Genomic DNA, 512,503 nt, shown 5'->3' with positions numbered 1-512,503 from the left:
GTGAAGAAACCCAAAATAGGTATGGCAATAGGTAGCACAGCGGGTTGTGACTGGAAGTTTTATATTATATTAGCTATTTGCATTAAACTCATAAGTTTCTGCTTTCTTAGAACAATTAGCAGACTTTTTGAAGGTTTCAGAAGTCCAGAGATACAGTATGTTGACCATGGCATGGGCACCCCCGCACACACAGTTTTGATTGCACACACATTCTTATGCAAGTATGCCATGTTGTTAACAAGCTGACCATTCTTGTAGAATGATAAACAAGTTTGTTGTGGAAAGTCGGCCTTGAGCTGAGTTGCAGAGCAGAGTTAGCCTGAGGGGGCAGTAAAGAGGGTATAAATAGGGACACAGGGAGGACGGTATCACCCTTCTCTCTTGTAAAGGCCTGTGCGTGATTGCATTATGAGATGGATCCTCAGCTGAGTAAATTAATTGGTTTTTTTTTTGCTTTTACTATTACTCCAGTTGTCTGTGTCAATCTTTAAGGGTTATGTTGAATTCCCACAACAGGGTTGATCCGGGTTTAAGATCGAGGTTCAAGGGTTTGAACTCATCCAGGCATCTAAACAGACATGTTTGACTATGTCTGAGGGGGGTTGGCCAAAGCCCTGCAATAGAATGGCACTCTGTCCAGGGTATTCCTGCCTTGTGCTTAGTGTTTCCTGGTGGAACCTGACCTGCCGCAACCCTGACAAGGTTAAAGCGGTCAATGAAAGTGAAATGAAAAATAAAAAAACTATGCTTTCACTATGCTTCAGAAGAAAAAAAAAAATTCATTCTTTTTGATCAGTTCCCACCAGCATAAAAAATACCAGCTAATCAGGATTGTCCATGGTCATTTATAAAGCCAGCTGACAGTTCCATGATTGCATTTATTCACAAGGTCAGCTGGTCCATTCTCCCAGATCATTGGTCATATTTCACAGAGAAGGTTCATGTGCACATTTAAGGTGATGGAATAGTCCTAACTACTCATTCTAGGATTGACTTACCTCCATTAATCAATACAAGTGTATTGTCACGATAAGTCTCATATCAAAACAGTCCATCATACTGGAGATTTATGCTCTGTGTTTGCCAGTGGAATCTGTCCATCCATCTTTATATAGTGCCAGTCAAACTGGGTCAGGGTGCACTTCAGGTAGAGAAAGTGAAAACTGAGAAGGTGATCCTGCATTCTCTTGTTTAATGCCAAAAAATGCATCACACCTTTCTTGCATAGATTAAACAGTGATGGTAGTATGATTTATCTATATTTTTGTAGCATTCACATTTATTCAAGGGTCAGGAGCCAAATTAAAGAGCCAATATTGGATCTAATGCAGTAATTTAATTTGAATAAGTCTTTAATTTAAAACATTCGGTTATTATCAGAACAAAATAAGAAAGCTGGTTATTTACACTGATCAGCCATAACTGGTGATTTCTAAACTCACTGTCCATTTTATCAGCTCCACTTACCATATAGAGGAACTTTGTCGTTTTACAATTACTGACTGTAGTCCATCTGTTTCTCTGCATACTTAGCCTGTTCTTCAATAGTCAGGACCCCCACAGGACCACCATAAAGCAGGTATTATTTAGGTGGTGGATGATTCTCAGCACTGCAGTGACAATGACATGGTGGTGGTGTGTTAGTGTGTGTTTTGCTGGTATGAGTGGATCAGACACAGCAGCGCTGCTGGAGTTTTTAAATATCGTGTCCACTCACTGTCCACTCTATTAGACACTCCTACCTAGTTGGTCCACCTCGTAGATGTAAAGTCAGAGACGATCGCTCATCTATTGCTGCCGTTTGAGTTGGTCATCTTCTAGACCTTCATCAGTGGTCACAGGACGCTGCCCACAGGGCGTTGTAGGCTAGATATATTTGGTTGATGGACTATTCTCAGTCCAGCAGTGACAGTGGGGTGTTTAAAAACTGTTTTGTCTTATCCACTCATACCAGTACAACACACACTAACACACCACTGTCAGTGTCACTGCAGTGCTGAGAATGATCCACCACCTAAATAATACCTGCTCTGTAGTGGTCCTGGGAGAGTCCTGACCATTGAAGAACAGCATGAAAGGGGGCTAAGAAAGAATGCAGAGAAACAGATGGACTACAGTCAGTAATTGTAGAACTACAAAGTGCTCCTATATGGTAAGTGGAGCTGATAAAATTGACAGCAAGTGGTTTTAATGTTATGGCTGATCAGTGTATATTTATCTAAATGTTTAAAAAACTGTATTTTATTTTTGTAAGAACAAATCAATGAATTATTCTGAAGACAGATTGACTGTATGTGCCACCAAAAACTCTATACCGTATTTTATTATATATTATACTAAGCAGCGGTGGAAATTGGCTAGAGAAAGCAGATATGATTATTCAGCCTGCCTCACTGACTTCATGGCTTAGGTTACAGTGAGTCTTTTCAAAAAATAGAGCGCCTGATGTCCTTCTAGGAAAGATGTCAGTTCTAAAAATAGCACTTGAAGACAGGAAGCAGAATTCCCCGAAGGTTTAACTGCAGCAAAAGAATGAATAGATATGTATTTTTAATGTAATCATATCCCTATTTATTTATTATTTATCGTATTCCTATTTAGCTTTTGCCCAACTATTATACCAATACTAATATACACTGATCAGTCATAACATTAAATCCACCTCCTGGTTTCTACACACACTGTCCATTTTATCAGCTCTACTTACCATGTAGAAGCACTTTGTAGTTCTACAATTACTGACTGTAGTCCATCTGTTTTTCTGCATGCTTTGTTAGCCCCCTTTCATGCTGTTCTTCAATGGTCAGGACCACCACAGGAACACTACAGAGTAGGTATTTTTTAGGTGGTGGATCATTCTCAGCACTGCAGTGACACTGCCATGGTGGTGATGTGTTAGTGTGTGTTGTGCTGGTATGAGTGGATAAGACACAGCAGCCCCGTGTGCAGAATCCTGTGACCACTGATGAAGGTCTAGAAGATGACCAACTCAAACGGCAGCAATAGATGAGCGATCGTCTCTGACTTTACATCTACAAGGTGGACCAACTAGGTAGGAGTGTCTAATAGAATGGACAGTGAGTGGACACAGTATTTAAAAACTCCAGCAGCGCTGCTGTGTCTGATCCACTCATACCAGCACAACACACACTAACACACCACCACCATGTCAGTGTCACTGCAGTGCTGAGAATGATCCACCACCTTAATAATACCTGCTCTGTAGTGGTCCTGTGGGGGTCCTGTCCATTGAAGAACAGAGTGAAAGCAGGCTAAAAAAGTATGTACAGGAACAAATGGACTACAGTCAGTAACTGTAGAACTGCAAAGTGCTTCTATATGGTAAGTGGAGCTGATAAAATGGACAGTGAGTGTAGAAACAAGGAGGTGGTTTTAATGTTATGGCTGATCAGTGTATATTATAGTAATACTAATGGGATGTTTCCTATAATAGTAACAAAAATAATAACAATTATAAAAACAACAACAACAACAACAACAACATAATAATAATAATAATAAAAATTATTTTACTTTGTAAACCAGTAATAAAAAAAAAAAAATAATAATAATAATAACAAAAAACAAAAATAAATGCTAAAAAAATTGAAAATAAATAAATAAATAATAGTAAACAATCAAAAAACCCACACCAATTTTATTAAAATTTGTTTATTTCTATTGCACACTATTAATATTTACAGTTCATACATACAGTATGTACATTATCTGTATAACTAGTAAAATTTCTTATTTTACTGTAAATCACACAATGTACAGACACACACTCAACACAGGACAGCAGACGCTACAAACCAGCAATTTATTTTAGCCCATTGTGTTCTGCACATGAGCAATGGCGTGTGGTTGAGTACAGAAATAGGACGAGACACAGTGACTGCTCACAGAGCTTCATACTTCAGAGAATAACAGACTGCACAGTGTACGTGGACAAGGCTTTACTGTAGGCTAGTACCTGTTTAAGCACATGTATTTATGCGCATTACACAAAAAGGTGAAAACACACACACAGACACACACACACACACATAGACTGCAGACTGGTCAGTACTGATTCTGCATCGAGTTGGAGAACTATTGTATTTATGATCAGCGGTCATTGAGAGAGGTTATACTATTGTTTACATCCTAATGTATCACTGTATTTCGTTCTTTCCACTAAAGATATTTCTTCAACATCAAGAAAGATGCAGTTTAATGAGCTCTATATACAGTCAGTACCCCTAAACAAAGAAAGAGAAATGAGGAGAGGGGGCAAGGCAGTTTGTTTGCTTATTTGGATTTTTAACGTCATGTTTTTACACCCTTCTGTCTTAATCCACGACAGAAACGGTAGTCACTCATTACACAAGATTCTTCAGTTCACAAGGTTATATCGAACACAGTCATGGACCTCACTTGCATGTCTTTGGACTGTGGGAGGAAACCTGAGCTCCCAGAGGAAACCCACACAGACACGGGGAGAACATGCAAACTCCACACAGAAAGGACCCAGACTGCCCCACCTGGGGATCGAACCCAGGAACTTCTTGCTGTGAGGCGACAGTGCTACTCACTTAGCCACCGTGCCACATGGGCAATGCAGTAATAAAAAACACTGTACAAAGAGCCAGTCCATTACAGGGTGACACATACTCAGTAAATCCTAAGAGCAATTGCAAGTAGCCAGTTTATCTGCTGCATGTTTTGGGGAGGTGGGAGGTAAGTGGGGGGCCAGGAAAAACATGCAAAACTCCTCTCAGACAGCGACTGGAATTGAGAATCTAACACAGTTTTATTTATACGGGTACAGTTATAGTTGTTTAGTTGTTTTCATGTAATTCATTGCCATAAAGGTAAATGACTATAGAATTTTGACACCTCTAAATGAATTATCTAAGTTGCCATAACATACTGTAGTTGTTTGACATGTAACAAGTGCATTAAATGTGTGACTTCACTTCTATAATACTAAGCATCCATTGAAAATATTTAGTTATGAGATGTTAATGTGTTTAGGCCAATAAGATTGTTATGGCCTTTTGTACATTGATTTTGTATGCTTTATCCGTAATATTAGAAAGCTTACTAATAAGCTGATACTCAGATTCTTATTTTTAAAAAAAGCAAAGAATCGTATGTAAAAGTTGAATGCTACCCTGCTTGTTTTGGCCCTCGTTTTATACGGTTTCATTGGAGGCAGTTAAAATGAATATTTAGAAAGCATATTGCCTTGAGCAGGGTTATGAACACCATTCTGGAAGACACATACAGTACATTCATTTACTTTAATAACTTCAAGGTCATATATCAGATGTAAGAGCTCCTAAACTTGATCCTTCAGTACTATCAAAAGAACACCACCACTTAAAATTAATTGCGTGTAAACAACATGTCATGCATTTTGTAATAAGATCATAATAACAGTATGGCATGAAATGTAAATGTAAGGCACCATTAAGGATATTTAAACAAACACCAGGCATTGTGTTAAATAGCTTTGATCAAAAGTTATTCTTTTAATAATTTGCTTTCAACATGCATTATTGCTCACCATACAAAACTATAGATCTGTGCATTGCTATCTAAAGATGTAAATAAATAAATTGCACTTTATAAAGAATGAATCTCCCACTGGCAGGTCCAGTTCCACTGGAAAAAAACTGGTTACAAGGCTGGAATACCCTGGACAGGGCGCCAATCCATGAGCTTTGGCCAAACCCTCCCATATCCTTAGACATAGTCAGTCATGTCTGTGTAGATGCCTGGCTGGACAATAGCACCCAATACATTAAAACTTAAAAGTATTTAAGAATTGATTGTGCACTGGAAAAAAAAATTGGATTTTTACTTGTACACATTCAAATAAACTTAGTAGTAAAAATAATTTGTAATCAGATGGACTGGCGACATGTCCAAGGTGTTTCCTGCCTTTTGCCCAATGATTTAGACGCAACCCACGCAACCCTGACTAGGATAAAGCAGGGGTAAAACATATAATGAATAAATGAATGAATTACTTAATTACCATTCTAATAACAATTTAGCCTGAACAATGAAAATCAAGCTGTCATTTTCCCTCATTTTATATTAAAGTAAATTGTCAGTAGGACCAAATGTTTTATTCAGAAACATAACATGGTGTGCTGGTACAACAGAGACTACTCAGCTGTGGGAAAACGGGACCCAAAGTGCAAAGCAGGGGAAAAAAGGGCAGTTGTAGCCTAGGTACCGGATTAGGTACCGGATTAGTAATCAGAAGGTTGCTGGTTTAAACCCCACCACTGGCCGGTTGCTGCTGTTGGGCCCTTGAGCAAGGCTCTTAACCCTCAATTGCTCAGACAATATACTGTCACAGTACTGTAAATTGCTTTGGATTAAGGCATCTGTTAAATGCCAAAAATGTTAATTTTAAAATGTTAAAAAGGGAAACTATTGGTAAAGCACCTAACTACAACTAATGGAAGGTAAAGGTCTAGGTAGGACCCGCGACCACGGTCAGCCAACCAGCTACTCGATCCACCAATCAGCCGACACACGAGCCAAGATCCCAAATTTCTCTTCACAAAATCTAAACTAAGGGGGGTGAGAATACAGGAAAAAAACGGTAAAGCAAGGAACCAACTCGTGAGTCAGATTCAAATGAAGAATAGAGTCGGGAGATGATTCACTTTAATGAGAGTAATGGCTTCCCAACAGGAAAGCTGCAGAGGACTGAGAAACCGCTACTTTTTGTTAATTAAATGCGCAGGGTACTTTTCCAAACAAAGCAATGAGCAAGCCAGTGTGCCCGACCAACTACCTTACCAACTGAGTTTAACTCAGCACAGAATAACACACTGGGTTTTTTTAAATAGGTGAATCGCAGGTGCTGCTAATTAACGCTAACTAACGCTGTGGCTTCTGGGAACTGTAGTTCGCTCGGAGTTTAAACAAGCCAATCTACGGTTTCTTTTGCAAGAAAGCTGAATAAAGGTAATCGACCCGTTACATAAAAATGTTAAACTTTATATACAGTGCTGTAAAAAATATTTGCCCCTTTACAATGTGTTCTATTTTTCTGATTGGTCACATTTAAATGTTTCACATGAGTAAACACAATGCAGCTTATAAATAATCATTCCTTTTATTGAAGCTAAAGATTTATTCCAAACCTATACCTATATGTAAATAATTTCCACCCTTCATCAACCTAATAACAGATTGTGCCATCCTTGGCAGTAAAACTGTTTTAATTTGGCTAAACTGGAGGGTTTTTGGGAGTTAACTGCCTGTTTAAGGTCTTGCCACAGCATCTCATTGGGATTCAAATCAGGCCATTGACACATTGGCCACATTCAGAAATGGTTTTGCTTTTGTGCTTTGGATCATTGTCCTGCTGCATAACCCAACTGTTCCTGAGCTTATTTGATAAAGAGCAGAATTTGTGGTTCCATCAGTTATGACAAGCCATCCAGGTCCTGTGGAAGCACAGCAGCCCCAGACCGTCACACTACCTTCTTGACTGCTTGATTGTTGGTATGATGTTCTTGTGGTGGAATGGGGTGTTAGCTTTACACCACATGTAACAGGACCCCTGTCTTTCAAATTGTTTCACCTTGGACTCATCAGTCCTCAAACACAAGCCTTGTGTTCTTATTGGTCAGCAGTGGTTTGCGCCCTACAAATCTGTCCTGGATGTCATTTTTGTCCAGTGTTTTTCTTATTGTGGATTTGTATGAATTGAACTCAAGATGTTTATATGGGTTCTTTTGTGACCTCCAAGATGAGTTATTTATGTGCTTTTGGTAAAATTTGAACAGGTTGACAACTTCTGGAAAGGTTCACCACTGTTCCAAGTTTTCTCAATTTGGGAATAATTCCTCTCACTGGGATTCACTGGTGTCCCAGAGCCTTGGAAATGGCTTTGTCTTTGTTTCGCATCTGTATTTGAATCTTTTTAGAATGTGACCTTATGTGCTGCTTTTTAAGACCTTCTAGTCACTTCACATTGCCAGACAGGTTCTACTGAGGGAATGTTGAGATTCGACAGGTCTGGGTGGGAGTGGCTATTAAAATTAATTGGCTGTAAATTTAATTTGGTTAACTAATTGATTTGGAAGCAAAGGAAGCAAATACTTGTTTACAATGAATTAATCTTTATTTTTAATAAATAGAATGATCATTTAAAAGCTACATTAAATATTTATTCAAGTTGTCTTTATCTTATAGTAAAATTAATTGAAAGATCTGAAACATTTAAATGTTACAATTATACAGAAACAGAGATAATTGGGAAGGGGCAAATACTTTTCACAGCACTGTAGCTTGTCATATTAATTAAATTAATTACAATTTCATTATTGTAGTTACAAATTATGTGTCTCGATGGTGCAACAAGGAGTGTGGGTACTGCACTACTCTATGACCCTGCTGACCTGGGAAGATTGGTACACTTCCAGTTTTCTATGTGGGTTTCCTCAGGTTTTCCTTGCAAAAACATATAAAAACATAAAATTACATTTTTAAGGATGGTTTATCCAGGATGTAATTTAAAACAGAACCCCAGTAAGTACAACCCCAAATCAGAAAAAGTTGGGACAGTATGGAAAATGCTAAACAAAAAAAAAATTAAATCAGTGTTCCTTACATTTACTTTGACTTTTATTTGATTTCAGACAGTTTGAACCTGATATATTTCATGTTTTATCTGCTCAACTTCATTTCATTTATTAATAAACATCCATTCCTGTATTTTAGGTCTGCAACACATTCCAAAAAAAGTTGGGACGGGCAATTTAGGGCTAGTAATGAGGTGAAAAAACTAAATAATGATGTGATGTCTGATATTATCAAACAGGTGATGTTTGCAAAAGCAGCATCCAGGAAAGGCTGAGTCTTTGATGAGCAAAGATGATCAGAGGATCTTCAGCTTGTCAACAAATGTGTGAGAAAATTATTGAACTGTTTAAAAACAATGTACCTTAAAGAAAGATTGGAAAGGATTTGCATGTTTCTCCCTCTACAGTGCATAATATCAATAAACCATTCAAGGAATTTCAGTGCGTAAAGGCCAAGGGCGCAAGTTTAAGCGGAATGCCTGTGGTCTTTGATAATGCCTGCAGTCCCTGTCCCCAAAAGATAATGTGCAGCAACGACGACCCCGTACGTCTTAAGATGTGTTTGCAGGAAGAACAGGACAAAATAAAAGCTGAAACACTAAATCACTTGGTCTCCTCGGTGCCAAAACGTCTTTTAAGTGTGGTGAAAAAGAATAGCAACATTACAAAGTGGTAAATGCTTTACTGTCCCAGCTTTTTGAGCAGAGTTAAAGTTGAGCAGATAAAACATGAAATATCTCAGGTTCATCCTGTCTGCAATCAAATTAAAATCGAAGTAAATGTAAGAAACTCTGTGTTTTTTATTATTTGCATTTTCCATGCTGTCCCAACTTTTTCTGATTTGGGGTTGTAAATATGTAGCAGTAATGCACCGTTTTTGGTTCGTAGATTTCTTTAAAAGATGAAGGTAAAACACATTGTCATGGTGTAAAACCTCCACAAACAGACAACAGCGATCACAAAGTACAAACAGTTTTTCTGTCATATTAACTGTGCATACAGTGATGCAGGGATGCAGGGAAATTTATAGACAAGCGATTTCCCTCAAGGGTTTTTTTTTTGTTTATTTTTAGCAGGAACTCGTCTGATTTGTGATAAAAATAAAATGGGTGGGAAGAAATCTGTTTTATATCTGATTTGTATCTGATTTCTGATCAAATTGTTTTTACTATATGCTCTGTAGATACTGACTAGTAAAGTACGCTATACTGTCATGCAGTTGGATTATTTTACAGTTATTTATTTTATTTATTTATTTATTTATTTTTGGCTTGGCCTCAGTTAAACTGTGGCAACCAAATGCCCAATAGATGCTGATGACGGTACCTATGTGAACACAGGGCAATGAGTGATCGTAAATCGGGTGACAAGAGGCAGAAAAGTTGCTGCCGGTCTGAACAGTCAACAATACTAAAGCTAACTATTCATGGAAGTATAAATGTCTCACAATCCTAATAAGCCATTTATATATTATTTTCCGAATGCACACACATTGGAAGAACATTAACTGTGCAAGGTTCTATAGAATCTCAACCTCTCTTGTGAATATTCATACTAAAGTTTTGTGCTGTTTGCAGTTACATAAGTGCGCATACACAATGAGGTGTGCAAAAGTCATGACCTAAATTTGGCAGCAATACTAAAATTAAATGTAATATTAGTGGGTTGGTCACTAGCTGACTCAAAGCTATTCCATATTGCTGCTAAAGCTGGTTTAATAAATGCAGCACTGAAAGCTTAGGAAAGCTTGTTTAAAATGTGTCTGTGTGGTGCAAATCCATACAGCATTTCTGCATTTAACTTCTCGTATACGTGGTAATATGCATGACTTAACTGTAATGAATGCAGCAGAAACTGATTAGCAAGTGCAATTTATTTACTGCGTTTAAAGAAATTAGTTTTTTTTTTTTTTTTAGGTTTATTTCAATAGTGCTTGTTTTTCCATCTAGCATGGTCTGCCAATGTACAGTATGGTGGTGTTATATGAATCTAATGTGCAGATTTAAAAAAATTTAAATGTAATTTATTTTGCAAGATCATACACCACCAAGTTCAATGCACATTCCTCTATACAATAACAGCTTTTAATGCATATTCATCTTCACATATTCATCCACCCAGAAAGCCAACAGGCATTTCTTACACCTCTGTTATTTATGCAGAAGAATTAAAACAATAACACATAAAAACTTAATCATCAAAAATCAAACTTAAATAGGAAAATGATGCATTTACAGAAAACCAAGCAAACACATCTTGCTTTCAGCAGGAAGCCCTTAGTGCTAATGAATTAAATGTTCAGCTTATTACAAACAGGCCCATTGGTTTTGTCTGTGATGGTGATGAAGCTTAAGGTGAATTTGTCTATGGGGAGTTTAGTACCGAGATCCTTGTTTTAGTACCAAAGCTACCTGTTCAGGTTTGGACCAACAGTACCAATGGTTCTAATGTGTGGGGCGAGCAAAATGCTTTGTTAACCGTTAGTCGTGTTTAGAGGATTTTAAGATTTGTATGCTCCCCAAATCATTACAGTTTTTTTTAATTATAATTTTTTATGATTAGCAGTCACTGACCAATCATTCCAACTTACCAGCTGCACCACTGTGCCTTCAATTCTTTATTCATAATACATGTAATTAATGCTATATCTAAGGTTTTGACCTTATGGGTAGAAAAACCCACAATTGTGGGTAAATAAATCTGCCATGATTCATCCAGTCTTTCTTTATACAGTGGTACCTTGTAACTCAATGTCCCCTAAACTCAAAGTCTTCGAAACTCAACACCCTTCATCAAGAAAATTGTACCCTTAAACTCAACGTTTCCCTTAAACTCAACATTTCCTTTAAACTCAACATGTGTGCGACTGTTGCTTTGTTCAGCGCTCGGCTTAAGCGGCGTGGTAAAACATCATCAAAGTGTGAATACGAGATGAATCTGCATTTGTGTGGAATAACCGTCAAATCCACTCTGAAAGCTCCACGTGTATCTGTGTTTAGCTGGATTTTCCTCACTGTTTCACTTTTAAACTTGTGTTACAACTCGAGGTTCTGAGAAATTGTGAAAATCAGCTTTTTCTGGAGAGTCTGAAACACTTAACGTAAAAAAGCTTGATGTGACAATGTATTAAAAGAACGACAGGGAAACACTAAAACGCTCTTAATTATTACTTGTTGTATTTATAATATTTTAATATTAGTTTTTAACTGCTTTTCCATTGTATTTCAGTGTTTTTTTATAAAGCATTTGTGTTATTTTCAAAAGTGTCAAAAACAACCCCATTGTTTTACATGAGCCTAAAATATCTGCAGTTACACAGGACCATGGAACGCATTAACAGGTTTTCCATACATCCTTATGGGAAAAAATACCTTAAAACTCAATGCCTTTTAAACTCAACGCCACTCCCAGAACCAATTGACGTTGAGTTTCAAGGTACCACTGTATATGATTCATGTAATGCTTATGAATGATTACATTGAAGTCAATATAAGTTGGTTAAATAAATAGCAAATCAGAAGTTACGTTGGTTTCAATCATGAATAAAAGTTGTGGTGTGCAAAAAGCTGTTTGTTTTTATTGTTCAAGTCAACTTATTTCAATCATGAAATTTCAGTAAAACAAAACCAGTTTAAAAGGGAAAAAAAACAAAGAAAAAAACAGACATTTTTAACAGGGACTAACAAATAACAGATTTCAGCACACTGTTTTTTCCTAGGGTTGAAAACAGACTGCAGAGGTCTGGTGAACAGGGTTTTTTATTTTGTTCATGTATTTTCTCCCAACTTTTGGTGCATCCAATTAGTGCCAATCCCCGCTCTGATTGAGGAGAACAAACCTTCAACATGTGGGCAGCACTTGTATGCATTTTTTCACCTGCACTAGGTGAGTGCTAATGCGGATCAGCACTGTGTACGGAGAGACACACCCTGATCAACGCACTCCTTCCCCTCCCCTGTGCAGGCGCCATCAATCAATCAGTCAGCAAAGGTCGTAGTTGCATCAGTTATGAGGAGACACTATACGGCTTACTACTCTCCACCCCTGTATGAACAACAGGCCAATCATTGTTCATGTGGCACTCAGCCCAGCCGCATGGCAGAGCTGAGACTCGATACGATGTATTCCAGATCCCAGCTCTCCACCTGAGCGGCCCTGGTGAACAGGGTTAAATGAAACATTATGACCACTGACTGGCGATGTAAATAACACTGATTATCTCTTCATCACCGCACCTGTTAGTGGGTGGGATATATTAGGCAGCAAGTGAACATTTTATCGTCAATGTTAATGTGTTGTAAGCAGGAAAAATGGGCAAGCGCAAGAATTTGAGTTTGACAAAGGCCAAATTGTGATGGCTAGACGACTGGGTCAGAGCATCTCCAAAACTGCAGCTCTTGTGGGGTTTTCCTGGTCTGCAGTGGTCAGTATCTATCAAAAGTGGTCCAAGGAAGGAACAGCGGTAAACCGACGACAGCGTCAAGGGCGGCCAAGGCTCATTGATGCACGTGGGGAGTGAAGACGAGCAAGTTAATGCTGGTTCTGATAGAAAGGTGTCAGACTACAGAGTGCATCGCAGTTTGTTGTGTCTGGTGCAGCAAAAGGGGGACCAACACAATTTTAGAAAGGTCATAATGTTATGTCTGATTGGTGTATATTCATTGGTTGTTTTTTTTGGGACAGATCCTGATTTTACCTGTGCAGTGGAAAAACAATGTGCATGAAAAGGTAAATGATTAACAATGTACATTATATTAAACATAACTTAAAGAAAACCCTTTTTCCTAAATGAAATAATTAGATTATTTTATATTATTATAAATCTTGGCTATATGATGATATATATCATCACTACAATCAGTACAATAAATTACAGCACATTATGTTTATGCTTTGCTAAGACTCCAGTGTTATTCACAAACCAGGTAGCACTATTAAATTTAAAATCTATTTTCTACTATTTTCTTTTTTTTGTAGACAAATGTGGTATTTTGGCTCTAAGTTGGAGTTAAGTCATGACACACATAGGTAAATCTGAAAATGTCATCAGTATAATGCTCTATTCTTGCCATTCTGCCTACACCTATGATAAAGTCTTTTTTTTAAGTTAGTTAAGGTTGCTTATTGAATAATATGTATTGCTTAACTGCAGCTTTTTTTCTTTATGTGGACATAAATAGTAGACAGGGGGAGTAATGTTAAATTTGCAGTGCAATACTCTATGTATACAGGCTAACGACTGGCACTAAACCAAAACTATCACTTTTGAGACACTGTTTTATGTGCGACACCTAACAGGCACACCTAGACGCTGTAATAATTCGGTTGATATGATCTGTTACACCATCTATTACCCGCTGTTAAAGGCCGTATATATCTAACAGTAGAAACACATGAGTGCGTTTCAATGAACCAGAGCAGACGAATGCATACACACAACAGCCCACGACATACAACAGGCATTGAGAAGAAACAATGAGGACAAGCAAAGTCACTCTATTTTGAGGAACATGACACATAACTATATCTGACTGCACGACAGGGTAAACAACACATCGCTTTAATGATGGCACTGTCACATGACCCACGAGGCGATGCTGCCTTCCTAGGGCGCAGCTTCTGGTAGAAATTAAAATTGAGGTAGATGCTTTACATGACAGGTGATACAGCATTCTGATTTGAAAGTCATTTCGAACAAAATGAGCATAGTGTAAAAACAATGATTAAAAAATATGTGAAATCAAGAGCTTGTAGCTGACGAGGCATTTTCCATGATGCCAATACAGTATGAATGTAAAATTCATGTGTCCATTCTGCTGTGGTTCCAAACAGCCTTACAAATTCATGGGACAAAAGAAAAAAAAACAGTTTAATTTATATGTTTTTATATAAAATATATAACACAATATAAAAGATTTAACAGAAGCATTGCCTGGAAATTTCTAATTTCAACTAATGTAATTTTTATTATTATTTTAAATGTACTATTTTTTCAACCTTTTTCCCCCTAATTTTCTCCCCTAATCTAGTCGTGTCCAATTAACCTGATTGCATCCTCCACTGATTCAACCCTCCACCGCTGACTGAGGACGCATCTCAACTGACACGCCCCCTCCGACACGTGCTCAGTACAGACTGCTTTTTTCACCTGCACGAGTCGAGTTCATATATGCCGATCAGCCCTGTGCACGAAGAGCCACACCCTGATCAGCATTATTCCTCAACCCTGTGCAGGCGCCATCAATCAGCCAGCCAGCAGGGCTGTTATGAGGTTATGGACCGGTTATGAGGACCCATGATCCGGCTTGCCCTTAACCCTATGAACAACAGCCAAACGTTGTTCATGCAGCCGCCCAGCCCAGCCGGATGGCAGAGCTGAGATTCGATAGGATGTATTCGAAAACCCAGCTCTGGTGTGCTAGCGTATTTTACCGCTGCACCACCTGAGCGGCCAACTAATATAATGTTGAAAATAGTTTGGAATGATCAGATTTGAAGGTGTCTTGAAACTTGGAAGTTTGATATTACATCTGATTGCATGCTGTTTTCAAGCATGCAATTCTATGTTTTGGTATAGCATGATATGCAGCGTTCGATTGTGACATATTCTTGGTGTGTACCAGTATGAACACACACATCCACCCACCCACACAGATATCACACACACACACACACACACACACACACCCACTCATCCTAGCATTCTTACAGCAATGTCGTTTCCAAATAGACATCAGTAGTTTTTTACTCATACTCATTTTGTACTCATAGAGTTATTGTTTGACGTGTATTCAAGTAAATTTTCTTGTACCTCAGTTCAGCATTTGTGTTTAATCCACAACTGTAATGTCTTCAGCCACCCCTTTTTTAATGAAAATATTTCTAATCCCTGTATGACAAGTATTCCTTTACCAAGATCCTTTGAGGCATTCTCAGCTTCCACAAGGAAAATGTCCTGCTTGGTAGATAAATTGACGTTTGAGACTTCTGACTTCATTTGTTAATTCAATTCCAAGCAGGTCAATGAAGCAGTATAGGTGATTATGACTTTTCTGGATGTTGATCTTAAAAACCTTTCCATTGTTTATTCTCTGCTCCTGGAAAAAAGAAAAAAGAAAGAATGCTTTAGCCCAAATCATTGTAGAACTCAAATACCAGACACACAGTTTTATTTCCATGTAGACACGAATCATTTGCTCTTAAGAAGTTGATAAATATATTTGAAAATTAAAAGCTTACATACACTAGTAAAATACAGGTCTGTCCTGGTAATCTTGGGATTTTAATCATTTCTGTTAGTGTTTTTACATACAACTTTGTCAAAAAATAATAAATGAAACATTAAAATAGACAGACAGACAGACAGACAGATAGATAGACCACTGACATGGTGGTGGTGTGTTAGTGTGTGTTGTGCTGGTATGAGTGGATCAGACACAGCAGCGCTGCTGGAGTTCACCTTGGTCCACCTTGTAGATGTAAAGCCAGAGACGATCACTCATTTATTGCTGCTATTTGAGTTGGTCATATTTTAGACCTTCATCAGTGGTCACAGGATGCTGCCCACGGGGCGCTGTTGGCTGAATATTTTAGGTTGGTGGACTTTTTTCTGTCCAGCATTGACAGTGAGGTGTTTAAAAACTCCATCAGCGCTGCTGTGTCTTATCCACTCATACCAGCACAACACACACTAACACACCACCACCATGCCAGTGTCACTGCAGTGCTGAGAATGACCCACTATCCAAATAATACCTACTGTGTGGTGGTCCTGGGAGAAGAACAACATGAAAGGGGGCTAACAAAGTATGTAGAGAAACAGATGGACTACAGTCAGTAATTGTAGAACTACAAAGTGCTTCTGTATGGTAAGTGAAGTTGATAAAATGGACAGGGAGTGTAGAAACAAGGAGGTGGTTTTAATGTTATGGCTGATCGGTGTATATACACTACACACTACAAAACGCACGTCTGGAACAGGTCTGAGATTTGAGGCTGCCGTGCAAGTATGTGCACCTAATTAAAATGTCAGTAAACATTATTTAGATACGCTGCCACACCTGTTACACATACTAGGGCAGTAATAGCTCAGTGGTTAAGGTACTGGACTAGTAATCAAAAGGTTGCCGGTTCAAACCCCACCACCGCCAAGTTGCCACTGTTGGGTCCCTGAGCAAGGCCCTTAACCCTCAATTGCTCAAAATTGTGTTCAGTCATAACTGTAAGTCGCTTTGGATAAAAAGGGTCTGCTAAATGCCGAAAATGTATGGCAAATGATACCATGTTACTGTTGTTGTAATGCTGAGTATAATCCACCATTCAAATAATATCTAGTCATTGAGTTCCTATGATTGCATCACAAAATCACTGCAATTGTGTTAGCTGCACATTATTGCTGTAATTCTGTGGTATAAATAATAATAGTGTTAATTTTGTGTATACCTTGCACTGTTTTTAGCAAACTGAGTTTAAATTCAGAGCCAGTTGTGAAAAGTTATAGAATTAAATCATACTGGGGTTTATTTCAATGAATATCATGATCAGCGGTTATTTGCAAATGACAACATGCGTAAGTCTAGTTTGAGTGTGCTATTACCAACAGATCAATGTCCTCATTAATATTACAGTCAGTCTTTCTGTTCTGGCTTGTAGATTTTAGGAGGTGGTTAGGAGACCCATGGTGCAACACTGACACAGAACTGTCAGCAGGCATCCGCAACCAAGCGAGCGATAAAATGTTCCTACTGCTCTCATAAATAGCAAGTAAAGAGCAAGCAGTGCTACAGTGTGAGGATTTTTTTCTTAGGCCGTCACCAGACACTGAAGCCGTACAGCACTGTGCTGTGTTTATGCAACATTAATCAGTTTAGCACTGTCTTAATACTGCATCCATACAACAACACTGTAGTTTTAATATTGCACTTGTTCTCCTTGTGTCTGCGTGGGTTCTTCCAGGAGCTCATGTCCAAAGACATGCAGTCAGGTTAACTGGAGTTAAAATTGTCCATGAATTTGTTTGACATTAAACTTGTGAACTGATGAATCTTGTGTAATGAGTAACTACCTGCTCTGTCATGAATGTAACCAAAGTGTGTAAAACATGACATTAAAATCCTAATAAATAAAGGAATATTGCACTTGTACTACACCTGCACACATACTAAACGAATTACAAACCCCATTTCTGACAAAGTTTGAAAAGTTCGGACAATTTGAACATTTTGAAAAATGCAACATAAAAAAGAAGCTTTATTTTGTCATAACTATTGAACCTTTTTTTTTACTGACCAAAGTACAAAAAAAGGCTTTTAAGGTTTTGGCTGACCAACATTTTATAAATACACGGATCAGCCATAACATTAAAACCACCTCCTTGTTTCTACACTCACTGTCCATTTTATCAGCTCCACTTACTATATAGAAGCACTTTGTAGCTCTACCGTACAATTACTGACTGTAGTCAATCTGTTTCTCTGCATGCTTTGTTAGCCCCCTTTAAAACTGTTCTTCAATGGTCAGGACCCCCACAGAGCAGGTGTTATTTGGGTGGTGGATCATTCTCAGCACTGCAGTGACACTGACATGGTGGTGGTGTGTTAGTGTGTGTTGTGCTGGTATGAGTGGATAAGACACAGCAGTGCTGATGGAGTTTTTAAACACCTCACTGTCACTGCTGGACTGAGATTAGTTCACCAACCAAAAATATTCAGCCAACAGCACCCTGTGGGCAGCATCCTGTGACCACTGATGAAGGTCTAGAAGATGACCAACTCAACAGCAGCAATAGATGAGCGATCCGCTCAGACTTTACATGTATGAGGTGGTACAACTAGGTAGGAGTGTCTAATAGAGTGGACAGTGAGTGGACACTGTATTTAAAAACTCCAGCAGCCACCGTGTCGCCCACAATAAAATGTAAACCGTACAAAATAAAAGTAGAAGCAAAACATATGCTTGCTTCAGCTAAACAATGTGGAGCCACATCTGTTATGTGTTAAAGCAGTATGGCTTTTTAGTAATAAAATGCAGGTGCTAGTCTAGCTTGTCTGCACTCCAAACTCGTCTCTAATAGAAAATGTGTAATAAATGACAAAAGTGAGTCTTGGCTGTTGAGCAGCAGAAGTACAACACCACTTTTTTTTTAAACCATAACAATTATTCTGAGATTCTTCAAATTAGTCCAAAAAGTTCATTTTTAGAATGAGTAGTTTGAACAGAATACAAAAACATACTTTTTAAAACTATTTTTATTTAAACACACTTCAAAACAGAGTTTGTAATTGTTTGCCTTCAGATTTTTCATGTGTCCCTTGCATTGGCGCTTGTACCACCTTGGAGCCACTATGTTCCATGCAACCTGTCACTTGTTGTAACCTAATACAAAGTGACGTTAATACCACAAAGGAGTCCACCATCATGCAGCTGGGGTTCCTGCCAATTCATCACCACACCAGTGGAAACAAAACCCTCCTGGCATGTGTGGAAAAATTTCTGACATACAGGGGGGTGTTACGAGGTGAGTAGGGGTTTCGTGTGTCAAATTTGGAACAAATGGTAGTAATTCATCATCTGATTATGAATGAATCAGTGCATGCGCAGCTAGAAATAACCTACCCTTTGTAAAACGCAAGGAAAAGTAGATCATCGGTGTCACAAAAAAGAATATGTTGTATGTCTTGGGATTTCTGCAACCCTTTTTTTTGATGAAATGCTTAAAACACATTTACATTTAGCAAAGCATTTAGCAAAGGCTTTTATCCAAGGCTACTTACACTACTGTACACGATATACACTGATCAGCCATAACATTAAAACCACCTCCTTGTTTCTACACTCACTGTCCATTTCATCAGCTCCACTTACCATATAGAAGCACTTTGTAGTTCTACAATTACTGACTGTAGTCCATCTGTTTCTCTGCATACCTTTTAAGCCTGTTTTCACCCTGTTCTTAAATTATCAGGACCACTACAGAGTAGGTATTATTTAGGTGGTGGATCATTCTCAGCACTGCAGTGACACTGACATGGTGGTGGTGTGTTAGTGTGTGTTGTGCTGGTATGAGTGGATCAGATACAGAAGCGCTCACTGTCCACTCTATTAGACACTCCTACCTAGTTGGTCCACCTCGTAGATGTAAAGTCAGAGACGATCGCTCATCTATTGCTGCTGTTTGAGTTGGTCATCACAGGGGTCAGCAACCTATGGCACGCGTGCCAAAGCTGGCACTTGAAGCACGTTTGTCTGGCACTCTGATTGGTAAGAGTAAAAAAAATTATTTCATGCTCAGGGTTGCGCCTTATTAGTTGGATCCGTCCTTACACCCTTATGCCATATGCTCACTCCCGACACCTTAATTAACCTTAACAACCATAAATTACTCCACCTTAACCTCCTCCACCTATGGTCAGTTAAGGTTGAGTAATTTATGCTAGTTAAGGTTAATCAAGGTGTCAGAAGTGAGTCAGCTTTCAGTTTTGTGCAAAACGTGGTATAGCATGGCTGCTAAACGTGCAAAAGTGGATGTTCGTTCAGTTCAACAAGACTGGACAGATTTGTATGGATTTATTCAACAAAAAGACCAGCCTGTGTATGCTATGTGCGGTGAAAGCATCGTTTGTCGCACCTCAAGTGTGCGCTGCCATTTTGAGACAAAGCACCAAAGCTCATTTAAGGATGATGCTGACAAAATGGAATCAATCAAACGAGCAATTTCAAGGTACAAGAAACAAACCAGTGTTCTTCAAAAATTAAGCCAGTAAGTTCACCTCATATACACTACAGATGGATCATCTTTGTAGAGAGTCAGGGACAAGGATCACACTGACAAGATTAATTAACTGATTAATTGGTGTATGTCACATACATAGCAACAGTTTGTGTTATATGACGTATTCTATGGCACACTTATTACTTCATCTTCAACCTATTTTTTTCAATCGGCACAGAGTACAAAAAAGGTTGCCGACCCCTGTTCTAGACCTTCATCAATGGTCACAGGACGCTGCCCACGGGGCGCTGTTGGCTGGATATATTTTTGGTTGGTGGATTATTCTCAGTCCAGCAGTGACAGTGAGATGTTAAAAACTCCATCAGCATTGCTGTGTCTGATCCACTCATACCAGCACAACACACACTAACACACCACCACCATGTCAGTGTTACTGCAGTGCTGAGAATGATCCACCACCCAAATAATACCTACTCTGTGGTGGTCCTGGGAGAGTCCTGACCATTGAAGAACAGCATGAAAGGGGGCTAACAAAACATGCAGAGAAACAGATGGACTACAGTCAGTAATTGTAGAGCTACAAAGTGCTTCTATATAGTAAGTGGAGCTGATAAAATCGACAGTGAGTGTAGAAAGAAGGAGGTGGTTTTAATGTTATGGCTGATCGTGTAGTACTTCTTAATAATGACTTAATTAAAGTGTGGTATACTATGGTAGTACAGTAATCTTATACTTCATGCTAAAATATAAATGTACTACTACTTAGAATAATACAAAATAAATTACTATTACTGAAACATATTCAACTATTGTATTGTGAAAATATATAAACAAATAAAAATAAAATTTTGTGTTTTATGTTCTGTAAATATTCTCTTTTCTCTACCATCAAATAGCTGCAGGTTTGTCAGGTGTAGGTTATATGCTTCAGTGACTTCCCTGTACTGAAGGGCCTATAGACCAGAGAATAGGCCTTTTATTTAATTATGTAATTTCCATCCAGCTCTAGGCTCTCTTGTAGAGTGCATTTCAGGGACTTTCAGCCAGTGTGAATCTAATAAGTTAAACCCATTCCATTAAAACTGGAAACAGCTAACCTTGTTACGATTTATTACTTAATCTTTTGTTATTATTTACACTTTTAGACACACAACACCTACCCTTTATAACTACTGGAATCAAGTTGATGGGGGAAGAAAGGGGCATCACTGAAAGTTCTCTTTTTATTTTTTATTTTGGTCCCAACCTTTACGTTGTAACATTACTAAGCATATATCAATCCCATTGTAGTCTCAGTAAAAGCTATGACAAGCTATGACAAGATTAATTAATTAATTAACCTACCAGTGGCCCCCAACTCATTTGAATTAGGATGCTGTGTAACAACTATGACTGTCCTAAGAATTTTTGCACTTCTAAGCATCGCTGTGTGGAACACTGCTCAGATCTCATAAGCTCTGTGGGCTTAGTTTTTGAGCTGTGATTTTAAGGGCATTATATTAGTTATTGTAGCTTTGTTGTAATGTATTGTGTTGTAATGTATTGTATTGTATTGTAGGGCAGTTGTAGCCTAGCGGTTAAGATACTGGACTAGTAAGCAGAAGGTTGCTGGTTCAAACCCCACTACTGCCAGGTTGCCACTGTTGGGCCCTTAAGCAAGGCCCTTAACCCTCAACTGCTTAGACTTTAAGTCGCTTTGGATAAAAGCGTCTGCTAAATGCTGTAATTGTATTGTATTTTAACTTACAATTACAATAAGCAATATACTGTCATTAAAACCACAGGTCAAAAACTAAGCCTAAAAAACTAAAACCATTGTATGTTTGTTTAAAAACCAGAACATTAATGATATGCTTAAAACTTTAACAATAATGCATGGGTTCCAGATGTCATACTAGCTTACTTTATTCTTACTGCCACACCACCTCTGATTTGTAGTCTAGAGCAGTGGTCCCCAACCACCGGTACCGGTCCGTGGGTCATTTATTACCGGGCCACACAGAAAGAATAAATAATTAGAGATCGCTACAAGAGCAATTACATTTCCAATACTCTTTGGGTGTTATTGTCCCCAATCACCACTAGGTGGGAGCAGTGTCTTGTTGCAGCAAAAAAGCTCAGGATTTACACTGATTTTCCATTCAATAGTTCTTCTATTTTAAATCCCCCCACCCTCGCCGGTCCGTGAAATTATATCTTATATGAAACCGGTCCGTGGTGCAAAGAAGGTTGGGGACCGCTGGTCTAGAGTATTAGACTGACAGGGACACTGTGTACAGAACAGCAAAGGTCAACATAGATGCCACTATAGTAAAATTATGATTTTATCTGTGCCAGTTTTATGAAAGATTCTTTTAGGTAAAAATGAGAGCCTTGTAAATTAAGCATCTCATGGTTTTCATGTGTTTCTGACCAATCAGAAGCCAACACCAAGCAGTATGTGGGTGTGTCAGAAAATCAATAAACAATGATAAAGCTACTTAACATGAACACACTGTCCAAAGTGCTGACATGTATAAAAGGGGGCTATAATGCACAGGGGTTTTTAGCTGTATAATTTACTGGACCAAGGTCACAATTAGGAAAAGCAAGGATCTTGTAAAATCTTTTTTAAGGTGAGTGGTGGAAAGTTTTACAAGTATTTTAAAATAAATCCACATTTACTGTGAACAAAACAGGGTAGTATTTAAGCAATACTAAATGTGTCAATACACAGTAGTATAAACCTTAACTAAAATGTAATATGGCAAAATCAATTGTACCTATATTACTAAATCCTGTTCGTATCATATTTTGGTAGAAGGTCAACCCTCATAGTCTCCACTAATTTGGTTATACCGTGTTGGCAACCCTACCTTTTATCAGTTCTTTCACCAGGCTTCCAAATGACCTTAAATTAAAAGGTGAAAACAGCTCTGTGAAAACAAAGCTGCAGCAGGAACAAATCTAGTTTTCCTGTGGCCTGCTGACAAACCAGGACTGACACTTTATTAAATCTACATGATATGGCAAAAGCTATGTGGACACCTAACCATAACCTTGTTGGACATCACATTTCAAAGCCATTGGCATTACTTTGGAGTTGCCCAACCCCTCTACAGAGCGTGTCTGTGGAATTTTTGTGCCAGAAGCCAACACCAAGCCAAAACAGCATTAGTGAGACAATTACCTATAGCTGGAAAAGTAGACCTGGCTTGCAATTCCAAGTAGGGATTTTAATAATCAACCAGTTATCCAATAATTGACAAAGAAATCATTGTGCAGTTAATGCTGTCTGTTAAAAAAACACATTATGCTTGTTATAAACTAAGACCAGAGCTGCAGATCTCTACACATGCACACACGACTTCAGACTGCTGACTTTTAAGTCACTTTAAAACTACTTTCACCCACTCTCAGCACATGCACATTCAGAGAAAAAACACTGCAAATCTAAATCCTAAACCAAAAATCTTTGTATGCATTGATATTACACCGATCAGGCATAACATTATGATCACCTTTCTAATATTGTGTTGCAAAAAAACCAGCCCTGACCTGTCGAGGCATGGACTCCACTAGACCCCTGAAGTTGTGCTGTGGTATCTGTCACCAAGATGTTAGCAGCAGATCCTTTAACTCCTCTAAGTTGTGAGGTGGGGCATCCATGGACCGGACTTGTTTGTCCAGCACATCCCACAGACGCTCGATTGGATTGAGATCTGGAGAATTTGGAGGCCAAGTCAACACCTCAAACTCGTTGTGCTCCTTAAACCATTCCTGAACCATTTTTGCTTTGTGGCAGGGTGCATTATCCGGCTGAAAGAGGCCACAGCCATCAGAGAATACCGTTTCCATGAAAGGGTGTAAATGGTCTGCAACAATGCTTAGGTAGGTGGTATGTATCAAAGTAACACCCACAGGGTTGGCAGGACCCAAGGTTTCCTAGCAGAACATTGCCCAAAGCATCACATTGCCTCCGCTGGCTTGCCTTCTTCCCATAGTGCATCCTGGTGCCATGTGTTCACCAGTGGTCATAATGTTATGCCTGGTCGGTGTATTTAAATCTGTACTAAAGTGCATTAAAATCACAAATTAAAGCTGTCTAGTGTCAGTACGGAGTCAGACTCCATATTAAACCCTACACATGTGGATCTTTGTGTAATATTATCTTTGCAAATTTAATTTACAACTACATCATAACAACTACAGTTATGTTGTCAGGAAAGCTTGAAAAAAATAGACTAAATCTCTATGTTTAACATCCAGTTATCGGATAAAATAAATTGTTCTGTGGGCTTAAGGTCAGGGCCTTGTTTCGCTCAGACTTTGTGTACATTTGTGTTAATTTCCACACATTATCATTTAATTCATTCAGTCATTCAAGGTTAGCATTAAAGTGTCTGTATAACAACAGTGGAGCAGCTGATAAATTGACAGATGCATTGTAGTGCACTTGATAATGAGAGCTCATTATCAAAAGGTAAGCACTAATGTTATAGACTGGGCAGACAAACTTGTTGGATCCAATTGCAGAGCACTTTAACTAGATAATCCAAAGGCAAAACCAAGATAAACAAGTCAAGGTCAAAGTATATAGAATACAAAATGTAACAACATGGAGCAAAGACAAATCCAGGAATAGCAATAGTCAGAAAGAACAGAGGCATGGATGGGATAATAAAGACAAACAGCAGCTTAGAAATGGTACTATAAAGTAGCAAGATTTTGCAGAGACTCTAAAGCAGGGCAGGATTTGTGCATAGAGAGTTCTTTTCAGAGCCGATTGCTAACAGGTGAATTAGGTTGGTTAGGAACCACATAGGACAAACAGTATTTTGTGGACTAAGACATCTGGTGGTTAAACCCAGAACTGCTTAGTGTGCTTGTGACAAATACAAGTAATTTTAGTCATTATAAAATGCCAAACATCTATTATGAAACTTTCACCTGGCTTTATGATAAAATACATTTTCATTGGTAGAGATGATTTCATGCTTTAAGTAACAATCATCATGAATGCAAAGTTACAGCAAACCTATAACACATTTCAATGTGGTTTAAGACTAGTAATAAGGACATTATGAAGGAAGCCAGAAGTCAGCCAGTCATACAGTAAACAATTAGCAATAAACTGCTCCACAACCATCCCTGTTCCTATACCCCACGCAAACCCTTCTGTCAAAATAGAAGCACAGATGTAGAAATGTAAAGTATAAACACAAAAAACTTCTCCTTTTAAGCCAAAATTGTACATGTTTAGGGTTAAGCATATGATTTTAAAAACAACATTCCCAAAGTTAAGTACAGAAATGGGACCATCATAAAATGGGCTGCTTTTGTGCAGACATTACAGGTGAATTACATGCTACTGAAGGAAAATGGGTCGAACAATGTACCCGGCCATTGTAGAGAAGAATTTCATTTTAATTAGCCAAAACACTAATTCTGGAGGTTTTAACAAGTCTCCAAAAACAATGCCAAAAGCTAAACTGACAAATGTCTACCTTTTTACCTTTGTTAAATCAGATAACAGCTCTGAACATGTTTATGAGCCCTGGTCAGCTTTTTACTAGCTTTAATCAGCTACCAGCTCTGCTAGCATGTTTGACCAGTTACCCACTCTTACAAGCTAACACATTTGTATTTGAGGCCCATTTTAATAGCATGTGCATACATAATTAAATAAAATAATATATAATTATTAATAAATAAACATTGTGTACAGGTGTAGTTTACATGTATGCTATTTTAAAAAAAGGTTTCCAATATTGGATGGATTTAAAGGGATCTGAGTGCCATCTAGTGTTATATTATGCTCATGTTTACAATGGGTATGTAGTTATTTTATTTATTTATTTATTAGGATATTTAACGTCATCTTTTACACACTTTGGTTACATTCATGACAGAACAGGTAGTTACTGGTTACACAAAATTCATCACTTTAAGTTTTTAATGTCAAACAGTCATGGACAATTTTGTATCTTCAATTCACCTTACTTGCACGTCTTTGGGAGGAATTGGAGCACCCAGAGGAAACCCACGCAGACACTGGGAGAACATGCAAACTCCACACAGAAAGGACCCAGACCGCTCCACCTGGGAATCGAACCCAGGACCTTATTGCTGTGAGGTACAGCGCTACACACTGAGCCACCATGCCGCTCTGGGTACGTAGTAAATTATAATCGTGAATTGGGTTTAATATTTAAACCTAATAACCTTTTGATTAATTAGGTTAATTATTATTTTAACCAAATTTTATAGAAGTTGGAACATAGACAATATGAGTGTTTGAAATGATTTAGAACTTTCCACAGGTCAACAAGTAAATAGGTAGCAGGTGGTGCTTTCATGATTGGGTAGAAAAGTACCATTAACAAAAGGTCCAGTCAGGATTGGGCTGAGCTTTAGAAAAAACCTTGTGTGAACAAAAAGTCCAACAGTTTAAAAACAGCATTTCTCAATACACCACAATACACCTCAATACATGTTTGGTATGGAGACGTTTTGTTACTCATCCAAGTGACTTCTTCAGTCTGAGCTGGTGGTTACCTGGATTACTGAGCATGCATCAAGAGACACTAATACAAGGATTTTGCAGACCAAGCAATCTTTAGCATCTTATAATGCAGAAAGATTTCTGTGCATAAAAGCCAAGTCTGACATACTTCTGTAATCAGCATCAGCTGCTGCATCTACAAAAACTGCATCTACTAAAATAAGATTCTACTACACAAAGTGGAAACCATTCGTCAACAAACTTTTCTGGGATGGCTATAAGAAATGGATTATAGCCAAGAGAGTGCAGGTGCGGTTTTTCAATGGTCAAGACCCCCACAGGACCACCACAGAGCAGGTATTATTTGGGTGGTGGGTCATTCTCAGCACTGCAGTGACAATGACATGGTGGTGGTGTGTTAGTGTGTGTTGTGCTGGTACGAGTGGATAAGACACATCAGCACTGAGGGAGTTTTTAAACACCTCATTGTCACTGCCGGACTGAGAATAGTCCACCAACCAAAAATATATCCAGCCAACAGCGCCCCATAGGCAGCGTCCTGTGACCACTGATGAAGGTCTAGAAGATGACCAACTCAAACAGCAGCAATAGATGAGCAATAGTCTCTGACTTTACATCTACAAGTTTGACCAACTAGGTAGGAGTGTGTAATGGAGCGGACAGTGAGTGGACACGGTATTTAAAAACTCCAGCAGCACTGCTGCGTCTGATCCACTCATACCAGCACAACACACACTAACACACCACCACCATGTCATTGTCACTGCAGTGCTGAGAATGATCCACCACCTAAATAATACCTGCTCTGTGGTGGTCCTGACCACTGATGAACAGGGTGAAAGCAGGCCAAAAAAAGTATGTAGAGAAACAGATAGACTACAGTCAGTAATTGTAGAACTACAAAGTGCTTCTATATGGTCAGTGGAGCTGATAAAATTGACAGCGAGTGTAGAAACAAGGAGGTGGTTTTAATGTTATGGTTGATTGGTGAATAGTCCTGTTTTGACCTTTAAATTCCTAAAGTTATATGGTCTATTTTGATCACTTTGATTCTATTTTGCCCATAAACTCTGGGTAGAGTTGCCTAGCAGCATGGGCAGTTGTAGCCTAGTGGTTAGGGTACTGGACTAGTAATCGAAAGGTTGCTGGTTTAAGCTCGACCACTGTCAGGTTGCAACTGTTGAGCCCTCGAGCAAGGCCCCTAACCCTCAATTGCTTAGATAATACACTGTCACAGTACTGTAAGTCACTTTGGATAAATCTGGAGTCTGCTAAATGCCAAAAATTTAAATGTAAACTCTGGAATAGCTTTTTAGAATAGTTGGTATCTTTAAGAGAGTATGTTAATGGTGTTAAACAAACACTTACTTATAACAAATTAAATCACTATTGATCAATAGCCTTAAATTGGTGACTGTTTCTTAAAACAATGGCACATAAGATACTTTATATGAAAATGCATGTGTAAGAAATAAAGTTACAAGCAAGGTTCATGATAATTTCCACATCTTCATAGCACCAGTGGCATATGAACATGCATGTAACCTTTGCATTCAATCACTGTTTATATGTTTTGCAGTTTCTTCTGCATGGATTTGTTACAGGCATTCTGTTTAACTGTGACCTTTGCAGGATTAAGCTAAAGGCTGATTGTAGATAAGTAAATATTTTAATGCTTATTTCACTCATACACCAGTTACAATTTCAGCATTGCATGTAGACTGTGCAAAAATGTTTACTCACCTTAGTTTTTCAGGTATCCCTTCCACTGCTTCTTCAGATGAAGAAAATTCAATATTCCCTTATCACTGATTGGCCACAGTCACTCCTAATCCAACCAACAGGATCCCAGTTTGTGCTCCTCACGACACACAGCTGATGCCAGTCATTCTCTTTGTTGTCCTGTCTTTGTTTGTTTTGAATCCACAATCTTGGTTTGTAAGGTAAAAAAAAAAGCCCCAAATCAGCAGCAGTGATGTTTTAATCCCTTTGTTTAATCAGAGGACGCTTTGGGTGATAAATGTATATTTGCTGCATTGATGCATTGAACTTGTCATGTAGCATTTTACTCATGATCCTTAAAAAAGAACTTGTGATGCATTACTAGAAGACAAATGCAGGTAAAACCTACAGCTTATGCTGCCATGAGTGATCATAACAGTTCACATCAGGTATTATAAGAGTGTAAAAATACCACTACACTTAATAGTAATGGCAGCTTTTATCTTATTTAATTTAATATTATTTAGACATCTATAGCTGCCGGAAGGCGTTTTTTAAAGAATTTAGTTAATTTATCTAGGCTACAATACACTAAACGGCAAGTATATGAAGCAGGTCAGCTGAAAACAAGCAACAACCACCTGATAGTCAATGTCTGTCTGGAAAATAATTGCTGGCACACTATTGTATCACTTTCCCATATGTCCGGAACAGCACCCCATCCAGTACAAAGTGCATTGCATTCAAGCATAGAGGATATCTTGGGCAATCATGACATCCCATAAGATAGCATGTAAATGTCACACCACGGAGGGCACAGAATAGCCTAAATGCAATAAGAAGTATGGAAAACTTTTAAACACAAGGACAAAAAAGCTGTAAGACTGATATAGCTACACTCCAGAAAAGTATCTTTTGTCCAACACAGCACCATATTCACTCTAAAGTGCACTATTTTGGTAGTTTCATGCCCTAAAGCATACAGAAGAATGTAAAGTGTATTCATAAAATTGTATTATTTCGTTTAGTTGAATGTAAACCCAGAAAACCCTTTATTTTTGAAAACTTAATTTTGTGCAGTATGTTTATTAAATAAGTCAAATGAATTAATGTACTCTAAAAGGCACAGAATAAAAAGGGTGAAATGAAAAAAGGCACAATTTTAAAAAGAAGGTTGTAATAAGCTGGGATGTTGCCCCTCTTAAATACACTATATGGCAAGAATATGTGAAATTGAACTTGTTGGGATTTGCAGACCCCTACTGCAGCTATAACAGTCTTTTGGGGAAGTGTACTAGCTTCACTTGAGTGCAGGTCCATGATTTATTTATGCATTATCTCCTATTTGCTTCCAATTTAGTATAGTCAATCTGTCTTCCGCTGCTGGGGGATCCCTGATTGCAGTCAAGGTGGTTATATTACTGCTCACGCCTCCTCCGACCTGCATGCAGCCCTTTTTCACCTATGCATTCTGCACAGGTGCCTCTCTATCTGCCAGTCAGGGTCCTTACACAGTGTTTGAAGACCCCACCCACATAGTCCGGTCATACCGCCCTAGCAGAACCGTGTCTGCTGCAGGCACTGCCAACTATGCCCGCAAGATGGTGCCCAGCCGACCGGTGGCAATGCCAAGTTTCGAACCGAGGGGTTCAAAATCTCAGAGCTGGTGTGCTAGCAAAATATCCCGCTGCGCCACCTGGGTGCCTGGTCCATGATATATTCTGCCTCACTTTTTATTTCAGGCCTAGTGATTGAGAAACCTTGAAACCTAAACCATGAGTATGCATGCATTTATAAAATCAGAATGAGCTACAATAGGTTAATGTAACTTCTTTTCTCAAGAGGATATAAAACAACCAAATGCACTTTAAAGGGAATACGAATTAATGAATTATTTTAAACAAGGGGTCAGAATAATGGCGTACCCTAAAGCACTAGGTGCCCAGCACACTTTCCATTCATTATTATTATTATTATTATTATTGGTAATAGTAGTATTTATTATTGTTATTATTATTAATGCTTTAGAGGGTACATAATATACAAAATGTACCTTGGGGTTTGTAGGTAATGGGTACCATTTCGGACACAGGGTCAAAATAATCTGGCAGGTTGCTATAGAAACACTGCTTTTTATAAAGTGTTTGTCTCATCCAGTAGATGGCACTCTAGGTTTAAAAACAATCCCTGATTCCTAAACATGCCAAACACACCTACTGGTTATAAGGTGTGCACCAAAGGTTGCCATTATCTCAACCCGAAATCTGAAAACAAATATTTTTGGTTTGGATACAAGTGTATATTATGGGAAGCAATAATACAGAAGGACTTATTTAGGCTGATACAGTGTAGACGAAAAAGAACAATGTGGAGAAATGAAGGCCTTCTTAAAAATAATATCAGAAGTAAAAGTGCTTAATGATAAGTGCCTTCTGATCTTATTCAATAATCACATTTGGCCACTACAGTTATGAAAAATCAGTGTGCATTCCAGCACCAAAAAGTTAGGAAGTAGTTCCCTCAGTTACATTTCTATAGCAAGGTATATATCAGATGTAGGAGATTTGTTTTAATTATTATTATTACTATAATTTACTGGTTATATATTGGTGACATATATTGGTCCTTTCTTTCTAGGCAAATTATATGTATACTTTGTAAAGCTACACTCTTAAAAATAAGGTGCCATATATTATTGAGTATCAAGATGATAGAAAAAGTTCCTTTTGTTCCTTAAAGATACTTTAAATGGATTTGACTAGTATTATTATGTTAGCAAAATAAGCATGAATCATATCTTAAATGATCATGATAAAGGGGTGATTTTTGGCGAATTGATTAGTTCAATCACTAACAAACACTTTTAAATGTACAGTGTATCACAAAAGTGAGTACACCCCTCACATTTCTGCAAATATTTCATTATATCTTTTCATGGGACAACACTATAGACATGAAACTTGGATATAACTTAGAGTAGTCAGTGTACAGCTTGTATAGCAGTGTAGATTTACTGTCTTCTGAAAATAACTCAACACACAGCCATTAATGTCTAAATGGCTGGCAACATAAGTGAGTACACCCCACAGTGAACATGTCCAAATTGTGCCCAAATGTGTCGTTGTCCCTCCCTGGTGTCATGTGTCAAGGTCCCAGGTGTAAATGGGGAGCAGGGCTGTTAAATTTGGTGTTTTGGGTACAATTCTCTCATACTGGCCACTGGATATTCAACATGGCACCTCATGGCAAAGAACTCTCTGAGGATGTGAGAAATAGAATTGTTGCTCTCCACAAAGATGGCCTGGGCTATAAGAAGATTGCTAACACCCTGAAACTGAGCTACAGCATGGTGGCCAAGGTCATACAGCGGTTTTCCAGGACAGGTTCCACTCGGAACAGGCTTCGCCAGGGTCGACCAAAGAAGTTGAGTCCACGTGTTCGGCGTCATATCCAGAGGTTGGCTTTAAAAAATAGATACATGAGTGCTGCCAGCATTGCTGCAGAGGTTGAAGACGTGGGAGGTCAGCCTGTCAGTGCTCAGACCATACGCCGCACACTGCATCAACTCGGTCTGCATGGTCGTCATCCCAGAAGGAAGCTGACGCACAAGAAAGCCAGCAAACAGTTTGCTGAAAACAAGCAGTCCAAGAACATGGATTACTGGAATGCCCTGTGGTCTGACGAGACCAAGATACACTTGTTTGGCTCAGATGGTGTCCAGCATGTGTGGCGGCACCCTGGTGAGAAGTACCAAGACAACTGTATCTTGCCTACAGTCAAGCATGGTGGTGGTAGCATCATGGTCTTGGGCTGCATGAGTGTTGCTGGCACTGGGGAGCTGCAGTTCATTGAGGGAAACATGAATTCCAACATGTACTGTGACATTCTGAAACAGAGCATGATCCCCTCCCTTCGAAAACTGGGCCTCATGGCAGTTTTCCAACAGGATAACGACCCCAAACACAACCTCCAAGATGACAACTGCCTTGCTGAGGAAGCTGAAGGTAAAGGTGATGGACTAAACCCAATAGAGCACCTGTGGCGCATCCTCAAGTGGAAGGTGGAGGAGTTCAAGGTGTCTAACATCCACCAACTCCGTGATGTCATCATGGAGGAGTGGAAGAGGATTCCAGTAGCAACCTGTGCAGCTCTGGTGAACTCCATGCCCAGGAGGGTTAAGGCAGTGCTAGATAATAATGGTGGTCACACAAAATATTGACACTTTGGGCACAATTTGGACATTTCACTGTGGGGTGTACTCACTTATGTTGCCAGCCATTTAGACATTAATGGCTGTGTGTTGAGTTATTTTCAGAAGACAGTAAATCTACACTGCTATACAAGTTGTACACTGACTACTCTAAGTTATATCCAAGTTTTATTTCTATAGTGTTGTCCCATGAAAAGATATAATAAAATATTTGCAGAAATGTGAGGGGTGTACTCACTTTTGTGATACACTGTATTTATTAGGGAGCCAAATAATGGGATAATGCTTTTTAATGCAGTGATAGCTCAGTGGTTAAGATACTGGACTTGTAATGTAGAGGTTGCCAGTTCAAGCCCTACCACCACCGAGTTGCCACTGTTGGGCCCCTGAGCAAGGCCCTTAACTCTCAATTGCTCAGAATTGTGTTCAGTCATAACTGTAGGTCACTTTGGATAAAAGCTGAAAAATGTAAATGGAATGGAATCGTGTGTTACATCAATCCATCAGATGATTCTTTAGGGAACCAAAGTTATTTTATAACACTGATGTAAAGAACCGTTATCTGACATATTTATTTTTAAGAGTGTATATTATATGTATATAAGTGATGCCATACCATGCTATTTTGGTTTCCCAAATGATTCTTTAAGTGTATGGTTTATCACCCATTGTGTGTTGGTGCCACAATGAAATGAATACTCATGTCACGTCACAATGAGCCTTCACAATGATGTACACAGTTGTGTTAATATTCAGTTATTTGTGGCACCAAAAATTGGCCTTTAAAGGCTTTGCCTAAATTGTCACTTTTATTTTAAGTGCACATACAACGAAAAAAGCATATCACATAACCTATAATAAATTATTGTTTTACTAAGAGTACACAAATAAAGTGCAGTTAAAAAAATCAATAAAAGGAGGGAAAAATCTATCTATCCAGCTTTTGCATATTCGTAGTAATCTTTCAATCCTTAGTTGCTAAATGAAAATGACTCTGCTTTGTTTACCACTTGATATTTAGAGCTCCAGAATCAGATAGGATTGCTGGATGAGAAAACACGCACCAACTAAGCGCACAAAAACGCGTGCACAGAGAAGCGCGCACCGGACGCGCGCTCTTGTGTTTCTGCGTCACTTTTGTTGTGCTGCTGTGTGACACTTATACATCTGTGAGTTTTCCTGTGTACGCTTTATGTGGACTGCAGTTTGTGTACTTGTTGGAATCGGCGTCGTCCGAGTCTAAGTAGTCTGATTTGGAGAGAGATGGTTTGCTGTCGCTCCTGGTGAAGTCGTATCCGTGTTGTTGCTGAGGCTGCTGACCACACGTTACATGCTTGTACTGTACCTGCTCCTCGTGTTCTGTTTCCCTGTGATAGAAGTAGTTAAAGTTAGACACGATGACGGGAACTGGTAGCGCGATGGTGAGCACGCCGGCGATTGCGCACAGCGACCCGACAATCTTTCCTCCGATCGTGACCGGGCACATATCTCCGTATCCTACGGTTGTCATGGAAACCACGGCCCACCAGAAAGCATCCGGGATGCTGCTGAAACCCGACTCGGGGTCATCCGTCTCAGCAAAGTAGACTGCACTTGAGAAGAGGATGACTCCAATGAAAAGGAAGAAGATCAACAAGCCGAGTTCTCTCATGCTCGCCTGCAAGGTCTTGCCCAGAATCTGGAGACCTTTGGAGTGTCGTGATAGTTTAAAGATCCTGAACACTCTGACCAGTCTGATGACCCTCAGAATGGCCAGCGACATTGCCTGCTGCCCGTTCCCCTGGTGCTCTGCAAGTTCCAAACCAAGGGTTATAAAATATGGCATAATTGCAACCACATCAATGGTGTTCATAATGTTCTTGAAGAACGCAGGTTTGCTCGGGCACGCCAAGAAGCGCACAATGAGTTCAAACGAGAACCAAATAATGCACAAGGTCTCCACAATAAAGAACGGGTCCGTGAAGGGGTTCGGTCTCTTGAATGGGATTGAGGTCCCATTTACAGACATGTGGACATCATGAGATCTGACCTCCTCTCTGAACTCGGGCAAGGTCTCCAAGCAGAAAATAACAATCGAGATTAAGATCACAAGGACTGACACGATAGCGATGCCCCTGGCAGGTCCAGAGCTTTCTGGGTACTCAAAAAGGAGCCAAACTTGCCTTTGAAACTCGTTGACTGGTAAAGGGCGCTCCTCTTCCTTAATGAACCCCTCATCTTCTTTAAAATTCTCAATCACTTCTTCACCCAGTTCGTAAAACTTAATCTCTTCCATAAAGATATCCACAGGCACGTTAACAGGTCTCCTGAGTCGCCCGCCAGACTGATAATAGTATAAGATGGCATCAAAGCTGGGTCGGTTGCGATCGAAGAAGTATTCATTCCTGAGCGGGTCAAAAAAGCGCATGCGTTTGCGCGGGTCTCCGAGAAGCGTGCGGGGGAACTGGGCGAGCGTCTTCAGCTGCGTCTCGAAGCGCAGACCCGAAATGTTGATCACCACCCGCTCACAACACTCCTGATCCGCGCGTTCTGGTTCATACGCGTCCTGGCACAGCGCGGCCAAGGCCACGGTCTCATCCAGGTTCTCCCCAGGCACCACGGTCATCTTTTTTCAGCCCCCCCCCCCCCCCCCCCCCTAATAATAAGGGTTCGGTGCCTGCTCGCTCCAGTCGCCTCGCCGTTTGGGTGCGCGTTTTCTTTACTGTCGTCTGTCTCTAAAACAAAGCTTCTTTCTTCCAGTTTTCGTGCCCGTCTGCGCGCGTACACTCGCCCGTCCTTTTCTTTACCTTGTTTATATTACGTTTTCAATCTTTCACGCATTGTTTTCGGTTTGAGGCGCCGATAGACGCGCGCCTCGGGTCTGAACTACTCCTGGCTGGCTGGTGTTCAGACGCGCAGCATTAATAAACTGCTGCGCACTGCCCTCCCCAAAATGACGCGTACGCGCGCACACCCGCAACACCACGCGCACTCTGGTTCTTCATGTAGGCACTTACCAAAACACACCTTTACTGAGTTCTTAACACAGTGACTTTACCTCGTTTAGCCCAAAACTTACCATGATTTATGCAAAAAGAGCATTCTTGTAACTTAATAAAACGCTGCACATTTACTTTTATTTAGTTAAAGTCTAAATATAAGAATACATATTTAAATATAATTTAAATTCTAAATATGCATAATGTACAATACATCGTATTACTTGCATTTGCATAATCTGTCATTAAACAAAAGTAATCCAGGAGTTATTTTGGCACAATGAAGTTTTACTTAATTTCAAAACTAGGCACAGTTTTAAATATCCTAATAATATTTCATTTTAACTGATTCACATGCATAACCTGACTTAAGAGCTAAGTTGTTTCAAAATTAGTAATGTCATTACAGAAGCAGCCCATGTCATAGACACTAATACACCTGCATACCATGATAGACTTTTTGGCTTTTGAGCGTACTATTTGTTAAATGATCACTTGTTTAAATAATGAAATGTATTGATGGCATTAATTTCAGTATAAGCTAAAACACAATACCAAAAGCTGAAACAGTAAGTAAAATAGAAAGAAAAATAAATTACTTGTAAACTGTCTTTTAAGATTTGTTGTCCAAAATGAGATAGTTCCTATGTAATCCTTTGTACCTGGAAAAACTAAAATAAGTAAAATAAACACTAATTTCTATTTTACTACCTGTAACACAATGAATCACAGTTGGAAACAAAAAGAGTAGACTGGGAAGTGATTCCACATGTGATGGTATTATGATATAAAGTCAACATTAATGAAAGCTTCAGTCAAAAAGATGCATACGTATAAATTTCTGCTTTCCACAAAACTTTCCAGTATTCACTGCCTTTAATTGTAAAGATGAAACTGCATTAAAAACCAACATGCATGTGTAATAAATACAACCATGCTTGAGAATATTTGGAATACGTCTGTCAGTAAACTTATCAATGGATCTACAAATGCATGAATTTACTATGCAAAGCAAAAGTGGTTGATATAAGTCTAAACTATACTTCACCTGGTTGTACTTGTCTTTTTCTTCCTTTTTTCTATTCCTTTCCTTTCAGCCCAGCAATGGCAACCTGACATGGCTTGAACCTGGCTTGAACCAGTGACAGTAACTTCAACACTGAACTACCACTTGTGTCTTCTCTTTTTTGTACCATAGTTGGCACTCGGGTTGGGCAGTCATCTACTATGTTAACACATGACTCCTAAGATCACTCTTTGAATTTCAGCATCGCTGTCGGCCAGCTGAGTGGGGATGACTGAAGCCCTGCAATGGATTGGTGAGATGATCAGGGTATTCCTGCCTTGCACTTGGTGGAACAGGACCTGACACAACCCTGACCAGGATGAAGCAATGGAAAATGACTGGTTTTAATTTTATTGAAAACTTTGCTATAAACTGACCAGCCAGGATTTGAAAGGTTTGATAGCGGAGACTTGGTATTTAACTTTGTTTGATGTGCGAATACCGGCACGGTGGCTCAGTGGGTAGAACTGTTGCCTCACAGCAAGAAGGCCCTGGGTTTGATCCTCAGGTGGGGTGGTTTGGGTCCTTTCTGTGTGGAGTTTGCATGCTCTCCCTGTGTCTGTGTGGGTTTCCTCCGGTAGCTCCGGTTTCATCCCACAGTCCAAAGACGTGCAAGTGAGGTAAATTGGAGATACAAAATTGTCCATGACTGTGCTTGACATTAAACTTGTGAACTGATGAATCTTGTGTAACAAATATCAACCATTTCTGTCATGAATGTAACCAAAGTGTATAAAACATGATGTTAAAACCCTAATTAATAAAAAATTTATGGATACAGAATAATTTTTAATTTTGCATTCAATTGGATTGGAAATACCTGCCTTTTTATGTACAAGTACATTTACTAGTCTGTGCTTATTTTCATTAATGGCACAATTACACATAATCAATGGTACTAATGAAAACAACATGCTGGCAAAACTAATTTAACTCTCATTGACCTACCAGTGACCTGCTTTTATCAGCTGTATGGTGCACAACATGTACACAGATCAGCCATAACATTAAAACCACCTCCTTGTTTTTACACTCACTGTCCATTTTATCAGCTCCACTTACCATATAGAAGCACTTTGTAGTTCTACAATTACTGACTGTAGTCCATCTGTTTTTTCACATGCTTTGTTAGCCCCCTTTCATGCTGTTCTTCAATGGTCAGGACTCTGCCAGGACCACTACAGAGCAGGTATTATTTAGGTGGTGGATCATTCTCAGCACTGCTGTGACACTGACATGGTGGTGGTGTGTTAGTGTGTGTTGTGCTGGTGGATCAGACACAGCAGCGCTGCTGGAGTTTTTAAACACCTCACTGTCACTGCTGGACTGAGAATAGTCCACCAAACAAAAATATATCCAGCCAACAACGGCCCGTGGGAAGCGTCCTGTTACCACTGATGAAGGTCTAGAAGATGACCAACTCAAACAGCAGCAATAGATGAGTGATAATCTCTGACTTTACATCTACAAGATGGACCAACTAGGTAGGAGTGTCTAATAGAGTGGACAGTGAGTGGACACAGTATTTAAAAACTCCAGTAGCACTGCTGTGTCTGATCCACTCATACCAGCACAACACACACTAACACACCACCACCATGTCAGTGTCACTGCACTGCTAAAATGATCCACCACCCAAATAATACCTGCTCTGTGGTGGTCCTTTGGGGGTCCTGACCATTGAAGAACAGGGTGAAAGCAGCGGTATGTAGAGACAGATGGACTACAGTCAGTAATTGTAGAACTACAAAGTGCTTCTATATGGTAAACGGAGCTGATAATACCACAGGGCCTGTGGTAGCCTAGTGGGTAGAGCTTTGGGCTATCAACCGGAAGATTGGCGGTTCAAATCCAGGCTCTGCTATGTAGCCACTGTTGGGTCCTTGAGCAAGGCCCTTAACCCTGTCTGCTCCAGGGGCGCCGTAAGTTGGCTGACCCTGCGCTCTGACCCCAGCTTCCAACACCAGCTGGGATATGCGAAGAAAGAATTTCATTGTACTGTACATCTGTATATGTATATATGACAAATATAGGATATCTTTCTATCTATCTTTCTTTCTCTAAAATGGACAGTGAGTGTAGAAACAAGGTGGTTTTAATGTTATGGCTGATCAGTGTACAAAAGTGCATTTTGTAGCCGGTAGTACATGAACAACCCTTCAAGAATTCAGGTATTTCAGACACACCTACTGCAAACGTGTACTTTTATTATGTTTGCAAGTAAGCAAAAGCTTAAGTGAGTATTGCATTGTTAACTGTTGTAGTGTTTCAGATTAGGCCTCAGACGCACCACCAAGATGGTCTGAATAAACCGGTTACTAAACATGAATGAATAAGCTTATTCGAGCTGCTACAGCAGTGGTCCAATTATTGAGGTTTTTAAAATATCTTACAGTAACAGAGTCAATACCAGTGTTCATAGCAGTGGAAATAGCTTTTGATTCCCAAATGACTTCCTATTGGATGCGTATTGCATTTCATAGGGAGGAGAAATAACTAACCTATCATATCCTATATACGACACCCAAATACGGAATAGAGTGCCATTTGAGACCAATCCAGAGAGTTGTGGGCCAAGGAGAAAAGTTTGACGTAAAGACTGAAAATAGCTGTTTTTCTCATGCTGGTCAGGAGAGCCTTCTTTTTCCCATGAAATACTTTGGCCTGCATCTGCAAAAAAGGAAAAATGCAACAAACAAAAAAAATATCTTTATGTCTCAGCATTAAGGAAAACTTACATCTTATACTCTAAAAAATGCTGCACTGAAAACAACCCAACCTGGGTTATTTGGCAACCCAGTGCTGGGTAAATATTGGACAGAACACACACTGGGTTGTTTTAAACCAACTTGTTGGGTTATGCAATTTAACCATTGTGCTGGGTTGTTTACTCCAATGCATTGTTTACTCTAATGCTGATATGTAAACAATAATACTAATACTGCTACTATTACTACTACTACTTCTAATAATAATAATAATAATAATAACAACAACAATAATAGAGTTAGCACAAAGATGTGTTTGAGTTTTTTATTATTAAATGTAAATGAATACACACAAAAAACTAATTTTAAAAATTTGAACATTAAATCAGACAGATTATTATATTATTTAAACTTATTTAAGTGTTACATGCATTTCTTAGATTGCAGCCCACATAAGAGAAGCTGCTCTAAAGGATAATACAAACGGGAAGGGCTTCCTCTGTTCCTATTGCTGCAAATACTACGTTAGTGATATTGGGGTTTAACGTATATAACTCTTTTGCCCACGCTCACAAACGTTTCCCTGAGGTAAATTCTTATCTCCACTGCAACTAAGTACACTGTAAGCCCTGATAAGTTCAATTTACTTAAAAAAATTGAGGAAATGGGTTGCCTTAAAAAAAGTTAAATAATGTATAATGAAAACTTGAGTTAGCATAACTTAAAACATTAAGTTATTACACCTAAAATGCAAGTTGATTAAACATCCTTTTTTTGTTCTACCAACTGCTTTTCCCAATATTTCTACTCATTATCTTCAGCTCAATTGAAAAAAAATATCGATTGCTTCTTAGTTTTCGTGTTAATTACATAAATATTACATTACATATCAATTAGAAATGTTCATAGAAAACAGACAGAATAATAAAAATAAGTATTTACTTGAAATACAACATGTCAAGGGAACATCTTGAAAACTGTACAAACTGTATATAAAGTTCTGATGAAAGCACAAACAGCTCTATACAGTAACCATGAACCTGTACTCAGTTTCACACAGCGAGCTGATTTCTTAACATTTCAGTTTTGGCTGGCAGCTCTCTAAAACAAACCAAAGAAACAAGAAGTAGAAGTATTAATATCAACATTAATACTATTAATTTAAGGATTAAAATAAAGCAAGCCAGCACACTCTTTGCTTCGTGTGAAGGCTAGCATGCTAGCATGTAGCCTAAATACGGCAAATAAAGCAGCGCTGTTTGATTATTTATTTAGTGTCAACTTTAAGGTAATTTATTTTAAACAAAATTGTTACCAAAATTAGACTGGAGTTGGGTTAACAGAAGATGAAAAAGCCCCGTCAGACTGGTGTACATGCTACTCAAACACAGCACAATCGGGAAAAAATGTTCGTCGACTTAGTTTAACAAGGTTCCACTTCGCAAAAGACATTCGAGAAAGACACGCTTACTTTTGCAAAAAGCCTTAAATAAAGTAAAATGTAATTTGCAACAACAGGTAAAATGTCCGACAGTCATAACAGCTTAACATTAACAAAACAACAAAACCTTAACTGCTTGCAATAAACCTAGACTAAAAAAAAAAAAAGAAAAAAACGAGTAAAAACGTTGGTTACAAAAGTTAAAACAAATGGCTACCCGAACACAAGAAAATAATTTTGGTCTGATTCACCAACAGCAAGCTAAAAAAAGGGCGGACTTACACATAAATGGTGGGCGTTTTTCTTAAATGTGTACTCAAATGAGTACAATGTACTTGCACTTTATAGTAGAGCAAAAAAACGTAAATCATTTATGTATGTTGTACTAAAAAGTTTGAATAGATATAAAATCTGGGCTTACAGTGTAAGCTAACGTTAATTAATGTTAAATCTTAGTTAGTTTCCTTATTTTGGCCACATACTATCCTATTAAAATTTAAATAACTTAGCTAGCTTAAGGTTTAATATCTTAAGGTTGGCTAGCCAGTAGGCAGGCAGCCAGCAAGCTAATTTCCATTCATTCTTGCACTGACGTTTTATCTATCACTAATGTCAGCAACTTTAGTATCTCCTGGGGACTTATATTCATGACTTGAAGAGGCAAACTTAATTTTTAGGGAATTAAACTAAACATACGGTTAGTAATATTTCAAACATCTATTTTATAAGCATGTAAAGTATTAAGATAAACTAGAAACACTTACCTCACTTACCTTTGCTGCAGCAAATCTCCAAACTGCCATTTCTGGTAGTTACCAGGGTTGCCAGATTGCTACAGTGTCAAAACGTATTTCAAAATCAGCCAAAATGCATGGAAAACCGCCCAAACATACTCATAAAAAACATTATACTAATAAACTGCTGATATCTTACAGATCATTAATTATAAATGTAGTGATATTTGAAATATTTTATTTGCAATGTTGTGATACCTTGCAGTGGCGTAACTAGGAGCTCATGGGCCCCAGTGCAAAGAAAAAGAAAAATTTTGGGCCCCCTCAACAAATTTCATATATATATATATATATACACACATATTGGTCTAGTAACGTTAAGCAGGTTACACAGATTCCCAAAATCCCTTGCTGTGCACTCACTGTATATTTTAATTACATGTATTCTGATATTGTCTTTTAGTTACTTTAACATTTTACTTAACAAAATTATCGTCGTGTTTTTACTTTCGTTATCGCCGCACTTTACCGCTAGCGTTAGCCACTTGCTACTAGAGGGTCATATACAAAACTAACTGCAGAACGTCCTAACGCACATATATAAACCGGGTGCTGCATTCTGATTGGCTGAGCTGAATGTCGCTCACATAACGCTGCTACAATATTGTAATATAATAATAACGACCTGGCAAGTGCCATACCATGGTCCCCAGTGCACCTGCACCCCCGGTAGTTATGCCCCTGATACCTTGAAACCTGCCAATTTCCCCGCCAGTATCAAATAAAATCTGCCAATCTGGCAACACAGGCCTTATAGGAATTTTGCAATTGGAAACAAGACCTGGTAACCCAAGTGCTGGGTTGAGAAAATAACCTAACAGTTGGGTTAATTGAGTGAGAAATAACCCAGCAAGGTAACCCAACTGCCTCAACCCAGCATTTGGGTAGAAAAAACAACCCAGAGTGTATGCAAGGTCATTAATATACAGTTTGTGCCATGTGTAAAAAAAAAGAAAATATTAATAAAAGCCTCTAAAATGATCATATAAGCATAATACCTAAGTGTAAAGATTGGTTTCATCACAAGCTACAATTTGTCTTTCAGCACCAGAGATTGTAGCGAATATTTTTAGGTCTAGATCACCACTTTTTGTGAACTCTACATTGGCACAATCTTGAACAAACAGCTGGGAGGGGGTTGCCCCCCTTCTATTCCCTTGCCTTCCTTTCCTTTCTTTCCAAATGTGTGACTGACTGTAGGCTACTCATCTACTGACCTTATAAAAATAACACACATCTCAACATCTGGCTATAAACACCATAGCAGACTAATTTGCTCAAAGTCCTCATTAACCCCCATCAACACATTTACCCTGTTTACCTCTTTTGTGAAACAGATGAATGAAATTCATTGCTGACTATTTTCATCAATTTATTTTATGTACAGTATTATAAGAAAACACACACGGTTGACCTACAATCCCTAATAGGAAAGGCACCACGGCTGGCAGGGACGGTGGCACTGCTGAGGCTTGAACCCAAGAGCCAAATTACATAAAGATTGAATTATTTAATGAAAAGAAGAGTTATGAAGATGCATTCAAACCCAACAAAACTACACCTACTGTTCTGACCTCGACTCGAAGAATATGTGAGCTGTACTAAAAACTTCAAGTCAAGTCAAGTCAACTTTATTTATATAGCGCTTTTTACAATAGACATTGTCTCAAAGCAACTTTACAAAATCCAGGACCAACAGATACAAAAACCCCTGATGAGCAAGCCGAGGGCGACTGTGGCAAGGAAAAACTCCCTGAAAATTACAGGAAGAAACCTTGAGAGCAACCAGACTCAGCAGGGCCCATCCTTCTTGGGTGGCCTGGAGGATACTTTAAATAAATAGGATTTACACAAATCATATCATCAAATCATACAAACACAGAAATAAATGAACTAAAAGTTATAACTGGCAATAAATAAATAAATAAATAAATAAATAATAATAATAGTGTTATTATTCGGTCTAGTCTTCAATAAAGTCTGTAGTGAGTTCTTGTAATTCTTGGTGCAATTACGCCAGACCTGTCACATCCAGCAGGAGCAGCATCGTTGTCACGGCAGTCTCGACTTCAATCCTTAACCTTGGCGGGTAAACAGGTTTCCATCAGAATGCCCTCGGGGTAAAACAACAGAGAATGTAGTTAATAATGTACAATGCTAGTTGAGTAAAACAGTTTTACAGAGAGTTTTAGACTCCGGCAGCCCTAATTATTACAGTATAACTAAAAGGGAGAGCGAGCAGGTAACAAGGTCATGAAGGCTTTCGTTGGACATCAGCGCCCATCTCCCCACCGTCACCAAACCTGAGTGATCGGACAAGAGAGGCAGAACGACAGCAACCCAACATCCCTGATCACCACAAGTTTCTATGACCAAGAACCCTCAAGCTCTGCACCTTTGTCTATACTAATCAAAAGCCTGAGAAAATAAATATGTTTTCAGGCTAGACTTAAACATTGAGACTGTGTCCGAGTCCCGAGCAGAGGCAGGAAGATTATTCCAAAGTTGTGGAGCTTTGTAAGAAAATGCTCTTCCACCAGCCGTGATCTTTTTAATTCTAGGAACTATAAGTAACCCTGCACCTTGTGAGCGAAGTGAACGTGCTGGGTTGTAGTGATTAATAAGTTCACTCAGATACTGTGGAGCCAGACCATGTAGCGCTTTATAAGTTAGTAAAAGTATTTTGTAATCAATGTGGAATTTAACTGGCAGCCAGTGTAGAGATGATAGAACAGGACTAATATGATCAAATTTTCTAGTTCTACAGTAGTTAGCACTCGAGCTGCTGCATTTTCAACTAACTGGAGTTTGTGTATGGATCTACCAGAGCATCCAGTTAGAAGAGCATTACAATAATCTAACCGAGAAGTTATAAACGCATGGATCAGTTTTTCGGCGTCATTAACAGATTTCTTATTTTAGAAATATTACGCAAATTATAGAAAGCAACTCTAGTAATATTATTGACGTGTGTATCAAAGGAAAGATCTGAATCTAGTGTGACACCCAAGTTTTTTACATCTGAGCTGGAAGTAGTAACAGAGAAAGTGTTTAGGTTTAGCACCAGGTTAGACAACTTGTCTCTTGCTTTAGAGCCAACAAGTAAAACCTCTGTTTTATCTGAATTAAGTAAAAGAAAATTACACGACATCCAGTTTATTATGTCGTTTACACAATCTTCTATCTTACTGATTGTGTCAGTATCATTTGGTTTGGCTGATATATACAGCTGTGTGTCATCTGCATAGCAGTGAAAATTTATGCCATGTTTATGAATAATTTCTCCTAGTGGAAGCATATAGAGTGTAAATAATATGTCTGTAGTTTTAATGTCTGGCACAGCGGCTTGGTGGGTAGCACTGTCCCCTCACAGCAAAAAAGGTCCTGGGTTCAATTCCCATGTTCTCCATGTTCTTCGTGTCCATGTGAGTTTCCTTTGGATTCCTCCCACCATCCAAAAAAATGCCAGGTTAATAGGTGTGGTGTGTGTGTGTGTGTGTGTGTTTGCCCTGTGATGGCAAGCCATAGCCTAGTGGTTAAGGTACTGGAATAGTAATCAGAAGGTAGTTGGTTTAAGCCCCACCACTGCCAGGTTGATGTTGTTGGGCCCTTAAGCAAGGCCCTTAACCCTTAATTGCTCAGACTGTATACTGTAACTGTAATGTAAGTCACTTTGGATAAAGGCATCTGCTAAATGCCGAAAAATGTAAATGTAAATGATGGACTGGCAACCTGTTTAGGGTGTTTCCTACCATTCACCCAATGAATTGCACCCCCACTGTGACCCTGACGAGGACAAAGAGGTGGGACATCAGACAAAGAATGAATGAAATTTGTGGAAAGGGTATGTTTCAATATTCATTCACATAATTACAAGTGGGGAGTGATGGGAGGAGGGATTGTGAGATTGACTGTAGGTTAGGGGCAGCGTTGGCAGTGATTCGGTCCCGGTCCCAGACCATAGTGGTAAAAAGGGGCACAAAGCAAAGGTCACAATTCGCCAGTTGATCTACAGCATGTCCCAACCCTCACCTATGATCATGAGCTCTGGATAATGACTGCAACAACAAGATTGCGAATACAAGCAGCCAAAATGAATTTTCTCCGGCGGGTTGCTGCTCATACTCTCTGTGATTGGGTGAGTAGCTCAGCGATCTGGGAGAACCTTGGACTAGAGGGAGAGGGGCCAGCTAAGTTGGCTCCTGGACGCCTCCAGTTGGAGGTTTACCAGGCACGGCCGACAGGGAGGAGGCCCCGGGGAAGACCCAGAACCCGCTGGTCTGAGAATGTCTAGGGTTTTCACCGGAGGACCTGGTTGAAGTTGCAGGGGACAGAGATGCCTGGGCTGCTTTGCTTGCCCTGTTGCCACCGCGGACCTGAATGGACAAGCGGAAAAGATGATGATGAAAATTAAAAGTCATGACATGCTTGCCCCTTGCAAGAACGTTTTATTTTAACTAATTTATATCTGATATATAAAATTAGTTAGATAGTTGTTACATATTTAAAATTTGTACATTTGTTTAATTATCTAGTACATTTTTCTCAAGGCAACTAGCATTAACAAAACTTTGGAGGCACCCAGGTGATGAAGGCAAGGCAAGGCAAGGCAAGTTTATTTGTATAGCACCTTTCATACACAGTGGCAATTCAAAGTGCTTTACATAAGGAAAAAAAGTTAATTAAAAGCATTAAAACATTCCTGAGATCTAGAACCTCAGAAAGACTTCTTGCAAACATTTAGTTACAATTAGACCCCATTAGACCCTTGATTTTGGATATATTTCTAAGATAGTAGAAGGCTGTTTTGGTGATGGTTTTTATATGGCTGGTGAATGTGAGATCTGAGTCAATTAGAACGCCAAGATTTCGGACTTGGTCTTTGGTTTTTAGAGCTGAGAACTGAGGTGTTCACTGACACTAATCCTCTTCTCTTTGCTGCCAAACACGACAATCTCTGTTTTGTCCTTATTTAACTGTAAAAAATTCTGGCTCATCCAGTTATTGATGTCCTCCAGACACTGACACGGTGAATCTATTGGGCTGTAATCATCTGGTGAGAGAGCCAGATATATCTGTGTGTCATCTGCATAACTATGGTAATCAATGTTGTTAGCCTGTAGCATTTGGCCTAATGGCAGCATATAAAGATTGAACAGAAGAGGTCCGAGAACTGATCCCTGTGGGATTCCACATATCATAGCCACCCTGTCAGATTCATAGTTGCCAATTGTGATATTCCGCTAGCACACCAGCGCCGAGACTCTGAACACCCTGGTTCGAATCTCGGCTCTGCTACCGAGCTGGGTGCCATCTAGCGGGCACAATTGGAAAAGCCTGCAGCAGACAAAATTGGCCACCGTGTCTGCTGGGTGGTAACATGACCGGACTAAAAGTGTGGTGTCTGCAAATGCTGTGCAAGGACCCTGGTTAGCAAACCAAGGCATCTGTTCAGAAAGTGGATGAGCCCTATGTGCGAATGCACCTAAGAATGGGTGTAAAAGAAGGGGTTCATATGCGTCGGAGGGGGCGTGAGCAGCAAAATACCCTCCTCGAATGCAATCAATGATCCCAAGCAGCGGAAGACAAATGAACTATGCTAAATTGGGAGAAAAATGCATACATTATAAGAAAAAGAACTTTGGAGAAACTGACATGGTATGTTGGAAGTACGTTGTATAACCTAAAGTCATAATAACCTGATTAGAGCATCTCCTCTATTCCCAAGCTGGGGTTTATTTTAATCAAAAAGTTTTTGTGCCCCACATGATTTAGGGATATACCCTGATGGCGATGTGTCCTCCAGCTTGTCAAGGCCATAGAGTTATTATATTTAGGCTTAGCAGCATAGAGATAGCGCTGAGTGGCGACTTTCATTCATATATGCTTTATATACTGTAGGTAGCGGAAGTGGAGAACACACCTGACAGGCTAAGAATAATACATGAAAGAAATTAAATGCACCAGAGAATTACAACCTGGCAGGACAGTCTAGTAATGTACTCAGGCACAAAGTTTAAATACTGAAGGTCCAGCTATTTGTTCATTTGGGTTCAACAATCAAAAATGAAATTAAAATGCTTTAAAATGTTTCAGATGTACAGATAAGGATATACCCGATGCAGGGATATACCCATCTCATCGACAATTTAAAAAAGAAAAAAAGCAAACACAGTAACAGTTACTATATGTAACTGTTAGGGGAATACTTAGGGCAATACTATAAATAACCACTTTGTTGAAATAGAAAATAATGTTTCTGAAACTGTGTCAGTGACAAGTGGTGTCCCCCAGGGCTAGATTCTTGGGCCCATTATATTTAATTTGTATATGCTTCCTCTGGGCGAAATCATACATAACTATGGTATATCTTACCACAGCTATGCAGATGACACTCAGATCTACTTGGCCTTCAGCCCAAATAACTATGGTCCCCTTGACTCACTGTGTAAGTGCCTTGAGCACATCATCAACTGGATGGGTCACAACTTTCTACAGTTGAATAAAGGTAAAACTTTATCTTTATCTTATTCAGGAATAGACATGAGAGACAAAGACTAGCTGCATATCTGGATTCGAGAGCCCTAAAATCTAAAGGGCTAGATCGTAACCTTGGTGTACTAATAGACTCTGATCTCAGTTTCAGCAGTCAAGTACAAGCAGTTACCAAATCAGCATTTGACCATCTTAAGAACATAAACAAGATCAGAGATTTTCTGTCTAAACCAGACCTGGAGAAACATATTCACGCCTTTGTTTCCAGTAGGTTTGATTACTGTAATGCTTTCCTTACTGGACTTCCAAAAAAGACAATCAAACAGCTTCAGCTGATTCAGAACACATCACCCCATTCTTAAATGTTACAAAATAGATTTTAAGGTATTGTTACTGGTCTGTAAATGTCTCAATGGCATAGGACCAGCATATTTATCTGATATGGTGCAGCGATATGAGCGGAGCAGAACTCTCTGATCTTTAGGAACTAGCCAGTTAGTCCTGCCTGAGGTAAAGACTAAATATGGAGAAGCAGCATTTAGCTACTATGTTGTTGTTAAATGGAATCAGTTGACAGAGAGCATTCGAAGAGCCCCGACACTGGACACTTTTAAATCCAGGCTGAAAACATTACTGATAGAGCAGGCTTTCAGCTCAGATTAAAACACTGTAAGTTTTACAACAAGATCTATCCTGTAACGTCACTTTTTATCCTTACGCTTAATTTTCTTACTTATACTTACTTACATAAATACACTGATCAGCCATAACCTCCTTGTTTTTACACTCACTATCCATTTTATCAGCTCCACTTACCATATAGAATCACTTTGTAGTTCTACAATTACTGACTGTAGTTCATCTGTTTCTCTGCATGCTTTGTTAGCCCCCTTCATGCTGTTCTTCAATGGTCAGGACCCCAACAGGACCACCACAGAATAGGTATTATTTGGGTGTTGGATCATTCTCAGCACTGCAGTGACAATGACATGGTGGTGGTGTGTTAGTGTGTGTTGTGCTGGTATGAGTGGATCAGACACAGCAGCGCTGCTGGAGTTTTTTTTTTATACCGTGTCCACTCACTGTCCACTCTATTAGACACTCCTACCGAGTTGGTTCACCTTGAAGATGTAAAGTCAGAAACGATCACTCATCTAATGCTGCTGTTTAAGTTGGTCATCTTCTAGACCTTCATCAGTGGTCACAGGATGCTGCCCACAGGACGCTGCCCACAGGGGGTGCGGATATTTTTGGTTGGTGGACTATTCTCAGTCCAGCAGGGACAGTGAGGTGTTTAAAAACTCCATCAGCATTGTTCTGTCTTATCCACTCATACCAGCACAACACACTAACACACCACCACCATGTCAGTGTCACTGCAGTGCTGAGAATGACCACCACCCAAATAATACCTACTCTGTAGTGGTCCTGTAAATATATATATATATTAGGCTGTCGAAGTTAACGCGATAATAATGCATTAACGCGATCTCAATTTAACGCGATTAAAAAAAATAGTGCCGTTAACGCAAATTCTATTTGGCTCTGCGAGTCATCCGTAGTTCATGTTGAGACTTGACCGTGCACGGCATCTCTCATTAAGACAGCGTTTCTCAAATGTAACCGAGCGTCGTAGTGATGCACTTGCTTAATAAAGAAATAAATACACGGTATATTCACAAATTGTCGGGAGCAAAACACTTTATTACTTTTTCTGTTACGGTACCGAATAGCGGACAGCTAGTCATCGCGTTAGCCAAGCATGCTATTCCATGAACTATGGAAGCCCCAAAGGGTCAAAACACACTCACTTTGTGTAGAAACGTCCATCAAACCATTGTCTGTTGAAAAGTCTGTTACAATAACTACGCCTTATCCCACCTAAAGCACCGCTGATCTACAATGTTTGCTGATGGAGAAATTTTAACCTACAATCTGACATATATATGAAGTCAAGGGTCTCTGCTGGATAGTATTACTGCCTAGTATGTGAGTGAATAAAACTCCCTTACAGTTTTCTCTTGTCCCAGCAGTTTTTAACATAAGTACATTTAGCATAAAATGTGTTCACCATTTTAATGGTAACATTTCACTTAAAAATCCTTGTTTTCTATAACATTTACACATATTTTTTTTAAATGCGATTAATCGCGATTAACTATATGAAATTCTGAGATTAATCGCGATTAAAATTTTTAATCGTTTGACAGCCCTAATATACTATATTATTCATGTATTTGTATCTTTTTCTTGTTTATGTAAAGCACTTTGAATTGCCTCTGTGTGAACCCTCTTATCTTCACCTGTAATAAAAGCTTTCCTTTATCACCAAGACATCACCAATTCTTACAGGCCTAATCTTTATTAACCGCATTAAAAGTTAGAAAATTGTTTAAAACCTTTTTCTGTCAGTAATAAACTTTTTTGTGATTATGAACTATGTAACTATTATGTAACTATTGACAAGAAATCATTAGTGGCACAGTGTAATTAAGTCTAATCCACAGAAAATTTCTTTTTCTGCCTGATTCTGCACTTTCAATTCAACAGGGTAATTTATTAATTATGTAACCCTTTGTAAGACTATGTAATTTTTATTAATACATTTATTTTTTTATTGCTGAAGGATATTTTGTGAGCTATTATGATAAAGCATAAACTCTATACAAATTAATTTCATGAGTTTTGGATGTTTTGTACTCGGGCCTCTGTTGGTGGAAAAAAACATAAAAAAGATTTTATTTTATTACATGGCAATACAGACTCATATTCACTCATTCAGTCCTGTCTATGAACAATAACAATGAAAAAAAAATAAGCTAGTATTTGAGCTTGGAAGTATACATATAAAATAAATATGTGGTGGCTCGGTGGGTAGCACTGTAGCCTCACAGCAAGAAGGTCCTGGGTTCAATCCCCAGGCGGGGTGATCCGGATCCTTTCTGTGCGGAGTTTGCATGTTCTCCCCGTGTCTGTGCGGGTTTCCTCCGGGAGCTCCGGTTTCCTCCCACAGTCCAAAAACATGCAGTCAGGTGAATGGGTGTGTGTATGTGTGTATGCTTGTCTGTCCTGTGATGGGCTGGTTCCCCGTCCAGGGTGTTGCTGTGTGCCTTGCACCCATTGAAAAGCTGGGATAGGCTCTAGCAGCCCCCCACCCCCCGCAAGACCCTAATTGGATAAGCGGTTAAGAAAGTGAGTCATTTTGGATACAACAGAATATAAGGGTTCCCTTAATATAAATACAGTAGTATTAATAAGAATAAGAACTTCAAAGTGCTTCTATATGGTAAATGGAGCTGATAAAATGGACAGTGAGTGTAGAAACAAGGAGGTGGTTTTAATGTTATGGTTGATCGGTGTAATACATACATAATCTTGTTCTTCAAGGGTGATTGTCAACCTATGATAAATAATGATAAGTTGTTTTAAATCCCAGCTACACCATATTATAAAAACAATCAAATCTTCATTCATAAATACCTCAGCAAAACCACTATTGTTCATTAAAATCAATATAAATGTGAATGTACCAGCTGACAATTAGAAGGAAACTATTTCTCCACACAAACAGCTCCCAGTCTTGCCTTTGCTCCCAAAAGATAATCATATGCTTAGCTGCACTCGAGCAGAAATGAGCACAATAACAAAATGAATTGTGATAGCACTGAATTCATTGTAAGGCAGAAGAATGTATACACTACAGCCTGCTTGGTAACTCTAATAGGCAGACATATTCACAAAGCTAACTCAGAAAAGGTCTGATTTGATAGGAAAAGTCATTCTATCTACTCTGTACCCTAATTTACTCATGCTTATTCTATTCCACTACAAGCTCTGTGTGTATACAGTATGTGTGCCAGGATCTGGTATGATAATGTAGACTGTCCCCGCAGAAGTGGGTCACAGGTACGGGCTGTCTGCTTTTGAAGAATTGTCTGTTTGCTGCGTGGAGTCCTGACCTGACAGTTGAAAGGTTTGTTATGTACACAGGCTCTCGGCTCGACTCTGTTTAAAGTTTTACACAGTTTTAGTATCACAGGAACCAGTGGAGGAACCAGTAGAGGGAGGAGAAGATTACACAATATGCTTACATAGTTACAAGTGTGTAGTGTTTGTGTGTGATGGCGTATGTGGTGGACACCAAAATAGCAGTACAGGCCTGAATGTGTACCACCTACAGTGAGGATTTGTAATGGCTCTGATGCTTTATGCTGTGGAGGCATTTGCTGCTGTGGTTTGGATTTATTTGTTCTCTTACAGCAGTAGCATTAAAACCTTTTATTAGAGCCTCTGTATAACATATACACCGATCAGCCATAACATTAAAACCACCTCCTTGTTTCTACACTCACTGTCCATTTTATCAGCTCCACTTACCATAAAGAAGCACTTTGTAGTTCTACAATTACTTACTGTTGTCCATCTATTTCTCTGCATGCTTTGTTAACCCCCTTTCATGCTGTTCTTCAATGGTCAGAGGACCACTACAGAGCAGGTATTATTTGGGTGGTGGATCATTCTCAGCACTGCAGTGACACTGACATGGTGGTGGTGTGTTAGTGTGTGTTGTGCTGGTATGAGTGGATAAGACACAGCAGCACTGCTGGAGTTTTTAAACACCTCACTGTCACTGCTGGACTGAGAATAGTCCACCAACCAAAAATATTCAACCAACAGCGCCCTCTGAGCAGCGTCCTGTGACCACTGATGAAGGTCTAGAAGATGACCAACTCAAACAGCATCAATAGATAAGCGATCGTCTCTGACTTTACATCTACAAGGTAGGAGTGTCTAATAGAGAGGACAGTGAGTGGACACAATATTAAAAAAAAAACTCCAGCAGTGCTGCTGTTTCTGATCCACTCATACAAGCACAACACACACTAACACACCACCACCATGTCAGTGTCACTACAGTGCTGAGAATGATCCACCACCTAAATAATACCACTGTGTGGTGGTCCTGTGGAGGTCTTGACCATTGAAGAACAGCATGAAAGGGGGCTAACAAAGTATGTAGAGAAACAGATGGACTACAGTCAGTAATTGTAGAACTTCAAAGTGCTTCTATATGGTAAGTGGAGCTGATTAAATGGACAGTGAGTGTAGAAACAAGGAGGTGGTTTTAATGTTATGGCATGAATATTAAAGCAGACCTTTCTGTTTCCTTATCTTAGAAGTTTGGCTGATCACCTAATTACAGTAAATTACACTGATTTTTTTTCCTCTTTGAAGTGGTCTCCTCTGGGAAAACAGTGCCCGCATCCACATGACTCAAGGATTGCTAAATGCTTTAATGAGCTTGTTATTTATGTAAATCATTTTTTAAGGGTTTTGCAACCGGATTTCACCAAGTTGAACACAAACGAATCATTCTGATTCAACGTGAGAGAATTCATTTTCTAGCCACCATTATTAAAACGCCATCTGAGAGAAATGCATTCGTTTCTTTGTATGTGCTTGCAATATAGAAAAAAATAGAACTAGAGCTGCAATAATTAAAACGTGAAAAATAAAGAAGGTAAAGCATGTAAAAATGTTCAGTGGCTCGAATCCTATTTATTGCAAATGAGAAAACCTCACGTTTGTTCTCATCATGTAATCCAGTGTGCTCCTAATGCCAGATGTACGCTAATCTGTTCCACTCAGTCGGTTGCTTCATTTACGTACCCACTGATGACTTAAATGGTAAGTATTTTTTAATGGCATATAATTTAAGGAAACAGTACATCAAGAAATCAGAATTACACAGCTTCCACCTACACCAGATATAGTGAAGCCGGGATATGTTTTTAGTTTTGCGATAGACTCGCATGGCTAACATAGCTAACACGCTTTTTTCAAGTCAAGTCAAGTCAACTTTATTTACATAGCGCTTTTTACAATAGACATTGTCTCAAAGTAACTTTACAAAATCCAGGACCAACAGATACAAAACCCCCTGTTGAGCAAGCCGAGGGCGACTGTGGCAAGGAAAAACTCCCTGAAAATTACAGGAAGAAACCTTATGAGGAACCAGACTCAGCAGGTCCCATCCTTCTTGGGTGGCCTGGAGGATACTTTAAATAAGTAGGATTTACACAAATCATACAAACACAGAATTAAATGAACTAAAAGTTATAACTGGCAATAAATAAATAAATAATCATAATAGAGTTATAATTTTCCAAACCACTTTAGAGCCGGCTACGCCATTGATTTCTATGAAGTCTGGTGGTGCCGCTTATCTTGTTGCTGTGCTTTGATTCAGTTTTCCGCTGATGTTTTCAAAGCCCCACCAATGAGACAAACTGTTGGATATGATGCAGTAAAAGTGACTCAGGCAGTACGAACACAAGTTCAATAGTTAAACAGTGAGTGATGCTTTCAGAGTGGATTTGACGGTAATTTAAAAAAAATGCATATTCGTGTTGCTTTGTTGATGTTTTACCGCACCGCTCAAGCCAAGCGCTAAGCAAAGTGGCGATTTGTGCAGAGGGTTGTGGTTTTGCCGCTTCTCATGTGTATGCGTCCTAAGTCTATGTTATTTACATTTACATTTTCAGAATTAAGCAGATGCCTTTATCCAAAGCAACTTACATTACAGTTACAGTCTGAGCAATTGAGGGTTAAGGGCCTTGCTCAAAGACCCAATAGCAGCAACCTGGCAGTAGTGGGGCTTGAACCAGCAACTTTCTAATTACTAGTCCAGTACCTTAACCACTAAGCTACTGGTTATTCTTGTCTAATGACTAGGGATGTAACGATGCACCATAAGACAGTTAAAAATCGATTCACATGTGTAACGATTCAAATCGGTTTACATGTATAATAAATCAATATTCACTTTAAACAGCAGAGGGCACTGGCGCTATTAACCTCGCCTGGTTGACATCATTACAGGGTTGCCAGGTTCGGAATTTTCCAGTTAAATTTATTTATGTGAGGATACTTTCTTTATTTGTACTATTCATTTATTTATTGAATGTGGGATTTGTTTAAAAAAATTTTTTTTTTACACAAAAAAGGGAAATGTGCAGCATTGTTTTGCATAGTTTGTACCAACCTCAGAAATAAATGGGCATTCATTATGTAGATAAATAAAAGATAAGCACAAATACAGTATTTTATTTTTCAAAAAAGAAAAAAAATGTTTGTCATAGTTTGTCTTCAATTTAATTTTGTTTAAAAAAATCTGGAAAAAATCGTATCGTGAACCCAGTAGTGGTGGTAAATTCGGTTCATTTTATGGACTCGGGTTAATCTGAGTCACTCAGTAATGTGATCCGGTTCACTTGAGTCACTTGAGTCACTGCATGAAAATGCATCCAAATATCACTTGTCTTCTGTGCACTCATCTTCTGTAAATAAATCTTTCTCTCTTAATTCTCTTGGCACCTCACACGTCTCTTGTCAGTGACAAGTTCACACTTTTTTCTAAGTGGAATCTTGATCATGCGGGAGAGGGGGGGTGGACTCACCTACCAATCAGATGGGTATATTAATGGATCAGGGGTTCATGGGGGATAGTCAACAACAAATTGCCATGGTTACTTCACCAATTCGGGCAACCACAGTGGCACCAAAACAAACAGTCAATAAATTACTATGGGGGCTATGATACTCCTTAAGTGGTACAGTCCTAAAGTAGCCTGTAAGCATTTGCATTTTAATAATAATATAACTATATCATATTTTGTTGTTGTTTTGCTTACAAGAAAATATGCTGCATTACTAATGTATACCACTACTACTGATAATAATAATAGCATGTGCATAAAATCAGCCACATAATGAACACCAGTGAGTTTAACTGCTTGTTTATTGGAATATTTAACTTATTACTTAGATTCACAGACTGGATAGAAATCGGTTCAGCCAAATCATTCAAGTCAGTGGTGTTTTCAGTGAGTCTGCTCACTCGCCTTGTGTACAGCAGTAGCCAGTCAGAGGACTCAAAGGATCCGGGTTAATTGAGATTTCGGACTCGTGATTCCTGATTCAGTACAAAGATTCGAATCATTAACCTGGGTGATTCAGGAACCGCCCAGCTCTAGAACCCAGTATGGTGAATCGCATTGTATCGTAGGTAGAGTGTATCGTTACATCCCTACTAAAGACACAATAGGTGTCTACAACAAAAGTACCATCCAATAAAAAAAAAGGAAAATGTAATCAAACAAGTTGCACCAGCAGTTGGCTCGGCACCAAGTTAAAGATAGCCTGCAGTAAAGCTCTCAAGTAAAAAAGAAATCTAAAAAAAGTATTTTATAATGGATCTAGACACTTTAGATTGTGCATACTTAAGTTTCCGCATGCTTTTTTAAACAGTCATCTCATGTGCAGGTTTTGTAGGTGGGGCACGGGCGGGTGGATACAGTTGATTCCGAAAATATTTAGACCTCTTGACATTCTACATACTTTATTATGTTGAGGATTCAATTGCAATCAATGTAATGTTGTTAAAGTTTATTTTAAATAATTAAAAATCCAAAAGTGAATCATTGTATTTACAAAAGATCCTTCAGATGTATTTACAATTGTAATTCATGGTCAGGTACATCCTGTTTGCTTTAATTATTCTTGGGGTGTGTCTAGAACTTAAAAGTAGTCCACCTTTTGCTGTATGAAAAGGAACACACCTGATTCTATAAAAACAGTTTACACTGCGTTGTCAGGACAAATAAAAAACAAGTCCAGGGATGATATGTGGATTTCCATGATGTAGATCTGAGAGGTAAAAAAAAACAAAAAAAACAAAACAAAAGCCACTTTTAAAGAGCTCTAAAAGACCAGTACAGTAATGGAAGAGCCTGTTAGATGGACAAGCATTTCTGGAGCACTGCATAAGTCACACTTTATGGCGGAGTGGCACAGTAAACAGCCTGCCTGAGGACTCAACGTAGGGAAGAAGATTCTCTGGTCTGATAAGGTGAAAATTAAACTCTGCACAGATCAGCAAGCAGTATGTCTGGCAAAAACAGGCAGTGCACAACACTTGGCTAACACCATCCTTACAGTGAGAAGATGACCCAAAGCATACAGCCAAAACAACACTGTGGCGGCATTGGGGCAAGTCTCTGAATGTCCCTGAGTGGCCCAGCCAAGGCCCATACTTGAAACCCATTAAACATTCATAGAGAGACCTGAAGATGGTTGTTCATAGACGCGCACAATCCAAACTGACAGAGCTTGAGAGGATCGGCGATTGCCCAAATCCAGTTGTGCAAAGCTGTAATTGCTAATTGCTTTTGTAAATAAGACATTTAAATTTTTGGATTTTTATTAATTAAACACAAAACAAATTGAAATTATTATTATTATGCATCATTAAGTGTAAATTGTTGGCTAAAATGGCAATTAAATGTATTAAAAATTGAATGAATAGTTTCTAAATCCACTGTATGTGACAGCTTCAATAGGTCTCAACATCAGGGTACAACCCAGACATGATATTTCACTGTAATATAATTTATATTATTATATTAAGCCTGTTTTATAGTACTGTATATACACTGATCAGGCATAACATTATGACAGCCTCATTGTTTCTACACTCACTGTCCATTTTATCAGCTTCACTTACGATATAGAAGCACTTTGTAGTTCTACAATTACTGACTGTAGTCTATCTGTTTCTCTACATACTTTTTTAGCCTGCTTTTACCCTGTTCTTCAATAGTCAGGACTCCCAGGACCACTACAGAGCAGGTATTATTTGGGTGGTGGATCATTCTCAGCACTGCAGTGACACTGACATGGTGGTGGTGTGTTAGTGTGTGTTGTGCTGGTATGAGTGGATAAGACACAGCAGCGCTGATGGAGTTTTTAAACACCTCACTGTCACAGCTGGACTGAGAATAGTGAAAGCAGGCAAAAAAGGTATGTAGAGAAATAGATGGACTATACTGTCAGTAATTGTAGAACTACAAAGTGCTTCTATATGGTAAGTGAAGCTGATTAAATGTACACTAAGTGTAGAAACAAGGAGGTGGTTTTAATGTTATGGCTGATCGGTGTAGTTGCTCCTTTTTACTACGAGGGATCTTTATTTTCACCTTTTTGGACACTCAAAGAAGCTTTCAGGGGAAGAAGATTTTCATGTGATGATGATGTGAAAGCAGCGGTCAACCAAAAAAAGTTTTTGCTAGTGGTATTAAAAAGTTGGTACGATGCTGGGAAAAATGCATCGGAAGGTGACTATATAGAAAAGTGATGTAATTTGTTTTTGAAATTCTTAATAAATAGAGTAAGGGCGCCCAAGTGGTGCAGTGGGATATACCGCTAGCACACCAGCACCGAGATTCTGAACTCCTCGGTTCGAAACTCGGCATTGCCACCGGTTGGCTGGGTGTCAACTATTGGGCATAATTGGCAGTGTCTGCAGCAGACACGTCTCTGCTAGGGCGGGATGACCGGACTATGTGGGTGGGGATTTCAATCGCTGTGTAAGGACCCTGACTGCAAGATAGACAGTCACCTGTGCAGAATGCATAGGTGAACAAGGGTTCCGCCAAGGGCTGCGCGTGGGTCGGAGGAGGAGTGAGCAGCAATATACTCACCTCGACTGCAATCAGGGATCCTCCAGCAGTGGAAGACAAATTGACTACACTAAATTGGGAGAAAATGCATAAAAAATAAATAAATAGAGTAAAAAAAAAAAGGGCATAAACTTTTTGAAAAACCCTCGTAGTTTGGTATTTCTGTTATTATTATTATTTTGTCTATTTTATTATTTCATTTTACTTTTATTATTATTATTTCCTTTAAATTTATTTATTATTTTTAATACATTTACTGTACAAGTTCTTACTCTGTAAATGTTAATCTTCTTGTTAAAATTGGCAAGATAGTAAAAACTGATTGTGTTGTAACTGCTGAACTCAGTGTGTGTCCTAAGTTGTGTGTAGTAAGTAGTAATGCTCAATAGATTATTATTGTTTAAATCTTACAAACATAACACTTGTTTTTTTTACTAACTGCTTCGTCCTGCAGGGTCACCGTGGGTGTGAAAACAGGGTCTCTGGTCTGGGTGCCAAGCCACTACATGCCACCTTGATGCATCCAACAGGCACAAGGCGGTGGACCACACACACTTTTACTCACTCACTTAGTCACATATAGAAGTGTTTTAGAGTAGCCAGTTCACCTCCTGGGTGTTTTAAAAAGATAAAAGGGAACCCATGTGAGCATAAAGAAAGAATGCAAAACCCAGACTGTGACTAGCATGAGAACTGAATTTTGTTTGTGAGTAGCAGTTTCATTTAACCCTTGTGTGGTGTTCATAGTTTTGTTACTGGTGGACCCACCACATTATTGTGTTTTTAAATCAATACAGCCATAACTTATTTACCATACAAAATATCAGATGTTTACTTGAAGATGTTTACAAGCAATAAAGCATATTTGGTCAGTGGTGTATAAAGTACCTGAAGGCCATGCTTGAGTAAAAGTAGAAGTATCTTACCAGAAATTTACTTTGATAGAAGTAAAAGTCACCTTTTAGAATATTACTTGAGTAAAAGTCTAAAAAGTATTTGATGTTTAATGTACTTAAGTATCAAAAGTAATTTTCTGATATTAAATGTACTTAAGTATTAAAAGTAGAAGTACAAGTAAATGCTGTTAGTATAAACATAAGCGTTCTTGAAAACTATGTTCTTGTTCTTTTAAGCCTGCAAACCATTTTAAGAATTAACCTACCTTGTACATACCTTGTACTTGTAATTAACCTTGTACATTCAAGTCATATATATCTCAACAACCTGTATCCACTAAATTTTGGCAGAATTAAATTGAAGCAAATCTCAAGAGAGTTTAACAAAACGTTTAGCCCTTTAATGATCTGCTCAGCCATTTGTTTAAATCGAAATATTTGGGTAAAAATAAGCTGTATTTAAATAATCTTGTTTTGGCCAGATCTACTCCCTGATTGGCAAAATATTGGTATTCTTATTTTAAGAAAACACAATTTCTAAGGTATATGTCAACTTAAAGCAGCAGCTGAAAATCATACATAAAAGTTGGAAAAGTTGAAAACTAGGAAAAACAAAAATGTTTTTTTACACATTTTCTTGTTGAGACCATTAAAGGGTTAAAGACGTGCATTTCCCTCAACACCGTAAATCGTTCCTCTGCTGGTGTAATACAGAAGTTTGCTGAAGAAATTTTAGTCGGCAGGTGAGTTTTTAAAAATGATGGACACGTCTTCAAGAGTTTTGCACTGAATTAATTCCAACAAAATTTAGTGAAACGTAATATTTGTGGTTCGAATGTAATCGAAAATGGTAGCTAGATATCTGAACAATGTTAATGCTAATAATAAAAAATAAAATGATGCCACGGCTTTACTTAATCATCCTTACTTACACGAGTGTGTTTGACGGGGAGATTCTGAAATGCCGATATTTCCGTATCTTTGGGTGAACGACGCGCTTCACTCCGATCGGTTTTAGAGAACGCTTGTTTGTATTTGCGCAGATTCGACAAACCTGCGTGCAGTCTGTCACACATCTTACACAGTGGCGGTTCTAGACCATGTGATGTGGGGGGGCCAGGCAGGGGCCAGAGGCTATGTTAGAGGGGCCAATTACTTTCTGCCCAAATGTGCATTGTGGGCATTAAGAGGAAGCAGTCGATATTCAATAGAATTCAACATTTTATTTATGCAGTTTTCAGTCTAAAATCCCCTTAAAACGGTCCGACTGGAAAATGTGGGTTACTTTAGTGTGCAGCTTTGTCGTCGTGTGTTCGCAAGAGTGAGGTGACTCACTCATTAGTGGGGCCGTAGGGGGGGGGCAAGCTGGTTGTCACAGGGGCACTGGTCCCCGCTTACCCCCCCCCCCCCCCCCCCCCCCCCCCCAATGATCTTACATCATTGAACTAAAAAAAATCTTGTCGTTTTATTTTGTAGTAACGAGTAACGAATTTGCATACGACAAATGTATTGGAGTAAAAGTATTCATTTTCTTTAGAAAATGTAGTGGAGTAAAAGTAAAAGTTGCCGACAATTTTTATACTCCAGTAAAGTACAGATACTCCAAATAACTACTTAAGTACTGTAACGAAGTATTATTACTTCGTTACTATACACCACTGTATTTGGTTAACATTTACTTCTTACCTATGTTGGATCATATTTATAAATAGCAGTGCCATAAATAACAGTCTGTTGTGATAAAATATAAAAAAGGAAAAATCACTATCAAAATATTGCTGGGAATTTTTTTTTTTAATTTTATTTTAACAAATCAAAATGAAACAACCGTAAGAAATGTAAAATATTTGTCAATATAAGAAACAGCAGTCTGAACAGATACAGTATCTGTATCAGTCTACACATCAATCCCACTGAACACAGTCTATTCATGCTCGCCTATACAACACATGAGGGTCAGCTGTACTGTGTATGTGTGTGTTGCATTAATTCATTTGATGCATGTATGCTGTGTCTGTCTGTCTCTCTGTCTGTATCAGTTTGTCTCTCTGTATGTCTGTCTCTCTCTCTGACTGCCTGCCTTCCTGTCTGTCTTTGCCTGTCTGTCTGTTTTTATCTACTTGTCTGTTTCTCTCTCTGTTTCTCTCTGTCTGTCTGTCTTTCTCTCTCTGTGTGTCTGTCTGTTTCTCTCTGTCTTTCTGTCTGTCTGCCTCTCTCTCTGTCTGGCACTCTCTGTATGTCTGTCTCTCTCTCTGACTGCCTGCCTTCCTGTCTGTCTTTGCCTGTCTGTCTGTTTTTATCTACTTGTCTGTTTCTCTCTCTGTTTCTCTCTGTCTGTCTGTCTTTCTCTCTCTGTGTGTCTGTCTGTTTCTCTCTGTCTTTCTGTCTGTCTGCCTCTCTCTCTGTCTGGCACTCTGTCTGTAGGACATAATGTAGTAGGACAGAGTAAAGGGACACACTTTTATACCTGAGGGTATAGTGGACCCGAACACCACATGTGTAATATAAATATGTAGTAGGGGTGTACAGTGTGAACTTGTTAAAAACGTGTTATTTTGACCGCTCAGGTGGCGCAGCGGTAAAAACACACGCTGGAACTAGAGCTGGGATCTCAAATACATTGTGTTGAATCTCAGCTCTGCCTACCGGCTAAGGCTGAGTGGCCACATAAACAACTGGCCTGTTGTTCAGATATGGGCGGGACTAAGCCGGATGGGGTCTCTCTCCCATGACTGGTGCAATTACGACCTCTGCTGGCTGATTGATGGCGCCTGCACAGAGATGAGAAAAGAGTGCTCTCAGTGTGTGTCCTCTTTGTACACAACACTGAGCTGCACTGCACTCGTCAAAGTGTAGGTGATAAAATGCATACGGCATGCTGCCCACGTGTCGGAGGGGGCGTGGGTTAGCTTTGTTCTCCTCAATCAGAGCGGGGATCGGCATTGGTGGAGAGGAAGCGTGATGTAATCGGGCAATTGGACGCGCTAAAAAGGGAGAAAAAGGGGAGAAAATGTATAAAGAAAAAAAATAAAAATATATATATAAATAAATAAAACGTGTTATTTTACATGTTCTTCATACAAAATGAGCCAAAGTCAAAAAGTTAAAATACTACTAGTAATAAATAGCATAATTTTTCTTTTGGTTAACATTGAAAACGGGTCCCACAGACCCGAACACCACACAAGGGTTAAATATTTTTTATGAGGACAAAAAGCCTAAACTGAAGAAATGCTACTTTAACAAATAGTACAAATAGCTGTATACTTTATATTGGGGCAAACTTGTGAGATGTGTCCTTGTGTCTTGTGACACTCATGTTAACCAGAGACTGTTGATACATCAGCAGTTGTGCACAAAGCAGCAATTCCTGTCATGAGGAAAGTCAATTGACCTGTGATCTGAGAAATGCTCTTACATCTATGTGCTGTTTGTTTGTTTGTTTATTAGGATTTTAACGTCATGTTTTACACTTTGGTTACATTCATGACAGGAACGGTAGTTACTCATTACACAAGGTTCATCAGTTCACAAGGTTATATCGAACACAGTCATGGACAATTTAGTATTTCCAAATTACCTCACTTGCATGTCTTTGGACTGTGGAAGGAAACCGGAGCATCCGGAGTAAACCCACGCAGACACGGGGAGAACATGCAAACTCCACACAGAAAGGACCCGGACCGCCCCACCTGGGGATCGAACCCAGGACCTTCTTGCTGTGAGGCATCTATGTGCATCAGATATGTTTGATGAGTGATGAGGTGTTGAGCACTAGCAGTCTTGCTGGCTGAGTGTTCCTCTTCCGCCTGTAGGATCAAAATTACAGCAAGTTTTCAACCACGACTGCCAAGAAGTTATTTATGTACCAATCTGCCAACTCACACCCACATAGTAATGTTATATTCAAAATTTAACATGTACAAAGTGTTGGAATTTGAAGTCTGGTTTGCTTAAAAAAATGGGAAACTATTTTTAAAATAAAATACAGTTCCATAAACAAGTTTGTAGGTCCTTTGAATTACTCACTCACTCACTCACTCACTGTCTTCACCACTTATCCGATTAGGGTTGTGGGGGGTGCTGGAGCCTATCCCAGCTTTTCAATGGGCGCAAGGCACACAGTAACACCCTGGACGGGGCGCCAGTTCATCGCAGGGCAGACACACATACACACACACAAATACACACACCCATTCTCCTATAGGGCAATTCAGTGTCTCCAATTAACCTGACTGCATGTTTTTGGACTGTGGGAGGAAACCGGAGCTCCCAGAGGAAACCCACGCAGACACGGGGAGAACATGCAAACTCTGCACAGAAAGGACCCGGACCGCCCCGCCTGGGGATCAAACCCAGGACTGTCTTGCTGTGAGGCGACAGTGCTACCCAACGAGCCACCTCTTTTGAATGAACTTGTATTAATTATCGACAAAGCTGATATGATACTTTTTGGAAACCTGGGGGGTATTAACATTACAACTGCAAATGGGTTACAGGTTAACACCATTGGTTTGGAAATGCATACATTAAACAAACCTGTTCCAGTTCCAACAAAATTTTCCAGTTCCAACACAATGTTCCAGTTCCAACAAGGACTGACAATCAAATATACTCAATTTAATAGTCACTGGCTGCTATTCAAGTCCTACATCAGCGCCTAAGCACAATTTGTTCAGGACTATGCTGGCAACTCGAGTCAATAATCTGAGGCACTCATTTTTTTTCCCCTTAATTTCAGAACTGTTTTACTCTGGACCCTTTTTCCATTATATTATCAGACATAAAAATCAAAAACTGATTGTTAGAGTCTATATAGATCTATATTCCATTTTTCTATTTAAACTATGATATAATGTTGTTTGTTTCAGAAATATACACCTCCTCCAGTCTATTTGAAGAAATATGAAGCACTGAGTTGCTTAGCTAAAATCATTTCTATGCCTGCCGACCCTTATACATATTGCTCCTGCATGTTCATCAAGCTGCAGTTTGTCTAGATATTAAGAGCACACAATCACCAAGTCAAGATTCGTTTCCTTATTTACTCACCCACTTAAAACCCAAATTTTCAGAAAAGTTGGGACATTTTGTAAACTTCATTAACATCAAGAAGTCTCAGATTTGTTAACTTGAACCTTCATTTAAGGTCAACTGGCCAAGTAAATAGTATTTTGTAAATATAAACACATTAGCCTGTAGCATACTCTTAAGTTAGAACAGAGGAATGTTTGTTACCCTGTGTGTTTCATCACATGTCTTATTAATAATTTTGAATCATTGAGGAATTGATGATACTAATTGTGCAGGTTTGCAGGTAAAATGTTTGCCATTTTTGCTTGATTTAAGACTTTAATAGCTCAATATGCTGCGATCACCATTTTCTTATTCTCTGCTTGATTATGCGCCATAACTTTTTAATAGGAGACAGATATGGACTGCAGGCAGGCCAGTCAAGCATACACTCTCAGAGTCAAAAAGCCAATAAGGTCAGGCATTGAAATAACCATTAAGCTTCTTAAGAAAGATGTTGCCCTGATGGCAGAATTTGTTTCTCTAAAATCCCAATTTATGTGACTGTGTTTAAAATTAAAGACTTGCAACCAAAGTGTGTAAAACATGACACTAAAATACTAATAAATAAATAAAATATCAATATAAATAGTGCCATCTTTACACATTTGCAGGTCACCCATGCCATGGGCATTGATGCACACCCATACCATGACAAATGTTGGTTTCAGCATCTTTTACAACAATTTTATAAGTGTCACTGAAATGGTCCTTTTTGTATTTGGCACAGAGAACTCAACATTCTCAAAACACAAGTTGAAATGTGGACTCAACTTTATTCTAAAAGATGCTGCCATTGCTGTTTCTTTCTAAAGTATTCAGTATAATTTGTATACTACTATCTTCATGCACCCCAAAAATTAATAATCAAGAGAAAATAGCAGTCACTTGAAAACAAATACTGAAACCTGAAAACAGTTTACACAAGTCATACAGAGAACAACAGTCAATGTATGAGAGCAAACTGTGCTGCTATAAGTTTGCCTCTACACTTCACACAAAACTCCTCAGCTAAACAAGAAGCACAGAAATGTGTGTCCTAAATTTGCATTCATGCATTTAGACAAATACGAATAGTGGTCAGATGAAACAAAAATAGAACTCTGTCAATAATACAGCATGTTTGAAGGGGGAAGTGTTGCGTGTTTTAAAACACACCCACAAAAAAAAAAGTATAAAGACATGGAGCCCTATTTAAAACAAAAAGAATCCTGACAGTTAGAGATTTATTAGAGAAAGTCCCTATAACCATGGGGTATTAAATACATTTGTTAATAGGAATGGGTTTAAATACTTTGTCAAAAATGCCTTATCATTTTATACCTATCAATTAATTTGTTTATGTTTAAAGGTATAAATTCTAAAGAATCGGTGCTTTATAGTGCAGGCAGTGGTAGCTAAGAGATTAAGGTACTGGACTGGTAATTGGAAGGTCCCTGGGTTAAGCCCTACTACGTATTAACGTAACGGTTGTAACGCTTGTAATGTATTAGGGCTAGGATGAGCCAAGAAGGGCGAGATGTACTAACAAAAAGATTTTAATGATAACAAAAGACAAGGTTATACACAAAACAGGTTAGAACAAAACATGATGTTTGTTTATCAGAATTTTAACATCATGTTTTACACTTTGGTAACATTCATGACAGGAACGGTAGTTACTCATTACACAACATTCACCACTTCTCAAGGTTATATCAAATACAGTCATGGAAAATCTAGTGTCTCCAGTTCACCTTACTGCATGTCTTTGGACTGTGGGAGGAAACCGGAGCACCGGGGAAAACATGCAAACTCCACACAGAAAGGAGCCGGACCGCCCCACCTGGGGATCAAACCCAGGAAGAACAAGACAAGACACAAACACAGGAACTAAGCTAAATGCTAAGCTAACCTCTAAAGCTAATTTAAACAAACATGAATAATGCTAAGCTAAATGCTAATGCTAATCTAAACATACAATGAACCTAACTACCTAAACCCTAAGCTAACAATGCTAAAGCTAAACATGAACAAGACTAACACAAGAACGAGACTAAGACATGAATTCTAAACAAGGGCTGAAAACAAAACTGGCAAACAGGAGCAAACAGGAGCAAACAGGAGCAAACAGGAGCAAACAGGAGCAAACAGGAGCAAACAGGAGCAAACAGGAGCAAACAGGAGAACCAAATCAAACGCTAAGGCAAATCAAACGACCATGAGTTAGGCACAGGCCAACATAACCAAGCTAAACCAAAATAGTCTCTAATGAGTCCTCTCCAGCTTCCTCCTTATATTCCTGAGGGTGATTAGCAGGGGACCAATCAAAAAAGGGGCGTTGTCTCTAGACTGTGAGTGCTCCCAGAGAGAGGGTGTGGCACATAGGAGCCTAGACAGGCTGGATATATGACAGTGCTACTGATGGACCACTAAGTAAGGTCCTTTATCTTAAATAGCTTGGACTGTACATTTGCTTTGTATAAGTGTCATCTAAATGTCAAAAATGTAAATGTTACTTTAAAAGAGAATTTGGCACTGGAAAATCGTATTTAACAAAGTCAGAAGTGGTTCAATACTTGTTTCCTCTCTCTCTGTTATATTAAAAAGTGTGCAACTTTCTTTTTTAATATGTTTTCAACATTTTGCATTTTTCCTCTGGAACATTTGTATCCTTTTTGGGACAACGGCTTTGTGTGAACTGGCCCAGCAGCGGGAGTGAGCGATGGGGAGTTCGACCTCGGTACAGAGCTGGTCAGAGCTAAAGCAAACAGTGTCCTGAAAGGGATGTTCATATTTTTAGCATGTACTGCTTTTACATAACTCTAATTATAGCCTACTGATCACAGCGCGACTGTGACAAACCATGTTGGGAAAGCTGGGGAAATGAGGGGTGTAATACACTATCACATTGTAATGTTATGACCTCCTAGATCTAGACTATTCATACTTAATGTTGCTACAAAGCCATTAATGCAAATGTAGTCAGGATTTAATCAAGAAGATGGAAGAAGGAATGCAGCAGTGGTTAATTGTACTTTATATACTGGAATGACACAGTAATAAATAATTCTGAGCTATAGGTGGTGCAGCTATCAAAGTGGGTGCCACACAGCAAAATTATCCCTATGTGGGTGTTCTCTGGATACACTTGTTCAGAATACACCCATGTCTGGTGTGTATTCTGTTTGTGGGTGGTGCTTATTAAATGCCATGAATGCAGCTGAGAATTTGCCAGAACCAGCATGAATCTGTTCAGTATGAACAAGTTAGAACAAAAATAATTGAAATCATAATACAATTGTGTTGCTAATGCACTTTTTACCCTCTTAGAAACCTTCAGTTTAGCCAAAATTTGACACAAAGCTCCTTTTTGGTTGGAATTAGTATTTAATTTTTGACACAATTAAATAATTCTAAAGCCACATTTCCCACTAACACATAAATAACTTGTATGAAATGATTTGCTATATTTATAATAGCAGTGAGAAATGCTGCATATGTATTCAATTAAATAAGCTTCTGATGAGTAGATCAAATGCCCACGAGTGTCATCTGAGTATGTTCTTTAATTGACAAGACCATTTTTACTGTTACGACCCAGCCTAGGTTATGCCAAGTTCACACTACACGACTTTCCAAGTCGTCAGATGGCTGTACAGTTTACACTACACGACTGGTTCTCTTGCAATCGGGAGTCTTTTAAGTCGTTGTGTATTTTACACTACACGACTGATCGGTGAAAGGGGGTCACACACTACATGATCTATCACCATGAGGAATCGCAGGCGAGTCTATCTGGTCTCCCAAACTACGTTTTGTCATGAAAAGTGTCGCGAAAAGTGACGAGGGGTTTAATGATAATGCACGTCAACAATAAGCAAGCGATCAAAGTTGTTTGTGCGCTGATGTGCAGCGTAAAAGCAAGTAAGAAAAATAAATGAATCCGAGTGGATTTGGCTACACGGCCAGCAGGGATCATCTGTTCTGTAGTGAATTGGAGGTTAATAAATATTTTTTGCAATGCAGCGTGGGTATTATGGTTTGGCATGAATGATAAGGTCACAAAATACTGTAAATCTTGTGTGTGCTGATGTACGTATTCTAATAGAAACTATATTTTGCCCCATCCCATGTTTTTATAACTCCTCCCTCGGGTTTCTGTTCACCCCATATCCTGCATTCTTATTGGCTGTAGTTCCACATAACGCTCGCTGCCACTCGCAACCTGCTCACAACACCTTTTTACAGTACACGATTTTAAGTTGGCGATAGGTCCAGATATCAAACATGCTAGATATTTTTCTTGAGTCGCAGAGCGCTTGGCGAGCGATTGGTGAGCCACTCGGATCGAGTTGTTGAACAGTTCTCACATAGCGATTGAGAGCCGAGTTTCGATCCCCAAGCAAACGCCGAGTTGCCTCCGAGCCGGCACATCTAGCGGTGACCTGTCGGCAAGCAAAAATCAGGGCAAAAATTGTGTAGTTTGAACTAGGCATTAGGCAGCAAAACACACACACATACACACACAAAAACAAACTCAAAACATCAGTGTCCTCACGGTTCCCCAACTTACACAAACAACTAAAATTGTCATAGTACGCTTTGTTTATTTTCAGGTGCGCAAATATCCAACAAGTTACATCCTTTAACAGTCAGGGATGGACAAAACAAACTAACAAACAGAAAGACAACAGGGAAAAGGAGGAATAAAAAAAATAAACACAACACATTTGGGCTTAAATTAATACTAACTAAATTGTATCAGGGTGGCACGGTGGCTAAGTGGGTGTCACTGTCACCTCACAGCAAGAAGGTCCTGGGTTTGCTCCCCAGGTGGGGCAGTCTGGGTCCTTTCTGTGCAGAGTTTGCATGTTCTCCCCGTGTCTGCGTGGGTTTCCTCTAGGAGCTCCGGTTTCCTCCCACAGTCCAAAGACGTGCAGTCAGGTTAATTGGAGACACTGAATTGTCCTATAGGTGAATGGGTGTGTATGAGTGTGTGTGTGTGTGCCCTGCGATGGAGTGTTACTTTGTGCCTTGTGCCCATTGAAAAGCTGGGATAGGCTCCAACGCCCCCTCCCCCCACCCCCGAGGCCCTGATTGGATAAGCGGTTAAGAAAATGAGTGACTAAATTGTATCACACAAGAAAGTAAACCTAATTAAAAACTTAAGCCATAAGATTAAAACCACCTCCTTGTTTCTACACTCACTGTCCATTTTATCAGCTTCACTTACCATATAGAAGCACTTTGTAGTTCTACAATTACTGACTGTAGTCCATCTGTTTCTCTGCATCCTTTGTTAGCCCCATTTCATGCTGTTCTTCAATGGTCAGGACCCCCACAGGACTACCACAGAGCAGGTATTATTTAGGTGGTGGATCATTCTCAGCACTGCAGTGACACTGACATGGTGGTGGTGTGTTAGTGTATGTTGTGCTGGTATGAGTGGAGCAGACACAGCAGCGCTGCTGGAGTTTTTAAATACAATGTCCACTCACTGTCCACTCTATTAGACACTCCTACCTAGTTGGTTCACCTTGTAGATGTAAAGTCAGAGACGATTGCTCATCTATTGCTGTTGTTTGAGCTGGTCATCTTCTAGACCTTCATCTAGACCTTCATTGCTGTTGGCTGGATATATTTTTGGTTGGTGGACTATTCTTAGTCTGACAGTGAGGTGAGTCCGACTCCATCAGTGCTGCTGTGTCTTATCCACTTATACCAGCACAACACACACTAACACACACCACCGCCATGTCAGTGTCACTGCAGTGCTGAGAATGATCCACCACCCAAATAATAATTGCTTTGTGGTGGTCCTGGGGGGTCATATAAACCAGCAGTTAATAAGAAACAAATACATTAATAAAAAAAAACTACATTATGTAGCCTTAACTAAATATTTTTTCATATATATTTGCCCTCCCTGACTGTTTCTAGAGTGTAAGCAAGAGAAAATATTGACACGAGTTCTACAATAATATGAAGACATATGATGTTTAGTAACAGTTGTGACTGAATTGGCTGGAGGCATCATGCAGGCAGATCCACCGGCTGGCCAAGGGAGGGGAGTCATTAGTGATTGGATGACGAATCACACATTGTGTGTGTGTGTGTGAGTAATACAGCATGCCAGTGCTGGTCCATGTGCTCATACTAAAGGAGGTGTGTGTGTGCATAAATGTGTGTGAGTCAGAGTAAAACTCATTTCTAGGCTCTGCTGAATATATAAACACAAAAATATCACTTACTAGATGTAGTGCACTATGTAGTGTGTGACACTTAAGGTTGTTATATAATCAGCATTTTGGCAAACTAGCTTATCTAACCAGTTTTGCAACATAATAGTCTGCATAAATCATTGATATGCATATCTAACACGTGGAAGAGCTTTATTAAGTACAGAGGTTACAGATCCTAATTTATTTTGTCACAATTGTTTAATTAAACTTAATGAATATTTGCTGTGCTCTCTCTTTTGTCTATGTGGGTTTTTCCACCTCTTAAAAACAGGCACATTTACAGCATTTAGCAGACGCTTTTATCCAAAGCGACTTACACAGTGAGCAGAACACAATGAGCAATTGAGGGTTAAGGGCCTTGCTCAGGGACCCAACAGTGGCAACTTGGTGGTGGCGGGGCTTGGACCGGCAACCTTCTGTTTACTAGTCCAGTACCTTAACCACTGAGCTATCACTGGCCCAGGTAGATTGGCTTCTAGTAATTGCTGTTAACTATAAGTAAATAAGTGTATTATGCATTGTGAAAAATTTGTTGCTTCTAGTGTATTTTCTCTTTGCAGCCGGTGATTTCAGGATGACCTCTAATGACCAGGATGAAGCAGTTATGTAAAGGTAATACAACCCCAAATCAGAAAAAGTTGGGAAAGTATGAAAAATGCAAATAAAATAAAAACACAGTGTTTCTTACATTTACTTTGACTTTTATTTGATTGCAGACAGTTTGAACCCAAGATATTTCATGTTTTATCTGCTCAACTTCATTTCATTTATTAATACACATCCATTCCTGCATTTCAGGCCTGCAACACATTCCAAAAAAAGTTGGGACAAGAGCAATTTAGGGCTAGTAATAAGGTGAAAAAACTAAATAATGATGTGATTCCAAACAGGTGATGTCAACAGGTGATTGTAATCATGGTTTGGTACAAAAGCAGCATCCAGGAAAGGCTGAGTCTTTGATGAGTAAAGATGATCAGATGATCTCCAGTTTGTCAACAAATGTGTGAGAAAATGATTGAAATGTTTAAAAACAATGTACCTCAAAGAAAGATTGGAAGGGATTTGCATATTTCTCCCTCTACAGTGCATAATATCATTATATGATTCAAGGAATAAGGAGGAATTTTAGTGCATAAAGGCCAAGGGCGCAAGCTTAAGCTGAACGTCTGTGATCTTTGATCCCTCAGACGGCACTGCATCAAGAACCGCCACTCAACAATAGCTGATATAACCACATGGGTGAGGGATTACTTTGGCAAACCTTTATCAAGCACCACAATACAGAGTTACATGCACAAATGCCACTTTACTGTGCAAGCAAGAAGCCTTATGTTAACCATGTCCAGAAGCGGCCTCGACTTCTCTGGGCTCGGAGGCATCTAAGATGGACCATCACACAGTGGAAACGTGTTTTGTGTTCAGAAGAATCAGCATTCCAGGTTTTGTTTTGTTTTTTGGAAAAAATAGACACCGTGTGCTCCGGACCAAAGACGAAAAGGACCATCCAGACTGTTATCAACAACAAGTCCAAAAGCCAGGGTCTGTCATGGTATGGGGCTGTGTCCGTGCCCTTGGCAAAGGTCATTTACGCTTCTGTGATGCAGCATTAATGCAGAAAAGTACGCTGAGATCAACATGTGCTGCCTTCAAGACGTCATCTTTTCCAGGGACGTTCATGCATTTTTCAACAAGACAATGCAAAACCACATGTTGCACACATTACAAAGGCATGGCTGTGGAAGAAGAGGGTACGGGTACTGGACTGACCTGCCTGCAGTCCTGACCTGTCCCCAATAGAGAATTTTGAAACGAAAAATGTGACAACGACGACCCCGTACTGTTGCACATCTTAAGACGTGTTTGCAGGAAGAATGAGACAAAATAAAAGCTGAAACACTAAATCACTTGGTCTCCTCAGTGCCAAAACGTCTTTTAAGTGTGGTGAAAAGGAATGGCAACATTACATTACAGGTAAATGCTGTGCTGTCCCAACTTTTTTTGGAATGTGTTGCAGGCCTGAAATGCAGGAAAGGATGTTTATTAATAAATTAAATGAAGTTGAGCAGATAAAACATCAAATATATCAGGTTCATCCTGTCCGCAATTAAATAAAAGTCAAAGTAAATGTAAGAAACTGTGTCTGTTTTATTTAATTTTTCATGCTGTTCCAACTTTTTCTGATTTGTAGTTGTAAATAAATACTTTTTAATTATACATAATTGTATTTAATTATACAGAAATGTACTCTTACTAATTTACTATTTTGTCAGATACAGTGTATCACGAAAGTGAGTACACCCCTCACATTTCTGCAAATATTTCATTATATCTTTTCATGGAACAACACTATAGACATGAAACTTGGATTTAACTTAGAGTAGTCAGTGTACATCTTGTATAGCAGTGTAGATTTACTGTCTTCTGAAAATAACTCAACACACAGCCATTAATGTCTAAATAGCTGGCAACATAAGTGAGTACACCCCACAGTGAACATGTCCAAATTGTGCCCAAATGTGTCGTTGTCCCTCCCTGGTGTCATGTGTCAAGGTCCCAGGTGTAAATGGGGAGCGGGGCTGTTAAATTTGGTGTTTTGGGTACAATTCTCTCATACTGGCCACTGGATATTCAACATGGCACCTCATGGCAAAGAACTCTCTGAGGATGTGAGAAATAGAATTGTTGCTCTCCACAAAGATGGCCTGGGCTATAAGAAGATTGCTAACACCCTGAAACTGAGCTACAGCATGGTGGCCAAGGTCATACAGCGGTTTTCCAGGACAGGTTCCACTCGGAACAGGCTTCGCCAGGGTCGACCAAAGAAGTTGAGTCCACGTGTTCGGCGTCATATCCAGAGGTTGGCTTTAAAAAATAGACACATGAGTGCTGCCAGCATTGCTGCAGAGGTTGAAGACGTGGGAGGTCAGCCTGTCAGTGCTCAGACCATACGCCGCACACTGCATCAACTCGGTCTGCATGGTCGTCATCCCAGAAGGAAGCTGACGCACAAGAAAGCCCGCAAACAGTTTGCTGAAGACAAGCAGTCCAAGAACATGGATTACTGGAATGCCCTGTGGTCTGACGAGACCAAGATAAACTTGTTTGGCTCAGATGGTGTCCAGCATGTGTGGCGGCGCCCTGGTGAGAAGTACCAAGACAACTGTATCTTGCCTACAGTCAAGTATGGTGGTGGTAGCATCATGGTCTTGGGCTGCATGAGTGTTGCTGGCACTGGGGAGCTGCAGTTCATTGAGGGAAACATGAATTCCAACATGTACTGTGACATTCTGAAACAGAGCATGATCCCCTCCCTTCGAAAACTGGGCCTCAGGGCAGTTTTCCAACAGGATAACGACCCCAAACACAACCTCCAAGATGACAACTGCCTTGCTGAGGAAGCTGAAGGTAAAGGTGATGGACTAAACCCAATTGAGCACCTGTGGCGCATCCTCAAGTGGAAGGTGGAGGAGTTCAAGGTGTCTAACATCCACCAGCTCCGTGATGTCATCATGGAGGAGTGGAAGAGGATTCCAGTAGCAACCTGTGCAGCTCTGGTGAATTCCATGCCCAGGAGGGTTAAGGCAGTGATAATAATGGTGGTCACACAAAATATTGACACTTTAGGCACAATTTGGACATGTTCACTGTGGGGTGTACTCACTTATGTTGCCAGCCATTTAGACATTAATGGCTGTGTGTTGAGTTATTTTCAGAAGACAGTAAATCTACACTACTATACAAGCTGTACACTGACTACTCTAAGTTATATCCAAGTTTCATGTCTACAGTGTTGTCCCATGAAAAGATATAATAAAATATTTGCAGAAATGTGAGGGGTGTACTCACTTTTGTGATACACTGTATATTCATTCAGCTAGAGTTTATTTATCACAAAGTATACTGGATAAATAGTTCATAATGCATTACAACAACATCACATTATACTCTATGTAGAGAGCATACAGTTATAAAGAATCCTTTTAGGTTTGCTCAGAGTTTATTAAAAACAGTATACATTAAAATGATGGATGTTTCAGGTGGTCAAAGCCTCTGTCTAATGGATTCCATTAAGCCCTCTGGGAACTCCTATCTACAATAAAGTACATGTGATGTTTTAATGCTCTTGTCAGTTCTTACCTGTGGCTATGTTCACACTGCAGGTACAAGGCTCAGATTTTGTTCTTCAAATGTGACACAGACCTATTTTTGTATAGCACCTTTTATAAAGCACAGGACAGAAAATGGCACAAATACAACAATTCTAATAAAAGAATAGAAAAAATAAAATAAATGAATTAATTAATAAATGTATAAGTGAATGAAACAACCCAGCATTTTAATCTAGTCATGCTATTTGGGGAAATGTCCCTGTGTTGGAAAACTGCTTGCAATATACTGTACACCCCTCACGTTAGGACTCTGGGACCAAATTTAGAACTGAACTTTAACCTGTTCTATTTTTTTGAATTTGTGTTGTAATGGGGTTTATAACCCCATACACAGAAATACCTCTGTGAGACCCAATACGGATAACCTGTATTTGAATTGTGATGGGTGACTGTGTCTGCTGCAGGCACTGCCAATTATGCCTGCTAGATGGTGCCCAGCCGACTGGTGGCAACGTTGAGTTTCGAACCGAGGAGTTTAGTATCTCAGCGCTGGTGTGCTAGCGGAAAATCCTGCTGCGCCACCTGGTTGCTAAAAAGATGTGTTTTAAATGTGAACTGCTTATTTAATGTTTGCTAGTGGTTTTATATTTTTGGTTGTGGTTTTATTCTCCTCCAAGCATTAACAATCAGATAAACATGTACAAATTTTAAAAATATGCATAATACAAATATGTTGAAAGTAATTTTTAAATGCAACATCTAAATCCATTGATGTAACTTAGTTGTGTAACATAGTAGTCATGCAAAAATTAGCAAGTAAATCAAATGTTAGATGATACTAACATGGCACATGGCAAAATACTGTACTCCTCTTACTGTAAATACACCGATCAGCCATAACATTAAAACCACCTCCTTGTTTCTACACACATTGTCCATTTTATCAGCTCCACTTACCATATAGAAGCACTTTATAATTCTGCAATTACTGACTGTAGTCCATCTGTTTCTTTGCATGCTTTCTGTTTCCCTTTCATGCTGTTCTTCATTGGTCAGGACTCTCCCAGGACAACTACAGAGCAGGTATTATTTGGGTGGTGGATCATTCTCAGCACTGCAGTGACACTGACATGGTGGTGGTGTGTCAGTGTGTGTTGTGCTGGTATGAGTGGATCAGACACAGCAGCACTGATGGAGGTTTTTAAACACCACACTATCACTGCTGGACTGAGAATAGTCCATCAACCAAAAATATCCAGCCAACAGTGCCCTGTGGGCAGCGTCTTGTGACCACTGATGAAGGTCTAGAAGATGACCAACTCAAACAGCAGCAATTGATGAGCGATCATCTCTGACTTTACTTTATCTACGAGGTAAACCAACTAGGTTGGAGTGTCTAATAGAGTGGACAGTGTCCACAGTGTCTGATCCACTCATACCAGCACAACACACACTAACACACCACTACCATGTCATTGTCACTGCAGTGCTGAGAGTGATCCACCACCTAAATAATACCTGCTCTGTGGTGGTCCTGACCATTGAAGAGAAATAGATGGACTACAGTTAGTAATTGTAGAACTACAAAGTGCTTCTTTATGGTAAGTGGAGCTGATAAAATGGACAATGTGTGTAGAAACAAGGAGGTGGTTTTAATGTTATGGCTGATAGGTGTACGCATTCATATTGTGGTAATGGCAATCTAGTCATGTGACCCTAGCAAAACATTGTTTAATACACATTTATTCAATTTGCATTCCTGGAATTATATAAGAGTGCAAAAGCAAAAGGCTCATCACAAAGACCTGATTGTTATCTTAGTAAATTAGCTGTCACAACACTCAGCCCTGGTGCACATTTTCCAGCTCCAGTAAATATCCAAATGAGAATCTCTTGCATTTAATAAACCCTGATGTTCAGGGGCCAAACTGGCGCCACATTGTACGATCATTTCCAAGTTTAGCCCATCAGACAGAAGCAATTTTCTACCTCTTTTCATGCCATTCAGAGGAATAGCGCCAATCAGAGCTGACAGTGTGAGCCCTATCACATCGCCTCTGTCTTTGCTGGAATGAAAGTCCAAAGTGAAATTAATTCAGTTTTTCCCTGGAGCTTTGCTTACCTATGGTCCACGCTGCTGTCTGTAACCTTGGTAACATGAGTTCTGCTGCTGCTTCTCGATTCTAAAGGAGACTGACCTTCCATCCTTTATCTGTGGACTAATGCTGTGTTGTTGAAACTGTGTCACGAATGTATGCAACAAGGATAAACATGCACTCAAAAGAAATTAGCTTTAGGTATTACTGAAGCAAAGTTATGTGTATAAATGTCTAAAAGACAAGCGTGCATGCTGCTGTACAATAACCTTGACAGGGACACGGAAACTGAAATGCACGACTGATTACCCACCAGCCTAACTCTACCCCAACCCATACCCCACTGTTTTCCATGATCATTTTGTAGTGTGTACCATTTATTTTCTTTACGACCACAAAAAAAGGGTAATCTGTTGCTTAATATATATACACCGATTAGGCATAACATTATGACCACCTTCCTAATATTGTGTTGGCCCCCCTTTGCTGCCCCATAGGCAACTGTGATGCACTGTGTATTCTGACACCTTTTTATCAGAACCAGCATTAACTTCTTCAGCAATTTGAGCTACAGTAACTCGACTGTTGGATCGGACCACATGGGCCAGCCTTCGCTCCCCACGTGCATCAATGATCCTTGGCCGCCCATGACCCTGTCGCTGGTTTCGAACTGTTCCTTCCTTAGACCACTTTTGATAGATACTGACCACTGCAGACTGGGAACACCACACAAGAGCTGCAGTTTTAGAGATGCTCTGACCCAGTAGTCTAGCCATCGCAATTTGGCCCTTGTCAAACTCGCTCAAATCCTTACACTTGCCCATTTTTTCTGCTTCTAACACATCAACTTTGAGGATAAAATGTTCACTTGCTGCCTAATATATCCCACCCACTAACAGCTCCTGGGATGAAGAGACAATCAGTGTTATTCACTTTACCTGTCAGTGGTCATAATGTTAGCCCTGCCTTGCACCCACTGCTTCCCAGTCTGGCCGCAACCCTGACCAAGTCCCTAATATAATAATAATAATTATTATTATTATTACTATTATTGTTATTAATAATAATAATAATAAAACATTAATTTATGATATGTGGCACAAAGATGGTGGATAAAGAAGATCAGTGCATGACTTTCTGTGAGTAAGACTGAGCCCCATATAAACCGACCTCATGCAGGTGAAAAGATGCGGTCGACACTGCACACGTGTCGGAGGGGAGGGGACTAGATTGGAAGAAAAATGGGGGAAAATGCAAAAAAAAAGGGCCTGAGTAATAGCCAATTTCCCAATGTTAATCCCCTGATCCGTTTGCACACATACACCAGCAGTTTCAGTTAAAAAGCAAATATTTGCTTCAATAAATGTACATGCTTAACACAGCATCTTATCAAACCCTCAGTCATGCAGCTGTCAAGTACCTTAGCACACTTGAATCCTAATGTATTCCAGTACATGGGAGGAACCACATAAACAGTTCAGTATGTTCATCCGTACAGTATGTTTAATGATCCAGTATGTTTATTAATACAGTATGTTTAATGATCCAGTATGTTTATTAATACAGTATGTTTAATGATCAAGTATGTTTATTAATACAGTATGTTTAATGATCCAGTATGTTTATTAATACAGTATGTTTAAAGATCCAGTATGTGTAATAATATAGTATGTTTAATGATCCAGTATGTTCATTAATACAGTATGTTTAACGATCCAGTATGTTCATTAATACAGTATGTTTAATGATCCAGTATGTTCATTAATACAGTATGTTTAATGATCCAGTATGTTCATTAATACAGTATGTTTAATGATCCAGTATGTTCATTAATACAGTATGTTTAATGATCCAGTATGTTCATTAATACAGTATGTTTAATGATCCAGTATGTTCATTAATACAGTATGTTTAATGATCCAGTATGTTTATTAATACAGTATGTTTAATGATCCAGTATGTTCATTAATACAGTATGTTTAATGATCCAGTATGTTCATTAATACAGTATGTTTAATGATCCAGTATGTTCATTAATACAGTATGTTTAATGATCCAGTATGTTCATTAATACAGTATGTTTAATGATCCAGTATGTTCATTAATACAGTATGTTTAATGATCCAGTATGTTCATTAATACAGTATGTTTAATGATCCAGTATGTTCATTAATACAGTATGTTTAATGATCCAGTATGTTCATTAATACAGTATGTTCACAGGCCAGTATGTTTAATGGTTCAACATGTTAACAGGCCAGAATGTTTAATGTTCAGCATGTTTACAGGCCAGTATGTTTAATGGTTCAGTATGTTTACAGGCCAGTGTGTTTAATGGTTCAGTATGTTTACAGGCCAGTATGTTTAATGGTTCAGTATGTATACAGGCCAGTATGTTTATTGATTTAGAATGTTTACAGGCCAGTGTGTTTAATGGTTCAGTATGTTTACAGGCCAGTATTTTTAATAGTTCAGTATGTTTAAAGGCCAGTATGTTTAATGGTTTATTATGTGTACAGGCCAGTATGTTTAATGGTTTAGTATGTTTACAGGCCAGTGTGTTTAATGGTTTAGTAGGTTTACAAGCCATTATAGTTTAGTGTGTTTATTAATACAGTATTTTAATGGTTTAGTATGTTTATTGTATGTTTTTTTATTACAACATTTATTCTTAAAATTCAGAACAAATAACTCGTATAACACATTGCAACAAACAGGAACAAACCACATTTAGCACTTACTTTCTATGACCAAAATATATGACCAAATATGTAGACACCTGACTATGGGCATTAATAGAAAGCTGCTCCCTTTTCTGCAGATTTTTTGTCACAAAAGTATTCAGTGGGGTTGAGGTCATGACTCCTTGTAGACCACTGGAGTTCCTCCAAACCATCTTTATGGACCTCTTTGTGTTAACTGAAAATAATGTTCATTTGTTAAATGCTGTGGTTGTGGTTAAAACACCTGAACTCAACAATTAGCAGGAGTGTTTACATACAAACTTTAATTAATTGTTAATTAAGGGTATTTCTTTGAAGGAATAATTTGTGGTTCTTTGTGGTAATTGCAGATATGCCTGCAGTGCTCAGATATGTGACGAAACTTTGGAGTGGTTCCTTCTTTAATCATTTATTTGTCAAAAACAGAAAAGATTATAAAGATAGTTTCTGTTTACCAGAACAGTCTCTCCTTGCTGATAAGAAATTATTAGATAAGATAAGCTTTGTTTACTCAAGCGCCCAAGTGGTGGAATGAACTTCCTCTGTCTGTCCGAACATCTGAGTCTCTTGCTGTCTTTAAAAAACGATTAAAAACCCACCTTTTTATGAAGCACTTAAGCTGACTTGTACTTATTTACTAACATCTTGTTCCATCCTTTTCCATTCCAAAAAAACCCACTTTGGTTCTAACAGGTTTTAGCAGATTTGTGTTCTTCAACTGTTGTTTACCTAAACTTGAGAAATGAAATGTTCACTTTGGAAGCACTTCTGTAAGTCGCTCTGGATAAGAGCGTCTGCTAAATGCTGAAAATGTAAATGTAAACCTGCCTACCATAAAAGTAATAACTGTTATTCTTTTATTCATCCATTTATTTTCACTGACCATTTTAATGTTGCTCTGGGTCTGTTACTACCAGGTAATACTAAGTGCAGAGCGGGAACACACTCCTGGGTGCCAATCCATCGCACTTCAAAAAATGTTGGGAAAAGTAAAAGGTTGTAATAGCTGAAAAGGGAGGGACCACTCCATGTGTATGCCCATGGATTTGAAATGCAATTGTTATTTAACAAGCTCTTTTTGAAAGTGTTAAGCTTTTAAGATGCAGGTCTGGGCCCTGTACACTCAACTTTCATCACACCAAACATGTAAATTGACCTCAGTTTGTGCACAGAAGCACAGTCATGCTGTAACAGTGAAGGGCATTTTTGAAATTCTTGCCATCAAGGTTGAAGCAAGTAATTTATTTTATACAACTGATTTATATATCTGTTAGCAATAAGCATGGCTGAAACCACGCAACCCAACATAAAGAATGGTTGTCCACATTATTTTGGCTATATAGTGTGACACAACAATATTATAGTATGAAGTGTTTTAATAGTTTTGGCCAGGTACTGGATGGTATTGTTAGTACCTGTACCAATCAGTCAGATATTGTGACATCAAAAGTAAAATTGAGTAAATCAAAAGTAATGACAGACGGTCATTTGTACTCATTATGTAGCAAACAGGATATTGATTGGGATGTGTTTGCAGTTTGAAGAACATTTCACCTGTCTTAACCATGAATGTAAGCTCTCATGGCAAAAAACAGTGTCAGTCTTGTAAATATATAACACTTATTTGATGCAGTAAAAAAGAAATAAGAAATACATTGCACAGGAAAATATATGGACATCAGATCAAAGTGAATAATGGTGGTCTGTGCTTCTGCTTTTCACAAACAGGACCACACAGTCAAAATTTGGACTGGAGCACCTGGAGGAAACTCACACAGACACTAGAAGAACATGCCAACTCCACACAGACAAAAACTGGACCGCTCCGCCTGGGAAACGAATCTGGGACCTTCTTGCTATGAGGTGACAGCACTACCCACCAAACAATTGTGCCCCCATTAGAGCAGTACAGTACTGTAAATAAAGTGAACTAATTTGAATGTAAAGCCTATTTTTAAAACATTAACATTAAAGATTTGTGCTTTTTTTTGACTGAGAATTAAGAAATGGTTTTGCTTGCTTTTTAAATTTAAATCCTTTGTAGTTAAATGACATTGAACCCATTTAATCTATCAAATCCAACTATTGCTGGACAAAACCTCATATAATCAAAACCAGGTGTCTTTAGAATCACTTATTAATTGTATGCTAAGCATTTAGAAGTGACACTTATGGACTTTAGATGTAACACCTGCTGCTTAAACATTTTGAACATTTATTATGTATCAATACCCAACATGTCTAAGTCAACATGTTTTTCCCTTTCCATTTACAGTAGACCCTTGACTTATGAATTTAATTGTTTAGTTAGTCTATTTTTCCCATAAGAAATAATGTAAATAAAAAAAAAAACACTGTCCGCTGTCCGAATGTTCGCTCACTGTATATATATATATATATATATATATATATATAGAGAGAGAGAGAGAGAGAGAGAGAGAGAGAGAGAGAGACGATTGGATTCAACTTGTTCGTGACGTCACGTGTTTCGCGAATTTTGGTTCTGAAATTTGTTCATACGTTAAGTTGAAAAAGATCGTTCGTAACCCAAAATGTTCGTATGGTAAACCGTTCGTAACTCATGGGTCTACTGTATATGTCAATTTAACATTTACATTTTAGCAAGTTAAAAAATAAACAACACTTTTCAGATGTTATAATCAGAGGTGGCAGAAGTACACAAGTTCCTTACTTAAGTAAAAGTACTAGTAATCTGGTAGAATAATTACTCAAGTAAAAGTTGAAGTATGCATAACATTTTTTACTTAAGTAGAAGTATAAAAGTACATCACCATAAATGTACTTCAAGTAAAAAAGTAAAACAAGTAAAAACATTTTTAATTCAGTTTTTTTAAGAGGTACACAAGCACCATCATACAAAGCAGCTTAGGTTTTACACTTTAAGTTTTACACTTTTTACACTTAAGTACACTCAGTCAAACAGCATCTACAAAGAGACCCAGAATGTCTTATTTAGTTTCAGAAGTAGCTGGTTCTCAAAGTTCTGTGAATACAAGCATGCTTTTAAAATAAATAAATAAATACAATTAAAAAATAAATTTGCGGTTCACTTTCGTAAATCGTAAGTGGTTCATCAGTTAGTTAGTTCATCAGTTCAGGATTCTCTGCTTTGACTGCCAGAAAACCTTTAGCTCCACGGACAGAACTTGGAGTCTGACTTGGCTACCGCTCTGTGGTAATAACCAGTTTAATTAAGCCTGAGCTTTTTAAGGTAAGTGAGTCACACAAAATGTTCCAGTAGCTGGTATTTATTTAAAACCACAACATTAATTACTAACAGTAAAAACAAAAAAAAGTGGATAGGGCCACATGCAACCGAGCGCAGGTTCACCAAGGGGAGGGGGGCGTGTCGGATAATGTGTGTGGGGGACGCGGTTCGAAGGGTGCTCACGGTCAGTTCTTGTGTATAAGGCCCACAATTTGGTGCTACGCCCCTGCTTGGGGGGGCACAGACACAATTTGGGGGGGCTGTGCCCCCCTCAGCCCCCCCTAGCGCCGGCCCTGATTCATGGTTTAGTACAAAAGCAGCATCCTGGAAAGGCTGAGTCTTCAATGAGCAAAGATGATCAGAGGATCTTCAGTTTGTCAACAAATGTGTGAGAAAATGATTGAAATGTTTAAAAACAATGTACCTCAAAGAAAGATTGGAAGGGATTTGCATATTTCTCCCTCTACAGTGCATAATATCATTAAACTATTCAAAAAATCAGGAGGAATTTCAGTGCGTAAAGGCCAAGGGTGCAAGCTTAAGCTGAACGCCTGTGATCTTCGATCTCTCAGATGGCACTGCATCAAGAACCGCCACTCAACAATAGCTGATATAACCACATGGGTGAGAGATTACTTTGGCAAACCTTTGTCAAGCACTACAATACAGAGTTACATGCACAAATGCCACTTAAAACTTTACTGTGCAAAAAAGAAGCCATGTTATGTTATGTTAACCATGTCCAGAAGCGGCATCAACTTCTCTGGGCTTGAAGCCATCTAGGATGGACCATCACACAGTGGAAACGTGTATTGTGGTCAGATGAATCAGCATTCCAGGTCTTTTTGGGGGAAAATGGATGCCGTGTGCGCCGGGCCAAAGACGAAAAGGACCATCCAGACTGTTATCAGCAACAAGTCCAAAAGCCAGGGTCTGTCATGGTATGGGGCTGTGTCAGTGCCCTTGGCAAAGGTCATTTACACTTCTGTTTTGGCAGTATTAATGCAGAAAAGTACATTGAGATCTTAGAGCAACATATGCTGCCTTCAAGACGTCATCTTTTCCAGGGACGTTCATGCATTTTTCAGCAAGACAATGCAAAACCACATGGTGCACACATTACAAAGGCATGGCTGCGGCGGAAGAGGGTACGGGTACTGGACTGGCCTGCCTGCAATCCTGACCTGTCACCAATGGAGAATGTGTGAAGAATTTGGGAACGTAAATAATGCTCCAGAATGTTATGTGACTTTGTAGATCAGTTTTTGTTTAGCCATTGGAGAAGTTTTAACTAGTCACTGTTCAAAATGTCCAGAGTCAGTTTGAGGTTATGGCACAGTGTTCCTAAAGAACATTTAAGGTTATTGCTAGATTTTCATTTTTTTTTTTTTTTTTTAGAACCGACTGATATTAAGCCAGGCTGTTTTCTATAAGCAACAGGACTAACAGGATTGAGTAACCATGGGAGCAACTATTTTGGAAAAAATGTTTCATGCGTTTCAAGTTCTTACTGGTAGCTTTATAAATGTATCATTTGCAAATATATCTGCAGTGGAACTTTGTAACATAAAACTATTGATTTTGGATGGATTCTATTTTGTTTCCTTTGAAAAACAGTAGAAAGATATACAATACATGCAGCCTTGTGTTTTTCTTTTCATGTCTCTACTTGAACACATGAGTAAAAGTGAAAGACCTGCAGAAATATTTAGTACTTGCTGAAGTGACTAACAAACTGATATTTCAACTTTGAAGAATGGTATAGGGAACACTATGGTTAAGCACTTGTAACGCTAGGCTAGGACAAGACAAGAGGGGGGTGGACACACGCAGAGACATTTTAACAAGTATTTAATATTAAAAACACACAAGACAAGTTTGTTTGGATTTAACATCATCTTTTACACTGTTGGTTACATTTATGGCAGGAATGGTAGTTACTCATTACACAAGGTTATTACGAACAGTCATGGACAATTTAGTCCATGTATTTTGTATTTAGTCCAATTTAGAATCTCTAGTTCACCTCACTTGCATGTCTTTGGACTGTGGGAGGAAAACGGAACAAACCCATGCAGACACAGGGAGAACATGCAAACTCCACACAGAAAGGACCCAGACCACCCCACCTGGGGATCAAACCCAGGACCTTCTTGCTGTGAGGAGACAGTGCTACCCACTTAGCCCAAGACAGGTTTACACAAGACAAGATAAACAAGACAAAATAAACTAACACCAGACATATGCTAAATGATAACTGCTAGCTAAGCTAAACACACAAACAATGCTAAATGCTTATGCTAATCTCTAAGCTAAATGCTAATCTAAACATACATGAACTAAGCCTAAAGCTAAACATGAATCCTAATCTAAACACAAATAAGAGAAACTGAACCAAGACTAAACAAGACAAGAACAAGACAAACAGAACATGGACTGAAAAACAGGAGAGTAGTGGACCGGACCGGACCGGACCGGACCGGACCGGACCAAGTCACAAGCAAAACTAATCAAAGGAACTCAAACAAACCAAAACCTCTTAAATCCCATGAGCTCATTAGGTACAGCTGTGGCTAATTAGCCTTAGACCAATCACAAAATGGGCGTTGGCTCTATACTGAGAGTGCTCCCAGAGAGAGGGGCGTGGCACATAGAGAGGCTGGATTCGTGACAGCACAGATGTAATGCTTCAATACTGGAGAGCCTGCAATTTATTCAGGGACAAAATATCTGGACAAAAGTATTGGGACACCACTTTGATTTTTTTATTTATTTATGTGTTTCAGGTGTAATAAATCAATTATATAAAAGAATAGGAAACTGGAGTTAAAAGAAACTTCAATTTCTTTACTTATTAGCTACATTAATAAGTAATAAAAGCCAAATTGCAGGTTATTGTTGAGGGATCACAAACTTGATGGTGCAGCTGTCATGTCATCAACTTAAGTCAGCCATTTGTATTTTATTCACCTCTGTGGAAGAGTAAAGGTACAAATTAGGGCTGGCTCAATACCACTTTTTTATGTCTGATACTGATACCAATACTGCAAATTGAGTATGTGCCGATACCTATCCGATACCACCATTTCTCCTCTCAAACAACTAAGCAGTAATAATACATGTCTCAATGCACCATGGTTAATCTAGCTATCTAAATAACAATGCTCAGACTGTGAAACTAATATTCTGAAGGAATAAATACAGAACTTACAACATCACACTTATACAAAACTGCTGTTTTTATTTTTACTTTTACACACAGAACATTTAGCAGCATTTTTGGCTTGTTTAACAAAAGTGTCTACAATTGGAAGACGTGGATGTCAATCAAACACGATGGACCAATTACAATTGATGCAGAGTTGAGATTTTCTGAGTTCTGTCACATTTTTAGATTATTAAACCCTGCTGGATTTTGAAGAGGTTATCTGTGGCTAAATGGGAAACGGTGTAGTTTGTTTTATTTAATAACACTAATGGATTAATTGTTAAGGATGTGAGAGATCTCCAAGTGGGACAAGATAAGTTTTCTTTATCTCAGGTGAGTGATTTATCATTTATAAAGTGATTTTTATTGTGTTTAAACAGTGTTTTTAGATGCGGCAGTAGTAGATAATTTTTTTTTTAATGCTAAAAGTTGAGGTAGAGCAGTGTGTTTTAATTTCTGAATGGCTGTTGCGGATGAGTTGTAGATCAGTGGCACATGTTAATGATGTCATCAAGAGTGAGCTGGCAATAAACAGCACTCTGTTGGAACATATCTTCATGTGTTATTTGCTTTACACACAAATTTACATTAAGTGTAATTTACATTAAGTGTTATTTACATTAAGTGTTATTTACATTAAGCAACAGTATTGGATCGGATTACACATTTTTTTCCTTCCGATATCCGATCCAGTGATTTGAGCCAATATCAGACCAATACTGATACAGAGTATTGGATCGGTGCCAGCCCTAATACAAATCAGTCCATTCTTACTGTGTGTTAGACGAATACCAGATTCCCAATTCATGACTAACTCCTGGCACCCAAGAAGGCACCCAGTGAACCCCATTGGGAAAGTAAACTCTAGATACATGAGACGAAGCTACCTCATCCAAAATAAGACATGGCTTTCCCTGCAAACTTATTTTATATCATGGACAAATGTTCTACTTCTCCAGTCAGGAGTTACTGGAAATCTGAGCCAGTCATCAGGTTCCTGGTATGTATGGGAAGAGACGCTCTATATGGCAATGTCCTTGTATCCTCATGTCCGTTTATGATGACAGCTACTGTCAAGCTTAAACGTGGCTTCCCTATTTCAATCTGTAATTTTATGGATGCCTTAGAGTTGTGGCATTATTTTTTGTCATGCTCACTTCTTAGTTCAGTCTTGTAAGAAATAAAGCTTTCCAGTCGTGAAGAGAAAGACGACGATTGTAGAGGTTATGATCATTATAATCATGTATGGTTGAGTGACCATAATCAAGCAGCTAAAATTCTGCCTTGAATGTTAATGAGAGATGTTGGCATATCCAGACAAGGATGAGAAAAACATCCTGCAGCTTACTGTTGAAGTAAAAAAAATTACATCCTCTTGGGACGTATGATTTGGCAGTTCTGGGATGGCAATCATTTTTGCCCCTTTTTATTTTCTCTGTTAATGAATTATTACTCAAGCCTGTTTATTATTTTTATTTTTAGACAGGGCCTTCTAAATTCTACAGTATTTAATCAATTTTCACCAATTAGCTGCCCAGATGCCACAGATGTGGTGATTATAGGTGAGGTTGAGAATTGAGTATTACCTAAATACACTGATCAGCCATAGCAATAAAACCACCTCCTTGTTTCTACACTTACTGTCCATGTTATCAGCTCCACTTACCATATAGAAGCACTTTGTAGTTCTACAACTACTGACTGTAGTCCATCTGTTTCTCTGCATGCTTTGTTAGCCCCCTTTCATGCTGTTCTTTAATGGTCAGGACCCCCACAGGACCAACACAGAGCAGGTATTATTTAGGTGGTGGATCATTCTCAGCACTGCAGTGACACTGACATGGTGGTGGTGTATTAGTGTGTGTTGTGCTGGTATGAGTGGATCATACACAGCAGCGCTGCTGGAGTTTTTAAATACCGTGTCCACTCACTGTCTACTCTATTAGACACTCCTACCTAGTTGGTCCACCTTGTAGATGTAAAGTCAGAGACGATCGCTCATCTATTTTTAGTTGGTCATTTTCTAGACCTTTATCAGTGGTCACAGGTTGGCTGGTTATTTTTAGTTGGTGGACTATTCTCAGTCCAGCAGTGATAGTGAGGTTTTTAACAACTCCATCAGCATTGCTGTGTCTTATCCACTCATACCAGCACAACACACACTAACATACCACCACCATGTCAGTTTCACTGCAGTGCTGAGAATGACCCACCACCCAAATATTACCTACTCTGTGGTGGTCCTGTGGGGGTCCTGACCATTAAAGAACAGCATGAAAGGGGGCTAACAAAGCATGCAGATAAACAGAAGGACTACAGTCAGTAGTTGTAGAACTACAAAGTGCTTCTATATGGTAAGTGGAGCTGATAAAATGGACAGTGAGTGTAGAAACAAGGAGGTGGTTTCAGTGTATTGGCTGATCAGTGTATTAGCACATGTAACACAGAAAAAATGTTGTGTCTTGCTTCTGTCTTGTGTTCTCTCTGTTATTAAGGCTTGGTCATGATTGCTTGTTGTTTAACTGGGCAGCACTATAACAACCTGACTCTCTATACACATTTTTTTAAGAGCACGGGTGTAATCTGTGTGACATATTTATTGTAATGCTTGCTGGTTTGCTGGGTGTACGTAGCAAGATTTTTAACCCGATTATTCTTCCATTTTATTTGTTTTCAATTACCAACCGCTAGCTAGATCTCCCTTATCACCGAGCAATCCAGGCAGGTTGGGGATAATCCCAAACATGTGGATAAAACATTTTCCTTTTACAATGTTGACTTCCCTGCCTTGATATTTTGGCAGCAGCTTTTTGTATTTGGCGGTGCAGGTTTAATTTGACATTAGTTAACTTTAGCATATAGCTAACTGCATTGTTTTTTTTTTTACAGTAAGTTTTATTTTGCAAATGTTCTTCATGTAATGCATTCAACTAATGTAAGTCAAGTCAAGTCAAATTTATTTATATAGGAAGGAATCTTGAGAGGAACCAGACTCAGCAGGGACCTTATGTCACCTAACCAAAGCCTGAAAAAAAATGAATAAAATAAAATAAAAGGGCAGAATAAACTCTATAAACGACAGACACAATTAGATTTCAAAATATTTATGGTTATGGCATTATCAGAATTAAAAAAGATCTTTTCTTTTCTTAATTAGCATTTATTGGATTAACATTTCCATCCTTTGCATGGCGCGTTGAGTTACTAGGAAGCTCCATCCCTGGGGTTGGTAGATTGTTGCACTCCTGGGATTCATAATATCAAAAGTGACAAAGGTCAGTTGCAACAACTGTGCCAGAAGTCATTGCCATTGCAATACAAGTACAGTTCCAAGCTGTTGCTGTTTTGTGCAGAGAATGTTGACATATTGCTAGAGTGCTATGTGTGACTACGTAAGACTTTCAGCAGTCTCTTTTAGCAGCATCTGTGTGGAAACATTCGTGATTGCATGCTGGCGTTAAAAAAAACAGGGATTCCCAGCTGCTACATGCAGTCTGGTATCAGATGTCAGTATGTTGTGAGCTGATTTCTACTAACCTCAAATGCTCAAGTCAATGATCATGGGTTCCTTTTATCAATACAGTCAGCACTGGGGAATTGTAAAAGAAAATCAATTGGGCTGGTGGGCTTAAAACCTGTATAAGCCAATTAGTTAATTACAACATTACTGTTTATTGTATAAGCAATATTATTTATTTATTTATTAAATTCAGACAACTCATTCATTCAAATTTGGTAGGATTTTTTTTTTTTCCTGGCCAATGTTAAATTGAATACACGTCATATCAGAAACACTGGCCATAGTGTGGGAAACACAACCCCAATTCAAAAAGAATTAGTACAGCAGGTATACTGCAAATAAGAATGAGAATTTAAAAAATAATAGTTTTGAGTATAAAGTAATTGGGTATAAAGTAATAGATAGATAGATAGATAGATAGATAGATAGATAGATAGACAGACAGACAGACAGACAGACAGACAGACAGACAGACAGACAGACAGACAGACAGATAGATAGATAGATAGATAGATAGATACTTTATTCCTAAGGAAATTTATGCCTCAGTAACAAGTTACATAACTCAAAAGTCAAAAGTAATAGTACACACTACCGAGATTCACATTATAAAAAAAAAAAAGTATTTGTATAACCACAACAACATGCAGACAACACACTACAACAACAGGACCTAAGGGTACATATGGAGGTGTTATTTAACATTGTAAGGCTGGTATACATTATAAGTAACAGCTAAAAAATATAAATTATAAAGTAAATTATGAAGTGAATTATAAGGTAAACCACAGTGCAAATATAAGAAAATGTAAGAAAATATAAGAAAATGTGCAGATTAATGTACAAAAGGTGCAGATGTGCCTGTCTGTGCATGTGCACACACATATCAAGCAAAACATCGTCCACTTTTACGACTACAACATCAAGTAGTCAGGCTCCAATTAATTAGGTATTATTTAGGTGGTGGATCATTCTCAGCACTGCAGTGACAATGAGCAATCGTCTCATCTATTGTTGCTGTTTGAGTTGGTCATCTTCTAGACCTTCATCAGTGGTCACAGGACGCTACCTATGGGGAGCTGTTGGCTGGTTATATATTTGGTTGGTGGACTATTCTCAGTCCAGCAGGGAGAGTGAGGTGTTTAAAAACTCCATCAGCGCTGCTGTGTCTTATCCACTAATACCAGCACAACACACTATAACACACCACCACCATGCAACACCCAAATAATACCTACTCTGTAGTGGTCCTGGGAGAGTCCTGGCCATTGAAGAACAGCATGAAAGTGGGCTAAAAAAGTATGTTAAGAAACAGATGGAACTACAAAGTGCTTCTATATGGGAAGTGGAGCTGATAAAATGGACAGTGTGTGTAACAAGTGGTTTTAATTGCTATGGCTGATCGGTGTATATACATATAGCAAGAGAGAGACAAAGAGAGAGAGCGAGATTTAGCTTTAAATTCATTCTTTATCAGTTGAATGATACAGCACTTGAACAAAGAGAATGAATGATGCATTATTTTAGAGTAGAGCAAACATGTACTGTATGTATATATAAAACTAATCAAAAGAGAGAAAGAGACACGGGGTGGGGGGGCAATTAAAGGCCTACTACACGATTCATGGTCTGGCAATTACATTTTCCTAGGGGCCACATAAGAAACTGGGACTGTTGTGGAGGGCCAGACCAATAGTGTGTACATTATTCTTCTTCTTCTTCCTCGACCTGTGTCCTGTTCCCACGCGGACACGGGGAGAACATGCAAACTCCTCACAGAAAGGACCCGGACCGCCCCACCTGGGGATCGAAACCAGGACCTTCTTGCTGTGAGGCAACAGTGCTACCCACTTAGCCACCGTGCCGCCCAATAGTGTGTACATTATTCTGCTCAATATTAATTGTATCTCTTTATAAAAAACTGTAAATTGTAAAGTTCTGATAAGCTGTTACTGTTAAAAGTCAAGGTTACAATCAGGCAATGAAAATAAGAAGCAGGCAAAGTAAAAAACATTATTTCACTGTTTAATCGTAATTTAAATAGGTGTGAACAAAAGGTGCAGGGTTTACATAAACTACACAGTTATTTGTTATTGTTGGATATTCTTTTTGTAAATCACAAAGCTGGTCTTGACTGCTCCGTCCTGGATGTGTAAAACTTGATAAAAAGTCATTGTTGCTTTTGCATTTTTTGCATAGAAAGCATCAGATGTGACGCTCTGCATCATTCTTGTATTTGCCCATAATGGCGATTCACACCCTAGATTTAAATTGTGATCCTTAAACAGCTTTACACCTGACTTCAGTAAAAAAGTATTTATGTCTATTAATCACACTCAGTTCTGTTTGTTAAGACATTAAGGTGAAGGTGGATACACTCACACACACATGTAAATTGAAACATATGCAAATGTAAAGGAAAAGCGGCCCCGTCATTATAAACACAATCCTGTTGTACTGCATGTGTGATGTACATTTATTTACGACTGATTTTTAATTGCCACTGACCTCATGCGATCCGGCTGGGGACAGCCCGGATGTGGCCCACGGGCCATACAATGCCCAGGTGTGGTCTACATGAATGATTTTTTACACGTTTGAACACAACCAAATGATTCACCTTTTGGAATTGGGATTAACAGCTAATGTTCCTTATTTACTGCTCTGTTAGGTTAAATTGTTGGTTTCCAATGAGTCAGCACTACAGTGCACAAATGCGTGTAGCTCACATTTACATTAAAAGATTTACAATGGATGGTATGAGTTATTTAAAGCAGGTATAGTTAAATAATTGGGCTGGTTCCAGGTTAGTGAAAACATACCTGCTATTGAATGTTAGTACGGAACACCTTTTAAACCAATCCCTAGATAATATTTATGAGAAAGTTGCACAGCAGAAACTGCTTAAGTTTGACGAGTGTTATATATAAATAACACAATACACCGATCAGCCATAACATTAAAACCACCTCCTTGTTTCTACCTACACTCACTATCCATTTTATCAGCTTCACTTACCCTATAGAAGCACTTTGTAGTTCTACAATTACTGACTGTGGTGCATCTATTGATGCTGTTTCAGTTGGTCATCTTTGAGATCCTCATCAGTGGTCACAAGGCACTGCCCATGGGGCGCTGTTGGCTGGATATATTTTTGATTGGTGGACTATTTTCGGTCCAGCAGTGACAGTGAGGTGTTTAAAAACTCCATCAGCACTGCTGTGTCTGATCCACTCAAACCAGCACAACACACACTAACACACCACCACCATGTCAGTGTCACTGCAGTGCTGAGAATGATCCACCACCCAAATAATGCCTACTCTGTAGTGGTCCTTGGAGAATTCTGACCACTGAAGAACAGCATGAAAGGGGGATAACAAAAGTATGTAGAGAAACAGATGGACTACAGTCAGTAATTGTAGAACTACTACAATTACAAGTGCTTCTATATGGTAAGAGTTATGGCTGATCGATGTACATTACAAAAGGACATTAAAAGCTTTGTATTTTTATACAACAAAAAGGAATAGGAAGGGAAAAAAACGAGCAGAGTAGGTTCCATACAGTAACGGGTCCTGGTTATGTACTTTTTTAAGTAAAAAAAACAACAACAACAATAAATAACAATGCATACAAATGTATCCATCTGATTGATACATAATTGAGTCACTTTTGGCAGATATTTTAGCCAGCAGTCCTAATTAACTTTGCACAATGTAATTAAACAATACTAAACTACTACCATTCCATTTTACTAAACTTCTTCAATATTTGCCATGTTATACAACGTTATACAATAACTGTTTTTAGCTTATCCTCATTTGGACTCAGTAGTGTGGATTAGCTAACTGCTTATGAGCAGCCAAATCTGTGGGCCGAGTGCCTCCGTCTCTTGCCAGAGGAACAATCTGCTGTCAGAACGTTCTGGCGCACCTGATTGATGAGCAGGAAATCCAGTTTTTCCTCCCATTTCAGAACAATACTGCGCTATTTTATTTTCCACCCACACATTATTCGTACCATGAAAATGTGCCATATAATGTTGAAGAACCTGTTCTGTGTGTGATAGGGTTTATTTATTTATTTAACATGGAGATATTGTTTAACATATGACATACTGAAGCATATATGACTTGGTTCATCACTCCTTCAAAGTTCATCACTCCTTCTGGGTGTGTTGCTGAATACATTTTAATGGGAGGCTGCTTTTGTATCTCTAAGTGCTCTATTTGATTTGGACTGAGGCTTCCATTTCAGAGCCTTCACAGAGTAGACTGATAAGAGTGATCAATAGGGAACTCACTTTTGGGGTGTTGTTTCAGGATAGTGCTGTCCTCATTTGCATTTTAGATTATTACCTCACAAATACCATGCTGTAACGAGGTAATAAATCAGTGATTATTATTTTTAGGAATTGAAATCAACTCCACATCTTTCTTTCTTAGAGTTTCTTACATTTACTTCAACTTTTATTTGATTGCAGACAGGATGAATCTGAGATATTTCATGTTTTATCTGCTTAACTTCATTTCATTTATTAATAAACATCCATTCCTGCATTTTAGATCTGCAACACATACCAAAAAAGTTGGGACAATAAAGCATTTACCACTTTGTAGTGTTGCCATTTCTTTTTATCACACTTAAAAGACGTTTTGGCACCGAGGAGACCAAGTGATTTAGTGTTTCAGCTTTTATTTTGTCCCGTTCTTCCTGCAAACACGTCTTAAAATGTGCAACAATACGGGGTCGTCGTTGTCGCATTTTCCGTTTCAAAATTCTCCACACATTCTCAATTGGGGACAGGTCAGGACTGCAGGCAGGCCAGTCCAGTACCCGTACCCTCTTCTTCCGCAGCCATGCCTTTGTAATGTGTGCAGCATGTGGTTTTGCATTGTCTTGTTGAAAAATGCTGGACGTCCATGGAAAAGATGACGTCTTGAAGGCAGCATATGTTGCTTTAAGATCTCAATGTACTTTTCTGCATTAATGCTGCCATCACAGAAGTGTTAATGACCTTTGCCAGGGGCACTGACACAGCTCCATACCATGACAGACCCTGGCTTTTGGACTTGTTGCTGATAACAGTCTGGATGGTCCTTTTCATCTTTGGCTCGGAGCACACGGCATCCATTTTTTCCAAAAGTTTCCACTGTGTGATGGTCCATCGTAGATGCCTCAGAGCCCAGAGAAGTTGACGCCGCTTTTGGACATGGTTAACATAAGGCTTCTTTTTTGCACAGTAAAGTTTTAAGTGGCATTTGTGCATGTAACTCTCTATTGTAGTGCTTGATAAAGGTTTGCCAAAGTAATCCCTCACCCATGTGGTTATATCAGCTTGCTGAATGGCGGTTCTTGATGCAGTGCTGTCTGAGGGATCAAAGATCACGGGCGTTCAGCTTAAGCTTGCGCCCTTGGCCTTTACGCACTAAAATTCCTCCCGATTCCTTGAATGGTTTAATGATATTATGCACTGTAGAGGGAGAAATATGCAAATCCCTTCCAATCACATCGTTTTTAAAACTTTCAATCATTTTCTCACACATTTTCTCACTGGAGATCCTGTGATCATCAAAGACTCATCAAAGTTTTGTACCAAACCATGAATACAATCACCTGTTGACATCACCTGTTTGTAATCACATTATTATTTAGTTTTTCACCTTATTACTAGCCCTAAATTGCCCCGTCTCATTTTTTTTTTGGAATGTGTTGCAGGCCTGAAATGCAGGAATGGAGGTATATTAACAAATGAAATGAAGTTGAGCAAAAAAAACATGAAATATCTCAGGTTCATCCTGTCTACAATCAAATAAAAGTCAAAGTAAATGTAAGAAACTCTGTGTTTTTATCATCTGCATGTTCCATACTGTCCCAACTTTTTCGGATTTGGGGTTGTAATATAAATGATTTACAAATCCTGGTATTCTTTTACAGATGTGTTTTGCTTCTACGTACATTAAACATCCTGGCTTTGTCTAACGTTTCCTGGTAAAAAATTAAATCATTATTAATTATAATAAATGAGGAAGTTCAGCTGAATGCACACTGCCTTTTGTTTCTATATAAAAAAGACACATGAAAGCCAAGGGCTTCAGGAACCAGTCGGGTTATTTTTGCTGATGACTACACAGATATCCGTCTTGATTGCAGAATATCGACCTCCCACCTAAAGCCCCCCCTAGATAACGTAATGAATAGTCCAGCATCAAGTGTCCTCCTCTCATACAGGTGTTCTACTTCAGACCAGGTAGAGAAGCTATTTTCTTTCTCCTTTGTCCTTCCTCATCCTTTTCTCTTGTTTCATCTTGTCACCTTTCTTTGTCCTTTCATATCACCCAAAAAGTTTCTTACTAGAACTTCAGTACTTCACCAGAGTCTTAGCTGCAGAATTACACTAAATGTCCAAAAGTATGTGGACATTCCTCCTAATGATTAAGTTCAAGTGATTCAGTCACACACAATGCTAACACATTTCTAATACAATCGAATCAAATAATTTTCGTTTAATTTTGTGCCACTTTTCATAAAACAAGGTTCCTAAAACATGATTTGATGGGTTTGGTGTGAAGAACATCGAGTGCCCTGGAAAACCCCTCACCATTGTGGAAAACCTTCCCAGACCTCCAAAATGGGGTCTGTTTTAGCCACAAAAATGGGCCAACTGTTTATGCTCGCTGACTTGACTTAAAATCAGATGTCCACATAATCTTGGCAAAATAATGAAGATAATAATGGGTAAGTGAAAAGACGAATTTACTTGTGAAGACACAGTGTGTGACCGCTGCTTATGTGTGTGAAGGCCATAGAGAGGGCTGATAAGGGAAAATGCTGAATGTGCATCAAGCTGAAGGGCCGGGGGACATAAAGGACACATTTTACTAATGGCTTGATGCAATGGCTTTGCTCTTGGTAAAGGACAATGGGTGCATTTATAGCACTTTTATATTATTATTATTATTATTATTATTATTATTATTATTATTATTATTATTATTATTATTATTATTATTATTATTATTATTATTATTATTATTATTATTATTATTATTATTATTATTATTATTATTATTATTATTATTATTATTATTGTTATTATTATTATAATAATAATTTTTTTTATCTATCTATCTATCTATCTATCTATCTATCTATCTATCTATCTATCTATCTATCTATCTATCTATCTATCTATCTATCTACAGTATCTATCTATCTATCTATCTATCTATCTATCTATCTATCTATCTATCTATCTATCTATCTATCTATCTGTCTTTCTGTCTCTCTGTCTGTCTGTCTGTCTATCTATCTATCTGTCTGTCTGTCTGTCTGTCTGTGTGTGTGTGTGTATTTATATGTATAAAAAAAACAACCTATAGTAAAAAATTAAAATGACTTGACTCATTGTGCTCATTGTGCTTCTGTTTTTGGTCTGTAATTATTTCTGGATGAGGGGCATTTAGCCCATGATATGATCTGTCTGCCCTTTTCATTTCAGAGTTCATGCTATCACAAAGACATGTGGCAGATGAAGAGTAACGAAAGCTAACAAGATAATTTATAGAGAAATTGAGGATAGTGAGCTTGTGCTTCTGCAGAATTAGAAATAACACAAGATAGATAGAGCTGAAGCAAAAAGGTAAGTGGGACCTTATGGCAGCAACCTTGGTGTTACTGAGAGCCTAAATTGAAGTATATGAAACTAAGCCATGAGTGAAAATGTGTGCAACTTCTGTGTAAATATATATTTTTAGTTTTTCTTTCCCAGCCTGTTTCCCAAATGTTTGCACTTTACTGCTGGTTAGGAGCCTGAAGTTCTCTCCAAAATGTACAAAAAGCAGAAGCAAGAATTTAAGAAACATATTAGATCTGTAGACCTGCATTAGTTCCACATTTAAATTCAGATAAGACTTTCTTTTTCCTCACAGAAAAAAGTTCCTGCAAACCAGCACACTAAAGCTCACCCTAAACTTTGTTACTAATGGAAAAAAAGCAGAAGAAGGGGATTCTTTCTTGCACTGCTGCCCATAAGCTCATAGCGGTCTAAAGCTGGCTTGACTATGTAGAGTGTCACCTGAGTTTTTACAGATTTGAATTCATGCCAAATCTGTTATCAATGGTTTTGATAAGCCATGATACATTTACATACACATGATTAGTATTGGGTTGCATTGTCTTTACGGACAGTATGGTGGATAAGTGGGTAGCACTGTCACCTCACAGCAAAAAGGTCCTGGGTTCGATCCCCAGGTTGGGTGGTCCGGGTCCTTTCTGTGTGGAGTTTGCATGGTGTCTGCGTGAGTTTACTCCGGGTGCTCCGGTTTCCGTCCAAAGACATGCAAGTGAGATGAACTGGAGACACTAAATTGTTGACTGTGTTTGATATAACCTTGTAAACTAATGAACCTTGTGTATTGAGTAACTACCATTTCTGTCATGAATGTAACCAAAGTGTAAAACATGACCTTAAAATCCTAATAAAACAAACAAACATTGTCTTTACATTGTTTAACCTTGGTCAAACGTTTCTTGTAGTTGCAGAAATTTTGGTCCATTCCTCCTGACAGAACTGGCGTAACTCAGGTTCATAGGCCTCCTTGCTCGGACACGCTGTTTAGTTCTACCCATACATTTTCCCATACATTGAGGTCAAGGCTTTGTGATGGCCACTCTATTACCTTCACATTGTTGTCCTTAAGCCATTAGAAAAAAATTTTTTTTGGAAATATGCTTGAGGTCACTGTCAATTTGGAAGACCTATTTACTTCTTGGCTGATGTCTTAATATGTTGCCTAAATATCACCATAAAATTTCCCTTTCTCATAATGCCATCTCCAATTAACTCAAGTGACATCAGTAAGCCTGTTAGAAGCTTCTAGTCATGATATCATTATCTGCAATTTTCCAAGCTATTTAAAGGAACAGTCAACTTGGTATATGTAAACTTCTGACACAGATTTTTATTAGAGTTAAATAATTATGAATAAAATTATATGTTTGTACAACCCCAAATCAGAAAAAAGTTGGGACAGCATGGAAAATACCCTCTTCCTCCGCAGCCATGCCTTTGTAATGTGTGCAGCATGTGGTTTTGCATTGTCTTGTTGAAAAATGCATGAACGTCCCTGGAAAAGATAACGCCTTGAAGGCAGCATGTGTGTAAATGACCTTTGCCAAGGGCACTGACACAGCCCCATACCATGACAGACCCTGGCTTTTGGACTTGTTGCTGATAAAGGTTTGTCAAAGTAATCCCTCGCCTATGTGGTTATATTAGCTATTGTTGAGTGGTGGTTCTTGATGCAGTGCCGTCTGAGGGATCGAAGATCACGGGCGTTCAGCTTAAGCTTGCGCCTTTGACCTTTACACACTGAAATTCCTCCCGATTCCTTAAATGGTTTAATGATATTATGCACTGTAGAGGGAGAAATATGCAAATCCCTTCCAATCTTTCTTTGAGGTACATTGTTTGTAAACATTTCAATCATTTTCTCACACATTTGTTGATAAACTGAAGATCCTCTGATCATCTTCGCTCATCAAAGACTCAGCCTTTCCTGGATGCTGCTTTTGTACCAAACCATGATTACAATCACCTGTTTGGAATCACATCATTATTACTAATGTAGATTTTGCAATGGAATTTGTGGAGGGGATAAACATTTTAATGAGACTGAGTTTTAATGATTTCAACTGTACATTTAAATTTACCTTAATTAAAAGAAGATGTGAAAAAAAAGATGTGAGTGATTAATAGGACAAACCTGAGGTAATCTGAGGTAAGCAGCAATATTATTTTTGTACAGGAGCTAAGCACATATATATATATTTTTTTTTGTTTAATGTTTATTAATTATTCAATTATTCAATGTTTATGTATCAATGCATCTCTGGATTTTTGAAGGTTAAACATTTGGCAGAACAAAAATCTACTCTGCATATAAATCTTTTGGCAGAATGTGCTTCTGTTTTTGACCTGTAATTATTTCTGGGTGATGAGCACTTAGCCGATAATCAGATGTCTGCCCTTGTCATCGTAAAGTTCATGTTATCACAGAGGAATCTCACAAAGGGAGAGAAGAAAGATGAAAACGCAAGGAGAAATAAAAAAAGTGAGTTTTAGTTCCAAGGGAGAGAATAAAAGATTTAAAAAATAAAAAAGTGAAAAGCAAGAAAGATCACTGAGGCTCAATGCAGACAGTCCTGCTACAACTGAGAATTTAAATTACATTAGAGCAAATCTAATGAAGTATTGTTCTGGTTTTATCCCAGCTTGTGTAGTGGCAGAGTATTTAGCTACCCAAATTCCTTTCTCCCCAAACCCATTTAATCACATTACACATTGTAAATAATAATATAATAATAATAATAATAATACAAGTTTATTTTCAATCTCTTAAAAGACTAAGCACACTTTACTACAGTTAAATAAATATATAAATATATAAAATAAAGAAAAACCTAAACCAGAGCAGAATTAAGAATATAGGACTTTTAAGCTGCAATATAAAAGTTGTGATGTGATGTGACTTGTTTTGCTGTAGAGAGTTCCAGAGTTTGGGAACCATAACACCAAGGGTCATTGGGATCACAATGGAAGTCAACAGGCTGAGCTTGATCTTCAAGAAGATGTTGGGGAGGACCAGATGTTGTTTATTCTCCTAAAGATGACTGTTGCCTTCAATTCAGCATTTGACATCAACCACTGCATCTCCAATCTGGTTAAGACACCACCCAGGTACATGAACTCGTCCACTTCCTTCACATGCATGGTCCCAATTTTAATTCCCCTTGTTCAACCCATGGTGCCTAGTACATGATCTTTAATCTTTCAGCACTGCTGTTGCTGTTTATATTGTCTGTCCAATCTAAGTCCAAATTGGTAAGAGATCCTCTTGATCCTTTGGACCTCTTGAATCCAGACAGTCCTGCTACAACTGAGAATGTACTGTATATTACAATAGAGCAAAGCCTAAGGTATCTAATGAAGTATTGTTCTGTTTTATCCCAGCTTGTGTAGTGGCAGAGTATTAAGCTACCCAAATTCCTTTCTCCCCAAAACCCTTTAATCAGATTACACATTGTAAATAATAATAATAAAAGTTTATTTTTAATAGTGCCTTTTACAAGATTAAGAACACTTTACTACAGTTAGAAAATACATATAAAATAAAGAAAAACCTGAACCAGAGCAGAATTAATAATATAGGACTTTTAAGCTGCAATTTGAAAGTTGATGTGATGTGACTTGTTTTGCAGTAGAGAGTTCCAGAGTTTGGAAACCATAACACCAAGGGTCTGTCATCCTGTGTTACTATTTTACGGCATCCTAAATGTGTTACCAAGAGAAAGGCTGTCTGAATTCTTATGCCTAGTTCACACTACACGATTTTTGCCCTGATTTTCACTCACCAACTGGTCGGCACTGGATTTGACGGCTCGGAGACAACTTGGCGTTTGCTCAGCGATCGAAACTCAGCTCTCAATCGCTATGTGTGAACTACTCAACAACTCGATCCGAGCGGCTGAAGAAAAATATGTAGCATGTTAAATATCTAGATATCAGTCAGCCAACTGGCAGCGAGTGCGGTGTACAGTCAATTATAACGCAAGATACAGGGTTTGGAAATGGTTTGGAGTTGTAAAAAGGTGGGACAGGGGCATAATATCGTTTCTATCAGAATACATCAGCATACACTCAAGTTTTACAGTATTTGTAATCCTATCATCCACGCCAAACCATAATACCAAAGCTGCACTGCAATAGATGAGCCATCGTCTCTGACTTTACATCTACAAGGTCGACCAACTAGGTAGGAGTGTCTAATAGAGTGGACAGTGAGTAGACACAGTATTTTAAAACTCCAGCAGCACGGCTGTGTCTTATCCACTCATACCAGCACAACAAACACTAACACACCACCACCATGTCAGTGTCACTGCAGTGCTGAAAATCATCCACCACTCAAATAATACTTACTCTGTGGTGGTCCTGACCACTGAAGAACAGCATGAAAGGGGGCCTAACAAAGCATGCAGAGAAACAGATAGACTACAGTCAGTAATTGTAGACCTACAAAGTGCTTCTATATGGTAAGTGGAGCTGATAAAATGGACAGTGAGTGTAGAAACAAGTGGGTGGTTTAATGTTATGGCTGATTTGTGTATAAAACCATCTTTATCAAACATACAGCACATAAAAGCCCTATTTAATCTGTTGTAAAAATAGAGAAAATATGAAACTACAGCCACACTGCCAAAGGTTAGGTCATCAATGGATGAGAAAAGCACTTTAGTAGTATAATCTTTTTGACATAAACTGTTATTTTGAGTGAGTTAAAGGTTAGTGACTTGGATTAAAGGTGACCTTCATTGATCAGCCATATCTAAGATGTTACACCAAAGAGGCTTTCTGAAATAATTTATAAAGAATAAAGAAAAACCTCATTAAGAATCTGTTGTAAAAAATCAAACATTTAAGGCAGTTTATTTAATCTCTCAGTCTGCTTCCTACTGAACATTCTGGTCTCTCTTTACGGGTTCATAAGATTTCCCCTAGTCTAAAATTAGATTGGGATCGCCCTTTCTTACATCCCCCCTCAACTGGAATACAGCAACGGATACTAGATGCTTCCTGTCAAGCAATACCCCTGTTCTAAAATTATGCATGCATGTGTGGCGCGGCTGGTGATAAAAGATTTTCTACCATGTGCTCACATCAACCAATCAACAAATACAATCTATGAGCTTCTCTCATTTTCTCTGACCTGCTGCCAACATGCTTTTACTGATATTAGATTAGCAACAGTGACCTTCCAGTTCAAAGACAGATTGGGCTGATAGTGAGGAGAGGAGAATGTTATATACTGTAGAATGTAGTTTGTAGAGTGACATATACTGTATAGTCCATGATAATCAAAATACACTATATGGCCGAAAACATAATGACAGCCTTCATAATTATTAACTTGAGATGTTTTAGTCATACCCAATGATAACAGAAGTACAACCCCAAATCAGAAAAAGTTGGGACAGCATGGAAAAAGCAAATAAAAAATAAAAACACAGAGTTTCTTACATTTACTTTGACTTTTATTTGATTGCAGACAGGATGAACCTGATATATTTCATGTTTTATCTGCTCAATTTCATTTCATTAATTAATAAACATCCATTCCTGCATTTCAGGTCTGCAACACATCCAAAAAAAGTTGGAACAGTAAAGCATTTACCACTTTGTAATGTTGCTATTTCTTTTCACCACACTTAAAAGATGTTTTGGCACCGAGGAGACCAAGTGATTTAGTGTTTCATCTTTTATTTTGTCCCGTTCTTCCTGCAAACACGTCTTAAGATGTGCAACAGTACGGGGTCGTCGTTGTTGCATTTTCCGTTTTAAAATTCTCTATTGAGGACAGGTCAGGACTTCAGGCAAGCCAGCCCAGTACCTGCACCCTCTTCTTCCACAGCCATGCCTTTGTAATGTGTGCAGCATGTGGTATTGCATTGTCTTGTTGAAAAATGCATGGATGTCCCTAGAAAAGATGACGTCTAAAAGGCAGCACATGTTGCTCTAAGATCTCAGTGTACTTTTCTGCATTAATGCTGCCATCACAGAAGTGTAAATGACCTTTGCCAAGGGCACTGACACAGCCCCATACCATGACAGACCCTGGCTTTTGGACTTGTTGCTGATAACAGTCTGGATGGTCCTTTTCGTCTTTGGTCCGGAGCACACGGCATCTATTTTTTCCACAAAAAAAAGACCTATAATGCTGATTCATCTGATTCGTTTCCACTGTGTGATGGTTCATCCTAGATGCCTCAGAACCCAGAGAAGTTGACGCTGCTTCTGGACATGGTTAACATAAGGCTTATTTTTGCACAGTAAAGTTTTAAGTGGCATTTGTGCATGTACCTCTGTATTGTAGAGCTCGACAAAGGTTTGGCAAAGTAATCCCTCACCCATGTGGTTATATCAGCTATTGTTGAGTGGTGGTTCTTGATGCAGTGCCGTCTGAGGGATTGAAGATCACAAGCGTTCAGCTTAAGCTTGCACCCTTGGCCTTTATGCACTGAAATTCCTCTTGATTTCTTGAATCGTTTAATGATATTCTGCACTGTAGAGGAAGAAATATGCAAATCCCTTCCAATCTTTCTTTGAGGTTCACTGTTTTCAATCATTTTCTCATTAATTTGTTGACAAACTGGAGATTCTCTGATCATCTTTGCTCATCAAAGACTCAGACTTTCCAGGATGCTGCTTTTGTACCGAACCATGATTACAATCAGCTGTTGACATCACCTGTTTGGAATCACATCATTATTTAGTTTTTTCACCTCATTACTAGCCTTAAACTGCTCCTGTCCCAGCTTTTTTTGGAATGTGTTGCAGGCCTGAAATGCAGAAATTGAGGTATTATAATAAATGAAATGAAGTTGAGCAGATAAAACATGAAATATCTTGGGTTCAAACTGTCTGCAATCAAATTAAAGTCAAAGTAAATGTAAGGAACACTGCATTTTTTCTGATTTGGGGTTGTATAAAATGGTCAAAATCCAGTTTATTATGTCAAGCCCACGCGTCTTCATGATTATTGGACAGTGAACTAATGATCCACAACTGAACCTTGTTGCAGACTGGCTGTGAATCATTCAGCAGAGGCTATTTTGATGGTTACTTTGCTTGGTCATTGTTTGGAATCTTGAGAATCATATATTATATTTCATGTATAGTGTTAAGTTCATCTTGTCTTGTTTAGCTCATGTGTTCTGCTTAGAAAATTATGTCTTGTTTCATGTCATCACCTAGTTCATGTGTAACATTTGTGTTAGGGTTTAGGATCATGTTTCATTTGTGTTTAGGTTTGCATTAGCATTTTTAATTGCAGTTAGCATAGTGCTTAGCTTAGTTCAGGGGTGTGTGTTTTATCTTGTGAAACCCAGTCTTGTCCAGTATATAATGAATAAATGTAGCGTAACAGCTCTGCATGTGTGTCTGCCCTTATCTCCTGTCTTGATCCTATCTGGACAATTTGGACTTATATTGGGCAGACAGTATAAACAGCAACAGCAGTGCTAAAAGATCAAAGATGATGTACCTGAGCACCATGGGTTGAATCAAAATTGGGACACAGTTGGAGGAGGTGGACAAGTTTGTGTACCTGGGTGGTGTTATAACCTAGATTGAACATGTAGAGGTGGATGTCAATTGAAGGCAGCAGCCTTCGTCACAAAAATAAAATGAGGTATAATGTTTAGTGAGAGATTTCATTACAAAAATCAATTATACAAAACAATATACAACCCCAATTCTAAAAGAAATTTTAAACAAATAAAAAAATACACACACTTTTTGCTTGTTTTGTTGGAATGTTATGATGTAACTTGCTGCCTTCAGATCTTGACTGAACATTCTTCTCCATGTGATGTGAGGGTGTACACACTGTCATTTGGCCACTGTCATGTGGGCAAGCTGTAGCCTAGTGGTTAGGGTACTGGACTAGTAATCAAAAGGTTGCTGGTTCAAGCCTCACCACTGCCAGGTTGCTGCTGTTGGGCCCTAGAGCAAGGCCCTTAACCCTCAATTGCTCAGATTGTATACTGTAGCTGTACTTTAAGTCGCTTTGGCTAAAGGCATCTGCTAAATACTGTAAATGTCATTTGGCATCGGGAGATACCTAGCCTTTAACATCCAATGGTTGTCAATCAGAAGGGCATGGCTGGACAGTTAGAGACACTTCAGGTGGCGGTGGTAAAGAGTTTCCATGTGCATCTCATTCAGAACACCTCATCGTTGTTAATGTGGTTTAGGGTTTTAAATCTTTAAGATTTGGCAGAAGCACCTCTGCTAAAAGACATCAAGCTTCTTGTTGATGCTTGCTGATTTTTTCCAAGTCTTCCTCACAATGGAGGTCAACAGGCTGAGCTTGATCTTCAAGAAGATGTTAGGGGAGGACAAGATGTTGTTCATTCTCCTAAAGACGGCTGCTGCCTTTAATTCAGCATTTGACATCCACCTCTGCATCTTCAATCTGTGTTATGACACCACCAAGGTACATGAACTTGTCCACCTCCTCCAACTGTAGTGTCCCAATTTTCATTCCCCTTGTTCAACCCATAGTGCCTAGTACATGATCTTTCATTTTTCAGCACTGCTGTTGCTGTTTATATTGTCTGTCCACTATAGGTCAAAATTGGCAAGAGGATCACCTTTGGACTCTTGGATCCCAGCTTTGATGCATATACATGCTTGCCACATGCAAAATAGAATAGATACATAGTATATGAAATTATGTATGATACTTCTCAACATAATCCATATGAAAAGAAACAGAAAGATACAAAACATATATCAGTAATAGCTGCCACAACAGTAAGGTGCAACAGAGAATGTGCAAATGTGAGGTGCATAAATTTGCCTCAGTTACTAGGGACTGGGGTGGGTTTGTGCAGAGGGGTTGAGGGGGGTCAGAGCTTTGGGGAACAAACTGTTCCTCAGTCTGCTAGTCTGAGTTTGTATTGTTCTGAATCTCCGTCCTGAAGACATGGAGACAGTGTATCATACTTTAGAATCATAAGGGAAAAAACAGAGGACAGGATGAAGCCATGACCACTATTGTTGAGACAACAGCTTGATCCCGGTTAGTTCTTCTAGAAGAGCATGCATGGTGTAGGAGTGAAGAATACGCAGTCATGATTTAAATTTGATGCTGTCAAAAGGCTGTGCAGATGACTGTCAGCAGGTGATGGTATTCAACACGCTGCTTCTTCTGCCAAGGATTCTTAGGCTGTTAGCTGAGTGATGCATTTTCTAGTTGGTGCACTCATAAGTGTTGCCCTTCTTTGAGGAGTTTGACTATGGCACCCTTCATCCAATCCTCTGGGACCTAGTGATGGGTCGGTCGCGAACGATTCGGCTCTAAGAGCCGGCTCTTTAAAGTGAACAACAGGATCCGGCTCCTTATTGGGGGCCGATTCGTTTTTTTCGTTTTTTTTTCTTTCAAAGCCGCATACACATATATACACAAACACACACACACACACACAGAGAGAAAGAGAGACAGCGTGCACACAAACAGGAGGGAGAGATAACTCAGCGCTTTACACAAATCAAATCACTTTATTGTCACGTCACATTAACACAGGTGTAAAAGGTGCACAGTTTCATTTATATTTTGTTGAGTGATGCTTCGTTGATGTGTTGTTTCACTCTAGATGCTTGTTTATTTTGTTTTGTTTATTAGGATTTTAACGTCACGTTTTACACTTTGGTTACATTCATGACGGGAACATTCACCTCACTTGCATGTCTTTGTACTGTGGGAGGAAACCGGAGCACCTGGAGGAAACCCACACGGACACGGGAAAGACATGCAAACTCCACACAGGAAGGACCCGGGCTCTTCACCTGGGGATTGAACCCAGGACCTTCTTGCCGTGAGGCGACAGTGCTACCCACTTAGCCACTGTGCCGTCCCACTTTAGATGCAAACGTACAAATAATATACACAATCAGATATTTTTGTCTAATTGAGATGGGTCTTTGTTTTTGTAATTTATAATTTATTGTTGTAGCACTCTGTTCCATGTTGAGTATATAAATAAAGCAATTTAAATAATAAACATTTGATACAATATTTTTTTACATTAGTAATTCATTTTACATGTAAAAAAATGTAAGGAGCCACTTGGGAGCCGAAAGAGCCGGCTCTTTTTAGTGAGCCAAGCCAAAAGAACCGGCTCTCTACAAGGAGCCGAAATTTCCATCACTACTGGGACCATTTTGGTGCACCAACACTCACTGAAAACCACAAGCTTCTCGAACACTGCTTGACCACCATATTTCATGACATCAACCACTATATCTTCCCGACCATCCACCTTGTTGTTCTTTAGGTTCTTGACTGTGATTCTGACTTTGGGTCTACCAGGAGTTTCCAAATCCATGTCAAAGTCTTGGGTGATGTTTTGGTTTGGTCTGTTTGGTTTAGAGTTTCTTGAAAGTGTTCCATCCACATCTGCACTTTTTTGTTTTTCGGGCTGCTCTGCTTTTTTTTTTTGTGCGATCATGAGCTTCCCCTTCTTGCCCTAACTGGAAAACTGCTTTTTCTGCCAAAGATTCCAGCTTGCTCTTCTGATAGGGCCCATTAGATTCTCCCGCACAGGAGAGCAATGCCTCTTCAATTGGTGCAATTCTCTGAGAAGCTTGAGAAGCACCCTTCCACCAATCCTCTGGGACCATACTGGTGCAGCAACATTCATTGAACACCACAAGCTTCTTGAACGCTGCATGACCACCATATTTCATGACTTCGACCAGTATATCATCCCGAGTCCGACCATCCACCTTGTTGTTTTCCAGGCTCTTGATTGTGATTCGGAATTCGCGTTGAAGTCTTAGGTGAAGAGCAGTTCTAGCTAGTCAGGCTAGTCATGTTTAATGGTTTTTAAATGGTTGCTGGTTATGCCAGCTAACACCAGCTTGGACCTGGACATGCTAGCATGTGGCTTCAAGCTATTGGTGCAAGCTTGGAAGGTTCTAGTGACAGTTCAGGCAGTAATATATTTGTTGATGTATCAGCAACAGGTGCATGTGGAGTCATTTTTCTAAATTTAGCAACACACAGCATTAGCATTCTTCATCCATCTCACTCTCGTATGATAACAATACAAAACAGCTTAAATTTAAACTCCCGTGGGGCGTTCCACACCCCACAATATCACCCGGCCAGATGTGCAGGATATATGCTTCATTTACATAGAATTTTGCCTCCTTCATGTATATTTGGCTCATGGTTTCATATGATATGACACAAATGAAAGTAGCATGAGAAACACATTTATCCAACACCCATTTTCAGCATTTAGCAGACACTTTTATCCAAAGCGACTAACAGTACTGTGACAGTATATTGTCTAAGCAATAGAGAGTTAAGGGCCTTGCTCAAGGGCCCAACTGTGACAACCTGGCAGTGATGGGGCTTAAACCAGCAACCTTTTGATTACTAGTCCTGTATCTTAACCACTAGGCTACAACTGCAAGGTAATTTACCCTCTATAACTGGCAACTCACCATTAGTAACACTAGCACTAAAATGTGATACATTTCACACTGCTTTAGAAGAATTTTTAGCACAATATTCTCTACAAAACTGCTTTAAATCAAACAGGTATTTAGGTATTTTTTATAATCTGCTTACTTCAGGTTTTGTCACAGGACACCCCATTTATGGCCAGGCAGAGCTGCATACCTGCACATGCCCCCTCCGACCAGCCTGCAGTCGTCGGCTGCTTCTTTTCACCAATCAGGTTCTCACACAGAGCCACGGTGCATATGAAGAGTCATGCTATGTTCTATGTGCACCTGCACTATTATGCTGGTGCCTCAACCAGTCCTGGAGATCAAATATCACAGAGAGAGCAAAGAGAAACCTCATCTGACCTTCCCTTCCTTAGACATGACCAGCCCAGACGTCTGGCCAGGTCAGTAGCATTGCAGAGATTCAAATAGGAAAACTGTAACTCTTCACTGTGGTGAGCAAGCATATTAGACTGTTGTGCCACCCAAGCGCCCTGACCTGGCCCTGTCTTTACAAGTATTTAAGACAAGACTCTGCTGTCCATGTTTTTCCAATACTCGTTCAGGTGCCTCAACCAGACAGGAATCCCAGTTGCAGCTAAGAATAGGTGATGCCTTATCTGGCCCTCTCTCCATCAGACAGAGTAAGTGATTGTCAAAATGCTCAGCAACACAATTAAGAAGGTCATTTGTTCCGCAGGTAGCGGTGACAGTAATTTCCCTTACGGGAATTAATAGAGTTAACCTCTCACATTCTATCCTTTATCTAAAGCATTAATAATTTTCAAAATCCCGTCTGTACCATGACACCATGAGTAATAGCAACAGAAAAGTGTGGACTTGTGTAAAATCAACCTGTTCATGTAAATGAAAAGGACTATGTAAAACCAATTAACATACACTGATCAGCCATAACATTGAAACCACCTCCTTGTTTCTACACTCACTGTCCATTTTATCAGTTTCATTTACTATATAGAATAACTGACTGTAGTCCATCTATTTCTCTACATACTTTTTAATCTTGCTTTCACCCTGTTCTTCAATGGTCAGCACCACCACAGAACAGGTATTATTTAGGTGGTGGGTCATTCTCAGCACTGCAGTGACACTGCCATGGTGGTGGTGTGTTAGTGTGTGTTGTGCTGGTATGAGTGGATAAGACACAGCGATGCTGATGGAGTTTTTAAACACCTCACTGTCACTGCTGGACTGAGAATAGTCCACGAACCAAAAATATTCAGCAAACAGCGCCCCATGGGCAGCGTCCTGTGACCACTGATGAAGGTCTAAAAGATGACCAACTCAAACAGCGGCAATAGATGAGCAATCGGCTCTGACTTTACATCTACAAGGTGGACCAACTAGGTAGGAGTGTCTAATGGAGTAGACAGTGAGTGGACGCGGGTATTTAAAAACTCCAGCAGCATTGCTGTGTCTGATCCACTCACAACACACACTAACACTGCAGTGCTGAGATTCACCACCTAAATAATACCTGCTCTGTGGTGGTCCTGACCATTGAAGAACAGGGTGAAAGCAGGCTAAAAAGGTATGTAGAAAAACAGATGGATTACAGTCAGTAATTGTAGAACTACAAAGTGCTTCTATATGGTAAGTGGAGCTGATAAAATGGACAGTGAGTGTAGAAACAAGGAGGTGGTTTTAATGTTATGGCTGATCAGTGTATACAGTTTTTCAGCTTGCCAATTCAGACCATGTTTACAGAATTTTAGATTTGCCTTCCACTCTAGCAGTTTACATTTATTGGCTCATTTTAGCACTTTAGATGCCTAGAGCAATGTAGCAAATGAGACTGTTTGCGACAAACCAGCTGCACACATGGGTGGGCAAAATACAAAAGACTTTTCATTAGAAACAACATGCTGTGCATAAATATCCAATTATTATCACCATCATCGTCAGGTTTATGTGCACCTTGTTCCATTGGTGCAGTTTTTTTTAAGAAAGTAGCTTGTTTGGCACAGACTCAAAGATAGCCATGAATTCTAACCATGAAGCACATGGAGGTGTATGTGTGATATTGTAAAGGCCCTGGACAATGTGTTTACACACACACACAATTCCAGCTGCACAGAGCAGGTTCATATGGAGATCCGTATCATGCATAGAGAGTCACGCACCGATCTGTACCATCCTCCGTCTCATTGTGGAGGCACCATAAATCAGCCAGCAGAGATCAACCAGGAGTTATGATGAATCCCTACAGCCCTACGGCCTCTCTCCCTCAGACTAGCCAATCATCGTTCGTGTAGGTGCCCAACCGGCAAGCTAAGATTTGAACTCATAAGCTCGAGATTCAGCACTAGCACACTACCTTAAAAAAAGCTTTTAACAGGACAGTGATCCAAAGCACCCCTCCAAATCAATAAAAATGCATCACTGACTACAGAATCAAAAAGCTTTTCTCTATTTTTTAAATGTAAAATAAAAATATGAGCAATATAAACAATATAATGTTTTTTACAGCCTTGTTTTGAACAAGCATTTCCAGAGTACTAATATATCTTGAGGTCACTGAATATATCAAACCCGCTCATTAAAAATTCTGTATTAACAGCTGTTCACTGTTAGAATAAACACTTTCCCCATTTTGCTTTGATGTCTTGCAACTTTAATGAGTGCTACTATAATTATAATTAGCCAGGAACAATTAGTGCAACAATAATGTGAAACAAAGGTAAGACATGCTGGCCAGTTTATTAGGTGATCAGTATCTTCATTGTTAAGGTTAAGTGTTTACATACACCCCTGAAACAATTATAGGTAATGCTCTACCTAATTCATGGCCGTGAAAATCATGTTACGGACCTTAAAATAAGCCGTTACCCGTGAAATATAACGGCTTGTATGTAAGGTTAAGTGGTTTAACATTTTTCATTTGCGTGGAACATTATGCAATATGATGTGGTTCTAGCAATCATACGGCAATTAAGTTAGTGTAAGAGACTTTTTTGTTAGTGTGCTGACTATGTTTGATGTATGTGTTTATGTATTGAGTGCATTTTGTTTGCTTTGGGGATTCCATAGTCAAAGGAAAAGTTTGCTAAACGAATGCCTCATCAGATTCAGGTGAATACTCCTTAAGTGTAATTTCAGAGTCAGCAGCAGCTGCTGCCATTTCAGAAATTACGCTTAAGAAGTATTCACCCGAATCTGATGATTTGTGTTTAGGACATTATACTGTAGTTTGCCGAGCATTCGTTTACAAAATTCAACGGTTCTGAAAGACTTGGATTCAAAACTGGCCCAGTTAAGCCTAAATTTCGGCAGGATCTAAAAAGCTTGATCAATTCCTTTCCCGACCTGTTTTCGGATATGTTAGCTTGTACATCAGTTTTGTACCATGACATAGGCGTCGGAAACCATCCACCGATTAAACAGCATCCATACTGAGTGAACCCTACCAAACGTATCATTCTGAAGCAAGAAACTGACTACCTTGTCCAGCATGGTCTTGCTACCTCCAGTTTTAGTCGCTGGTCTTCCCCGTGTTTGTTGGTACCTAAGTCAGATGGTACATTTCATTTTTGCACAGATTTTAAGGAAGTAAATGCGGTGACCAAGCCTGATTCCTATCCGTTGCCCCCGATGGAAGACTGTGTTGACAGAGTTGGATTTGCTAAATTTGTGACCAAATTAGACTTGCTAAAAGGCTATTGGCAAGTGTCTTTAACTCCACGAGCTTCGGAAATCTCAGCTTTTGTCACACCAGATTCATTTCTACAGTATTCCATAATGGCCTTTGGATTACGGAGCGCTCCAGCTACGTTCCAGCACTTAATGAATACTGTGTTGTCGGGTGTACCAAATTACGTGATCATCTCTGTGCTGCGCCTAAAAAGATCAAGCCAGTAAATTATTCTGCTCCCGATAGTTTGTCTATGTACAGTTTATTTCTTTCTTTATAAATTCAGCAAACTCTAAAGGTGCTCAGTTACACTAGAAATTGGTTAGGCAAAATATCCAAGATGTGGAAGTCTAAAGCAGCTAAAAACACGACCCAGGTAACTGAGTTGGAAAACATCCAACCGATTCTGTGGATGCAGACGGGTGTGTGTGAAAACATAAACAAGTATTTTGGTGTTTGGGAGCTATTAAGGTAGGCTGACTGTGTATTGTAGCTTCTATTAATTCTATCATTCAATTTATAAGTGTTATTTAATGACTGCTGTGAAATGTGGCATTTCCCCATGAATTTAATAGGGCCCTAATTATAGGTTATGGAAGGTTACATTTCTATCATTTGCACTGCTTTGTGACACAGAGATCTTTTGGAGTAGCCAGTTTATTAAGTAATAGGTACCTTCATTGTATCTACAGATCAGGTTAAGTGTTTACATACACCTCTGAAAGAATTATAGTTCTGTTTATAAGAATTATAGGTTATAGTTATAAGTCCTGAAATTTTAGTGATTTTTTGCAGCTGTATTTTTGTGACATTTCTTTGTCTAAGCCTAACACTAGGTCTTTCTACAAAGCTCTAGACAGATTTTAGGAAGATTATACACTGATCAAACATTAAAACCAGTAAATGAATTCATTACAGTGACACCTGTCCATGGGTGGGATATAGGTTAGGCATATGTTGGGTGAAAAAATGGGAAAACGTAGGGATCAAAGCAGCTTTGACAAGGGCTAAATTGTGATGGTCAAGTCACTCACTCACTCACTCATTCACTTTCTTAACCGCTTATCTAAATAGGGCTGTAGGGGGGTGCTGGAGCCCATCCTAGCTTTTCAATGGGCAGAAGGCACACAGCAACACCCTGGACAGGGTGCCAGTCCATCGCAGGGCAGACATACAAATACACACACACACACAAATACACCCCCCCATTCACCTATAGGGCTATTCAGTATCTCCAATTGACCTGACTGCATGTTTTTGGACTGTGGGAGGAAACCGGAGCTCCCGGAGGAAACCTACGATGACAGGGGAAGAACATGCAAACTCCGCACAGAAAGGACCCGGACCACCCCACCTGGGGAATAAATCCAGGACCTTCTTGCCGTGAGGCGACAGTGCTACCCACCGTGCCGCCCTAAGTCAAGTATTGTGCTTTTTACAATAGCCGCTGTCTCAAAACAAGTTTACAGAATCCAGGACCAACAGACCAAAAAATCCCTGTTGAGCAAGCCAAGGATGACAGTGGCAAGGAAAAACTCAAAATTACAGGAAGAAACCTTGAGAGGAACCATCCTTTTTGGGTGACCTGGAGAAATGGTTAGGTAACTTGTAAGCTCTTATCAGCATGCAGTGGTCGGTACCTACCAAAAGTCGTCCAAGAAGGGACAACTGTTAAACCAGCAACACAAGCATGGGTGCCCCAATCTCACTGACGTATGTGCAAGGCACAGGCTAAGTCTGTTGATCACACAGAAGAGCTACCATAGCACAAAAAAAAACTACTTTTGAAAAACAGTGCACAGCAGCTGAACACTTTTGGAGGTCTTGTGGAGTCCATGAGCTCTTTTGGTGGCATGAGGGGGTATGTGACAGGTTGTTTTAATGTGATGACTGATTGGTGTATATTATGTATATAAGGATTGTCACTTACAGCCATTTAAGCACATTTAGTTTCCAAGATGTCCTGTACTAACATAAATACAAACTACATGGAACAGTCGTATTTTGGCCTAGGTCAGGACCTGATATTCGCATGATGGATTTTATTTTAGCACAGCAGATAATTTGACACGGTAGTAATGTACGTATTATTAAAGTGATAAATAGCTGTTCACATAAGAGTTTGAAAGAAATTCAGTTTGTTCAATTAAAAAAAGCACAGCTGTAAAAAAAAAAAAAACCAACAAATCATGTGTTTGACAGCATCACTGATTTATAGTCTATAGAAAGGATGACCTGACACACTTCTGAGACTCGCTCATGATGGTGGAGGTGATTCTGTATGATTTATTTTCTCTGGGACTTTCTTTAACCATTTCAACAGTTAAGCATATCCATTTACTCAGAGTAGTTGCCTCATTTTAGACCCTCAACCTCATCCATCTTACTCTCAGCAAAGTCTGGAAAGCAAAAAACACTATATCATGTGCTTATTGTCAATCACCTGCTCATTCTTCCTGTAGACTGCAAACAATGTTAATAATTCTTCATGAGGGCATTTTCATTTGTTTAACATAATCTAATTTATGTCTTCATATGAACAAACTGTCATTTGTTTTGCACTTTTGCTAATGGCATGTTCCTGAATGCAGGAGCAGCACACGTTTGTCATTGCCAAAGTGCTATAAATTACAATCATGAATCATTATATCAAAAAAAGACTATTAATTGTAGGCCTTTAATTCATTCATTCATTTATTCGTTGTCTTGTTTACCACCACTTTGGTGTCTTGGTGGGTACAATCCACTGAGCGTAGGAAACACCCAAGACGAGGCAAACACACCCAAACACACACGCCTAGGGCAAATTTTTGCCCATATACCTAGAGCATCAGTTAACCATGACTGCATGACTTTGGACTGTGGAAGGAGCCAGATTGCTCCACCTTGAGTCAGCAGTCGGTTGCTTTGTGCATGTTGACATTGCTATGCCATAACAGAAAAGGGCTTCCCCCAAATGGTTGCAACAAGTTTGGAATTAGAAAACAGACCCTTTACAGTTAGCATTAGTTAAAATGACTTTTAAATGTAACCATATGAGAAATTAATGAAACACAAATACACTGATCAGCCATAACATTAAAACCACCTCCTTGTTTCTACACTTACTGTCCATTTTATGAGCTCCACTTACCATATAGAAGCACTTTGTAATTCTACAATTACTGACTTTCATGCTGTTCTTCAATGGTCAGGACCCCACAGGACCACCACAGAGTAGGTATTATTTAGGTGGTGAATCATTCTCAGCACTGCAGGGACAATGACATGGTGGTGTTGTGTTAGTGTGTGGTGTGCTGGTATGAGTGGATCAAACACAGCAGTGCTGCTGGAGTTTTTAAATACTGTGTCCACTCACTGTCCACTCTATTAGACACTCCTACCTAGTTGGTCCACCTTGTAGATGTAAAGTCAGAGACGATCGCTCATCTATTGCTGCTGTTTGAGTTGGTCATCTTTTAGACCTTTATCAGTGGTCACAGGACACTGCCCACAGGGCGCTGTTGGCTGGATGTTTTTGGTTGGTGGACTATTCTCAGTCAAGCAGTGACAGTGAGGTGTTTAAAAACTCCATCAGCATTGCTGTGTCTTATTCACTCATACCAGCACAACACACACTAACACACCACCACCATGTCAGTGTCACTGCAGTGCTGATAATGATCCACCACCTAAATAATACCTGCTGTGTGGTGGTCCTGTGGGGGTCCTGACCATTGAAGAACAGCATGAAAGGGGGCTAACAAAGCATGCAGAGAAGCAGATGGACTACAGTCAGTAATTGTGGAACTACAAAGTGCTTCTATATAGTAAGTGGAGCTCATAAAATGGACAGTGAGTGTAGAAACAAGGAGGTGGTTTTAATGTTATGGCTGATCAGTGTATTCTGTATATTCACACTGTATTCATATTCATAATCACTTCACAGTTTGTGGGGCGGACTGCACTACACTGGCATTAATCTTAAGATTAATTTGATTTATGATCGTTGCCACTTCTCGTCGATGCAGTAATTTTCAGAGCTGTACTTTTAACAAGAAGAAAGCATTTTTATAGCTATGGGTTTACTCTGATCCATTTTGTTTGTTTTCCAGTCATTCAGAAGCCTAGATACTTAAATGACGAGAGACTAAAACCAATAACCAATATCAAAACTAACAATGTAAACATGTGATTAAGGTCATTAAAAATAACTATATGGGCATGCTACAGCAAATAACGTATGACAGAACTAATATTTTTACACCGGTTTTAATAGTAGAGGTAAACAGTACAATGTTAGTCAAATCCTAAATGATATTATACTCTATTTACAGTGCCGTAAAAAAGTAACTGCTCTCCTGATTCCCTGTTATTTCATTTTTGTCAGACCAGAGATCATTAATCAAGCCATCATATTACACAAAGGGAATTATTTGTAGAATGCTATAGCAGTGCTATAATGTCCTCGAAAACTCGGCTCTTGATTGCTATGTGTGAACTACTCAACAACTTGATTCGAGCCGCTGAAGATAATTATCTAGCTTGCTAGATTTCTGGATATGAGTTGGCCGACTGGCAAGGAGTGCTATGTCGAACAGCCAATGAGAACGCAAGAAATGGGGTGAGGGGAAACGCAGGGGAGGAGTTGTAAAAAAGTGGGACAGGGGCATAATATAATAAAAGTTTATATCAGAAAACATCGGTACACACTCAAGTTTTACAGTATTTCTGACCTTATCGTTCTCTACAAAACATAACACCAACGCTGCATTGCAAAAAATATTTATTAACCTCCAACTCACTATAGAACAATCCATGCTGGTCGTGTTGCCAAGTCCACTCAGATTCATTTATTTTTTCTCCTTGCTTTTACGCTGCACATCAGCGCACAAACTTTGATCGCTCTCTACTTGTTGACGTGCATTTTTGGACGTGGTATCATTAAACCTTTCATCACTTCTCGCGTGTGTTTTCATGATAAAACGTAGTTTGGGAGACCAGAGAAGCTCGCCTGCGATTCCAGTTAGTGATAGATCGTGTAGTATGAAACCCCCTATCGCCGATCAGTCGTGTAGTGTGAAATAAACACCGACTTGAAAGACTCCCGATTACAAGAGATCCAGTTGTGTGGTGTGAACTGTACAGCGACCTGATGACTTGGAAAGTCGTGTAGTGTGAACTTGGCATTAAAGGTACTGACTCCTGATACACACTTCAGTCATTTAATATTAGTATTTTATATGACTTTGTAAACTTACTATTCTACCAGATTTAAATCAATTTGGAAAAGATTTTTGGATATGAATTGCTCATGATAGTTTCTGTCTTACTTCGTCATGTTTTTAGCCATTTATATGACAACTTGCTTTTAAATTTTGGATAATAGTTTTGCTACATTGCATATTTTCATTTGCCCAATTATGAATAGATGTTTTTATATTCTTCTTGGGACCACTACATTTTACATTTACATTTTCTGCATTTAGCAGACGCCTTTATCCAAAGCGACTTACAGTACTGACTGACAGTATACATTCTGAGCAATTGAGGGTTAGGAGCCTTGCTCAAGGGCCCAACAGCAGCAACCTGGCAGTGGTAGGGCATGAACCAGCGACCTTCTGATTACTTGTCCAGTACCTTAACCGCTAGGCTACAACTACCTCTCTAATAGAGTGGATTTTTTCCTTTTCCTTAAAAACAGACACTATGATGCTGTGCTTTGTGCACTGAAAATTGTAAGCATCTTTGGGTTTTGAAAAGCGCTATATAAAACTATGCACACTACTACCACTATGCTTAATGGTGGTATTATGAATTGCTGTATTGTTAAGGCAAACTCATGATACATCTTATTATCCAAATAATTTTTATTTTTATTCATCTTCCTATAAAATATTATCTCCCAAATGCTTTAATGAGCACTGATGTTTTTTTGGTTCACAGAGGTTTTCTTCTTGCTAGCCTTCCATAAATCATATTGCGGTGGGTATCAGCCGTTATTCATCGTTTATGATGATTAGGTTTTTGCTCAGCTCTTTGAGGCCAGTCACTGCTGGATAGATTTACCACTGTTCCTGGTTTCCTTTATCTGAAGAGAATGGCCTTCACTGAAAGTGGACTCATGCTAACATTCAAGATGAGTGAGATTTATATTTAACAAGCCTGGTTAAAACCAAGCTTAGATGTGTTTAATTGGCTCAATAGGTCTATCAATAATATTTAGTTATTTGGTTAATTGAATAATCAAGGGAGCAATAACTTTTCACTAAAAAATATAAAAAGAAAAAAAGATCTATCAGTAGATTTTTTTCTATTTTTACCACAGAATACACAGTGCATCGCTGCGTATAGCCGCAGACCGGTCAGGGTGCCCTTGCTGACCCCTGTCCACCACCGAAAGCACCAACAATGGGCAAATGAGCATCGGAACCAAACCACGGCAATGGAATAAGGCTGCCTGGTCTGATGAATCATGTTTTCTTTTACATGATGTGGATGGCCAGGTGCGATGCACATGGCACCAGGATGCACTATGGGAAGGAGGCAAGCCAGCGGAGACAGTGTGATGCATTGGACAATGTTCCGCTGGGAAACCTTGGGTCGTGCCATCCATGTTGATGTTACTTTGACACGTACCACCTACCTAAGCATTGTTGCAGACCATGTACACCCTTACATGGAAACGGTATTCCCTGATGGCTGTGGCCTCTTCTAGCAGGATAATGCACCCTGCCACAAAGCACAAATGGTTCAGGAACGGTTTGAGGAGGACAACAACGAGTTTGAGGTGTTGACTTGGCCTCCAAATTCCCCAGATCTCAATCCAATTGTCATCTGTGGGATGTGCTGGACAAACAAGTCTGATCCATGGAGGCCCCACCTCACAACTTACAGAAGTCAAATGATCTGCTAGTAACATCTTGGTGCCAGATACCAGAGCAGGGTATCCAGGGTCTAATGGATTCCATGCCTCGATGGGTCAGAGCTGTTTTGGCAGCAAAAGGGGGACCAACACAATATTAGGAAGGTGGTCATAATGCTATGCCTTATCAGTGCATATAAATATATATATATTAGCCAGTGTGCTGCTTTAGTCTATGGCACAAGGGTAGAGACTGTAGCTGTTTATATAAGTATGTGTTTTACTAATTTAGTCAAAGGAAAGCATGTTTTTACTTCTATAAAAAGAATTTTATGCACCTATCAGCAATGGGTGTCACCTGATCTGAATAACGGGGGGTGTCCAGATACTTTTGAAAAAAATTGTAAATGTCCCGTACATGTGTATGTACATGTGTACATGTTTGAATGTGTGTTTTATTAATTACACCCTCAGGCCTGACAGACAGAAATACAAACTGTACATTGTCTATCCAAATATTGATCGTGTGTATACTTTGAAGCTCTAACAATGAAACATGTAATAACAGTTTGTAGGATCAGATGTGTTAAGTGGATTCAAGAACAGCTAATAAAGATTATGTTTAACAACTTTGTTCCTGACTTAAACCTTTTTCTATGTTAGTTGTTTTATTAACATTCAGTGGTGTCCTAAAACCATTGCCTGCTCTAGAAAATTAGTACTACGTTGCTTTAGTGTCATTTTGTATTTTTCAGAAGATCTCAGCACTTAAAAAACAAATTTATTTATTTGCCTGTTTTTAAAATACATCAAACAAGTAATTGAGTACAACCTGGGCTTGGCTAACATAAAAACTATAGCAGGCCTTCAGAATTTAAGGTCAGTGTGGTCACCTGGAATGGCTACAGCTCCGATACTGAGCTGGTTTATGCTCAGTAAGAGTAAACAACAAGACCTAATAACATCTGTGGGCGTATACTTAAAACCTGTGCAAAAGAGCTGAGTGCTTTATTCAACTATGTTTTTATAAGTCTCTAGAGACACAACATGTACCTGAGGTCTAGAGGAACGGTGTGGTAGTGCATGTTCCCAAATCCAACTCACTCAAAAGCCTTAACAATTTTGGTCCAGTGGGTCTTACATCAACTGTGATTAAAATAATTGAAAAACTGGTGAAGTCTGAAATCCTAGTAAAAATTGAGCATGCATTTGAACCTATGTAGTTTTATTTATAGGTGCCACAGGGGAGATGATGATGCCACTGTCACTTTGTTTTGCTTAATTTACTTTAGATTTACATTTGGATAAAAATTGGTCATATGACAGACTTTTATTTGGTGGCTCAGTGGGTAGCACTGTCACCTCACAGCAAGAAGGTCCTGGGTTTAATCACCAGGTGGGATGATCTGGGTCCTTTCTATGTGGAGTTTGCATGTTTTCCCTGTGTCTGCGTGGGTTTCCTTTATTTAAACACAATAAAAATCGCTTTATAAATGATAAATCGCTCACCTGAGATAAAGAAAAAGAAAACCCAAATCTTGTCCCGCTTGGAGATCTCTCACATCCTCAACGATTAATCCAGTCCTCCCCTGCGTTTCCCCTCACCCCGTATCTTGCGTTTTCATTGTCTGTTCAACAGCGCACTCATTGCCAGTCGGCCAACTCATATCCAGATGAATAGCAAGCTAGGTAATTATCCAGAGCCGACAAATCTAGCACCGACCAGTCGATGAGTGAAAAACAGGTAGTGTATGGGGCATAATGAGTAACTACTGTTTCTGTTATTAATGTAACTAAATATTTTAACCAATAGGCTGTTTGACCTAAGCAATAATCTGATGGGCTGGATTCTTAACTATTTAACCAACAGGACACAAAGGGTGTAGGTAATAGAAAGTCTGACATGTTTGTTCCTCAACTGGTTCTCCACAAGGATGTTTGCTTTCACCTTTACTTGACATCCTCTATGTAAATGTGTCACAGCAGATGGAAGAATAGGATCGTCATAATGTATGCTGATGAATGTTATTGTTAGTCTGGTTCAGGATACTGAGTATACTTAGATATATTCAGCTCAAAGTAGGACTCACAACACTTGACAAAGTTATTGATGACTGGATGATGACCAAATACATGCTCACTGATTTTAGGAAAAATGTCCATGCACATGAACTCACAATTATTACACGTCAGACAGTTGAACGTGTGCAATCTTATAAATAACTAAAATTACTGACGCAGAAATCACCTTGCACTGTGCAGAAAGGGGGCATCAACCCCTGTTCTGTTTGAGGAAACTGAGTCATTTCCACAGTGACAAACCCATGATGATCTTATTTTACCATGTTTTTAGTGAATCAGTGGAATCATTTGGAGGCCCTGTTTCTACGTGTGTGTATAAATGAGCACTCTCTACTGAAAAACCAAATGTACCTACAGGTACAAATAAAGTAATCTGAACCTGAAGTTAGACTACACTATGCAGAAACTCTATGGGTGGGTTAAAAAACCTAGAGATCTCTCTACATACTGTAGATAGCATTTTACGTCATCCTATGTGCATTCCTGAGAAAAAAGGAGTTTAATTTTTAGATACCTTAAAATGCTTCCTAGTAAGATATCTTTAATTTAAATTGTATTTTGACTTAATAACGAGTGAGCATCTGATGCTTCCTTAGTGGTGAAGGCAATTCCAGCATTCAGTGTGGCACAACTTTTCTCACAAAAAAATACAAATATGGCGGACGAATGCGGGGCCACAAACTTATCATTCATTTTTAATTTGTATAAACATGTACATGTGTCATTTATTCGTGAATTCGGTACACAAAGGGAGGTGTTTGTTGACATGCTAGCGCATTGTGCCACCTCATCCTGTTGGTTTGAATTGCATGAGGCTAACTATGTTAGCTTAGTAAGCGAAAACTGATGTAATCGCTGTAATCGCTGTCTAGGTAGCACGTCCAAATAACGTGACTTATAAGTCAATGTCTTACTATGTCCTTTCTATTTAGGCAGCTTCTTATGTAGGCAGTAGAGAGCAAGGTAGCTCACTAGGTTTTCGAACACACCCTATATCAAGTCTGCCGAAAGCATGTGAGAAATGTGTTATAGTCTGATTAGACCAAGGTTGAACCATAATTTCAGGTAAGGTAAGTTTGTTGCAAAAACAACACTGCACATCCACAAAAGAACACCATGTCTTTATTCAGCTGGAACCAGTGCTTCAGGGTGGTAATTATCAACAGTTCAAAATATAAGCCAATTTTGGCACAAAACTTTCAGGCTTCTGCTTAAAAGGTGATGATAGAGAGACATTTTAACTTTCAGCCTGACAACCAAAAAATTCCTTCACCAGAAGTAGATCAAAGTTTTAGAATGCCCCATCCAGAGTCCAAGCCTAAATCCAATTAAAAATCTGTGGGGTGACCTGAAGAGGGCTGTACACAAGAGACACCCTGGCATCGTGACAGGTTTGAAGCTTTTGCTAGGAAAAGGGGGCAAAGATTGGCAAGTCAAGATGTGTCATGGTGATGCCTTGACTCCTACCCAAAAAGACTGAGCAGTCATAACAATTAAAGAAGCTTCAACAAAGTATTAGTTTAAGTGTGTGCATATTTAAGTTTTCTTTACCACCCCACCCCACCCCCAACAAAAAAGAAAGGAAAAGGTTTCAGTTTGTTTTTCAATTTAATTGTACAGATTTTATTTTACATTAAAGCTGAAAAAAAGTTAAACATTAATTCATCTTAGTCGAGTTTCTTTTTACATAACAGAAACCTGGCAATGTAACGGGGGTGTGTAGACTTTATTCATAGTAACTGTACTACATTAAGTAATTGTTACAAACCAAAAGCCTAGCCTCTACTTTTAGAAAATGACATCAAATTAATTGTCTAGTTTATTCATATATTCAGGATCAATTCTAGAAACTGCTTGATATGGACAACCTTTCCTGTTTATAATGTGAGAATCAGTATTGAACTACGTAAATAATAATGAATCTGATTATTCTTCTGGCTGGGTCCAAAACTTTAAACATACTTTCTGTTCAAATCATTGTCCTGCTTTCAAGCCAAGGATCTACAGTATTTACACAAATAATCTCTTAAAATACAATAACAAATCTTACATAATTTCCTCAGCTTTGCAAAACATGCCACTAGTAAATCCTTGTTATGTGAACTGGTAAATGTGTTATAATCTGAATGGATTGAGCTTGTCCAGTGACCTGTCGTGCTCCCAGTGTTTCTGAAATCGGCTTTAGACCAACCATTACCCTGATCAAGATAAATTAATTGTTGAAACTAAATAAAGGTGGCCCAGTAGTGCAGTAGAGTGTGGCAAAGAAACATAAGTCCAGACCTACAGTTATTGCCCTGTATTGGACTGGTGACCTGTACGGGGTGTTACCTACCTTTTTCTCAGTGAACCATACCTACCATGACTTAGAATAGGATTAAAGCAATGATAAAACAGACAATAAATAAATGAATGAACTTATAGTTATTACTGAATACAATGCAAACAATTCAGTGTAAAGGGGATTACTTACGAGCCAAACAGTGACAACTTGACATTGATGGATGGATGGATGGATGGTTGGATGGATGGATGGATGGATGGATGGTTGGATGGATGGATGGATGGATGGATGGATGGATGGATGGTTGGATGGATGGATGGATGGTTGGATGGATGGATGGATGGATGGTTGGATGGATGGATGGATGGATGGATGGTTGGATGGATGGATGGATGGATGGATGGTTGGATGGATGGATGGATGGATGGTTGGATGGATGGATGGATGGATGGATGGATGGATGGTTGGATGGATGGATAGATGGTTGGATGGATGGATGGATGGATGGATGCTTTATTGATCCCAAAAGAAAACTAAAGAAAAAAAGTAAGGACCAGTAAGAAATGGCTAGTACCACTGAGCTAGTATTGCTCCTAGTTACTGCCTGTAATAGAGTTCTGTACTTTTGAAACCCCAGTTCTCTATCCACCTCCTCATCCTTATTCTGAAGTTATAATTAGTCATCCAACATGAAACTACACCAATCAGCCATAACATTAAACCCACCTCCTTGTTTCTACACTCACTGTCCATTTTATCAGCTCCACTTACCATATAGAAGCACTTACTGACAATAACTGACTGTAGTCTATCTGTTTCTCTGCATGCTTTGTTAGCCCCCTTTCATTCTGTTCTTCAATGGTCAGGACTCTCCCACGACCACTACAGAGAAGGTATTATTTGGGTGGTGGGTCATTCTCAGAACTGCAGTGACATTGACATGGTGGTGGTGTGTTAGTGTGTGTTGTGCTGGTATGAGTGGATCAGACACAGCAGCACTGATGGAGTTTTTAAACACCTCACTGTCCCTGCTGGACTGAGAATAGTCCACCAACCAAAAACATCCAGACAACAGCGCCCTGTGGGCAGCGTCCTGTGACCACTGATAAAGGTCTATAAGATGACCAACTCAAACAGCAGCAATAGATGAGCGATCGTCTCTGACTTTACATCTACAAGGTGAACCAACTAGGTAGGAGTGTCTAATAGAGTGGACAGTGAGTGGACACGGTATTTAAAAACTCCAGCAGCACTGCTGTGTCTGTATCCACTCATACCAGCACAACATACACTAACACACCACCACCATGTCAGTGTCACTGCAGTGCTGAGAATGATCCACCACCTAAATAATACCTGCTCTGTGGTGGTCCTGTGGGGGTCCTGACCATTGAAGAACAGCATGAAAGCAGGCTAAAAATGTATGTAGAGAAACAAATGGACTACTGTTACTAACTGTAGAACTACAAAGTGCTTCTTTATGGTAAGTGGAGCTGATAAAATGGACAGTGAGTGTAGAAACAAGGAAGTGGTTTGAATGTCAAGGCTGATCAGTGTAGACTGTATTTTTGGTATTTTCTGCACATTCACAGGGAGTCAGGACCCTGTTACTAATAAGGTTTAATCTTGATAAAGTATTACTTTTTTAGGAGACCTTTGAGAGTATGAGCAATGGAAAGTTCCATTTCCATGAGACCAAAATATTTCAATCCACTGTTACTGGAGCCCCCACAGACAGAACTGTGAACTGGTTTTACTTCCAAAATGTATTCATTCATACACTCAGCTTCATGTCCAATATAATGTCAAATTGAGCTTACATACCACCGTATTGTTGGATCCTGCTGCTTGAATCATTGAATCAGTATTCAGTTTTGTTTTATATTTATATCCCACTTCATAGTTATAGGATTTGACACGGCTGATTAAGGAAACATTGAATCTTATTCACTTCATTTCAGGTCAAATAGAGTAATGTCTGTGTCTGAACCTGGGCAGCTACTACACAAATATTACTGGACAGCTGAACGGGCAACATTTGAAAATGTTAAATGTCAGATGAAATTTCAGAGTTAGCAAAAAAAAAGGGGGGGGGGGGGGGGGGGGTATAAAGGAAGGCAAAAAGAGAGGGAGAAGAGAAAAGCAGACAGCGTAGCCTTAAAAAAACGGCCTTTTGTTGCAAAGTCTCCACTCTCGCCTGAAATCATTTTCATTTCATTCCCAGGAGATGACTTCGGCACATAATAAGAGCTGCCAAAAATGTCTCCAGGGAGACAATGTAGATAGTAGACGCATCGTTTAAAAGCAGTGTTAACCTCTGCAGTTCCAGTGAGATTTCAGGGGCACGTCCTCAACATGCTTCCCAGCTTTTACACTGTGCAAATACACTGATCAGCCATAACATTAAAACCACCTCCCCGTTTCTACACTCAGTGTCCATTTTATCAGCTCCACTTACCATATAGAAGCACTTTGTAGTTCTACAATTACTGACTGTAGTCCATCTGTTTCTTTACATACTTTTTTAGCCGCAAGAAGATCCTGGGATCGATCCCCAGGTGGGGTGGTCCGGGTCCTTTCTGTGTGGAGTTTGCATGTTCTCCCCGTGTCCGTGTGGGTTTCCTCCGGGTGCTTCGGTTTCCTCCCACAGTCCAAAGACATGCAAGTGAGGTGAATTGGAGATACAAGATTGTCCATGACTGTGTTCGATATAACCTTGTGAACTGATGAATCTTGTGTAATGAGTAACTACCGTTCCTGTCATGAATGTAACCAAAGTGTAAAACATGATGTTAAAATCCTAATCAACAAAACAAAACAAACTTTTTAACCTGCTTTCACCCTGTTCTTCAATGGTCAGGACCCCCACAGGACCACCATAGAGCAGGTATTATTTGGGTGGTGGATCATTCTCAGCACTGCAGTGACAATGACATGGTGGTGGTGTGTTAGTGTGTGTTGTGCTGGTATGAGTGGATCAGACACAGCAGCGCTGCTGGAGTTTTTAAATACCGTGTCCACTCACTGTCCACTCTATTAGACACTCCTACCTAGTTGATAGACGATCGGTCATCTATTGCTGCTGTTTGAGCTGGTCATCTTCTAGACCTTCATCAGTGGTCACAGAACGCTGCCCATGGGGCGCTGTTGGCTAGATATATTTTTGGTTGGTGGACTATTCTCAGTCCAGCAGTGACAGTGAGGTGCTAGAGTAAATTAAACACATAACAAAATAAACTGTGACATCACATCATCTCAACACTACAGAAAAAATTTCATTATACCAATCAAATACAGAGAAAGACAGAAAGATAAACAAACAAATTGCTGCACTACTGTTAAACATTTGTATGTAAAATTGCTGCTACTTTTAAGAATAAGGTAGCAGGTACAGATAGAATGAATACTTGTTCATTTCTGTCTGACTGGACTTTTCGATTGGGTAAGAAGCCTGACCATTCAGATGAACCTTAAGGATGTCTGCTGCTGTGAATCTGTTGGGCTGATCTTAGTGTACATGATAATGAGATGTGAAGGATTGTTTTAAGTATACTCTCTTATTCAGAATTATTCAGAAGTCAAAAAATGATTTTATTATCATTATTTTCATTGTAGGCATTTAGCAGACGCTTTTGTCTAAAGTGACTTACAGTACTGTGAAAGTATGTATTGTCCAAGCAATTTAAGGTTAAGAGCCTTGACAACCTGGCAATGGTGGGGTTTGAACCAGCTGTAGCCTAGTGGTTAAGGTGTAGCCTAGTGGTTAAGGTACTGGACCAGTGATCAGAGGGTCGCTGGTTCAAGCCCCACTACTGCCACATTGTTGCTGTTGGGCCCTTGAGCAAGGCCCTTAACACTCAATTGCTCAGACTGTATACTGTAACAGTAATGTAAGTCGCTTTGGATAAAGGCGTCTGCTAAATGCTGAAAATGTAAATGTAAACCAGCGACTTTTCAATTACTAGTCTGGTACCTTAACCGCTAGGTGCCAACTGCCCCATTATATAAAGCAATTTAAAGTACAAAATTCACCTGTTTATAAGCAATGGTTGTGAACCCAGTAATGAAGAGGAATTCCCACATACTTTTAGCCCTTTTATTGATGGTGTTCCTGTAATGCATCCCATGATATTTTAAACTGACAACCCAAGGTTGTTGTTATGCATTATTATGAATCCATTGACACCTGGGCTGCTGTGCGAGATCATTGCAAATAGCTACAATGATCCGGCTGGTATTTAGAGCCTCTCATTCACCAGGCAGCACACATCCATTTTCTCTGGGAGACGCAGGTGACCTATTCCGCAGCAAAATGTGCATTTTCTACCTGAGCATTTACACTGTATATTCATGCTTCATAATAATGAAAACAACATGACCAGCATGCAAACAACATGTTTTTTACAAAGCTGTTATTCACCATTGCTCAGATCATGGGTATTCAAACCTTGTCTTCTGAAATGGTCTCAAATTATTTATTTAAAATTATTATTATTTATTTAAAATAATGTATTTAAAAATCAAGTATTTAAACAGGGTAGGCGTAAAATATTTTTCTCACTCAGAACATCCTCAATTTAGGTTTTGGTTGAAATACTTGCATAACATAGTTGCTGCTTATTTGAAAAATGTACATTCATGCTGACTGTAGTCCATCTGATTCTCTACATACTTTTTTAGCCTGCTTTCACCCTGTTCTTCAATGATCAGGACCCCCACAGGACCACCACAGAGTAGGTATTATTTGGGTGGTGGATCATTCTCAGCATTGCAGTGACACTGACATGGTGGTGGTGTGTTAGTGTGTGTTGTGCTGGTATGAGAGGATAAGACACAGCAGCGCTGCTGGAGTTTTTAAACACCTCACTGTTACTGCTGGACTGAAAATAGTCCACCAACCAAAAATATCCAGCCAACAGTGCCCCGTGGGCAGCGTCCTGTGACCACTGATGAAGGTCTAGAAGATGACCAACTCAAATAGCAGCAATAGATGAGAGATCAACTAGTGAGTGGACACGGTATTTATAAACTCCAGCAGCGCTGCTGTGTCTGATCCACTCATACCAGCACAACACACACTAACACACCACCACCATGTCATTGTCACTGCAGTGCTGAGAATCATCCACCACCTAAATAATACCTGCTCTGTGGTGGCCCTGTGGGGGTCCTGACCATTGATGAACAGCATGAAAGCAGGCTAAAAAGGTATGTAGAGAAACAGATGGACTACAGTCAATAATTGTAGAACTACAAAGTGCTTCTATATGGTAAGTGAAGCCAATAAAATGGACAGTGAGTGTAGAAACAAGGAGATGGTTTTAATGTTATGGCTGATCAGTGTATATGACAAATAAAGGTGTTCTGTTCTATTCTAAACCATTTCCGTTTCTTGACCAGTGTTTTTTACTGTTGAAACAGTGTTTGAAGGACTTATCACATTCTGTTACCTTAGAAGATAAACCGCTAACCTGACAGATAAGAATGTTGGAGTTCGTTGACTGCAGCATAAAGCGTATCACTTAAGCTATGTTTATGACTGCTTGTTCATTTAGACCAACATCAATAAGAGGTCATCCAGATGGTGCAGGTCCCAGAACTGTTGTCCTAAGGAGAGGTCTAACAGGACAGTTAGGTGGTGTGTCATATACTAATAAGTAACAGTAATATACAAATGTAGTGTAGTAATAAGCAAACAGGATCCATCGCCAAGTGATAAAAGTATAATAAATTATTGTTAAAAGCCGCTCTGCAATTCCATTTCAACATTTAAAGCAGACATGTCCAAAGTCCAGTCCAGAAGCATCCGGCTTTACTTTTAATATATTTAAATGTGACAGTGCTTATATACCACAATTCTACTGTTATAATTCAGATTTACATATTATATAAAGATGGGGAAGTATTAAACCATGTTTTATTTTTGTTATTTACTATACTTACAGTGCATACACCCACTTTACATTTACACTCATTATGTAGTTTTAATTGGTACTTATGCCCAAACTCGGCACGGCGGCTAAGTGGGTAGCACTGTCGCCTCACAGCAAGAAGGGGTTCGACCCCCTAAGTAACCAGAGGCTTTTTTTCCATGGTCATTTAATTCACTCGCAGAAAGTCACAATCAGCTTGTATTTTTTTTCTTTTTGACTAAATGGGCACAAATTCCTGAAGGCAAATATTATAAAGGTAGAATAAATCTACCCACAAAATGTCCTTCAACGTTGTGTTTACAATGAAAAACAATAGTATGTATTTTCAAGGATGTCCAAGGATGTGTGTGCATTTAGTACACACACACACATACACCAACCAAGCATAACATTATAACGACTGACAGGTGAAGTGAATAACACTGATTATCTCTTCATCACGGCACCTGTTAGTGGGTGGGAAATATTAGGCAGCAAATGAACATTTTATCCTCAAAGTTGATGTGTTAGAAGCAGTAAAAATGGGCAAGGAGTTTGATTGTGATGGCTAGACGACTGGGTCAGAGGATCTTCAAAACTGCAGCTCTTGTAGGGTGTTCCCGGTCTGCAGTGGTCAGTATCTATCAAAAGTGATCCAAAGAAGGAACAGTGGTAAACCGGCGACAGGGTCATGGGCCGCCAATGTGGTCTGATCCAACAGACGAGCTACTGTAGCTCAAACTGCTGAAGAAGTTAATGCTGGTTCTGATAGAAAGGTGTCAGAATACACAGTGCATCACATTTTGTTGCGTATGAGGCTGCATAGCAGTCAGGGTGCCCATGCTGACCCTTGTCCACCGCGGAAAGTGCCAATAAGGGGCACATGAACATCAGAACTGGCCCACGGAGCAGTGGAATAAGGTGGCCTGGACTGATGAATCACGTTTTCTTTAACATCACGTGGATGGCCAAGTGTGTGTGCATCGCTTACCTGGGAAATACACTATGCACTATGGGAAGAAGGCAAGACAGCAAAGGCAGTGTGATGCTTTGGGCAATGTTCTGCTGGGAAATCTTGGGTCCTGCCATCCATGTGGATGTTACTTTGATACATACATATATATATATTGTGTGTATATACAGTATATTGCTTCACTGTGACCAACAGCGGCAAATTATGGGATAATTATTGTTCTAAAAATACGTAATTAGGTACATAATTACATCATTTATTCTCATTTTATTCCATCACAAAAGCCACTGGTTCAGGTCTGATGCTGTTTTCTTAATGTCCCAGATCTCCTGGTCATTTTTTAGGTCGGTCATAATGTCAGTGTCCCTCAGTCATGCCCTAGCAGTTTCTCATTTGCCCGCGTCCCTTCATCTCTCACTGCTGTCAGGGTGAAATATGTGTCTACTCTCTCCTTTAGTCCCCAAGGGGACAGAAGGTGAACTGCAGGCAAGGCCAAAGACACTCAACCAAATGCTCAGGTATTTTTCTAGTCATAAAAGAGAGGTGGCAGATGTTTTGGTAGTGAATGTAAATAATAATAATAATAATACATTTTATTTATATAGCGCTTTTCAAGATACTCAAAGACGCTTTACATAAGACAAATAATCAAAAACAAATACGTACATACACCATACAAATCATAGTACAAAATCAAAAAAGTACATCAACATCAAGAATAATTAAGATAAAAACAAAGAGAGCAGCATAAGACAGTTCATTAAAAATTAGCTAAATTATGAGAGAGAACAACAAATATAGAACAATTTCTTAAAATTAGACAGAAACAGGACAGATTTACATGCAATCAGGAAACTGAAAACTTTACAAGTTTTAGGATCTAGGACTTCACATTTCTGTCGTGATCTAAGTATAAAAACTATTAAAAAGAATAGCAAAAATAAAAGCATTTATTTTGTGTTGTTACAAGTTAAATGCCACTCTGAATAGATGAGTTTTGAGAAGTGACTTGAATTTGGACAGGTCAGGACAATCTCGTAGGTGTTTGGGGAGAGCATTCCATAAAGATGGAGCAGCTATGGAAAAGGCCCTGTCACCCCAGGTCCGGTGCTTGGTCCTAGAGGGTATGGACAGTAGGTTAGCCTCAGAAGAGCGAAGGCTACGGGAGGGAATGTGCTGATGGAGCAGGTCGGTGAGGTAGGATGGGGCCTGATTATGGAGAGCTTTGTGAGTGAATAGAAGAATTTTGAATTGAATGCGTTGAGCAACGGGAAGCCAATGAAGTTTTTGTAGAACAGGTGTAATATGATCACGGGAGCGAGTATGAGTAAGGAGGCGAGCAGCTGAATTCTGGATATACTGAAGTTTTTTTAGGATTTTGTTAGATGTACCATAAAGGATGCTATTGCAATAATCAATTCTGGATGTAATAAAAGCATGAATCAAGGTTTCGGCGGCAGAAAAGGAGAGTGATGGACGTAGACGTGCTATGTTTTTTAGATGAAAGAAAGCAGTTTTGGTGATGTGATTTACATGGCGGTCAAAAGAGAGGTTGCTATCAAAAATTACACCAAGATTTCGGATGTTAGAAGACGGAGACAAAGTGTCATTATCAATGGTAATTTGAAAATTTTTTGTGGTTTTTGCCAGGGTTGTAGGACCTACGATGATCATATCTGATTTTTCACAGTTTAATTTGAGGAAATTAGCTTTCATCCACAATTTCATTTCAGTGATGCAATTTGTCAGAGTGGAGTGAAGTTCAGTATTAATGGATTTGGAGGAGATGTAAAGCTGAATATCATCAGCATAGCAGTGGAAATGTAAACCATGCCGACGTATGATGTCACCAAGGGGGAGCATATAAAGAATAAACAAAAGGGGACCTAACACTGAGCCTTGGGGAACGCCTTGGGACAGTGGAGCAATGGCAGAACTACAATTGTTGATATTAACAAACTGTTGTCTGTTTATGAGATATGACCTTAACCACAAAAGGGCAGTACCAGTGATGTTGACAGAGGATTCAAGGCGGGACAGAAGAATGGAGTGATTAATGGTGTCAAAAGCTGCAGTAAGATCAAGGAGGACGAGAATATTAATTTGTCCAGAGTCTGAGGAAAGAAGAAGGTCATTTGTGACTTTGAGGAGGGCTGACTCAGTGCTGTGCTGGGGGCGGAAACCAGACTGAAATGATTCAAATAGATTATTGGAATTTAGGTGATCTTTGAGCTGTGAGGCAACAACACGTTCCAGTATTTTCGACAGAAATGGAAGATTGGAAATGGGCCGAAAGTTACTCATAATGTTAGAGTCAAGTCCAGGTTTTTTAAGTATGGGAGTAACAGCAGCCAATTTGAGTGATTGAGGGACTGAGCCAGAACTAAGAGAGGAATTGATTATCTCTGTGATAAGTGATGAGATAACTGGAAAACAACCCTTAACAAGTTTTGATGGAGCAGGATCCAAAACACAAGTGGAGCTTCGCATCCCTGTTAAGATCTCAGATAGGTCCAAAAGAGACACAGGTGAGAACTGAGACAGAGGCTGGGTAATAAATTGAGATGAGATAGGCGGAGAAACAGAGATGACAGGGGAAACTGTCAGAAAATTGTGGATATTCTCAACTTTTGTTTGAAAAAATGAGAGGTAAGAGTTACACTTGTCAACTGTAAAGGAATTGGTAGTATTGTCAATTGGTTTGAGAAGTTTATTTATTGTGGAAAAGAGAGTCTTAGGATTTGTTGATCCAGCATGTATGAGTTCGGAATAGTAAGTGGATCGGGCTGCCGTAAGAGCGTCTTTGTAATGTTGAAGATAATCAGAATAAATCTGATAATGTACTGTTAGACCGGTTTTCTTATAAAGTCTTTCAAGCTGGCGTTTACGGGATTTCATTTGGTGAAGCTCAATTGTGTACCATGGTGCGGAATGACTAAATGAAACAAATTTGGTTCTCAAAGGAGCCAGCTCATCAAGACATGAGGCGAGTATGTCATTATAGTAATCGACAAGGTCAGATGAATTACTAGACAGTACAGGACAGACAGACATCTTTTTAACAAGAGAATCTGAGAAAGCAGAGGGAGAGATATATTGAAGATTCCTGAAGGATATTTTACGTTTAGCTCTAGTGATGGGCCTAGTGACCTCAATGTCCATGATGATTGTCAAATGATCAGAGACAGTAAGGTCATGGCTGGACGGCTGATGAACTAGGACACCAGTAGAGCAGACAAGGTCAAGAGTATGACCTTTTTTATGAGTTGGAAAATGTATATGTTGTGTGAAATTAAAACACTGTAACAATTCCAAAAATTCCCTGGCAAATTTACAGTTGTTGTCATCAATATGGATGTTAAAATCACCCATAAGCAGTACAGAGGATGAGAGGGCACTAAGCTGGGTTAAAAAATCTGAAAAATCAGAGAGAAAGGAAGCGTTTGGCTTTGGCGGACGATAAACTACAGCAGTGACCAGAGGAGTAGGCCCTGACAACTTGAAAGCCAGGTGTTCAAAAGAAAGAGCAGCAGGAAAAGACAAAGTGGTTATTTTAATATCATCCCTATAGACTGCAGCAACACCACCACCTCGCCCTTCCATACGAGGTTCATCAATATACGAGTATCCCATTGGCGTGGTCTGATTTAACATAAAATAATCCAAGGGTTTATGCCAAGTTTCAGTGAGACAGAAAAAGTCTAGTTCACTGTCAGATATAAATTCACTGAGTACAGTACTTTTTGTGTTGAGTGAACGAACATTAAGCAATGCCATTTTCAAGTGGTATTGTTGTGTAGTTGGCTGTGAGGAACGAGGAAGAGAACGGAGATTTGCTAAGTCCACTCCGCGTTTCCTATCCCACTCCGTGGACAGCGTTGTCATGGAGACTACACCGCTACTGGTGTGCAAGGCAGCAGCGCTCTGATGACGTGTTTGCGGAGCGACAGTGCGCACGGCTGACCAGAAGGATGGAATAGCGTTACCGTTTCGAAGATAAACAAGCTTTCTCCGGGAGCCCCTGTGAATATAACGAGGCCGGCGAAGGAGTCCAAGCTGTTTGATGACTGAAATACACGATGGAGTAGTGCAGTTGTTGAACTTCCTCAGCTGGTCAACGGAATAGTTCAACATCGTGCCGATCCCAGGAAAACTCATCCACCGTTCACCACCGGCCGCAGACGCGATGTACAGTAGAAAGAACAAAAAGTATCAAAAGCACAAATAAAAGTATCAAAAGTAACATAAAAGAAATAGATCCACAAGGTGTGTAAAAAGATGAAAACGAAAAACGATAAAAATACAATAAAATACGGTAAAATACGGTAAAATACGGTAACGGTAGCGGCAGCCAAATGCGCCAGCGTCCACCATCACCATGGCAATTACTTGTCAAATGGATGCACTTTAATAATTAGCACTTGTCTTAATTGCCCAAATAGAAGAAAACATATTCATTATTTAGGCAGTGAAATTGGCGTACCTTGCTGGAGGCAATTTGTGGCATTTTACTAACAAATTTTAGATTAAATATGAGCCTGCAATTTGATCAAGATTAAAGCGTACGAGGAAATCATAGAATCAAGAGACAGGAAAAAAGCACATTTGAAACTCTCTATGGATAGTGACTGTAAATATAGGACCCCAGAACACATTTCCATTATAACCCATGGGTTTTACACAATACACACAATCATTGAACACACCAGTTAATCAAAATGTTGTTATTTATCTTCATCATTAAAAAAAAAAGATAAAATAATGATGAAGACCATTTGTTAACATCTTGTGATTGCATATTTACCAATCAATTGTCTTGTTTGTTTAAAGATTTTGATTTCATGTGTACTTTCCAATAGGTTATATTTTATTCTGGATTTAGTCGATGTACAGAGATTTAGCTCTTCATGTAGTGTTACTATATACACTGATCAGCCATAACATTAAAACCACCTCCCTGTTTCTACACTCACTGTCCATTTTATCAGCTCCTCTTACCATATAGAAGCACTGTGTAGTTCTACAATTACTGACTGTAGTCCATCTGTTTCTCTGCATACCTTTTTAGTCTGCTTTCACCCTGTTCTTCAATGGTCAGGACCACCACAGGACTACTATGGAGCAGGTATTATTTAGGTGGTTTATCATTCTCAGCACTGCAATGACACTGACATGGTGGTGGTGGATTAGAGTGTGTTGTGCTGGTATGAGTGGATCAGACACAGCAGCGCTGGAGTTTTTAAATACCGTGTCCACTCACCTTCCACTCCTACCTAGTTGGTCCACCTTCTAGATGTAAAGTCAGAGACGATCGCTCATCTATTGCTGCTGTTTGAGTTGGTCATCTTCTAGACTTTCATCAGTGGTCACAGGACGCTGCCTATGGGGCGCTGTTGGCTGAATATTTTTGGTTGGTGGACTATTCTCAGTCCAGCAGTGACAGTGAGGTGTTTAAAAACTTCAGCAGCGATGTTGTGTCCTATCCACTCATACCAGCACAACACACACTAACACACCACCACCATGTCAGTGTCACTGCAGTGCTTAGAATGATCCACCACCTAAATAATACCTACTCTGTGGTCGTCCTGTGGTGGGGCAGTTGTAGCCTAGTTGTAGCCTATTGGTTAAGGTACTGGACTAGTAATCAGAAGGTTGCCGGTACAAGCCTCACCTCTGCCAGGTTGCATCTACCCTTAACCCTCAGTTGCTTAGATTGTTTACTGTCACAACTGTAAGTCACTTTGGATGAAAGCGTCTGCTAAATGCTGAAAATGTAAATTAAAATAATCCACCACTCAAATAATACCTACTCTGTAGTGGTCCTGTGGGGGTCCTGACCATTGAAGAACAGCACAAAAGGGGGCTAACAAAGCATGCAGAGAAACAGATTACAGTCAGTAATTGTAGAACTACAAAGTGCGTCTATATGGTAAGTGGAGCTGATAAAATGGACAGTGTGTTTAGAAACAAAGAGGTGGTTTTAATGTTATGGCTGATCAGTGTATATTCTTAACATGAAAGGTAGTGTTTCCCTTCTTTATTTGGATATGGTTTTCTCTAGAAACCCAGCCTGCTATTCACTGTGTAATAAGATCCTTGTTCTATTTTTTATCCAGCAAATTTAATAAGCTATTTGGAAACATTTAGTGAAACCTTATCAGTGGTGAAATATAAGATTAAAAAAGTGGATACCAATTACTCATTTTATATGAATAGGGTTTAATGACTGACGTATTGTCCCTCAAGTATAGGCCTGGATACTGATACTGATACCGTACTGATTCCCAATAACATGCACTAAATAGCCAAAGTACATACTGTAGACACCCCTTCTAATTCATGAGTTTCTTTTATTTAGCTACACCCATTGCTATCAAGTGTGTAAAATCAGTTATTAGTTAGGTGATATGTTTGTGGCAACAGTTTTAGAAAGACTTTTTCTGGTTCTGGTTTCTGCCTGCACATAACCATGACCTCAACCCAACTGAACACATTTGTAATAAACCCAACATCAGTGGCTGACCACACACATGCTTTGAACTGACTGAATGAACACAGAAAATATTGTGGGAAGTTTAACCAGAAAAGTAGAGGCTGTTGTTATTAGGCTTTTATTGATCATTGTATTGGAATTGAATGTTTAACAGTCAGTTGTGTATATATACCTTTGAATTTTTTACCTTAAATGCTAATGGCATGTCATACACAATGATAAAACACTAACATACACTGATCAGCCATAACATTAAAACCACCTCCTTGTTTCTACACTCGCTGTCCATTTATCAGCTCCACTTACCATATAGAAGCACTTTGAAGTTATTGATTGAATTACTGATTGTAGTCCATCTATTTCTCTACCTACGTTTTTAATCTGCTTTCACCCTGTTCTTCACTGGTCAGGACCCCCAAAGGACCACCACAGAGTAGGTATTATTTAGGTGGTGGATCATTCTCAGCACTGCAGTGACAATGACATGGTGGTGGTGTGTTAGTGTGTGTTGTACTGGTATGAGTGGATCAGACACAGCAGCGCTGCTGAAGTTTTTACATACCGTGTCCACTCACTGTCCTCTATTAGACACTCCTACCTAGTTGGACCACCTTGTAGATGTAAAGTCAGAGACGATCGCTCATCTATTGATGCTGTTTGAGTTGGTCATCTTCTAGACTTTAATCAGTGGTCACAGGTTGCTGCCCACGGGGCGATGTTGGCTGGATATTTTTTGGGTTGGTGGACTATTCTCAGTCCAGCAGTGACAGTGAGGTGTTTCAAAACTCCATCAGCGCTGCTGTGTCTGATCCACTCATACCAGCACAACACACACTAACACACCACCACCATGTCAGTGTCACTGCAGTGCTGAGAATGATCCAACATACAAATAATACCTGCTCTGTGGTGGTCCTGGGAGAGTCCTGACTATTGAAGAATAGCATGAAAGGGGGCTAACAAAGCATGCAGAGAAACAGATGGACTACAGTCAATAATAGTAGAACTACAAAGTGCTTCTATATGGTAAGTGGAGCTGATAAAATGGACAGTAAGTGTAGAAACAAGGAGGTGGTTTTAATGTTATGGCTTATTGGTGTATATTAGGGGTGTAACGATACATCGTTTCACGATGCATCGCGATGCAAAAATGTAGCGATGTGCATCGTGGACATCTGCACGATTGTACGAGTGCACGTGCGTTCTGTAATTTATTAGTGATGGGTCGGTGGCGAACAATCCGGCTCTAAGAGTCGGCTCTTTAAAATGAACGGCAGGATCCGGAGCCGATTCGGGGTTTTTTTCCGGGTTTTATTTTTTCCGTTAAAGCCGCACGTGATTGGTCAAGATGCGTGGTGACGTTTGTGTGTTTACACTGAGCAGGAGGGGCGGGGTTATACACACACACACACACACACACACACACACACACGGACAGCGTGCACATGAACAGGAGGGAGTGAGAGAGAGAGAGAAAGAAAGAGAGAACTTGATAAAGTTTTACATTGCGCTTTACGTAGCCAGACATTACACGCTGGGAAGGTGAGGAAAATGAGTGACAGGAAACAGTAAAGTTTGGACACGAGGAACCACTTTAACAGAGAAGTTCAGACCCACTGAGACCCACATCTTATACATGTCACTGTGTATTGTAGCAACATCTGTCCCCTCAGAGAGAATCTTTTCCAAAACAGGGCAGATCATAACAGAAAGGAGAAACAGGATCAACCCCTCAAAGATGAGCTCGGTTTTTCTGAATGCCAATCTTTACTAAATACTTACAAATACTGTCACCTGGATGCTGCTTTTTCTTTTGCACATTTTCATTTATAATTTGTTGAGTGATGCTTTGTTGATGTGTTCTTTCACTCTAGATGCAAATTTACAAGTAATATACACAATCAGACCTTTTGGTCTAATTGAGATGGGTCTTTGTTTTTGTATTTTATAATTTATTGTTGTAGCACTCTGTTCCATGTTGAGTATATAAATAAATCCATTTAAATAATAAACATTTGATACAATGTTTTTTTTTACATTAGTAATTCATTTTACATGTAATTTGTTAATACATTAGTTCAAGCAACAAAGAAAATTTGTTTAAAGACTCAGCTCAATGAGCTTGTTTGATTACTTTGATTTTCAATTTAAGATGGCAATAAGTAACTTAAATTTGGTAAACCTGTTAGGTTACAGTAAAGTACTCTGTTCTTGGTAATTACCTTTAATTGCAGGGGACTGAAGGGTTTTTTTTGTTTAAAAAATGAACAAGAAAATGTGCATTGTTTTGCACTTTTTACACTTCAAAAAAAATCGTGAGAAAATCGAATCGTGAGCTCAGCATCGTGAATCGAATCGAATCGTGAGCAGAGTGTATCGTTACACCCCTAGTGTATATTGTACCAACAATGCTGCCCCATTTAACAAGCTCCACTTCAAATTGAGCTATTACTTGAAGTCTTGCTAAATAAATTCTAGCAATTCCGTTCCAAAATCCAGTAAAATACTTTAGAAAAAGGACTTATAGTGCTGTTTAGCAGCCAAAGAAGACCAACTTAATATTAATGCACATGGCTTGGTTTTGGATATGATATTTGGATGCTAGTTTCTACAAACTTTAGATCTTTGGGACTGTGAATTTTAATAAAATAAAAAGTTAATGGTTATAAAAGAGAACCAGAAACACTGCAGTTTTCAGCAGAGTCCAGACATTTCTAAATGTAAAAGCATCACACACAGATTAACCCTCTTGTCATGGGCGGCCAAGGCTCATTGATGCACGTGGGGAGCGAAGGCTGGCCCGTGTCGTCTGATCCAACAGTTAATGCTGGTTCTGATAGAAAGGTGTCAGAATACACAGTGCATCTCAGTTGCAGGGCTGTTTTGGCAGCAAAAGGGTGACCAACACAGTATTAGGAAGGTCATAATGTTATGCCTAGTCGGTGTAATTTAGGTTTGCAATTATTGATACTTAGTATCAGGTTTTGCCTCATTTAATGATTTCCTGCAGGTAGTTGTATGCCACTTTCTGCTTAGTGCCTTTTAATTCTTAAAAGAAATGAGTGTGTTGTTAAACTATTTGTATTAGACAAGACAAGTAGACAGATTGTATTCACATTTATTCAAATTAAGTGAAGCGGTTTAATTTCTATTACATTCTTTCTTTCTTTCTATGTGGGTGTAGGTATGTGGGTATTGTGGGTGTGTTTGTGGGGGCTGTTAGTTGTACTGTGATTGGGGAATAGGCTGTAACTGGAGAGTTAGATAAGTAGGACAGATGAGGGGGTATTTATTGGGTGGGTTTACCTGCTGGTGTTAGTGACTGTCTATTTAATTTGTGCTCTCTCCTGTGTGCTTTTGTGTGTTTCTTCTTAAGGTATATTTAGGACTAGAGAGAGAGAAAGGAACTCTGGATAGCCAGTATGATGAAAAGTCATTTTCTGTTAATAGCTAATACACCATGTCTGGGCTTTATGTTAAATTAAACTGCCAAGAAAAAGCCAGCTTATACCTTTGCCTCCCTGGTTCTCTCTGCTGGCCCAAACAATCATGTCACTGTGTGAACAATATACAGTCCTATCAGGATATTCCTGTATTTTTGTTACTGCTGTGACTTAAACTACTTTTTTACTTTAGTTTTTACTATAATTTTGTTCTAATTGACTGTTTACCACCGCTTTATCCCATTCAAGGTTGCAGTGTGTCTGATTCACTGGGCGATGGGTAGAAAACAGCCTGGACAAGTCGCCAGTCCATCATAGGGCAATCACACACAGGGCAATTTTTAGGAGCTCTGATTACACTGACTGCATGTTCTTGGACTGTGGTAGGAAACCAGAGCACCGGAAAGAAACCCACGCAGACACTGAGATCATGCAAACTTCACACAGAAGGACCAGGACCGCTCCACCTGGGAATCGAACCCAAGACCTTCTTGTTATGAAGTGAAAGTGCTAGCCATCAAGCCACCGTTTTGTCTTGTGTTTTTGTTACCTGCATACGATTACTGTTATTATGGTTCAAACCCTATTCCTGAAAATATATAAAATTAATGCTAATAAAGCAAAAGATTCTCCTTAGTCTTCCTCTTCCTACACTAAGCTGAATCACATTCCAAAAAACAGAAAGTTGGAACAGAAATGTTTACCATCTTTCCTTTATCATGTAGTAATTGTTTGGGGACGACAAACAACAATTTATTCTTCTATTATTGATATTTTACGGTATTCTTCTATAGTGCACATCCTCAATTGCTGCTTTATTCAAGTGCTGTTTTATTTTGCACTTTAGAATGTTTTTAATTTTAATGGGTAAGTCTGCAGGCAGGCCAGTCTAGCAAATGCAAATTTTAAATTGTTTTAAAGTAGGAGTTCAGAAATACTTATAGATACTTTCTTACAGATAAGAACAGTTCAAATGAATTAAATTAGAATTAGCTAATTTCAACGTAACATATCAAGATAAGCACAATAAGTGTTACAACTCTGGTTCATTCATTTGTCCTGTCCTGTCCTTTCATTTAATTTTTATTAAATTATCTGTCCTGTCATTTTGGGGTTTTTTTTGCTTGTTTGATTTTATAACAGAAAATGTCTACAATCTACAAATGTGTATATTTTTTTAATTCTATAAGTACTTTAGTGCATGACTACACAATAAAATACCAAAGCATTTCTTGATTAGCTGTACACATACCAGTACACTCAGCTACTTGTTATACAGTGCTGATGGATTTGGATTTAGGTTGCCAGGCAGTACATAATAAGCTTATAACAAGAAGCTGGAGTCCGGGGACCAGTGGCTGGAGAGAGGCATGTCATGGTTGGCATGAACGGCAGGCAGCTCGAGTATGAGGGAATCTATTTATGCTATGAAGCCTATCCTGCATCAACCTGCTGTGTGGAGAAATAAACAGCATGTGAACAACCACAGCTGCTGTCAGCACACTGCACAAAGCTAGTTCATCTTTTTATCCAAACGGCAGCACTATGAACTGCAAACAGATGCTTGAATTTAGGCTGTAGGCTTATGGGTTTCTTTGGGCAGCTGAAATTGTGTTGTTGGTGTGTATAGTCAAAGCATACAGAGATTTCTGATCTAGTCTGTCTCAGCATTCATCATTTAGAGTCAATTTCATTAATGGGCTCTATATTTGTGGTGCTTGGCGGTCACAGTATATAATATGTGATGTTAAAATTATTTTTAATTTGCATATAGTATTATACAACTCATAATTGTAAATTAGGGTTCATTTATATGACAATACAGTTTTGTGAAATTAGTTGAAACCCTTGACCCAAGTATGCACTAGAATACAAGCACTTTAGACATACTGTAGATTGTCCTACCAAAAATGAAATTTAGATCATAATACTTTAGTAGGATTAGATTTAGATTCAACTGTCTGCTTTATACATTTTGTTTTGGATTCAAAGACCTTTCTATCATCATTAAAACTCCAAATAGTTTAGCTATTGCATCCATTGCTCCCAAAGTGTTAGGAGCAAATGTAGCCATGTATAGTGGTAGCTTATGCCTAGTTCACACTACATGATTTTTGCCCTGATTTTTGCTCGCCGACAGGTTGTCGCAAGATGTGGCAGCTTGGAGGCAACTTGACGTTCGCTCGGGGATTGAAACTCGGATCTCGATCGCTATGTGTAAACTGTTCAATGACTCGATTTGAGCGGTTCACCAAATGCTTGCAGACTCAAGAAAAATATCTAGCAGGCTAAATATCTGGACCTGTCTGATACTCAAAATCATGTAGTGTGAAAGGTGTTGTGATCAGGTTGCTAGTGCTATGTGGAACTACAGCCAATGAAAACGCAAGATACGGGGACAGGGGCATAATATAGTTTCCATCAAAATACATCGGCACACGCACAAGCTTTACAGTATTTGTGATTTTATGGACCATGCCATAACCATAATACCAACACAACATTGCAAAAATATGTATTAACTTCCAACTCACTACAGTACAGACAATCCCTGCTCACCACGTAGCCCAATCTACTCTAATTCATTTATTTTTCCCTCTTTGCTTTTACGCTGCACATCAGCGCTCAAACAACTTTGATCGTTTGCTTATTGTCGATGTGCATTTGTTGACATAGTATCATTAAACCCCTCGTCACCTCTTACGTGTGTTTTTGTGACAAAACGTAGTTTGGGAGACAGACAGACTCATCTGAGATTCTTCCTGATGGTAGATCGTGTAGTGTGTGTCCCTATCGCCGATCAGTCGTGTAGTGTAAAATCCACAACGACTTAAAAGACTCCCGAATGCAAGAGATCCGGTTGTGTAGTGTAAACTGTACAATGACCTGACAGCTCCGAAAGTTGTGTAGTGTGAACTTGGCATGAGTGGTTACAATACTGAACTAGTGATCAGAAAGTTGTAGGTTCAAGCCCCTACAACCAAGCCTGAGCAAGGTCCTTAACCCTCAATTGCTTGCATAGTCTTCAGCCACAGTTGTAAGTTCCTCTGGATAAAAGCATCTACTAAATGCCATAAATGTAGCCATCCTGATGGTCTTATTAATCAACACTTCTGTTATTCACTAGATCACTGCAGCTCAGTAGGTGATTTTTTTTTCTTATATTGTTCCTAAACATTAAAATAATATACTTAAGAAATCTACAACAGCAAGCCTTAGAAGAGTCTTTAATTTAACATTTAACAACAATCTAACATGACCTTTTGTTAGCTATTAGTGGAATTATGCTTTAACTTAATGTTATTATTTTTAATCTATTTATGTAAAGTACTTTTTAGATTTTAAATGTAAACAGTTACAAAGTGAAATGCTCATTATTTGCTTTATAAAATCAGATGTTTAGGTGGCACAGCGGTGGTCTGCACAGACCCGATTGGCTAGTATCTGAGTAGCCAAAACAGCCTATCCATTTGATCAATTTGAAGGTGCACTTGTTTGGGTACTTTCAGTGACAGTCCAAAACCCAGATAAAAAGTAGGGTTCCATAAGGAAGGGCATCTGGAGTAAAAACTGTTAAGTATACTATCCGGACCAGCTCCACTTTGGTGAAGCCCTAAAGATAGAAACTGTAGAAAGAAAACACTAAAACTAAAAAATCTACAATGATAATGTAATAGATTGTGTAATAATAATATTCAGATTATAAAGCAGTGAAGTGAAGTGTGGGTTATTTGGCATTTTTACCCTCACAGGGAGTCACAGTCTGCTCTACACAGCCAAAGGCAAAGATCCATCAGAGAGCAATGCCATTTACATTATGCTAAATGCTCGATGCACTCAGAAAAATTACACCACGGATGTAAATTAAGAGCAAACAGCTCAGACTAAATATTTATTTTTAAAATATGTGGTTGTTTCTGTAAAGGTTTTTCCCCCTTGCTCATGTTTTTCTCAAGTTTATGCAGGTTTCCTCTGGCCTCCCGAAAACACTTCTGTTGGTAGACTGGCGACTCTAAATTTCCTTTGGTGTGGATTTAGCACCCTGTTGCAGGTGTGTTCCTGCCCTGCAGAGCTCCACACACGTCAACACTGATCAGAATAAAAAGGCTACTGAAGTTGAGTAGAGGAATCTACCTAGTGTGTGTCGCCCCCACACAGTAACAGAGCCGCTGGACATCCTAAATAAGGGGTCTTGCATGAAAGAAGTGTGTGTTTGGTGTGACGGATTAGATGAAACAAAAGTGAGGGGCTGGATTTGATTGTTTCAGTGCAACTAAACCAAAGTTTATTTACAATTATAATTTATAATTTGTATGAAAACAAACATGATAGTTTTTTTTAACCTTAAATAAGTCCAGAACTGATCAAAATTTCTAATGTAGACATGGGAATTTGACACACTTTACCTTCTACACATTCAAAGGGCTTTTGACTATGTACAGTGCATCCAGAAAGTATTCACAGCTTCACTTTCTCCACATTTTGTTATGTTACAGCCTTATTCCAAAATGGATGAAATTAATTTTTTCCCTCAAAATTCTAGAAACACACATAATAATGATGACAATGTAAAAAAAGTTTGTTTGAAATTTTTGCAAATGTATTAAAAATAAAACACAAAAATATAACGTACATAAGTATTCACAGCCTTTGCTATTACACTCAAAATTGAGCTCAGGTGCATCCTGTTTCCACTGATCATCCTTCAGATGTTTCTACAACTTGATTGTCCACCTGTGGTAAATTCAGTTTATTGGGCATGATTTGGAAAGGCACACACCTGTTTATGTAAGGTCCCATAGTAGACAGTGCATGTCAGAGCACAAACCAAGCCATGAAGTGCAAGGAATTGTCTCTAGACCTCTGAGAAAGGATTGTATTGAGGCACAGATCTGGGGAAGGGTACAATAAAATTTCTGCAGCATTGAAGGTCCTAATGAGCACAGTGGCCTCCATCATCCGTAAATGGAAGAAGTTTGGAACCACCAAAAATCTTTCTAGACCTGGCCGCCCGGCCAAACTGAGCAATCGGGGAAGGCGGGCCTTAGTCAGGGAGGTGAGCAAGAACCTGAGGGTCACTCTGACAGAGCTCCAGTGTATCCTTGTGAAGATGGGAGAACCTATCAGAAAATCAACCATCCAGGCAGCACTCCACGAATCAGGCCTTTATGGTAGAGTGGCCAGATGGAAGCCACTCCTTAGTAAAACGCACATGACAACCCGCTTGGAGTTTCTGGAGATTCTCTGGTCTGATGAAACCAAAATTTAACTTTTTGGCCTGAATACCAAGCGTCACGTCTGAAGGAAACCAGGCACCGCTCATCACCTGGCTAATGCCATCCCTACAGTGAAGCATGGCGGTGGCAGCATCAGACCTCAGACTGGGGCGAAGGTTTACCTTCCAACATGACAACGACCCGAAGCACACAGCCAAAATAACAAAGGAGTGGCTTTGGGACAACTCTGTGAATGTCCTTGAGTGGCCCAGCCAGAGCCCAGACTTGAACCTGATTGAACATCTCTGGAGAGATCTGAAAATGGCTGTGCACCGACACTTCCCATCCAACTTGATGGAGCTTGAGAGGTTCTGCATAGAAGTAGGTGTGCCAAACACGTAGCATCATACTCAAAAAGATTTGAGACTGTAATTGCTGCCAAAGGTGCTTCAACAAAGGCTGTTGCTGTGCAAAGGCTGTGAATACTTATGTACGTTATATTTTTGTGACAAACTAAAATTTTTCACTTTGTCACTATTTGAATTTTTTGCTCTTTATATATATATATATATATATATATAATATATATGTATATGGATGGAATGACAATGAAAACATACTTGATGTCTCTTTATTTTAAGCTAAAGCTGGGCTATTTGAAATAACATTAAAAAAATTTTAAACAAAGGCAATGCCAACAACCTGGTCAGTGACTCTTATAGCTATGACGCTATAGATATAGAGTATAGAGCTATGTCTAAGGAAAGAAAGGCCCTAACACTGGCCAGAAAAACAACAGGCAACAGCGGTCACGAGAGTGTAGAGGGTAAAGCCGATGTAACCAAAATTGTTCCATGTAATGGGCAAAATGCAGAAATAAAATAATAAAAAGGCATAAAGGAAAATTTTAAAAGACTAACAAATCCACAAGGTCCAGCGACAGCACAATTTGCCCACTGTCCTATAGCAGACACGTCTTTTAGGGACTTTGGTGAGTGGCTAAGTTCCAAAGCTCATTTATCATCATTAATTTTTCCACACAGTTTTGAGCCCACCAGGTCACCAAGTATCCTTTTCTGTAGCTCTTTTTGAATGTGTGTTTTGGAGTTTTCCCCAGTTGTGGTTGGCAGTTCACCCTGTACCTCTCTCAGACTGGGTGGGACTGGGTTGCCTCACATCTATCCAGTTATAGACAGACTGCCTTTGAGAATAAATACTCAAATTGTACTTAGACTGATTAAGGTTTTGATGAACTGGATCAGTGATTTATATACTATATGGAAAAAAGTATTGGGACACTATAAGTTTCAGTCACAACATTTGCTAACAGGTGTAATACATTTGTTTTTTCTGTCCCTGTGGCACTTCCTCTGCCACTTGAACCAGTTGTTTTGGACCCTTGACCAGACTTCCACACACCATCCAAAGCATGTGCACTTGCTCCTGTATTGCAAATTAAGAGGAACACTGTGCTCTATATATACTGATCAGCCATAACATTAAAACCACCACCTTGTTTCTACACTCACTGTCCATTTTATCAGCTCCACTTACCATATAGGAGCACTTTGTAGTTCTAAAATAACTGACTGGAGTCCATCTATTTCTCTACATACTTTTTTAATCTGCTTTCACCCTGTTCTTCAATGGTCAGGACCCCCACAGGACCACCACAGAGCAGGTATTATTTGGGTGGTGGATGATTCTCAGCACTGCAGTGACAATGACATGGTGGTGGTGTGTTAGTGTGTGTTGTGCTGGTATGAGTGGATCAGACACAGCAGCGCTGCTGGACCTTTTAAATACCGTGTCCACTCATTGTCCACTCTATTAGACACTCCTACCTAGTTTGTTCACCTTGTAGATGTAAAGTCAGAGACGATCGCTCATCTATTGCTGCTGTTTGAGTTGGTCATCTTCTAGACCTTCATCAGTGGACACAGGACAATGCCCATGGGGCGTTGTTGGCTGGATGTTTTTGGTTGGCGGACTATTCTCAGTCCAGCAGTGACAGTGAGGTGTTTAAAAACTCCATCAGCACTGCTGTGTCTTATCCACTTATACCAGCACAACACACACTAACACACCACCACCATGTCAGTGTCACTGCAGTGCTGAGAATGATCCACCACCCAAATAATACCTGCTCTGTGGTGGTTCTGGGAGAGTCCTGACCATTGAAGAACAGCATGAAACCCATGACCTCAAATCAGTGCCAAGTGTCTATTCCTGTCTCTTTTGCTTAAAGCCCTGTCTGCTGAAATGACAGAGTAAACCTAATTGTGAGGCTATAAATGTTTTGTGACTGTCATCACTTCAGTGATGATCAGAGCCAAAAGGGAAATTCCTCTACATCACGCTTTCCAACAGGGCTTTAAAAACAAAAAAGAAGTGACAGCATCGTCAGTCTGCGATCGATGGCGGCTTTTCATTTGTCTCGGTCTCTGAGTAAGATAAACAGCCTGTGTGCTGCTGACCCGAATCTAAAAATAAATTTTAGCATCAAAGGTTCTCAAATCTGATATTATTACCAGGTGTTAATCAGGGGATATGGATTAATCAGATGGGTACCAGAGACACATTCAGTCTCTGCCCTTCAGTTCAACAGATTAAAGACTGCTGTTACATGTAATTATTTGGGTAACACCTTACCTAAAGAGTGATGTTTATAAAGCACTGTAACATTTACAGGATATAAGCACTTTCTGATCATTAACATAAACTGATTCTAAAATCACTGGCTGTAAGGCAGTAACACATAGTGATTATGCCATTTACAATTAAGATTAGCCAATCCATCTACTGGCATTTTATTTGAAGTTTGCACCCAAAGAAACCTAATGCAGACAAACCAGATATTATGCGAAATTTTGGCAGGCTGGCCATGGGAATGTCAAGGTTCCTACTGTGGTTCATTGTAGTCCCAAAAGCCTTAGCAATGACTTTGTAACCATTTCCAATGATTGGTAGACTTTAATGACTTTGTTCTGCATCTGTATCTCTTTAGAACATGGCATCGTGTGCTGCTTCTAGCCTGCCAGTCAGATCCTTTTTTTTTATATTATTTTGTTTATGCATTTTCTCCCCTTTTCTCTTCCTTTTAGCGCGTCCAATTAGCGCCTGCCAGATTGTGTCATGCTTCATCTCCACCAATGCCGATCCCGGATCTGATTTAGAAGAACGGAGCTAACCCACGCCCCCTCCGAACGTGGGCAGCAGCCGTATGCAATGCGGATCAGCACTGTGTATGGAGAGACACACCCTGACAGCACTTTATTCCCGTCTCTGTGCAGGCATTATCAATCAGCCAGCAGAGGTCGTAATTGCATTGTTCATGTGGCCACTCAGCACAGCTGGTAGGCACAGTTGAGACTCGATACGATGTATTTGAGATCCCAGCTCTGGTTCCAGTGTGTGTTTTTACCGCTGTGCCACTTGAGCGGCCAGTCAGATTCTATTTAAGTAAGCAGGAGTAAGCAGAATATATATATATATATACTGTATATATACAGTGGGGGAAATAAGTATTTGATCCCCTGCTGATTTTGTAAGTTTACCCCCTTACAAAGACTTGAACAGTCTATAATTTTTATGGAAGGTTTATTTTAACAGAGAGAGACAGAATATCAACAAAAAAACATTAAATAAAGGTTATAAATTAATTTGTATTTAATTAAGGGAAATAAGTATTTGATCCCCTACCAACCAGCAAGAATTCTGACCCCCCACAGACTGGTTATGTGCCCATGAGGCACACAAATTAGTCCTGTCCCTGTATAAAAGACTCCTGTCACAGAATCAGTTTCTTCCGTTCAAATCTCTCGACCACCATGGGCAAGACCAAAGAGCTATCAAAGGACGTCAGGGACAAGATTGTAGACCTGCACAAGGCTGGAATGGGTTACAAGACCATCAGCAAGAAGCTTGGTGAGAAAGAGACCACTGTTGGTGTGATAATTCGAAAATGGAAGAAATACAAGATCACAGTCAAGATCACACTCTGGAGCTCCATGCAAGATCTCACCTGGTGGGGTAAGAATGATTCTGAGAAAGGTGAGGTCAGTCCAGAATTACACGGGAGGAGCTTGTCAATGATCTCAAGGGAGCTGGGAGCACAGTCACCAAGAAAACCATTAGTAACACACTTTGCCGTAATGGATTGAGATCCTGCAGTGCCCGCAAAGTCCCTTTGCTCAAGAAGGCTCATGTACAGGCCCGTCTGAAGTTTGCCAATGAACACCTGAATGATTCAGAGAAAGCTTGGGAGAATGTGATATGGTCAGATGAGACCAAAATTGAGCTGTTTGGCATCAACTCCACTCGCCGTGTTTGGAGGCAAAGAAATGCCCGGTGGGGATGGTGTTCTTGGGGTCATATCCAGCATTTCTCTGCTCCCAGCTCCCTTGAGATCATTGACAAGCTCCTCCCGTGTAATTCTGGACTGACCTCACCTTTCTCAGAATCATTCTTACCCCACCAGGTGAGATCTTGCATGGAGCTCCAGAGTGAGAGTGATTGACTGTGATCTTGTATTTCTTCCATTTTCGAATTATCACACCAACAGTGATCTCTTTCTCACCAAGCTTCTTGCTGATGGTCTTGTAGCCCATTCCAGCCTTGTGCAGGTCTACAATCTTGTCCCTGACGTCCTTTGATAGCTCTTTGGTCTTGCCCATGGTGGTCGAGAGATTTGAACGGAAGAAATTGATTCTGTTACAGGAGTCTTTTATACAGGGACAGGACTAATTTGTGTGCATCATGGGCACATAACCGGTCTGTGGGGGTCAGAATTCTTGCTGGTTGGTAGGGGATCAAATACTTATTTCCCTTAATTAAATACAAATTAATTTATAACTTTTATTTAATGTTTTTTTTCTGGATTTTTTGTTGATATTCTGTCTCTCTCTGTTAAAATAAACCTTCCATAAAAATTATAGACTGTTCAAGTCTTTGTAAGGGGGTAAACTTACAAAATCAGCAGGGGATCAAATACTTATTTCCCCCACTGTATATATATATACATTATATATACAACTTTTACAGACTATAAACAGACTATTTTTGTAAATTGACACTAATTCCTAATTCAATACCTGCAACACAACATAGTCCTTGATGTTTGTACTGTTTTATTATTACTTTAGATATGAAATATACCTATAAAATAACTAATTATAACAAAAAATAGCAAAGTAAATAAATAAAAAACAATAACAATTGGCTGATAGCACTGCTGAGGCTGGTGGGCTAGTGTAAAAAAACACTGCTCCAGCCTTATAATAAATCATCTTTATTTTTGAGTCAGATTTTTGCTACAGTTATTTATTCTATTTTATTTCTCTCACATAAGAGGTCATTTAGGCCCTTCAAGTGTCCTAAACCAGCTCTGTATGATGTAAAAGTATAGAAAATGTCTTCCTTTTTTACTTTGCAAACACACACACATACACATTGGTTAGTGATGAAATCAATTATCCATACACTCATGCTGTCAACATGCTGCCATACCACAGGGGGTAAACAACCGGCCTCTCTTCTTTCTTCTTTTAAACACCAACAAACAGTAATTTTGAATTCTTTAATTCTTCTTTTTGAAGTCTTGTGTCAAGTTGTTTGAAGTTTCTTGGCTGTGATTTGTTTCAGATTTGTAAATGGAAAATTACAGAATTGTTTGATATGGTGACTGGATCTACCAATGACTAAAGCTATTTATAGTTTGTTTATTAGAAAATCATTTAGAGATGTAGTTATACACTGCATAGTGGAGGTAACTGGATTTGTTGTTTGTGCATATATTGGGTCTGTTGTCAAAAACCAAGTGATCTCTTTACATAGACGCATTTTACTTCATCCTATGCGCGCACCCGAGAAAAAGGCTGTACAAATTCTTAGATGCCTTAAAACGCTGCCTAGTAAGATACCTTAAATTTGAGCAGTATTTTGACTGAATGACAAAGGAGCATCTGATTCTATTGGTTTGGATGGCATGAGGCTGACTGTTAGCTTAGTCAGTGAAAACTGATATAATCGCTGTCTAAGTAGCGCATCCAAATAACGTGACTTATAAGTGGATGAATTATTAAAATCCTCTATACTTAGGCAGGTGCCTATGTAGGCAGTAGACAGCAAGGCAGTTCTCTAGGTTTTTGAACAGACCTATACATATATTTGCTTTTGTGTATAAATCAAAATTAAAAGACATTTTAAAGAAACATGAAATACATATACCAACCTGAAATATTTACACCGATCAGGCATAACATTATGCCCACCTCCCTAATATTGTGTTGGTCCCCCTTTTGCTGCCAGTTACGCAACAAACTGTGATGCACTGTGTATTCTGACACCTTTCTATCAGAACCAGCATTAACTTCTTCAGCAATTTGATTACTTGCTACAGTAGCTCGTCTGTTGAATCGGACCACACGGGCCAGACTTCACTCCCCACGTGCATCAATGAGCCTTGGCCACCCATGACCCTGTCGCCGGTTTACCATTGTTCCTTCCTTGGACCACTTTTGATAGATACTGACCACTGCAGACCGGGAACACCCCACAAGAGCTGCAGTTTTGGAGATGCACTTACCAGGTCATCCAGCCATCACATTTTTCCTGCTTCTAACACATCAACTTTAAGAATAAAATGTTCACTTGCTGCCTAATATATCCCACCCACTAACAGGTGCCGTGATGAAGAGATAATCAGTGTTATTCACTTCATCTGTCAGTGGTCATAATGTTATGCCTAGTTGGTGTATTCCATATTTATGTCTGGAACAAATGAAATAGTGCTAAAGTGGACCGTACTATTTCACGTCTTGTCTCGTCTGCCTGCCCTCACATCTATTATTGGTTGTGTCTTCATTAAAGTTACAGCCAGAAAAGTAAGTATCTGTCTAGCTTGTTTAATATATTTTATTGCTTTCTGAGTTTCTAAATTACATTGTGACAACTGGACATTAATGAATGCTAACATCAGCTAGTTTCTAAGTTCTGCCTCAAGTTACACTTAAGCACTTAAGCTGAGAACTAACATCTACTTACTAATGCTTTTATTCATTTACATTTTCAGCATTTAGCGGACGTTTTTATCCAAAGTGACTTACAGTTGTGACAGTATACAATCTAAGCAATTGAGGGTCTGCGTGGGTTTACTCCGGGTGCTCCGGTTTCCTCCCACAGTCCAAAGACATGCAAGTGAGGTGATTGGAGATACAAAATTGTCCATGACTGTGTTTGATATAACCTTGTGAACTGATGAATCTTGTGTAATGAGTAACTACCGTTCCTGTCATTAATGTAACCAAAGTGTAAAACATGCTGTTAAAATCCTAATAAACAAACAAACAAACCTTGCTCAAGGGCCCAACAGTGACAACCTGGCAGTGGTGGGGATTGAACCGGCAACTGATTGAACCGGCATTCTGATTACTGGTCCAGTACCTTAACTGCCAGGCTACAACTGCCCTTATTCATTTCTTATCTCCTAAATTATTTTTTGTTTGTTTGTTTTATCAGGGTTTCAGCAGATTTGTGTTCTTGGACTGTTGTAAACCTAAACTAGAGTAGGGAAATGCTTACTATGGAATAAAAAACGAGATATATGAAATGAAATTGATATATATGGAATGAACACTGATATATATAAAATGAAACTCGATATACATGGAATGAAAACTGATATATATAAAATGAAACTCAATATATACAAAATGAAACTCAATATATACAAAACGAAACTCGATATATATAAAATGAAACTCAATATATATAAAATGAAACTCAATATATACAAAATGAAACTCAATATATACAAAACGAAACTCGATATATATAAAATGAAACTGATATATATAAAAGGAAACTTGATATATATAAAATGAAACTCGATATATATAAAATGAAACTCAATATATACAAAATGAAACTCAATATATACAAAACGAAACTTGATATATATAAAATGAAACTCAATATATACAAAATGAAACTCAATATATACAAAACGAAACTCGATATATATAAAATGAAACTGATATATATAAAAGGAAACTTGATATATATAAAATGAAACTCGATATATATAAAATGAAACTTGATATATATAAAATGAAACTGATATATATGGAATGAAAACTGATATATATAAAATAAAACTTAATATATATAAAATGAAACTTGATATATACAAAATGAAACTCGATATATATAAAATGAAACTCGATATATATATATAAAATAAAACTTGATATATATACAATGAAACTGATATATATGGAACGAAAACTGATATATATAAAATAAAACTTAATATATATAAAATGAAACTTGATATATATAAAATGAAACTTGATATATATGGAATGAAAACTGATATATATATATAAAATGAAACTTGAAAGAAACCAGAGCCTGCGCAAGGACCCCCCGATTTTCTCACTGCCCCCCCAAGCTCAATGCAAGCAAAGGGGTTTAGGTACCTTTGGTCATTAGTTTTTCACTTCAAATCCCAAAATTGAAAAGGTTTTTAGTTTTCAGTTTCGTTTCAAACACAAACCGATAGTAATAACGCCCCCTGATCTGACTTTTGTGTATAAAACTAACATGACAATGTTACAACGTCCAGTACGTAAATTTGTTAAATTTTTTGCAGATAGAGCAAATATATGCACATCAAAAATACAAACACAAAAGTGTGGTCACATTATTATTACTTTTTAAACACTTGTGCTTGATTTACACTGTCTAAATAATAATATACGCATGTAAGCACATGCACACACTTGCACGTTTATATCCGATTAAACTGATAGAAATGCTGATTTCAGAAAATTAAAATACGAGCTGTTTTTCAATTTGTGTTTGTTTGTTATTTGAAACAAAACTGAAAACTGAAACCTTTTTAATTTTGGGATTTGAAGTGGAAAACTGATGACCAAATGTACACGAATTCCTTTGCTAGCGTTGCGGTTGGAGGGGCAGTGAGAAAATCAGGGGGGTCTTAGCGCCGGCCCTGGTTTCTTTCGTTTCATTTTATATATATCAGTTTTCATTCCATATATATCAAGTTTCATTTTATATATATCAGTTTTCATTCCATATATATGGAGTTTCATTTTATATATATCAGTTTTCATTCCATATATATCGAGTTTCATTTTATATATATCAGTTTTCATTCCATATTGATGGAGTTTCATTTTATATATATCGAGTTTCATTGTATATATATCAAGTTTCATTTTATATATATCAGTTTTCATTCCATATATATCGAGTTTCATTTTATATATATCAGTTTTCATTCCATATATATCATTTTCATTCCATATAAATTGAGTTTCATTCCATATATATCAGTGTTTGAGTGTTTGCTATATATTTTCTGTTTGACTTGCCATAATATATATATAATATTATGAAATTGAAAAATTTGGCAACTGTTTTTTTGGGATATGGACCAGAATTATTAGACACTAAGGAACATTTAGCCTAAGGATACACAACCACTGTAACACATATTAAAAAATCCTTTTAACTGAACTCCTCAGTGTGTTGAAGGGGGCAAACCAGTGAAAGAGATCTGAAAGGGAAAGCCCCGCCGTGATGCGGTAACCATGGCAATGACACAGTATTGTTGAAGCATCAGTAATTGGGTTGATAATTGGGAAGTCCCTGTGTGCAAGTGTGTGTGGGTGGGTGAAGGTTTTGTAGGACAAAAAAGATGCCTAAAGGAATCAAGACTTTCATTTCTGTCAGAACCTCCTCACACATGACTGCCACGTTCTTTCCCATGGCACAGAGCAATTTCACACAGTTTTTCTGAATGTGTGTGTATCTTTTTTTTTTTTATATAACATTTCAAGCTCATCCAAGTTATACACAGATATGGGAAGAAGGTGGTGAGAGGGCATCTGCTTCACCTTGGCAGCTTTTAGAAAGCATAACTGGTCAAACACTTATAAAACATTAGAATCTACTAAAACATGTTAAATAATTAAAACAAATCTGACTATTTTCATGCTTGATCCAGCCTTACTTGGAAACAGAAGGACATGGACACTCTCAGAAACACATATCCATTGCAAAGCAACACACATCTAAGCATTACATTTACATTTTCAGCGTTTAGCAGACACTTTTATCCAAAGCGACTTACAGTTGTGACAGTATACAATCTAAGCAATCGAGGGTTAAGGGCCTTGCTCAAGGGTCCAATAGTGGCAAGTTGGTGATGGTGGGGCTTGAACCGGCAAACTTCTGATTACACATTTTGCATTCACATTCTAATAGCTAAAAGTTATTAGAAGCCAATCTAACAACGGAATGGTTTTGGGAAGTGGTAGCTCAGTAGTTGTTGTTCTTTAGTTCATTGTCGTGAGAAGCATTTTGCGCTTCGCTCTCACCGTGACCCTCAAATAACCGATTTGCTCAGCGCTTGGCTTGAGCGATAAAACATCACTAAAGTTCCACGACACGAACATCCATTTGTGTAAAACAACCATCAAATCCACTCTAAAAGCTCCACATGTATCTGTGTTTAGCTGGATTAACTTCACGTGTGGTGTTTATGCAGCTCGGGGTTCTGAATCCGCTTCTGCATCAGTGGAAAAGGGGTATGTCAGGCTGCAACTCTGCCCCTCGAGAAAGACCCTTAACCCTAAATTGCTTAAACTGTATTCAGTCATAATTGTAAGACTTTTTGAATAAAAGCATCTGCTAAATGCTGCAAATGTAAATGTTTTGGGTGGTGGGAGAAAACTGAACTACCCATAAACTCTACATAAACAGTGACCAGAAGCATGGGTCAATCCACGATCAAAAAAGGTCTGTTGTATAAAAAACTTTTTGTCCAACCTTTCTAAATACTATTCTATTGTTTGTACTGAATTTTCTGTCACAGTGTCATAGTATAAAGGTATACAGTATATGATTTAATATTTGAAGAATATTTAAATTATGGCAGTAGTAGCTCAGCAGTTAGGGTAGTGGACTAGTAATCAGAGGGTTGCTATTCAAGCCCCACTACTGCCAAGTTGTAACTGTTAGGCCCCTGAGCAAGGTCCTTAATCTTCAATTGCTCAAATTGTATTCAGTCATAATTGTAAGTTGCTTTGAATGAAAGCATCTGTTAAATGCCATAAATGTGGAATGTGGGTGTGTGCTTTGTCCTGCATTTGGTTTTAAAAAATGTTTGATGTAAACATGCACCACACTGTAGAGCAAAAGATAGATAGATAGATAGATAGATAGATAGATAGATAGATAGATAGATAGATAGATAGATAGATAGATAGATAGATAGATAGATAGACAGACAGACAGACAGACAGACAGACAGACAGACAGACATACAGACAGACAGACAGACAGACAGACAGACAGACAGACAGACCAGACACCAGACTGAAAGATAAATGGATGGATGGATGGATAAGTAATAGATAGATGCCACTGCAATGGACCAATAACTTTTGGTCTATTTATTATAAACAACAGTCTAATTACAGTCAGATTAATTTTAGTAGTGTGCTGTTGAAATGATGTGCTACTGCATTCCACAAATTCTTATACAACGTGCATGAAAGGCAAATTCTGGTACCTTTCCTAATTCCACCCCAAAGGATCATGACATCTATAACAGGGCTCAAGGTAAGGCAGTATTGTACTGTGTTACAAAACAAACTCCTCAAGTACTGTCCTGTTCAGCGAATGGTCAAGATCAAATGTATAAATCTTTTAATTTTCCCAATGCCACCTTTATGGGTGGATAATCATCCCAGACATTAGCCATGTTGTGTTAAATTCACTGTCTGTCCTTGACAATGGGTTGTTTCCTCTACACAGAAGAAGGGAAAGCCCCCCAGCATAGACACACACTTGTACAAAATATGTTGTGATTAAATGCCCCTGTGATTAAATGCTTTAACCTTGTGGCCCCTCAATGGCAGCAGGGCCCAAACATACAGGGCATTTGTTCATGCATGTAATCACTCTGAAACACTGTGAGATCAATATAGGAAATGGATCCTGTGTGATTTATAAAAGCCTTTGTGGGATGGAGGTCATTCTCATAATACACGTCCACCACTACAATCAATTGGCGACATACAGACGGGATTCTATCCAGATAGAGAAATGATTCAATGATTCATATACAAAAACAATAAATTAATTACATGTTTTATTTTTGTCTATGTACATTTTCATCAGTCTAAAAGTAACTCAATATTTATGTTGTGTGTATAGAAATATATCAAAATCAATCACAGACTGATCCAATTTGCATGAATTTCAACACAGCGACTGAAAATGTGACTCAGTAGTGTGTTTGGCCCTGCGTGCCTGTATGATGGAACAGCGGATGGGCATCATTAAGCTCCTAGACAGTCTGTTGTGCTATTTAGTGGCATCTGGTGCAATTATACATAACATCTTAAAGGTTCTCAACTGGATTCTGGGGAGCATGAGGTCCAGTGGTGTCGGCAATGCTTTTTTCATCCAGTAACTACCTACACATTGTCCTGCACCAGGAGAACTCAAATCCCACTGCAACTTTTCTTTTTTCCCTCCATATTGTGCATGGTGTACTCAATATTCAGGTGCGCTCTTAATGTTGACCACAATTGTATGCAGCTTAAAAAATCTTTATTTTTAATTTAATGTTTGCATTTAGTGCTCGCCATGAATGAGGTTGCACAGCTTCTCTCATCCAGCAATCCCACTACATGCACCCTTGACCCTATACCATCTACCATCCTCAAAGACATCTCACAGGACCTAATCCCCTTCATCACAGCCATCATCAACAACTCCCTGACATCAGGTGTTGTCCCTACCGCTTTTAAGAAGGCTCAGGTCATTCCCCTTCTTAAGAAACCTACACTAGACACCACAAACATTAACAACTACAGACCTGTCTCACTCCTCTCTTTTCTATCCAAAATTCTTGAACACGCTGTCTATAACCAACTATCTGTCTTTCTCACTCTGAATGACCTTCACGATCCATATCAGTCTGGCTTCAAGGCAGCACATTCTACAGAAACAGCTCTTGTGGAGATTACTGAGACGCTTAATGCAGCCAAAGCCAAATTGTCATCTGTCCTCATTCTTCTTGACCTGTCTGCAGCCTTTGACACAGTGAATTACAGCATTCTCTTGTCCACTCTCTCCAACCTTGGAGTAACTGGCTCAGCATGGCAATGGATGGCCTCCTACCTGGAAGTGCGCTCCTACCAAGTGTCATGGAGGGGATCTATATCCCCTCCATGCACTCTCTCAACCAGTGTTTCTCAGGGCTCTGTACTTGGCCCACTTCTACTGTCTATCTACACCCGCTATCTGGGTAAGGTCATAGCCTTCCATGGTTCTCTTACTACTCCTATGCAGATGATACTCAGCTCATTCTGTCATTTCCCCCTTTCAGACACACAAGTCTCAGCTCGCATCTCAGCATGTCTGCGAGATATCTCACAATGGATGTCAGCTCATCATCTAAAACTCAATCCCAGCAAGACAGAGCTGTTACTCATTCCTGGAGATCAATCTCCAACCCTGGACCTAGTCATTTCTCTTGATGACTCCCAGATCAGACCATCTGATAATGTAAGAAGCCTGGATAACCAGCTGACCTTCTCTCCTCATGTAGCCAACATGACAAGATTGTGCCGGTTCCTCCTGTACAACATCAGAAAGATTCGACAATTTCTCTCCATGGAAGCTACTCAGATTCTTCTGCAGTCACTTGTAATCTTACGGTTGGACTACTTCAACTCCCTGCTGGCAGGAGCTCCCATGTCCACTATTAAACCCTTGCAGCTCATTCAAAATGCAGCTGCCCGTCTGGTTTTTAACCAACCTAAACACTGCCACATCACCCCACTGCTGTGTTCTCTTCACTGGCTTCCTGTAGCTGCACGCATTCAGTTTAAAACTCTGATGCTCGCCTACAAAGCCAAAAATGGACCAGCCCCAAGCTACCTTCGAGGTCTAATCAAACCCCGCTCTGTACCACACAACCTCTGAGCCACTAGTCTCGCTCGACTTGATCCTCCACCCAGGACTCGAGGAAGACAAGCATCAAGGCTCTTCTCTGTTCTGGCACCCAAGTGGTGGAACGAGCTTCCCCTGTCTGTATGAACATCTGAGTCTCTCACTGTCCTCAAAAAACAATTAAAAACTCACCTCTTTACTATGCACTTAAGCTGACTTTTACTTATTTGCAAAAAAAAAAAAAAGCTTTGGTTCTAACAGGGTTTCAGCAAATTTGTATTCTTGAACTGTTCTACTTAAACTAGAGTAAGATAATGTTTACTATTGAAGCACTTCTGTAAGTCGCTCTGGATAAGAGCGTCTGCTAAATGCTGAAAATGTAAATGCTTTGGACTTGATTAGCCTTTGCAATCAGTTTTTACACAAAAGAATAAAGGTCGAACTTCCGGTTCGACAGCGCATGGAGTAGCAGTGTTTTTTAGGGCCCTGCAAAGCCTATCTTAATTATTATTATTTTCACGTGCTTGAGTGTCCGTCTTTACTTTTTTTGTGAACTATATCATATCTACATTTGTTCAGTTCTATTTTTCGCTGCATTCATGCCACCGAAAATAGCTAAAACCGCCGGACTTTCACAGTCTTCGATCCGGCCTGCAGTTTGCGCCACATCCCCGCCTTCGCGGGGGGCATCCGGCCCGTCGGGTGGGCCTCTCGCTTCGGCCTTGACTCCAGATATAGCAGCTTTTAAGTCTGAGATCGTTCGGGCTGTGGAGGCTGAATTTCGCGATGTGATGAATGAGCATTATTCTAATATTAAGACGGATCTTCTCGCTTTGAAGACAGATTTACTTCGCGATTTCTCGAATCTGAAATCTGACGTCACCACTCTTCAAGCTACCGTGGATGGGGTCGAGCGATCTCTCTCGGCGTGCTCGGGTGATCTGTCGGCGCTTCAGACTACCGTTCTTTCCCTGACTAAGACTGTAGCTGATTTGGAAGCCAAATGTGAGGATTTGGAATCTCGTTCACGGCGACAGAATATACGTATCGTCGGAGTTCCTGAGGACGGATCGTTTTCCCTCTCAGCGGCTGCAGTGTCCACATTACTTAAAGACGCGCTCCACTTACCCGAGCCGCCGCGGATCGATCGAGCCCATCGTTCATTAGCCCCTAAACCGAACCCCGGTCAGCCTCCCCGACCGATTGTTGCGCGACTTCACTACTATGAAGACTGTGTCACTGTCCTCAAACAAGCCAGGCTGCAGCCCCGGAGCTCGTTTTCAGGCATGACTCTTTCTGTTTTCCCGGACTTTACGGCGAAGGTTGCTAAAGCGCGAGCAGCGTTTAACGGCGTGCGCAACACTCTTCGTTCAATGGACGGAGTGCGCTACGGTATGCTTTATCCCGCGCGTCTCCGTATAACTGCTGGCGGTGAGAGTCATGTCTTTACCTCTCCTGGAGAGGCTGAACAGTTTGTGCGGGCTGAGTTAGGTGGCTGTTTGTTATTGGTATGTTTATGCTTTTATGTGAAATGTTATTTTAAGATTGTATCTTTGGTTTCTGAGAGAGACTGACACTCTTGCACACTGAATGTGTACATTTTGCTTTGCCGGTCACCCTGGCTAGGTTGGCTAGCTTACCGGGAGTATATCTACTTTAGGGATAGCTCTGTGTTTGAGCTTTGTTGAGACTTCGTTTTCTGACTTGTTTTATTTTATTTATTTATTTATTTTTTTCCCCGTTTGTTTTTATTTATTTATTTATTTATTTTACCCTTTCTCTGCCCAGGTACTCTTCGTCTCTATTATTCTACCTTTTAAACTTTTTTTATGACGTCTTTAAGAATAGTTAGCTGGAATGTTAATGGCCTTAACAATTCCACCAAGAGATCTAGGGTTATGACACATTTGAAACTATTAAAGGCGGACGTGATTTTTTTACAAGAGACGCATTTGAATAATTCTGATCACTGCAAATTACGGGGACCTAATATAAGTGAGATTTTCCACTCGTCGTATAATTACAGAACCAGGGGAGTTGCTATTTTGATCAGATCGGGAACTCCATTTGTAATGGAGAAAGTGATCTCTGATAGATCAGGGAGGTGGTTGATCGTGAGTGGTATACTGCTTAACACGCCGGTATTATTGGTAAATTTTTATGCACCTAACTTTGATGATCCTGGTTTCATGCGTAGATTAATTAGCTCTATTCCATTCCTGCATACTCATTCTTTGATTATGGGGGGTGATCTGAATTCTGTAATTGATCCTGTACTAGATCGTTCTTCCTCGACACCCTCTCCTAATTCCCAGATTTCTCAAGTTATTGCCGAGTTTCTTTCTAATTATGGTATCAGTGACCCTTGGAGGCATTATAATTCGGCAAGCAAATCATTTTCTCGCTATTCCTATGCTCATAAGTCTTATTCCCGTATTGATTATTTGTTTATTTCGAACTCTTTCATTTCTAACGTGTCTTCTGTCGATTACCTCCCGATTATTATTTCTGATCATGCTCCTCTTTCTCTAGATCTAAAGTTCTCTAATTTTCCTTGTTCTACCGTTCCCTGGAGGCTCAATTCTCTACTGTTAGCTGATGAAGATTTTTGTGCTTATATTGTTTCCTCTATAGATGATTTCTTACACATCAATGACGATGGCACTGTCTCGGCGGCCCTTGTCTGGGAGGCTCTTCAGGCTTATTTGCGTGGCCAAATTATATCCTATGTTGCCCACTCCAATAAACAATATAGACTTTGACCTGCGGAGTCTTGCAGACGGGCTCGCTGACCTGGATCGTCTTAATTCTGTCTCTCCATCTCCATCCTTACATAAGCAACGTGTTGAGTTAAAATTACAGATTGATCTTCTGACCACAAAGGAGACTGAGCGACTCCTCTTACGCTCTCGCAGTAAATACTATGAGAGTGGGGACAGACCCTCAAGACTGTTAGCTCATCGTCTGAAGGGCCTCACAAATGCTAGATGTATCTCACAGGTTAGGGATAAGAATGGTGGCATGTGCACAGATCCCCTGTCGATAAACCGTTCTTTTCAGGAATTCTATAAAGTGCTATATACATCCGAGTCGACTGCAGACGATCCTGAAATGAACAGATTTTTTGATAATTTAATCCTCCCAACAGTTGACCCAGCACGTGTCTCTGATCTCGATTCACCTGTTCGATTAGAGGAAATACTTGTAGCTATTTCTAGAATGCAATCAGGTAAGGCGCCCGGTCCAGATGGATTCCCCATCGAATTTTATAAAAAATTTAACTCCAAAATTGCCCCCCTTCTCTTACGAGTTTATAATGAGGCCGTGTCCCTGGGTGCATTGCCGCCCACTCTCACTGTGGCATCTATCTCTCTTCTTTTGAAAAAAGATAAGGACCCCTCCCTTTGTTCTTCGTATAGACCGCTATCCCTACTCAATGTGGATTATAAAATTCTAGCCAAATTATTAGCTTTGCGGTTGGAATCTGTTCTCCCTCGGATTATTTCGACGGACCAGAATGGGTTTATTAAAGGTCGTTATTTATTTTCTAATGTTCGGACATTGCTCAATGTGATATCGATGGATGGTTCTAAGGTCCACCCAGAGATTATCAAAAGCCTTCTCGGCATCTAATGAAATAACAGAGTGGAGTGGTCGTATCTATTTGAAGTTTTGCGCAGATTTGGTTTTGGTTCCAAGTTCATTTCTTGGGTAAGACTATTATATACTGCTCCGTGTGCCTCTGTTCGTACTAATACCACACAATCTTCTTATTTCCCCCTGTTTATGGGAACTAGACAGGGCTGTCCATTATCCCCCTTATTGTTTGCTTTGGCCATCGAGCCCCTCTCAGTGGCGTTGAAATCTCTGCATCAGTTTCAGGGGATCTGTCGTGCGGGCATTACCATGCAGGTTTCACTCTATGCCGATGACTTGTTATTATATGTAGCTGACCCGATTAACTCCCTTCCCTCTATACTGAGCACATTATCAGGTTTTGGGTCCTTCTCAGGTTATAAGGTGAACCTTCAGAAGAGTATATGTTACCCTATAAACTCCCTGGCTCGGTCTATGGCTAGGACTCATGTCCCTTTTCGGTTCTCCGATGAGGGGTTCATGTATTTAGGTGTTTTTATTACTAATTCACTAGAAGCCGCTATCCGTACTAATTTTGATCCTCTAATTTGTAAGCTAAAAGGAGATCTGTTAAGGTGGAAATCCCTCCCCTTATCCATGATTGCTAGGATCAACACTGTAAAAATGAATGTTTTACCTAAATTTCTTTTCTTATTTCAGACTCTCCCGGTAGTTCTGCCCAAGAAATTCTTTATTGAATTGGATAAATTGATTACCAATTTTGTTTGGGATGGCAGGTCACCTAGGGTTAGAATGTCTCTGTTACAGGGGTTCAGATCTCGGGGTGGGCTTGCTCTCCCAAACCTTTTATTTTATTATTGGTCGGCACATATTCATAGAATCCTTTTTTGGATGAAGGCCCCGGACTTACTATGGTGTAGACTGGAACTTTTATCCGTGTCAAATTCTTCTCTTCTGGCCCTTCTCTTTACGTCTCTGCCACAGTCACTGGTGGGTTTGGTAGGTAACCCGGTGGTTAGGTCTTCACTTCGCATTTGGTTCCAATTCAGGCAACACTTTAAGTTTCTATCTCCCTCTATATCCTTACCTATATTAGATAACCATTTATTTCCCCCTTCCCGTACAGACCTGGCTTTCCGACATTGGCATGATCAGGGTCTTGTTTCCCTTTGTGATCTTTACAAGGAGGGCAGTTTTTGTAGTTTTGCCCAATTACAGAGCGACTTCCAGCTGCCCTCTTCTCACTTTTTTCGATATCTGCAAGTTAGACACTGCCTGTCCATATTATTTCCCTCATATCATACTTTTCCGTCGCCCCAGCCTTGGGAATCTTTGTTTAGTTTGAACCCCTTTCAGAAATCTCTTATATCTTCAATATATTCTCAGCTCATGGCATTAACTGATATCACGCCCTCTAGAGCTAGACGTGAATGGGAGCGAGAGTTGGGGATTAACATTACGGATGACTTCTGGGGCGGGGCGATCAAAGTGGTACGTACGTGTGCGCCCTGTGTCAGACTTCAATTTTTACAATTCAAGGTTCTACACAGGGTGCATCGATCAAAATCGCAATTAGCCAAATTTTATCCACAATCAGTAGAGGATTGTTGCAATAGATGCGGTGCTTCTCCTTGCGATCTTGGTCACATGTTTTATTTTTGCCCCACATTGTCTGTATTTTGGACAAATTATTTTGATTTCCTCTCCAAGGTAATTGGTTTAAATATTGTCCCAGATGCTTCTCTCGCCATATTTGGATTTTCCCCGAACCTCCCTCATATCTCAACCATGCAGTCTGGGGTGCTGGCTTTTACTTCCCTGATGGCGAGACGATGCGTTCTTCGTTTGTGGAAATCTTCCAAACCTCCTTTAATTTCAATTTGGCTTTCGGATGTGTTGCAGGCCTTGAGAATGGAAAAAATCTTGGCAACTTCTAATGGTCGTACCACCATCTTTTATGACAAATGGCGTCCTTTTCTTACACATATTGCATCTTTATCTTCATTATCGATAGACTGAGTACCTCCCCCCCCCCTGCACTTCCCCATCCCCCCCCCCTTTTTTTTTTTTTTTTTCTTTTTTCTTTATTTCTTTATTTATTTATTTATTTATTTATTTATTTATTTATTCTCTTTTAAAAATATTATTTGTTGTTTTATTTATTTACGTATTTTTTAATTTATTATTATTTTTATTTGTTTTATTTTGTTTGTAGGTTTGTTTGTTTATTTATGGGAATACGTTTTCTTTGGAAATGTTCTAATGTTAAAATGGAGACCCACAATTGTATTGTTGGGTTGTTTTTTTTTCCTGCAAACTGACAATGTTCTTTCATTTACTTTATTTAGGATATCTTCTACTTTGTGTCTTTCACTTGTTTGTGGATATGTCTCTGACAAAATTGAAATAAAAAAATTATAAAAAAAAAAAAAAAAAAAAAAGAATAAAGGTCAACTGGTTCTACTTTTATTTTATGTTTTATGTGTGCAAGTTGACTTTTCGTACATCAATATTTTGTCTTTTTTTAGATGTTCAGTCCAAAAGATAACATTTAACCAATACCAATTCCACTTGCCAGTTGTTTTCTTGTCAGCCTCTGGAACGAAGAACCACCTAAATCTGTATAAAAGCAGAACATCCCTCAGTTTTCTTGTTTCTATTTGTTCCAGCATCCCGTGTGGCCTTATTACCAAGTAAATGAAGCAGAGCTGAGATTCTGACGAGCGCCCGGAATGCTAGCGGCTGAAAGCAGACAGATTTATACGAGTGCCTTTGTGTTGACAGCAGTGACACAATGGAAAGCCAGCTCGTGCACCCCACCCGCTGCTAGCATACAGTGATAAATTAGCGCTGTAGAGACGCAGATTAAACTTCTGGTGTCTCTCGCCCAGCTCAGCGGGAATATTTTCCTTTGATGTCCTTTAGCGAGGCTCAACTGATCAGCAGAGGCTTAATAGCAAACAAACTTGCCAAGTGCCTAGCTTCGTGCCTCGGAAATTATTGAAATGATTATCATTTTACGTGTGGCATTATAAAGGGTGTTCAAGAAAACAGGACATTTATTGTGTGTATGTTTTCTTTACTGCTTATATCTTACTGTCAGAGCCAGAAGGAAAAATATGTTTTGCTTTTATGGTGTTGTTTTGCAGTGCTGTTAAAATTATAATTTTTATTTTCTTTCATCGTGGACAGGGTTATGGTAGGTCCGGTTTCCTCACTGTCCATTTTATCAGCTCCACTTACCATATATAAGCACTTTGTAGTTCTACAATTACTGACTGTAGTCCATCTGTTTCTCTGCATGCTTTTTTTAGTTTGCTTTCACTCTGTTCTTCAATGGTCAGGACCCCCACATGACCACCACAGAGTAGGTAATTTAGGTGGTGGATCATTCTCAGCACTGCAGTGACACTGACATGGTGGTGGTGTGTTAGTGTGTGTTGTGCTGGTATGAGTGGATCAGACACAGCAGCACTGCTGGAGTTTTTAAATACCGTGTCCACTCACTGTCCACTCTATTAGACACTCCTACCTAATTGGTCCACCTTGTAGATGTAAAGTCAGAGACAATCGCTCATCTATTGCTGCTGTTTGAGTTGGTCATCTTCTAGAACTTCATCAGTGGTCACAGGAAGCTGCCCATGGGGTGCTGTTGGCTGGATATTTTTGGTTGGTGGATTATTCTCAGTCCAGCAGTGACAGTGAAGTGTGCGCTGCTGTGTCTTATCCACTCATACCAGCACAACACAAATGTCAGTGTCACTGAAGTGCTGAGAATGATCCACCACCCAAATAATACCTGCTCTGTGGTGGTCCTGGGAGAGTCCAGAAGTCTAGAAGATGACCAACTCAAACAGCAGCAACAGATGTGCGATCGTCTCTGACTTTACATCTACAAGGTGAACCAACTAGGTAGGAGTGTCTAATAGAGTGGACAGTGAGTGGACACGGTATTTCAAAACTCCAGCAGCGCTGCTGTGTCTGATCCACTCATACCAGCACAACACACACTAACACACCACCACCATGTCATTGTCACTGCAGTGCTGAGAATGATACACCACCTAAATAATACCTGCTCTGTGGTGGTCCTGTGGGGGTCCTGACCATTGAAGAATAGGGTAAAAGCAGGCTAAAAAAAAGTATGTAGAGAAATAGATGGACTACAGTCAGTAATTGTAGAACTACAAAGTGCTTCTATATAGTAAGTAGAGCTGATAAAATGGACAGTGAGTGTAGAAACAAGGAGGTGGTTTTAGTGTTATGGCTGATCAGTGTAAGTTGATGTCTCATAAGAATCCTCTCTATTTAGGCAGCTGCCTATGTATGTATGCTCACTAGGTTTACTAACAGACACACACTTTAATAACAGTATTGCTTAAAACATAGGTGGTATTTAAAGTTAACAGTAAAATGTTTTAAGGCAGTTTTCCTTACTTGTTGGCAACTGTTGCCCAGTTTCAGAACTTCAGAAATGTAAAATAAATCATGGAATTTGGGCACTGACCCAAAAAACATTTAATCAAATCAAAACCTAAATTGTGCAAGAATATAAAACAAAGTCCAAAATAGAAATACCAACCAACTGTGATGCAAAAGGTTTGAAATGCCATTTCATTTTGTGGTTTGGCTCATTTCTTATTAGTTTTTATGATTGATGTGTGTACCAAATGAATACGGCAAGTTTTATTGCACCCATTAAAAAGTACATAAAAGAGTGGAATGTTGCCAAAAGTAAAAGTAGAGAACGTAAAACGTCACCTTATGAGAAGAGGCAATTCACCCAGTGCTTAAATTTCATCCTAATGCCTCCTTTAACTCAAACTGTCCAAAAAGATGCTCATCTAGCAGGAAAACCCACGAAATAAATAGATGAGCACACTTTGGTTCTGTAACCTTCTGTTCTGTAACTGAAAAGGTTCTAGCTGGTGTGCCCCCCAGTTTGTGCATCGTGTACCGTTTGATCTACTACTATACACTGCCAACTTCAATACAGCCCTGCAATGCCTGAAAGAGGCCAAGCTGTCTCTTAACAAAAATGGAATATTATAGACACTCTTTGTCATTGTACATAGTACAACAAAATACTGTGTGGTACTTCTCAACATGAATCATAAATATAAAAAAAAAAGTAAAACAACACATGACAATACACAGACATAAACATGCAGTCAATTATAGCAGCAAATACCTGTATATGAGGTGCAAAGTAGCAAAAATGAGGTGCAAAAATGTGTTTTTATGGGTTTGGGTGGGGGTGTACATAGGGGGTGATAGAGGTCACATCATCACATACATATGTAGCAAAAAGTATACATAAACATACACCGATCAGCCATAACATTAAAACCACCTCCTTGTCTCTACACTCACTGTCTATTTTATTAGCTCCACTTAACCATATAGAAGCACTTTATAGTTCTACAATTACTGTCTGTAGTCCATCTGTTTCTCTGAATACATTTCGGCCTGCTTTCACCCTGTTCTTCAATGGTCAGGACCACTACAGAGCAGGTATTATTTAGGTGGTGGATCATTCTCAGCACTGCATTGACACTGACATGGTGGTGGTATGTTAGTGTATGTTGTGCTGGTATGAGTGAATCAGACACAGCAGCACTGCTGGAGTTTTTAAATACCGTGTCCACTCACTGTCCACTCTATTAGACACTCCTACCTAGTTGGTCCACCTTGTAGATGTAAAGTCAGAGATGATCGCTCATCTATTGCTGCTGTTTGAGTTGGTCATCTTCTAGACCTTCATCAGTGGTCACAGGACGCTGCCCACAGGGCGCTGTTGGCTGGATGTTTTTGGTTGGTGGACTATTCTCAGTCCAGCAGTGACAGTGAGGTGTTTAAAAACTTCATCAGCGCTGCTGTGTCTGATCCACTCATATCAGCACAACACACACTAACACATAACCACCATGTCAGTGTCACTGCAGTGCTGAGAATGATCCACCACCCAAATAATACCTACTCTGTGGGGGTCCTGACCATTGAAGAACAGCATGAAAGGGGGCTAACAAAGCATGCAGAGAAACACATGGACTACAGTCAGTAATTGTAGAACTACAAGTGCTTCTATATGGTAAGTGGAGCTGATAAAATGGACAGTACGTGTAGAAACAAGGAGGTGGTTTTAATGTTACATATGTAGCAAAAAGTAACCTTCCTGGGACACAAAGAGTGGCTACAGGTCTTGCCAAATTGCTAGTAACAAAGCTTCCAGGGTTTGGCATTGTATTACTGTACTTTCTTTGGAAGCTTCATTAACATTTCTCACCTGCTGCATGATTTGACTGAAGTGAGAAGAAACTTTTAGTGGTGTGATGAGTGACAACATGCATTCAACACTATTCTCCAGAGCTGGCACTAACAGAGATGTGGAAACTGTTGGGGTGGTACTGAGCCAGGTGCATAACAATGGAGAGCGGGCAGTAGCTTCCTTTGACCAGATGCCAGAAGAGAAATCAATGTTGAGAAGGAGAAGCTGGCACCCTCTGTGGCATCTAATAGACTTTTCTAGGGACAGGCCAGCAGCAGGGTGTAGATGCCTCAGAGCCCAGAGAAGTCGACACCGCTTCTGGACATGGTTAACATAAGGCTTCTTTTTTGCACAGTAAAGTTTTAAGTGGCATTTGTGCATGTACCTCTGTATTGTAGAGCTTGACAAAGGTTTGCCAAAGTAATCCCTCACCCATGTGGCTATATCAGCTATTGTTGAGTGGCGGTTCTTGATGCAGTGCCGTCTGAGAGATTGAAGATCACGGACGTTCAGCTTAAGCTTGCACCCTTGGCCTTTACGCACTGAAATTCCTCCCGATTCCTTGAATGGTTTAATGATATTATGCACTGTAGAGCCTTTCCTGGATGCTGCTTCTGTAACAAACCATGATTACAATCACCTGTTTGGAATCACATCATTATTTAGTTTTTTCACCTCTTTACTAGCCCTAAATTGCCCCATCCCAACTTTTTTTGGAATGTGTTGCAGGCCTGAAATGCAGGAATGGATGTTTATTAATAAATGAAATTAAGTTGAGCAGATGAAACATGAAAAATCTTCGGTTCATCCTGTCTGCAATCAATTAAAAGTCAAAGTAAATGTAATGTTTATTTTATTTGCATTTTCCATACTGTCCCAACTTTTTCTGATTTGGGGTTGTAAAACCTGCAGCAAACCTGTAGTTTCTTAGCTTTTCACTATTGCACTTGTAGTAAAAGACATTTATTTCTGTCAATGTCTAAAAGTCTTTATAAAAAAACCTTCTTCTATATATAAAACACCAACAAATATGATGTTTGCCACGCAGGCTGATTCATGCATCTCTGTCAAACATGCACATGGTATGAAAGCATCTGGGAGGGCTCCCGATCTCCAAAAATAAACACCTTCAAAACATCCAGAGAGCTTGTGCTAAAATGTGATTGGGACAGGTCGCCAGTCCACCACAGGGCAACCACACACAATTCACACTTCGTAGCTCCAATTAACTTGACTGCATGTCTTTGGACTGTGGAAGGAAACCGGAGCTCCTGGAGGAAACCCACACAAACACAAGGAGAACACAGATAGTTTCCGGCCACTCCATCAAACCCAGGCCGTTCATGCTGTGAGGCGACAGTGCTACCCACCCAGCCATCGTGCCGCCCTGAATGCTTATATCAGTGTTCAGTATGGTTTTCTCCAGTACAATATACACTTATCAGCCATAAGTGTATTACTTACTGTCCATTTTATCAGCTCCACTTACCATATAGAAGCACTTTGTAGTTCTACAATTACTGACTGTAGTCCATCTATTTCTCTACATACTGATTTTAGCCTGCTTTCACCCTGTTCTTCAATGGTCAGGACCCCCACAGGACCACTACAGAGCAGGTATTATTTAGGTGGTGGATCATTCTCAGCACTGCAGTGACACTGACATGGTGGTGGTGTGTTAGTGTGTGTTGTGCTTGTATGAGTGGATCAGATACAGCAGCGCTGCTGGAGTTTTTAAATACCGTGTCCACTCACTGTCCACTCTATTAGACACTCCTACCTAATTGGTCCACCGTGTAGATGTAAAGTCAGAGACGATCGCTCATCTGTTGCTGCTGTTTGAGTTGGTCATCTTCTAGAACTTCATCAGTGGTCACAGGAAGCTGCCCATGGGGTGCTGTTTGCTGGATATTTTTGGTTGGTAGACTATTCTCAGTCCAGCAGTGACAGTGAGGTGTTTAAAAACTCTCACGCATCAACGCTGCTGTGTCTGATCCACTCATACCAGCACAACACACACTAACACACCACCACCATGTCAGTGTCACTGCCGTGCTGAGAATGATCCACCACCTAAATAATACGAACTCTGTAGTGGTCCTGGGAGAGTCCTGACCATTAAAGAACAGCATGAAAGGGGGCTAACAAAGCATGCAGAGAAACAGATGGACTACAGTCAGTAATTGTAGAACTTCAAAGTGCTTCTATATGGTAAGTGAAGCTGATAAAATGAACAGTGAGTGTAGAAACAAGGAGGTGGTTTTAATGTTATGGCTGATTAGTGTACCGACACAGAAGGTTATTTAGGGTGTGTGTTTTTGGTTTAAGTTCTCTGTTTGTGTCTCACAGTACTCATGGTTGCATGGTGAGTTTTTAGTATTCTCTCTAATGCACTAGAATAAATTTAAACTCTTCTCACACTCCCACACTTCTCTCTCATTATTTCTAAGTGCCAGAGGGCAAAACGTCCAACCAGCCAGGTCACACAGTGCTTTAGCCATGCTTCATGAAATAGAAGAGTTAAATTTAATGAAAAAGAAATTTAACATATATCTTTAATAGTGAAATAAGAAGGGCTTTTATTTTTCTTTACACAATGCCAGTGCAACATGTATGCAACATTTTACACTGTTAAATTTTATACATTTTATAACTTTTCATATAAATAGTAATGTGATAATTAGTGGTGCATTATGGTGATGCATTATGCTTGATTGCCCTTTGCAATACATTGTGCTGTGAAATAATAAAAAAAAGGTTTATTCGTTCATTCATTGTTTATTTTACCACTGCTTTATCCCATACAGGGTCAGGGTGGGTACAATTCACCGGGCAAAAGGTAGGAAACACCAGAGACAGGTCACCAGTCCATCAACAGGCAAACACAGGAGATTTTAATATCTCCAAGTTAACCTGACTGCATGTCTTTGGACTGTGGGAGGGGACCGGAAAGTGCTAAAAGTGCTAAGTGCTAAAATAATTCTGTAAAAGATTTATGGGGTGTTGAAAAAGCTTATAGATCAATTAAAAAGCAATTGGTAGTTGCAGTCCTTATTTATGCTGAACTAAAATGTGATGTAAAGTATGGTGGTGGTATTCATACCAAACTACATTGTGCTGTAAAGCAGTGGTCCCCAACCACCGGGCCGCGGACCGGTACTGGTCCGTGGGTCATTTATTACCGGGCCGCACAGAAAGAATAAATAATTAGAGATCGCTACAACAGCAATTACATTTCCGATACTCTTCTGGTGTTATTGTCCCCAATCACCACTAGGTGGGAGCAGCGTCTCGTTGCAGCGAAAAAGCTCAGTATTCACACTGATTTTCCATTCTATAGTTACTCTATTTTAAATCCTCCCGCCCCCGCCGGGCCATAAAATTATATCTTATATGAAACCGGTCCGTGGTGCAAAAAAAGGTTGGGGACCGCTGCTGTAAAGCATGGTGGTTTTATTCATACTGAACTACAATGTGCTGTAAAACATAGTGGTAGTATTCATAGTGAACTACAATGTGCTGTAAAGCGTAGTGGTGGTATTTATACTGAACTTAATTGTCCCCAATCACCACTAGGTGGGAGCAGCGTCTCGTCGCAGCGAAAAAGCTCAGGATTCACACTGATTTTTTATTCTATAGTTATTCTATTTTAAATCTTTCCGCCCATGCCGATCCGTGAAATTATATCTTATATGAAACCGGTTCGTGGTGCAAAAAAGGTTGGGGACCACTAGTGGTGGTATTCATATACCAAACTACAATGTGCTGTATACATGATGGTGGTAGTATTATGCTTGGTTCATGTTTTGTTTTGCTGCCAGTGGAACTTGAATTTAATAATAATAAAATAAACACTTATAGGCCGCTCAGGTGGCGCAGCGGTAAAATACACTAGCACACCAGAGCTGGGTTTTCGAATACATCGTACTGAATCTCTGCTCTGCCACCTGGCTGGGCTGGGCGGCTGCATGAACAACGTTTGGCTGTTGTTCACAGGGTTAAGGACAAGCCGGCTCATGGGTCCCTATAACCAGTGCGATTACGACCCCTGCTGGCTGATTAATGGCGCCTGCACAGGGTTGAGGAATAATGCTGATCAGGGTGTGGGTCTCTGTGCAGAGGGCTGATCGGTATATATGAACTCGACTCGTGCAGGTGAAAAATGCAGTCTGTACTGAGCACGTGTCGGAGGGGGCATGTGTCAGTTAAGAAGCGTCCTCAGTCAGGGGTGGAGGGTTGAATCAGTGGAGGATGCAATCAGGGTAATTGGACACAACTCGATTAGGAGAGAATACTGGGGGGGAAAGGTTGGAAAAAATAGAGAATAAAAAAAGACTTATAAATATAAATAATCAGTGAATGTACAGACCAGGTAGTTTTACCTAATAAAGTGCTAAGCATTTAAGTCCATTACATGTGTACGTAAAACATTTGACCTTAACTGTAAAACATCTGAAGTACAATAGATGCCCGGCACATCATGTGATGCACACACATTTCTTACAGCAGCCTTCTGGTTGATTTATATGCTTAACTTAATGCTCTGTCTCTGACCTGTAAATGCACTGTCTCTGGTTGACCTTTACATGGAGAAGGTCTTGTTTATTGAGCTGTTCAGTGAAATGAAATGATAAAACAAGACAGAAGGACCTGTATTAATATTACATTTTCTGGTATTATCGTTATTACAGTTGACCTGGAGTTGATTCTATGTTTTTTCCCTTCAGGGTAAGCAATCAGCACTGTGTTTTTCCAAATAAATTGTTGACAAGATTTAATAAGGATTTGTCATAAAGAAAAAAACTAAAATTGTGCAAGCAACTTAACTATCTAGGTGCTTGGCTGCTTTTACTAATCGTTTCATTGTGGTCAAGGATTCTGTTGGTCTGGTGCAACTCGGAAACACTGAGCACAGGGCAGGAATATGCCTTGAACAAAGCATCAATTCAAATCATTACCATTTATAGGCTGGCCTGTGTGGTCCGATTAGAAGTTAATGCTGGTTCTGATAGAAAGGTGTCAGAATACACAGTGCTTTGCAGTTTGTTGTGTATGGGGCTGCATAGCCGCAGACCAGTCAGGATACCATCGGAACTGGACCACAAAGCAATGGTAGAAGGTGGCCTGGTCTGATGACCTGGGGATCACAGTATGCCCTATGGGAAGAAGGCAAGCCGGTGGAGGCAGTGTGATGCTTTGGGCAACGTTCTGCTGGGAAACCTTGGGTCCTGCCATCCATGTGGATGTTACTTTTACACGTACCACCTACAGTGTATCACAAAAGTGAGTACACCCCTCACATTTCTGCAGATATTTAAGTATATCTTTTCATGGGACAACACTGACAAAATGACACTTTGACACAATGAAAAGTAGTCTGTGTGCAGCTTATATAACAGTGTAAATTTATTCTTCCCTCAAAATAACTCAATATACAGCCATTAATGTCTAAACCACCGGCAACAAAAGTGAGTACACCCCTTAGTGAAAGTTCCTAAAGTGTCAATATTTTGTGTGGCCACCATTATTTCCCAGAACTGCCTTAACTCTCCTGGGCATGGAGTTTACCAGAGCTTCACAGGTTGCCACTGGAATGCTTTTCCACTCCTCCATGACGACATCACGGAGCTGGCGGATATTCGAGACTTTGCGCTCCTCCACCTTCCGCTTGAGGATGCCCCAAAGATGTTCTATTGGGTTTAGGTCTGGAGACATGCTTGGCCAGTCCATCACCTTTACCCTCAGCCTCTTCAATAAAGCAGTGGTCGTCTTAGAGGTGTGTTTGGGGTCATTATCATGCTGGAACACTGCCCTGTGACCCAGTTTCCGGAGGGAGGGGATCATGCTCTGCTTCAGTATTCCACAGTACATATTGGAGTTCATGTGTCCCTCAATGAAATGTAACTCCCCAACACCTGCTGCACTCATGCAGCCCCAGACCATGGCATTCCCACCACCATGCTTGACTGTAGGCATGACACACTTATCTTTGTACTCCTCACCTGATTGCCGCCACACATGCTTGAGACCATCTGAACCAAACAAATTAATCTTGGTCTCATCAGACCATAGGACATGGTTCCACTAATCCATGTCCTTTGTTGACATGTCTTCAGCAAACTGTTTGCGGGCTTTCTTGTGTAGAGACTTCAGAAGAGGCTTCCTTCTGGGGTGACAGCCATGCAGACCAATTTGATGTAGTGTGCGGCGTATGGTCTGAGCACTGACAGGCTGACCCCCCACCTTTTCAATCTCTGCAGCAATGCTGACAGCACTCCTGCGCCTATCTTTCAAAGACAGCAGTTGGATGTGACGCTGAGCACGTGCACTCAGCTTCTTTGGACGACCAACGAGGTCTGTTCTGAGTGGACCCTGCTCTTTTAAAACGCTGGATGATCTTGGCCACTGTGCTGCAGCTCAGTTTCAGGGTGTTGGCAGTCTTCTTGTAGCCTTGGCCATCTTCATGTAGCGCAACAATTCGTCTTTTAAGATCCTCAGAGAGTTCTTTGCCATGAGGTGCCATGTTGGAACTTTCAGTGACCAGTATGAGAGAGTGTGAGAGCTGTACTACCAAATTGAACACACCTGCTCCCTATGCACACCTGAGACCTAGTAACACTAACAAGTCACATGACATTTTGGAGGGAAAATGACAAGCAGTGCTCAATTTGGACATTTAGGGGTGTAGTCTCTTAGGGGTGTACTCACTTTTGTTGCCGATGGTTTAGACATTAATGGCTGTATATTGAGTTATTTTGAGGGAAGAATAAATTTACACTGTTATATAAGCTGCACACAGACTACTTTTCATTGTGTCAAAGTGTCATTTTGTCAGTGTTGTCCCATGAAAAGATATACTTAAATATCTGCAGAAATGTGAGGGGTGTACTCACTTTTGTGATACACTGTACCTAAGCACCCTAAGGATCTGATGCTAACATCTTGGTGCCAGATACCACAGCACACCTTCAGGGGTCTAGTGGAGTCCATGCCTTGATGGGTCAGGGCTGTTTTGGCAGCAAAAGGGGGACCAACACAACATAAGGAAGGTGGTCATAATGTTATCCTTGATCGGTATATATATATATATATATGTATATATAGATGGATATGTCAAGATGACCCAGACTTGTGGGTCTAAAGGTACAAGAAATGGAACAGGGTTGGAGGTAGGTCAAACTGGTCCATTTTTGCAAGCCCTGTTTGAAATTGAATGAGGGGAGCTACAGGAATCCAGTGGATAGGCAGCAGTGGGGTGATGTGGCAGCGCTTTGGTTGATTGAAATCTAGACATGCAGCAGCATTTTAAATCATATAGTGGACGTGAGAAACCCTGACAGGAGGGAGTTACAGAAGTCCAGTCTCAACATGTGAGGTTGGACAAGAATATAAATCCTTCCGATGAAGAGGACTGGTCGCATCTTTCTGAGGACTGGTTAGCAGACTGAGTCAAGTATGGCTGGCTATCCAGAACAATCCCAAGGTTTTACATACTCATATAAAAGAGCATACGTTGGCATGGAGACAAATCATACTTACTGGGGTTAACATCCATGACTTTGAAAGCCCTCATGACTGTGTTACCTCCTAGTTCTCCCTTTTAGTTATGCTGTAATAATTAATGCTGGAGTCTCTTTATTTCATATCACATTTTAACAACATCTTCTGTTTTTGATTTTGAACCGGTTCTGCGTGTTTCCACTGAAAAAAAGAGGTTCCAGACAGTGAACTAGCGTTCTAATCTGGCAACACAGAATACTTGGTTTTTCAGCCCGAACCGTGACGTAATCGGGGGTGTGTCACAGTGTAGAGGTTTGGGAACTTTGCTAAACCACTGTGCTGTTGTTTCGTATGGAGCTTGATGCTGCATTTTTATCTTTTAAAGTTCACCTGATTGGATTTTGATCCATTTTGCTGCTGATATTTTCAAAGCGCCATAAAAAAGATGAACTGTGTGATATGACGTGGTAAACGTGACCCAGACAGTATGAACAACGCTTAAAAATATAGTGTAAAAATATAGTGTTTTAAAAGATCTTTATCACCACTTTCAATCATTTACAGCAACACATCACTGAATTCAGTCCGACTTCCACTCTCCCCCTCTAAGCACATTACTGAAAATGCGAAAGCATTCAGCGTCAGGATTACAGCACGGCTTCTGTCTGAGCAAACAAAGCCTGTAACACTGAGCAGCAACACAACAGAAAATGTTATTTTTAGTCGCATTAGAACTATCCGGGTTTGTCCTGCTGTTTGGAGAGTGATGCTAGTCATGGTCAGTCATGAGATTCTATTTCTATTTCTATTTTTTTAAGGTGAGTTCAAGGTTGTGATGGTGAGAGAGAGGCTGTGACACGCTGATAAGCGGATGTTCTCACTCTTGCGTGGTGATACACACCAACATGTAAACACACAGGCACACACTCACAATATGAGTTAAGCCAGTTTTTCCAGTCAGATTGAGCTGTCATGGCAGGGGGTTTTCTTGATGGTACGCTGCTGAGAAAATGCAAATGGTGCAGGAAAGGAAAATCATGCGTCTCCCTCTGACAATCACGTTTGTCTTAATAAATAGTTTAATAACACTTCAGTAAGTCGCACACGTTTATCCATCACTGTCAGGATTTTATTAGCTATAATCTACATCCTCTCTTGTTTAATCGTATGCAGTTTATTATTTAAATAGCTCAGTGGGCAGTGATAGCTCAGTGGTTAAGGTACTGGACTAGTAAACAGAAGGCTGCCGGTTTAAGCCCCGTCGCCACCAAGTTGCCACTGTTAGGTCCCTGAGCAAGACCCTTAACCCTAAATTGCTCATTGTGTTCAGCTCATTGTGTAAGTCGCTTTGGATTAAGGCATCTGCTAAATGCTGAAAATGTAAATAAATCCATGCTAGTTATTTTCTTGATTTGATCATGAGGTGGCACAGCGCTACAGCTGGTTGTGTCTGTGCCACACCAAAAAATTAGATTTAGATTAGATTGGATTCAGCTTTATTGTCATTACACATGTACAAGTACAAGGCAACGAAATGCAGTTTAGCATCTAACCAGAAGTGCAATAAGCAGCAAGTGCAGGATGCACAGTATCTACAGTATACATTATTTACAGAATACGGGCAGTGGTATGAACAAGATATACAGGTGAATATATTATTGAATGTACTATAAACATGATGTATAGATGGGAGTGCTATAAACATAATATACAGATTAAGGTGCAGATTAAGATTAAGGTGCTATGAACATAATAGACAAATGTATACGGTACAGGCTATGAGCATGATAGACAGAGGTATACAGTATAGGTGGAAATTATGAACAAATGAGATATGCACAAATGAGGTATGAGGTATGTACAACTGATATATTATACTAAGAAGAAAAAGGATTGTAGTGCAACTTTTACCCAGGAGGAGAGATGTGGAGGGTTAACGAGGGACAGAGTTCAGTAAGGAGACAGCTCTGGGGAAAAAGCTGTTCCTCAATCTGCTGGTCTTGGTTCAGAGGCTAAGGACTAAGGTTTCATTCTCATTCTCACTCACTGCACGTGCAAATCATATTCTTGTATTCTTTTTCCCCTTTTTGTTTTTGCACCAAATTAATTTGGGGATAATTGTAACTTCTATTTCGCCTCTGCCTCCACCTTAACTCTATGACTGAGGACAGCCGAGGCTGTCCCGCACCCCCTCTAACACACACATAGCTGATTGCTTCTTTTCACCTGCCAGGGCCTGGGTCTCACAGAGCGCAGTATCATGTGTGGAGAGGTACAAACTGGCATCCGTGATCAGCTGCCCTTGTTCAAGAGCAGCAAGACAGAACTGTTACGTATTCCAGGAGATCAATTTCCAATCCAGGACCTAGTCATCTCTCTTGATGACTCCCTGATAATGACCATCTGATAATGTGAGAAGCTTTGGCGTTGTCCTGGATAACCAGCTGACCTCCTCATGTAGCCAACATGACAAGATCGTGCCGGTTCCTCCTCTACAACATCAGGAAGATTCGACCATTTCTCTCCATGGAAGCCACTCAGATTCTTCTGCAGTCACTTGTAATCTCATGGCTGGACTACTGCAACTCCCTCCTGGCAGGTGCTCCCATGTCCACTATTAAACCCTTGCAGCTCATTCAAAATGCAGCTGCCCGTCTGGTTTTTAACCAACCTAAACACTGCCACATCACCCCACTGCTGTGTTCTCTGCACTGGCTTCCTGTAGCTGCACATATTCAGTTTAAAACACTGATGCTCGCCTACAAAGCCAAATATGGACCAGCCCCAAGTTACCTTCGAGGTCTAATCAAACCCTGCTCTGTTTCACGCAACCTCAGAGCCACTAGTCTTGCGTGACTTGATCCTCCACCCAGGACTCGAGAAGAAAAGCATCAAGGCTCTTCTCTGTACTTGCACCCATGTGCTTAATGTTCCAAGGTGGTGTTGGACCAACCCCAACCCTATAGGATAAAGAGGTGAGTAAAATAAAAATAAATGAATAAGACACTATACTAAAATCAAACACTGGTTTATTTTATTCCTCCAGGGCCAAAGAAAGATGTTTTGACTCAGTTGAAAATGACCTACCTTAAAATTGTGCAAATTATTTTAACAGTGTTCAATAGTGCCCATTATTTGTGTAAAAAACTAAAATTAATGGAAATTCTAAAAGTAAATAGGAGGCAGGTACAGAAGCACGCTGTGGTTTTCCATGAGAGGTTGGGCAGAATGTTTACAGGGTCATGAACAATCTGCTTTCTCTTTCTTTCCAGTAAGTTTGTTTTTGGAACTACTCATCAGACCCGAGTCTGTGCTGGAAGGGTGATGGTCACAGGTGCTGCTGTTCCTCCCGTCCACTGTCAATAAGAACACTCAGACTAAAAGCAGCTACAATTAAGTTTCATTATTTCTAATTGCAGTCAATTTCACCCTCCAGCTAAGCTTGGCTCGGATGTTGGATTTTCTGGGCACTTGTCTGAGATCCAGAACTGATTTCCTTTCACTCTTAACGTCACTGTGTGACTGCAGACTCTTTAAGGATGAATTTGGATGGGTAAACGTGCTCTTTGAATGTGTGCTCTGCTTTCAACAAATGAGATGTCATCTAATTTATCTGCCAAAAGTATTCAGACACGTGACCGTGAGCTTGTTGGACAAATGCTATTAAAATGTGATCTCTATGTGATCTTTTCAGCTATAATATCAGCCACTCTTCTGAGAAGGCTTCTCACAAGAATTTGTACTATGTGCCCATTCAGTCGAAAGAGCAATTGTATGGATTGGTACTGGTGTTCCAGTTCATTCCAAAGCTGTTCAGTGGTGCTGAGGTCAGGCCTCTGTTCAGGCCAATAGAGTTTCTTTAAATCTTTATACAAAACCTTGCTTTGTGCACAAGGGCATAGTAATGCTGGAACCGGAATGGGCATTTCCTAAACTGTCTCTGCAAGGTTTAAAAAAATGTTATTACACCAATTAGCAAATGTTATGGCTGGAATACATACATTCAAAAATAAGAATGGGTGTCCTAGTACCTTTTCCATATGGTGTATGTGACAGTTACAAACCAAGCCCAGCTGGGGTAATGGTAAAGTCTTTACATTTTTGGCATTTAGCAGATGCCCTTTTATCCAAAGCGGCTTCCTCACTGTGACAGTATGAGCAATTGAGGGTTAAAGGCCTTGCTCAAGGGTCCAACAGCAGCAACCTGGAGGTAGGGCTTGAACCAGCGAACCTCTGATTACCAGTCCAGTTCCTTAACCACTAGACACCAACTTGTGGTTAAGTCTTTACACTCTGAACTCTATGTTCTCTGAACTCTATGACTCCAAAGTATGGGAGCTTTAAAAAGTGTTAATAAATCTATTAAAATTATATTCAGTACAAAATACACTGCCTGGCCAAAAAAGAGGTCACACACTATAATATTTCGTTGGACCGCCTTTAGCTTTGATTACGGCACGCATTCGCTGTGGCATCATTTCCACAAGCTTCTGCAATGTCACAACATTTATTTCTGTCCAGAGTTGCATAAATTTTTCCCCAAGATCTTGTATTGATGATGGGAGATTTGGACCACTGCGCAAAGTCTTCTCCAGCACATTCCAAAGATTCTCAATGGGGTTCAGGTCTGGACTCTGTGGTTGCCAATCCATGTGTGAAAATGATGTCTCATGCTCCCTGAACCACTCTTTCACAATTTGAGCCCGATGAATCCTGGCATTGTCATCTTGGAATATGCCCGTGCCATCAGGGAAGAAAAAAATCCATTGATGGAATAACCTGGTGGTTCAGTATATTCAGGTAGTCAGCTGACCTCATTCTTTGGGCACATAACGTTGCTGAACCTAGACCTGACCAACTGCAGCAACCCCAGATCACAGCACTGCCCCCACAGGCTTGTACGGTAGGCACTAGGCATGATGGGTGCATCACTTTAGCTGCCCCTCTTCTTACCCTGATGCGCCCATCACTCTGGAACAGGGTAAATCTGGACTCATCAAACCACATGACCTTCTTCCATTGCTCCAGAGTCCAATCTTTATGCTCCCTAGCAAATTGAAGCCGTTTTTGCCGGTTAGTCTCACTGACAAGTGGTTTTCTTAAGGCTACACAGCTGTTTAGTCCCAATCCCTTGAGTTCCCTTCACATTGTGCGTGTGGAAATGCTCTTACTTTCACTATTAAACATATCCCTGAGTTCTTCTGTAGTTTTTCTACCATTTGATTTCACCAAACGTTTAAGTGATCGCTGATCACGATCATTCAAGATTTTTTTTCCGACCACATTCCTTCCTCGAAGATGATGTTTCCCCACTGTCCTTCCACTTTTTAATAATGCGTTGGACAGTTCTTAACCCGATTTTAGTAGTTTCAGCTTCTCCTTAGATGTTTTCTCTGCTTGATGCATGCCAATAATTTGACCCTTCTGAAACAGATTACCATCTTTTACATGACCACAGAATGTGTCTTTCGACATGGTTGTTTAACAAATGAGAAGCTACTCACCACATCAGTTAGGGTTAAATAACTTGTTGCCAGCTGAAACATAATCACCCATGCAGTAATTATCCAATGGGAGGCTCTTACCTATTTGCTTAGTTAAATCCAGGTGGTGACTTTTTTTTGGCCAGGCAGTGTATTAATTCAGTGCTTTTTGCAGCTGATATTTTCTCAGTGTAACCCATAATGAGCAAGCCGAGGGAACGACAGTAGAAGAAAATATATAGAAATATAAGAAATATAACATAGAAGAAATCTTGTGAGAAACCAGACTCAACAGGGACAAAGCACAAAGTGGAAGACATCCTAAACTGTTAAAAAACCTTGGCCTATTGAACCAGACTCACTATGACCCTGAATAGGATAAAGCAGTGGTAAAACAATCAATAAATGAATGGTATCCAAACAAGTGCAAGTGTGAATGAGTTTTTGATTAATTTATATTTTTGACCAATTAAAATACAATACAATTAAAAAGTAATTATGTGTGTAGGTCATTTAGTCACAAAAATATTACAGCTGCAAAAAATATTTAAACCCAAGAGAGATTATGTATAAGCTTTAGTATAGTTAATTAAATGTGCTTAGCCCATGTGCTTAGCACTGTCAGTGACAGTTAGAGGTCATTTTTATAGCTGGATGGGGTGTATGTGAAGGTAACTCCATGAATGAAGGACTACAATCATGAATCAGCAGAATCTGTGTGTTTGTGACTCCAGTGCGTACAGGTTAAAATTTTCAATCAATTCTACACTGTTAGATATGCACTTGACACTTCCTAAGGTCGTCCATTAAATATTTACACCAGTAATGCAGTTTAGGTTTAAGAAAAGGATTGAGTGGCACAGCTTAACCTTAACGTTCAGCAGGACTGACCTTCCTGCCTCATCTTTTACCCTGGCTTGAGCTACAGGTTATTCAGCTCAATCATTTTATCTACTGACCTCTAATCAGCTGACCGCTAAGGTCAAGTACTGTCATTCGGTTTTGATGACCTGGTGGATTTTACTGTTGGTGAGCATTCACCCGAAAAATGAGAAAAAGTGCCTCTTTGTGATGAGCACAATGGTTCCAATTTAAATAAGAACATTTTATTCATTGGTCTGAGGATTTAAGATGAAACACTGCATATTCATTGGATCATGGTAGATAACCAAGCAGAACCCTGTGGCTCCTCCATCACTGCAGTGTGACAACATGTGGTGGGACCAGCATGCCAATAAGCTCTCAAGGGTATCTTTAGAGGCTTACTCCAACCATCCAGCATACAGTATTTATGTTTACTTATATTCCTCATGTTTATTAATTAACAGATTCAATAAATAAATGCTTTGTCTTACAGTATTTGACCGTTTTTTATTAACTATTTGGAGAAAGGTGTGTGGACACGTTACCTTGGACCTGTTGTTCCAATCCACTGGAATTCCTCTACACCAAACCTATCAAACCATATTTTAAAATCACGTTGCATAGGGGCACAGCCATGCTAATTCCATATCTGGCATTTCCCTCTCCTGGATGATCAACAGCCAATCATTGTTCATGTGGCCGCCCAGCCCAACCAGAAGGCAGAGCTGAGACTCAATACGATGTATTCGAAATCCCAGCTCTGGTGTGCTTGTGTATTTTACCACTGCACCACCTGAGTGGCCCCTGTTATTATTATTGTTATCTTTCTCTGCAGACGAGATTAAAACTTTTCTACTCACAGTCCAGTCTTTGAGGTATTTTATTAAGGGTTTTTCCACCACAGGATTCAATAAGCAGTAGGACAGTTCGCAAGGTGAATGCTTTACTCCATTAACCAAATGGTGGCCTGGCCACACCCTTCAATAAACTAGGATGATTAACTCAGTGAATTGAGTGTGTTATTCATTTCTTCCACGGTGATTCTCACGCTCACCTATTTGCAACTAAAAGGGTGAGAGCGCTACATGAAATTACGATCACACTCAGCCAACCAGCTACTCAATCCACCAGTGCACAGACATGCAGTCAAAGTTCCAATACTTCTCAAATAAAAAAGTAATAAAAAAAGTAAATAAAAAAGGAACTTAAAGCAAGAGAGTCAGTCTGCAATTAATTGGTTCAAAGAACAGACACAGCGAAAAATCAGTTCAGCAGAATTGCTTCCAGAAATGCAAAAGCTAAAGCTACAAGTTAGAGAGTGCCTGTAAAGGGCAGAATAGGAAGAGATCTCTTTTTAGTAATTGAAAATAGTAAGAGGGAATGCACACTGGCAGACTACCCCACCAACTGAGTGTAGAAAATGACTCAGTCTGCACTCTGCAGTCTGGGGTTTTCTTAAATACCCCCAAAATCAGGCGCAATGCAATAGCACTCATTAGCGCTAGAGTTTCTAGGATTTGTAGTCTGTTTTGGACTACAATGGGCCGATCTATGCTTTTCGCCATGAAAAGAAATGGACAAAGGTAATTGACCAGTTATACAGAATTAAACCTCAACAAACATCTTTGGAGTGACGTAATTATGGCAGTTTACAGAGTGCACAAATCTAGGTTTGCAAAGCTTGCAGCCAAGACCTGCGGCCAAAATGGCTTCTACAAAGTAATTATTTAATGGTATTATTAATTTTTTGAATAAATATTCACTATTAACATCCATAACAATGATAAGACAAAACATTATAACAAAAATTCATACTTAGTTCACATTTCGGGTGCTCGAATGGCACAGCAGGAAATTACACTCACTTGTTACAGCTGGGATCTAGAGATTAAATCCCCAGCAGTGCTATCGGCTGGTTGGGCGGAGAAATAAAGACATGATTGGCTAAGTCGGTGATGGCCGAAGCCCCGCGGTGAATCTGTGTCATGTCCCATGTGTGTTATTGAATAGTACCCAGTAATTCTAGGATAATTGGACCTACCGCGACCTGAAAAAAAGCTATTTTCAAGTATTAAAATTTTACATTTATGATAATTGTACATACCAATAGTGTATATACTGTACATGTGTAAGTCAAGTCACCAGGTGCTAGGGTAGAACTATCTAATAATTATACACCACCGGCCCTCATACAAGTCTGAATTACATCGGTACATGATTAATCTTACCATGTTTGGGCTGAGTGTTTACTGTTCTACCTTATTATTTGCAAGGACTTCATTTCACAAGTGCATAAATGTTTGATTCACTGTGCTGCTGCCATGATTAATTGCACCTATTCAAATGTTTTGCTATTTATTAAAAACAACTAATCATGTTTATGCTGCATTCATGCAGGCTAAGATAACTGGAACTGTATTTATATATTCATAGGTATTTGTGGCAGTGTGGGATAAAACACAATCAGTACAGAGGTACAAAGCTTCTCCTGCAAACTGTTGAATGTCATCAGGACCTTGAGATATGCAGGAAGAATCGATTTACTAGATCCTAATGCATGAAGCTGAAGCTGAAGGTGCTTTTACAGAGTGCTGCAAATTAGCTTTTATAGGCTAAAAATGGCTCTTGTTTGACTTTTAGCAACAATAATTGCCCCCAGCAGTGGTCAGAATTCACTTCACACTGTTTTCTGAATACAAATGAAGTGTGTGTTTTATTATTGGTGTGATTACTCAGTGGCAGCTTAACAATATATGGTCTGGAGCGCAGGTGACTAGACTTGGCATTCAGTCCAGGTTCTGTCATTCACCTCATTTTCCACCACAGCACAGGATCAGAGGGGGTCTAACTGGGCTTAGGCTGGATCGAAAGTCAGAGACAGAAAGGACACAACGTGTATCGTGACTAAGTCCTGTTATTTGAACTGTGTGAAACAATAATGGTGTGTAGTTAGCAGGGGTCAAGACAAGCATTCCAATGAGGTGATCCATTAGACAGTTCACACGGTCAAATCTAGCTTAAACATTCCAGTCTCAACACACAGGTCCTGGTTCACTAAGGTTCTGTATAAAGAGTACACATTTGTAAAAGTACAACCCCAAATCAGAAAAAGTTGGGACAGTATGGAAAATGCAAAAAAATAAAAACGCAGAGTTTCTTAAATTTACTTTGACTTTTTTTTTATTGCAGACAGGATGAACCTGAGATATTTCATGTTTTATTCCTGCATTTCAGGCCTGCAACACATTGCAAAAAAAGTTGGGACAGTAAAGCATTTACCACTTTGTAATGTTGCCATTCCTTTTCACCACACTTAAAAGACGTTTTGGCACTGAGGAGACCAAGTGATTTAGTGTTTCAGCTTTTATTTTGTCCCATTCTTAGTGCAAACACGTCTTAAGATGTGCAACAGTACGGGGTCGTCGTTGTCACATTTTTCGTTTTAAAATTCTTTATTAGGGAAAGGTCAGGACTGCAGGCAGGCCAGTCCAGTACCCGTACCCTCTTCTTCTGCAGCCATGCCTTTGTAATGTGTGCAGCATGTGGTTTTGCATCGTCTTGTTAAAAAATGCTGGACGTCCCTGGATAAGATGACGTCTTGAAGGCAGCACATGTTGCTCTAAGATCTCAATGTACATTTCTGCATTAATGCTGCCATCACAGAAGTGTAAATGACCTTTGCCAGGGGCACTGACACAACCCCATACCATGACAGACCCTGACTTTTGGACTTGTTGCAGTCTGGATGGTCCTTTTCGTCTTTGGTCCAGAGCATACGGCGTCCATTTTTTTCCAAAAAAAACCTGGAATGCTGATTCATCTGACCACAATACACGTTTCCGCTGTATGATGGTGCATCCTAGATGCCTCTGAGCCCAGAGAAGTCGATGCAGCTTCTGGATATGGTTAACATAAGGCGTTTTTTTTTTTTTGCACAGTAAAGTTTTAAGTGGCATTTGTGCATGTAACTCTGTATTGTAGAGCTTGACAAAGGTTTGATAAAGTAATCCCTCACCCATGTGGTTATATCAGCTATTGTTGAGTGGCGGTTCTTGATGCAGTGCCATCTGAGGGATTGAAGATCACAGGCGTTCAGCTTAAGCTTGCACCCTTGGCCTTTACACACTGAAATTCCTCCCAATTCCTTGAATTTATTTTTTTATTTTTTTATTTTTTTTATTTTAATCATCCTCTCATTAGTGCGGATTCCTGCTCCTGATTGGGGCTGACGAGGCCGTTCCACGCCTCCTCCGAAACGTGCACAGCCAATCGACCGTCTTATCACCCACACTTGACGAGTGTAGCGTGGCAGAGTACTGTGCATGGAGGATCACACACTCCGCCACACCCCCTCCCGTCTCCATACAGGCGCCACCAACCAGCCAGCAGAGGGCGCAACCGCCCCGTTCCTGAGAGAGCATCCCCTACGGTCTCAAGTCCCGCCCCCCACCCGGACAACAGGCCAATCGTTGTCCATAGCCGCCCAGCCTCGACCGTGAAGGCAGAGCTGGATTCGAAACGACGCTCCTTCGAAATCCAGCTCTGGTTGCAGTGCGTGTCTTTTACCGCTGCGCCACCTGAGCGGCTCCTTGAATAGTTTAATGATATTATGCACTGTAGAGGGAGAAATATGCAAATCCCTTCCAATCTTTCTTTGAGGTACATTGTTTTTAAAAATTTTTATCATTTTCTCACACATTTGTTGACAAACTGGATCTCCTCTGATCATCTTTGCTCATCAAAGACTCAAAGACCAAACCATAATTACAATCACCTGTTGACATCACCGGTTTGGAATCACATCATTATTTAGTTTAGTTCCAATTAGTTCCAATTTTTTTTTGGAATGTGTTGCAGGCCTGAAATGCAGGAATGGCGATATATTAACAAATAAAATTAGCAGATAAAACATGAAATATCTTGTGTTCAAACTGTCTGTAATCAAATACAAATCAAAGTAAATGTAAGGAACACTGCATTTTTATTTTATTTACATACTGTCCCAACTTTTTCTGATTTGGGGTTGTACCTTTTTGACCCTAATAAATTACCTCTGCTCTATGCACTTTTCTGAGTGAAGTCAGACCAGCCTTATAGCTCTATATGAACACAATACCACTATGAGAAAGCATTTGGAAGCTTTGCCACAAAGTTAAATGATCAAATTGCCCGGCACACTTGCTGAAGATAAGTGAAGGAAACGTTGAGCACAATGGTGGCGAAGCAGATAATATGTGAGCCACACAGCACCAGGTCCCTGAGGACCCGGGTTTAAACCTCTACTCTGATCACTGTGAGAACTTTCTGGTTTTCCCACCCGCCACAGACATGCAGGAGGTGGACTGGCTGCTCTTAACAGCCCTATAGGTGGAAATAATGGAGTGAATTGGAATTAGTGAAAAGGTTTATTACCTTGTGATTAACTGGAGCTGTAGGTTCTGGACCTGTTGACCCCAAGCAAGATGAAGCACTCAAAGAAGACAAAAAGATGACAATGTATAAATGAATGAATGAATAAAGTTTTTGGGACTCTGTCTGTCTGTCTATCTATCTGTCTACCTGTCTGTCTGCCTGTCTGTCTATCTATCTGTCTACCTGTCTGTCTATCTTTCTATTTATTTATCTGTCTGTCCATCAGTTTATCTGTTTGTCTATTGATCGATCTATCTCTGTCTGTCTGTCTGTCTGTATATCTATCTGACTGTCTATCTACTGTATCTACCTGTCTGTCCGTCTATCTATCTATCTATCTATCTATCTATCTATCTATCTATCTATCTATCTATCTATCTGTCTGTCTGTCTGTCTGTCTGTCTGTCTGTCTGTCTATCTATCTATATATCTGTCTGTCGGTCTATCAATCTATCTATTTGTCTGTCTGTTTGTCTGTCTATCTGCCTGTCTGTCTATCTGTATGTATGTCTATCTGTCTGTCTGTATGTTTGTCTATCTGTCTGTCTTTCTATCTATCTATCTATCTGTCTGTCTGTCTGTCTGTCTATTGATCGATCTATCTATATGTCTGTCTGTCTGTTTGTCTGTCTATCTGTTTGTCTGTCTGTCTGTCTATTTATCTATCTATCTATCTATCTATCTACATGTCTGTCTGTCTGTTTGTCTGTCTATTAGCCTATCTGTCTGTCTATCAATGTGTCTATCAATCTATCTGTCTGTCTGTCTGTCTGTCTATATATCTGTTTATCTGCCTGTCTGTCTATATATCTGTTTATCTGCCTGTCTGTATACCTGTCTGTATGCCTGTCTGTCTATATATCTGTCTACCTTTTTCTTTTCGTTGGAGAGGCGCACAAGCTTACCACTTCCACATCACATCCAGTCTACTACAACATTGACATCTACTGGACGGTATCACACAGTACAACACCCTCCCCCAGCACATGCACACACATTCCCACAGACAGACACTTCCCACCAATACCAAACGTCTGACGGGGGCTTGGTGTCACTAGGCAGAGTTCCAGTGAAGAACGTCTCCTTTCAGATCCCATATGATAAGTAACCCCCCTCCGCTGGATCAAACGAATAGCCCAGGGTGAAACAGGATGTCATGAAACAATGGAACCTGTCTCTGCACCCTTTAATTTGTACCATCTACCAAATCCCACCACTACCCCCTCCCCCTTTCACTGCTAGTACTCCTGATCAATTTTTAGCTGCCCTCTATTTATAGAAACCAGCACAACTGAGGTGATACCCATGGTGCTGTGAAATATGGAAATGAGGCATTTCTGCACCAAGTGGTTCCCCATGCATGACAAAATTACATTTCTTCGCCCCCCAGGACTGCTGGGATCGTTATTCTAGTATCTCAGAATTTCAGTGTTCACATTTATTCACATTCATTTATCTTAAAAAACTACTACCATCTGACCAGGGCTGCAATGGATCCAGCACCACCTGGAAACACTGTGTGCAAGGCTGGAATACACCTTGGACAAGGTGTTAATTTATCACAGGGCATCACAGACACACAACAAACATGTACCCATGTGTCTAAAACACCTGAACATAAAAATAAGAAGTGTGTCCAACATCTCTAGACCATTTATTGTAAGCATTAAATAAATTAGTGAATGAATAAGTGATTGAGTAAAATATCTTGGTTGCCAGTATAAACTCAGAATCAACCATGACCCTGGGCAGAATAAAGTGGTTAATAAATACATGAATATATACAATATTCAGTCACATTTGTGCCCTGAAAACAATTTTTTTTATTATTTCTAAACTTTTCACCTCATACAACCAATACAAGTTACACTATGTTAATGATGTTACATCATCTAAGTGCAGAAGGTAGTGTTAGTCCACCAGCGTTCATAATCTGAGAGGAATCCTGACCTCCAGTTATTGTTTATGTGAAGTTTAGCATTTTCTCCTGATCGCCTCATGGCTTCCTTCAGATATGTTGTATTTTTCCCACCTCCCAAAAAATGCCATATCTAGATTGGTACTGTAATTTCTTACACTTCATAAGAAACATTATGACCACCTTCCTAATATTGTGTTGGTTTCCCCTTTTTGCTGCCCTATACACAACAAGCTGCGATGCACTGTGTATTCTGACACCTTTCTATCAGAACCAGTAATAACTTCTTCAGCTAAAGCTATAGTAGCTCATCTGTTAGGTCGGACCACACGGGCCAGCCTTCGCTTCCCACGTGCATCAATGAGCCTTAGCTGCCCATGACCCTGTCACCAGTTTACCACTGTTCCTTCTATGGACCACTTTTGATAGGTACTGACCACTGCAGACAGGGAACACCCCACAAGAGCTGCAGTTTTGGAGATGCTCTGACCCAGTCGTCTAGTCATCACAATTTGGCCCTTGTCAAACTCGCTTAAATCCTTACGCTCGCCCATTTTTCCTGCTTCTAACACATCAACTTTGAGGATAAAATGTTCACTTGCTGCCTAATATATCCCACCCACTAACAGGTGCCGTGATGAAGAGATAATCAGTGTTGTCAATTTTGTCTTCCGCTGCTGAGAGATACCAGATTGCATCCAAGGAGAGCATGTCACTGTACACACTTCCGACATGTGTACAGCCCTCCTCTTCTCGCTCCTGCATTCTGCACAAGCGTCTCTTCAGCCAATCAGGGTCCTTACACAGCGTATGAAGAAACACCCACCCACACATAGTCCGGCCCCCACCCTGCAGATATGGTGGCCAATTAGTATCTGCTGCAGGCACTGCCAATTATGCCCGCCAGATGGCGCCCAGGCGACCGGTGGCAACACAGAGTTTGGAACCGAGGAGTTCAGAAACTCGGTGCTGGTGTGCTAGCGGACCTGGGCACCTCTGACCCATACATGTCTGTTCCTGGCTGAAAGGAAAGACATGAGGTGTCTTCTAATGCTGTAGCCCATCTGCCTTAAGGTTTGACATGTTTTGTATTATAAGATGCTTTTTCGCCTGTTATGGTAGAAGGATATTTAAGTTGCCCTCTCTGCGACCAAAACATCATCCACTCCTCTGGGAAGGCTTTCCACAAGATTTTGTGCAAATGTGGGCCTTTGTTTTAAAATAACAGTTGTCAAGTCAGGCACTGATGTTAGACAATAAGGTTTAGCTTTTAATTATGGCTTCAGCTCTTACCAAACATTTTAATAGGTTTAAGGCTAATATAGGTGACAGGCTCCTATATTAAGAGGAATTACTTAAGCCTTGTATTACTTCTGTTTTGGCATGGAAGGTGTAATAGTATTGTGGCGAGTGGTCATTTTGAGTTTCCATGATGCACCACGCCCACAGCTGAAACAGTATGAAACAAGTGTTAAAATGGGATTCATGGTTGAATTGTTCTAGGAGCGCTTGTGTAGAGTGAGATGTGTTTGAGTGATTCAGTGAATAGATTGTTTTGTGTTTGAGTTTTCAAAGTCACTTTATTTTTTTTTGAGTGTGTTCCTCATAGTGACCTACACCGATCAGCCATAACATTATGACCACCTCATTGTTTCTATACTCACTGTCCATTTTAATAGCTCCACTTACCATATAGAAGCACTTTGTAGTTCTACAATTACTGACTGTAGTCCATCTGTTTATCTACATACATTTTTAGCCTGCTTTCACATTGTTCTTTAATGGTCAGAACCCCCACAGGACCACCACAGAGCAGGTATTATTTAGGTGGTGGATGATTCTCAGCACTGCAGTTACACTGACATGGTGGTGGTGTGTTAGTGTGTGTTGTGCTGGTATGAGTAGGTAAGACACAGCAATGCTGCTGGAGTTTTTAAACACCTCAATGTCACTGCTGGACTGAGAATAGTCCACCAACTAAAATATCCAGCCAACAGCGCCCTGTGTTGAGCGTCCTGTGACCACTGATGAAGGTCTAGAAGAAGACCAACTCAAACAGCAGCAATAGATGACTTTGAATACACAAGGTGGACCAACTAGGTAGGAGTGTCTAATAGAGTGGACAGTGAGTGGACACGGTATTTAAAAACTCGGCAGCGCTGCTGTGTCTGATCCACTCATACAAGCACAACACACACTAACACACCACCACCATGTCAGTGTCACTGCAGTGCTGAGAATGACCCACCACCTAAATAATTCCTGCTCTGTAGTGGTCCTGTGGGGGTCCTGACCATTGAAGAACAGTGTGAAAGCAGGCTAAAAAGGTATGTAGAGAAACAGAGATGGACTACAGTCAGTAACTGTAGAGCTACAAAGTGCTCCTATATGGTAAGTGGAGCTGATAAAATGGACAGAGTGTGTAGAAACCAGGAGGTGGTTTTAATGTTATGGCTGATCGGTGTATGTGTTCAGAGAAAGTGGGAGGGATCTGTCGTATATCAGATCTGGCCCTTTTTTCCACACTCGTAATCCACACAAGAGCTATTCTCCTAAATAAAAGAGCATCATGTTTCCTTACGTCTCGCCGACGCCACAGTATTTAGTATTTTTAGTCACCCTGATATTGTCTGATCAGGGCCTGTTCCCTGGCTGTTCCCTTCCATTCTCACAGTGGCTCCCACAGCCTAGAAGCAAAAGCATGTACATGGTCTTTTCAGTGCCTCTAATTTTATCTCTGACCTCTGAGACATGTGAAGAATAATAACTAATAATTTGGATCACTTCAAAGAGAGGATTAAGAAAACCCAGATAAAGAAAAGTCCTAATGTATTTCTTTTGACAAGAGTGGGAAACACTGCTGGCAGCGAGCGGAGCTATTTATGGTTACTATGCCCTTAGAATGTCACGATTCTCTCTTCTCTCTCTCGCTCTCTCTCTCACTTTAATTTGCTGAGAAGACGTTCCTGACATTTTGCAAAGATGTAGTTCACAGCAAATGAACATACACAGCAGAGCAGGGCATGTAGGGAGATTTGAGAATACATTGTGCAATTACATGCAATACAGATCTAATGAGAAATATACAGTTTATGAATTTAAATTATTTTGAGTATTGTTTTGAATTTTAACACAATACTTACATCTATAAAACATGTTATATTTAATTAAAAAAAATCTAACCTGCCTTATACCAAGACGTGGCACATTGGCGCAGTGGGTAGCGCTGTTGCTTCACAGAAAGAAGGGCCTGGGTTCAATTGCAAGGCTGGGTGGCCAGGGTCTTTTCTGTGTAGAGTTTGAATGTTCTCCCTGTGTAATGTAAGTTTCCTCCACGAGCTTTGGTTTCCTCCCATAATGTACACAGTCATGCAGTCAGGTTAACTGAAGCAACTCAAGAGTGTGAATGTGTGTCTGTGTGTGTGTGTGTGTGTGTGTGTGTGTCTGACCTGGGATGGACTGGCTATGTGTCTGCGGGGTGCTGCCTTTCACCCAATGAATCAGACCCACTGTGACCCTGAGCAGGATAAAGCGGTTATTGTTTGTTTTGCTTATTAGGATTTTAACGTCATGTTTTACACTTTGGTTACATCCATGACAGGAACGGTTATTTATTACACAAGTTTCTTCAGTTCACAAGGTTATCGTGGACAATTTAGTATCTTCAATTCACCTCACTTGCATGTCTTTGGACTGTGGGAGGAAACCGGAGCTCCCGGAGGAAACTTACGCAGACATGGGGAGAACATGCAAACTCCACACAGAAAGGACCCGGACCGCCCCACCTGGGGTTCGAACCCAGGACCTTCTTGCTGTGAGGTGACAGTGCTACCCACTTAGCCACCGTGCCGCCCGATAAAGCGGTTATAAAACAGAGAATAAGTAAATTAAATTAATACCAATTGAGACAATCACTTCCCTTCCTAATAAACAGATTATATAGTATAATAATACATCAGGCAATAGATTTATTAAAATATTTCAAGCACATATCAAAGGTGAATTATTAACATGCATTTTCATTTTCCCTCATAGACTGAAGCAAAGTGCATAAATAAATAAATAAATCCAGTGTACAAGCAGAGTTAAAGCACATGAGAATCTGATATTGAAATATATATATATCACTGACATAAATGATTACACCCATGAAGTTCAAGCTTAGTGTTATGAATGCATAGAACAAAAATGCAGACAATATATGTTTATTTATTAGGATTGTAACGTCATGTTTTAACACTTTGGTTACATTCATGACAGGAACGGTAGTTACTCATTACACAAGATTCATCAGTTCACAAGGTTATATCAAACACAGTCATGGACAATTTTGTATCTCCAATTCACCTCACTTGCATGTCTTTGGATTGTGGGAGGAAACTGGAGCACCCGGAGGGAACCCACGCAGACACGGGGAGAACATGCAAACTCCACACAGAAAGGACTCGGACCGCCCCACCTGGGGATCAAACCAAGGACCTTCTTGCCGTGAGGCGACAGTGCCACCAATATAATATACACAGTGCAAATAGAAACAGTACAAATAATACAAATAAATAAATACAAGGCACATTTTCTAATCCAAGATGTGATGGGGACAAGTTTTGAATAAATGGTAATAATATGCAATAATGCAATATTGTGCAAAGATGCATATATATGTGATAATATAGTCACTGAGTACAACTGAATACAAACACATACACCGACCAGGCATAACATTATGACCATTGACAGGTGAAGTGAATAACACTGATTATCTCTTCTGTAGTGGAGTAAACACAACTACAAGGAAGAAGACGATATAAACAGAAGTGTTATTACATGCTCTCAGTGAGCACCACTATTATTATCATTGCTTTGTTAAAATGCTCCATTATTTAAATATTATCTGACCAGTAGTGGTAGACCTACGAGGGTCAATTTTCATGAATGGACAGGTAAAAGGAGGAACTGATAGGATGCAGTTAGTAATTGTATACATGCATGATGCACCCTTGTGGGAATATACTGTGTGTGAAACACTGAACACTATTTGTATAAGCAGTATAATGAATCTCTACTGAATTGTCTTTAATTCTTTATTTATTTGAATCCCCATGTTTGTCTGTTATCTTCCTATAGTGAGGATCCAGTTAAGTCTGCTTATTTGTTCCCCCTTGATGTCTCTCTGCTTATTAAAATGTTTTTCAAGTTTCCGGACCATTTCATTTCTCCTGCCAGTTGTTCCAAACAAGCAATTTCACAGTGTGGTGCAGGAGAGGATTGGAGTGAAGCTAGATTGATTGGCTGTTTACTGCAGTAAATCCCACCTTGTTATGTTTCTCTGGGTGGTTGACACACTAGAATTGAATGAATGACATGTTTGGAACAGAGTGTATCCTACTCAGCGTATTGTTTCAACACCTGATACTGTTATCTGAGAGTAAAGGCTGAGCACATATCAACCCTATTTTTACCCCTTGAAAGGAATCAACTTTCATATTTGGTTTTCAGCAAGTTTTATTGTGCCAGTTGGGAGGAAACGAAGAGAAGACCGGATGTCAAACTGCTTGTCATCATTCACTACTCTATTCCGGATGAGTGATATTTCCAGGTGTCCTGACCCCTAGATGTTTATTTGGCACATTTATTTATATACATTTATTCATTCATGGTCTATTTTACCACCCCTTTATCTTACTCAGGGAGGCAGTGGGTCCGATTTACCCTGGACAGGTTGCCAGTCCATCACAGGGCAAACACACATACACACATTCACACACACACACATACCTAGGAGTGTTTAAGTATCTCCAATGTCTTCGGTCTGTGGAAGGAAACTCATGCAGACACAGGGAGAACATGCAAACTCCACACAGAAAGAACTGCTCCACCTGGGATAAAGGGCAGTTGTAGCCTAGCGTTTAAGATACTGGACTAGTAATCAAAAGGTTGCTGGTTCAAGCCCCACCACTGCCAGGTTGTCCCTGATAGGCCCTTGAGAAAGGCCCTTAACATTCAATTGCTTAGACAGCCATAACATTAAAACCACCTCCTTGTTTCTACACCCCCCCCCCCCCCCCCCTTTTTCTCCCACTTTAGCGCATCCAATTTCTACCCGTCAATTATCCTCTCACTAATGCTGGTCCCTGCTCCTGATTGAGGAGGACGAGGCTGCTCCACGCCCCCTCCGACACGTGCACAGCAATCAAACGTCTTATCACCTACACTTGACGAGTGCAGTGCAGTACAGCGCTGTGTAGGGTGAGCCACACCCTGCACCGCACTCCTTTCCCATCTCCGTGCAGGCGCCACCAACCAGCCAGCAGAGGTCGTAATCGCACTAGTCTGAGAGAGAGTCCCCATCCGGCTTAAACCCACCCCTATCTGAACAACAGGCCAATCGTTGTTCATGTGGCCTCTCAGCCTCAGCCGGCAGGATGAGCCGAGATTCAATACGATGTATTCGAGATCTCAGCTCTGGTAAACAGCGTGTGTTTTTACCGCTGCGCCACCTGAACGGCTACACACATTTTTTATCAGCTCCACTTACCATATAGAGGCACTTTGTACTTCTACAATTACTGACTGTAGTTCATCTATTTATCTGCATGCTTTGTTTGCCCCCTTTCATGCTGTTCTTCAATTCAGGACCACCACAGAGCAGGTATTATTTGGGTGGTGGATCATTCTCAGCACTGTAGTGACAACGACATGGTGGTGGTGTGTTAGTGTGTGTTGTGCTGGTATGAGTGGATATGACACAGCAATGCTGATGGAGTTTTTAAACACCTCAATGTCACTGCTGGACTGAGAATAGTCCAAACCAAGGACTGTTGTCTACTTAAACTAGAGTAAGGTAATGTTCACTATGGAAGCATTTTTGTAAGTCGCTCTGAATAAAAGCGTCTGCTAAGTGCCGAAAATGTAATTGTAAATGTAAACCAAGGACCTTTTTGCTGTGAGGCGACAGCGCTACCCACCGTACTGCCCTATTTATATGCACAGTTTTAAATGTACCCGTTTTAAAAAGAACTCTCACCCATATATGTTCAACCAGTTAAGAAAAAAATATTAAACTGTTGATTTTAAAACCCCATTGAACAGTTCTGGTTTGGCGAGCACTTCAAGGTTTCCAAGCCATAAAGGCATGAACACTAAACCTCGATGAACCTGAGTGCTTGACCTGAGAGAAATCCCAGGCTTGACAGTTTATTTTCACCTCCGAGCAAAAAAAAGCAGCAGCTGTTAGGGGAAGCAACTGCTGGACTCCCAACCAGCTCGGACAGTAATTCATCTCCGGATTATTGCATTTGGAACAGGGCTTAAACTGTGACTCTAAAGGTATTTTCTAGAAGGTGTGCATCCTGGAGTGCCCTCGGTGAATCATCTTTCATTTCCGCCAACTTATTACAGGGCAGATAACCATCATTTGATAGCCAAGAGGATTAGCAGCATCAAGCCAGCCAAGGTTTTTAGAGTTGGCGTAGGTGTTCAGTTAGCTTGTTGCTAAAACTGAAGTATTGCTCTGATGCTGGTATGGCTGAGCTGGTTTAAATAGATATGCCAGCATGTTTAAACCTAATCCTTATCCAACACATCTACAGCATGAGTTAAACTTAAACATTTATTTTTTAAATAAAGGAGCAGAAAATGATCAGACTTACTTACAATGGGTTTGATTCTCACATACAGTCACTGTTATTCAGGACATTCTATTCACATTACTGTATTAATATGATATGTTGTGTGTAATATGTCTTTACCCACATGCTAACCCACATGGAAATGTAATATATTACATATATGCCCCTATATCAATAATGGTTTTTCCACATATGTTACCTGTAAGGTAATAAATAAAGGTAATAAAATGTATGTACATATATAAAATATATTTATAGGAGTAGTTTTAGGTAGAATAGAATAGCAGTTAAGGTACTAGACTAGTAATAGGACAGTTGTAGCCTACAGGTAAGGTACTGAACTAGCAATCGAAAGGCCGCTGGTTCAATCCCCACCACTACCAGGTTGCCACTGTTGGGCCCTTGAGCAAGGCCCCTACCCTCAGTTGCTTAGACTAGGCAAGTTGTAGCCTAGCGGTTAAGGTACTGGACTAGTAATCAGAAAGTCGCTGGTTCAAGCCCCACCACTGCCAGGTTGACACTGTTGAGTCCTTGAGCAAGGCCCTTAACCCTCAATTACTCAGACAGTATACTGTCACTGTACTGTAAGTCGCTTTGGATAAAGGCGTCTGCTAAATGCAGAAAATGTAAATGTAATCACAAGGTCGCTGGTTCAAGCCCCACCACTGCCACTGTTGGACCCTTGGACAAGGCCCTTAACCCTCAATTGCTTAGACAGTATACTGTCACATTACTGCAAGTCACTTTGGATAAAAGTGTCTGCTAAATGCTGAAAATTTATTCATATAGGTTAGCATATACAGTATGTTTAATTTATACAGTATATGCAATTGTATTAACATAACATATATGAAAAAGGCTGTATGCAAACATATGATATACATATAAATACATATATGTGTGTGTATATATATATAAATACATATATACATATTTAATACTTTTTTTATTGAACGTATAATTTGTACATTTCTACATGTATTACATTTGCATATGGGAACCTTTAATTAAAAGCAATGTCCTGATAGGAGTTGTCTCCTGACCCCATAAGGTTAAATAAGCATGACTTCTATGCTCATCAAATGATGTGACCTTTGCAGTCAATAGATATAAAAAATAAATTACAATTTTTCATTTTTTCCAGTGTACACACTGTGCAGGAGGTGTCTTGCCATTTGGCCACCAGATGTCAGGCTCTCCATATAATTTGAGATGGGGTGCAAATTAGCACCATAAATAAATTATTCATTAAATACACATGATTGTGTTGGTTGTACCAGCACGCCTACATGAAAAGACTGATTAGACAGCAATAATTTTTTACAGCTGCTTTTAAACTGTGCATTCAAGTACTTCCACTCATCAGAAATACAAACAAATATTTCCCAGCACTGATTAAATAAAATTACACAGTGAATAAAAGTGTTTTCACAGCGTGGACTTTTTGCTGGCTCAGTTTTAAAATGTACTGTACGACCAAAAGTATGTGGACATGCCTTCTATTTAGGGAGTTCAGGTGTGTCTACCACACAGTGGTATTGAGATTAAAACCACCTCCTTGTTTCTACACTAACTGTCTATTTTATCAGCTCCACTTACCATATAGAAGCACTTTGTAGTTCTACAATTACTGACTGTAGTCCATCTATTTCTCTGCATGCTTTGTTAGCCCCCTTTCATGCTGTTCTTTAATGGTCAGGACCCCCACAGGACCACTACAGAGCAGGTATTATTTGGGTGGTGGATCATTCTCAGCATGGCAGTGTCACTGACATGGTGGTGGTGTATTAGTGTGTGTTGTGCTGGTATGAGTGGATAAGACATAGCAATGCTGATGGGGTTTTAAAACACCTCACTGTTCCTGCTGGACTGAGAATAGTCCACCAACCAAAAATATCCAGCCAACAGTGCCCCATGGGCAGCGTGCTGTGACCACTGACAAAGGTCTAGAAGACGACCAACTCAAACAGCAGCAATAAATGAGCGACCGTCTCTGACTTTACATCTACAAGATGGTACAACTAGGTAGGAGTGTGTAATAGAGTGGACAGTGAGTGGACACGGTATTTAAAAACTCCAGCAGCGCTGCTGATTCACTCATACCAGCACAACACACACTAACACACCACCACCATGTCAGTGTCACTGCAGTGCTGAGAATCATCCACCACCTAAATAATACCTACTCTGTGGTGGTCCTGTGGGGGTCCTGACCATTGAAGAACAGGGTAAAAGCAGGTTAAAAAAGTATGTAGAGAAAGAGATGGACGACAGTCAGTAATTGTAGAACTACAAAGTGCTTCTATATGGTAAGTGGAGCTTATAAAATGGACAGTGAGTGTAGAAACAATGTGGTTTAATGTTATGGCTGATCAGTGTATAATCAATAATATAAAATAAATAAAATGCTTTTTGGCAACAGCTCTGCCCCTGTCTTACACAAGAAGGTACATAAAGACACAGTTTGCTGAGGAACTTTACTGACCTGCATAGAACCCTGACTTCAATCCCATTAAACACCTTCAGGATGAATTTGTAAGCCAGGCCTTTTCATCTAACATTAGATAAACTCCAGACACTCCAGAATTTTCTTAATTACTATGGTTTAAAAATGTAATGTCCAACAAGCTCATGATCATGTGCACATATACTTGTGGCCATATAGCATAAGTCACTTGCAGCTCTACAACAAAAGCTGAAAATTACAGTACTATTTTGCAATCATCCTCTGACACCCATTATTAGAGAAGTAAGTTGGACCCACAGCTGGTATTTATACTGCAAAAAGATTAGACAGCGAGAATGCAAAGAGTTGACACCAGTGTCCAATCAGCTAAGGTAGCCATGGAGAGATTGTAGGACAAAAAAGGTGGCATTTCGGATGGATCAACCATTAATCTAAAACTATATCAGATATATTAAAAACTAGTAAGTCATTGTTTGAGTATTTTGGCAGTGACATTATTAACCCCTAATAAAAACGACATATAAATCAGTGTAAACTAACCTACAATGTGATTTATTGATTGCATTGAAATATGTCATGTTGTAATAGTTGATAAATAGTAAAAACAGAATAAAGCACCCCAGTTCTCTTGTCAAGGCTGCATCACAGCACTAATTATAAATAATTTTGTAATAACATGCCCAAATATGCTTTTTTCCTTACTGAGCCAGTATTTTATTGTGTACTTTATTGAAGTGATTAAGTTATTTTCTATTTTTAAGTTTCTCAGAGAGAAAACTGCTACTGGCAAGATGTCACTGCCAGACATCACTGTGACAACTAGATTTTGGAAAAAGAAAGATTTTAGGGTTTAAAGCAGGAATCATACACTAGATGTTATTCACATGAACATATATTTCCAATTTGATTCATATACAGTTTATTTACTTTCTTTCAATCAAAGTGTTAATAAAAGGTATGAAAGGTTTGTATACTGCTAAATTTGCTAAAGTTGCTAGTTGTATTTATTTATTTAGGTATTTATTTATTTATTTATAAACTATTGCAGGGCCTCGGCCATCCCTCTACCCAGACATAGCCAATTATATGTGTAGACAGCTGACAGGCCTATAGCACGTCTGGGGATTCGAACCCTGGATCCCATTGATAGTGAGCTAGTTTAGCTTACTGCATAATTTAACATTATTATTATTATTATTATTATTATTATTATTATTAGTAGTAGTAGTAGTAGTAGTTATAGTAGCAGTATTTATGTATTCATTTATTTTATATAATTTCTTTTAAAGTTTTAAAGTTGTCACAAACATTAATAATTTATTTATTTATCTTCATTAATTACTTTATCCTGCTTAGGGTCACAGCACCTTGGACAGGGTGTTAGTCTATTGCAGCACACATCCACATATTCACTTTCAAAGTTTTGCCAAGTAGCAAATTAAAGTTGCTAATTCACCAGCTGGCATGTTTCTAGAAGTACCTGGAACATCTGGGAGACACATATGCAACGATGACGAGAAAGTACCAAATTTATCACAGACAGTAACTGGATTGCTGAAACACAAAGTGCAAGACTGAAATACAAGCTCTGGGTAATGAAAATGACACACTAAAATAATGTTTACCCTAGAAATAAACATAAATAAATTCTGATAGAATTATTATTTTTAATTAATAATTTTGTTAAAAAATAAAATAAATTTCTTGCCCCTGATCAAAGTTTTTGTTGACTGAAAATTTGGTAATTTTATTTGATTTTTTTTTTTTTTTTTTTTTTTTTTAAATAAAAAACAAAAGTAAACCCACAACATTCAGTCGTTTATAAATTTAATTAGCTGTAAGTAAAACGTAATGGCCATTAACTATATGATAAAAATAAAACAACAATTTAAACTAAACAAAAACAAAGCAAAATTTTAAAACTGCTAAAACATTATTAACAATAACTGCCCTGCATCACAAAAGCTTTTTGTAATAATTTTTAAAAGAAATGTAATAGGGAAATAATACAAATAGTCAGCTGGACATACCCAGTGCCATTTGTTCTAGATTTCGCACAGTGGTGTGTGAGTGACGCACAGAACTGTCTGTGAGTAGCTGTGCATATTCAAAGAAGTCAAAAATTGACTGGTTGCTAGTGTGTGTGTGTGTGTTCCCTTCACAAAGTGCACTAGTGTTGTACAGTTTGGGTACAGCCTTACGGAGCCCCTAAGGTGACATCCCCTGAAAAAAAAATAACGCGTGGCCACGACTTAGTAACGCGTTCCCACGCCTTATTAACGCGTGGCCACGACTTACTTAACGCGTTCCCACGCCTTAATAACGCGTGGCCACGACTTAGTAAGGAGTGGGAATGAGATCGTGGCCACGACTTAAAAAGGTTGAAACAGTTGAATATTGTTTACTCTGTTTACTTTCTTGACTATCGTGTCAATAAACAGAATGGATGATTAAAGCATTGTACTTGCTTACTTTATATTTATTACATCTACAACAGTAGCGAACATTAACGTGTGTATAAACATTACTATGACAACTCGCATACGTCTGTGTGTGCGTAACAGTTCCGTACTGAAACATAAAACCATCACACGTTCCATACATTAACACATGTTGTTAGGGGAAACAGTTGAATGTGGTGTGATCATCTGTTACACCCAGGAGGGAGACTGCATATTACATCAAGGCTCCAAAACAAACAATCTACGGCTAACAACATGTGTGAATGTATAGAACGTGTGATGGTTTTATGTTTCAGTACGGAACTGTTACGCACACACAGACGTATGCGAGTTGTCATAGTAATGTTTATACACACGTTAATGTTCGCTACTGTTGTAGATGTAATAAATATAAAGTAAGCAAGTACAATGCTTTAATCATCCATTCTGTTTATTGACACGATAGTCAAGAAAGTAAACAGAGTAAACAATATTCAACTGTTTCAACCTTTTTAAGTCGTGGCCACGATCTCATTCCCACTACTTACTAAGTCGTGGCCACGCGTTAGTAAGGCGTGGGAACGCGTTAAGTAAGTCGTGGCCACGCGTTAATAAGGCGTGGGAACGCGTTACTAAGTCGTGGCCACGCGTTAGTAAGGCGTGGCCACGCGTTAGTAAGGCGTGGGAACGCGTTATTTTTTTTTCAGGGGATGTCACCTTAGGGGCTCCGTACCAGCCTAGATCTCAGTCACTAGGATAAAAACGTTGGAAGGACCGTAGGAATGTAACTGCGCATGCGTACCGCGCATTTGCTAGGAAGTTGAATTTTCAAACACGGCACCTGATCCGACGCTGCTGACGGTAAGAAACTATTTTTTTTACATTTATACTAAAAATAACTTTTTTCATCGTCTTTTCAACATAAAAACAACTCATAAACAAACTTGTAAAGTTAAAAATAACTTTGGGTCATCTAGTACTTCAGACAGTAATTTCTCAGGTGAGTGGCGGTTGAATGGTTTCTGTTTACAGTTGGTTTCTATGAATTTTATGGACTAATTTTTTCCTATTTTTTTCCTAACTTGTTTCCTGGTTGTCAAAGTTACACAATTTTATTTGTGTTCATACACATATTAGCTAAGTAATTAGTAACACTGGTCTAATATGGCCTTAAAACACCTCTAAACCGCGGAGAAATGGTCTCCACAGGACAGTTGAAGGATTCCTGTGGTATCTGGTACCAGGACATCACCAACAGGTCCTTCAGCTTGTGTACGTTTCGGTAGATGTTCTTCAGTACATCCTGGTACCGTGTCTTCCTTGGGTAACAGTGGTTTATGAACTATGAACGAAAAGGTTGAGAGTTCGAATCCCAGCTCTGCCATGCAGCCACTGTTGGGCACTTGAGCCCTTAACCCTCTCTGCTCCACGTGAGATGGTGCCCTGTGCTCTGACTCCAGCTTCCAAAACAAGCTGGGATACATAAAGAAAGAATTTTGTTGTACTGTACATCTGTATATGTATATATGACAAATAAAGGCATTCTTCTGTTCTAAATGAAACCCATGTGCCTGGCCGTCCACCGGATTGCTCCCATGTCCAGTTTTGATCCCTGCGTGTCCAGTGTAGGTGCTTTTGACTGTGGACAGGAGTTGGCATGGGCGCTTTACACAGAAGGGTTGAATGCAGTGTGTTGTGACACATCTACCTCTTCACCATCACTAAAATGATCTGCTGTTTAAAACACAGTAACACTTCTGTTGGTCAGTAACAGACACCATAGCCTTCATGTCCTCTGGCGTCAATAATTCTGGCTGTTCGCGGCTTGGCCCTCCTCAGACCACTGTCGGTGGCTATTCACCACAGCTGTTAGCACCCCTGGCCATAACAATGTTATTTATTTTATTTATTTATTAGGATTTTAACATCATGTTTTACACACTTTGGTTACATTCATGGCAGGACAGGTAATCACTGGTTACACAAGATTCATCAGTTCAAGTCTTTAATGTCAAACACAGTCATGGACAATTTTGTGTCTCCAATTCATCTCACTTGCATGTCTTGGACTGTGGGAGGAAACCGAGCTCCTGGGAGAAACCCACGCAGACACGGGTGTGGAGTTTGCAAAGGACCTGGACCGCTCCACCTGGGAATTAAACCCAGGACCTTTTTGCTGTTAGGCGACAGTGCTAACCACCGAGCCACAGTATAACTAACATCGAGTACCTACCGCTGGCACAACATTTAATATATTCCTAACCGTTACATGCACAGTAGTTACGAAATAGGAATTGCTGTCCGTGCTTATTTTGGGGAGTGGTCCTAATGTTTGGCTCATCAGGGTTTATGATACACTATATGGCCAAAGGTATTTGGACACCTGGCCAGCTTGTTGGACATCCCATTTCTAAAACAAATGGTATTAAAATAGTGACTTCTTTGTAAGCTTTTTCAGCAGCCACTCACAGGAATTTGTGCCTAAAAGATCAAAATCATTTTCTTTATTTTTAGTTTTGCTTGCTTTAACTTAGTGGTGAGTTAGCCACCACCAACCAAAATTATTGACACCTTTGATAATAGAAAAAAAGGAAAAATGGCTTAGTTAACTTAATCTCTTCCCGTAAAAAAACCCCCAAAAAAACCCATAAACACAGTACAAAAAAAACTGCAATGTAAGGTTACAATCCTGCAAGGGCGGCACGATGGCTAAGTGGGTAGCACTGTTGCCTCACAGCAAGAAGGTCCTGGGTTCGATCCCCAGGTGGGGCGGTCCGGGTCCTTCCTGTGTGGAGTTTGCATGTTCTCACCGTGTCTGCGTGGGTTCCCTCCGGGTGCTCCGGATTCCTCCCACTGTCCAAAGACATGCAAGTGAGGTGAATTGGAGACACTAAATTGTCCATGACTGTGTTCAGTGTAACCTTGTGAACTGATGAACCTTGTGTAATGAGTAACTACCGTTCCTGTCATGAATGTAACCAAAGTGTAAAACATGACGTTAAAATCCTAATAAACAAACAAACAAACAAACAATCCTGCAATGGATTGGCACCCTGTCCAGGGTATTCCTGCCTTGTGCCCAGTGTGTTAACTCGTAGTCCTGGATTCTGTCGATGTTCCCAGTAATATGTATTTTATCGGCATCTGTGTTAACTTGAACAGTCGTGATTAATCATTTCGTGATGAAATGGTGATTACAGATGAATAATTGAATAAATGAATTAAACTTTTGCAAAATTTTGGTGCCACTGATACTTTGCTGTGGGGATATATGGATTATCAGTTTAACATTGCTGTAATTGCAAAATTATATTAATTTCATTTATGCCGGACTCTTTCATTTAAATAAGTTCCAAGTACATTGTAAAAAAAAAAAAAAAAAATAACACAATGACCAGTCAGCCTTCCCCTTATCTCATAAACACTATTGTGAGGTTATGGTCTTGCTGGGCTTCTGCTAAGCCTGTTATGCCGTGCAGTGGCTTTTTTTGTATTTAGCATGTGCCCAGTCTTATCTCAGTAAAACAGAATATCCAGTCTTACAGGATTCCAGGACTAGTTGTTGAAGGTCAAAAGACTGGAAATGGTTGGAAAAAGACTACCTAATGCCTAAGCTTTTATCGGTCTATGATCTAAAATAAAGGAATTTAAAACTGTTACTTTTTCCAAGAAAGAAAACCTACCACGCTTGTTTTTAAACTTGTTGTTGTTTTTAAAGTAAAAAATAGGGATGTTTAATAAGCCGAAGTACTTGATAACAGCTGTATTAATCCATATTATAAAATATACATAGGGCTTATGAGGCATGCACTATCTATCAATCATATCCCATCAATCCATCTATTTTATCCCATAGATATTTCACACTTATCTTTTCATTTTACTCATTCAAATAAGTGTATATATTTACTAAAATAAAAAAATTTATATTTAGTACATGTATTGTTTGTATAAAGTTACACTGTGTCATAGTTAGCCTAATCTGCTGTTGCAGACAAAATAGCTGATTTTTAAAGATTTTCTTTGATCAGTAAGGATCAGTGGTTTTGGATTGTGCAGTGTGGCATGCTTATCTCTTATCTCTGGCTGGTTAAGTGCTGCAAAGATGGACAGCAAAATTCTGTTAAACTGTATTAGGTTTAACCTCTGTATTAGGTTTGACTTTGGTTTTATTACCAAGTAAGTAATTTTCTCATTTCAGAATGTAACAGAGCTGACCGAATATAAGTCTTAACATGATCTCAACAAATGACCTGGAACAGCTGGCAGAGATTGGTGAGTTCATCTTGTTCTTTTTCTTTTAGTTGTAATTATTGGATACAGTGCTGTGAAAAACTTTTCCAACAGATTTTAATACTTTTGAATAAATTTTTCCACAGCACTGTAAGTACAATAAGTCTATTACACCGATCAGCCATAACATGTTTCTACACTCACTGTCCATTTTATCAGCTCCACTGACCATATAAAAGCACTTTGTAGTTCTACAATAACTGACTGTAGTTTATCTGTTTCTCTGCATGTTAGCCCCCTTTCATGCTGTTCTTCAGTTTTCAGGACTCTTCCAGGACCACCACAGAGCAGGTATTATTTAGGTGGTGGATGATACTCAGCACTGCAGTGACAATGACATGGTGTGTGGTGTGCTGGTATGAGTGGATAAGACACAGCAGCGCTGATGGAGTTTTTAAACACCTCACTGTCCCTGCTGGACTGAGAATAGTCCACCAACCAAAAATATATCCAGCCAACAGTGCCCCTTAGGCAGCGTCCTGTGACCACTGATGAAGGTCTAGAAGATGAGCAACTCAAACAGCAGCAATAGATGAGCGATCGTCTCTGACTTTACATCTACAAGGTGAACCAACTAGGTAGGAGTGTCTAATAGAGTGGACAGTGAGTGGACACGGTATTTAAAAACTCCCAACAACGCTTCTGTGTCTGATTCACTCATACCAGCACAACACACACTAACACACCACCACCATGTCATTGTCACTGCAGTGCTGAGAATCATCCACCACCTAAATAATACCTGCTCTGTGGTGGTCCTGTGGGGCTTCTGAACATTGAAGAACAGGGTGAAAGCAGGCTAAAAAGTATGTAGAGAAACAGATGGACTACAGTCAGTAATTGTAGAACTACAAAGTGATTCTATATGGTAAGTGGAGCTGATAAAATGGACAGTGAGTGTAGAAACAAGGAGGTGGTTTTAATGTTATGGCTGATCAGTGTATTTAATATTATTATTATATGTTGTTTTAAGAAATGTTGGCCCCTGTTTGTGGGGAATTCTTTCAATGAAAAATGTTTGAGTGTAACCTGATTATTCAAACTTGGACATGAAACAGCGTCACAGAAGTGTGTTTCTGGAAAAGCCTTTATCTTTCTGTTGGTTAGCAGCTGTATCTGCTGTGCAACTACCACACTGATACCATTATGTCCAGTATCTTTTGTATAATGGAATGATGACAATTGTCTTTAACTGAGGTGATCGAGACCTGTAGCTATTTAGATGTTTATCTGGCTTTTGTTGTTACTTCCTGGGTGAGTCATCAATGGGCTATTGGAGGAATTTGGGGGGCTGTTTATATGTTTTTAGGAAAACTTTCCATTGTTCCTGGTTTTCTTTGTTTAAAAATAACAGCTCTCACTGTGGTTTGCTGCAGTATGCTTGTTGAGATTATTTAGCCTGGTTTAAATTGCTGAATAAATAAAGGTTTTATTTATGTGATGTTTAGATACAACAGGGCTGCAGTAATTACGTCTAGTCTAATTAAACTCTAAATCAATACATTCAGTTAAATGTTTGATTAAGTAACTGAGTGTGCAGGTACTTTATTACACAAGGCAAGTTGGTGCTGGATAAAGGTAAAATATTTTACTAACTATATGTTGTTAACTCAGGTTGTCCCTGTCAGTAAATTTTGTTTGCAGATTAGTGATCAGCAAGTTGCAGAATATACACTTAATCCTCACACGTCCTTACAGCAGCTCTGCTCACTGTGCATGTCTGTTTAATGAGCTTGCTTTGAAACTGGTATAATAGGCTACAGTGACAATGCCATCGCCACTTAAAATGTGTCAAGTCATGTTTGACCACAATCAAGAAAGAACTAAAGCTTCTTATGAGGTCTGAGATAGTATGATTCATACAGGTTGCTCTTATTTTGTGCGTTTTCTGTAAATACATTTACATTTGTGATATTTAGTGAAAGCTTTTATTTAAAGCGACTTACAATAATGACCGAACACAATTTAAGCGATAGAGGGTTAAGGGCCTTGCTCAGGGGCCTTAACAGTGGCAGTTTGGCAGTTGTGGTGCTTGAACCGGAAACCTTCTGCTTACTAGTCAAGTACCTTTCCACTGTGCTACCGCTGCCCTAATTCTACTGCTAATTGTGTTGTTAAAGTACAATGAGCATGAAGGGCAAGCCGTAGCCTAGTGGTTAGGGCACAGGACTAGTAATCCAAAGGTTGCTGGTTAACTGCCAGGTTGCTGCTGTTGGACCCTTGAGCAAGGCCCTTAACCCTCAGTTGCTCAGACTGTATACTGTAACTGTAATGTAAGTCGCTTTGGATAAAGGTGTCTGCTAAATGCCGAAAATGTAAATGAAGGGAGTTTAGAGTATTTGCATGTTGTAAGACGCCTTTACATTTATAGCTTCAGCTTTTAGCTGACACTTTTATTCAAAGTGACTTAACAATTATGACTTTGTTTGTTTGTTTATTGGGATTGTAATGTCATGTTTTACACTTTGGTTACATTCTTGACAGAAACGGTAGTTACTCATTACACAAGGTTCATCAGTTCACAAGGTTATATCAAATACAGTCTTGGACAATTTAGTGTCTCCAATTCACCTCACTTGCATGTCTTTGGACTGTGGAGAAAACTGGAGCACCCGAAGGAAACCCACGCAGACACGGGAAGAACATGCAAACACCACACTGAAAGGACCTGGGCCACCCCACTTGGGGATCGAACCCAGGACCAATTATGACTAATTACCGAATTTGAGCAAATGAGTGCAACAGTGGCAGCTTGATTTTGGAGCAAGAACCAGCAAACTTCTATTACTTGTCCAGTACCTTAATTGCCGAGCTCTCACTGCCACTTGTTGGATGCTCCAAAAATAAAACCTCATTTAAATAAAATAATTGCTGATAGAAACTGAAAATGCCAGTTCCCTCTAAAACCCTTATTTCCTTCCAAAAGTTAATGAGTTTTGTTATCAGCAAACTCTTATGACTCAGCTCTGATCTCACTCTGTTGTCTGGAAAGGAGTCAGCTTACGATTATCTAAAGTGGCAGCGGTGATTCTTACTCCTGCTTGAATCAGCTCTGCCCTGGTGCTGGGAAGGAAGTCAAGCATGTGAAGTAAAGCACAGAAAGCACATTTCCCATAAACCACATGTTAAATTTGACATGCACCTCTGTGCTGAGCTATATTTAGAGTGTTCCAGAAAAGGACGGGTCACTGGTGCGATAAGGCTGACCGCTGTAATTGTGTCTGTTGGGAGAACAGCGGTGCACTGTTAATTAAACACAAAGACTTTACTGCATTTTATTTTTTTCAGTTTTTTAGCTAGTGCATGCTCAGTGAGCTGCTGGCATTTCTGAACAGAAATGTCTTCTGACCTTTTCACTGAATAATTAGGTCATGTTAATGAAAGTCTAAAATAGTGGAAAGATCTGAATATGTAATGTGACTCTTAGGCAAGAACCAAAGTCAGTCAGTTCTGCTTTGTATTTTTTTTTCTTCTTGAAAAAGTAGAAAATGATTTCATAAAGTATATTTGTTTTTTTTAATAATCAGAAGTAACAAAGTCTTATGTTTAGTGTCTTAAATGTTTAGTTCTTTAGTACCTAGTGGCATAATGTGCTAATAAAAGATAATAGAGGCACTTTAACCATTTTGTAAAATGATTAGTATTTGGGCAACTTGATGATGCTCTAAGAAGTAACTGTTATTAATCATCAGTCTGGTAGAAGGTACAATATAAAATCATACTTTTTTACAGTGAGAATTGTTTACAAATGGGGAGCCTTCACGACATTTGGCATCTTCCCAGATGTGGGTGTCCAAGTCAGTTCAAGGTCAGAGAAATAAAAAAAAAAAAACCCAAGAGCTATTTTCTAATGTATATTTTCATGTTTTTACCACTACTTTATCTTGGTCAGTTGTGGTGGGTCCTCACTTGGTGCAATACAGTAACACACCTTGTATGTGACGCCAGTCCATCACTAGTCCCCCAACCCCCCTCTCCCAACCACACATAGCCAATCATGTCTTTATGTATGTGCCTAATTGGCTACCAACAGCACCACTGGGGATTCAAACCATGGATCGCAGTGGAAGTGGGACAGCGGAATTTACAGCCTTGCCACCTGAGCACCTTTATTCTACATTAAGGGACAAGAATTTTTGGAACACATCAGTTTACAGAGAATAAGACTTTCTGGTCTTTTCTCATAAGTATTTGAATATAAAAAAAAAGCTTATTATAAATCGCTGTATTTTACAGTATAAATTAAAGTATTTTAATGTGTGGATAATATGGTTCATTCCTTGTGCACATTCAATATGAGAGTTAGTGTAAAATACAATAATGCACATTAATGCTATTTTTCTGATTAATAGAGCTGGAGAAGGAAGAAGAGGAGGACAAAGGCAGAATAAGTCAGAGTTCTTTAACGCATCCCAGTGGCAATGCTTGTCAGGACACATCACATCCTTATTATGATGTTGCACGTCATGGCATCCTTCAGGTTACTGGTAACAACTGCATTTCCTTATCTCTGTTTAACTCCACAATGTCTGCATTTTTATTATTCAGTAGCGCTGTGGCTATCACATTGTTAAACAGGATTTCCTGGTTCTGTCAGTCCTGGCTGGAGACTGTTTAGTGTTCAAAATACTTTAAGTTTCTTTTATCTTTTAGTTTGACTAAATGTGGACAAATTTAACAAAGTTACATTGCAAATGAAAATTCTATCATTTTAAATACAAAACAACTATGCTTTTGTTTAATACTGTACAAACCTGGGACAGGATGTAGAATGCTAATAAAAACAGAACACTGATTTAAATATTGTCTTTAATCTGTAATAGAATAAAACAAAATATTTTGACCTGTTTTTTTTTTTTTTGTTTAAATATACGCTTATTATTTATTTGATGGCTGAAACAGTTGAAAACATGCTTATCTACAAACAAAGCAAATATACCTGTTTTTTTGTTTTTGTTTAAATAAAACATGCTTATCTACAAACAAAGCAAATATACCTGTTTTGTTGTTTCAATGTTTTACACACTTTGGTTACATTCAGAACAGGGCAGGTAGTTACAGGTTACACAAGGTTCATTAGTTTTTATTGTCAAACACAGTCATGGTCAATTTTGTTTCTCCAATTCACCTCACTTGCACGTCTTTGGACTGTGGGAGGAAACCGGAGCTCCCGGAGGAAACCCACACAGACACGGGGAGAACATGCAAACTCCACACAGAAAGGACCCAGACCGCCCCACCTGGGAATTAAACCCAGGACCTTCTTGCTGTAAGGCAATTCAATGTTTTTAATAGTATAAAGGTCTAAACTGCAGGCAGGCCAGTGTTACATCTGCGAACTCTGATCAAGCAGTCATGCTAATGTAATGCACACAGAATGTGGCCTGACATCGTCAATTTAAGCGTTGAAGTCTCTGAAAATTTTGAATCATATTGACTCAAGCCTTTGTCGCTTCAATGTGTAGATATGTTTCAGGATTAATGATGGCCTCACAGGCATTAATTCTACTGATATACTTTCAAAAATTTAAACTTTACACTGTTGGGCTTTCCTGTTATGGCTCAGAAGAACACCATGCCCATTATTTGCATGCACCCTTCTATCACAGATCACTTCTACCACTGCCAAATCTGCTTATTTTTTTAAGTCACTGTCTGTCACTTGGCGGGTGATCAAATAACTGTTTTCCTGTTTCTTATGTGGTGTGTGTTTGTTAGGTGATGATAACTATGGTCGAAAACTGATCATTTTCAGCAGCTGCTGCATGCCACCATCACATCAGCTTAATCACCACAGGCTCCTGGAGTAAGTACAGTAATCATTACGTTTATGTTAACGTCTCCTTCTACACTTTATACGCCGATAACTAATATTAAATATCCTTAAACTTTGATCCATCATACGTACTATATCAAAATCCAACATGCTTTTGTATTGAATATAACCTCATGGGATCTGGAGTACTACGGAAAACCTCTTGTCAAAAAAATTTAAGTTAAGTTTTTACTGCGCAAATCAAGTCATGTATGAATGGCTAAAAAAATATATGATGTGGTTTGATGAGTCCACCTTTGAAATTGTTGGAAGGATTTGCTGATCAATGCTGTTTGTTTTTCTTTTATATTTTATTATTATTATTATTATTACTGTCTCAACTTAAAACTGTGCTTGTATTTTTCATGCTATATTGTTTCAGATCATATAAAATGTGACATAATGAAAGAACAGGACACTTTTGTTGTTAACACTTAAATGTGTTTCTCTTATACAGGTATATGAAGTACACATTAGACCAGTATGTTGAGAGTGACTACACAGTGGTTTATTTCCACTATGGCTTACGCAGCATCAACAAACCAAACCTGAGCTGGCTCAGAAACGCTTACCGGGAATTTGACCGAAAGTATGTAAAATATATATCTCCGCATTGTCCTTCATTAAATTGTAAAGTCCTTACTGTTTATTTTGTGTAACACAGAAGCTGTACTGTAACAGGCCAACTTAAGAGTGTATTTAATTCCATGGTTAATAATTTAGCTCCTTTAATAAGGTCAATTCGGTCAACATTTGGTGTTTGTGATGAACTGTAATGCTTCTGCCTAGAGGGTGGGGGATTGTGTTGTTATTAATAGGTGGGTAATATACAGTATATGTACACTGACGAGGCATAACATTATAACCACTGACGGGTGAAGTGAATAACACTGATTATTTCTTCATCACGGCACCTGTTAGTGGGTTGCGGATATTTTAGACAGCAAGTGAACATTTTATCCTCAAAGTTGATGCGTTAGAAGCAGGAAAAATGGGCAAACTTAAGGATTTAATTGAGTTTGACGAGGGCCAAATTGTGATGGCTAGACGACTGGGTCAGAGCATCTCCAAAACTGCAGCTCTTGGTCCTGGTCTGCAGTGGTCAGTATCTATCAAAAGTGGTCCAAGGAAGGAACAGTGGTAAACCGCGACAGGGTCATGGGCGACCAAGGCTCATTGATGCATGTGGAGAGCGAAGGCTGGCCCGTGTGGTCCGATCCAACAGACGAGCTACTGTAGCTCAGATTGCTGAAGAAGTTAATGCTGGTTCTGATAGAAAGATGTCAGAATACACAGTGCATCACAGTTGCAGGGGTTTTTTGGCAGCGAAATGGGGACCAACACAATATTAGGAAGGTGGTCATAATGTTATGCCTGATTGGTGTATATATATAAGGCGGTTGATAAAGATTAAATAAAATACATTTTGTTTTTTAAATATATTTCATTTCATTTTCATCAACCACTTTATGCTTCACTGGGAAGCACTGGGTGCAAGGCAGGAATACCCTGGACAGGGTTTCAAACCTTACCCATCCTCCCTTCTCAGACAAAGCCGATCATGTCTGTGTAGACACACGGTCAGTCAGTAGCACCACTGATTTTTGAACAGATATCTTAGCGGAACAGACCGCTAGCCCTCCACTGTGCTCCGTGGGTAATAATGTGTTAAATTAACTTTATTTCATTTCTCAACAAATATTTTGAAAATGTTTAAGTAGTTCAAGCTTTTACTCTTTACTGTAACACCTATCTCCTAAAAATAAATACATAAATATAAAAAGACCTAGATATACACCGATTAGGCACAACATTATGACCACCTCCCTGTTCTTACACTCACTGTCCATTTTATCAGCTTTACTTACCATATAGAAGCACTTTGTAGTGCTACAATTAGTGACACTGACATGGTGGTGGTGTGTTAGTGTGTGTTGTGCTAATATGAGTGGACACAGCAGCGCTGCTGGTGTTTTTAAACATCTCACTGTCACTGCTGGACTGAGAATAGTCCACCAACCAAAATTATATCCAGCCAACAGCGCCCCGTGGGAAGCGTCCTGTGACCACTGATGAAGGTCTAGAAGATGACCAACTCAAACAGCAGCAATAGATGAGCGATCGTCTCTGACTTTACATCTACAAGGTGGACCAACTAGGTAGGAGTATCTAATAGAGTGGACAGTGAGTGGGCACGTTATTTAAAAACTCCAGCAGCGCTGCTGTGAACCATTGAAGAACAGGGTGAAAGCAGGCTAAAAAGGTATGTAGAGAAACAGATGGACTACAGTCAGTAATTGTAGAACTATAAAGTGCTTCTATATGGTAAGTGGAGCTGATAAAATGGTAAAAAACTGATACTGACAGTGAGTGTAGAAACAAGGAGGTGGTTTTAATGTTATGGCGAATCAGTGTACTGTATATTAGACAAATATTTGAATAACCTCACTAACGCCTATATTATTGTTTATTTTGTGTGCATTAATTCCAGGTATAAGAAGAATCTTAAAGCCCTCTATGTCGTCCACCCCACAAATTTCATCAAGATCTTATGGAATTTATTCAAACCTCTTATAAGGTACACAGATTTATTCAATTTCAAAATCTTTTCACTGCTTTACTGTTTTGCTCCTTTCTGAAGTTCATATATATTGATTTTTCTCTGTCTAGCCACAAGTTTGGCAAGAAGCTAACCTACGTGAACTATCTGACAGAACTGCGAGAACACGTCAACTACGAACAGCTCATCATCCCACAAGCCGTTTTAAGGTTTCTATATAATTTCATTTACATTAAAATGATTTACTGTCTTAGTTTAGTTTTAGTTTAGAAGCAGCAATTTAAACACAAACTTGTTGACAGTTTTTTGGAGGGAAAATAAGAAAGAGATTGCAGACCTACCAGTAAATATTCATGAGAATATATCTTTAAATACTGTGTAACTTTTCGAAGAAATGCTGACACTCACTAACTGACTCACTGCCTGCACATTAATCATCACAGAGGTCTAAAGCAGTGGGTAATTTAACACATTTTTACATTTCATTAATAGAGAAATGTTTGGTCTATTAGTTTTGCACAGAGGGTACAAGGCTAGTACAACTCATAAAACTATGTAAATAAATGACCAGATCTGCTTATATTTGTTTAAAATAATACTGATATGCAAAATAATCACATTTTTAAATGATAACTTTTTTAAAATAAATAAATAAATAAATGGCAAAAAGTCACTATTTACAGGGATGTTGTAGCCTAGCGGTTAAGGTACTGAACTAGTAATCAGTAGATCGCTGGTTTAAACCTACCACTGCCAGGTTGGCACTGTTGGGCCTTTGAGCAAGGCCCTTAACCTTCAGTTGCTTAGAGTGTACTGTATATTGTAAGTCGCTTTGGATAAAAGTGTCTGCTAGATGCAGTATATGTAAATATTTAGAAATTTAAACTAGTAAATCATCAGTATAACTTCCAACAACCTGTTAGAAAGCAAACTTTTTCTTCCCATGTCTTAAATAATTTTATGTTTTGATTGGGGTTGCTATATAAATGATCCCAGACTATTCCGGAACCTAACTGAAAGATGACATTCCTTTTGGTCAAAAGTGGCACTAGCCAATCTCAGGTTTAGGTTAAAGCCTAATCTATACACACCACTGGAGATGTTGCAGGTTAAAAAGAGGTTGGTAGTTTGGACAGCAGTGTAGTCAACTACTTTATCAGTTAATAAAACTGATGTGAATGAGATCTGATCGCCAAGCTGTAGATTCACCATAATAAATCACTCTAGTTTTACACAAAAGCTCTCCTTGTCTGGGTTAAAGCAGTTTTGCACAAACTGAATAATTCAGAAATCTACTCCAGTCTTTCAAATAAAAGATTCAGTTAGAGCGCTCTTGGTACTCATGTATCCCGGCTCCAATTTCATGTGGATATGACTTCACATGTCACTCTCTCCTAATTCATTTTTACTTTCTCTGTTTGCATCTGGTACCTGGTAAAATAATCCTCTTTTTGGAAGTACCCGCCACAGAAAAAGCAGTAATCCCGTTCCTAATGAACACTGGCCATAGAGAATTAACCTGTACAAGTTAAAAACATCTTGAATACCTAATCACAAAGCTGTATAAATCTGGGTACTTTTGAAATATTCAGTTAAGTGATTTATTTAAAAGACACAGGCAAGCTGTAACCTAGTGGTTAAGGTCCTGGGCTAGTTATCAGAAGGTCACTGGTTCAAGCCCCACCACTGAAAGGTTGCTGCTGTTGGGCCCTTAAGCAAGGCCCTTAACCCTCAATTGTTTAGACTGTATACTGTAACTGTAATGTAAGTCACTTTTGATAAAGGTGTTTGCTAAATGCTGAAAATGTAAATGTAAAATGTAGTGAGTTGGAAAAGGCCAATTCAGAAAACAGTTATTTAGGTTGTACTGTGTTCTAGAAGCCTGTTAACATTAGTCTGTTAATAGTATAAATGTGTGTGACATTAATCCTGAAATTTTTGAGATGTAAAGTGACTTGATTTCTTCTACATTTGTATTCATGCTATATTATTGCTGCATAAATACATTTAAGCTAGTGCTAAATTGTGTACATTTTACTCTGACTGTGAGCTTGAGCATTTCATAAACTGTTGTGATCAGGCATGATGAGGAACTCCGTGCTGCTCAGAAAGGCGGAATACTCCCTCCAGCAAAGGTCCTACCTCCTCGACCCCCTTTGCCCACCCAGCAGTTTAGTGTAAGCTTACAATAGTAAGTACATTTATTTGCATTTATTTATTCTTACATTGCTTTCAATATTATGAACACATTTCTTAAGTAAATGACTTATTGTATTGAACTTTATTGTAGACATACTGTATATCGTCACTGTTCGATAAAAAAACATATCAGGAAAAGGAAAAAACTTTTTCCCCTGACAGTATGATTTAAACAAACTACAGATGGCGCAATTTAGATGCAATTCAGCACAGAAATAAAAATATATCTTTATCAGGTCGTCAGTCCGTCGGTTTCATAATATTCATAAAATGGACCTACATGTATTGTAGACAGCAAACAGGGACATACATGGATTTTTTTTGGTGAATTCCAAAGAGCATGTTCAACTTCTTCTTGTGTGTTGTGTGTTCTTTTAAATACTGCCAGTATGAATGCGTGTTTTAGCACGAGCAGAGTCTAATATATACTAGACTATACCTGGTCAAAATCAGCACATTTAATCTAGCAGCCAATGGAGATACTTGTTAAAAAGATTGCGTGATTTTTCATCTTTTCATTGGTCATTTTGATATTAGCTGCTAAGGACAGACACATTTATATTCACAGTCAACACATGTAAAAAAGTGAAAACCACTAAAAGTGGAGATATGTGTTTTTAATCGGACAGCGACGATATAGAAACCCTCATTTCTTGAAAGACTTCCAATATTTTGACTGACAAACTTAATTGTATTTTTTTAATATAAACAAATAAATAATATATATAATGATATAAACAAATTTGATTATAATACAAACAAATTAGAATTTGATGCCTGCAATCCAAAAGTTGGAAAAGGGGCCAAAATAATAGTAAAACAGGTGAGGGAATCATGACTGGGTATTAAATGAGAATCTGTCATAGGCTTAGCCTGCAAGCAAAGATGATTCGTGGCTTACTGAGTTGTGCCAAACTTTGTGATAGAATTGTAAATCAGTCCAAAAAGAATATTTATCAATGCAAAATTGCAAATAATGTAGTTTTTTCACCATCTACAGTACATGATATTGTGAAATTCATGGAATCTGGAAATATATTGGTCAGTGTAAGACAAGACCAGAAACCACTCCACTGTTGAGTAAGCATGACCTTCGAGGAAAACTGTTCTCTCATAACACTTTCCACCGCTACATCAGGAAATGCAACTTAAACTTGATTATACAAGGAGAAAAAATTGTCTGCAGTCCCGATCTGTCTCCTGTTAAAATGTGTGGGGAAAATTCCACTAGTAACACAGCAACAATCACAAGTATCATCAGTTCTAAAATGATGAAGTGTAATTGATAGGACAGCTGATGGAACACAGTGCTAAATGTGTCTCTTTCCGTCTAAGTTTTTTGCAGGCATTAAATTCTAAATTTAATTATGTTGGTCAGTTAAACATATACATATAGTTATACATATATATACAGTGGGGCCAAAAAGTATTTAGTCAGCCACTGATTGTGCAGGTTCTCCTACTTAGAAAGATGAGAGAGGTCTGTAATTTTCATCATAGGTACACTTCAACTATAAAAAATCCAGGAAATCACATTGTAGGAATTTTAAAGAATTTATTTGTAAATTATGGTGGAAAATAAGTATTTGGTCACCCACAAACAAGCAAGATTTCTGGCTCCCACAGACCTGTAACTTCTTCTTTAAGAAGCTCTTCTGTCCTCCACTCGTTACCTGTATTAATGGCACCTGTTTGACCTCGTTATCTGTATAAAAGACACCTGTCCACAGCCTCAAACAGTCAGACTCCAAACTCAACCATGGCCAAGACCAAAGAGCTGTCGAAGGACACCAGAAAGAAAATTGTAGACCTGCACCAGGCTGGGAAGAGTGAATCTACAATAGGCAAGCAGGTTGGTGTGAATAAATCAACTGTGGGAGCAATTGTAAGAAAATGGAAGACATACAAGAAGACCATTGATAATTTCCCTCGATCTGGGGCCCCACGCAAGATCTCATCCCGTGGGGTCAAAATGATCATGAGAACGGTGAGCAAAAATCCCAGAACTACACGGAGGGACCTGATGAATGACCTGCAGAGAGCTGGGACCAAAGTAACAAAGGCTACCATCAGTAACACACTATGCCGAGAGGGACTCAAATCCTGCAGTGCCAGGCGTGTCCCCCTGCTTAAGCCAGTACATGTCCAGGCCCATCTGAAGTTTGCCAGAGAGCTTATGGATGATCCAGAAGAGGATTGGGAGAATATCATGTGGTCAGATGAAACCAAAATGGAACTTTTTGGTAAAAACTCAACTCGTCGTGTTTGGAGGAAGAAGAAGAACCCAAGAACACCATACCTACTGTGAAGCATGGGGGTGGAAACATCATGCTTTGGGGCTGTTTTTCTGCAAAGGCAGGACGACTGATCCGTGTTAAGGGAAGAATGAACGGGGCCATGTATCGTGAGATTTTAAGCCAAAACCTCCTTCCATCAGTGAGAGCATTGAAGATGGAACGTGGCTGGGTCTTCCAGCATGACAGTGATCCCAAACACACCGCTCAGGCAACGAAGGAGTGGCTCCGTAAAAAGCATTTCAAGGTCCTGGAGTGGCCTAGCCAGTCTCCAGACCTCAACCCCAGAGAAAATTTGTGGAGTCCGTGTTGCCCAGCGACAGCCCCAAAACATCACTGCTCTAGAGGAGATCTGCATGGAGGAATCGGCCAAAATACCAGCTACAGTGTGTGCAAACCTGGTGAAGACTTACAGGAAACGTTTGACCTCTGTCATTGCCAACAAAGGTGATGTTACAAAGTATTGAGTTGAACTTTTGTTATTGACCAAATACTTATTTTAACCTACAATGTGATTTCTTGGATTTTTTTTTTCTCATTTTGTCTTTCATAGTTGAAGTGTACCTATGATGAAAATTACAGACCTCTCTCATCTTTCTAAGTAGGAGAACTTGCACAATCAGTGGCTGACTAAATACTTTCTTCTTGATTCTTGTTTTTATTGCATTTTTACAAATTATATATAATAAGTATGTTTTGTTATTAAAATGTTTACAAAATCTGTTTTTAAATGTTTATTTCAGCATTAGAGAGAAGAACAATGGTGCATTGATTCCCCCAGTAATGCACCAAACTGTGTCTTACCTCAAACAAAAAGGTAAAAAGCAGCTTAGATAAAAAATGTATTACTGTTTTAAATGAATGCTTTTGCTAGAATGTAATCATGCAGCATGAATTATAGTTTATACTTGTCTATTTACACTTTACTATTGTTGCTATTGTGCCACTTATAATACAATAATAATGGCATGCATTTTAACATTGACTTTAATTACTTTAGAGATTACAAATCAAAGGGTGCTTGGATGGTGCAGCTGTAAATTATGCCAGCCTCAGGATTATTAAACAATCCTAAGCAACAGTATTAAAGCTGTAGCAAGAGATTATATGGGACACCCCTTCTAATTCTCAGGTTCTGGTGTTTTAGCCGCACTCAGTGTTAATAGGTCTAAAAATTCATTATGTAAAATAAGCTAAATGTGTGTGACAGCAATTGGGCATGGTCCTTTTATGCACAAAGCATGGTCCAAAAAGACATGGCAGAATGTGTTTAATGTGAAGTAGCCTACTCAGAACCCAACTGAACACATTTGGGATGAATTAGAACATTGATTGATTAAAAAAAGAACTTTAGGTTCAACATCAGCGCCCGACCCCACGAATGCTGATTGCAGTTAATTGGCACAAACACCCACAGGCATGCTCCAAAATGTTGTGGGATACCTTTCCAGACATACGCTAACTGAACACAGGGTTGACTTTATCCTGGTTGGAGTCGCAGCGTGTCTGGACTGCCCTGGAATGGGTGCTAGTTTATTGCAGGGCTTTGGTCGCCAACCCCCTACATAGATAATCACATCTGTGTAGATGACTGGCCAGCATATAGCACTGCTGATATTTAAACCTGAATTTCAGCATTAGCTGGGTAGCGCCCCTTAACATGTTGTCTTTATTAATTAAATCAGTAATTGAATTCATTGAGCTTTGATATTTTACTTAGCATACCTAATCTCAGAGATATTGATCTCAATTAAAAGCAGATAAGCACACATTTCAAACATTCTCCTCTGTGTCCACCACAGGACTAAAAACAGAAGGGATCTTCCGAAGGTCAGTACGCGTGCAGCTCATCAAGGACATCCAGAGACTCTGTAACCAGGGTAAGCTCTCTCTCTCTCTCTCTCTCTCTCTCTCTCTCTCTCTCTCTCTCTCTCTCGTGCTCTCGCTCTCTCTCTCTCTCTCTCTCGTGCTCTCGCTCTCTCTCTCTCTCTTCATCTATTTTCCTTTTTATTTCTTCTCTTATCATCTCTCTCCCTGGGGTGCAACAGGCCCTGTACCAGTGTTTCCATCTCCTTCAGCCAGTAAAAGATGATCAATAGGACGCAGTCACCTCCCCTGGCTCTCGCTGGAATCACAGGCAGCATGTCTCCTGCAGAGCTTCCCATTAAGATAGTGTCAATTTCAACTTTTCACTTCATTACATCCAGCAATTACCTCTGCACGTCTAACACACAGCACTGCTAACACACTCAGTTCTCAATGAGGAGTTCATGAATACAGGGCTCGTTTTATTAAGATAATTGTATTGAATGTGGAAATAAAAAAATAGCTCTGAGATCAGCTAGTTATATCATTTCTCATGTTTGCACACGTAATTCTGCTTACTCATGCTATCACTGGAATACATTGCTTTGTTCTTTTAAACATAACATTAAAAAAACATCTCATTTACACTATATGACCAAAAGTATTTGAACAAACGACCATGAGCTTGTTGGGCATTTCATTTCAAAAGGAAATGGAATTATAATAGAGTGATTATAATTTTAGCGATCGTTTTAGCTATAATAATATAATATAATCAGCCACTCTTCTAAGAAAACCTCTTGGAAGACTTTGAAGTATGTCTGTTGGAATATTGTGCCCATTTAGTCAAACGAGCATTCTTATCAGAATCAGATTTCAGAATCAGATTTATTGGCCAAGTATGTGGATACACACAAGGAATTTGTTTCCGGCTGATGGTATCTCTCTAGTAATAATACAGTGTACAGGCAATGTATACATTAAACACAAAAACACAAAATTATACAAACTATAAGATTATATACACGCAATGTATGGCTTGTATGGCTTAGCACTTATGTTCTTGGGCACTGATGTTATTTTGACACATTATATTTTATGCTTTTAGCCATAGTATTGTTCTAACTTGATCAAACATCTTGGTTTTATGTTCTGTTTTTGAAGATGCTGGGCTTCACCTGCCCTGTTACTAATATAAATCTTAATGGAATGAGGTTCTAATTATGAAGCTGCTAATAAAGACTCATGATAAGGAGGGAAGCCAACAGTCACTTCCAGTCACTTAAAAAAATTGCAGGACAGCAGTCCATGCAAAACTCATTTACCAAAAATAAGCACAACTGTGTCAAATTATATCAATAATGGAGCTTGTTGTACTTAAAAAAAAAAAAAAGTAGCATTAATGTGGCTCAGCAGTCTGTTGAGCTAGCCCACCACTGATGAGATCTGGTTTTGAAGCTATCGGGCTGCTGTTCATCTACACAGACATGATTGGCTACGTCTGAGAGTGGGATGGCCGAAGCCCTGCAATGGAATGGTGCCTTATCCAGGTTGTTCCTTCCTTATGCCACCCACCGTGACCCTAACCAGAACAGAGCGGTTGATGGAAATTAAAGGAAAAATATTTGCACCTTGGCTGTGGAAACATCATAAAATATTGTGCTGCAACTAGTGTTTACACATCATCAAACTAAACAAGAATAGAGCCCTGTACTGAATCATAAAGAAAATAATTAAATCTTTTATTTAATTATTTGGACATATTACCAATACAACAGTACCAAACACACTAAAACTAAACAGAACTAAAATTCTAAAAACGAATGCGATAAACATGGCCTAGCCAATTGTACGTTTATGAAATATTTTGGAATTGAGTCCATCACTTTGTAACCTTGGGAAAATAAAGGTTATTTACCATGAGCTATGAGTCAAAATTGAACCACAATACTGCAAAAAGCTAATTATGTCTTATGCTACATTAAAGCTGAAGTTGACAACAAAGAGTTTCAACAAGAGTTCAATGTTATTACTGTAATTTAAGGACTGGATATTTTCTTTACTTTTTCATTTTTAAAGACAGCACTAAAACTGTATTTGTTCAGAACAAACAGGATAGGGACAGGATTTTAGCAGATATATTCTGTTGTTTTGTGTTTGATGGCTTATAAACGTCTTAGAAGAAAGAAAGAAAGAAGATTTTTTTAGGAGTGAATAAGCCTACAAGATGAAATGTAAATGTCATTATAAATCTGTCTCTGTTTCTTTCTCCCTGTCTGTTGCCTCAGGGAAGGTGGTAAATTTTGAGCAGTATTCCGATGTTCATGTTCCCGCTGTGATCCTGAAGACATTTCTCCGAGAGCTTCCAGAGCCGCTGCTAACTTTCAGTTTATACGACCAGATACAAAACATCACCAGTAAGTTTTTAGTACAGACTCTTACATACAGTTACGACACTATGTGTCCATGTAGTATGTGACCATGTTATTGTGTTTCAGCCGCAAACACTGCTGACAGTGTATAAAACCCACTTTCAAAAAAGCTGGGACAGTAAATGCAAATAATCGGATACATAATTAAGCAATAGAACACGAGTGGGAGTGTGTTATCGCGAATAACATCACGGCTGTGATTTGGTCGCAGGCACGAATCGAAGGTGAGTGCCGAAGATCATCACAGCCGTGATGTTATTCGCGATAACGCACGACCTCGAGTGTTCTATTGCTTTTATACAACAGTTTTTACAAAATAAAGAAAGAAAATAAATCAAAGAAGCCCTGAATTTTATATTAAATATGCTTTAATATTGACAATACCTTCCACCAAAAAGTAGTTCCACAACGAATATAAAGTTTAACACTACAAAGCAGACATCCCAAGTTGCAAAAACTCATTTCAGGGAGGTAAGAACAACAAGAAGAAGAAGAAAGCAAGAACCTCCGAAGGGAAAAAAAGAAATAAAAAAACCTCTCGCACACACCAAAGGCTATGGATGAAAACAGAACTACTAGGAGCTGCTAACTGGCTTAACTAACTGTTCGCATTACAAACACATTAATGTTCCCTAAATAGTGCACTAGATTGTGTATCAGATCATGGATATACAGTGTATCACAAAAGTGAGTACACCCCTCACATTTCTGCAAATATTTCATTATATCTTTTCATGGGACAACACTATAGACATGAAACTTGGATATAACTTAGAGTAGTCAGTGTACAACTTGTATAGCAGTGTAGATTTACTGTCTTCTGAAAATAACTCGACACACAGCCATTAATGTCTAAATAGCTGGCAACATAAGTGAGTACACCCCACAGTGAACATGTCCAAATTGTGCCCAAATGTGTCGTTGTCCCTCCCTGGTGTCATGTGTCAAGGTCCCAGGTGTAAATGGGGAGCAGGGCTGTTAAATTTGGTGTTTTGGGTACAATTCTCTCATACTGGCCACTGGATATTCAACATGGCACCTCATGGCAAAGAACTCTCTGAGGATGTGAGAAATAGAATTGTTGCTCTCCACAAAGATGGCCTGGGTTATAAGAAGATTGCCAACACCCTGAAACTGAGCTACAGCATGGTGGCCAAGGTCATACAGCGGTTTTCCAGGACAGGTTCCACTCGGAACAGGCTTCGCCAGGGTCGACCAAAGAAGTTGAGTCCACGTGTTCGGCGTCATATCCAGAGGTTGGCTTTAAAAAATAGACACACGAGTGCTGCCAGCATTGCTGCAGAGGTTGAAGACGTGGGAGGTCAGCCTGTCAGTGCTCAGACCATACGCCGCACACTGCATCAACTCGGTCTGCATGGTCGTCATCCCAGAAGGAAGCTGACGCACAAGAAAGCCCGCAAACAGTTTGCTGAAGACAAGCAGTCCAAGAACATGGATTACTGGAATGCCCTGTGGTCTGACGAGACCAAGATAAACTTGTTTGGCTCAGATGGTGTCCAGCATGTGTGGCGGCGCCCTGGTGAGAAGTACCAAGACAACTGTATCTTGCCTACAGTCAAGCATGGTGGTGGTAGCATCATGGTCTTGGGCTGCATGAGTGTTGCTGGCACTGGGGAGCTGCAGTTCATTAAGGGAAACATGAATTCCAACATGTACTGTGACATTCTGAAACAGAGCATGATCCCCTCCCTTCGAAAACTCATGGCAGTTTTCCAACAGGATAACGACCCCAAACACAACCTCCAAGATGACAACTGCCTTGCTGAGGAAGCTGAAGGTAAAGGTGATGGACTAAACCCAATTGAGCACCTGTGGCGCATCCTCAAGTGGAAGGTGGAGGAGTTCAAGGTGTCTAACATCCACCAGCTCCGTGATGTCATCATGGAGGAGTGGAAGAGGATTCCAGTAGCACCTGTGCAGCTCTGGTGAATTCCATGCCCAGGAGGGTTAAGGCAGTGCTGGATAATAATGGTGGTCACACAAAATATTGACACTTTGGGCACAATTTGGAAATGTTCACTGTGGGGTGTACTCACTTATGTTGCCAGCTATTTAGACATTAATGGCTGTGTGTTGAGTTATTTTCAGAAGACAGTAAATCTACACTGCTATACAAGCTGTACACTGACTACTCTAAGTTATATCCAAGTTTCATGTCTATAGTGTTGTCCCATGAAAAGATATAATAAAATATTTGCAGAAATGTGAGGGGTGTACTCACTTTTGTGATACACTGTATGTTCCCTACATAGTGCACTAGATAGTGAATTAGACAATTGGTTATGTTCCCTACACAGCGCGCTAGATTGTATATCAGATAACGGATTTAAAACGCGACCGGGAAAAAAAGTCTGTGTTGCCTGCGTGCGCGTTTGTGTGCATGAAGCTTGTCGTTAATGGCAACGCGTCAGCGGAGTAATACCATTGTGGTGTGAAAAGACCGTGCTGTTATCACAAATATCAGCACGTTTAGAACGCTTCTCAACCAATCAGATTGTAAGGTCGGAACTACCTGTTGTATAAAATACAAATAATGCATTTGTTGTTTAAGTGACTAATGTACAAATCCCATTTCTGAAAAAGCTAGGACATAGAAAGAAAACATTTCCAGTGTTTTTACTGATCAAATTTATTGTATTTTATAAATAGAAACACATTTAGTATGTGATACATGTAACACACTCTAAAAAAATTGGGAGTGGCAAAATAGGAATCGAAAAACTTTATTGAATATTCAAGTTTAGAACAGTGTTGAACAATAAGCAGGTGAATTGGTAACAGGTTAGGAAATCAAGATTGGATATAAAAGAAGGATCCACCAAAGGATCAGTCCTACAAGTACTGATTGGTTGTGGCTCATCACTGTGATGATAGAAATTTGCCTATCATAAGAGACATTTATTAATGCAAGATTGCAAAGAATTTAGGTCTTTCACTTGTCTTGTCACTTAACACAGTCTACTGCTGCATCAAGAAATGCAACCCAAAACTTTTGCACGAAGAGAAAGCCATGAATCATTTCTATCCCGAAACGTCCGAGTTCTTTGGTACTGAGCTCATATCATACGGTCCAAAAGACAGTGGAAATGTGTGCTTTGGTCAGATGAGTCCACGGTTCTGCTTGTTTTCGGGATAAACAAACCTCAAGTTCTCCATGCAAAGACTTTCAGATATCCACTTTACCTCAATTGCATCAGCTATTCTGCTATTTAAATTCTGTTCATATGTAGATAAGACTGTTTTAATTCGATTGTTTTATTTTATTATTTATTTTGTTTTTTTGTATGGATTACAAGTAATATAGCAGTTTTATGTACAGTTAGTATTTAGATAATATGTATAGCCAAAAATGTAAACACAGCCAGAAGAACTTTGATCAGGTGGTTTTTACCAGATGCTGCACTGGAGACACGGTTAACACAAACACATTGTAAGAGGGGAAGCTCCTCTACTCTGTGATACCTGCCAGATACCCATTTCAATCAAACATGTACTAACTAAATGTTCTACACTGATCAGCCATAACATTACAACCACCTCCTTGTCTCTACACTCACTGTCCATTTTATCAGCTCCACTTACCATATAGAAGCACTTTGTAGTTCTACAATTACTGACAGACACAGCAATGTTGATTGAGTTTTTAAACACCTCACTGTCACTGCTGGACTAAGAATAGTCCACCAACCAAAGATATCCAGCCAACAGCGCCCCAAGGGCAGCGTCCTGTGACCACTGATGAAGGTCTAGAAGATGACCAACTCAAACAGCAGCAGTAGATGAGCGATCGTCTCTGACTTTACATCTACAAGGTGGACCAACTAGGTAGGAGTGTCTAATAGAGTGAACAGAGGACACAGTATTTAAAAACTCCAGCAGCATTGCTGTGTCTTATCCACTCATACCAGCACAACACACACTAACATACCACCACCATATCAGTGTCACTGCAGTGCTAAGAATGATCCACCACCCAAATAATACCTGCTCTGTAGTAGTCCTGGGAGAGTCCTGACCATTGAAGAACAGCATGAAAGGGGGCTAACAAAGCATGCAGAGAAACAGATGGACTACAGTCAGTAATTGTAGAATTACTAAGTGCTTCTATATGGTAAGTGGAGCTGATATAATGGACAGTGAGTATAGAAACAAGGAGGTGGTTTTAATGTTATGGCTGATCAGTGTAAATACTTACAGCAGTGACAATCTGTGGCAGGGTTTTTCAAACCCTTGTCGCGAGCCGAAAAATGGGACGCAGAGAAAAACAACAATAATTAAATAAACTTGTACACGAATGCCCCCTTGTGGAGGCTTTATGTTATATCTTGTGTACAGAGGGTAAGATGCATTGTATTGCCTGGGTTGCATAAAAACTCATGGACAAAATATGGGTTGTTTGGAAAACCCTGATCAATTGCAATACCTCAGACTATGAGAAAAATCAATCTTTAATGAAGCCGAAATGAACACAGTCCTTGTTTTTTTGGAAAAAACTGGTCTAAAAGAGCGCATCTAAGAAATAACACTTGACAAGGATAATAAACTGAAATATGAGAATTACCTACTTCTCCTGCTGTGAAAATAACCAGTGTTAGCATGGTGTAAAACATCTAAATAAATAAAAAGTAGCCAAAAATGTGATTATAAGTTTAGCACAGTGCTACACTGGCTAAGCATTTATTACACAATGCTTAGTAGCTCATGGATGCCAAACATGTCTCATAGACAATTTTATTTGGGTTAAGAAAAACATGGTGTTCCTTAGCTTTGGCATGCTTTGTCCTTAATAAAAGATCAATATTTATTAAGTTTAGTCTGCCTCAGCGTTCTCAAAATCCTAAATGTTTATCCAGCGGGAGTAATTCATTTCTCACTCTAATTAAACACCAGTAGATCTGTGACTTAAACAACCACGTGAAGAGCATTGACTTATGGTCTCTTTGTACTCTCTGGAGGTAAAAGCAGTAGTATAAGCACATTTTACTCTGCCAGAAATAACACAGCCTGTCAGAGTCTTGGGAATAAAGCTTTCAATTATTAATTAAGGACCCAAGAGGCTTGTTTGGCATTTTTTAAATGAGGCATTTTCATCATTTTTTTTAATGTAATTTATATTCACAGAGGTGGAGAGCAGTTTGCGAGTTTCGAGGTGTAAAATGATCGTGGAGTCTCTTCCAGAACACAACTTCATCGTGGCCAAGTACCTCGTCTGCTTCCTACATATGGTAAGAATACTGAAAACTGCTCCATTCTGCAGTTTCGCTTGAAACCAGTGACTCCTGAACAACCTGTTTTTATATCCAGCTCCTTCATCAGTTTGCACAATGTCCTAAATCAGGCAAGTCTGGCCCGTGGGCCAATCACGGCCCGAGGTCAGATTTTATACGGCCCACGTCTTCTGTCTTAAATTGCATTATTTGTGGCCCGCCAGCACAGTCAAACAAAAAATAATAAATCATGCAAATTCAACATGTAATTCCTCTTTTGGAATTCCTATTTTGGAATTCCTCTTTTGCATCACTGTGTAAGTACGCATTCATATGAGAAGTGGCAATACCGCAAATCAGACGTACTTAATCAGAAAACTTAACACTTACTTAATTTAACATTTTAGGGAAGCAGTATTTTAAAAGTAAAAAGAAAGAAAGAACTAATCGATTAATCGAACTGCTCCAAGGTCAGAAGTTTGAGCCTTGTATCCATGTAATGTCTAGAGTTCTCTATGGTTCTGTCTGAACTTAGTGAGCTGCCTTGCTGCCCACTGTTTACCTGGGCAGCTGCTTAAGTAGAGAGGATTCTTACTGACATCGAACTTTAGAAGGCAGATTACATTATCGCTGTCCCCAACTCCCGCAGCAGTGAGCTAAGCTAACAGACTTGTCCTCAGACCGTTCAAACCAGTGGGCTGAGGTGACGCAACCCGCTAGCAATCCTTATGGCTCTGTCTGAAAACCTAGTGAGCTCTCTACATAGACAGCATTTATGTCATCCTACACGCACTCCCGAGAAGAATCCTGTCTAAATTCATAGATTAAAAAAAGAGCACAGTGGTTTGGTGGGTAGCTCTGTTGCCTCATAGCAAGAAGGTCCTGGGTTTGATTCCCAGGTGGAGCGGTCCGGGTCCTTTCTGTGTGCAGTTTGTATGTTCTCCTCGTGTCTGTGTGGGTTTCCTCTGGGAGCTCCGGTTTCCTCCCACAATTTTAAGACATGCAAGAGTTTCCACACTTATATTTTGGTTGGAAATGGTGAGGGCGGGAGGAGTAGTAATTGGTCGTGTCTGAGAGAGCTTACAGTCCGGATTTAGTGCCATTTGATTTCCACCTTTTTGGACACTCAAAGAAGCTTTAAAGGGAAGAATATGTTCATGTGATGATGATGTGAAAGCAGTGGTGCATCAATAGCTACACGCTTAACCAAAAACATTTTTTGCTGATGGCATTAAAGCGTTAGTACGACGCTGGGTAAAATGCATCGGAAGGTGACTGTGTAGAAAAGTGATATCATTTGTTTTTGAAATTCCTAATAAATCAAGTTCGTGCAAAAGTGCAGAAACTTTTTGAAGAACCCTCATACATAACTGATTCATTAAATAAAACCCTTCCTCATTCTTGTTAACTGTCTGTGCAGGTATCTCAGGAGAGCATCTTCAACAAGATGAGCGCCACTAACCTGGCCTGCGTGTTCGGGGTGAACCTGGCTTGGCCTCGTCACGGTGCTGTATCTCTAAACGCCATTGCACCACTCAACATCTTCACTGAGCTGCTCATCGAGTTCTACACGACCATATTTAGCTCTCGCTGCCCTTCTCAGCAGGTACTGCCCTGATTGATACTCACACTCAGTACCTTATTACACCACCGCTTCAGCTCTCACCGTTTGCATGACTGGCCCAAATCGTGGGCCACTGAAATGAGGTATTAAGATGTAAAAATGCTGCTGTGGACCAAAACACTACACGAGTGCAGCTTTAAGGTTATTGTGACACAGTACAAACTGTTTTCCACACAGAAAATGTTACATTATATTCATGTTTTGTTTTTCTTTTTTTTTGTGTATTTTCTATCAAGGCAGGCTAGAGATAGATAATAATACACTGTTTGTTTTAAATGGGTATTTAAAGACATTTATTGCTCACATATGGTCTATCTAAATACACCGATCAGCCATAACATTAAAACCACCTCCTTGTTTCTACACTCACTGTTCATTTTATCAGCTCCACTTACCATATAGAAGCACGTTGTAGTTCTACAATTACTGACTGTAGTCCATCTGTTTCTCTACATACCTTTTTAACCTGCTTTCACCCTGTTCTTCAATGTCAGGACCCCCACACAGCAGGTATTATTTAGGTGGTGGATCATTCTCAGCACTGCAGGGACAATGACATGGTGGTGGTGTGTTAGTGTGTGTTGTGCTGGTATGAGTGGATCAGACACAGCAGCGCTGATGGAGTTTTTAAATACAGTGTCCACTCACTGTCCACTCTATTAGACACTCCTACCTAGTTGGTTCACATTGTAGATGTAAAGTCAGAGACGATCGCTCATCTATTGCTGCTGTTTGAGTTGGTCATCTTCTAGACCTTCATCAGTGGTCACAGGACGCTGCCCACGGGGCGCTGTTGGCTGGATATTGTTGGTTGGTGGACTATTCACAGTCCAGCAGTGACAGTGAGGTGTTTAAAAACTCCATCAGCATTGCTGTGTCTTATCCACTCATACCAGCACAACACACACTAACACACCACCACCATGTCAATGTCACTGCAGTGCTGAAAATGATCCACCACCTAAATAATATCTACCCTGTAGTGGTCCTGGGAGAGTCCTGACAATTGAAGAACAGCATGAAAAGGGGGCAACAAAGCATGCAGAGGAACAGATGGACTACAGTCAGTAATTGTAGAACTACAAAGTGCCTCTCTATGGTAAAGTGGAGCTGATAAAATGGACAATGTGTGTAGAAACAAGGAGGTGGTTTTAATAATATGGCTGATCGGTGTATAAAGAAATGAATGTAATGTATTTTATCCTCAATTTTATTGTTTGTAAGCTTTTACACGTGAAGAGAAATGGAAGGTGATATTATTGGCACTGAAAAACAACAAAATGACAATACAGATTTAACAGAAAGTCAGTTGGACTCCTTGAAGTGTCCTGTTATAGGGTAATGACAGGTTGGAACATCAGGGGCCAGTGATAGCTCAGTGGTTAAGGTACTGGACTAGTAAACAGAAGGTTGCCAGTTCAAGCCCCGCCACCACCAAGTTGCCACTGTTGGGTCCCTAAGCAAGGCCCTTAACCCTCAATTGCTCATTGTGTAAGTCGCTTTGGATAAAAGCGTCTGCTAAGTGCTGAAAATGTAAATGTAAATGTTTGACAAAGAATTCAGCACTCCATTATGCGTCATGGTCTTGTTCGACTCTGCCTTGTCCGTTATTTTCCTGTAACAGAAATGCTTGTTGGGCGTTATCTCTTACACGGTACATTTACATTCCAATAAACACTATTATTCAGACATGAGACTCCCTCATGTTTTTTCTTGTGTGTTTTTCCCTTTTTTCTAAATAAGCTTGTTAGCCAATGCAGACAAAAAAACACATCAAACTTTTTTTTAGTGTTTATAAAAGCTTTAATACGGCTAACAAGTTATTTTGTTAAAGTTTGTAGAAGCAGTTAGCTGTAGAATAATTGCCACCCTTCATAAGAAGTCCAGCTGTTTGTACAATATGATCATTATTTTACACCTGAATCAGAAATAAAGATTCTAAAAGATTGTAAAATAAAGATTCACATTTTGTTTATTCTGTGGCTGAGTCCGAAATCGCATACTTAAACAGTACGTTCTAGATTTGAGGAAGTACGCACTGCTCAGCCGGTAAAGCAGTAACCTTTTTCAGTAAACAAGTATGCAGCTTCAGAAGTACTACGTCTGCCATCTTACCAACATCACATGATGCATGACGTTACATCGCCGCAGTTATAACAATTATAAAAACAGACAAAATTAATTCTGTAGTTCTCCACAAAGCTACTCATAACGTTATTCAGGGTTGTACACAATCATAACATTTTTAAATTTTTGTCTTACTTACACTTGTAAACAGCCGACTCTCTGCTTTCCAACATCTACCAGCTGCAGTTGAATTATGGGATACATTAGCGGACCGCAAGTGTGCATCGTTTGCATACTCAAAAATGGCTGCACATGCAGTAGGTCATCCAGGTACTTTTTCGCGTACTCTTTAATGTATACTACGTATTCGGACATACTAACCGCTCTCGCATACTGCTCTCGCGTACTGTTCAGTATGGAAGTATGCAATTTCAGATGCAGCTACTGTCTCATGTCTAGTTGTGATTGCAGCTGGTACAATCTATCTGTAACAGTTTTAATGCCAGTAATGTCTAAACAACATGTCAGGTGACAGTTTGGTGACTTCCAAAAATGAAAACAGTTTTGTTCCCAGGTTATAATTTTGATGATGGTCAAAAAACTTTACCAACTTTAGCCGTCATTTTGAGGTTGACTGGACATACCCATGTCTTTATATTCAATTTCAAAGTACTATAATTCAAACTACTATCTAAAACTGTGTAGTCTTAACATTTAAATAAACGTTTTAGTAGGCATTTGAGTGGAACTATATTATTTAATGTACCAGGTTTCTACTACAATAATGCTGTAAACTTTTGTCTATAATTTTCCAGTTTGGAGTGGAATGAAATGATGCAAATCACACACTGTATGTGTTAAGGCTGCTTAATGTTTTTTAAATATGTGTTTTATTGTAGCTGACGTCATTACCTATAGAACTGCTGAAATACAGAATGTAGTTTGTACGTTTTGTTGCTGACTAGTTTATATGTACCTGTATTGTAAAGTTCTTAAACAATTTTGAAAGTAAGGCATTATTTTGTATATACGAAAACAAGAATTTTTAATAAAGTTTTTGTTCCCGTTGCAAGTTTCCTGTCTAAATTTGTCTAAGTTTGAAAAAGTGTTTAAACAGTGTATATTAATGTTGATTTTCAATTTATCTATTTATTGAGATTATTGCTATTTATACAAAATTGCAAACAAGATTCTTAAACTTATCACCAGACTAAAATAAAATATAAGGTATTTACTGTTTAACTTGCATTTGTGCCTTTTTTTTTTTTATTTAACATTATGCCACAGTACTGATATACACCGACGAGGCATAACATTATGACCACTGACAGGTTAAGTGAATAACACTGATTATATCTTCATCACTGCACCTGGAAAAATGGGCGAGTGTAAGGATTTGAGCGAGTTTGACAAGAGCCAAATTGTGATGGCTAGACGACTGGGTCAGAGCATCTCTAAAACTGCAGCTCTTGTGGGGTGTTCCTGATCAGTATCACTATTATCAAAAGTGGTCCAAGTAAGGAACAGTGGTAAACCAGCGACAGGGTCATGGGTGGCCAAGACATTTCCCATCTTAAGTGTGTCAGTAAGACCAACCATGTGATTAGCAGAAACCAAGGAAAAAATAAACTGGAGGTTATAAATAACAACTAAAATGACTTGCAAAGATTTAAAAATGGATATGAGCAGTAAAATGCCAGCACTGCCAGCAGCTGTTTTGTAAAGGGGAACCTCATTCATTTATTGTGACATATTACTCACATGCCCTTTTTTCTTGTTAATTTAGCTCAGGCTCACATACACTCCATGTTTGTGCCAGAGTTTACTGTCCACAGTTTTTGTACCGAACAAAACTGAAAACAAGTAATCAGTAATAAACTAATACAATTATGGCCAACCATTGATTTAATACATGAAAAATATGAGCTTATATAGTAAATCAACTGATATGACATTCTTTGCCTTCAGGATACAACATTTGCTAAATTCATTTTATTTTAATGCAGTTAAATTGTATGTGTTGTAAAATAAGTACATCATTTATGTGTTGAATTGTTTGAAGTGTAAATAATGGACCACACAAAGTGCATGTTATATTATTGACTCATATAAAGTGTTGTTAAAAAAAATAGCAGTCCAAAATCATTAACCTGATAAATCATTGTTTTTAGTAGAAGTGATATTTCTACATAGTGAAAAATTTACTTGAAAGTGTAGTAGAGTAATGAAAACAAAACAAACCCAACAATTAGAACATGCATGCCACTCATTCTGAGTAATCGAAGCATTGATTGAAAGGGGTTTGTTCAAAATAATAGCAGTGAGGAGTTCAATTGGGTGATAGCATTCATTCTGCAGAAGAACGGGTGTCAAATTCGGCCCTTATTTAAGGTAGTAGGGTGGCAAATGTTGCACAGGTTGGTCATAGCACATTTCCTTCTGAAATACTGGGTAAAATGGGTTGTTCCAGACATTGTTCTGATGAACAGCATACTTTGATTAAAAAGTTGATTGTAGAGGGAAAAACATACAGAGAAGTGCAGCGAATTATAGCCTGCTCAGCTAAAATGATCTCAAATGCCTTGAAGTGACAACCAAAACCTGAAAAACTCAGAAGGAAGCGTGGAACTACTGTTCGAATGGATCGAAGAATAGCCAAAATGGCAAAGGTTCAGCCAGTGATCACCTCCAGAAAGATCAAGGAACATCTGAAGTTACCAGTGAGTACAGAAGATGATTAAGTGAAGCCAATTTACCAGCAAGAACTCCTTGCAAAGTCCCGTTGTTAAGAAACAGACACGTCCTGAATGGGTTCAAATCTGCCAAGGAACACATTGACTGGTCCAAAGAGAAATGGCTCAACATTTTGTGGACTGATGAAAGCAAAATTTTTCTTTTTGGGTCTAGTGGCTGTAGACAGTATGTCCGACGACCCTCGAGCACTGAATTCAAGCCACAGTACACTGTGAAGACAGTAAAGCACGGTGGTACAAAATGATGATATGGGGATGTTTTTCATACCATGGTGTTACGCCTGTTTATCACATACGAGGGATCATGGATCAGTTTAAATATATCAGAATACTTGAGGAGATCATGTTGCCCTATGTTGAAGAAGAAATGTCCTTAAAATGGGTGTTTCGACATGACAATGACCCAAAACATCTTGGTTACAGACAAACAAGATTGAGGTAATAGAGTGGCCAGCACAATCCCCGGACCTCAATCCCATAGAGAACTGGTGGGCTGAAATCTGAAATGCGTTTTTTTGAGGCAAAACCCAAAATTGCAGAAGAACTGTGGAATGTAGTGTAATCATCCTGGACTGGAATACCTGTTCAGAGGTGCCAGAAGTTGGTCGACTCCATGCAACACAGATCTCAGAAACAATTGTTATGCCACTAAATATTAGTTCAGTAATTTAAAGTAAAGTGAAACCTCAACCTTTTTTTTTTTTTCAGTTTATAGATACATTTTTTTTAAAGAAAAATGCTGCACTGCTATTTTTTTGAACAGCCTAATATTCATTTTTCTTAACTTTCTGTAAAGGATGAACACAAACTGGCTAAATGTTGTTAATGTTTTGATTTAGAATTGAAAGTGTAGTATTTTCAGTGCATTTGCATTTATGGAAATAAAAGTTATTATAATGATTTTTCACTTTATTCACTTTTTTAAAATCACTGCTATTTTTTTGAACACTAGATTCATTTAGTTATTTATTTATACAGTAATGTTATCTAGATATGTTTTGTTTAATGTTTGTAAGAAAATAGCAGGTGAACGTTGGCTCAGTGTAAAACAGTGTGGCTGTTTATACTACACCATGGAGAAGCAAACTCTTTATATAATCACACAACAAAGAACACAAGTCCATTTGCCATGTTTATTATCGATTTTTTTTTAGTAAGAACTTGGTACAAAAAAGTGAGACTACTCTTTACCATTTACCAACTTCCATCAATCAACTTTGAATGCATCATACAGAAGAAAAAAAACTACATTGGCATATGTAAGACAAACACTTTCCTATACATACTATCCACTGGACAGTCCCCTTTCATAATGACAAAAAACACAAGTCAGTCAATCCAAACGATCGCCATCGAACAGCTGAACCTCCTTTCATTTTTTCTTTCTTTCTTTTTATTTTTACTACCTTCTCCTCATAGCAAAAGTACACGTCACACATCGCAAGCTAAATGCATAATTGGCAAACAATAGAAAATTTGTCATGTTTTTATTTTTGTTTTTTGTCCTTCTCATGTTCATTGATAAAAGAATATAAAAAAGTTTCTTGTTCACCATAGTGTCAAGTGTATTAAAATAGATCTGTATAAGCACGGCACAGTTTGTCCCGGAGAAGATTCTGGTAAATGGGGGAGGGAAGATGGTGGACTGCGGAGGAGGTGGGCACATGTCTCAGACTGGGCAGGAAATAATGTGTGACGGGCGCTATAAACAATGCTGAGTTTTCTAATATGTTTGCTTCTTGTTTGCTTGAACTCCCCCACTGTCGATTCTTATCTGTATTCTAGTCCCACTAGAACCTCAGCGGTTACATTTTGACTGATCCCTCAGGGTTGGGTGGGTCTCTCAGACCTGTGGTAATATTTTTATTATTATGGGCTGGTGGTTGATATGTATGAAAGTGCTTACATTCTGACGAGTACAATATGTCCTAAGATGCAGACCGTCAGGAATAAATGATATGCACTTATTTATATGTATAATACGTAAATCATATCTCTGTCAAGCCCTTGTAATGGTAACAGATAAAGAATGATGTCAGGTTTACTTGTAGTACATCAAGCTGAAAACTGTTGAGCTGTTTATTTTTTTAAATCTTCCATAAGAGCCTCCATTAGTTCAGTTCCAGTTAAGTTGAAAGCTGTTCATCACTAACAATCTGTGTTGATTTATTTCAAAAAATAAAGTTACTTCACTGAGCAGATTGAGCAAAACCAAGCTGCCTTAGTGGCTGTAAGGCTGCACAAACCATTGTTTATTAATTCTACAGTATAGACAACGTTGGTGTCAAAACACTAAAGGGTTTGTGATGTCTGAGATCTGATGTCATTATGCTCTGTAATTAAAGTAGCATTTACATTTAAATATAGCATTTAAAGTACAGTAGACCCTTGAGTTACGAACAGTTTACCATACAAACATTTTGGGTTACGAACGATCTTTTTCAACTTAACTTATGAAAAAACTTCGGACTACCAATCGAAATTCGCGAAACACGTGACATCACGAACAAGTTGACTCCAACCATCTCTCTCTCTCTCTCTCTCTCTCTCTCTATATATATATATATATATATATATATATACATATATATATATATATATATATATAATTTTTTATTATTTTTTTAATATTAAAATGTCCCCAGAGAAGGTGCAGAGAAAGCACAGTTTTTTGTTGTTGTATAATTACTCCTGCCAGTAGATGTCACTGTGTATCAGACAGAGGGTACAGTGAGTGAGAGAGAAGAAGGAAGTTATTCTTTCGTGAAATTACACCTACAAAATACAACGCTATTGAAATAAAGTAGGAAATAATAGAGAAATATGAGAGTTATTGTTGTTTCTGGTAGATACATTTTATAAAAAAAGAAGGAAATTGATTATGGTGTATGGTACAGCACACGTACTGTACTGAAATGTGGTGTGTGTTTATGTACGGTACAGTGCTACTGTGTATTGTTGTTTATTATTGTTTATTACAGGAATGTCTATTCTATAATTTAAGATTTAAGGGAAAATATACTTGTATTTATAACAAAAAAGACCATTTAAGACATTAGAAAGGTTAGGTGAGGGGGTGGTTTGGGAGGTCTGGCACGGATTAATTCTATTTACATTATTTCTTATGGAAAAAATAGGTTTAACGTACGAACATTTTGACTTAAGAACAGCCCTTCGGAACCAATTAAATTCGTAAGTCAAGGGTCCACTGTATCTGGTAAATCATGTAATATTTGCAACTGTGAATTTGTTCATAGAAACAAATTGAATTAAAATGGCTTAGTGGCTCATCACAAGGGTTTTGTGTGCAGTCTGAAAAATCTCAATTAATTAAATAATGCTTAATTAATAATTAAATAATGTTTAATTTTTTATGTGTATTTTCATCAGTTGTTTAGAAATACCTAACAATTTATAAATTGTCATTCGGAATTTAGCTAATAAACTTTTACATTGAATTTTTACAAAATAGCTTGATGGATCATGAGGATAGAACTGGAGTTATTAAGCCTGCATTGTACATAGCTAATGTTAACGTAATTGCTTTTCGTGTTTTGTAATATAATTGGTGATTTAGGAAATGTGTGTGTTTCTCTTTTAAGTTTTATGTTACGTTAAAAGTCAGCTGTGGCTTTTTTATTTTAGTCTAATCTATTTTCATTTTATTGTTGGTTTATAAAAGAGTGAATCAGCACCCAATTAAAGTTCCCAATACAGCTCTGATATATACACCGATCAGCCATAACATTAAAACCACCTCCTTGTTTCTATGCTCACTGTCCATTTTATCAGCTCCACTTACCATATAGAAGCACTTTGTAGTTCTACAATTACTGACTGTAGTCCATCTGTTTCTCTGCATGCTTTGTTACCCCCTTTCATGCTGTTCTTCAATAGTCAGGACCCCCACAGGACCACCACACAGTGGTATTATTTGGGTGGTGGATCATTCAGAGCACTGCAGTGACACTGACATGGTGGTGGTGTGTTAGTGTGTGTTGTGCTGGTATGAGTGGATAAGACACACCTCAAACCAACTTGGTAGGAGTGTCTAATAGAGTGGACAGTGAGTGGACACGGTATTTAAAAACTCCAGCATACCAGCACAACACACACTAACACACCACCACCATGTCATTGTCACTGCAGTGCTGAGAATCATCCACCACCTAAATGATACCTGCTTTGTAGTGGTCCTGGAAGGGAGCTAACAAAGCATGTAGAGAAACAGATGGACTACAGTCAGTAATTGTAGAACTTCAAAGTGCTTCTATATGGTAAGTGGAGCTGATAAAATGGACAGTGAGCGTAGAAACAAGGAGGTGGTTTTAATGTTATGGCTGATCAGTGTATTTATATTGAGAGAGAGAGTCTAATTGCAATATGCTATTTTTATTCATATTGATCAGCACTCCTCTCCTTAGATGTACAAGCTTCACAGCAGAGTTAAATAAAGCCATAATAGTACTTTATGTCATAAATTCAGGTCTGAGCAACTTAAAATATTTTAGATGATCGGGAAGACAAACTAGCCCAAAAGCACTGAACTATCCATCAAAAAAATCCAATATATGTGGATCCAATCTAGGTTCTCTTTACAGTGTTTGAATATCCAAATATCCAACAAACCCTGGGTGTATCTAATGTTGTTCTTGAGGCAGTGTTTATTTAGATCGTCTAACTGATTTATAAAATAAAAATCAAAAAGACACAACGTTGTGTCCTTGCGATAATATGTGAAATTGTACATGATCAACAATCAAATGGCAATAAAGCAAAAACTACAAACACATACAAGACAGGTAATAAAGACAGCGGTAAAAGACGGGAAAGCTCCCAGCACGAAAATGTAAAGGTTTTTGGCATATCTTATATACTGGTAAAATAAAAAAAGGCTTAAGGACAGGTTCACACACTCATTGGAACTTGATGGCCCCTCTGAACGTCCGATTTATATGTCGAACATGAAGGAACAGCGTTATTGTGGCTGTAATTGAAGTAACAATTCAGAAGAGGAATCAGAAGGGCCGGTAAAGACAATACAATGTATGTACAATGCTTCCCTCCTCCAATACTTCAATTCACAATTATGAACAGGCATCAGCATGAAAATACTAAATTCTTCACTAGAAATGCTAAATTTGTAGTCATCTTAAATACTTTGTTCCTTTATCTCAACTCTATTAATACTGAAAAAGTTATTCTCTTGTTTTTTTGTTTGTTTTTTTGTTTTGTTCTGTTTTTTTTATTTTTATTTTTCGTTCTTTTGTTCATTTTTGGGTGTTTGTTTGAAGGCTCGTATGCTTGCGAGTACATACAGGATCGAAAACGTTTTTCCCATCTTTCCTTTCACCTGACTTATACTGGCGATCGCTGTTTATAGGACAGTGAGAACGATTCATCTATCACTGTACAGGCTTCGCTCATTTGTTTACTACAACTACTCTAATGTTCTTTTACTATATGCAGAAATTATTCCCCCTCCCTTTTAAAATAGCAAAACAACAGAAAAGGCTTCAGCCATGTAGAATACTTAATCCCGCATGTTCACGTATTCTTGACGACTGTTATCTGCTCAAAATACATTAAGGCCAAGAATGTTTATTAAATAAAATCATAAGTTAAAAAAATCTCGTAAGCACTGTAGGTGTTGGGTTTAAAAAATACTTGTTATGAATCCACTAAAGAATATACTGTAGTAATATCTTTTTCAAATCTTCCTTAAGACATTACAGCTCTCGCGAAAATCTCAGATATGATCAGATGCGACTTTCCACCGTGTTGCCACTGTGAGTCCTTCGTGAGCTCTGGAAGAGCTGCGTGGTTAAATAAATGCACGTGTGTTGGTGGTGTTGAGTGTTTTTTTTTTTTGCCTGCGCTGGCTCAGTTGTTGCCCTGGGTGTGCAGCATGCTCTTGTGTAGGTGCACAGAGGGAGCAGACGGGGGTGCTGCGACAGTGCTGCTCGGGCTGCTGGTAGCGCTGGGTTTGATCCAGGGCAGAGAGAGCAGTGCGGCTCCTCCCGTAGTGGTGGTGGTGGCCGTCATGGTGACCTGGATCATGTGATCACGCTGGATGAGGCGAATCAGGGCCCGGAGACGCTCCAGAGATGCCTGGGTGTCCCGCTGCTGGCTCAGCAGACGCTCCTTCGCTTCCCTGCATTTCTGTCAAAGGTGAACAAAGATGAGTCTTACACAGATGCATGTGTGATGATGTAAAGAAAAACTTCAGGATATATGCCACATCAGCCGTAGTTTTTTTGCACTGGCAATACTAATGTTAAATTGCACATGCCAGGCAAAAGTTGGAAGCCAATTTGTAACTGAATCAATTCAGTGATCAATGGTTCTTTTAGTCAGGAGTGGTGAATGTCACTGCAGCATTTTAAATATTAGAGTGCTGCTACTGTGGTTTTCTCCCAGCTTCTAAGAACATGCAGGGGGTGAATTGACAACTTTTAGTTTTCCTTGGTGTAAGTGACTGAGTGAATAAATGATGCCATATGGATGTGAAGCCCTATAATACTGTAGACAGACTGGCATATAGTTTAGGGTGTATTCCAGCCTTATGCCCAGTGTTTCTGGGTGGCAATGAATAGCACGTACCAGGCAAAAGTTAGGAGCCAATTTGTAACTGAATAAATACTCTTCGTCAGTAGTGTTTCATGTCACTGCAGCATTTTGAATAATAGTGTATTATTATTTAAAATCATTCTCAAATGCTATATAGTGTGAATAAGTGAAGCAAGATTATTATTGTACCGAGAGCGACTTGCTAAGTCTTTCATCTTCTTCTTTCAGATGAGAGCATTCTTTTTTCAGCTCACTGTGTCTCCTCATCAGTCTTCTCTTCTCCTCCTCTCTCACTGCAAATGAATGTCGAAAAATACATTACACATCAAATCTGGACCATCTACTGAGCAATGCACTGATGATCTGCAGTTCTTACCTGTTTTGTGTGTAACATAAGACTGGACAAAGTTATGTGGCCAAGACAAGTTTTCTTTATTGAGAACCTACAAAGGAGAAACAAAAAGAAAAAAATTGAAGTCATTAGTGCTGGGCGGTATGACGGTACATTCGATATACCGTCTTTGATTCCTAATACCGTATGGATTTTTTAAATACCACCATACCGTAGTATAGTTAATACAACAGCTGTAAGCTTCAGTAGACAGCAAATCATATAATAGTGTTTGCGCCGTGCAGATTAGATACAGATCACGAGTTAGCCAGGAAGCGTTAGCATGACAGTGTTAACAGATGAGAGAGGTTTCCTCAATATGGTGAAAAAAATCAACAAAAACAGATGGAGGCGTGTCGGCAGTTTAGAACACACTAGAACACTATATACTGTACAGTTTGTCGAGCCACGGCTGTTGCAAACAACAACATTACAAACACAGTAACAATCCACATATGCACAGACACGATTCCTCTATAGACAGTCGAGAAAGAAGCTTTCAGAGCAATAATTAAAACACTGGATTTCAGGTATGTCTTATGAAGTGAAAATACTTCAGGTCAGTTGCTATTTTAACATTCTAAGCAAACTGGAAGCAGAGATAAAAAAAAAATGTGTCCACTTTTGTACAACAGACCTGTGGTCAAGTTGTAGAGTGGAGTTTGCAAACGTCGTTTTATTTGTTAAAGGGAGAGCTAAGGGTAATAGTATAATACTTAAATAAACAATAAAAACTGTATTTATTGCAACTGTTTCAAGGAGAGCTTGAAGCCAAGGAGAGCTTAAAGCCAAGGAAAGCTTTTAGTACTCAAAACCTTCATTATATACATGGTGAAATGAAAACGTTTTCATTTTACGTTTCTGTACAGGCGGCCTGGGCAACCAAGGTCCTCATACAGCGCTGATAACCCCACCCCCTAGCCTGGTCTTTACCACCCAGCAGACATGCTGTGCCACCTAGGTGCCCAACCAGTATTCATTTTTGTTATTATTTATATGTTTTGGGTGTTCTGAATGACTTACCTTTTTCTGGCACTTGGGGCACATCCATGCACCCTTGGCTGGGGATTTGAGTGGAGGGTGTAAGCAGTCGGGGTGATAGGCGCGGGGGCAGGTATGGCACAGCTGAAGATTTCCGTCCTCTTTACAGACAGCACAGTGGTCATCATGCTCCAGCTCTTCCTACAGCACAATCAGTTATACAGACTGTTAGACTTTATATTTAGGTTTTACATTTTTAAAGGATATAAGTATGACACATTAAAAGACTGAAATTAGTAGGAATTAGAGTTAATCTGTTGGAACTCTTGTTATAGGAACATCAGATGATTTAGTTAATGTTACAGTATAGTGACACTAATTCTGACATACAGTGGATTATATATGAACTGTATGAGCTAATACATTATCAATAATAAACAGTCTTCACTGCAACATACTGGCAAAAACTATGCAACCCACCACCCACAAGCACATATGGACTGGCTACATACCTTCCAGCATAGTTCCTCAGAGTCTGGCGTGTGAACAGGAAGCAGAGAACAGGTTAGTAGCGCACACACAGGGAACACAAAGGTTATTCATGGGATAGATTTACAATTAGAGCCATGCAAAAAAGCTCAGCACACACAAAAGCTGGAGGTTATTTTTACAGCAGCGTCATCACTTTTAACACACCACATTCTTTATATATGGTTAAGGTACTGGACTAGTATGCAGAAGGTTGCTGGTTCAAACCCCACCACTGCCAGGTTTCCACTGTTGGGCCCTTGAGCAAGGCCCTTAACCCTCAGTTGCTTAGATATAAATATACTCTACAAGACCAAATGTTTTTGAACACCTGACCGTGAGCTTGTTGGACGTCCCATTTGAAAGATTTTGTGTGTAATGAGAACATTTGTGACTGATGGAGGAGAAACTCTGCTTTGCAATCAGTGTTTATATTCATCCCAAAAGAGATTAGTTTAGTTCAGGGGTTGAGGTCAGTTCCTCCGCACCAAACTTGTCAAACCATTTCTTTATGTCTGTCTTAGTAGACAGGTAGACACTTCTCCAAAATAGTGCTACAGTTGGAAGCATGCTGATTTAATACAGTTGATTTAGTATACATGTGTGCAACAGCCATGGCTGAAACACTTTAACAGCTGCTGTCCACATATTTCTGGCTCATAGTGGACATATTGCACCTCGATCAGCTTTTAATAGTCAATATTAATAGGGCCCTACCTAAATCACAGCCATGAAAATCGTGTCACAGATTGTGAAATTAGCCTTTTCCCATGTAATATGCAATTTGCTGTGAAATTTAAGGGTTAAGTTCAGAGATTTAACATTTTTTATTCAGGTAGCACTCAAGTGGCTCACGTTTCCTGGTTAATTTGCACTAAGAGGTGGTCCTAGAGCAATTCAGTTAGCAATCACTTAGTCAAGATGTCGAAGTCTAAAGCAGCTAACAACACGACTTGAGTAACTACGTTTGGAAAGCTCCCAATTAAATCTGTGGACGCGGAGGGGTGACGAGTATTTTCGTATTTGAGTTTCGCTCCGTTGCTGAATGCTTTAGGTTTTCTATCAACTATAAATGTAGACTGTGATGTATTTAAAATCCATGAAATCTGTGATTGAAAAATTTTCACTGTGAGTGAAATTAAGCACATTCTCCTGTGAATTTAGTAGTTTCCAAGTCATGAACAAGTTTACTGTCACAAGTCTGGTTGGATCTTTAATCACTGCATGTGGTAGTTGAGTAGGTGGGTTTCTGGCATGGACCTGACCCTGCAGTACAGTCCACATATTCTTGACTGATGCCAGTAATTTAGAAAGGCCATTCCAAAGATTTAATTTAGCTATTCCAAAACCAGCTTCAAGTGTGTTTTGGGCAACTGCTTTGTTGGAACATTCAGTTACGTCCATAATTCAGCCTCCTGGCTGATGTTGTTGTGGCATAATGCATTTTTAATGACTGAATTTACTTAACACAAGAGGTACTACTGTATTGTACTTGTATTGTTTTGTACTTTCATGCTTTCCCTCTCATAAACAAGCCTGCTAATTAACAGTTGTCCTGATAATGAGATAAAGATGTGGTTCAGCTGTGTAAAACAATGAGCAGTTTCATGCAGCAACAGTGTGTGTGTGTGTGTGTGAGTGTGTGTGTGAGTGTGTGTGTGGTGTGTGTGTGTGGTGTCACTACAATGCATCAGATGAAATCTGTAGCTTTACTGACTACATTTCTGAGCTGTGGTAATTAAATATATACTTATTTAAAAGTAAGTTCAGTTAGGGCTGAGCGATATGACAATACAAGGACTGTCACAATAACAAACTACATTTAGTTTTTTGTTTTCTACCAGCTCCCAAGAACATGCAGGAGGAGGTGGACTGGCTACTATTTATTAATATTTGCACTGAAAGTGAACTTTATTTATATTTATGCTTTTTTTTATTTATGTTCATAAATATACTTTATTTATATTAATTCTGTTTATAATTATTAGTATACTTAAATTATATGCATACTTTTTATATTTTTATGTATTAGTATACTTTATTTATATGCATACTTTTTTATATTCCCATTTGTAAGTATACTTTATTATTTTAATACTTTCTATATTTATAAGTATACTTTATTTATATGCATACTTTTTTATATTCCCATTTGTAAGTATACTTAATTATATGCATACTTTTTTATATTTATATTTACAAGTATACTTAATTATATGCATATTATATATATATATATATATATATATATATATATATATATATATATATATATATATATATTTAAGTATACTTTATTTATGTGCATACTTTTTATATTTATACTTTAGTTATATGCATACTGTGTAGTTTAAGAACGTCTTTAAATATTACTGCCAATATGTTGCCGAATCACCCAACACCATGGTCTGAATGTAAACAGTGTATCCAGGTGCATTAGGTTAAAGTATTTTCAGATCTAAGGTTTGCCTGCCGCTGTAACGTTTTGTGTGTGTGTGCGTGTATGTGTGAACTTGTGTGTTTTTTTTTGTCAGTCATTTGTGTGCAGTGCGTGAGTGCTCCTCTCTATGTGTAATTTGGGCAGCTTTAGTCCAGCTGTTGTGTTGATGGAAGGGAAATGAGTGTTACCTCTTGCTGACAGGAAGAGCGGGTTATTCAGATAATTTGATGCCAGTCTTTTACGCTGGAAAGAAAAGATGAAGAAACATTTAGTCTGCAATATGAAAATCATATGTAAAATAGAAAAATATCACAGAATCCTGGTCTGCGTTTATTATTTTTATTATTGATTCAAATCATGCATCATAAGGCAGAAAATGAATTACGTAAAATTCGCTACTGAATTTAATGAATTGCATTTAAAAGTTCCAACTATAGGATTTATTCCTTTTATTCCTTCACTCATGGTGTGGTTCATTAATTCATTGTTTGTTTTACCACCGTTTTACCCTATTCAGGGTCGTGGTGGGTACAATTTATTTGGCAAAAGGTAAAAACACCCCAGACAGGTCGCCACTCCATTACAGGGCAAACACACACACATTTACATCTAGTGCAATTTTAAAACATTAGCTAGTGTAATGTGAAAGCAGGGTAACTGCTCGTTTTGTACCCGACTTACTATCTTTAATGAGGTCTTAGCATTTAAAGTATAACCCATTATCCTGTTGAGGTGACTGAAAGTCTGATGTTAGTGTGAAGATAAAAGGAGATGTAGCATACCTCAGGATCAAACAGGCTGCTGTACGCAGGGTTAGCTGTACTCCTTCTTTTCCTCTCCTGTCTTTTGGTTTGGATTTCTATTATAACACACACACACACACATAAGGTATTACACAGCAGTAATAGTCAAGCTTATCAGGAATAATTAATAACCCCAAATAAAGGTTAAATGCCGTGTCAGGTCACTCACCTTCCAGGTGTTCTGTAGTTACAAGGCCGAGGGCAACCATGAAGGCAATTTTCTGCAATATGGAAAGAGATATACATAAGACTCGGACTGAATTATTATCAGTTTCTAATTAATGTTTTTCTCTTTACTGGAATACACCACATTTATTCTAGTCATCTAAGCTTTTTCATTTCTTCCCACTCCTTTAAGATAAAGGTGTAGAGACAAAATCTTATTCAATTCTAAAGTAAACACAATAAATGTTTTACACTTTATATTCAAAACTAAAAACCAGGAACAGGAACTATTAAGTTTATTTTTAAACCAGCTCAAATGTCATCAAGAATGTCACAGTGACTACAATAAGCCAAAAGCATTATTAGGCTGAATGACCATGTACTCATCACAGGTTGGCTGCAATGTAATTGGTGGTGGATTGTGTTTACTGTTGAAGTAAAGAATTTATGTGTATAGCGCTTTTTACAATAGACATTATCTCAAAGCAACTTCCAAGCAGAATCCAAGACCAACAGACCAAAAACCCATGGGTGACAGTGGCAAGAAAAAACTCCCTTTGAATTACAGGACGAAACCTTGAAAGGAACCAGACTCGACAGGGACCTTCATCCTCCTTGGTTGGCCTGGAGAATATTTTAAATCCTTTGAATATTTTTTTTATTACAGGTATCCTTCTTATGGACAAAATCCTACATAAATCTTAAATGGGATTTAAGTCAGGCATTGGCCAGGCCATGTAAGGACATTTCTTATACTAGAAAAAGTCTTGAGTTGTTTTGGCTTTATGTTTGGGTTTTGTGTTTTGGGTATGTTGTCTTGCTAAAACATCCAGACTTAGCTTTCTGGCCAATCCTTCAATATGTCCTGATACATTTCTCAGTATATTTCCTCTTATGAAATTGCAGTACTGTTTCCAGCATCATGATGTTCCCTCCTCTATATTTCACTGTGGGCATTGTGTTCTTGGTATGGTGAGTCATACAAACCTTTTTACAGCTTCCTTTCTTTCCCATCACACTTTCACAGCGTGATATTGTCATGTGGTCAGTGAAAAATATATATACAATGATGGGCCAAAAAATTTGGACCACCTGTTTAACATGCTGTCAAAACAGCTGACATGCCATAACATGGACTCCACAAGACATCTGAGGGAGTCCCGTTATATCTGGTTCCAATTCTTGCAGGGTAGATCATTCTACAGTGGATCCTGGTACCACCCTTATCTCAGCACTAGTTGTAAAACTGAATTGGCCCATATCAGATGCCCAACAACCTGTCCCTCCTAAGACCACTGCCAGTTGGTACTAACCACAGCTGCTTGTTAGCACCCCCTGCTGTTCTGAAAATATTAATTTGGTCCTTATTAAAGTCCCTTAAGTCTTTGTGCACTTTAAGTAAGCACCATCAGGCCAACATTTAATATATGAATGACCGTAATGCTCGGGAGGTGCAGACGTCTGTGCAATGTCTGGGGTCTTCACCTAGTAATTATGAAATGAAAACTAACCATGACATGCACGACTGATACAAAATAGACATTGCCATGTCCATTTTTGTTCTGGCTTATTAGTGTGTATATATACTGACCAGGCATAACATTATGACCACTGACAGGTGAAGTAAATAACACTGATTATTTCTTCATCACGGCACCTGTGAGTGAGTGGGATATATAGCTCTTGTGGGGTGTTCCTGATCTGCAGTGGTCAGTATCTATTAAAAGTGGTCCAAGGAAGGAACAGTGGTAAACCGGCAACAAGGTCATGGGCGCCCAAGGCTCACTGATGCACGTGGGGAGCAAAGGCTGGCCGTGAGGTCCAATTCAACAGACGAGCTACTGTAGCTCAGATTGCTGAAGAAGTTAATGCTGGTTCTGATAGAAAGGTGTCAGAATACACAGTGCATCACAGTTGCAGGGTTGTTTTGGCAGCAAAAGGGGGACCAACACGATATTAGAAAGTTGGTCCTAATGTTATGCCTGGTCGGTGTATGGTACACCCCTATGGTGTAATTTAATATGTGAGTTATAGATGTAGTAAACTGTGCAGGTAGTAGATCAATATGGATTGCACTGACCTCTGGATCTTCCTCCTTTTTCTTGGGTTTGTGTGGGGAGGCTGGGGCAGGATTGACGTCCTGAGAGGGAACTTCAGCCTGGGGGATCGGAGAGGCCTGAGAACTGCTGGGGATTTGTGGCTGGATTATTATTACCTGCAAACACACACATTAAAATTTGGAGTCACTGAAAAGGTACTGGTTCTGAGAGCAGAGGAAATAAAGTGCTGGCATTACATAGCTGGGGTTTGGTGATTGCAACATAGAATGTATATCAGCTATGAAACTGATGCTCTGTGGATGATTACCAGAGGAAAACAGTCGTTATTCAGTCTTGCTGTCTTGTTGTATGATCAATGTGTAATACTCCAGTATTGTCTATAGAAGAAAAATGTAGCCTGTAAGAGTTGTGTGACCAGTGACCATGAGGACGACCAGTCTCTGTTAACGATACTGTAATGAGCCTCACCAATCTTCCCACTGTCATCCACTAACCATTTTTCATCCTGTCCTAAGATTAATTACTGCTGCACAACTCACACACAGATGAGCTTCTGTTTAGAGCCACATCAAGATTATAAAGTATAACTTGTCAAACACAAGCATCAGTAAGATTAAGTTTTCCAGGGACACAAAGCTTACATAAAGCCAAAAGTGTTCAAAATTGTTTCTATCAACAGTGCACCACTTTGCCATCCCACCTACATATAATTATTGGTAAAATAAGGGACACACACAGTTTCTTTATCTAGAAAAAAATCAATGCACAGTTAGGACCAATGCAGGAATTTACTCCCATAATTGGGGGAAGTTCTTGGAGTTTTTTGCTAACATCACCTCCCTTGACATTCCAGACATACTGTACCTTGAACTATATACGGTACTTCAATGATAGTGTTGTAGCAGACTTAGACTTATAAGGCTTGGGGTTGCCGAGGTAAAGGAGGGGGGAGATGTTTTTTACACTGATCAGCCATAACATTAAAACCACCTCCTTGTTTCTACACTCACTGTCCATTTTATCAGCTCCACTTACCATATAGAAGCGCTTTGTAGTTCTACAATTACAGACTGTAGTCCATCTATTTTTTACATACTTTTTAAGCTTGGTTTCACTCTGTTCTTCAATGGTCAGGACCACCACAGAGCAGGTATTATTTAGGTGGTGGATCATTCTCAGCACTGCAGTGACAATGACATGGTGGTGGTGTGTTAGTGTGTGTTGTGCTGGTATGAGTGGATCAGACACAGCAGCGCTGCTGGAGTTTTTAAATACCGTGTCCACTCATTGTCCACTCTATTAGACACTCCTACCTAGTTGGTCCACCTTGTAGATGTAAAGACAGAGACGATCGCTCATCTATTGCTGCTGTTTGAGTTGGTCTTCTAGACCTTCATCAGTGGTCACAGGATGCTGCCCATGGGGCGCTGTTGGCTGGATATATTTTTGGTTGGTGGACTATTCTCAGTCCGGCAGTGACAGTGAGGTGTTTAAAACTCTATCAGAATTGCTGTGTCTTATCCACTCATACCAGCACAAAACACACTAACACACCACCACCATGTCAGTGTCATTGCAGTGCTGAGAATGATCCACCACCCAAATAATATCTACTCTGTGGTGGTCCTGACCATTGAAGAACAGGGTGAAAGCAGGCTAAAAAAGTATGTAGAGAAATAGATGGACTACAGTCAGTAATTGTAGAACTACAAAGTGCTTCTATATGGTAAGTGGAGCTGATAAAATGGACAGTGAGTGTAGAAACAAGGAGGTGGTTTTAATGTTATGGCTGATCAGTGTATATAATAATATTGTTAAAAAGCTCTTTAATATACTGGCCTCATCTATTATTTCATTAGTATTTTTAGCAGGTCACATCTTGTAATGAACTGATAGCTACTGAAATTGACATTCTTATTATTAACGCCCATGGTTTAAGATCCAGGCGAGATCACACAGTTCTCTGACCTTGCTGTCTGGGCTGAAGATCAGTGGCCGCAGTTTTACTGCCTCGCCCATGGCGGCGACTCTGTTGGCAGCAGGTGAGGTGGCAGAGATGATGGCGTAGGCGACCCCGGGGCTGGCTGTGGCTCGGGAGATGGTGGGTATGGGCAGGGGAGGGGACGTGATCTCTCCCTTGCTGCTAGGCACCCTCTCGGGACTGAAGGTGCTCCTTGGACTGACCACGGCGGTACCACGGGTCAGGCTTAAGGGCTGGCTGGACTGCTGCTCCTGGCACGGACTGTGAAGAAGGCTCTCCGGAATCAGAGTCTTTGGCCTAACCTATAAAAGACAAATACAAAGTCTTATATCACATTTATTCTTATTTAACTTTTATTAGGTTAGATTTTTATTAAGATGTCCAGCTGTCATTCAAAATTCATTTTATATTTTGGACAAAGAACAGTGGTTCCTCAGTAGTTGTAAAATGTACACAACTACACCTACTACCTATTAAGTCAGGTAGCAACAACAATAATACTTATAACTACTATAATATACACTGATCAGCCATATCATTAAAACCTCCTCCTTGTTTCTACACTCACTGTCCATTTTATCAGCTCCACTTACCATATAGAAGCACTTTGTAGTTCTACAATTACTGACTGTAGCCCATCTGTTTCTCTACATACATTTTTAACCTGCTTTAACCTTGTTCTTCAATGGTCAGGACCCCCACAGGACCTCCACACAGCAGGTATTATTTAAGTGGTGAATGATTCTCAGCGCTGCAGTGACACTGACATGGTGCTGGTGTTTTAGTGTGTGTTGTGCTGGTATGAGTGGATCAGACACAGCAATGCTGCTGGAGTTTTTAAATACCATGTCCACTCACTGTCCACTCTATTAGACACTCCTAAATGTATAGTCAGAGACAATCACTCATCTATTGCTGCTGTTTGAGTTGGTCATCTTCGAGACCTTCAGTGATCACGGGACGCTGCCCATGGGGCGCTGTTGGCTGAATATTTTTGGTTGGTGGACTATTCTCAGTCCAGCAGTGACAGTGAAGTGTTTAAAAACTCCATCAGCGTTGCTGTGTCTTATCCACTCATACCAGCACAACACACACTAACACACCACCACCATGTCAGTGTCACTGCAGTGCTGAGAATGATCCACCACCTAAATAATACCTGCTCTGTGGTGGTCCTGTGAGGGTCCTGACCATTGAAGTACAGCATGAAAGGGGGCTAACAAAGCATGCAGAGAAACAGATGTTGTAGAACTACAAAGTGCTTTTATATGGTAAGTGGAGCTGATTAAATGGACAGTGAGTGTAAAAACAAGGAGGTGGTTTTGATGTTATGGCTGATCGATGTACAGTATATACTACTACTACTAATAAAAAATAATATTGGTCTTGGCCTCTGTAAAGTTGCTTTGAGACAATGTTTATTGTAAAAAGCGCTATTTAAATAAATTAGACTTAACTTGACTTGACATGATTGGCTATGTTTGGGGAAAGAAGGAGGGGGGTGTGGATTGTGTGGCCCCATGATGGATTGGCATTTTGTCTGGTGTGTGTTACTGCATTGCGCTCAATGATTTTAGGAAAACGGGACCCACCGTGACCCTCACCAGAAGGAAGCAGAGATAAAAAATTTTAAAATAAAATTAATTAAAAAGGTTAATGCTTAAATGCTTAAAATATGAAATCATGCGGTCTAATGAATATACAAATGCAATTATTTTCACATCACTGTGACATTTATTAATGATTCTGCAAATCAGCAGACAAATTAATTTGTTACCCAGAGACATTAAATGAAAGACAGACATTATGCATCACTAATGTACGGGAAATAAATGAAGTTGTTTAAAATATGCCTGAGGAAACAGACTGTAAACAACGGCTTGTTTAGTCTGATTTTGTTCTCGTACACACTTTGTTGTGACTGTTAGAGCTGGGCGGTTCCTGAATCACCCGGGTTAATGATTCAAATCTTTGTACTGAATCAGGAATCACAAGTCCGAAATCTCAAATAACCCGGATCCTATGAGTCCTCTGACTGGCTGCTGTTAAGTACATAAGTGAGCAGAGTCACTGGAAACACCACGGACTCATGATTTGGCTTCACTACAGTCCGTGAATCTAAGTAATAAGTTAAATATTTCAATAAACAAGAGGTTAAACACACTGGTGTTCGTTATGTGGCTGATTTTATGCACACGCTATTATTATTATTATTATTATTATTATTATTATCAGTAGTAGTGGTATAGATTAGTAATGCAGCACATTTTCTTGTAAGCAAAACAACAAAATATAGTTATATTATTATTAAAATGCAAATGCTTACAGGCTACTTTAGTACTGTATTTATTTATTGACTGTTTGTTTTGGTGCCACTGTGGCTGCCTGACTGGGTGAGGTTACCATGGCAATTTGTTGTTGACAATCCTCTTTGAACCCTTGATCCATTAATATACCCATCTCATTGGTAGGTGAGTCCACCCCCCTCTTCTCTCCTTGTCGCTGTCTCCCATGAGCAAGATTCCACTTAGAAAAAAGTGTGAGGTGCCAAGAGAATTAAGAGAGAAGGATTTATTTACAGAAGATGAGTGCACGGAAGGCAAGTGATATTTGGATGCATTTTCATGCAGTAAATCAATCGCAATCAAGATATCAGTACAAGTGACTCAAGTAACTCAAGTGAACCGGATCACATTACTGAGTGACTCAGATTAACCCGAGTCCATAAAATAAACCGAATTTACCACCACTCCGAGTGTGGGTCTGTGTGTGCTTCATTAAGAAGGTAGGTGTTGTTTTGTAGCTGTACTGCCCCCCTGTGGCCTCACTGATACATAAACAATCCAGAGCTTCATTTGTGGCTTTATGGAACATCATTATCTGCATTGATCCAGTAAGAAGACCAGTGAAAACAAACGAGATCAGCTTGAGCTGGATTAATTGTGGCTAAAGTGGAATGAGGGCCGTGCATGCTGAGAGTCTTAGTCCTAAAGATTTATTTACCGGCGTGAAGTATCAGATTATCTCTCACTGTTTTCCTTTAGTCTGATGCAATGAGATAAGTGAATTTGCACCGTAATTCTCTAGTCTTAGTCTCTTTAGGAATGTATGATTTCAAGATTCTTGTAGAAACAACCAGTCCAGACCTTTTATTTTAAATCCAGAAGCCACATTTAGATTCTGTACTAAAAATGTTATTTTTCTGAAACTAACCAGGAACTTTGAACAACATCCAAAACAAGATAAATATTATAAGAGTAAAATTCATAGACTACTGCTAACAAATGTTTCTGTACTTAAGTTTGAGAAAGGCCATGCCAAAATTCATTTAAGTCTGCAACAATGTGACACAGACCTGCTTTTAAACTCGAATAACCCAATGTACGTACAAATATACACTGATCAGCCATTAAATTAAAACCACCTCCTTGTTTCTACACTCACTGTCCATTTTATCAGCTCCACTTACCATACAGAAGCACTTTATAGTTCTACAATTACTGACTGTAGTCCATCTGTTTCTCTGCATGCTTTGTTAGCCCCCTTTCATGCTGTTCTTCAATGGTCAGGACTATTCGGGTGGTGGATCATTCTCAGCACTGCAGTGACACTGACATGGTGGTGGTGTGTTAGTGTGTGTTGTGCTGGTATGAGTGGATCAGACACAGCAGCGTCGATGGAGTTTTTAAACACCTCACTGTCATTGCTGGACTGAGAATAGTCCACCAACAAAAAATATATTCAGCCAACAGCGCCCCATGGGTAGCGTCCTGTGACCACTGATGAAGGTCTAGAAGATGACCAACTCAAACAGCAGCAATAGATGAGCGATCGTCTCTGACTTTACATCTACAAGATAGACCAACTAGGTAGGAGTGTCTAATAGAGTGGACAGTGAGTGGACACGGTATTTAAAAACTCCAGCAGCGCTGCTGTGTCTGATCCACTCATACCAGCACAACACACACTAACACACCACCACCATGTCAGTGTCACTGCAGTGCTGAGAATGATCCCCCACCTGAATAATACCTGCTCTGTGGTGGTCCTGACCTTTGAAGAACAGAGTGAAAGCAGGTCAAAAAAGTATGCAGAGAAACATATGGACTACAGTCAGTAATTGTAGAACTACAAAGTGCTTCTATATGGTAAGTGGAGCTGATAAAATGGACAGTAAGTGTAAAAACAAGGAGGAGGTTTTAATGTTATGGCTGATCTGTGTATAACCCAGTGATATACAAGCCCCATTTCTCACAGTTTATTTAACTAACAAAAGTACTACAAAGATTTTCACTATGCAAATTAATTGTATTTTGTTAATATAATTAACATTGGCATGTTCACCACTGTGTAACATCATCTTCTCTATTAATCACACTTTTAATCAATTGGAAACAGAGTATTTATTATTCATTATTATTTATTAATTTTTAGGTTGTGCCATACAACATGATACTAATATGGACTGCAGGCAGGCCAGTCTAACACACACACACACTTTGTCTTTAAAGCCACATTGTTAAAGCACATGCAGAACGAGGCCTTGTCTTGCTGAAATAACCTAGTCTTTACTAAAAATTACGTCGCATTGATGGTAGCATATTTCTCTCCAAAAATCCAAATATAAGGCTCCAGGTCAATTGTATCTTCAGTACAAGGTACTGAAAACAGGTGCTTAACACGCAGAACAGAAACAAAATTGGAATTGATTTTATAGGGCACAACTTGGTTTTTTAAATATTACCCTTGCTACAATGATTTTGTATTTGAGCTAATGTAAATAACTTGGGGGGTGGAGGGCTGTTAAAGCTCTTTACAGCTGCACATTCGGATGAGACTGACCTTGTATTGTGCATCCTGAATTGCTATGTGAGACACAGGATGTAATCTGTTCGGTTTATGTGGCACCCTAGGCTGAACAGCACTGGAATTGTTTTTTACTGACTGTGTGTGTGTGTGTGTGTGTGTGTGTGTGTGGAATACCTGAGGTAGCACAGTGGGCGATTGCCCTGCCAGCCGATGCAGAGAGCTGACCTGAGGCACCTTAATGGGCACTGCTGTAAGCGTTCCCAGCATCTGTAATCAGGAGAGACGGGCAGGGTTAATACTTCTCACACAGATTTGTAAACATGACCCACGCTGGGTTGTCTCCTCTTCTGAGACGGTGCTAAACCTATAAGACAGGTAGTCTGATTGTTCTAAACATTTGTTTCAGCTTCTTATTATTATATAAAAAAGATATAACTTGTCATCAAATCTGTATCACCATTATTATAGAATTAGTTTATCCAGTAATTATATATTTAACTATGTTTATAGAATATAGAAACATGTATATGTACATATATGTGACAAATATTGAAGCTACATATAAACATGTATATGTACATATATGTGACAAATATTGAAACTACATATAAACATGTATATGTACATATATGTGACAAATATTGAAGTTATATATACACATGTATATGTACATATATGTGACAAATATTGAAGCTATATATAAACATGTATATGTACATATGTGACAAATATTGAAGCTACATATAAACATGTATATGTACATATATGTGACAAATATTGAAGTTATATATACACATGTATATGTACACATATGTAACAAATATTGAAGCTATATATATACACATGTATAAACATGTATATGTACATATATGTGACAAATATTTAAGCTATATATAAACATGTATATGCACATATATGTGACAAATATGAAATGTTTAGTATAGATGGAGTGGTAGACGCAGACAGAAAGACAGACAGAAAGACAGACAAAAAAAGACAGACAGACTGACAGAAAAAGGCAGATAGACAGAGAAATAGACAAACAGACAGAAAGGCAGACAGGCAGATAGACAGAGAGGCAGACAGGCAAACAGACAGACAGAAAAGCAGACAGGCAGGTAGACAGAGAGACAGACAGGCAGGCAGATAGACAGAAAGACAGACAGGCAGAAAGAGAGACAGAAAGACAGGCAAACAGACAGAAAGGTAGACAGGCAGATAGACAGAGAGACAGACAGAGAGAAAACAGAAAGGCAGATAGCTAGAAAGAAAGACAGGCAGATAGACAGAGAGAAAAAAAGGCAGACAGGCAGATAGACAGAGAGACAAACAGACAGAGAGACAGACAGATAGACAGACAAAAAGGCAGACAGACAAACAGAGAGGCAGAAAGACAGACAGGCAGAGAGACAGAGATGCAGACAGACATATACACAGACAGAAAGACAGTCAGACAGAAAGGCAGACATACAGATAGAAAGAAAGACAGACAGACCGGCAAGCAGATAAAAAAAACAGACAGGCAGACGGAAGACAGACACAGAGACAGACAGACAGGCAGACAGACACAGAGACAGACAGACAGACTAGAACTAGAGCTTCTTAAATTGACTTTCAAAATATAGATGGAGTGGTAGACGGACAGACAGACAGACAGACAGACAGACAGACAGACAGACCAACGGACAGACAGACCGACAGATAGACAAAAGAAAGATAGACAGGCAGATAGACAGAGGGACAGAAAGTCATGCACACAGACAGACAGACAGACAGACAAAAAGACAGACAGAAAGACAGATAAACAGAGAGACAGACAGACTAGAGTTTCTTAAATTTACTTTCAAAATATAGATGGAGCGGTAGATGCAGACAGAAAGACAGACAAGCAGATAGACAGAGACAGAAAGACATGCACACAGACAGATGGACATAAAGACAGACAGACAAAAAGACAGACAGGCTGATAGACAGATAAACAAAGAGACAGACTTCTTAAATTGACTTTTAAAGTAAAGAAAATGATTTAGAGTAACATTTATGTTGGGTTTTGAACAATATTGAAAGTGTGTTTAATGTTGAGAGTGTTTAATGTTGAGAGTGTTTAATGTTGAGAGTGTTTAATGTTGAGAGTGTAGATGTTTGAGTGTGTAAAAGATTCTCATCATTACTGCTGACACGGCGTTCTCTCACTGGAGATTTCCCTTGGCCGGTGACTAATGATCTCCAGTGAGGAAATGAGATTGTACTCTGCCGCCTGTCTCGGAGAGCGGGGGAAGGTGAGGGGCACAGCACCAACAGCTCCTAATCTTCATCTAATAATTACTTTTCCTTATTAATACACCAGACACAGGCATTATGCAAAGCACCTGGCTTTTTTACATTTCAGAGATGTCAACCTGCATAATCTCAGCCTGAGGTTAAAAACACTGGCCAGTCTCGGCTCTGTCCTATTTGGCTAACGTTCATTGTTTTCATTCATTTTTTTATTATTTATAAAAACATTATACAAATATTGTTTTCACATATTAAAATAACTCTGCACCTAGAACCTAATTAGCAAACAACAAAAAAGGAGGTAAAGCTGAAGGAAGAGACCAAAACTAACAGAAAATTAAAGGTAATGTTCTGTTGATTCAATAAGCACTTTTAACAGAAAGCTTTACAAAAATGTACACCTTAATTCCCTACTAAGCAAGCCGGAGGTATTAAACAATAAAAAAATCAAGACACAAAACAACTCTATGTTCCTAGCAGAAGCAGGACTAACCTTTGCTCAGAGTCTCACCTGGTTTCCCTGGTGAATTTAATTTGCAATGAAATTAGTTGTAAAATCACTATGAATCTTATTAAAATAAATGTGTTCTGCACACAGAATTGATGCCACCAGGCTTTTATTTACGAACAGTTATTGATTTTTTGTTTGTTAGTTTAACCACACATGGGCAGGATGCAAACTACATGGTCTATCTTCAATATTTTAGTGCTGTCATGCATAATACACCGATCAGCCATAAAATTAAAACCACCTCCTTGTTTCTACATTGTCCATTTTATCAGCTCCACTTACCATATAAAAGCACTTTGTAGTTCTACAATTACTGACTGTAGTTCATCTGTTTCTCTGCATGGTCAGGACTCTCCCAGGACCACTACAGAGTAGATATTATTTGGGTGGTGGGTCATTCTCAGCACTGCAGTGACACTGACATGGTGTGTGGTGTGTTAGTGTGTGTTGTGCTGGTATGAGTGGATAAGACACAGCAATGCTGATGGAGTTTTTAAACACCTCAGTGTCACTGCTGGACTGAGAATAGTCCACCAACCAAAAATATATCCAGCCAACAGCGCCACGTGAGCAGCGTCCTGTGACCACTGATGAAGGTCTTGAAGATGACCAACTCAAACAGCAGCAATAGATGAGCGATCGTCTCTGACTTTACATCTACAAGGTGGACCAACTAGGTAGGAGTGTCTAATAGAGTGGACAGTGAGTGGACACGGTATTTAAAAACTCCAGCAACGTTGCTGTGTCTGATCCACTCATACCAGCACAACACACACTAACACACCACCACCATGTCATGTCTTCAGTCCTAACCACTGAAGAACAGCATAAAAGGGGGCTAACAAAGCATGCAGAGAAACAGATGGACCACAGTCAGTAATTGTAGAACTTCAAAGTGCTTCTATATGGTAAGTGGAGCTGATAAAATGGACAGTGAGTGTCGAAACAAGGAGGTGGTTTTAATGTTATGGCTGATCGGTGTATGTGCAATAATAATATGTCTAGTCCTCTTCTCTTTCCTTCGCGAACCAATAAAAACTGTGTTGGGAGGATTATTTGTCCATGTTATAGTATTCGATTTATTCATTCATTCATTAGATGAATGATAGATTACACAGAGGCCATTCTATTTTAATACCATTGTTTTTTTAAATGGGAAGTCTAACAAGCTCATGGTCCGGTGTCCAAATACATTTGGCCATAAAGTGTATGTAACTAGTAAACCACCAAAAGTGCACATGGGTAGTTAATTAAATACTCACAATGAAACATCCTGTTATATTTTGTCACCCTGTCTATATGTTACATTTAAAAAAAAAAAAAAAAAGGTCTTTCTTACATTCTGGCAGACAGTAATAATGAAGCTGCCAGAATTTGAGAACATGCTGGTACAGGATGTTTTGTTCCAAACTGGTCTCAAATGTCTGCAGTAAAGCAGATTTTTTTCCTCTGTGTTTGTGGTGTTTCCTTTAGTGCCAGTTTAAACAATGCTGGTGGGCAGCAGCTGATTAGCAGATTAGCGATGGCAGCAAACAGAATTAGCTGTGAAACATGACACAGTGGTGGGTCTTAAGAAAGTAAGTCCGGCCAGTGCACAGTGCCAATCCATTCACAAATACAGATATGAAGGAAAGACAGATGTGGGCTTTCTCTAATTAATAACCTTTTATCACTATTGAAGTACCCGGGATTTAACGCAAAATCCCTGTTCACTTTTCAAAGCATAATTTAAATGGTTGAAAGTTTGTGGGCAGTTTTTATTGCCAGTGGAAGTGGAATAAGTCATTTTAAAGATCTCAGTATTGTCACTGTGGCACTTTTTAATGATGGCACTATTTTTTCCCAATTTTCCTCCCAATCTAGTCGTATCCAATTACCGATTCCATTACGTTTCCTCTCTACTGATGCTGATCTCCACTCCTGACTGAGAAGAGCCATGACTAACACACCCCCTCCGACACGTGTGCAGTACCCGACTGCATCTTTTCACCTGCACGAGGCGAGTTCATATGCAGATCAGCTTTTCTTGACTCTGTGCAGGCGCCATCAATCAGTTATGAGGTCCCTATCCAGCTTCCCACCCTGTATGAACAACCATTCACACAACAAGCCAATCGTTGTTCATGTAGCCTCCCAGCCCAGCCGGATGGCAGAGCTGAGTTTCGAATCGACAAGTTCGAAATGTCAGCTCTTGTGTGTTAGTGTCAGCTAGCGCTGCACCACCTGAGTGGCAAGGATGGCACTATTTTAAGAAGTATGGTAAGTTTCTGCACTGCTAGAGCCACCCTGATCAGCTTAAAGTACTAGCATTGTGGATAAGAAAGGTCCAAAGACTACATCTTCAACCATAAGGTGATAAGAAGATCACAGGGAGCTGAAGTGTATATAGCAAATAATCATTACCCAATGGTTCCAAACTGGCTTTGGAAGCAACACCAGTACAACAACGCTTCTGTTTCTCAGACGTTTTGCGGATTGGTTTTCATGGCCGAGCACCAAAAGGATCAGCACATTGCTGTTGGACTATGGAGCAGGAAAAATGCTCACCATCATGCTGTCTGTTATATAAACCTAGTTTGAAGGACGACAGGAGAACGCCACCTATTATAATCCACAGAGCCAAATGCCTTTATTTGTCATTTATAAAAGCATCCAGTACAATTAAATTCTTTTTCCACATATTGTAGCTTGTTAGGAAGCTGGGGTCAGAGCGCAGGGTCAGCCTTTGTATGGCACCCCTGGAGCAGTTAAGGTTAAGGGTCTTGCTTAGACTCTCACTTACACTTTCAGCATTTAGCAGACGCTTTTATCCAAAGCGACTTACACAATGAGCTGAACACAATGAGCAATTGAGGGTTAAGGGCCTTGCTCAGGGACCCAACAGTGGCAACTTGGTGGTGGCGGGGCTTGAACCGGCAACCTTGTGTTTACTAGTCCAGTACCTTAACCACTGAGCTATCACTGGCCCTGTTGGGCTTAGGGGCCCAACAGTGGCTGCATAGCAGAGCCTGGTTTTAAATCAACAAACTCCCGATTGATAATACAAAGCTCTTCCCACTACGCTACCACTGTCCTAAGCTACCAGGTACTGGATTAGCAGTGACAGCTCAATGGTTAAGGTACTGGACTAGAAGCCGCTCAGGTGGCGCAGCGGTAAAAAGTATGCTAGCACACCAGAGTTAAAAAATTGTCGGACCATAGGTCCTCATAACTGGTGCAACTGCGGCCCATGCTGGCTGACTGATGGCGCCTGCACAGGGCTGAGGAATAATGCTGATGGGGGTGTGGCCCTCCGTACACAGTGCCCGTCAGTGTATGAACTCGACTCGTGCAGGTGAAAAATGCAGTCTGTACTGACTGTACGTGCCGGAGGGGGCGTGTGTCAGTTGAGAGGTGTCCTCAGTCAGCGATGAAAGGGTCAAATCAATATAGAGGACGCATCCAGGGTAATTGGACACGACTAGATTAGGGAAGAAAATTGGGGGGGAAAAGTGGAAAAAAATAGAACAAAAAAAGGTACTGGACTAGTTATCATATTATCATATGGTTGCCTGTTCAAGCTCCACCATCGCGAAGTTGCCCTTAACCCTCAGTTGCTTGCATTTTACTCAAATGTAAAATCTGGTGCAGGATGAAGACTGGCCTACTAGTTCTACTGCTGAAAATTTTTATTGTGATCAATAAAATTGATGTGCTTCTGTGGAACTGTGTGCATTTGTGTGAGTTTTTTAGATAATAATATCATAATATACAAAACAAAGTCTATACGAAGCCTTTGGAAAAGACTATCCAGAGGACCAAAAGTACTAATTTAACTAGTTTTCCTTTAAACACATTCTGTAGATTTTAAAACTAACTTTGCATATTACACAGTGCTTCTTTGTTTGGCCATGATGCCAGTTGGCTGTTTGACAGGAACATCAGTGAGAGATATTGGCTGTAGAATTATGCTGGACTGATAAATTTCTCTCTCAAGGTCAGTCTTTCACAGGCAAGAAGAAATACAGTGCAGCTAAAGCTCAGCACAATGCCTCTCATACTTGTACCTATGATTTACTTCCAGTCCTGATCTGATGTGCCATAATACGTGTGTCAGAAGAAAGACTTAACACGCTTCCTGAATTCTGTCACTGTGATTGGTTGATTTCCAAATGAGGAAAAGGAAACCTCCAGCATTTTAACCTAATTTCTTAATTCAATCTACTGAATCTGAATAATACACTATATGGCCAAAGGTATGTGGACACTACTAATATTTAAGCCCATGTTTTTTAGCCACCCCTATTGCTAAAAGCTGTATAAAATCAATAATGTAACAATTCTTTACAAGCCCCTGTGCCCCTGTACTAGTAGTAAGGGTAATAAAAATCATTGCTCATTGCTCAGTACTGGTACAAGACGAAGAAATGCAGTTAAGATCTATCAGAAGTGCAAATAGTAACAATGTGCCCAAAAAAAAGCCAAAGAATGTATTTATCTATGGTTAGTACAATAATTATAACTATAGCTATTTATATATAATAATAATAATAATAATAATAATAAGCACAAGAATGTAAATACTAGGTACAGTATGTATAATAATAATAATAATAATAATAATAACAATAATAATAAAAAATATAATTATAATAATAATAATACGCTGATCAAAAGCATAAGAATGGAAATAATAATAATAATAATAGTAATAATAATAATAACAATAACAATAATAATAATAACAATAATAATAACAACAATAATAATAACAACAATAATAATAATATTAATACGCTGATCAAAAGCATAAGAATGGAAATAATAATAATAACAACAGCAATAATAATAATAGTAATGCTAATAATAATCTGATCATAAGCATAAGCATTATTAATTATTAAATAAATTAATTTTAAAAGGCACATAAACACAAAATGAAACTTTTACACAAACAGTAGGCTTTACGTTACATCTTGTAAACCACAGTGAGACCAGATTGCCACCTTTTTTATTAAATAGGTAAAATTTGTATTGTGTTAAATTTTGATGCATTGTTTGTGTTGCCTGGGTCGCGATAAAAATCATGGACAAAAGGAATATTAGTGACCTGCACAGAGCACTGCAAGCCAGTTGATTGCAAGCCAGGCCTTTTCACACATCATCAGTGTCTGACCTTACAAATGCTCTTTTGACTAAATAGGCACAATTTCCATCAGACACACTCTTACGGATTACTAGTTCATAACTAGCTAATGACATATACCTGTATATCTGGGCAAAAAAATACTGACCTGTTTCTGTCTAGTTTTATTAACTGCAGCACACAATTAATCCAAAAAAGTCCAGCCACATCAAATACAAATGGCCACTTTTTACAACATTTTATTTAAATTAGATACTAAATTGTCTTTTATTCTTTATAACCAGGGAATAAACTGCTTATAAAGGTTTAATTTTAGTTATATATTTCTAAAGGTTTTGGTTTCCAGGTGAGCTCAGCATTTAGTGTTTATCTGCTCAGAACAAAGCAAAAACGTATTAGAGAAAGTTGCAGCTCGCTCGCTTTTAAAAACATGAGCTCAATCAGTCACTCCCCTGCTGTACAATCCCTTCCTGCTATTGTGCCTCAAAAAGCAGAAAAAGTGAAGGAGGAGGGAGTTAAAGAGCCGTTCCCATGACAACAGCCGAGATGAAAATCCTCCCTTGGCGAGGGCGTTCATTTTCGTAATTGCTAAACCTCTGCTCCCACCCCCCAAACTTGATCACCTCTGTTATTGTAGACCTCCTCTTAAAAAGGTGTTGTAGGATTAAAGTTACTTTGTTATTTGTGAGGTTTTTAAAAAATGTAACGAATAAAGAAACACCACCAAAGGATGCCACTCTGGTCTAAGTGTGTGTAACCGTGCCCCCTCCTCATACCACTTTATAAACTGTCTTCAGTCTGAAGATGTTTGTGTGTGATATCCAGCGAGGTGTTAAATATACTTTTCAATCTCTTCTCTCCACAAACAAAGTGCTTTTAAGAAGCCCTGCCAGCCCGAAGGTGAAAGTGGACTGAACTGGATTTTAAAGGCTATTTTGTGTGATGGGGATAAATGATAGAAAAATAGTGAATTTGTTTACATCGCTGTCTCCTGTCTGCTCCTTTACAGCTGTCAAGAGGAAAAAAAGAGAAATGTTTAGCCTTATTTTCTTCCCTCGCTTGCAGGATTGAGAAACCTTTTCAGAAGGCTTTCAGATGCTGACATTTTAGCCTGTTTCCAAAAAAACATAGCTTTAGCTTATCCTGGTGTTATGATGTTAAGATCACCTCCTTGTTTCTACACTCACTGTCCATTTTATCAGCTCCACTTACCATATAGAAGCACTTTATAGTTCTACAATTACTGACTGTACATACCTTTTTAACCTGCTTTCACCCTGTTCTTCAATGGTCAGGACCCCCACAGAGCAGGTATTATTTAGGTGGTGGATCATTCTCAGCACTGCAGTGACACTGACATGGTGGTGGTGTGTTAGTGTGTGTTGTTTTGGTATGAGTGGATGAGGCACAGCAGCGCTGCTGGAGTTTTTAAACACTGTGTCCACTCACTGTCCACTCTATTAGACACTCCTACCTAGTTGGTCCACCTTGTAGATGTAAAGTCAGAGACAATCGCTCATCTATTGCTGCTGTTTGAGTTGGTCATCATCTAGACCTTCATCAGTGGTCACAGGATGCTGCCCATGGGGCGCTGTTGGCTGGATATATTTTTGGTTGGTGGACTATTCTCAGTCCAGCAGTGACAGTGAGGTGTTTAAAAACTCCAGCAGTGCTGCTGTGTCTGATCCACGCATACCAGCACAACACACACTAACACACCACCACCATGTCAGTGTCACTGCAGTGCTGAGAATGATCCACCACCTAAATAATACCTGCTCTGTTGTGGTCCTGACTTCTAAAGAACAGGGTGAAAGCAGGCTAAAAAGGTATGTAGAGAAACAGATGGACTACAGTTAGAAATGGGCTGGTCAGAGTTGTTGGTGCCAATACTGACTGATGATCGTTTTGTAGCATGACTGACCTTTTCTCAATTGAAATTAGGGTGGAATAACAACATTTTTAAGAAAAGCACAGAAGTTGCTTTAAGCATTAGATGGGCTACGACAGCAGACGTCCATGTTGTGTTTCATTTTGTCTGTGTAGAACAGGAATCTTACACTACACTAAGCACAAACTCACTAAAACGTTCTGAAATTCAGAAGATCTAAAAACGTTGCAGTGTCTAATAAATCTCCATTTTTGCTGCAACATGCTAATGGCAGTGTCAGGATTTGGAGTAAACAGCATGTTCTTGACTGACAGAATTGGAACCCTATGTCATCTTCTGCTGTTCTAGCCTCAATCTGCCTTCAGGTTTGATGTGCTGTGCATTTTGAGAAGCTTTTTGTTGAACAACAGCTTTTTTGCTTTTCCCACCTCGATCATCCACTTTAGACAGCCATCAACAAACTTCTGGAAATTATTATGGCTGATTTTGTTGGATCTCTGTGTGCGTTATTGTTGTTATTGTTGGTTGGACCATTCAATGCCAGTTCACCACCACCTTTCTACTTTATATACACTGATCAGCCATAACATTAAAACCACCTCCTTGTTTCTACACTGTCCATTTTATCAGCTCAACTTACCATATAGAAGCACTTTGTGGTTCTACAATTACTGACTGTAGTCCATCTATTTCAATGCATGCTTTGTTGGCCCCCTTTCATGCTGTTCTTCAATGGTCAGGACTCTCCCAGGACCACTACAGAGCAGGTATTATTTGGGTGTTGGATCATTCTCAGCACTGCAGTGACACTGACATGGTGGTGGTGTGTTAGTGTGTGTTGTGCTGGTATGAGTTGATAAGACACAGCAGCACTGATGGAGTTTTTAAACAGCTCACTGTCACTGCTGGACTGAGAATAGTCCACCAACTAAAAATAACCAGCCAACAGTGTCCTGTGGGCAGCGTCCTGTGACCACTGATGAAGATCTAGAAGATGACCAACTCAAACAGCAGCAATAGATGAGCGATCGTCTCTAACTTTACACCTACAAGGTGGACCAACTAAGTAGGAGTGTTTAATAGAGTGGACAGTGAGTGGACACGGTATTTAAAAACTCCAGCAGCGCTGCTGTGTCTGATCCACTCATACCAGCACAACACACACTAACACACCACCACCATGTCAGTGTCACTGCAGTGCTGAGAATGATCCACCACCTAAATAATACCTGCTCTGTGGTGGTCCTGTGGGGGTCCTGACCATTGACGAACAGGGTGAAAGCAGGCTAAAAAAAAGTATGTAGAGAATTTCTACTCAGTTTAACTTAGCTCAATTAGAAGCAAAACAGCCCCAACACCCAACACATGCCAGTACCACCACCATGCTTGACAGTATGAACAGTGTTGTTGGGTTGGAATGTCTTACCTTTTCTCCTCAGACTAATTTTGGTCATTGTGGCCAAATGTTAATATTCGTTTGATCTGACTACAAACATCTTGGAACCTACTGTGGTTTAGGAATAGCTCCAAGTGACATTCTTAACCTGTGAAAATCTTTCATCTGCTTTATTATACCAGCACAAAGCTCCTTAATTTTCTTCATTCTAGTAGTCTTATGGGTGTCATCTATTTATATTGCTACAGAAATATAACATTATAATACAAGAGACTTACAAAGTACTAAAATGTATCCTTTTAATGTGCAATTATATAAAAAGTAAATATATACAATCCTAACATTACCATTATAGAACTTAAACCATCTATAAATCCAATAAAAACTATAGATCCAAGGTACACTCTGTACACTTCTGCTGATTTTGTATAATCTAATTTTAGCGTCCCTTAAAACTAAATTCCCTTTTTTACGTTTCCTTTAAGACTTTCCTCTGTGATAAAGTATTAGTTTAAATCATTCAGCCAGTGATAGAGGACCGCAGAAATGACTGAAATCCCAGTACAGTCCCTTACCAATGTAGGTACACCAACTGTACATCAGTCAATTTGTGGACAATGAGTTTGAGCCGAGACGGCTGTCGACACAGACATATTTACTCTCAGCTTGATCTATGGGATCAAACCTGACAGTGAAAATGGCTTTTCTCAGCTGACCTTCACTGTGTCCTTATTAAGCATGATATCACACTGACATGGCCTGAATTACTGAGAACTTTCAGTAGTAACACATAGTGCAGGTACACTGCCTGGCCAAAAAAAAGGTCACCACCTGGATTTAACTAAGCAAATAGGTAAGAGCCTCCCATTGGATAATTACTGCATGGATGATTATGTTTCAGTTGGCAACAAGTTATTTAACCCTAACTGATGCAGTGAGTAGCTTCTCATTTGTTAAACAACCATGTCGAAAGACACATCCTGTGGTCATGGAAAAGATGTTAATCTGTTTCAGAAGGGTCAAATTATTGGCATGCATCAAGCAGAGAAAACATCTAAGGAGAAGCTAAAACTACTAAAATCAGGTTAAGAACTGTCCAACGCATTATTAAAAAGTGGAAGGACAGTGGGGAAACATCATCTTCGGCGATCACTTAAACGTTTGGTGAAATCAAATGGTAGAAAAACTACAGAAGAACTCAGGGATATGTTTAATAGTGAAAGTAAGAGCATTTCCACACGCACAATATGAAGGGAACTCAAGGGATTGGGACTAAACAGCTGTGTAGCCTTAAGAAAACCACTTGTCAGTGAGGCTAACCGGCAAAAACGGCTTCAATTTGCTAGGGAGCATAAAGATCGGACTCTGGAGCAATGGAAGAAGGTCATGTGGTCTGATGAGTCCAGATTAACCCTGTTCCAGAGTGATGGGTGCATCAGGGTAAGAAGAGAGGCGGCTGAAGTGATGCACCCATCATGCCTAGTGCCTACCGTACAAGCCTGTAGGGGCAGTGCTATGATCTGGGGTTGCTGCAGTTGGTCAGGTCTAGGTTCAGCAACATTATGTGCCCAAAGAAGTCAGCTGGCTACCTGAATATACTGAACCACCAGGTTATTCCATCAATGGATTTTTTCTTCCCTGATGGCACGGGCATATTCCAAGATGACAATGCCAGGATTCATCGGGCCCAAATTGTGAAAGAGTGGTTCAGGGAGCATGAGACATCATTTTCACACATGGATTGGCCACCACAGATTCCAGACCTGAACCCCATTGAGAATCTTTGGAATGTGCTGGAGAAGACTTTGCGCAGTGGTCCAAATCTCCCATCATCAATACAAGATCTTGGGGAAAAATTAATGCAACTCTGGACAGAAATAAATGTTGTGACATTGCAGAAGCTTGTGGAAACGATGCCACAGTGAATGCGTGCCGTAATCAAAGCTAAAGGCGGTCCAACAAAATATTAGAGTGTGTGACCTTTTTTTGGCCAGGCAGTGTACTGTATATTTCTAAAAAAAAATTGTCCTATACTCCGACCAGGTATAACATTATGACCACTGACAGGTGAAGTGAATAACACTGATTATCTCTTCATCACGGCACCTGTTAGTGGGTGGGATATATTAGGCAGCAAGTGAACATTTTATCCTTAAAGTCAGGAAAAATGGGCAAGCATTAGGAGTTTGACAAGGGCCAAATTGTGATGGCTAGACGACTGGGTCAGAGCATCTCCAATACTGCAGCTCTTGTGGGGTGTTCCCGGTCTGCAGTGGCCTGCCACAAGGCAAAAATGGTTCAGGAATGGTTTGAGGAGCACAACAACAAGTTTGAGGTGTTGACTTGGCCTCCAAATTCCCCAGATCTCAATCCAATGGAACATCTGTGGGATGTGCTGGACAAACAAGTCCGATCCATGGAGGCCCCACCTCACAACTTACAGGACAAGATCTTGGTGCCAGATACCACAGCACACCTTCAGGAGTATAGCAGAGTCCATGGTCAGGGCAGTTTTGGCAGCAAAAGGGGGACCAACACAATATTAGGAAGGTGGTCATAATGTTATGCCTGATTGGTGAGATTCGGTGGGTAATATGCCAAAAGATACTATATGCAATTATTAAAGCTACACTATATAAGTAAAGCTACACTATATAAGTAAAGCTACACTATTTGAGTAAAGCTACACTATATAAGTAAAGGTACACTATATAAGTAAAGCTACACTATATAAGTAAAGCTACACTATATAAGTAAAGCTACACTATATAAGTAAAGGTACACTATATAAGTAAAGGTACACTATATAAGTAAAGGTACACTATATAAGTAAAGGTACACTATATAAGTAAAGCTACACTATATAAGTAAAGCTACACTATATAAGTAAAGGTACACTATATAAGTAAAGCTACACTATATAAGTAAAGCTACACTATATAAGTAAAGGTACACTATATAAGTAAAAGTACACTACATAAGTAAAGGTACACTATATAAGTAAAGGTACACTACATAAGTAAAGGTACACTATATAAGTAAAGGTACACTATATAAGTAAAGGTACACTATAAGTGAAGGTACACTATATAAGTAAAGGTACACTATATAAGTAAAGGTACACTATATAAGTTAAAGTACACTATATAAGTAAAGGTACACTATATAAGTAAAGGTACACTATATAAGTAAAGCTACACTATAAGTAAAGGTACACTATATAAGTAAAGGTACACTATATAAGTTAAAGTACACTATATAAGTAAAGGTACACTATATAAGTAAAGGTACACTATATAAGTCAAAGTACACTATATAAGTAAAGCTACACTATATAAGTAAAGGTACACTATATAAGTAAAGCTACACTATATAAGAAAAGGTACACTATATAAGTAAAGGTACACTATATAAGTTAAAGCACACTATATAAGTAAAGGTACACTATATAAGTTAAAGTACACTATATAAGTAAAGCTACACTATATAAGTAAAGGTACACTATATAAGTAAAGCTACACTATATAAGTAAAGGTACACTATATAAGTAAAGGTACACTATATAAGTAAAGGTACACTATATAAGTTAAAGTACACTATATAAGTAAAGCTACACTATATAAGTAAAGGTACACTATATAAGTAAAGGTACACTATATAAGTAAAGCTACACTATATAAGTAAAGGTACACTATATAAGTAAAGGTACACTATATAAGTAAAGCCACACTATATAAGTAAAGGTACACTATATAAGTAAAGGTACACTATTATATAAGTAAAGGTACACTATATAAGTAAAGCTACACTATATAAGTAAAGCTACACTATATAAGTAAAGGTACACTATATAAGTAAAGGTACACTATATAAGTAAAGGTACACTATATAAGTAAAGGCATACACCATTTCAAATGAGTGGTTTACAGCTAATTGGTGCATAGAATTAGGCATACAATTATACAGTATCCGTAGACAAACAATTAGTACACTTTAACAAAACGATACACAATGCTGTGTGTGAGCAGTAAACGTACACTGAACTAGTGCACCTAACCCTCAGTTTCACTGATGACCACATGGGGGCGATGTAGTAACCAAAATACCAGCTTCCACTACAGCACATAAACTTCCACCCTCTCCTACAACAGCAGGTGGACTTGAATAAAAACCACAATGAAATGAAAGTTTTATTGCGCTAAAGAGAATTAAAAAAACTGCGGTCAGATTTAGTTCAGTAAAATCACAGCTGAACTCCAAGAATCAGTGTAGAGGCTGTTAGAGCTTTAATGTAATGCTGCTACACTGAAGATCACAACAGAACTGATCCCCTGCCAGTGTGGGATTAAATGATTTACTGTACAATCCATGTAGCATTAACTCACATGTATTCACATCAAAATCCATCCATCTATTCACATATCTACACACACAAACACACACACATCCATACACATTCACACATCCACATATACACACATCATTCACGTTACATCCATACACATTCACACATCCACATATACACACATTATGGATGTGTATGTGTGAATAATGTGTGTATGTGGATTTGTGAATGTGTACATGTGAATAATGTGTGTATATGTGGATGTGTGAATGTGTATGGATGTGTACATGTGAATAATGTGTGTATATGTAGATTGTATGTGTGTATGTGTGAATAATGTGTGTATATGTAGATTGTATGTGTGTATGTGTGAATAATGTGTGTATATGTGGTTGTGTGAATGTGTATATGTGAATAATGTGTGTATATGTAGATTGTATGTGTGTATGTGTGAATAATGTGTGTATATGTAGATTGTATGTGTGAATAATGTGTGTATATGTGGTTGTGTGAATGTGTATATGTGAATAATGTGTGTATATGTAGATTGTATGTGTGTATGTGTGAATAATGTGTGTATATGTAGATTGTATGTGTGAATAATGTGTGTATATGTGGTTGTGTGAATGTGTATATGTGAATAATGTGTGTATATGTAGATTGTATGTGTGTATGTGTGAATAATGTGTGTATATGTAGATTGTATGTGTGAATAATGTGTGTATATGTGGTTGTGTGAATGTGTATATGTGAATAATGTGTGTATATGTAGATTGTATGTGTATGTGTAAATTAGTGGCGGCTGGTCTTTCAAAGAGGGGAAGCTCATTGTCGGCTTACATCATAAAATTTGTCAATTTATTTATACATAAATTCTGCCCTCCGTTCCTTTTCAAGCAAATACCAAGAAATGGGTTGCAGTTTGTCTTTCGACTTCACTCGCAAAATCCGCGATGGGACTGAAGCTCCCAGTGATTAACTGAAGGTGTAGATCTCAAAATAGCTGTCAATCAAAACGGGATTCAGCCTTTCGACTGATCCTCCAATCATCTTGCAGAAGCTCATCGTCCAGACCCGCCCACAGCTCCATTCACCCCTAGAGACGCTCAGCGTCCGGGACAAAATCGTGGCATTTATCCAGTGACCGGCGAGTTTCAAAGCAATGAAAAAACCTTTCCATGCAGCTTCAGCTTCTGCGGGCAAATGCATTGACGCTACGGGAATGAACGAGAAGTTCGAGTCAGTCGATTTGTGATAAGTAGCTGATTCTGAACGAACTCGTCTTCGAGATGAACGTGTTCTAACGCATTTGTAGTCAATAAAATGTTAACACAACTGTACATATTTGACCATTTAATTTTTGACATTTTAGGGGAAGCTGAGCTTCCCTTGCAGTCTTAGAGAAATCGCCACTGGTGTGAATAATGTGTGTATATGTGGTTGTGTAAATGTGTATGGATGTAACATGTGAATAATGTGTGTATATGTGGATGTGTGAATGTGTATGGATGTGTATGTGTAAATAATGTGTGTATATGTGGATGTGGATGGATATAACGTGAATAATGTGTGTATATCTGGATGTGTAAATGTGTATGGATGTAACATGTGAATAATGTGTGTATATGTGGTTGTGTAAATGTGTATGGATGTAACATGTGAATAATGTGTGTATATGTGGATGTGTGAATGTGTATGGATGTGTATGTGTAAATAATGTGTGTATATGTGGATGTGGATGGATATAACGTGAATAATGTGTGTATATCTGGATGTGTGAATGTGGATGGATGTAACATGTGAATAATGTGTGTATATCTGGATGTGTGAATGTGTATGGACGTGTATGTGTAAATAATGTGTGTATATGTGGATGTGTATGGATATAACGTGAATAATGTGTGTATATCTGGATGTGTGAATGTGGATGGATGTAACATGTGAATAATGTGTGTATATCTGGATGTGTGAATGTGTATGGATGTAACATGTGAATAATGTGTGTATATCTGGATGTGTGAATGTGTATGGATGTAACATGTGAATAATGTGTGTATATGTGGATGTGTGAATGTGTATAGATGTGTATGTGTAAATAATGTGTGTATATGTGGATGTGTGAATGTGTATGGATGTAACATGTGAATAATGTGTGTATATGTGGATGTGTAAATGTGTATGGATGTAGCATGTGAATAATGTGTGGATGTGTGAATGTGTATGAATGTGTATGTGTGAATAATGTGTGTATATGTGGATTTGTGAATGTGTATGGATGTAGCATGTGAATAATGTGTGTATATGTGGATGTGTGAATGTGTATAGATGTGTATGTGTAAATAATGTGTGTATATGTGGATGTGTATGGATGTAACATGTGAATAATGTGTGTATATGTGGATGTATGAATGTGTATGGATGTAACATTGAATAATGTGTGTATATGTGGATGTGTGAATGTAGCATGTGAATAGATAGATAGATAGATATACTTTATTTGTCATATATACATATACACGTGTACAGTACAATGAAATTCTTTCTTCGCATATCCCAGCTTGTTTTTGGAAGCTGGGGTCAGAGCGCAGGGTCAGCCATCGTACGGCGCCCCTGGAGCAGACAGGGTTAAGGGCCTTGCTCAAGGACCCAACAGTGTTTGCATAGCAGAGCCTGGATTTGAACCACCAATCTTCAGGTTGATAGCCCAAAGCTCTACCCACTAGGCTACCACTGTCCCTTTCATTCATCCATATATAATGTGTGTATATGTGGATGTGTGAATGTGTATGGATGTAACATGTGAATAATGTGTGGATGTGTGAATGTGTATGGATGTGTGTGTGAATAATGTGTGTATATGTGGATGTGTGAATGTGTATAGATGTGTATGTGTGAATAATGTGTGTATATGTGGATGTATGAATGTGTATAGATGTGTATGTGTGAATGATGTGTGTATATGTGGATGTGTGAATGTGTATGGATGTAACATGTGAATAATGTGTGTATATGTGGATTTGGACGTTATGCCATCACTTGGGGACAATCCGCTCTCCAAAGTTGGTTCCATTGTGAAGCCATAAAACATGCAACACAAGTTGAGTTCTGCTGGTACCACATGCCAGTGGAAAACTGGACCGGACCAAGCTGCCCAGTATCATGGCTTCAGAAAAATAGTAGATTAGCCAACAAAGAAGCTGGCAAGACTGAGAGGAAGACACTGTGATACATAGAAGAACTTCCACCTGAAACTAGTCAATGCTCAAGAGGCGCAGCTGTTTGACAATCAAGAGAAGCTGACACATTAATCAACTGCGTTTTCATTTTCCCTTTGCTAGTCAAAATGGCAATGCAGAAGGACACAATTTTTACCTGCCATACTACTTCCACAGCTGCCATGTTACAGTTTAATACAAATCAGTCTATTTGGTTCCTCAAAAATCTGTAAAAACATGCATCAAATTATTACATCGACATGACAAGTCGCTGTACTAATGATGTCATGGTGCAATTCAGTTAGCATTAGCCACTCACATATGGGACACCATTAAGCGGTGACTGTTGGAGCGGATGCTTGATAGCATGGCAAACAGGCACAGGCGAGGCGTGGGCACGGCGCCCATCTCATTTACTTACTGCAAAGCCAGCAGTTTATAGTGGTGCCTCAAACAGCCTTTGGCTTTCCTCACCGGTAGCCCTGCCTACCAGCTGTGTTTACAGGCATTCACACTGGTATTTTTAAAAGCCGGGTAAATATTCATGTGAACATACATAAGAAGAAATATGCGAGTGGGTGTGAAAGAGGACTAATTGAGGTGCAGTGTGGTACTTTCACTGTGAGTGTAATTAAAACTATTCACCCAAGTGCAGGACAGCTAGTTCCAGTGGCACCACTTAAATGCTGGATGTTCCACTTGTTATTCTCTGACACGGATTGCCAAGATTAGTCAAGGATGACCTTAACTCTATTCAAAGCAGAAGCCAGAAGGATGGAAGGCAAAAGGAGGTTCAAAAATAAAAATGTTCACAGTTTTTTTACTCCTGAGTGTGGACCAGTCAGACAGGAAGATACTGCATCCTACCTTATGCACACTTATTAGTGCACTATGGTCCTACAGAGTAGGTATTATTAGGGTGGTGGATCATTCTCAGCACTGCAGTGACACTGACATGGTGGTGGTGTGTTAGTGTGTGTTGTGCTGGTATGAGTGAATCAGACACAGCAGCGCTGATGGAGTTTTTAAACACCTCACTGTCCCTGCTGGACTGAGAATAGTCCACCAACCAAAAACATCCAGCCAACAGCGCCCCGTGGGCAGCGTCCTGTGACCACTGATGAAGGTCTAGAAGATGAGCAACTCAAACAGCAGCAATAGATGAGTGATCGTTTCTGACTTTACATCTACAAGGTGGACCAACTAGGTAGGAGTGTCTAATAGAGTGGACAGTGAGTGGACACGGTATTTAAAAACTCCAGCAGTGCTGCTGTGTCTGACCCACTCATACCAGCACAACACACACTAACACACCACCACCATGTCAGTGTCACTGCAGTGCTGAGAATGATCCACCACCTAAATAATACCTGCTCTGTGGTGGTCCTGTGGGGTCCTGACCATTGAAGAACAGCATTAAAGGGGGCTAAAAAAGTATGTAGAGAAACAGATGGACTGCAGTCAGTAATTGCAGAACTACAAAGTGCTTCTTTATGGTAAGTGGAGCTGATAAAATGGACAGTGAGTGTAGAAACAAGGAGGTGGTTTTAATGTTACTGCTGATCAGTGTATAAATGTACTAATAATAGTATATACCAAGGTGGGTAGAAATAAGGTCCTGGGTTTGATTCCCATTGTGTGAGCAGTCTGGGTCCTTTCTGTGTGGTGTGTGTATGTTGGTCCCGTGTCTATGTGGGTTTACTTATGGAGCTCCCACAGTCCAAAGACATTAGTCAGGTTAATAGGAGATACTAAATTGCCCTTGGTGTGACTGTGTGTATAAATGTGTGTTTGTCCCGTGTGTTGTCTACCTTTCACCCAGTGAACTGTACCCACTGCAACCCTGAATAGGATATAGCGGTGGTCAAACAGACAATGAATGAATAGTATAGTGAGCTAAGATAAAGAGAAACTGAAAACTGGTTGTACAGAAAGTTACTATTAGGTAGCTGAATATCATATGTCATGTCATTACGCCGTCAGCGCTTTGCAATGGTTGGCTGCACAGATGGGTCAGTTGTCTCCAATCCCCTCTGTCTTATGTCGCTTGTAGCAGACTAGCCCCTGATAATGCAAACCACGTCATGATGTTGTCAACCCGGCTTATATCATATAAAGTATATTACATTTTGCAAACCTTACATACAACCCCAAATCAGAAAACATTGGGACAGTATGCAGTGTTTCTTAAATTTACATTGACTTTTATTTCATTGTTTCATTTCAACTGTAGTCCATCTGTTTCTCTGCATGCTTTGTTAGCCCCCTTTTACGCTGTTCTTCAATGGTCAGGACCCCCACAGGACCGCTACAGAGTAGGTATTATCTGGGTGGATCATTCTCAGCACTGCAGTGACACTGACATGGTGGTGGTGTGTTAGTGTGTGTTCTGCTGGTATGAGTGGATCAGACACAGCAGCGCTGCTGGAGTTTTTAAACGCCTCACTGTCACTGCTGGACTGAGAATAGTCCACCAACCAAATATATCCAGTCAACAGCGCCCTGTAGGCAGGGTCCTGTGACCACTGATGAAGGTCTAGAAGATGACCAACTCAAACAGCAGCAAAAGATGAGCGATCGTCTCTGACTTTACATCTACAAGGTGGACCAACTAGGTAGGAGTGTCTAATAGAGTGGACAGTGAGTGGAGACGGTATTTGAAAACTCCAGCAGCGCTGCTGTGTCTGATCCACTCATACCAGCACAACACACACTAACACACCACCACCGTGTCAGTGTCACTGCAGTGCTGAGAATGATCCACCACCTAAATAATACCTATTCTGTGGTGGTCCTATGGGGGCCCTGACCATTGAAGAACAGGGTGAATGCAGGCTGAAAAAGTATGTAGAGAAACAGATGGACTACAGTCAGTAATTGTAGAACTACAGAAGTGCTTCTATATTGTAAGTGGAGCTGATAAAATTGACAATGAGTGTAGAAACAGAGGTGGTTTTAATGTTATGGCTGATCAGTGTACCATTCCTATACATACAATGGACCCTTTACTCCCACACTGAGATGTTTACCTAGTTTATTTACTGTAAACTCTTTTGGCAGATGCTGCTGTTTGGGTTCTTGTTTCAGTGTTGACCTTAATCAGCCTGCTGTCACCACAAAACAGCTCCGAGTCCCATCCACACTTCCCAAAGCACTCAGATACAATGTGTGCGCCCATGCATGAACTCGGTCCATTTACACCTCATTATTGATCTGCAAATGACCAACCAGGTGGCCTGGATTCGACCCCAACCGCTCACCTTACCCACTTCCTCCAGACATCAACCTCTGATCTGTGGTAATTCTCATGTGTTTCGGTATTTTAGATGTAACTTGACAAAAATAAAACTTGATCTGGGATTTCGGAGCTCTGATCTCAAGAAGCTGGGCAAAGTTGAAAGCTGTATTGGGCCCACTCGCTCACTAAACAGGCCTGCCATAAAGAGGCGTAAAGCAATCCCGCTGCCTGACCCCTCTTACTGTTCCCTTTCACTCACTCTGACAGATCTGAAGGGGGAAGGGAGAGGAAACAGACTCGGGCAGGGTGAGATGGAGATAAAGGTGGAGAGATGGAGGAGGGGGTGGTTGTGATTATTCAGGCGAATGCAAAAAGGCATGAAAATTGCCCCCCAGTAAGGGAGTGACTCAATAATAAAAACAAGGCACTCGCATGAGCCTGATGTGTACCTTTTTTTTTTGTTAAATTCAATTTTTGCTTTTTATTTTGAATGTGTATTGAAAGTGACACATTTTGTATTGCATTATTGCACTTTGAGGAATTCATTTTCTTACTTTATTTCATTTTCAATAACTGCTTCATTCTGGTCAGGGTTGGCAGTGCATTACTGGGCATAAGGCAAGAATACAACATGGACAAGGTGCCAATTCATCACAGTGAACACATGTACCTACCGTTGGGGTAATTTACAGTAGCCAATTTTTCTTTGTGTGGAAAAATGAGGTGGACGAACTCTAAAAAGACCCAGAGGAAATCCACAAGGTCAAATGGAAAAAAATCCAAACCAAGGTCCCAAGGACCAATCTTGTGCTGCATCTACTCCATGCACCTCCATGCCATCAAGCCAGAGATGTTCACAAGTCACAAAATACGAGTCCGAGTCAAGTCACGAGTCTTTAGGCTAGAGTCCGAGTCAAGTGACAAGTCTTTAGGCTAGAGTCTGAGTCAAGTCAAGAGTCAATATAATATACACAAAACATATACTGGAAATGTAGCGTAGAAGCGAATAATATGTAAGTTCAGATAAAAAACAACAACACATTAGGTACCAGTTAAAAGCTTAAACTGATACGTTTTGTTTTCATTGCAAAACAAAAGCGCACAATAAATCACAGGCACAGTGGCCAAAATCCAAAACACAGCAAAAAAAAAATAAAATCTAAACCACTGCTTACCTTAGCTTATGTTCTTCCAGATGATATTAAATATAATATAATATTATATAGAATATAATCTGTTAGTTTGTAAATGTGTGCTTATAATTAAAAACCTCCAAACTTTTCCAGGTGTGAAGTAAAACACAAACTCGTTAGAAATCCAATGAAGCGTTTCACTGACACATCATCTGTGTGACGCTGCAAAGTAAATAAACACAAATAACAGCATTTCTTACTAAAAATGAAAATCAGAAGATCTGATTGGTTCAGAAAGAGGTTCTTCCAACCATTAGCACCAGTTCTGTAGAAGCATTTCATTCACACCAGCTGTTCCAGTGAAGTGCACTACATAGGGTATTTTAAGTGAGGAGGGAGTAGGGAGCGATGCTTCATCACTATGCCGGAAGCTGGCTGGAACATTTACCCATTGCGTGCGTTGTGGGTTAAAATGGCTGGAGCGTTATTAGAGAGCAGAAAATGACACAATCAGAATGACGTCGGATCATATACAGTGTATCACAAAAGTGAGTACACCCCTCACATTTCTGCAAATATTTCATTATATCTTTTCATGGGGCAACACTATAGAAATAAAACTTGGATATAACTTAGAGTAGTCAGTGTACAGCTTGTATAGCAGTGTAGATTTACTGTCTTCTGAAAATAACTCAACACACAGCCATTAATGTCTAAATAGCTGGCAACATAAGTGAGTACACTCCACAGTGAACATGTCCAAATTGTGCCCAAATGTGTCGTTGTCCCTCCCTGGTGTCATGTGTCAAGGTCCCAGGTGTAAATGGGGAGCAGGGCTGTTAAATTTGGTGTTTTGGGTACAATTCTCTCATACTGGCCACTGGATATTCAACATGGCACCTCATGGCAAAGAACTCTCTGAGGATGTGAGAAATAGAATTGTTGCTCTCCACAAAGATGGCCTGGGCTATAAGAAGATTGCTAACACCCTGAAACTGAGCTACAGCATGGTGGCCAAGGTCATACAGCGGTTTTCCAGGACAGGTTCCACTCGGAACAGGCTTCGCCAGGGTCGACCAAAGAAGTTGAGTCCACGTGTTCGGCGTCATATCCAGAGGTTGGCTTTAAAAAATAGACACATGAGTGCTGCCAGCATTGCTGCAGAGATTGAAGACATGGGAGGTCAGCCTGTCAGTGCTCAGACCATACGCCGCACACTGCATCAACTCGGTCTGCATGGTCGTCATCCCAAAAGGAGGCTGACGCACAAGAAAGCCCGCAAACAGTTTGCTGAAGACAAGCAGTCCAAGAACATGGATTACTGGAATGCCCTGTGGTCTGACGAGACCAAGATAAACTTGTTTGGCTCAGATGGTGTCCAGCATGTGTGGCGGCGCCCTGGTGAGAAGTACCAAGACAACTGTATCTTGCCTACAGTCAAGCATGGTGGTGGTAGCATCATGGTCTTGGGCTGCATGAGTGTTGCTGGCACTGGGGAGCTGCAGTTCATTGAGGGAAACATGAATTCCAACATGTACTGTGACATTCTGAAACAGAGCATGATCCCCTCCCTTCGAAAACTGGGCCTCATGGCAGTTTTCCAACAGGATAACGACCCCAAACACAACCTCCAAGATGACAACTGCCTTGCTGAGGAAGCTGAAGGTAAAGGTGATGGACTAAACCCAATTGAGCACCTGTGGCACATCCTCAAGTGGAAGGTGGAGGAGTTCAAGGTGTCTAACATCCACCAGCTCCGTGATGTCATCATGGAGGAGTGGAAGAGGATTCCAGTAGCAACCTGTGCAGCTCTGGTGAATTCCATGCCCAGGAGGGTTAAGGCAGTGCTGGATAATAATGGTGGTCACACAAAATATTGACAATTTGGGCACAATTTGGACATGTTCACTGTGGGGTGTACTCACTTATGTTGCCAGCCATTTAGACATTAATGGCTGTGTGTTGAGTTATTTTCAGAAGACAGTAAATCTACACTGCTATACAAGTTGTACACTGACTACTCTAAGTTATATCCAAGTTTCATGTCTATAGTGTTGTCCCATGAAAAGATATAATGAAATATTTGCAGAAATGTGAGGGGTGTACTCACTTTTGTGATACACTGTATATATATATACAGTGTATCACAAAAGTGAGTACACCCCTCACATTTCTGCAGATATTTAAGTATATCTTTTCATGGGACAACACTGACAAAATGACACTTTGACACAATGAAAAGTAGTCTGTGTGCAGCTTATATAACAGTGTAAATTTATTCTTCCCTCAAAATAACTCAATATACAGCCATTAATGTCTAAACCACCGGCAACAAAAGTGAGTACACCCCTAAGAGACTACACCCCTAAATGTCCAAATTGAGCACTGCTTGTTATTTTCCCTCCAAAATGTCATGTGATTTGTTAGTGTTACTAGGTCTCAGGTGTGCATAGGGAGCAGGTGTGTTCAATTTAGTAGTACAGCTCTCACACTTGCTCATACTGGTCACTGAAAGTTCCAACATGGCACCTCATGGCAAAGAACTCTCTGAGGATCTTAAAAGACGAATTGTTGCGCTACATGAAGATGGCCAAGGCTACAAGAAGATTGCCAACACCCTGAAACTGAGCTGCAGCACAGTGGCCAAGATCATCCAGCGTTTTAAAAGAGCAGGGTCCACTCAGAACAGACCTCGCATTGGTCGTCCAAAGAAGCTGAGTGCACGTGCTCAGCGTCACATCCAACTGCTGTCTTTGAAAGATAGGCGCAGGAGTGCTGTCAGCATTGCTGCAGAGATTGAAAAGGTGGGGGGTCAGCCTGTCAGTGCTCAGACCATACGCCGCACACTACATCAAATTGGTCTGCATGGCTGTCACCCCAGAAGGAAGCCTCTTCTGAAGTCTCTACACAAGAAAGCCCGCAAACAGTTTGCTGAAGACATGTCAACAAAGGACATGGATTACTGGAACCATGTCCTATGGTCTGATGAGACCAAGATTAATTTGTTTGGTTCAGATGGTCTCAAGCATGTGTGGCGGCAATCAGGTGAGGAGTACAAAGATAAGTGTGTCATGCCTACAGTCAAGCATGGTGGTGGGAATGCCATGGTCTGGGGCTGCATGAGTGCAGCAGGTGTTGGTGAGTTACATTTCATTGAGGGACACATAAACTCCAATATGTACTGTGAAATACTGAAGCAGAGCATGATCCCCTCCCTCCGGAAACTGGGTCGCAGGGCAGTGTTCCAGCATGATAATGACCCCAAACACCTCTAAGATGACCACTGCTTTATTGAAGAGGCTGAGGGTAAAGGTGATGGACTGGCCAAGCATGTCTCCAGACCTAAACCCAATAGAACATCTTTGGGGCATCCTCAAGCAGAAGGTGGAGAAGCGCAAAGTCTCGAATATCCGCCAGCTCCGTGATGTCGTCATGGAGGAGTGGAAAAGCATTCCAGTGGCAACCTGTGAAGCTCTGGTAAACTCCATGCCCAGGAGAGTTAAGGCAGTTCTGGGAAATAATGGTGGCCACACAAAATATTGACACTTCAGGAACTTTCACTAAGGGGTGTACTCACTTTTGTTGCCGGTGGTTTAGACATTAATGGCTGTATATTGAGTTATTTTGAGGGAAGAATAAATTTACACTGTTATATAAGCTGCACACAGACTACTTTTCATTGTGTCAAAGTGTCATTTTGTCAGTGTTGTCCCATGAAAAGATATACTTAAATATCTGCAGAAATGTGAGGGGTGTACTCACTTTTGTGATACACTGTATATAATTGTCACACGTGCGACTCCCCATCTCTGCAAGCTGTAGCCTAGTGGTTAGGGTACTGGACTAGTAATCAAATGGTCGCTGGTTCAAGCCTTACCCCTGCCAGGTTGCTGCTGTTGGGCCCTTGAGCAACGCCCTTAACTCTCAGTTGCTCAGATTGTACAGTATACTGTATCTGTGCTGTAAGTCGCTTTGGATAAAGGCGCCTGCTAAATGCTGAAAATGTAAATGTAATGTAAATGCATCAAGCACTTTAATTTAAGAACTAAAACATGTCAAGGGGAGACGGTGCCAACACAAAAACTACTACTAAGTCCCATGTGTAGAAACATCCACTCACTAATTGAAAGTTAGCAATTATGTTTGACCACTGCTGGTGACCTCTCTGTACCTTTAAAAAGAGGTGGTTTGACTGCCTCTGCCTCTGAAAACCCAAACTGTCACCTTATGCTAGGAAAAGATCTACCAAGATCTGCTGGCAGCTCAGTAGTTAAGTTACTGGACTACAACCGCACCACTACTAAGTTGCCACTGTTGGCAAAGCACTTAACCCTCAACTGCTTTAATTGCATTCAGTCATAATTGTAAGTCACTTTGAGTAAAGCATCTGCTAAATGAAGCTAATGTAAATGCTGGAAAACTGCTGATGTTTCTGGGTTTAAAAGGGTTAAATGCAAGAAAAACAGAACTGTCACTTTTTTTGCTGGTTCTTGGATTAGATCAGACCAGCCAGACAAATCCCCCCTCAGCATAAGGTGACACTTTAATTTTTCTTTTCAACTAGCTTTATTTATATTTATCTGGGTACAGACAGACTACCAGCTATGATCAATCACAAGAGTTTCTTTATTACCAGCATATTTATCATATTTCAGAACACCCACAATAAACTTATTTGAACAAAGTAGAAATAAATGAGATGCTTAAGCTACCACAACACACTACAGTATATGCATGTATATTTATGAGGACAAGGTCTGAGATGCATTTCTTCGAAGGTTGCCCTGGTTACATACAGGTTTAAATAGTGCTTATAAAACACTTGCTCTCTAACAGACTAAAGACCAAAGAGCTTCTTGAATTTCTAAAATCAATCAGTCCAGTTAGAAGCTTTTACTGTTAAAAGCCCTCCAGATGTAAAATCTGGCTATATACGTAGATATAAATACAGTTTATACATCCATTAATGTTATAATCAATGCATCTAATAAAGGAGGTTTGTGGAATTTAGCTGGATGGAAGATTTCTATCTTAATGTTTTATTAAGATTGTCAATTTGTGGTGATAAATGCTATCAAGTATTAATAGTGCTTAAAGTATTAAAGGTAATGTTTACATTAATGGTTTACAACCTGTATCCTGTGACAGGTGAAGTTAAAGACTGTATTTATACACCGAGCAGGCATAACATTATGAGGTGAAGTGAATAACACTGATTATCTCTTCATCACGGCACCTGTTAGTAGGTCGGATATATTAGGCAGCAAGTGAACATTTAATCCTCAAAGTTGATGTGTTAGAAGCAGGAAAAAATGGACAAGCGTAAGGATTTGAGTGAGTTTGACAAGGGCCAAATTGTGATGTCTAGACGACTGGGTCAGAGCATCTCCAAAACTGCAGCTCTTGTCGGGTGTTCCCGGTCTGCAGTGGTCAGTAGGAAGAAACAGTGGTAAACCGGCGAAAGGGTCATGGGCGGCCAAGGCTCATTGATGCACATGGGGAGCGAAGGCTGGCCCGTGTGGTCCAATCCAACAGATGAGCATTTTACTAAATGCAATAAAACCAAAAGTCTGTGGTCAGGTGTCCAAAAACTTACAGTGTACTACCATACAGTGTATACTGCCGTCAAGGCCATTTCTTTTCCCAGGACCTCCAGGACTGTAGATAAATTAACTTTCTATTGTCCCCCTAAACGATTCTAGTCAATGCTAGGTAAAAGTGTAACTACAGTGTCATTTTAGCCATACAAAGTGCGTCTTTCTCAGAAATGTACACAGCACACCATATGAAAATAACCTTTTCTAACAAGCAGGTCATGGTGTGGTACAACTGGCCATGTACTAGCCGGCAGCAGCGTCCATTCGACTTCAAAGAGCAGGCATATTATGTGTTTGACCTCCCTTGACGGAGAACATAATCGCATTTTCATTTGAACGTTATTAATTCTGCTCTATTCATTTACGTTATTCATTTTAGTGCGACTCACACTGACAGAGAGGGATCATGCCAAGCTCTTCATGTACAGTGTCCTGAGGTCAGGACCGAACCCATGTCCCCAGGCCTGATGTGAGACACACACTACTATACAAATCATATATGCATAATAATATGGTTTACTATGTGTGTGTGTGTGTTGGGGGGGGGTTAGGGTTAGGGTTACATATAGGGTTAGAGGGGGGGGGGTCACATATTTTTGAGTGTAAAGGTGTATGACCTTCAGTGCTTTTCCTGTCTAATAATAAGTTTTGTGTGAGTTTAAGGACTTCCAGTGTTCCAATGACACTCCATGTAACCGAGCTGTGTGTTTTGAGAGTTACCTGTGAGTGGCACAGCTCCCCCGTTCTGTGCGCTCGGTTGGCTGTTTGCAGGTTGATGGGGGACGTCTGCAGCGTCTCCGAGCCCACTGCCTTTTGTCCGTTAATGTGTGCGGTCACCATGGAAACGGGCGCCTTGGCCGGCACCACTGAGATGGCGATGCTCTGGCTGGGAGGCTTGATGAGGGAGAGCGGCTTGGCCGGCGTCCCCACAGGACAACTTCTTACAGCCAGCTTCTGTCACACATAAAAAGGGGGAAAAGGTTAGAGAAAATGGAAAATGGAATAACATCAACGTTTCCGTATGTGCAGAAAAAGCCCAAGGTACATGAAAGAGTAAGGGTCAGAGAGAGGGGGAGGAAAAGCCTGCATGTCCTAAATTTGCAGAGAAGCAAAAAGCACTGGAGCTGGAAGTCTATAGTTAATAGTTAATCAATACTGTTTTGATTATACTGCCGATATGTACTGTAGCACTGATAGCACACTTCATGTTCTTCAGCATAATGAGACCAGGATTTTTTCTCTTTTTGAGGACCATCAGGGCTTCTTTTACTATGACTAACCTCGATATTTGTTGTTAATTGGTGTTGGGGTACAAAAACGATGAGTACCAAACAAATTTAGCAACTAGAACTATATGGATGTTGTTGTTTAGTATATCACTATGTACATATATTAAAACCACCTCCTTGTTTCTACATTCACTATCCATTTTATCAGCTCCACTTACCATATAGCAGCACTTTGTAGTTCTACAATTACTGACTGTAGTCCATCTGATTTTCTGCATGCTTTGTTAGCCCCCCTTTCATGCTGTTCTTCAATGGTCAGAATCCCCACAGGACCACCACAGAGTAGGTATTATTTAAGTGGTGGATCATTCTCAGCACTGCAGTGACACTGACATGGTGGTGTGTTAGCGTGTATTGTGCTGGTATGAGTGGATAAAACACAGCAGCGCAGCTGGAGTTTTTAAACACCTCACTGTCACTGCTGGACTGAGAATAGTCCACCAACCAAAAATATCCAGTCAAGGCGCCCAGGTGGCGCAGCGGGATATTCCGCTTGCACACCAGCACCGAGTTTCTGAACTCCCCTGTTCGAAACTCGGTGTTGCCACCGATCGGCTGGGCGCCATCTAGCAGGCATAATTGGCAGTGCCTGCAGCAGATACTAACTGGCCACCGTATCTGCAGAGTGGGGGCCGGACTATGTGTGGGGTGGGTCTTCATACGCTGTGTAAGGACCCTGATTGGCGGAAGAGACGCCTGTGCAGAATGCAGGAGCGAGAAGAGGAGGGCTGTGCATGTGTCGAAATGGCATCTCTCAGCAGCGGAAGACAAAATTTATTGCACTAACTCGGGAGGAAAATGGGGAGAAAATGCATAAAAAATATTTTCAAAAAATATCCAGCCAAAAGCGGCCAGTGGGAAGCGTCCTGTTTCCACTAATGAAGGTCTGGAAGATGACCAACTCAAACAGCAGCAATAGATGAGCGATCGTCTCTGATTTTACATCTACAAGGTGGACCAACTAGGTAGGAGTGTCTAATAGAGTGGACAGTGAGTGGACACTGTGTTTAAAGACTCCAGCAGCGCTGCTGTGTCTGATCCACTCATACCAGCACAACACACACTAACACACCACCACCATGTTAGTGTCACTGCAGTGCTGAGAATGATCCACCACCCAAATAATACCTGCTCTGTAGTGGTCCTGTGGGTGTCCTGACCTTTGAAGAACAGCATGAAAGCAGGTTAAAAAAGTATGTAGCGAAACAGATGGACTGCAGTCAGTAATTGCAGAATTACAAAGCGCTTCTATATGGTAAGTGGAGCTGATAAAATGGACAGTGAGTTTTAATTTTATGGCTGATCGGTGTATATATACTGTATGTATGCATATAGTACATATGCAGTTCATAATTTCAAGGACATGTACTGTATATATGGCCCCCCTTCCTCCACATAGTAAACTAGACAGCATAGTTGTGCAGCTGGTCGAGTGTTTCTTATCAGGCATGGGTTCGGTCCTATATATCAAAGTCAAAAAGTCAAAGTTTGCTTTATTGTCAATACTGCATTATGTACAGGACATACAGAGGATTGAAAAGAGGATATATATATATATATATATATATACAGTGTATCACAAAAGTGAGTACACCCCTCACATTTCTGCAGATATTTAAGTATATCTTTTCATGGGACAACACTGACAAAATGACACTTTGACACAATGAAAAGTAGTCTGTGTGCAGCTTATATAACAGTGTAAATTTATTCTTCCCTCAAAATAACTCAATATACAGCCATTAATGTCTAAACCACCGGCAACAAAAGTGAGTACACCCCTAAGAGACTACACCCCTAAATGTTCAAATTGAGCACTGCTTGCCATTTTCCCTCCAAAATGTCATGTGATTCGTTAGTGTTACTAGGTCTCAGGTGTGCATAGGGAGCAGGTGTGTTCAATTTAGTAGTACAGCTCTCACACTCTCTCATACTGGTCACTGAAAGTTCCAACATGGCACCTCATGGCAAAGAACTCTCTGAGGATCTTAAAAGACGAATTGTTGCGCTACATGAAGATGGCCAAGGCTACAAGAAGATTGCCAACACCCTGAAACTGAGCTGCAGCACAGTGGCCAAGATCATCCAGCGTTTTAAAAGAGCAGGGTCCACTCAGAACAGACCTCGCGTTGGTCGTCCAAAGAAGCTGAGTGCACGTGCTCAGCGTCACATCCAACTGCTGTCTTTGAAAGATAGGTGCAGGAGTGCTGTCAGCATTGCTGCAGAGATTGAAAAGGTGGGGGGTCAGCCTGTCAGTGCTCAGACCATACGCCGCACACTACATCAAATTGGTCTGCATGGCTGTCACCCCAGAAGGAAGCCTCTTCTGAAGTCTCTACACAAGAAAGCCCGCAAACAGTTTGCTGAAGACATGTCAACAAAGGACATGGATTACTGGAACCATGTCCTATGGTCTGATGAGACCAAGATTAATTTGTTTGGTTCAGATGGTCTCAAGCATGTGTGGCGGCAATCAGGTGAGGAGTACAAAGATAAGTGTGTCATGCCTACAGTCAAGCATGGTGGTGGGAATGCCATGGTCTGGGGCTGCATGAGTGCAGCAGGTGTTGGGGAGTTACATTTCATTGAGGGACACATGAACTCCAATATGTACTGTGAAATACTGAAGCAGAGCATGATCCCCTCCCTCCGGAAACTGGGTCGCAGGGCAGTGTTCCAGCATGATAATGACCCCAAACACACCTCTAAGACGACCACTGCTTTATTGAAGAGGCTGAGGGTAAAGGTGATGGACTGGCCAAGCATGTCTCCAGACCTAAACCCAATAGAACATCTTTGGGGCATCCTCAAGCGGAAGGTGGAGGAGTGCAAAGTCTCGAATATCCGCCAGCTCCGTGATGTCGTCATGGAGGAGTGGAAAAGCATTCCAGTGGCAACCTGTGAAGCTCTGGTAAACTCCATGCTCAGGAGAGTTAAGGCAGTTCTGGGAAATAATGGTGGCCACACAAAATATTGACACTTCAGGAACTTTCACTAAGGGGTGTACTCACTTTTGTTGCCGGTGGTTTAGACATTAATGGCTGTATATTGAGTTATTTTGAGGGAAGAATAAAGTTACACTGTTATATAAGCTGCACACAGACTACTTTTCATTGTGTCAAAGTGTCATTTTGTCAGTGTTGTCCCATGAAAAGATATACTTAAATATCTGCAGAAATGTGAGGGGTGTACTCACTTTTGTGATACACTGTATATACACTCACACTGCCTACTTTTAAAGATACGGTATTATTTTATTACTGCCATTGTATTTTCATTATAATAAATCTGCAGTTTTTACTTATGTACATATTTTAACTTACAATTAATTGTTTTATGTTTTTTAAAGTCATATGACAAAGTGCTTCTGTTCACCTATTTATCAGGTTACTCTGAAAACTGAACCTTTTAAAATTTATAAATTACAATAATGTTCTGTGTCTGTTGTTTATTTATGTATTTCTCTGAGTGGTGCAGAAGACAGAAAATACAATAGCTGCTTGGTTTAAAATATGTCCTTGTGATTGTCCTTGAAACCAAACTGTATGTGCACTAGTGCTTTTCAGAAATCCTACTTGTAGCTACAGAGCTGTACTAATCGTGTCCTCCTCTCCTCTGTCTCTCACTCCTCCCACTCTTGTAAAGAAACTAAAAAAACTATCCAAAGCCAAGATATGTATGGCTCACACTCCCGAGTGCTGAAAGAGGGGGCGCGCTAAATATTTTATATTCCATTCCACTGCCCTTGTCTTATTTCTCTCTTTGCCTTTTATCGCTTTTCTATGGATTGTGTGCGCTGGGGGAGGGGGGACGCCGAATTTCATATTCAACCCAACCAACATAGGAGGCCATTTCACTTACTAACTCACTCACTCACTCACTCACTCACTCGCTCACTCTTCTGCTGCCTTTTCACTTTGCCAGTCCAAGTGTAAAGTAAATTCAATACGTCCTTCAAGAGCTTTGCTCATAATAAGCGCTGCTGGATTACAGATATACAAGAGCCTGATGATAATGAGAAAGTCATGCGAGGTGTAATGATACTCTGTGCTACACACGCTATCCAATTTGATTTCTGTTCATGTTGTTTTAAATGCATTGCCCCTTTAAAGATGAATTACTCCTGCCGTGCACTATTCAGCACCATGATATTACACTGAGCTGGAGCTATGCAGGAAAAATACTGTTTGCATCGAAGCCGGGTGGAAATAAATAAACAACAAGGTGAAATTGATTAGATTTAGCTTGCATTTTCTACTTTTTTTTCTGCAGTGTGTGCAGCAGGGAGGCAACGCTCGATGCCTTCACAGCTTGCTGGGCTCACAATTACCTAGGCTGAGTGTAGAGGGCCTTGTGTACACACGCACACACACACTTTGACAGTCCTATTCAGTGAAAGAAAACAGCAGAACGCTTGTTGAGATTCATTTAGAGGACCCTGCTTTTCACTGTGCATGCCTAATCAGGAGAGCAGAACTTGCTTTTGTTGTGATGATAAGGCAGTCTGGGCAGCCCAGTGTGGTTTGGCAGAGTCTGGAGTGGCAAGGTGCACTCTAAATTTATGGGATCAAGGAGGAATCAGGCTGTTAGTAAGTGGGGGTCGTGATACTGGTAGTGATTGTGAGGGTATTTGATGGGGTCAGAGTACTTTAAGATCTCTGCAGAGACTAAATACTCTCTCACCACCCCAATCCGCTCTAATCAGCATGTCTTATGAGATGGAAAATGTAGAAGAAACACACCAGGGTGGCATTTCTCTCCAAATGTAATCTTATTTTTTTTAAGCATGATTAACAAAATATTTATGTAACAGTATAACATTAACAACCATAACTCTAATGTTTAACCATAACTCTTAACGTTTAACCATAACTCTAATAGTTAAGCATAACTCTAATGGTTAACCATAACTCTAATGTTTAACCATAACTCTAATGTTTAACCATAACTCTAATGGTTAACCATAACTCTAATGTTTAACCATAACTCTAACATATTTTAAACTATATCCCAAAAACAATAACATATTTTAACTTTAACTATAACTATAATACATCGAGATATTTTCAACCATAACACTAACACATTTTAAACTATATCCTTAAAACACTAACATACAAATCATTAACATATTTTAACTTTAACTATAACTATAATACATCAAGACATCAGTACTAACATACAAAACAATTATTTTAAATATAACCCAAAAGACTAACATATACTGTATGTAAACTAATCAGCCATAAAAAATCACCTCCTTGTTTCTACACTCACTGTCCATTTTATCAGCTCCACTTACCATATAGACGCACTTTGTAGTTCTACAGTTACTGACCATAGTCCATCTGTTTCTCTGCATGCTTAGTTAGTCCCCTTTCATGCTGTTCTTCAATGGTCAGGACCTCCACAGGACCACCACATGATTCTCAGCACTGCAGTGACACTGACATGGTGGTGGTGTGTTAGAGTGTGTTGTGCTGGTATGAGTGGATCAGACACAGCAGCGCTGATGGAGTTTTTAAACACCTCACTGTCACTGCTGGACTTAGAATAGTCCACCAACCAAAAATATCCAGCCAACAGAGCCCCAAGGGCAGCGTCCTGTGACCACTGATGAAGGTCTAGAAGATGACCAACTCAAACAGCAGCAATAAATGAGCGACCGTCTCTGACTTTACATCTACAGGGTGAACCAACTAGGTAGGAGTGTCTAATAGAGTAGACAGTGAGTGTACACGGTGTTTAAAAACTCCAGTAGCGCTGCTGTGTCTGATCCACTCATATTAGCACAACACACACTAACACACCACCACCATGTCAGTGTCACTGCAGTGCTGAGAATGATCCACCACCTAAATGATACCTGCTCTGTGGTGGTCCTGACCATTGAAGAACAGGGTGAAAGCAGGCTAAAAAAGTATGTAGAGAAACAGATGGACTACAGTCAGGAATTGTAGAACTTCAAAGTGCTTCTACAGTATATGGACAGTAAGTGTAGAAATGCGGTGGTTTTATATGGGTGTATATACTGTATATACACCCATATAAAACCACCGCATTTCTACATTTTAACTATAAGCCTAGACTAATAACATACCTAATCTTTAACCCTAGAACATAAACTCATTTTAACTATAACCATAAAATCATAAAACATTAAAAAAAAATAGTTGCCATTAAGTTAAAAGAACAAAATACATTTTTGTCAATAATTTCTTTACATCCTTTAACAAGAAATGTGGCTAAAACACCTAAACTCAATAATTAGAAGTGCTCACATACATATGACTATATAGTGTCAGATGTTAGATATTCTACATCTTATTAATGTATCACTACAAAACTTCAATGGTAATACCACAAGATATTTAATATTTTATATATCTATAACAGTAGTTTTAAAACTATTTTCAACTATAACCTAAAAAATAACAACATAAAACTATTGTCCCAAAACAGCAACATACTTCTAATTGTAACCTCACAACCACATTTCCAAATTTTACCCAAATACAATAAATAATATATATTAATATTTTACAATAATAAATCAAGGTATTATCAGATTTTGCTAACAACATATTTGCAATTGTAAATATAAAAAACATACATTTTTTGTATATTTAATTTTGACCCTAACTGTAACAATTTCTAATTATAACAAACTTATTCATAATTGTAGCAACAGCCTATTTTTTTTTATCTTACCCTAAACACACGTGTCCTTGTTTAGTTAATTTATCAGTTTTTTCCATGCCTTTCTTCTGCAGTTAAAAGAAAAATGAATAAAAGAAGAAAGCACACAATAACAGGCAGCAGATGGAAGTGGAAGCAGTAAATAGATCCAGCTTAAAAAGCTTTGCCAGCTTTTCCATAGTAATCAGCCAAAAATATAGTTGGGAAAGAAGGTTTTTAACTAGGTGCTGGTGCAGATCCCGTTACTCAGTATCAGCTTCTTTTTTTTTACTACTGACATTTCAAGCTCTCGAATTCCAGGTGGTGCTTTTAACCTGGCCAGGTCCCCAAACAGGCACAACTGGCTGTGCCTGGGGAGGACGTGGGTCAATAGGGCACTTTGCAATCGTGACCTCTGCTGTCTGCTTGAGGCATCTGCACTAATGGTTGGGTATTTGCGGTGTTCATAGCATGGCTCACAGTGCACTGGGTGGTTCGCTTTAAGGCTTCGCCACTGGCAGGCGAAAAGATGCAGCTGGTGACTATACATTTACTGGAGGGGGCATATAAGAGGCACATACATTTTCAGCATTTAGCAGATGCTTTTATTCAAAGTGACTTACAATTATGACTGATTACAATTTGGGCAACTGAAGATTTAGGGCCCTGCTTAGAAACCTAACCCTAGAACACTAAGATATTATAACTGTAACCCCAGAACACTAAGATATTTTAACTATAACCCGAGAACACTAAGATATTTTAACTATAACCCCAGAACACTAACATATTTTAACTATAACCCTAGAACACTAACATATTTTAACTATAACCCTAGAACACTAACGTTTATAAACTATAAGCCTAGAACACTAACATATTTTAACTATAACCCCAGAACACTAACATATTTTAACTATAACCCTAGAACACTAACGTTTATAAACTATAAGCCTAGAACACTAACATATTTTTACTATAACCCCAGAACACTAACATATTTTTACTATAACCCTAGAACACTAACATATTTTAACTATAACCCCAGAACACTAACATATTTTAACTATAACCCTAGAACACTAACGTTTATAAACTATAACCCTAGAACACTAACATATTTTAACTATAAGCCTAGAACAATAACATATTTTAACTATAAGCCTAGAACACTAACGTTTATAAACTATAAGCCTAGAACACTAACATATTTTAACTATAAGCCTAGAACAACAACATATTTTTACTATAACCCTAGAACACTAACGTTTATAAACTATAAGCCTAGAACACTAACATATTTTAACTACAACCCTAAAACACTAACATATATAAACTTTAACTCTAGAAAACTAACATATTTAACTATAACCCTAGAACACTAACATATATAAACTATAACCCCAGAACACTAACATATATAACTTATAACCCCAGAACACTAACATATTTTTACTATAACCCCAGAACACTAACATATTTTTACTATAACCCCAGAACACTAACATATATAACTTATAACCCCAGAACACTAACATATTTTTACTATAACCCCAGAACACTAACATATTTTTACTATAACCCCAGAACACTAACATATTTTTACTATAACCCTAAAACACTAACATGTATTAACCATAACTCTAGAAAACTAGCATATATAAACTATAAGCCTAGAACACTAACATATATAAACTATAACCCTAGAACACTAACATATATAAACTATAACTCTAGAAAACTAACATATATTAACCATAACTCTAGAACACTAAAATATATAAACTATAACCCTAGAACACTAACATATATAAACTATAACTCTAGAAAACTAACATATATTAACTATAACTCTAGAAAACTAACATATATAAAATATAACCCTAAAACACTAACATATATAAACTATAACTCTAGAACATTAACATATTTAACTATTATTTAAGCCCTTGTGACTTTTTCCTTTGGGGATACCTAAAGGAAAAGGTTTTCCGACATCGTCCTCGAACTCTTGAGGATTTGAAGGAAAGGATCCGAGAGGAAATCGACGCAATACCACCTGAGATGACACGGAGAGTCTTGGAGAACTTCTGGGAACGACTCCATCAATGTATTGCCAACAACGGCCGCCATTTGTCTGATATAATTTTTAAAACCCATTAAAACAAAACTGTTTTTTATGTACTTTTCAGAAACATAAGCATTTTTTTTTCTAGATAGTTGGGTTCTTTTGGTAGATTCATTCAAAATGTGGGAGATCTTTATGCCCCACCCTGTATAAACTATAACCCCAGTACACTAACATATTTTTACTATAACTCTAGAAAACTAACGTATATAAAATACAACCCTAAAACACTAACATATATAAACTTTAACTCTAGAAAACTAACATATTTAACTATAACCCTAGAACACTAACATATATAAACTATAACTCTAGAACACTAACATATATTAACCATAACTTTAGAACACTAGCATATATAAACTATAACTCTAGAAAACTAACATATATAAACTATAACTCTAGAACACTAACATATATAAACTATAACTCTAGAAAACTAACATATATAAACTATAGCTCTAGAACACTAGCATATAAAAACTATAACCCTAAATCACTAACATATATAAATTATAACTCTAGAAAACTAACATATAAAATATAACTAGAAAACTAACATATATAAACTATAACTCTAGAAAACTAACATATATAAACTATAACTCTGGAAAACTAACATATATAAAATATAACTTTAGAAAACTAACATATTTTAACTATAACTATAACTGTAATATAAACTATAACTCTATAACTCTAACTATAACTGTAATACAAACTATAACTCAAGAAAACTAACATATTTTAACTATAACTCTAGAAAACTAACATATTTAAACTATAACTCTAGAAAACTAACTTACATAAACTGTAACTCTAGAAAACTAATTCATATAAACTATAACTAAAACAAACATATTTTAACTATAAGCCTAGAACAATAACTTATTTGCAACTGTAAATATAAAAACATAAACATAAAAAATCTAAGGTTATATATTTTTTCTTTAATGTACATTTAGTTCAGACTTTAACTATAACAATTTCTAAAACAATGGCTCCAGTTTCTAAAATACACCATAATTACAGGTTTACAGAACATACAATGTGTGGACATTTTGGATGTTGTTTTTATAGATAAACACACTTAAAATTCCCACTCAAACATCTAGCCCATTTCTTTTCTTGGAGGATATTTAAATATTGAGGACGAACTATTGAAATACATGAGCAGTCATTTTCATGCTTCTCTATAATACAGTATCCAGCTGTGAGCTTGATTTACACACTCAGCCACTTTCAGTTCAGCCTGTGCACTGAAGTAGGTCTTGCCCTATAATCTCATCCCTTCTTATAAAAGAATAAACTCATCTCATCCTCCTCTAGCAACCGTTCATTTTGCTACTTCCTTTTCTTTTTTGCCATTTGCTAAAACGTTGAATTCTACGGTTTCCAAGCAATGCAGCGAAGTATCCGTTTAAGTAATCAGGATTTAGTGACGTAAATACTTTTAGGCTTATTTGACGATGGATGGAAATGCTGTGATGTATGGGTGGGTATTGTGACAAAAATACATTGCAATACTTTAAAACTAGTTTTATGAGAAACTAGAAAATCTGAGATTCAAGATAAGCCAAGAATTTAATATTTAACAAGGAAAAACTTTAGGATTAATACACCGATCAGCCATAACATTAAAACCACCTCCTTGTTTCTACACTGGATCAGACACAGCAGCGCTGCTGGAGTTTTTAAATACAGTGTCCACTCACTGTCCACTCTAGACACACCAACACCTAGTTGGTTCACCTTGTAGATGTAAAGTCCGAGACGGTTTGAGTTGGTCATCTTCTAGACCTTCATTAGTGTTCACAAGACGCTGCCCATGGGGCGCTGTTGGCTGGATATTTTTGGTTGGTGGACTATTCTCAGTCCAGCAGTAAAAGTGAGGTCTTTAAAAACTTCATCAGCATTGCTGTGTCTTATCCACTCATACCAGCACAACACACACTAACACACAACCACCATGTCAGTGTTACTGCAGGGCTGAGAATGATCCACCACCCAAATAATACCTGCTCTGTAGTGGTCCTGGGAGAGTCCTGACCATTGAAGAACAGAGTGAAAGGGGGCTAACAAAGCATGCAGAGAAACAAGGAGGTGGTTTTAATGTTATGGTTGATCGGTGTATAGAGTAGGATAAAAAATTAACACTAATTAATAATAAAATTGATTTTACCATCAGTTTTCTTACAATAAGTAAACAATGGAGTAACAATGGAGTTATAAAACACAGACAATTAAGTGCAATACTCATATAGTCATATTAAGTACTCCAGCTGCTATGCTAACCACCAAAGTAGTCAGAAAAACAAAGATAAAAGCAAGAAAAGTGTTTTTCACGCTTTATTTACCACACTAAGTGCCCCAGTATGCCCTAAAAACCTGCCGTTTGTCCCCTGTTGAGTCACGGTGTAAATGAGAAGCTCATTTGCTGGGTGTTATTTATTAATGCGCTCACAATGAGTGCGCCGGGTTTCATTGTTTTACGGAATCAATGTAATCCACAGGCAAGCTCAGCACCAGCCTGCAGCTGGCCCACTGTCCCCGTTTGTTCATCCCACGGCATCTCTGATTGTCTCAAAGGTCACCCGTTTTAGTTCCCCCTCCCTGATACACAGCACACTCACACAAACACACTACAGTAGTACATGCTGCCGTACACTAACACACAAAAGATGTTGAAAGATCTTTACTGAGAACATTTTACAAAGCCTTAGATGGAAGAAGGAGGCTGGGAAAAAAGTGATTTGCTTGGAAACATTACAAGTGTTACGGGCAAAATTCATTGTATCTTTATAAATGTCTATCTTAGTTATAACATACAGGGTGAGTCAAAAGTTGCAGGAGACTCTTTTATTTCAGAAACGAAAGGGAAAATGACATATCTGAATACCCCAGCAAGTAATGGGTGAGGGGGCCTATCTTTTAGGCTATGTCCGGAACATGGCCGCCATCTTGAAAGCCGCAATATCGGGTCAAGGGCAAGTTTTTCCAATGGGAAGGTGGTAAGGAAGACCAGAATTTTCTCAGAAATCGATTGCCGCAATCGGATTTGCAATATCTCTTGTGGTTCAAAAGTTATCAACACAGAAAGTTGCAACAACAACCAGGAACGTTCCCTGTGATGCCCAGCTATTTGATGTGTTCAATGTGTTGTCCCTGGTGCTGAACACAGAGCTGATCCAATGGTTATGAGTATCTCTGGAGAAATGCTGTCACAAGCGGCAATCGAATTCCGAGAAAATTCTGGTCTTCTTTAATATGCTACATGACCACCTTTCCATTGGAAAAACTTGCCCTTGATCCAATATGGCGGCTTTCAAGATGGCGGCCATGTTCCGGACATAGCCTAAAAGATAGGCCCCCTCACCCATTACTTGCTGGGGTATTCAGATATGTCATTTTCCCTTTCATTTCTGAAATAAAAGAGTGTCCTGCGACTTTTGACTCACCCTGTATATCATAATATATAGTAAATTTTTAATGAAGATGCTAAATAAATAAACATATTTAAAAAAAAACCTTGGTGAGCCGCTCAGGTGGCGCAGCGGTAAAGTACGCTAGCTCACCAGAGTTGGGGTTTCGAATACATCGTATCGAACCTCAGCTCTGCCTTTCCGACTAGGCTGGGCGGCTGCATGAACAACGATTGGCTGTTGTTCAGGGTTAGAGGGTAAGAAAGTCGGATCATGAGGTCCTCATAACTGGTGCGACTGCGGCCCCTGCTGGCTGACTGATGGTGCCTGCACAGGGCTGAGGAATAATGCTGATGGGGGTGTGGCCCTCTGTGCACAGTGCCTGTCAAGTATATAAACTCGACTCGTGCAGGTGAAAAATGCACTATCTGTACTGACGGAGGGGGCGCATGTCAGTTGAGAGGCGTCCTCAGTAAGCGGTGAAGGGTCGAATCAGTATAGAGGACGCATTCAGGGTAATTGGACACGACTAGACTGGGGGATAAAAAGTGGGGGGAAAAAGAAAAACCTTGGTGATTCACTTTAGTATATTGTACTGAAAACACTGTGCTTCCTTTCTTATAAAATGTCAGTAATGGCTGCTTTGTTTACCTGGCTCATTAAGTAGAGAACACCATGTTCTTAAATAGTCAAAACTAAACACTGAAAATCAGTCCATTTGCAAAAAATCTATTCTGCAACACTCTTATCCACTCAGGGCACAAGCAGCTGCCCAAGGTCCCTTAAAGAAAAAGGAAAATAAAACAAAGATGCATTTGTTCTTATTTGGAGATGTGTGGCAGCCAGTGACACAGGAAACATTGCATGAGCAGATGGAACAATGAGTTTCACAAAATACAAACAAATTATAGAAAGTGTGACAGTCGAAAAACAGTCAAATAGTCAAGCTAGTGGCCTAGTGGTTAGGGTACAGGACTAGCAATCAGAAGGTCGCTGGTTCAAGCCCCACCATGGCGAGGTTTCTGTTGTTGGGCCCTTGAGCAAGGCCCTTAACCCTCAATTGCTCAGATTGTTTAATGTAACAGTAATGTAAGTCAGTTTGGTTAAAAGCGTCTGCTAAATGCTGAAAATGTAAATGTAAGCTGAAAAGAAGCTATTTTCTACAAAGGGACAAACATCCAAAACATAAAAACACCATTAACTGCAAACCTCATTTCTGGGTATGCGGAACATTTAGCAAAGTGCAAAAACAACCAGAATCTGTGATTTGTTAATTGCCTCAAACTCTTATGTAACTACTAAAAGTACAAAGAACAGTACAGAGGTACAGAGGCATCAATCACTTAATTACATCATATTACAATCATATTAATTACACTTTTTAATCATTTCGGAACTGATGATACTATTCGTCATAGTTTTGCAAGTGGAATTTGCTATTCTTGCTTGTAATACGTGACTTTTAATGCAGCTGTTTAACAGTCCATGGTACAGTTACAGTATTTCATTCGCCTCTTTGTGATGAGCCATACATTTTCTATTGTTGACTTATCTGGACTTCAGGCAGACCTGTCACGTCATGCTTTTCTTGAGTATGCAAGATGAGATCTGGCATTGTCTTGCTTAAGCAACCAGGGGCTTCTTGTAAAATTATGTCATGTTGATGGTAGCATCTATGACTATGCAGCCATAACATTAAAACCACCTCCTTCTTTCTACACTCACTGTCCTTTTTATCAGCTCCACTTACCATATAGAAGCACTTTGTAGTTCTACAATTACTTACTGTAGTCCATCTGTTTCTCTGCATGCTTTGTTAGCCCCCTTTCATGCTGTTCTTCAATGGTCAGGACCCCCACAGAGCAGGTATTATTTGGGTGGTGATTCTCAGCACTGCAGTGACACTGACATGGTGGTGGTGTGTTAGTGTGTGTTGTGCTGGTATGAGTGTATCAGACACAGCAGCGCTGATGGAATTTTTAAACACCTCACTGTCACTGTTGGACTGAGAATAGTCCACCAACCAAAAATATATCCAGTCAACAGCGCCACATGGGCAGCATCCTGTGACCACTGATGAAGGTCTAGAAGATGACCAACTCAAACAGCAGCAACAGATGAGCGATCGTCTCTGACTTTACATCAACAAGGTGGACCAACTAGGTAGCAGTGTCTAATAGAGTGGACAGTGAGTGGACATGGTATTTAAAAACTCCAGCAGCACTGCTGTGTCTGATCCACTCATACCAGCACAACACACACTAACACACCACCACCATGTCAGTGTCACTGCAGTGCTGAGAATGATCCACCACCCAAATAATACCTGCTCTGTGGTGGTCCTGTGGGGGTCCTGACCATTGAAGAACAGGGTGAAAGCAGGCTAAAAAGGTATGTAGAGAAACAGATGGACTACAGTCAGTAATTGTAGAACTACAAAGTGCTTCTATATGGTAAGTGGAGCTGATAAAATTGACAGTGAGTGTAGAAACAAGGAGGTGGTTTTAATGTTATGGCTGATCAGTGTATACTGCAGTTCTATTAATAAATTTACTTTAATTCAAGGTTGGATTTTTCTTGCTTGTTTTTTTTAGTGGGAGATCAAACTCATTTGCCAAAAGGTAAATTCCTTATAATCCTTCTACTACTCTGTATGAGTGGTGCCAGTAATTGTGAAGGGGGCTAAAAAGAACTCGGAGCTATAAGCATTTTGCAAGGAAGAATGGTACTAAACTGTACACCTCCAGAGCCAGGAACCATGCAAAAAAATCTATAGTGACCCCCTCACCAGTTCCAACAATTCCTTCAGGCAGGTGCTTCAGCTTGATAGATGTTAAAACCACCAGACCGCAAAGTTACTTCACTAATGGCCACAGGCTATTACAATCATGATAGTATAAACAATTCTAAGCTGTTAAGCTCTGACCTGCTTGATTTGCATGATCTGACCTGACCTGGACTCTGCGACACATCTGAAGGACTCATGTGGTATCTAGTACTAGTACATAATTAATAATTATAATATAATTCTAATTACCATACATTATTTTCAAAGGTTATCTGGCTTACTACTTGGGGTGATTCATTACTGTTTGAGAGCCACTAAACTGGAGTACTATTTGGTTGAATAGACCCCTTTCTTACCAGTCTAACCAATGTGAATAGCAAATGTACATAACATGCTTTACATTACATGTCCACATTCAAATTGCTGTCACATACTACTGCACTGCCTCTTTCTGCTCATCGCTGGTGCGTGTTTTAATGACATTTTATTTTTATTAATCATCTAATTTCACCAGAATCAAGGAAATTCCAGAACAGAATCATGTCCAGAACTCACTATGGACTTTATTACAGACTGGACTGAATAATAAAGAACTCCAACTGCTTGTTTATTAAGGCTTCTTTCTATAATTTTTTAATGCATTTTCTCCCAATTTTTAGCGTGTCCAATTTTTACCCAATTGCGTTATGCTTCCTCTCTACTGGTGCTGACCCCTGCCCCGATTGAGGAGAGCGAACTGTCACACGCCCCCTCCGACACATGTGCAGTAGCCGACAGCATCTTTTCACCTGCACGAGGAGAGTGCATATGCAGATCAGCTTTGTGTACGGAGAGCCACACCCTGATCAATTAATCATCCTCCGAATCTGTGTAGGCGGCATCAATGAGCCAGCAGAGGTCGTAATTGCATCAGTTATGAGGTCCCTATCCGGCTCCCTCCCTGTATAAACAACAGCCAAACATTGTTCATATAGCCACCCAGCCGAATGGCAGAGCTAAGTTTCGTACCGAAGAGTTCGAAATGTCAGCTCTGGTGTGCTAGCGTGTTTTACCGCTGTGCCACCTGAGCGGCTCTTTCTGTCATTTTAAGGGAGTTTTTTTTTTTGCCACTGTCACCCTTGGTTTGCTCAACAGGGGTTTTTGGTCTGTCAGTCCTGAATTCAAAGTTGCTTTGAGACCATGTCTATTGAAAAAGCGCTATACAAATAAATTTGACTTGACTTGAGTAAACTGTAGCGGGAATGGAAGAATGTAGCAGTCAAATTGAATTCAATCTCATTACTAATCCCAGCATCTGAATGCACAAAGCAGCTTTAGGATTGTGGGCTGTGGTTTCTGCATTTGCATCTGTTTCTGGATAGGTCAAACCTTAGCCTTACGAAAGAGGCCGTGTTTAACTGTTTAGCGTTCACACTTCTCTATCCAGCCACACTACGGCTGCAGGCATGTTGCCAAGCAGCACTGTTTGGATTTATCTAAAATGAGAGACGTGTTTGCAGAGGGAAGATTTAATTGGGCATATTATGCCATTAGGAGCCTTCAGAGAGGATTGTAAAGCAGAGAGAGTTTCAGTTAATGTACACAAAGTGTGAAGAGCAACACCAGGACATAACAACAGTGCCTCAAGGGCTATAATTGCCTCACCAATCTGTCGTCTTTTATGTCAATGCTAAATAACAAGTAAATTGTTGTCTTTTGGACAAACGAATGGCACCATACTTAATACTACCCCATATCATAATGTGGGCCATTATACTGACAGGGTACAAAAAAAAAAAAAAAACAGATCTACATTTATTGTCTAAATAATAGCACAGGGCAGTTTCCTTAGAGACCGGGCCACAAAGATATGTGTCCACACAGATAAATACCTCACAAAAATATGTTTTTCTCCATGTAACCCTCTTTGACAAACCTACTCCATGAAAGGACTATTTCCCAGCATGAACGTAGCAGTTCGACCCAATCAAAATGCACACCGCAGGCAGGTGTTGTTATGGTGATGCCTCTAAAGAACAAGCAGTCGGAGTGGGGACGCAAGTATGAATAGATGTTTCTTTTATAATCCCACCAGCGCTGGTGCGGTCGCAGAATACCAAGGAACCGAGATGGACAATGAGGGACGATAATGGACACCTATTATCAGGACTCTGCCTAAATTCACTAACCACTGCTAGGAGTGATGGCTTAATGAACCCTTTTTCTTCTGGCCCCACTTCAATTCAAAAATCGAACCAGCCACCGTCCCTATTTTCTTTCATCAGCGGCCGTGATGCCGTCGCCTTTTCATTTCTGGTGCCGTTTATGATTAACGGCCAGAGTCTGCGAAAAGGAAGAGGAAAAAGCTCTCAATGTCAGCCTAATCTTGCAATAGTGCTTGCTCTGACTTCTCGTTAAACACTTGATAATTCATTCGTGTAACTCCTGACTCACATTAATGGCGTCAAAAAGCCAGCGTTAGCTCATTGTTGAACTCTGCACTGAAACTGAAATTCAGAAGTTCAGGAGTTAGTAACAACCTCTTATTTGGTGCAACAGAAAAGCGTCTGGTCTGTTGTCTGGGGATTGCAAATTAGATGACGCCATAGCCATCTGTAGTCAGGAGTTCTGGGGAGTCTGGGGTCTAAATATGGGGTGGGGGGCACTCCTCTGTGTCTGCCATCCATCAAAGTGAGAAAATGTATGTTTTAACGGTTGTTGTTTCATGACCAACAACTTCTAACCAATGTTATTATACAAACCAAATTTATTATATAAAGGAAATGATATGCTCCCAACTTTGCAGTAGCATTTTAGAGAGTAGGGAAGGCCCTTTCCTGTTCCAGCATGTCTATGTTCTTGTTCACAAAGCAAATTCTATAAAGACATGAAGAAAATCTTATTAAGGTTTAAAAAACACTCCAGTGTCCAGCACAGAGCCCTGACCTCAACTATATTGAACAGTCTTAAAATGTAATGGAACATTAACTCTTGTGTTGGCATTCTTGACCAACATCAGTGCCCAGCTATACAAATACTCTTTTGGCTAAATGGGCACAAATACCCAGGACATACTACAACATTTTGTGAGAAGCCCTCTCAGAAGAGTGGCTGATATAGCTGAAAGATCATTTAGGGGTCACTCTATTTATTACCATTTGTTTTTTAAATGGGATGACCAACAAGCTCTTGATCAGATGTCCAAATACTTCCGGCCATATAGTGTATATGGTAACTCGGCACTGTATATGATTTAGATTCACTGTCCTCTAAAAAAAGGTACATTTTGAATCCCAAAGATTTAGACTGTATTCAGCAAACACTGCTAAACTGTCCTCACACAGCATCAGTCTCCATGTTTGTTTCACTACAGCTCACTCCATCTGGCCTACAATAAAACTCTGATGTAAGAACTCCAACACAAAACAGTTTTCTGTGCAGACCATCAACTCCATCAGCATTAAAATCTGCTTCTTAAACAATAACACAATTTTGCATCATCTCAGTTTCACTGGCTATTAATAGAATCTGTTCAGATTGTGTCATGGACAAGCATGTACCAAAACACTGCCAACACTTAGCATCAAATTTAAATATTTAATATACTCCAAGTCACTCCAGCTGGCCTACAATACAACTGAGGGGTAAGAAATTAAAGTACACACTTACTGTTTTTTTTTGGCAACCCTTGGGTCTTGTTCCAAAATTCTTTGTAATAAATCCAACTAGAAGAGGGTTTGTCCGATTGAGCCTATGATAGCCATAAATCAAAAAGTACAATCCACACTTTCTGGAATAACTGAAAAACTTCGCCTTTAGACTTTAAACTGGGAGAGATTAGATACACAGACAAATGATGCCATTCTGATCTTTTCTAACACAGTAGCTTCAACTGCCTACAAACTCTGCCCCTTGACTAACCTTTCTCTTTCCCCTCCTCCTCCATCATTCCCCCATTCAGCTTTGGCTGTGCCTGGTTGTTGGTGGGTGGGGCAGCAAGGTTGGAGGAAGTTTGGGTGGGACTAAGGAATATGGGTGGGATTCTGAGGGTGAGATATACAATTGAATAGAGGGAATGTGGGAACTGAAGGGGCTTTTTTTTCTTTCAGTCTTAGCCTGAGTATAACTAAGAAATACAAAAAGGTTGGGACACATAGCAAGTAGTAGTGGCAGTGGAAGCACTTACTCTCGGCAGCAGGTTGTTACGGTACTTTGAGATTGGATAAAAGTAGTGAATGATGCTAATCTCTTTCTAAGGTTAGCACTGCAGACAGGGTGACTGAGCAGGTCAATTAAACTTTGAGGAAGCTCACTGAGGTAGATGGAATAGCTCTTCATTGCTCAGCTCTCGTAGCCTTGTGAGTGGAAATGCGTATAAATCATGGCAGTCATTGATGGGTTCCAGTGAACAGCATATTATCAGGAAGCCCAACAGTATGCCAACACTCAGGCACAGGTCTATTTAGGACACTTATGTGCTTCAGTTTTAGAAAAGTGCTTGTTACTTTTTTGGTTCCTGATTTAGTCGGAGCAACATAATTTAGATGCATTATTGGACTTTGAAAGCACCTGTTTACTATTTTTATTTATTCTTCTCTCTTTTTTCTTACAATTTACCGTAAACATTGTGGTGGAAACCCCTTAATAGAATACCCCAAAGACTGGATTGCGAGTAGAAAAGAGTTTTAATCTTGTCTGCAGAGAAGGATCACACCGACAGTCTCACGCAGAGGCTCTGTGAATGTAATAACACAGGAAAAAAAATAAACATCCTTTTATACTCTTGTTGGTGACCTTGTAGGACAATGGAAGATTCCACCGTTAACAGAGATTTCTTAGCAAGAACAAAGGAACTGGTCTAAACCAGCTAGAACTCGGTTTTGGGCATCATACAATGTAATTGATGCACTTATCACGTACACCATGTACACATCCAGTAACATTCTACTCTAGCAGTATTCTTGGAACATGACTACTGACCCTAACCATGCCCTAGGCATATCTACATTTTCTAAGTAGTAATTGATTATGTATGAATACTTCTAGTGTAAATTAACATTTTTCTCTTACATTTATTCTTATTTACCTCGAGTATGTCCAAGGAGGGTATATTTGCCTGACACACGCTCCCTCTCTTATTTGCCCATACTTCAATGGATTCACACGTGAGGCCAGTCTCACGCACAGAGAGTCATGCGCTGATCTCCGCGTTCCTCCATCTCTGTACAGGCACCTTGAGCTACTAACCAGGGTCCTTACACAAAAGACCCCACCCCCCTTTTTTTAGTCTGGCCGAAGAGTTCAGAATTCCAGTGCTGGCGTGCTAGTGGAATATCCTTAAAGTACCTTTTTTTACCTTTAAACGATGGCAACAATGACTTACCTAACATCAACATGTCACTCAAATGCCACAGATAGCTTTGCCAAAACTCCAAAGATATTTAGTAGCCACAGTAGTCATGTGGTCCCACTATTGTACAAAAGAAAGGAAAGACCAGTCCTGATTTATTATATTCCCACAGGCAAAAGGGGGGCTCCAATTTACCTTCTGTCATACCCTTTGCCCCAGGCCAGCCTCTTATGTACTCTGAGATTAAAAAAATAAGCTTCCATTGCTTCATGGATGCCAAGGGTATGATGGAATGATTTCATATACAGTAGATAGAATGTGATCCAAAATTAACTAAAAGCATGTGGTAGGTCAATTTGGAAGTAAGATATAATGGCCCTGGTGTTTCCTGGCTTTACATAATTCAAGCAGGTCTGTAAAAGCTGGTTCATGTGGCTGCCAATTTCAATGCAGCAAGTGCTACATTGCTATTTACTGTAACAAGTAATTTGCATAAAATGGCACAGGGTTTAATTCAAATGGCTTTTGGTGCACTGTGACTATATCATTTACCTCTGCTGCTATAGTAGTTGCTTGGTATGAAGCATTTTTACTGCTTCTGCATTCCAAACCATGAGGGTAAGAGTAGTGGCACCCATGAATGGTGCTACAAAGGACACTTCACATAATGCCACTGCATGAACAACATGTCAAAACTGACACATTCTTGGTTTGGCTCTAAGAGTTGTGTGGTCTCATCAAGGCAGGGAAGATAACTTCTGAAGTCACTTTGTACTAAAATACTGAATTAGGAGTTCCCATGAGGAAGTCAGATAAGCCCAGGGGGTTCTGTGCTGGGGTTGATTTGAGGGAACAAACTGAATCATGAGCCCCAGGCTAGCCGTGCATGTACCCTGGTGATAATAAACTCCTTACGAATGCCAAAGGTATAGAAGCACAGATACACTGATCAGCCATAACATTAAAACCCTGTTTCTACACTCACTGTCCATTTTATCAGCTCCACTTACCATATAGAAGCACTTTGTAGTTTTACAATTACTGACTGTAGTCCATCTATATTCTCTACATACTTTTTCATCCTGCTTTCTCCCTGTTCTTCAATGGTCAGAACCCCCAAAAGACCACCACAGAGTAGGTATTATTTAGGTGGTGGATCATTCTCAGCACTGCAGTGACAGTGACATGGTGGTGGTGTGTTAGTGTGTGTTGTGCTGGTATGAGTGAATCAGACACAGCAGCGCCGCTGGAGTTTTTAAATACTGTGTCCACTCACTGTCCACTTTATTAGACACTGCTACCTAGTTGGTCCACCTTGTAGATGTAAAGTCAGAGACGATCGCTCATCTATTGCTGTTGTTTGAGTTGGTCATCTTCTAGAGTGGTCAGTGGTCACAGGACGTTGCCCACGGGGCGCTGTTGGCTGGATATTTTTGGTTGGTGGACTATTCTCAGTCCAGCAGTGACAGTGAGGTGTTTAAAAACTCCATCAGCGCTGCTGTGTCTGATCCACTCATACCAGCACAACACACACTAACACACCACCACCATGTCAGTGTCACTGCAGTGCTAAGAATCATCTACCACCCAAATAATACCTGCTCTGTGGTGGTCCTGTGGTGGTCCTGACCATTGAAGAACAGGGTGAAAGCTGGCAAAAAAAAAGCATGCATAGAAACAGATGGACTACAGTCAGTAATTGTAGGTGGTTTTAATGTTATGGCTGATCTGTGTATAATGTGATGCAAAATGAACAAATAAGTAAAAAGTAAGGAATTCTGGTGTTAAGAACTATGCTGTATCTTGGTGAATAGTCTGCCAAAGTTGGGCTGTCTAAATCGATGTTGAGCAGGCCAATTAATTATTTGTTCATCTACTATTTGTTGCTTTTAAACAACACTTTGCTGTTTTGCTTGTATGTGTTGGAATCTAGCCTTTATATGTTGCACATAAGCTGTTATCAGCAAAGCCTTAGCACACCATTCACTGCCGCCAGCTTAAGCATTCTTGTTTTTTTTCTGGAGTTGTCATGAAGTCCATTCAAAGTACAATATTAAATTTTCATGGATTTATGTAGGGCTGGCACTGATCCGATACTCTGTATCAATCCGATATTGGCCCAAATCACTGGATCGGATATCGGAAGAAAAAAAACGTGTAATCCGATCCGATACTGTTGCCTAATGTAAATAACACTTAATGTAAATAAGGCCATTCAGAAATTAAAACACACTGATCTACTTAAACTTTTAGCATTTTAAAAAATCATTTACTACTGCCACAACTAAAAACACTGTTTTACGGGGTGTCGTCTAAAGTGTCTATAATTTGAAGATGTGGATGTCAATCAAACGTGATGGACCAATTAGAATTGACGCAGAGTTTTGTTGAGATGTACCGTTAAAGTTCTGTCACGTTTTTAGATTATTAAAAACCAAAGCGCGCTTATTAAAAAACCCTGCTGGGCCGCTCAGGTGGCGCAGCGGTAAAGTACGCTAGTGCACCAGAGTTGGGTTTCTAGATACATCGTATCGAAACTCAGCTCTACCTTTCCGACTGGGTTGGGCGGCAGTATGAACAACGTTTGGCTGTTGTTCATGGGCTTAGCGGGTAGAGTCGGAGCATAGGTCCTCTTAACTGGTACAACTGCGGCCCCTGCTGGTTGGCTGACGGCGCCTGCACAGGGCTGAGGAATAACATTGAGGGGGGTGTGACCCTCCGTGCGCAGTGTCTCTCGGTGTATGAACTCGGCTCGTGCGGGTGTAAAATGCAAGTCTGTACCGATTGCGTGCCGGAGGGGGCGCAATTCGGTTGAGTGGCATCCTCAGTCAGCGGCAAGGGGTTGAACCAGTATAGAGTACATAATCAGGGTAATTGGATATGACTAGAATGGAGATAAAAATTGGGGAAAAAAGTGAAAAAAAAAAAAAAAACCCTGCTGGATTTTGAAGTGGACATCTGTGGCTGAACGGGAAACGGTGTAGTTTGTTGTATTTCATAACACTAATGGATTAAATTTTGTTGAGGATATGAGAGATCTCCAAGCCAGGACAAGATAGATACATTTGTTAATTTTGCATTATTTGTTTATCTTTAATTGTTAATAAAAAAATATTTTTTATTTGTTAAAATAAAAACAGCAGTTTTGTATAAGTGTGATGTTGTAAGTTCTGTATTAATTCCTTTAGAATATTTGTTTCACAGTCTGAGCATTGTTATTTAGATAGCTAGATTAACCATGGTGCATTGAGACATGTATTATTACTGCTTAGTTGTTTGAGAGGAGAAATGACGGTATCGGATTGGTAACGGTATCGGCAGATACTCAATTTGCAGTTTGCCTTTTCTTTCTGGGGTAGCTTTGACTGTCGCTTCAGACTGTGCACAAGAATCCTCCTGGCCAATTTTGGCCCGGGGCTAACCTTTAATGCACTCTGGTGACTGTAGTAGTAAGGTTCTGTATCTTATGTAGTTACCCATGGCCCTGATGACTTTATAGACCTCAAGTACCATGCTGATGATTGGAGCCAAAACTAAAGACGCGTGTCATATTTAGATTTGGCATTTGACAGACGCCGTATTTCCAGGAGTCCGTGTCTCAAGTAGGGTGCAGATGAAAGTACATGATTAAAAACAAGCCAGCCCATCTGGTGCAGGAAAAAAAACCTGACAAGCAACCTTGTCTCAATGATGCAGTTGCATGACCTGATGTCTTATTCTATACAGGTGATGTTTTTTAATCAAGTTAGTATTAAAATCTGACAGAACAATATACTGCCTTGGAAGGAAAATTGAATTGATGGTTAGCAAACACTGACCAGCCATAACATTAAAACCACCTCCTTGTTTCTACACACACTATCCTTCTTATCAGCTCCACTTACCATATAGAAGCACTTTGTAGTTCTACAATTACTGACTGTAGTCCATCTGTTTCTCTGCATGCTTTGTTAGCCCCCTTTCATGCTGTTCTTTAATGGTCAGGACCCCCACAGGACCACCACAGAGCAGGTATTATTTAGGTGGTGGATCATTCTCAGCACTGCAGTGACACTGACATGGTGGTGGTGTGTTAGTGTGTGTTGTGCTGGTATGAGTGGATCAGACACAGCAGCGCTGATGGAGTTTTTAAATACTGTGTCCACTCACTGTCCATCCTAGCTAGTTCGTCCACCCGTATATGTAAAGTCAGAGACGATCGCTCATCTATAGCAGCTGTTTAATCTTCTAGACCTTCATCAGTGGTCACAGGACGCTGCCCACGGGGGCGCTGTTGGCTGGATATTTTTGGTTGGTGGACTATTCTCAGTCCAGCAGTGACAGTGAGGTGTTTAAAAACTTCATCAGAATTGCTGTGTCTGATCCACTCATACCAGCACAACACACACTAACACACCACCACCATGTCAGTGGCACTGCAGTGCTGAGAATGATCCACCACCCAAATAATACCTGCTCTGTGGTGGTCCTGGGAGAGTCCTGACCATTAAATAGCAGCATGAAAGGGGGCAAACAAAACATGCAGAGAAACAGATGGACTACAGTCAGTAATTGAAGAACTACAAAGTGCTTCTATATGGTAAGTGGAGATGATAAAATGGACATTGTGTGTAGAAACAAGGAGGTGGTTTTAATGTTATGGCTGATCGGTGTATTTCATCTGAAGCATGGAAATGAAGTTGTTTTTAATTTCTTATTGCTGCTATAGTAACAATCAGTACCCTTTCGGATCTACTACACTCATTTAGAGCTGCAGTGAAAATTGCAGCAACAGCCTTTCTTGAGAATTATGTGCCAATAAGAGATTATTACACATCCACAGAGCCTTCGTTAGATCACTTCAGAAGCAGCAAATGCCAAAACTTGCCTTCTAAAGCTTGTTTATGCCAGCAGTCTATATAAAGAGCAAAATGAACATTTTCTTCCAAGAAAAACAATGTGTGGCCACTGCCCGCCACACCAGCTGTAGACAATAATCCATTTAAATGCAAATCATACATGCCCAGGATCTAATTTTCCTTCCTCTCAATATGGACTCATTGCAATGCAGCACATAGTGTTCCACCTCTCACCTAGAAGAAAGGCATTTCACGTTCAAAGAGAGAAGTGCGCAAATGCAACATTTTACATAGTCAGGCTATTACCATGCTTTTTTTCTCTCTGAGTTAATTCAATCCATTTTGCTAAAAATAAATGCCTTCTGATAGCTGGTGCAAAGCTAGCACAATTCATTTTGCTGAGAATAAACGTTCTTGTTCAGGTAATGTAAATATGTGGTGTGCATACACTGATCAGCCATAACATTAAAACCACCTCAATTCTCACTTACCATACAGAAGCACTTTGTAGTTCTCCAATTACTGACTGTAGTCCATCTGTTTCTCTGCATACTTTGTTAGCCCACTTTCATGCTGTTCTTCAATGATCAGGACCCAATGACATGACATGGTGGTGGTGTGTTAATGTGTGTTGTGCTGGTATGAGTGGATCAGATACAGCAGCGCTGCTGGAGTTTTTAAATACCGTGTCCACTCACTGTCCACTCTATTAGACACTCCTACCTAGTTGGTCCACCTTGTAGATGTAAAGTCAGAGACGATCGCTCATCTATTGCTGCTGTTCGAGTTGGTCATCTTCTAGACCTTCATCAGTGGTTACAGGATTCTTCCCACGGGGCGCAGTTGGCAGGATATTTTTGGTTGGTGGACTATTCTCAGTCCAGCAGTGACAGTGAGGTGTTTAAAAACTCCATCAGCATTGCTGTGTCTGATCCACTCATACCAGCACAACACACACTAACACACCACCACCATGTTAGTGTCACTGCAGTGCTGAGAATGATCCACCACCTAAATAATATCTACTCTGTGGTGGTCCTGACCATTAAGGAACAGGGTGAAACGGGGGCTAATAAAGCATGCAGAGAAACAGATGGACTACAGTCAGTAATTGTAGAACTACAAAGTGCTTCTATATGGTAAGTGGAGCTGATAACATGGACAGTGAGTGTAGAAACAAGGAGGTGGTTTTAATCTTATGGCTGATCAGTGTATAAATTGTCCATGGTCCAAAATCAACCAGCAATGAATGAACTGTCAGAATAGTCTAACAGAATCATTTTCACGTTTAATTCTCTGTGTTTTTATTTGTAATGAAATCAGCAGGGAGTTTACATCATTAAATGAGATTGTTCGCTTCTTGTCCCATTAATTCCCATGAAAAGTTCATTTATGTATCAGTAAATCATGAAAAAATAAAAATGTGTTAGAAATGTAATTTGTTAATGTTAAACACTGTTGCATTTGATGGTAAATACATCAGATCTTATTTTTATTTCCAAGTTTTGATTATTACCATTGAATGAGCTGGGATTTCAGCAATGGACTGACCTGTCCAAGGTCATAATTATAATTCTGTCACATGTCCAGTGTTTTCTTTAAGACTTTGGGCCTAAAGCAGCCATCATTGTGATGACGTGGTTACAAAAGATAAAATTAATAAATCATTCATATTTATTTTGTTTACATTAACTGCTTTATCCTGGTCAGGGTTGTGACAGGTCCGGTTTTACTTGCTGCTGAGAGCAAGGAAGGAATAGCCTGGACAGGATGCCAATCCATCGCATGTCTGTGTATCAGAATCAGAATCTTTATTATTCGCCAAGTACCAGATGTACAAGGAATTTCTCTTGGTGCAGGTGTCAACATATATACACTAATCGGCATATTTAGGTGGAGGATCACTCTCAGCACTGCAGTGACAATGACATGGTGGTGGTTGTGTGTTAGTGTGTGTTGTGCTGGTATGAGTGGATCAGACACAGCAGCCCTGCTGGAGTTTTTAAATACCACTCACTAAAGTCCACCCACTGTCCACTCCATTAGACACTCCTACCTAGTTGGTCCACCTTGTAGATGTAAAGTCAGAGACGATCGCTCATCTAGAATCAGAATTCATCAGTGGTCCGGTCACAGGACGCTGCCCACAGGGCGCTGCTGGCTGGATGTTTTTGGTTGGTGGACTATTCTCAGTCCAGCAGGGACAGTGAGGTGTTTAAAACCTCCATCAGCATTGCTGTGTCTGATCCACTCATACCAGCACAACACACACTAACACACCACCACCATGTCAGTGTCACTGCAGTGCTGAGAATGATCCACCACCCAAATAATACCTGCTCTATGGTGGTCCTGTGGGGGTCCTGACCATTAAAGAACAGGGTAAAAGCAGGCTAAAAATGCATGCAGAGAAACAGATGGACTACAGTCAGTAATTGTACTAGAACTACAAAGTGCTTCTATATGGTAAGTGGAGCTGATAAAATGGACAGTGAGTGTAGGAACAAGGAGGTGGTTTTAATGTTATGGCTGATCAGTGTATGATGCCCTGTGAATGACCGATACCCTGTCCTGGTTGTTTTAACACCAACATCAGCTATGATAACAATTCTCATATACGTATCAGTGAATCCCTAATGAACATTTTATTTAAATATTTCTACAACTTTTCATTATTCAAAATATGTAGCATAGCCTGGTGTGACACATACACACGTCAGCATATTGTTCCTAGCACTCTTTCCTGAGGCTGGAATGATCCAATCTAGTGAATCTAATTCCCTGTCACGTCTCAATATGATATACTCCTGTCTGCTTATTAGAGTCACATGATCACATCTCATATCCATCAAACATACAAGCTTCATTCAACCATGTGTGTGTGTGTGTTTAAAACAATTGGGGAAAGAAAAATGGTACAAACACACAAACTATAAACATCAATGAGTCGAAAATAAAAATGCAACAGTTCATTAAGTCTTTGGACACAATGAGTAATACAATACAAGTAATAGAATTTATTCAAACTCTTCAAAATGTGTGTTTGCATACAAGAGCACACAGTATTACTGACCTCCTAACTGACCTAACATCCATAAATGCTAGCATGACCTCATATTTCCAAAAACATTGAATGCATATATGATTTAGAGCAGCACTTTAATATCAGCAGGCCAACATTCATGAGGCGTAGGTTCTTCCAGGTCTGCTCTCCAGCATCGTCTGAGTTTCATTACAAGAGACCCCGTCTGTTTCCTGTCATGTCCCATCATCTTCAAGCGGAGGAGACACTGAACCCCAGCACTTGACCAGGAACTACCACCGTGCACCAGGTGCTACAAATCCCATGACATGCTCAGAGAGGGGTCACACATGTATTTTTTGTTCATATATGTAGAGCTATTCTGAACGATGGATAAGAGAAATACATTACAGTTCTTTAAAATAACAGTAGTTTTGCTTGCTGGATTAGCACTCACTGCTACTCTGACCACAATAAACTGATTGTAACAAAAGGAAAAACATTTTGACTGGAATTTTACAAACAGAAAGTCTAAGGGCAGTTTTGTTTACTGGATTAGAATTTTCCTGCTACCTTGGATTAGCACTCACTGCTACCCTGACCAGGATAACCTAATTGTGTAATCATGATGATGTAGTTTGTGTCAATTTTATGTATTAAGGAATGAAATGAATCGTAACATCTTAATTGGAATTTCACAAAGAAAAAAGTCTAAAAGCAGTTTTGTTTACTGGATTAGCATTTTCTGCTACCTTGGATTAGCACTCACTGCTACCCTGATCGGGATAAACTGATTGTGTGATTGTGATAATGATGAAGTTTGTGTCAATTTTATGTAGGAAGTAACAAAAATAAAAAATATTTTTACAGAAATTCTGTATTAGCATTTCCTGCTACCCTGGATTAGCATTCGCTGCTATCCTGCTTGGGATAAACTGATTATGATTATCAAGTTTGTGTAAATTTTTTGGAGTATGGAATAAAATGACCAATAATGTAAGAGGAATTTCACAAAGAGAAAGTTTAAGTGCAGTTTTGTTTACTGGATTAGCATTTCCTGCTACATTGGATTAGCATTCACTGCGATAAACTGATTGTATGACAAAGATGGTGCTGATGTAGTTTGTGTACATATCGTCTTGTACGATTTTATTTTTATTTTGCTCATTTTTGATTGTTTATATTCTGTCTATTTTGCTAGTGACTTTGCTAGCATGCTAAGTTAAACTTCCTTAACTGTTCAGGAGTCATAATTCAACTGCTCATAATTCAAATGAATAAAAAGTCCTTTTTAAAGAAAACATGAAATAATTAGTAGGTCAAAGATACTTGTAATTATTCAGCTCTATGTTTATATAAATTATTGTTTGCTACAAGGGAGAGGAGAAGATTTTTTTTAGTAATGCGTAGCTAAAAATAAAGATACGATTTACATCAATTTTGTCTACATTAACTAGGTTACTTTGTACTATATTGTGTTGGGTTGGAAAGTAAAACTTCATACAAAGCTTAAGACAGTCGTTCTCTCAAATCTGTCACATACTAGTCTCTCAGGGACCAGACTCTTATCAAGACGAGGGTAAGATCTGAATGGCAGCGTTCAAAATCACACACCACTGCACTAAATAGGAGTTCACTTTGAACTGTTTAGTTAGACACTACAAACAATGCAGGATTATTTTTGAGACATAGCTAGGAAATCACTTGGAAACAATGTCTGCGTCAATAAAAACATTACTAACACATCCTAACACCTGTATAGTTCTGCTCCTCCTAATGTTTACATTTACATTACATTTACATTTTCAGCATTTAGCAGACGCCTTTATCCAAAGCGACTTACATTACAGTCTGAGCAACTGAGGGTTAAGGGCCTTGCTCAAGGGCCCAACAGCAGCAACCTAGCAGTGGTGGGGCTTGAACCAGCAACCTTTGGATTACTAGTCCTGTGCCTTAACCACTAGGCTACGGCTTGCTAAAAGTTGAAAAGTTGAGTAAAACCCTCATACACAGCTGTATACATTTAGTCATTTTCTTATACAGTATGTGTTTCATTCTAGTCTCTCAGGGATCAGACTCTCATTAAGACAAGAGTAAGATCTGATTAATCTTACAGATACTTTTGGCTGAATGCTGGAAACAAAAGCTCATTAAAGAGAAAATGTTCTTGACAACATTGAAAATGGCAGCGTTCCAAATCACACACTACTGCACTAAATAGTAGTGCACTTTGAATTGTTTAGTTAGACACTACAAACAATGCAGGATTATTTTTGAGACGTAGCAAGGAAATCACTTGGAAACAAAGTCTGCACCAATAAAAGAAATACTAACACATCCTAACACCCTAATAGTTCTGCTCCTCCTAATGTTACTTTAGCTAATTGAAAAGTTGAGTAAAACTTCATACACAGCTGTATACATTTAGTCATTTTCTTATATGTGTTTCATACTAGTCTATCATGGGCCAGAGAGTAAAATCCTGATAATCTTACAGATACTTTTGGCTTAATGCTGGAAACAAAAACTCATTAAAGAGAAAATGTTCTTGACAACATTTAAAATGGCAGCGTTCCAAATCACACACTACTGCACTAAATAGTAGTGCACTTTGAATTGTTTAGACACTACAAACAATGCAGGATTATTTTTTAAAACATTGCTAGGAAATCACTTGAAAACAATGTCTGCACCAATAAAAAAACACTAACACATCCTAACACCTGTATAGTTCTGCTCCTCCTAATGTTACTTTAGCTCATTGAAAAGTTAAGTAAAACTTCATACACAGGTGTATTCATACTAGTCTCTCAGGGGCCAGACACTCATTAAGACGAGAGTAAGATCTGAATAATCTTACAGATACTTTTGGCTTAATGCTGGAAACTAAAACTCATTAAAAAGAAAAAATCCAGTTTAAAAATGTGTACTTCTTGACATTATTGAAAATGGCAGTGTTCCAAATCACACACTACTGCACTAAATAGTAGTGCATTTTGAAATGTTTAGTTAGACACTACAAACAATGCAGGATAATTTTTGGGACGTAGCTAGGAAATCACTTGGAAACAAAGTCTGCACCAGTAAAAACATTACTAACACATCCTAACACCCTAATAGTTCTGCTTCTCCTAATGTTACTTTAGCTAATTACAAACAGCAATAGCTGCTCAGCAACTTGTCCTCCACGACAGTTAATACCTCCCTGACTCCACAGCAAATATGAACGTCTCATTTTTCCACTTGCACACACACAGTAATTGACTTTTATGTAGCCATTTCACAAAACATTGCACAAGCATGATCTATTAATCACCCACAATGCACGATTAGGCGGCACATGCAACTTTCTAAACTTTATTGGGGAGCTTTGAAAATCCAGGCCCAAAAGTAAAATAAATACATGCAATTAAAAAATACTAATTATTAAAGTATAAAAAAAAAAATTAGACGATAATTGTAACCTGTGACAAAATGATTGTTTATGCCTAAGATAAAACAAGGACATGCTTGTTTGCTATTAAAAAATTGCAGGGCAGTTGTAGCCTAACAGTTAGGGTACTGGACTAGTAATCAAATGGTCACTGGTTCAAGCCCCAACACTGTCAGGTTGCAACTGTTGGGCCCTTGAGCAAGGCCCTTAACCCTTAATTGCTTAGATAATACACAGTACTGTCACAGTACTGTAAGTTGCTTTGGATAAAAAGCGTCTGCTAAATGCTGTAAATGTGCTATATTTTATATATTAGAATAATTCTATATACACTGATTAGCCATAACATTATGACCACCTCCTTGTTTCTACACTCACTGTCCATTTTATCAGCTCCACTTTGTAGTTCTACAATTACTGACTGTAGTCCATCTGTTTCTCTACATACTTTTTTAGCCTGCTTTCACCCTGTTCTTCAATGGTCAGGACCCCCACAGAGCAGGTTTTATTTAGGTGGTGGATCACTGACATAGTGGTGCTGATGGAGTTTTGAAATACCGTGTCCACTAACTGTCCACTCTATTAGACACTCCTACCTAGTTGGTTCACCTTGTAGATGTAAAGTCAGAGACGATCGCTCATCTATTGCTGCTGTTTGAGTTGGTCATCTTCTAGACCAGGGGTATTCAACTAAAATTTAAAGGGGTCCAGTTAGAGAAAATGTCTTGAAGCAAAGGTCCGGAATGTTTAACTATATATATATATATATATACATTTACATTTTCAGCATTTAGCAGACGCTTTTATCCAAAGCGACTTACACAATGAGCGGAACACAATGAGCAATTGAGTGTTAAGGGCCTTGCTCAGGGACCCAACAGTGGCAACTTGGTGGTGGTGGGGCTTGAACCGGCAACCTTCTGTTTATTAGTCCAGTACCTTAACCACTATAACATATATACAATATAGTATAATGTAGCCTAGTAGTTGTATCAACATCTGCATGTTATCAATAACTGTCAAATCAAATGTCTGTTTATTTATTAGGATTTTAACGTCATGTTTTACACTTTGGTTACATTAATGACAGGAACGGTAGTTACTCATTACACAAGATTCATCAGATCACAAGGTTATATCGAACACAGTCATGGACAATTTAGTATCTCCAATACCTCACTTGCATGTTTTTGGACTGTGGGAGGAAACCGGAGCACCGAAGGAAACCCATGCGGACACGGGGAGAACATGCACACACAGAGGGGACCCGGACCGCCCCACCTTATAAAACCTTTCTCTTATCAAATTAAGAGAAAATAAAAATAAATTGTGCTCCAGTGGGAAGTAAGAACAGAAATGAGTCTCTCCATCACGGATTAAATGCTGTAATTTCGCTGTACACGTTTCTTTTTTGGAGAGCGCCATTTGTCTCCTGTCTCACTCGTCTTTTTCTCAACTTTCTCCTGCACAGTTGTCTGTATCTACATTCGCTATCTTTCTTTTTCTTTCCACCGTCTTTTCACATGTAACTCGACTCTAACTCTCTCAACTGTCTGCACTGCAGTCGCAGTGTTTACCGGCTGGAATGCACAGACTTGATTGGCTGAGTGGTGTCACGTGATTGGTTCTCATCCGCTAAACCGCTACCGTAAAGACTACAAAAGCTGCGCCGGTTAAAATAGAAGCGCTCCGTCAGGTTTCAAATAATAACTTTCTGTTTTGGCTGTAGGTCCGGGTCCGTATGGGACAGCTTCTGGGTCCGGATCCGGACCGCGGTCCGCCTGTTAGTGACCTCTGTTCTAGACCTTCATCAGTGGTCACAGGATGCTGCCCATGTGGCGCTGTTGGCTGGTTATTTTTAGTTGGTGGACTATTCTCAGTCCAGCAGGGACAGTGAGGTGTTTTAAAACTCCATCAGCGCTGCTGTGTCTGATCCACTCATACCAGCACAACACACACTAACACACCACCACCATGTCATTGCCACTGCAGTGCTAAGAATGATCCACCACCTAAATAATACCTACTCTGTGGTTGTCCTGGGAGAGTCCTGACCTTTGAAGAACAGCATAAAAGGGGGCTAACAAAGCATGCAGAGAAACAGATGGACTACATTTAGTAATTGTAGAACTACAAAGTGCTAGGATTTTAACGTCATGTTTTACACACTTTGGTTACATTCATGACAGAACTGGTAGTTACTCTTTACACAAGGTTCATCAGTTCACAAGTTTCTCCAATTCACCTCACTAGCATGTCTTTGGGAGGAAACCGGAGCTCCTGGAGGAAACCCATGCAGACACGGGGAGAACATGCAAACCCCACACAGAAAGAACCCACACTGCCCCACCTGGGGATCGAACTACCCACTACGTGCTACCCACTGAGCCACTGTGCCGCCCTCATCTGTTACCAGTAATGTTACATGAATGAAGGATTACAGCTGTGATCAGATTACAGCTGTTTTTCTTTATATATTAGGTCTTCTATTGGTTGATTGTAACTTTTAATGATAAACATCAATATTTAATAATTTTATTAATTCACTATAGAATATTTTCCCCATAATGACTTTGATTTCAGCATTTAATGACCAAGTCACCACACAAATTGTGTAACATGATGACAAAGCAGAGTGTTTAAATTCATGCTGACTATGAAAAAAGTCATTTTTCTTCCAAGCTCCAAGTCCCCACTAACTGCAGTGTTCCAAAAGTTTAATTTCATCATGATTCTGTACTGAGCATATGTTGAGTTGTCAGCACAAGATCCTCATTTCAGTACAACAAAAAGTCCCTACAAAGCACAAAAAAGCAGGCAGGATGCCACTGTAAGGCCTGGAATATGTTAAATGTTGAATAAGCTGTACACAGACATCAGCAATTCCTCAGCATATTATTTACTGTGTCTGCAGAGCGGAGTGGAGATTTCCAAATGAACTGAGCTGGTCCCACAAGGCATGTGGATGTGATGAGCCTAGAAAAGCAGCAGGCTTGCGTCTATGAAAGCCTAATCAGAGCCACGCTCGGTTTCAGCACGGCCCGTTGAAGAGGTCAGTGCCCTCAAACGGTACAGGAAATTGCATCTGACCGAGCTAGGGTCCGCAGGCCTGCACTAATGCATGCAAACAAGGCTTGAAGGGCCCTCGGTGTCATCAAACATTCAGCAGCTTGATCAGCTTGACCTGATGCATTTTACATTCTCTGCTTTCCTGAACAGTACTTGATCTACTTCATCCTTCTAGCACTTACCAGGGACAGGAAAATAATGGTAAAGAGAAAAATTATGGCTTGCTCTAGACCCCGTACACCTTTTCAGCACTTTTGGTTATGAAAGTGAATTTGTATTCAGTTCCTCTGAATCTTTTAACATTTACTTTTTCGGCATTTAGCAGACACTCTTATCTACAGAAGTGCTTCCACAGTAAATGTTTCCCTACAACATTCCAAGGATCCAAATTTGCTGTTTTTCTTTAATAACTAAGAAATAAATAAGTAAAAAGTTAAAGAAATAAAACTAGTTTTCACAGCTACACATACACTATATTGCCAAAAGTATTCGCTCGTCTGCTGTCACACGCAAATGAAATTGAATGACATCCCATTCTTAATCCATAGGGTTTAATATGATGTCGGCCCACCCTTTGCAGCTATAACAGCTTCACCCACTCTGGGAAGGCTTTCCACAAGGTTTAGGAGTGTGTTTATGGGAATTTTTGACCATTCTTCCAGAAGCACATATGTGAGGTCAGGCACTGATGTTGGACAAGAAGGCCTGGCTCACAGTCTCCGCTCTAATTCATCCCAAAGGTGTTCTATCGGGTTGAGGTCAGGACTCTGTGCAGGCCAGTCAGGTTCTTCCACACCAAACTCGCTCATCCATGTCTTTATGGACCTTGCTTTGTGCACTGGTGCGCAGTCATGTTGGAACAGGAAGGGGCCATCCCCAAACTGTTCCCACAAAGTTGGGAGCATGAAATTGTCCAAAATCTTTCGGTATGCTAAAGCATTAAGAGTTCCTATCATTGGAACTAAGGGGCTGAGCCCAACTCCTGAAAAACAGCCCCACACCATAATCCCCCCTCCACCAAACTTTACACTTGGCACAGTGCAGTCAGACAAGACACAGTGCAGTCAGAGAACACGTCTCCACTGCTCTAGTGTCCAGTGGTGGCGTGCTTTACACCACTGCATCCGACGCTTTGCATTGCGCTTGGTGATGTAAGGCTTGGATGCAGCTGCTCAGCCATGGAAACCCATTCCATGAAGCTCTACACACTGTTCCTGAGCTAATCTGAAGGCCACATGAAGTTTGGAGTTCTGTAGCGATTGACTCTGCAGAAAGTTGGTGACCTCTGCACACTATGCGCCTCAGCATCCGCTGACCCCGCTCTGTCATTTTACGTGGCCTACCACTTCGTGGCTGAGTTGCTGTTGTTCCCAATCACTTCCACTTCCACAGTTGACTGTGGAATATTTAGTAGCAAGGAAATTTTATGACTGGACTTGTTGCACAGGTGGCATCCTATCACGGTACCATGCTGGAATTCACTGAGCTCCTTAGAGCTCCTGACCCATTCTTTCACAAATGTTTGTAGAAGCAGTCTGCATGCCTAGGTGCTTGGTTTTATACACCTGTGGCCATGGAAGTGATTGGAACACCTGAATTCAATGATTTGGATGGGTGAGTGAATAGTTTTGGCAATATAGTGTATATCAAAGATAAATGCAGACAGATGCAGAACTACAAAGAACTACAAATCCCACAGTACAATGTACATGAAGTCCTACAAGCATTATTACTTCATTGAAAAGCTGTTTGATATGTGGTAGCATTTTGTAATTATTGTTTATAGGTTTATAGCTTGTGGGCAGCACAGTGGTGCAGCAGTTTGTGTGGGTGGCATTTAGTACCTGGCTTCTTCGTACCCATGCTTCCATAGATATTTACAGTATACACCCCAAATACACATATCTCACAACAGCAAAGGATTTACAGCTAGTTTGGACAATTTTGGCTTTTCTGTAGTGCTTTTACCCCACTCAGTGCAAAACATTTACACAACCATCAGTGGACAGTATTCAGAAGGCTTTAAAATTCTGGTGTAGTCAGTTAGCCAGGGTGCACACTGCTCTATCTGTCTAAGCTTTCGTTTTTTCTCTGCCATCTTCATCTTTCTCTGCTGATACACTAAATGTAGCTGTCAGGCAAATGTGAAACGCAAGAGTCTAAATTTGGAAAGAAGTGATTGCTTTTATTTTGGTGCTCTGAGGTTTGTTGGTCAGCTTTTGTTTTAAAGAGCCAAGCCTGTGTGCTTGTTCTGTGTATAGTAAATAAGGTTACGATGGCTCCAGGTGATGAAGTTATTTTTCAATATGGCATCATTTTGGCCAACTAAAGCGCCTGTCAATTTATTTTCCTTTACCCGGGCATCGTAAGAGTACTATCACTGCAGCAGAAGTAAATTGCTGTCTGTGTTATCAGCCCAGCCGGTAAAATAAGGTAAAACTGGAGCTCTTGCTTTGGCAGTGCACAGGGGGTTACTATTCAGTTGAAGTAAGCAGAGTGACTCTGAAGGGAGTGATATGAAATCTGCAGTCTGTGACATAATAAGGACATTTATTTGCACACCTCTGTCCTTAACCGGCCTGGTCTGACTCACCATGGCAACAATCGGCGACTGCGGAAAGGTCAGATTCACGATATGAAATGAATGATACGAGGAGTTATGGAGTGACGGCGACACTGTTCATTCCTCCTAATGGGAGGTAATAAGGAGATGAGGAATGGTGCAGGCTTGGTGCACTGGCTGTTATACTCGCTGTTAATTATTGTCTGCTTAATGTCTATCATTACCGCTTCACTAAAGTTCAATGTATTTTTTCTCACCTCGTGTTCCAATCGTCTTCTCCGGTGCCAGCAGAATGCCTGCTTCAATTTTTTATGAGTTTAGCAACGTCGCAGTGTTTTTTTTTTTGCTAAGGGCCGTGAGTCTTTAAGCTTTTGGGACAGATCCGTGAGCCTGAAGCGCTGGAACAATTCCCAATGTAGTCTTGCAAATGCCACTATTAACTTGTTTATTCAGCAAAGAATAAGAGCATCTGCTGAGAATTACTCTAACTCACTGCTTCTCTGTGTCTATCCTGCTACAACCATGAAAAAAGTGGTCAAGAGAATAAAAATAATTAAGTTTTTCTTTTAATGAGGTCCACTTACCATATAGAAGCACTTTGTAGTTCTACCATTACTGCCTGTAGTCCATCTGTTTCTCTACATACTTTTTTAGCCTGCTTTCAGCCTGCTTTCAGCCTGGTAAGGACCACCACAGAGCAGGTATTATTTAGGTGGTGGATCATTCTCAGCACTGCAGTGACAATGACATGGTGGTGGTGTGTTAGTGTGTGTTGTGCTGGTATGAGTGGATCAGACACGTCACAGTGTTTTTTTGCTAAGGGCCGTGAGTCTTTAAGCTTTTGGGACAGATCTGTGAGCCTGAAGTGCTGGAACAATTCCCAATGTAGTCTTGCAAATGCCACTATTAACTTGTTTATTCAGCAAAGAATAAGAGCATCTGCTGAGAATTATTCTAACTCACTGCTTCTCTGTGTCTATCCTGCTACAACCATGAAAAAAGTGGTCAAGAGAATAAAAATAATTAAGTTTTTCTTTTAATGAGGTGAACAACAAGACATAAGTTGTAACTCAAGTAAATGTACTGCTACAGTAATTACAAAAATATAGAAGTACGTCTTTAAATAACTGGAGTCAGATTTAGTATTTGGAGAAAAGAATACAGTGGTACCTTGAAACTCAATGTCAACTGGTTCTGGGGGTGGCGTCGAGTTTAAAAGAGTTTTAAGGTATTTTTCAAATAAGGATGTTTGGGAAACTTGTTAATGTGTTTCATGGCCCTGTGGATCTGCATATATTTTAGGCTAATGTAAAATAATGGGGTTGTTTTAGACACAAGTACAATATAAAAACACTGAAATATACAAAAATAACACAAGTATAATATAAAAACACTGAAATATACAAAAATAACACAAGTATAATATAAAAACACTGAAATATACAAAAATAACACAAGTATAATATAAAAACACTGAAATATAATTGAAAAAGTTAAAAATCACTAAAAAAAATATAATAAATACAATAAAACCTCGCGAAAAAAAATCACGAACCCAACTGTCAAAAGTGCATTAGTGCTAAGGGAAGCGCAACGGCAAGCTAAGCAGCATCGCCCACCATAGGAAACAACGGCACACCAGTGCTTACCCCTTTGTTTACATCACATGCGCTTTGAGTTTAAGGGAAACGTCAAGTTTAAGGGTACAAATTTCTCGACAAAGGGCATCAAAGATTCAAAAATTTCAAGGTACAAGGTACAACTGTATTTAAGTAACTGAAGTTACTTATAATAAACTTAAATTTCAGAATAACATCAAAACCAAAGCAAACGAATAAAAACAAATAATACACGCATGTATTAATATATGTATTGCATTATACTGTATACAGGTCTGAGGGAGAATGGTTTGTTTGTTAGTTAGATTACTTGGCTACTAGTAGAGTCAAATCTCATTTATATGCATTACAATTTTAACAAATAGAATTATTTTGCATTTAAAGTTAATACGTTTACTATTCATTCATTGTCTGTTTCACCACTGCTTTATCCTATTCAGGGTTGCAGTAGGTCCGATTCACTGGATGAAAGGGAGGAAACACCCCGGACAGGTCGCCAGACTCTAGATATGTGTACATGCTGTACATGTGTATCCACTGTACATACCATGCCATAATCCTGATTAAGTACCTCGGCAATCAGCACACATATGCACCTTACTACTTGCAATTCATACTTAACAGTCACTTTATTATTGGGGCTGCACGGTGGCTCGGTGGGTAGCACTGTCGACTCACAGCAAGAAGGTCCTGGGTTTGATCCCCAGGTGGGGCGGTCCGGGTCCTTCCTGTGTGGAGTTTGCATGTTCTCCCCGTGTCTGTGTGGGTTTCCTCCGGGTGCTCCGGTTTCCTCCCACAGTCCAAAGACATGCAAGTGAGGTGAATTGGAGACACTAAATTGTCCAAGACTGTGTTCAGTGTAACCTTGTGAACTGATGAACCTTGTGTAATGAGTAACTACCGTTCCTGTCATGAACGTAACCAAAGTGTAAAACATGATGTTAAAATCCTGATAAACAAACAAACATGCTGTACATACAGTATGTATCCTTTATATATTCTTTGTCACTTTATTAATATCTCCATTGCACATTTCTACTTGAAGTTTTTTAGTGTACTGTATATCTCAAGTGCACTTTTTTTTTTTTTCTCAAGGTTTTGATACTATATTGTCTATGTATGTCTCTGTTCTATGTTTATACACAGTTTAAATTTTTTTTTTTTTTTTTCGATCAAGAGTTCAAGAGAGGCTTTATTGTCACTCTTGCTATAAACAAGTACATATTGAAACGAAACAATGTTCCTCCAGGACCAGGGTGCAACACAGAATTCAAAGCAAAACAATCCAATATACACAGTGCAGATAAAAACATTACAATAAATCCTTGTTGGATCATTCTCAGCTCTGCAGTGACAATGACATGGTGGTGGTGCGTTAGTGTGTGTTGTGCTGGTATGAGTGGATCAGACACAGCAGCGCTGCTGGAGTTTTCAAATACCGTGTCCACTCACAGTCCACTCTATTACACACTCCTACCTAGTTGGTCCACCTTGTAGATGTAAAGTCAGAGACGATCACTCATCTGTTGCTGTTGTTTGAGTTGGTCATCTCCTAGACCTTCATCAGTGGTCACAGGACGCTGCCCACGGGGCACTGTTGGCTGGATATTTTTGGTTGGTGGATTATTCTCAGTCCAGCAGGGACAGTGAGGTGTTTAAAAACTCCATCAGCGCTGCTGTGTCTTATCCACTCATACCAGCACAACACACACTAACACACCACCACCAATTGCAACGACAAGAAATCACTACAGACTTTATTGAAGACTAGAGCGGATAACAACTCTATTATTATTTAATTGTTTATTTATCTATTTATTACCAGTTATGACTTTTTGATCATTTAATTCTGTGTTTGTATGATTTGTGTAAATCGTGTATTTATTTAAAGTATCCTCCAGGCCACCCAAGAAGGATGGGCCCTGCTGAGTCTGGTTCCTCTCAAGGTTTCTTCCTGTAATTTTCAGGGAGTTTTTCCTTGCCACAGTCGCCCTCGGCTTGCTCAACAGGGGTTTTTGTATCTGTTGGTCCTGGATTTTGTAAAGTTGCTTTGAGACAATGTATATTGTAAAAAGCGCTATATAAATAAAGTTGACTTGACTTGACCATGTCATTGCCACTGCAGTGCTGAGAATGACCCACCACCTAAATAGTCCTGGGAGAGTCCTGACCATTGAAGAACAGGGTGAAAGGGGGCTAACAAAGTATGCAGAGAAACAGATGGACTACAGTCAGTAATTGTAGAACTACAAAGTGCTTCTATATGGTAAGTGGAGCTGATAAAATGGACAGTGAGTGTATAAACAAGGAGGTGGTTTTAATGTTATGGCTGATCAGTGTACTGTAAATATATACAGTAGTACCTTGAAACTCAACATCAGTTTCAAGGTATTTTATCCCATAAGGATGTTTGGGAAACCTGTTAATGCGTTCCATGGACCCGTGAAACTGCACATTTAGGCTTATGTAAAATAATGGGGTTGTTTTTGACACTTATACACTGAAAATAAATAACACAAATGTAATATAAAACAACTGAAATAAAAAGGCTCAGAACCTTGAGCTGTAACACAAGTTTGAAAATGAAACAGGAGGAAAAATCCAGATAAACACAGATACATGTGGAGCTTTCAGAGTGAATCTGGTAGTTATTCTACACAAATGCAGATTCGTCTCATATTCACACCTCGATAACGTATTACCACACCGCTCAAACCAAGCGCTGAACAAAATGACTGTTCATTGTTAATTTGAAATTAAATAAATAAATTTTTTTTAAAACAACCTGAACATGTTGAGTTTAAGGGAAACGTTGAGTTTAAGGGTACAAATTTCTCGACAAAGGGTGCAAAGTTTCAAAGATTTTGAGTTTAGGGGACATTGAGTTACAAGGTACCACTGTATATGGGCCCAGTGTATATGGTTGCTATATATTTGGTGTTCTTGTACAAAGTGTAACAATAACTTAGTTGAACTGTGGAACTATATTTTGTCACCCACTATTTAAAAACAACATGTCAGAGCAGGACTTTTCATTAGCAGTTAAGACTTCTGCCAGTGGTTGTTTTTATTGCTGTGCTGTATTGTACAGCTCGTCTGCCACTACCCGCTCTATACGGCTGTGTTATGGCTCCTGTGGGATTCCGACCTCTCAGCCATGGGGGAACATAACTAGAGAAGAGTTAGGGGAAAGACAGAAATAAGAAAACGGGGGGAGAGGGAAAGGGGACAGCTGGTACCTTCTGATAGAAGCGGGGTGGAGGAGAGTCGAGGGGGTTTTCGGAACACAAGAGAGAAAGAGAGGGCGGGAGAGATAGTGTTTTTGTGGTGGAGAGGGGCCAGCAGATGGACTTTTCCAAACAATAGGGCAGAGACAGATGCAGGCACAAAGATGCAGGCTCACAGAGGCGAGCGCTGCCCCCCTGCTCGAGTGCACTAGCACCCAGCAGGATACGACGGAGTTGCCGAGACTCCACACAGACACCTATTCTTTCCTAAGAGCTGCATTATTGCTTTAAAAGAGACCGAGAGGAGGAGCCACTACGCAACAGGACACCAAAACAAAGAAGCGCAGGTCGTAACTTTCTTCTGCCACCTCCAGAGGCCTCATTTCTTAACAAAGACCCACAGACAGCCGCTAAATCCCCAACTAGCTCTTAATCCTGAGCTCCAGCCGTCATCTGTCATGAATAAACAACCAGATCAGCAGGCAGGTTGAATTACATCTGAGCATTAGACAGTTTTGCTAGTACTGAAGCAGTGGTCAATCTGATTAAGGCTCCTAGAGGTGTCAGTCAGTTTTTATTTCCTTTTAAAACCTCACTGGGTACAAAAAGAGTGAAGGTTTACACCCAATTTTTAGATATTGGCTAAGGTCTGATTGATGTCATGGGGCTGTGGTAGCTCAGAGGTTAAGGTAATGCACTAGTAATCAGAAGGTTGCTGGTTCAAGCCTCAGGATGCCACTGTTGGGCCTTTACGCAAAGCCTTTGCCCCCAGTTAATAGAACTGTATGAAATAAGAGCATCCACTAAAGCTCTATCTGTACTAGTTATGATCATCAGCAGTCTGTTATGCTAGCCCACCACTAAAAAGATCTGGGTTCGAATCTCAGTGGTGATTAGGGTTGCCACATACACCAACCAGGCATAACATTCAAACCACCTCCTTGTTTCTACACTCATTGTCCATTTATCAGCTCCACTTACCATACAGAAGCACTTTGTAGTTCTACAATTACTGACTGTAGTCCATCTGTTTCTCTACATACTTTTTTTAGCCTGCTTTCACCCTGTTCTTCAATGGTCAGGACCACCACATAGTAGGTATTATTAGGTGGTAGATGATCCTCAGCACTGCAGTGACACTGACATGGTGGTGGTGTGTTAGTGTGTGTTGTGCTGGTATGAGTGGATCAGATACAGCAGCGCTGCTGGAGTTTTTAAATACCATGTCCACTCACTGTCCACTCTATTAGACACTCCTACCTACTTGGTCCACCTTGTAGATGTAAAGTCAGAGACGATCGCTCATCTATTGCTGCTGTTCGAGTTGGTCATCTTCTAGACCTTCATCAGTGGTCACAGGATGCTGCGCACAGGAGCTGTTGGCTGGATATTTTTGGTTGGTGGACTATTCTCAGTCCAGCAGTGACAGTGAGGTGTTTAAAAACTCCATCAGTGTTGCTGTGTCTTATCCACTCATACCAGCACAACACACACTAACACACCACCACCATGTCAGTGTCACTGCCGTGCTGAGAATGATCCACCACCCAAATAATATCTACTCTGTGGTGGTACTGGGAAAGTTCTTCTGACCATTAAAAAACAGCATGAAAGAGGGCTAACAAAGCATGCAGAGAAACAGATGCACTACAGTCAGTAATTGTAGAACTACAAAGTGATCCTATATGGTAAGTGGAGCTGATAAAATGGACAGTGAGTGTAAAAACAAGAAGGACACTGGACACTGTCATACTGATGACCGACGGACCACTTTTGTGGTTTTGTCCTCAAATTTATTCAAAATTTTAACTGAGCATACAGAACATGTAGCAGAAAGTTGATCACCCAGGGTTGCGGTGTATGGTGTACTTTTTTATTTTTCATCCAGCCATTACGATTGTATTTTATTTTTGACTGGCCTGTCAGATTCAGTACACAGTCTTATCTTCGTCCACCGTCCCACCACCCATGTTATGGGCTTTACTCAAGAATAATCTTACCAGTTAGTAGTAAATTTAGCGCGATTAGCTATCATTAACTGCCGCTTTGATGCCCAACTCCTTACTCCACAAGGACCCTTAGGCAGCTAACTGACTGTCTGCCTGATGAATAAAAAACATGTGGGAAGCTACAATGGGATGCAACCGGGACATTAAGTGTCCTGGAAGAGAGCTAACATTTTTTGGGACTGACTGTTAAACAGAAGACAATCCTGGGAAAACTGGGACAGGTGTTAACCCTAGTGGATCTATTGGCTGTTACTGCTAATTGACTGATTGGCTGTGTCTGAGGAGGGATGGCCAAAACCCTGCTATGGACCATTGCCCTGTCAATTGTGGCCTGCATGACATCCTCCTTTCTGAAAGACGTCCCACCAAATATTTCAATGTGTTTGTGGGAATTTGTGCCCATTTTGTGAGGTCAGACACTGTTGTTGGACAAGAATAGAATAATATAATTTATGTAATGGATTTTATTTACCTGTTAGCAATGGGTGTGGCTGAAACACCCAAAGTCAATAAATAAGACAGGTATCCTCATACCACATTTGACCATATAGTGTGGTAGGGGAAACACTGAAGTAAATTCCACAGACGGCTTTTCACTGATAAATTATACCCCTCCTAGTTATCAGATTACAGACACAGACAAACAGTGACATCACTGGTCCAGTTTTTATGGCTTTATTTCACAGACCTGGCATTAAACAACTTGTTTGGGATGTTAAAAAAGCAACACATGATTGTTTTTACCCCATATAATAAACTGCTTTTAGAACCTCTTAACTTAAAGTAATATAACAGCTACACCACTTTATTATTATTACTATTATTACTATTATTATTACTATTATTATAGTTATTATTACTATTATTACTATTATTATTATCATTATTATTATTACTATTATAATTACTATTATTATTATTATTATTATTATTACTATTATTACTATTATTATTATTATTACTATTATTATTACTATTATTATTATAGTTATTATTACTATTATTATTATTACTATTATAATTACTATTATTATTATTATTATTACTATTATTGTTATTATTATTACTATTATATTATTTTATTATTATTATTATTACTATTATTATTATAGTTATTATTATTATTATAAAAAAATTTTTTTATTATTATTATTACTATTACTATTATTTTTATTATTATTATTATTATGCATTGTAACAAGCTTTTAAAGTATGCTAGCCCAGAGTTCGAATCTCGGCAGTGCTATCAGCCGGTTGGCTATTAAACCAGTCTAGTTTAAATGTGTAGGCGCCCAGGTGGCATAGTAGAATATTCTGCTAGCACACTAGTGCTGCTACTGGTCGGCTGGGCGCCCTCTAGAAGGCACAGTTGGAAGTGCCTGCAGCAGAAAAAATTGGCCACTAAGTCTGCTGGGTGGGGAAAAAAAGGGGGTGTGGTATTCAACACTGTATAAAATCTCTGATTAGCTGTACGAGGCGTCTGTATAGAAGTAGAGGAACGCGGTGATCAGTGCACTAGTCTTCATGCGCAAAAATTGGCTTCACGCACAAATGCACCAAAAGTCAGGCAAATAAGAAGGGGTTGGTGGATTGTGCACACAGCGAAGGGAGTGCGCGTCAGGCAAATATAACCTTTTCAGTTGTGATCTGGGTCTTCATAATACGCTAAATTGGGAGGAAAAAGAAAAGGCATAAATAAAATAATAAAAACATATACGTATATGTGGAACAAACTGTTGAATCTGTAATACTTGTCTCAACTGATTTTTTTTTGCCACCAAAAAACTGAATCTCACCTAAATCTTAATATCACTGAGATGTGTGTGTCATGTGAAGCCCTTTAAATATAGTGTTTTTTATATCAGTCTCCTCTACTATTCACAGCCGCTAAATCACTCTGTTCTATCTTCACCTGGCAACACAAATGTTCTAGAAAATCAATATGATTCAATATTCCACCCACACCAAATGTACTCGATCTGCCAAGACATGTTTGGGGTCCAGTGACTGCTTCATTTTAGCAAATAAACAGTTCTGTCTCAGATGTATCTGTGTATAGACCATCATATACGTACTGTGTGTGAATTGTGTTTACATCAGGGAGCAGTTCGGTACGTGCCAAACCAGATTTTACTGAGAATGAAAAACAAAGAATTAAGCTGTTAGTCATATAGTATTATTAATTAATATATTTATTGTTCTTTTTTTACCACTGCTTTATCCTATTTAGGGTCGTAGTGGATCTGATACACTGGGCGAAAGGCAGGACTCACCCTGAACAGGTTGCCAGTCCGTCACAGGGCAAACACACACACACACACACACAAACACTTAACTTTTTAGTAGGACTTTTTAGTATCTGCATGTCTTTGGAATGTGGGAGGAAAATCACACAGACACGGGAAGAACATGCAAACTCCACACTGACGGCACTGTGCCAACTGTATAGTTTGGTGGAGGAGGGATAATGCTGTTGGGTTGTTTTTCAGGGGTTGGCCTACGCCCCTAGGTTCCAGTGAAGGGAAATCTTAATGCTTCAGCATACCAAGACATTTTGGACAATTGGATGCTCTAAACTTTGTGGGAACAGTTTGGGGTATGCCCTTTTCTGTTCCAGTGCTGAAAGCAAGTTCCATAAAGGTATTGCACCTCATGCATGAGACTCTGGCAGCATTGGGTAGCTCCTTCAGCGACAGGCTGCTTCACCCCAAATGTGTGAATGAGCGGTATCGCAGGTCCTTCCTTCCTGCTGCTGTTAGATTATACAACCAGCACTGCTCCAGGCACACTTAAAACATTGTTTTCACTTTCCCATGTGCAATTAAGATTTCATGTGCAATCATTTGTAAATAAGAGTTTTTGACTTTTATTATTGATAATGTATGTTGTTATTTTTATTATTGATAATGTATGCTGTTGGGCCCTTGAGCAAAGGCCTTAACCCTGAATTGCTTAGATTGTATACTGTCACGGTACTGTAAGTCACATTGGATAAAGGCGTCTGCTAAATGCTGAAAATGTAAATGTAGTAATTGAAAGGTCGCTGGTTCAAGCCCCACCACTGCCAGGTTACCACTGTTGGGCTCTTGAACAAGGCTCCTAACCCTCAATTGCTTAGACAATATACTGTCACAGTACTGTAATTCACTTTGGATAAAAGCGCCTGCTAAATGCCGACAATGTAAATGTAGTAATCAAAACTACATAGTCACTGGTTCAAGCCCCAGCACTGCCAGGTTGCTGCTGTTGGGCCCTTAACCCTGAATTGCTTGATTGTATACTGTTACAGTACTGTAAGTCACTTTGAACAAAGGCGTGTGCTAAATGCTGAAAATGTACATGTAAAAAATGTAAATCAAACACGTTTGGGATGAACTAGAATAGAGACGAATCCCACGGACACAGTATTGCTACTAGAGCAAATTTGACTTATGTTTTAATGAAGTGAGCATGTGATACAAACTAATACAAGAAACTAAGACACAAATTTAGATAGAAAATTGTCAGAGTTGCCTTGGCTACTTTAAAAACAGAGTAACTGAATTAAACGTAAACGTTTCTCCCTATTAGAAGTCACTGCATTTTACAGACGAATTATGCAAACGAAACAATTTTGCCACCGAGCCATGTGACTGGTACTGATGAATCATGAATACGACTTAGACAAGGTAAAAAGGTCAGCTTTGATTTGGCTTTGTCTCCAAAATTTTCCTGTGCATTTTCAGCGCTTAGGAGACAAAGGAAGCCCCCCGTCTGTGTTCCCTACGCCTGGGGCAGCACGCCGGTGCTTCTTTTACTGTAATGGGACAAACCCGAGGGGGGTGCAGAGCAAACCAGCAGCAACCGTCAAATAAATGAAGTGACAGCCACGCTGCCATTTAAACCTGATTGAAGTCAGCTTTTCAGCAAAGACCTTTGCTGGAGTGAAAAATAATAAACCTCACAAATTGGTGGCTGATAAATCTAGATGTGTGAAGTTTTTGTCATCCATTTTCATGCTTTATTTTTAAGACTTAAAAAAGATAGCCTTAGTTAATGCATATTTCACTACAGTTTTCTAAAACAAAGGATCTCACAATCAATACCGGAGCTAAAAGGAATCTCATGGCCTATGGCTTCATCACAATGGACTAAAGCATCCAGAGGAACTTCAGGACTTCAATAGAGCGAGTGAATTCACTGCAGCACAAAGACATTGTGTAGCTTTGTTTATGGCCTGCACTTTGTATTCAGCATTTAATTAGGCTGGGTCTATGTGACTCAGGGCTGATGAAAAACGTTCGAAGCGCTGGAACATGAAAAAGTGAACCTTCACTCACTGAACCTTGAAGGGAATAAGAGTGAGACCATAAGAATGACCACGGAACTCACACAACAGTTTGATTCTTTGTCTTTATCTACTACAAGGTTTCTTTCCAGCCCTAAATGTTACACTTTATTGATGTTTTCCTTCCCCCGGTCTACCTGATACCCAGTTTCTATTTTCATGATGCTTCTGCAGAGAACTAGCAAACTATCAGAAGTCAAACTATTATGCAATCAGATGGGCATGTGCTTTAACCCTGCCTTTGACAGTACGCACTATATCAGGGGTGTACCTGCATTATGGTGGCCCTCAAGGGGGCGATTGTAACGTATCCTGCTGTGACTGCAGTCTGCCTTTTAAGTCTTGGACAATTTGTTGTTTTTCTTGGAGGCTAAATTCTGTGTTTGCTGTAAAAATGCCAAATTTATACTGAATATTTATAATATATCTACATTTATATTGTGCTCCTTTATCACAGACACTGCCTCATAACACAAGAGACACACAAGTTTGATTCTTTGTCTTTCTCTACTGCAAGGTTTCTTTACAGCCCTAAATGTTACACTTTATTGATGTTTTATGTTTTAATGTAATGTAATATATATTTTTCCCCTCTTTTTTCCCCCCAATTTGTATCCCCCAGTCTAGTCGTGTCCAATTACCCTGACTATGTCCTCTGTACTGATTCGACCCCTCACCGCTGACTGAGGACGCCTCTCAACTGACATGCGCCCCCTCCGGTACGCACAGTCAGTACAGATAGTGCATTTTTCACCTGCACCAGTCGAGTTCATAGACTTGACGGGCACTGTGTACGGAGGGCCACACCCCCATAAGAATTATTCCTCAGCCCTGTGCAGGCGGCATCAGTCAGCCAGCAGGGGCCGCAGTCGCACCAGTTATGAGGACCTATGATCCGACTTTCTTACCCTCTAACCCTGAACAACAGCCAATCGTTGTTCATGCAGCTGCCCAGCCTAGTCGGAAAGGCAGAGCTGAGATTCGATACGATGTGCGCCACTTGAGCGGCCTACAAACACACACACTTACACCTAAAAGGACTTTAGTATTCCCAGTTAACCTGACTGCATGTCTTTGGACTGTGGAAGGGTACTAAGGTTACTATAAGAGCTCCTGGAGGAAACCCACACAGACACAGGAAGAACATGCAAACGCCACACAGAAAGATCCCAGACAGCTCCACCTTGGAACAGAACCCAGGACCTTCTTGCTGTGAGCTGACAGTGCTCTGTCAGTGACCTCTATAAAATAAACTAATGCTTGGACTGTGCGACATGATGGCATTACTGTGCCCCAGTGCTTAAAGCAATGATCTCAACCCCATTTAACAACTTTGGGATCAACTGGAACGTCAATGTCACTGCATAAATGTGCAAATATTTGTTTTGTGACTGACTGGGCACAAACCTTCACAGACACACTGCAAAAAGCAGGTGGAGAGACCTGCTCATTATGGATGCCCAGGGTTTTAAAATGGGATGTCTAACAACTTAATGGCCAGATGTGCACACACCACTGACCATAATGTATAGTGCAGCTGCAAGGTGAGCTCTGATTAAATAATGCAGTCCAAGCACATGATGGCTCATGGTTCCACACAGCTATTATTTAGACGGTGATATAATTGTTTTGTTTGTTTATTTTGTCAAGACGTGTCTCCTCAACTGCAGCATTTACTTTTATTGTGTACATGAAGCACAGTTGAGCTAAGACTAGTCTAGTGGATAACTGTGTCGTTTTATCATTTGGTTATTCATTTAAGATCTTGATCAGGTCTGGCGCCACCAGTACACAACAGGCACAAGGCAGGAACACGCCCTTTACAGAGTGCCATCCATCCATAAATCCATCCATCCATCCATCCATCAGCTTTCATACATCTTTTCTCAACAAAACACAATTTGTTCACATTATAGAAAATCACCATGTCATATGTTTGAGAAGCTAACACCAGAGGAAGTGCTATAATCTGGCTTTCTCGTCTCCTTTGTCTTGTTTTTATTAATGTCTGGTTGCTGCGTGGGCTCTCTGCTTCTAAAGTGTGACGGCAGCTTTCAATATCAGAGCGCTGGACAGAGCCGTCAGCAAATATTGACACAGAGGATTTGAATGTTCATTTCATTGCTGGCAGAGCAGCCGGATGAAGTTTAGATCTGCTGGTTGATGAGGGAAAGAGTCTCATTCTGTCTGTCATGCAGGGGCTTGTCAGGAGCATGGAGGGGTTATTGGTGCAGCTACGGGAGGAGTACTAAACCCCCTCACATAAACACTTCGGCGTGATCATTATTCTGTCGTCTCAGTCCTCCTGTTGGAACCTGTCCTTCAGTGTAGAGGGTGTCAGACACAGTTCAGGTGGCAGAGAAGCAAAATGACAATAACTGGATGCTACTTTCCCTGTAGTCGGTCCATCATTCTAAAAGAAAATATATGCTTAAAACCCTTTAATGGTCTGCTCGACCATCTGGTTGAGCTTACTTTGAATCTAAAATAAGCTGTATTTAAATAATCTTATCTACTTCTTGGTTGGCAGAGGCTCGTTAAAAAATACTGTGTGCACAAATATAATATAAATATGAATTAGTCCCAAGAAACAAAAAAATGCAAATGAAACTTGCTTTCTCTCCGCCTATGCCAATCCCTGCTCTGACCGAGGAGATCGAAGCTAACCCACGCCCCCTCCGACACATGGGCAGCAAGCCGTATGCATCTGATCACCCACACATTGACGAGTGTTGTGCCACCTGGCGTTGTGTACGGAGAGACACACCCTAAGAGCACTCTTTCCTCATCTCTGTGTAGGTGCCTCTAATCAGCAAGCAGAGGTCGTAATTGCACCAGTCTGACAGAGAGAGACCCTTATCCGCCTTAGGCCCGCCCATCTGAACAACAGGCCAATCATTGTTCATGTGGCTGCTCAGCCTCAGCCGGCAAGGCAGAGCTGAGTTTCGACACGATGTATTCGCGATCCCAGCTCTGGTTGCAGCGTGTGTTTTTACCGCTGTGCCACCTGAGCGGCCAAATAAATATTTTTTAAACATTAATTTCTTGGTGAGACCATTAAATGTCTTTATTTAACAATATACACTTATGAGCCAAAACATTAGGACTATCTGGCTAATACGACTGACCCACAGAGACATGGACTCCACAAGACATCTGAAAAAAGTGGAAACATTGTGATAGAAAATTATGAGTAAGGGGCTTCTTATAAATCATATTAAAGTATTTCACATATTTGAAGTGTAAGATGGTTTTCACATATCCATTAAGAACAGCACTGTGACAGAGGTCCTGAAAGAGAACAGAACGTGCAAAGATAAACACAACAAGGACGTAAAAACAAAGGATATCTAAGAAGGACAGACTATCACATCACAAAACCAGATAGAGGTATAAAAAGACCTATGTAAAATCACTTAGTTGTTCTTACTGCAGTATGCTTCTATGCTGTATGTAAGAATCCACAATTGTGCTTTCATTAAACTTCAATCCAGCTAAAAAGAATCTCTTGTGTCTGAGTTTGCTTTCTGACAGGAGAAGTTCCACCACAACATGTTCTGTCATATCTGGTACCAGGACGTTACCAGGTACCCCATTTCCAAAAAAAAGCTGGGACTTTTTGTAAAATGTGATTTAACCATAATCTGTGATTTGTTAAATCTTTTAAACCTTGATTTAAAGTACAACTTCATGGTATTTTGTAAATATAAACAAATTTAGAATTTGATCCCTTCGTAAGAGATTTCTTAATCCATTCAAAAATAACAAAAACCAACACAAGATTTAAGTCTTTTACCATCTACCATGCATAATATTGTGGAAATATTTAGGCTATTCAGAAATCTTAGTCCATGATCACAGAGACTAAAACCACTGTTGAGTATCACAGCATAAAATTGGTATACTTTTGTGAAAGAGAAATGTAGATTTCTTTATGCATTTTTCTCTCTTTTCTACCAATTTAGCATAGACAATTTGTCCCCCGGTGCTGGAGACCCCAATCTTGTTTGAGGAGGGTATATTTACCTGACACACGTTCCCTACGACCCCTTCTTATATATATATAGGTGGGTATATTGCTGCTCACGCCTCCTCTGACCTCTGCACAGACCTTAACGGAACCCATTTCCACCCATGCACTCTGCACAGGCTCCTCTATCTGCCAATCAGGGTCCTTACGCAGCGTTTGAAGACCTCGCCCACATATTCCGGTCATTCCCTCCCTGCAGGTACTGCCAATTATGCCCGACCGGTGGCAACCCCGAGTTTCGAACCAAGGAATTCAGAATCTCGGTGCTGGTGTGCTAGCGGAATATTCACTCGTACTTTGATGGATTCGCACATGAGGCCGTGTTCCTCCACCTCTGTACAGGCACCTCTGTCTACTAATCAGGGTCCTTACACAGTGTTGAAGACCCCATCCCCTTTTTAGTCTGGTCTTTTTTCCACACAGTAGATTTCAGTGGCCAATTTTGTCTGATGCAGGCACTGACAACTGTGCCTGCTAGAGGGCGCCAAAACAACCGGTAGCAGAGCTGAGATTCTCTGTCCAGTAGCGGAGTCTAAAGCTGCTCTCTGTAAAACTGACATTTTACTCTTAACGATTTCACATTGTAACTACACCTTCTGTTGTTTTACCCCAAGGTACCTGAAACCATTCCTGTTTACCCTCTCGAGGTTTAAGACTGCAAGTCGAGACTGCAGTGCCAACAATGCTGCTCCTACTAGATGGTTTCTTCCTGTAATTTTAAGGGAGTTTTTCCTTGCCACTGTCACCCTCGGCTTGCTTAACAGGGGTTTTTGGTCTGTTGGTCCTGGATTCTGTAAAGTTGCTTTGAGACAATGTTCATTGTAAAAAGCCCTATGTAAATAAATTTGACTTGACTTGAGATTCAAACCTGGGAAGTTCAGAATCCCAAGATTCTGATTTAGATTTTGAAGATTTAGATCGTTATGAGTGATTACATGCAGATTGATGGGTAAAAATAGCAATTATATCCAAATAAAATCAAATTCACAACATAATAAAGTGCAGAAAGTCTGAAACTTGCTGTTTCCACAGTATGTCCAGTCTTTACTGGCCACAGCAGACGTGAGTAGCAAATTTGAACGTTTTTCTTTTTTAGTCCCCTGCTCTTCCTGAAGCTCTGCCAGACAACCAGGCTGCCCTTTTGTCCTGAACTTCCCCAAACCCACTTCATAATCACCTATTCGGATAATTTTCTCTCTCCAACTGAAGGCCTGTAGTAGCAATAAAAACACCCAGGCTTTTTTGAGCACCATTATTGCCCTTCCGTAATCGCTTCAAATTAGATCTGAGAGTCAATAGCACGATTCACTATTTAATTTGCTCATAGCAGGTGGCGATTTAGTGCCAGACATGACCGCATCTCTCTCACAGTCAGGCATGCGTCGGGGAACAAGTGCCTTCGTGTTGCAGCCTGCCCGGGACAAGGTTAACGGACACTCAATACAAACCGAGGGGAACAGAGAAGCTCCCGCACAGACTATTAATTGTTGTCAGACAACAGGAACAGAGGAAATCGACGAGAAGAGAGAGCGAGATGAGAGACAGAGCACAGCCAAGGCGATGACACAGACCCGACGCTTCGGTATAACCGCCACACTCCCTTCCTAGAACTGCTAGCATGCTCTAGAGAATCGTTTAACTACTTCACTTTCTGCCTTCAGATGACTTTCTCTATTTATTGTCCTCCTTAGCTGCTTCTAATGACGCCTCTGGGAGAACACAAAGAAAGGCGGTTCACACTTCAGTTGGTCATTACCACACTCGCGCAGGACCTCAATAATGCAACAGCAAAGCTTTCTGGCACCTCTGTCTTTAACCTGGCAAAATGACAAACCCAGGGTTTAGGACTGTGGGTGTGCATGCATACATGTGGTGTGGTGTGTTCGTTCAGATTAAATGTACACTGCATGGCCCACTCTATTCTGTAAATATACACCGATCAGACATAACATTATCACCACCTTCCTAGTATTGTGGCATGCCGTCGAGGCATGGACTTCACTAGACCCCTGAAGGTGTGCTGTGGTATCTGGCACCAAGATGTTAGCAGCAGATCCTTTAACTCCTGTAAATTGCGAGGTGGGGCCTCCATGGATCAAACTTGTTTGTCCAGCACAACCCACAGGTGCTCAACTGGATTAAGAGTGAAATTTGGATGCCAAGTCAACACCTTAAACTCATTGTTGTGCTCCTCAAACCATTCCTGATCCATATTTGCTTAGTGGCAGGGTGCATTATCCTGCTGAAAGAGGCCACAGCCATCAGGGAATACCGTTTCCATGAAAGGGTGTACATGGTCTGCAACAATGCTTAGGTAGGTGGTACATGTCAAAGTAACATCCACGTGATGTAAAAGAAAACGTGATTTATCAGACCAGGCCACCTTCTTCCATTGCTCCGTGGTCCAGTTCCAATGCTCACGTGCCCATTGTTGGTGCTTTCGGCGGTAGACAGGGGTCAGATTGGGCACCCTGACTTGTCTGCGGCTATGCAGCCCCATACGCAATAAACTATTCTGACGCCTTTCTATCAGAACCAGCATTAACTTCTTCAGCAATATGAGCTACAGTAGCTCGTCTGTTGGATCAGACCACACGAGCCAGCCTTCACTCGTCACATGCATCAGTGAGCCCTGGCCACCGGCTGACCCTGTCACCAGTTTACCACTGTTCCATTTTTGGACCACTTTTGATAGATACTGACCACCACATACAGGAACACCCCACAAGAGCTGCAGTTTTGGAGATGCTCTGACCCAGTCGTCTAGACATCACAATTTGGCCCTTGTCAAAATCGCTCAAATCCTTATGCTTGCCCATTTTTCCTGCTTCTAACATCAACTTTGAGGATAAAATATTCATTTGCTGCCTAATATATCCCACCCACTAACAGGTGCTGTGATGAAGTGATAATCAGTGTTATTCACTTCACCTGTCAGTGGTCTTAATGTTATGCCTGTCATACAAACACACATGGCTCTGTATTGTACCCTCAGTCTAGAAGTCTAGCTCTAAAAGGGGACAGTGGTAGCCTAGTGGTTAGAGTTTTTTGCTATTAATGGGAAGACTGTCCGTTCAAATCCAGCCTCTGACAGGTGGCGCAGCGGTAAAAACACACGCTGGAACCCGAGCTGGGATCTTGAATACATCGTACAGAAACTCAGCTCTGCGTGCCGGCTAAGCCTGACCGGCCACATGAACAACGATTGGCCTGTTGTTCAGATATGGGCGGGACTAAGCCGGATGGGGTCTATCTCTCATGACTGGTGCAATTATGACCTCTGCTGGCTGATTGATGGCGCCTGCACAAAGATGAGAAAAGAGTGCTCTCAGGGTGTGTCTCTCCGTACACAACGCTGAGCTGCACTGCACTCGTCAAAGTGTAGGTGATAAGATGCATACGGCATGCTGCCCACGTGTCGGAGGGGGCGTGGGTTAGCTTCGTTCTCAATCGGAGCGGGGATCGGCATTGGTGGAGAGAAAGCATGACGCAATCGGGCAATTGGACGCGCTAATAAAGGGAGAAAAAGGGGAGAAAATGCATAAAGAAAATAATAATTAAAAAAATCCAGCCTCTGCTATGCAGCCACTGTTGTGCCCTTGAGCAAGGCCCTCAAGCCTGTCTGCTACGGGGGTGCCGTGCAATGGTTGACCCTGCACTCTGACCCCTGCTTCCAAACAAGCTGGGACACACAAAGAAAGAATTTTGTTGTACTGTACACTTAATACACATATATTAGAAAATTACTTTACCAGGTTAAAGACAGAGGTGCTAGAAAGCTTTACTGTTGCATTGTTGAGGTCCTATGCAAGTGTGGTAATGATCAACTGAAGTGTGAAACCCTTTCTGTGCTTTTTCCCAGAGGCGTGTTAACAAGCAGCTAAGGAGGGTAATAAATAGAGCAAGCTGATTGCAAGCCAGGTCTTTTTCTCTGTTATCAGTTCCTGACCTCATAAACGCTCCTTTACCTGAACTAGCACTAATTTCTAGAAAACTGAAAGTCACCAATGTGACAGTCAACAATGGTTTTGGAGTTGGATGTCCACAAGTTAATGATCAGGTGTCCACATATTTTTGGCCATATATACAGCATATGATGAAATGCTAAGCTTGCTGCTGACTGAAAACCAAAAAAATAAATAAGTTAAAATGTTGTACTAAACATCTGGCATCATTAAACAGAGGTGCCAATCATCACCCTTTTCCCCAGAGATAGCCAATCATGTCTGTGTAGACACCTGGCTGGCCGATAGCACCACTGCTGAGATCCTGCTTTGTATGGTGGGCTAGTGCCGACTGGGAATCCTGGGAATCCTTCTGTTTAAATATAGGATGTACACCGATTAGCCATAACATTAAAACCACCTCCTTGTTTCTACACTCACTGTCCATTTTATCAGCTCCACTTACCATATAGGATCACTTTGTAGTTCTACAATTACTGACTCAAACAGCAGCAATAGATAAAACAGAGACTCTTTTGCAATTTGGAAAGTTGTGTTTCTGTGGGAATTTGTGCCCATTTAGTAAACAAAATAGAGAGACAGTAATTTGGGAAACATATACAGACAGTGACTGAGTGGCTGACAGACTGACAGTGCAGCACTGATTCAACAGCATCTGGTCAGGGTCGTGGTGGTTCTTGTGGTTCTGATTCATTGGGCGAAAGGCAGCCCAATGGACAGGTGAACACCCTGGACAGGTGAACAGTTCATCACAGAACACACACACATACACATTAATCCACACACACACACACACACTCATGCAGGGCATTTTTAGTAGTACCAGCTGGGCAAGCTGTAGCCTAGTGGTTAAGGTACTGAACTAGTAATCAGAAGGTCGCTTGTTAACACCCCACCACTGCCAGGTTGCTGCTATTGGACCATTGAGCAAGGTTCTTAACCCTCAATTGTTCAGGCTGTGTACTGTAACTGTAATGTAAGTCACTTTGGATAAAGCCGCCTGCTAAATGCCAAAAATGTAAAATGGCTTGATTTAATATTTTTGGAAAGGAAACAAAAGCCCTTGGAGGAAATCCCTTTGGACACAGGAAGAACATGCAAACTCCAGGTACAAGGACCTGCGTAACATGTCACCCAGGTTTTTATTACGTTGTTGCTATTTTGCTTAAACATACACCGATCAGGGATAACATAATGACCACCTCCTTGTTTTTACACTTACTGTCCATTTTATCAGCTCCACTCACCATATAGAAGCACTTTGTAGTTCTACATTTACTGACTGTAGTCCATCTGTTTCTCTGCATGCAGTTCTTCAGTGGTCAGGACCCCCACAGAATCACCACAAAGAAGGTATTATTTGGGTGGTGGGTCATTCTCAGCACTGCAGTGACACTGACATGGTGGTGGTGTGTTAGTGTGTGTTGTGCTGGTATGAGTGGATAAGACCCAGCAGCGCTGATGGAGTTTTTAAACACCTCACTGTCCCTGCTGGACTGAGAATAGTCCACCAACCAAAAGTATTCAGCCAACAGCACCCCATGGGCAGCGTCCTGTGACCACTGATGAAGGTCTAGAAGATGACCAACTCAAACAGCAGCAATAGATGAGCGATCGTCTCTGACTTTACATCTACAAGGTGGACCAACTAGGTAGGAGTGTGTAATAGAGTGGACAGTGAGTGGACACGGTGTTTAAAAACTCCAGCAGCGCTGCTGTGTCTGATCCACTCATACCAGCACAACACACACTAACACACCGCCACCATGTCATTGTCACTGCAGTGCTGAGAATGATCCACCACCTAAATAATACCTGCTGTGTGGTGGTCCTGACCATTGAAGAACAGGGTGAAAGCAGATTAAAAACGTTATGTAGAATAATACATAGACTAAAGAACTACAAAGCGCTTCTATATGGTAAGTGGAGCTGATAAAATGGACAGTGAGTGTAGACACAAGGAGGTGGTTTTAATGTTATGGCTGATCGGTGTATTTGACTTGTTTGTTGAATGACAAAACGTCTACATAAAGGCTCTATAAAGAATATTTATTAATGTAAATGATATTAAAATGAACAAGTTAAACTTGTTTATTTACACAACAAGCAGCACAACTGAGCACCAGGCAAAACTCCAGAATCCTCATTGCCATGGCATTGTTAAATTGCTAAACAGAAATGAATCTGAATGCGGATTCTCTCTGACACACTGCTGTCAACTCAAAATGCAAATACACTCGTTTACAAGACAACCTGTAATAAAGAAAAAAAAAAAAAAAAAAAAAAAATCAACCCCAATTACACACACCGATTCACTTGGACAATTACGCACCAATCAAGAAGCACGAACTTTGCTTCAATCGGGTTTTTCTTCACTCCAGTCCCACATGATTAGATGCACAAGGTGGAGGAAATAGTCGAGGCTGAATTTATAAACCTGCCACCAAACATGAGTGGAAATTGACTCGCACCTCGTAATGAATTGCAGCTCCTGCTAAAATTACACCGACACTTAATGAATTGGACGTTTAATAAATTGCCTTTTCCTTCTATTCCTTTGTCGCACCTTTTGAAAGCAGCCCAAAAGCCATTTATATTCTCAATATAAACGCTTCCCATCATGTCAGATCCGACAGAGACAAACTGGCAGCAGGTTTTATAACCCTGCAGGATAATCTCAAACATCAGCTCTGCTGCTGGGAGATTTCATTTGCAGGTGTATGTATGAATCCACGAACTGCACATACACACACACACACACACACATGCAATACACAAATACAATTTATCTTCCAGCAATGAAGCATGCAACTCATTTAATAATCACCAACCATTATGCCACAATGCTGTTTTATCTCCAGTTATATTATATATGTAAATAATATATGTATTTATAAAAGCCAAAGGGCGGGGGGACCTCTCCCTACACACATCCCACCCAATATAATAATTCATACCCCAAATTCATACAAAAAACATGATAATTGTGTCAAATTTATGGTTTTTATGTTGGACATGCAGTTTACAAGTAAGTATTCAGGTAAGTTATGATGTAGGCACATCAGACAAACACCCCACATTTTTCACAACCATGATCCTAAATGCATTTATTAATTTTTAATACAATTTTAAACCCCTGACAATTGAATGCAATTGATTTAAAAAGCCACTTTGTCAAGGTCATGGTGGGTCCAGTTCCACTTGGAAACACTGGGCACAAAGCAGGAATACTCTGGACAGGGTGCCAATCATCACCCTCTTCCCGAGAGATAGCCAATCACGTCTGTGTAGACGCCTGGCTGGCCAGTAGCACCACTGCTGAGATCCAGCTTTGTATGGTGGGCTATCATAATAGATCACTGCCACACCTGCGGGGTTTTGATAAGAAAATCATTTAAAATAAAGAATAAATGGGATCAGTGTCACAACAGTTTCACTGTCAAGATATAAATAGTGCCGACTGGGAATCCTTCTGTTTAAATAAAATATTATAACCGATCAACCATATCATTAAAACCACCATATAGAAGCACTTTGTAGTTCTACAATTACTGACTGTAGTCCATCTTTTTCTCTGCATGTTTTGTTAGCCCCCTTTCATGCTGTTCTTCAATGGTCAGGACTCTCCCAGGACCACTACAGAGCAGGTATTATTTGGGTGGTGGATCATTCTCAGCACTGCAGTGACACTGACATGGTGGTGGTGTGTTAGTGTGTGTTGTGCTGGTATGAGTGGATAAGACACAGCAATGCTGATGGAGTTTTTAAACACCTCACTGTCACTGCTGGACTGAGAATAGTCCACCAACCAAAATATATCCAGCCAACAACGCCCCGTGAACAGCGTCCTGTGACCACGGATGAAGGTCTAGAAGATGACCGACTCAAACAGCAGCAATAGATGAGCGACCGTCTCTGGCTTTACATCTACAAGGTGGACCAACTAGGTAGGAGTGTCTAATAGAGTGGACAGTGAATGGTCACAGTATTTAAAAACTCCAGCAGCGCTGCTGTGTCTGATCCACTCATACCAGCACAACACACACTAACACACCACCACCATGTCAGTGTCACTGCAGTGCTGAGAATGATCCCCCACCTGAATAATACCTACTCTGTAGTGGTCCTGTGGGGGTCCTGACCATTGAAGAACAGGGTGAAAGCAGGGTAAAAAAAGTATGTAGAGAAACATATGGACTACAGTCAGTGATTGTAGAACAGTGAGTGTAAAAACAAGGAGGTGGTTTTAATGTTATGGGTGATCGGTGTATACTGTCAATTAAAATTCCAGTTTAATGTTGCTTAGGAATTGCATGTGTTTCCTTTACATGCATTTTTCCTTCACAAGAAGTATTTACATGTGACGCGCTGTAATCTCACGCCTATGTATACATGCTAGTGTTTAGGGAATTATGTAAGAGAAAATATTGGAAACCAAACATATTATATTCAATACTTGTCTCGCTCTGATGAAACGTGTGTCCCTGTATTGTGTGTTTGTGTGGAAGTGAGAGACAGTGGAGGAGGAAAGAGATGGATAAATACAACAGGCTTCATTTTGCATGCATTGCTTTTCTCACTTGGGAAATTTACAAGCTGAAATGCTGATGGTTTCCAAATCAGAACGATTGGAGAACAGAGACCTACGGCGTCTGAGCCATCACTCGTCTTCAAACCTGCACCATCTTTTGGATACGGTGCTGTCTACAGGATTTTAAATTCACGCAGATCGAATCTCTGCTACTGCAGTTCAGAGCGTTTTCTCAGTCTGCAGTCTGATGTGGTTATATAATGCTGGAAGTTACTGAGGACATATGAAAAAAAAACATTTGTAATATATATGTGTGCAACACGTAACCATGGATCACATCAGGTTATATGTTTCTGGGTACACTTTTAGCATGACTGGGCCTCAATACTTTAAACTCTAAATACTGTACTGACGCTGATTATATATAGACCACAGTTAGCCCTCTCAATCACAATGAAACGGGCTCTGTTCCGATTCGAGAACCTGATTTTGAACCAGTTCAGCACGGTTCCACCTGAAAAAAAAAAAAGCTTCCAAACTGTGAATTGTCCACCAACAAAAAATATCCAGCCAACAGCACCCTGTGAGCAGCGATCTGTGAGCACTGATGAAGGTCTAGAAGATGACCGACTCAAACAGCAGCAATAGATGAGCGATCGTCTCTGACTTTACATCTACAAGATGGACCAACTAGGTAGGAGTGTCTAATAGAGTGGACTGTGAGTGGACACAGTGTTTAAAAACTCCAGCAGCGCTGCTGTGTATGATCCACTCATACCAGCACAACACACACCAGCACCAAGTCATTGTCACTGCAGTGCTGAGAATGATCCACCACCTAAATAATACCTGCTCTGTGGTGGTCCGATGGTGGTCCTGACCATTGAAGAACAGAGTGAAAGCAGGTTAAAAAGGTATGTAGAGAAATAGATGGACTACAGTCAGTAATTGTAGAACTACAAAGTGCTTCTATATGGTAAGTGGAGCTGATAAAATGGACAGCGAGTGTAGAAACAAGGAGGTGGTTTTAATGTTATGGCTGATCAGTGTATCAGGACCATGGAACACATTAACAGGTTTCCCAAACATCCTTATGGAAAAAAAACCCTGAAACTCAACACCTTTTAAACTCAGTGCCACTCCCAGAACCAATTGAAGTCGAGTTTAAAGGTACCACTGTATATAAATAAAGTTAAAAAATATAAATGTCAATTTTTGTGTGCATATACAAATACTAACAAACTATACACTTATAATACAGCTGCTAGTTTACTTTTCACTTGTGTGTACTGAACACCTGCAAAATAAAAACACAGAGTCGCCTTCTGTTTCATTTTATCACCAATAAGGGCCCTACTAAATTCACATGAAGGTGTGCTTGATTTTATGGACCTTGCTTTTCAAAAATCACAGGTTTCATGGATTTTTATAGAAAAGTGTCACATTTCACATTTTAGTCATTAAATTACACTCATAAATTGAATGATAGAATTAATTGAAGCTACAATATACAGCACCGCTACCTTCATAGTTGAATGTAAACCTAAAACATGAATTAACTGAATTGCCGTAGGATTACTAGGACTGCCTCGTAGTGCAAATTACAATAAATGTGAAGCACTTGAATTCTACGTGAATAAAAAAAATGTTAAATCTCCAAACACAAAACCCTGAATTAGATAAGGCCTTACCAGGAGTTGATCTATGCTAGCTTTTTGCATTATTTATTTATATATAAGGATTTTAACATCATATTTTAATGTCAAACACAGTCACAGACACTTTTAGTATTTCCAATTAACCTGACTGCATGTCTTTGGATTGTGGGAGGAAACCAAAACTCCCAGAGGAAACCCACACAGACACGGGGAGAACATGCAAACTCCACACAGAAAGGACCCTGACTGCTCAGCCTGGGAATCAAACCCAGGACCTTCTTGCTGAACATCTGTAACAGCAGCACAAACGCACCCTCCGGCATCATGTTAGTACCATTTACTTCCATTGCGCAATTCCCATCATTCATGACGCATCCTTGGCTTACAAAAACTGGTGAAAACTCAGACTGGTTCCTTAAAAAGCACCAACGTTCTAAGAAGCCTGAACAGAACTAGTTCAAGAACCAGAGTTCTTTAGGTCAAAAGGAAGTAAGTACTAAACTCCAGGCGGGGTTCAACCACTCATCACAGATCCGGCTCCGTCCCGGTTCAAGAACTTTCCACCAAAAAAAGAGGTTCCAGACAGCAAACTAGGGTTTTAATCTGGTTCTAATCTGGCGTTCTAATCTGGCACCACAGAATACTTGGTTTTTCAGGGCGAACCGTGACATCATCTGTGGGCGTGTCACAGTGTAGAGGTTTGGGTGCTTTTACATGAGAAGCTGCTAAACCACGTTTGCGCTGCACTTTCATCTTTTAGAGTTCACCTGATTACATTTTGAGCCAGTTTGCCACTGATATTCACTGATATTGTGTCATGAAACTTTAGTGATGTTTTATCGCTCAAACTGAGCGCTGAGCAAATCGGCTATTTGCGCCAAGGGTCGCGGTGAGAGCGAAGCGCAAAATGCTTCTCACGTCAATGAACTAAAGAAAACAACAACTGCAAAAAACACGTCTACGTCTTCTTATCACCAATAGCTGAGCGATGCTTTTTGCATAAAAACTAACATCTGTAACAACAGCACAAATGCTCGCACATAATCTACATGTATATATTTACTTTCGTTGTGTAAGCCCCACCACTGATGACGCAGGTTTGGTTCCCAAAAACTGGTGGAAACGCAGGTCAGTTCTCTACAAAACACCAAGGTTCGAAGACACCCGAACAGAACCAGTTCAAGAACCAGGGTTCTTTTGGTGGAAAAGCGCTACCAGTATTTTCAGTCTGCTCTATAGAAAACCTTCAGTTGCCTCCAGACCTGGAAAACAAACCATTTGTTTCCTGCCAGTTTCTTCATTTTGTCTCTTGGCTAACAAAACATCCAGCTTGTCTTTTTCCCACCTCAGTGAAGCTCAGATGTTTATTTTTCCTGCACTTTTGTAAACGACTGCATTGGTCGGTGTCTGCTGGGAACACATTTGTAACGTTTGGTAAAATCTGACAAGGCTTCTTCCTGATGAAACTTGGCTCATGTCTCGTGGGATCCCCCGTCCTTCCTACTTGGCAAACATTTCCAGCTGGGGAGAACCTGGTACATCTACCTGGTTCGTCATAAATTGTGTCAGTGAGTGGAGTAAAGTTGCTTTAGGTGAGGTGTTATTAGAGAAAGTGTAGATTTGACAGGATATGGGTGAGATATAACAAAAGGTGCCAGGGAAAGAACTCTGGATGCTGCTTGTAGCATGCCCCGACATGCTGCTTTCCAATTAGTGAGAGCAGAAAACTGTAAAAATTCAACCAGAGCTGCAATAGTTTATTCATCAATTAATTAAGATTAGCATCATGTTTTACACACTTTGGTTACAATAATGACAGGATGGGTAGTTACTGCTTACACAAAGTTTATCAGTTCAAGTTGTTTTAATGTCAAACACAGTCATGGACAATTTTGTATCTCCAATTCACCTCACTTGCACGTCTTTGTACTGTAGGAGGAAACCCACACAGACAAGGGGAGAACTCCACACAGAAAGGACCCAGACTGCTCTACCTAGAAATCAAACCAGGACCTGTGAGGCGACACTGTGTGCTACCCACGAGCTACCTTGCTACCTTTATGAATTAGTGATAAACAAAAAGCTGTTGATTGTAGCTGAGAGGGTTATGGACCTTGCTCAAGGGCCAAACAGTGGCTGCAATTTTAGTATTAATATATATAATATAATATTAATATAATTAAATATATGCAGTTCCACGGGACAATGGAACGCATTAACAGGTTTCCCATACATCTATATGGGAGAAAATACCTTGAAACTCAACGCCTGTTAAACTCCTTTTAAAGGCATTTTTAGCTGACTTAGACTTCAACATCCTGAACATTTTGACTAACCGATTGCTAACTGAATTGCGGTAGGATTGCTAGGACCACCTTATAGTGCAAATTAACCAGTAAGCATAAGACACTTTAATGCTACGTCAATGAAAAATGTTTTAGGAAAAAATTAACCAAACAGCTCTAACTGGGAATCAAACCCAGGACCTGTGAGGTGACGCTGTGTACTACCCACAAGCTGCCTTGCCACCTTTATGAATAAATGATAAACAAAAAGCTGTTGATTGTAGCTGAGAGGGTTTTGGGCCTTGCTCAAGGGCCAAACAGTGGCTGCTCAGCAAAGCTGGGATTTGAACTCACAACTTTCTAGTTGGTAACACACAGCTCTACCCACTAGGCTACTACTGTCCCAATCGAGTACATATGAACAGCCAAACCCTGCACTTTACCTAAACTCTTTGGGTCACACAGTGGTGCAAGGTTGGTATGGGTTGGCTTGGTTTTACACGACTCCAGAGGCCAGGTTTGATCCTTGGCTCCGGTTCTGGTATGCTTTCCTATGTCTGAATGTATACTGATACACCAGTTCTCCTCCCTGGCTACTTAATAGCCCATAAGTGTAAATCATTGAGTAAGTGTGAAGTACTGAGTACCTGTTCGGTGTATAATCCCAGGATTCCAGGACCAGCCAAGTTTGTGCTTTAGAATTGAGGATCGTGGCAAAATCCATCTAAATGAATCTGACATGACAAGAAGCTTGTGTGACTGCACAGTACTATTAAGCTAAAGCAGAGATGTTCACAAGTCACAAAATACAAGTCTAAGTCAAGTCACAAGCCTTTAGGCTAGAGTCCGAGTTAAGTCACAAGTCTTCAGACTAGAGTTCGAGTCAAGTCACGAGTCAATATAATATACACAGAACACATATTGGAAATGTAGCGTAGAAATAAACAAATAATCTGTAAGTTCAGATAAAAAACAACAACAGATTAGCAACTGTATTTTGCCGTTCTACTTAGTGCCTTTACTTTCCTAGTCATTGTGCAAATGAATGTAATTTTCGTAACAAGAAGGTACCAGTTAAAAGTTTATACTGATACGTTTTGTTTTCATTCCAAAACAAAAGCGTGCGATAAATCACAGCACAGCGGCCAAAATCCAAAACACAGCAAAAAAAATCATAACCACTGCTTACCTTAGCTTATGTTCTTCCAGATGCTATTAAATTTATAAGCGTGTGTCCCATTAGGAATATAATTCGTTATTTTGTAAATGTGCTTCTAATTAAAAACCTCCAAACTTTTCCCGGTTGTGAAGTAAAACACAAACTCGTTAGAAAGCCAATCAAGCATTTCCTTATCACATCATCAATGCAAATAACAGCATTTCTTACTAAAAATTAAAATCAGAAGGTCTGATTGGGTTAGAAAACAGTCTTTCAACCAGTAGCGATCCTACCAATCCTGTAGAAGCGTTCCATTCACCCCAGTTGTTCCTATGAAGTGCACTACGTAGGGTATTCCAGCATTTTATGATGCGTCACAAGAAGAGGCCATGTCCCAAATCAAAATATGTGTGGACATGCATATATATACTGTATATATATATATATATATAATTGTCACACGTAACTAATGTTAACACATGCTGACGCTGAGCTAAAGGGTTAGAGGTCTACACCCATCTTTCTAGACCCTGTCACCTTCTATGTACCCTCTGACTTCTAAAACAACAACAAAAAAACTAAAGAAACATTTAAAAATTTTAATATCTGTTAGACATATTTAAATGATGTGTGTCCTGATGTATTTTTCATATCTCCGTAGGCCTGTGGATGACTGTGCATATTCTCCTCACCTCTATTTCCGTCTCCCCATGGGAGCAGCCGAGACAAGATGCCTGTCTCCAGGTTCAAGCATCCGACTTCATCCCGACCCATTTACGCCGAGTCTAAATTGCCATTTCATTACAGGAGTGCAAATGAAAATTTTTTTGTGAGTGCATGTATTAGAGCTTTGCTTGTTATGACAGCCTGAGTTATGAAACAAGAAAGCAGTACATGTATCTGCTGTATAGTAACAGAGGATAGAATAAACACATCTTTTTTAGAGGACTTACATCTCTTAAGGCTGCAGTAAATTACTATTAAATTACTCTTAAATTACTAGTGATTTTTTCTTTGTTAGTCAGTCGAACAAAATAAAAATGTTCTTTCAGTGCAGGAAATTATTTAGAAAAGATGAAAAATATTTCATTAAAGAGATGCTGCATTAGATTTAATGCATGTCTTTGTGATTCATATTCTATACACTATATAGCAGAATGTTTGTAGACACAATTTTAGGTGTTGAAGCCACACCCTTTGCTAAAAGGTAGATAGATGATTTGATAGACAGACAGACAGATAAATAAACAGATAGACATACAGACTGACATATAGATAGATAGATAGATAGATAGATAGATAGATAGATAGATAGACACAGATAGATAGACAGAGACAGACAGATAGATAGACAAACAGACAGAGAGATAGACGTACAGATAGATAGATAAATAAACATCCAGACAGACAGACATATACATAGACAGACAGACAGATAGACAGACAGACAGATAGATAGATAGACAAATACTCCAGTAGTTGAACAAAATGAACTAATACAACTACTACAAAATACTATAAAAATAATACAAATATACAACCCCAAATCAGAAAAGAAGTTGGGACAGCATGGAAAATGCAAATAAAATAAAAACACAGTGTTCCTTACATTTACTTTGACTTTAATTTGATTGCAGACAGGATGAACCCAAGATATTTCATATTTTATCCGCTCAACTTCATTTAATTTGTTAATAAACATCCATTTATGCATTTCAGGCCTGCAACACATTCCAAAAAAAGTTGGGACTATAACGAAGCCTGTAGTAGCTGGTGAACGTGCCCCGGGTTCCCAGCGAAACAGGTCTTACAGAGCTCAGAAAACAAAGCCCTAAGTAGTGGGTTACTCATTAGGGCTGATCGCCCGCACCTGTGGGGCTGACTATTTAAACCAGCTCCACACAGCTGCGGGTGTCGCACCTTCTGTTTGTTTTCGTCTCCTGTGGTAGCTCGTCCACACTATTTCTTAGCCATAGGTGGTAGCCCTGGTGGCGCAAGGCCATTCGGGTAGGTAAAAACCGCAAGGTTTGAGGTATTGAGGATTTTCTTTACTTCTTAGAAATTGGGTGGTGCGACGCCGGGCAGTCCGCGAACTGCTGTTTGTTTGTCGCTTTAGCCATTAGCATTAGCGGTTGCACGCCGTGCCTCTGTGTGGCGCTGGTGTATAGCTCCGCTATTAGAACTCTTATTGAACGCCGTAATCGAATTCGGTAACCGTTGGGTGGCGACCCCGTACAGCGTTCGGTCGGTCTGCCAGCGATCCCGGTTCGAATTCGCAAGTTAACCTTGCCTAACTGTGCTTGTCTTTTTTCCTCCTTTCAGGTCGGAGTGCCTCTGCCCCGTGACCGTGAGCTCGTCGCACTCCGAATAGTTTTCCCCGAATGTCTGCCGCTGTTCCGGGGTTGGCGTTAAGCGGAGCCCTTCCCTCTCGCCTCGGCCTTCAGCGAGCGTCTATTTTTTCAAAGCTCGATTTACGCAGCGCGTACAATTTGATCCGGATCCGGCAGGGGGATGAATGGAAGACTGCGTTCATTACGCCCACTGGCCACTATGAGTATCTGGTGATGCCGTTTGGGTTAATGAATGCCCCCGCAGTCTTCCAGAGATTTATCAATGAAGTCTTACGGGAGACTCTTGGTAAATTCGTCTATGTCTACTTAGACGATATTCTTATCTTTAGTCGATCCATCGACGAGCACCTAGGGCATGTCCGACGAGTTCTCCAGCTCTTGCTCGACAACCATTTGTTTGTCAAGCTGGAGAAGTCCGTCTTTCACTCCCCCACGGTTTCGTTCCTGGGGTTTGTGGTTTCCAAGGGCACCCTGCGCATGGACACGGCTAAAGTATCTGCGGTGGAGAAATGGCCAATTCCGAGTTCTTTACGCCAACTGCAAAGGTTTTTGGGCTTTGCTAACTTTTTTCGGCGTTTTATTAAGAACTTCAGCTCTATCGCTGCTCCATTGACGGCCCTTACTGGCAAGGGCGCTTTCAATTGGTCGGTGCAGGCCCAACAAGCTTTTGATAAGCTAAAAGTTCTCTTGACAACTGCACCAGTCTTGCAGTTGCCTGATCCTGATGAACCCTTCGTGGTCGAAGTGGATGCCTCAGAGATCGGGGTAGGGGCAATCTTGTCCCAGAGAGTGGGGCCAGGAAAGAAGCTGCATCCGTGTGCCTTCTTTTCGCACCGCCTGACTCCGGCTGAGCGGAATTACCCGGTCGGAGACAAGGAACTGCTAGCCATTAAATTGGCTTTAGAGGAGTGGCGACATTGGCTCGAGGGGGCCAAACATCCTTTTCTTGTCTGGACAGATCACAAGAATTTGTCGTTCATCCAGCAAGTAAAGAGGATGAACTCACGTCAGGCCCGGTGGTCCCTATTTTTCGGAAGGTTCCACTTCACACTGTCGTTCAGACCGGGATCCAAGAACGTTAAGCCGGATACCCTGTCTAGACAGTGGGAACCGACTAAGCCGGAGACCGGACCTGATCCCGTGATCCCCTCGACCCAGATAGCTGCCCCAGTCACCTGGGGTATTTCTAAGGTCATTCGGGATGCCCAAAGGGCTGAACCCGCCCCCGGTAGGGGACCTCCTGACAGACTGTACGTACCTTCATCCGTACGGCGTCAGGTTTTTGAGTGGGCTCATGCTTCCCCGTTTGCGGCGCACCCAGGCGTGACTAAGTCCCTGGTTTTGCTGCGCCGAAGATTTTGGTGGCCGGGGATGGAGAATGAGGTACGCGACTTTGTCCGTGCCTGCTCTGTGTGTGCTCTGAACAAGAGCCCCAGAGAACGCCCGAGGGGTCTTCTCCATCCGTTGCCAATACCTGCTAGACCGTGGTCCCACATCTCCCTGGACTTTGTGACAGGCTTGCCAAAGTCCAGAGGGTTCACGGCGGTATTGGTAATTGTCGACCGGTTCACCAAGTCTTGCCTCTTTGTTCCGCTGCCCAAGCTGCCATCCGCCATGGGTACTGCGCAAATCATCCTTCAACATGTGGTGAGAGCGCATGGGGTCCCATCAGACATTGTGTCAGATCGGGGCCCGCAGTTTGCGAGTCAGTGCTGGCGAGCCTTTTGCCAACTTATTGGCGCTACGGCCAGCTTATCCTCCGGTTACCACCCGGAGTCGAATGGGCAGTCGGAGAGGCTTATCCAGGATCTGAGCAAGATGCTCAGGTGCCTGACGGCAGGGAATCCAACCACGTGGTCGGATAAACTGATGTGGGCAGAGTTTGCTCACAACACCCTGCAGCATTCGGCGATTGGCATGTCACCGTTTGAAGCTCAGTTCGGGTACCCTCCGCCGCTCTTTCCTGAGCAGGAGCAGCAGGTAGCGGTCCCGTCTGTACAGCTTCATGTCCGCCGCTGCCGCGCCGCCTGGCGCAAGGCTAGGCAGGCTCTTATAGCCACCCAGCGCTCTGTGAAGCGCAAAGCTGACCGCAGGCGACAGCCGGCTCTTACTTTCCGGCCAGGCCAAAGAGTACTTGTCTCGACGAGGGATCTCCCCGTTCGAGGTGCCCCACATAAGTTGGCACCCAAGTACATTGGTCCTTTCAAGGTGGTAAAGCGGATAAACCCGGTGACGTATAGGTTGGAGCTTCCTCCCCACATGAAAGTGCATCCAACCTTTCATGTCTCCCATCTCCGACCATTTGTGTGCGGGGGAGTTTTACCCCCTCCCAAACCTCCCGCCCCTCGTATCATCCAGGGTGCCCCTGCCTTCACGGTCCGCCGACTGCTGGATAGCAGGAAGGTTCAGGGTAGCACCCAATACCTGGTGGATTGGGAGGGTTACGGCCCTGAGGAACGTTCTTGGGTACCGGCTCGTCAGATCCTGGACCCTGAACTGATCCGCGAGTTCCGACGGAACCGAGCTGCGGGTCTTGGGACCTCAGGTGCTGTCCCTAGAGGAGGGGGTTCTATAACGAAGCCTGTAGTAGCTGGTGAACGTGCCCCGGGTTCCCAGCGAAACAGGTCTTACAGAGCTCAGAAAACAAAGCCCTAAGTAGTGGGTTACTCATTAGGGCTGATCGCCCGCACCTGTGGGGCTGACTATTTAAACCAGCTCCACACAGCTGCGGGTGTCGCACCTTCTGTTTGTTTTCGTCTCCTGTGGTAGCTCGTCCACACTATTTCTTAGCCATAGGTGGTAGCCCTGGTGGCGCAAGGCCATTCGGGTAGGTAAAAACCGCAAGGTTTGAGGTATTGAGGATTTTCTTTACTTCTTAGAAATTGGGTGGTGCGACGCCGGGCAGTCCGCGAACTGCTGTTTGTTTGTCGCTTTAGCCATTAGCATTAGCGGTTGCACGCCGTGCCTCTGTGTGGCGCTGGTGTATAGCTCCGCTATTAGAACTCTTATTGAACGCCGTAATCGAATTCGGTAACCGTTGGGTGGCGACCCCGTACAGCGTTCGGTCGGTCTGCCAGCGATCCCGGTTCGAATTCGCAAGTTAACCTTGCCTAACTGTGCTTGTCTTTTTTCCTCCTTTCAGGTCGGAGTGCCTCTGCCCCGTGACCGTGAGCTCGTCGCACTCCGAATAGTTTTCCCCGAATGTCTGCCGCTGTTCCGGGGTTGGCGTTAAGCGGAGCCCTTCCCTCTCGCCTCGGCTTACAGCAGCGTCTTCAGCGCTAACGCGCTTTCGTTTTTCAGTGCCGCGTTAGCGCGGTGTTAACGCTCCCGGCTCTCACTACGGAGACCGGGGTTCGCGTCCGTCCTGTTGTGCTTTTTGTTCGCTGCACCCGCAGCCTTCCGTCGGAGGTTCCGATCGGTTTTTTGGTTTGCTTTATTATTTCTCTGTTTTATTTTTCTATTGATTATTATTTAAAAAACAAAAATAAAAGTTCTTTTTATCTTATTCCTGCATTTGAGTCCTCCCTTCTTCACCCACGTGACAGGGACGGGGGCAATTTAGGGCTAGTAATGAGGTAAAAAAAAAAAACTAAATAATGGTGTGATTCCAAAGAGGTGATGTCAACAAATAATTGTAATCATGGTTTGGTACAAAAGCAGAATCCATGAAAGACTGAGTCTTTGATGAGCAAAGATGATCAGAGGATCTCCAGTTTGTCAACAAATGTGTGAGAAAATTATTGAAATGTTTAAAAACAATTAACCTCAAAGAAAGATTGGAAGGGATTTGCATATCTCTCCCTCTACAGTGCATAATATCATTAAACGATTCAAGAAATCAGGAGGAATTTGAGTACATAAAGGCCAAGGGTGCAAGCTTAAGCTGAACGTCCGTGATCTTCAATCCCTCATACGCCACTGCATCAAGAACCGCCACTCAACAACAGCTGATATAACCACATGGGTGAGGGATTACTTTGGCAAACCTTTATCAAGCACTACAATACAGAGTTACATGCACAAATGTCACCTTAAACTTTACAGTACATAAAAGAAGTCTTATGTTAACCATCTTCAGAAGCGGTGTCGACTTCTTTGGGCTCGGAGGCATCTAGGATGGACCATCACACAGTGGAAACATATATTGTGGTCAGATTAATCAGCATTCCAGGTTATTTTTGGGAAAAAATGGACGCCATGTGCTCCGGACCAAAGACGAAAAGGACCATCCAGACTGTTATCAGCAACAAGTCCAAAAGCCAGGGTCTGTCATGGTATAGGGTTGTGTCAGTGCCCTTGGCAAAGGTCATTTACACTTCTGTGATGGCAGCATTAATGCAGAAAAATACATTGAGATCTTAGAGCAACATATGCTGCCTTCAAGACGTCATCTTTTCCAGGGACGTTCATGCATTTTTCAACAAGACGATGCAAAACCACATGCTGCACATATTACACAAGGCATGGTTGTGGAAGAAGAGAGTATGGGTACTGGACTGGCCTGCCTGCAGTCCTGACCTGTCCCCAATAGAGAATGTGTGGAGAATTTTTAAATGAAAAATGTGACAACGATGAGCCCGTACTGTTGCACATCTTAAGACGTGTTTGCAGGAAGAATGGGACAAAATAAAAGCTGAAACATTAAATCACTTGGTCTCCTCGGTGCCAAAACGTTTTTTAAGTGTGGTGAAAAGGAACGGTAACATTACAAAGTGGTAAATGTGTTGCAGACCTGAAATGCAGGAATGGATGTTTATTAATAAATGAAATGAAATTAAGCAGATAAAACATGAAATATCTCAGGTTCATCCTGTCTGTGATCAAATAAAAGCCGAAGTAAATGTAAGAAACTCTGTATTTTTATTTTATTTTTATTTTCCATGCTGTCCCATCTTTTTTTGATTTTGGGTTGTTAAAAAATGACACATAGCAGTCTTTTTTTTCTTTCGTACATTTGCTAACATCTATTTTCACCAAAATGTGAATGTGAAAGAAAATTTGTCTCACTGTGTATTTGATTTATCTTCAGAGAAAGGCTTTCATACCAAGTGTCAAACCATCACGATTTGTCCGCCGCTTGTTTCTCAATGCCATGTGCTGCTGTGAAATAAATTCTCATTACATGAGACCTCGAACACCTTGAGTTTGTCATCATGATAAGAATTATAGATTGTTCTTCATTTTCTTTTCATTTTTCTTACTCCTCTTCATGCTGTTCCGGTATGAATGAGAAACTGAAACATTTACCATCATTACTACTTACATACACTATATTGCCAAAAGTATTCACTCATCTGCCTTCACACGCATATGAACTTGAGTGACGTCTAATTCTTAATCCATAGGGTTTAATATGATGTCGGCCCACCCTTTGCAGCTACAACAGCTTCAACTCTTCTGGGAAGCCTTTCCACAAGGTTTAGGAGTGTGTTTATGGGAATTTTCGACCATTCTACCAGAAGCACATTTGTGAGGTCAGACACTGATGTTGGATGAGAAGGCCTGGCTCACAGTCTCCGCTCTAATTCATCTCAAAGGTGTTCTATCGGGTTGAGGTCAGGACTCTGTGCAGGCCAGTCAGGTTCTTCCACACCAAACTCGCTCATCCATGTCTTTATGGACCTTGCTTTGTGCACTGGTGGCAGCTATGTTGGAACAGGAAAGGGCCATCCCCAAACTGTTCCCACAAAGTTGGGAGCATGAAATCGTCCAAAATCTCTCGGTATGCTGAAGCATTAAGAGTTCCTTTCACTGGAACTAAGGGGCCGAGCCCAACTCCTGAAAAACAACCCCACACCATAATCCCCCCTCCACCAAACTTTACACTTGGCACAGTGCAGTCAGACAAGTACCGTTCTCCTGGCAACCACCAAACCCAGACTCGTCCATCATATTGCCAGACGGAGAAGCGTGATTCGTCACTCCAGAGAACACATCTACACTGCTCTAGAGTCCAGTGGTGGCGTGCTTTACACCACTGCATTTGACGCTTTGCATTGCGCTTGGTGATGTAAGGCTTGGCTGCAGCTGCTCGGCCATGGAAACCCATTCCATGAAGCTCTCTACACACTGTTCTTGAGCTAATCTGAAAGCCACATGAAGTTTGGAGGTCTGTTACGATTGACTCTGCAGAAAGTTGGCGACCTCTGCACACTATGCGCCTCAGCATCCGCTGACCCCGCTCTGTCATTTTACGTGGCCTACCACTTCGTGGCTGAGTTGCTGTCGTTCCCAATCGCTTCCACTTTGTTATAATAGCACTGACAGTCGACTGTGGAATATTTACTAGTGAGGAAATTTCATGACTGGACTTGTTGCACAGGTGGCATCCTATCACGGTACCACGCTGGAATTCACTGAGCTCCTGAGAGCGACCCATTCTTTCACAAATGTTTGTAGAAGCAGTCTGCATGCCTAGGTGCTTGGTTTTTTACACCTGTGGCCATGGAAGTGATTTGGATGGGTGAGTGAATACTTTTGGCAATATAGTGTATATTACATGAACTAGTCTCCACTTCTTTTTTTTTTTTTTACCACACTCCATTTTGACAAGTTTTGACTCGACAACAGCTCCTTCTTTCGGGAATACACGCTTTGTGCTTCTATATTAGATACAGACTCTGTGACGCATCTCGCCGAGTTCTTTCCTTTCATTCTCATTTCATCTGGGTCACAGAGGGCTGTCTGGCTCCTCTTGGGTAAAGAAGATCCTAATATTCCGCTCGACTCACGGCATAGAAACTCTAACCTCTATTTCTGCTCCCAGCAACCCCAGGCTGGCGTGTTGAACAGTGATGTAGATTAGGTTTCCATGAGCTCAGTGTAGGAACGTTATTTATAACTGAATATAATGAGTAGTGTTTCAAAATGCTTCATGCCTGCAGTAACTGTATAACAATACAATTGATCAGATACTCACACTGTAGTCTGAAAATAGTCGGCTAATAGTGTATCACATGGAACGGGTGATAAGGCAAACATTGCAGAGTACATCCTCTAGTAAACCCAGTGTACTACTATTTATTTAAAATCAATTATTAATCAACAAGTATAAATTATTCAGTACTTTAAAACGAACAGAAATGGAATGTAGTCGCAAAAGTGAGACTGGTCTGGTACTGGGAGTTGCAATATTTTTAAAATGCCAAAATCTTTAATATTTACAGCAATTAGCAGCACAAGACCCCTGTGAATAGCTCTAACCCTTATTGCTAACACATAACTGATGGAAAACATTATGAAAAGTGTGAGATACAATCGTACGTGTCAGCGTTAAATAAAGGTGCCAGGCCGCTCAGGTGGTGCAGCGGTAAAAACACACGCTAAAACCCGAGCTGGGATCTTGAATACATCGTATCGAATCTCAGCTCTGCCTGCCGTCTAAGGCTGAGCGGCCACAGAACAACGATTGGCCTGTTGTTCAGATATGGACGGGACTAAGCCAGAAGGGGTCTCTCTCCCATGACTGGTACAATTACGACCTCTGCTGGCTGATTGATGGCGCCTGCACAAAGATGAGAAAAGAGTGCTCTCAGGGTGTGTCTCTCCGTACACAACGCTGAGCTGCACTGCACTCGTCAAAGTGTAGGTGATAAGATGCATACGGCATGCTGCCCACGTGTCGGCGGGGGCGTGGGTTAGCTTCATTCTCCTCAATCAGAGCAGGGATCGGCATTGGTGGAGAAGAAGCATGACGCAATAGGGCAATTGGACGCGCTAAAAAAAAGGGAGAAAAAGGAGAGAAAATGCATAAACAAAAAACTGCAGCTAAAGGAAAGAGTTCGTCAGGTAAGGACAGAAAATGATGTTACTGCTGCAAAGGGAGTTTTTGCATTTCACACAAAGGAGAATCATAACAGCTACAGATCAAAGGAAGCAAAACTTCCATCCAGTGTAGATGTCCGTCTGATCCATGCTGCCATCCTGCAGTCCAAGTGTCTTCTATTTTGAAAACTAAAATATGGCCACCCTACTTTAAGATAAATAACTGAATAATAAACAATCTGTTTATAAGACAGTGATAATACTGTACTCCTGAATGAAGAATGTATCCAAAGTCTGTAGCATTAAAATAAAATCTGTGCTTGTCTTCTAGTAACAAGCTTTTTAGATTGACCCTGCCAAGTGAGGAAGGTTCTGTGTCAGGTACGTATTATTATGCAGTGACTGTTAGCCTCAACTGTCAAAGAGACAAATGCAGAAAGTCTCTATCTTTGGCACACCATGCAGCAAGTTCATTCACGTGATAAATGCTTTCATTGTTGTTTCGGTGTGTTTTGGGACTTACCTGCTCCACCAGGTCAGAGAGCCAAAACAATATCCAATTAAAATTGTATGGTACTTTTGATTAGGTGGAAGCTTAGCAATGAGAAGTGGAAGCAAAGTCAGACAGTGGGAGAGATGACAGAATCCCTAACTTAGAATATTTACTACAGGGGTGTCCAAACTACGACCCATTACCATTTTTCGCAAAGTATTTAGAAAATAATAACATAACATAACATTATGACCGCCTTTCTAATATTATGTTGGTCCCCCTTTTGCTGCCAAAACAGCCCTGCAACTGTGATGCACTACGTATTCTGACACCTTTCTATCAGAACCAGCATTAACTTCTTCATCAAGTTGAGCTACAGTAACTCGTCTGTTGAAACGGACCACACGGGCCAGCCTTCACTCCCCACGTGCATCAATGAGCCTTGGCCACCCATAACCCTGTCGCCGGTTTACCCTGTCGCCTGTTCCTTCCTAGGATCACTTTTGATAGATACTGACCACTGCAGACAGGGAACACCCCACAAGAGCTGCAGTTTTGGAGATGCTCTGACCCAGTCGTCCAGCCATCACAATCTGGCCCTTGTCAAACTCACTCAAATCCTTACGCTCGCCCATTTTTCCTGCTTCTAACACATCAACTTGTTAGTGGTCATAATGTTATGCCTAGTCGGTGTTTATTTTAATGTAAGTTCAAGTCAAATAGAATGCAGCATTGCTTAATGACCCACCTAGATAAAAAAAAAATCATTCTATGAAATGTGCACAGTTTCACCCATAATAAATGGTATTATTATTTATTTATTAGGTATTATAGTCGACCCGGTATCCACAGGCAAAGACTTTTACATCAGCACTATAAATACACTGAATTTGTAATTTTATTACACTTAATTCACCACTTAGATGGATATAAAACTAGCAAACTATGCAAAATAAAAGGATTTTCACTAGTGGTCTGAGACTTCTAGCCCCTACTGTGTGTAGCCTATAATGCCTATAATTCTGTTCTAGCTACACAAAAGCTTTTCTAAAGCCACCACATGCATCACTCCTCTGACATGCTTTCTGAATGCCATTTATATTCAGCTTCAGCTCTGCTTCTTAAACCTAGCCAGAATTTTCTTTTCTTGGTAAAACACAATTCAAAATGACACTTAGTGTAGTGTTTCTGTGCTTAAAAATAGATACAACAGATTTTTATGAGCAGATTTTAGATTTGGACGTGTGGAATAACACCACTATGTTACAGTGGAAAAACACAGATTAATAATAACAACACAAAATACTGCATAAATAACGTACAAATGTATTTCTAATTATTATTATTCTAGTAATATTTACATTAACACATACTTTATAAGAAAGTGGATGTAAAGTACGCTAGCCCACTACCACTAACAACCAGAGGTCCAGGCTTCAAATCTCAGCTGTGCTGTAGACTAGTTGTACATATACACATACACTGATCAGCCATAACATTAAAACCACCTCCTTGTTTCTACACTCACTGTCCATTTTATCAGCTCCACTTACTACTATATATGCACTTTGTAGTTCTACAATTACTGACTGCAGTCCATCTGTTTCTCTGCATGCTTTGTTAGCCCTCTTTCATGCTGTTCTTCAATGGTCAGGACTCTCCCAGGACCCCCACAGAGCAGATATTATTTGGGTGGTGGATCATTCTCAGCACTGCAGTGACACTGACATGGTGGTGGTGTGTTAGTGTGTGTTGTGCTGATATGAGTGAATAAGACACAGCAGCGCTGCTGGAGTTTTTAAATACTGTGACCACTCACTGTCCACTCTATTAGACACTCCTACCTAGTTGGACCACCTTGTAGATGTAAAGTCAGAGACGATCGCTCATCTATTGCTGCTGTTTGAGTTGGTCATCTTCTAGACCTTCATCAGTGAACACAGGACGCTGCCCACAGGGTGCTGTTGGCTGGATGTTTTTGGTTGGTGGACTATTCTCAGTCCAGAAGTGACAGTGAGGTGTTTAAAAACTCCATCAGCGCCACCACCAAATAATACCTACTCTGTGGTGGTCCTGTAGGGGTCCTGACCATTGAAGAACAGCATGAAAGGGGACTAACAAAGCATGCAAAAAACAGATGGACTACAGTCAGTAATTGTAGAACTACAAAGTGCTTCCATATGGTAAGTGGAGCTGATAAAATGGACAGTGAGTGTAGAAACAAGGAGGTGGTTTTAATGTTATGGCTGATTGGTGTACATGGCTGGCTAATGTCCAAGAGTGTTTTGGTTTGTGTTTGTGTCTGGGGGGGGGGGGGGGGGGGGAGAAGGTTGCCATGATGGCCATACAGCCTAGCCATTGGGAGATGCACTTGTCAGTGTGCTCTCAGTGCTGGTCCCAAGCCGGATGGAAATAGAAGGGTTGCGTCAGGAAGGGCATCTGGTGTGAAAACCGTGCCAGGTCTGGTAGACGGACCAGATCCGCTCTGGAGACACTAAATATAAACACAGCCAAATAAAGACCAACAGACCGACCACACACTCGATGCCACTGAGTGCCATTTGCAGGTAATAACAGTGGTCCACTATGCATGGATTATATATGCTTTGGACAGATTTAATGCCGTAACCAGACACACTATTGAACATTGAGTGAAACAGCACGGCAATGCAGACTGAAAGGTCATTTATTTCTAACTGCATTTTTTTCATCTCTGTGCGTCTTCGTTTACATTTCTGGTGCCTCAGATAAGTGAGCAATAATGGCAATTTAAGTTAAGCACATTAACAGTGGTTTAATGTTAAAAAAGTTAAAGAAAGAGGAATAAAATTGCTTGTAATAAATGAAAGCATGGGGGAATGCAGTTGGGCATGTGTAATATCTAAATAATATATAGTATATTAATAATAAGTCACTGTGTGCATCACTTCTCTGACATGTTTTTTCCCCCCAATTTTATCCCCAATCTAGTATCCAATTACCCCAAGTGTGTTCGAAAACCTAGTGATCTCTCTACATAGACAGCATTTTACGTCATCCTACGCACGCTCCCGAAAAGAAGGCTGTTTGAAATCCTAGATACCTTAATATGCTCACTACTAAGGTATCTTAAAAATTCAACGAGTGAGCATCCGATGCTGCCTTAGCAGTAAAGGCAATCCCAGCATTCAGTGCGGCACAACTTTTCTCACAGAAAAATAAAAAACATGGCGGACGGTGCGGAGAAACAAACGGAGTTATGTTCAAACGTAAATAAATTATAATTGATTTGTAACTTGTATAAACTTGCACAAGTGTCATTTGCAAATTCAGTGTTGTCAGCTAATTTAACAGTTTTCGGTACACAAAGGTAGATGTTAGTTGACATGTTAGTTGTGCCACCCCATCCCATTGGTTTGAATAGCATGAGGCTAACTGTGTTAGCTTAGTTAGCAAAAAACTGATGGAATCGGTGTTTCAGTGCGTTCGAATAACCTGCCCTATAAGTCAATGACTTATTAGAATCCTCTCTACTTAGGCAGGTGCCTACAGTATGTAGGCAGTAAGACAGCAAGGCAGCTCACTAGGTTTTCAAACACACCCCCTGATTGTGTTACGCTTTACCTGTACCGATACAACCCTCCACTGCTGAATGAGGAGCTTCGCAAATGGCACATGCCCCCTCCGACACGTGTGCAGTACCGACTGCATCTTTGCACCTGCATGAAACGAGTTCATACGCGGATCAGCCTTGTGTACGGAGAGCCACACCCTGATCAGCATTATTTCCCCACTCTGGGCCAGTTATGAGGGTCCCTGGTCTGGCTTGTCCCACCCTGTGAACAACAGCCAATCGTTGTTCATGTGGCCGCCCAGCTGAGCTGGATGTTAGAGCTGAGATTTGATACAATGTATTCGAAATCCCAGCTCTGGTGTGCTCTTGTGTTCTACCGCTGCGCCACCTAAGCAGCATCTGACATGTTTTTTGAATGTCATTTATATTCAGCTCAGCTTTTTAAACCTATCCAATGCTTTCTTTTCATGGTAGTACACAACACAAAATGGCATTAGTGTAGCGTTTCTGTGCTTAAAAACAGACAGATAAAAAAAAAAACAGATTAAACAATAACAACAATTTAAATTGAGTGTATTAAGTGGTGTAATGTTAAAAAAGTTTAATGAAAAAGGAATAAAATTGCTTGGGATAAATGAAAGCATGGGGAATGCAGCTGGGCATGTGTACCATCCAAATATTATTCAAGTCACATGTTAGTGGTGGGCGGATCGATCCAAATATTGATATTATCGATACCAACGTTGGTATTGGTATCGGATCGATACTAGTATGATAGGACCGATACTTTAGTTTTACTTTTCCTCTGATACATTCAGCACGTTTCTCTCGTTTCGTCAAAAAGTAAAGACGTGTGTGCACACTCCGCTCCTCTCACATCTTACATGCACACCTTGCTCCCCTCTGAATTTATCTACAACCCTACTGAGAGCAGCTACTTACAAAAAATGTATGTATTACAGTAATACAGTTAAATGTCATGAAAATCCATTCAGATTTAGCAATTTGATGATGCATCTACCTTAATTATTAAAAAGTATCGGTATTGGTATCGGTATCAGCGATACTGGCCCTGTATTTACTTGGTATCAAATCAATACCAAATTTTGCAGTATCGCACACCACTATCATTTGTGCTTGTTTCGTCATTCCTGGTTTCTGACAGTTTTAATAAAGCGACACATTTTACATTCATATATTTACATTTAATCACAATTCATTGCATATTTACACACCCAAATGCTTAAATTAAATCACATCTCTGAAACAGTCATGATTCTGTGTGTCTCAGATTCACCTTTAAAAGAAGAGCCACATGCCTCCCGCTGAGAAGACTGATCAAACAGATGTTCGTCTCGGGGAGTGAAATAAACCACACTGACAGGGTCCACTCGTCTCGGGTCAGATGTGCTCCTAAAAATCAAGTCTAGCGATAGGTTCAGACTCTTCCTACAGCTGCAGTAGAAGATCATTTCAGCGATTAAATGATCTGTTTATTATAATTTGATTAATTGTTTCGTCTGAAAGCTTGAGTTGGCACAGAGTCAGATTGTCTGGTTCTGAGATACTTTCGAGAGCAGATGTGTGCACAGGTGGAAGAGCAGATATGAAATAGAAGTAGTGACAGCGAGTAATAACACTGTTTCATATCTTTCAGACCAATCACTGACCATTTGGAGGTCCACAGTGTTCTACTCTCTTGTTGGCAAAGTAATTGGTGGCACCATAGCAAAGTGTATGAAGTGTGGGTTTAAATAATTGACTAATGCATCAATAACCACGCAACTATGTTATTGAACTTAAATAAATAAACAGCTACTTTTTACAAGACAACCAACAATGCATTTATGGTCAGATAATCTTATTACTTTCAATTCTGCGTTTAGCCCTAACAGAGGGTTGCTACACGGGTACTAAGTAATATGAAGGGCTACTTGTTTAATACAAACTTTCTGACTAACATAACACTTCACACTGATTTTCCATTCTACTGTATAGTTATTCTATTGTAATTCCTGCCACCTTCGCTGGTCCGTGAAATTATATCTTATATGAAACCGGTCCGTGCTGCAAAAAAGGTTGGGGACCGCTGGCCTAGATGTTTTCTGGTGCCATTTATCCTGTAATAATTTGAGCATTACATTAATTAATACTGCCATTATTTTAGATAACTAATTTAGCTTTTCAAATCATCGAGTGTTGAAGGTAAATCAGTAAACCTCCTCACGCTGCAATCTGCCTGTTTGTTGTTTCAAACACATGTAATTCAAATGAATGCTAATAGCCTCCACTAGTCATTTGCATTCTGTCACCATTGTGCTAATCTCCATCAGAAGCAGTAAATCTTTTCATTCCAGCACGTCCAGTTGTTTTTTTTTGAAGTGCTGCTGTATTGTGGGATGGAACAGAACAGGTAGCAGGGGCAGCGTGTGCATAATGCAGGAAGCTCTTTTAAAGCTGACCTCCATCGTAATGCAGAGGTGGTTTGGTTTTCATAGTCAGCTAGTCACCTCTGGCAAGGAACAATGTTCCAATGTGCTAACATGAAAAGCGACCTAACACTCTGTTAGCTTGGAGGGATGTAAAAACAATTCTGCTTCAGTCCATTTGTGTCGTACTGAGTTTGTGTCCTTTAGGACTGAGAAATAGTGTTACCATTGATTGCTGTGGCTGCGTCCCAGCTGCAGCTATCTGCCTGAATGTCATCTTTTTGCAATTTCATTATGGTTTGAACATTGTCTGACATTTTCACTCCAGTTCGGATGACTTTGTATGAGAAACTATTGTCATATTGTCATACTATTGTGATAAATATGGCCACATAGGCTTGGGAGTACTTCAGAAAACCTTTATCACTTAACACAGTTTGTCCCTGCATCAAAAGTTCAACATCAAACTCTATGATGTGAAGAGAAAACCTTACATCAATTCTATTCAGAAACGCTGTCAGGTTCTGTTTGTCTCTATCAATATGTTTTAGATAGGTAGGTAGATTCTTAAAATTCCATAATTCTTAGAATTCTTAGGTTTTTATGTTAGGTTCTAGATTGTAACTGCAGGAATTTGTTCCCAATTAGTCAAATCAGTCAGGCAGTGATGCTGGATGAGAGGCTTTTTGTACATCCCATCAAAACATGGTCAATAATAATGGCCCTTCTTTCAGTACTCTGAGAAGGTTTTCCATAAGATTCTAGAGTGTAACTGTGGGAATTAAGTCCCGAAAAGTCAAAACAGTCACACACTGATGTTGGATGAGAGGTTTTTTATACATGAGCTTTTTGTACATGCCATCAAAAACATGGCCAGTAATAGTGGCCCCTTATTCAGTACTCTAAGAAGGTTTTTCATAAGATTCTAGAGTGTAACTGTGGGAATTTGTTCCCGAACAGTCAAATCAGTCTGATGTTAGATGAGAGGCCAGAAGTTCAGTGGGGCTGAGGTCAACTTTTTATGCAGGCAACTGGAATTTTTATACACCAAACCCGTCAGACTATCTTTACCACGTTGGTAGCATATATCTTACTTTAATTAATTTAGTGCTGTTGCCTTACAGCAAGAAGGTCCTGGGTTCGGTTGCCAGGGAAAGCAATCCGGATCCTTTCTGTGTGGAGTTATCATGTTCTCTCTGTGTCTGCAGTCACTTACTCACTCATTTTCTTAACCGCTTATCCAGTCATGGTCGCCAGGTGCTGGAGCCTATCCCAGCTTTTCAATGGGCACAAGGCACACATACATACACACACACACACACTCATACACCTATAGGGCAATTCAGTGTCTCCAATTAACCTGACTGCATGTTTTTGAACTGTGGGAGGAAACCCACACAGACACGGGGTGAACATGCAAACTCCACACAGAAAAGACCCAGACCACCCCACCTGGGACCAAACCCAGGACCTTCTTGCTGTGAGGCGACAGTGCTACTCATTTAGCCCTTGTGCCGCTCTGTCTGCAGTCAGGTTAATTGAATATACAGTACAAAACTGTCCTAGGTGTGTGTGTGTGTGTGTGTGTGTGTGTGTGTGTGTGTGTGTGTGTGTGTGTGTGTGTGAATTTGTGTGAATGTGTGTATGTTTGCGATGGACTTGCAACCTGTCCCACGTGTTTTCTACTGTTCGCCAGGTGATTTGTACCTACTGCAACCCTAAATAAATGATTAATAATGAATAAATAATTTTTACACACTGGTTGGTAATTATTGTTGCTGAACCACTAGAACCTAATTATTAGGGGTGTCCACATACTTTCAACTATAAAGCGTACATCAAATTTATTTCTAATGGGTTCATTATGGCTTGTGTATACATGTCTTATTCAGTAATCAGATATTTAACTCAGTCACTGAGAGTGATGTGACTGTTTATCCACTACAGATTTCAATAATCCACTACAGTGAGCGTGCCACACTTTCTTCACCAGCCTGTTATCCTGGCTCAAGTCTGAGGACTTTAAAAGTAGCCACAGCAATTCTCCACAGCAATTCAGACTGAAAGCCCATTTACATTTACATTTACATTTTTGGCATTTAGCAGACGCTTTTATTCAAAGCGACTTACAGTATACAGTCTGAGCAATTGAGGGTTAAGGGCCTTGCTCAAGGGCCCAACAGTTTTTTTTTCTGTGCATCTTGGTTTACATTTCTGGTGCCTCAGATAAGTGAACAATAATGACATTTTAAGTTAAAAAAGTTATCATTAAAAAGAATAAAATAATAAGAATAAGAATAAAATTGCTTCTGATAAACTAAAGCATGGGGGAATGCAGCTGGACATGTGTTATATCTAAATAATATTCAAGTCACTGCATGTATCACTCCTTTGACATGTTTTCTGAATGCCATTTATATTCAGCTTCAGCTCAGCTTCTTAAACCTAGCCAATGTTTTCTTTTCTTGGAAGTACACAACACAGGGAAACCTGTTAATGTGTTCCATTGTCCATTGAACTGCATATATTTTAGGCTAATGTAAAATAATAGGGTTGGGGTTGTTTTGACACTAATACACTGAAAATAACACAAATATAATATAAAAACACTGAAATACAATTAAAAACAGTTAAAAATCAATAAAAATACAATAAAACCTGCACTTTACTTGTTTCTTTACTTACTGTATTGTTTCCTTATGCTGGTTAATTGTGGAAATGCTTGATCTTGAAATATCGTATTTCGTACAGTAAGGGCACATTCTCATGAGAAGTGGCAAATTGGCTATTTTGCTGGCTGTGCCATTATTACCTATGGAGTGTGGTGTTGCTCAAAGCTTAATGTGACATTGTATTAAAACAACAAGTGAGGAATGTCATTAGTGGAGAGAACTTATGAGCATTAATAATTAAGAGAGGTTTAGTGTAGGGCTGCTCAGGTGGCGCAGTGGTAAAACACACGCTAGCACACTGGAGCGGGGATCTTGAATACATTGTATCGAATCTCAGCTCTGCCATCCGGCGATTGGCCTGTTGTTCATATAGGGGTGGGGTAGTAGTAAGCCGGATAGGGTCGTCTCCTCGTAACTGATGCAACTACGACCTCTGCTGGCTGATGGCGCCTGCACATGGTCGGGGAAGGAGTGCGTTGATCAGGGTGTGTCCCTCCGTACACAGGGCTGATCCGCATTAGCGATCGCCTAGTGCAGGTGAAAAAATGCATTCGGCTGATGCCCACGTGTCGAAGGGGGCGTGGGTTAGCTTAATTCTCCTCAAATCAGAGCGAGGATCGGCATTAGTGGAGAGGAAGCGTAATGCAAAAGGGAAATTGGACGTGCTAAAAGTCGGGAGAAAAAAAGGAGAAAATGCATAAAAAAGAGTGGTTTAGTGTTTCTATGTCGATCTTTTATTACATTGTAACATTATTTTTTTACCATAAGCATTTAAGACTCTCAGAAAATTCTCAGAACCTTGAGCTGTAACACAAGTTTAAAAGTGAAACAGGAGAAAAATCCAGATAAACACAGATACATGTGGAGCTTTCAGAGTGAATTTGATGGTTATTCCACACAAATGCAGATTCGTCTCAAATTCACACTTTGATGACGTTTTACTGCACCGCTCAAGCCGAGCGCTGAACAAAACAGAGGTCGCACACACGTCGAGTTTAAGGTAGGTGTCAAATTCAAGGGTACAAATTCCTTGATGAAGGCCGTCGAGTTTCAAAGATTTTGAGTTTATGGGACGTCTAGTTACAAGGTACCACTGTAATGGCAATTTAGGTTGAGCGCATTAACTTTGGTTTAAAGTTAAAAAGGAGCACACCAACGGCAAGATTCTGAACTCATTGGTTCGAAACTCGGCGTTGCCACCAGTCGGCTGGGTGCCATCTACCAGGCATAATTGGCAGTGCTTGCAGCAGACACGTTTCTGCTAGGGGGGAAAACCGGACTATGTGGGTGGGGTCTTTAAACGCTGTGTAAGGACCCTGATTGGTAGATAAAGAGGCGCCTGTGCAGAATGCATACGTGAAAAAGGGCCGCTAAGGGCTGCACAAGGGTCGGAGGAGGCGTGAGCAGCAATATACTCACCTCAACTGCAATCAGGGATCCACCAGCAAAGGAAGACAAATTGACTACACTAAATTTTGGAGCAAATGGGAGAAAATACATAAATAAAATAGAAAAACAGTTAATGGTTTCTGTGGCATTCCTGGTTTCTGTCAGTTTTAATAAAGCGACACATTTTACACTCGTATAGTTACATTTGATCGCAATTCATTGCATATTTAAACACCCGAATGCTTAAATTAAATCACGTCTCTGAAACAGTCATGATTCTGTGTGTCTCAGATTCACCTTCAAAAGAAGAACCATGCACCTCCCGCTGAGAATATAGATCAAACAGATGTTCGTCTCAGGGATGTTTGGCTCAAGTCGTAGGATGTTAAAAGTACCCACGCTGCAGTAAGTCAACGGTTTAAGCGTTACAGTTTAACCTGGTACAAGGACATCAGCCCAGAGTTCCACGCCGGTAATGAGCTGCTCAGAAGTGCTACGTGTGCACATCGAGGAACCGCGAGAGCTTTCGGTGTTCGCTTTGATTTTGTATTCCCACTCTCATTCTGTCAGTGCAGGTAAAGTAGATGCCTTTCACTCATCACTCACTCTGACCTTGTCAGGAAAAACAAATTAAAGGGCCATTATGAAGTGGGCCGCTTTGTTAGTGCCCATGTGCATGAGTGACAGCGCAAGGACGGTCTTTCCTAATCCATCTTCCTCTCTGTCACTTCCTCTCTTTTTCCTTCCCTTCCTTACCCACTTCCATCTAAACAAAACTAAACACATATTTAACTTGCTGCACTTGCTGTCTTTTAAAACAAATAGAATAAATAGAAAACTATTTTAAGATTCCTGGTTATGATCTACATTACACATACTCATCAGACCCTTCAGTGACCCATGGTACCTTAAGGATGGGGGAATGTCATCCTGAAAAAGTTCAAATTAAATTGATCATGTGATCAGTTCAATTTTTATTTATTTCCAGTGGCCCTTTAAAGGAAAAGACAAACCCATGTTTTTTCCACTCATTAATTTATTCATCTAATAATCCGCAAATACCATGAACCATGAGATCTATGGGCATTATTACTACAATTTGCATTTATAACAGCCTCCACTCATCTACGAAGGGTTTTCACAATACAAGAAATATGTGCCCATTAAGTCAAAAAAGCAATTTTGAGGTCAGGCACTGATGCTAGGTAATAAGTCCTAGCTCACAATCCTGATTTATCCCCATGACATTCTGTCGGGTTGATCGAAGGACTACTTAAATTTCTATACAACTCTTTTTTATAATTCATACTTTACAATTTACACTTTACTATCTATACCAACTTTACCATGTACACCGAATTACATCTTCATATGTACCCACAGGCCCTGTTGTAGTGTGTTCTGATCATGCAAGTACTTGTTTGTATGTAGATCTTTACAGTGTGTACTATTACTTTTGATTTATACACTGATCAGCCATAACATTAAACCACCTCCTTGTTTCTACACTTACTGTCCATTTTCCATATTGCAGCACTTTGTAGTTCTACAATTACTGACTGTAGTCCATCTGTTTCTCTGCATGCTTTGTTAGCCCCCTTTCATGCTGTTCTTCAATGGTCAGGACTCTCCCACGACCACCACAGAGCAGATATTATTTGGGTGGTGGAGCATTCTCAGCACTGCAGTGACACTGACATGGTGGTGGTGTGTTAGTGTGTGTTGTGCTGGTATGAGTGCATCAGACACAGGAGCACTGATGGAGTTTTTAAATACCTCACTGTCATTGCTGGACTGAGAATAGTCCACCAACCAAAAATATCCAGCCAACAGTGCCCCGTGGGCAGCGTCCTGTGACCACTGATGAAGGTCTAGAAGAAGATGACCAACTCAAACAGCAGCAATAGATGAGCAATCATCTCTGACTTTACATCTACAAGGTAGACCAACTAGGTGGGAGTGTCTAAAAGAGTGGACAGTGAGTGGACACAGTATTTAAAAACTCCAGCAGCGCTGCTGTGTCTAATCCACTCATACCAGCACAACACACACTAACACACCACCACCATGTCAGTGTCACTGCAGAGCTGAGAATGATCCACCAGCTGATTAATACCTGTGGGGGTCCTGACCATTGAAGAACAGGGTGAAAGCAGGCTAAAAAAGTATGTAGAGAAACAGATGGACTACAGTCAGTAATTGTAGAACTATAAAGTGGAGCTGATAAAATGGACAGTGAGTGTAGAAACAATGAGGTGGTTTTAATGTTATTGCTGATCAGTGTATAACTAGCTACTGAAGCGCGTGCTGGAGACTATCCCAGCTTACAATGGGCGCAATTAAGGCACACAGTAACACCCTGGACGGGGTGCCAATCCATCGCAGGGCAGACAGACATACACACACCCATTCACCTATAGGGCAATTCAGTGTCTCCAATCAACCTGACTGCTTGTTTTTGGACTGTGGGAGGAAGCAGGAGCTCCCGGAGGAAACCCACGTAGACACAGGGAGAACATGCAAACTCTGCACAGAAAGGACCCGGACCGCTCCACCTGGGGATCGAACCCAGGACCTTCTTGCTGTGAGGCGACAGTGCTACCCACCGAGCCACCGTGCCACCCAGTTCAAAGTTAGGTTTGCGAAATGGAACAGAACTCGTTCTACATAGGTTAAAACGGGCTAACAGTGGATGCTGCAGAGTAAAATGGGTCATGAAGATCTGGGTTCGGTTTTAGTTTACTGTCACTGAGGAGTGAGGAGTTTTGCATGTTTCATCAAAAACATTTAGAAAGTAAACATGCCACTAGGGGTAAATGAGTGACTGTGGGTGTGTTCGAAAACCTAGTGAGCTGCCTTGCTGTCTTACTGCCTACGTAGGCAGCTGCCTCAATAGAGAGGATTCTAATAAGTCAATGACTTATAAGGCAAGTTATTGAAACGCGCTACTTAGACAGCAATTCCATCAGGTTTCGCTTACTAAGCTAACAGTTAGCATCTTGCCATTCAAACCAATGGGATGGGGTGGCACAGCGCGCTAGCATGTCAACTAACATCTCCCTTCGTGTACCGAAAACGGTTAAATTCTTATAATTATTATAATTATGAACAGTATTCTCCCTGGCTCTTCACACCTTGGCTTGTTTCTAATATTTAATCCCACACTGTCTGCACAGAGCTTCCAACAACCCCAGCTTTGTTGTTTGTTAAAATGTGGAGGTCAGGTGGGGGAGCTGTCGTCGCCATTGATCACTGCAAAATCCACTGACTGTGTGTTTAAACCAACTGCTACAGGTCCAACATGTCCAATTACAAGCAATTAAAGAGACACGGCAGAACATTTCGATCCGAACCGGAGCTTCTCTGGTTCGGGGCTCTGTCTGCCGAGAGAGCTCCGCGTTTGAGAGAGATGAAAGAATCAAGTGGTCTGGTCCACAGAGTACACTGTCGACACACACTAATGAAAACTATCACTTCACCTTTCAGTATCTGACACCTCTCTCCTTCTGCACTGTACATCTGACTGAGGTGTTTTGGCGATATAGAGATGAGTTCATGCACAGTCGTCTCTCATTCATACATCTTTAATCGACACTTATTCACTAATAGTGACTTAGTTCTGAACTGGTTCTTTAACAAGGGAATGGTTGAATCTTGTTTTCCACCATTCATGTTCAAGAATTTAGGAGGCTTGATTGTAATTTTAGCCTTATACCAGTACATATGAAAACAAACATATACACCGACTAGGCATAACATTATGACCACTGACAGGTGAAGTGAATAACACTGATTATCTCTTCATCACGGCACCTGTTAGTGGGTGGGATATATTAGGCAGCAAGTGAACATTTTATCCTTAAAGTTGATGTGTTAGAAGCAGGAAGAATGGGCGAGCGTAAGGATTTGAGCGAGTTTGACAAGGGCCAAATTGTGATGGCTAGACGACTGGGTCAGAGCATCTCCAAAACTGCAGCTCTTGTGGGGTCAGTACCTATCAAAAGTGGTCCAAGGAAGGAACAGTGGTAAACCGCCGACAGGGTCATGGGCGACCAAGGCTCATTGATGCACGTGGGGAGTGAAGGCTGGCCCGTGTGGTCCGATTCAACAGACGAGCTACTGTAGCTCAAATTGCTGAAGAAGTTATTGCTGGTTCTGATAGAAAGGTGTCAGAATACACAGTGCATCACAGTTTGTTGCATATGGGGCTGCATAGGGTGCCCAAGCTGACCCCTGTCCACTGCCGAAAGTGCCAACAATGGACACGTGAGCATCGGAACTGGACCATGTATCAATGGAAGAAGATGGCCTGGTCTGATGAATCATGTTTTCTTTTACATCACGAGGATGGCTGCGTGTGTGTGCGCCGCTTACCTGGGGAACACATGGCACCAGGATGCACTATGGGAAGAAGGCAAGCCGGCAGAGGCAGTGTGATGCTTTGGGCAATGTTCTGCTGGGAAACCTTGGGTCCTGCCATCCATGTGGATGTTACTTTGACACGTACCACCTACTTAAGCATTGTTGCAGACCATGTACACCCTTTCATGGAAACGGTATTCTTTGATGGCTGTGGCCTCCAGTGCTCCAGTCTCTCACTCTGAATGAATGTGTGTAAGTCTATTAAACTAGATTGTTAACGCAGGGTCACAATGGATAACATAACCTCCTGGGTACTGTTCTGAACTGGGAAACAGATAACAGTACTCTAACTACTGTGAACCTTGTACCTTATTATTCATTTAAAAGTGTTATTAATGAATTCATATGTATAATTCCTGCTAAGTTATAGAAATTCAGAACAGCAGTGGGTGTGCACAGCTTATGACATACTGTTAAATTTTAGGTTCTTAAAAGGTAAGATCCCATGATGTAGTGTGGAAATACAACTAGACAGGTCTTAAATAAAATCTGCAGTTTATATTTCCTTCAGTTTGTCTTCTCTTATGCTCTGCACATTAGTCCAGGTTGCTTCCCAGAGCAATGCTAAACTGAACACCTGACTGCACTCACAGACAAAAACTCCTGACCTAAAACTAGCCTGACAGCAGCCAGGGGCGGTCTGAATCTGTTTAAAAACAAGCTAGCCATGATCAGGCTGCAGTGCCTGTTAGTCTCACTGAGCATCCACCTGCTCAGAATACAGTATGTTAAGTGCAAGACCACTGCAATACATTCAGAAGAAACTGGTCTTGTAAAAAGTTCAGCAGGTTTTGTGTTTTGTGAAAGTTTTCAACTCTGTTGTTACAGTAACATACAGCTATAAGTTTACATACACTATGAAATTTTACAAAAGCACTAGAAAGTGCAGCGGTCTATTAGGTTAGTCCACCAGGTGTGGATCTCAGCATCTACAAGCATCTACACCAGAGATGTTCACAAGTCACAAAATACGAGTCCGAGTCAAGTCATGAGTCAATATAATGTACACAAAACATATTGGAAATGTAGCGTAGAAATAAACAAATAATCTGTAAGTTCAGATAAAAAACAACAACAACAGATTAGCGACTGTATTTTGACGTTTTACTTAGTGCCTTTACTTTTCTAGTCATTGTGCAAATGAATGTGATTTCTGTAACAAGAAGGTACCAGTTAAAAGCTTAAACTGATACGTGGGCGGCTTCTTGCTTGAGGTGGCTTAGTGGGTAGCACTGTCGCCTCAAAGCAAGAAGGTCCTGGGTTCGAACCCCAGGTGGGGCAGTCCGGGTCCTTTCTGTGTGGAGTTTGCATGTTCTCAATGCTAAATTGTCCAAGACTGTGCTTGATATAAACTTGTGAACTGATAAACCTTGTGTAATGAATAACTACCGTTCCTGTCATGAATGTAACCAAAAGTTTAAAAACATGACGTTAAAATCCTAATAAACAAACAAACAAACTGATACGTTTTGTTTTCATTGCAAAACAAAAGCGCGCAATAAATCCCGGCACAGCGGCCAAAATCCAAAACACAGCAAAAAAAACCTTAACCACTGCTTACCTTAGCTTATGTTCTTCCAGATGCTAATAAATGTATAATCATGTGTTGTCCTATTAGGAATATAATCCGTTATTTTGTAAATGTGCTTATAATTAAAAACCTCCAAACTTTTCCGTTGTGAAGTAAAACACAAACTTGTTAGAAAGCCAATCAAGCGTTTCATAGTGCCCTGTCCAGGGTGTTTCTGTTTGCCTTGCACCCATGGAAAGCTGGGATAGGCTCCAGCACCATTGTGACCTTGAATAGAATATGCGGTTTAAAAAGTTAGTGTATAAGGTTATGTTTGTAGCATGGCCTGCCTATTTCTTACTAGCATTTATGATCTGCTGTTGACAATTTAGTATCTCTAATTCACCTCACTTGCATGTCTTTGGACTGTGGGAGGAAACCAGAGCTCCCGGAGGAAACCCACACAGACACGGGGAGTACATGCAAACTCCACACAGAAAGAACCCAGACCGCTCCACCTGGAAATCAAACCGAGGACATTCTTGCTTGAGGCGACAGTGCTACCCACCGAGCCACTGTGCAGCCCCCACAAAGTAAGACAACAGAATTGCAACCAACTTTTCTGTTCAGGTGCCTGACAGGTTCATAAAAACATATAAATGAAAGATCAGTAAATCTGAGAAAAGCATACTGGGTCAGTATCGGTTTATTTACGGTGATTCATTTTTCTCTTGTTTGCTCTCCAGCTGAGCAGAACTCTAACGTGCCTATTAATAGAACGGCTGCTTTATCTCCAGTTCTAGGAGACTGCATACAAACCATGCCATCTTCTGGCTGCTGAGATGCAGCGTGAAATCAGAGAGCAGATCTGCCCCGCAAATAGCTGAAGTGCTTCGCCAGGGCAGAGTCCGCATGGGCCAATCAAAGCGCCAACTAGGGGTGGGTAATGCAGCAAAAATATATTATTTCGATTCCTGAAGACAACAGCCGTTAAGAACTGTTTTTTTATCCTCGTCAGGGCTGTGACAGGTGGAGTTCCACTGAGAGACACTAGATCCAGGACAGGAATACCCTGGACAAGGACCAGTCCACTGTATGAATTTAACCAACCCCCCTCAGACACAGCCAATCACATCTGTATAGGACAGCTGAGATCTGGGTTCCAATCTGGCTTAATAGACAACTGTGCCACTGGTCCACATGATTTTAATTTTTATTCATCTATTACTTTGTTTAGTTTTATCTTTAGTAAGGTGGCTCAATGGGTAGCACTGTTGCCTCACAGCAAGAAGGTCCTGGGTTTGATTCCCAGGTGGAGCGGTCCGGGTCCTTTCTGTGTGGAGTTTGCATGTTCTCCCTGTGTCTGCATCGTTTTTTCCCACAGTCCAAAGACGTGCAAGTGAGGTGAATTGGAGATACTAAATTGTCCATGACTCTGTTTGATATTAAAACCTTGAACTGATGAATCTTGTGTAACCAGTAACTACCGTTCCTGTCATGAATGTAACCAGAGGTGTAAAACATGACGTTAAAATCCTAATAAACAAATAAATATCTTTAGTAAATGTTGTTTAGTTTATTTTAATACTAGTTTTTTGGACATGATGCCAAAACAAAAGGTGGCAGATGCAGAAATACACTATGCTTATTATTATTATGATTATCATTACTATTATTAAAAATTATTTAGATCTAATTTTTATTTTGTTTTTAGTTTGTTTTGGCCACATCAGTGGGTAGCACCAAAGATCCTGGGTTCTATTCCCAGATGTAGAGATCCAGGTTCTTTCTGTGTGGAGTTTGCATGTTCTCCCTGTGTCTGCATCGTTTTTTCCCACAGTCCAAAGATGTGCAAGTTAGGTGAATTGGAGATACTAAATTGTCCATGACTGTGTTTGATATTAAAACCTTGAACTGATGAACCTTGTGTAACCAGTAACTACCGTTCCTGTCATGAATGTAACCAAAGGTGTAAAACATGACGTTAAAATCCTAATAAACAAATAAAAATATTAATTAAATGTTGTTTAGTTTATTTTAATGCTAGTTTTTTGGACATGATGCCAAAACAAAAGGTGGCAGATGTAGAAATACACTATGCTTTGGAAACGGATGCACTTGTCTGAATGTGTGCAACACCAGTTATTATTATGATTATTATTATTATTGAAATTATTTTACATCTAATTTTTATTTAGTTTTTAGTTTGTTTCGGTCAGTTTTCGCTCAGGTTATTGTTTGTTTGTTCCTACACAGGCATAAGGAGCCACATCAGTGCACAAAGATCCTGGGTCCTATTCCCAGGTGGAGAGATCCAGGTCCTTTCTGTGTGGAGTTTGCATGTTCACCCTGTGTCTGCGTGAGCTTCCTCCGGGTGCTCCAGTTTAATTCCACAATTCAAAGACATGCAATCAGGTTATGCCAAGTTCACACTACACGACTTTCCAAGTTGTCAGGTCGCTGTACAGTCTACACGGGAGTCTTTCATGTCGGTGTGTATTTCACACTACACGACTGATCGGTGATGGGGGTTTCACACTACACGATCTGTCAACAACTGGAATCGTAGGCGAGCTTCTCTGGTCTCCCAAACTACGTTTTGTCATAAAAACACACGCGAGAAGTGATGAGGGGTTTAATGATACCACGTCCAAAAGTGCACGTCAACAAGTAGCGAGCGATCAAAGTTTGTGCGCTGATGTGCAGCGTAAAATCAAGAAGAAGAAAAAAATGTATCTGAGTGGATTTGGCAACACGACCAGCATGGATTGTTCTACAGTGAGTTGGAGGTTAATAAATATTTTTTGCAATGCAGCGTTGGTGTTATGTTTTGTAGAGAACGATAAGGTCAGAAATACTGCAAAACATGTGTGTGTGTGCCGATGTATTCTGATATAAACCATATTATGCCTCTGTCCCACCTTTTTACACTCCTCTCCTGCGTTTCCCCTCACCCCGTATCGTGCGTTCTCATTGGCTGTTCGACATAGCACTCATTGCCAGTTGGGCAGCTCGGATCCAGATATCTGGCAAGCTAGATATCTCTCGTCAGTCGCTCGGATCGAGTTGTTGAGTAGTTCACACATAGCGATTGAGAGCCGAGTTTCGATCGCCGAGCAAAAGCCGAGTTGCTCCCAAGCTGGGAAATCTAGCGCAGACCAGTCGCCGAGCGAAAATAGGGGCAAAAAATCGTGTAGTGTGAACGAAGCATTAACTGCAGATACTAAAAATTGCCCTTAGATTCGTGTGTTTGCCCTGTGATGGACTGGCACCCTTTCCAGGGTTGAAAGCTGGGATAGACTCCAGCAACCCCCCACTACCCTTATTAGGATAAGCGGTTTAGAAAGTGAGTGACTTGAGTCTAAACCCAGCTCCTATATTTCCTGGCTGATCACCCTAATCTGTTCGTTTCAGTTTGATAGGCATTTTGTTTAAGCCCGATGCATTCATTCTTATCTTAGAAACCCACCATCAGAAATTTTCTTTCCATGCTTGTTTTTTCCACCTTTGCCATCCAGATGTGACTCACCATCAGTCGGTAAAGTCACTATAACCTCTGTCAGAATAATATTATTGAAAAATAAAAGGAAAGCAAGTGTTATATTCCGCGCATAGTGACTCATATGAATACGCTCATATCCTGCTTTTGATTGATTACATAGGTGTTCTGGGAAATAATGAGCTATAGTTATGACCTAAGACTTGAACAAGTGCTGTGTGGCTCCAACAAATCAGAATATTCTCAGTTCTTGGAAAACAAACGACCTGAATCCGAAATGCCTGCTATTCTCACCATGAGTACAAGCTGAAATGACTTCAATCTTGGTTTTATGTTTAGTGCCATACAAGAACTGTTCATGCAATTCATGTAAGTGATAATGGGACATAAACTATAGGTAATAATGTTGAATAAATTTGTGCCTATTTAGACAAAACAGCAATGGTAATGTCAGGCAGGGATGATGGATGAGGAGGTCTGGCTCTCAATCAGTATAAAATTCTTAGGGTTTTATCGCTCTACCAGCCATTGGAGTTCCTCCAGACCAAACTCACAAAAAGAAGAATAAAAACGCACTTGTAGCCTAGTGGTAAAGGTACTGGGCTAGTAATCAAAAGGTCGCTGGTTCAAGCCCATCACTGCCAGGTTGTCACTGTGGGGCCTTTAAGTAAGGCCCTTAACCCTCAATTTCTTAGACTGTATTTCTCAAAGTACTGCTAATTGCTTTGGATAAAAACGTCTGCTAAATGCTGAAATGTTATAGATCAGCCATAACATTAAAAACATCTCCTTGTTTCTACATTCACTGTTTATTTTATCAGCTCTATTTATAATATAGAAGAACTTTGTAGTTCTACAATTACTGACTGTAGTCCATCTGTTTCTCTGCATGCTTTGTTATCCCCCTTTCATGCTGTTCTTCAATGGTCAGGATTTTCCCAGTACCACTACAGAGTAGGTATCATTCTCAGCACTGCAGTGACACTGACATGGTGGTGGTGTGTTAGTGTGTGTTGTGCTGGTATGAGTTGATAAGACACAGCAGCTCTGCTGGAGTTTTTAAACACCTCACTGTCCCTGTTGGACTGAGAATAGTCTACCAACCAAAAATATATACAGCCAACAGCGCCCTGTAGGCAGCGTCCTGTGACCACTGATGAAGGTCTAGAAGATGACCGACTAAAACTGCAGCAATAGATGAGTGATCGTCTCTGACTTTACATCTACAAGGTGGACCAACTAGGTAGGAGTGTTTAATAGAGTGAACAGTGAGTGGTCACGATATTTAAAAACTCCAGCAGCGCCGCTGTGTCTGATCCACTCATACCAGCACAACACACACTAACACACCATCACCATGTCATTGTCACTGCAGTGCTGAGAATGATCCACCACCCAAATAATACCTGCTCTGTAGTGGTCCTGTGGGGGTCCTGACCATTGAAGAACAGGGTAAAAGCAGGCTAAAAGGACATGCAGAGAAACAGATTGACTACAGTCAGTAATTGTAGAACTACAAAGTGCTTCTATATGGTAAGTGGAGCTGATAAAATGAACAGTGAGTGTAGAAACCATGAGGTGGTTTTAATGTCATGGCTGATTGGTGTATATACACAAATACACTTGTACAGCACAATGTACAATTAAATTTCCCTCCATGTATCTAAGCTTGTTTGTAATCCGATGGTCAGAGTGCAGGGTCAGCCATTGTACTGCACCCAGTGGCTGCGTAGCAGAGCCTGGATTTGAACCGGCGATATTCCGATTGACAGCCCAAAACTCTACCCACTAGGCTACCACTGTCCTTACCATAACCAAATCATGCTGAAACAGGGAAGGGCCTTCTCCAAACTGATGGAATAATGTGACTATTTTATATCTTTGATTTTATACACCTGTAAGTGGCTGAAACACCTAAACTGTATAATTACAAATGCAGGTACTGGTGTCCACATACTTTTGGCCATGCAGTGTTTCATTAATGGTCTACAAATATACAAATGAGTTTTTTTATTTTATCTAAAAGTAAAAGAAACTTTAAATCTATGCTAAATGAAGAAAAGTATTGGGACGCAGCAATTGCTAACAGGTGTAATAAATTAATTATACGGTATAAAGAACATCACATGCTTACAACTTTGCAGCAACAGTATAGGGAAGATCCTTTCTTGTTCCAGCATTAATGTACCCCTGTGCACAAAGCAAGCTTTATGAGCCCTGACCTCAGTCCCACTGAACAGCTTCAGAACAATCTGGAACATCAATTAAGTTTTTTTTATTATTATTGACATCGATGCCCAACCATACAAATGCTGCCATCATTTGACTGAATGGGCACAAATGCCAACAGACATACTTACAGTATTGTAAGAAGCCTTCTCCTAAGACCGTAAGTGTCTCTGCTCTTAAATGTAATAGTGAAATAGTCTCACGTACGTCCTTTATATTTGATATATTCAGTGTCTTATTTATTAAACATCTACGATTTGCATGACTTCATTTCATCAATTCCTTTAAGATGTTTCTCACTCATCCATTAAGCGAAGGTCAGTCTTTAGCTGTTTAATGTTGTGGTAAATAATCTTTAAAGTGTATTTCAATATAAGGAGATGACTCAAATTATTTATTGAGTTGTAAATTGATTCATTTATTGACTCATTTTTTTCATTCATTTATTGATTCATTCATATTCAGTAAATGTTTAATCTTTATCAGGTTCATGGTGGATCTGGAGTCTATCCCAGAAACACTTGGTGCAAGATGGGAACACACCCTTGATGGGGCCCCAGTACATCACAGGGAATATATTATAATCTATATAGGCCTTAAGGCACAGGACTAGTAATCCAAAGGTTGCTGGTTCAAGCCCCACCACTTCTAGGTTGCTGCTGTTGGGCCCTTGAGCAAGGCCCTTAACCCTCAGTTGCTCAGACTGTATACTGTAACTATAACGTAAGTCGCTTTGGATAAAGGCGTCTGCTAAATGCCAAAAATGTAAATGTATATATTTAGGTGAGTCAGTCCACCTACTGGTTGATCTTTAGTGTTGGTGTTTACAAGCAAATGTTTACAGTTAAAACGAATATTATTCAAATTGAGTGTAACACAAAGGTGACACGGTGGCACAGTGGGTAGTGCGGGTGTCGTGGATGCCACACAGCTTCACAGCCCAGGGGATCTTGGCTCAAGCTTGGCTTCTGAACACTGTGTGTGAGAACTGGACATGTGAGTTTCTTTAAGGGCATCCTGTTTTCTTCCACCTCCCAAAACCGTGCAGAAGGAGAAATGACTACACTAAACTCAAATAAAAAATTAATTAAATAAATTAAAACTCATATTGAGAGTAAGTGCATTGTTCTGCGATGGGTCCCATCTTGCAGCAAGTGTTTTCAGGTAGAGCAAACACCCTGACACTATACAATGATGGTATTCAGAAGGCTCAGTGGGTAGCACTGTCACCTCACAGCAAAAAGATCCTGGGTTTGATTCACAGGTGGAGTGGTCTGCATGGGTTTCCTCTGGGTGCTCTGGTTTCATCCCACAGTCCAAAGACATGCACTCAGATTAACTGGTGCTACTAAAAATGCCCTAGGTGTGTGTGTGTGTGAGTGTCTGCCCTGTGCTGGACTGACAACTCTCTCTGGGGTGTTTCCTACCTTTTGCCCAGTAAGTCGTACCCACTGCAACCCTGAATATGATACAGTGGTGGTAAAACAGACAGTGAATGAATGAATAATTGCTTCCAACACATTGATGCTACTTCTGTATGCAGTATTAAGGTAGAATATATTTGTTTGTAAGTTTGGAAGATGAATTACATTTGATTCCTTTTGAAATTGGTACTTTTACATTTACATTTTCAGTATTTAGCATACATTTTTTTTTATCCAAAGCAACTTACAGTACTGTTGAAGGTTAAGGGTCTTGCTCAAGGGTCCAAAAGTGGCAGCCTGGCAGTGGTGAGGCTTAAACCAGCGACCTTTAGATTACTAGTCCAGTACCTTAACCGCTAGGCTACAACTGCCATACTTTAGGTTTATATACGTATCCATGTAGAAGTAGAAAAAGAACATGCTAATCAACTGCAGCCTGTTTGGCCATTAAACTTGTACCTAATGACATTTCAAAATTGCAAATATAATGCCGCTCAGGTGGCGCAGCGGTAAAACACGCTAGCACACCAGAGCTGGGATTTCGAATACATCATATCAAATTTCAGCTCTGCCATCCGGTTGGGCTGGGCGGCTACATGAACAACGATTGGCTGTTGTTCAGAGGGTGGGACAAGCCAGACCAGGGTTCCTAATGACTGGTGCAATTATGACCTCTGCTGGCTGATTGATGGCGCCCGCGCAGAGTTGGGGAATAATGCTGATCAGGGTGTGGCTCTCTGTACACAAGGCTGATCGGCATATGAACCCACCTTGTGCAGGTGAAAGGATGCAGACAGTACTACACACGTGTTGCGAAGCTCCTCAGTCAGCAGTGGAGGGTTGTATCAGTAGAGGTGAAGAGTAACGCAACCAGGGTAACTGGATAAGACAAGATTAGGAGAGAAAATTGGGGGGAAATCGGGGAAAATAGGGAAAAAGGACATATAAACAAATCTCACAGTTTGTTAGAATACTAATCAAAACTTTTTTCTGTTGTTTTATTAGAATGTTCCAGAACTTCCTAAGTGGTGACTTTCATCTAAGTGAATGTGAGATTATTTTTTTGATATTATTATTTTGAGCTGGCCTAAAAAAAGTACTCTCAGTACAGATTTTTAATATTATTATTAGTATTCTTGCTGTGCCTCATCATTTCATTCAGCAAAAACACATCATGCCCCCATTCAAAATTTAATATTTCCCTCTTACAGTAAAAAACTGCTGGAGCCGAGTCTTCCACCCAACATCAAAGTTATGATTTCTGCAAGGATGAATCTGTTCATGCCTTTGATGTTCCCATGATGCTAAGTGTAGTGCCCGCTGATGGTGGGTGTGGTCCAATCTCTCTGCAGGCTTCTGCATTTACTATGAATCTAAGATCAAAGGAACTCGGCCTTTATGCTGGCCATGAGAGTTCTGCCCGCTGCAATTAGCTTTAATTACAGAAATACATACAATACATTATTGTTTCAGAAGAAAATAAAATGGATCAGAGGGCTGAGAACAAACTTAACAAAAGTACATGAATAAATGCAAATAGTGACACAGGGCCAAAGCCTTGCCAGTACACATTAAGTTTGAATTTTAGGGAATATTTATAAAGAAACTTTTAACTACAGTGGTACCTTAAAACTTGACCTCAGTTAGTTCTGGGAGTAGCGTCGAGTTTAAAAGGTGTTGAGTTTCAAGGTATTTTTCCCATAAGGATGTATGGGAAACCTGTTAATATAGTCCCATGGTCCCATTGAACTGCATATACAGTATTTTAGGCTAATGTAAAATAATGGGGTTTTTTGATGCTTAAACACTGAAAATAACACAAATATAATATAAAACACTGAAATACAATTGAAAACACTCACTCACTTTTTTAACCGCTTATCCAATCAGGGTCAGGTGTTGCTGGAGCTTATTCCAGCTTTTCAATGGGTGCAAGGCACACAGTAACACCCTGGACGGGACGCCAGTCCATCGCAGGGCAGACACACATACACACACCCACCTATAGGGCAATTCAGTGTCTCCAATTAACCTGACTACATGTTTTTGGACTGTGGGAGGAAACCGGAGCTCCCGGAGGAAACCCACACAGACACGGGGAGAACATGCAAACTCCGCACAGAAAGGACCCGGACCGCCCCACCTGGGGATCGAACCCAGGACCTTCTTGCTGTGAGGCGACAGTGCTACCCAACGAGCCACCGTGCCGCCCCAATTGAAAACAGTTAAATACAATAAAACCTGCACTTTACTTCTTTATTGTTTTCTTATGCTGGTTAATCGTGGAAATGCTTGATCTTGGAATATCGCATTCACATAAGAAGTGGCAAAACCGCTTTTGCGCTGGCTGTGCCGTTATCTAATATGAAGTGTGGTGTTGCTCAAAGCTTAATGGGACTTATTGTACTAAAACAACGAGCAAGGAATTTCATTAGTGTAGAGAACTTATGAGCAGTAATAATTAAGAGAGGTTTAGTGTTTCTATGTAGTTCTTTAAATACATTAGGTCATGTTAACCTTTTTTTAATGATAGGTATTTAGACTCTCTTAAAACAAAGCTGATTCTTACAATGTCTCAGCACCCCGAGCTATAACACAAGTTTAAAAGTGAAAATATCCAGCTAAACACAGAAACATGTGGAGTTTTCAGAGTGAATTTGATGGTTATTCCACACACACAAATGCAGATTCATCTCATATTCGCACTTTGATTACATTTTACTGCACCGCACAAGGCGAGCACTGAACAAAACGGCGGTCATTCACATTCAAGGTGTTGAGTTTCAAAGATTTCAAGTTTAGTGGACGTCGAGTTGCAAGGTACCACTTTAAAGTAAGTAAGTAAAGTCACTGAATTCAGTTAATCGAGTACCAGAACAAGTATCTAGTAGGGTCTCGGCTAGTTCTCTGAACGGTTTCCTTCGTGCCCTTTAACAGCTGTGCAGATGTCCTGGATAAGTATGTGTCACTGCTGGTGATAATTGTGTCACAACTTATCACACCCAGGCCAGAAATAAACTCTATTCCGAAAGTGTATCAGGTGTGATAGTACACAACTGATGTTCTGCTAGACAAGCTAATTTCCTCCCACTCCGCTTGCTAGCACATACAGTAGACCTTGTGTAGTTTCTCCTGTGCTGTGCTTTCAGCTCTGTTTATGTCACTGTAGCTCTGATTAGGAAGGATTTTACAAGATTATATTTTGGCCCAAATCTACAAAAGCATTATCTGAGTTAAGGCAGCGATGCCTCGGGCGGTGGGAGAGATCTGCTAGGAAGATCAGTTGGCGGGGGGATGCCAGGATTAGATAAACAGAGGCGCAGACCTGACAGCTCATCAGAGCTTAACGGAGACCTGATCCCTACCAACACAGACTGCACCCTTCAAACCACAAACACTGAGCACGCCAAACTCCCGATAACGGCTGAAACCGATGACAACTAATCCCCGATCTCACCAAAAACTTGCTGTTTGCGTAGCTGTTCTTAATATGTGTACTTGTTGATGCTGGGACTAGGAAGATTTGAGCTGAAAACTGAGCACTCTGGTACACCGATCAGCCATAACATTAAAACCACCTCCTTGTTTCTACACTCACTGTCCATTTTATCAGCTCCACCATATAGAAGCACTTTGTAGTTCTACAATTACTGACTGTAGTCCATCTGTTTCTCTGCATGCTTTGTTAGCCCCCTTTCATCAATGGTCAGGACTCTCCCAGGACCACCACAGAGTAAGTATTATTTAGGTGGTGGGTCATTCTCAGCACTGCAGTAACAATGACATGGTGGTGGTGTGTTAGTGTGTGTTGTGCTGGTATGAGTGGATAACACACAGCAATGCTGATGGAGTTTTTAAACACCTCACTGTCACTGCTGGACTGAGTATAGTCCACCAACCAAAAACATCTAGCCAACAGCGTCCTGTAGGCAGTGTCCTGTGACCACTGATGAAGGTCTCGAAGATGACCAACTCAAACAGCAGCAATAGATGAGCGATCGTCTCTGACTTTACATCTACAAGGTGGACCAACTAGGTAGGAGTGTCTAATAGAGTGGACAGTGAGTGGGCACGATATTTAAAAACTCCAGCAGCGCTGCTGTGTCTGATCCACTCATACCAGCACAACACACACTAACACACCACCACCATGTCAGTGTCACTGCAGTGCTGAGAATGATCTACCACCCAAATAATAACTGCTCTGTGGGGGTCCTGACCACTACAGTGGACTACAGTCAGTAATTGTAGAACTACAAAGTGCTTCTATATGGTAAGTGCAGCTGATAAAATGGACAGTAAGTGTAGAAACGAGCCTGTGGTGTTAATGTTATGGCTGATCAGTGTATTTTGTCTTATATATTTATACAGGTGTACAGTACAATGAAATTTTTCCCACATATCCCAGCTGGTTTGAAAGCTGGTGTCAGAGCGAGGGGTCAGCCATTGTACGGCGCCCCTTTAGGAGGGTTAAAACCTTTGCTCAAGGGCCCAACAGTGGCTGCATGGCAGAGCTGAGATTTAAATTCTCAACATTTGGATTGACAGCCCAAAGCTCTACCCACTAGGCTACTACTGTCCCTCAGTCCGGTCTGAGTGGTGTGAATGAGTAAATGTATGTGTGTGCTGTCCAAGTTGTGTTTCTACATCGTGCCCGATGTTTCAGGGTGGCACCAGGCTCAATGTGGCCTTGATTTAGCAGGAGGAAGGTTCTCCACTATGAAAAGCTACTGGCACTAGTCCAAACACACCGATGCTTTGCCTCAACCATACCAACCACAAAAATCTTTTATATCCACAAAGATAATTATATCTGGATATATCTTGCCATCTGATGACCTGTTGCCATTTCTATCCACTGACCAAATCTGTTGTGCCTGCTTCCTGAACCCAGCCTCTCTGGGAGTCTGGCACTAGCACCTGTGATGCAACAATCTGGCAGACCGGGGCATTGTTTTGGCCAAAACCAGAAGCCTAGGATAATCTGGGATCTGAACTGGGCGCAGTGCATGGTGGTGTGTGTTTGATTTGTCCTTTCGTGCCTGCTTTGTGTGCCTTCTCGTGGTCCCATCTCAGTGCTGGTGCACCTTATCCTCTGAGCAAATTGGGACAACTCCCTTTGGGTGCCTGAGCAAACAAGGCCAGTGCAGTACTGGTGTTAGAAATCACCCTGATTTTTTAGACGGGGCCTTTTTATTCTGTTAATGGTTTTGTCAGCAAATGTAAAAGTTAGGTGAAGATAGCTGAAAGCTCTTGCTTATAAAACTTAAACTTAAAACATCTTCTAAAATAAACTGGAAAGTGGAGACACCCCTTAGTGCTGATTGGTTGGGTGTTTATGATTTTTTTTTTTTTACCCATTTCACTTGTGACAGAAAGGGCTATTTTTTCTTTGATGGTTTGACTATTAGCTTGCATTATATTATTATTATTATTATTTATTTATTAATTATTATTATTTATTTTTTTATAAAAAATTGTGTTGCTGTTCTAAAACAGGGTGGCACGGTGGCTCGGTGGGTAGCACTGTCACCTCAAAGCAAGAAGATCCTGGATTCGATCCCCAGGCGGGGCGTCCGGGTCCTTTCTGTGCGGAGTTTGCATGTTCTCCCCGTGTCTGCGTGGGTTTCCTCTGGGAGCTCTGGTTTCCTCCCACAGTCCAAAAACATGCAGTCAGGTTCATTGGAGACACTGAACAGCCCTATAAGTGAATGTGTGTGTGTGTGTGTGTGTGTTTGTCTGCCCTGCGATGGACTGGTGTCCCGTTCAGGGTGTTGCTGTGTGCCTTGCCCACTCCCCCCCCCCCCCCCCCCCCCGACCCTAATTGGATACGCCGATAAGAAAATGAGTGAATGAATTAATGAATGTTCTAAAACATTTACCTCAGTGACTTTATAAAGGACCACAGACTGTTGGTCCATCGGCCGGGTGCCGCTCGCATCCAGAATAGAGCAAAAGAGGAATGACCTCATTGGATCCAGATGGCACCTATAATTAAAAAGGCAACTACAAAAACTACTAAAATACCAGACCACTAGAAAACAGATAAAAAAGTGCCGGACAAGCCACACAGGTTCTAGAGTTGGACCTCCAGCCTGACATATCAGCCCTGGATAAAGAGGATCCAGTGATGAGCTGGATGACAAGACAGGTATTTAAAGGACCCCGGCCAGCTGTAGCGTATTAATGCTTAACAAGGGGCAAAAACTACCATTGAAGTGCTGATTAAAGGAACCAAACACTCTCAGTCATCTGTCGGCCCATAATGGCACACCAGGTGGGCATGATACTGTAATCTGTGCTCCCTGCTGGTCTATTTGACAGGTGGCCCTATACACATTTTTATGAAATAAGACAGTTAGAACCTTGATATTAGTGCTAGCTCTTACGCTGGTAGATGTCAGGAGAAATACTTAGTAGAGGGAAATATGGCAACAACTAATATGTTAGTTAGTGAGGTTAGAAAATGCTAAAGCCTTTTTAAAAAATACTTCACCATCTATCATCACAAAGCTTTTATATTAACATTTTACTTCTTATAGAAAATTGCACACTGCAGCGAAATGTGGCACAAACACAGAATGCTGGGGACTGGACAAACAACAGAGCTGCAGGTCGTGGCCAAACTGACCAGAATGAGTGGGACCTGAATGTGAGAAAAGACAGTGGAACGATGCCCTCGAGCTTAGTACATTGCTCACCTAATAAAGCATCTCAGCATTCGTTTTCTGGACAAGACCACAACATTCCACTTTAAGTGAGTGCTGTAATCAGCGCTTCAAATCAGCACTTTTGGAGCAAAAGGACCTCTGAGACCAGGGTATGGGGTATAATGTAGTTTAAGGGGGCTGTAGGCAGTGGTTATATGGCTGTGCATTTCTAAATTACAGTAGTAGTTGCTGCACTTGCAGTAAACAATGTTTCCTAATGTACTGTATGTTTTTCCTTATACTTGGGATGCACTGATGTGATCAGATCTTTTCTAAACCCAGCCTATTGACATATAAGTATTTACAAACCCAAATCAGAAAAAGTTGGGACAACATGGAAAATGCAAATAATAAAAAAACACAGAGTTTCTTACATTTACTTTGACTTTTATTTGATTGCAGACAGGACGAACCTGATATATTTCATGTTTTATCTGCTCAACTTCATTTCATTTATTAATAAACATCCATTCCTGCATTTCAGGCCTGCAACACATTCCAAAAAAAGTTGGGAGGGTAAAGCATTTACCACTTTGTAATGTTGCCATTCCTTTTCACCGCACTTAAAAGACATTTTGGCACCGAGGATACCAGATTTAGTGTTTCAGCTTTTATTTTGTCCCATTCTTCCTGCAAACACGTCTTAAGATGTGCAACAGTACGGGGTCGTCGTTGTCGCATTTTTCCTTTCAAAATTCTCTACTGAGGACAGATCAGGACTGCAGGCAGAGCTTTCACAATTGTTTCTGTGCGAGGGTTGATTGGGTGTGGGGGTGGTGTGGGGGTTTAGGTTGGGGGGGGTGCAAGTTCGAGGTCGGTACATGGAAGGGGGCGCATGCCCAAAAAGGTTGAAAACCCCTGAGTCAGAGGGCTTTATAAGTAGATACTGGTCTACCTAGAAGAACCTCTGAATACTCCAAACCTCTGAATACTCCAAACCTCTGAATACTCCAAATATCTAAATACTCTAAACCTCTCAATACTCCAAACCTCTGAATACTCCAAATATCTAAATACTCTAAACCTCTCAATACTCCAAACCTCTGAATACTCCAAATATCTAAATACTCTAAACCTCTCAATACTCCAAACCTCTGAATACTCCAAATATCTAAATACTCTAAACCTCTCAATACTCCAAACCTCTGAATACTCCAAATATCTAAATACTCTAAACCTCTCAATACTCCAAACCTCTGAATACTCCAAACCTGTAAATACTTCAAACCTCTGAATACTCCAAACCTATAAATACTCCAAACCTCTGAATACTCCAAACCTATAAATACTTCAAACCTATAAATACTCCAAACCTCTGAATACTCCAAACCTATAAATACTCCAAACCTCTCAATACTCCAAACCTCTCAATACTCCAAACCTCTGAATACTCCAAACCTGTAAATACTTCAAACCTCTGAATACTCCAAACCTCTCAATACTCCAAACCTCTCAATACTCCAAACCTCTGAATCTGTGTGGTTGGAAACAACAGTTCCAGTTTTAGTTTTCCTGTTTACAAAGCAAAATTACTCTGTAAGCTATTTTGAGGTACAAACAACCATGAGAAGCTATATTACTACCATTCAGAGGGTTCTTTAGGTAAAAACTTGAACTTTTATCCACAAAACCCTCGAAGCATCCTGTTATACAACAGAAGACTAGGTTGACCTAATAAGAGCCTAGACCATGACACAATCCCTGGAGATTTTGCTCAAATAGAGGTTGTATAAACACATTCTCTGTTCTCATACCTGATGAAAAACCACTCACCAGAAGAAGCTACAGCCAAGTCAGATTCATTTTTGAATATGGGCTTTGAAGTCATCGCCTGGTTTAGCACAGAGAGAAAACTACTTTTTTTTTGCATTCCTGTCTGTTCCCTTACGAGGCCACTTCAGTAATACACACAGTAAAAGTATGTCCTACAATATGCAAATGAGTGACTGACAACGAGTGCAGATAAAAACAAGTAACTATTTTTTAACGTCACCTTAACCTCTATCTCCAAAATATAGAATTTGGCTAATGTAATTTTATTGCTTCAGGGTTTAAAGGAATAGTCTAGCTTTATTCAACCCAATTTCTTACTATAGCATCTGTACTGTGTGCATTTATCAAGGACAGTAGTTCTAATATCCATAAAATTAGATGAATGTTATGAATAGATGAAGTACATCATAATTATTTGTTTTACATACTGCACTACTATACACACAATTTAAATTATTATTTGCATAAATTTAGATGATCAACTAATATCAGAGCTGCTTTGTGTTGAGCTCTAAAGAGATTATTTTTTAAATATTATTTTTTAGTGTTGCATTAAGTAGATCCAAATAATGAATTAACTTGGTTAATCAGCATGCAAGAAAAAAAAGTACACTGACTAGGCATAACATTAAGACCACTGACAGGTGAAGTGAATAACACTGATTATCTCTTCATCACGGCACCTGTTAGTAGGTGGGATATATTAGGCAGCAAGTGAACATTTTATCCTCAAAGTTGATGTGTTAGAAGCCGGAAAAATGGGCGAACGTAAGGATTTGAGTGAGTTTGACAAGGGCCAAATTGTGATGGCTAGACGACTGGGTCAGAGCATCTCCAAAACTGCAGCTCTTGTGGGGTGGTCCCGGTCTGCAGTGGTCAGTATCTATCAAAAGTGGTCCAAAAAAGAAACAGTGGTAAACCGGCGACAGGGTCATGGGCGAGCAAGGCTCACTGATGCACGTGGGGAGTGAAGGCTGGCCTGTGTGGTCTGATCCAACAGACGAGCTACTGTAGCTCAAATTGCTGAAGAAGTTAATGCTGGTTCTGCTAGAAGGGTGTCAGAATACACAGTGCATCACAGTTAGTTTTTTTTCCTTTATGCATTTTCTCCCCTTTTTCTCTCTTTTTGGCGCATCCAATTGCCCGACTGTGTAATGCTTCCTCTCCACCAATGTCGATCCCTGCTCTGATTGAGGAGAACGAAGCTAACCCACGCCCACTCTGACACGTGGGCAGCAGCCGTATGCATCTTATCACCTACACTTTGACGAGTGCAGCGCAGCTCAGCGTTGTGTACGGAGAGACACACCCTAAAAGCACTCTTATAAAACGGATAATTCCGATCCTAAAATTTGATTGGCTGAGCCGCGTTCGAAGTCGTTGTAAAATCCCCGATAAACGCACACCTAGGACCACCTCACATCATTCCATATTAATACGCCACTGAAAAGAAAAAGTGAATGTTATGTTCGCCCTCATGTTGCCTAGCAACACTGTTAACAAACTACCTGGGGTCGCAGAAGAATGGTTTTTGTAAGTGTTTTTGTAAATAAAAACATTTATAAATTGAACATTGTTGTATTTTATTATATTTTATGTTGACCGCCGTTTTATAAAAGCAATAAGCCACTCAAGACCGTGCGTTACTGCTATGATTTTATCACGGGGAAAGACGTTTTAAAACTCCACTTCGCGTCATGCCAAAACAACCTTCCCCGTGATAAAATCGCAGTAACGCACGGCCTCTCGTGGCTTATTGCTTTATTTTCTCATCTCTGTGCAGGCACCATCAATCAGCCAGCAGAGGTCATAATTGCACCAGTCACGAGAGAGAGACCCCATCCGGCTTAGTCCCGCCCATATCTGAACAACAGGCCAATCGTTGTTTATGTGGCCGCTCAACCTTAGCCAGCAGGCAGAGCTGAGATTCAATATGATGTATGCAAGATCCCAGCTCTGGTTCCAGCGTGTGTTTTTACCGCTGCGCCACCTGAGCGGCCGGTGTATATACCTCTCCATGAAACATCTTGTTGAGGAATGCTTGATTAAATAATGCTACGGTATTTTACTTTCATGCCTTCGATTTGTTGCGTATGCTAGCAGAACAGACACAAAGCCACAGTGTACTAACATTTACCAGGGGCTTTAATATCCAGTTTTAGTATACCATATGGGGCTTTTGGCAATGCTCATTTTTAAACTAAATTAAAAATTAAGTTTTTAATGTGCCAAGTGTTTACAATGGATATTTTTTTCTGTTCCATTCTTGTACTTGTATCCAACCTTCCATCACTGGAGCTTTATAGCACAAATTATTTATAGTTATTCACACATCACAGAGGGCATTTGTGGAATTCATGGATGATCAAACGCACAGAGCTTAAGCATAATTGCAAATTCTTCACTGTGAAAAAGTCATCTTAGCAAATTCCTTTAATTCCTTATTATTATTATTTGGTAGAAAGCAATGAAGTATTTCTTCCCAGACAGACCAAACCAGATGAAGAGATTGACTTTTATGTGTTGTTGATTTAGTGATATTCTAACTGGCATTAAGAAGACACATAATACAAGTTCTAAATCTGAATACAGGTTAATAATGACAGAACTTGTTTTATATCATTCTATTTAACTTTTAACACTAGATAAGTGTGTAATAGTAATTCCAGTTATTTACATATCCATGCGGCACGGTGGCTATGTGGGTAGCACTGTCGCCTCACAGCAGGAAGGTCCTGGGTTCGATCCCCAGGGGAAGCTGTCCAGGTACTTTCTGTGTGGAGCATGTTCTCCCCGTGTCCGCATGGGTTTCCTCTGGGTGCTCTGGTTTCCTTCCACAGTCCAAAGACATGCAAGTGAGGTGAATTGGAGACACTACATTGTCCATGACTGTGTTTGATATAACCTTGTGAACTGATTAACCTAGTGTAATGAGTAACTACCGTTCCTGTCATGAATGTAACCAAAGTGTAAAACTTGACGTTAAAATTCTAATAAACAAACAAACCACCAGAGCCGGGATCTCGAATACTTAAAAAAAAAAAAGCTGGATAGGGACTCTCTCATAACTAATGCAAATACGACCTCTGCTGGCTGATTGATGGCGCCTGCACAGAGACGGGGAAATAGTGCGATGATCAGGGTGTGTCTCTCCGTACACAGAGCTGATCCGCATTGCACTTGTCAAGAGTAGGTGGCAAGATGCATACGGCTGCTGCCCACGTGTCGGTGGGGGCATGGGTTAGCTTCGTTCTCCTCAATCAGAGCGGGGATCAGCATTGGTGGAGAGGAAGCATGACACAATCGGGCAATTGGACATGCTAAAAAAAAAAGGTAGAAAAAGGAGAGAAAATGCATAAACAAAAGAAAAACAAACAAACAAACAATTTACATATCCAAAAATTATAGTGAAAGTGGTCAGACTGAGAATGGAAGATTTTAGCTATAGTTCACTTGTAACTTGAGATTTATTCTGCTTTTGTTTTCTATGATGCTATTCAACATCTAGACATTAATTTGAAGAACCAATTTAGATCCTACATGTACACATAGTTTAATTGATTGGGAATATTTTATCTGCCTCTTCTTGACTTCTTGATTAATTGACTTGATCCAGCTAAACTAATTCGGCTTACAAAAGAAAACAATAATAAGAAATCTGTGCGTTCTAATTCATCTAATTCCGCCTCCGTGCTGACTGCACATTGTGTCTCTGGATTTGTATTAAATAGATTGTAACTGGGTTGAGTTATAATGTATTAAATCTCAGTCGATTAACTGCTATAGTAAGAAATCACCTACAACAGTGTTCGGTTTACATATCAGCAGAGCATTGCTATTGGTCAGATAAAAATCAAAATATAGCAGTGATAGCTCAGTGGTTAAGGTACTGGGCTGGTAATCAGAAGGTTGCCAGTTCAAGCCCCACGTCTGCCAAGTTGCCACTGCTGGGCCCCTGAGCAAGGCCTGCTCAAGTCATAATTGTAAGTCGCTTTGGATAAAAGTGTCTGCTAAATACTGTAATTGTAAAATATGATTTATAAAACGGATAGTTCCGGTCCTAAAATCTGATTGGCTGAGCCGCGTTCGAAGCCGTTGTAAAATCCCCGATAAACGCACACCTATGACCACCTCACATCATTCCATATTAATACGCCACTAAATACAAAAGTTAATGTTATTTTCGCCCTCATGTTGCCTAGCAACACTGTTAATCGAACTATTTTGCGTCGCGTAAGAACGCTTTATTGTAAGTTTATACACAATAAATACATTTATGAATTAAACATTGTTGTATTTATTATATTTTATGTTGACCGCCGTTTTATAAAAGCAATAAGCCACTCGAGACCGTGCATTACTCTTATGATTTTAGCACGGGGAAAGAAGTTTTAGGCACTCCGCTTCGCGTCGTGCCAAAAACGTCATCCCCATGCTAAAATCACAGTAATGCACGGCCTCTCGTGGCTTATTGCTTTATTCAAAAATGTATTTATTTTTTACGTTTTTTGGTGAGGTTTTTTCTTAACAGAATTATAATAGAACAATTATTATCACAAGATGCTTACTGACACCAGAGCTGGGAACTCGAGTCTGCAACTCGAGTCTGAGTCGCACGTAAGTCGCACACACAGCGACTTCAGACTCGACTCGGACTCATTTCAAATGACTCAGACTCGACTCGTGACTCGCAAAAAATGACTTGTGGACAACAAAAGTCAACAACATTAGTTACATGTGACAATTATATATATATATGATCTGACATCATTCCGATTGCGTAATTTTCTGCTCTCTAATAACGCTCCGGCCGTTTTAACCCGCAACGCACGCAATGGGTAAATGATCCAGCCAGCTTTTGGCCTAGTGATGAAGCGTCACTCCCTACTCCCTACACAGTTTGAAGTTCACTTCATTTGAACATTTTCGTTACATTTGGATTGCAATCTCACAGGAACAGATAATGTGAATGGAATGCTCCTACAGAATTGGCGCTAATGGTTGAAAGACTGCTTTCTAAACCAATCACCTTCTGATTGTAATTGTTAGTAAGAAATGCTGTTATTTGCATGTATTCAGTTTGCTGCATCACACAGATGATTGTCAATGAAACGCTTGATTGGCTTTCTAACGAGTTCATGTTTTACTTCACAACCGGGAAAAGTTTGGAGGTTTTTAATTAGAAGCACATTTACAAAATAACGGATTCTATTCCTAATGGGACACACGCTTATAAATTTAATAGCATCTGGAACAACACAAGGTTAGGTAAGCAGTGGTTATAGATTTTTTGCTGTGTATTGGATCTTCGCCGCTGTGCCATAATTTGCAATAAAAACAAAACGTCAGTTTAAGCTTTTAACTGGTACCTAGGAAAGTAAAAACACTAAGCAAAACAACAAGATACAGTCGCTAATCTGTTGTTGTTTTTTATCTGAACTTACATATTATTCGTTTATTTATACGCTACATTTCCAATATATGTTTTGTGTATATTATATTGACTCGTGACTTGACTCAGACTCTAGCCTAAAGACTCGTGACTCGACTCGGACTCGTATTTTGTGACTTGTGAACATCTCTGACTGACTGATTTTGTTTTATCCAAAACAGCCCTTCATTTACAAAAATGTGTTTTATGAATCGACACATTTAGCAGAAAAGTGTATCGACTGTCCAACACCAGACTTATTTTTAGTAGATTTTAAATTAATGTTCAGTTTCCAGTTATCTTAATCCAATCATACATTACAAAAGAGGTAGATGATGGTTTGTTGCAAACACTGAAGTTTTCCTTCTAATCAGACCAAATCAGAACAGATGAAAAGATTTAGTTTCATAAGATGCTGTTCCTGTGATATGCTGACAACAGAACATAAGGCCTGAATTCATCCCCTCAGTTGCATCTTGAAATCTGAGCAGAGAAGCGTTTACCTGAAAGGACCTTTCCCCAAAGTGTTCTCAGCTTTCATTTTTGTAATTTAAAGAAATGTTTGTGCTGCCGCGCTACACATTTCTCTCTTTTGCTGATGTCTGTAAAGCAGAGAAAATCTATTGTTTGTGGCTGAGGAGAGAAAATCCTTGACAACCACTTCCTCACCCACACACTCAGGCAGGGAGGAAGTACAAAGAGACAGCGAGAGAGTAACAAACAGCCTCGATAAAGAGACTGGCACTAAATAAAAGTACACTTGAATGGCATTAAAGCACTCCACTCCCTCAGTCATGGTTAAAATAAGCCTAATTTACTTCAGAGACACAATTGTAGTGTTCAGCTGATCAGATTATTTGTTGAGGTGTTGAATAAGAAGCACAGTGGAGGTTTTACTTACGTGCACATCATAAATATACACCGATCAGCCATAACATTAAAACCACCTCCTTGTTTCTACACTCACTGTCCATTTTATCAGCTCCACTTACCATATAGAAGCACTTTGCAGTTCTACAATTACTTTCATGCTGTTCTTCAATGGTCAGGACTCTCCTAGGACCACTATAGAGCAGGTATTATTTAGGTGATGAATCATTCCCAGCACTGCAGTGACACTGACATGGTGGTGGTGTGCTAGTGTGTGTTGTGCTGGTATGTGTGGATCAAACACAGCAGCGCTGATGGACTTTTTAAATATCTCACTGTCACTGCTGGACTGAGAATAGTCCACCAACTAAAAATATCCAGCCAACAGCGCCCTGTGGGCAACGTCCTGTGACCACTGATGAAGGTCTAGAAGATGACCAACTCAAACTGTAAAGCAACAGATGAGCGATCGTCTCTGACTTTATATCTACAAGATGGACCAACTAGGTAGGAGTGTCTAATAGATTGGACAGTAAGTGGACACAGTATTTAAAAACTCCAGCAGCACTGCTGTGTTTGATCCACTCATACCAGCACAACACACACTAACACACCACCACCATGTCAGTGTCACTGCAGTGCTAAGAATGATCCACCACCTAAATAATACCTGCTCTGTGGTGGTCCTGTGGGGGTCCTGACCATTGAAGAACAATTCATATATATATATATAAAACAATATGTATAGGGGTGACAGTGGCTTGGTGGGTAGCACTGTCACCCCACAACAAAAGCGTCCTGGATTCGAATCCCAGGTGGAGCGGTGCAAGTCTTTTCTGTGTGGAGTTTGCATGTTCTCCCCATATCTGTGTGGGTTTCCTCCAGTAGCTTCAGTTTCCTCCCACAGTCCTTGCAAGGTGAACTGGAGATACGAAATTGTCCATGACTGCTTTTGACACTAAAAACTTAAACTGATGAATCCAGTAACTACATGTCCTGTCATTAATGTAACCAAGTGTGTCAAACATGACATTAAAATCCTAATAAATAAGCAGGCTTGTTGTTGATAGAACAATAACAAGTGCAGTAGAGTGATTTTATGGCTGCGTCCCAAACTATTCTATGTAGTAAATAATGTCAGTGGTAGCTCAGCAGTTAAGGTACTGCTCTACTGATTAAAAGGTTTCAGGTTCAAGGCCCATCACTGCCAAGCCGCCACTGTTGGTCAACTAAGCGGGGCTCTTAACATGCTGTTTTAGGACATATGCCTGAATGTAAATGGAAAGATGTAATGACATCATAACCGGTATGGGACACATCCCGTCTCAATCATCAATGTTTCTCATTTACAAGATGCTGGATAAGAATGGCGCTTTTCCAGTTTTTTTCCCCTAATAAGTGTTTCCACCAATAATTCAGGTAATTATTAATAATAATTTGGTTCTATGGTCATGTATTCTAATTAAAAGATTAGTATTTCCTCAAGCCTAGCAAATCGTGGCTGTGTACACTGACAGGCATAACATTATGACCACCTTCCTAATATTGTGTTGCTCCCTCCTGAACCATTTGTGCTTTGTGGCAGGGCGCATTATCCTGCTGAAAGAGGCCACAACCATCAGGGAATATCGTTTCCATCAAAGGGTGTACATGGTCTGCAACCATGCTTAGGTAGGTGGTACGTGTCAAAGTAACATCCACATGGATGGCAAGACTCAAGGTATTCCAGCAGAATATTGCCCAAAGCATCACACTGTTTCCTCCAGCTAGCCATGTGTTTCCTAGGTAGGCCATCCTCGTGATGTAAAAGAAAACGTGATTCATCAGACCAAGCCAACCTTCTTCCATTGCTTTGTGGTCCAGTGCTGATGCTCACGTGCCCATTGTTGGCACTTTCGACGGTGGACACGGGTCAGCATGGGCACCCTGACTGGTTTGGCGGCTATGCAGCACCATACACAACAAACTGCAATGCACTGTGTATTCTGACACCTCTCTATCATAACCAGCATTAACTTCTACAGCAATTTGAGCTACAGTAGCTCGTCTGTTGGATTGGACCACACGGGCCAGCCTTCGCTCCCCACTTGCATCAATGAGCCTTGGCCGTCCACGACCCTGTCGCCGGTTTACCCTGTCGCCTGTTCCTTCCTTGGACCACTTTTGATAGACACTGCTTCTAACACATCAACTTTAAGGATAAAATGTTCATTTGCTGCCTAATATATCCCACCTACTAACAGGTGCCATGATGAAGAGATAATCAGTGTTATACACTTCACCTGTCAGTGGTCATAATGTTATGCCTTGTCGGTGTACATAAATTCTAAAGTTTTTAAAGTCTTATGATGATTTGTTTACCCCACTAAGCAAATATCTGAGGTAAAAACAGAATATTTTGTACTGTTTTAATATAAATGCTATAATGCATTATGACCACCATTTTTGTCTGATAATTAATTCCAAAAGCTTCCTTTCTTCACATATTCTTCACTCATCAGAGCATGGGTGAGAATTCTATTGTTCAGGAGAGTGGGGAATGCTGATCCTAACTGTTTCCCTGACCGCCCAGGCCAGAACCTGACAGACATTTGTTAGTCTGACATGAGAAATTAAGCCTTTCCTCTGAGGCCGAGCAGACGGTTCTTTGTTTAATTACAGCATGAGTTTTTGTCTCCTCGGCGGTAATTGTTTCTTCTGAAAGTCATTTTCCTTCCCTGTTGCCAAACTCTCGTCAGATCATCATACGCTCGCAAAGCGTAGCCGTCCGACTCCCGATCATTTCTCAATTCAATTGTGCAAGAAATGGATTCCTGGCCCTGCCGGTCCTTGAAGAGAAAGAGCAATAGAAAATTGCTTGTCTTCTGGGAGTGAAGTGAAAAAGAACGAGGAAGGCAAGAGCAGGCAGACAGATGGAGTCATCTCTGAGAGTGTTGGTCTGCTGTAATAATGTAATTCTATAGGTCAGCTAACGTGATCTAATCCTGTTACCTTGTTATTCTCCGCCCAGCAAAGCAAGCCGCCATCATACACGGCCTTAAACAATGTAGTGTTGTTTTAAATCGAATCAATGTTCAATCTTAGATGATTCACAGAGCTACAAAACTCTATATACACTATATGGTTAAAAGTATGTAGACACCTATCCAAATGATTGAGCTCAGATTTTTCATCCACGCTTACTGCTAAGAAGGTGTAGAGTATTAATTTTATAATATTTTACAAGGCTATGACGAGACAAAAGGGGTGGACACACACGCAGAGATGTTTTCACAAAAGTATTTAATAATAACAAAAGAGACAGGGTTTTACACTAGACAGGTTAGAACAAGACAAGACAAACGCATGACCTATGCTAAATGCTAAAGCTAACAACGCTAACGCTAATCTACATTTTTTGGCATTCAGCAGACGCTTTTATCAAAGCGACTTACAGTTGTGACAGTATACAGTCCAAGCAATTGAGGGTTAAGGGCCTTGCTCAAGGGCCCAACAGTGGCAGCCTGGCAGTGGTGGGGCTTGAACCAGCAACCTTCTGATTACCAGTCCAGCAGCTTAACCACTAAGCTACAACTGCCCGGCATCTAATCTAATCAATCTAAACACACGAAACCTGAACCTAACCAAACCTAAACCCTAAGCTAAGCTAACTGCTAAACATGAACAAGACTAAACACTAAACAAGACTTCTAAACATGGGCATGACAACTCAAAAATGACAAACCACTAACATGAGCAAGATAATCAAAGATGTGACCAACAAACCAAACCGACGAGTTCAAAAGCAAAATAGTCTCCGCTCGCCTGGTCCCCAGATCCCCTCTTAAATCCTCTCAGATGATGTGCAGCTGGGGCTAATTAGCAGAGGGGGCCAATCAGACAACGGGCGTTGGCTCAGGACTGAGAGCGAGAGAGGGGCGTGGCACCTCTATACTAGAGCACAGAGAGGCTGAATTCGTGACGTCTTCAAAAAGTTTTCGCACTTTGATATTTTGGTTGGAAACAGTGAGGGCGGGAGGAGTATTAATTTGTTTACTAAATAACCAAGGTTAATTAATTAACCATTTTGGACTGCTCAAAGAAGCTTTAAGGGGAAGAAGATTTTCATGTGATGATGTGAAAGCAGCGGTGCATCAACCAAAATCATTTTTTGCTGATGGCATTAAAAAGTTGGTACGACACTGGGAAAATGCATCGGAAGGTGACTGTGTAGAAAAGTTTTTTTTTGAAATTCTTAATAAATAGAGTTTTTAAAAAAAGTGCAGAAACTTTTTGAAGAACGCTGTAATATATACATCCAACTTTGTGCCAATAGTTTGGGAAAGTTCCTTTGTATTTTGTAGTGCAGTCTGACAAGTTTTATGGGGGGCGGGGGGGTCCTGACAATTGAAGAACAGCATGAAAGGGGGCTAACAAAGCTTGCACAGAAACAGATGGACTACAGTCAGTAATTGTAGAACTACAAAGTGCTTCTATATGGTAAGTGGAGCTGATAAAATAGACAGTGAGTGTAGAAACAAGGAGGTGGTTTTAATGTTATGGCTGATCAGTGTATAAGACATGCTAAATAGGGTCCTTGCGCAGCGTTCGAAGACCCCACCCACTTGGTCCGGTCATCCCACCCCGCAGACACAGTGACCAATTTTTGTCTGCCAACTGTGCCTGCTAGATGGCGCCCAGCCGACCGGTACCAGAGCCGAGATTCGAACCAGGGTGTTCCAAATCTCTGCGCCAGTGTGCTAGCGGAATATCCCGCTGCGCCACCTGGCCGCCTCGTAATAATAAAGACACTCTGTCATGTCGCTGTATGTACTACTGTACTGCAAGATGTCCATACTGGGACACAATCTGCTGAGCTCACTGCAGTTACAGTCCGACAGCAGCAGGTGAAGTAGGTTAGCAGCACAGCCAGCGTTTCCTCGAGATCCTGTCAGTGTGCATCCTAATTCAATCAGATGTACGGTGCTCCTAACAGAAGTCTTTAAATTAAACATGGCACACACACGAACACGGCAGCGTACTGAGCTTCGTTTTCTTACACAAGAACTTTTTAATCCTATTTAAAAAAAGAATTAAATAGTAATCAAAGAAGGAAACAAAATGAATAGCTAATCAGAGAAAGAGTCATCCTTAGTTATATTTGTTTTAAAAATGAAGTCAAGGTCAATGCGAGCTAGACGGTTCAAATTGGCACAAGTGCAATGTTATTTGAAGATGGTGTTGCCATGGTTACTGTCAACACAACCTCAGAAAAAATTGAAGAATGGTATTAGCGTTTGAAGAGAAAGTAAGAGCTGTGGATGTGATGATAAAATGTGCTGGTGCTGATGGTGCAAGATCGCCCGTGTCAGCGGCTAATCTGCTGACCACAGACGTCCCGCTGGCTTCTCCTGGTCACTTAAATACCATCAGGGAAAGTCAATACTTTCAGCATAGCCTGGTGATCTGTATAAACCTCGACCTGCTTTAAACAAGAAACATTTAAACACTAAACCTTGAGCAGCGTTTTAACCCTTGGCAACCATGCAGAATAACACTTGTGATAACTGGTTGAATAGTGCCTGATACTTATTCTGTTATTGTTTAAATCTTGACCAGGTACAAAGCTGGGATTTTCATCCTAAATACATACAGTGAAACCTCAATTTAAAGGACCTCCATCAAGGGTCGTAACTACCGGGGAGGCAGGGGGGGCTGGTGCACCGGGGCCCTCCACGACATGAACTCAACCTTCCACCGCACTGACGCCCCCTTTTGACTGCACTCGCCAGGTCGTTATTAGTATATTACAATATTGTAGCGGCGATATTTGAGTGACATTCAGCTCAGCCAGTCAGAATGCAGCACCAAGTTCTGCAGTTAGTCAGTTTTGTATATATAAGTCTCGTCGTATGGCCCCAGCATTGAACCCAATAGATAGTTCGGGTGCTGGAGCTAGGCAGTCTAAAGTGTCGTCACGCTCATTGAAGTCCTGACTAAACAGTTAAAGTGAACTCTACCTTGTCGTGTGCCTTTATTCCCACACCTCCACCACCGCACGCAGCAAAAGACCCGTAGCATTCGCGTCGGACGAGCAGCACTTGCAACAGCTAATGCTAGCGGTAAAGTGCGGCGATAACGAAAGAAAAAACACGACAATATTTTTGTTAAGTAAAATATTAAAATAACTAAAATACAATGAAATATCAGAATAGCAAGGTACAGCACAGGGATTTTGGGAATCTGTGTAACCTGCTTAATGTTACTAGGCCAAAATATACACTATATTGCCAAAACTATTCACTCACCCATCCAAATCATTGAATTCAGGTGTTCCAATCACTTCCATGGCCACAGGTGTATAAAACCAAGCACCTAGGCATGCAGACTGCTTCTACAAACATTTGTGAAAGAATGGGTCGCTCTCAGGAGCTCAGTGAATTCCAGCGTGGTATCGTGATAGGATGCCACCTGTGCAACAAGTCCAGTCATAAAATTTCCTCACTACTAAATATTCCACAGTCAACTGTCAGTGGTATTATAACAAAGTGGAAGCGATTGTGAACGACAGCAACTCAGCCACGAAGTGGTAGCCACGTAAAATGACAGAGCGGGGTCAGCGGATGCTGAGGCGCATAGTGCGCAGAGGTCGCCAACTTTCTGCAGAGTCAATCGCTACAGACCTCCAAACTTCATGTGGCCTTCAGATTATCTCAAGAACAGTGTGTAGAGCTTCATGGAATGGGTTTCCATGCACGAGCAGCTGCATCCAAGCCTTACATCACCAAGCGCAATGCAAAGAGTCGGATGCGGTGGTGTAAAGCACGCCCCCACTGGACTCCAGAGCAAAGATAGAGCACTGTCAGAGATAGATAATTAGTCACTCAAATAAAAATGAGGTGTAATTCACCCCCCTTTTTAGTCTGGTAAATCAAGGTTCCACTGTATTTTACAGTCAGCTCCTGATAAAAATTGAGAGTCTATTGATTGAGTCTATTGAGTTCAAATGCACCTTCAAAAGCAGTTGCATATTTCACAAAAGTGTTAGCCTATTTAAACAGTGCTGACAGTATGGAATTGTTTGTCACTCTGTAGCACTGAAGAAGTATCAGACCACAGTACAGAAGTTGTACCTTGTCTTTAAGGCCTTTACTGCGTTTCTTTGCTTTCTCAACTGCTTTTATTATAAAGTTCGGGATTTATGCCAAGGAGTGTTTCTGCTCAGTGACTGATAAAGCTCAAGTTATGCAAGCTTCTCCAGGCTTGTATGCTGCCTTTTATGCACATCTGTGAGCAGTCCGCACAAGCAAAAATGTGCTAATACAGAAAGCCTTGACAAGAAAAAATGTTATTCATCCATTCAGCTGAACTGTCATTGGATCGCTGCTGACGGCACGGCAAACCGACACGGAGAGACTGAAAGCAGGTTACACTGTTCACAATAACTAAATGAGTGAGTGACCTGCTTTGTGTTGGTGTGGCGCACGCTGTGAGAGAATTCGTTGCTACGATACTCAGGGTAGAAGAAAAAAAGCCTTGAGTAAGTTCATTAAAACCAGGCTTTTGAATACGGCTGTTCTCTATGGAGCCCCTGGTCAGCAATCTTTTGTCCCCGTCAGCGTTCGTAATTACTATAATATGTGACGCCATTCAACCAGAACACATTAACGTAGAAAGTTATTATCTAGAAAGTAACTTTTTTAATATCCTGCTATAGGTTAACTAGCAATGACAATGTCGTTTTAAACCAATAAAAATAATCACATTGTTTAAATGTGCAGTGGGTAGGATTAGGATTCTAATTCCAATCATTCCAAAGTGAATCGCCAAACAATTATAAAAATGGGCTTCCTAAGCCCTAAAATTCTGGCTGCTAAGGACAGGAGTCTGCCATGTTTAAAACAATTCAGCCCCCTGAGGGGGTGTCTGTGACACAACTGACAAGACGGATGTAAACACAAACAAGAAGTCTAGCCTGGACTTATGTTTTAGGCACTGTTTACTTAGTCATACGGGCGGCACGGTGGCTTGGTGGGTAGCTCTGTTGCCTCACAGCAAGAAGGTCCTGGGTTCGATCCCCAGGTGGGGAGGTCCGGGTCCTTTCTGTGTGGAGTTTGCATGTTCTCCCCGTGTCTGTGTGGGTTTCCTCCGGGTGCTCCGATTTCCTCCCACAGTCCAAAGACATGCAGGTGAGTTGAATTGGAGACACTAAATTGTCCATGACTGTGTTCGATATAACTTGTGAACTAATGAGTAACTACCGTTCCTGTCATGAATGTAACCACAGTGTAAAACATGACGTTAAAATTCTAATAAACAAACTTAGCTATACAAAACACTTGCTTTAACTGTGTCAACTGCAGTTAAGAGCCCAAAAAGATCTCTACACCTTTACTTTATTTAGAGTGACCATATGTCCTCTTACAGTCAGGGATACAGTATATTATTACTATACATACTGATCAGCCATAACATTAAAACCACCTCCTTGTTTCTACACTCACTGTCCATTTTATCAACTTCACTTACCATATAGAAGCACTTTGTAGTTCTACAATTACTGACTGTAGTCCATCTGTTTCTCTACATACTTTTTTAGCCTGTGGTCAGGACCACTATAGAGCAGGTATTATTTGTATGGTGGATCATTCTCAGCACTGCAGTGACAATGACATGGTGGTGGTGTGTTAGTGTGTGTTGTGCTGGTATGAGTGGATCAGACACAGCAGCACTGATGGAGTTTTTAAACACCTCACTGTCACTGCTGGACTGAGAATAGTCCACCAACCAAAAATATATCCAGCCAACAGCGCCCTGTGGGCAGCATCCTGTGACCACTGATGAATGTCTAGAAGATGACCAACTCAAACAGCAGCAATAGATAAGTGATCGTCTCTGACTTTACATCTACAAGGTGGACCAACTAGGTAGGAGTGTCTAATAGAGTGGACAGTGAGTGTACACGGTATTTAAAAACTCCAGCAGCGCTGCTGTGTCTGATCCACTCATACCAGCACAACACACACTAACACACCACCACCATGTCAGTGTCACTGCAGTGCAGAGAATGATCCACCACCTAAATAATACCTGCTCTGTGGTACAGATGGACTACAGTCAGAAATTGTAGAACTACAAAATGCTTCTATATGGTAAGTGGAGCTGATAAAATGGACAGTGAGTGTAGAAACAAGGAGGTGGTTTTAATGTTATGGCTGATCAGTGTATATACAGTATATACAGTGTATCACAAAAGTGAGTACACCCCTCACATTTCTGCAGATGTTTAAGTATATCTTTTCATGGGACAACACTGACAAAATGACACTTTGACACAATGAAAAGTAGTCTGTGTGCAGCTTATATAACAGTGTAAATTTATTCTTCCCTCAAAATAACTCAATATACAGCCATTAATGTCTAAACCACCGGCAACAAAAGTGAGTACACCCCTTAGTGAAAGTTCCTGAAGTGTCAATATTTTGTGTGGCCACCATTATTTCCCAGAACTGCCTTAACTCTCCTGGGCATGGAGTTTACCAGAGCTTCACAGGTTGCCACTGGAATGCTTTTCCACTCCTCCATGACGACATCACGGAGCTGGCAGATATTCGAGACTTTGCGCTCCTCCACCTTCCGCTTGAGGATGCCCCAAAGATGTTCTATTGGGTTTAGGTCTGGAGACATGCTTGGCCAGTCCATCACCTTTACCCTCAGCCTCTTCAATAAAGCAGTGGTCGTCTTAGAGGTGTGTTTGGGGTCATTATCATGCTGGAACACTGCCCTGCGACCCAGTTTCCGGAGGGAGGGGATCATGCTCTGCTTCAGTATTTCACAGTACATATTGGAGTTCATGTGTCCCTCAAGGAAATGTAACTCCCCAACACCTGCTGCACTCATGCAGCCCCAGACCATGGCATTCCCACCACCATGCTTGACTGTAGGCATGACACACTTATCTTTGTACTCCTCACCTGATTGCCGCCACACATGCTTGAGACCATCTGAACCAAACAAATTAATCTTGGTCTCATCAGACCATAGGACATGGTTCCAGTAATCCATGTCCTTTGTTGACATGTCTTCAGCAAACTGTTTGCGGGCTTTCTTGTGTAGAGACTTCAGAAGAGGCTTCCTTCTGGGGTGACAGCCATGCAGACCAATTGATGTAGTGTGCGGCGTATGGTCTGAGCACTGACAGGCTGACCCCCCACCTTTTCAATCTCTGCAGCAATGCTGACAGCACTCCTGCGCCTATCTTTCAAAGACAGCAGTTGGATGTGACGCTGAGCACGTGCACTCAGCTTCTTTGGACGACCAACGCGAGGTCTGTTCTGAGTGGACCCTGCTCTTTTAAAACGCTGGATGATCTTGGCCACTGTGCTGCAGCTCAGTTTCAGGGTCTTGTAGCCTTGGCCATCTTCATGTAGCGCAACAATTCGTCTTTTAAGATCCTCAGAGAGTTCTTTGCCATGAGGTGCCATGTTGGAACTTTCAGTGACCAGTATGAGAGAGTGTGAGAGCTGTACTACTAAATTGAACACACCTGCTCCCTATGCACACCTGAGACCTAGTAACACTAACGAGTCACATGACATTTTGGAGGGAAAATGACAAGCAGTGCTCAATTTGGACATTTAGGGGTGTAGTCTCTTAGGGGTGTACTCACTTTTGTTGCCGGTGGTTTAGACATTAATGGCTGTATATTGAGTTATTTGAGGGAAGAATAAATTTACACTGTTATATAAGCTGCACACAGACTACTTTTCATTGTGTCAAAGTGTCATTTTGTCAGTGTTGTCCCATGAAAAGATATACTTAAATATCTGCAGAAATGTGAGGGGTGTACTCACTTTTGTGATACACTGTATGTCTACAGTATATATGTCTATATTTATCTATATCTATATATATTTCTCTCTCTCTATATATATATATATATATACATATATATTATAGCCTGTAGTTAATATTTCTAGCTATTTGATTTTATGTGTGTATAACCTCTTGATTTTTACTCTAATATCCAATGTTTGCATTTGGAGGAACTTTAAGAGAAACTGAGACTGTAATATTTCAGTCTGACTCCTCACAGCTTTATTTTAGCTCTAGGTGAATTCGTCAGAAGGGAATGTGTGAACTTTAACCAAGCTCCATCCTCAATATCCGTCCCTGTTGCCATTGGAAACACTAGTCAGGTTAATTAAAACTGGATGAACTTTAGCAAATATCAATTTTGCCAATATAATTGATCACACATCCTCAGAAATTCATGAACGACGACATGAGGGATGTTTAATATGAAGACTGTATTATGGAGCCTTAAAAAGGCAGTTGCAATCTGGCGCAGCTGATATGATCTTTTATCCCAGTTAACTTGAGGAAAGATTATTTTTAGCTTGCTTCTGAGAATCTACACAAGGCCGTGTGAGTCTTTTAACAGTGTTCAGCCTCAACTGAAACACAAATACAAAGTACAAAGTACTCCAAGGCTGTTTTAAATTTTACTGTGGCAATGTGTAATGTCTTTTAAAATTGAAAATCAAGGTTCTTTCATCACTCTGGAGAATGATTTCTATACTAAAGGCAGCACAGAGCATTTAGGTTTTTTTTTAAATGTATGGCTATTTAGCTTAGCTCTGTGAGCTGACGTAGAAAAAGAAAATAGGCTATGTTAATCACAAATCCTAAATATTTTACATATTACATATTCATATTATATATAGTACATATTTCTATTTAAATATACATATACATTGGGCAAAAAGGGTGGTGGTAGCTCAGCGGTTAAAGGACAGGACTAGCAACTGGAAAGTCACTGGTTCAAGCCCCACATCTGCCAGGTTGTCACTGTTGGGCCCATGAGCAAGGCCCTTAACCCTCAATTGCTTGCAATGTATATACCCTCAATTGTAAGTCGCTTTGGATAAAGGCATCTACTAAATTCTGAAAATGTAAATGATATGGTACATTAAGTGTGTATGTATATTTATTGTAGGGCAGTTGTAGCCTAGTGGTTAAGGTACTGGACTGGTAATCAGAAGGTCGCTGGTTCAAGACACACCTCTGCCAGGTTGCCACTGAAGGGCCCTTGAGCAAGGCCCTTAACTTTCAATTGCTTAGACTTTATTCTGTCACAAGTGTAAGTTGCTTTAGATAAAAGCATCACCTAAATGTCAAAAATGTAAATATCCTTTGCATGATTTTCAATTAGTCATATATTCATGTTTTATTGTGATATGAATAAGTGGGAGGGGTGTTCAAACGCTGTGTAAGGACCCTGATTGGCGGATAGAGGTGCCTGTGCAGAGTGCATGGGTGGAAAAGGGTTCCGTTAAGGGCTATGCGCAGTGAGCATGAGGCGTGAGCAGCGATATACCCTCCTCAACTGCAAAAAATCGAGGATCCCCAGCAGCGGAAGACAAATTGACTACACTAAAGAAAATGGGAGAAAAATACATAAAATATATATGTTAAAAATTAAAGAAAGCTAAAATTGTGGCAGTGGGCAGGGACAGTCGATGATGTAATTGCTGTATAACTAGAGAGGCTTGATAATCTGCTTTCTAAAGTTTGATGTCAGTCAGATTCCTCTCTATTTACACAGTTGCTTAGGTAGGCAGTGGTCAGCAAGACTTCTCACTAGGTTTGGAGACAGATCCATGGGGTTTACATAAGGTTGTTCTTGTAAAATCTGAATTTACTTCATACCTTTCAGACCTAATACAGTACATCTATGCAATTTGGGACACAGCCTATTTCAGGTAAATCACCATTTTAAGCTAATGGCTGTTCATTTAATGAACAGATAAAAATTAACACTAACGTTCATTTTCTAGACTGTTTGGTTTCAGACTAAATAAAACACAGAGTACATTATCTTCAGCCTTTTTAAGAATTCCCTAAAATAACAAGGAATTTTACACCAGTTCAGCTCAGCCTGCTCTCCTGATATTCATCACAATTGGAGGTAATACTATATGTTCTAATCAACCCGTCGGGTCTGCACTCATTACAGTAACAGCTGTTCTTTCTAGCTGGTTTGTTTTATGATAATGCTCAGTTTTGGACATATTTAGTGCCTACTCGCTCAAGTTCATTTCTGCTGAACATGCTGTAACACTTCTTTGACATTGCTGAGGTTTTTATTATCTTATAATATTAATAATGTGGCACTCAGAGCTGGGGACTCGAGTCTGCGACTCCACACACAGCGACTTCAGACTTGACTCTGACTCGTTTCAAATGACTCGGACTCGACTCGTGACTCGCAAAAAATGACTTGTGGACAACAAAAGTCAGCAACATTAGTGACGTGTGACAATTATATATATGTATGATCTGACATCATTCTGATCGTGTCATTTTCTGCTCTCTAATAACGCTCCGGCCGTCTTAACCCGCAACGCACGCAATGGGTAAATGATCCAGCCAGCTTCCGGCGTAGTTTACATTTACATTTTCGGTATTTAGTAGATGCTTTCATCCAAAGCGACTTACAGTTGTGACAGTATACAATCTAAGCAATTTAGGGTTAAGGGCCTTGCTCAAGGGCCCAACAGCTGCAACCTGGCAGAGGTGAGGCTTGAACTGGCAACTTTCTGATTACTAGTCCAGTACCATAACCACTAGGCTACAACTGCGTAGTGATGAAGCCTACTTTGAATATGAATCTCACTTAAAATGGTGGAATACGTAGTGCACTTCACATTAACAGATAATGTGAATAGAACGCTCCTACAGAATTGGCGCTAATGATTGAAAGAACCGCTTTCTGAACCAATCAGACCTTCTGATTTTAATTGTTAGTAAGAAATGCTGTTATTTGCATGTATTTAGTCACACAGATGATGTGTCAATGAAACGCTTGATTGGCTTTCTAACGAGTTCATGTTTTACTTCACAACCGGGAAAAGTTTAGAGGTTTTTAATTATAAGCACATTTACAAAATAACGAATTATATTCCTACTGGGACAACACATGCTTATAAATTTAATAGCATCTGGAACAACATGCAGTGGTTTTGGATTTTTTGCTGTGTTTTGGATTTTGCCAGCTGTGCCATAATTTGCAATGAAAACAAAACGTCAGTTTAAGCTTTTAACTGGTACCTAGTAAAGTAAAGGCACTAAGTAAAATGGCAAAATACAGTCGCTAAACTGTTGTTGTTGTTTATCTGAATTTACATATTATTTGTTTATTTCTACGCTACATTTCCAATATATGTTTATATTGACTCGTGACTCTAGCCTAAAGACTTGTGACTTGACTCGGACTCTAGCCTAATGACTCGTGACTCGACTCGGACTCTTTTGTGACTTGTGAACATTTCTGGTGGCACCTCAGTGACAAAATGTTTGATGTTCTACAGTGGAAATGAGGTACAGCGGGTGCTACTGGAAAAATAAGTGTCTGACATAGACAAAAATATATATTATCTAAATGCTATTCCAAAATCCTCTTAGTTTGGATGACATTGCTACTCCTATACAGCCAGTTCAGAGCTGTTAAAGCATGACTTACTCACTCACTCACTGTCTTAACCGCTTATCCAATTAGGGTCACATTGGGGGTGCTAGTTAGGGCCCTACTTAATTTACGGACCTCGTTTTTCAAAAATAACACATTTCATGGATTTTTACAGAAAAGTGCCACATTTCATGGCAGTCATTAAAAAACACTCATAAACTGAATGATAGAATAAATTGAAGTTACAATACATAGCACAGCTACCTTAATGGTTGAATTTAAACCTAGAACATCCAGCGATGGTGCTTGGCTTCATTCGTCTGTGTTTTGACAGAACAGGATGTTACTGTGTTCCCTGTATCCATTGAAAAGCTGGGATAGGCTCCACACTCCCCCGACCCTGATTGGATAAGCGGTTAAGAAAGTGAACGAGTGTATTCTTCAAACTACTTGCTGCCCTGTTGATCATGATTCATAAACAAAATACTGTCTATAATAACCTTCATAAATGCCATGAAATGCTAATCATACTGAATTTATGGAAGAATGTGGCTTTATATTCTATAGTATTTACACTTCAGTTGTGCTAAAAAAACACTTCAATGTTTTTCACTAAAGCAGTGTTCTTCTAAGCCTTCTGAAGCTCTCTGACTAGGTACCGTCTGTTTAGACTGTTCTCACATCTTCATATTCAAAGCTGTATGACTTCTATAGTTCTGCTCACTAATAAGCTTACAGCAGTGACAATATACAGCATGTTATGTAAGACCTGGTCTCGTGAGTCCAGCTATAATCTTTAACAAGTGTACCATCTGGGGAAAGTCTCTGCAAAAGTCTTCTGTTTGAATGTATTAATGGCACAGATACCAAGCATAGGCTACATACTCACAGACTTTTTAAAAGCTGACAGTTTATTCCATAACAATATTTAAAATATAATAAAAAAATATGTATTAAATAGACACACCATCTATTTTTTCCCTGATTGCGTTAGAGGAGGGTATATTGCTGCTCACGTGCCCAGTAGACCCCTTCTGCCTCGGTCTGCTAATGCCAAGTTCACACTACACGACTTTCCAAGTCATCAGGTCGCTGTACAGTTCACACTACACGACCGGATCTCTTGTAATCGGGAGTCTTTTAAGGCGTTGTGTATTTCACACTACACGACTGATCGGCGACAGGGGGTTTCACACTACACCATCTATCACCAACTGGAATCGCAGGCGAGCTTCTCTGGTCTCCCGAACTACGTTCTGTCACAAAAACAAACGCGAGAATTGATGAGAGGTTAAGTGATACCATGTTAAAAAAACAACAAGTAGCGAATGATCAAAGTTGTTTGTGCGCTGATGTGCAGTGTGAAAGCAAAGAGAAAAATAAATGAATCCGAGTGGATTTGGCAACGTGACCAGCAGGGATTGTTCTGTTCTGTAGAGAGTTGGAGGTTAATAAATATTTTATTTATAAATATATATTTTATAAAAATATTTTTGAGTTGGTATTATGGTTTGGCGTGAACGATAAGTTCACAAATATTGTAAAGCTTGTGTGTGCCGATGTATTCTCATAGAAACTATATTATCCCTCTCACCGCACTCATTGCCAGTCGCAACCGACTGATCCAGATATTCAACATGCTAGAAATCTCCCTTCAGTCGGCGAGCCGCTCGGATCAAGTTGTTGAGTAGTTCACGCACAGCGATTGAGAGCCGAGCTGCCACATCTAGCGGCGAAAATCAGGGCAAAAATCGTGTAGTGTGAACTAGGCATAACCAGAGTCCTTGCACAGTTTGAAGACCCCACCGACATAATCCGGTCATTTTCCCACCCAGCAGACACGGTGGCCAATTTGTGTCTGCTGCAGGCACTGCCTGTTGGGCCCAGCCGACCGGTAGCAGAGCCGAGATTAAAACCGGGGTGTTCAGAACCTCAGCGCTGGTGTGCTAGAGGAATATCCCACTGCGCCACCTGGGCGTCAACACACCGTCTATTTTATCAAGTTCCATCTGAGGTGTTTTAATGCACTGGGGTACTGTGTGTATTCTTTTTAATGTGTCAGCACACCGTTTAGCTCTATTTAGTTCCATTTGTTGTTATACGTGCTGTACAAAGATTGTATTACATTACAAAATACAATTATTAAATGTTTTTGTGCTGTTTGTCCCTTAGAGCACTAATTAAAAATTAGTATGCACAGTAGTGTGCAATTCAGGACACAGCCCTTTTCATTAATTACTTAATTCATTAATTTATTGTCTGTTTTTCCGCTACTTTATCCTATTTAGTGTTGCGGTGGGTATGATTCACTGGGCGAAAGGCGGGAAACACCCTGTACAGGTCACCAGTCCATCCAAGATGGACATTTGTATTTACATTTTCAGCATTTAGTAGATGCTTTTATCCAAAACGACTTACAGTAGTGGGACAGTATGCTTTCTAAGCAATTAAGGGTTAAGGACCTTGCTCAAGGGTCCAACAGTGGCAACTTAGCAGTAGTGGGGCTTGAAGCAGCAACCTTTTGATTACTAGTCCAGTACCTTAAACACTAGGCTACACCTGCCCATTCGAATTGAATCTCCAGTTAATCTGACTGCACATCTTTGGACTGTGGGAGGAAACCGGCGCACCCAGAGGAAACCTGCACAGACACAGGGAGAGCATGCAAACTCCACACAGAAAGGACCTGGACCGCCCCGCCTGGGTATCGAACCCAGGACCTTCTTGCTGTGAGGCGACAGTGCTACCCACCGAGCCACTGTGCCCCCACAGCCCTTTTTCATCTCCATAAAATTCAAACTGAGTTTAATCTTGCCCTAATAAACTTTGTTCCCTTGTTTCACGTTTCTGTAGACGTCGACTCTTGTTAGAGAGCACGGCTGGCCCCACAAGGCTGTGCGAGGCATTGCTCACATAGCACTGCGAGGCCGATTTCTCAAAAGAGTCACGTTTCGTAATAGCATCTTTACAAACATTATTCATTTTTGCATGCATGAATTGCTCTGATACACAGGGAGAAATAAATTGAGTGAGCTAGCATGGCAATCGCTCTGGGTTAAGTCACTCTCGCCTCTCTCTCTTACTTGGCTCGGCCGAAAAGCTACATCAGCACTTTTAATAAAAAGTCTGCTGCACGGTAATAACCAGGCGTTTTGCTTCTCAATACAGAACAGACGTAAGCGTATCAGTAGTCATTACAGAAAGAACGCAGTGTTGGGAACAGTTGCCTCACGACCTGTTTTTGCCACGGTTCCATAATTAGCCTGCAGAACTGAGGAAAAACAGTGAAGTGTCAACACGTGAAGTTCTGGCAACGTCTCTGCAAAAGTGTTTTCTGGATATCTTTAGCTTCCTTTAGTTTGAAACAAGGGGTCTGTTTAAAAAAATAAAGAGCTGCCTTGCTGCCTACTGCCTACCTAGGCAGCTGCCTAAGTTTGTTTGCTTGTTTATTAGGATTTTAACGTCATGTTTTACACTTTTGGTTACATTCATGACAGGAACGTTAGTTACTAATTACACAAGGTTCATCACTTCTCAAGGTTATATCAAACACAGTCATGGACAATTTAGTGTCTCTAATTCACCTCACTTGCATGTCTTTGGACTGTGGGAGGAAACCGGAGCACCCGGAGGAAATCCACGCAGACACAGCTGCCTAAGTAGATTCTAATTCTAATAAGACACCAAAGACACCAAAGGCAGATTATTTAGATGCACTACTACGGTGATTACATCCAATATTGATGTCATATACAGACTGGATATCTGACATACGGGCCGATCTACTTACCGATCCAAATTCCAGTCCGCATCTTGTGCTGGACCATAAACCCGCCGTAACTTAACATAAGGTAACATAAGGCACATCACCGATCCAAGTTCCATTACACATCTTACCAAATATTTAAGTTACTTACTAAATATTTTAGTCTGGAAACAAAAAAGCAAAACAGCTACTTGCAATGTGTGCAAAGCTAGGGTGTCAAGGGGTGAAAGTAAGGTTTCGTTGTATAACAGGACTAATTTAATCAAGCACCTGCAGAAGTTTCACATTAAAGGGTACCAGGAGCTCATGCTAGCGGGACAGGAAAAGACCACAAGGCAGCATCGGTATCAGTATCGGTATTGGCAGTTGGAACCGAACTGAAAAACTGTGGATCGGGCCATCACTAATGACGTCATCACAGTTGCCATTATGTTGTACAATTTGAAGTGTACAGATGGACAGTGGTAGTCTAGTAAGTAGAGCTTTGGGCTATCTGTCAGAAGATTGTAGGTTCAAATTGTAGGTCTTTGCTATGCAGTCACTGCTGGGCTCCTGAGTAAGGCTCATAATAATGGCTGATCCAGCAAACAAAACAAGCTTGGATATACGGGGAAAAGAATTTCATTGTACTATACGTGTGTATGTATATACAGCATTCTCTCTAGGCAAGTTGTAGCCTAGTGGTTAAGGCACTGGACTAGTAATCCAAAGGTCACTGCATCAATTTTATATTGTTTTAAAACAGACTGAGGAGAATTTAAAGTGCACAGATGGATACAGCAGGAACCAATGTATGATTTGTTTTACTCCACTTCAGAGGTAGGTCACCCAAAGAGGATTTGTCCCTTTTGAGCCTGGTTCCTTTCAAGGTTTCTTTCTTAGAATAGTTGGGGAGTTTTTTCACCACTGTCACCCTCAACTTGCAAATTATGGGTTTTTGACCTGCTTTGAGACAGTGTTCAATGTAAAATGCATTTTACAAATAAATTTGACTTGGACTTTACGCTATGTATTTGCTTAGACACCATAAGCCAAGCATCTATTTTTGGACAAAACTTATATGAAACAGACTGAAGACAATTTAAAGTGCACAAATGGAACAAACAGGAACCCATATATGATTTGTTTTACTCCACTTCAGAGGTAGGTCACCTAAAGAGGATGCATACCTTATAAGTCTGGTTTCTTTCAAGGTTTCTTTATTATAATAGTTGAGTTTTTCTCACCACTGTCGCCATCGACTTTCAAATTATGGGTTTTTGACATGCATTCTGTAAAGCTACTTTGAGACAGTGCTCAATGTATAATGCGCTATACGAAAACATTTGACTTGACTTTACACATTATGTATTTGCTCAGATGCCAAACATCAATTTTATATTGTTTTAAAACAGACTGAAGACAATTTAAAGTGCACAGATGGATACAGCAGGAACCAATGTATGATTTGTTTTACTCCACTGCAGAGGTAGGTCACCTAAAGAGGATGTGTCCCTTTTGAGCCTGGTTTATTTCAAGGTTTCTTTCTTAGAATAGTTGAAGAGTTTGTCCTCACCACTGTCACCCTCGACTTGCAAATTATGGGTTTTTGACCAAAAAGCTGCTTTGAGACAGTGTTCAATGTAAAAAGCAATATACAACTACATTTGACTTTACATTATGTATTTGCTCAGACACCATAACCCAAGCATCAATTTTTTATTATTTTATATGTTAATTTTGGACAGGAAATCTATATGAAACAGACTGAAGACAATTTAAAGTGCACAGATGGATACAGCAGGAACCCATGTATGATTTGTTTTACTCCACTGCAGAGGTAGGTCACCCAAAGAGGATGTGTCCCTTTCGAGCCTGGTTCCTTTCAAGGTTTCTTTCTTAGAATAGTTGAAGAGTTTGTCCTCACCACTGTCGCCATCGACTTGCAAATTATGGGTTTTTGACCAAAAAAGCTGCTTTATACAGTGTTCATTGTGTAATGCACTTTTCGAATACATGTAACTTGACTTTACATTATGTATTTGCTCAGACACCATAAGCCAAGCATAAATTTTTTTTATTATTTTATATGTTCACTTTGGACATGAAATCTATATGAAACAGACTGAAGACAATTTAAAGTGCACAGATGGATACAGCAGGAACCCATGTATGATTTGTTTTACTCCACTGCAGAGGTAGGTCACCCAAAGAGGATGTGTCCCTTTCGAGCCTGGTTCCTTTCAAGGTTTCTTTCTTATATTAGTTGAGGAGTTTTTCCCCAAATTATGGGATTTTGACCAAAAAGCTGCTTTCAGACAGTGTTCAATGTATAATGCACTATACGAATACACATTATGTATTTGTTCAGACATCATATGCAAAACAATACATTTTTGATTGTTTTAAAGGTTAATATTGGACAGGAAACCTAAAGAAAATAGACTGAAAACCACATTGTGGAATAAAAGACTAAACAAAACTTTAAAATGATTCATTTTATTGTGCGCTAGGTCAAAAGCAAGGAAATCAATCTTCTTTGTTGTTAGCTGATGTGCAGATTTATCAATATCAATCAACTACAAAATGAAAGGCATTATTCTCTCAGGTCATTTGATTTTTGAATCTTGTGTGAAACAGTATGGGGAAAGATAATAACATGACTAATGATGTGTGTTTTCACTCCACCTTCCAGACCCACTGAGTGAAAATTCATCACATGAAAATAATCAAAAGTATCTAATGCACGCCGCTCGGGTGGTGCAGCGGTAAAAACACACGCTAGCGTACCAGAGCTGGGATTTTGAATACATCGTATCGAATCTCAGCTCTGCCATCCGGCTGGGTTGAGCGGCCACGTGAACAACGACTGGCCTGTTGTTCATATAAGGGTGGGTATTAAGCCGGATAGGGACTACTGGTAACTGATGCACTATGACCTCTGCTGGCTGATTGATGGCACCTGCACAGAGGCGGGGAAAGAGTGCGGATCAGGGTGTGTCTCTCCGTACACAAGGCTGATTCGCATATATGCACTCGCCTAGTATGGGTGACAAAATGCATACGGCTGCTGCCCACATGTCGGAGGGGGCGTGGGTTGGCTCAAATCAGAGGGGGGGTCGGCATTAGTGGAGAGCAAGCATGACGCAATCGGGCAGTTGGACACGCTAAAAAGTCGGGAGAAAACACATAAAAACTCAATATAAAAAAGTGTCATAACGCACTATTTTTGCTAGATTTAATGAAGCACTTGTGTATTGTTCTGCCTCTGTATGAAACTTTATTTCCTCTTTAATACTCTTACTGACCTGAAAAAAAATTCTGCTCTTAAATGACCACAAAAACAAAGCCTATGTAAAGCAGATATGGTCACACATACTGTATGATTGACTTTAGGGTTTATTACATTCATACTTTTATAATGAATCGTGCATTGCATCAACCTTCTTTTACTACAGAGTCCTAATTACAAAGCAGTTTCTCAAGGACCATCAATAATTCAATTCCAGTTCACGCTGAGAAAATCTAGGACTAAATAATAAGAACAGAAAGTAAGTGAAGCAAGCACGGCTTCTCTGCATGCATCTACAAAACGGAGGAGGAAAACGCTGCTGTGGCTAAAAGAACGTTGCCCCAGAAAAATCCTCTGGTGTGAAGAAAAGCAGAAACGCTCTCTAATACGGTGCTTCAGATACTGTCTTCCAAATATCCAAATGTACTGGACCTCATCTGTTTTCTACCCACAATTCTATTATAGCAACCATGGACACCCATGGATGGAGTTACAAAGGGCATCACTGTTTGCAGTGTTTTTCTCTAACTTATCCAATTACAGGATAGAGTCAGGTTCACGCTGCCAGATCAGAAGATCCAAACAAACTAATAAATACGAAGAAGCTTAAGCAGTACATGTGCTATTAAAAAACAATGCCTAGAATATGCTGGAGGTCTCTGCATCTGTAAAGTGTGATAATAACAACTGGCTACAATCTGTGAGCTGCTACTGAGTAAAGAGCAGAAATTAAAAGAGAATATGAACAAATCATGCATTGGAGAATGTCCAAAATACACCCACTACCCAAATCTCTTCCTAAAAACAGGTGTTAAAAACAGGGGTTCCTAAAACCCAAAAATACCCACTATCCAAAAATACCCACTATCCAAAAACACCCACTATCCAAAAATACCCACTATCCAAAAACACTCACTATCCAAAAACCACTTACTATCCAAAAATACCCACTATCCAAAAATACCCACTATCCAAAAATACCCACTATCCAAAAATACCCACTATCCAAAAACACCCACTATCCAAAAATACCCACTATCCAAAAACACTCACTATCCAAAAACCACTTACTATCCAAAAACACCCACTATCCAAAAATACCCACTATCCAAAAATACCCACTATCCAAAAATACACACTATCCAAAAACAATCACTATCCAAAAAACACCCACTATCCAAAAATACCCACTATCCAAAAACACTCACTATCCAAAAAACACCCACTATCCAAAAATACCCACTATCCAAAAATACCCACTATCCAAAAACACTCACTATCCAAAAACCACTTACTATCCAAAAACACTCACTATCCAAAAACACCCACTATCCAAAAATACCCACTATCCAAAAAACACCACCTATCCAAAAAAACACTCACTATCCAAAAACACTCACTATCCAAAAAACACATACTATCCAAAAATACCCACTATCCACGAAACACCCACTATCCAAAAACACTCACTATCCAAAAACACTCACTATCCAAAAACACCCACTATCCAAAAACACTCACTATCCAAAAACACTCACTATCCAAAAACACTATCCAAAAAGCACTTACTATCCAAAAACACTCACTATCCAAAAACACCCACTATCCCAAAAACACTCACTATCCAAAAATACCCACTATCCAAAAAACACCCACTATCCAAAAACACTCACTATCCAAAAAACACTCACTATCCAAAAACACTCACTATCCAAAAACACTCACTATCCAAAAACCACTTACTATCCAAAAACACTCACTATCCAAAAACACTCACTATCCAAAAACACCCACTATCCAAAAATACCCACTATCCAAAAAACACTCACTATCCAAAAACACTCACTATCCAAAAAACACTCACTATCCAAAAACACTCACTATCCAAAAACCACTTACTATCCAAAAACACTCACTATCCAAAAACACTCACTATCCAAAAACACTCACTATCCAAAAACCACTTACTATCCAAAAACACTCACTATCCAAAAACAATCACTATCCAAAAAACACCCACTATCCAAAAAACACCCACTATCCAAAAAACACCCACTATCCAAAAACACTCACTATCCAAAAACACTATCCAAAAACACTCACTATCCAAAAACACTATCCAAAAACCACTTACTATCCAAAAACACTCACTATCCAAAAACACTATCCAAAAACCACTTACTATCCAAAAACACTCACTATCCAAAAACACTCACTATCCAAAAATACCCACTATCCAAAAACACCCACTATCCAAAAATACCCACTATCCAAAAACACTCACTATCCAAAAACCACTTACTATCCAAAAACACTCACTATCCAAAAATACCCACTATCCAAAAATACCCACTATCCAAAAATACCCACTATCCAAAAACACCCACTATCCAAAAATACCCACTATCCAAAAACACTCACTATCCAAAAACCACTTACTATCCAAAAACACCCACTATCCAAAAATACCCACTATCCAAAAATACCCACTATCCAAAAATACACACTATCCAAAAACAATCACTATCCAAAAAACACCCACTATCCAAAAATACCCACTATCCAAAAACACTCACTATCCAAAAAACACCCACTATCCAAAAATACCCACTATCCAAAAATACCCACTATCCAAAAACACTCACTATCCAAAAACCACTTACTATCCAAAAACACTCACTATCCAAAAACACCCACTATCCAAAAATACCCACTATCCAAAAAACACCACCTATCCAAAAAAACACTCACTATCCAAAAACACTCACTATCCAAAAAACACATACTATCCAAAAATACCCACTATCCACGAAACACCCACTATCCAAAAACACTCACTATCCAAAAACACCCACTATCCAAAAACACTCACTATCCAAAAACACTCACTATCCAAAAACACTATCCAAAGAGCACTTACTATCCAAAAACACTCACTATCCAAAAAACACCCACTATCCAAAAACACTCACTATCCAAAAATACCCACTATCCAAAAAACACCCACTATCCAAAAACACTCACTATCCAAAAAACACTCACTATCCAAAAACACTCACTATCCAAAAACCACTTACTATCCAAAAACACTCACTATCCAAAAACACTCACTATCCAAAAACACCCACTATCCAAAAATACCCACTATCCAAAAAACACTCACTATCCAAAAACACTCACTATCCAAAAAACACTCACTATCCAAAAACACTCACTATCCAAAAACCACTTACTATCCAAAAACACTCACTATCCAAAAACACTCACTATCCAAAAACACTCACTATCCAAAAACACTCACTATCCAAAAACCACTTACTATCCAAAAACACTCACTATCCAAAAACAATCACTATCCAAAAAACACCCACTATCCAAAAAACACCCACTATCCAAAAAACACCCACTATCCAAAAACACTCACTATCCAAAAACACTATCCAAAAACACTCACTATCCAAAAACACTATCCAAAAACCACTTACTATCCAAAAACACTCACTATCCAAAAACACTATCCAAAAACCACTTACTATCCAAAAACACTCACTATCCAAAAACACTCATTATCCAAAAACACTCACTATCCAAAAACACTCACTATCCAAAAACACCCACTATCCAAAAACACTCACTATCCAAAAACACTCACTATCCAAAAACACCCACTATCCAAAAACACTCACTATCCAAAAACACTCACTATCCAAAAACACTATCCAAAAAGCACTTACTATCCAAAAACACTCACTATCCAAAAACACCCACTATCCAAAAAACACCCACTATCCAAAAACACTCACTATCCAAAAATACCCACTATCCAAAAAACACCCACTATCCAAAAACACTCACTATCCAAAAAACACTCACTATCCAAAAACACTCACTATCCAAAAACACTCACTATCCAAAAACCACTTGCTATCCAAAAACACTCACTATCCAAAAACACTCACTATCCAAAAACACCCACTATCCAAAAATACCCACTATCCAAAAAACACTCACTATCCAAAAACACTCACTATCCAAAAAACACTCACTATCCAAAAACACTCACTATCCAAAAACCACTTACTATCCAAAAACACTCACTATCCAAAAACACCCACTATCCAAAAATACCCACTATCCAAAAAACACCCACTATCCAAAAATACCCACTATCCAAAAAACACCCACTATCCAAAAACACTCACTATCCAAAAAACACTCACTATCCAAAAACACTCACTATCCAAAAACACTCACTATCCAAAAACACTCACTATCCAAAAACCACTTACTATCCAAAAACACTCACTATCCAAAAACAATCACTATCCAAAAAACACCCACTATCCAAAAAACACCCACTATCCAAAAAACACCCACTATCCAAAAACACTCACTATCCAAAAACACTATCCAAAAACACTCACTATCCAAAAACACTATCCAAAAACCACTTACTATCCAAAAACTCACTATCCAAAAACACTATCCAAAAACCACTTACTATCCAAAAACACTCACTATCCAAAAACACTCACTATCCAAAAACACCCACTATCCAAAAATACCCACTATCCAAAAACACTCACTATCCAAAAACACCCACTATCCAAAACACTCACTATCCAAAAACACCCACTATCCAAAACACTCACTATCCAAAAACCACTTACTATCCAAAAACACTCACTATCCAAAAACACTATCCAAAAACCACTTACTATCCAAAAACACTCACTATCCAAAAACACTCACTATCCAAAAACACTATCCAAAAACCACTTACTATCCAAAAACACTCACTATCCAAAAACACTATCCAAAAACCACTTACTATCCAAAAACACTCACTATCCAAAAACACTCACTATCCAAAAACACCCACTATCCAAAAATACCAACTATCCAAAAAACACCCACTATCCAAAAACACTCACTATCCAAAAACACTCACTATCCAAAAACACTATCCAAAAACCACTTACTATCCAAAAACACTCACTATCCAAAAACACCCACTATCCAAAAATACCCACTATCCAAAAAACACCCACTATCCAAAAACACTCACTATCCAAAAACACTCACTATCCAAAACACTCACTATCCAAAAACACCCACTATCCAAAAACACCCACTATCCAAAACACTCACTATCCAAAAACGCCCACTATCTAAAAACACTCACTATCCAAAAACACTCACTATCCAAAAACACCCACTATCTAAAAACACTCACTATCCAAAAACCACTTACTATCCAAAAACACCCACTATCCAAAACACTCACTATCCAAAAACACTCACTATCCAAAACACTCACTATCCAAAAACACCCACTATCTAAAAACACTCACTATCCAAAAACACCCACTATCTAAAAACACTCACTATCCAAAACACTCACTATCCAAAAACACCCACTATCCAAAACACTCACTATCCAAAAACACTTACTATCTAAAAACACTCACTATCCAAAACACTCACTATCCAAAAACACCCACTATCCAAAACACTCACTATCCAAAAACACCCACTATCTAAAAACACTCACTATCCAAAACACTCACTATCCAAAAACACCCACTATCCAAAACACTCACTATCCAAAAACACCCACTATCCAAAACACTCACTATCCAAAAACACCCACTATCCAAAACACTCACTATCCAAAAACACCCACTATCCAAAACACTCACTATCCAAAAACACCCACTATCTAAAAACACCCACTATCTAAAAACACCCACTATCTAAAAACACCCACTATCCAAAAACACCCACTATCCAAAAACACCCACTATCCAAGTCCAAGACGTATAACGTCATATAGACCCACATCGTTAACTATGTTAAAGCATCTACAGTCCATTGCGATCCATTTAACAACAGCGTTTGTGATGTTCCCACGACGTGTACAGTCCATGGACTTTCCATCCAAAGTTGTCATTTAGTCTGTAACGTGTATCCGTGCGCTCAGACGCCCGGCGAGACAAAGGTGCTCTGACCAAAGATGATATTGAAGCGTCAATTAATAACTGTAATTTTGTCTAGTAATGATTTCTCATGCTTTTTGAAAACAAAAATGATTATTTAAAATACCCTACATTTCACAGTATGTAGCAGCAGCAGCTCGAGTCATTTGTAACTCACGACCGCAAACTGGAAAAAGACCGGTGTTATTGCTATAAAGTATAAACACAATGTTGCTGTGTTAAAGCAGCACAAATTACCACAGTCACGTATGTTTAAAGTGGCACAAACGAAGCCCAATGAAAATCGCTTGATTTAAAATGTTATTCTCGATTAATTTTTTAATCGCGATTAAACTTTTAGCGCATTAACAACTTTTTAATTTTCTCACTTAAAATAAATGTTTAAAATAATTAGCATATCACATATTCTTATTTTTATTAAGATAAGATAACACTTTATTGAATTTAACCAAATGTCTCAACTTTTTTGGAAATAAGATTTGTATTATAAAGGTGGTTAGAGCATTTCAGCATTTTTTCAACAGCTCTGTAAATCATGTTGACATTTCTGTTAATAATAAATCCCCATGGACTGCAAAGCTAAAGATTAGGGTAAAAAATCCTGAAGTCGTCCTTTAATAAAGTGTTTCACCATGTTTAAACCTTCTGCACAACACTATTCCATTAAAAACACACCCATCTTCCTTTGCTGTTTCACTCTAACAAACCAAGTAACCAGGCCAGCAGGCCCGATAAACTTAGTTTCAGTTCTATCCCCTCCCACTCCAGACTATGCAACGGTGGACTGTGAAGAACCCATTAGTGGTTGCAGACGCTGCCTGATGTCTGTAACCTTTCACACAGCACAAGCTGCCATTCACAAAGAGCATCTGGAGGGGACTCGCTCTCGGCTCCCACAGGACTGATGGTGTATTATTCGTCTCGCAGGCTCCAACCCGCCCTCCCTACACTACTAACCTATCAGGAGCTTTTTACAGCCTTGACCCTCACCTGATCTGGAAATTTAGAGAGTCTAGTAATGCAGAATTAATGAGGAGTCTACCTAAAAGTGCTACCTAAAATAAACACATCTTAAAATTCATGGGTTTTTAGTACTGTAGAGAAGAAGAGGTACTTCTTACTGGTCTATCAATCAAGGAGGTGGTTAGAAATAGATAAAAAACTAGGGCTGCACTTTCCAAAGCGCCGCCAATGAGACTGTTTGATATGACACAGTAAAAACGACTAGTAATAATTAAGATTAAGTTAAGTGTTTCTGTGTCGTTTTCCTAGTACATTAAACCAGGATAAGCGTTTTTGACTCTCTCGGAATAGCTGATTCTCACAATTTCTCAGAACCCTGAGCTAAAACACAAGTTTAAAAGTGAAACAGTGAGGAAAATACAGCTAAAAATAGATATATGTAGATGCATTCAAAGTGGGTTTTACGGTTGCTTGGTTATATTCGTGTCGTGGTGCACTTAAGCCAAGCGCTGAGCAAAGCAGAGATTTGTGCCGAGGTTAGCGGTGTTGCTGCTTCTCATGTGAATGCTCCCTTCGTCATAAATAGAGAGGCTATCTTCTAGTATACACCTGATTAACTTTTAAAGCCAGGTGATGGGGGAAACAACAATTTGTAATTTGTCAAGATGGCAACATGTAGAACTGAAGGATACATTATACATACTGATATAAAGAGTGGCATGATGGGCGGCACGGTGGCTCAGTGGGTTGCACTGTCGCCTCACAGCAAAAAGGTCCTGGGTTCGATCCCCAGGTGGGCCGGTCCAGGTCCTTTCTGTGCAGAGTCTGCATGTTCTCCCCGTGTCTGCGTGGGTTTCCTTCTGGAGCTCCGGTTTCCTCCAGTCCAAAAACATGCAGTCAGGTTAATTGGAGACACTGAATTGCCCTATAGGTGATTGTGTGTGTGTGTGTGTGTGTATGTATGTATGTGTGTCTGCCCTGCGATGGACTGGCGCCCCATCCAGGGTGTTACTGTGGGATAGGCTCCAGCACACCAGCACCCAGTGAGTGAGTGAATGAGTGAGTGAGAGAGAGAGGCATGATGGGACCTGGAGAACTGGATTTTACAAATGCGCTATCCCACCACTGCTGAGATCTGAGTTCAACAGCCTCCGCACAAGAGGCGGTTGATAGCAGATTATAGGACATGACTCTCCATACATGATTCTGTAGTCTGTAAGACCACGCCCCTAGCAGGTGAAAAGAAGCGGTCAGTGACAGCATGTTCCAGGGGCACATGAGAGTCTACAGCAGGGATGTCAAACTCAAGGCCCGCAGGCCAGATCCGGCCCGCCACGTCTTTTTCTGTGGCCCGCGAGAGCTTAAACCACTGTACGATTGTTGTGATGGTTCGAGTCGTTACAGAGACGCACTTATAATTTAATGGGACACCTGCACCTTTAAACGGCAACTGCTGACATCGTAGTCATGGCAACTAACTTTGAGCTTCGCTGAGAAGCCATGTGACTTACGGCAAAAGAACGCGGGGTAGCGTAGTCAGTAATGTAAACAATAATAATAAATACAAATAATTATCTTGCAATATAATACCCAAGCATTGTCTGTAAGTAGTGGCGTTTATATTCTCAGTTGTTTGTAAATGTTTAGTGAGTATATCACAGCGTTTTAGTTACAAATGTACTGTAATTAAATACAATTGTTACTGTTACTATAGCAATTAGTATTCTTACACAAAATGCTAACTCGTTAGCGCTATTTTACGTTTGGTTAAATCTCATATTGTACCAGATGTAACACTTGACTACAGCTGTGTGCTTTTACTGTATTGAGTTCTTTATTGTTTTTATTGTTTGTATTTTTACTTCATTTTGATGCACACAGTGTATCACACAGCTGGGAAGCAAATAAACCGACTGTATTCTGAAGGGAGCTGTCTGTCTGTCTGTCTGTCTGTCTAGCTGAGAAAGGGGGATACACTATTAGTGAGGGCAGAACAATTGTCTTAAAATACACTGTAAAATCCTAAATAAACTGCATTTCTCAAAACGCATGCTGATTTTGTGACCTGCAAAGTGACACATCCCGCCAGTAGATGATGTTAAGAAATATTTACACATAATCCCAAAATGTACAAGAAGATAAGTAAGAAAATGAAGCAGAAGGAGGAAATTTAATGAAAGTGAATAAAAGTTTGTGCTTCAGGAAGAGAAACCGGTGCGTCTTTTGTGTTATGAGGCCGTGTCTGTGGTAAAGGAGGACAATATAAATGCAGAATTCAGCCTCCAAGAAAAACAACAGACTGCAATCACAGCAGAATATGTTACAATCGGCCCTTTGAGGGCCACCATAATGCTGATGTGGCCCTCGGTGAAAATGAGTTCGACACCCCTGGTCTACAGAGATGAAAAAAGGTCCTAAAGGTTCGATCTTTGCCTCTGTAAGTATTTCTCTATGTTTTTTTTTTCTTGTGACTGAATGGGTTTCTTGCTGGTACCTTCCAAACATAAGCAGAATCTAAAGTGGTTGCTTTAAATAGCCAGTAGGCAAAAGTAAGTGGATGGGTATATGCCTGCCATGCAACCAGTGTTTCTGGGTAGGTTTTAGTTTATCTTAGTTGATACCTGAAATAAATAAATGAAGGAATTAATTTTATTATCTTTTTTAATAAAACACCACCTCAAACACGAAATTAATAACTATAGATTTTGCCGCTCAGGTGGCGCAGAGGTAAAAACACACGCTGCAACCAGAGCTGGGATCTTAAAAAATCGTATCGAACCTCAGCTCTGCCTGCCGGGTAGGCTGAGCGGCCACATAAACAACGATTGGCCTGTTGTTCAGATATGGGCAGGACTAAGCCGGATGGGGTCTCTCTCTCATGACTGGTGCAATTACGACCTCTGCTGGCTGATTGATGGCGCCTACACAGAAACGGGAAAAGAGTGCTCTCAGGGTGAGTCTCTCCATACACAGCGCTGAGCTGCACTGCACTCGTCAAAGTGTAGGTGATAAGATGCATACGGCATGCTGCCCATGTGTCGGAGGGGGTGTGGGTTAGCTTCGTTCTCCTTAATCAGAGCAGGGATCGGCATTGGTGGAGAGAAAGCATGACGCAATCGGCCAATTGGACGCGCTAAAAAGGGAGAAATATATAAAAAAAGAATTAAAATAACTATAGATTTTTAGTTATTAATTATATGTTTTTATTGTAGTTTTAAAGTGATTTATATAAAATACCAAATCAATAGCATTGAAAAACTCATATCATTCATAGTAGGTTGCCTTAAAGATAAAAAGCCTCGAGCTTAACAATCATCAGTGTGTGATTGCAGTACTCGGTTTTGGCAGGAGGAACAGCAGGAACATGCTGGCCCAGCCATGCTCACCCCTGAACTCAATCCAACCAAATCAATGCAGCTGCAGCTGGTCAGAGCAGCCAATCAGGGACCTGCTAAGAGCCAAGCTGCCTCCCTCTGAAATCTCATCATGTACATAAATTGCTCCTGACAAGAAGCTGAATAGCTTGTTTGCAAAAACATACAAGCTAATCTAGATACTGTATGCAGTTGATTTCTTGGCATTTATTTAAAAATGACATTTCTTTGAATAGTACGTTTTTAAATGTATTTTTATATCTTTCTGTGTTTATTCATTTGTTTTGAATAACTTCTTTGTTCTGATCAGGGTGGTGGTGGGACCACAAACAACTGAAATACTTAACGCAAAGCAATAATATCTATTCTATTGTCTATATCTATTGTGTTCACGTCTTTGCTGAATTATGATTAAGATATATGATCATCCGCAGCGGGATATTCCGCTGACGCACAAGCACCGAGTTTCTGAACTCCCGTGTTCGAGGCTCGGTGTTGCTACCAGTCGGCTGGGCGCCATCTGGCGAGCATAACTGGCAGTGCCTGCAGCAGATACTAATTGGCCACCGTATCTGCAGGGTGGGGACCGGACTATATGTGGGTGGGTGGGTCTTCATACGCTGTGTAAGGACCCTGATTGGCATAAGAGACGCCCGTGCAGGAAGCGCGGCCGAGAAGAGGAGGGCTGTACACGTGTAAAGAAGGCGTGGGCAGCGGCGTGCTCTCCTTGGATGCAAATCTGGAGTCTGTCAGCAGTGGAAGACAAATTGGATGCGCTAAATCGGCAGGGAAAATGGGAAGAAAAATGCATCCAAAAAAAAATTTAAATAAAATACAAATAAATAAATAAAAAATAATAAATAATAAATAAAAATAAATAAATAAATAATGATTGGCCTGTTGTTCAGATATGGGTGGGATTAAGCTGGATAGGGTCTCTCTCTTAACTAATGCAATTACAACCTCTCCTGGCTGATTGATGGCACCTGCACAGAGATGGGAAAAGAGTGCTGTCAGGGTGTGTTTCTCCATACACAGTGCTGATCCACATTGCACTCGTCAAAGTGTAGGTGACAAAATGCATACGGCTGCTGCCCACGTGTCGGAGGGGGAATGGGTTAGCTTCGTTCTCTTCAATCAGAGCAGGGATTGGCATTGGTGGAGAGGGCAATTGGATGCGCTAAAAGGGGGAAAAGGGGGGGAAATGCAGAAACAAAATGCAAACAAAACAAAACAAAAAGATGTATGATTATCCTGGTCAGGGTTGCACTGTTGCAGTAGGTCCGGTTTCACCAGAAACACTGGGCGCAATGTAGTAACACACCCCTAAGAGGGCAGCAATTCAAACCCCCCTTGGACACAGACAATCATGTCTAGATGTAGGCTCGACTCCCAATTAACCAATAATGGGCTAGCATAACAAACCGCTGTGCCAAGCGCAGATAATATACATAAGCAATTCAGGATGAGCTCAGGATAGCAATAAAGTAAAAATGGTAATATTAGCTTTTTTAATTCTTCCAATTTGTACATCTAACAAACATTTGGGGCACCATTTCCAATCAGTATACTGACGGAAATTTTTATATTTATATTGATCGTGACAGTTTTTCTAAATGAAATACAGTTGTATTGCACTGAGATCTGAAGTAATGGCGTAAGGCAATAAGGAACAGCATTACTAAGTAGATAAAAGAACAACATGGTAAAAATCTGGACTGCTTGCGCATTGTTGCATCACTTAAAAAAGATTGCCAAAAATGTAGAACCAACTGTAGATGGATTTCATGTTTTCACTCATCACCCAGGAGGGGGACAGCTCTTTCTCTATCACTTGGACTACTTCAGTTCCTTAAGTCTGGAGCTGCAACACTAGTCTCATGTGAAATGAATGTGCTGGGAGATATGATAAAATGATATTAATATTACAATATACACTGATCAGCCATAACATTAAAACCACCTCCTCGTTTCTACACTCACTGTAAATTTTATCAGCTCCACTTACCATATAGAAGCACTTTGTAGTTCTACAATTACTGAGTGTAGTCCATCTGTTTATCTGCACACTTTGTTTGCCCCCTTTCATGATGTTCTTCAATGGTCAGGACTCTCCCAGGACCACTAAAGAGCAGGTATTATTTGGGTGGTGGATCATTCTCAGCACTGCAGTGACACTGACATGGTGGTGGTGTGTTAGTGTGTGTTGTGCTGGTATGAGTGGATAAGACACAGCAGCGCTGATGGAGTTTTTAAACACCTCACTGTCACTGCTGGACTGAGAATAGTCCACCAACCAAAAATATCCAATCAACAGCCCCCGTGCGCAGCGTCCTGTGACCACTGATGAAGGTCTAGAAGATGACCAACTCAAACAGCAGCAATCGATGAGCGATCGTCTCTGACTTTACATCTACAAGTTTGGCCAACTAGGTAGGGGTGTCTAACAGAGTGGACAGTGAGTGGACACGGTATTTAAAGACTCATGCAGCACTGCTGTGTCTGATGCACTCATACCAGCACAACAAAGTAATCCTATATGCTAAGTAAAATAAAATAAGCTGATAAAATGGACAGTGAGTGTAGAAACAAGGAGGTGGTTTTAATGTTATGGCTGATCAGTGTATCACTATCTTGACATGCTTTTCATAGTATCACTGGCAATCACTGTGTATATATTGCTTGCATTTAGTACAGAGACTACAGAATTTGCATACACATGCAGGAGTGTTGGCGAAAAATGCAATTTTTCCATGACGAATGTTTGATATTTTAATCTAAAATTGGTATTAGGGCTCATTTGAGAAATTATGCTTTTTTCATGACTGTGCTTTCCGTGCTAACTGCTGTTTGGAAGCAAACTCTAGCTGCTGATCCAGATCTTTTAAATGGTTTTGCATACAGGTAAAAACTAGTCAGTTTGAAGTGTAAGCAGTCAAAAGCATGTGGTGGAACTTTTCCTGTCAGAAAGCAAAGTCAGACACAAGAGATTCCTTTTAGCTGGATTGAAGTTTAATGAAAGCACAATTGTGGATTCTTACATACAGCAGAGAACCATACCTAGGGTGGCCAGACGTCCGGTTTTAGGCCGGACAGTCCGGCTTTTCAACTGCCAGTCCTCCATTCACGCAACGCTAGGACAGACACTTAAAGTGAACTGGTTTCATTTTTGATTAATATTATCTGTCATTGGCTCAGGTACATGTCAGAACAAATGCTTTGTATTTCATTGGTTTAACAGCCTCCTTTTACTGCTTACAATGCTACCACTGGCCAATCGCAGAAGGTCCGCCCTCTAAATGCTAGTCTGTGATTGGGTGGTTGAATTTCGCCCGCCTGCTCTGTTCTGTAAACACCGCTACCTGAGTCAATCACTCACTCTCATGCTCAAGAATGCTGTGAAAATGCATTTTGGAATAAACTTTTGGAAGCAGCGAGGAACAGACTTAAATATGAAAAGTAGACACAACATTTAGTGAGTAAAACAGTAATTTGTTATAGAATTCTTGCTTAAATTGGTCAAAAACTCTGTTATATGGGTTCTGGATTCATTCTGTCTGTTGCAGTATCATGTGTCCCCCTGTTCCTAATATGAGGTCCGTCTTTTGGGTGTAATGTCCGGCATTTTGGGGTGTAATGTCCTCCTTTGTGTTAGTATGAATCTGGCCACCCTAACCATACCGCAGTAAGAACCCCTAACTAATTTTACATAGGTCTTTTCATACCTCTATCGCCCTCTCCATCGCCAACCCCTCCTCCTCGGAGTCGGACACATAAAGAGAATCAGTAAGATGCCATGAAACGTATTCAAAAATAAGAAAATACATATTGGTGCCATAGAGTCTGCTATGTTCTAAATAATTCTGGTCTTGTGATGTGATAGCTTGTCCTTGTTATGTTTATGTTTGCATGTTCTGTTCTCTTTCGTGACCTCGGTCGCAGTGCTCTTAAAAACCTTCTTACTGGGTATGTGATATCTTACAATATGTGATGAAGAAGAAGAAGCCCCTTACTCATAATTTTCTATCACAATCACCTCACGAGTGGTGCACTGAATGTTTCAGCTTTATCAAGTACAGTAGACCCTTGAGTTATGAGTTTTTCATTTTGGGTTACGAACGATCTTTTTCAACTTAACGTACGAACAAATTTCGGATTACCAACCCGAAATTTGCGAAACACGTGACATTACGAACACGTTCACTCCAACCATCTCTCTCTCGCTATATATACAGTGAGTGAACATTCGGACAGCGGACGGTGTTTTTTTTTGGTGTTTTCTATATATTTTGTAAAATTCAATATGAATATGTTCCCAAAGAAGGTGCAGAGGAAAATATATTACTATATGTTGTTGTATAATTACTCCTGCCAGTAGGTGTCACTGTGTATCAGACAGCGGGGACAGTGAGTGAGAGAGAAGAAGGAATTCGGCTCAGTAAAGTATTCTTTCTTTAATGCAGTTACACCTACAAAATACAACACTACTGAAATAAAGAAGGAAATAATAGAGAAATATGAGAGTTATTGTTGTTTCTGGTAGATACATTTTATAAAAAAAGAAAGGAAATGTACTATGGTGTATGGTACAGAACACGTACTGTACTGAAATGTGATGTGTGTTTTTCATGTACAGTACAGTACTACTGTGTATTTTTGTTTATTATTGTTTATTACAGGAATGTCTATTCTATAATTTAAGATTTAAGGGAAAATATACTTGTATTTATAACAAAAAAGACCATTTATGACATTAGAAAGGTTAGGTAAGGGGGTGGTTTGGGAGGTCTGGCACAGATTAATTCTATTTACATTATTTATTATGGGAAAAGCAGGTTTAACTAACGAACATTTTGACTTAAGAACAGCCCTTCGGAACCAATTAAATTCGTAAGTCAAGGGTCCACTGTATACATAATTGTAGGACGGCACGGTGGCTCAATGTGTAGCACTGTCGCTTCACAGCAAGAAGGTCCTGGGTTCAATCCCCAGGTGGTGTGGTCTGGGTCCTTTCTGTGTAGTTTGCATGTTCTCCCTTGTCTGTGTGGGTTTTCTCCATGCAAAGACATGCAAGTGAGGTGAATTTGAGATACAAAATTGTCCATGACTGTGTTTGACGTTAAAACTTGTGAACTGATGAATCTTGTGTAATGAGTAACTACCGTTTCTGTCATGAATGTAACTTAAGTGTAAAACATGACATTAAAACCATAATGAAACAAACAAAGATGATTTTACCTTATAATTATAATTAACGTCTGTTTTACTGGATGGTTTTTCTGGCCTTTAAATCTCCAAAGCTCAGCACCAACATATTGCTCAGGATTGGTCAATATTGTTTTATTCAGTCTTATTCCAGCACTGGGAATTGAAAGTTTCACTGGCCTTTTTACAACCCAAGCAATTTCTTCTTTACAACTGCATTGATTGCAAAAAGCTGTTTTCTTTTTTCCTGCCTCTCTAGTAAGATAACTTGTTCTGACTGTACACGGTATATGCTGTCAAACTCTACAACACTAACGGAAGCTGGAAAATGCTATTTTGTTATTAAGTGAGCTTAAACTGAGGGTCAGATTACAAAAACAATACAGGTAGGAGTTTAAGAACTGAAAGCTGGACTGCATTTTTCTATGGACTTAGTTCTTCCGGAGGCTATCAGACAATTATGGTAAACCTGTTTGTCACTGAAATGCTTTTCTTGCACAGTAAGCACAAAGGCTATAACTTTACCAAGTAGATTTGCTTAAATATTTTATACAGCTGGCAACAGAACCAGAACCAAGCTAGCCTATTAAATGTGAAACATAAAAAATGAGAGCAAAATTATTAAATCAGTTTGAGTGACATTTTTAGTCAAGTAGCACATTGTTAGTTATAACACTAGATCTAATTAATACTTTACTTTTGGCCACTCCGTACCAGACTTGGAACAGTTTTAACACCGGATGCTGCCTGATGCAACCCTCCTATTTTTATCTTGGCCTGGTACCAGCAATGAGAGCGCACTGACAAGTATATCTAGCCAATGGCTGGGCTGTTTCGGCCAACATTAGCCAATTAGACTAATAAAACTAATTAAAGAATATGAAACAAGAGGAAATGCTTATATTAGAAATAACAGCATGACCTTGAGTCTTATACAATAGTTTTACAAGCACTTTTTATTAGTTAACATTACACTGATCAGCCATAACATTAAAACCACCTCCTTGTTTCTACACTCACTGTCCATTTTATCAGCTCCACTTACCATATAGAAGCACTTTGTAGTTCTACAATTACTGACTGTTGTCCATCTGTTTCTCTGCATACTTTGTTAGCCTGCTTTCACCCTGTTTTTCAATGGTCAGGACCACCACAGGACCACTACAGAGTGAGTATTAATTAGATCATTCTCAGCACTGCAGTGACACTGACATGGTGGTGGTGTGTTAGTGTGTGTTGTGCTGATATGAGTGGATCAGACACAGCAGTGCTGCTGGAGTTTTTAAATACCGTGTCCACTCCTACCTAGTTGATCCACCTTGTAGATGTAAAGTCAGAGACGATCACTCATCTATTGCTGCTGTTTGAGTTGGTCATCTTCTAGACCTTCATCAGTGGTTACAGGATGCTGTTGGCTGAATATTTTTGGTTGGTGGACTATTCTCAGTCCAGCAGTGACAGTGATGCGTTTAACAACTCCATTAGCATTGCTGTGTCATATCCACTAATACCAGCACAACACACACCACCACCATGTCAGTGTCACTGCAGTGCTGGGAATGATCCACCACCCAAAAAACAAAGAAGTCAGTAATTGTAGAACTACAAAGTGCTTCTATATGGTGGAGCTGATAAAATGGACAGTGAGTGTAGAAACAAGGAGGTGGTTTTAATGTTATGGCTGATCAGTGTAATAAGCAACAACAAATTACTATTTAATTATTTCCTTAATAATTTCTTTTATTCCGCGAACACAAACACTCCTGGACTGTTGCCAGGCAACACAAACATATTCCTGTACACTAGATAGCTACTACTCTGTTTGATTAGGTCTACACCTTACGCAGGTCGGCTACTTTGTACCAGGTACATTTATTTGTACGTTTCATTTATTGAGCATCAGGGGAGAATAAGAGTCTGCTGACAGTCACTTTGGTTCTTGCGTGATTTCGATGAGTCAGTATAATCAGACAATACATTGCTCCATTGTTCCAACTTTTTAGGCTTCTCGTCTCCTTCAACGTTAGAAGTTATTTGTGGAAATGTGTTTAACATTGCTGTACAATCTAAACTGTGATGATTGTTATTACATCTGTAAAGAGAGTGAAACATAGTAAAAAGTCCCAGTGCTGTTAAACTCTATATCAGCCCGCTAGCACACCAGCGCCGAGTTCAGGGGTGCTTTGCTACTGGTTGGCTGGGCGCCATATAGCGGGCACAATTGGCAGTGCCTGCAGCAGGCACAAATTGGCCACCATGTCTGCTGGGTGGGGAAACGACTGGACCAAGTGGGTTGGGTCTTTAAACTCTGTGCAAAAACTCTGGGTTTTTTGGACCTAGGCACCTGTGCAGATGCACGGGCGTAAAGAAGGGGTCCGCTAGGACTGCGCTTGCGTCAGAAAGCACATGAGCAGCAATATACCCTCCACGAACGCAATCACAGCAGCAGAAGTCAAACTGACTACGCTAAATCGGGAGAAAAAGGGAGAAAGTGCATAAATAAATAGGACCTCTTGTCCAATCAAATTACTGGGTCGGAACTAAGTGTTGTATAATAATAATACCAATAATATAATAATAATAATTTAGTGTTCGTTATAGTACTAGTTCTGTGAATTAATTAGCTGGTAGAAACCAAGCAAAGGACCAGTGAAACTACAACCAAAGGTTAAGATCAGATTAACACATTGCTAAACACAGAGTTCCTACACTTTTTTGTTTAGAAATAAGCAGGGGGAATAAAACAACTGGCACAGAAATAGATTTAATATCCAACCAGTTACATCATAGAGCTGTGAAAGCATTACTATCCAATAAAGCCTATGTAAACTAGATTAGTCACCTATTATACTAAGGCTAATGTAAAGTGCTTTATGAAAAAACATTGTAATTGTTATTTGTTACAGTAAAAAGTCATATTTTAATTGTTAAGAACATTAGTAAAATATAAGGTTACCAATAACAATGCACCATGTTTACACATTATTTAGTACAATAGTATTCTGTTTGAGATTTTTAATGCAGCAATGGCTCTCTTAAAACAATTTTAAATAGCATTATACATGTTAAAAGTAAAAGTTAGGGCCGGTATCGGTATCGGTCCAATATTGGCCCAAATCACTGCATCGGATATCGGAAGGAAAAAAACGTGTAATCCGATCCGATACTGTTGCTTAATGTAAATAACACTTAATGTAAATAACACTTAATGTAAATAACACTTAATGTAAATAACACTTAATGTGAATAACACTTAATGTAAATAAGGCCGTTGTTTGTGTGTAAAGCAAATAAAACACAAAGATACGTTCCAACAGAGCGCCGTTTATTGCCAGCTCACTCAGCAACTGCCGTAACAAGGTGCATCTTGATGACATCATTAACATGTGCCACTGATCTACAACTCATCTGTAACGGCCATTCAGAAATTAAAACACACTGATCTACTTTAACTTTTAGCATTTAAAAAAAATCATCTACTACATCTCCATCTAAAAACACTGTTTAAACACAATAAAAATCGCTTTATAAATTATGTCCCGGCTTGGAGATCTCTCAACGATTAATCCATTAGTGTTATGAAATACAACAAACTACACCGTTTCCCGTTTAGCCACAGACGTCCTCTTCAAAATCCAGCAGTGTTTAATCATCTAAAAACGTGACAGAACTTTAACGGAAAATCTCAACTCTGCATCAATTCTAACTGGTCCATCGTGTTTGATTGACATCCACATCTTCCAATTGTAGACACTTTGAACGACACGCCGTAAAGCGAGATGTGTCACGTGAACAACAGCTCGAACGTAAGTGAAACCAAAAATGCTGCTAAATGTTCTGTGTGTAAAAGTTCAAATTAAAACAGCAGTTTTGTATAAGTGTGATGTTGTAGGTTCTGTATTTATTCCTTTAGAATATTAGTTTCACAGTCTGAGCATTGTTATTTAGATAGCTAGTTTAACCATGGTGCATTGAGACATGTATTATTACTGCTTAGTTGTTTGAGAGGAGAAATGACGGTATCGGATTGGTATCGGCACATACTCAATTTGCAGTATCGGTATCGGACATGAAAAAGAGGTATCGAGCCAGCCCTAGTAAATATGTTCTCAAAATCGCATGAATATTAAATGTTTTAAACTATTTTGATATGGTAGAAAATGTTACAAGTGGTGCTAGTAGTAGATCCTGAGATGAATTGGTACTTTTAAAATATAACTCTACATTATGTTAATTGTATACAGTATGAACAGATATCAGCACACTGTTTTGAATATAGGGCAATGCTTACTGATTACACAGTACTGTGATACAATGTGATACAATGTCACAGTACAATTTGTAACGAATATATTAAATACATGTACAGTATTTATTATTAGATAAATGGGTGGCTTTAAAAGTTTAAAAACCACAGCATTAGGAAAAGGAAAATCATTTTGAGTCAAAAAAGCCACAAACAAATGTGGAACCATTTTCTCTAGAAAGTGTAATGTGTTGCAAAACACTTTGCTGAGATTAAAATAGCAATACACTTTGCAATGTGTAGGTAACAGGGAGAGGGAGCCATTTCGGACACAGATATAGTAACACTCCATGATGAAAAACAACTTCCTTCCTGCGTGGTGTAAAAATGGAAGAGCCAATAAAAGCTGACTCGCCTTTTCTCCCCATTCCTCTCAGACTCCCCTCCCCCTGCTTCCTCCAAAAACAGCATCAAAGCCATCAAAATGGTAATGTTGTGTATGAATGAGACCCCATCCCCCCACCCTGACAAACTCTCTTTCTGCTGCAGACTTTTTTTTTTTGCTCCATGTTAGGAAGAAAACCAACACCAGCACCTCCCCCCTCCGCTCTCACAAAATGGAAGCTTCCACTATTAAACTGGTGAAAAGAATAAAAACATTAGAACAGAAACAAACCCAAACTGCCACACGCTTAAATCCCAAAAAACCACACAAATGGCCAGGTTTAGAACCACTATTATTTACCCGGTGAGAGTTTGATTTCTATGTATACAAGATTTCAGGAGTGAAACAACATGCTGGTCCAAGTGCTGAAACTGAGACACTGCATTCCAAGAAACAGTCAATCATTTCTGTTTAGCAGGAAATCAAACACATCAGACTAGTATATGGATCTTCAATTCATATTTTTTGTTTACTGTGCATTTTATTAACCTGTTGAGAACAAACTCTATAAAAAAAACAGAAGAAAAAAAGAATAACACAATGGCTGCAAAGTATGTATAACTTATACTCAATGAACAGCTTTATTGTTTTTATTTATGGCTTGGTAGGGTAATACTGGTTTGTGATTACAATTATTTGATTCACAACTTTGTAGTTTAAAAAAACAATACAGTTTAAATGTAACCAATTGATAAACAATCTGCCTTCACTTGTGTTGTTTACTTTAAAATAACTATTAAATTCTTAAAATTGATGGTAAAATGTATCTATTGAAATCAGCATACTTAACCAGCATGAATACCTGCATACTATACTATTTTGTTTGGTAGTATGAAGTTTAGGTCACTGACTATAAAATCTTTCCATGGTGCTGAAAAAATGTTATTTATTTATTAGGGCTGTCTCGATACCACTTTTTCATGTCCGATACCGATACTGCAAATTGAGTATCTGCCCATACTGATACCAATCCGATACCGTCATTTACATTAAGCAACAGTATCGGATCGGATTACACGTTTTTTTCCTTTCGATATCCGATCCAGTGATTTGGGCCAATATTGGACCGTAATATATATACACATGGACTTCAACAAACATGCTGCACATCACACGTGCCTTCCACATCCTTTCTTTACGCACATTTGCACCTTATTTACTTGTAAATTTACTTGTATTGCACAACTTTTTATACTTGAAGTCTGGCAGTGTACTGTACTATACATCTGGATTGCACACTTTATCGGATGCTGTACTGTTGTTATTGCTGCTGTGTCGTTTATTCTTTGTTTACATATAGTAAGTACAAGAAGTTTTCAGTGTACTGTACTGTACATCTTCACCTTGTCTGATGCTGTTCTGTTTTATGTCACTGCGGTGTTGTTTCATTCTATGTTTATATATAAGTTTATATATATAGTATACCTTTCTATTATTATTTATTTTATTATTTATTAGATGTTTCTCTGCACCAAGAGAAATTCCTTGTACATCTGGGACTTGGTGAAATAAAGATTCTGATATATATATACATAAATGCCCTTCTTCTCCATTACACCCACAGTCATCTAATACAAAAAGTTCTAACTACAATTATATAGTCTCATATTTGCATAGTCTGATTCTGTAATTAGCCTTTATGCTTAGTGAACAAGAACATACTGTACATAGGCTACAAATATAATACAGTACTTTTGCTTTAACTAGTAAGTCAATATGTAAAGTACCAAAAAGCAGAATACTATACAGTACAATGCAGAATAGAAAAATGCTTTTAACTTGAACTTTAGCTATTTAAACCTATTTAAGTTACAATATGCAGTATAAGTTCAATGCTGCCTTAAATCAATACCATATTGAGTATTGTTTGTTTGTTTGTTAGGATTTTAACGTCATGTTTTACACTTTGGTTGCATTCATGACAGGAACGGTAGTTACTCGTTAGACAAGGTTCATCAGTTCACAAAGTTAAATCAAACACAGTCGTGGACAATCTAGTGTCTCCAGTTCACCTCACTTGCACGTCTTTGGACTGTGGGAGGAAACCGGAGCTCCCGGAGAAAACCCACGCAGACACGGGGAGAACATGCAAACTCCACACAGAAAGGACCCGGACCACCCCACCTGGGGATCGAACCCAGGACCTGCTTGCTGTGAGGCGACAGTGCTACCCACCGTGCCGTCCACCCATATTGAGTATTAAAATCACTTGAGATACTAAAATAGAAGTTCTAATAGTACTGCATTAAACAATAGGTGAAATACATACAGCTAATATGTGGCTTTTACTTTGTTCTTCATGACTAAATAATCAATTATACCAAAAACTCAACTAATTAACATTTGCTAATGTTTATTTAATAAATGTTAAATGTTTATTCATTAAAAGCAACAATAAACTTTGCTATTTGACATTAGTACATTAGCAAGAGCATAAATGACCTAGATTTTTAACCAGCAATTTCAGTGTTTAGTACATTCGCTTTACATTTGGTACTTCATAAGTGTCTTTAATAATCAAATATCATCCTTAAACCATCATTGACATCCTCAAATATATTAATCTATGTTAAAATTACTTAAACATGTAAAAAAAACAACTTGAGTTTTAAGTAGCTGACACAAATGTAACGTTACAAACACTGGCGTACTATACTAGTTAGTATGGTAGTATGCAGTTTGAGACATAGCTTTTGGGATCTGTTCGTGGTGCTGAAAATAGCTTCCATAGTCCGTGTGGCCGCTACAAGGAATTAAAACAGCTCTTCAAACGTGTTTCACTGTTAATAAGTTATTTAAAAATCGTATATCTGTGTACTTTTACTTATAATCTTGTAAAAAGTGAAAGTCGAGGTCAAACCAAACGCTACCGTGTGGTCATGTGACCAAGCAAAACAATGATCATTCAAAAGTGTCGAATAAGTAGATTTACCTCGATGTGTGTTCAGATTTCTCACAGTTTACTGCTAATGTGTGATATTTTTAATGACAGCGAACATTTAATGCTTAAAAGTCTTTCATAACCTTGTGTAGTCTCAAGAAACTCATCGACCTACTCAAAATGGATGCTGAAACTGTTTCAAAAGCAATCCGAGAATACTTGCGGTTTGAGTAGTATGCCATTACGGAACATGACAAATACCGGAGTGCTATACTACTATACTACTTAGTATGGTAGTATGCAGCTTGGGACGTTGCCTATGGCATCTGTTCGTGGTGCTGAAACCTGCTGTTAGCCAGCATTTATAGCTCTCACTAAAAATGAATGAAGTTTAACGCTTTTAATTAAGTTAATAAACAATAGAACGTATCGTATAAGTGTGTAGGTTGATTTGAAGATTGTAGAACAGTGAAAGTCGGTGTCGAATCAAATGCTACCACGTCGTCATGTGACCAAGCTAAATATTAGCAATATTATACCTAACTGCGCTGATAAAAGTGTCCAATAAGTACATTTACCTCGAAAAAATGTCATATTTATTACGATTTTCTGTTACTTTGAGGCGCGGCGTGTCAAAAAGCGAACATTTGATACTTAAAGATGTCTTTTATAACCTTGTGTAGTCTTAAGAAACAACATCGACCTGTTTAAAAATGGATGCTAAAATTGCTCCAAAAGCAGAACAAGCACACATACATACTTGCGTTTTAAATAGTACACATCCACAATGTAGTACTACACTAGTTAGTACGTTAGTATTTGAAATAAGACTATGAAGTAGATATGACAGAATTTACGCTATGCCGTGCACATTTCTCGAATTATATATATATATAGACTGTCCGAAATTAAACGTTTTAAAACTAAGCATGAGGAAAATGTAGCTTTTAAAGAGAACTTTGTCAGTAAATGGATGAATAGCTTCACTAGGAAAGGCTAGGTTTTCGCTAGGTCTGCTTATCGTATACTTGCTTAAAGGTGCAGTACGTAACTTTAATACTTAAAAAGAAAGCAAGCTGCATTATCAGTTTAGGTATATATATATATAAAATAAAGAAATATGGTTCGAAACATGATGTTTTTCTAATTCTGAGTTGCCCCTTAAGTCTACAATAGGTTAATAGCTTAAAGGCAGTATTTTAAGGTCGAGTTTGGCACAAGTTTTACATCCTTACAGGTTGACAACACAAACTTAGACATCTATAGACATGCTGTCTCTATATAATTCTGTACCAGATAGCAGTGTGCTAAACATACTGTTTTAAAATGATGTCCTGGACTAATGCTTTACCTTAATGTTTTACATTCTTCAGTTGAATAGATTCGCCTAACAAAGTGGACCTAAACAGCAAGTGAAACAAATCACATGTTGTCTAAAAGTTGAATCCCAAACATGTCAAAGCTACATTTGTTTAATAAAGTGACAAAGCAGAGAAAAACCTCGCTTTGATGGACTGTAACTTCATACGGGACGATGCAAATCAAGACAGACTGAACCAAGTTCACGCACTGCTTTTATTTCTTTCTTATTTTGCATAAGGTTTAAAAACAGTTATCTTTCAAGACTTTTGCTTCATCTGAGCAACTAGTTCCTTTAATCAGAGGAAGATGGATCAAGCCAAAAAAAGTGTTCAAGTTCCAGCAGGGAGGAACAAAGCGAAGCACATACAGCGACTCCTCATAAATATTCAAGTCTCGTCCTGATCTCGATACACACAAAACACCGCATTATCTCACTCCTACAAATGCTTGTTTGTTAGAAGAATAAGCGAACATCAGCAGGAATAAAAAGTACATCAGTAAGAACAACTTAAACAAGATTTAAAAAGCGACACCAGACAACCAAGTGCAACATTAAGACAGCAGAAATGTAGCCTTCGTTACGTTTAATGAATCCCATCACTGTGCGTGTTTCTCTCCCGGCGCGCTCGCTTTATTATAGGCGCTAGAATAAAACCTGCGGCTGCGGCTGATGTTTCACTTACCTGATGACATTGGATCTCCACTTTCAACGCCTCTTGCAGGCCTTGTAGTTCCATGTTCGGACTTCAAAATCACTTTTCTCCCACTTTCGATACGATCAAATAAAGTTTCCGTGCAATCCGACGTTTTTCCGATTTAAAACCCCTGATTTAAGCGGCGCAAACAAGAAGTCAGGCCGCCAAAAGCAAGTTCTATCTTCTTTACTGACCAGCAGCTCTCATCTCTCACTTCACTTCACCACCACACACAAAGTGCTTCAAACACCCAGCACAGGAAAGATGTCGCCGCTCGGACACATCCACTTCACCCAGCACCACTTCAGACCCTTCCCCGATAATCCGTCGATACGATTCTTTTTCTTTTTTAGCTAATTTTGGATCAAAAAAGAAGGGGGGGACTATATTTTTGTCCGAGTCCGCGGCTGGATTTCACTTTGCCTGAGGAAAAAAGTTGCGCTTCGGTTGTCAATGCTAATTCGGAAGTTCCCGGATGAAGCTGTGAAAGAAGAACGGAACTCCCCCCTCCTCCACACACACACACACACACACACACACACACTAACATACGCTTCAGTCATGCGCATGCGCCACTAAGAAAAACGTTACTCTATAACTAGCATTAATAATAATTAATAACAACTAAAATAATTTATTTAAGAAGTTTACATGTAGTTATATTGTCACAAGTATATAAGCATCCAGCTTGTTTGACTGTGGGCAGTGTTGCCAATGTTCTAGCAGATTCAATTGCTAATACTAAATACACTAAATTGCTAAACACTAAATAACTAATGCTACTGCTACTTAGGGTTGCCAACTTTCAGAACTGGAAGTAAGGAACACCCTGGGCTGGCAGGTTGGTGGCATAGGGTGAAGGGTGGGATGGCGGGTGTTTACCTGAGTAGGAGCGGGGGGGGGGGGGGGGGGGGGGGGACATTATCAAAATGTTTTATTAAGGCTGTTTAACTTATATTATTATCATTCTTTATAACAAATCAGAACCATATTTAGGTAAAACAACATGCATAAAGAACATCATGTAAAAATTTTTCTCAATAGTGCAAACAACATTTTTACATAATCCATCTCTTCCCCCATAGCGCCGGCCCTGCTTGTGTTACTTTAGTTTTGCCCTAAGTCAGATTCGAACCTCTGCCCACTGCGCTACTTAAACAGTGGAATAAAGAAAGTGAACACTACTTAAAATAATAACCAAACGCTTTCTAATTCCCACGGTAGCAGCAGTTTCCTTCTGTTTCGAACATATATCACCCTGTCTCAGTCTAATCTGCAGCATTTCTCTTTCATTGATAAAAATATGGAACAAAGCACATCCCGTATCAGTTCAATACGGAACACGACGTTTAGTTTCCAATAAGGAACGATTCCGTATTTTACGGGACGGTTGGCAACCCTATCTCCAATTCACCTCACTTGCATGTCTTTGGACTGTGGGAGGAAACCGGAGCACCCGGAGTAAACCCATGCCCCCACCCGGGGATCGAACCCAGGACCTTCTTGCTGTGAGGTGACTGTGCTACCCACTTAGCCACCGTGCTGCCCTGGCTAAAGTTAAAAGCTTACATACAGTTGTAATTGACATGTACAGTGTATCACAAAAGTGAGTACACCCCTCACATTTCTGCAGATATTTAAGTATATCTTTTCATGGGACAACACTGACAAAATGACACTTTGACACAATGAAAAGTAGTCTGTGTGCAGCTTATATAACAGTGTAAATTTATTCTTCCCTCAAAATAACTCAATATACAGCCATTAATGTCTAAACCACCGGCAACAAAAGTGAGTACACCCCTTAGTGAAAGTTCCTGAAGTGTCAATATTTTGTGTGGCCACCATTATTTCCCAGAACTGCCTTAACTCTCCTGGGCATGGAGTTTACCAGAGCTTCACAGGTTGCCACTGGAATGCTTTTCCACTCCTCCATGACGACATCACGGAGCTGGCGGATATTCGAGACTTTGCACTCCTCCACCTTCCGCTTGAGGATGCCCCAAAGATGTTCTATTGGGTTTAGGTCTGGAGACATGCTTGGCCAGTCCATCACCTTTACCCTCAGCCTCTTCAGTAAAGCAGTGGTCGTCTTAGAGGTGTGTTTGGGGTCATTATCATGCTGGAACACTGCCCTGCGACCCAGTTTCCGGAGGGAGGGGATCATGCTCTGCTTCAGTATTTCACAGTACATATTGGAGTTCATGTGTCCCTCAATGAAATGTAACTCCCCAACACCTGCTGCACTCATGCAGCCCCAGACCATGGCATTCCCACCACCATGCTTGACTGTAGGCATGACGCACTTATCTTTGTACTCCTCACCTGATTGCCGCCACACATGCTTGAGACCATCTGAACCAAACAAATTAATCTTGGTCTCATCAGACCATAGGACATGGTTCCAGTAATCCATGTCCTTTGTTGACATGTCTTCAGCAAACTGTTTGCGGGCTTTCTTGTGTAGAGACTTCAGAAGAGGCTTCCTTCTGGGGTGACAGCCATGCAGACCAATTTGATGTAGTGTGCGGCGTATGGTCTGAGCACTGACAGGCTGACCCCCCACCTTTTCAATCTCTGCAGCAATGCTGACAGCACTCCTGCACCTATCTTTCAAAGACAGCAGTTGGATGTGACGCTGAGCACGTGCACTCAGCTTCTTTGGACGACCAACGCGAGGTCTGTTCTGAGTGGACCCTGCTCTTTTAAAACGCTGGATAATCTTGGCCACTGTGCTGCAGCTCAGTTTCAGGGTGTTGGCAATCTTCTTGTAGCCTTGGCCATCTTCATGTAGCGCAATAATTCGTCTTTTAAGATCCTCAGAGAGTTCTTTGCCATGAGGTGCCATGTTGGAACTTTCAGTGACCAGTATGAGAGAGTGTGAGAGCTGTACTACTAAATTGAACACACCTGCTCCCTATGCACACCTGAGACCTAGTAACACTAACAAATCACATGACATTTTGGAGGGAAAATGACAAGCAGTGCTCAATTTGGACATTTAGGGGTGTAGTCTCTTAGGGGTGTACTCACTTTTGTTGCCGGTGGTTTAGACATTAATGGCTGTATATCGAGTTATTTTGAGGGAAGAGTAAATTTACACTGTTATATAAGCTGCACACAGACTACTTTTCATTGTGTCAAAGTGTCATTTTGTTAGTGTTGTCCCATGAAAAGATATACTTAAATATCTGCAGAAATGTGAGGGGTGTACTCACTTTTGTGATACACTGTATGTCATGGCAGTTTCTCAGACTATTGTGTTGTTTTTCCAACAACTAAAATGGCCAAAAAAAGACTCTATATCTTAAACATAAAACATATCAGAAATGTAAGTTCATACATAAGTTTATTGAAAAAAAATATACTGGCTTGATAAAATACATGCAACTAAAATGATTAATTTCAGGGGTTTACATGGAATTATATTGTCACAAGTATAGAAGCATCCACATTAGCAACAAACTTCAGACAGACTTTAAAGCATGTCTGACTGTGGGCAGTGTTGCCAATGTTCTAGCAGATTCAATTGCTAATGCTAAATACACGAAATTGATAAACACTAAATAACTAATGCTACTGCTACTGCTTATATTTAAATAAATACTCATACTGGTCACTTTATTAGGTTAATGTCAGTCAGGGTGGCACGTTGGCTAAGTGGGTAGCACTGTCGCCTCACAGCAAGAAGGTCCAGGTCCTTTCTGTGTGGAGTTTGCAGGTTCTCCCCGTGTCTGTGTGGGTTTCCTCCCACAGTCCAAAGACATGCAAGTGAGGTGAATTGGAGATACAAAAATTGTCCACGACTGTGTTCGATATAACCTTGTGAAATGATGAATCTTGTGTTACGAGTAACTACCGTGTCTGTCATGAATGTAACCAAAAGAGTGTAAAAATGATGTTAAAATCCAAATAAACAAACAATAATGTCAGTCAAGTGGTAGCAGCACAATGCAACGTTTTAACTTTTAAAAAGGACTTTAGTTCAAGTTTACCCTAAAAATTGAAATTGGGGGAATGTAAGTGATATTTTTCATGGTATTGCAGGTAGTAAAAAGAGACAAGTATTAACCATTTTTGTCTTTGCCGTCTAATGTTTATTTGTTTATTTATTAGGATTTTAACGTCATGTTTTACACACTTTGGTTACATTAATGACAAAAACAGTAGTTACTCATTACACAAGATTCATCAGTTCACAAGTTTTTACTGTCAAACACAGTCATGGACAATTTAGAATCTTTAATTCACCTCACTTGCATGTCCTTGGACTGTGGGAGGAAACAGCAGACACGCAGGCATGCAAACTCCACACAGAAAGAACCTGGACCGCCCCACCTGGGGATCGAACCCAGGACCTTCTTTTTTTATTTTATTAATGCATTTTCTCTTCTTTTTCTCCCTTTTTAAGCGCGTCCAATTCCCCGATTGCGTCATGCTTCCTCTCCACCAATGCCGATCCCCGCTCCGATTGAGAACGAAGCTAACCCACGCGCCCTCTGACACGTGGGCAGCATGCTGTATGCATCTTATCACCTACACTTTGACGAGTGCAGCGCAGCTCAGCACTGTGTACGGAGAGACACACCCTGACAACACTCTTTTCTCATCTCTGTGCAGGCGCCATCAGTCAGCCAGAAAAGGTCGTAATTGCATTAGTTATGAGAGAGAGACCCTATCCAGCTTAATCCCACCCATATCTGAACAACAGGCCAATCGTTGTTCATGTGGCTGCTCAGCCTAGCCGGCAGGCAGAGCTGAGATTTGATACGATGTATTCGAGATGTGTTTTTACCGCTGCACCACCTGAGTGGCACCCAGGACCTTCTTGATGTGAGGCGACAGTGCTGCCTATAGCCACTATCCCTGTCTAATGTATTTATGTTATATACACTGTGAGTCAAAAAGGGATTTTGTACCTTCCTGCCCATAACTTTGGCAAATGTTGATCAACTTTCTCACAATGCTAGTGTCACTGTCATGGAAAATACAGATTATTTTCAACATTTGATTTTGCTTTGGATTTAGGCCCATCTTTTTAAGTATCCTTATTATTCCTTCAGGTTCAACATTGCAAGCAAAATGGAGCAAATGAATAAGCAGTAGCAGCAGCAGTAGTTATCAATATGGGCAGCATGTGATGCACAATGGCCCGTCTGAGCCATTTTGAAGTGGGAGATTAGGTTTGTGTGGTAACCCCCCATCACCACCACCTTCATTTGGAGTACACTGTCCTTGGGGCTGTTCATCATTTTTGGGCCTAGTGTTCTCCCTCTCCAGTTTAATTTAACCCCCTTCCCCCTGTTATTAGAATGTAAATGTATTCGCCCACTGCTTTATATTTATCAGCAGTCAGTTACATCACAACACTGGCGAACAAGTTTACCACCATATGAAGTCTGAAACCTTTTAACATTTACCGAAAACTATTTCAAATTTAAGTTGTAGATAATTGAGAAACAGGGATAAAAAATCTGTACTTGTACAAATACAAAGACTACAGTAATAACATATAAACTGTTTTACCACCGCTTTATTCAGGTCAGGGTCTAATTTATTGGGCATTTGAAAAGACAGTAAACACCTTTGACAAGTCGCAAGTCCATCACAGGACAGACACACACACACACACACACACATTCACACTTAGGGCAGATTTAGTAGCTCCAATTAGCCTGACTGCACGTCTGTGGATCAGAGCACCCTGAGAAAGCCTACGTGGACACAGGAAAATCGTGTAAACCCCACACAGAAAGAAACCTGGCTAACTATATAAAGCCCTGACTTTAGTCCTGTTGAAAACAACTGGGATGATTTGGAATGTCGGTTGTGAGAAAGGCTTTCTTGTTCAACATGTGTAAAGGATGTCATAGCTTTACAAAAGAGGTGGCCACCATAATAATGCTCATGTGTCCAGCAAGGCTATATAAGAACTGTCTGACTACTGAGCACTTAAAGAACTCTTTTGAAATCTATCTTTTGTACTGCACAGTACAATAATGTCACGTAAATAAATGTAATACTCAAAGCACATAGAAGGCAGTTGTAGCCTAGTAGTTAAGGTACTGGACTAGTAATCGAAAGGTTGCTGGTTCAAGCCCCATTACTGCCAGGTTGTCACTTTTGGGCCCTTGAGCAAGGCCCTTAACCCTCAATTGCTTGGATTACTGTATACTGTCACAGTACTGTAAGTCACTTTGGATGAAAGCGTCTGTAAATGCTGAAAATGTAAATGTAATGTAAAATAACCTGCAGCACCACGGACAGCTCCTGTAATCCACCACTATGTACAGTATACACCATACAACCACTTGCATAACATGGGTAATGGGAACCTGGATTTGAACCTCATCTCTGATGTGTAAAAAGTTAAAATTTTCCTGTCATGTCCACATAGAATTCCTGTAGGTACTCTGGTTTCCTCATGCTTTACAAAAACATACAGAGAGTGCATTGTCTTCTCTAAATTGCCCCAGGGCTTAAGTAAGAAAAATGATGGTGTGTTTCTGCATTCTACTCAGTGTTTCCAGATGGTGTCAGACCCTCTGCAATTCTGATTAGAATAAAGCAGTAAGTAAACATTAACAATCTGCTGTTGAAATACATGGAATTTTGTTTAATTTAATTGAGGGACAGAGCCCTAGGGCAATAAAGGGTCCTGGAAGATGAACATGCATTTCTCTGAAAATCTTGAATGTCAAAACACCATGAATAAATTAAGTTAATGCAAATTCTGATAGGCAAAAGCTGGGTATAGCCAGGATTTAAACTTGCAACCTTCTAATCGATTGTCCAAAGCTCTGCCCACTAGGCTACCTCTGTACCAAAGTCATTTGTGAATGTTGTTTAATTAAATAAATATATATTTTCAATTCTGTAGATTTTTGTTCATACAAAGACATCATGAGTGAAACTTAAATGGGGATAAACAGTAGATTCAGAAACTATTCAATCCCTCTTGATGTTTTGCACATCAGTTTCCCATCAGTTTGCATTCAATTACCCAAAATGATGAAGATAAAGCATGTTTTTAAATATATATAAATACACTGATCAGCCATAACATTGAAACCACCTCCTTGTTTCTACACTCACTGTCCATTTTATTAGCTTCACTTACCATATAGAAGCACTTTGTAGTTCTACAATTACTGACTGTAGCCCATCTATTTCTCTACATACCTTTTTAGCCTGCTTTCACCCTGTTCTTCAATGGTCAGGACCCCCACAAGACCACCACAGAGCAGATATTATTTAGGTGTTGGATCATTCTCAGCACTGCAGTGACACTGACATGGTGGTGGTGTGTTAGTGTGTGTTGTGCTGGTGTGAGTGGATCAGACACAGCAGCGCTGCTGGAGTTTTTGAATACCGTGTCCACTCACTGTCCACTCTATTAAACACTCCTACCTAGTTAGTCCACCTTGTAGATGTAAAATCAGAGACGATCGCACATCTATTGCTGCTGTTTGAGTTGGTCACCTTCTAGACCTTCATCAGTGGTCACAGTACGCTGCCCACGGGGCACTGTTGGCTGGATAATTTTGGTTGGTGGACTATTCTCCGTCCAGCAGTGACACTGAGGTGTTTAAAAACTTAATCAGCGCTGCTGTGTCTGATCCACTCATACCAGCACAACACACACTAACACACCACCACCATGTCAGTGTCACTGCAGTGCTAAGAATGATCCACCACCCAAATAATACCTACTCTGTAGTGGTCCTGGGAGAGTTCTGACACTGAAGAACAGCATGAAAGGGGGCTAGCAAAGCATGCAGAAAAACAGATGGACTACAGTCAGTAATTGTAGAACTACAAAGTGTTGATAAGTGGAGCTGATAAAATGGACAGTGAGTGTTGAAACAAGAAGGTGGTTTTAAGACCTTGAACATATTTGGAATTTTGATGGCAATTCACAAACATTTACAGTCCAGTTTATAGAGATTAATAGGATCTGTCTTATGAATAATAATGAAAATAATGTATTTTAAAGTTCTGCTCTTGTTTTTTGCTATTAAAATTTGGCTAAATTTGACTTTTCTACCTTAAATATTCTCATGTTTTTCAATCATCCCATGCATGCATAATGCAGGCTGTGCATCATGTTGCAGTAGTTTACAGATGCAGTCATGAGTTCTGGGTGTTAGGCCCGACCCCCTCCCCCATCAGCACAGACCATCCAGCTTCTCGTTTCTGTTGCTGCTTTGCTGCTACATAAGCTGCAACTTTTCATTTCACGCCTGAAAACTCTGGAGCTTCTCGCAGCAGATGAGCAGCATTTTTATTGCAATATGTTTATAGTAAAAGCATTATCTAATGCAGGCGCAGGGCAGAACAAGTTCTCCTGTATTCATCTCATGGTCATGAAAGAAGAAAATGTATCCATTTTATTTTTGCTTTCATCCAGCTATTGAGATAAAAAGGAATGAGACTAAAATCATATGGTCTATACAGTGGTAGGCAATCGTTTAGACTCAGGATGATGAATTAAGCAGGAGTGTAATTACTCTTCCTTTGTGGGGGGTCTTGATACAGCCATAAATCAAATTAATTTGTTTCCACGTTTAGTCAAAAAAAACCCTGAACGAGTTTTATCAGCAACCCATTTACAGTAAAATATAAACATTTTGAGGAAAACTTGCTTTTGTTGAGCTTGCTTTCTAAATGTGAAAGTAGTTTTCTTGTCAAGAACCCCATAAAATGGACAAGTTTTTATATTCCATGCTCCTCAAACCCACAACAGTGCATCCCTAATATACATCCATGTTCTAATACTAATAATTATTCTTTCTTTTTTATTCATTTATTTCTTTTCAATAAATATTTGTGCTGTGGTATTATACAGTGGTTCAAGTACAACCCAGAAACACTCACACTCACCAATTCGCATATAGGACAAGTTAGAGCAATCAATCTATACTTCTGCGTCTACGTCTTGTGGAAGGTAGGAAGAAAACGGAAAAGCCTTAGAAACCCACATGAAAATTTGCAAAACTTATTTCAGTCAAGGACTAGAGGTAAAGGTTGAACCAATGTCTATTTGGTGTACGGTACCTACTTTATAAACTGTTCCAGCATGCCACCCAGTAGTGATCATATGGAATAAAAAGGGCAAAAGTATGTGTATAAGGAATTATAGCAGGCACTTAATGTCTAATTCAGGTGACAATATGTTTAATGACTGTAGCTCATATGCTCTGTATATTTTGTCTTTTTCTTTTATTTTTTGAATACTTTCTGTGGGTACGAGAAGGTGGAAGAGTATAAAGCCATTAATGGTCTATCTATCTATCTATCTATCTATCTATCTATCTATCTATCTATCTATCTATCTATCTATCTATCTTTACCTGTGTGTGTGTGTGTGTGTGTGTGTGTATATATATATATATATATATATACACTGGGGCCAAAAAGTATTTAGTCAGCCACTGATTGTGCAAGTTCTCCTACTTAGAAAGATGAGAGAGGTCTGTAATTTTCATCATAGGTACACTTCAACTATGAGAGACAAAATGAGAAAAAAAAATCCAGGAAATCACATTGTAGGATTTTTAAAGAATTTATTTGTAAATTATGGTGGAAAATACAAGTATTTGGTTACCCACAAACAAGCAAGATTTCTGGCTCTCACAGACCTGTAACTTCTTCTTTAAGAAGCTCTTCTGTCCTCCACTCGTTACCTGTATTAATGGCACCTGTTTGACCTCATTATCTGTATAAAAGACACCTGTCCACAGCCTCAAACAGTCAGACTCCAAACTCAACCATGGCCAAGACCAAAGAGCTGTCGAAGGACACCAGGAAGAAAATTGTAGACATGCACCAGGCTGGGAAGAGTGAATCTACAATAGGCAAGCAGGTTGGTGTGAATAAATCAACTGTGGAAGCAATTGTAAGAAAATGGAAGACATACAAGACCATTGATAATCTCCCATTGATAATCCCGTGGGGTCAAAATGATCATGAGAACGGTGAGCAAAAATCCCAGAACTACACGGAGGGACCTGATGAATGACCTGCAGAAAGCTGGGACCAAAGTAACAAAGGCTACCATCAGTAACACACTACGCCGAGAGGGACTCAAATCCTGCAGTGCCAGGCGTGTCCCCCTGCTTAAGCCAGTACATGTCCAGGCCCGTCTGAAGTTTGCCAGAGAGCATATGAATGATCCAGAAGAGGATTGGGAGAATATCATGTGGTCAGATGAAACCAAAATGGAACTTTTTGGTAAAAACTCAACTCGTCGTGTTTGGAGGAAGAAGAATGCTGAGTTGCATCCCAAGAACACCATACCTACTGTGAAGCATGGGGGTGGAAACATCATGCTTTGGGGCTGTTTTTCTGCAAAGGGGACAGGACGACTGATCCGTGTTAAGGGAAGAATAAACGGGGCCATGTATCGTGAGATTTTAAGCCAAAACCTCCTTCCATCAGTGAGAGCATTAAAGATGGAACGTGGCTGGGTCTTCCAGCATGACAATGATCCCAAACACACCGCTCGGGCAACGAAGGAGTGGCTCCGTAAAAAGCATTTCAAGGTCCTGGAGTGGCCTAGCCAGTCTCCAGACCTCAACCCCATAGAAAATTTGTGGATGGAGTTGAAAGTCCGTGTTGCCCAGCGACAGCCCCAAAACATCACTGCTCTAGAGGAGATCTGCATGGAGGAATGGGCCAAAATACCAGCTACAGTGTCTGCAAACCTGGTGAAGACTTACAGGAAACGTTTGACCTCTGTCATTGCCAACAAAGGTTATGTTACAAAGTATTGAGTTGAACTTTTGTTATTGACCAAATACTTATTTTCCACCATAATTTACAAATAAATTCTTAAAAAATTCTCATTTTGTTTCTCATAGTTGAAGTGTACCTATGATGAAAATTACAGACCTCTCTCATCTTTCTAAGTAGGAGAACCTGCACAATCAGTGGCTGACTAAATACTTTTTGGCCCCACTGTGTGTATATATATATTTATATATATATATACAGTATATATATAAATATATATATATATATATATATATATATATATAGCTGGTATTTTGGCCCATTCCTCCATGCAGATCTCCTCTAGAGCAGTGATGTTTTGGGGCTGTCGCTGGGCAACACGGACTTTCAACTCCCTCCACACATTTTCAATGGGGTTGAGGTCTGGAGACTGGCTAGGCACTGCTGTGTCTTATCCACTCATACCAGCACAAGACACACTAACACACCACCACCATGTCAGTGTCACTGCTGTGCTGAGAATGATCCAACACCTAAATATTACCTACTCTGTAGTGGTCTTAAAGTTATGGTGGTCTTAAGGTGTTTTTTTGTATTGTTTACAGTTAATCACACAAATGAACAACATTACTTACTCTTATTACAAACTCCTATTCACAAATTATTATTTAGATCATTTGCTTGGTAGTAAAAATTGTGGTCAAGTGAAACCTGTTTGCTTTATTCTTTGTGCAAATCTTTTGACATTTGACATTTTTTACCACTTTTGGATAGAAACATCTGTCAAAACTTAATATAAGTCATGGACAATACAATGATTCTTTTATTCATATTTTTTAAAATTAATTATTGATTGGCGTCCTGTCCAGGGTATTTCTTGCATCCAGTGTTTCCTGATGAAGCCAGTTCTGCATTGACCCTGGCTAATATAAAGCAGTTGATGACAATAAAGTAATGAACGAATGACCTAAAACACTGGGCTTAGGAAAGAAATACACCCTGTACCCTGTGCCAGTCTACATGTTTTAGCATGCACGGAGAGTACTCTAAATAAACATTCAGAAACACATGAAGATTATGACAACTTCTTTAAACTTTGAGGCAACATTTGGAGAACAAGAGGATGCTTTCATATAAATGTTTATGGCAGCAGTGGGTTTGGAATGAGTATTCATAGAAATGTGGCTCTTTTTGTGGTTATACTAGCCACCACACTTCTGGGAAGGCTGTACATATGATTATGGAATGAGTCTGTGGGACTTTGTGTCCATTTGTTAGGTTAGACACTCAAGTTAAACAAGAAGTCATGGCTCACAATAGACATTTAATCCCAAACTTGTTCACTGGGGTTGAGGCCAGGGCTCCATGTGGGATACTATAGTTCCTCGATCAAGCCTGTCTTCATGAAGCTTGCTCTGTGCTTGCTGTTATGCTGGAACAAAAAGCCTTTCCCAGTTTAAATACAACGCCAAATCAGAAAAAGTTAGGACAGTATGGAAAATGCAAATAAAATAAAAATGCAGTGTTCCTTACATTTACTTTGACTTTTATTTAATTGCAGACAGGATGAACCTGAGATATTTCATGTTTTATCTGCTCAACTTCATTTCATTTATTAATAAACCTTCATTCCTGCATTTCAGGTCTGCAACACATTCCAAAAAAAGTTGGGACGGGGGCAATTTAAGGCTAGTAATGAGGTGAAAAAACTAAATTATGTGATTCCAAACAGGTGATGTCAACAGGTGATTGTAATCATAGTTTGGTACAAAAGCAGCAACCAGGAAAGGCTGAGTCTCTGATAAGCAAAGATGATCAGAGGATCTCCAGTTTGTCAACAAATGCGTGAGAAAATGATTGAAATGTTTAAAAACAATGTACCTCAAAGAAAAATTGGAAGGGATTTGCATACTTCTCCCTCTACAGTGCATAATATCATTAAAAGATTCAAGGAATCGAGAGGAATTTCAGTGCATAAGAGACTGAAAGAACCATCCAGACTGTTATCAGCAACAAGTCCACAAAACAAGTCCAAAAGCCAGGGTCTGTCATGGTATGGGGTTGTGTCAGTGCCCTTAGCAAAGGTCATTTACACTTCTGTGATGGCAGCGTTTATACAGAAAAGTACATTGAGATCTTAGAGCAACACATGCTGCCTTCATCTTTTCCAGGGACGTCCATGCATTTTTCAACAAGACAATGCCAAACCACATGCTGCACACATTACAAAGGCGTGGCTGCATAAGAAGAGGGTACGGGTATGGGGCTGGCCTGCCTGCAGTCCTGACCTGTCCTCAATAGAGAATTTTAAAAAGAAAAATGCGACAACGACGACCCCGTACTGTTGCACATCTTAAGACGTGTTTGCAGGAAGAACGGGACAAAATAAAAGCTGAAACACTAAATCACTTGGTATCCTTGGTGCCAAAACGTCTTTTAAGTGTGGTGACAAGGAATGGCAACATTACAAAGTAGTAAATGCTTTACTGTCCAAACTTTTTTTTGAATGTGTTGCAGGCCTGAAATGCAGAAATTGATGTTTATTAATAAATGAAATGAAGTTGAGCAGATAAAACATGAAATATATCTGTGTTTTTTATTATTTGCATTTTCCATGCTGTCCCAACATTTCTGATTTGGGGTTGTAGTATATTTTTCTACAGTTGATTTTATATACCTGTTAGCAATGAGTAAATCTAAAGAACAAAAACTTCATATGTAAAAAGGGTGATGAAGTGATTAACATTGCTTCCTGGAACAGAACAGTCTCCTGGAATAGAGCAGTTTCTGTCACTGTTCAGTGCTGTTACTGTGCCCGTCATCCATGGCGAGGGTGGCAAAGATGCTCTCGGCTGTGCTTAACACACATCATAATCCGTCAAGCTTTTTGCTTCCTTTAGGCTGCTGGATGAGTAAGTATGCCAGCTAGCCAAGTAAAAAGCAGCAGAGATAGAAACCCAGTAAGAGAATAAGTGAATCAGTGAGGGAGTAAGAAAGAGCTTTTTATAGGTTTCACTGTAAACCTTTGCTTGTTAAACACAATCTTTTGCTAGATTTAAATATAAATATGCTATTATAATAGACATGCAGCCATACTTTGATAACAGTTCAAAGCTCTTGTTGATGATAACCTCTTGTCCTCACAAATGCTTTTTTGGCTCACCTCCAAATCGTGTGGTAAACTTTACCAGAATAGTGAAGGCTGTCCCAGCTGTAAAAAGGGACACTGGGTTAACTCTATATTGACGCGCAGTTCCCATAAGGGGCAGCAACAGCAGGTTATCGTCTCCATCTTGCCTGTTCTGGGCAATTTCCTTGGTCACCCCAACTACCAACATTCTTTTGGCCATATATCTCTTGATGCATGCTCAATAATCCAGGTACACAAATCCACAAAGTTGAATCAGTTCATCTGGACACAAGTTTGTTGTAGCAATACTTTTCGTCACTCATCCAAGTGCCTTCTTTAGTCTGAACTGGTGGTGAATAACTCCAACCTTATATGCAGACGATATTGCATAACAAAGGAACAGGTGATCAGGTCCATATTCAAATCACAATGACCATTAACTACAATGGCCATGTGTGCCTTTCACATATGATTGGGGTATAGCTCCTATTACGGCGTTGTAAGATGGTGAGAGATGTACTCTCAGGCCCCCTCCCCGGTTCAGGGACGGTCGTTCCCTCTTCACATAGATGGCCTCTTTGACTCCCCATTCAAACCAGCGTTCCTCCTTGTCAAGGATCTGCACATCGTCATTATTAAATGAGTGGCCGCTGGCTTGCAGGTGAGTGTAAACCGCGGAGTCCTGGCCAGAAGAGGTCGATCGTCTATGTTGTGCAGGATTGCCGGGAACCAGGCACGTGCACAGGTAGACCTCTAGTGGTGCTCAAGCACCTGCCCTGTTGCCCTGGATGAGAAAAGTGCCCTTTCTGCTGGAGCCCAATTTTTTTCTACATTCATCAATATTTAAAAATAAAAAATTACCCTCTCTGTCATCAATTCCCCCCAAAAGTGTTTTGATATCTGACGAGCATTTATTTGAGTTCTTGTGAGAAATCTGCCCCGATCAGATCCCTGCCCTGCCCCTCCCTCCTCCTCCTCCGGTTAGCACTCATGCAGTGCTGAACGCCAGGCCAAACTGCTGCTACACACTTCTCCTCTGACCCGCAGCATCAGACAGACAGGTAATGACAGTGTTTCATACAAAGAGCGTCCGTGCATAACGCATAGCCTACACGTTTTGTACTCATGAGTCATGAAATACGTGATTTCAAAGCCTTGTCCAGCTGTTTACTGATGTTTGTCATGTTTAATGAAGGGGGAGGGGGACAAACTGCAGCAGACAGACAGACAGACAGACAGACAGACAGACAGACAGAGAATTTAAAGACAGTTTTACTGTTTTACTAATTAGACAAGTTCACTACTTTTGTTTCATTTAAAATCTTACTTATTTTGATGTGAAAGCCTGAAGAAGAAAAAAGCATGAGCACAAACATTTTGCAGGAGAAGGTCAAGTAGCTCTCACAGTAAAGTGTTGAAAATAGATACAAACATACAATATTTTATAATTACAGCATCCTGGCCAAAACGCTGTGTAGGAAAAGTCACCTTTAGTCAAGGAGTTATTTTCATGCAAGCATTTATACTTCAACAGTTGAGGTTTACAAATGAGGAATAATTTTGCTAGGTAATTAACATTACAAACTAATATATGTAGAAGGCTAAATATAATGCTCTATGATATAGAACAGCATTCAAAAATGATGAATAAATAGGAAAATGTTATTTAGCTGTCTATTTGATTTTATTGGCATAATAATAGGCCCATTGTTAACATTAACTACCCAAAGTGGGTTTCTGATTTGAAATCAAAGGTAGGTCTTAAGTTGAGCTACATGACAGTCTGGTGAGGTAAACTGATACTAGTAATGGTGTATTATTAGTGTAATGCTTCAACTCTGTCAGAAAACAGTAAAATAATGTATACTGTGTTCTCCCTTTTATGGAGATTCAGTAAGTCACTCTTGATTATTATGCACAACATTGATTGATCTCATTTTAAATTTTGCAGCATAATGCCAAGAAAAGAAAGGTTACAAAAGCAGAAAGAAAAGGAACCACAGCAAGCAGCTCAGGGTAGCAGCTCTCTTTTATCCTGGATTAGGCCATCTACCAGTAAAGCAAATGAGGGAGATGTATCAGTATCAGTTGTTTGGTTATTAAAAAGCGTGCACAATATGGCCTTGTTTTTGCCTGTTTTTCATTTATTTATGCAATTTGATAATTTGAGTTATTTGATTAGATGTGTATTGATTGTGTTAACAAAAAAAATATATAAGTTAAATATCCTACTGTGTTTTTTTATTTTTTTATTGTATTAATAATTTTGGTGATGGGTGCCCTTTTTTTTGGCTTGAGCACCTGCCCCCAAAAATGTCTGTGCACGTGCCTGCCGGGAACTGCACATCGGGGAAACTAAACAGCCACTGGCGAAACAGATGGCATAACATAGAAGATCGACCTCTTCTGGCCAGGACTCCGCGGTTTACAGACGATGTGCAGATTGGTCGTTTTGCAAATCATCTGCATATAAGGTTGGGGTTATTCACCACCATCTCAGACTGAAGAAGTCACTTGGATAAGTGACGAAACGTATCGCTACAACAAACTTGTGTCCAGATGAACTGATTCAACTTTGTGGTTTTGGCCATATAATGTATGATGCATGCAAAGCTAATTGTGACCGTCCGTGCATCCTAGTATACCCAATAAAAGTATAATATTTGAATATAAGTATTCAGATATACATTCATTCATTGTCTTTTACCACTGTTTAATCCCATTTAAGGTCACACCGGGTCTGATTCACTGAGCGAAAGGCAGGAAACACCCTGGACACATAACCAGTCCATCACAGGGCAAACACACACACACACACACTCATACCTAGGGAACTTTTATATCTCCAGTTAACCTGACTGCATGTCTTTGGACCTGAGGAAACCCATATAGACACAGGGAGAACATGCACACTCCACACAGAAAGGACCTGGACCGCTCAACCTGAGAATCAAACCCAGGACCTTATTGCTGTGAAATGACAGTGCTACCCACCAACCACTGTGTCATCCATTTAGAAATACAAATTAAGAAAACAGTATGACATTAAATTATACATTCAAAGCATAATGTATCATTTTGGGTACCATTTGTTACAAGGGAAAGCAGGCTGGTGTTCTGGCGTGTGCTGTTTGTCTGCACACAGTGTTTTCAATCATAGACTTACAGTAATAAATGAGGATAAGTGCTGCGCTCAGTCCAAGAGCCAAATGATTATGAAATCAAATGTAGTGTCAGCAACAAAATATTGGCTTTAATTAGCAACAGGGCCATGTTTCAGTGTCACAGTCATTTGTTAAGTCTTACACACACACACACACACACACACACACACACACACAAGAAGGTCCTGTTCTAATGAGAAAATCTTGTTGAAGACCTTTCCAGAACAGTGGAGGCTGTTATAGCCACAAACAGCAAGATCATGGTCAGGTGTTCAGAAATCTTTGATCATATTATGTGTATATAGAACAAAAGCTCAAAAGAACAAAAGTAAACACAAGTAAATGGGAAATATGTCATGACAGCTATGAAATGTTAGTGATTTCTGCAACTGTTAAAACAGACAATGAGTAAATATTTCTACATCTTTGTATTCTTAATATTTCTTTAGCTTTGTCATAGGTTTCTTGGCTATATTAAAAAAAATGGTTAAATTTTAAATTTAAATTTCTGGTTCAAAAATATACAAGGGTTCTTCAAAAAGTTTCTGCACTTAAAACTCTATTTATTAACAATTTTTAAAACAAATGACATCACTTTTCTGCGCAGTCACCTTCAGTTGCATTTTTCCCAGCATCGTACCAACTTTTTTAATGCCATCAGCAAAAAATGTTTTTGGCTGAGCATGTAGCCACTGATGCACCACTGCTTTCACATCATCATCACATGAAAATCTTCTTCCCCATAAAGCCTCTTTGAACGTCCAAAAAGGTGGAAATCAGATGGCACTAAACCCAGACTATAAGCTCTCTCTCAGTCTCTCAGACACCAATTACTACTCCTCCCACCCTCACCATTTCCAACCACAATATAACAGTGCGGAAACTTTTTGAAGATTCCTCGTACAATACATGCAACAAACTTGGTGGTATAAAAACTTCTATAATGTCATTTAACATTATAGCACGGCTTCATACTGATGCATACTTTTCTGTCCCTAATAAATAGAAGAGATTCAACTGCATCTATTAGACTGAGTCACAATTATTACAAACACAAGTCTATGAAGCACATATTTATGAACTTTCACAAATTGAGAATGTCATTTACAGACCAAAAAAGTACACAGTAAATAAACAGGGGTCTTTCTGTCAGTTAGGAAGTTGTGAAGAAAAACAAACTGTTGTGTTATGCTGAAAAACATATGTGTTACGTGGTCTATCTGGTCATATTATAAACTTACATATTATTTTACATCACGTGGATGGCCGGGTGCGTGTGCATCGTTTACCTGGGGAAGGCAACCCGGCAGAGGCAGTGTGATGCTTAGGGCAACGTTCTGCTGGGAAACCTTGGGTCCTGCCATCCATGTGGATGTTACTTTGACACGTACCACCTACCTAAGCATTGTTGCAGACCATGTACACCCTTACATGAAAACGATATTCCCTGATGGCTGTGGCCTCTTTCAGCAGGATAATGCGCCCTGCCACAAAGCACAAATGGTTCAGGAATGGTTTGAGGAGCACAACAACGAGTTTGAGGTGTTGACTTGGCCTCTAAATTCCCCAGATCTCAATCCAATCGAGCATCTGTGGGATGTGCTGGACAAACCAGTCCAATCAATGGAGGCCCCACCTCACAGCTTAGAGGAGTTAAAGGATCTGCTGCTAACATCTTGGTGCCATATACCACAGAACACCTTCAGGGGTCTAGTGGAGTTCATGCCTCGATGGGTCAGGGCTGTTTTGGCAGCAAAGAGGGACCAACACAATATTAGGAAGGTGGTCATAATGTTTTGCCTAATCGGTGTGTATATATAAATATTTATAAACCTCCTCTGGCATTAACATCAGCCTGTATCACCAAGCACAATGTTAAGCATTGGATGGAATGGTGTAAAGTATAAAACACTTGTGTTGTTTGTTTAACTGGGTTTTCTTTATCTACGTTAAGGACTTGTGTGAGGAGCTGATCATGTTTTAGGTCTTAATTCTCCAGAAATATGAAACATCATGAAAGGTTCACAAACCTTTCCAGCCAGGATGCTTTCTGTGTGGTCTTTGTATGTTCTTCCTGTATCTGCGTAGGTTTGAATGAATGAATAAATAAATTAATGGCAATAAAAAGATCAAAGTACAGAAACCTGGTCCACATCTCTATTACCTTTACATGAGCTTTTTATCTTTCTTTTCAAACAATAATTCAATCATTTTAAAGGTTTATTTCAGATAACCATGGATGCCTTGTATCCTTTAAACAGAGTCCCTCAATCACTAAAGTAGTGCTCTGTCATTTTAGTAGCCTTAGTAAATAAAAGCCTTGGCATGGAATATTGCACAAAGCTCAAGGTACATGAGCCAGGCGAGGCTCACTCTGCATTAATGAAAATACATTACACTGCTCTCAGTATCAATAGGCACTCAGAGCCGACTGTAAACATAACTCAGATAAATATGTAAAGCCGCTATCACTGTGGCTCATATAATAAAAGCTTGCATGATTGCTGAGAGTTTAATTTATTGTGCACAATACTGTTATTTACCTTTACTGAAAAAGCAGTTGGTAAAGTTGAACCGCCTTCTAATTTCTTTGATGGACTCACATTGTTGACAATTGTTGTACCTTTTTTTTTTTTTACATTTTACATTATTAGGGACAGAAGTCAAGTGGGAAGAGCTCTGAGCCATTTCTGACAGAGATGTTTAAGGCATCTGCTTGGGCTTTGTAGTTTTTCTCTTTTAAGTGTTGTTTTTTAGGAAGGTTCACTGTCATTATAATATTTCTAACCAATGGCAACATACACTAATCAGGCATAACATTAAAACCACCCCCTTGTTTCTACACTCACTGTCCATTTTATCAGCTCCACTTACCATATAGAAGCACTTTGTACTGCGTTTGTTTCTCTACATACTTTTTTAGCTTGCTTTCACCCTGTTCTTCAATGGTAGAACAAAGCACTGCAGTGACACTGACATGGTGGTGGTGTGTTAGTGTGTGTTGTGCTGAAATGCCGTGTCCACTCACTGTCCACTCTGTTAGACACTCCTACCTAGTTGGTTCACCTTGTAGATGTAAAGTCAGACACGATCGCTCATCTATTGCTGCTGTTTGAGTTGGTCATCTTCTAGACCTTCATCAGTGGTCACAGGACGCTGCCCACGGGGCGCTGTTGGCTGGATATTTTTGGTTGGTGGACTATTCTCAGTCCAGCAATGAAAGCATTGCTGTGTCTGATCTACTCATACCAGCACAACACAAACTAACACACCACCACCATGTCAGTGTCACTGCAGTGCTGAGAATGATCCACCACCCAAATAATACCTACTCTGTAGTGGTCCTGGGAGAGTCCTGACCATTTAAGAACAGCATGAAAGGGGGTAACAAAGCGTGCAGATAAACAGATGGACTACAGTCAGTAAAGTGCTTTTATATGGTAAGTGGAGCTGATAAAATGGACAGTGAGTGTAGAAACAAGGAGGTGGTTTTAATGTTATGGCTGATCAGTGTGTGTTATAATAAAGTTTTTCTACAGAATGAATGTCTGCAACTTGATTTATTTTATGTGACCTTTAAATACTTTACATTTGAATTCAGTGACTCCATACTTTCCCTTTGCTATATTGTGCAGTACATTCCACATATTTGTCCATTTACAAAAATGTAATAAACGTTTTGTGGTAAATGTTTTAATCAATATGTGGCTGAATGGAGGTGAATTAATTGCAAAACTGCTAAAGCACGGGGTCATTGCCCACAGCCAAGCAAGCTTCACATAGATGTGCATCTGTGCTTCAGCAAATATATTTGTAATTCTTGGAACACTGACCTTCCAGACACCTGAGCTTAGAACTTACAGTTTAGGTTTTCCCCTTGACCTTGACAAGGGACCATTATTCCATGTACTTTTTAATGGGTGCAGTCAAACTAGCCCTATCGTGGGCACCGAGAAGTCACCAGCTAAAGTCACTGAATTACTAACAAGGACTTTATTAAAGTAACAGCTGATATTTAGGATAACAAATATTTTAAAATGTTTCTATATTTGTGAAAGTAAACATTTGACATGCCGCTGAGGTGGTGCAGCGGTAAAAAACACACACTGGAACACCAGAGCTGGGATCTCGAATACATCGTATCGAGTCTAAGCTCTGCCTGCCAGCTGGGCTGTTGTTCAGATAGGGGTGGGATATTATAGGGTCTCTCTCATCAGTAATGCAATTACAACCTCTGCTGGCTGATTGATGGAGCCTGCACAGAGATGGGAAAAGAGTGCTGTCAGGGTGTGTCTCTTCATAAACAGTGCTGATCCGCATTGCACTCGTCAAAGTGTAGGTGACAAAATGCATACGGCTGCTGCCCACGTGTCGGAGGGGGCGTGGGTTAGCTTCGTTCTCCTCAATAGAAATGGGGATCGGCATTGGTGGAGAGAAAGCATGACGCAATCGGGCAATTGAATGCCATAAAAGGGAGAAAAAGGGGAGAAAATGCATTAAAATAAATAAATAAATAAATAAATAAATAAATAAATATACTGTATGTATATATATATATACAGTGTATCACAAAAGTGAGTACACCCCTCACATTTCTGCAAATATTTCATTATATCTTTTCATGGGACAACACTATAGACATGAAACTTGGATATAATTTAGAGTAGTCAGTGTACAGCTTGTATAGCAGTGTAGATTTACTGTCTTCTGAAAATAACTCAACACACAGCCATTAATGCCTAAATAGCTGGCAACATAAGTGAGTACACCCCACAGTGAACATGTCCAAATTGTGACCAAATGTGTCGTTGTCCCTCCCTGGTGTCATGTGTCAAGGTCCGAGGTGTAAATGGGGAGCAGGGCTGTTAAATTTGGTGTTTTGGGTACAATTCTCTCATACTGGCCACTGGATATTCAACATGGCACCTCATGGCAAATAACTCTGAGGATGTGAGAAATAGAATTGTTGCTCTCCACAAAGATGGCCTGGGCTATAAGAAGATTGCTAACACCCTGAAACTGAGCTACAGCATGGTGGCCAAGGTCATACAGCGGTTTTCCAGGACAGGTTCCACTCGGAACAGGCTTCGCCAGGGTCGACCAAAGAAGTTGAGTCCACGTGTTCGGCGTCATATCCAGAGGTTGGCTTTAAAAAATAGACACATGAGTGCTGCCAGCATTGCTGCAGAGGTTAAAGACGTGGGAGGTCAGCCTGTCAGTGCTCAGACCATACGCCGCACACTGCATCAACTCGGTCTGCATGGTCGTCATCCCAGAAGGAAGCTGACGCACAAGAAAGCCCGCAAACAGTTTGCTGAAGACAAGCAGTCCAAGGACATGGATTACTGGAATGCCCTGTGGTCTGACGAGACCAAGATAAACTTGTTTGGCTCAGATGGTGTCCAGCATGTGTGGCGGCGCCCTGGTGAGAAGTACCAAGACAACTGTATCTTGCCTACAGTCAAGCATGGTGGTGGTAGCATCATGGTCTTGGGCTGCATGAGTGTTGCTGGCACTGGGGAGCTGCAGTTCATTGAGGGAAACATGAATTCCAACATGTACTGTGACATTCTGAAACAGAGCATGATCCCCTCCCTTCGAAAACTGGGCCTCATGGCAGTTTTCCAACAGGATAATGACCCCAAACACAACCTCCAAGATGACAACTGCCTTGCTGAGGAAGCTGAAGGTAAAGATGATGGACTAAACCCAATTGAGCACCTGTGGCACATCCTCAAGTGGAAGGTGGAGGAGTTCAAGGTGTCTAACATCCACCAGCTCCGTGATGTCATCATGGAGGAGTGGAAGAGGATTCCAGTAGCAACCTGTGCAGCTCTGGTGAATTCCATGCCCAGGAGGGTTAAGGCATTGCTGGATAATAATGGTGGTCACACAAAATATTGACACTTTGGGCACAATTTGGACATGTTCACTGTAGGGTGTACTCACTTATGTTGCCAGCCATTTAGACATTAATGGCTGTGTGTTGAGTTATTTTCAGAAGACAGAAAATCTACACTGCTATACAAGTTGTACACTGACTACTCTAAGTTATATCCAAGTTGTATTTCTATAGTGTTGTCCCATGAAAAGATATAATAAAATATTTGCAGAAATGTGAGGGGTGTACTCACTTTTGTGATACACTGTATATATACATACAGTGGTGCTTGAAAGTTTGTGAACCCTTTAGAATTTTCTATATTTCTGCATAAATATGACCTAAAACATCATCAGATTTTCTCACAAGTCCTAAAAGTAGATAAAGAGAACCCAGTTAAACAAATGAGACAAAAATATTGTACTTGGTCATTTATTTATTGAGGAAAATGATCCAATATTACATATTTGTGAGTGGCAAAAGTATGTGAACCTCTAGGATTCGCAGTTAATTTGAAGGTGAAATTAGAGTCAGGTGTTTTCAATCAATGGGATGACAATCAGGTGTGAGTGGGCACCCTGTTTTATTTAAAGAACAGGGATCTAGCAAAGTCTGCTCTTCACAACACATGTTTGTGGAAGTGTATCATGGCATGAACAAAGGAGATTTCTGAGGACCTCAGAAAAAGAGTTGTTGATGCTCATCAGGCTAGAAAAGGTTACAAAACCATCTCTAAAGAGTTTGGACTCCACCAATCCACAGTCAGACAGATTGTGTACAAATGGAGGAAATTCAAGACTATTGTTACCCTCCCCAGGAGTGGTCGACCAACAAAGATCACTCCAAGAGCAAGGCGTGTAATAGTCGGCGAGGTCACAAAGGACCCCAGGGTAACTTCTAAGCAACTGAAGGCCTCTCTCTCATTGGCTAGTGTTAATGTTCATGAGTCCACCATCAGGAGAACACTGAACAACAATGGTGTGCATGGCAGGGTTGCAAGAAGAAAGTCACTGCTCTCCAAAAAGAACATTTCTGCTCGTCTGCAGTTTGCTACAGATCACGTGGACAAGCCAGAAGGCTATTGGAAACATTTTTTGTGGACGGATGAGACCAAAATAGAACTTTTTGGTTTAAATGAAAAGCGTTATGTTTGGAGAAAGGAAAACACTGCATTCCAGCATAAGAACCCTATCCCATCTGTGAAACATGGTGGTGGTAGTATCATGGTTTGGGCCTGTTTTGCTGCATCTGGGCCAGGACGGCTTGCCATCATTGATGGAACAATGAATTCTGAATTATATCAGAGAATTCTAAAGGAAAATGTCAGGACATCTGTCCATGAACTGAATCTCAAGAGACGGTGGGTCATGCAGCAAGACAACGACCCTAAGCACACAAGTCGTTCTACAAAGAATGGTTAAAGAAGAATAAAGTTAATGTTTTGGAATGGCCAAGTCAAAGTCCTGACCTTAATATAATCGAAATGTTGTGGAAGGACCTAAAGCGAGCAGTTAATGTGAGGAAACCCACCAACATCCCAGAGTTGAAGCTGTTCTGTACGGAGGAATGGGCTAAAATTCCTCCAAGCCGGTGTGCAGGACTGATCAACAGTTATCGGAAACGTTTAGTTGCAGTTATTGCTGCAAAGGGGGGTCACACCAGATACTAAAAGCAAAGGTTCACATACTTTTGCCACTCACAAATATGTAATATTGGATCATTTTCCTCAATAAATAAATGACCAAGTATAATATTTTTGTCTCATTAGTTTAACTGGGTTCTCTTTATCTACTTTTAGGACTTGTGAGAAAATCTGATGATGTTTTAGGTCATATTTATGCAGAAATATATTTAAAAAAAAAATTAAAAAAAATATATATATATATATATGTATATATATATACTGTATATATAAAACCATTTGACATGTACATATTTGTGTACTGTTTAAGAGGGCTTACATGTAGACCCCAAAAAACTGTACCAATTGTTTTTGTTTGACTTAATGTTTTACTGCAGGTCACCTTGGACTACAGACTGAATCTAATTTAAACAGAGAAACAAAAAGGCATGAAGGAAATAGTCCTTGCATATTTATCTTCCGTCAGATCAATCGCATCATTAGAATTAGTCAGAGTCCTATCTCTATTATACACGGTGTATTCAGAGCTGAATGCTGATGGTGCTCACCCTCCTGTCCATGCTTTTACTTAGCTGGAAAATAGTGCCACTGTTTTTATTCTTCACACAAAAGAGTGAATTAAATCCTTATCACAAAGACAAACTCTCTGCCCGCTACTGTTGTGTGATTACCATTTTGCCTACTCAAGTGGAAAGAACAAACAAACACTCATTTATGGGCTACTGCGCCTGTGAGGCATTAGTCATCAGAAGATATGGAGAGTGTTTGAGGGTCAGGCAACGCTCCAGGGACTGCTGTCAAATTGTAATCGGAAATCAAGTTTGGTGGATTTCAGAGGAGAACATTTGTGGAATTAAAAAACAAGTCTTTGATCTGCATGTTGTAGAAAATTATGAAAATTATTACAATAATGAATCACCATGTTACTATGTGCACAGTCAGTCATCCTGAAAGGAAGTTGTAAGGGGCGCTCAGGTGGTGCAGCGATAAACTACTGTACACTATTGCACCAGAGCTGGGATTTCGAATACATCGTATCGAATCTCAGTTCTGGCATCCGACTGGGGGGCTACATGAACAACGATTGGCTGTTGTTCACAGGGTGGGATAACACAGACCAGGGTTCCTCATAACTGGTGCAATTATGACCTCTGCTGGCTGATTGATGGTGCCTGCGCAGAGTTGGGGAATAGTGCTGATCAGGGTGTGGCTCTCTGTGCACAAGACTGATACGCATATGAACTCGCCTCGTGCAGGTGAAAAGGTGCAGACGGTATTGCACATGTGTCAGAGGGGGCATGTGTCAGTTGCGAAGCTCTTCAGTCAGCAGTGGAGGGTTGTATCGGTACAGAGGAAGCGTAAAGCAATCAGGGTAGTTGAATACGACTAGATTATGGGAGATTGGAGAAAAATTGGAGAAAAAACATAAAATAGATTAGGTTTTTTTTTTGTATAATTTTTTCCCTTTAATTTTCTTTCCTAATCTAGTCATGTCCAATTACCCTGTGTGCGTCCTCTATACTGATTCAACACTTCACCGCTGACTGAGGACGCCTCTCAACTGACGTACGCCCCCTCCAAGCTGATACGATGTATTCAAAACCCCAACTCTGGTGCGCTAGCGTACTTTATTTGGAGCGGCTGTCCAATGATTTTGACCTATTGCAACTTTGACTAGGATAAAGCTGTGGTAAAAAAATACAAAGAATTAATGAATAAATGAATGAGTTTTAGTCAATGCTGGGCATTGTGAATTGTGATCATTGCAGCTGTTTTGTGCTGTTCAGCCACAAAAAAACCTCGATAGGTAGTTCTTGTGCAGATGTTGCTTTTGGAGACTGAAACCTAATACTAAATTATATAAAAGCATTACTTTTTTCTGTTAGTCATTAAAGAAGTAATTTTTAATATACTGTATGGCAAAATTGATTTTACATTTTGAGGCATGAGGTCTGAGGTGACATGCAATATTCACCCGATTTCAAAAGAAATCCTGTTTCTTGCTTGTCAATAGTGTGTCATTTATTACACATTATGCATGTGTTGGGATGTGGCTTTCGAAGAAATATGAAAGGGTAGCAGTAAATTTGCTGGTGATTAATATTTAACATTTTAAGCTTCAGCAAAATATACTGTATATTCTGTTTAAATCACTGACATTTACTTTGAGGGAAGGAACAGACATTTACTCTTTTGTTTAGCAAGGATTTGCTCAGCTAATAAGAAAAGAAATTGTATGTGTGCCACAGGGCCCTGAGGACCTGTGTGAAATCCTTGACTTGGGTCTCTGTGTGTGAAAGGTTTTACATGTTTTCCCAGTGTCCATACAGGTTTTATTGCCCTGTGGAAGATGATACATAGAATAAATGAACGATAGACAGAAGGGATTTGATTGAAAATTTGCATTTGCATATTTCTGGAAAATGAGCGGCGTGACATTGATTTACCCCTTAACCATCCTGTTATTATTTATTAATTCTTATTATTATTTATTATTATTTAGCATCTACCCTGAGCTGATAATCGCATTTTAATATCTGACAGTACCATGAATGGTCCTGAAGTCTGTCTCACCAGGATCTCTCAACCTCGAACACAAAAGCACTTACCCTATCATCTGGAGGTCACAAGTAGTTCAGGCCTCGATGATAGAACACCCCATTCATGTGTGGAAGCCAGGAGCTGATTGATGCCTCTTCTTGGGTGGAAGGGACATTCCTGTCCTGCTCCATGTGTACGAATGATGTAGTGACTCCGTCATGCGTGTTTGTCTACTTAGTGACATCACATACAAGAGGTGGTGGTTTTATGTCTTATAGGAAGCTCATGCTAGCCTCATCCTCAAGGAATGGTGGCTGTTACTGGTGTGTGTGTGGGTGTGTGTGGGATAGAAAGGGGTCTGGAACTAGAAATAGAGGTAAATAACGGTAAAGGTAAAAATCCTTGATGTACAAAAACTTAGAAACAAAATAGAAATTAATTTTACATCTGAAAATCTGAAAGAATACAAACCTGAATTCATTCATTTATGGTATTTTTACCATTGCCTTAACCTGGTCAGGGTTACGGTGGGTCAGATTTATTGGGCAACACGCAGTAAACACTCCATACAGGTTGCCAGTTCATCACAGGGCAGACACACACACATACACATTTATACACACTTAGGGTAATTTATAGTTGCTTTAATTGGCCTGACTGCACATATCTGGACTTGTGGGAGGAAACAGACAGACAGACAGACAGATAGACTGTATTGCCAAAAGTATTCACTCACCCATCCAAATAATTGAATTCAGGTGTTCCAATCACTTTCATGGCCACATGTGTATAAAACCAAGCACCTAGGCATGCAGACTGCTTCTACAAACATTAGTGAAAGAATGGGTCACTCTCAGGAGCTCAGTGAATTCCAGCGTGGTATCATGATAGGATGCCACCTGTGCAACAAGTCCAGTCGTGAAATTTCCTCACTACTAAATACGGGAACGACAGCAACTCAGCCACGAAGTGGTAGGCCACGTAAAATGACAGAGCGGGGTCAGCGGATGCTGAGGTGCATAGTGCGCAGAGGTCACCAACTTTCTGCAGAGTCAATCGCTACAGACCTCCAAACTTCATGTGGCCTTCAGATTAGCTCAGAACAGTGTGTAGAGATCTTCATGGAATGGGTTTTCATGGCCAAGCAGCTGCATCCAAGCCTTACATCACCAAGCGCAATGCAAAGCGGCTCCACTGGACTCTAGAGCACTCTGGAGTGACAAATCACACTTCTATCTCTGGCAATCTGATGGACAAGTCTGGGTTTGGCAGTTGCCAGGAGAACGGTACTTGACTGCATTGTGCCAAGTGTAAAGTGTAAAAGACAGACAGATTTATTAATCCCATAGGAAAAGTCAGTTATTACAGCAGCTGAAGATACATTAAAGCAAAAAGTATTAGAGTACACAAGTATTAAAGTACAAAGTATTAAAATACAAAGTAATGTTGTACACACTATGTAATTAAATAAATAGAATAAAAATGTAGTATGTAATATAGAAAACTTTATCCTGGCAGTAATATTGTTAGATGAGATATGTAATATGTAATATACTAAACTGCTGTAAAGCGTTCATTGCAGTAAATATTAACAAATGTGTAGTATAGTTTTTATAAACAGAGTGCCAGATCATGCCCATGAGTCTATCCTGATAGTAACTCAGCACCTGGAGGAAACCCACACGGACATTAGAAGAACATACAAACTTCACACAGAAAGGACCCAGGCTGTCAGGCTGTAAAATCAAACCCAGGCCCTTCTTGCTGTGAGGTGGCAACACTACCCCTGCACCACTGTGCCACCCCAAACTGTAATTAAACATCTTTATTTTACATCACACTGATCAAATTGATGGATATAAGATATGTGGTATTTAGTTTTCTGAATTATCCATAAACAAGCTGCGCATTTAACACACATTGTGGAAAGTGTGTGGAAAAAGTGGAAATTGTGCTGTAATAAACAAATCTGTGAGCTCTGTCAAATATTACAATTTGTCAATATACTCTACAATATACAATAATTCATTCATTCATTCATTGATATTTTAACTATGACTTTATCCTGGTCAGGGTCGCGGTGGGTCTGATTCATTTGGCGAAAGGCCGGAAACACCCCAGACAGGTCACCAGTCCTGGAGGAAGCCCACACAAACCTGAGGAGAACATATAAACTCCACACAGATAGGAAACGAACCCAGGCACTTCTTGCTGTAAGGTGACATTACCCACTGCGCAACCATGCTGTCCTTTGAATGCACAGTACACTATACTATAATATATAATATATAAATGTAATATACAATATTAAAGTGAATACTAGCCTGCACAACAGAAACTTACATTTTTACTTATTCCATTATACTAAAACCTATGACTCCAATGGAATCATTCGGATTAATTCATAATGGATGTGGTGTTCTTTGAGAATACATTTGATTAGCCTGCAGCACTTAGTTTAGCTTACTATGCACAAAATCTGCTATCTGCTTCTTACTCTGTAGCACACACAATCCATCACCATTAGATCATTTAATTTACTTTGTACCAATAGAAGTCACTAGACAGCATTACAGATTCTTTGCATTTGCACATTAGGAAAGAGCAGAAGTCTCCTTTGTACAGACCAACAATACAGCTGTGTTTGAGTTTGTGTAGCTCTGTTTTTGAGTTTGTGTACCGTTCAGGAGTAACATCAAATTCTCAAAAAGTCAGCAGGTATAGGACAAGCTTAGCTTGATACCGTTATTAGTAATGTAATAAAGTTAACTATTATTTAACTTTAATAAGTTGCCCATCCCGACTATAGACAAAGGCACAGAGCTTGGGGGTTCTAGGTCATAGAAACTTGTGGTGATCAGGGATGTTGGGTTGTTGTTGTTCTGTCTCTCTTGTCCGATCACTCAGGTTTGATGACGGGTGCTGATGTTCTGTAAAAGCCTTCATGACTCGCTCTCCTTTTCTTTAGTTATGCTGCAATAATCAGGGGTGCTAGGGTCTAATGCTACTCTCTGTAAAACTTACATTTTACTCTTAACAATTTCATATTTAAACTACATGTTCTGTTGTTTTACCCTGAGGTGGTTCTGATGAAAACCTGTTTACCCACCCAAGGTTGAATCCTGCAAGTCGAGACAACGCTGCTCCTGCTAGAAGTGATGAAAACCTGCCGTGTTTGCACCAAAAATGTCAAGAACCCACTACGACCTATGAACGTTTTTGCTAGTTATAAATTTTCGTTTTAGTATTTTGTATAAGTATGATTTGTGTAAATCATATTTATTCGACTTATCCTCCAGGGCACCCAAATAGGATGGGGGTCCCTGCTGAGTCTCCCACCCAGACAGTCACACTATGTTTCAAATATTGTATTTATTATTGTATTAAATATTAAGGGAATTTGTATTTTGAATAGACATTTATGGGCATAGTTTTATAATTATCATCATTTCTTTTAATTAAGCAAATATTTATGAGTGATTACACACTGTTTTTTCTTTGCAAAGAGTGAATTGATATTGCTGACAGTTTTAGGTAGTGTGAGCTAAATTAAATGTATTAATTATGAGCTAACTCTTTTATTAAATGTTTTATTACTGATATATTTATAATAAACTAACTGTACCATCTGCAACACTGTTCCAAAGGGCATGCATACAAATACCATAGACCTTGTTTCATTAAGAGCAGCCAATTAAATCTCCTTCTAATTTGTCTATTCACTCCTGTAATTAGCCCGTATGACAGTTAACTAATTGTGCATAATTAGGGTCTCACTGATCTGTGCTGCCTGATTGACATTTAAACATTTAAAAATGTCTTGTTAGCTGATCTGCAATTAGAAATGCATGCTGAAAAATCACAATCATGCCTCACTGATTTAATTAAAGAAATCAAAAAAGATGAAGACATCACGTCTATTTGAAACTGAAGTGAGGGGCGATGAAAAGACCCCTGAGGCTAGCATGGCATCCAGGAGTTCAAAAGAATTATGTATTTGATCAAAAGCAAATCTGATACAGTTGGCTGGTTTAAACCATCATCTCCCAGCAGAAAATGTTAGTCATGCTTAAATGAGATTGGAATATTGAGTTAAAATGATAACTGATGTTCAAAAAATAGTGGTCAGCTGCACCACAAGCACTTGAGACAACCTGGGTTTGTGACTTCCATGTGAAAAACATTACAGCCAACCAATTTTATTAGTAAAAGAGAGAGAGCCTCTCCCAATTATCATCAGCTGGCACAGCTCCAGATTCCTTTATGTTAGTGTAATTCATCCACTTCGCCAATTGGCTGAAGTATTTTGCATATTGTATTGTATGCCTTGGTGGATAACTACAAAATAGAAATACACATATGAACAACTATGTGGACATCTAAACATCACATTCATATGTGGTTGTTGTCAGAACCCTAAATATACCAATAATAATAACACACCGATCAGCCATAACATTAAAACCACCTTCTTGTTTCTACACTCACTGTCCATTTTATCAGCGCCACTTACCATATAGAAGCACTTTGTAGTTCTACAATTACTGACTGTTGTCCATCTGTTTCTCTGTATGCTTTGTTAGTCCCCTTTCATGCTGTTCTTCAATGGTCAGGACTCTTCCAGGATTATTCTGAGCACTGCAGTGACACTGACATGGTGGTGGTGTGTTAGTGTGTATTGTGCTGCTATGAGTGGATAAGACACAGCAACGCTGATGCAGTTTTTAAACACCTCACTGTCACTGCTGGACAGAGAATAATCCACTAACCAAAAATATATACAGCCAACATCGCCCCGTGGGCTATAGATAGATGAGCGATCGTCTCTGACTTTACATCTACAAGGTGGACCAACTAGGTAGGAGTGTCTAATAGAGTGGACAGTGAGTGGACACGGTATTTAAAAACTCAATCAGCATTGCTGTGCCTTATCCACTCATACCAGCACAACACACACTAACACACCACCACCATGTCATTGTCACTGCAGTGCTGAGAATGATCCACCACCTAAATAATACCTGCTCTGTAGTGGTACTGTGGGGGTCCTGACCATTGAAGAACAGGGTGAAAGCAGGCTAAAAATGCATGCAGAGAAACAGATGGACTACAGTCAGTAATTGTAGAACTTCAAAGTGCTTCTAGATGGTAAGTGGAGCTGATAAAATGGACAGTGGGTGTAGAAACAAGGTTTTAATGTTATGGCTGATCGGTGTATATCATTAATATAGAGTTGGCCTTACCAGCTGGACTTCTGATTTATTCTCATCTACTGGTTAGGCTTATAACTAACTACGATCTTGACTATAGGCAAGATGGTCAGGCTTAAAGTTTATTGTGATAGTTGGGGGTCTGCACAGGCCATCAAGTTCTTCCACAGCACACAGTGCAAACAATTTAAAGCAGCTGTTTTGACAGCAACTGTTATTACAGTGACAGTCCAACGAGCATTATATTGCCATAAGCTTCAAGGCTGTCACGCAAGAAAGAAGCACTTACTCCGAAATCAGCACGTTATAGTTTGAGCTTTCAAATTTGTCTTTCATAGCATAAATAATGTAAGAGCGGGCACAGGCTTCCTTTCCTGCATGGTGGTTCTTCGAACAGATGCAGAGGTTGTGATATACACCGATCAGCCATAACGTTAAAACCACCTCCTTGTTTCTACACTTACTGCCCATTTTATCAGCTCCACTTACCATATAGAAGCACTTTGTAGTTCTACAATTGCTGACTGTAGTCCATCTGATTCTCTACATACCTTTTTATCCTGTTTTCACCCTGTTCTTCAATGGTCAGGACCCCCACAGGACCACCACAGAGCAGATATTATTTATGTGGTGGATGATTCTCAGCATTGCAGTGACACTGACATGGTGGTGGTGTGTTAGTGTATGTTTTGCTGGTATGAGTGGATCAGACACAGCAGCACTGCTGGAGTTTTTAAATACCGTGTCCATTGACTGTCCACTCTATTAGACACTCCTACCTAGTTGGTCCACCTTGTAGATGTAAAGTCAGAGACAATCGCTCATCTATTGCTGCTGTTTAAGTTGGTCATCTTCTAGACCTTCATCAGTGGTCACAGGACACTGCCCACGGGGTGCTGTTGGCTGGATATTTTTGGTTGGTGGACTATTCTCAGTCCAGCAGTAACAGTAAGGTGTTTAAAAACTCCATCAGTGCTGCTGTGTCTGATCCACTCATACCAGCAAAACATACACTAACACACCACCACCATGTCAGTGTCACTGCAGTGCTGAGAATGATCCACCACCCAGATAATACCTGCTCTGTGGTGGTCCTGTGGGGGTCCTGACCATTGAAGAACAGGGTGAAAGCAGGAAAAAAAGTATGTAGAGAAACAGATGGACCACAGTCAGTAATTACAGAACTTCCAAATGCTTCTATATGGTAAGTGGAGCTGATAAAATGGACAGTGAGTGTAGAAACAAGGAGGTGGTTTTAATGTTATGCCTGATCAGTGTATGTTAATCTTTTTGTTTGCTTCAGCAGAATATGGTACTGGATGCATTTAGAACTTTCTATTCCACACGCGTTTAACTTTGAAGTCATGACTAAATATGGGTAGTATAAGATACAAATAAGTGGCTGGGAGATTTTACACATTAATAATATGGAATATGAAATGTAATTGTTAAAGTCACATTTTCTCCATCACATGGCGCCATATTGCATCTTTTTTCTTACCTCTGGAGGACACTACACTAGGACTGCACACGTATGCATAACTGGAGGACTCAATAGATGAATACTAACAATTGTTTACTTCAGCTTTCCTAAAACCTCCCACAAATATGCCAGTGGGTGATCGGGCTACTCTAAATTTACCCCGGGTGTGACTAGGTGTGTGTAAATTGGTAAGTGTTAAAATTAGTGCCTTGTACTTAATGTTTCTGGGTGGTGCTGGAGTCCCCATAACCCTAATCAGAATTAAGTAGTTATTTAAAATAAATACATGAACTTGTGTTCATTTGTGTAATCTTGTAAGGTTTTCCTGCTCTTATCATTACACACACTACTCAGATTCCCATCACCCATTCGTCCCTTCGTGTTCCTGACCAGCTGGTCAGGGCTCTCCTATGGTCGTCCAGGGCCCCCAAGCTCTCTTCCTACTTTCTGCAGCACCTGTTCCTGAGTTGGCACACCAATGTGGTATCCTGGACATTTGGAGAATGGCCATCTGCTCTTCACCACTGTGGCATTTTATATGAGATCCCTTAAAGTCTTTCCAAATCAGTGTAGCTTGGAGACAAAGTAAGGCCTCAAAATCAGCCTGGCAAAATTGGCCTACATCTGCTACCATATTTACTTTTTATTCCATGAGGTATTGTTTATAACAGTACATGTGCTCTGTGTTTGAACCTTGTATGTATAAAAAAAAATTTTAATAAACATGCAGATGAATTGAATACATCTGTATTTGTAAAGCAATAAAGACTGACTATTTTAAAACCTATAGCCTACAGCAAAACCGTCTGCAAGAAATCAACACTTACAGTAGCAGTGCTTTAAACAGCTGGTGCAGGTGTTCATTTAACTAAGGTGCTAAACAGTGTTCTACCATAATAAAACACTTTTCAGATATCATGTTGAGATGGACCAGATTGTGGTTTTAAGTTACAAGAATGTTCTAACAGCAGGTCTACAGAAATCTAGGCAGTTTTTAAAATCTACCAGTGGCGGCTCCTGCCAAATCTCTCGGGGGGGGGGGGGGGTTTGTTGCGATGATGGCCAAGGTGACCCGTTCAATGGGTAAATTAAAGCTTAAATAATTAACATCTTAAATCATCTGTCAGTTTACCCTCACAAATAACTTTGAACATGGAGAGAGACCAGCTTTACCATTAATCATAAAAGTAAAGCCTTCACACTAACAATTTAATTCAGTCTTCATCAGATAGCATTTTATTTGAGGTGCAGCAGATCCAGAATAAAGATTGGCATCGGGGATGATGTGCAATGAATAAAGAAGTACAATTAAACAATTGGGGAGATACAATAAGTGCAATCACAATTCTCAATTTAAAAATTACATTACTTACTTGTAATTTACTTGTAACGTATATGATTCCCCCCCCCCCCCCTTTGTAGATACTTGATGTTTAAATTTGGTCTGGTTGGCCCTAATTCTTAAGTTGCTAATTTATCCTGATGACATGATGGAGTTGCTCCGAACTGAGGTGATGGTAGTCATGGTGACGAGATTGCGACACCAGGTTATGTGTGACGCAAGCACGTAAGTGCGAGCCCTCCCGGAACCCATTCAGATTGTATTGCAGCGCCTGCAGTTCGAAAAAAAGAGCCTTAACATGAGAGTCTATAAGAGCAATCCGGGACGATTTTCAGTCAGACTGAAATTGCCCCAAAAGGGGCGGTACTGTACGGAACACAACTCGACGCTGATTGGACTTCGATATTCCGAGGCAAGACAGACTGTCCAGAACAGACACAGCTGTGATAGAAAAATTTCTTCCCTTTCGCCCTTTGGTGGTGCGTCGCCCGATCGCCCTAAGGAACAAGCTAGAGGTCAAGAGGGGCTTTATTGTCATTTCAGCTATATACAAGTACATATTGAAACACAACAACGTTCCTCCAGGACCAGGGTGAAACATGGAACAAAAAGTGCAAGACAATACAGTACGCAGTGCAGACAGACAACAGTACAATAAATACAAAAAGGCCTAAAATAAATACAAAAATATATTTCTAATCTAAAAAGTAATTAAAGGAGTCAAGACTAGAGACAAGTGTTAGTCAGTACATGGTACTGAGTAAATAGTACGTGAGGTAGAAAAGCATATTCTGGTATGCAGTTAGCAGCGTAGGGTTTTTTAGCAGCAGAGATAAGAGAGTAAGGTGCAAAAATGCAAAAAAAAAACGTGTGCAAATTGCAATCTTGTGCAAAGATGCAAGTAATACAGTCACAGTAGTACAATACAGTAGTTGTATGTATTTAAGTTGTGTGTCAAAATCCATTATGTACTGTATGTATGTCAAGTCAAGCCAAGTAAAATTTTGTGTCATTTATATATAAAGTCGGAATGATTTCGAGAATAAAGTCGGAATGATTTTGAGATTAAAGTTAAAATATTATGGCATTATGGTATTATTACCATAGCAACCTCCTTGTGTTAAATAAGTGATGTTTATGATATGTTATACTTTTGTAACTTTTGTTTCACAAATAAAGAAATCCCCAATCTCCTGCACATCAGCACCAGTTTGTTATTAGCGTATAGACGATGAAACTGCTTTGTAATAAACTGTGTTTATTTAGAAGAACATGCGCCACTGGTGCGCTCGGCGTCTGCATCGTCGCCAGTACTTCAACCGAGCCATATGGACTCATACGATTCGCTATAAATGGTTGCATTGACGAGTTTAGTCATCATGTCATGTGGATGGAAGCGTACAACACAAACAACCATCCAAAAGTAATAGCAGGTTATTGGATAACCACAGTAACATTGGAGGCTGCCCTCAGCGAATGCATGCCGATCCAGGTACTGAGACCCGTGCTTCTCTGAAATGACAAACCTACGACGGCTGCACACTCTTTGGCCATAATATTTCGACTTTATTCTCATAATCATTCTGACTTTAATCTCGAAATAATTTTGACTTTATTCTCTTAATAATTCAACTTTATTCTCATAATATTTCCACTTTATTCTCATAATCATGTTGACTTTAATCTCGAAATAATTTCGACTTTATTCTCATAATAATTCAACTTTATTCTCATAATAATTCAACTTTATTCTCATAATAATTCAACTTTATTCTCATAATATTTCGACTTTATTCTCATAATAATTCAACTTTATTCTCATAATATTTCGACTTTATTCTCATAATAATTCAACTTTATTCTCATAATATTTCGATTTTATTCTCATAATATTTTGACTTTAATCTCATAATATTTTGACTTTAATCTCGAAATAATTTCGACTTTATTCTCATAATATTTCGACTTTATTCTCATAATAATTCAACTTTATTCTCATAATATTTCCACTTTATTCTCATAATAATTCAACTTTATTCTCATAATCATTTTGACTTTAATCTCGAAATAATTTCGACTTTATTCTCTTAATAATTCAACTTTATTCTCATAATATTTCCACTTTATTCTCATAATCATTGACTTTAATCTCGAAATAATTTCGACTTTATTCTCGTATTAATTCAACTTTATTCTCATAATATTTCGACTTTATTCTCATAATAATTCAACTTTATTCTCATAATATTTCGATTTTATTCTCATAATAATTCAACTTTATTCTCATAATATTTCGACTTTATTCTCATAATATTTTGACTTTAATCTCGAAATAATTTCGACTTTATTCTCTTAATAATTCAACTTTATTCTCATAATATTTCGACTTTATTCTCATAATATTTCGACTTTTATCTCGAAATCAAAACTTTGAAATATTTTTTACAGTGGCCCTAATACTCCGTAGTAATATTGGACCATTAACCTGAATTTTAAGAAGTATTATACACTGTTTGGCCACCAGGGATAGTCAGCGTCACTTGACCAGCAAAAGCTAAACAAGAGATACAAACTACAAACTACAACTACATTTCCCAGATTCGCAACAAATTTGCTGCGCATGCGTAGTTTGTCCTCACGACGCGCGAATATCCCGTTTATGTAAAATGGTGGCGTGTGTCAGAGCAAACTACCGGCTGATATTCGTACACCTGTGACATCGATACTATCCCGTTTTAATACCACAGAAAGTCGGCTTGTTGTGTTTGTGAATCGCCAGAAAGGTTAGTACTCGGTAGTTCATTCGTTTTTAGATTTAAATTGTTGTTAGGTGAGGCAACTAGTGTTTTACCCTGTTGCTAGCTAACGGCTAACCAGCGAACGTGAAGTGAGTACCGTGTTGCTAGTTCATGTTTGGCACAGTGCAGACAAAAACTAAAGATGAACACAAAATATGGAGCGTTTAGAGCCACAGAAATGTGGAGTAATGTCGGACTGCAGTCTTCCACATTAAGCCGTCGGTTTTGTAAAGTCTGGGCTGAAACGCCCTAGCTAGTATGCTAAGTTGGTTAGCATGCTACAGCCGTTTGCAGAAGTTTATACAAACCCCTTTCATAACACGCTATTTTGTTGTGTTTTATATAGGTCACAAACGTCCGCGCATTTTTATTTATTTATAATTGCTTAACAGATTGTAGAGCAACAAAATATGGCCTGTACGAAAATCAGAGGTCCTTTCATATTTCATTTTTTTGCCCAATTAAGTTTAGCAAATATAAACAAATTGTGAACTACAATGTCCGGGAAAATGTGGCAATCTAGGGCTGGGCGGTATGACCAAACATTTGTATCACGGTATTTTTTAAAATTCTGACGGTTTCACAGTATATCACGGTATGTTTTTTTTTGTATTACTGGGACTTTTTAATATGTCTGTGGCTTATTCTACTGTCAAAAGTACATTTACATTTTCAGCATTTAGCAGATGCTTTTATCCAAAGCGACTTACAGTATACTGTCTAAGCAACTGTGGGTTAAGGGCCTTTCTCAAGGGCCTTTCTCAAGGGCCCAACAGTGGTAACCTGGTGGGGTTTGAACCAGCAACCTTCTGCTTACTAGTCCAGTACCTTAACCACTAGGCTACAACTGCAAATAGAATATAAAAGTTTTAATTTCACACAATATTTAGCATAATGAAGGGTTTGAATACAATATGGTTTGCTTGGCCGCACAAAATATATCTATATATGATGGAATCAGTACATGTGAAACTGTTGCAATAAATACAATTTTTATTGTTTATTTAATATTTAAGTATTGTACTATTACCTTTATTTACCTTTATTGTACTAGCTCTCCCTTTAACAAATAAAACGACGTTGCAAACTCCACTGTATAACTTGATCACAGGTGTGTTGTAGAAAAGTGGACAACTTTATATATCTTCAATTGTAGTTTGCTTATAACGTTGGTTTAGCAACTGACCTGAAGTATTTTCGCCCCGTAAGACAAACCTGGAATCCAGTGTTTTAATTATTGCTCTGAAAGCTTCTTTACTGACTGTCTATAGAACATTATTATATGATTTGCTGCCTACTGAAGCCTACAGCTGTTTTAACTACGCTACGTTTTGTTTATTACATTTACATTTTTTCGGCATTTAGCAGACGTCTTTATCCAAAGCGACTTACATTACAGTTACAGTATGAGCAACCGAGGGTTAAGGGCCTGGCTCAAGGGTCCAACAGCAGCAACCTTTGGATTACTAGTTCTGTGCCTTAACCATTAGGCTACGGCTTGCCGGCTTGCTTTATTAGGATTTTAACGTCATGTTTTACACTTTGGTTACATTCATGACAGGAACGGTAGTTATTCATTACACAAGATTCATCAGTTCACAAGTTTAATATCAAACACAGTCATGGACAATTTTGTATCTCAAATTCACCTCACTTGCACATCTTTGGACTATGGGAGGAAACCGGAGCTTCCGGAGGAAACCCAAGCAGACACGGGGAGAACATGCAAACTCCTCACAGAATGGACCCAGACCGCCCCACCTGGGGATCGAACCCAGGTGACAGTTGAGGTGACAGTGCTACCCACATTGCTGTATTTGAAAAATCTTTACGGTGTGAGGAATCAAAGACGGGATACCGAATGTACCGTCATACCACCCAGCCCTATGTCAACCTATTTCATTTTATAAATTGTCAAGATAAGTGAACAGGCATGGAATTTGACCAGTGGTGCACCTACATTTGCGCAGGACTGTACAAAGTTGCAATGTGGGGAAGTTAAACATGTTAGGAAAAGAAAAAAAAAAAAAAACACTTTTTTTTCCTGGTAACTAAAAATTTTTGATAATTTGCCTTCCAGCATAGCAACTCTAAACACACAGCCAAAACAATCCAGAAACTAAGGGATTAAGACTTCTTAAGCAAATAATGCCTTTTAGTATCAAAGTCAGAGCCCTGGCCTAAATCCAAGGAATCTGTGCATGGGCTTGAAGAGAGCAGTTTATTACAGTTCAGAATGAATTTGGGCTAAAAATGTACCTGTGAATGACGTTTATATGTTGTTTTTAGTAAATCTGTGATGGCAAAGCGAATTGCTGATAAGGAGTTGACCGACAGGAACTGGGATCAGGAAGATGAAGAAGAAGAGGTTAGAGTTAACATTTTTTAAATTATAATTGAACTGCCTGTTCTTTCTTGTGCAAATTCAAAGCGAACCTGATAGTGTTTTACTGAGCTTGTCAAATTAAATGATTTTATACCACTACATAGGTTTTAATTAAGGCAAGTGAGTTTATAAATGCTGTGGCCCACCATGTTGGAAATTCTGATTGATTGATGGAACCTATTTACTAACGATTTTTTACGCTTTTAATGGCTTCAAAACAACAAGAAAAAAAAGGATTTAGATTTGATAAAGTTCCAGAAAAAAAGACCAAGGTTCAAAAGTATTCCTGGTTGTTGCTTCAGCTGCGGCCTTGCTTGCTCAACGAAGGTGCCTGCACTAGACATTCTGAAATGAAGTTCAAGTTTATTTGTCACATACAGGTCATACATCGTATAACTAGCAGTGAAATGCTTTTACAACGGCCTGGTCACATTAGTACCAAAACAAAGGGAAAAAGATAACGTAATGTTCAAAATAGAAATTATTTATGTATGTACGTACGTACGTATGTACACCGATCAACCATAACATTAAAAACACCTCCATCAGCTCCACTTACCATATAGAAGCACAGTTGTCAGTGCAGTGATGAGAATGATCCACCACCTAAATAATACCTACTCTGTAGTGGTCCTGTGTGGGTCCTGACCATTGAAGAACAGGGTAAAAGCAGGCTATAAAGGCATGTAGAGAAACAGATGGACTACAGTCAGTAACTGTAGAACTGCAAAGTTCTTTTATATGGTAAGTCGAGCTGATAAAATGTACAGTGAGTGTAGAAACAAAGAGGTGGTTTTAATGTTATGGCTGATCATTGTATATACATATACACACACATGTCCACAAGTCTGTATCTGAATCATAAAAGAGAACACTGTGTGACTACATAAATGCTGCTCTCAGTGTAACACTTTGCATTTGATTGATAGTTACCTTGTGAAGACTGAACCTCTTGTTCTGTACTCTGTTGTGCAAAAAGGAAATTTGCATTTGCTTGTATTTAAGCATTTCTGTTATAGCTTTTTCTTACTCAGGCAGGAATGTTTTCACCTGCAAGTGCGGTTGTGATGAAAAGTCGGGCCATTAAGAAAGCCAAGCGCCGAAATCCAGGCACAGAGGTAATTAAGATCATTTGTTTTTGAGAATCCATTAGACATCTAGCAGAATATTGTTAGATTATATATGGTCTCACAGAGTGTCATAGAATTTACATTGTTGCCCATAGAGATCTTAGTTAATAATTCAGAGCTGATCAAATATACTGCACATGATGTGCTTTTTATTTCTTGATATTTTGTCTTAAGACACCTGCTAGTAATTATGCCATGCTATAATAACACTTCAAGCAAAAGACACTAAAAGGACTATTGATTTAATATAATCAGAGAAATTGTAAATACCTGGGACACAGAGCTGCAGTATAACTTAAACATTGACTGTGATTTTGATTCAGGCAGAGAGTGGAGGGGCTTTTAAAGCGTTTAAGGGGTTCTCCCTGACCTCAGCAACTCCAGCAACTCAAGGAGCATTCTCGGGCTTTGGAAACGGGGCTGGATTAAAACCGAACAATGTTCTGACCAACGGCAGTGCTACATCAGTCATTCCAACATTTGGAGGTTTTGGCTCTTCTGCCACCACCAAGGCGAACACTGGTAAGCACTAAACTGTAATGACCATGACACATCCTAATGTGTGTCTTGTTTAAACTGCACTTTATAGGTACTGTTATGCTGTTGCTTACCCACATTGACAGAACACATACTAAAGCAATAAGCCACGAGAGGCCGTGCGTTACTGTGATTTTATCACGGGGATGACGTTTTTGGCACGACGTGAAGCAGAGTGCCTAAAACTTCTTTCCCGTGCTAAAATCATAGCAGTAACGTACGGTCTCGAGTGGCTTATTGCTTTTATAAAACGGGGGTCAACATAAAATATAATAAATACAACAATGTTTAATTCATAAATATATTTATTGTGTATAAACTTACAATAAAGCGTTCTTCCGCGACGCCAGGTAGTTCGATTAACAGTGTTGCTAGGCAAGATGAGGGCGAACATAACATTAACTTTTTCTTTTCAGTGGCGTATTAATATGGAATGATGTGAGGTGGTCATAGGTGTGCGTTTATCGGGGATTTTACAACGGCTTCGAACGTGGCTCAGCCAATCAGATTTTAGGACCGGAACTATCCGTTTTATGAAAATTTTTTGGTATACAATTTTGGTTTTAGGAACACCTATACACCTGCATGTTTGTGTAATTATTGAATCAGTGTCATTGGCAGAGGTGCGGGGCATGTGTAAAAATCTGTTAATGTTTCCATTACCCATCAGAATGTGGAATAGTGTGATCTGTGTGATTTTGTTAGTGTGCATGGTTGTTGCTTGACAGGCTGGTTTGAATATTTAAAGAACTTCTGGATATTTTTTAACTTCCACCAGTGTTTAGTTTTTAGAACTGCATAAAAACAAGACATCTATTGATTGTTAGGGGGTTTGTTAAAGGGTTCAAAGAAGCCAGACTGGTTCAAGCTCACAGGAAGGCTATGATCATTTAAACAAGCACCTATCACCACCTTAAAGTGCCTTACAAAGCACAACACATCAGCAAGAAGAAGCCCACGCTTGGTTTTTACTCTTTCAGGCTCATTCAGGCAACAGCCGAGAATGTTAAGGCTTTGATAATTCTAGGTACCTCCTGTGTGACATGCAGAGGGAAGGGTCACACCTTGACGAAATATAAATTCATGATTCCTTCTTGATTGGTCAACAGTTTAGGTTGTTGATAGTATAATAGTGTGGAATAGGTTGATTTCCTGGCACACCATGGTCCACCAATACCAAATGAGCATAGTTGAAATACCACAGCCTCTTGGGAATATTGTTGCTAACCATGTGCATTTCTTGTATCCACTATTTACTCATCTTATAATAGGCAGTTCTAACAATAGAAGGTGCCATGTTTATAAAAAAAAAAAAAAAGCTCTGGTTCCATGAACATGACCGTTGTCTAAACTGGAGTTTAATAGAATTTACAGCAAGAATGGGGAGCTGCAATTTGCAATGTTACTTATACCTTGAGGAACCATCACATAAAGATATGAGGCAGTTCCAGGAGAATAAGGTCTTAGTCTTGGGACTTAATATTAGTTTGGCATTCCTAATCAAAGTGGCTGATAAGTGTATACACTACATTCATGTGTGTTCTTTTAAAGATCTTATTTATTTTTTCCCTCTTTTTTTTCTGCTGCTCTTGTATTTAGGAGTCACCACAGTGCCACTCAAGCACTATTTCTAATTTAAATCATTCAAAAATATCTTTTCAGTTATTATATTTTTTGTCTTCAGATTTGATCTATTAAGTAACCACTGAATTTAAATTGCTGTTTAATAGCTACCAACCACTGCTGTTGAGGAAAGAGCATTGGCGGTTAAGGCTAATGGAGTTAAACCATGCTGTGTCACACTGCTGCCTAGATCAACTGATTGGCACACTGGGTAAAAAAGCTGCAGTGCCTTTGTCTTGCATAGAAACCCATCAGAGCAGCAGGAGGGTTAAGACCCCCCCTTTTTTTCTAGTGGGTGTGAAGGCAGCTTTAGGAGCATCACCACTATCCAGTCCTCTCACTGTCTCTTCTTTTCCTGTAGGCACCTCATCATCCAATGGTCTTGCCCCCTCCACAGACAGCAGCGGCGTCGTCATGCCAAACGGCTCCACCCCCAGCCAGCCTGCAAGCTCTGGAAGCAGCAGCAGTAGTAAAGAATACAACCGGCAGCTCACAGCTCTCAATTACTCGGTGCGCGACTGGATCACCAAGCATGTGAACGATAACCCGCTGTGCGACCTCAACCCCATCTTCCGTGATTATGAGCGGCACCTGGCCACCATCGAGAGCAAATATGGTAGCAGTGCAACAGCAGGGGAGCAGCAGCAGCCAGGGAAGCAGGCGAACAGCACTGCACCTACGCTGTCCCTTTCGTCTTCATCCTTCGGCAGCAGCAGTAATGCAACATCGGCTGTTCCTGCTTTGTTCTCCTTTACCAAGAACAAGGACGAGGCTGTTCCAGAGAAAAGCTCCACTCCTGCAGGCGTTACCTTTAACTTCGGAAAGAAGGTGGACAGCTCCGTGTTTAGCTCTCTCGGGTCCACAGGTGTACAGGGATTCTCGTTTTCTCCCTCCTCTACACCTCTGTTTGGGGGTGTAACCAGCACTGGCACTGCAGCATCCACACTCTCTTTCACCCCAGCCAAGACTGAGACGGCCAGCAACAGCCAAGCAGCAGGTAAAAACGAATTAATTGCTTTCCTCAGGTGTTTGGGCAGAGCTGTATAATACAGTGCTATGTTTTATTTTATTTTGTTTTTTTCTTCGCATTTTCGCCCCAATTTTCCTCCCAATCTAGTCGTATCTGTTTGCATAACGCTTTTTTTCTACTGATGTTGACCTCCACTCCTGACTGAGGAGAGCCGTGACTAATAAACGCCCCCTCCGACGTGTGCAGTAGCTGACTGCATCTTTTTTTACGAGGCGAGTTCATTGGTGTATCAACTTTGTGTACGGAGAGACACACCCTGATCCTCAGTATCCGTCTCTGTGCAGGCACCATCAATCAGCCAGCAGAGATCATGATTGCATCTGTTATGAGGAACCCCTCTGGCACCCTCCCTGTATGAACAACAAGCTAATCGTTGTTCGTTTAGGTGCCCAGCCTGCCGGTAGCAAGAGCTGAGATTCAAACCGACGAGTTTGAGATGTTGGCTCTGGTGTGCTGGCGTGTTTTACCGCTGCGCCACCTGAGCATTTTTTCCCTGTATTGTACAGGTGGAGAATTGAAATGTTTAGATCAATATTAGAAAAGTCACAGTACTTTACATGTATATATTTAGATCTTTAGATCCTTTGTCCTCAAATATCCAGTAGCTTTATTAATGGATACATTTATGTCCCAATCCCATCATGTGAAAGCCCTGAGTATCTAACCAATGTTAATATAATGACATGATAATAGTCATATAAATGTAGCATGCTGTATGCAAGATATTTTCAAGTTACAGTGTTTTTATACCCTGTGCTTTTTCATTTTCAGTTACTTGTAACAAAACATTCACAATTATACTGACTAGAAATAGTCAGCTACATATAGGCCATAGTGTTGAAACAAGAAGGTGGTTTTAATGTTATGGCTGATTGGTATATATATATGTTTCTACACTCACTGTCCATTTTATCAGCTCCACTTACTATGTAGAAGCACTTTGTAGTTCTACAATTACTGACTATAGTCCATCTATTTCTCTGCATGTTTTGTTAGCCCCCTTTCATGCTGTTCTTCAATGGTCAGGACTATTCCAGAGCAGGTATTATTTAGGTGGTGGATCATTCTCAGCACTGCAGTGACAATGACATGGTGGTGGTGTGTTAGTGTGTGTTGTGCTGGTATGAGTGGATCAGACACAGCAGCGCTGCTGGATTTTTAAATACTGTGTCCACTCACTGTCCACTCTATTAGACACTCCTACCTAGTTGGTCCATCTTGTAAATGTAAAGTCAGAGACGATCGCTCATCTATTGCTGCTGTTTGAGTTAATCATCTTTTAGACCTTCATCAGTGGTCACAGGACGCTGCCCACAGGGCGCTATGGGCTGGATATATTTTTGGTTGGTAGACTATTCTCAGTCCAGCAGTGACAGTGAGGTGTTTAAAAACTCCAGCAGTGCTGCTGTGTCTTATCCACTCATACCAGCACAACACACACTAACACACCACCACCATGTCTGTGTCACTGCAGTGCTGAGAATGATCCACCACCCAAATAATACCTGCTCTGTAGAGTCCTGTGGGGGTCCTGACCATTGAAGAACAGGGTGAAAGGGGGCTAACAAAGCATGCAGAGAAACAGATGGACTACAGTCAGTAGTTGTAGAACTACAAAGTGCTTCTATATGGTAAGTGGAGCTGATAAAATGGACAGTGAGTGTAGAAACAAGGAGGTGGTTTTAATTTTACAGTTGATCTGTGTGTGTGTGTGTGTGTGTGTGTGTATATATATATTAGGGCTGTCGAAGTTAACGCAATAATAACGCATTAACGCAATCTCAATTTAACGCGATTATAAAAATTAGTGCCGTTAACGCAAATTCTAGTTCATGTTGAGACTTGACTGGTAGAACAAACGTTTTAATGTCGGACTTGCCACATAATGTTACCGAGCGTGGTAGTGTCGTAGTAATGCACTTGCATAATAAAGAAGCTGCCAGTCCTCCATTCACGTAACGCTAGGACGGACACTTAAAAATCCTCCTTTTGGAGTGAACTGGTTTCATTTTTGATCAATATTATTTACCATTGGCTCAGGTACATGTCAAAACAAATGCTTTGTATCTCATTGGTTTAACAGCCTCATTTCACTGCTTACAGCGCTACCACTGGCCAATCGGAGAAGGTCCGCCCTCTAAATGCTAGTCTGTGATTGGGTGGTTGAATTTCGCCCGCCCTCTCTGTTTTGTAAACACCGCTACCTGAGTCAATCACTCAGCTCTCATGATCAGGAACGCGGTGAAAATGCCAAAAAGTAAACTTTTGAGGCAGCGATGAACGGACCTAAATATGAAAAGACACAACATTTAGTGAGTAAAACAGTCATTTGTTATATAATTCTTGCTTAAATTGGTCAAAAACTCTGTTATATGGGTTCTGGATTCATTCTGTGTGTTGCAGTAGCATGTCCCCCTGTTCCTAATATGATGTCCGGCTTTTTGGGGTGTAATGTCCTCCTTTTTGTTACTATGACTATGACTATGACTATGGCCACCCTAGTCTAAACACACTCAGTTCGTGTAGAAACGTCCATTAAACCACTGGATAGTATTACTGCCTAGTATGTAAGTGAATAAAACAGTTTTCTCTTGTCCCAGCAGTTTTTAACATCAGTACATTTAGCATAAAATGTGTTCAGCATTGTAATTGTAACATTTCACTTAAAAATCCTTGTTTTCTATAACATTTACACAGATTTTTTTTAATGCGATTAATCGCGATTAACTATATGAAATTCTGAGATTAATCGCGATTAAAACTTTTAATCGTTTGACAGCCCTAATATATATATATATATATATATATATAGAATCTATAAGAATATCTACAAATGTTTAACACACACCTGCCACAGTTAATTTACACCCTTGCATTAGTACTGTGTGCACCCACCCTTTGGCAACACTTACTGTTCTATAATACCGATTGGAGAACCCAGAGAAAGGAATCTAAAAGCACTCCTTAATACAAAATGTCTCCATAACCTTCAGGCATCTAGGTCCTCTCTTGTAGACTTTCCTTCAGCTTTTAACACAGTTTATTGTGAGTTTGATGACCACAGAATCATCCTTTTGCCATGGCCGTCCAAGTTCTCTGACCTTAAACATTTGTGGTCAATTAGCTAGGGATTGTGATTCATTGTTCTACTTAAAGTGAAGGTAGCTCAGGGGTTAAGATATTAAGGTCATCAAAATGTCACTGGTTTAAGCCTCTCCACTGCCAGTTTGCCACTGTGTGGCCTTTACACAATTGTACATCACTTTAGATAAAAATGTCCACTAAATGTTGTATATGTAAATGGGAGGCCTAACCACTGTACAGTTTCATTCTCCTGTTACTTTATGGATTCAATGATGCTGTGCATGTTAATGTGCAACTGGAAGAAAAATTGATTCTCCACAGTACATATTCTTGGCCACTAGGTTATGTTTTGTATACCAATTCTTTTTTTATGCCACCCACCTTGGTGTTTGTTGTCAAAGTTCTATTTCAGTCTGATCAGACCTCATAATTGGTTCCAGTCCAGTAGTGTCTAATGAACTCCAGACCTTTTCCATTTGTACTATGTTAATAGCTTCATAGTGTTTGCCCATTCTAGTGTTGTTACACAATGGACCATTAGGTATTCATGCATCACTGCATATTGGGATCTATATTAGAATTCAACTTGAATAACAGCATTATATCCGTCCCCTTAAGAATTTCTAACACTTAAGCTAAAGTACCATATATCGAAATAGGAATATCAAAACACTCAACAAAACTGACCCACATTAAAACTAAGGCTTTTTATCGCCATTTACAATGATTTGTTGTTATGGCTAATTGCCCTTTTTAATTCAAGAGAATACAAATGTACACTGCTTGATGTCAAGATATGCAAAATCTCACTTGTGATCCTAATAATTCATGATAATCACTCCTAATCATAATCAATTTCCCCCATTCTGTCGGGAAAAATAAATCCAGTTCTTTTAAATTCCTTTAACTAAATCTTTGATCTTGGGCATTTTTTTTTTACTTATGTAGCTATTCATTCTAGCAACTGCTTTATTTATCAAGGTAGAAACATTTATTTCATTTTATTAGTGTGTTCACTTAACTTCCCCTGCTAATAAATGTCTAGATGATTTTGTACCCTGGTAAAACAGGATTAATTATGAATGATGCAAAAGACTTTTTAAACACAAGTAAACAGCACACACGATCTAAAGCACACATTAACAAAAGGTTTCAGTTATATTTTGTTTATAAAACTATTCTTATTAGAATGTCCTACAGTTTCAGCCATCAGAGACCATTTTTACAGGGTCGAGAAGATTTCTCCATCTAAATTTCTTAACTTTTTAGAAAGTCTAAATTTTAAACAAATGATCTGAGCATATTTTTTACTATTTATTTTCACATGTTTTACTAAATTCTAAAAGTAAGATCTAATAAATGTCTATGCCATAAAATAGCCAATGTGTTGCTAATATGGCAGTAAACCCAAACAAACATAAAACTATTCTATGGTACCAATGATCAACACTGATTTTGTTCACTGCACTACATTTTGGTTGCATCTGTATGCAATCCAAATGTTTAAAAAGATTAAGTAATGTGTGGCAAAGGGTGAGATTTATTTGTTTAAAGTACAGGAGTTTTGTAGGACTGTTTGCTTCCACAATATTTATATGAAGATTGAAATTAAAATGGATAACACTTGGTTTTTAGCTGCTGTTTGGTGGCTCTTGGCTGTCCATTGAGCAAACAGTATCATCAATATTGCTTTTTTTTATCCCAATCTAGTTGTAGCCAATTCCCTTATTCTCCTCCTGTTTGAACCATCCTCTGCCAACCAAGTAGGCCTGAAACTGCCAAGCACCCTCCAATGCACACAGAAGCTGACAGCATCTTTCCACCTGCCAGTGCCAGTCCCTCAAACAGCCATATCGTGCATAAAGAGACGCACCATGCTAACACCCTGCCCTATAGTGTAGGCGCTTCGACTAGCCAACATTGGCAGTGAAACCCTTATCACCCCCACTTCTTGCCAATAATATTGCTTTTCTCAAATTTTCTAAATTAGCTGTAATATTATTATTTTATTATTTTTTGTTCAGTCTAAGTAAAATGAACTGAATTTGAAACTGAATTTAAGTTGTATTAATATGAAAAAGGCACATGCACACCCCCAGACTGAATTTTTTTCTTTATGTAATGCTTGTTTTTCCTGTTTTTCTCTCTTGCAGATGAAAATGGAGCAGATGAAGAGTCGGAAGAGCCCCCAGTACCTGTGGTTAAAGAGATCAAGGAAAAAGATGCCTTTTACTCTAAAAAGTAGCTCCTTGCTCAGTAACTTCTTGCTCAATGAATTATTCAGAATGATTAATTTTGCACCTTTCATTAATGACATAGCAAATGTATTTACTCTAGTTTATTGTGTGTTACAGGTGCAAATTGTTCTATAAAAAAGAAAACGAGTTTAAGGAGAAGGGAGTTGGTACGTTGCATTTGAAAATTGTTTCAGAAGGCAAGTTGCAGCTTCTGGTGCGTGCGGACACCAATCTAGGTAATTCACTGAATTTTCTCTGCCTTAAAATCTATGCTGGTGTTCTATTTTTTTGTAACGGAGTAGAAATTCAAGTCCTGAACATGTCATGGCTACATGAAAAAGAATCAAAGAAAGCAAAATTGGTCTTCATGGACTACATTACTTAGAGCCAAAAAGCTTTTAGTTAATCTTCTTTTATGAAATGCAGAGTGCATAAGCCATGCACAGGCCTATATAAGTAGTGGTTATCTTGTAATGTAATTATGATTAGATGATTGAGCAGTAGTTCTAGCTAAATGTCAAGAAAAACTGTGACTTATCCTTGTCATTGTTGTAGCATATCTGGTTCCTCTGGGAATCCACTGGACAGGGTGCCAGTCCATTGCAGGGCTTGAGCCCTGGGGGAAATTTTCTTTTGACACCCAACCAGAGACAAAGTCTTGTTCGATATACAAAAAAAAAAAAGTGTTGCCATATATAATGACAGTCCTAACAATATAATGACTGTCTAATCATTATTTACATGCACTGTGATCAGCTTTTTACTCTAACCCCACAGATCACAATTTGATATGGTATTGTGTTCTATGCCAGGGTTTTTCAAACTTTTTTTAAGCAACCCACATTTTGTCCATGATTTTATTTTTCGTGACCCAGGCTACACAATGCAACTTACTCTCTCTAAACAAGATGTAACATAAAGCCTCCACAAGGGGGCGTTTGTGTACAAGTTCATTTAATTATTATTATTTTTCTCTGCGACCCATTTTTTCAGCTCGTGACCTACCTAAGTGTCACGTCCCAGGGTCTGGGAAAAACCCTATTATATGCTATGCAGAAGTGGACGATTTGGCTGTACCATTTTACATTGCTACAGCTAGAGTAATCCGGCTATGCTGTACTTTAGAGCTGTTTAGAAAACTGACATACCTCAGTGATTCATGCGTTTTGCCAGACTGCACTTATTTAAAAGCAGTTCATATTACAAAACACTAGAGATGGGACGATCGATCGGCTATGAATCGGTATCGGCCGATTTTTAATCAAAATATGCTATCGGCGATCAGCCGATATTTCCTAAAAGTAGCCGATCCGATCGTGTGATATATAAAGACCACGTTAAGTTAACAGCTCAGTGGATTGATCCAGACTTTGAGCTACGAAGCACCAACCATCACATCACCATTCATCAACCATCGTACAGAAACCATCGTGAAAGCTCTTCATGACCTAAAATAACATCATTAACGTTGTGCATCATACATACGATGTAATTTTGCTGATTGTAATAATTACTTTAAAAAGATAATTCAACCCGGTCACATCTGAGTCGATTCTATCAGCACGTTATATAAACTCCTGGTTCACTTTGGTAAATCGTAAGTGGTTCTTACTTGTGATGTAGATGAGAACTGAAAACGTTACAGAGCCAATCAGAGGCAAAAGTTTATTCATTACCAAATTCGTTAGTTCAGGATCATCTGCTGAACTTTTAGCTCCTTAGATGGAACGAGTCTGACGGTCGGTTACAGATCTGTGGTAATAGCAGTTTAATTAAGCTTTTTAATGAAGCTTTTTAATGTAAGAGAGTCACACAAAATGTTCTGTAGTAGTTGGTGTTTATTTAAAACCACAACATTTAATTAATAACAGTAAACACGGAGAGATAACTGAGAAGAGAAACTTACGCTTCACATAAAACGAATCAACTCATGAATCAATGAATCACTTATAGCGATACAGTGAACAAAGCGTCTCTTCTAAAGGCACAAACACACACGCGCTGCTCCGGTTTATCTTCACTGTGAGGCTCTTTTTAAGTTTATTTATTTTATTTACTGCTAAACCCCCCCTAGGTATTCACAAGAGTGAATCTCTAGTTTGTATTAATAATATATTACGTCATCATATGAAATTTAATTACAAATGGAAAATTTTTGCTACATCACCCACCTCTACTAGGCTATGCATTGGTTATTGCCTAATCAGTGGCAAGCAACAAAATGCTTAAATAGAAGTGTTATTTTTTTAGATTTCTATTAGAGATGTGCCGATCGGGGTTTTTGGCACCGATTCCGATCTGCGATCTCCTTTCAGGGACATCGGCCGATAGCCGATTGCGATCGGGGGGAGGGGGGGTTGAGCAGTAAATAAAATAAATAAACTTAAAAAGAGCCTCACAGTGAAGATAAACCGGAGCAGCGCGCGCGCGCGCGCGTGTGTGTGTGTGTGTTTGTGCCTTTAGAAGAGACACTTTGTTCACAGTATCGCTATAAGTGATTCATTGATTCATGAGTTGATTCATGAGTTGATTCGTTTTATGTGAAGCGTAAGTTTCTCTTCTCGGTTATCTCTCCGTGTTTACTGTTATTAATTAAATGTCGTGGTTTTAAATAAACACCAGCTACTACAGAACATTTTGTGTGACTCTCTTACATTAAAAAGCTTCATTAAAAAGCTTAATTAAACTGCTATTACGACAGAGCGGTAACCGACCGTCAGACTCGTTCCGTCTAAGCAGCTAAAAGTTTTCTGATCCTAAAAGTTCAGCAGATGATCCTGAACTAACGAATTTGGTAATGAATAAACTTTTGCCTCTGATTGGCTCTGTAACGTTTTCTGTTCTCATCTAAATCACAAGTAAGAACCGCTCACGATTTACCAAAGTGAACCAGGAGTTTATATAACGTGCTGATAGAATCGACTCAGATGTGACCGGGTTGAATTATCTTTTTAAAGTAAATATTACAATCAGCAAAATTACATCGTATGTATGATGCACAACGTTAATGATGTTATTTTAGGTCGTGAAGAGCTTTCACGATGGTTTCTGTACGATAGTTGATGAATGGTGATGTGATGGTTGGCGTCTGGATCAATCCACTGAGCTGTTAATTTAACGTGATCTTTATATATCACACGATCGGATCGGCTACATTTAGGAAATATCGGCCAATCGCCGATAGCATATTTTGATTAAAAATCGGCCGATACCGATTCATAGCCGATCGATAGTCCCATCTCTAATTTCTATATTGTCGTACAACTGTGGGGCACTTGGGTGACGCAGCAGTCTATTGCACTAGCCCACCACTGCAGAGATCCGTGTTTGTATCTCTGCATCACAAGATACCGCTGTGTATGATTTAACTGTACTTTTTTCCATGCACCATTAACCAAACTGTGTTTTTCTGTAGGTAACATCCTGCTAAACATTATGGTTCCTTCCACCATGCCATGCACACGGACAGGGAAAAACAATGTCATGGTGGTGTGTGTGCCCAATCCTTCAGTTGATGACAAGAACCCCAACACCCCTGTACCCATGCTGATCCGTGTTAAAACAGCAGAGGATGCTGATGAACTGCACAAAATCCTGCAGGAGAAGAAAGCGTGAGCTCTTCTCCTTCAATGAACCCTTCCATCTTTTAGACCCCCTCTTCCCATCATGTATGTGTTGTATGTGGTTTGCACCGCAAAATGTGACAACATGCACACACCTTTTGCTTAGTCTGGTCTAGTGTAACAGTTGTAACATGCATGCCAGCACACACCCGTTGTATGCAGTGACAGCTAATCGGTTCACATACTGTGAAGTAATTTGCAGAAATGGTAGTTTGTTGGATATCGTGGTTAAACCGTACAAACACGCTACAGTAAAAATACAGGTTAGAAAACGCCTGCAGTCTTATCATACTGTTAGGTTTTTAATTTTTGCTGCTATTAAAAGAATGAGGGTAAAGCCAAGCAGTTCTTTATATTTGGCTGTACATGTGTAAGGATAAAGTAAACTAGATTTACAGGAATTAGAGTTCAGCTTTGTACTCAGACCTTCCTGATGAAAGGACAAGGTAACTGAGAAGAATTAAGTATTGGACTGATTTATTAAAGCATTTTCTTCCTAGAAAGAAAATATTCACATGGTAAATTTATAAACTACATAGAAACCCTTATTTTCTTAAAGTTTTAAGTATTTTTGCCAGGTATTTGCAGACACACAGGCACTAGATAGATTTTTTTTGTTCTTTGTGTTGTGAAAGGCATTTGCTGTAATGGATATTTATTCAAATGAAACGTCTCATCCTGTATAGTGCTTCGTTACGTCGAATCTGTTTTCCATGAATATCAAAAACACGTTCCTCTATGACATTATCAGGACCACACATCAAAAATCATCCTGGCTTTTGTCTTTAAGTGAATCTAAAAAACGACTTTGCTTTTATTTTTTATGCTTTTTGTTTAAGTGACCTTTGTACAACATTTCAACATGAGGCATGCATTCAGCAGCACCAAATACTTTTTGTAGCTTTGATAATTGGCAAATAAATCAAACTGAAACATTCGTCAGTGTCTTTTTGTCATTTAAATGTATAGTGTGATGCATTAATGCAGCATTTAGAAGGTTTAAATTCATGTGAGATTACTGTACAAGGAGTTAATTCTGTGATTAATTAGTGACCAGGTTAAATATACCTCCCACATATTAGTCTACTGATGGAATAGTAGGGAAACCTCAAACCTTTTTAAACTACCCTTTAGGCAGCATAGCAGTTAAGGTACTGGACTAGTGATCAAAAGATCGCCGGTTCAAGCCCCACCACTGCCAGGTTGCTACTGTTGGGCGATTGAGCAAGGCCCTTAACCCTCAATTGCTTAGACAGTATGCTGTCACAGTACTGTAAGTCGCTTTGGATAAAAAGCATCTGCTAAATGCAGAATATGTAAATGTTTTAAAGGACCAGACTCGGACACAAATGTACATGTGACAACTTTTTTGAAGTTTCATATTTCACTGTTTCACTATAAAATGTCAGATCTTACAGCAGCTGCAGGGTAGCATAGAGTAGTATTGTACTCAAGATAATAGATAATAAATCAGTAATTTGTCCTAATTTGTGTGTTCTACAGTTTTTTAAATTGCAGATATTCAAATAAATTGGATGTCATGTTGTTGATGCCGCCTCTAGTCGCTGGACTTTCCTTATTTTTGACCCGCAGCATTTTGGCATTAAAACAAAAGCTTGTTAGTAGAAAATGGACCATATTAGGCATTGGTGGCCATAGGACTAATAATCTAGATTAAAATTTATGACGCATGGATTTAACCCTTACAGTTTACACTATGGCATGGTGGCTCAATGGGTAGCACTGTCACCTCACAGCAAGAAGGTCCTGGGTTCGATCCCCAGGTGGAGTGGTCCGGGTCCTTTTAGTGTGGAGTTTACATGTTCTCCCTGTGTCTGCAGGTTTCCCCTGGGATTTCCGGATTCCTCCCACTCTTCAAAAATGTGCAAGTGAGGTGAATTAGAGATACAAACATGACCCGGTTTTTGTTTTTTGTTTTTTTGTCAACAGTTGTGCCCTATTTTGGCTCTATAAGCAAAGACAAAACAATGAACGATTCCCTTGGATGCACTGTTAAGGGTTGCCACAGCAGGTCATTCATTCTCTTACTTGGTTTGGCACAGTCTTTACACCAGATGCCCTTCCTGACGCAACCCTCTTATTAATCCAGGCTTGGGACCGGCAATAAGGGTGCACTGTGTTCCCTTGATGGCTAGGTTCACATAATGCCATGCACCTCCTGTAATTTTGAGCCCAGTCCGGGATTCAAACCCCTGGAACCTGAACACTGCTGTTACCAGTGGCTCTTACCCTAGACTAAATACAATAATGGGTAGCACTGTCGCCTCACAGCAAGAAGGTCCTGAGTTCGATCCCCAGGTGGAGCAGTAACAGGGTGCTTTCTCTGTGGAGTTTGCAGTTTCCTCCAGGAGCTCCGGTTTCTTCCCACAGTCCAAAGACGTGCAAGTGAGGTGAACTGGAGATACAAAATTGTCCATGACTGTGTTTGACATTAAAGACTTGAACTGATAAATATTGTGTAACCAGTAACTTCCTGTCATGAATGTAACCAAAGTGTAAAACATGACGTTAAAAATCCTAATAAATGGGCCGCTCAGGTGGCGCAGCAGTAAAAACACATGCATCGTACATCGTATCGAATCTCAGCGCTGCCTGCCGGCTAGGCTGAGCGGCCACATGAACAACGATTGGCCTGTTGTTCAGATATGGACGGGACTAAGCGAGATGGGGACTCTCTCTCATGACTGGTGCAATTACTCTGCTGGCTGATTGATGGTGCCTGCACAGAGATGAGAAAAGAGTGCTCTCAGGGTGTGTCTCTCTGTACACGAGGCTGAGCTGCACTGCACTCGTCAAAGTGTAGGTGATAAGATGAATACGGCTGCTGCCCACGCATCGGAGGGGGCGTGGGTTAGCTTCGTTCTCCTCAATCAGAGCGGGGATCGGCATTGATGGAGAGGAAGCATGACGCAATCAGGTAATTGGATGCGCTAAAAAGGGGAGAAAATGCATAAAGAAAATATAAAAAACATATATTATTATTATTATTAAAAATACTTATAAATTATACTATGGCCACAAAGAATCTTTACTTCTGATTGGCTGGTATTATTTTCTTAAATTTTGCACAGCATCTTTCAGCCTGTCATCACATTTCTAAATCATTACACCTAAAGAATTATGTTTGATACATTTTGATATAAATTCAATTCACTATTTTATTAGTGAGTGACTTAAACATAAATGATTTTGTTCTTGTCATTAAACTGCTACATTACTAAATATCATTACTTACAGGCTGCAGGATGTGAAAATTAAAAGCAACTTAAAACCAGCACCATGCTGCAGTTGATGTGTAACCATAGCAACCTCTGTGTAAAAGCCAGTTAAGGTGAGGGAATATAAATATGAATACAATAAAGATTATATGTGATCATATGTACCAAAATTAAGCCAGACGTTTTAACAAATAGCCATGGGGGCGGCATGGTGGTTAAGCGGGAAGCACTGTCGCCTCACAGCTAGAAGGTCCTGGGTTTGATCCCCAGGTGGGGCGGTGCGGTGCGGGTCTTTTCTGTGTGGAGTGCATGTTCTCCCCGTGTCCGCATGGGTTTCCTCCGGGTGCTCCGGTTTCCTCCCACAGTCCAAAGACATGCAAGTGAGGTGAATTGGAGACACTTAATTGTCCATGACTGTGTTTGATATAACCTTGTGAACTGATGAATCTTGTGTAATGAGTAACTACCGTTCCTGTCATGAATGTAACCAAAGTGTAAAACATGACGTTACAATCCTAATAAACAAACAAACAAATTGCCATGACATAAGAGAACATCTGCCTTACTGTTCTTATATAAAAAATGAATGAATTGACAGAGGAAGCAGGACTGGTCTCTTTGCACCTCGGGCGTCATCTGTTATTTAAGTAATAGAACATGAGAGGAAGTGTAATCACGAATAACATCACGGCTATGATTCGGTCTCCAACACGAGCCCAAGGCAAGTGTTGTGGAAAATTAGTCACAATGTTATTCCAGATAGCGCACTGCCTTGTTCTGTTCATTTAATACAGATGTTTTGCAAAGAAGCCACGGTTCAAAAATACTTGTATTTATTATGAACCATTTCCTCTTGGACATCTTAAACCACTATGGCTTGCTCGTTGCTATGCAACGAAAGCTATTAACTACTACAGTGATAAATTATTTGTGACATACAGTAGTGTTAAAAAAAATGGCAGTGATTTTAAAAAAGTGAATAAAGCTCAAAATCATCATAATAACTTTTATTTCCATAAATGCAAATGCACTGAAAATACTAAACATTCAATTCTAAATCAAAACATTAACAACATTTAGCCAGTTTGTGTTCATCCTTTACAGAAAGTTAAGAAAAATGAATATTAGGCTGTTCAAAAAAAATAGCAGTGCAGCATTTTTCTTTAAAAACTCAAAAATTTATCTATAAACTGAAAAAAATGTTTGAGGTTTCACTTTACTTTAAATTACTGAACTAATATTTAGTGGCAGAACAATTGTTTCTGAGATCTGTGTGGCATGGAGTCGACCAACTTCTGGCACCTCTGAACAGGTATTCCAGTCCAGGATGATTAGACGACATTCCACAGTTCTTCTGCAATTTTGGGTTTTGCCTAAAAAAATGCGCTTCAGATATCAGCCCACCAGTTCTCTATGGGATTGTGCTGGCCACTCTATTACCTCAATCTTGTTTGTCTGTCACTAAGATGTTTTGGGTCATTGTCATGTTGAAACACCCATTTTAAGGACATTTCTTCTTCGACATAGGGCAACATGATCTCCTCAAGTGTTCTGATATATTTAAACTGATCCATGATCCCTCGTATGTGATAAACAGGCGTAACACCATGGTATGAAAAACATCCCATATCATCATTTTGTACCACCGTGCTTTACTGTCTTCACAAAGAACTTTGGCTTGAATTCAGTGCTCGAGGGTCGTCGGACAAACTGTCTATGGCCACTAGACCCAAAAAGAACAATTTTGCTTTCACCAGTCCACAAAATGTTGAGCCATTTCTCTTTGGACCAGTCAATGTGTTCCTTGGCAGATTTGAACCCATTCAGGACGCGTCTTTTTCTTAACAACAGGACTTTGCAAGCAGTTCTTGCTGGTAAATTGGCTTCACTTAATCATCTTCTGTACTCACTGGGAACTTCAGATGTTCCTTGATCTTTCTGGAGGTGATCACTGGCTGAGTATTTGCCGTTTTGGCTATTCTTCGATCCAATTGAACAGTAGTTCCACGCTTCCTTCTGCGTCTTTCAGGTTTGGTTGTCACTTCAAGCTATTTGAGATCATTTTAGCTGAGCAGGCTATAATTCGCTGCACTTCTCTGTATGTTTTTCCCTCTACAATCAACTTTTTAATCAAAGTACGCTGTTCATCAGAACAATGTCTGGAACAACCCATTTTACCCAGTATTTCAGAAGGAAATGTACTATGACCAACCTGTGCAACATTTGCCCCCCTCCTACATTAAATAAGGGCCAAAACTGACACTCGTTCTTCTGCAGAATGAATGCTATCACCAATTTAACTCCTCACTGCTATTATTTTGAACAAGCCCCTTTCAATCAATGCTTCGATTACTCAGAATGAGTGGCATGCATGTTCTAATTGTTGGGTTTGTTTTGTTTTCATTACTCTACTACACTTTCAAGTAAATTTTTTGCTATGTAGAAATAGCATTTCTACTAAAAACAATGATTTATCAGGTTAATGGTGTTGGACTGCTATTTTTTTGAACACCACTGTATTTGATTGGGAAGCTGATTTTGGTTTTCCTTCCATTTAAATATTTGTTTATTTCTTCATTGTTTTGTTTTATAACCTATTCACCTTAGAAGAAGATGGTGTTAATAGTAAATAAGGTATTGCTGCCGCTCAGGTGGAGCAGCAGTAAAAAAAACACACAAAATACTCACCACCACCACCCCACACATACATAGTAAATAAGGGTTTATAACTCTATCTTAGTTATATATCTTTTCTGCAGAGCTACATTTCGCTGTAAGTAAAGTTTTTTATCAGTTGAATGAAGAAAGACAGTAAATGAAGAAAGAAAATGAATGGTAGATTTTAGAGTTGTTTAGAGGATGTTTTGTTAATACTGCCATGACACAATTATTCAACCTCTCCATAATGGCACTGATCATAAACCTACTGCTAGTCTGTATGACCTAAAGTTGGGTTACAACATGAGTAAACCTTTGGTAAATCAACAACCCTCGATGTGCTTCAGCTATGATGTGCTATTTAAACACCACCCAGAGATTCAAGTGTTTAAGGTGTGATGCAACCATGGTGAGAACTTAAGGAGTTGTCACAAAATCTGAGAGAGGTGATGATTTTATTGCCAGTGGGTATAAAACTGACAACATTTTCAAGAATTGTCCAGAAGTTTCAAGCTTACAACATTGCACCATACCAGATTTTAATCCCATAGACAATCTTAAGTGGAATTTGAAAAAGTAGTTCCTCAGTGAGCTGGAGGCTTTTGCACAAGTAGAATAAGTGAAAAGTCAACAATAGAAGCTTGTTAGAACTTACTGAAAATGCTTATTAGAGGATATTGAGGGGAAAATGCTGTTCCTTTAAGTACTTCCTTTAAATAAACAGTGCACATGGACATTGGTCTAGATTTTTTTATTTTAACTCTAAATGATGTAAGTTATGTTATTAAGTTATGTTTTCATTCTCTGTTTACTGAGACTTTGTGGACAGAAATCAATTTCTTTTTAGTCTTGGCAAGGGACCACTTATTAAAATGGGCACAGTAAAATCACCAGCTATAGTTGCTTCTCATCTAACAAGGACGTTGGAGGACATGTCACAAAGTTAACTGATATTTAATTCTTTTTTTACCGTTACTGTTGCACCTTTAACATTTTGCCTTTTTTTTTGCATTTCTTAGTTTCTTGTGACTATACCAACAAACAATTCATATTTAATGAGCCTCTAACAAAGAGTTGAGATGATCACAACAATAAAGCAACTTTCATGGATGATTTTTCAGCTGCTAGATTCAAGTTGACATAAAGGTTGGAAAGGCTGTTTTCTTAAAACCATCTACCAATTTTTTTGGTTTAACACGTCAACCAAGGAGTAGATGTGGCCCAAACAAGATACAGCTTTTTTATTTTTACCCAAGTAAATTGGTTGAGCAGACCATTAAAGGGTTTGAGCTTATTGTGAAACCCATTTTGGGTTTTTAAATTAGCGGTTCTTAGGGTGGTGTCATTTTCATAAAAAACATGACAATTGGTGGACTAGCTATTCCAAATTGTCCTTAAAGAGTGAAGCTTGAATGAGTAAGTCATGTCCCGTGATGAATTGGTGCCCTGCTTAGAGTGTATTCCACTTAATGTTGTGGGTTTTTTTTTTGTGGAATTTTCTATTTCCCCCCCAATTTTTCTCCCCTAATCTAGTCGTGTCCAATTACCCAGGATGCGTCCTCTATACTGATTCGACCCTTCACCGCTGACTGAGGACGCCTCTCAACTGACATACGCCCCCTCCGGCACATACAGTCAGTACAGATAGTGCATTTTTCACCTGCACGAGTCGAGTTCATACACTGACGAGCACTGTGTACGGAGGGCCACACCCCCATCAGCATTATTCCTCAGCCCTGTACAGGCGCCGTCAGTCAGCCAGCAGGGGCCGCAGTTGCACCAGTTATGAGGACCTATGATCTGACTTCTTTTACCCTCTAACTCTGAACAACAGCCAATCGTTTTTCATGCTGCCGCCCAGCCCAGTCTGAAAGGCATAGCTGAGATTCGATACGATGTATTCGAAACCCCAACTCTGGTGCGCTAGCGTACTTTACCACTGCCCCACCTGAGCGGCAATGTTGTGTGTTTTTAAAAAGAGGGTTATATTCACAATGACCCTAAACAGAACAAAGTGCTTCATAAAGGTGAACGAAGTTTGTATTTTGACACAGAGGAACAGAAAATGTACATTTATTAAATGTGTTGAATAAATGAGCCGAGCATACACATGGTTTGAACTGAAAACAAAAGCTGGGTTAAAGCAAGAAGTGTAGTAAAAACAGCTTTCTGTTTGGTTTGATCCAAGATTCTACTGTGTTTGAGGAAAAATAAATACATTACAAAAAAATCAAGACATCGAAAACATTTTTAAAATGAACAAATCATGTTGCATCTTAAATATCAAATTGCTATTAAAGCAGTCTATAAAGCATTTCAGTTTAATACTGACAATCTGGGTCGGCGTTCCTGCTATTGGCGTACAGCCTACAACGTCAGTGTTTCTTAAAGCCAATCAATGAACAGATAAGTATTGAAAGACTACATCAACCAGACCATTTAATACTCACACATCACAAGTAATGACAAAACTGAAGAAACAGACAGCATATGAGTTTCAGCTCACACTTAAACAATCCCTACAGCCTTCAAACACTTAGAAGTTCAGATAGGAAAGAAAAATAGAAACAACTAATCTGCACATCCTAAAGGGTTCTGCTTACATTTAGTTTCATTTCCCAGTCGCTAGTCTTGCATGATAAGTTTTAACATCTGGAGAAAGATGTGAAAAAATACACTGATCAGCCATAACATTAAAACCACCTCCTTGTTTCTAGTCACTGTTCATTTTATCAGCTCCACTTACCATATAGAAGCACTTTGTAGTTCTACAATTACTGTCTGTAGTCCATCTGTTTCTCTGCATGCTTTGTTGGCCCCTTTCATGCTGTTCTTCAATGATCAGGACTCTCACAGAACCACCCTAGAGTAGGTATTATTTGGGTGTTGGATCATTCTCAGCACTGCAGTGACACTGACATGGTGGTGGTGTGTTAGTGTGTGAGAGTCAGACACAGCAGCGCTGCTGGAGTTTTTAAATACCGTGTCCACTCACTGTCCACTCTATTTGACACGCCTACCTAGTTGGTCCACCTTGTAGATGTAAAGTCAGAGACAACTGCTCATATTGCTATTGTTTGAGTTGGTCATCTTCTAGACCTTCATCAGTGGTCACAGGACCCTGCCTACGGGGTGCTGTTGGCTGGATATATTTTTGGTTGGTGGACTATTCTCAGTCCAGCAGTGACAGTGAGGTGTTTAGAAACTCCAGCAGCATTACTGTGTCTTATCCACTCATACCAGAAGTGCAGTTACATTGCAGTTATTACATTAGTGGCAGACAAACAATTCAACTGGAAAAAGCTTCCTTAACTCTTTAATTCAACAATAATCCAACATGTCAGCTGTTTTCCTCTGAAATACATTCTTTTTTAATCTTGAAGACAAAGTCAGTGGATTTTCTGTCAGTTGAACTCATCTCACCACCAACAGCCAGTTATAAATATTAATCACAAAGATTACAAATATCTCAAACACACGAATAAATGAAGATATCACGTCTTTTTAAGAAAAACTGAAAATTCTACTTGTGCAGCTTTCTTTCTAATGTGTGAACTTAAGACACGTCCAGCATTTCCAAGTCCAGACTCCGAGTGTGTGAAGCAGTAAGTAGGCCATAAAACAAATCAACTCGACGCCACGTTATCTGTTCAGGAAGTTTTAAGGCCTAAGGATTGAGGAGGGGCGAGGGATGAGGGGGGGGATTGGCTGCCTTTGGGAAAAAAGCACTATGCACAAATAGACAACACTGCCAGACCCAGTGGGGTCTCTGTACACAAGGCTGAGAAGAGGGTCGTGTTGGTAAATTCACTGAGTATTTTACCAACACGACCCTCAGCACAACACACACTAACACACCACCACCATGTCAGTGTCACTGCAGTGCTCTGAATGATCCACCACTCAAATAATACCTACTCTGTGGTGGTCCTGACCGTTGAAGAACAGCATGAAAGGGGACTAACAAAGCATGCAGAGAAATAGATGGACTACAGTCAGTAATTGTAGAACTACAAAGTGCTTCTATATGGTAAGTGGAGCTGATAAAATAGACAGTGAGTGTAGAAACAAGGAGGTGGTTTTAATGTTATGGCTGATCAGTGTATGTAATAAAGGTAGGTGGGAGCGTAGTCTTCTTAGGGTTTCCGTACATGTGACTTCAATACTACTTTTAATGAAATTTTTAATACACGTAGCTTAATGTTAGCTAGCTTGACTATTAGCTGAATGTACACAGTAAAGTAGTTTATATTAATGTCATCTCTTATGAAAACAAAATGGCTGTGCAATTTCACTCAGCGCAGTTTTATTTACAGAATTTTGGACACATTGTTATTGAAGTTGACTGCTGGTTTAAAGAGTATAACATTCATATAGCTCAATGCTAGCTTGCAAACAAGCTTGGTTATTGCTTTAAATAAACAATGTACTTAGCCCATTTGCTAGCTAGATTGGCTACTACTTAAAAATAAGCTCAACAAAATCTATGCTAGTTTACTTCCTGGCAAGAAAACATGATTACTGATTTTTTTAATTTGTGTTAGCTTGAC

The 512,503-nt window shown here is 39.8% G+C and overlaps 4 protein-coding genes across 5 annotated transcripts; 2 read left to right on the top strand and 2 right to left on the bottom strand.

Moving 5' to 3' along the window:
• Nucleotides 1-33,712: 33,712 nt before the first annotated feature.
• LOC134324802 (shaker-related potassium channel tsha2-like) lies at nt 33,713-35,373 on the bottom strand. Its single transcript, XM_063006700.1, has one exon. The coding sequence runs from the start codon at nt 35,371-35,373 to the stop codon at nt 33,928-33,930; it is 1,446 nt and encodes a 481-aa protein (XP_062862770.1). The 3' UTR covers nt 33,713-33,927.
• Nucleotides 35,374-204,228: 168,855 nt separating this feature from the next.
• Nucleotides 204,229-232,019, top strand: LOC134324786 (rho GTPase-activating protein 8-like). The gene is made up of 13 exons (XM_063006699.1): nt 204,229-204,271; nt 207,612-207,685; nt 212,056-212,190; nt 213,422-213,509; nt 213,976-214,107; nt 216,010-216,096; nt 216,189-216,287; nt 218,159-218,269; nt 221,315-221,388; nt 222,374-222,451; nt 224,666-224,794; nt 229,952-230,055; nt 231,458-232,019. The coding sequence occupies exons 2-13, from the start codon at nt 207,646-207,648 to the stop codon at nt 231,653-231,655; spliced, it is 1,275 nt and encodes a 424-aa protein (XP_062862769.1). The 5' UTR covers nt 204,229-204,271; nt 207,612-207,645; the 3' UTR covers nt 231,656-232,019.
• A 10,258-nt stretch (nt 232,020-242,277) lies between these two features.
• phf21b (PHD finger protein 21B) lies at nt 242,278-448,796 on the bottom strand. The gene is made up of 16 exons (XM_063006698.1): nt 448,470-448,796; nt 352,725-352,736; nt 336,602-336,634; nt 291,704-291,730; nt 286,658-286,891; nt 257,384-257,476; nt 252,388-252,702; nt 250,440-250,574; nt 248,364-248,415; nt 248,174-248,250; nt 247,580-247,634; nt 244,936-244,958; nt 244,466-244,624; nt 243,428-243,494; nt 243,241-243,344; nt 242,278-242,643 (listed from the first exon to the last, which is right to left on the bottom strand). Exons 1-16 carry the CDS (start codon nt 448,521-448,523, stop codon nt 242,365-242,367), a joined length of 1,719 nt encoding a protein of 572 aa, XP_062862768.1. The 5' UTR covers nt 448,524-448,796; the 3' UTR covers nt 242,278-242,364.
• A 37,479-nt stretch (nt 448,797-486,275) lies between these two features.
• On the top strand, nt 486,276-502,993 carry nup50 (nucleoporin 50). Of its 2 annotated transcripts, none has more exons than XM_063006697.1 (8): nt 486,276-486,391; nt 488,696-488,774; nt 489,827-489,910; nt 490,246-490,444; nt 492,444-493,079; nt 498,350-498,437; nt 498,551-498,669; nt 501,849-502,993. In XM_063006697.1, the coding sequence occupies exons 2-8, from the start codon at nt 488,706-488,708 to the stop codon at nt 502,046-502,048; spliced, it is 1,395 nt and encodes a 464-aa protein (XP_062862767.1). In that variant the 5' UTR covers nt 486,276-486,391; nt 488,696-488,705; the 3' UTR covers nt 502,049-502,993. The 2 variants fall into 2 exon arrangements, with proteins under 2 accessions (XP_062862767.1, XP_062862760.1); XM_063006690.1 differs by having other exon boundaries at nt 489,812-489,910.
• The last annotated feature ends 9,510 nt before the right edge of the window (nt 502,994-512,503 follow it).

Source organism: Trichomycterus rosablanca, chromosome 1, assembly GCF_030014385.1.
Source record: "Trichomycterus rosablanca isolate fTriRos1 chromosome 1, fTriRos1.hap1, whole genome shotgun sequence".
Lineage (NCBI taxonomy): Eukaryota > Metazoa > Chordata > Actinopteri > Siluriformes > Trichomycteridae > Trichomycterus > Trichomycterus rosablanca.
This window is presented reverse-complemented; position numbering and strand designations above follow the sequence as displayed.

Bases quoted from the DNA above. Each gene is read 5' to 3' on its own strand.
- LOC134324802 (XM_063006700.1), bottom strand. From the start codon at position 35,373: ATGACCGTGGTGCCTGGGGAGAACCTGGATGAGACCGTGGCCTTGGCC.
- phf21b (XM_063006698.1), bottom strand. From the start codon at position 448,523: ATGGAACTACAAGGCCTGCAAGAGGCGTTGAAAGTGGAGATCCAATGT. The intron at 244,959-247,579 runs GTAACACTCATT...TTCACACGCCAG, and splicing joins GCTCTTCCTGTCAGCAAGAG to ACTCTGAGGAACTATGCTGG. The intron at 244,625-244,935 runs GTATGTAGCCAG...ATTGTGCTGTAG, and splicing joins CTGAGGAACTATGCTGGAAG to GAAGAGCTGGAGCATGATGA.
- LOC134324786 (XM_063006699.1), top strand. From the start codon at position 207,646: ATGATCTCAACAAATGACCTGGAACAGCTGGCAGAGATTG. The intron at 216,288-218,158 runs GTTTCTATATAA...TGTTGTGATCAG, and splicing joins ATCCCACAAGCCGTTTTAAG to GCATGATGAGGAACTCCGTG. The intron at 218,270-221,314 runs GTAAGTACATTT...TGTTTATTTCAG, and splicing joins TTTAGTGTAAGCTTACAATA to CATTAGAGAGAAGAACAATG.
- nup50 (XM_063006690.1), top strand. From the start codon at position 488,706: ATGGCAAAGCGAATTGCTGATAAGGAGTTGACCGACAGGAACTGGGAT. The intron at 490,445-492,443 runs GTAAGCACTAAA...CTTTTCCTGTAG, and splicing joins CACCACCAAGGCGAACACTG to GCACCTCATCATCCAATGGT. The intron at 498,438-498,550 runs GTAGCTCCTTGC...TGTGTGTTACAG, and splicing joins GATGCCTTTTACTCTAAAAA to GTGCAAATTGTTCTATAAAA.